The 534,406-nt window shown below is 47.0% G+C and overlaps 5 protein-coding genes across 12 annotated transcripts; 1 reads left to right on the forward strand and 4 right to left on the reverse strand.

Moving 5' to 3' along the window:
- Positions 1-2,172: 2,172 nt before the first annotated feature.
- On the reverse strand, positions 2,173-149,673 carry apeh (acylaminoacyl-peptide hydrolase). 2 transcript variants are annotated; one of them, XM_038810725.1, is made up of 22 exons: positions 149,448-149,673; positions 126,214-126,343; positions 124,142-124,268; positions 122,390-122,480; positions 121,744-121,819; positions 118,772-118,938; positions 116,761-116,898; positions 112,010-112,101; positions 93,187-93,227; positions 92,014-92,135; positions 71,061-71,121; positions 66,821-66,918; positions 55,781-55,832; positions 55,553-55,641; positions 54,310-54,448; positions 44,725-44,808; positions 32,583-32,663; positions 24,405-24,493; positions 13,173-13,363; positions 12,201-12,303; positions 7,691-7,797; positions 2,173-4,122 (listed from the first exon to the last, which is right to left on the reverse strand). In XM_038810725.1, the coding sequence occupies exons 1-22, from the start codon at positions 149,466-149,468 to the stop codon at positions 4,023-4,025; spliced, it is 2,199 nt and encodes a 732-aa protein (XP_038666653.1). In that variant the 5' UTR covers positions 149,469-149,673; the 3' UTR covers positions 2,173-4,022. The 2 variants fall into 2 exon arrangements, with proteins under 2 accessions (XP_038666653.1, XP_038666652.1); XM_038810724.1 differs by lacking the exon at positions 149,448-149,673 and adding an exon at positions 130,501-130,558.
- A 56-nt stretch (positions 149,674-149,729) lies between these two features.
- On the forward strand, positions 149,730-245,502 carry LOC119973134 (acylamino-acid-releasing enzyme-like). Of its 4 annotated transcripts, none has more exons than XM_038810728.1 (22): positions 149,730-149,857; positions 152,961-153,090; positions 156,040-156,166; positions 160,058-160,148; positions 165,426-165,501; positions 167,758-167,924; positions 168,383-168,520; positions 170,957-171,048; positions 176,248-176,288; positions 176,645-176,766; positions 180,219-180,279; positions 181,231-181,328; positions 185,189-185,240; positions 187,060-187,148; positions 188,467-188,605; positions 189,718-189,798; positions 190,250-190,330; positions 196,254-196,342; positions 198,739-198,929; positions 203,106-203,208; positions 204,820-204,926; positions 244,909-245,502. In XM_038810728.1, the coding sequence occupies exons 2-22, from the start codon at positions 152,961-152,963 to the stop codon at positions 244,913-244,915; spliced, it is 2,082 nt and encodes a 693-aa protein (XP_038666656.1). In that variant the 5' UTR covers positions 149,730-149,857; the 3' UTR covers positions 244,916-245,502. The 4 variants fall into 4 exon arrangements, with proteins under 4 accessions (XP_038666656.1, XP_038666655.1, XP_038666658.1 ...); XM_038810727.1 differs by lacking the exon at positions 244,909-245,502 and adding an exon at positions 208,913-210,105 and having other exon boundaries at positions 149,736-149,857; XM_038810730.1 differs by lacking the exons at positions 156,040-156,166; positions 160,058-160,148; positions 167,758-167,924; positions 244,909-245,502 and adding an exon at positions 208,913-210,105 and having other exon boundaries at positions 149,833-149,857.
- On the reverse strand, positions 211,826-262,212 carry LOC119973135 (F-actin-capping protein subunit alpha-2-like). Its single transcript, XM_038810731.1, has 10 exons — positions 262,109-262,212; positions 257,114-257,177; positions 250,410-250,461; positions 246,726-246,789; positions 242,707-242,913; positions 241,416-241,495; positions 234,756-234,834; positions 223,238-223,309; positions 215,256-215,318; positions 211,826-212,049 (listed from the first exon to the last, which is right to left on the reverse strand). Exons 1-10 carry the CDS (start codon positions 262,145-262,147, stop codon positions 211,870-211,872), a joined length of 900 nt encoding a protein of 299 aa, XP_038666659.1. The 5' UTR covers positions 262,148-262,212; the 3' UTR covers positions 211,826-211,869.
- Positions 262,213-336,779: 74,567 nt separating this feature from the next.
- LOC119973136 (tumor suppressor candidate 2-like) lies at positions 336,780-358,931 on the reverse strand. Its single transcript, XM_038810732.1, has 3 exons — positions 358,554-358,931; positions 351,357-351,477; positions 336,780-337,372 (listed from the first exon to the last, which is right to left on the reverse strand). The coding sequence occupies exons 1-3, from the start codon at positions 358,700-358,702 to the stop codon at positions 337,307-337,309; spliced, it is 336 nt and encodes a 111-aa protein (XP_038666660.1). The 5' UTR covers positions 358,703-358,931; the 3' UTR covers positions 336,780-337,306.
- Positions 358,932-412,988: 54,057 nt separating this feature from the next.
- LOC119973137 (ras association domain-containing protein 1-like) lies at positions 412,989-531,224 on the reverse strand. 4 transcript variants are annotated; one of them, XM_038810733.1, is made up of 7 exons: positions 530,409-531,223; positions 448,468-448,592; positions 436,870-436,983; positions 424,994-425,098; positions 423,318-423,621; positions 420,081-420,196; positions 412,989-415,140 (listed from the first exon to the last, which is right to left on the reverse strand). In XM_038810733.1, exons 1-7 carry the CDS (start codon positions 530,746-530,748, stop codon positions 414,994-414,996), a joined length of 1,251 nt encoding a protein of 416 aa, XP_038666661.1. In that variant the 5' UTR covers positions 530,749-531,223; the 3' UTR covers positions 412,989-414,993. The 4 variants fall into 4 exon arrangements, with proteins under 4 accessions (XP_038666661.1, XP_038666664.1, XP_038666665.1 ...); XM_038810736.1 differs by lacking the exon at positions 530,409-531,223 and adding an exon at positions 478,062-478,182; XM_038810737.1 differs by lacking the exon at positions 530,409-531,223 and adding an exon at positions 456,646-456,780.
- Positions 531,225-534,406: the final 3,182 nt, after the last annotated feature.

The following is a 534,406-nucleotide window of genomic DNA, read 5'->3' on the forward strand; positions in this document are numbered from 1 at the left end:
CTTTGATATCTTCCAGTGGTGCCTTATCCTCGTCCAAAACAGCTCTGTACACCACTGACACTACCCCCTTCTCCAGTCCCCTTGTCGTCAGCACCTCCTCCAGCAATGTGGATGCCGGTTCCTCCGGGAAGCTCTGTATCTCTTTCCTGGAAAAATCTCGAACCTGCCTGTATCTAAACATTTCTCCCTGCTCCAGCCCATACTTCGCTTCCAGCTCCCTCAATCCTGCAAACCGACCCCTAAGAAACAAATCTTTTAGCGTCTTAATCCCCTTCTCTTCTCATTTCCAAAACCTTCCATCCCACCTCCCTGGCTCAAATCCCCCGAATCGGCAGTTCCCTTGACCCTGCCCCCAACCCGAAGTGTTGGCGAAACTGCCTCCGAAACATGTACTTTCTTAACGAGGTCGACGAATACTCCATATTCCCCTTCGTCGTCCCATGCCCGATATGACGTCTGCCACCGTCATCAAAGCCCTCAACACCATCTTCGCTCTGTTCGGTTTCCCTGCCTACGTCCATAGCGACCGGGGATCCTCATTTATGAGCGATGAGCAGCGCCAGTTCCTGCTCAGCAGAGGCATTGCCTCGAGTAGGACGACCAGGACAACCCAGGGGAAACGGGCAGGTAGTGAGAGAGAACGGGATGGTTTGGAAGGCCGTCCAGCTGGCCCTAAGGTCCAGAAATCTCCCGGCCTCCCGCTGGCAGGAGGTGCTCTCCGACGCCCTTCACTCCATTCGGTCGCTCCTTTGCACTGCGACTAACGAAACTCCCCATGAACGTCTCTGCCTTCCCCAGGAAGTCCACCTTCGGGGTTTCACTCCCAACGTAGCTGGCAGCTCCAGGATCCGTTCTCCTCCGCAAGCACGTGCGGCTCCACAAGGTGGACCCGTTGGTTGAGAGGGTACAGCTACTACACAGCAAACCCGCAGTACGCCTACCCCGACGGCCGCGAAGACACTGTCTCCCTCAGGGACCTAGCTGGGTCCCCACACCCACCCCCTGCCTCGGTCCCACCTTCCCTCCCCCCAGCGCAGCCCACCATAGCCCCTGCTCCCAGGACGATCCGTCCTCCCCTTGGTCCCACCGGCGATGAAGGTGAGGTCGACACGCTCCCGGAGTCACCGATGACCGAACCGACGCCTGCATCGCAGCTTTCAGGGTCGATTACAGATTTAACCATGGCGCATGACCCTCTCCACAGCCAGGTGCCATGGGCTACATGGCCACTCTGATTGCTAACTTGCACCCCTGACACGCATTACCCCCAACCCACCCTTGGTGCCCTGATTCCTGTTGCCTGTCCCTCCTGCAAATGCCACCGTTGGATGGCACTGCCCTCACTGGGTGCAGCCCTGGACCTAGCCGCCAGTGGGTGCCGCAAGCTGGGAGGGTCGCCACCTGGGGGGTGGTCTGGCACCCATCCACACGGCCAGGGGGCTTGCGCTCACCCAGTGCCCAGGGTCAGTGCTCATTAGCCTGGCTGCGGTAATGGCTCCGTGGCTTTGGCACCGCCCTGCCATGGTGGACCGTTCCCGGCCGGCAGGCTGACCTCCACGCGCACCCCTCCCCAACATGGAGGGCCACCCCCTCGCCCCCGCAGCCACGGCCGTCCCCCCCCCCCCCCCCCCCCCCCCCCGCGACGACCACTCACCTCCTGTTGCCGCATCGTCAGCCAGCACAACTGGCTCACAATTTTTGAAAGTAGGTTAGTACTGCGCTGGCATGACCTCGGGTCATGCCATCGGGACTTTGGCCCATCTGGGCCGCAGTATCGGCAGGAGCCCAGATACTCCAGGCTCAGGCGATTCTCCAGGCCGCACGGCAACGTCCCCGACCACGCCATTTTGGCTTCCTTGGAGAATTGCGAAACGGCGTTGGAGCGGCATCGTGTGATTCATGCCCCACCCCTGCCCCCCCAGCAATTCTCCAACCCGGCTCGGAGAATCCCACCCCCTTTCTGTGTATTCTTGGCCAGGCAAAAACTGCCTTGCACAAGCTCAGGATGTGTAATCTTGCTGTGATTACTAGGGCCTCTGCATCTTAGTTTGAACTCTGGTACATGCCGGGCAGAGTAAAAAGGTTCATTAGACGCTTTCTGAAGAGGAAAACGCCACAAATCACAGGCCGTATAGTCACCATGCTAAATTAAAACACAATACAAAACACAACAAGCTTTACTTCATTTATTCTGCACCACTGGGATCAGTTGTAGCTGTGAATTACATTTGCTTAGCAGAGGTTTAAATGTGAAAAGACCAGCTGCAAGCACTAGCGATTTAAAAAAATTAATTAACTAGTAGATTTAAGTAATCTTCTACCAGTCTCAACTGCATCCAATCACATCAGCACAATTTTCTTAAAACTAGACTTAAGTGCAGCAATCCCTGTTCTAGCATCCAGCTACTAAGAGTTGAGATAGCAAGGCCCCTCCTCCATTCACACTGTTCACCTGTGCTTTGCTTCGTATTTGTGCTCAAAGATTTCCGTCGTCTCTCCTCTTCCAGACATTTATTGCTCAGAACTTTGGGATATATGTACTTCCTTCACTTCAGTGTAAAAGATTAATTCTAATAATGTATTAGAATAATCGTTTCACTGCAATGCACTTTGTGACGTGGGCCAGAGGAACAAACAGTTGGTAGTGGACAATGCGTAAAAACGTCTAGATTTATTGGCAGCATTTACAGGATCTATATAATCCACATTTTAACAGCCATTATTTGTAGAAATCATGGAGGCACTCTTTGGTACCATGTGAAGAGATTTTCACCGCCATTTATTTGTGCACAGAAGCTTTATGAGTCCATGCATCTGTCCAGGGAAGATGTTATCAATCCACTAACACTTCATCTGACAAAAGTTAATTCTCAGACCATTGGTCAGTCACACCATTCACTTTCACAGAACAGTTAGAGAATAATATATTGCTGGGAGAAATTATGTGACTGTATTCCTATCTGGGGGTTGAAGTGACAATAGAAGAACCAAGAGCAGAGCTTAAATGGTTTATGAGTTACATATTAATCTTGAGACAAGGTTACAGTCACAATAATGAACTCTTTATCATTTACAGTAATATAGAAACCGTTAAGTAGATTTTTTGTCTTACAGTGCAAGTCAAGAAAACATCTTTCATTCATCAATGTGTGAAATGTACAGATAGATCAAATGCTTTCTTTAGCTTAGAACCAGTTACAAAAAGTAAGGTGCGTTACTTTGGGGCGTTACTGTTGCGTTCCTCAAGACTGTTGAGGTTTTCACTGTTAAATAGAGAGCATTGAAACTGCAAATTTTAAAAAGAATTTGTGATGCCACCTGTGAGAGTTATTGGAATGTAGCCTGATAGAAGGAGGACAATGGGTAATTGTTAATGAGCATTTAAGAAAAAGCTCTAAATTTACAAATCAGAATCCTAAGGTTAAATTGTCAGTTATTTATTTACGATATACACTTTATAGATCTTAAAATAGTTTGGATCTTTCTTTTTGCTATGGTGTAGCGGGGATTGAAGTTCGTGCAGGTATCATTAAACAATGCACTTAATAATTACCCAAATCTACAGGGCGTGATGCAAATTGCAATGTAGCATCACAAGGTAATTCTGGAAAATGACCAGGAAATAAATTAATTAAATTGAGTTATACTATATAGAATAACATATTGCAGAATAGGATGACTAGCAGAAAATGACTGGCAATAACTAAAGTAATAATTTGCTGCCTACAGTAGAACACCCGGATGTCCCAGAAAATCCTTCCTCTTGACAAAGGTGATGCTGATTCACTGTTGAAACTCTGGCTAGTTTAAACTCATTCAGTGTGAAACATGTCTGTGTATACTATGGCTACAGACGGCTACGGTGGAATATAAAATACACGTTTTGGTACTGCTGGAGGTAAGCATCTGGGTTTTGATCTCGCTGCCCGTTGTTTGTTGCCACGTATCACATCATCGATGATGGCTCCAGTAATTCATCTTGCACAATGTCGCAATGACTGCCTTCTCAAAAAGGATCAGGATTAGAGGTGCTTTACAAACCAAAGCGCGATATTCATAAATGCGTCGGCCTCTGCATCTACTTTGGACAGCGAGTGGTTGTTATCAGGGTACCATAACAATCTGTAAAAGTAAAATAGTTCCTTTTTTAAACGTAAAATCATGCAGTTGAAGACCTTCACCAGTACATTCATGATGTAAATAAGTAGGTGAAAAATAATTCAAGGAGAAAGAGCTTGTAACAGTAAAGTAAGGACCATATAACTACTTATGGAATTGATCTGGACCAGATAAAGTGGAATCAAATGTTGACGGGCAAAGTATTAACTGAATAACAGGCTGACTTTGAAGGAGAGATAGTTTGGAGTTTCTAGATGATGAAAGAGAGAAAGATTAAGCTGAAGAAATAAAAAAAGTGTACTTAAGGCAGACGGATAATATAACCGAGAACCAGTTGACTATAGAAGTTTCAAAGAGGAAGTGAAGAAGCAAATAAGTAAAGCAAAAAGACAGTAAGAAAAGAGACCGGCAGCTAACATGAAAGGCAATTCAAAAGTCTTCCAAAGGTTTATAAATAGTAAAAGAGTGGGGCCAATTAGGGATTAAAAATTAGTGACATAACTGATGTATTAAATGAATAATTTACATTAGTCTTTACCAAGGAAGAAGATGCTCGACAGAGTTCAGAGACTTGAAGGGTTTTAAATTGATATGGTGGTGGTATTACAGCATGTACTTAAAAGTTGCTAAGGCACCAGGACCGGATGAGATGCATCCAATGATACTAAGGGAAGGGAGAGTGGAAAAGATGGAGGCACTGGCCACAATTTTCCAGTCTTCCTTAGAATCAGGGGTGGTACCAGAAGATTGCAGAATTGCAAATTGAACACCTTGTTGTAAGAAAGGTATGAAGATAAGCCCAGCAACTGCAGGTCAGTGAGTCTACCTCATTAATGTGGAAAGTTTCTGAAAACGATAATTTGGGACAAAGTTAATTTTCACTTGGAAAGTGTGGATTAATTAAGGGAAGCCAGCAAGGCTTTGTTATGGGCAAATATTCTTTATGTAACTTACTGGAGTTTATTGATGAGGCAACAGAAGGTTGATGAGAAAATTCTGTTGATGGGGTGTAATTTTTTGCAATAAAATACAGACAGATCTTCATCTCCATTACAGCAATATTTTTCAAGGGCTACGGTTTACAAATTATTACATGGTAAAATACTGTCAATTATTCTAGTCTGTGTGTAACAATGTTGTGTTCTTAGTTGGTTTGGGGATTAATAGTTGTACTACATATTATGGAGACTTTGGTAGCAAAAATGAGAAGACAGACTATTATCTAATGACCATAAATTAAGACAGGGGACTGTGCTACGAAACCTGGGTGCCCTCGTGCACCAATCACTGAAGGTTAGCGTGCAGGTACAGCAGGCAATAAAGAAGGCAAATAGAATGCTGGCCTTCATTGACAGAGGATTTGAGTACAGAAGCAGGGATGGCTTGCTGCAATTATACAGGCCCTTGCTGAGGCCACACCTGGAATATTGTGTGCAGTTTTGGCCCCCTTATCTGAGGAAAGATGATCTTGCTCTGGAGGGAGTGTAGTGAAGGTTTACCACACTGATTCCTGGGATGGCAGGCCTGACATATGAGGAGTGATTGAATCGATTAGGATTGTATTCGTTGGAGTTCAGAAGAATGAGGGGGAATCTCATAGAAACCTATAAATTTCTAACCGGACTCGTCAGGGTAGATGTAGGAAGGATGATCCTGATGGTGGGTGTGTCTAGAACTAGGGAGTCACAGTCTGAGGCTACGGGTTAGACCATTTAAGATAGAGATGAGAACAAATATCTTCACCCAGAGAGTGATGAGCCTGTAGAATTCGTTACCACAGGAAGTAGTTAAGGCCAAAACATTGTATGTTTTCAAGAAGCAGTTAGATATAGCACTTAGGCCTTCATGAAAAACCTCAGCCAGGTATCTCAGTTGGCTGGACAGCTGATTCGTGATGCGGAGTGTGGCCAACATCGCAGGTTGAATTTCCATACCGGCTGAAGTTATTCATGAAGCTGCCTTCTCAGCCTTGCCCCTCACCTCAGGTGTGGTGACCTTCAGGTTAAATCACCACCCGTCTGCTCTCAAAGGGGAGAGCAACCTACGTTCCTCTGAGACTGTGGTGATATTTACATATTTATACAATAAAGGTATTGCTTTCCTCTCACCGCAAAAAAGGAAGTGTTCCATCTTAGGAGTATTAAAATAATACTGCACCAGCTGAAATTATTCATGAAGGCCCTGCCTTCTCAGCCCCTCCTTGCCTGAGGTGTGATGATCCTCAGGTTAAATCACCACCAGTCAGCTCTCCCCGTCAAAGGGGAAAGCAGCCTCTGGTCATCTGGGACTATAAAACAATAGCAATTCTCTTTCAGGTTAAATAATCTCCCCAAGAAAGTGAGCAACAAAAAGGCAATTCAATTACTCCCACTACACAGGAGCTACACCCCGACCACTCTACACTGCAGGCTCAACAGCTGCCTAAGTCTTGTCAAGTTGGATAGCACGGTAGCATAGTGGGTAGCACTGTTGCTTCACAGCTCCAGGGTCCGGGTTCGATTCCCGGCTTGGGTCACTGTCTGTGTGCAGTCTGCACGTTCTCACCGTGTCTGCGTGGCTTTCCTCCGGTTTCTTCCCACGAATCCCGAAAAACGTGCTAGTAGGTAATTTGGCCATTCTGAATTCTCCCTCTGTACCTGAACAGGCGCCGGAATGTGGCAACTAGGGGCTTTTCACAGTAACTTCATTGCAGTGTAAATGTAAGTCTACTTGTGACAATAAAGATTATTATTTTATTATTATAAGTTTGCGGTCTGGCCAGAGGTGATAACTCACTGACTCGGCAGGTCTAAAGCTTCTTCTCCAACAGACTAAAATTGAGATCAACATGATTAGTGTCCTTCCCACTTTTGGTGTTTATCATGCCATGAGATCACATCACTGCTCAGGGTTTAAAGGTAGTGTCCCTCAATCTTTAGGGAATTTTCTCAAACTGACTGGGATTTTAGCATAGTGGCAGCTTTCAGGGTCCAGATACATAACACTCCAATACAGGAAAACCTGTGACATTATGCTATCTCCACCCCTAACTATTGTAGTAAGAAGTCTCAATACCAGGCTAACGTCCAACAGGTTTATTTGAAGCTTTCAGAGCACTGCCCTCTCATCAGGTGAAGTGGAGGCAAATTCACAATCACAGCATATTGGAGAGACACAATTGCAAGATAACTACAGATTGGAATGTGAAGAATGGATTTGCAGAATCCTACTAACTTTCCTGGCTGGAGACAATTCACACCTTGATTACCTGTGGTTATCACTCACACTGTCTGTTCCTGTAAAGATTTGTTTACCTGTAAAGACTCACCTTCTAACCATTCTTCACATTCCACTCTGTAATTATCTTGCAGTGCTGTCTCTACATATGCTGTGATTGTGAACCTGCCTCCGCTTCACCTCGAAGTGCAGCGCTCCGAAAGCTTGTGATTTCAAATATACATGTTGTACTTTAACCTGGTGTTATAAGACTTCTTACTGTGCCCAGCACCGGCATCTCCACATCATGACCTCTAACTAGATCCAAGAAATAAAGAGAAGTTCCCATTCCTTTTCTTTTAAATTTTAAACATACCTTACAGGGACACCTCTAGTTTTCAGTGCTCGATAGAACTCGAGGCCTTGAGTGGGATGAACCCGTATGTCCTTCTCGCCTAGAAGGATCAACACTGGAGATTTTACCTGCAGAAAGCAAATAATTATTTCTCACATAGAATAGGAAAACAGAGTTAAAAGGATAGTCTGCCTCGCTCCTCAACTGCCGATAATGCTAAAAGAAGAAAAATTACATTTAATCAGCAAGTCTGCTGTGACACACATTGTAGAATAAACAAAAAAATCGTTAAAGATTTTGGTAAAATAACACAATTTAATTCTTCACAACTAGCAATCTGTGTATGCATTAGGTACACAGAACCTTGTCACCTTGTGCACAGAAACAGACTATTCTAATAATTTGTTTCAGAAGAATGGGTACCAATATCCAACGCAATGGAAGAAAAAATTGTATGCACCATTATGGAATTAATCTATGGACATTTGTCAAAAATGTAAGGGGAAGGAAGGCACAAGAGGAGAATGAAGGGAGTTTTCCATCACCTCAGCCATCTGGGTTTGAGCCCTGCCAAGGCTTATGGGCTGTAACGATTCTTCGTGATACAAGTTTGGCCAATGTTTCCAGAGGAACAAATGGGCAAAGACCCACAACACAAGGTTGTTTTCTTTGAAGCGGAGAAGACAGAGGGTGAGACATGATTGAGATGTATAAAATTATGTGGGGCATAGATACAGACACGAAGAATCCTATTCCCTTGGTGGAGGGATCAATGACCAGGGGGCATAGATTTAAAGTAAGGGGCAGGAGGTTTGGAGGGGATGCAAAGAAAAACTTTTTCACCCAGAGCTTGGTGGGTGTCTGGAACTCACTGTCAGAAAGGGTGGTGGAGGCAGAGACTTCATAAGATTTAAAGAAGTATTTAGATGTGCACTTGCAATGCCAAGGCATACAAGTGCTGGAAAATGGGATTAGAATCATTAGGGTGCTTGGGTGGTGTGGGGAACCTGAGTCCTGTTGGTCGTTCTAAGTTAGTGTGATTAACACGCCTCCAATAAAGGACATGTGCTTAACACTGGCTTGGCTCTGTATCTGTATCTATGCTCTGGAGTCGCCAGGTGCCGTAAGAGACACCGTCACAAGTTATCAAGGTCAAGTTCAAAGCAATAAATCTATACACCGATTAGTAAGTCCAAACAATTAGTGTTTATTATAACAAATATAATAAATACTCATGCACACGCTAAAAGACTAACTTACTTCTACTATTAAACGACTAAATACTTATCTAGAAAGGAACAGGCAAGGTCAGGGGACAAGGCCTTTGTCCCGTTCTTGGTCTGCAACTTCTGGTTATTAAAGTCGGCAAGAGTATAAGCAATGCCTGGGTCATGTAGCGATCGTCGTTTTGGCACTTACTGATAGATCGCTGTTGCTCAACGGCCGGTGATGAAAGACAGGATCTGGAGGCTGGAGTCGGAGGCCGGAGTCAGGATGCAACAGACCGAACCATGTGCGGGACCTTCTTTTTATAGGTCCCAGGAGGTCCGTGCCCCTTGGGGCGGGCTTCCTCACCTGCTGGGGATCGATTGGGTCTTTCCCAATCGATATGATTCGAACCCCCCCTATCCTGGGGTCATTTCTCGATGGCGGGGGCGGTTCCTAGGGCTCATTGTTCTGGTTTCTCTGGCGCCATCCTGGCTGGGTAGCTATAGAAAAGTATCAATCGATACTTAAGTGTATCTATTGTATCTGGGATTGTCCCGGTATCACCTCATTAGTATGCAGATCGTTTTACCATTAACATCGCTGCCTGGACTCTGCAGCTGTGGGGAAACCGGTTTTTACGAGTGTCACACTGTTGAAAGCTTCTGCAAGCTGTTTGTCCTGGACTATGTCCGTTTTTCCCTGCAGTCTTTGCAGTTCTCCATTTTGTATACTGGTGTCCATTTTAGATGGCTACAGTCCGCACCGGATGGAGTTGTGTGTAGGGGATTGGGGTTAAGGGCATTAGTGACGGCCTCGCTGCCGTTTTTTTCTGGAAAGTATTCAGCGAACTCGGTGGTGTTCTGCACAGAGGATATGGAGACAATCCCCCCCCCCCCGCCCCATCCCCATCCTGTCTCCAAGTTTTGAAGATGGCATTCACTGTCGCGGACCTGAACCTGTGGTTGTTGCAGATGGGGGTCTTGTCGGGTATTGCGGTTAGCCCGAAGCGCTTTTGCAGTTAATTCCATGACCAGAGTGTTGCTGCCACCACTGGGCTCGTTGAGTATTTATTCGGTGGGGATGGGAGTGCCGTTGTGGCAAGAGCCCAGAGGGTGGTTCCTCTGCAGGGCCCCTCCTCCATAAGAACCCACAGCTTCTGGCTCCTTTATGAACCCCTTTATCGACTCCGCGGGTTGCTGCCCAGTGGTAATATTGCAGAGTTTGGAGGGCTAGGCCACCCACAGATCTTGTTCTCTGCAGTACTCTTTTTGGGATTGTTGTGTTCTCTCCCCCACCTCCCCGGCCACCTTAACAGTGATCGTCAGTGGTTTGATTGCGAGGGCGAACAGCAGTGGGGAAAACGCATCCCTGCCATGTGCTTCTGAGCAGCTGGAAGTACTTAGAGCTGGTGGTATTTTTCCGTATGCTCGCTGTGGGAGCATTGTACAGGAGTTTCACCCAGGCGGTGAACCCTGTTCCAAGCTCGAATGGTTCCAGTACCTCATTCAACTCTGTAAAAGGCCTTTTCTGCGTCCAGGGAGACCATCACCCGGATGGGATCATGATCATGTTCAGCAGGCAACTGATGTTCGCAATTAGCTGTCTACCCTTGGCAAAGCCCGTGGTATCCCACCTCTGGTATGCAGTCCTCCAGCCTCTTGGTTAGGATCGTGGCCAATATTTTTGCCTTTGTCAGGCCCACGATCCATAGGTTTTGACGCCTTGACCGGTTCCCTTAGACCTTGATTCTCCCCTTCAAACTCCCCTGCATCACGACCTGCCTTGCCACTTCTTTCTCTAGGACGACAATCAGACGTCGCCGTGGTCTGTTGCAGCTTTTTCCTGTTCTTTAATCGTCTCTCCACTTTGTCGAGGGCCACCTGTACGGTCGCCAGAGCTTCTGCAACCACCACTTTGACCATATCTTGGATATCTGATTTTGTGCCATCCCGATGCTCTCACAACTCTCTTGAGAGAAACAACTACCACTCAAACCCTGGTGAGGCTTCTTGCGCGGCGGGCCGGTCCATCTCACTCTGGCGAGGCCTGAGTTTCGCCACCTCATGCATCGGCCAGTTTGGTTGTTTGTTTGTCCAGGCCTTTACCACTCCTGGTTTCCACGTGGCCTCTGGAATAGCTGCTATTTGGTATTTTCCTCTCATGTTGTGGTAGAGGTTTTTCCTTGGTGTTAGCGGGCTATTTCGGGTGAAAATCTATTTTTCAGGTTTGTGGGAGGAGAGCCACCTAATGTGCGACTTCTCATCACATCTCCATCACAGAAAGTTCATATCTCAAAAAAGTTAAGTACAGTGTGAGGGGGCAATTTAGGGGTTCTACCAGAGATGGTAGCTGTTTTTTCTGCACTTTATATTTTTAAATTTTTTCAACTAAATGCAGAGTAGCCAATTCATTTTTTCCAATTAAGGGGCAATTTAATGTGGCCAATTTACCTACCCTGCACATCTTTGGATTGTGGGGGCGAAACCCACGCAAACACGGGGGGGAATGTGCAAACTCCACATGGACAGTGGCCCAGAGCCAGGATCGAACCTGAGACCTTGGCACCGTGAGGCAGCAATGCTGACCACTGTGCCACCATGCTGCCCTTATTCTGCACTTTTTAAATAGCTGGTCACTGGTAGCTGTTAAGACTTTGGGATTGGCGATGTTTTTTTGTTTTGGTGTTTGGGGGGGGGGGGGGAGGTTCCAGGGGATTTTGTTGTTGTATTGATTATGTATAACATTTAAAGATTAGAGTAGAGTAGGAGGGTTAAATAGGCGGGTAGTGTTTATGGGAGAGGAGAGGGTATGTGCACTATGGTTTGGCTGAAGTGTTGGTTTTTCCGTTGATGTTTGCATATTTCTGTAATCTGTTACTGTTTACAATGCCAAAAAATACCTCAATAAAATTGTTTGTTAAAAAAAATGTACAACATTTAAAAAGTGGAATAAAAATACTTTTTTAAAAAGTTAGGTGGTTGTTTTTGACTGCTGCAGACACGATGGGCAGATCCCCAAGACTATAATTTAGAAACTTAATTTAGCTCCACCAGGAGTGTTGCATAAGGGGAAATAAAGCCACAATGTGCACACTTTTCCAATGGATATGAGCTATACTCTCAGTCTGGCTGGTGCAGTCCTGACCTGATAGTGCTCGAAAACTGGTTGAAAGTTAGACGGTGCTCATTCTGCAGAACCAACATCCCTCACACTGATTAACCCCCAAAAACATCAATGGTTTTATCAGTTTCAATTTATAAATATATGGGCAAGTGCAATCAAATATATCAGCCACATGATAAAACAACTGCAAACTGCTTACTTGAGAAGCATGTGTGATTGGTGATTTGTTCAACATTGCTTCCAACAAAGCAGGAGTCGGAAGCTGATCAGCTGTGTACTCAAATCCAGCCTCCACTGAACACCTAAAAAACATAGGACAACCTCTGAGGTTTTGCAATGCGTTGATACACCAACATTTTTTGTACAATCTACTAATAATTCAAAGTTACTGAATTTCAATTATCTTTATTCAAATTTTATGGCACTAAATTCCCCGCAATGCTATATTATCTGCATCTTTTAATCCAAGTTGAGTAATTCGAATTTTTTTAAAGCACAATGCTGACTTCAAATTCTCAGCATTAGAATAAAGCACTCACACACCAGATACAAATGGAACCACTGCGGTTGAAGTCTACAGTAGATAGCACAAAACTCTTATTATCTCACATACTTTATTACTTAGGTACATTAGACAATGGTGCATTGGTACTCAGCTGTTCATTTTTGTATGCTTTAATAAACTCTACCCCCTAATGTGTAATATTTTGAATACACTTCAGTATACAAAACACTAGTATACAAGGTATCAATCATATATTTTGATTTACTTTATGTTTTATAATTAAACAGATGAAGAAAATGAGAAAACGGATTACTTCAAAATGGGGTCTGAAATACATCGCTGTCAGAATCCAATTAATCCTCACCGTCTAATCTCACTTCATCCAAAAACTACACTTGATCTCAAGTCCCCAATTCAACACCACTAGAGATTAACTTGTCAATATATTGCAAATGATATGCAAGTAAACTGCAGCAACATGTGTAACCCAATCTAAATCTGGAAACAATCAAATTTTAGTTTATAGGGTTTTGTAACTGGTACAAAAATTCTGCCTAAATAATTAAAAAATCCCTTTTCTTTAAAATGTTTAAAGGAAGCAAAACTCAAGAAAAGCATACTATATTAAAATGACATTCACCCTCCCTCCTTGAAATGATTACTCACCAGTCTGGAACATCTGTTGTTCCTACCATGGAAGCAATATTAATAACTGGGTTTCTGATCACACAGGCCTTGTAAAATTCAGGATACTGTCCAATCAGGTGACTAGCAAGGAAACCGCCATGTGAACCACCAATTATGAAGGTTTTCGAAGCATTACCAAGTCTTTCATTCAGCACATATTCTGTTGAAAACTGAAAGGAAAGTGCACATCTAATTTTTAATTACACGAAATAGCATAAAATTGTATAATACATTTTTTATTTACTTTGTGTTGCAACAGCAAGACGACGGCATATTAAAGGTATCAAACATGAGGAGACTTGCACAGTAATGGAACAGAATAGGTAACTACCTTCCCCATATAGTGGAGAAAAAGCAACTCAATTGCAGGTCAAGGCCCAACCCAACTCGGTGAGAATACACACATTTGCTTTTACAGTCTCCCTAACTCGAGTTCAACACATTTTATTTTGAAATGGCCAATTCTTTTGTTGCAACATTTACATTCAAAAGTGAACTCAATGCATTGGTTATTTAAACTAAAACTGCTCTACTACTCAGTCAGAGATTTCAAATGTTACAGCATGGTTTGCTCACATCTGGGCCTTTATTCTTATGGTCAATATCCAAGCTAAGTAGCCTTTATATTTCAACTTTATTGATACTTCTCTCTAAATGTTGGAAAGACCAAGGAACTGCTCATCGACTTCAGGATGCGTAGCACGACACACACCCATCTGCATCAAAGGCTCCGAAATGGAGATGGTCAATAGCTTTAGGTTCCTGGGGGTCACCATCACCAACAGTCTGTCCTGGTCCACTCACTTTGATGCAACAGTCCAACAACGTCTCTACTTCCTACGGAAGCTAAAGAAAGTCGGCATGTCTGCATTGACTCACAAACTACAGATGTGCCATGGAGAGCATCCTATCTGGCTGCATCACAGCTTGCTATGGCAACTGCTCGGCCCAAGATCGCAAGAAACTGCAGGGTGTGGTGAACTTAGCCCAATGCATCACACAAGCTTGCCATCCTCCCATTGATTCTGTCTACACCTCCCGCTGCCTCATGAAGGCAGACAGCATTGTCAGACACCTCACACTCAGGCTTTGCCCTCTTCCAGACCCTTCCATCAGGCAGAAGATACAGAAGTCTGAAGACTCGCACATCCAGACTTAGGAACAGCTTCTTCGCCACAGCTACGAGACTCCTCACCAACTCTCCCTTGGACTGATCTGTTCCCTGTAAGAACACTACTCACGACGCCCTATGCTGCTCTTGCTCAAGTATTGCTTGTTTGGCCCTTGTTCCGCACTGTAACCAATCACTATTTGATGTACCATTTGTCAATATACTCTGTTGATTATTCTTTTGTCTACTATGTATGTACTCTGTACGTTCCCTTGATTGCAGAAAAATAATTTTCACTGTACTTTGGTAAATGTGACAATAAATATTAGTCAATATCAATCAATCAAACCATTCAATACTTTAAGCCCAGAAATACTCTCCCATCAGTCTTCTCCCTTATCAGAATGTTAAGTCACTTTGTTCATAGGTGATTTGCGATTTTAGCCACAGTGTTAAATTGGAGAAGCTCCTTGCAGCAATCAGACCAAGGGGACCTTTAAAAGATTATGACAGGTTTAGTTTAGGTAGACAAAGGAAAACAGTTCCCATCATCTAGTGGTATAAGAACTAGTAGACAAAGTTTAAGGTTTTGGACTAAAGATGTAGGTAGGATACGAGAAGAACGTGTTTACACAGCAGCAAGTGATAACGGCCTCGAACCCATTAATTATGGCAGTGGAAGCAGAGACAATAAATGATTTCAAAAGGAAATTGGATGAGGACTTAAGAGAAATAAATGTGCAGGGCGGAGTGGATAAAGTAGGGTAATGGGACTGACTGGATTGCTTGTCAGGGCACCGACATGGGCCTGATAGACCGAATAGCCTTCATGAAGTTAGATCCTCAAGACCTGTAACCATTTGATCACTCTTCTTTGAACTTTTCCTCATTTATTTATTTTTTTCCTTTTAAAGTCCAGTGACCACAAATGCTATTCATCTATCTATCTGCATAATGTCAACAAAACATTCCAATGAGCAGCAATCGTTAGATTGCCACTCCACTGGAACCTTTACACCTTCATTTCTTGACAAGTCTTCAGAGCCTGGCCTCTTCTGCAATGTAGAGCGCCACAACCCTTGAAGAACTCCACCACAGCGGAGCAGAGGGTTTTTAAAAGTGTTTTTATTGGGTTTTCAATGTTTGTATTTTGCAGCTCGTGTGTTACACTTTACAGAACTGTGCCAAAAAGAGGGAAAGAAAACGTGCAAGAAATAAAACAAGATAAAAAGGCAAGCAGGAGTCTGCGTAGAAGGTATTTACATCCCCCCCATATTTTTCCAGACATAAATCAACGTTAAAGTATTTCTGTAATATTTGTCCATTTACTTAACTGTTCTAGGTTTTCCAAAGATAATTTCCTTCTTGCATATAAAGTTTTGTGTCAGCAATAAATTTAATACCCATGGAATTTGCTGACAAAATAATGCCAAGTGTAGAAACATAGAAAATAGGTGCAGGATTAGCCTTTGAGCCTACACAACTATTCAAAATGATCATGGTTGATCATGCAAATTCAATATCCCACCCCCACTTTCACGCCATACCCTTGATCCCTTTAGTCGCAAAGGCCACGTCCAGTTCCCTCATGAATATATACAATGAACTGGCCCCAACAGCTTTCTGTGGTCAAGAATTCCACAAGTTCCCAACTCACCGAGGGAAGTTCTTCCTCATCTCAGTCCTGAATGACTTATCCCTTATTCTTAGGCTGTGGCCCCTAGTTCTGGATGTTCCCAACATCGGGAACATTCTACCCACATCTAGCTGTCCAGTGCCATCAGGATTTTATATGTTTCTAGGATATCCCTTCTCATTCTTCTAAATTCCTGTGAGTACAAGCCTAGTCGATCCAGTCTTTCTTCAAATGTCAGTCCTGCCATCCTGGGAATTAGTCTGGTCTAATTTGCCTGGTGACCTATGAAGACATGGGGATATCTTTTCTTTGGTGCAAGTCACCAGATAAGGTATGGTTTAACAATTGCACGCATTGTTCATGCTCCATTATTGTGTCAGCAAATTCTATGGAGTAGGATGCTGGTTGACTTTCATCACTCGGTCTTTAGCTTTGCATATACAACAACTTACTCTTAACCACCCCATGATTTTCATGAAGCTGCTGCACTTATGTATTGTTTGTTTGTTAAACTCCCCACAGAAGGTAAGTCTAACAATTAATAGAGCTAGCATTCCTTTAAAGATGTGGCAATTGTTATTACCAATTTAGCTCTCTTGCCCAAAAATTAAACAACTAAAAGCAGGGAATTCTCAATCCTTTAGGTTGCGAAGGGTAGCATGGTAGCACAATGTGTAGCACTGTTGCTTCACAGCTCAAGGATCTCAGGTTTCATTCCCGGCTTGGGTCAATGTCTGTGTAGAGTCTGCACGTTCTCCCTGTATCTGCATCGGTTTCCTCACACAAGTCCCGAAAGACGCGCTGTTAGGTGAATTGGAGATTCTGAATTCTCCCTTTGAATACCCGAACAGGCGCTGGAATGTATCGACTAGGGGCTTTTCACAGTAACTTCATTGCAGTGTTAATGTAAACCTACTTGTGACAATAAAGATTATTCTAAAAATTGTTGTTTGCGATTTCATGAATACAAAAAAAAATCAATTTCTTCGTCTTTTTTTCTTTCTATTAATCAAATCTTTCTTTCTCTTTCTGCACCCAAGTTGACGTTGAATTCATCTACAATTCAATCTTGTCCGCTGTCCTAGGGTTTAATTCTCAATACTTCATCTAAATGATTAAGAGATACACAGTTTGTCCTGTTGTTCAAGGTGCCAAATGCTCTGTTGCTCTCACTGCAACTCTTGTCAGCCTACACTTCTTGAAGCTTTGTTGGCTAAAATCTTTGAGCTGAAGGGTGCAGGAAAAAGTTTAACAGCACAGGCCACGTGATGCCCCTTCTCCAGAAAATCCTGGGCCATTATGAACAGAGAAGTGTCTAAACATATCTCTACAGAAAACTATGTGATTTTTCTCCTCAGAGCTTTTTTTCCGACTGCACTATTTTGCCATCTTTTCCACAATTCTTTCTAATGTTGGTGTATATTTTTGTTTACTAACTTTTAAAAACCAAAGTAAACATTATCTACTAAATTAACTTAATCCATCAATTTAGCAACTTGCTCAAAAGAATTCTAGGATTACATCCAGTCCCATTTGCTAGTGAGCATAGGAATAGGAGAATTGAGCGACTGAACAACTGACTGGAGAACTGGTGCAGGAGAAATGGCATCAGATGTCTGAGGCATTAGGACCGGTTCTAGGGCAGATGGGACCTGTACAAAAAGTGAACGGGTTGCTTCTTAGCAGGACTGGGACTAACATCCACACAGGGGTTGCTAGTGCTGTTGGGGAGGGTTTACATTAGATTGGCAGAAGGATAGGAACCTGAGAAGGAACTCCGATTCGACGGAAGTAGAACTAGTAAAGGGAAAGTACAAAAAACAGAAGAGAGCCAAAGCATAGGCAACCATCAAATAGGGCCAGAGAACAAAGCTAAAAAAGCAAAATGAAAAGCTTTATATCTAAACGCACGTAGCATTCACAAAAAAATTGTTGATTTGACTACACAAATTTAGGTAAATGGGTGTGATTTAATTCTATAAGAACATAAGAACTAGGAGTAGGCCATCTGGCCCTTCGCGCCTGCTCTGCCATTCAATGAGATCATGGCTGATCCTTTGTGGACTCAGCTCCACTTTCCCACCCGAACACCATAACCCTTTATTCCTTTATTCTTCAAAAAAACTATCTATCTTTATCTTGAAAACATTTAATGAAGGAGCCTCAACTGCTTCACTGGGTAGGGAATTCCATAGATTCACAACCCTTTGGGTGAAGAAGTTCCTCCTAAACTCAGTCCTAAATCTACTTCCCCTTATTTTGAGGCAATGCCCCCTAGTTCTGCTTTCACCCGCCAGTGGAATCAACCTGCCCGCATCTATCCTATCTATTCCCTCCATAATTTTATATGTTTCTATAAGATCCCTCCGCATCCTTCTAAATTCCAACGAGTACAGTTTCAGTCTACTCAACCTCTCCTCGTAATCCAACACCCTCAACTCTGGGATTAACCTGGTGAATCTCCTCTGCACACCCTCCAGCGCCTTTCTCAGGCAAGGAGACCAAAACTGAACACAATACTCCAGGTGTGGCCTCACTAACACCTTATACAGTTGCAACATAAACTCCCTAGTCTTAATCTCCATCCCTCTAGCAATGAAGGACAAAACTCCATTTGCCTTCTTAATCACCTGTTGCACCAACGTTTTGCGACTCATGCATTAGGATACCCAGGTTCCTCTGCACAGTAGCATGTTTTAATATTTTATTATTTAAATAGTAATCCTTTTGCTGATATTCCTACCAAAATGGATAACCTCACATTTTTGAAGACATGACTACAAGGGGTGTCCAAGATTTAGAACTAAAAATCTAAGTATATTTGGTATTTAGGAGGGATTGGCAAAAAAAAGTGGGGTACCACTCTTAATAAGGGACGCGATCTGTACATTGGTAAGAGGAGATCTTAAATTGAAGGATCAAGATGTAGAATCAGTTTGGATGGAATGAGGAAACAGCAAGAAGCAGAAAACATTGATGGGAGTTGTTTACAGGACACCAAACTGTAGATGAACCGTTCATTCCTACTCTATACTTTCTGTCTGATAACCAATTCTCAATCCATACCGCTTTGTCTCTCCCAATCCCATGCGCTCTAATTTTATTTACTAACTTCCTGTGTGGGACGTTGTCAACAGACTTCTTAAATTCCAAATACACCGCATCCACTGGTTCTCCTTTATCTATGCCCGCAAGTAACATCCTCAAAAAAACTCATTTGTCAAACATGGTTTCCCTTTCCTACATCCATGTTGATTTTGAATTATTTTCTAAATGTCCAGTTATCACATCCTTAACAATCAATTCTAACATTTTCCTTCTTTTGACGGCAAACTAACATGTTTGTAGTTCTCCATACTCCTTCATCTTCCCTTATTAAAAAGTGGGGTTACATTTGGTACTTTCCAGATTGAGGAGCCTTTCCAGAAGCTAAAGAATTTTGAAAGATAATCACGGTATAAATCAAGAAATTAGAGATCCACGTAACGTGGGTAATACGGTAATGACGGCGACTTCAATTTACATAGATAGGGTTAAATGAATCAGCACTAATGCTCTAGAGAAGGAATTCCTGGAGTATGTATGAGGTGTGTTTCTGGAGCAGTATGTTAAGTAGTCAACTAGGGCTATTTTCGATTTAGTCTTGAAGTAATGAGAAAGGGCTAATGAATAAACTTGCTGTAAAGGATCCTTTGCAAAATAGTGACCATAATAACGATTGGTTTCGCATTAGGTTTGAATACGATTCGGTTCATTTTGAAACTAGGTTCTTAAATCTGAAGAAAGGAAATTATGAAGTTTTGAGAGGCTATGGTCGATTGGGAAAATACATTAAAAGATTTGGCAATAGACAGGCAATGGCTGACAGTTAAATAAATACTGTACAGTCTACAACAGATATAATTCCTCCAAGGCACAAACACCCAAAAGGATAGGTAAATCAACTGTGGTTAACAAAATAAATCAGAGATTGCTTTACATTGAAGGAAACGACTTGTAAGGATGGGAGAAAAAGTGAGGATTGGAACCAATTTAGAACCGAGCAAAGAAGGACCAAGAAATTGACTAAGGGAAAATAGAATGTGAATGTAAACTAACGAGAAACAAAGGCGGACTGGAAAAGTTTCTTTCGGTATGTGAAAAGGAAAAGATTAGCCAGGACAAATGTGTGCCAATTACAGGTGGGCACAGCAGAATTTATAGTGGAGGACCAGGAACTGGCAGAGAAACTAAACAGTTACTATGCGTCTGCCTTCACGGAAGAACACAGTAAGAAGTCTTACAACACCAGGTTAAAGTCCAACAGGTTTGTTTCAAACACGAGCTTTCGGAGCGCAGCTCCTTCCTCAGGTGAAACAATCTCCTCACCTGAGGAAGGAGCTGCACTCCGAAAGCTCGTGTTTGAAACAAACCTGTTAGACTTTAACCTGGTGTTGTAAGACTTCTTACTGTGCTCACCCCAGTCCAACGCCGGCATCTCCACATCATTCACGGAAGAAGATTGAGAAAATCTCCCAGAAATGAGAGACAATCAGGAAACTTTGTGAAACTGAGGCTCTAAAATATATTTATTTATTTTTTTTAAAAGAGGTAGTACTTGGAAAGTTAACTCAATTGAAGGGTGATAAATCCCCTGGACCAGATGTGCTTCTGCCCAGAATGTTGAAGGAGGTGACTAGATAGATGGTTGATGCATTAGTGGCTATCTTTCAAAATTCTTTAGCTTCTGGAAAGGTTTCTCCAAGTGTAAAGTACCGTATACAATTACAGCAATTCAACTGTGTGGCCTGTAACAGTTCTGGTGTTCCGGTTCCAGTCTATGCAATACAAACACATTATAAACATTAGTGATCTTTGTTTGATTTTCTGAGCCAACGTATGGGTATAATTCAGCACCACAATGTTTGCTAAATTCACATATTAGGCATTCATCAAGCGCATTACCAAGACATGGACAATATTTGACATTGTTAATGCTCAATTAGATAGAAAAATGTTGTTCAATAGATCATTTTAACATTAACATGTTCAAACGCTGTTCTTTCTGATCAAGAAATAGACTTAAAAGAAAAGATAAATCTGTACATTTGTTCCTCTGAAAAATCAATTACAAGAACTCCTTGCTGATGAATCACATTATGTTATTTTCTTCCTGAGAATGACTGACTGTTTTAATGATTTCAAACACAGTTTATGGCTCATATAATCTTGTGAAATGTTAATTTCTTGTTTACTTTATTCATACAGTTAAAGATTCCATCTTGAAAATGGAAAACAATATTAAAAACCACAGCACGTTATGAATATGCAATGAATCTGATTATATTGGCAAAGTAAGGAATGACCAACCAACAAGATCTATCTTGTGTAATAAATCTTCACTCCAAGAACATACGAAGGCTTTCTAGTGAAAATGCTCATGTGGAGCTTTTGAAGATCATAAAGGATGGGTAATTAATGACGAATTAATTAGCTGGACAAAAATCTTTTTTTGCAACTGAATACAGATGACAGCAAATGAACACATTTGGGAAAAATGGCCAGCAGAGTATGTGATCTGGTCATAGTAATAGAGGAAGCAATGTCAAAATGTAATGACACCAAATTAGCACGCAAAGCAAATCAGGCTGACGCTGGGTAAGAGAATGGGCAGGTAATAGCAAACCTAATTCAAGGTGTGGTAAACGTAAAGGTTTACATTGTAGAAAATCAAAAAGTGAGATGATAAGCAACAGTAACAGGAACCCGAACAACCAAAATGGCACCCAAAACAATACCCCCCCCCTCCCCACTAACAGCTAACAGTGACCAGATCTTCAAAATGAAAAATAAACATAATAATAATCCTTGTCAGAAGTAGGCTTACATTAACAATGCAATGAAGTTACTGTGAAAAGCCCCTAGTTGCCACATTCCGGCGCCTGTTCGGGTACAGAGGGCGAATTCAGAATGGCCAAATTACCTACTAGCACGTTTTTCGGGATTCGAACTTGGGACCCTGGAGCTGTGAAGCAACAGTGCTCCCCATTGTGCTGCTGCGCAAACAGCCGCCATCTACGATAGAACCCATCGATTGACCGCCCTCACCGCGAACTGGACCATCTCGAGGTACAAGAATTCCATGAAATCACCAGCCATGCTTTGGCATTGGATGGCGTCACCTGTCTCCAGCTAGGTAGTATCCATCGCTGGGCCAACAACGATGCGAATGTCAAAGCATTCACCGCAACTCTGGTTGGTCTGACAGGGGAGGTGGTGGCATAGTGGTATTGTCACTGGACTAGTATTGCAGGCACTCAGGATAATGATACGGGGACCTGGGGTCGAATCCTACCATGGCAGGTGATCTGGAATTAAAAAGTCTAATGATGACCATGAAACCATTGTCAATTGTCAGAAAAATCCATCTGGTTCACTAATGTCCTTCAGGAAAGGAAATCTGCCATCCTTTCCTGGTCTTGCCTACACCTGACTCCAGGCCCGCAGCAATGTGGTTGACCCTTATCTGCCCCTCAAGGGCAATTAGGAATGGGCAATAAATGCTGGCACAGCCTGTGACGCCCACGTCCCATGAACAAATAAAAAAACCCTCAAATACAACGACTAACGGACAGGGCTCCAAGGCTCTAAATCAATATACAGGATTGCCAAAATGGTTGAGAAAAAAGACCCCAAAAAACCCACCAACTTGGGACAGGATCAGAACCTATATTATGGTGATAAGGCCCTCTCAAGCACCGCTCACACTTATCCTCAACCCCCTCAAAAACCGACTCATCCTGCCCTTGGTGAGATACCTTTAGCTGTATCAAGCACAATCTTGCACAGGATGACATAGCATTCACCTTAAGAAGGGACTCACTCCATACCTGCTCCTCCCACCTGGCCTTCACCTCATTCACAGAAACCTGCTCTTCCCCCATGATCTGCCGATATACCCCAGACGTGCTAACCACTCTGACTCCGCACACAAGAGCATCCTTTCCAGCAAGGTAAATGGCAGTGCCTCCGGGAAAGTTGGAAATGACCACTGATCACCGTCCCTCACCTGAAAATATATGAACCTATCCAGCCCCAGCTTTCTCCTTCAACTCCGCCCAACTCGCAAACCAGCACTCCAGAAACAAATCCCTCCACCACTGATGAACAGTGGCATCTGTGTGCCATCTACAATATGCACTGCAGAAACACCCTAAGGTTCCTTAGGCAGCACCTTTCAAACCCACGACCACTACCATCGAAAAATGCAAGAACACCACCACCTGGAGGTTCCCCTCCAAGTCACTCACCATTCTGACTGGGAAATATTTTGCATTTCCTTCACTGAGGTTGATCATCTGGAATGTGCAGGGCTTAGGGGGAGGCCTGTGAAGAGAGCAAGTCTTTTCCCCATTTTTCCCATTGCCTTGGACTGCAGCATCCAAGGTAACTCACCATCACCTTCAGAAGGGCAACTAGGGATGGGCAATAAATGCTGGCTTAGCCAGAGGCGCCCAGATCCCATAAAGGAATAAAAAAACTTCACATATAATAATTATTTTAAAAATGCAACATTGTTGTTATGAGACAAATTCAGCAGCAAAGTTCCACGTGCAGGAAACAAAATAACCAGTTCTGGATAACTGTTGAGCCAGACAAGTGGAGAATTCCCCACCCCTCTGCATAGTGAATGTCTTGGGATCTTTCAAAATACAAAGATAGGATCTCTACTCATTGAACCAAGCCTAAGATTCTACATCTGTAAGATAGCATCTCAAAATCCTTCACTACTGCATCTAGATGCCATTTGATCTTGGAATAGGTAGACAGAAATGGGATTAGGTTGGTAGCTCTGGCAGGAAAGTGAAGACTGAGCCAACGGGCACTTTCCCGTTTTAATCATGATATGCACTGGAGATATAGGTTAGGTGACTGGATTGTACAGCAAAACAAAGTAGGTCATTTGAACTCTGTGACTCATCTGCAAAAATAATTTTGAAACTCTGGGCATCCTAACTCAATGGCTCTGGAACTTGGATATAAGGCAAAATGGCTCCCATTAAAACATTATGCAAACTCACTGGCATTAAAGCATTAGCTCCTTCTTACAAGTGCTATTAGCTTCATATATCTTTCGCAAAACCAGGTTAAAATGCTACTTTCAAACAAAGTAAATGAAACTCAATAATATATTTGAGTGAGAGGTGGCCCAGTGACTCAAAATCAGAAAATAACTTTCAGCTTGCGAGTCACCTGCTCAAACATTTTTATTTGCTGAGCAACTCTACTATACAAAGGTCTCAACACTACTGCCTGACTGGGGCATAAGCAATAAACAACTCTGATAGTAAACAAACTTTCAGTTTATTCCAATAGCCAGCTCAAAACTGTCTGTTGTGTGTTGCAGGATGGTTTGTTAATTTTCCAAGAATAGTGAGTCAGCGCCTATTTATTCACAAATTATCGAAACTGAACAGTTCATTACCTGTACATCTTTTACATCTTGGCTTCCTATGTTTCCAGGCAGAGAGATGATACTGTCCTGTCCAAAGCCAATGGAGCCTCTGTAATTTACTGTAAAATAGCATCAGTAAGATCTATGTTATTCTAAATAGTGGAGAATTAAAAGAAAATCTGTAACAATTGGAAACTAAATATAAGCAGAAACAGTTGGAATTGTGCATAGCCCACCTCTGCACCAGAAATAGAACCGACCTCTATTTCAGGCGTGGTGGGAGTGGAGGAGAAACACTTCATTAGCAGCCATGGGATCAACAGCCAAAATGAAAACGTAACGTTTCAGATTCTGATGGACCGAATGCATATTTCCAACATTTTCTGTTATCACCCTTAACTGTGGGAATCAGGCCCCCACATGCCACACCCTCTGCAAAACTAATTCTGCAAAATAAGCACATCACTCTAACACGATGGTCCATAAGGGAATTTTTTCTATATTAACTGTTTCACTTTATCGTGAACGGTAATGCAATTTAGGGTCACTGAAATCTATTGAGTACAGATGCAGTAAACATGGTTATGCCCTTTTTCACTATTTCATCTTGCACTTTCCATCAATCCCACTACAGTACTTAACTCTGAACAACTACACTTTTAATCTAAAAGGACTCGAGCTTCTATTGGTACATAGGAACATAGGACTTAAGGGCAGAAGTCAGCCATTTGGCACTTTGAGCATGGCCATTTGACAAGATCATGGTTAATCCGATTGTGGCTCAACTCCATTTTCTTGTCTACATAACTCATGACCCTTGTCTATCAAAAATCTATTGGTTTGGTATTTATCTTTTTCAGCTGAGAACTTAAAGGCACAGCTATTAGCAATTGCTTGTCAGGCCAGACGAGTTCTGAAATAGGTATTTTCCATTTCAAGAATTGGAATAAAAATACTTCAAAATAATAAATACACCAGGACCCATTTGAAATGCAATCTGCTATCGCATGCAACTTGGTATTAAATGGGACCCGTCTTGGACCCCAAAATTTTCATTTAAATTTATCTTTCCAGAACACATTTTCAGAACATTGTTAAAGTATAATTGTTCCACTAATGATTTAGAACCAACCAATGAAATTGCAGCCTCATAACTAATTACGACATTATTTTTGTCTGTATAACTATGGGTCAAATTTGCACTAATACCCACACAACAATCAAAGAAAAATGTGTCCTGAATCATCAAAGAGAACAAATTACACCAATCATAAGAAATGGAAATCATCGCCCAGATCAGGAAAGGTGCAAGACGCAAGGATCCAATTCGTAAAGTAAGGACATTTTAGAATCAATGCTTGTGTGTGATGTAAAGATAAAGAGGAGTTGAAAAGGATGTTGCTGGAGATGAATTAAGATGGTGAAGTAGGAAAACCTGAAATGCCATCTGCTCACCTTCTTGTAGTTCACCCAGCAGACAGCCAAGGTTGCAATTGCATCTGATCCTGTTTTACAAGCTCAGGTTAAGAAGTTTTGCCACCAAGTGAATGAAATATCAATGCCCCAGTAGAGTTTGAAGCCAGCAGAGGATGGTTAACAAGATTCAAGAACAGATATGGAATTTCACAAGTTACTATAAAAGAGAAAGTCCAAAGGTGTGCAGGTTAGGTGAATTGGCCATGATCAATGCGTGGGGTTCCAGGGATAGGGCAGGGAGTGGGCCTAGGTAGAGTGCTCTTTTGGAGGGTCAGTGCAGACTCAATGGGCTGCATTGTGGTGATTCTATGGTGAACAATTGACCTCAGTCAAGCCAGTCACAACATCAGTGCCTGCTGAACAAAAGAAGATGCCACACTGAGTAAGATACAATGAAAAACAAATCCACAACCGCGAGTCAGGCCTGTACTACAAAACGTCACCAGGCAAGATGCTAGCGAGAAGATACGCCACTAACAAAACACCCAAATGTAAACAGACAAAAACAAGATTGTCAGTCTGCTTTTGCTGCACCTGGTCTACATAAGCTGACTCCATTCATCATTGGAAAGTTCGTGATATACCTTCAATTCACAGTGAGGCAGAGAGAGCAAGTGAACAGTAGGCTTTATTAGTTATGAACTTGCCTTGCCAGAGTTAGTAGTACAGATGAATGCTGCCCACAAGAGGCCGGCTTATATATAGCCCTGGTGTGGGAGGAGCCAGAGGCGGAGCCATACCGGGGTTACAATACAGTACCTGGAAGCAGTTCATATCACCACTTCCAGGTTACAGGTAATGGTATCATGCATGCATTTTGGTGAATACATTCACCCCCTATTAAAAAAAATCAAGTCCAGAGGGGGGTGACGTGGGGTCATTATATATTCAGTCCATCTGGAGGCCGGATCGTTCTCTTCGACCTCCACAGCTCTGGCGGTGCGGCGGGCACAGTTGTCGGAGGTGGTGACTCCAGGGGCGTTGTGTCTGGAGCTTGAGCCTCAGTCCGGGGTGTCGGAGACAGTTGGGGTGTGGGGGTAGGGTGGGGGGGTGATGTGTGGTGGCAGTGTCGGCGCGGGGGGGGCCGCGTTGGCAGAGGAACCAGCTGACGCCAGGTCCCGTAGGGAGATCGTATCTTGCCGTCCGTCCTGGACCCTCTCGACCAGGGGATCGATCTTATGGCTCCTCATGTGCCTCCAGAGAAGGACTGGTCCCGGAGTTTTCAGCCAAGATGGAAGCAAGATGGACTTCCTGAGGAAGATAAACAAACGATCGTGAGGGGTCTTGTTTGTGGTCGTGCAGAGGAGCGATCTGATGGAGTGGAGGGCGTCAGGAAGGACCTCCTGCCAGCGGGGGATTGGAAGACTTCTAGATTTAAGGGCCAGAAGAACGGCCTTCCATACCGTTGCGTTCTCGCTCTCCACCTGCCCGTTTCCCTGTGGGTTATAGTTCGTAGTCTTGCTCGAGGCGATGCCTTTGTTGAGCAGGTACTGACGCACCTCATCGCTCATGAACGATGTGCCCCGGTCACTGTGGACGCCGGCTGGGAAACCGAACAGCGTGATGATGCTGTGCAGTGCCTTTATTACAGTGGCTGAGGTCATGTCGGGGCAGGGGACGGCGAAGGGGAAGCGGGAGTACTCATCGATTATGGTGAGAAAGTATATATTCCGGTTGGTGGAGGGGAGGGGTCCTTTGAAGTAAATACTTAGGCGCTCAAAGAGCCGGGAGGCCTTTACCAGGTGGGCCTTGTCTGGCTGGTAGAAGTGCAGTTTGCACTCTGTGCAGACTTGGCAGTCCCTGGTCATTGCCTTGACCTCCTCGGAGGAGAAGGGCAGGTTGCGGGCCTTAATGAAGTGGGTAAGCCGGGTGACCCCCCGGGTGACAGAGGTCATTGTGGATAGCCTGAAGTCGGTCATCTTGCGCGCTGGCGCATGTGTCACGGGACACGGCATCTGGGGGCTCGTTCAGCTTCCCAGGATGATATTTGATATCGTAGTTGTAGGTGGAGAGTTCGATCCTCCACCTCAAGATGTTATCATTTTTTATTTTGCCCTGTTCTGCGTTGTCGACCATGAAGGCTACCAATAGTTGTTTGGTGGCGAGGGTGAACCTCCTACCGGCTAGGTAGTGCCTCCAGTGCCGCACGGCTTCCACTATGGCTTGTGCTTCCTTCTCGACCGAGGGGTGTCGAATTCCAGAAGCGTGAAGGGTCCTAGAGAAAAATGCTACTGGCCTGCCCACCTGGTTGAGTGTGGCGGCCAGTGCGACGTCTGACGCGTCGCTCTCTACTTGAAAAGGGATGGACTCATCCACCGCTTGCATTGCGGCCGTGGTGATATCGGCCTTGATGCGACTGAAGGCCACGCAGGCCTCATCCGTCAGGGGAAAAGTGGTTGTTTGAATAAGTGGGTGAGCTTTGTCCGTATAGTTAGGGACCCACTGGGCGTAGTAGAACAGCCCCAGGCATCGTTTTAGGGCCTTGAGGCTGTGGGGAGGAAGGAGTTCTGTGAGGGGGCGCATACGGTCGGGGTCGGGCCCTAGGACTCCGTTCTCTACGACATAGCTGAGAATGGCTAGTGGGGTAGTACTGAAGACGCGTTTTTCCTTGTTGTATGTGAGATTGAGGGATTAAGCGGCCTGGAGGAACCGCTGCAGGTTGGCGTCATGGTCCTGCTGGTCATGGCCGCAGATGGTCACATTGTCCAAGTACGGGTATGTAGCCCGCAAACCGTACTGGTCCACCATTCGGTCCATCATTCTCTGAAAGACCGAGACCCCGTTAGTGACGCTGAAGGGGACTCTGAGGAAGTGGAAGAGCCGGCCGGCTACCTCGAAAGCAGTGTACTGGCGCTCTTCCGGGCGGATTGGGAGCTGGTGGTAGGCCGACTTCAGATCGACCGTGGAGAACACATGGTACTGCGCGATCTGGTTGACCATCTCCACCATGCGGGGGAGGGGGTGCGCATCGAGTTGCGTGAATCGGTTAATTGTCTGGCTGTAGTACACAACCACCCGATTCGTTTCCCCGGTCCGGACGACCACCACTTGCGCTCTCCAGGGGCTGTTGCTGGCCTCGATGATCCCTTCACTCAACAGGCGCTGGACCTGCGACTTGATAAACGTCATGTCCGGTGAACTGTACCATCTGCTCCTGATGGCGATGGACTTACAGTTAGGAGGGATGTTTGCAAAGAGTAAGGGGGGGCGGGGAAGAGACCTGGAGGCTGCACACCACGAGGGGGGGGCAAGGGTCCGCCGAACTGTAGAGTCAGGCTTAGGTGGTTACATTGAAAGTCCAATCTGAGCAGTGGGGGGGGGGGGGGGGGGGGGCGCAGAGGTGGGGGAGGACGTAGAGCTTAAAACAAGCGTACTCTGCGCCCTGCATCACGAGACTGGTGATACAGTACCCCCGGATCTGAACCGAATGGGACCTGGAGGCAAGGGAGATTGTTTGGGAGGCTGGGTAGGTGTGGAGGGAGCAGCGCCTTACCATGTCAGGGTGGACAAAGCTCTTTGTGCTCCCGGAGTCGAAAAGGCAGGGGGTCTCGTGCCCGTTGACCCTGACGACCATCATGGAGTTCTTCAGTTGTTTTGGCTGCGACTGGTCGAGGGTGACTGCGCCCAACTGCGGGTAGTCTGTGCCGTCGGTGGAGTTACAAGATGGCAGCCCCCATGTGTAGCACGTGTCAGGCTGGGGCGAAGATGGCGACCAAGATGGCGGCCCCCCATCGGTCGGACGTGTTGGTCGGTGTTGGGGCCGGCGGCCAAGATGGCGGCCCCCACGAGTCGGACGTGTCGGTCGGTGTTGGGACCGGCGACCAAGATGGCGGCCTCCACGAGTCGCACTTAGCCGTATTGCGGGGTCTGTGGGGCTGCGAGTCCATGGGTAAGGCCTGGTGCGTTTTCGATTTCTGGGCCTTAGGCCGGCCCAGACAGACTCTAGCAAAGTGCCCCTTTTTCCCCACAATCGCTACACGTTGCTCTGCGGGCTGGGCAGTGCTTGCCGTGGGGTGTTGGCCCTGGCCACAGAAGTAGCACTGCGGTTCCCCGGGCTGGGCTGGCAGACGCGCAGCACTGGCCTGCGATGTAGTCGGGTCCAACGGGGGTCACGACGAGGGTGTCCACGAGGGGTTCGGCAGGCCCGCGGGGAACGCGCTGAGGTTCTCGTAGGCCACCTCCAGTGAGGTCGCTAGCTTTACCGTGTCCCGCAGGGCGGAGGTACCGTTTTCCAGCAGACGCTGCCTGATATAGTTCGAGCAAACCCCCGCCACGTAGGTGGCCCGGATCTGTGAGTTCATATGTTCCTCCGTCGTCACATTTCGATAGCTGCAGTTCCTCACAAGTAGAGTCAGGGTTTCGAGATATTCGTCCAGCGATTCTCCGGTGCGTTGACGGCGAGTATTGAGGAGCTTGAGTCTCTGTTGGAGGCGTTGAGGAGAAGTCGAGGTAGGCCTCGAAGCATCGGAGCCAACGTTCAAATATTTCCTTGGCTTCAGACGCGCGGGCGTCGAGTTTGAGCCTGTCTGGCTTTAGAACGGCTTCCATCGTGCTGTCTATGACGAATAAATTGATATACCTTCAATTCACAGTGAGGCAGAGAGAGCAAGTGAACAGTAGGCTTTATTAGTCATGAACTTGCCTAGCCAGAGTCAGTAGTACAGATGAATGCCGCCAACAAGAGGCCGGCTCATAGAAAGCCCCGATGTGAGCAGAGCCAGAGGCGGAGCCATACCGGGGTTCCAGTACCTGGAAGCAGTTCATATCACTACTTCCAGGTTACAGGTTATGGTATCATGCATACATTATGGTGAATACATTCACCACAGTTCACTAAACCATGCTTCGATCATCTAAATCTAAAATCACTAACATGCAAAACTTAAGTAGCACCAGGGCCTGCATGATATCAATTATCAAAGACTGTTTCACCATAAATTCATATCAAATGTCAGGAAACAAATCAGGCAGAACAAATTACCGAAAAGGTAATCTGCTTGACAACTGCCCACAGGGAACCTGATAACAGGAAATATGATCAAATACAGAAAAACATGACACCAAAATTAAACCCCTTGACCAAGACATCGTGCAGATCTTCAAAGCATAACTACAGAAGAGAATGGTGGGCAGTAAGGATAATGTAACTTGCCTAAAGAGATTAAGGGCAGCACAGTAGCATTGCGGTTAGAACAATTGCTTCACAGCTCCAGGGTCCCAGGTTCAATTCCCGGCTTGGGTCACTGTCTGTGCGGAGTCTGCACATTCTCCCCGTGCGTGCGTGGGTTTCCTCCGGGTGCTCCGGTTTCCTCCCACAGTCCAAAGATGTGCAGGTTAGGTGGATTGGCCATTCTAAATTGCCATTAGTGTCCAAAATTGCCCTTAGTGTTGGGTGGGGTTACTGGGTTGTGGGGATGGGGTGGAGGTGTGGGCTTGGGTAGGGTGCTTTTTCAAGAGCCGGTGCAGACTCGATGGGCCGAATGGCCTCCTTCTGCACTGTAAATTCTATGAAAGATTCAACATGAAAAAGAGAATCTTACTTATGAGACTATTCCTGGCAGGAAGTGATAATCAACTGGATCAAACACCTCTGGAGGCGCAGCGTGGGTGCTGCATTTGACACGTCAATCAACAGCAATGACAAGCTGTATTGCAAAGGCTTCGTTGAAGAAGAAATACTTGAGATCAAGAAGAGAGTTTTGGACTATGATTGATTCAATGTCCACAATCTAGACAATGTTGGAGACGTACTAGATACTGACGACATCAACACCTGGTTGAATATTGACACCCACGAAGATACCAATGAGACGATAACTGATCATGAAATATTGGCAATACAACAGATCCAAACCCTGGAGACATTCAGCAAGCTGAAAATTATGACAGTTACTGTGACAAGACCGAGCCACTACCATGATTCCATGCAGTCACTGAATAATTAAGAGAATCGCTGAGATATTTGAAGCCAACAAAATATCAACTGCTGTAAGTGCGATACAACTTTAAAACATGCTAGATCTAGCAAAGGAGAGGCTAGGATTATATGTGGGCAGTTAAAAATGACTGATTTCCTCAAAATACATCCATTTATTCAATAATGACTGACTACATATACATTCACATTTGTGACAAGAAAAAAAAAATCTACTTTATTTGAATTGATTTTTCTTCATTTTGTTTGTTTTATTGTTATGGCTATTGGCTTGGCATGTTCGAAATAATATTGTTATAACCTTCTCTCTCATATAGCACAGTCTTGAGACGTTGACACCATAACAAGGTCCCAGTGTAGTCCTCGCCACCTACAACCCTGTCCCTGTGTCCCCATCCAGCTGAAAAGTGTACTCCTTCAAAGAAACAGAGGAAGATAGATACAGGCTGCGTGTAGCCAAGAAAATGCTTTACATTTGATCAAAAAATTGTTTATGCATTATTTGCCCTATTGTAGTAACAACTTCAGAAGCCTATTTTCTCTGTACCTCTGCCAGTGAACACTTCAACTTGAGGTCAGATAATTTAATCTCAACTGATCTTCAATGGTCACTAAGAAAGAGATGATTTTTCTCTCCTTACATATGCAAAAACATCTCCTCTACACTGGCCCCTCGATTCAGCAGCATCCCAAGGACAAACCATAGCTAAAATTGGGAAGATAGTTCACATTTTCCCAATAGAATAGGACCTCAGCCTTTGCAAGAGGGCAGCAGTTTGGTCATGTGCATTACTTACCGAGTAGTAGAGCGAACCCTAGCCTGCAGAGTGCGACAGGATACAACATCCATTCTGCTGTGAAAATTGAATGCGGTCCACCTATACAAGAAAAACACGAGTGTCAAACAGCACCAGTAGCTCTACATCAATTCCTCTGATAATGTTCCTCTATTCTTGGATTTATTGTATGGGAGCAACAAGAGGGAAAGGAGGGGACTGGAAATGTCCAAAGCAGCTATAGACCAGGACCAGTATACAGAGGTCTGACTTGGCATACTTTATTCAATATAGCTCAATACTGATAATGTATACTCAAAAGAACAGGAGTAAAAGAGTTCAACTTCTGATGTCAAGTGTAAAAAAAATAGCATTTCACAATTCATTAACACGCTGTGGAACCTTACAAAGAAACAACTTGCACAATGATCTACTTGTGGTCCTAATTCACTGACTTACTGTACTTGGGTCATGCTACAAGCTTACCATTTCAAATGTGATGGGTCATGAAGGCAATGCTTCCTTAGAGTGAAGAAAACTAGTTTTATTTATTCTTGGTGACATCTTACTCAGTTTTCATTTCCTTTGTTCCTCTGCACCAGATTACACTTACTAACCAACTCCAAATAATTCGATCATCCTATTTTTAATATTGACAGCATAAAACTGGCAATTATGCGTACTGCTGGAGACTTGTTAGGAAGTATGACTAAAAATTCAGCAGGCAGACCAGTAAACCAAATTGTCTCTTAAAATTATCCACAAACAAACAAAATATTTGGCTTCAGCGGGTCTGCAGATCTGTGGAGAGAAGAACAGAACTAATGTTGTGAGTCCAATATTACTGTTCAATGGAAGTGGAGAGAGCTGGAAATGTGATGAGTTTTATGATGTTGAAAAATGCAGCGAGGCAGGTGGAAGAAAATAGGTCAGGGATTGCTTAAAGGGCAGGAGAGGTTAAATGAGACAGCTGTCATAGAACACAAGACAAAGGGAGTGGTAATGATAGTTTTGAAGAGTTAATACATTGGACCATATATTGCAGAATGAAGATCAGCATTGTCTAAAGGAGAAATAGCAGAATGTGCTAATCGCAGAAATAAGATTCAATGCTGTCTGAAAACAAAAAGATGAGAACAAGATGTAGACTGGACTTGGAGAAAATAAAAATTAAAACAGAGAACAGAGTTCATGGTCTGATGTTGTTGAACTCAATTTTGAGTCCAGATGGCTGTAAAGTTCGAATTGGAAGATAAAGTGGTGTTAGAACATAGAACATACAGTGCAGAAGGAGGCCATTCGGCCCATCGTGTCTGCACCGACCCACTTAAGTCCTCACTTCCATCCTATCCCCTATTCCACTGCAACACTGCAGCAGGCCAAGGACAGAAATGAGAGTATGAGAGGAAGGGCAAAATCCCACACTGTTATTCAGACAGTGTTGACCTTTAGTCTTCTTTTAATGCCTCACTAAATCAAAGTTTTAATCTTCAATACTATCATTACCACTCCCCTGTCTTGCGTTCCATGATAGCTTTGTCACTTAATCTCTCCTGCTCTCTAACCTTCCAAGATTTTGTGTTTTGTTCCATCTGCCCCTTACCCCATTTTTAAGTGCATAAAACACTTCTCATTTCTACATCTCTCCAGTTCCGAAGAAGAGTCAAATTGGACGTGAAACATTAACTCTGTTCCTCATTCCAGAGATGCTGTCAGATCTGCTCAGATTTTTCAGCTTCTTCGGATTTTATTTAAGATTTCCAGAATACGCAGTATTTTGGATTTTATTAAAACATTTAAGCTGTTTGGAATGAACCTAGAAAACAAAGAAAGTAATGCACGAATATTAGAAGAACAGCAACAAAAACAGAAAATGCAGAGCAAGTCAGTTAGTATCCGAAAGAGAAATCCTTTATCAGAAGCCAACCAGAAGATTTTCTTCTCCTTTTGGAAGCTGACTTGACTTGCTGTGTGTTTGCAGTCGCTGCTCGAGGCAAGTCTGTGCTGGGAGGCAGATACGATTCAATCACAATTCCTATTGAAAATGGTTCAGTTACACAATAAAAGTCCAAAATCAGTCATTTCGCACAGTGCCGAGTCTCAGCAAACAGATCAGGAATGAATTAATAATGGTTAGTTTTCGTGGTTCATCAGTACCATATACCTGACTCACACTACTGTAGCCACCTAAAATGGACACTGAACCAGACAAAATGGAGAATCGCTAAGACTGTAGGGAAAAACAGTTTAGCCAAGGCAAACAGCCTGCAAACACTCATTAGCATTTTGCAAGCAGCAAAACCAGTTTCTGGCCAGGTGGAAGATCTCCAACCAAAGGTGATAATGGCAGAACGTTCTACATACTAATGAGGCAGTCCAGATCTAGGCACACACAATGGCAACATTTGGGTTTGAATAAGATACTTTAAGTGGATGTCCAGACAGAGCGGCACCAGAAGTATCCACTATAGAAACCGCCCCCACCATCGAGAAAGACCCTTACATTGGAGGAATTCAAAAGATATCGATTGGAAGCTATCCAATCGATACCTAGAGGTAAAGCCCGCCCAAGAAGAGGGAAGGACATTGGGGACCCCTATAAATATAGACCCCCACACATGGGCCTGTCTGTTGTTTCGTGCTCCGGCCCTGACCAAGAACTTGAAGCTGTATCCTGACTCCAGCCGTTGAGCACCAGCCGCCGAACCGTAAGTGCCAGTACGACGCTCGCTACGCGAACTAAGCCCGCTAGACCCCCAGTGACCAGCACGCTTTCTGAAGGTTGCAGCCCAAGACCGGGACGAAGGCCTCGCTCCCTGACCTTGCCTGTTCCTGTGTAGTTAAGTATTCTGTTTGCTTAGTCTAGTCATAGCTTAGTCCCTTAGTGTGTGCATGCGTATTTATTATAATTGTATAATAAATATTGATCGTTTGGAACTTACTAATCGGTGTATCGTTTTATTACTTTGAACTTGACCTTGGAATATATGTGAGTTGTCTATATGGCAACTGGCGACTCCTGAGCTGAAAAATACATAAGACAGAGCCTAGTGGTGTTAAGCACACGGCCTTTAACACAGGCAAGTTAATACACCCCAATAAACGCGTTTTGCACTCATAGCAAAACGTGCAACATTTAGTGGCGACTTCCTGACGGGACACGGTTACAAGTGGTACCCCCACTCCGTCGAGGACCCTGAAATTTGAATTGGAAATCTGGTAAAGAAAACGGAAAGAAATCACAAATATTCAAGGTGTTCAAAGCAATAAGCGTAATTCGGAAGTGTGTTTAGTGCATGCGTACTAACAGGGTTGTAAGGAAAACCTGAAAGCATTTTTGTTGCGACAAACTTTCGGTAGTTTTGTGAACGGAACATAGCGTAAGCCTTACCCGTTTCGTGAGACATAACCTCAACACCCCCTGTTCCTAAATTTAAAAGTGAGTCAGAGAAAATGGCCATGCAGGCAATGGAACGCCTCATGAACCCAGAACGGTTTGTGGTCGCAGCGACCAGCAGCAGTAGCAGGGTAGGTCAGTGTCCCATGTGGGAGCTGGAACTCCGCAAATATCTGCAAGGAAAGGGATGGCCCCTTTGGAAAGAGTTTTGTTTGAATGAGGAGACAGGTCCCGGAAGTATAGGACATACTTGGTGGGAGAACCTCTCTCAAATTCACAAGAAGAACATGAGTAAAGCACGTAAGCCGATGGCGATTGTGTCCTGTTTGGCACAATTGCGAGGCACAGAGGAGGTCGTTCAGACGCTCCGGGCAGAATTAGAGGAAAGGAATAGAATGAGTAAAGTGGATGTCAGGGACATCGAGAAGGAAAATATGGATCTAAGAGGGAAGTTGGCAGAGAAAGGTAGAGAGGTGGATGATGCCAAGAGGGCACATCAGTCTTGTCTAGCCCATCTCAGCAGTTCCCAGACCCAGTACGAAAAGGCCTATCAGGACGTGCAACGTGCCGTCCTGATAAGAGAAGAATCTGAGAAGCAGGTAGAGGCTTTGCAGAGGCAATGCTCTGACCTTAAAGCAGCTTTGAGAGCACTCCATGCTGCCACCACAGAACAAAGGCAAAGTACAGTAGATCACGCGAAATGCAGGAAACAGATTGCAGAGCTGCAATCGCTGCTTTCGGTGCAAAATGGGTTTCAAAGCACCTTTGGAACCCAGTTAGATGAGGAGAATGCCCCAGACTGGAAAGAGTTAAGTGAGACAGCGCAGCGTTATGTTCAGGGAACATGTGCGCCAGCAGCGCAGCAGAAGAGGCAAGCACCCCAACCCCCTACAGATCAGCTCCTCACCATTCCAATGAACCCAGTCACCACCCAGAGAAAAGCGACCATAGACGGCGCACCCGATATAACTTACACCACCCCCTTAACTGTAACCCAACTAAGGGACGCGTGTGAGAAGATCACTCCGTTTCTCCCCACCGCAGACCCCCACCAGTTTTTCGCAAAGGTAAAACAACAGGCTACCATGTACGGCCTGGACGAGAGAGAGCAGGTCAAACTCACAGTTCTGAGTTTAGACCAATCGGTTGTAGCAGCCCTCCCCGACCCACAGAACGTTGGCGGAGGAACCCTAGAGGAAATGCACACCTCCATTTTAGATGCCATAGGGTATAATCGAGGTGACCCCGTAGAAGGACTTAATAAGTGCCGGCAGAAGAAATCCGAGCACCCCACAGCATTCGCCGGAAGGCTGTGGATCCATTTTAATGCAGTATTTGGCGATTCAAATAGAGCCCATTTGAACCGTGAAAACATGGTTAAATGGACGCGCACCATAATTTCACATGCAACAGAAGCAGGACAGAGCGCTTGCAACAGCTATGACCCCTCAGAGGAAGCCCATAATGAGAAGTGGGTCCTGAAAAGATTGTCCCGCGCTTGGGAGCAATCAGTTCAGGGCAAGAGTAGAGTTCAATCCCCAGAAGAAGCTCAGGCTGCAGCAGACATACAGGCAGTGAGAGAGCACCAAAAACCCGCATGGGTGAATGAGGGAAAGAGCAGCCCTCCACAGAAGTCGCAGGAATGCTACAACTGTGGACAGTTAGAGCATTGGGCAAAAGAATGTAATGGACCCCAGAGATCACAGAGAGGCCAGCAGACAGGCACTCTGAATCGGAATAAAACAAAACCGATCCATAGTATAGGGATACAGTCAGGACAGACCGATATGGAAGGAACGGACTGACGGTGTTCGGGCTCCCCCACTTGGGTCTGTGACACACTATGGGATCCATCAGGAAGACCGGTAGTCACGGCAAAGTTAAGAGGGAAGCCCATAGAGTTACTTTGGGACACAGGAGGCTCCCGCACCACAATTAACTCCACCACCACGGCACACACAGACACGTGGCCGACCACCTCCACCATCACACTTAGCGGGTTCACCGGACACTCGCAGCAGGGACACATTACAGCACCCGTAGCAATCCAGCTAGGGAACATTTCCACCAAACACCCCGTTGTTTTAGTAAATCTTCCCCGGACAGCAGAACACATCCTAGGGATAGACTTTATGAATGCCCATAGCCTGTCGTTCGACCCAGTGAACCAATGTGTTTGGCGAATGGCAAGATCGGACAGAGCACCCGCTACTCTCACAGTAGGAGAGTACGCTAACAGGATTAGTGCAGTAGGAGAATACTCATTTGACCCGACTACACTAAACACGGACAGACAAGTTAAAGCAGTACTGAATAAACACAGGACAGCATTTGCCAGTCACCGGCATGACTGTGGCAGAATGGCTGGACAAATTCACGTTACCGGACCTGACCCCAGACCACAAAAACAATATAGATTTCCCCTAGAAGCAGAGGTAGAAATAGAAAGGTAGCTTATTGGAGCAAGGTGTGCTTAGAACAGTAGCCTCGACCAATAATGCCCCTATTTGGCCAGGGAGAAAGCCCGACGGATCATGGCGTCTGACCATTGATTATCGGGAACTCAATAAAGTAACCCCAGCAGTAGCCCCCACGGTAGCAACAAGTCCCGAGACCATGCTCAAGCAGGGACTCAACTCCAAGTTTTTCACGGTTTTGGACATTAGCAATGGCTTCTGGTCAATCCCATTGGCAAAGGCGTGCCAGTACAAATTTGCCTTCACCTTTAAAACACGACAGTATACGTGGACATGCCTTCCACAAGGATTCCACAATTCCCCCTCCATTTTCCACCGACAGTTGGCGAATGGCTTAGCAAAATTTTCCCGCCCCGAATGTCTGGTACAGTATGTAGACGACCTACTACTGCAGACAGACACAAAGGCAGAGCACATTACGCTTCTGGCCGAACTCCTGGAACTTTTAACCGAGATTGGATGTAAAGTTAACCCAAGAAAGGCCCAGATTTTGGAAAGTAAAGTGATGTATTTGGGAACAGTCATCACACACGGCAAACGCGAGATCGAATTCAAAAGAATTGATTCGATTGTCAAATTGCCCCTTCCCCAGAATGTTTCAGCCCTCCGGTCGTTTTTAGGACTGGTTGGTTATTGTCGGAACCACATCGACGGATTCGCGACAAAAGCCGCCCCACTCTCAGACCTCCTTAAGAAAGGAGCCCCCTGGGAATGGCTTCCGCAGCATACAGAGGCTGTGGAGGAGTTAAAGAAAGCCCTTAGCGCAGCACCCGCGCTACAAGTCCCAGACCAACTTTCCCCCTATGCAATAGAGGTAGCGAGCACAGATCTGACCCTCTCGGCCGTGTTACTTCAGGAACGGCACGAGCAGCTAAGACCAGTGGCTTATGCCTCCCGACTGTTAGACCCAGTTGAACAAGGATTTTCAGCCTGCGAGAGGCACCTCCTTGCTGTCTTCTGGGCAGTGCAATATTTTTCGTACATTACCGGACTCAACCCCACCACCATTTTGACCGAGCACACCCCCACACAGTTACTCCTAGACGGTCGACTGAAGGACGGTTCAGTTAGCCAGATTAGGGCAGCTAGGTGGACACTACTTTTACAAGGACGGGACATTACAGTAAAACGGACCCGCACACACACATTTTTAGCCGACATCCTCCAATACCCAGGACAGCCCCATGAATGTGAAATTATAGCCCCCTTACATAACACAGGACCCTTTATAGCAAAGACACCCCCCAGGAAGATAGGGAACCCAAAACAAAGTCCCCAACCCACAGACACGTGTGGACCACTGAGGATTTACGTAGACGGTTCATCCACAGTTTTAGACGGTGAGCGTATCACAGGATGCGGCATCTATGTAGAGGACGCGCAGGGGCGCGCTCTCGAAGAGATAGCTTTAAAATTACCGGGACACTTAGGCGCGCAGGCAGCAGAGCTCGCGGCCATAGCATATATAGTGGACCACCCCGATTCTTTCCCCAGCCCAGCGGACATATATTCGGACAGTTTATATGTCTGCAATAGTTTAACCGATTTTCTGCCCCTGTGGAGGACACGAGGTTTTGTCTCCGCAGATGGGAAACCCCTTCCATCAGCCCCTTTACTCAAGCACATTTTAGAGAAAGCGAAGGACAGGACCTTCGGCATCATAAAAGTAAGAAGCCACCATAGGTCATCCCCCCCATGGAATGTAAAAGCCGACGCACTGGCTAAGGCAGGTTCCAGGCGAGGACACTTATGGACACCCCCAGCTAGCGCACCAGCTAGCGCCCCTGTGAGCGCAGTCCAAATCTCACAGACCAGTATTAAAGATTTAGTAGACGCACAAAAGCAGGATGAGGATCTCAGGGAGATTTTCAAAGGCAACTTTGTGCCACAGTATGATAAATTCAGACACGCACTGACCACACATGAGGGTGTGATCATAAAGGACCAACTTTATGTGGTCCCGCAGCAGGACAGGAATGAAATGATTGCTTTGTTCCATGATGGACACGGTCACCAAGGGACCGACGCAACCACGAGGCACCTCAGGCAGCTCTGTTGGTGGCCTAACCTAAGGACAGATGTGGGTCACTACATCGAGAATTGCCTTATTTGCGCCCAGAATAACCCGGAGAGGTATTCTAAAAAGGCACAACTTCGGCATACTCGACCAGTTAATGGCCCCTGGACAAACCTCCAGATCGACTTTATAGGACCATTGCCCCCTTGTAGGAATGGCTATAAATACGTTCTGGTGGTCATCGATACCTTTACCAAATGGGTAGAGGCTTTCCCCTCTAGAACGAATACAGCTAAGACAGCTGCAAAGATCCTGACCCACCACATCTTCACGAGATGGGGTTTACCCCGTAGCATTGATTCGGACCAGGGATCTCACTTCACAGGACGGGTCATGAAGAACGTCCTGACAATATTTGGAATAAAACAAAATTTTCATATTGCGTATCACCCACAGTCCAGCGGGATTGTAGAGCACATGAATCGGACCCTAAAATCCACGCTTAGGAAAATGATTCAAGAGAACAACTCCACATGGGATTCAGTGCTCCCATTTGCATTAATGTTCATCCGAAATACAGTTTCCACTTCCACAGGATACACACCACACACACTCATGACCGGACGCCCTATGAAAGGTACAGAATTCCTTTTAGGACTGGACATGACTAGCCCCGAGGTGACGGCCCTCACACACGAAAAGACGGTTAAAGACTTGGTTGAGACTGTGAGGTCTGCACAGATTGCAGCCGCAGTTCAGCTAGGGAAACGCCGTAAACAACGCACAGCTTGTTTTAACAAGACCGTACACCCCACAGAATTCCAGGTTGGGCAACAGGTAATGCTATCTGTATACAACCCCAGCAGTTTTTTGGCACCAAAATATTCCGGCCCATACTCAATTTCGGATAAAATTAGCCCCTCAGTTTATAGGATAAAATATCCTAATGGTAAGACCGCGTGGTTCCATATCAACCAGTTAAAGGCATATGGAACACAGGCCAACCATGCTCACCATGTCCTGCTAGACGCAGCAGAACACCTCACCCCACCCACTAGAGACACGTTTCCACCATCCCCCTCACAGACCAGTTCTTCCTCAGACTCGCCCACGACTCCGCCCACTGACCACGACAGACCACGCCCCGAAACGCCCACAAGCTGCCGCGGCAGAGACAGCGATGCAGACACTGACTCTGAGGACAGCCACAGCACACCACACTACAGCCCACATAGCAGCGACTATGACCCCGACTACAGTGACCCAATGGAAGTCACTTACATTAAAAACCCAGACCCACCACCCGACCCCGACGACCCCGACAATACCCATTCACTTTTGGACCCAACACTCTGGCACAGGGACAATTCGTACCGACTTGTCCGCAACGATGAAAGTGACCCCCGGTCACACAATTCAAAAATATCATGCCTGATCCACACAAGGGTGTGGGATCCGGGAGAGCAGGACGACACGGTGTCTGAATCCCGATACGGCAACCCCTTTGTGACCCTGTTCACAGAGACAGAGGAAAAGTGAGGTGTCCAGATGATGTAAAATAGGAATCGTTTGAGGGAAGCGATGTCCTTTCTGATGGAACCTGCACGTATGTTTGTCTCTCGTTTTATGTTTGTTTGTCTTTCAGGAATGTAAATGATTCAGTTGGAGGATGGACATCTTCTTTTCAGCTGAAAAGATTGTGACCACCTCACACACACGTTAGTTTGTCCGCCGATACCTTTGAGAACTTCAGTTCCCAAACCCGTTTGATTGGAGATCTTTTCAAGTTGTAAGGCTTGTGACCGCCTTACACACACAATAGTTTATCTGCAGATACGTCTGAGAACTTCTATGGTGAGCAGCTCACCTTATCGTCTAAAATATCTGAAGCCCAGCTCATGTTTTCAGATGAAGGAGCATCTTGGCTCCTCCATTGTTTTTAGGTGCCCCTCTATTCGGCGAATAGAGGCTGCAAGTCACAGTGACCACATTCTTACCCGTTTACTCCAGGTTACTCAGTCAGTGGACAAACGGCACTGAGGACCCGCCCTGTCTGAGAACCCACTTTGGTCAGCCAAGCTCGGGTATGGCACAGCACGCCCTACCCGGGGATCCCATCCAACTCGTACCCGTAGCGGCCCATACGCAACCCATTCGACCTTTCATTTCAAATTTGTTTCCATTTTCGTTAGGTAGCCCTTAGGCCGCCATCCCACATGCTATTTACATCCAGGAACATTCGGATGGTAAATGAGCAAAGCCTGCGAGACGGCTCGCAGGAGGAGAGTTGTTAGGTGTATTGTGTTCATTAAATTCGCTTTTGAAAAAAAAATGAGGGGAGTCACAGGGTGTGACTTGGCCAGTCATTTTTAATGGGTCAATTGGAATTGAAAGACAGATACACTAACAAGTAAGGATATTAAGCTGTATTGACAGATACTGTGCTTGATCCCATAGCTTTCGAAGGACGAGACAGGGATCGAAGCAAGGATTGTCCATACAGGAGGAAGAAAGAAGGAAGAACAAGTTGAAGATGATGGAAGCTCACCTATTGCTTTTAAATGTTATATTTGTATGTGTGGAAGCAAGACACGTTTCCCCCACAACCCCCACCGTAAATGTTTCACTTACAGCCACTCCCCAGTGCTCAGCTCTGATCAGTGAGGTTCAGACCTGGTGCACAAAATTTATGACATGGTACTCCATGTCATACGTGATTGAATCACTGCTAGTGATTGCGATCCTCGCCATACTTGTACAGACCCTCAGGTTGAGGAAGTGGAAGAGGAGAGCCTCCCGTTCCTGCCCCTCAACCGTCTATGGAGTTCAATCTCCTATCTTCGGGTTTCACCAATCCCCCCAGCCCATAAATGAATAAAGCACTGTGTAATGAATAAAAAAATATACCCATGTATTATATTGTCCTGAACTCGACTGCCGAGTCAGGAAATGTTATGTGATGTGGTATGAATGGATGAGGTTTAGTCTGTAAGGAAATGTTTTAGTTAAGTTAAGGATAATTGTGATAGGTAGAGGTTCCAGTTTGTGGTAATGCATGTCCCCTTTGACATAGCACCAAGTAGAGATGTAAGGTAAAAATTCTTTCTTCCCATAATTAAGGACAGAGTAGACGCTCAGGAGCTTGCCGAGGTCAGGGAACACAAAGAAGGCAACCCAGATGCACTCAAGGCAACGTACATAGGTGATCCTTCACAATATTTTGATTGTGAGGATCACAAGGAGGGAATGTAGCCACTGTAGCCACCTAAAATGGACACTGAACCAGACAAAATGGAGAATCGCTAAGACTGTAGGGAAAAACAGTTTAGCCAAGGCAAACAGCCTGCAAACACTCATTAGCATTTTGCAAGCAGCAAAACCAGTTTCTGGCCAGGTGGAAGATCTCCAACCAAAGGTGATAATGGCAGAACGTTCTACATACTAATGAGGCAGTCCAGATCTAGGCACACACAATGGCAACATTTGGGTTTGAATAAGATACTTTAAGTGGATGTCCAGACAGAGCGGCACCAGAAGTATCCACTATAGAAACCGCCCCCACCATCGAGAAAGACCCTTACATTGGAGGAATTCAAAAGATATCGATTGGAAGCTATCCAATCGATACCTAGAGGTAAAGCCCGCCCAAGAAGAGGGAAGGACATTGGGGACCCCTATAAATATAGACCCCCACACATGGGCCTGTCTGTTGTTTCGTGCTCCGGCCCTGACCAAGAACTTGAAGCTGTATCCTGACTCCAGCCGTTGAGCACCAGCCGCCGAACCGTAAGTGCCAGTACGACGCTCGCTACGCGAACTAAGCCCGCTAGACCCCCAGTGACCAGCACGCTTTCTGAAGGTTGCAGCCCAAGACCGGGACGAAGGCCTCGCTCCCTGACCTTGCCTGTTCCTGTGTAGTTAAGTATTCTGTTTGCTTAGTCTAGTCATAGCTTAGTCCCTTAGTGTGTGCATGCGTATTTATTATAATTGTATAATAAATATTGATCGTTTGGAACTTACTAATCGGTGTATCGTTTTATTACTTTGAACTTGACCTTGGAATATATGTGAGTTGTCTATATGGCAACTGGCGACTCCTGAGCTGAAAAATACATAAGACAGAGCCTAGTGGTGTTAAGCACACGGCCTTTAACACAGGCAAGTTAATACACCCCAATAAACGCGTTTTGCACTCATAGCAAAACGTGCAACACTACACAGTCCCATTCCAGAGAATTCATTACAGTGCATTCCACAATAATTGTAACTCACCATGCGGCCAAACAACTAATGGAGGCGAATCACCTTCCCTCTTTGCTCCTGGTAGTAATAGTATACATTCAAAATCCATTGCACCTGAATGAAAAAGTAAGAACCAACTGAAAAAAAAGTTACAACAGCACATAATTAGCAGCACTAGATTGTATCTCAGCAGTCAGTTGTCTCTCCTGCACATGCAACAGGTTACCCTGACAGAGGACAGAACACAACAGCCCTGACACTTCAAATTCACGCAATGCCAATTGCACATTTGAAACTGGGATCTTTCTGCTTTGTCAGATTATCAGACAGTGTGTTTCTGGAGGGAAACAGAAACTGTACAACAAATCGGGAATAAATATTTGGAGTAGAAAGAAAATGCTGCCAACTGAACACAATTTCTATAATCTGAAAGCAATTCAGACCAAACAAAATCATTTAGCATTTAGCAAAACATGCAACTTGTTAAGTGCAAGCACTTGCAAAATGAAAAAATCAGAGAATAAAGAATAGTACAATGTGTTCAGCAGTTCTCTGGTTTCTTCAGTCCTTAGTGAGCTAATATAGGAAATTGACACAGTAAGAAGTCTTACAACACCAGGTTAAAGTCCAACAGGTTTGTTTCAAATCACTAGCATTCAGAGCACTGCTCCTTCATCAGGTGAGTGAAGAGGTGGGTTCCACAATCACATATGTGGACAAAGTCAATGATGCAAGATGATACTTCGAATGCGAGTCTTTGCAGGTATTTAAGTCTTTAGAGGTCCAGACGGAGCAACTGGAGAGAGGGATAATCGCAGGTTAAAGAGATGTGAATTGGCTCAAGCCAGGACAGTTGGTAGGATTTCACAAGCCCAGTCCAGATGGTAGGGGGTGAATGTAAGGGGCTGGTTTAGCTCACTCGGCTAAATCGCTGGCTTTTAAAGCAGACCAAGCAGGCCAGCAGCACGGTTCGATTCCCGTACCAGCCTCCCCGGGCAGGCGCTGGAATGTGGCGACTAGGGGCTTTTCACAGTAACTTCATTGAAGCCTACTTGTGACAATAAACGATTTTCATTTTTTCATTAAGGTGACATGAATCCAAGGTCCGGGTTGAGGCCGTACTTATGGGTGCGAAACTTGGCGATCAGTTTCTGCTCGACAATTCTGTGTTGTCGCACGTCCTGAAGGCCGCCTTGGAGAATGCTTACTCGAAGGTCAGAGGCTAAACGCCCTTGACTGCTGAAGTGTACCCCGACTGGAAGGGAACATTCCTGCCTGCCGATTGTCACGCGATGTCCGTTGATTGACTGTCGCAGTGTCTGCATAGTCTCGGCAATGTACCACCCCAGTCCAACGCCGGCATCTCCGCATCATAGGAAATTGAAACACCAGACCATTAGGCCCATTGAGTCTCCTCCATCATCTAAACAGACCATCTACCTCTTATGTCATTTTTCCCATTATCCCACATCCCTCATTCCATTTGTATCCAGAAATCTACAGATTTTGATCTTGAACATGCGCAATGATTGAGCTTCCACAGCCCTCTATAGGAAAGAATTCCAAAGATTCACCTTCCTCTGAGTGAAGAAATTACTCCTCATTTCAATCTGAAATGGTTCACCTCTTATCCCAAGAATTGATATACTAAACTGGTCAACAAACGAGGCTTTATGGATTGAGATTAGAATTAAAAAAGGGGCAGTGATACTACTGGAACTATACTACAGACCCCCAAATAGCAAAAGAGAGATAGAAGATCAAATATGTAGGAAAATGCTGCCTGTAAGAACAAGAGGGCAATAATAGGAGACTTTAGCTACCCCAATATCAACTTAAATAATATAATATAATAATATAAGGAAAACTGAGGGAGAAAAATTTGTGCAGCGTGTTCAGGACATTTCTTTCAACCAATTAGTGACAAACCCAACAAGAGCGGCTGCAATTCCTGAAAGAAGGAACTGAGGGCACTGTGGCTAAGTTTGCAGATGATACAAAGATATGCAGAGGGACACATAGGATTGAGGAAGCAGGGGGGCTGCAGAGGACTTTGATAGGCTAGGAGAGTATGCAAAGAAGTGGCAGATGGAACACAATGTGCAAAGGTGTGAGGTTATGCACTTTGATAGGAAGGATGGAGGCACAGACTATTTTCTGAATGGGAAAAGACTTAGGAAATCAGAAGCACAAAGGGACTTGGGAGTCCAAGTTCAAGATTCTCTTAAGGTTAATGTGCAGGTTCAGTTAGGAAGGCAAATGCAACGTTAGCATTCACGTTGAGAGGGTTAGAGTACAAGAGCAGGGATGTATTTCTGAGGCTGTATAAGGCTCTGCTCAGACCCCACTTGGAGTATTGTGAGCTGTTTTGGGCCCCGTATTGAAGGAAGGCTGTGCTGGCCTTGGAAAGGGTCCGGGGAGGCTGACGAGAATGATCCCTGGAATGAAGAGCTTGTCATGTGAGGAATGGTTGAGGACTCTGGGTTTGCACTCGTTGGAGTTTAGAAGGATGAGGGGGGGACCTTATTGAAACTTACAGGATACTGTGAGCCCTAAATAGAGTGGACGTGGAGAGGATGTTTCCACTAATAGGAAAAACTGGAACACCAGGGCACAGCCTCAGACTGAAGGGATAATACTTTAAAACTGAGATAAGGAGGAATTTCTTCAGCAAAAAAGTGTGAAACTCTTTGCCGCAAAGGCTGAGGAGGCCAAATCACGGAGTGTCTTTAAGACAGAGATAGATAGGTTATTGATTAATAAGGGGATCAATGTTTATGGGGAGAAGGGAGGAGAATGGGGATGCGAAACATATTAGCCACGATTGAATGGTGAAGCAGACTCAATGGACCGAATGGCCTAATTCTGCTGCTCCTATGTCTTATAGACCTGGTCTTGGGGAATGAAAAAGGGCAAGTGGGTGAAGTGACAGTTGCCGACCATATCAGGGATAGTGATCACAATTCAGTTGTATTCAGTATTACAATGGAAAAGGACAGAGAAACAGCAGAAGTAAATATTTTGAACGAGAGGGAGGCAAATTTTTCAGAACATAGAACATACAGTGCAGAAGGAGGCCATTCGGCCCATCAAGTCTGCACCGACCCACTTAAGCCCTCTAGTAGAACACTTCCCCTGAAAAAAACACTGGTTACTTCACGTTTAATCCCAGCTCGAGCAGACTCAAAAACAGCTTCTTCCCCGCTGTCACCAGACTTCTAAACTACCCTCTTATGGACCAATCTCATTAACACTACACCCCTGTATGCTTCACCCGATGCCAGTGTTATGTAGTTACATTGAGTATCTTGTGTTGCCCTATTATGTATTTTCTTTTATTTCCTTTTCTTTTCATGTACTTAATGATCTGTTGAGCTACTCGCAGAAAAATACTTTTCACTGTACCTCGGTACACATGACAATAAACAAAAATCCAAATCCAAATATTGTTTGCATGCATTGGAATCTAGGTTTTAATAATATTACAGCAAAATACAAACTACGAAATGCTACAATTTCTTATATTCATCACGCAAACCCAAACAGGTATGCAGGACAATTTCAACCCAAATGTGGCTGTTTTCCATCCCACCACTTTGAGTTTTGGTCCTGGATTGACTCTGTAGTAGAACAAACTGCGAAATAAGGAAAGGGGATGCAAGAAAAAAAACTTGCATTTCTAAAAGACCTTTCACGACCTCAGGGCGCCCCAATGCATGTTTCTAACCTTGAAAAAAGTGGTCAGTGTTTTAATGCAGCCTGAACTGGACATAGTAAAGGTCCCCCAGGCAGCAATTGGACAATGTTCAGATAAATCTGCTTTGGTGATGTTTGGTTGAGGGAGACCGGGGCCGGACGATTCAGGGTCAAGTGCTACCTTTAAAAAGGACCTGAACCAAGTGCCAGCTGGCTAAAGCCAACAGGTCTCACCAAAGGCAGTCCCCCCATCTCTCTCCTCCACCCTGGAAGTCGTGAGAAACGGAGTCCGTCCTTTTACGGGGCCCAGCGGCAACAGCCGCCGAGAATGTTCCCAAACCGCAGCGAAATGAAAGGCACCACCTCTGGCCTAGCTCCCAGCAAAAAAAAAAAGAGGGGACGGAAACGCAACCTCACAGCACAAAACAGGCGGCTGAGGTGGACTGGCCAGCACTGCTAGAGGATACATCAGTGGAAAACCAGTGGGAAGCACTAAAAAGTGAGATCCTAAATGTATAACATGTATGAAGATGGCGCCGGAGCGAGGCGACTCTCTGCGAGCTCGCCCCAACAGATCCACTTTTTACTTAACTTATACGTGTTCTAATCTTCTAAAATGTAATTCTAAGACTACCTTGCGTTGCCCTATTATGTATTTTCTTTTATTCCCTTTTCTTCCCACGTACTTAATGATCTGTTGAGCTGCTCGCATGTACTTAATGATCTGCTGAGCTTTCACTGTACCTCGGTACACGTTACAATAAACAAATCCAATCCAATCCAATCCAGTAAAGTAGACATGTCCCCTCCAAAAATAATAGTGGCACTACTAATCCTGACCCCGCCCCCTAGCTTTCTAGAGGAATACAGGGGAAGATCAAACAGAAAAAGAAAGCATATGATAAGCACAAAGAACTAAGCACTGCAGATAGCCTAGACGAGTATAGAAAATGTAGAGACAAAGTCAAAAAGGAAATGCGGAGATCAAAGAGATGGCACGAAAAAAGATTAGCAAGTAAAGTTAAAAAAACAAAGATGTTTTACCAATATATTAATGGTAAAAGCTTAGTTAACAAAAAAGTGGGACCTATCTGAGATGAAGAGGAGAACTTGTGTGTAGATGTAGAGGCTGTGGGAAGGGTTTTAAACGAATATTTTGTCTCTGTATTTACAAAGGAAATGGATGACACAGATATAGTAGTACAGGAGGAACATTGTGAGATATTGGAAGGGATAATAATAAAGGGTGAGGAAGTACTCGACGGGTTGAAATCCTTGAAAGTTGATAAGTCGCCAGGGCCAGATGGATTCTTTCCGAGGCTCCTGAAGGAGATCAAGGAGAAGATAGCAGATGCTCTGTCAATGATTTTCCAATCCTCACTAGATACAGGGGAGGTACTGGAGGACTGGAGAAATGCAAACGTGGTTCCATTGTTTAAAAAGGGATCAAACAATTATCGGCCAGTTAGTCTTCCGTCAGTGGTGGGCAAATTTGTAGAATCATTTCTGAGAGATAGGATTAATGTCACATAGAAAGGCATGCTAGTCAGGGATTAGTCAGTATGGATTTGTTAAAGGAAGGCCTCACAAATTTGATTGAATTTGTTGAGGAAATGACAAGGGCCGATGAAGGTAGTGCAGTGGGTGTTGTGTACATGGATTTTAGAAAGACGTTTGACAAAGTACCACAGATTGGTCAAGAAAGTAAATCCCATGGGATACGGGGCAATGTGGCAAACTGGATAAAAAGTTGGCTCAGTAACAGGAAACAAAGAGTAATGGTTGATGGCTGCCCTTGCAATTGGAAAGGTGTTTCAAGTGGGTGTTCCACTGGCTTGGTGTTGGAACCCTTACTGTTTCTGTAATCTATTAACGATTTCAACGTGCACGATTGGGAACATTGCAGGCGACACAAATATAAACCGAGTGGTGGACAGTGTCACGGATTGCTATAATCTCCAAAATGATATCGATGGGTGAGTGGAATGGGCTGTAAAGTGGCAGATGGAATTTAACACGGAACTGCGAGGTCATTCATTTAAGGAGGGCAAAAAAGGTATAGGGAGTACATAATAAATGAGTATATACTAAAAGGGGTAGATGACGCAAGACATCTTGGTGTACAGGTACGCCAAGGCGGCAGTTCAAGTAGACAAGGCTGTAAAGAAAGCATATGAAATGCTCTCCTTCATTGGCAGAGGTATAGAATATAAAAGTAAGGATATAATGTTGGAATTGTATAAAACGATGGTGAGGCCACAACTGGAGTATTGTGTGTAGTTCTGGTTACCACCTTACAGGGAGTAAATAATTGCTCTGGTCAGAGTGCAGAGGAAGTTTAAGAATGTTGCCAGGGCTAGAAAGATGTAGCTATTGGTTGGTTGGGGTTATTTTCCTTGCAACAAAGAAGGCTGAGGATTGACTTAATTGAGGTGCACAAAATTACGAGGGGAAGAGAGAGTGGACTGGACAAAATTGTTTCCCTTAGTAAAGAATTCTAGAACCAGAGGACATAGATTCAAGATAAGTGGTAGAAGGTGTAAAGGGGACATGAGGAAGAACCTTTTTTTACACAGAGGGTATTGAGAGTCTGGAACTCACTGCCCGAGTTGGTGGTGGAGGCAGAGACCCTAAAATCTTATACAAAGTACCTGAATCAGCACCTTAATTGCTGTAGGATACAGGACTATGGACCAGGTGCAGGAAGGTGGGATTAGAAATGGCACCTGGGTGTCCTCAGGCTGGCATGGACAAGAAAGGCTGAATGGTCTCCTTCTGTGCTGTAACATTTCTATGATTCTATGACTGCGTTCCTTGGTTCTATACTCACCAGTCAGGGGAAACAGCCTATCCACATCCACGCTCTAAGAATTTTGTAAGTTTCTACGAAATCACCTCTCATTCTTCAAAACTCTAGAGAATGCAGGCCGTGTTTCCTCAAACGCACCTCATAAAACAATCCTGCCACCCCAGGGATTTGTCTGGTGAACCATCAATGCACTCTCTTGATGGCAAGTATATCCTTCCTTCTTTTTAAACATGTATTTTATTCCAAACATATTCGAAGGTACAAAAACATAAATTAATCAAAGAATATTCTCCACACCTCACAGTTCAGTTTGTACAATTTTTTCCCCTTTTCACCTCCCTCCCTCCTCCCCAACCCCCACGACGAACAATTCCTTTAACATGGTCATGAACAGTCCCCATCATGTCTCAAAGCCCTCCGCTAATCCCCTCAATTCAAACTCAATCCTTTCCAGCCGGAGAAAGTCATACACGCCAGACCGCTATCCCCTGTGGTGTTGTCGACTGCCAGTCCTGCAGAATCCTTTGTCGGCAGCTAGAGAGGCAAAGGCCACAAAGTAGGCCTTCCTCCCCTCCACCAGCTCCAGCATTTCCGATACCTGAGAAATCGCCACCATCGGGCCTGGCCCGGGATCTACCCCCACAATCTTTGATAATGTCCCAAACACCCCCTCTCAGTATCTTTCTAACTTCTCACAGCCCCAGAACATATGCACATGCTTTGCTGGTCCTCGCCCACACTTCTCACACTCGTCCGCCACTCCCTGGAAGAACCCACTCATCCTCGCACGAGGCATATGCATCACCTTAAATTGAATCAAACTCATCCGCACACATGGAGATCAAATTTACCCGACACATTGCCTCACCCCATACTCCCCATCCTATCTACCTCCGCCCCCCCTCCCCCCCGCTCCTCCCATTTCTCCTTAACCCTCACCACCTGCGTTACCCCCGTTCCTCCAGCCAACTGTACATATCCACAATCCTACCCTCTCCTTCCACATCCGGGAGCAGCAAACGGTCCAATAAGGTGTACTTCCGGCGGCATGGGAAACTCTCTTCATTCCTTCCGCGCAAAGTCCCTCACTTGCATGTACTTGAACTTGTTTCCCTTCTAAAGTTCTAATCTCTCCCACAGCTCTTCCTACGTGCAAACCTCTCCTCCAGATATAAATCCCTTGCCCTCACCAGCCCCACCTCTCTCCATCCCTATACATGCCACCCGTCTCCCCGGCTTAAACCCGTAGTTCCCACACAGCAGTGTTACGATCGACACCTCCGCCCCCCCCCCATCCTAAAGTATCTCCTCAACTGGTTCCACACCCTAAGCATTGACTGTACCACTGGAATCTCAGTGTATCTCCTCGGTGCCAGTGGAAGCGCCACCATTACCATGGCTCTCAGGTAGGACCCCCGACCGAACTCCTCCTCCATCCTAACCTCTCTCCTTCCCACGACCGCCTCACCTTCGCCGCATTCGCCGTTCAATAGTAGTGCAACAGATTTGGTAACGCCAACCCCCTTTCTGCCTCTGTAACAGGGCCATATTCATCAAAGGACCTTTCCTATCCAAATAAACTCAGAAATCGCTGCATCTAGTTTCCGAAAAAAAGGCCTTCAGAATGAGGGTTCTGGAACCTTGGCAGAATGTCCCATTTTTACCACCTGGACCCTCCCTGATAGTGTCAGGTGTAATGTATCCCATCTCCTAAAGACCTCCCTATGCCTCCAGGCACTTCTTGACTTTCGCCATCAATCCTTTCAGGGGTGCTACCGCTCCCTCGATGGCCTTCAACTGATCTTCCTGCATCTCCTTTCGCTGCTGGCGGAACTCCTCCCTAATGAACGCCATCAACTGCTCCACCTGGGGTTTTCCAACTTGTGACAACCCTTCCCCCTCCGACATCTTTCTAATTGCTGTTGCGCCACAGGTCTCCTCCAGTTCCTTGGCCAGGTCTTTAACCTTCTTCTGGCTGGTCTGCTAACCAGCAGACATGCCACTCCCAGTGGGGGGATGCATCCTTCACGCCTTCAGCAACAGCTTCTGTCAAAATTCCCCTGCATTCAGGTAAAAAGAGGTCAAATCAACGCCTTCGAGCCGGAGCTGCCCTATGGCGACCACTCACTCCATGGGTGCCATCAGAAGTCAAGTATATTCTTCCTTAGATAAGGAGACCAAAACTGTACACAATAATCCAGGTGCGGTCTTACCAAGGTTATGCAATTGCAGTAAGACATCTTTACGCCTGTGCTCAAATTTCCTTGTGATGAAGGCCTTCCTAGTTGCTTGTTGCACCCGCATGCTAGCTTTTAATGACTCACCAACAAGGACAGCCAGATCCTTTGGACAACACACTTCCTAACCTTTCACCGCTTAAGAAGTACTCAGCCTTTCTATTTTTTGTACGGAATGGATAACCTCTCACTTATTCACTAATATTCAATCTGTCATGTTCTTGCCATCGTTAATTTAGTCCGTCAGATATCACATTAGGCTCAATTTTTGATTGAATCCCAATTCATTTATATGCTCTTGCGTATAGCACATTAGGTCAATCAGGCAATAATGCCTGTGCCAAGCTGATTCCTACATCGGTTTAGGGCAAAACCAAATAAAGGGAAGCTTTCCCACAAATTGTCTTTTCCTTCTCCCGAAGGTTTTGACTCTCTCTGATATACAGTTCTACAGGTGCCACTTGACTCCTGTAATATTGCCAAGTGGTTATTATCCATGAATGAGGTTTAACAAGAGTATCGACTAAAGCAAACATCAAAGACAAAGGTAGCACCAGAGATCCCTATTACAGCAGGCTATTAAACCAGGGATAGCCCAGCTGGGACCAGCACAGAAGAGGGCTAAATTTGGGATTGTTGTTGTCTGAATGTATGTTATTCACAGGATTACTGAACACACATTTTAATCAGGACAGCCGCTGACCAAAGCATTTTTTAGCATCCAAAAGCACAGAAGTTAATGGAAAACAAGAAGAGGGATAAATGGAGAATAAAGAATAGTTGGAAGCTAAATATACTATATAGAGTAATGAAGTAGAAAACACATGTTGGCATACTGATCTCCTTGATGTAGTTTCTTCTTTCCCTACTTACGTAATTTAGGATTCTGCTGTTCACATGGTGGTGTGAAAGTCAGGATTTTCCACTCTATGCCTGGCAATGGTTCAGCTTCCTCCAGTGCCATCCAAGTGATTTCTTGCTCTTTCCCTGCAGCAGGCAGAAAACCCACTTTCTAGGAGCAATGAAACAATGATTATTAAATCTCACAATTCTACATGAAGTTACTGCTTTCTTAAATGTGCACCTTAAAAGTAGCCCGCTGGATATTAAAGTAACTATTCTCTGTCAAGTTCCAAAGTGATTGACACAACAACCCCATAAATGGGAGCGGGATTGCCGTCAGGGGGCAGTGGATTCCATTAATCTTGCAGCAATTTCTAAAGAAAAAACTGCACCCTAACAAACTGCACAGAAACTTGTAAGAATGCTGTGCAAAAGATCACGATTGTTTTATTTCCTGGCAATCTCCCTCACTTTATTTTTGAATAAACTTCCAGTAATAGTCATAATCCTCTTGATGAACCCACAGAATCACAGAAATGTTATGGCTCAGATGGTCGCCATTTTGACGATCGTGTCTGCAGCAGCTCTTCAAACAAGCATTATGACTTAAGTGACATTCCCCTGCAAATAGTCTAATGCCCTCTTGAATGCCTCGATTGAAGCTGTTATCACGGCACTTCCAGGCAATGCATTCCAGACCCGTTGGGTGAACAGCTTTTTCTCACATCACATTTGCTTCGTTTGCAACTCACTTTAAATTTGTGCCCTCTTGTTTGATCCTTTTATGAGCATGAAGTTTCTCACTGTCTACTCTGTTCGGCCATCAAATTATGAATCAGTAACACAACATATTGGCAGTCAATATCCATCTTATCAAAAATGTTGACACTGAACAGGGACACCTTGCATTGTACAAAGTGGACTATTATATTCATCCAAAGCGAACCCAAGGCAAAATTGTTGCATTAATTGTTGAAGAGTTGTGCTCAAGGTTTACGGAGTGTCATCCCTAGATCATTGCCCTTAATTTTCCCAAATTTCTATTTTTTGTTACATCTTCCACTAATTACTGATTACATATTATACACTTTTAAGCACTACAGAAATTCCGAACAGGTAGTGTGCTTTGCCAGATTTTGACCAGTGTTCATGTCTATGTCTTTCTTCCCTCCCCACAACTCACAGACATGTTTGTGAATAAGCTCTCACCTTCTTGCATTTATAATGGATTACAAAGCTTCAAGATTTACTCTGCAATCTACAGCCTTCTTACCAGACTCGGTGGGCAGTTAGGGGACGAGCATGTAACTACCATCAGATCTTGGTGAATAGCCAGCAAAGTCCAGCTCCCAGCACTTGAACCTATAATACAAACAGTTGTGGATGTCACCAGGCTTACCAGGTCATTATGATGCCAACGAAGAGATGGCATCTAAATTAACTGAAGCCAAAGTAGAAAACTAAATGCAGTCTAAGTAAAATACTAAAGTCGAAAATTTACCGGCGGTAAGTGATGTCACAATCCCTGTTGTAATATTTATTACGAGGAGATCCTGAGGAGAGCAGAGACAACGATTAGAACTTGCCGTTGGATTGGAAAACATGGCTCAGATCATTCAGCATGGTTAAAAGATGTCCATGAGACTTCCGGTGGCGACCATGAGGGAGTAGGTCACACATTTGGTGGCTCCTGCTCTGACTAGACATTCGGACCTTTCCCCCCTGACTTTGTTTGCGCTTTTAAGCGCTGGATTTGAAGAAATAGTGAACAAGTGTTTGGTGTATATATTGGTTTATGGAACAGAGAGTCCGAAGAGATCGACAGGGAAGAAACAAAAAGTCAGGGTCGAGCTGGGTGTTGGCTGCAGCAGCGTACAAGATGGCCGGTGTCCAGATCCCTGGGGCTTCGACCCAACCATCAACGGAGGAGCTGATGCAGGTCATCTGGGAAGGCTTCGCCAGACAGAAACAGGAATGTCTGGACCTGATTAAGGAAACGGTGGAGAGGATGGAGCTGAGGCTAGATGCCCAGGACAGGGCGATCCAGAAACTGGAGAAGGCGCTAGCTGAACAAGAGAAACGCCAGACGGCGGTGGAGATGGAGGTGGGAATGCTAAGGGACCGGCAAAAAAGGCTGCTGGAACAGGTAGAGGATTTGGAGAACAGGTCCCGTAGGCAGAACCTAAGGATTGTCGGTCTTCCGGAGGGGGCGGAGGGGGCTGATCCCGGGGAGTTTGTGATGAACATGTTCCAGAAGCTGCTGGGAGATGGGGCTTTCCCCCAACCGTCGGAGGTGGATCGGGCGTACAGAGTGCTGGCGAGGAAGCCACGGCAGGGAGACCCTCCTCGGGCGATGGTGGTCAGGTTCCATAGGTACTTGGATAAGCAGCATATTCTCCAATGGGCCAAACGCACGCGGAGCTGTAAGTGGGACAACAGCATTTTGCGGGTGTACCAAGATCTAAGCGTGCAGGTGGCCAAGAAGAGGGCAGGCTTTAATCAAGTCAAGTCGATCCTGTTCAAGAAGCAGGTTAAGTTCGGTCTGTATCGGCGCGACTTTGGGTTACGTATGAGGACCAACATCACTACCTTGAGTCGCCCGAGGACGCTATGGAGTTTGCCAGGAAGAAAGGACTGGTGCCAACTTGTGAACATTCTGCTCTAAGTTTGAGAAACTGTATTTCTTGTTCGTTTCAAATGCTGTTTGCACTCATTTATTCATTTGTTTGTTTTCGTTCCTGGCTTTTCTCTTCGCTAATTGTATTTTGTTAAGAAGGGGAAAGTAGTTAAAAAATTATTTGATTTCGGTGGGTTTTCTGTGTTGTGAGGGGGCTGGTGGTGGGGATTTTTGACTTAATATTATTTTGAGTGGTATTACTTTGATTTGTATTATGGCGAGAGTTTGGCTTTTTCTTTATACTGACGTTGGGTGGCGTCTTGTTTCTTAAACGGGGCGGCCGTCGGGGCTGGGTTGATGAGGGCGATGGTTTCGAGGGGCGGGCAGGTAGACAACAATAGGTGGGAGACATGCTGGCGCCGGAGCCGCGGGCCACTAGGCTAGCTGGGTGAGCTAGTCTGCGGGTGCGCAGTGGGGTGTGTATATACAATCAGATTAGGCATGGGGTTAGGTTACAGAGTGTTGTTGCTGCCGGGGGGGGGGGGGGGGGGGGGGGAGAGGGGGGTTGCTTGGCTGACGAGGGAGGGATTTGATTTCGATTTTAGAAGTGGAGAAGAGGTCGGGGATGGGTGCTGTCAGGAGGCGGGGCTAGAGGCCCCGGAGGGGGGGCGCGCTGCCCCCAAACTAGACTTGTTACGTGGAACGTTAGAGGGCTAAATGGGCCGGTGAAGAGGGCTAAAGTGTTCGCGCATCTTAGGGCTTTAAAGGCGGACGTGATAATGTTGCAGCAGACGCACCTGAAGGTAGAGGACCAGATCAGTTTGAGGAAGAGCTGGGTTAGTCAAGTATTACACTCAGGGCTAGACGCTAAGTCTAGGGGGAGTCGCAATTCTGGTAAACAAGCGGGTGCAGTTTGAGGTGGGGAATATTGTTTCGGATAGGGGAAGTCACTACGTTATGGTTAGCGGTAGGCTGGAAGGGAGGAAGGTGGTCTTGGTCAACATATATGCGCCAAACTGGGATGATGCGGATATTATAAAGAGGGTGCTGGGGAAGATACCAGACCTGGATTCCCACAAGCTGGTTATGGGAGGGGATTTCAATACAGTTATGGATCCAGGCTTGGATCAGTCGTGCTCAAAAACAGGCAGACTGTCAACAATGGGAAAAGAGCCGAGGGAGTTCATGGAGAAGATGGCGGGGGCTGATCCGTGGAGGTTTGGTAGGCCGACAGGGAAGGAGTTTTCCTTCTTATCGCACGTTCATAGGGTCTACTCCCGGATCAATTTTTTAATACTGAGTAGGGATCTACTGACAGGGGTGGTGGATGCGCAGTATTCGGCAATCAACATTTCCGACCATGCCCCGCATTTGGTTGAGCTTCAGGTGAGTGAAGAGAGCTTCCAGCACCCGCAGTGGAGGCTGGATGTGGAACTGCTGGCGGATGAAGGGGTGTGCTGGAGGGTGAGGAAGTGTACACAAAACTACCTGCAGGTCAATGATACGGGGGAAGTCTCAGCAGCGGTGGTGTCGGAGGCGCTCAAGGCAGTGGTGAGAGGGGAGCTGATTTCAATCCGGGCTCACAGGGACAAGACGGACAGGGCAGAAGCGGACCGACTATTAGCGGAGATTCTGCAGATTGACAGGAGGTATGCGGGGACCCTGAGTGCGCCGCTCTTGAGGGATGGAGGAGGCTGCAGGTGGAGTTTGGGGTGGTGTCCATGGGCAAGGCAGTAGAGCAGCTCAGAAAGGTGAGGGGTGCGATATATGAGCATGGAGAGAAAGCCAGCAGGATGCTGGCTCAGCAGCTCAGAAAGAGGGAGGCGGCTAGGGCAATAGGTAAAGTGGTGGATGGAGGCGATAACTTGGTAGGGGATGCGGTGGGTGTGAACAGAGCTTTCAAGGACTTTTATTGCAAACTTTATAGCTCAGAGACCCCTGTGGGGCCGGAGGGGATGAGGCGCTTCTTAGACGGCCTGACATTCCCAAAAGTGTGCAGGGAACTAGTAGAAGGGCTGGGCGCCCCGATCAGAGTTGAGGAGATATTAGACGGCTTAAAGGCCATGCAGTCAGGTAAGGCCCCGGGGCAGGATGGGCACCCGGTAGAATTTTTTAAAAGTTCTCCGGGATATTGGGGCCGCTGCTGGTCAAGGTTTTTAATGAGGCAAGGGACAGATGGGTGCTTCCCCAGATGATGCCGCAGGCTACCATCTCTTTGATTTTAAAACGGGACAAGAACCCGGAGTTGTGTGGGTCTTATAGGCCGATCTCCCTTCTTAACGTGGATGCCAAACTGCTGGCAAAGCTTTTGACCACTAGGATTGAGGATTGTGTGCCGAGCGTTATTAGGAAGGACCAAACAGGGTTCGTTAAAGGTAGGCAACTGGGGGCGAATAAAAGAAGGTGGCTATGGATGCGGAGAAGGCATTTGACCGGGTAGAGTGGGACTACTTATGGGAGGTGCTGGGACGGTTTGGATTTGGGGTGGGTTTCATCGACTGGGTCAGGCTGTTATATCAGGCCCCGGAGGCAAGTGTGAGGACAAACAGGACGACTTCTGACTATTTCAGACTATACCGTGGGACAAAACAGGGGTGCTCCCTCTCCCTACTGCTGTTTGTGCTAGCTATAGAGCCGCTGGCAATTGCTCGGAGGGCTTCAGGGGATTGGAAGGGGCTGGTTCTGGGAGGGGGGGGGGGGGTGGAGCATAGGGTTTCATTGTATGCAGATGACCTGCTTTTGTACGTTTCGTACCCGATGGCGGGGATGGACCGAATCATGGCGACCCTGGGGGTATTCGGACCGTTTTCGGGGTATAAATTGAATACGACAAAAAGTGAAATGTTTGTAGTCCGGGAGAGGGGCCAAGGGGACCAGCTGAGGGAGCTGCCATTCCGGCTAGTTTGGGACAGTTCCAGGTACCTGGGAATACACGTGGCGAGGGAATGGGGTTGACTACACAAGCTGAACCTGTCCCGGCTGGTAGATCAAATGCGAGGGGCGTTCCGGAGGTGGGATGTGCTCCCGCTGTCGTTAGCTGGGAGAGTTCAGACAGTTAAAATGACGGTCGTCCCAAGGTTCTTATTCATGTTCCAGTGTCTCCCTATTTTCATTCCACATTCCTTTTTTAAGAGGGTAAGCAAGGTCATTTTGGGCTTTGTATAGGTGGGCAAGTCCCCGCGAGTAAAGAGGGTGATGCTCGAGGGGAACCGGGGGGTGGGGGGAAGGGGTGCTTGCACTGCCGAATTTCAGCAACTATTATTGGGCGGCTAACATAGCCATGATAAGGAAGTGGTTGGTGATGGGGGTGGGGGTGGGGGGGCCGACTTGGGACCGGGTGGAGGCAGCCTCATGTAGGGGCACCAGTCTGGGGGCATTAGTGACGGCACCTCTGCCGTTCCTGCCGGCATGCTTCTCCACCAGTCCTGTAGTGGTGGTGGTCCTTCGGATCTGGGGACAGTGGAGGAAGAATGTGGGAGCAACGGGAGCATCGGTCTGGTCCCCAATATGTGACAACCATCGGTTTGCTCCGGGGAGGTTGGACGGGGGGGGGTATCGGATATGGCGGAGGGGGAAGATTGAGCGGATGGGAGATTTGTTCTTGGAAGGGAGCTTCCCTAGCTTGAGGAAGCTGGAGGACAAGTTTGGGTTGACGAGGGGGAATGAATTCCGGTATACTTTTTGCGCAGGCAGGTGCCATCTTTTCCACTCTTGCCACTAAGGGGTATCCAAGATAGGGTAGTGTCTAGAGGATGGGTGGGGGGAGGGAAGTGTCTCGGATATTTACAAGGAGCTCATGGGGGCGGAGGAAACGCAGACCGAGAAGCTGAGGCATAAATGGGAGGAGTTGGGAGGGGAGATTGAGGAAGGCCTGTGGGCGGACACGCTGGGCAGGATTTATGGGACTGCAACATGTGCCAGGCTCAGCCTGATTCAGTTTAAGGTCGTCCACCGGGCCCACATGACAGTGTCCCGGATGAGCAGATTCTTCGGTGTAGAGGATAGGTGTGTAAAGTGTCTGAGAGGACCGGCAGACCATGACCACATGTTTTGGGCGTGTTCAAAACTTAGGAGATACTGGCAGGGGTTCAAGGACGTTATGTTGAACATAATTATTGAACATAAGGGTGGCAATGGGTCCGGAAGTGGCGATTTTTTGGGGTTTTAGAGGCCCTGGAAGTCCGGGGGGAGAAAGAGGCCGACGTTTTGGCCTTTGCTTCCCTGGTAGCCCAGAGACGGATACTCCTAGCTTGGAGGGAGTCAAAGCCCCCAAGTCGGAAGCCTGGCTGTCAGACATGGCAAGTTTCCTGGGCTTGGAGAAAATCAAGTTCACCTTGAGAGGGTCGTTGTTAGGGTTCGCCCAGAGGTGGCAACCATTTATTAACTTCTTTGCGGAGAATTAATCGTCAGCGGGCGGGGAGGGGGAAAGTTAGGGGAATGTAGTATAGGGGGTCAATTAGGCAGATCTGGGTAGGACGGGTTAGGGCAATTGCACTGTGTACTTTGTTTATTGTACAGTCCTTTTCTTTTCACATTCTGTAATTTTACTGTTTACAATGCCAAAAAATACCTCATTAAAATTGCTTATCAAAAAAAAATGTCCATTGTGACAAAAGGCTCAAATACAAACAATTCCAATCTTTTTTTTAAATCAGCAAGTTAGGAATAAGAAAGTTAAATGGATTTATTTTTAGCATCAATTACTACGGAGATGTGGAATAAGTTACCCTGAAATCAGATTGTGTGGAACGGTACAATTAGATTCAAGAAATAACTTGATATATTTCTGGAGAGTGAAAGGATTGTCAGACATGATAGGAAAGTGTGATTGGTAGAATTGACCCTGAAAAATGATAGGCTTGCTCGATCTAGAGCATCTTTTTCTGTTAATTTTCAGGAACTCATTCCATTGGTTAATATAGCATTCCAGGATAACGTTTCATTGTGACCTAGTCTAAATAATTCAAACGCAAGCCCTTCAGTAAAATCTATTCTAAAAAGAAATTTGAGTTGGATAACCTCCCCATTAAGGTCACCACCTTCAACAAATCTCCATGAGTAGGTACAGAAACATGACCTGTCTGCACCCAGTGCTAATTTCATCACATCAAAGAATTTCATAGCAATTCTTATTTGTTCTCTACCTCTAGATTGCCAGTTGGCAAAGATCCATCAGGAATATTGCAAGAGGAACTTGCATAGACCCAGCAGCCTTGAGGACCATAGTTTACCCAGCCTAAACCCAACAGTACAGCATGTTTTTAAAAAGGCTGTACAAATATGAACTTGGTCAGATTACACATGAACGTAATGATTCTGATCACAAGTGCAGTTCTGACTCCAGTCTTATTTCTTTATGGGAGTACGAAAAACTTAAGATTATGGAAACCAGATGTTTTGTAAAAGTACCAAGCGACAGCCTAAAACTGGATACGTCCAGCTCAGAACTGGATCAGCATAAACCCAGTTCTGGGTTATATAGTGCCAAATGTAAATGAAAACTACCACATTAAATACCCTGATATTGCGATCATTCAGCAATGAGACTTGGTGATGATGATATTTGTATGTAAAACGAAAAGTGATCAGCAAGATCATTAACTGAGTGGAAATTTAATCTGCCGCTTGGACACAGCCAGTAGAGGTGGCACAATCAGAAAAAAGGCGCAAGAAGGCATCAAAGCTGTTGACAAATACTATCAGAGAAGAACTTCAGATAAGTTATGAATACAAGATTTGACAGTTGTGCTTTAAATTGTCCCTTTTAATTTATGGTAAAACAGGTTGTCTTGGAATGGGAATGGAAATCATGCTAAACTCTGACTGGAAACAGACTAATGTGATTCAGTTGTCATGGACACAGAGGCCCAGGTTGAAACTCATAGAAACTTGTAAGTGTCAGTTTACACACCTTGACACAAAAGGAGGGCAGCTGGTCCCTGCTGGACATATACTCGCACTCTTAGTCTCAGTCAGAAAGAGATGCCAAAAGAGAAAGACTGAAAACAGTGGCTCCTGTGCTAAGCAGAGGAAGGGACTATATCAACCACCAAGCAGAAGAATGGAGGGAATGCACTCTGTTTGAAGAGAGGGAACTTCTGGAGATTTTAAACGATCAAGGAATCACCAGAAGGTGCCGTGATGCTGGACGTCGGTTCGATTATACTCTTGAGTGAGGGAACTTTAGAAAGACTCTGAAAGGCTTGTCCTGGTGTGGCAGAGAGAAAATGATCTATTGGAAAGCTAAGAAGAATTTAGGACTTTAACGAGAAGGCCACAAATCTGCTGAAAGTGTTCCGTAACCTATAAATGCAGCATGGGATTGTCGGTTAATTTGTTAATGGGAAATGTACCTTTTTTTTTTACAGTTTAGCGTATTAGTTGCCCGCTAACTAATGTTTAGTCCATATTTATTTTAGTATGTTTGTTACAGTACAAGTCTTAAAACATAAAATCTTGTTGTGCAATGCCTTCTGTTGATCACAGGAATAATTAATATCTCTTTTTAAAAGTTATTGACCTGGGGACCACATAATGCGAGCGCTGGAGTGGCTGTTTTCGTGAGCTCCAGCTCTGCTCATCTATCCATTTCTATTTTTATCCTTGTGCACATCTCTTTATCGTTTCTTGGTCTGCATGGTTAGCGCAATGTGCCAAGAGCTGTTGGTCAGTGTTTCAGTCTTATTGAATGGAATTAAAAGTCTTTAATTCTCATTGGTTCGTTGCAGCCGGAGGGAGTTGGTTTAGGGGCTGGTTTAGCACATTGGGCTAAATAGCTGGCTTTGAAAGCAGACCAAGGCAGGCCAGCAGTGCGGGATCAATTCCCGTTCCAGACTCCCCAAACAGGCGCCAGAATGTGGTGACTAGGGGCTTTTCACAGTAACTTCATTTGAAGCCTACTTGTGACAATAAGCGATTTACATTTTTTTCATTTTAGTTGGGGTGGGGCCCTGTCTTTGGTGGCACAGCTACTTTTAGGAGGATTACCATCCTGACGCTAGTGTTCACCGGTGGATGATGTCTTCCAGCAATGAAGTGAATCCGTCTGAATGGTTTGATTTCGTGATGGGGGATGTCTCTGGTGAGATGGTGGAGAGATTCCTGGCCAAGTTTTAGAACTGTCTGTTATGTTATGGGAAACTCAATCTGGAGGCAGGACAGCTCAAATTCGATGGAGCACATGTAATCCTGTCTTCAAAGCCTCGGGTTGGCGTGGCTTTCCAACCTTTGGTTCTGTGTGGTCCTTGTTCCTGGTATCGGTCAGGAGGGGTGGGAACTGCCTGAACTGGCCCAGCTGCAACCCACTGCAGGAGCCTAGGTTGCTGATTGACTGGGCCCGGTCAAGTCGGCAGGCTGGAAGGAACACAGCTCATGTTCCGATCATTAAAATGTTTAGAAAATCCTGAAAGGCCCTTATAGATCCTGCTTTATTCTTGATATCGACTTTCTTTGTGCCCCAGTGGAGTGATGACAACCTCACTTCTCACTTGTGATCCTGGATTTTGCTCCTTGATAATCATGATGTTGTCGGTTGATGTTGTTATTTTATCTGCTTGCAGGGAAATGAATTCTTTGGGGGTGATGTCTTGCACCATCAATTATCCCAAATTAATAAGTGTAACATGTTAAGCTGGATATTGTATGAGAGACTTGTGCACAGTTTCTTTATCCTTTTGTATCCTTGGGGGGAGGATGAGCAGAACCAAAGGAGGGTGAGGGGTGGAGGGTGTGGGTGGTAAGGTTAGTTTTGACCTTGCTATGTTCAAGGAAAGTCCCTCTAGTCAGATCTAATCCTTTTCTTTTGGCTGCACTCCAGTCATTTTCGGGCCCAGGCAGGACTGTGTTTTATCCTGTTGTGGACTGGGATTTGTCAAGCTTCCCTTCAGGGTAAAGTCAGTCAATTATCCTAAATTGGGTATCCCTCTTTGACTGCTGTTCTCCTGTCAGAACCTTTGTGGTGGGGTCGGTCTCAGTATCATCTATTTTTGGTGGTAGGTGGTGTGCCTGGTGGGGTGGTCCATCTCGGGTGGGATTATTTAGGTGCCATTTTTTGCACAGAACAGAACTGGACAGACCTAGGCTTATTGGGGCCGGCGGGGGGGGGGGGGGGGGGGGAATAATGGGAATATTGGTAGTCCAAGGGGCTGGTTCATGTCTTCATTCTTGTGGCAGCGCCGGGCTAGGCCAGGCCCGGTAATTATTCTGTTGCTCATCGGGCACCGTTCCTCCTTTGTGGGAGCTGTGGGGGGTCCTGTGGTGGGTGATCCACATTTGGAGAGACGTTGAGATGGGGTAAATCTGAAGGTAGGTCCCAGTCTTTATACTTGGTTAATTCCGCCTGAGAATTAGGTGGGCCCATATGGCGGTTGGTTGGCCGTCTTTGTTTTTCCTTAATATGGTGGATCCGGAGGGTTAGTTCTGACAGTCCTAGCTCTTTTTCTTCCTCATTTTTCTTTTGACCTGGCGAGACGTGTTAAGAGTGTTTCCCATATAATTCTTCGTTTTGATGCCTTTGCGGTATAGTGATGGGTAGTGTTGGGAGGTGGGCCTTAGTGGCATGGACAAGCAGATAGTGATTTTTGTTGGCTTTTGAGTGACCAATCCTTTCCTTGGTTTTGTGGTCTGGGTGGGATCCTGCAGTTCAGGGGGTGGGGGCTGCTGGCCAGCACCCCCCCCCCCACAGTTTGCGGCCACTCTAACGCAGTTCATGTCCGACTAGGCTATTTTCCTCTTGGGTCTTGACCCCAAGGTTGCCTCTTCCCCTATCGGGGCTGTTGGTAGTTCGACAATCTGTTTTGTCCTTGGTCCTGGGGCTGGGAAATGGGGATGTGAGGGTTCGATTCTTCACTCTCGGCTCTTGTTCTTGCTCTCTTTTTGCTTTGTCTGTTGGAGACCATGGATTGTTAACTGGGTCTGGTTGCGCCCGGTCCTCTTCTTAAATTTGTCTTTGTATTTTGCGATCTCAAATGTGCGAGTGGGCGTCTGTTCCGGTCTGAGTCTGGAGAAGAGTTTAAATTGCGCTGCAAGAGTTAGCCAAATTTTCCTTAGTACTGGGGTTCTTGAGTATTGACTTCTTCTTCTGTCATTCTGTTGGTTTGGACTGTACCTGTTACACATTGAGACCTGTAGTTGCGCATTTGCTTTTGCATGTTTTGTGCGAATGTGTGTAAAAATTGAATGCTCCAATGAACAGACGTTTAAAAAGAAAAGATACTGACCTCTATGGGGATCGTAACCATGTCCAAGGCACAACATGAGGAAAGGTCGGACTCTCAGGTTACAGACTGATTAGCTGAAGATTGCTGATAACATTTAATCGTGATGGGCCTAATCCACATGGGCATGCCCAAAGGATGAGACAACATAGGTGGACAGCAGTATCTCTAAAAGCAATCTGCTGATCCCCACAATAACTACTCAAATACAAAGAAAGTTAAACAGATAGAAGCAAAGTCTTCAGTTCTATGCTATTTGCGACTGTTCCGCACCTGACTGCTGCAATATGGGTTTTATAATCATGTCAGCAAATCCAAGGATCGTGCAGCTATTGTCAATAGTGGGCTAAATAGAATCCTGGTGCTCCCCCTACTGGGGGAAAAAGGAGGATAATGCAAAATCAGAGGGCAGTGACCTGCTCTGTAGCTGGTATCTGAGTGATTGACTAGGAGCAGAACTTCGAACCTACTATACAGACTAAGGAATGCACATCGGAGAAAGTATAAATAGGTATCATGGGAAATGGAATTCAGAAAATAGACAGTGAATAGTTGCTTATTAGATTGCAGGTTTACTTATTGATGTCCAGAAGAAAACCATAAAACTTTCCAAGGAATAATTAAATGTTTACTGTATTTTACTTCTACCCAATAAATCAATTCTGTCCACTTTTACTGCTGGTTTGTATGCATTGTTAAAGACGGTTACCTTTCTGCTTCTCTGAGGCGTACCAACGAGGACCCGTTGGCTGTCCATAGCCCAGCATTTCTGTGCCAGTGCCGAACAATAAATTCCAGTAAATCCATCTGTAACATATTATACACAAGACCCCAATTATAAATTACAAGACATTATTCTCCAGGGTAGAACTTTGCAATTTACAATGTCATTGTCAAAATGTAATCCTATCCAACCATTAATAATACCATAAAATCAATTTTAAGCATCCACTGCTGCATAAAATTGCAATTTTAAAAAAATGGAAGACAAAAATTAAATTTTATCTCACTGATATTTCCCGCATCTGTCCTCTTTCCAATTTGGGAGGGTTGGCGAATGTAGATATTGGGCATTATTATGAAATTCTACAGTCAGCTGAGAGGAGGAAACTGACAGTGGAATAGATTGTTTTTACCAGATTTCCATTCCAGAAATGATGCTGCGATTGACATTAGGAGTAGGCAACTGACAAGCAGGAAACCGGATCCATCCGAAATAGAAGTTCAATTAGAAGCCCAAGCTGTGTTTCAAGAATGGGCCAACCAAACAGAAATCAAACACTTTAAGCATTAGCTTTTTGCAGCCATTATACAATGATCTTCCAAAAATGTAACGTTATACTGTACTTAACAGCAGTTTTTTGCACAAATCCAAAGATGATCATCCATATTTCTTTGTAGAATATTTATACACAGGAGGCGGTTAAACCATTTTTCAAGACAGCTCACCAAATAATGCCATCAGCAATAATATAAAATACATTTTTGCAATGTACTGAACTAACAATTGTGTTTTAGAAAGCTCAGAATTTAAAAAAGCTGAGATACGTTCCAACGAAAGCAAGTGTAAAGTAATTCGCTGGGTAACAGCAAAAGAAAATTGCAAAGACACCTCTATTCTACTACTGGAATACTGCAGTGCAAACAATGTATTTACTCATTTTGGCAGGAAGAATGCAATGTTACGAGTGTACGGTCAGTTCCAGTCCCACAGACTCCAGAGTTCCAACATAAGTGAATTAACCAATAATTTGTGTTTTCCTGAGATCTTTAACCTTCAACTGCTCCAATGAGTTACAGACACCAGATTTATAAGTAAAACATTAACAAGCTAAAACATTAACAAACTGTTTCTTAATAATGAAAGGAAAAGATGAAAGTATAAAAAATAACAGGCAATGGTCTACTAGTCCTACCCTCCACCCAGACAGACACAAGCTAAGGGTTGGAATCAAAAATGGGGATTAAAGGGAAAGGTTTGAGATGACTCTTCACTGCTGCAGTTGCGACCTCGGGAATAGATTCAATCAAGCGTTTCAGGTTGGCGCAGTTCCATGATTCCACCAGTCAGTGCAATTCCAATTGCCAGCCAACAGATGGTGCTGTACACAGAATGCTCAGATCAGTGCAATTCTGCTCCTCTACCACCAGATGGAGCACCATTTCCCTTTACAATTTCGACAGTTTCCTTCCTGGGAAAACGCAGATTTTGTCCCCTTTGTCTGAACTCTGCACAGAAACCCTGGCCTTACTTTAAGGAATGTTCTCACTTTGGGCTTCAATTTGAGCTCTTCCCAGCCCTCGAGGCACACAATTAGAATGTTACAATGGCTGGCATTTTCACATTCAAGAGATCTCTCCCAATTCTGATGGTTGTCTGTGCCTTTTTAAACTAGAAAGTCTCCACAAATTTAGTTTGAATACCTCTTAAAATTGTCCGGCAAAATGAGGAGAAAAAGGGAGATTACTGACTACCTTCAGGCTGACCTTTTGTCACAGAACTGAAACCGAAGATGGAACTCTGCAGAAGACCTGCCTTCGTTCCAGAAGCTTCTGACTTCAACAATTGGCTCCACCAATCACAGGCAACAATAGGATAAAGCTGAGAAGTCTACATTCACCGATTGGCTGCTTGCCAACTCTTAAATCAACATCACAGGTTCTGCCACAGAACCTAAAGGGGACGTCCTGGCCTGGTCCATCAGGACAGAGTGTTCCAGTACTGCCCAAAATCTCTAGTTCAACAGAAATGCCAAATGGCGCAGCAATGTAGCAGCTAAACAGAAAACTGCAGATCCAAGCAGTACAGGGATAAAAAGGGAACACAGGATTGGCAATGTCCTAACAGCAGAGAGACAACATAAATTGAGGATTCAAGTCTAAAAGAGGTTCAGGAGCTGAGAGACCTAGGTCTATATGTCCATAAATCATTCAAGGTGACAGGACAGATGGAGAAACAGGTTAAAGCATCTGGCACCCTGCGCTTTATACATAGGGTAAAATAGTACAAAAGTAAATAAGTTATGTTAAATCTGTATAAAATACAGTTTGCTTTCATCTGAAACAGTGTGCCCAATTCAGGTCCCAACACGTTTGGAAGGGTGTGGAGGCATGAGAGAGGGTGCAGAATAGATTCATGAAAATGATCCCAGGGGATGATGAACTTCAGTTACGTAGAAAGAATGGAGAACGTGGGATTATTCTCCTTGGTGAAGAGAATGTTGAGAGGGGATTTGTTAGAGGTGTTCACAATCAGAGGAGTTGGACAATGTAAATAGGGTAAAAGTTCCCATTGTTGGCAAAATCAAGAACCATAGGAGACAGATTTAAGGCAATTGGCAAAAGAAGCAATGGAGACATGAGGAAAAACATTATCATGCAGCGAGTGGTTAGGATCTGGGATACAGATCCCTGCTGGGTCACTGTCTGTGCGGAGTCTGCACGTTCTCCCAGTGTGTGCGTGGGTTTCCTCCGGGTACTCCGGTTTCCTCCCACAGTCCAAAGACGTGCAGGTTAGGTGGATTAGACATGATAAATTGCCTTTAGTGACCAAAAAGGTTGGGGGGGTTATTGGGTTACAGAGATAGGGTGGAAGTGAGGGCTTAAGTGGGTCGGTGCAGACTCAATGGGCCAAATGGCCTCCTTCTGCACTGTATGTTCTATGTTCACTGCCTGAGAGTGTAGTGGAGGCAATTGAGGCTTTCAAAAGGAAACAAGATCATTAAATGAAAAGAAAAAATTGCAAGGCTGCGGTGAAAAGGCATTAAGTGAATTGCTACTTCAGGGGTCAGGATATTACAGGCCAAATGATTGCCTCCTGTGCTGTACCATTCTATGACCCTAGTGACTGAATCTAATTATATTAAACCAAACTGGAATTTTCCTCAAGGGAGATAATTGTACCTTTACTCTCAATATCTCAGGTAGCTGAGCCAGCATACAACAGGCATAAAGACCTGGGGGCCTTATGTTTGATTTCCAGTCTGCACTGGGTGAACTTTTGTCAGCTGAAATAAGGTTAGGGTAATGCAAATGGCCTCAATCTTTTTAAGAGAAGGACAAAGTGTATGACTAATTTCTCTGGAACACTGTCAAGCAACCCAGACAATAAAATACATGTAACACTGATGGGAAAAAGCTACCATCTGGTATACAAATCAGAGGGTGCCATACCTCATCCCACCTCTGAGCCATTTTCGTGGAGGTAGAATGGGAGTTGGGAGCGATATTTGCCTGCATCTGGTGGGAAACTAATCAGGCTTGGTAAGCACACTTAAAGGAGGCCATGGGATTTTCTAGTCATCCTCCAGCTTCCTGGAGGTAGTGGTGGCCTGGAGCCCCACCCAAACCAAACCTTTGCCAGACAACAAGTTGTCCTGGCTGCAAAAGTAATGTTTTACTTTTACCTCCAATTTGAAGTGTTCAATCGCTCACTTGTCTTCCATTATATCCTACTGCTGCTTTCAAACTAGCCTGATTAGCCCTCCAGCTTCAAGAGCCCGTCTGTCTTCCTTAATTGGACACAGAGTCTTCCCTCAGGCTAATAAATTCATCACTCCAGGCGAAATCACATTCAGTTTGACTATAATCAGCACAATTCAGGCTTCAGACCCCCATTTAAGCCTGATGGTGAGATTCAGAAGCCCTCTTGGAAAATCCTGACCATAGTCTCTGTTGCATTAGGTGATCTTTGCTGGGATAACAATTGTGTACTGCAACAGGCTTTAGTGTTCCTGGGCTGGGGAGAAAAACTATTTAGTCAGTATTTCTACTTCTGTCTGCTGTCTACAGGCCTGTTTAAATAAGCCCACAGGTCACTAGCCTCCTGATACTAATTGCCTCAGCTTACTCATGGAAAAGGTACAAAAGCTGTCAAAAAGGAAATGAGAGATGTTTTATTTTTAATTGTTTACAAAAATTAAAAATCTATATGCTGAAGTTTTACTTACCATCATTTGGTCGAGACACAATGTCCACCACAGTAGAGGTCACCTTTGTGTACCAGTCATACTGAAACAAAACAAACATTGTTACAATTGCTGTTTTTTCCTGCTCATGCAAATAAGATATGACAAAATCCCTATTTCCCTCCATTAAGTGTCCACTGTTATTATCCTTTACCCGGGTTACTCTTGGGCCAATTCAAAACCGGGGGGGGGGGGGGAAGAGTTGGACAGGAGTAATGCGTCAGCATGAAGTTGGCTGCGCTTAAAAAAAATAGCAGGCCACACAGCCAAAACATTTGAATTTGCAAAAAACATTTGCAAAGCAAAATATGCCCCAAGTCTGAAATAAAATCAGAAAATGCTGGACATATTCAGCAGGTTTGGCAGCATCCATAGAGAGAGAAACAGCATTAATGTTTCAGATCAATGGGATATGACGGATTTAAAGCAAGTAGAGGCAAGGAAAGACAAAGGACAATTGAAAAAAAAGGAAGATCTAAGATAGTGGAAGTCAGAGAATGATAAAAGGCATGATGATGCAAGACAAATAGCATGGGATGACAGGGCAAGTGAAGGATCAAAAAGATGTTTATAGAGCTGTAATGGGAACACTCGGAATCTTTACCAACATCTGCTTTCCAAAAACAAAACTAGGGAAGGCTATCGACATTTAACATCGAGTTCAGAACACTGTAAAGTGCCTGAAAGAGGTGCTCCTTGGGTTTAAGCTGTGCTTCACTGGAACACAGTCGGAGGCCAGAGCAAGAGATGTCAGAGTGAGAGTGGAGGATAGAATTAAAACTATGTGGGGGGGGGGGGGGGGGGGGGACTTCCAGTGACGGGATGTAGTGGGCAGTCACACATCAGATGGCTCTCCTCCAGAAAACAGTAAAATAGGCACTTTTGCCCGAATTTGGCAAGGGAAATCGGACTCATTCATCCCCTCACCCACAAAGACAACAGAGAGGAAAATAATGGCAAGAAGCAGTAGCTCAAGAGGCTGATGGGAAGTGTAAGGGAATTTGTACTGGATATTGTATGAGTTAGGTACCAAGTTTAGAATCATAGGTTTTAGTGAAATGATAAAGTAGATTTAGGTGAGTATTGAGATGAGTGTGTAACCCAGGGTAACTTTGTGTGACCTAATGTAATCAAGTATAGCTAATGTAATCAAGTATAGTTAATATGATTAAAGCAGAAGACCCAGAAAAAGAGTATAGCTTTACCTAACATTTAAAATACAACAGTCACTTGGGAAAACAATGAACACGGCTCAGGGCTTAACTAAAATGGTTGGCCATAAATAAGGGCCATACAAAGACAGGAATGAAGGAAGCCTGTTTTTGTATACATTCGGCCTTGGTCAGCAAAAACCACACTTGTGTCAACAAGCAGGAAAGTTTACAGAGACGAGATAAGGACTGACTTATGGCTACCATGGTTGACGAAGCAGAGAGAGAAACGACCAGTCTTGACTGAGACAGATAGAGGCTCACTATAAACAGTGGTGGCCAAAGTAAGGAAAGCAAGATAAGAGGGCTGTAAATTAAGATAAGAGTTTGAATCATGGAGTTAAAATGTACATAAAAGGCGGTAAGCCCTGAAGCTTTTTTAGATTGCTCCGGACAATCTCAGCTTTGTTTTTCTCATGCTAAGAAAAATAAAGTTCACTGCTTGGAAGATCGCTCCTCAGACTCTCTGTGTTTTAATATTTGAATAGGTACAAACAAATTGTCGTCCTGGGGAACCACGACAAAATTGGCGCTGCGAGAGCAGGGTTGGTGAGAGATCGCCCAGAAAAGCATCTGGAAGGAGTGGCGGAGGCGAAGGTCCGACCGGGGCTGGACATCCCAAAGCCGGCATTCTGACAGCAAGGTAAGCAGATTTGTATTGCACGTAAATCCTTGTTGTCAGAAAAGGGATCTCGAGGCCCGGCGCACTCAGCTCTTTGCTGGTCTTGAATCTCCCCAACCACAAAGATATCCTGCGTGACTAAAACCAAATTGGGTAAAATAGTTTTGAGAGACTGAGTCTGATCTGAAGAGTAGAGTTTTGCATGCAAAGCGCACTGTGAATACTGTATTGTCTGTGAGTGGGTAAAAAGGGAGACGAGAAAAAGGCCGAACGCTAAGGTAATGCAATTAGGTTAAGTCAACCGGTTTGGAGCGGGTTTTTCCAGGATACGACTTGCCCAGAAGAGAGTAAGTGTGGGAAAAATCTGCCAGTCCAAACCTACCCAGGACCTCGGGTAACGGACGTCAGCCGAGAGGGAGAGAGATCAGTGAGAGATCACTCTCTGACCTAATACGGTAGTCAAAAGCATAGGAGGGGAACCTAACCCCGGAGGGGGGGATTAACAGCTAGAATAGAGAAAGTAAAAGACCAATTTGAACAAACTGGTCTGAGACAGCAGCGTGGAGGACAGAAATAAGAAGGAGAGTCGGAACACAGGTAGGGTAATAACTAACAACGTGGAAAGGTCACACTGACAAAACCGCCTAGCGGAAAGAGTGGTATAATCGATTGGGAAGGAAGATTAGTCAGGGAATTAAGAAAGGAAAATAACAAAAACGGAAGCAACACTGGATTGGGGAGAAATTACACATATAACTAACTTAAAAGAGGTAGAGAACGAGTGGCCGTATGTAAAGTGGGAAAGAATAGCCGATAGGAATTGGATAGACGAAATAAACTTGGAAACTCTAGGGAAATTAATAAAGGAATCTGATCGATATAGGGTTTCTATAGACATAGACGAGCACGTAAAAACCTACTACCCTCTAGCCCGGGAAAGGAAGATAGAGCCGGGACAGGGGACTACGGGGAAGTGGATATCGAGACCCCAGTTAGAATTACAGATATTGTCAAGGGACACCCAAGAGAAAGGTAAACAGGGGACTGAACACGGAAAAACGACACAGCAAGTAATAATCACTGTGACACCTAACTCTGACGGATTAAGTGATAAAAATTGTGACAGTAATCCGAAAAGACAAGTAATGGCACACCAAATTAAAACACCAGTGGAAACATTAGGGGATAAATTCCCAGCCCTCAGGGGAGACATAGAACACGTTTCTAAAAAATGGGCCAAAAGAACAAGTAAAACTAATACACCGTGGCCGGAGGAAGGCACATGGTGCGTAGAGAGATGTGAGGACCAGAAGGGAATGATAAAGAACTACAAAATAAAAGATAAATCTAAGAAAAGAAAGGAGAAGCGAGAAAAGGAACTAGAGATACTGGCATTGTTTGAAAAGGAAGGGAAAGAAAGGAGAAGGGCATGGAGGGAAATATGGATGCAAATGCCAGTGCAACTTCAGGAAAAAGCAAAATTAGAAGATCCAAATGTAGCCCCGCCCCCATACTCAGAGGAACAGGGTTCCACGGGACTGTACCCAGTTATATCAGGCACGATGAATTTTGAGGGAGCATTTGATACAAAACAGATGACGACGGAGGATTGGGAACAAAGGGAGCTAGAAAAGAAACAAAGTGCTAGGAAGAGACGGAAGGAGAGACAGGAGAAAGTAGTGACAGCGAAGGGGGACAATCAGTGTTAGGAGAACAAAGAAAATCGACGCGGGTAAGACACCAAACTGTAAAGTTTCCAGAGGTGGAAAAAAGAAAGAAAAAGGTGTTCCCGGTGATTCTGAAAGGTGGCAGAGCACAGTATATCCCTTGGTCAGGTCAGGATTTGCCTAATCTAATTAATGAATTACCCAATATTTTGGATGGGGCTGGAAGGTGGATTGGACAGTTGGAAGCAGGAATGGTGGGAAAAAGGATGGCACTGGGTGACATCAAAGCTCTCCTGACAAAAGTGCTAGGAATGGACCAAATGGCAGAAGTAATGAGACGTGCCGGCATCCAGACCGCAGCTCATGACCCAAACGTAGACGGGACACTAATGGACCCGTACCGACAAGACATATGGCAGGCACTAAGGAATATGTACCCCAATCGAATGGATGTAAAAACCCTAAGGGGAGAGCCACTGGGAGAGGAGGAGAATGCAGCTGTGTATGTGGAAAATCAATTAAAAAGGTGGAAAAGGGACACGGAGAGGGACATTCTAACAGACCCGCTGACCAACTCCATGTTCCGGGCTGCAATTCTAGAGGGCCTGCCAGTCTCAGCTAAAACAAAACTGGAGGATGTAGTGGGCTTGGACTCAAAAAGTTACCGGGAGTTTGTGGATTATGTTGCCCATGCAGTAGAAAGACATCGCAAAGATGAAAAGAATGCAGACAAACAGCTGAAGGAGATACAACGTAAACTCCTTCAGGCACAATTGGAGGAGATCAAAAACAAAGATAAGCTAAAGGCAAAAGAAGATCTCACACCCAGAAAAATAGCACCGATGATGGTGGAACAGAAGCCAGGGGAAATACCTGCACTAACAATAGGGGGAAGCGGAGATGGAGGCCAGCCCATCGTAACCTATAACATTTCTGCCTTCCCACTGCCCATAAACCCAGAAGCCCACAGCCTAAATTATCAAAACCGATACGCCCTACAAAATCAGACTGACTGGAATAAAAATGGGAAAGGACAGGGAGGTGGTAGGCCACCCTTTCAGAATCAGAGAGGACAGGGACAGGTTAATTATCAAACTCCGAGACAGGGACCACTGCCTGGCCCTCCAGGTGTGTGCTGGGGGTGCGGGGAGACAGGTCACATAAAAAGGAATTGCCCGCGGAATTCCACCAGACAGGGAGAAAACCAGCAACAGGCAGGCCAACAGCTGATCCAAGGGTCGCCGAACAGCGGCCCGATGTTTCAAGGGCCGGGGAACCATCAGAGTTTCGCATAGAGAGGCCCAGAGAACCCCGAAATGGTAGGACAGTACGTACAAATAACAGAAACCGCAGAGCAGGAACCTATAGTTAATGCTAGAGTAGGCGGGATCGAGGTCCCCATGATGATAGACACCGGTGCCACCTGTACGTGCATACAAACGAAATATGCGGATCACCTACCATTGTCAAACCGGTTTGTAAAAACTGTGGGGTTCTCGGGGGAAAATAACACTAGCTCAAATGACGATGCCGGTGCCTATTACCATTGGAAATAAAACTACCCATGTACCTATTTTAGTATATGATAAAACTCCTTTAAATCTATTGGGAAGGGACGCAATCCTAGGTCTGGGACTGAAATTAGAATGTACCGAACAAGGAATTGATTTGATGGGAATGTATTCACTTGAGGTACCAGGAAAGGAAGGGGTTAATGTATATTGGCTGGGAGATATAGAGGAACAAATTAAAAAACAGATCTGGACAATCTGGGGAAAACTTATAGACACTTGGGTTCCACAAGCCAAGTGGCCGAGAACAGAATTACATAGTACAATGATATTTGATGAAGGACAGGCACCTGAAATACAAGAGAAATGGGAAAAGGAGGCAGGACGAGAACAGGAAATAAAGTCAGGAAGTATTTTAATTGGACTAGAGGGAGTGGCCCTCGCAATCGTTAGGAATGAATGGATTGACAAATGGTTCTCTGTACTTGGGGCGGAGCCACATGTCACATTGAAAGTTAATCCGGGATATAGATCAAAGGACCTAGGACCCATGGTGTTAAGAGCGCAAGACTTAGAATTTGTACAGACAGACAGTGCGGATATTTGGACGTCCAGCGATGGACAAATGACGAAAATAATTTTGGATGTTAGGATGCTTGGGACACCAAAGCAGATAACAATAGGAGTGCAAAGTGAGAAACAGGAGCGGGAATGGAGAGAGAGCTTAGAGCAGGATTTGAACTCCCTCCCACAGGAGTTGTGGTCCAGACAGGACACGGATGTAGGGAGGGTTAAAAACGCTAATCCAGTTGAAGTCAGATTAAAGACAGGACGCCAGGGGCCCTATAGACCACAATACCCAATCAAGACAGAAGCAATTGAAGGAATTAGAGAAACGATTAAGGGATTGATAGAAGCAGGGGTATTAAAGGAAACCCGGAGTAGGTGTAATACCCCGCTCCTACCAGTAAAGAAGGCGGACGGAGAAAAATGGAGATTGGTGCATGACCTAAGGGCAATTAATGAGGTAGTGGAAGATATGCCCGTAGAAGTTCCAAACCCTTACACCTTGCTGACAAATATACCACCTGAAAGTAGATGGTTTACTGTAATCGACCTATGTTCAGCATTTTTTAGTGTGCCACTAGCTCCAGAAAGTCAGTATCTCTTTGCATTTACGTACGAGGGGAAACAATACACATACAATAGAATGCCCCAAGGATTTAAACATTCCCCACATGTATTCAATCAGGTGTTGAAAGCAGATTTAGAAGGAATACAGTTGGAAGGAACACTGCTACAGTATGTGGATGATTTACTATTATGCACAGAGACACAAGAACAATGCAGGAAGGATAGTTTAAAACTTTTGAAAAGACTAGCAGAGGGGGGTCATAAAGTATCCTGGAAGAAGCTGCAGCTGTGCCAGAGAAAGGTAGAATACTTGGGGAGAGAAATATCCGCAGGGCAGAAGGGGATAGCTTCACAGCAAATAGAAGCAGTACTGAAAATTCCGAAACCACAGACGGTGGGACAAATGATGACATTTTTGGGAATGACAGGCTTCAGTTCAGAATGGGTGGAAAACTATGCAGAAAAAACGCAGGCACTACGAAAGATAATGAAGGAAGCAGGGTGTGACGAATTAAAAGCCAAACTAAAATGGGACAAAGATGCGCTAGAAGCATTTGAGAATATAAAGAGTGAAATGGCACAGGCACCAGCATTGGCTTTACCGACCTATGACAAGCCCTTTGATTTATTTGTGAGTAACAGAGAAGCCGGATTTGCTACAGCAGTGTTAACATAGGAAAGTTGCAAGGGAAGGCGAAGGCAGACTGTAGCATATTATAGTACCAAGCTAGATGACGTAGCAATGGGATACCCGCCGTGTTATCAAGGCCTGGCAGCAGCTTGGTGGGCGTACGAAAAGGCAGCTACGGTCACAATGGGATATCCGATAAACATACATGTATACCATAAAATAGCTGAATTGATTGAAAAAGGGAAGTTTGTTCTGACGCCGGCTAGAATTCACCATTTTCAAATGCTGACCACATTCCCGGACATTACGATAGTAAAGTGCAATAGGGCCAACCCAGCTGACTATATGCCATTGCCACATGAGGGAGAGGAGCATGAGTGTGTGAGAGAGACAAGAGCGTTTATGAAACTGAGGAAAGATCTGAAGGCAGATAGGTTAAACACAGAAGAAAAGAGAACGTTGTATGTTGATGGCTCGTGCCATAGGGATCATAAGGGAAATCATGCTGGCTATGCAGTAGTTGAACAGAAAGGGAAAACATTTGAGGTAGTGGAGGCAAAAGAATGTGAGCAGCCATGCTCAGCCCAGTTAGCGGAGCTTGAAGCACTGACCAGAGCATGTGAATTAGCAAACGGGGAAGCAGTGGAAATTTATACTGATTCGGCCTATGCCCACGGGGTTTGTCACCTGTTTGGGGCAATATGGAAGCAAAGGGGATTTATGAAAAGCGGAGGAGGACCAATTCAACACGAAGTTCAAATCAGGGCTTTAATAAGGGCTATGATGGGCCCAAGGGAATTAGCCATAATTAAGTGTCAGGCGCATAAAAAGGGAACAGATAACATCACACAGGGAAATACCAAAGCTGACAAGGCGGCTAAAGAAGCATCAGGATACATTGAGGCTACGATAGCCCCAGTAGAAATAGCAAGGCCGCACCCAGGGCCAGGTGTGGGGAATATCGAACCTCAAATCACATTAGAAGATGTGGCACAATTACAGGAAGAAGCCCCTGTAGCAGAAAAAACAATGTGGAGAGAGAGAGGAGCATTACAGGGACAACATGACAAAATATGGAGAAATGGGGAAGGGTTGATCATAGCACCCACATCGTTACTAACCGTACTAATTAGTGAAGCACACGGGGTGGATCACTGTGCGAGAGGAGAAGTGGCTAGGAAGATTAAGAAAGAAGGATTCTGGTCACCATACCTGCAGAACTCAATTGACTACATACTGGGTCTGTGTGAGGTGTGTGCTCAGAATAATATCAGGAAAGGCATTACTGCCCCAATAGGGCACATACCCATTCCAGAAGGGCCGTTTAAACATCTATGCATGGACTATGTGGATATGGGAAAGGTGGTAAGAGGAAAAAGATACATGCTAGTGATTATTGATAGATTCAGCAGATGGATAGAAGCAACGCCATCCAAAGATCAAGGATCTGGAACGGTAATTAACTTCCTGTCAAAAGAAATTATCCCAAGATTTGGCATACCCATGCAATTAAGTTCAGACAATGGATCTGCTTTTATAGGGAGGGCACTGAGAGAGATACTCTCAGCACTCCGTATAAAGCAGAGGTTTGGATGTGTGTATCATCCTCAATCCCAAGGAATGGTGGAGAGAGCAAACGGAACCCTCAAGGCTAAAATAAGCAAAATTTGTAGTGAGACAGGAAAAAACTGGATAGATGCTCTGCCATTGGCTTTAATGCAGTACAGGAGTCAGGAAAACAGAATCACACATTTAAGCCCGCATGAGATGATGACAGGAAGAGTAATGCCGGTGCCAAAGATCGGGGGAACAGGGGGCCCCACATTGGAGTGTTTAGATCAGGATGCAAGAGAGTATGTACGACAATTAACTTTTATACATAGAACTATTTTTGAACAGGAAAAGGCCAAGGAGGAGGAGAGCCCTGCCACGGAACACCAGATCACACCGGGAGATCAAGTATACATCAGAAAGTTCCGGAGACGTTGGCATGAACCCAGACGAGAAGGGCCGTTTGAAGTCACCAGAGTATCTCCCACGGCGTTGCAAGTAGAAGGCAGTACACTGTGGTATCACTTGAACCATTGTACCAGAACGGTACCCGGGGTAGGGGAGAGAAGGGAGACTGAAGTTAGAGGTAGGGCGGATAGAAGTAGCAGCGAGGAAGAGATAGAACTACACGAGGAGAATCGTGAGGAGGAGGAGCAGAGCCAAAGTACAGCAGGGCCATGAATAAGTTGAAGAATCTTAGGGCAGAAGTGAAAGAAAATGCTGGGTTTGGGCATGAAGCCTGGAATTGGTTGGATAGGATGTTCGGAAGATGGGGGGCATGGTTCGCCAAAGCTGGAGCTGTAGCAATCACAATCATAACCGTTCTAGGACTCATATTTTGTTGTTTTCTACCCGCCCTGAGATCCTTCCTTACCAGAGTTGCAACACGGCAGATGATGGTTACAAGCAGCTCACGCTCGCGAGGAAAAACAGAGGAACGGGAAAACCTTGAGCTGCCTCCGATGAGCGGATTCACCATGACCCTGGTCGAGATGGAAACTCGTCACTCTGTGAAAGGACTATAATAATGGACGATTGCTTTGTACCAACAACAGCACCTGACTGAAATTCGCAAGAGACTTGGAGAACTTAGTCTGTACACAGGAATCAGTCTTTTTTCCTTCCCTTGACAAGGGTGGGAAGGTTTTTGGCTGATGACTGTCAGGAGCAAGCAATCTGGGGGAGCGACCCGAGAATTAGAACCTGGATAGATGAATTATGATAAAGAAGAATTAGGGACATTGTTCCCTGCCCAAAGTATTCGGCTCCTCCACATTGCCTGCAAAAAGTGTTTAAAATAAATTGTAAATGGGATCCAGTAAGGGGATTATTTGAGCTTGGTAACTTGTGTGAGGCTAGGGAATAGCCTCAAAGGGGGGACATGTAAGGGAATTTGTACTGGATATTGTATGAGTTAGGTACCAAGTTTAGAATCATAGGTTTTAGTGAAATGATAAAGTAGATTTAGGTGAGTATTGAGATGAGTGTGTAACCCAGGGTAACTTTGTGTGACCTAATGTAATCAAGTATAGCTAATGTAATCAAGTATAGTTAATATGATTAAAGCAGAAGACCCAGAAAAAGAGTATAGCTTTACCTAACATTTAAAATACAACAGTCACTTGGGAAAACAATGAACACGGCTCAGGGCTTAACTAAAATGGTTGGCCATAAATAAGGGCCATACAAAGACAGGAATGAAGGAAGCCTGTTTTTGTATACATTCGGCCTTGGTCAGCAAAAACCACACTTGTGTCAACAAGCAGGAAAGTTTACAGAGACGAGATAAGGACTGACTTATGGCTACCATGGTTGACGAAGCAGAGAGAGAAACGACCAGTCTTGACTGAGACAGATAGAGGCTCACTATAAACAGTGGTGGCCAAAGTAAGGAAAGCAAGATAAGAGGGCTGTAAATTAAGATAAGAGTTTGAATCATGGAGTTAAAATGTACATAAAAGGCGGTAAGCCCTGAAGCTTTTTTAGATTGCTCCGGACAATCTCAGCTTTGTTTTTCTCATGCTAAGAAAAATAAAGTTCACTGCTTGGAAGATCGCTCCTCAGACTCTCTGTGTTTTAATATTTGAATAGGTACAAACAAATTGTCGTCCTGGGGAACCACGACAGAAGCCAGAAACTGCAGAAAAGGCACAAGCAGCGAGCAAGCGGGTCAGCAGACCCATGAGGTGAGAGGTCCCCGGACACCTGAGAGCGGGAGACCGGCGACCCAGACACCCCGATATTCCAGAGATGGTTGGAATATATTCCTAACTAAGGAACTAACCACGATGAAGGAAAAGATTAAGGCAGAGATTCAAATAGCAGTCAAGGTGGCAGCAGCGGAGGTGCTGGCTGCCATGCAGACAGTGGTTGCGGCATGGGAAGGAGTCTGGAAGCCGAGGGGAAAACGATACAGGAACTCGAAATGGCATCGATGGACCAGAGCAACCGAATCGTTGCCCTGAAAACAGAGATAAAGAAGTTTGCGGCGTTCCAGAAGGGCCTGAACTGGAAGGTCAAGGACCAGGAAAACTGATTCAGGTGGGCCTGTCAGAGGGAATTGAGGGCAGAGACCTAATCGACTACATGGCCCAGATGCTGGACAACCTGTTTGGAAACGACAGCTTCCCTAAGCCGCCGGAAATCGACAGGGCCCGCAGGTCGCTCCGTCCAAAGCACAGGGCCAGGGAGCAGCCGAGGGCGATAATAGCCAAGCTGTACAAATACCAGCATCAGGGGAGGATCCTACACTGGGCTCAACAGATGAAGGCAAGCAGCCGGGAGGGACACAAGATAAGGGTGTAACAAGACTTTGGGGCGGACCTGGTGAAGCACAGGGACAAATTCAATCATGCAAAGTTGGCTATGTACAAAACAATGTGAGATTCGGGATGTTATTCCCAGCCAGACTCTGAGTGATATACCAGAACAAAGAGCACTATTTTACTATCCCAGCAGAGACAGACAGGTTTGGCTGTACGAATGGACTAGATAAACGGCAAACAGAGCAGCGGTGATGAAGACACAGAGGGAGCAATGGAAAGGGACAATTTTGCGCAGGACTGCACTGACTTGTTATGAGTAAGGGAACTAGCTTATAGAAAGGAAAGGGCGAGGGCAGCAGAGCACAGGGGAGGGTGAGGAGACAAAGAGGATACCAACGGAGCCTCCTTCGAAGCAATGTCCAAGGTTGTGGGGATGAGTGTGGAGACGTGCCCCAGAGTGGCAGTCTGCGAAGTATCGGACCAGTCAGAACTTCATATGGGGAAGAGGGCTGACACCCTTGCCTAATTTCTGCCGGAGAATCCTGCTTGGCTGGTGATCAAAGGCGGTACAATGACACAGTGGTTAGCACTGATGCCTCACAGCTCCAGGGACCCGGATTCAATTCCAGCCTCGGGTAACTGTCTGTGTGGAGTTTGCACTTTCTCCCAAAGCCTGCGTGGGTTTCCTACGGGTGCTCCGGCTTCCTCCCACATTCCAAAGATGTGCAGGTTTGGTGGATTGGCCATGATAAATTGCCCCTTAGTGTCTCCAAAAAAGGTTAGGTGGGGTTACTGGGTTATGGAGATAGGGTGGAAGTGTGGGCTTAAGTAAAGTGCCCTTTCTAAGGGTGGATGCAGAGTCGATGGGCTGAATGGCCTCCTTCCGCACTGTAAATTCTATGATTCTATTCTCTGAATCTATCAGCAGCAGCACCCAAAGCTGCAGATTGGCTGGCAGAACTATCGGAATTTCTCCACCTGGAGGAGATCAAGTTCACCATTCGAGGGTCAGAGGAGGGCTTCCAAACAACATGGAGGCCATTCACTAATTTGGTCCAAGACCTGGTCAAAGACAACGACCAATAGAGCGGGGGAGGGGGGGAATGCACAGGAACCAAAGAGACCACAGGGAGCAGGCAGAAATGGGAGGGGGGAAATGAGATCAGTGGAAACAATAAGCCCGACACAGAGGCCAGAGGGCCCAACACAAGGCACACGAAAAAGAACCCTCTAAAGCAGGCCAACAACAGGATTGGATGAGGAGAAAATGGAGGGGAGGCCAAGCAATGGGCGGGGGCAGGGTGAGAGGAGGGCACTGCCCACATATAAACACCAGACAACTACCCATGGTGAAATCATGTTGCAGCTGTACAAAACTCTGGTACGGCCGCATTTGGAGTATTGCATACAGTTCTGGTCGCCTCATTATAGGAAGGACGTGGAAGCTTTGGAACGGGTGCAGAGGAGATTTACCAGGATGTTGCCTGGTATGGAGGGAAAATCTTATGAGGAAAGGCTGATGGACTTGAGGTTGTTTTCGTTAGAGAGAAGAAGGTTAAGAGGTGATTTAATAGAGGCATACAAAATGATCAGAGGGTTAGATAGGGTGGACAGTGAGAACCTTCTCCTGCGGATGGAGGTGGCTAGCACGAGGGGACATAGCTTTAAATTGTGGGGTAATAGATATAGGACAGAGGTCAGAGGTAGGTTTTTTACACAAAGAGTGGTGAGGCCGTGGAATGCCCTACCTGCAACAGTAGTGAACTCGCCAACATTGAGGGCATTTAAAAGTTTATTGGATAAGCATATGGATGATAATGGCTTAGTGTAGGTTAGATGGCCTTTAGTTTTTGACTTCTCATGTCGGTGCAACATCGTGGGCCGAAGGGCCTGTACTGCGCTGTATCGTTCTATGTTCTATGAAATAAAAGGCTAAAGGAAAGTCCCTGAAACAGTGAAGGGCCACACCAAAAAAGAGTAACGTGTAAATTGTAACCGTCACATCTAGCTTTAACGGTGTATAAAATGTAAAAACCTCAATAAAAAATATATTTTAAAAAATAATTCAAATTATGGCCGAAAGCTCAGGCATGTGGGCCGAGACTGTGTTGTGAGCTGCAATACATACACAATAATACAAAAGACAATGTACTAAATTGAAAAGAAGTACAAGCAAATCAAAATTTCACCTGGAGGTGTGTTTGGGGCATTGGATGTTGAGAAGGGAAAAGGGCAGGTGTTGCATTTTCTGCACATGCATGAGAGAGGGTTGTTGGGGATTATAAAGGAATGGATGAGAGTGGAGCATGTCACAAAGGGAACAGTCTCTTTGGAATGCTGGACGGGGAGGGAAAGATTTATTTGGTTGTGGAATCATGTTGGAGGTGGCAAAAATGTCTGATGATGTATTGAATGTGGAGGCTGGTGAGTTGTCATGCGAGGACAAGGGGAACTATACTGTGGTTCCAGGAAAGTGGTGCTGGAGTGAGCAAGTGCAGAAATGCAAGATATAGAATTGCCATGGTTAAGGTGCTACAAATACAAAGTTTATACGATTGTTACGCTTTGGAACCGTCTCTGATTTAGAGTAAAATGGAGGAGTGAAAGGAATCATGTGAACCGCCCGGAGCCTGACAACAAACTTGGATGGTTTTATTAAAAGTTAAAGGGAGGCCCAGGTTGTTTTACTGGAAGAAGGTGCATGATGTTCACACAATATTTTGTGAAGTAGACTGAGTGTGTCCAGGACCCACAGAGAAGTGTCAGGAATGTCAGATTTTATAAATAGTTACACAAATGGGTATACTTTAAATTGGTATTTAGTTCTACAAAAAAATTGAATTGGTGAACAAGAGGAAAGTTAATTAATATTTATACAAAGGACAAAGAAAAGTACAGCACAGGAACAGGCTCTTCCGGTTGTGGACTTCCGGTTGCGGCTATGACCAGCTAAGTCGCACATTTGGCAGCTCCTGCGACAAAGGTGTTTAAGGGCCGATTGGAGGGCCCCGACGGTACTGTAAAGACGAATCCCGGTGGGGGAAGGCTCCCTGAGGAGAGTGAGACCAACTTTATGGTCGGTACTCGGAGTGGGGCGACAAAAAAAGCGGCAGCAGCTCCCCGAAAAAAGCGGGGGAAGAGGACCAAAATGGCGGCCGGTGGCGCACTAGAAGATTGGAGAAAATGGGCGGAGGAGCAGCAGGCCGCTCTCCTCCGGTGTTTTACGGAGCTGAAAGTGGAACTCTTAGAGTCTATGAACGCGACGACCACAAGGCTGATGGGGGCCCAGGCGACCCAAGAGGCGTCGATAAGAGAGCTGCAGCAGGAGATGACTGCAAGGGAGGAGGAGGCCACGGTCCTCGTGGGAAAGGTGGAGGTGCACGAGGCACTCCACCTGAAATGGCAGAGCCGCTTTGAGGAGCTGGACACTCGAATGAGGCGGAAGAACTTGAGGATCCTGGGCCTAGCAGAAGGCCTGGAGGGGCCTGATCTCCCGAAATATGTAGCGGAGATGCTGAGCTCCCTGATGGGAGAGGGGGCCGGTCCATCGCCTCTGGAGCTGGAAGAAGCATATCGGGTCATGGCTAGGCGGCCTAGGGCGAACGAGCCCCCGAGGGCGGTGCTGGTGCGATTCCAGCGTTTCTGTGATCGGGAGAAAGTGCTGAAGTGGGCCAAGAGGGAGAAAAGCAGCAAATGGGAGAATTCGACGGTGCGGATATATCAGGACTGGAGTGCGGAGGTGGCAAAGCGGCGGGCCCGGTTTAACCGGACGAAGGCGGTGCTGCACGCAAAGAGGATCAAGTTCGGAATGCTGCAGCCAGCGCGCTTGTGGGTCACCTACAAGGACCAGCACCATTACTTTGAGACCCCAGAGGAGGCATGGACTTTTGTTCGGGAGGAAAAGCTGGACCTGAACTAGAACTTGGGAACGCCGGCGGTCGAGGCCGCCCGAGTACCCTTGACTGATCAAGTGGCCCATGTCTTTCTTAGGCCAGGTCGGAACTTGGTTAAAGTTGATGGATCGTTTGGTTTCTTTGAAACTTGTGTTATGGGGGGTTTCTTTGTTCCTTTTTGTGTGTCTCTTCCCGTTGCCAACATCCCTTAATTAATGTTGTTGTAGGGGGGGCTTTTTTACTGTTTTTTGATCTGTTCTTTAAGGGTTATGGTTACTGTTCTGTTCGATGGAGGGTGATGGTTAAATACGTTATTATTGGGTAGTTATTTAGTTATGCAGGCATAGTTATGTATTTATGTATTTATTTGAGATTTGTTATTTATATTGTTATATTGTTAAGTTGGGGAGGCGGGACGGGGGGGGTGCAAGTTGGTTATGCGGGTTTTCTTTTTCTCTTTTTTCTTCCTCTCGTTTTAAGGGGGCTTTTTTATGGGCTTGGATGGGGACGGGGGTGGAATTGAAGATGGCGGGGTAGGGTGTGGCCGGGCGAAAGCGCGGGCTTTCCCCTGTTTCCCGCGCGCGGGACGGAGGAAGGGGGAGGAGAGAAGAGTGGGGTGTGGCCAGCAATGGCGGCTTTTCCCGCGCTGAAGCGGGGTCAGAGAGGGATGGCAAGGGGGGGGGGAGGCCCCTCCCCCCCCACATCGGGAGGAGTCGGAGTGTGGCAGGGGCAGCCGGGTCAGCGAAAATCAGCTGACTCTCGGGAGTACGATGGTGGATACACCGCGGCTAGGAGGGGTCCTAGCCGGGGGGGGGGGGGGGGGGGGGGGGGGGGGGGGGGGGGGAGGGGGGTTAGGGGGGGATACCGGGTTGCTGCTGGAAAGGCCGAGGACGGGAAGGGAAGAACGGGAGGAGAGAGGGGGGGGGGCCACCGCCATGGGGAACGGGTCAGAAGGGGAGGGTCGACCCGGGGCGAACAGGGGACAGGACATGGCTAATAGACAGGGGAAAGGGACAGGTCGCTCCGCGACCCGGTTGATTACTTGGAACGTGAGGGGGCTGAATGGGCCGGTCAAGAGAGCAAGGGTTTTTTTCACACCTAAAGGGACTGCAGGCGGATGTGGCAATGTTGCAGGAGACTCACTTGAGAGTAGTAGACCAGGTACGCCTGAGAAGGGGGTGGGTGGGACAGGTGTTCCACTCAGGCTTGGACGCAAAGAACCGGGGGGTGGCGATTTTGGTGGGAAAGAGGGTGTCGTTCGTGGCGGCGCAGGTGGTAGCAGATAAGGAGGGTAGGTACGTGATGGTGAAGGGTAGGCTGCAGGGAGAGAATGTGGTGCTGGTGAATGTGTATGCCCCGAATTGGGATGACGCGGGTTTTATGAGGCGCCTGTTGGGCCTCATTCCGGGTCTGGAGGCAGGAGGCCTGATCATGGGGGGGGACTTCAATACAGTGCTCGACCCTGGGCTGGACAGATCGAGTTCCAGGACGAATAGGAGGCCGGCAGCGGCAGAGGTGCTAAGGGGGTTCATGGAGCAGATGGGGGGGGGTAGACCCTTGGAGATTTGGCAGGCCAAGGGCGAGGGAGTATTCTTTTTTCTCCCACGTCCACAGGGTGTACTCCAGAATAGACTTTTTTGTACTGAGCAGGGGGCTGATTTCGAGAGTGCAGGACACGGAGTACTCGGCCATTGCGATTTCGGACCATGCACCACACTGGGTAGAGGTAGAACTGGGGGAAGCACGGGACCAGCGCCCGTTGTGGCGCCTGGATGTGGGGCTGCTGGCGGACGATGAGGTGTGCGGAAGGGTCCGGAAGGGCATTGAGTGATATCTGGGCACGAACGACACGGGCGAGGTGAAGGTGGGGGTAGTCTGGGAGGCCCTGAAAGCAGTGGTCAGAGGAGAGCTGATCTCCATAAGGGCACACAGAGAAAGGAAGGAGAGGCAGGAGAGGGAGAGACTGGTGGGGGAACTTATAGAAGTGGACAGGAGATATGCGGAGACACCAGAGGAGGGGCTGTTGAGGGAGCGGCGCAGTTTACAGGCCCAGTTTGACCTACTGACCACTAGGAAGGCGGAGACGTAATGGAGAAGGGCACAGGGAGCGGTCTATGAGTACGGGGAAAAGGCGAGCAGGATGCTAGCACACCAGCTGCACAAGCGAGATGCAGCCAGAGAGATTGGGGGAGTGAGAGAGAAGGGAGGGAACGTAGTGCAGAAGGGGCAAGAGGTGAACGGGGTCTTCAGGGATTTCTACAGGGAATTGTACCGGTCTGAGCTGCCCAGGAGGAGGGGGGGAATGGAGAACTTCCTCGATAGATTGAGGTTCCCAAAGGTCCAGGAGGAACGGGTGGAGGGGCTGGGGGCGCCGATAGAGCTGCAGGAGCTAGTTAAAGGGATAGGCCAGATGCAGGCGGGGAAGGCGCCGGGGCAGGATGGGTTCCCGGTGGAATTTTATAAGAAGTATGTGGACTTGGTGGGTCCAGTGCTGGTGCGAGCCTTCAATGAGGCGCGAGAGGGGGGGGGTTCTGCCCCTGACAATGTCACAGGCCCTGATCTCCTTGATCCTGAAGCGGGACAAAGACCCTGCACAGTGCGGGTCCTACAGGCCTATCTCCCTCTTGAATGTAGATGCCAAACTGTTGGCAAAGGTCCTGGCAACCAGAATAGAGGATTGTGTGCCAGGGGTAATCCATGAGGACCAGACGGGGTTCGTAAAGGGACGACAACTTAACACAAATGTCCGGAGACTGTTGAATGTGATTATGATGCCAGCAGTGGAGGGGGAGGCTGAGATAGTGGTAGCACTGGATGCGGAGAAGGCATTCGATAGGGTGGAGTGGGAATACCTGTGGGAGACGCTGGAACGGTTTGGGTTTGGGGAGGGATTTATCAAGTGGGTGAAGCTGCTGTATTCGGCCCCGATGGCGAGTGTGGTTACAAACGGGAGGAGGTCAGAGTATTTTGGGCTCCATCGAGGTACCAGGCAGGGATGCCCCCTATCCCCCTTACTATTTGCATTAGCGATCGAACCGTTGGCGATGGCACTGAGGGGTTCAGGGGGGTGGAGAGGACTGACAAGGGGAGGGGAGGAACATCGGGTATCACTCTATGCGGATGATTTGTTGTTATATGTGGCGGACCCGGAAGGGGGAATGCCGGAGGTAATGGAAATACTAGCGGAGTTTGGGGACTTTTCGGGATATAAATTAAATGTGGGTAAAAGTGAGGTCTTTGTGATACACCCGGGAGATCAGGGGGAGGGAATTGGGCGGCTCCCCTTTAAGAGAGCAGTAAAGAGCTTCAGGTACTTGGGGGTGCAGGTGGCAAGGAACTGGGGGACCCTCCACAAGCTGAACTTTTCAAGGCTGGTGGAGCAGATGGAGGAGGAGTTCAAGAGGTGGGACATGGTACCGCTGTCGCTAGCAGGGAGGGTGCAGTCAGTCAAAATGACGGTCCTCCCGAGGTTCTTGTTTCTGTTTCAGTGCTTGCCCATCTTTCTCCCCAGGGCCTTCTTCAAGAAGGTAACTAGCAGCATTATGGGCTATGTGTGGGCACATGGCACCCCTAGAGTGAGAAGGATTTTCTTGGAACGGAGTAGGGACAGGGGAGGATTAGCGCTACCCAATCTTTCCGGATACTACTGGGCGGCGAACGCATCGATGGTGCGCAAGTGGGTGATGGAGGGGGAGGGGGCAGCTTGGAAACGTATGGAGAGGGCGTCCTGCGGCAATACAAGCCTGGGGGCGCTAGTAACGGCACCATGGCCGCTCCCCCCCACAAGGTATACCACGAGTCCGGTAGTGGCGGCCACCCTGAAAATCTGGGGGCAGTGGAGGCGACACAGGGGGGAAGTGGGGGGTCTGATGGCGGCGCCACTGGGAGGGAACCACAGATTTGTCCCGGGGAACACTGGCGGGGGATTCCAGAGCTGGCACAGGGCGGGCATCAGGCAACTGAGGGACATGTTCATAGAGGGGAGGTTTGCGAGCCTGGGAGAGCTGGAGGAGAAATTTGAGCTCCCCCCGGGGAACACGTTTAGATACCTGCAGGTGAAGGCATTTGCCAGACGACAGGTGGAAGGATTTCCCTTGCTTCCCGATAGAGGGGTGAGTGATAGGGTGCTGTCAGGGGTCTGGGTCGGAGAAGGGAAGGTCTCGGACATCTACAAAATAATGCAGGAGGTGGAGGAGGTATCGATAGAGGAGCTGAAAGACAAGTGGGAAGCGGAGCTGGGAGAGCAGATAGAAGATGGGACATGGGCGGATGCCTTAGAGAGGGTCAATTCGTCGTCGTCGTGCGCAAGGTTGGGCCTCATCCAATTTAAGGTGCTGCACAGAGCCCATATGACGGGGACTAGGATGAGTCGGTTCTTCGGGGGTGAGGACAGGTGTGTTAGGTGTTCGGGAAGCCCTGCGAACCATGTACATATTTTCTGGATGTGCCCGGCACTGGAAGAGTTCTGGGAGGGGGTGGCGGGGACGGTATCGAGAGTGGTGGGAACCAGGGTCAAACCAGGGTGGGGGCTAGCGATTTTTGGGGTTGGGGTGGAGCCAGGAGTACAGGAGGCAGGGGAGGCCGGAATATTGGCCTTTGCGTCCTTGGTAGCTCGGAGAAGGATCTTGATTCAGTGGAGGGACACAAGGCCACCAAGTGTTAACACCTGGTTAAACGACATGGCAAGCTTCATCCAATTGGAAAGAATCAAATTCGCCCTGAGAGGGTCGGTACAGGGGTTCTTCCGGCGGGTGGCAGCCCTTCCTTGACTTTCTGGATCAGAGATAGGAACTGGAGGCCGAAACAGCAGCAACCCGGGGAGAAAGGGGGGGGGGGGGGGGGAAAGGGAGGGGGGGGGATAGCAACGAAGGGAGCACGTCAGCGGGGGGTCGCGGGCAACGACTGCCCGAGGCCATCGGCAGAAAGGGAAAAAACGGTTTGGTTGCTAGACTGGTAGCGCGCGGGGGGGGGGGGGGGGGTGGGGGGGTGCGCGCGGGGGAGGGCGTGGGGAGGATTTGCCAGGGGGGATTTGTTGTGTTATAATTTAAAATGTAGTAGGGGTAAATGTTTGTATCGAAAAATTTCAATAAAAATTATTTAAAAAAAAAAAAACCTGATTGTGTTGAAGAAGGTACATTTAAAGCGGGCTGGGTTCAGGTTTTGAGATTTTTACTTCAGCCACAAGTTTTTGGGGGTTACAATTATCACCAATTACTTACTTTTTGTGTCACACAATCAGGTGTTGGGTCTCTAGTGGATTAACTCCTTACTAATCAGGGACCACGGCTGGAGATGCCGGTGTGTGGAAATCCGGGGAAAACAGAACTGGCTATGTTCAAACAGATTTTCAGCTCTTGGTGTCTCAACTCAAAGGACAAACAATTTCCATTTAGATAATAGTATTGAAGATTGACTACTTCAGCAATAATCAGTGTCATCAACAGTGGAGGGAGATAAAAGCTTGCTTTTGATCCAGAGATATTTCTTCGAAAGAATTAGCTAGTCTGAGAAGAAAAATCAACTTTAGTGTTAAGCTTGCAACTATATCTCGAAGGAAGAAAGGATTTAATTATTTTCGGGGATCCCATTAATTAGCACATCACAAATTCATGGACTCAAGTTCAATTAAAAACTGCAACAATACAACACATTAAGTTGCACTGATAACCTGTGCACTGTTGTTAATAATCCATATCAAAACAGATTGGATAATTATTAGAAGATATACTCTGTGGTGTGTTAGCCAATTTTGTATTTAGCTCAGTGGGCTAGTCAGCTGGTTTGTAATGTAGAACAAAGCCAACAGCGCGGGTTCAATTCCCGTACCGGCTGAGAATTATAAATTCTCCCTCTGTGTACCCGAACAGGGGCCGGAATGTGGCGACTTGGGGCTTTTCACAGTAACTTCATACTTGTGATAATAAAAGATTCTTATTATTTAAATACTAACCATACAAAGTCTGCTACACTGATTATGGGGTCCGCCCACTTCACCTTCTAGGTAGACAATGCGACACTTGTCAGGGCTGAACCGAGGAGACCAAACAGCATTTATTTGAGATGAAAGTTGCACTGTGAAAGAAAAGCCATAAGCTAAACATTAGCATGAGCAAAATACATTTCAAAAGGACACTAGAATAAATTTGTTGAGGCTTTGTTCACAACATAGAGCCTCATTGCCTGGAGCATGGATCAGAGAACTGGGTACTCTATGAATTAGTCCCACCTGTGTATTGTTCTCTAATCTATGCTTCCGTTGAGTAAGCCTATTCTGGGACTGTGTCTTCTAGAGAATTTAGCTCAACATCTTCCTGAAAATTAACTTGCAAAAAAATTAAGAGGGGCTCTGCTGCATGTATGATGTCATTACCTGTAGTAAAGTGTATTTTAACATAGTTTGTTGATGATATAATTGGGTGAAAATTATGCTTGACGCTTCAAGTGTTCTCCCTCCACAAGCAAAAGGTTTATCAAAGATTATATGAAGACAGTTCACCTTTAGGGATGTTACAATAGAATTAAAATGAAATGGCAATATCGATATGAGCAATTCAGTATAGTATTCCCCCTTATTACAGTCTTGCTCTGCAATTCAGCTTTTTGGAATGATGCACATCATGGGTTGGACAAGCTGACTACACACAGTATTGCATTGCAAAATGCAAAGCTCCACTGCTGTAAGACACTCCATCAATCGATGATGGTCATGACATCCCGTGCCCCTCTCACAACAAAGCTCTAAATCGCCTCATTCAATTACACTTATACTGTCATTATTCTGCATTGTATGGTGCGTTTTTCCTCAACACTGGGTTAGATATAATGCCATTATTTCCTCAGTTCAGAAATGGTGCTGATACTAATGCCACATTGCTAACCAGTAATTTCATATTTCAGGATTGCATTGCAAAAGAAGCTGGGACCACCTCTGTCGATTCTCATTCCACAAGACAATATAACTCATTTACATAACCTACGCTGCTTAATCTGATTTGAAAAGCCTAATTCATCCATCAGATTCATTGCCAGTTGACACTAAAGCTCCAAATCGCTACCTTACAAGCAAATTAAGTGCTGCCAACGATATGAAGATGGTAAGAAAAACTCAACAGGAGTCACTTACCACAGTTACCACCTGTCAGATCCACATAGTACAGTCCAGACCTAGAAAGAAGAAGAATAGATCAACATAATGATAATACAATACATTTTAAGAAGGACATTAGACAGGAACAGTGTGTACAATGTTTTAAACTCCTTTTGGTCCAACTAGAGAGCTCCAGATGAATTCTATAAATATTTGGGAAAGGCAGTATTATGGCAAAGAAAAAGCTATGGAGAACATTTTGTACAGATTTACTTTTGTGACAAGATCTTTAAGAAAAACAAGTTGTTACATATTAAACTCAAGTTGAGTTGTACAAGTTTCATTGGAAAATCATTCTAAGTACCTCCAAAACCTGTTATTCCTGCAGGAGATGCGGTGATGGATATTTTCAAAGTCAAAGATATCAAATTGTATGATACTCAATAATTGATGCTCTGAGTTCAGTGTATATTTAATAGTACAATTTGGCTGCTGAGTTCCCATAAATTGCTCAAAATTGTTTCTTAAAGACTTCCAGTGACGGGATTTGCTGAGTACCATGGCCTCCGAGGTAAGAAAGAAGGACAGAGGTTTCGGCCAGTTTTGTGCTGTGAGGTTGCGTTTTCAGCCCCTCTCTTTTTTTTTGCCGGGAGCTAGGCCAGAGATGGTGCCTTTCATTTCGCTGCGGTTTGGGAACATTCTCAGCAGCTGATGCTGCCGGGCCCCGTGAAAAGGACGGACTCCATTTCTCATGACTTCCAGGGTGGGGGAGAGAGGAGGGGGGGGACTCCTTAGCCAGCTGGCACTTGGTTCAGGTCCTTTTTAAAAGGTAACACTTGACCCCGAATCGCCCTGCCCCGGTCTCCCTCAACCAAACATCACCAAAGAAGATTTATCTGAACATTGTCCACTGCTGCCTGGGGGACCTTTACTATGTCCAATTCAGGCTGCATTAAAACACTGACCACTTTTTCAAGGTTATAAACATGCATTGGGGCGCCCTGAGGTCTTGTAGAAATGCAATCTTTTTTCTTGCATCACCTTTCCTTATTTGGCAGTTTGTTCCACTACAGAGTCAATCCAGGACCAAAACTCAACGTGGTGGGATGGAAAACAGCCACATTTGGGTTGAAATTGTCCTGCATACCTGTTTGGGTTTGCGTGATGAATATAAGAAATTGTTGGGGGTTTACTACAGGCCTCCCAACAGCCAGCGGGAGATAGTGAAGCAGATAGGTAGACAGATTTTGGAAAGGAGTAAAAACAACAGGGTTGTTGTGATGGGAGACTTCAACTACCCCTAATATTGACTGGGACTCACTTAGTGCTAGGGGCTTAGACGGGGTAGGGTTTGCAAGGAGCATCCAGGAGGGCTTCTTAAAACAATTTGTAGACAGTCCAACTAGGGAAGAGGCTGTACTGGACCTGGTATTGAGGAATAAACCCAGCCTGGTGGTAGAAGTTTCAGTAGGGGAGCATTTCGGGAACTGTGACCACAATTCAGTAAGTTTTAAAGTGCTGCTGGACAAGAATAAGAGTGGTCCTAGGGTGAATGTGCTAAATTGGGGGAAGGCTAATTATAACAATATTAGGCGGGAACTGAAGAACCTAGATTGGGGGCGGAGGTTTTGAGGGTAAATCAACATCTGACATATGGAAGGCTTTCAAATGTCAGTTGAAAGGAATTCAGGACCAGCATGTTCCTGTGCGGAAGAAGGATAAATACGGCAAATTTCGGGAACCTTGGATAACGATAGATATTGTAGGCCTCGTCAAAAAGAAAAAGGAGGCATTTGTCAGGGCTAGAAGGCTGGGAACAGACAAAGCCTCTGTGGAATATAAGGAAAGTAGGAAGGAACTTAAGCAAGGAGTCAGGAGGGATAGAAGGGGTCACGAAAAGTAATTGGCAAATAGGGTTAAGGAAAATCCCAAGGCTTTTTATACATACATAAAAAGGAAGAGGGTAGCCAGTGAAAGGGTTGGCCCACTGAAGGATAGGCAAGGGAATCTATGTGTGGAGCCAGAGGAAATGAGCGAGGTACTAAATGAAAACTTTGCATCAGTATTCACCAAAGAGAAGGAATTGGTGGGTGTTGAGTCTGGAGAAGGGTGTGTAGATAGCCTGGGTCACATTGATATCTAAAAAGACGAGGTTCATAGTTGATAGAATTTACAATGCGGAAGGAGGCCATTCAGCCCATCGAGTCTGCACCGACTCTTGGAAAGAGCATCCTACCCAAGCCCACACCCGTGCCATATCCTCATAATCCAGTAACCCCACCCAACACTAAGGGCAATTTTGGACACTAAGGGCAATTTAGCATGGCCAATCCACCTAACCTGCATATCTTTGGATGAGGTGTTGGGCACCTTGAAAAATATTAAGGTAGATAAGTCCCCCGCGGCCTGATGGGATCTTCCCCAGAATACTGAAGGAGGCTAGAGAGGAAATTGCTGAGGCCTTCACAGAAATCTTTGGATCCTCACTATCTTCAGGTGATGTCCCGGAGGACTGGAGAATAGCCAATGTTGTTCCTTTGTTTAAGAAGGGTAGCAAGGATAATCCAGGGAACTACAGGCCGGTGAGCCTTACGTCAGTGGTAGGGAAATTACTGGAGAGAACTCTTTGAGACAGGATCTACTCCCATTTGGAAGCAAATGGACGTTTTAGTGAGAGGCAGCATGGTTTTGTGAAGAGGAGGTTGTGTCTTACTAACTTGATAGAGTTTTTCGAAGAGGTCACAAAGATGATTGATGCAGGTAGGGCAGTGAATGTTGTCTATATGGACTTCAGTAAGGCCCTTGACAAGGTCCCTCATGGTAGACTGGTACAAAAGGTGAAGTCACACGGGATCGGGGTGAGCTAGCAAGGTGGATACAGAACTGGCTAGGTCACAGAAGGTAGAGAGTAGCAATGGAAGGGTGCTTTTCTAATTGGAGGGCTGTGACTAGTGGTGTTCCGCAGGGATCAGTGCTGAGACCTTTGCTGTTCGTAGTATATAAATGATTGGAGGAAAATGTACCTGGTCTGATTATTAAGTTTGCAGACGACTCAAAGGTTGGTGGAATTGCAGAGCGCGATGAGGACTATCAGAGGATACAGCAGGATTTAGATCGTTTGGAGACTTGGGCGGAGAGATGGCAGATGGTGTTTAATCCGGACAAATGTGAGGTAATGCATTTTGGAAGGTCTAATGCAGGTAGGGAATATACAGTGAATGGTAGAACCCTCAAGAGTATTGAAAGTCAGAGAGATCTAGGTGTACAGGTCCACAGGTCACTGAAAGGGGCAACACAGGTGGAGAAGGTAGTCAAGAAGGCATATGGCATGCTTGCCTTCATTGGCCAGGGCGTTGAGTTTAAGAATTGGCAAGTCATGTTGTAGCTGTATAGAACCTTAGTAAGGCCACATTTGGAGTATAGTGTTCAATTCTGGTCGCCACACTACCAGAAGGATGTGGAGGCTTTAGAGAGGATGTTGCCTGGTATGGAGGGTATTAGCTATGAGGAGCGGTTGAATTAACTTGGTTTGCTCTCACTGGAACAACGGAAGTTGAGGGGCGACCTGAGAGAGGTCTACAAAATTATGAGGGGCATAGACAGAGTGGATACTCAGGGGCTTTTCCTCAGGATAGAGGAGTCAATTACTAGGGGGCATAGGTTTAAGGTGCGAGGGGCAAGGTTTAGAGGAGATGTACGAGGCAAGTTTTTTCTTTTACACAGAGGGTAGAGGGTGCCTGGAACTTGCTGCCGGAGAAGGTGGTGGAAGCAGGGACGAGAGTGACATTTTAGGGGCATCTGGACAAATAAATGAATAGGATGGGAATAGAGGGATACGGACCCAGAAAGCGTAGAAGATTTTAGTTTATACGGGCAGCATGGTTGGCGCGGTCTTGGAGGGCCTGTTCCTATGCTGTACTTTTCTTTGTTGAAAGGTGGTTCTCCTCCTAAGAATTCAAAATTAGGCTCTTTTAACCAAAATAGCCTGCAAGAACCAGGAAAAAAAGCATCCCCTCACTGTCTCCAATAGAAACACAAGGAGTGATACAGAACAACAGCAGTTCCAGAGGCAAAAAACAGGAGCCAGGAGAAGCGAGTGAATGGGACGGTGAACTATTGAGGCAAAGAAACGCCATCGAACGAGAGGGACGAACTAACCGCACACCGAGCTCCCCCTCACCAGAGGGTGGATGGAAGAAGTTCCTCACCAGGGAGCTAAGGGAGCTCAAAGACGACATCAAGGCCGACATAAAAGCAGCGGTCAGGGTGGCAGAGGCAGAGGCCCTGCAGGTGCCCCTGGACAAAGCAGAGAGGCAGATATCGGCCCAGGAGAACACCAAAGAACTGGAAAGGGTCGCAACAGGCCAGAACGATTGAATCATCACCCTAGAGACAGAGAAACGAGTTTGGTGGCGACACAGGGAAGACTAAAGGGGAAGTCTGGGAGAACAGATCGTGGCGCCAAAATCTGAGGATGCTGGGCCTGCCAAAGGGAACCAATGGCAGGAACCTCATGGACTACGTGGCCCAGATACTGGGAAACCTGGTGGTAAGGGACAGTTTCCCCAACATACCAGAGATAGAGAGAGCCCATAGGTCACTCCAGCCGAAACCTAGGACCAGGGAGCAGCTGAGGGCCATAATTACCAAGATGCGCCGGTACCAGGACCAGCAAAGAATCCTATGCTGGGCCAGACAAAGACCTGCAACTGGGGAGGACGCCAGATTCGGATATATCAAGGCATTGGAGCAGACAAAGCCAAACGCCGGGCGGAATTTAAGAGCAAAGGCGGCCCTGTACAAAAGAGGGGTTGAATTTGGGATGCTGTACTCAGCCAAACTATGGGTCACTTTCCCAAGGAGGACACGGAGCATTACTTTACGGCCCCTGTGGGCGCTGACAAATTTGTCCAAGAGATCAGGCTGGGATGGCAGCGAATAAGACAATCGTGAAAAGGTCACCTGGAGCACAGTGGTTAGCACTGCTGCTTCACAGCACCAGCGACCCAGATTCGATTCCCGGCTTGGGTCACCATCTGTGTGGAGTCTGCACGTTTCCCCTGTGTCTGCGTGGGTTTTCTCCGGGTGCTCCGGTTGCCTCCCGCAAGTCCCAAAACATGTGCTTGTTAGGTGAATTGGACATTTTGAATTCACCCTCAGTGCACCTGAACAGGCGCAGGTGTGGGGCGACTAGAAGACAACCACTTTGGAGGGTCCCTAAACAAAGGGAAACCCCAGAGTTTAGGGGCTCACCCATATGGCGCACACACAGTTCGCAGCCATGCTGGGTGGCCCCTGGACAAAGGGAAACACGGGAGTGCAGGGGCCTGGTCTCGTGACCAGTACGGTGACCGCAGGCATCTTAGATGGCCCCCTAACAAACGGAGACCCCGGTGTGTAGGGGCGCATCCTCATGGTAAGTATGGTTGATTCCGCAGGAAGATGGAGACAAAACCTCCCCGCCAGAATAGTCACCTGGAACGTCTGGGGGCTTAACAGCCCAGTGAAAAGATCCAGAGCCTTCACCCACCTAAAAAGTATGAAAGCCGACAAGAAACACACCTGAGGGAGAAGGACCAACTGCGGGTAAGAAAGGGCCAGGTGGGACAGATGTACCATTCTTGCTATGGGATGAGGGTCAGGGGGGTAGCCATACTGTTTAATAAGAGGGCAACATTTGCCGCAACGAGGGTGGTTACGAACCCAGGAGGATGGTACGTCATGGTCAGCGGGTCCTGAATGGGGCACCAGTGGTCCTCGTTAACGTGAACACTCGCAACTGGGATGACACAGAGTTTCTAAAGGAGACCCTATCATAAATCCCCGACATAGATACTCACCGACTAATCAGGGGGGCGGGGAACACCCATGGACAGACAGATGAAATTCCAAATCAGGGAAGACCTCAAATATGCCGAAAGAACTAAGCGCATTTATGGAGCAGATGGGGGCAGTCAACCCTTGGAAGTTCACACATCCAGGGGAAAAGGAGTTTCCCTTCTTCTCGCAGGTACACAAGGTATACTCATGCATTGGCTTCTTTGTGGTGGGAAAGCGGTGCTTCCAGGGATACTAAGAGTGGAATACTCTGCAATTGTAATTTCTTTTTTTTTGAAATAATTTTTAGTGAAAAATTTTGAATTTATACAACAATAACGCACCATAGTAAAATACCAAAAATAACAATAATATTAACAATCATAAACATTCGCCCCACCTCCATGAACAAAACGGCATTTTAACAACAATGCAAATTAACACAATATAAAGTTACAGAATAGACACTACAATAAGGAACCCCACCCCCCCCCCCCCCCCCCCCCCCCCCCCCCCCCCCCCCCGGGTTGCTGCTGCTATTGACCAAGTTACCTATCTTTGAGCCAGGAAGTCCAGAAAAGGCTGCCATCGTTTATAGAACCCTTGTATTGATCCTCTCAGGGCAAATTTGACCCTTTCCAATTTTATAAATCCCGCCATGTCACTGATCCAGGTCTCCACACTTGGGGGCCTTGCATCCTTCCACTGCAGCAGAATCGTTCGTCGGGCTACTAGGGACGCAAAGGCCAGGGCACCGGCCTCTTTCGCCTCCTGCACTCCCAGCTCTACCGCAACTCCAAAAATCGCGAGTCCCCACCCTGGTTTGACCCTGGATCCAACCACCCTCGACACCGTCCCCGCCACCCCCTTCCAGAATTCTTCCAGTGCTGGGCATGCCCAGAACATATGGGCATGATTCGCTGTACTCCCCGAACACCTGGTGCACCTGTCCTCACCCCCAAAGAACCTACTCATCCTAGTCCCGGACATGTGGGCCCGGTGCAGCACCTTAAATTGGATGAGACTAAGCCTCGCACATGAAGAGGAAGAGTTGACTCTCTCCAAGGCATCCACCCAAGTCCCGTCCTCTATCTGCTTCCCGAGTTCCTCCTCCCATTTAGCCTTCAGCTCCTCCACTGACGCCTCCTCCACCTCCTGCATTACCTTATAGATGTCAGACACCTTCCCCTCTCCTACCCACACCCCCGAAAGCACTCTGTCCATCGTCCCCCGCGAGGGCAGCAGAGGGAATCCCTCTACCTGTCGCCTAGCAAACGCCTTTACCTGCAGGTATCTGAACATGTTCCCTTGGGGAAGGCCAAATTTATCAACCAGTTCCCCCAGGCCCGCAAACCTCCCGCCAATAAACAGGTCCCTCAATTTGCTGATGCCCGGCCTTTGCCACCCCCTAAATCCCCCATCCTTGTTCCCCAGGATGAACCGATGGTTGCCACCCAGTGGAGCCTCCATCGAGCCCCCTGTTTCCCCCCCGATGCCGTCTCCACTGTCCCCAGATCTTAGGGTCGCCGCCATCACCGGGCTCGTGGTAAACCTCTTAGGGGAGAGCGGCAACGGTGCCGTTACCATGGCACCCAAGCTCGTACCTCTACATGACGCCATCTCCATTCTTTTCCACGCCGCCCCTACCCCCTCCATCGCCCATTTACGCATCATTGACACATTGGCTGCCCAATAGTACCCCAGAAGGTTGGGCAGCGCCAGCCCGCCTCTATCCCTCCCTTGCTCCAGGAACACCCTCTTCACTCTCGGAGTCCCATGTGCCCACACAAAGCTCAAAATACTGCTAGTCACTCTCCTAAAGAAGGCCCTGGGGATAAAGATGGGCAGGCACTGAAAGAGGAACAAGAACCTCGGAAGCACCGTCATTTTGACGGACTGTACCCTCCTCGCCAACGGTAATGGCAGCATGTCCCACCTCTTGAACTCCTCCTCCATCTGATCTACAAGTCTGGTGAAGTTATGCTTGTGAAGAGTCCCCCAGTCCCTGGCCACCTGCACCCCCAGGTACCTAAAGCTCTCCCCTGCCCGCCTAAGCGGGAGCCTACCAATTCCTTCCTCCTGGTCTCCAGGGTGCACCACAAACACCTCGCTCTTGCCCAAATTTAATTTATAACCTGAAAAGGTCCCAAACTCAGCTAGCAACTCCATCACTCCCGGCATCCCTCCCACCGGGTCCGCCACATACAGTAACAGGTCATCGGCATACAACGACACCCTAAGTTCCTCTCCACCTCGCACCAAGCCTCTCCACCTCTCTGAATCCCTTAACGCCATCGCCAGCGGCTCAATTGCCAGTGCAAACAACAAGGGGGACAGGGGGCAACCCTGCCTGGTCCCTCGGTAAAGCCGGAAGTACTCCGACCTCCTCCTATTCGTGGCCACGCACGCCATTGGGGCCTCATATAGCAGCCTTACCCATCTAATGAACCCCTCACCAAATCCAAACCTCCCCAACACCTCCCATAGGTACCCCCACTCCACTCTATCGAAGGCCTTCTCCGCATCCAGCGCCACCACTATCTCTGCCTCCCCCTCAATCGCCGGCATCATGATGACATTCAACAATCTCCGCACATTCGTGTTCAGCTGCCTTCCCTTCACGAAACCTGTCTGGTCCTCGTGCACAACCCCTGGCACACAGTCCTCTATCCTGGTGGCCAGGATTTTTGCCAGGACCTTAGCGTCCACGTTGAGGAGAGATATGGGCCTGTATGAACCACACTGCTGGGGGTCCTTGTCGGGGCAAAGTCCCCCCTTCCCACGCTTCATTGAGTGTCCGCACCAGCAAGGGGCCCACTAGGTCCACAAACTTTTTATAAAATTCCACTGGGAACCCATCCGGCCCCAGTGCCTTCCCTGACTGCATCTGCCCGATCCCCTTAACTAGCTCCTCCAGCTCAATCGGCGCACCCAACCCCTCCACCTTCTCCTCCTGCACCTTCAGGAAAGAAAGCCCGTCAAGGGACCTCTCCATTCCCCTCTTCTCCCCCGTTGGCTCCGACCGGTACAGTTCCCCGTAAAAGTCCCTGAAGACCTCATTCACCTCTACCCCCTTCCGCACCACATTCCCACTCTTGTCTCTCACTCCAGCAATTTCCTTAGCCGCATCCCACTTGCGGAGCTGATGAGCCAGCATCCTACTCGCCTTTTCACCATGTTCGTACACTGCCCCTTGTGCCTTCCTCCACTGTGCCTCCGCCTTTCTAGTGGTCAGCAAATCAAATTTAGCCTGCAGGCTGCGCCTCTCCCCCAACAGTCCCTCCTCTGGTGCCTCTGCATACCTCATGTCCACCTCCAGCATCTTTCCCACCAGTCTATCCCTCTCACTCCTCTCCCTGTGTGCCCGGATGGATATCAGCTCCCCACGAATCACTGCCTTCAGGGCTTCACAGACCATCCCCACCTGAACCACCCCGTATCATTCACCTCGAGGTACCCCTCAATACTTGCCCGGACCCTCCTACACACCTCCTCCTCCGCCAACAACCCCACATCCAACCGCCACAACGGACGTTGGTCCCGTACCTCCCCCATCTCCAACTCTATCCAATGCGGAGCGTGGTCGGAGATTGCAATGGCCGAATACTCGGCCTCCTCCACTCTCGGAATCAGTCCCCTATTCACCACGAAGAAATCTATCCGAGAGTAGACCCTATGTACGTGGGAGAAGAAAGAGTACTCGCGTGCCCTCGGCCTCACAAACCTCCATGGATCCACCCCACCCATCTGATCCATAAACCCTCTCAGTACCTTGGCCGCCGCCGGCCTCCTACCTGTCCTAGAGCTGGACCGATCCAGTGAAGGATCCAACACCGTATTAAAGTCCCCCCCTATGATCAGACCTCCCGCCTCCAGATCCGGGACCCGTCCCAACATACGCCTCATAAAGCCCGCATCGTCCCAATTTGAGGCACACACACTAGCCAGTACCACCTTCTCTCCTTGTAGCCTGCCCCTAACCATAACATACCTACCCCCCTTATCCGCCACCACCTCCGATGCCTCAGACAACACATTTTTCCCCACCAGAATTGCCACTCCCCGGTTCTTCACATCCAACCCCGAGTGGAAAACCTGCCCCACCCATCCCTTCCTCAGGCGGACCTGGTCCGCCACCTTCAGGTGGGTCTGCTGAAGCATTGCCACATTTGCCTTTAGCCCCTTCAGGTGAGCCAGTACCCTCGACCGCTTCACCGGCCCATTCAACCCTCTCGCATTCCAGGTGACCAACCGGATCAGAGGGCGTCCCGCCCCCCCTCCCCCGTTGACTAGCCATAGCCCGTCGACTGCCCGCCCCAAGCCAACACCCACTGCACGACCCAGTCCCCACAGCGACAACACCTCTGCTCTGTCCCCCCAGCCCCCACCAGCTCCTTCCTGACCCTACCAGCAGCAACCCGGTATTCCCCTTTCCCCCCCTCCTCTCCCCCCAGGCTAGGAACCCTCCCAGCCACGAACCATCCTCCATTGTACTTCCGTGGATCAGATAACTTCTGCTGACCCCGGAAACTCCCGCCAATAACCCGACCCCTCCCAAAGTGGGATCATCCCCCAATCTATCCCTCCTCCAGGCACCGCTCCAGCGCGGGGAAGAACCAGTTAAGGCCCCGCCTCCCCCGTCACCGTCTCCGCACCCCAGCCCTGCAGCACGGGAAACCAGAGGAAAGCCCGCGCTTTCGCACTGCCCCACCACACCCTTCTGACGCAGCTCCCAAATAACAGCCCCACTCCATACCCCCAGCCCGACATAGAATACAACAAACCCCCCCGACCCTCCCCGCAAGATACACAACTCAACCAATGCCCCACAGCAGAAAAAAACATTGCAGAACACCCCCATAAATAACCATATCAAAACTGCAAAAGTACAAAAAAAAGAACATAGCAACAGCAGAATCCAGCGCTAAGATATTACAACCGACCTCGCAACACCAAACCCCTAGTTCAAGTCCAGTTTCTCCGTCCGCACGAAGGCCCACGCCTCCTCCGGGGAATCAAAATAATAATGCCGGTCCGAATAAGTTACCCACAGGCGCGCGGGCTGCAACATTCCGAACTTTATGTTTTGCCTGTAAAGCACCTCCTTCGTCCGATTAAATCCGGACCGCTGCTTAGCCACCTCCGCACTCCAATCCTGGTAGATCCGTACTACCCCATTCTCCCACTTGCTGCTCTTCACCTTCTTGGCCCAGCGCAGCACACACTCCCGATCACTGAACCAGTGGAACCTCACCAGCACGGCATGCGGGGGTTCATTTTCCTTAGGCCTCCTGGCGAGTACCCTGTGTGCTCCCTCCAGCTCCAGGGGCAGATGGAAAGACCCGGCCCCCACTAGCGAGTTCAGCATTATAGCCACATAGGTTGTCAGGTCCGACCCCTCCAGCCCCTCCGCAAGGCCCAAGATCCGCAGGTTTTTCCGCCTCATGCGGTGATCAAGCTCCTCGAAGCGTTCCTGCCACTTCTTGTGGAGTGCCTCGTGCCCCTCCACCTTACTCACTAGGACCATGGCCTCCTCCTCTCGTTCAGTGGCCTGCGTCTGCAACTCCTTGATGGCAGCACTCTGGGTGGTCTGAATCTCCGACAGCCTTCTGTTTGTTTCCTGCAGAGAGCTCAGTACCTCAGCCTTGAAGTCTGTGAAGCAGCGCAGGAGAGCAGCTAGTTGCTCCTGGGCCCACTGTTTCCACTCCTCTGGAGCTCTGCCGGCGGCCATCTTGGATCCCTTCCCCCGTTTTTTCTGGGGAGCTGCTGCTGGTTTTTCCCCCTTTCCACTCCGAGTTCGAGTCATGGACTGCGGGGAAAGTCGTTCAGCACACCTTCCCCCACCGGGAGACGTCGAAAAATTTCCATTTTGGGCTCTAAAAAGAGCCGAAAAGTCCGTTTAAAACGGGAGCTCCCAAATGTGTGGCTTCCTACTTCATCACAGCCACCGGAAGTGCAATCGTAATTTCTGACCACGCTCTACACCACATGAATATGATAGAGAAATACAGCACAGAACAGGCCCTTCGGCCCATGATGTTGAATAGGAGTTGGAGAAGGGCCGTGTCCAACATTCCCCATGGAGGTTGGACACGGCCCTCCTTGCCAACAAGGCTTTTTGCGAGAAAATGACATAGGCCATAGATGGATATATTAGCAACAACCAGAATGGGGAGGTCGCACCCTCCACATTCTGGGAGCCGCTGAAGGTTATTAACAGGGCCGGGATTCTCCCCTACTCGGCGGGGCGGGGGGTCCCGGTGTAGCGGAGTGGCGCCAACCACTCCGGCGTCGGGCCTCCCCAAAGGTGCGGAATTCTCCGCACCATTAGGAGCTAGGCCCGCGCCGGAGTGGTTGGCGCCACGCCGACTGGCGCCAAAACCGGCGCCAACGGCCTTTGACGCCCGCCGCCCGGTCTGGCCGAAAGGCCTTCGCGGTTGGCGCATGCGCCGGTGCGACAGCGGCCGCTGACATCACCACCGGCGGTGGAGGCGGGGAGGGTGGCTCGGCAACAACTGGAGGTAGACCAGCGGTGCTCTGAGGCCCGGGCCTTAGAGCTTCTGTCCGAGAAGAAAAAGCTACTATTTACTTATTAATACCAGAAACAAACAGAATTATGAAGCCTGGATTTTAATCTGGGGCGGAAGTGTGGCCGGGGTATTGGAGTAACAGTGAAGAGCCCAATGATTGTGCTGGAGTGGTCGCTTTAATTTCAGATATCAGACTTCACATGACGGTTGGCAGGCAGGGAAAGGAAACTGGAATGTGGCGACTAGGGGCTTTTCACAGTAACTTCATTTGAAGCCTACTTGTGACAGTCAGCGATTTTCATTTAATTTTCATTTAGTGGGCAGCACGGTAGCATTGTGGATAGCACAAATGCTTCACAGCTCCAGGGTCCCAGGTTTGATTCCGGCTTGGGTCACTGTCTGCGGAGTCTGCACATCCTCCCCGTGTGTGCGTGGGTTTCCTCCAGGTGCTCCGGTTTCCTCCCACAGTCCAAAGATGTGCAGGTTAGGTGGATTGGCCATGATAAATTGCCCTTAGTGTCCAAAATTTCCCTTAGTGTTGGGTGGGGTTACTGGGTTATGGGGATAGGGTGGAGGTGTTGATCTTGGGTAGGGTGCTCTTTCCAAGAGCCGGTGCAGTCTCGATGGGCCGAATGGCCTCCTTCTGCACTGTAAATTCTATATATCTCATTTCATAAGTGCAGGTCGCTTCCAGAGGCCAGGGGAAACAGGTTTAAAGAATAAAGTACAGCAAAGGAACAGGCCCTTCGGCCCTCCAAGCCTGTGCTGATCATGATGCTGTAACAAAAAAAAACCTTCTGCCCCTACTCAGTCCGTATCTCTCTATTTCGTCCTTCTTCATGTACCCATCCAGATTTCTCTTAAATGTTCCTAACGTGCCTGCTTCCATCACAGCCTCTGGCAGCACATTAGCACAGTTGCTTCACAGCTCCAGGGTACCAAGTTTGATTCCCAGCTTGGGTCACTGTCTGTGCGGAGTCTGCACGTTCTTCCCGTGTTTGTGTGGGTTTCCTCTGGGTGCTCCGGTTTCCTCCCACAGTTCAAAGATGAGCAGGTTAGGTGAAATGGCCGTGTTAAATTGCCCTTAGTGTCCAAAAAAAGTTAGCAGGGGTTACTGGGCTGCAGGGATAGGGTGGAGGTGTAGGCTGGGGTAGGTGCTCTTTCCAAGGGCCAGTGCAGACTCGATGGGCAGAATGGCCTCCTTCTGCACTGTAAATTCTATGATTCTATTCAGCACGTTCCAGGCACCCACCACTCTCTGTGTGAAAACTTACCCCGTACATCCTCTTTAAACCTTCCCCCTCACCTTGAACCTGTGCCCCCTTGTCATTGCACCTTTGGAAAAGACTGTCCACCCTGTCTAAGCCTCGCACACTTTTGTAGACCTCCATCAGGCCTATTCACGTTTGTTTACAAAGATATCCAGCAGAGGGCAGCAGAGCAGAGCTTCTGATTGGCTGTTCCGGGGAGATTTGCATACATGCAGTGCGGTCAGCGTAAGTTGAAGCTGTACCAGCGCAAGTGACCCGAGGAGTTCGAGTGAAGGCAAGCATCCAGCAGAGGGCAGCAGAGCAGAGCTTCTGATTGGCTGTTCCGGGGAGATTTGCATACGTGTAGTGCGGTCAGCGTAAGTTGAAGGTGGTTTGTGAAGGGGCTGTTCTCGAGTGACAGCTTTACCCGAAACACTACTTACATAGTGTCTCCCACCCATCCTCCTCCTCTAACCAAAAAAAAAGTTCTGTCCGTCGGATTGCTAAACTAACAAGTTTTTTTTTTTTAGTTTTCAGTAGTTGGGAAGTTAGTTCAGTGGGAATGGAGGCTAGGGCAGTTGAATGTTCCTCCTGCAGAATGTGGGAGGAAAGGGTCACCTCGAGTGTCCCTGCTGACTACATCTGCGGGAAGTGCACCCAACTCCAGCTCCTCAAGAACCGCGTTAGGGACCTGGAGCTGGATGAACTTCGGATCATTCGGGAGGCGGAGGGGGTTATTGAGAGGAGTTATAGGGAGGTAGTCACACCTCAGGTAAAAGAAGAAGGTAGATGGGTTACCGTCAGGTGAGGGAGAGGGAACCGGCAGGCAGTGCAGGGATCCCCTGTGGTCGTTCCCCTCTATAACAAGTATACCGTTTTGGATACTGTTGCGGGGGATGACTTACCAGGGGTAAGCAATGGGGCACAGGTCTCTGGCACAGAGTCTGTCCCTGTTGCTCAGAAGGGAAGGGAGAAGAGGAACAGAGCACTTGTCACTGGGGACTCCATAGTTAGAGGAACAGACAAGAGGTTCTGTGGGAACGAAAGAGACTCACGGTTGGTGTGTTACCTCCCAGGTGCCAGGGTTTGTGATGTCTCTGATCGCGTTTTTGGGATCCTTAAGGGGGAGGGGGAGCAGCCCCAAGTCGTGGTCCACATAGGTACCAACGACATAGGTAGGAAGAGAGATGGGGATTTGAGACAGAAATTCAGGGAGCTAGGGTGGAAGCTGAGAGCTAGAACAAACAGAGTTGTTATCTCTGGGTTGTTACCCGTGCCACGTGCTAGCGAAGTGAGAAATAAGGAGAGAGAGGAGTTGAAATGAAAATCGCTTGTCACGAGTAGGCTTCAATGAAGTTACTGTGAAAAGCCCCTAGTCACCACATTCCGGCGTCTGTTCGGGAAGGCTGTTACGGGAGTTGAACACGTGGCTACAGGGATGGTGCAGGAGGGAGGGTTTTGGTTTCCTGGATAATTGGGGCTCATTCTGGGGTAGGTGGGACCTCTACAAACAGGATGGTGTTCACCTGAACCAGAGGAGTACCAATATCCTGGGGGAGAGATTTGCTAGTGCTCTTCGGGGGGGTTTAAATTAATTCAGCAATGGGATGGGAACCTAAATTGTAGTCCCAGTGTACAGGATGTTTCAGAGTAGTGAGGTCAGGGATAGGGTTAAAAGTTCGAAAGAGGGCACTGGCAAGCAAGACGCTGGTTTGAAGTGTGTCTACTTCAACGCCAGGAGCATCCGGAATAAGGTGGGTGAGCTTGCAGCATGGGTTGGTACCTGGGATCTCGATGTTGTGGCGATTTCGGAGACATGGGTAGAGCAGGGACAGGAATGGTTGTTGCAGGTTCCAGGATTTAGATGTTTCTGTAAGAACAGAGAAGATGGTAAAAGAGGGGGGGGGGGGGTGGCATTGTTAATCAAGGAAAGTATTACGGCGGTAGAAAGGACATTTGAGGACTCGTCTACTGAGGTAGTATGGGCCGAGGTTAGGAACAGGAGAGGAGAGATCACCCTATTGGGAGTTGTCTATAGACCTCCGAATAGTTCCAGAGATGTGGAGGAAAGGATTGCAAATATGATTCTCGACAGGAGCGAGACTAACAGGGTAGTTGTTATGGGGGACTTTAACTTTCCAAATATTGACTGGAAATACTATAGTTCGAGTACTATAGATTCGTCAGTTTTTGTGCAGTGTGTGCAGGAGGGTTTTCTGACACAGTATGTAGACAGGCCAACAAGGGGCGAGGCCACATTGGATTTGGTACTGGGTAATGAACCCGGCCAGGTGTTAGATTTAGATGTAGGTGAGCACTTTGGTGGTAGCGATCACAATTCGGTTATGTTTGCTTTAGCAATGGGCAGGGATAGGTATTTACCGCAAGGCAAGAATTATAGCTGGGGGAAAGGCAATTACGATGCTATTCGGCAAGATTTAGGATGTATAGGATGGGGAAGGAAACTGCATGGGGATGGGTACAATCGAAATGTGGAGCTTTTTCAAGGAACAGTTACTGCGTGTCCTTGATAAGTATGTACCTGTCAGGCAGGGAGGAAGTTGTCGAGCAAGGGAACCGTGGTTTACTAAGGAAGTTGAAGCACTTGTCAAGAGGAAGAAGAAGGCTTATGTTAGGATGAGACATGAAGGCTCAGTTAGGGCACTTGAGAGTAACAAGTTAGCCAGGAAGGACCTAAAGGGAGAGTTAAGAAGAGCGAGGAGAGGACACGAAAAGTCATTGGTGGATAGGATCAAGGAAAACCCTAAGGCTTTCTATAGGTATATCAGGAACAAAAGAATGACTAGAGTAAGATTAGGGCCAATCAAGGATAGTAGTGGAAAGTTATGTGTGGAATCAGAGGAGATAGGGGAAGCGTTAAATGGATATTTTTCGTCAGTGTTTACACTGGAGAAAGACAATGTTGTCGAGGAGAATACTCAGGTTCAGTCGACCAGGCTAGATGGAATTGAGGTTCACAAGGAGGAGGTGTTAGCAATTTTGGAAAGTGTAAAAATAGATAAGTCCCCTGGGCCAGATGGGATTTACCCTAGGATTCTCTGGGAAGCCAGGGAGGTGATTGCAGAGCCTTTGTCCTTGATCTTTATGTCGTCTTTGTCGACAGGAATAGTGCCAGAAGACTGGAGGATAGCAAATGTTGTCCCCTTGTTCAAGAAGGGGAGTAGAGACAACCCTGGTAATTATAGACCTGTAGCCTTACTTCGGTTGTGGTTAAAATGTTGGAAAAGGTTATAAGAGATAGGGTTTATAATCATCTTGAAAAGAACAAGTTGATTAGCGATACTCAACACGGTTTTGTGAAGGGTAGGTCATGCCTCACAAACCTTATTGAGTTTTTTGAGAAGGTGACCAAACAGGTGGATGAGGGTAAAATTGTTGATGTGGTGTATATGGATGTCAGTAAGGCATTTGATACGGTTCCCCACGGTGCACTATTGCAGAAAATAAGGAAGTATGGGATTGAAGGTGATTTAGTGGTTTGGATCAGTAATTGGCTAGCTGAAAGAAGACAGAGGGTGGTGGTTGATGGCAAATGTTGATCCTGGAGTTCAGTTACTAGTGGTGTACCGCAAGGATCTGTTTTGGGGCCACTGCTGTTTGTCATTTTTATAAATGACCTGGAAGAGGGTGTAGAAGGATGGGTTAGTAAATTTGCAGATGACACGAAGGTCGGTGGAGTTGTGGATAGTGCTGAAGGATGTTATAGGATACAGAGGGACATAGATAAGCTGCAGAGCTGGGCTGAGAGGTGGCAGATGGAGTTTAATGCGGAAAAGTGTGAGGTGGTTCACTTTGGAAGGAGTAACAGGAATGCAGAGTACTGGGCTAATGGCAAGATTCTTTGTAGTGTAGATGAACAGAGAGAACTCGGCATCCAGGTACATAAATCCCTGAAAGTTGCCACCCAGGTTAATAGGGCTGTTAAGAAGGCATATGGTGTGCTAGCCTTTATCAGTAGGGGGATTGGGTTTCGGAGCCACAAGGTCATGCTACAGCTGTACATAACTCTGGTGCGGCCGCTCCTGGAGTACTGCGTGCAGTTCTGGTCACCACATTATAGGAAGGATGTGGAAGCTTTGGAAAGGGTTCAGAGGAGATTTACTAGGATGTTGCCTGGTATGGAGGGATGATCTTACGAGGAAAGGCTCAGGGTTGTTTTCGTTAGAGAGGAGAAGGCTGAGAGGTGACTTAATAGAGACATATAAGATAGTCAGAGGGTTAGATAGGGTGGACAGTGAGAGTCTTTTTCCTCGGATGGTGATGACCAACACGAGGGGACATAGCTTTAAATTGAGGGGTGGTAGATATAGGACAGATGTCAGAGGCAGTTTCTTTACTCAGAGAGTAGTAGGGGTGTGGAACACCCTGCCTGCAACAGTAGTAGACTTGCCAACTTTAAGGGCATTTAAGTGGTCACTGGATAGACATATGGATGAAAATGGAATAGTGTAGGTCAGATAGGCTTCAGATGGTTTCACAGGTCGGCGCAACATCGAGGGCCGAAGGGCCCGTACTGCGCTGTAATGTTCTATATTGCCGTATTTTCTGACGATTTGTTTGCCACTTCATTTTCATCAACAATTACCCCAATTTTATCAAAGTACAACACCAGGTTAAAGTCCAACAGGTCTGTTTCGAATCACGAGCTTTCGGAGCACTGCTCCTTTCTCAGCAGTGCTCCGAAAGCTAGCGATTCGAAACAAACCTGTTGGGCTTTAACCTGGTGTTGTAAAATTTCTTACTGTGCTCACCCTAGTACAACGCTGGCATTTCCTCATCAATTTTATTAAAGGCATTGATTGTCACTGGAAAACTCAAAATAAAAATCATCAAATTTTCATGTTAGCATTGCACTTTAAACAGTATTCATTTACTCAATATTGTGGGTACTGCCAGCTATCCAAATTCCTGCCCAAGCAACTGTAATCGTTGTGAAAGACGAGACAGTGAGTTTTCGATTGGAGGGCACTGCACTTCGGACTCATTTAATCCAAACATATATTTCCCTAAAAGAGACTCTCCCTGGACAGCAAATTAAGAGCAAGATCCTGAGTAGATTGTAATTCTGGAGAGCAACGAGTGAATTCAAGCAACCCAGTTGCTGACCGTCCAAAATTAGCAAGTTGAACAAAAATCAGATAAATAACCAGGGACTGTTTGGCTAGTGAAGAGACTAGGCAATGCCTTTACAGTGAACAACTAAATGACCTCATATAATTTCAGTTCAAAGTTTTTTCTTACTTCCTGTTGGAGCAGTATGCGAGACCTAACCGTTGACCTTCATGATCCCATCCAACAAATATGATTCCAGTGTCATTGGGAGCCCAAAATGCCTGAAACACAAACACAAGGTTGCGGACAAAAGATAAAAGCAGCGTGTTACAAAGCAGACCCTTTGCATTCCACGAGGGTGTAAGCAGTCTGATCCACTGGAAATTTGATTAAAAGGCACAACGCAAATTAGTTTCAGAATATCATGTTCAGGCCTGGAAGGGGGGGGGGGGGGGGGGGGGGGTGAGCATGCGAAGACAAAGATAGGCTGTTGCGATGTGGCATGGGGTGAGAGATGACATGGGCAGGGGCAGAGATGGGAGTCATCTGGGATGGGCTAGGTATAGGGTGGAATTAAGGGGACAGAAGTTAAAGTGGCGAAGATGACAGACGGTTGAGGGAATTGGAGGTGTAAACCTCTGGTACGGCTGGTAATATGGAACATCCAGGGGCTGAATGGGCCGGTTTAAAGGTCACGGATGTTCACGCATTTCAGAAGCTTGAAAGCGGGGGGTAGTCTTTCTGCAGGAGACGTAAACCTGTGCAATGGACCAGGTTAGGTTACGGAAAGGCTGGGTCGGGCACTGCATTTGATGCGAAATCGAGGGGAGTGGCGATTTTAATGAGCAACAAAATGGGATTTGTGAGTGCGAAGGAGGTGAGGGATCCAGGTGGGAGTTATGCGATTGTGAGTGGGGTATTGGAAGGGGAGCCGGTGGTGTTGGTAAATGTGTACCCCCGAAATTGGGATGATGTGGATTTTATGAGGGGGTTGCTAGAAGCGATCCCAGATTTGGCCACGCACCAGTTGATCATGGGAGGAGATTTTAACTGTGTCTTTGGTTTAGCACAGTAGGCTAAACAGCTGGCTTGTAATGCAGAACAAGGCAGCAGCGCGGGTTCAATTCCCGTACCGGCCTCCCCGAACAGGCGCTGAAATGTGGTGACTAGGGGCTTTTCACAATAACTTCATTGAAGCCTACTTGTGACAATAAGCAATTATTATTATTAGAGCTGAGGGTGGATTGGTCAAGCCCCAGGTCAATCGATACGGCGCGAATGGCAAGGTAGCTGGGGGGAGGGTTTACGGAGAGGATGGGTATGGTGGATCCATGGCGCTTTCAGAGCCCAGGGGGAAGGGAGTATTCCTTCTTTTCACACGTCTATAAGATGTATTCGAGGATTGATTACATTGCAGTGAGTCAGGAGATTTTGGTTGGGGTGGAGGGGGCAGAGTATGCGGGGATAGTTATCACGGACAATTCGCCCCACTGGCTGGAGATTCGGTTTAGATCGGCGCGAGAGCAGAAGTTGGGTGGATGTTTGATTCATGGTTGTTGGTGGATGGAGGTTTTTGTGATAAGGTGCAGACGGCGATTAAGGGGTTATGTGGAGTTAAATCAGAATAGGAAGGTGTTGGCAGCCCTTTTTTGGGAAACACTGTAGGTAGTGGTCCCGGGGGGGGGGGGGGGGGGGGGGGGGGGGGATTATTTAGTTCAAGGCTCATGCAGCTAGGGAAAGGAGGGAGGAACATGACCGTCTAGTGAGCCAGATAGTGGAGGTGGTCAGGAAGTATTCGAGGGTGCCCACCGCGGAGGTTGACAACGGGGAGTGTGGTGGGGCAACTGCACAGGGCATGGGGGTGCAATATAAGTATGGGGAGAAGGCGAGCCGTATGCTGGTACACCAGCTGCAGAGGCAAGCTTCATTCAGGGAAATACTGCAGATACGGATTGGGGCTGGGAATATGGTGTCGGAACCAGGGAAGATAAAAAAGGCATTTAGGGAGCATTACAGGGACGGTACGAGGCGGACCCGGGGGAGAGGAGGGGGCATGGGGCAGTTTCTGGACAAGCTGGAATTTCCCCAGGTGGAGAAAGCAAAGAGGTAGGCATCAGAGGAGTCCCTGGACCTGAGGGAGGTGCTGGGTGGTATCAGGGGTATGAAGTCGAGCAAGGCCCAGAGCCGGATGGGTACCCGGTGGAATATTATAAGGAATTTGCGACGGACCTGGCACCACATCTGTTGGGGGCGTTTAATGAAGCACTGGAGGAGGGGGAGTTGCCGGAGACGATGAAGCAGGCAATAATAACACTAATCCTGAAAAAGGGGAAGGATCCGGTGGAATGTGTGTCTTATCGGCCCATATCACTCGTATTATGGGCCAGGGTTTAGAGAACACCAAAGTATATCACAGAGTTCACCTGACCTACAAGATTTAATAGATTTTGGTTACGGGGAGCACAAGGGTCCACTTTCTAAGTGTTATGCAACAGAGATCTTAAGTATTTTTAAACAAAACAATGTTTATTCTATGAATCCAGTTAACATTTTAGAAAGACACAGTAAACATCCTATCAACTACCAACACAAATATCCCCCCAAAGATACAGTACTCTATAGGTAACCCTTACTAACTTTCCTAACAACATCCATAAGTTAAACACCCTTTTTGTACAAAAACAGTAGGTTTGAATTCCTTACAGACAATAGGTATTACTTCGAAGTTATCAAGTGGTCTGGGGACATTCTTTAGCATGCAGAGAGAGACCAAAAGTAAACCTTTTTTGTTTGAATGCAGCTCCAAACTGAAACCGAAACCAAAAAGCTCAGTGCCACAAAGCAGCTTCCAGCTCAAAACAAAAAATTAAAACAGAATCACAGCCCAGCTCCACCCACAGTGACATAGAACATTACAGCGCAGTACAGGCCCTTCGGCCCACGATGTTGCACCGTCCTGTGAAACCCTTCTAAAGTCCCTCTACACTATTCCCTTATCGTCCATATGCCTATCCAATGACCATTTGAATGCGTTTAGTGTTGACGAGTCCACTACTGTTGCAGGCAGGGCATTCCACGCCCTTACTACTCTCTGAGTAAAGAACCTACCTCTGACATCTGTCCTATATCTATCTCCCCTCAATTTAAAGCTATGTCTCCTCGTGCTGGACATCACCATCCAAGGAAAAAGTCTCTCGATGACTACCCTATCTATAATCACTGCAGCCATTTGATAAAACACACTTTTCTTAAAGGGACCCTCACATGATATTCTTGAACACGGATGTGAAAGTATTGGCTAAGTTATTGGCAGGGAGGATGGAAGATTGTGTCCCGGGGGTGATTGCAGAAGATCAAACAGGCTTCCTGAAGGGCAGGCAGCTCACGAGTAATATAAGACAGCTGTCGAAAGTAAATCCGTTGAGGGCTCTGGTATCGATGGTGGTGGTGTCCATGGACACGGAGAAGGCATTTGATCGGGTGGAGTGGCAGTACTTGTTCAAGGTTTTTGCAAGGTTTCGGTCGAGACTTGTGACAGGGTGTGGTTGCTGTACGTGCTACCAAAGGTGAGTGCGGGGACAAATTATGAGTTCACAGAGCTTTGACGTACACAGGGGTACGAGGCAGGGTGCTCTCTGTCGCCATTACTGTTTGCGCTGGCCATAGTGCCATTGGCGATGGCTCTCATGGGGTCGGTGGAGTGGCAGGGAATTATGAGGGGACCCTGGGAGCATTGGGTGTCGCTCTATGCCGATGACCTCTTGCTGTAAGCTTCGGATCCCCTGGAGAGTATGGGAAGGGTTATGGGCCTGCTGTGGATGTTTGGAGGGTTCCCAGCGAGGTTTTCCTGGTGAATGAGCTGGGATGGCAGGTGAATTTCGGGGGGGTGCCATTTACGGTAGCTAGGGATAGGTTTAGGTATTTGGAGATTCAGGTAGCGAGTGAATGGGCGAGTCTCCATAAGCGGGTCTACCGTCTTCGGCAGGTGTTCCAGAGCTTCCTTTCTCTGCTGGCTGAACTTTTCATTCAAAAAGTCCACCAGCTGCTCCATTGACCATTGAGCTGGTAGAGCTGACCCCTTGCTCTCCGCCATCTTTCCCTGTGTCGCTGAAAGAGTTTATTTCACTACATCCTTTCTTCTAAAACCACTTATGGTTCACAAATCCATTCACCAATGGAGTATAGTCTTCCTCCACCACTCCTCCACCTTTTTCCTTTAAAACATCCGCCCGTTAATCGGGGAAAAGGACCTACAACACCGTCTCGAGTGGGAACTGCTAAATGTGCGACCACTCGCACCATGCCTGCCAGCGGAAGTCGTGTATAGAGTTTTCATTAGGAGGACTCAATGCCCACAATATAAATTTATTTTTGGTGCTGTTTTTTGATGAGGTATTTAGTAAAAAATGGAAGATGCCACCAAATCTTTATTTTTAGCATTTGAAGCAACTAGGCAGAAGATTATAATGATGGTCTGATAAAACCATGCAAGATAACCTTAGAGGTGGTCTTGCAGTCATTATTAACAGTAACTTCAAAATGTATCTGCAATGTGGCTAAAATTTAGACAGCACAAAAGTTGCAGTGCAACAATATGGGAGATATTCACAAATTTAGTATTGAAGTTATTTATCACAATCTAACATGTTTACCAAATGCAAAAAATTAACAGAAACTGATACGATTTATACTGAACCTTGTGCATTATCTGCAAATTAGGGTACACAAAGAAACATGCTAGACCCTGGACCACTAGAGTTGTCATTGATTTAATTGTTAAGACATGTATTTTGAGACAATGTTGGTTAGGTTCTGAAATTGAATCAACTTACACAAACCATGATTAGAAAATTGAGGGAAAGTGAGGAGGAAAATTATTCAATGTACTTACTCAATATAGAAGTGCATACAATAGTTGTAATATGAAGCTAAACACAAACCTGTCCAGGAGAAATGTGTTCAGGAATTCCCTCCAGCACAGAGATGTTGTTACTCTCAATATCCAGCACGCACAGCACAGGAGTAGTTTTCTTCACCAGGGTTTCTCCCCAGTCTTCCCAATACACAAACTCATCTCCCTGTAGTTTAAGAAATAATTCATATAAACACTACCTAGAGATTTGAACATGGTACCAGTGGAATGCCTAGCCTCTCAAAGTCAGCTTAGAATATTTGCAACAGTTTTGTTTCCAATTGATATTCTATCTGGTCCTTTTCAGTGTCATATTCATTTACTGTCACAAGTATCATATCACAAATTGGGCTTGAAGATTCTTCATTTCTGGTGTAATTTTAAACTAGCTTGAGCTGATGATGAAAAGAAATGTAAAATGATTTAAACTGAAGATGAAGTAAAATGATTTAAACTGAAGATGAAGTAAAATTGGATGGGTTAATGAAGCACTGCACCACAGCTAGGTCCTACCATCATTCATTGAGCTCTAGGCATTCCAGAGTCATTTACTGCAATGTTTCTTGGTGGTTTATTTTTCAACAGATTTGCAAACTCTGATGCTTACGCAAATAGGGATGCTGTGGAGTTTACAGTACATAATCTTCACAGAGAAATTGTGCTGTTATAACAGCAAAATAAAACAGGCAAAATTCCATGATTTGTCAAAACCTTTTGGGGTATAGAATAGTGTCTAATATTAAAACCATCTTTTCTGAGTGAAAGTTGTTTTGAAGTGTCATCCATTGCAATTAAACAATAAGGTTGCATTCCAAATCATCAAGGGGCTACTAATTCCCAATATTTTGTTAACTCTTACTTTTTTTGTCTCAATGTCTGAATAAAACATTATTTTTCACACTGCCCCTCATTATCCTTACTTAAGTCCCTCATTTCTCCTATCGACACACTGCTCACTCACCTATTTAAATGCAGGATTTAATTTTGATTAGTAATCATTTGTCATTCAATGGCAAATTGGATGCTTGGATGCATCCAGAGAGCATTTGATTTTGAATCTAAGCTGCTTTAACTATATCTAATCAGTTAATGAGGCAACATTTTGAATAGTCTGCTTTTTGACCATTTTATTTTCAAAAAGTGGCCAACTCACCAAACTGATCTTATTTCCATTGGAGAAGTGATTGGGAAAGAACACAGTCCAGATTTTAAATGTTGAAACTGTATTGTCGCTTGGTTAATTAACTTATTTTACTACCTCAGCAAAGGATAGAAATGCAAGGTTGCCTTTTCAAGTTGAGATTAGATTTCTGCTTATGTGGTAGTAGATAAGAGAGAATGGACTCGCATTCAAAATAATTAATGTGGCACTGATTAACTTTCATATAGTGCTGAAAGACAAACTGGCTTTCACTGGAACTGTTTCCCTCAGTGGCTCATGCTGCCTGAAAACAGAACAGGTGAGCGGCGAGCCCCTGGTTCCACTTGCTGCTTAGTTAGCTACTCTCAGCTGAAGTAGCGGTATTAGTGTGACTATGGGGTACAGTATCTGGGTTAGGTGGGGGTGAACATTTGTCTGCTTTACCATTCCCGATTGTCAACTCACACCCACGACCTCAAGTCCTGTACCTGGAGATCAGATGAGGGAAAATATTGGGCATCCACCACATTTGAACAGCCTTCAGGCTTGCAATGAAGTCTGGCCGCTGCTCTAACAGCAGTTCATTTTGGACTATCTCATCTGTCAGTCACTCCTCCACCCAGCTAGGTCACTAGCCTTGCCAGGGATATTGTTCCTTTCTTCTCTTCCTGGCACCTTTCAATATTCAATGTCAGGAATATCAAGTTGAGTTCCTTTGTTAAAAGACATCTTCACACCCAACAGCTATGATTCATTACATGTTCATAGCATAATATTACTTTTAAACCCGAAACCTTTCACTGAAACACACTCCCCTGTCTAAATGCTAATGTTCCTGGATTGTACATGTGACATTGGAAGCTGCACAAGGTGCCTGGACAGAAGAACAGTACTGTACTTTCACAGGCTTCTCCTGTTTCTCTGGTTTGATGCTGTCTTCTTCATCTTCATTCACACTGAGTTCTGGTTTAGTTGTGAAGAAAGACTCCACTTTGGGCCTTTTCTTTTCAGCAACATACAGAATATGAGTCTCAGAGTGAGACCACACAAGGCAGCCAAAATGATCTGGTGGGAGACAGGGGAAGAAAGAGAACATATGAAGAATACTTTAACAGTACGGTCTTTAAAATAATACAACCAGGAACTAAAGTATGGATCCAAAGATTCCAAAAACTATTTTATGCAAACATAATAAAACAGAAGATTGGCATAGCACTGATCTCCTACTAGATAATGTGAATACCTTTTATTCAAGATTGCCAGATTCTCTTCTGGCAAACTGACTTGTTTGCAGTCTATTTGTCAGAGAAAAGGGCTTTTCTGTGGCTGTTTAACTGGAAATTAGCACACCACTTTTGGGTTGCCCGTCCAAGAACAGAATGTGGGTGTGGTGACACCCCACATCAGCAATGGGAGGATTCCTTTTTAAAGGGACCCCAGCTGGGGTCAGAATGGTTGCATCCTAAATTGGTTCCAGAGGCATCAGAAAGCATCGGAACAGAAGCACAAATTGGGGCGGCTCTGCTCTCAGACTCTTCCATCTGAAAGCCAGCAGAAAAGTCTTATTCTTGCGGATGGTAAGAAGAGGCCAGCCTCATAAACCGAAGAGGCATGGCTGGAAATAGCCGAGGAGGTGAGCAGGAGTTAGTGCCACAAGAAGCTCAATGGCTCATCAGGGAGGCATCCAAGTTTTAGGTGCGAATCCCGACACTACCAGTTTCTCTGTGGTATTCTGCATGTCACTCTTCAGATCAACACACCTTGCAGCTTCACTCATCCCTCTTTCTCTTGAGCGAACTCCTCACATCCTCATCTGAACAGCCAACAATGACACTTACCTTATTGCCATCTCACAATCAGCCCTCAGTCACACTCCACAAATGGTGTTATTCCACCCTCTCCATGCAATCCATCCCTCATACTCCTACCTCTTTGCTTTCTTACTTTGCAGAAGAGAGCGCACAACTTAGAGAGAAACAGAACCAGGCTGGCACTCCAGTAAGAACCACCCTGACGGCCTTGGAGATCGGCATGGCCATTAACAAAGGAGTTTCCAAAATATTGGAAAATTATGTTTAAAGCACTGAAGGCACATGCTCAGAAGAGGTTGTGCATACACAAGCCTTTCGTATAGGCAGGTAAATGGCTTTGAAGTTTCAGTTTTTAAGGCTCTTCAGCCTTTCATTTGTATGGAGGAATGGATCCTCGCTGTGTTCTTACTTTGTTGATCCTACAAGTTTCAGACATCTTGCGAAACCTGTGTGCTGGCTATTAAATCCAGTATGCTGGGTTAAAGTGGGAATTATTTGTTTTTTGCATATTTAAATCAGAGACCCGAAACCTCAAAGTGGGTTTCCCATGTACCTCTGAGTGTGCCCTGGTAAAAGCCAGAAGAGAGCTGGATCAGGCTAGGTTTCTGACATTTTTTGGAGATTCAATCTCTGAACTGCACCAAACTCTTCCCCACCTTGCCAGTTAACATTTTGCCCCAACTCTGAGACCACATAATCATTTTTTATCCATGTTTAAGTAAGTTTTTGTGATGGTCTGATACTAATCTTAGTGTCGTGATTTAAGATCCATTGACCAATGATGTGTTAAAAATGAGTTATTTCAAAACCTCCAAGCCCACAAATTAATGCATTGTAAAAAAGACATGTGCAACAGGACTGAGCAGACTTCGAGGATCAGAATGGCAGGTAGTTACATAACACCTCTGCAGCCTCTGTTCTGGGTTCTCTGATGTAGGCAATGGGAAAATGTTCATACAGAGTTAAAATTTAGAATCATTATTCTGACACTTAGAAACTGAAGAGAGCTTTCTTCAACATCTAATTATACCACACCTGATGCTTGATGCTGAATTCCTGAAATGGAAATCATTTCATTCCACAACACTAATTCACACCTTGGGCAAAAACATTCACAACAGAATCATCATTAAAAATGAACTTCAAATTGATGTCAGCCACCAAAATATTGATTAGATTCTGCATTAATATATCCCATTAGCAAATGGCCAGTTTAGTATTAAACTTAATTTTGCTTTAAAAAAACTAGAATTCAAAAGTGCCTGGAAATAAATGTAATTTACAATTGTAATGAGGCCGACTGCATCTTAAAAGCTCCATGCTGATATGGAATCTTGCATAGCATGGATCCTATTCTGGTTTATGCCAAAACCTACATTTCATTTTGGGAAGGGGACATTTTGTGCAGGATATATGTTGACAGTTCAGGCCATCAGGTACAAGAGAATGCATATCTAGACATCCACTACAAAATAAAATTGTGAAATTTGCTCTTGCTTCCCATCTCCATTATTCCAAAGCTATACCTACAGTTTTATAGTTTTTAATAGCCAAGGCTAATTCCTACTGTGTTGTTCTCTGTTCTGCTTTACCTGGATGACTTGAATTCGTAGTGTTGAACAAGGAACAATAAGCTTTGTTAACTGAGTAAACTAGTTTATCAACACTACTAAATAAGATTCGTACGTATTCCTAAAGTATAAGCTACATTAAATTATGCTATCTCTAACTGCAGAACTCTCAAATACACAACTGATCTATCTTGTGAACACCTTCTACCCAGAATCCCAGAAGTCACCTGATATTTATGACTGTTCTGTGGTTCCCTCTGGTGGCAAGAAGCATTAACTTGTTAACTCTTTACATGCCAGTCAATATACATATCATGACACCTACCATGTTATTGCCTGCTTTTGCTGAATAGAGCAGAAGAATAAAATGCTGTTTCCCTACTCTTTCCACGTGCACACAACAGAATATACCAGTCTTATTAAAAAATGAATAGAGCTAAACATTGTCTTTCTGAATAAATGCTATTTGCTTCCAGCTAAATTCGTACCGTCTTCATACACCTTGCCATGTTTGTCAAGTGCAGTCAGGTTTATACTCTTCTCCTTGGAGTTTTTGTTCCAGATCTGTAAGTGAGATCAATCAGTACAAGATTGTAGACAACTACATACTCACAGAAGTCTGACAATTAAGGTGCTGAATTTCATATCAAATCCAAAATCAATGCCTTAAAGGTGAGAGTAACAATTTCTAGATAAATTCTGGTTTATAAAGATAATACAGCGAAAGCTACTCATGAATGGTCACAAGGCGATAATTTTACTACAGTTTCAGGAAGCATCATAGTGTAAATTGTGTGGTCCCACACCACTGAAAAAGGAACATCAGAAAATGGTACTGAGGGACTGATGTCAAAGCATGGTAAATTGCAGAAAGCAAATGCATCATTTTCCACTCAGCACTGGCTCTCTATAGGACCTTGACAAACAAAATTCCAGCTGGAAATGTTTGAAGAACACATACTAAGTAATGAGGATTTGAAGAACAATTTTATTACAGTAGCAAGTACAGGTGAAATGTTTTCACTTTTGGTTCCTGATCATAAGGCAACAATGGCCTTCTGCTTTAGAGTTTGTAGGAGGCAAGTGTTACTTGCAAGTGTCACAAACAGCAATACGTTTCAATTGCAAACTTACCTCCAGAAATTGCTTCTCCTCTCCCTTTTTGTTGGTGTGGTCCCGGAGAACAGCCTTCAAAAATCCAGAGGGAGACTCGCTGCTCAATAGCCTTCAGAAGAAAGAAATTGTAATTATACAACACATTTCATGTCCTCAGTATGTTCCAAAACATCTTACAGCCTCGAAAACATTCAAAGTCACCATAAACACCAATGAGATGGCGGTTTTGGTTGAAGGATAAACATTAGTGAGGCATACGAATCAGGAGCTTGTTCCACCATTCAACAAGGTCAAAACTGATCGACATCCCAAATCCATACACCTCCTTCAGTTCCATATTATTTAATACCCTTGGCCAGCAAAATCCATCGATCTCAGATTTAAAATGAGAAAAAAGTTTACCTAATCTACCCTATCAATTCCTTCCAAAATCCTAAAAGCCAAAATCAAATCACATCTTAACATTCCAGATTCCAGGGAAAGTAAATCTCATTTGTGTAGTCTCTCCTCATAATTGAACACTTGGAAACCCGGTACAATTCTCGAGAATCTTCATTGCGCAAGGCCAATATTTCTTTTTTCTGTAACCTCTTATCTAAAATGCATTGCCCAGTACTGTACATAGTTCTCTAGATGTCATGTAACCAGGAATCTGCATTGTGAAAGCAAACCATCCTTCACTTAATATTCTACGTCCTCAGATGTGAAGGCTAACATTCCATTAGTTTTTTTGGTATCTGACCATTACATTTTAGTGACCTGTGTACATGGATCCACCTTTTCACAGCTTTTCACCACTTAAAAATAAAATCTATCTTTTTTTGGGTCACACTTACTACACTGAAGTCCATCTGCTACTTTTGTCCACTCATTTAATCTATCAATACCTCTTTGTCTACACTGCTTAACATGCCATCATGTTTTGTGTTATTGGCAAACGTCAATCTGAATGGTGCCATTTGATCTTTAAGTCTAGACTAATTGATAGGGGTGTCATTTAACCTATTAATGACAATGTACAATTCTCTCAATGCTGCATTGATGTTAGCTTAGAATACATGTTCAAGTTTTGGAATTGTCGTGTCCTTGATGTCACGCTGTTAACTGACCTCCCTGTGGACCTTCTTGAGCTGTGTGCTTCAAATACTCACTGAACCTTCAGGAGAACTCTACATGGTAGAGCAGTTACTGTTGCAATGGGCCAGGGTTCAGAAAACACCAATGTATATTATGGAGTTCACCTGACCTAACTGTTTATTGATTTTGGTTACGATGAGCACAAGAGCCTGTCTTTTAGGTATTATTCAACAGAGTTCTTAGGCGCTTTTAATCAAAAACCAAGCTTTATTCTACGAATTTAGTTAACATTTGTATATAAACACCCACAGTAAGAATTATCAACTACAAACGTAAAGACCCCACACAGCTACAGTAATATATGTATAGCCCTTCATGAATTCCCCCTTAACTGTTCCAATTTAATAACAAGATCCCATAAAACAAAAAACCCTTTTTACAAAAAACAGCACGTAACTATAATCATTGGGTTTCTTCCTTGGACTAATTCAGGTCAATATACTTCTCTGTCTGAGTCTACAGCAGCCAAATGTAAAAACAAAAGTAAAATCTCAGAGCCACAAATGAGCTCCAAAACGCAAAGCGAAAGTAAAAACTTACAGAGCCACAGCCCACACAAAAACATACAAGACAAAAATATTTCTTAAATTGACACTCCTATGACACTGTACAGATAGATAATGGTCCACTCACTCGCCCTGTAGTTCTGTGCAATTTCCAGAGGGGCCAGCATACACAATGGAATTGCTATCATAAAATATAATATACTGTCGGCAGAATTTCACCCGCTCAGCTCGTTCCAGATCCCTCTGAGACCATTCTGAAACCAAAAAAAATTCACAATTCTTAAAGCCTTGAATATTGAATAGTTAGTGCTGCATCAAGAAGATAGTTAATGTTTGAACATTGAACAGTTAGTGCACATCTAATTCTATTCCTGGGAAGGGATTATATGAAAGAGATTCTTTCAGGAATGCCCATTGTTGTAATATATTTAGTAGTAGGAAGCTGATCTGGAAGTAAAACATCCTAATTTTGTTGCGTACTTCTATATAGTCTTTTAAAGGGGAGTTGTACAGTTTTTGCTGTATGGTTAAAAATTAAATTCAGAGCAATAACCATACAACAGGATGCTGACAAAATATTGGTGCAGACAGTGATGATTGAGATATTGGGTGGCACAGTAGCACAGTGGGTAGAACTGTTGCTTCATAGCTCCAGGGTCCCAGATTTGCTTCCCGGCTTGGGTCACAGACTGTGCGGAGTCTGTTCTCCCTGTGTCTGTGTGGGTTTCCTCCGGGTGCTCCGGTTTCCTACCACAGGTCCTGAAAGACGTGCTGTTAGGTAATTTGGACATTCTGAATTCTCTTTCTGTGTACCCGAACAGGAGCCGCAATGTGGTGACTAGAGGCATTTCACAGTAACTTCATTGCAGTGTTAACGTAAACCTACTTGTGACAATAAAGACTATTAATTGCTCAGATTAGATAAATTACCTGTTTCCCAGGTTAAGGGAAATGGGAGTGGAGCTAGCAGAAGGCTTGACATAATCTTTCCTAGATTCTGATGAGATGCCAGAGAATTGGGAAGTGGCAAATGTGACACCTTTATTCAAGAAAGGGTGCAAGGACATACCTAGAAACTACAAGTGGAAACAATAATTATGGGGGAAAAATTAACAGGCACATGCAAGGAGAGACTTGGAAAAGGTGCATTATGTTTCACTTAATCATACTGAATTTTTTGCTGGAACAGAGAAGATTAATGAAGGGAATGTAACGCATGTTGTTTATATGGATGTTAAGACAACATTTAACAAAGTACTACCCAAAAAACTGGTCAACAAAACTGAGGATCATGGAGGAGGATAAATGTCAGCTTAGATAAAAAATTGACTTAAGGACAAAAAGCAGCAAGTCGTGATAAATGGTTGCTTTTAAAACTGGAAGATGGTAAAAGGGTTAGTGTCAAGACCACTGATTTTTTGATATTGCCACACCTCCAAGTTTGGTATCGCTGGCAAATTTTGAAATTTTCCTCTGTATTTTAATCTCAAAGTCATGACAAGCAGCTGGTGAAATGTAATACAGTGAAGTGTGAAATGCTGCATTTTGTCAAGACGGGATAGGGAGAGGCAATACGGACCTAATCGTAAGGTCTAAAGAATGTGCAGGGACAAAGGGACCTCGGATTTCATGTCCACAGATCTTTTAAAATGGCAGGACATATTGAGAGCAGTTAGCAAATCATATGGGACTTTGGGCTTCATAAACAGAGGTATTAAGTACAAAAGCAAAGCGGTTATCTTGAGCCTTCACAAACTCTGGTTTGGACACAATTGGACTACTGTGCCGAGCTCTAATCGGCACAGTTAAGAAAAGATGTGACTATCCTGAGGATGTGCAGAGGAGATTTAACAGAATGGGATGAGGGAAGGAACTCAGTTACAAGGTCAAGTCTGAAAAGCTGAAGTTGCTCTCCTTGGAGAAAAAGAGGCTGAGGGGAGATCTGATAGAGGTGTATAAGATTAGAACAAGTTTAAATAAGGTAGACAAAGAAAAGCTGTCCCCATTAGCTTATGGTACAAGGGACACAGATCTAAGGTTTTGGGAAGATATACAGGGGGATGTGAGGATTAACATTTTTACACAGCAAGTGGTAATGTCCTGAAACTATACCATAATGTTTTCTCTTCAAAAAAATACAACACATTACTTTACTTAACCAGTTTTGATGTAGACAACAAAGCTCTTTCCTGCAGTTACCTGTATAGATGTTGCAGTGTTTACCCCCATACTGGGAAACAACCTCTGGTCCAATGCAGGCTTTCGACAAAGATGGGAATTTGCTCAGCTCTTTGTAGATCTCAGCAATCTCGTTGGAGTTGGTGACCACCTTCAACAAAAAAAAAGTATGATTTGTTCATTTATAGCAGGTACAATTTTGAAGTTGATCTGCCATTAAGGGCTAGCATTGGATTTGGTTCACACGTGGCATTAAGTACGTTTTATTTATCAGCTAAATTCACTGAAAATTATATCATAAGAACCGTTTCCCCTCCCTACTCATGTAAAGTAATAACTTCCCTCCCATATTTATGTCTGTGTGTGCTTAGTTGGTAGCATGTTTTGCACTGAGTCATAAGGTTCAAGCATCATTACAGAATGGAGCAGATAATCTATGCTCACACATCAGTGCAGTACTCAAGTGCTTAATTGTCAGTTGCACTCTATTGCAGGAGGCATGAAACCAAGACCTTGTCTCCTTGTTCAGGTAAACATGGATGATCCAACTGCACTTTTTAAAAAGAGCAGGAAGTTCTCTTGGTGTTCCTACCAACATATTTCCTTGAAAACAAAATCAAAGATCATTCACTAAAATGTTTGTGGGACCTTACAGTGTGCATACTGTTTTTTCCTCTTTCATGAGATATTTATTTCATTGGCAACAAATGCTGGTCTTGCCAATTCCTAAATGCGCTTGAACTGGGTGGCTTGCTGGGCCATTTCAGAGGGCAATTAAGAATCACCATTGATGTGTTGGGCAAGCTGGGTCTATGTGGACTGCGTTTGATGCAGTGCAGAGAGAGACAGACTACCAACACTTGATGAGATGCAACACGATTTTATTGAACATCTAACTACATTACATGCTTAACTGTGGGTTGACACTATGCTGACTTGACTGGAGACCTGAGGCTAGCCTGACCAGACTAACTGATTACCATATGGTGTTTGTACTAGTTGCTGCTCACAAGCTCTGACTGTCTCAGAGGCTGGATCCCAAGAGAGAGGGAAAACTGGTGTCCTCTGGCTTTATAGTGGTCGTGTCCTGTCTGCTAATTGGCTGCTATGTTGTGTGTGCTCACTGGTCATCCTGTGTGTCAATCACTGCCTATCTGCACTCCATCGCATACATGGATGTATATTATGACAACCAATGTTGCTGTGGGTCTGGGGTTACATGTAGGCCAGGCAAAGATAGCAGATTTCCTTCCCTATAGGACATTAAGGAACCATATGGGTTTTTACAATAATCGACGACGGAGATTAGTTTTAGTTTACAGATTTTTTTAAATTGAATTTAAATTCTGCCAGACATCCTGGTTGGAACATTTATCTACATTGCAAAAGTGACAGCACTTCTAAAATTATTTGCAAAGTATTTCCAGGTGTTCTGAGTATATGGTAAAATGCTACATTAATACAAGTTCCTTTTTCTTTGAGACTATACCACCATCACACATGTTGAAACCAATGCTGTCACTAGGATTTTAGCACAATGAAAGGTGTTAAGTTAATTAATATATCTGTTTGAATTGTGAAAAAATTGTCCCATCATAACTTATAATTTTTTGCCTTCTAAACTTAGGCTGTATCCAGGAATAATATTTTGTGCTACACAATATCAGGGTGAATCACTGCTAGTTACTGGTTTGCTAATAACAGCATATTTATATAGAGCCTTTAGCGTAGTAAGTCCCAAGGAGCGCAACATAAGGAGATATTAGAGCAGATAACCATCAGTGGTGAAAGAGGTAGGTTTTAGGTAGTCTTCAAAGGAAGAAGTAGAGGAAGAGAGGTCAATGGTTTAGGGAGAGATTCCAGCATTTAGGGCCTTAGCACCTAGTGGGCTGACAGCCAATACCGCAGTAATTCAAATTGAAAATACTCAATAGGTCAGTATTGGAGGAGTGCGGATCTCTTGGAGTGCTGATGAGCTGGAGATGATCACAAAAATAGGAAGGGGCGAAAAATTTGAAAATAAAGATGAGAAATTGTAAATCAAGGTGCTGCTTGACGGGCGCCAATGTCATTCAAAAAGCACAGGAATGGTGGGTGAACATGTCTTGGGAGCAAGGACATCAGCATCAAGAGTTTTGAATGCACTGGGAAAGTAGAGGTCAGAGGTAACACAGGGTGTTAAAGTGAGAGTGTCACCAACAGTTGAAGCAGATCTCTATCATCGGTTGTACATGGAAATCAAGCCAAAATAATTAATACTGTACTAAACGCATCTAGTAAAACTGTGTTGTGCAATTTTCCCCTCACAGCATATTCATTAGATGGGTGGAGTTTAAATATTGAGGGAACTCTTAGAAATTAAATTTGGTTTCAGCATTTAGTTGATCTCCCACAGAATCGCCACAACAAAATTTTTCTTTGCCATGGCTGCTCTCCATTAACATTAGTAATTAATTTTGTTTTACACAAAGCTGAACCTGTTTTGCTTGCACCAGGCTAGGCTGAAGTTTAAAAATTGAAATGTCTTGTTAACTAAACCATTGTAACAGTTTGCCTTTTGTAGTTTGCTGAGGTCGGGTTGGAGGGGCATGGGGAGCAGAAACTGAAAACGGAAAAATGAACTGGATTCACAATACATGTGCCAACATGAACAATGTCCATTTTTAGTTTTAATAGTAATCTATGCTCCTGGGGGAGCAGCCAATCCTTCCAGAAGGTATAAGATTTCCAATAGTATCTCGGATAGATTAAGGAGGATATTAGATTAAGGCAACTTGAGGACATTACAAGATTACAAATTATCATTGTAAAGTATTGGGACAATTTTAGAAACCAGCAAAGACTGACCAAAAAGTTGATGAAAAGTGAAAAATTTGAATGAGAATAAAGTGGCCAAGATATAAAAACAGATTGTAAGAGTTTGTACACGTATAGACAGGAGGAGTGTAGATGGAGTAGATATTCGACCCTTAAAGGCAGAGGCAGGCGAAATCATGGGGAAAGGGCAGGGACATTCAGTCTTCACAGTAGAACACAAAAGTGCCAGAAGAAATGGGTAACCAAGGGGCTACGAGTGAGGAACTTAAGATAATTAGTACTAACAGGGAAAGAGTATTGGAGAAAATTAAGGGACTCGGAACCAACAGGTCCCCAAGAGCTGATGGTCTGCCTCATATGATCTAAAGAAAATAGCTGCAGAGAGATAGTGGATGCACTGTTCATGATTTTCCAAAATGTTCTGGATTACAGAGTGGAACCAGTAGATTGGAAGTTAGCAAATGTTACACAACCACTCTAGTAAAGGAGGGGGAAGAAAAATAGGAAACCACAGGTCAATTATCTGGCATTAGTTGTCAAGAAAATGCTTGAATCTATTATTAAGGCAGTCTTAACAATACACTCAGAAAATCATCATCTGATCAGCCATCATGAGCCAACATGGTTCTACAAAAGGAGAATAATGTTTGACTAATGTGTTAGAGTTAAGTATGTAACTGGTAACGGGAAACATGTAGGTGTAGTTTCAAATGCATTTGGTAACGTGCCACACAAAAGGTCAATATGCAAGATAAGGTCTCATGGAGTTGGGGACAATATATCAGCAATAATGGAGGAGTGTTTTCTTTTTATTCATTTATGGGATGTGGTCATCGCTGGCTAGGCCAGCAGTTATTGCTCATCCATAAATGCCTTTGAAAAGGTGGTGGTGAGCTGTCTTCTTCAACTTCTGCGGTTTCTGTGGCATAGGTGTACCCACAATGCTGTTAGAGAGGGAGTTCCAGGATTTTAACCGAGTGACAGTGATGGAATGGCTATATATTTCCAATGGACAGGATACTAAGAGTAAAGATAAAAGGGGTTTTTAGGTTTACTGGCTGTTACTAGTGGAGCTGTGCAAAGGTCAGTATTGGGGCCTCTGCTGTTTACAATCTACATTAATGATTTAGAGGAGGAGGCCGAGGGTAACGTAGCCAAGTTTCCTGATGACACAAGGCTGGGAGGGAATGCAAGCTGCAGGGAGATGTAGCTAAGTTGGCACCAAGGTGACAGATACAATATGTAGGGCTGTGTCAGTTTAGTCACTTCAAAAAATTATTCTGCTTCTCTATTCTTATAACCAAAAGTGCAGTAAGAAGCCTTACAACACCAGGTTAAAGTCCAACAGGTTTGTTTCAAACACTAGCTTTCGGAGCACTGCTTCTTCCTCAGGCAATTCACCTGAGGAAGGAGCATTGCTCCAAAAGCTAGTGTTTGAAACAAACCTGTTGGACTTTAACCTGGTGTTGTAAGACTTCTTACTGTGCTCACCCCAGTCCAATGCCGGCATCTCCGCATCATGGCTACCAAAAGTGCAAAACTTCTGAATGTTGCTGTTGAGAGAATTGGATGTAATTGCAACAAGGAACACAAAGTCAGCTACAGCAAGCTATTAAGAAGGCAAATAGCATGTTAGACTTTATTGTAACGAAATTGAAGTACTCAAATAAGGGAATTACACAGTGATTTAGAACAAATCAGCCATAGACATTGCTGTTCATTTTTTGAACCACACAATATGGAGTTGTATCAAAGTTGCAGCAGTGCTCAAAGCATGGGTGTGATTCACTTGGCTGTTTCTAATTGAGAAAGGAAGAGTCAACTACATTGCGATTAGACAGGTGTCACATATTGGTCATATCGCAACTGTGCTTAGTGAAATATAGTTCAGTTGCCGGATTTCTAGTGACTTGAAAGCTGATGTCCACTTGCTCGATGAAACATGAAAAAACAGTCCATTTGTTACCTTCTCAGTTCCTACTTTCCTACTTTGCAGGACCACTCCATGAAACGCGATGTAAGAACAGCCAGCCTTCAGAAGGAAAGCTATCTGATTGCTCTCAAAATGTTCTTGGGAATCTAATGACACGTGGGAAGCTAACTGAAGAATTTGGTTTTAAACTTAGCTGGTAAGTTGGCAGTTTTCGCAAAACAGTTGAGATGATTAAACAATAGACAGCATTGCGTGGCTACCAATGAGGGTTGGAGTATCCAATTTTTGGGAAACTGGACAGTGCAGCAACATGAAAATGTGTTCAGCCTTCATCCTAATAGATCTATTGAAACCAGGGATCAAAAGGAAAAGGGTGCTGTAGAACTAATAGAGATATTTTAGGAGGTTGGCCATAAGCCAAAGGTCTATTAAATGTATGGACTCTACTTTTGGAAATGGCAGACGACAGAGTGCAAGCAAATCAAAAGCCAGAATGAAGAAGCCATTACATGGGCAGCACGGTAGCACAGTGGGTAGCACTGTTGCGTCACAGCACCAGGGTCCCAGGTTCGATTCCCAGCTTGGGCCACTGTCTGTGCGGAGTCTGCACGTTCTCCCTTTGTCTGCGTGGGTTTCCTCCAGGTGCTCTGGTTTCCTCCCACAAGTACCGAAAGACATGCCATTAGGTGAATTGGACATTCTGAATTCTCCCTCGGTGTACCCGAACAGGCGCCGGAATGTGGCGACTAAGCGCTTTTCACAGTAACTTCATTGCAATGTTAATGTAAGCCCACTTGTGACAATAAAGATTATTATTAATAGACATGTTGATTCTTTGCCCTCCTGGGAATTCTGACAAAATAAAGACAGTTCACTCTTGGAAAATTTTTGTTTCAAGTAAACTGGAACACTTTGTCAGAAACAGAACACTTTCAAATGAAATAGGAGGCTTGTTTTTCGGAATAATTTGACTATTTGGAAGTTGTTCTCCGAGCTCTGACAGTACGTGATGTTAGCCTTGGCTGGTGTCAGTTTAAAACCTTAAATCTATTTTTAAAAGATTGCACATTTGGTTTATTAATATTGCATACATATTGTATTGTGATGAATAAGGTAGCCTTATCACCACAGGTTTGGCAAGCATCGAAATCCTATTGGAGAACACTGATTGAAAACATGGGGCGCAAGCTCAGGATATAGGTTTGATCATTTAAAACAGAGATAAGGCAGAATTTCATCATTCAGAGGGTTGGGAACCTTTGGAATTGTCCATCCCAAAGGCTCAGATAGATTTCTGGTCTCTCAGGGAATCTATGGATTTGGGAATTGTCACCAAATTGGGGTTGAGGCAGAAGATCAATGATATTTGTATGGACTGGCACAGCAAGCTCAATGGACTATGTGGTTTACTCCTGCTCCTATTTCTTATGTTATTAATGCTGAGCAATATCTCCAAATTAGTGGTCCATATTGGAACTGAACATTTTAAGACCTTAACAACAGTCATTAAAACAAAACTTACATTCCATCCATCTCAGCAGAATTTGAGATGTGATGGCATGCGCTCGATGCTTTGTTCTTTGCGTTGGTTGCAAAAAATCCATTAAACATTTGGAAACAGCATGTTTCTGGATTTGTTAAACTACTGCAGAGGGTAAAATATCACAACTCAATACACCACCCACACATTCAATGGAAATGCTGCATAGATATTTCAAATCCAACAATTGTAAATAAATTATACGACAGATTGAAATCATGGTCCAACAGCCAGGAATTGGGAACGTCTGAACTGCTGGTCTCTCCACAAATTAATATCCAGACACATACTTGCAATGAAGCTAATTAGGCTAGGTCAGCTTCCCAGACACACTCCACACACCAGAACAAATACCGAATGGATCGATGAAGAAATGGCCTGCCGACAAGTCGAGAAACTGACTGCAAACATTACCAAATCAGAATTCTGAATACTTGTGGAACAGATGCACTAAATCCACATAATTTAATTCAAATGTTCCATTAAACTGAACAAAGTGCTCACCCTCTGCATATCTACAATTAATATTATTAAAAAAGAACAAGGCTGAACACAAAAATTTTATTACTCATTGTACTGACCCTACAATAGTTCCTCTACCAGGTGACAGTTGAGCATGAGGAACAAAATTGTCAATTATTCACATATTCCATTGAAATAATAGCTAATTACCACAATTCTGAGGTTTACAAACACAACCATGCTGCAAAAAGCAACGGGATCAGGTTAGGAACTTGTGATCAACAGCTCCATTAACTGGGAGACAGGTAACTCATGTCCTTACAGCTGAATTAGACCATAAGGCCATAAGGTGGTGGAGTAGAATTAGGCCATTCAACCCATTGAATCTGCTCCACCATTCAATTATAGCTGATATGTTTTCCATCCCTCATCTCCTGCCTTCTCCCCATAACCGCTGATCTCCTTATTAATCAAGAACACCAGATTTATGCTTGCGGTACTGTTACCTACAGAACTATAGACCAAGAGCTAGAAGTGGAATTAGACACAGTAGAACATGAGAACTAGGAGGAATAGGCAATTTAGCCTCTCAAGCCTGCTCCACCGTTCAATATGATTATGGCTGATCTCATTATGGCCTCAATGCCATCGTCCTGCCGTTCTCTGTAACCCTTCAACTCATTACTAATTAAAAATCAGTCTAACTTCTCCTTAAATTTATTCACTGTCGAGGACTTTCGGTGGCGGCCATGCGTGGATAAGTCGTGTTTTCGGCAACTCCCGCCGCTAACGGGCTAACAGTCCCTTTCAAGGAGCTTTGACGGCCCCTTTTCGACGCAAACCGGCGGGCAAACGGCTCTAGTAGGCTCCCCACAGCAGTTTATGGAGGGGACCAGGAGCAGGACGGCCAAACAAGCGAGAAGCAGCAGGATCAGAAAATGGCGGCTGGCTTGGATCATGGGCCCAGTGGTCGTGGCAACAGCAGGAGTTCCTTAGAAGTTGCTTTGCTGACCTGAAAACGGAGATGCTGGCCCCAATGAAGGCCTCAATGGAGAAAATAGTTGAGACCCAGAAAATGCAGGAGAAGGCGATCGAGGAGATTAAGAAAAAGGTCTCGGATAACAAAGACGAGATACTGGGCATGGCCGTCAGGGTGGAGGCACACAACATCCTACACAAGAAGTGGCAGGAGAGGCTAAAAACAGGTCCAGGAGGCAGACTTGCGCATTCTGGGCCTACCCGAGGGTGCGAAGGGGTCCGATGCGAGCGCATTTGTGACCACGTTATTGGGGTCCGTGATGGGGCCAGAAGCATTCCCTCGGCCTCTGGAATTTGCAAGGAAGCCCAAAACGAATGAACCACCGACTGCCATGGTGGTATGGTTCTACCGCCTCTCAGATAAGGAACGAGTCCTGCGATCAGCTAAAAGGGAGCGGAGCAGCAGGTGGGAGAACAGCGTAATCCGCATCTACCAGGACCTTGGAGCAGAACTGGCCAAGAGGCATGCTGGATTCAACCGTGCAAGGGAGGCCCTCCACAGCAAAGGGGTGAAGTTCGGGTTGCTGCATCCGCGAGGCTGTGGGTCACGTACCAAGATTGCCTCCATTACTTTGATACACCGGACGAGGCATGGAATTTCATCAAGCAAGAAAAGTTGGACTCGAACTAAAGGACAGTCACACTGGGACGTTATTCTGGTGGGGACGGTATTTGATGAGTAGCCGGAGGCAGCGACGTTATGCTATTTCCTATTATTTTTGTTTGTTCCCTGTTTCTTTGGCCATATTTTCGGCTTTTGCAGAACTCGGCCACAGAGGGAGGAGGGGTGCCCTACACGTGATGCTGCTCTCCTGGTAGCTGGAGCCGTTTCTTTGATGGGCCGGGTTTGCACCCGGGATTTGCTGTATGTTTTGCTGGGGGCAGGGGGCGGAAAATGTTCTATGGGGGCCGCTGAAGCAGATAAGTTGGGTGCAAAATGAGGCACCTGAGTAATCGTAGACAGAGGCGGGAGCGGCCGGGGTCAGCATGGGTCAGCTGACTCATGGGAGCATAATGGGGTGAGAGCCAGTGTCAAGTGGGTGCTTGACTTGAGGTTTGGGATCACGGGGTTGCTGGGGGGGGAATGCTGTTTGGCTGACAGAAAAGGTGCCAGCATGGGGGAGCAGAGGGAGTCGGAGGGGGGCCTCCAATGGGAGGGCTCGAATAAATGGGGGACGCGGGCTCGTGGCTGGTCGAAAAAGGGAGATGGCTAGTCAGCAGGGGAGGGGAGGGGAAGGGGGGACACTCCCCAGCTGATCACGTGCAATGTGCGGGGCCTGAATGGGCCGGTCAAGAGGGCTCGCGTGTTCTCGCACCTAAATGGGTTAAAGGCAGATGCAGTCATGCTACAGGAGATGCACCTAAAACTTTTGGACCAAACAAGATTGAGAAAAGGGTGGGTGGGCCAGGTGTTCCATTCGTGGTTGGATTCAAAGACCAGAGGAGTAGCAATCCTGGTCAGCAAACGGGTGGCTTTTGAGGCAGGGAATATTGTAGCTGACAAGGGGGCAGATACATAATGGTCAGCGGGAAACTGCAGGGGACTCAGGTGGTGCTAGTGAACGTTTACGCCCCGAACTGGGGTGATGTGGAATTTATGAGACGCACGCTAGGTAAAATTCCCGACTTAGACTCACACAATCTGATTATGGGGGTTGGCTTTAACACAGTTATAGAACCTGTACTGGACCGGTCAAACCCGGGGAAGCGACCAACGGCGGCTAAAGAACGGAGGGGATTCATGGAACAGGTGGGGGGGGGGGGGGGGGGGGTACACCCGTGGAGATTCGCCCGACTGAGGGTGAAAGAGTTCTCTTTCTTTTCCCATGTCCACAAAGTCTACTCCCGTGTATATTTCTTTGTGATGAGCAGGGCGTTGATCCTTAGGGTGGAGGGGACAGAATCCTCGGCCATTACAGTCTCCGATTATGCTCCATACTGGGTGGATTTGCGTCTTGCAAGGAGAGAGGTCAGCCCCCACTATGGAGGCTAGATGTGGGGCTGCTGGTAGACGACGAGGTTTGTGGGCGGATGAGAAGAAACATCAAGAATTAGCTGGAAATTAACGATACGGGGGAGGTAGCGGTGTCCACGGTGTGGGAGGCCCTGAAGGCAGTTATCAGAGGGGAGATGATCTCTATCATGTCCCATAGGGAGAAGAAAGAAAGAGCGGAGGGAGAAAGGCTAGTCGGGGAGATCCTCAGAGTAGACAGGAGCTACGTTGAGACTCCCGAGGCGGGGGTACTGAAAGAGCGCTGGAGGCTGCAGGCGGAATTCGACCTGCTGACCACTGGGAAGGCGGTAGCACAGCTGAGGAAGGCCAAAGTGGCTGTCTACGAATACGGGGAGAAAGAGAGTAGAATGCTGGCGCATCAACTTCGCAAGAGGGAGGCGGCCAGGGAAATTGGGGAAGTACGGGATAAGGAGGGCAACACGGCCATAGACCCAGAGAGGGTGAACAAAGTCTTTAGGGCGTTTAACGGTAAATCCACCCTATCTAAGCCTCTAATATGCTTCAATTAAGTCACCTCTTAACCTTCTTCTCTCTAACGAAAACAGCCTCAAGTCCCTCAGCCTTCCCTCATAAGATCTTGCCTCCATACCAGGCAACATTCTGGTAAATCTCCTCTGCACCCTTTTTCAATGCTTCCACATCCTTCCTATAATGCGGCGACCAGAATTACACGCAATACTCCAAATGCGGCCGCACCAGAGTTTTGTACAACTGCAACATGACCTCATGGCTCCGAAACTCAATCCCTCCACCAATAAAAGCTAACACACCGTACGCCTTCCTAACAACCCTCTCAACCTGGGTGGCAACTTTCAGGGATCTATGTACATGGGCATCGAGATCTCTCTGCTCATCCACACTACCAAGAATCTTACCATTAGCCCAGTACTCTGTCTTCCTGTTATTCCTTCCAAAATGAATCACCTCACACTTTTCTGCATTAAACTCCATTTGCCACCTCTCAGCCCAGCTCTGCAGCTTATCTATGACCCTCTGTAACTTGTAACATCCTTCCGCACTGTCCACAACTCCACCAACTTTAGTGTCATCTGCAGATTTACTCATCCATCCTTCTACGCCCTCCTCCAGGTCATTTATAAAAATGACAAACAGCAGTGGCCCCAAAACAGATCCTTGTGGTACACCACTAGTAACTGGACTCCAGTCTGAACATTTCCCATCAACCACCACCCTTTGTCTTCTTCCAGCTAGTCAATTTCTGATCCAAACTGCTAAATCACCCTGAATCCCATGCCTCCGTATTTTCTGCAATAGCCTACCGTGGGGAACCTTATCAAACGGTTTACTGAAATCCACATATACCACATCAACTGCTTTACCCTCATCCACCTGTTTGGTCACCTTCTCGAAGAACTCAATAAGGTTTGTGAGGCACGACTACCCGTCACAAAACCGTGTTGACTATCTCTACTCAAATTATTCCTTTCCAGATGATTATACATCCTACCTCTTATAAACCCTTCCAAGACTTTGCCCACAACAGAAGTAAGGCTCACTGGCCTATAGTTACCGGGGTTGTCTCTACTCCCCTTCTTGAACAAGGGGACAACATTTGCTATTCTCCAGTCTCCTGGCACTATTCCTGTAGACAAAGATGAGTTAAAGATCAAAGCCAAAGGCTCAGCAATCTTCTCCCTAGCTTCCCAAAGAATCCTAGGATAAATCCCATCCGGCCCAGGGGACTTATCTATTTTCATTCTTTCCAGAATTGCTAACACCTTCTCCTTATGAACCTCAAGCCCTTCTAGTCTAGTAGCCTGTATCTCAGTATTCTCTTTGACAACATTGTCCTTTTCCTGTGTGAATACTGATGAAAAATATTCATTTAGCACCTCTCCTGTCTCCTCAGACTCCACGCACAACTTCCCACTACTGTCCTTGCCCGCCCTACTCTTACCCTAGTCATTCTTTTATTCCTGACATATCTATAGAAAGCTTTAGGGTTATCCTTGATCCTACCTGCCAAAGACTTCTCATGTCCCCTCCTGGCTCTTCTTAGCTCTCTCTTTAGGTCCTTCCTAGCTAACTTGTAACTCTCGAGCGCCCTAACTGAACCTTCACGTCTCATCTGTACATAAGCCTCCTTCTTCCTCTTGACAAGTGTTTCAACTACTTTAGTAAACCACAGTTCCCTCGCTCGACCACTTCCTCCCTACCTGACAGGTACATACTTATCAAGGACACGCAGTAGCTGTTCCTTGAACAAGCTCCACATTTCCATTGTGCCCATCCCCTGTAGTTTCCCTCCCCATCTGATGCATTCTAAGTCTTGCCTCATCGCATCATAATTGCCTTTCCCCCAGATATAACTCTTGCCCTGCGGTATATACCTATCCCTTTCCATCACTAAAGCAAATGTAATCGAATTGTGGTCACTATCACCAAAGTGCTCACCTACCTCCAAATCTAACACCTGTCCTGGTTCATTACCCAGTACCAATATGGCCTCGCCTCTCATTGGCCTATCTACATACTGTGTCAGGAAACCCTCCTGCACACATTGAACAAAAACAGACCCATCTAAAGTACTCGAACTATAGCGTTTCCAGTCAATATTTGGAAAGTTAAAGTCCCCCATAACAACTATCCTGTTACTTTCGCTCCTATCCAGAATCACCTTTGCAATCCTTTCCTCTACATCTCTAGAACTTTTCGGAGGCCTATAGAAAATCCCTAACAGGGTGACCTCTCCATTCCTGTTTCTAACCTCAGCCCATACTACCTCAGTAGATGAGTCCTCATCAAACGTCCTTTCTGCCACCGTAATACTGTCCTTGACTAACAATGCCACCCCTCCCCCTCTTTTACCACCTTCCCTGAGCTTACTTAAATATGTAAACCCCGGCACCTGCAACAACCATTCCTGTCCCTGCTCTATCCATGTCTCCAAAATGGCCACAACATCGAAGTCCCAGGTACCAACCTATGCGGCAAGTTCACCCACCTTATTCCGGATGCTCCTGGCATTGAAGTAGACACACTTTAAACCACCTTCCTGCCTGCCGGTGCACTCCTGCAACTTTGAAACCTTACTCATGACCTCACTATTCTCAACCTCTTGTATATTGGAGCTACAATTCAGGTTCCCAATCCCCTGCTGAACTAGTTTAAACCTTTCAAGTCGGGCAAAGCCCCGGGGCCGGACGGCTACCCTGTAGAATTCTTCAAGAAATTTTCAGAACTGCTGTGCCCACTCCTACTAAGGACCTTTAATGAGGCCAAAGAGAGGGACCCTCCCCCAACAACGTCACAGGCTTCGAATTTCACTCATCCTCAAGCGAGAGAAAGATCCACTACAGTGTGGATCTTATAGTCCTATATCGCTCCTGAACGTAGACGCCAAACTGCTGGCCAAGATCTTAGCTGTTAGGATTGAGGACTGTGTCCCTGGGGTGATAGGCGAGGATCAGACAGGCTTCGTCAAGGGCAGGCAATTGAACTTCGATGTACGGAGGCTCCTAAACATCATCATGATGCCCTCAGAGGGAGGGGAGGCAGAAGTGGTGGCGGCAATGGACGCGGAGAAAGCCCTTGACAGGGTGGAATAGGAAAACCTGTGGGACGCGCTAAGAAGGTTCGGATTCGATGAGGGGTTCATAGGTTGGGTCCAGCTACTCGACCAGGCCCCATGGCAAGTGTGTGCTTGAACAGGGTGAGGTCGGAATACTTTAGGCTCCACTGGGGGACGAGGCAGGGGTGCCCCCTCTGCCCATTATTATTCGCTCTTGCAATAGAAATGCTTCACAGCTCCAGGGTCCCAGGTTCGATTCCCGGCTGGGTCACTGTCTGTGCGGAGTCTGCACGTCCTCCCCGTGTGTGCGTGGGTTTCTTCCGGGTGCTCCGGTTTCCTCCCACAGTCCAAAGATGTGCGGGTTAGGTGGATTGGCCATGCTAAATTGCCCGTAGTGTCCTAAAAAGTAAGGTTAAGGGGGAGTTGTTGGGTTACGGGTATAGGGGGGATACGTGAGTTTGAGTGGGGTGATCATTGCTCGGCACAACATCGAGGGCCGAAGGGCCTGTTCTGTGCTGTACTGTTCTAATTCTAAATCAGAACCGCTGGCTATAGCACTGCGGACTTCAAAGAACTGGCGGGGGTTGGTTCAGGGGGTGGGGGAGGGGAAGGAGCATCGGGCCTCGCTTTATGCGGATGATCTGCTCCTGTACATTTCGGATTCACTAGAGGGGATGGGGGAGGTCATACAGATTCTGAGGGACTTTGGCAATTTCTCAGGGTACAAACTAAACGAGAAGAAAAATGAGATGTTCGTGATCCAAGCTAAGGGGCAGGAAAAGGGACTGTGAGAGCTTCTGCTGAAGTTGGTCGAGAAGAGCTTTCGGTACCTAGGGATGGATACGGGTGGCTCGAAAGTGGGATGCCCTCCACAAGTTCAAACTATCTCAGCTGGCAGAGCAGATGGAGGGGGACTTCAAAAGGTGGGACATGCTCCCGCTATCTCTAGCGGGGAGGGTGCAGACCATTAAGATGACGGTCCTCCCCAGATTAAAAAAAAAGATTTCTGTTCGTCTTCCAGTGCCTTCCCATCTTCATCCCTAAGTCCTTCTTTAAGCGGGTGAACAAGATCATCTCGGGATTCGTATGGGCAAATAAGACCCCGCGAGTAAAGCGACTGTACCTCGTGCGCAGTTGGGAGGGGAGGGGTGGGCTGGCGCTGCCGAACGTTTGCAGCTACTATTGGGCGGCTAACATAGCCATGATTAGGAAATGGGTACTGGGGAGGGGTTGACGTGGGAGCGGCTAGAGGTGGCCTCATATAAAGGTACCAGCCTAGGGGCACTTGTAACGGCACCTCTGCCGTTCTCGCCGGCCCGCTACTCCTCTAGTCCAGTGGTGGTGACGGCATTAAAGATCTGGGGTCAGTGGAGAGGACACAGGAGGTGGAGGGAGCCTCAGCCTGAACCCCAATACGTAATAATCACACATTTGTCCCGGGCAAGATAGATGGAGGGTTTCAAAGCTGGCATAGGGCAGGCATTAAAAGGATGGGGGACCTGTTCATAGACGGGACCTTTCCCAGCCTGAAAGCGCTAGAGGAGAAATTCAGTTTGTCCCCTGGAAACGCTTTCAGATACCTTCAGGTATGCGCCTTTCTGAAAAAAACAGGTGGTATCATTCCTGCTGCTACCTCCACTCAGGATACAGGATAGGGTGGTCTCAGGCACCTGGGTAGGGGAGGGGAAGGTCTCGGACATCAACCGGGAACTTCAGGAGGTGGAGGAAGCCCTAGTAGAGGAGCTTAAGGGCAAATGGGAGGAGACGCTAGGTGGGGAGCTGGATGCGGGCCAGAGTCAATTTCTCTTCATCACATGCCAGGCTAAGCCTAATCCAGTTTAAGGTGGTCCACCGGACGCATATGACGGCAACCAGGATGAGCAAGTTCTTTGGGGTTGAGGATAAATGTGCGAGGTGTGCAGGAAGCCCTGCAGACCACATCCATATGTTCTGGACATGCCCGGCTCTTAAGGGATTCTGGTGGGGTTTTGCTAAGGCAATGTCCAAGATCTAAGACGCGCGGGTGTTGCCGAGTCCAGAGATAGCAGTCTTTGTGTGTCAAACGATCCGGGAGTTCAGAAGCAAAAGAGGCCGACGTGTTGGCCTTTGCCTCCCTGGTAGCCTGGAGACAGATTATTTGATATGGCTGGGTTTCTCAGGCTCGAGAAAATAAAGTTTGCCTTGAGAGGGTCCATGGCGGGTTTCTCTCGGAGATGGCAGCCATTCCTCGACTTTCCAGGACAGCAGTAAAGATCAGCAGCAGCAGCATTCCCGGGGGGGGGGGGGGGGGGGGGGGGGGGGGATCATTATGTTGTATTTTTCTTTTCTTTGTATATATGGTTGACATTTATTTTGTTCTGTTAATTTTTGCATACGGTTATGCAAAAATTTTGTTTTTGACAAATATTTGAATAAAAATAATTTTTTTTAAAAATTTACTCACTGTCCCAGCATCCATCGTTCTCTGGGGTAGCGAATTCCACAGATTCACGACCCTCTGGGAGAAATGTTTTTTTTCACACCTGCTTTAAATTTGCTATCCCTTATCCTGAGACTATGACCTCTTGTCCTAGAATGCCCCACAAGAGTTTTCATAGTTATCTATCAAAGTTAAATCCATAAAAATGAAATTTGCCAAATCCTCATAAGCCAATATTTGTTGCATCCCTGCATAGCTTCTATAATGTACTTTTGTTGATTTTATACCAATAATCTGGTTAGTCCTTAGGAAAACCAAATCAGTTCTCCTGACCACCAAGAAAGAACAAACAGGCTTGAATTGATTATAGTGCCTTTCATAACCTCAGGGCATCCCAAAATGCTTTATTACCAGTATATTGGCACTGCTGGAATGCAAACACAACATCAAAAATTTTGTGCACAGCAACATCGTAGAAATGTAGAAATCATTCAAGGCCCTTAAAAGCCCATTCTGTTGCCATTCAATGAGGTCCTGGCTGATCTATCCCCGCTTCATTCACCTGCCTTGGCTCCATATTCTCAACTGGCTTGTGACTGACCAAAGCGAAGGAGGTTCACTCAGAAGGCAAAGAACACATCGAGAGGTTTTTTTCAGGAATGCAAAGAGGCATTAGAGAGCATGCACAAGCCTCTGAGCACCTCATCTATCCGATTCTTCAAGCACCATTAGTCCCACATGGGGCAGAGTCTGTAGATTGTGGATTAGACTTCTGTCACCTCAGAAACCACTGAACCAGAGTGGAAGCAAGTCACCCAGGAACTGCTTAAGAACCATCAGGAATTTGCATTACTGTACCGAATAACCCTCCCCGCCATATTCAAGCCCTCTGATTACAAAGAATAACATTCTATTGCCTTTTAAATTGTTTTTAGTATCTGACACTACGTTTTTGTGATTTATACATATGAACAACCCCCCCCCCCGCCAAAACAAAGTCCCTTTGAGCCTTCACTGTTCTTGTTCTACACCATTTAAAAACATACTTGCATCTATGCTTTTGGCTCCAAAACAAATGATCGCACACTTGCCTGCACTGAGTGGGCAAAACTTCTGGCAGATGAATGTTAATTACACTATCAATGTTGCTTTGATGTTATGCTCTTGACTGCACTGCTGTGCATGCCATCAATCTTCCTGCCAACGACAAACTTGAATATGTGGCTAATTGTGCTAAGTCATTAATAAATAGTGAATACATAAAGTGTCAGCACAGGTCCTTATGAATCACTTCCTTCCATTGTAAGTGCATGTCCACTTCCTCCTCTCAAAGTCTTCTATTGCCTAACTAATTTCCCAGTCTCCTAACCAGGTCAATAATTTGCCTTCAGCTCCCTCAGCCTTAATTTTTACTGAACCGTCCCTTGTCTATAATCTTATCAAATGCCATCTGGAAGTCCATATAAATTACATCCATAGACACTCCCCTATCGACTACTTTAGTTACTGCCTCAAAATAATTCAGTTAGGTTCATTAAGAGTGATTTAGTCATTACGAAACCATGTTGGCTTTGTCCAATCAGCACATATTTCCCCAAGTCACAGAAGAACAATACAGTACAGAAGAGGCAATTCAGCCCATCGGGTTTGTACCAACGCATGAAAAACACCTGACCTGTTACCTAATTCCATTTGCCAGCACTTGCCCATAGCCTTGAGTGTTATGACTTGCTTTCTTTCTTACCTCGTCCCCAAATCCCACCTCCCCATATCCCTTTATTCCCAGAGACCAAAACTCTAAAAATAGAAACCTTAAATATATTCAATGAGGGAGCAACCTCTGGGGTAGAGAATTCCAAAGATTTTAAACCTTGTGAGTGAAGAAATTTCTCATTTTGTTAGGATCTCGTAGGAGAATCCCAACAATTTGCAATTTGTAAGACTGAGGGAAGACCACTAAACCACAAGAGTGATAAAACTAGCCAATACATACCTTTTAAGGTAAAACTAATTTCAATTTAAACACAGAATTATCCATATTAACAATAAAGAAATAGATTTATAATTAACAGTTAATACAGTTCTTCAATAAAACAAAAAACTTTTAACTCGCTATCTACACCTACCACTGTATATTCTAATTAAGCAACTCAATACTGTTCAAATGCTATTTATAAATAAAGTTAACAGGACTTCCGGTAGAGGTCATGGAGTGAGGGACCGAACACAGGGCAGCTCGGGTTCAAAGGCATTGGTTTGAGCACTGTCTACCCATCAGTAGGAAAGTGGTGCAGAAGGTGCAGAGGGCCTCCTCAAGATTTGCACGTCTACTGGCTACCAGACCCGGCAAAATACAGTTAAAGACCTGGCTAAGTAATTGGAGGGGACCTATGGCGCAGCAACAATTGTGAGAATGGTGGAGGGGGACAGTTCATCGCCAGTGGGAAAGCCCCAGATGGAGCATTTGATAGCCTTCATCAAAGACCAATTTCACCAGCAAAGGAGATAGATGCATAGTGACTGGTCGAAACCCATTGAGGGAGCAGTGTGGCACCTCTGTGAGGTTCTATGGACTATGTAGAGAATGCCTTGAGGCATGAGGGCGGCCATATGCAAAGATTCTGACCAGAGCGATCAGATCGAGTCCCTGGAGGCAGAGGTAAGGATCCTGGAGGATCGATGCAAGTCGCTGAGGGGGAATTTTGAGGGGAAGGAGAACAGATCCGGGCGGCAAAACCTGCAAATTGTGGGTCTGCAAACGGGTGTGGAAGGAACGAGCGTCACAAAATGTGTGTTGAGGATGCTGGCCGAAATGGTGGAGGAGAGTGTAGGCAAGGCCCCAGAGGTGGACCGGGCCTCAGGTCCCTAAGGCAGAAGCTGAGAGCGAGGGAGCCACCGAAGGAGGTTGCACAAGTTTGTGGAGGAAAAGATCCTACGGTGGGCCAGGGAGAAGCGAGACTGGAGGGGAGTCGTGTCCGAATATACCAGGACTTTGGTGCGGAGCTAGCAAAAAAGTATGCTGGATTTAACAGGGCCAAGGCGGTGTTGTACCAAAGGAAGATTCGGTGTTGTACTCGGCAAAACTGTGGGTCACGTTTGAAGGCCGTATTATTTTGAAACAGCCGAAGAGGCCAATGACTTTATAAGGGACCATAAACTGGAGGAGAATTGAAATTTGGTGTGAGATGGAGGAGCTACATCTGTGAAGATTGGATGTTATGGCTATTTTGTGTTGCCAGAGGGTGGGTATTTTAGGTGAGGGGTGCGTTATAAGTGTTTTTCTTTTTGGAGGGGCGATTTGAGTGTTTTTTCTTTATGGGTAAGAGGTGTGGATGGGGACGCCTGCTGGATGGGGTTGTTAGTTGGGTGCGTTCAGGTTGGTAGTGGGTCCGTTTGCACATGCCAAGGAGGGACTGGTGGTGGGGGGGAAGGAGCGATGTGCAGGGTGGGCCTTTGAGCAGGAGCTGCCTTGTTGGCAGGTAATGCTGGTGAACGGAGGCAAGGTAGGGGAGGAGGCTGCAAGGAGTAGCTGGGGGGGGGGGTGGCTGCGATGTGGCAGAGTTGGATACTGAGCTTGGTCATGGGTGGAGGGGAGGGGGGGGCATCTTTGTTGGGCCTGGTTTAGGTTGGTATTATGGGCTGCACAGCAGCACAATGGTTAGCAGTGTTGCTTCACAGCACCAGGGTCCCAGATTCGATTCCTGACTTGGGACACTGTGAGGAGTTTGCACGTTCTTCGTGTCTCCATGGGTTTCCTCTGGGTGCTCCGGTTTCCTCCCACAAGTCCCGAAAGATGTGCTGTTAGGTAATTTGGACATTCTGAATTCTCCCTCCGTGTACCCGAACAGGCACCAGAATGTGGACAACAGTGCTCATCACAGTGCTACCGTACTGCCCCATTACTCACCCTAACTGTTATGGGTCAGGACCAGAACCCCAATTTTGGTTAAGATCCTGGATTAAAACCCAACTATTTGGATTTGGTAAAACTGAGGGGAAATGTTACTGCACCATAGAAGTGATAACACTCACCAGTTAACAGCTTTTATATTAAAACAAACTTTAATTTAAATAAAGAATTAAGCACATCAGCAACAAAGAAATAGCTTTGCTGCTTACAGGTACAACATTTTAACTTGCTTCCTGAAACCTGCCTCTACATTCCAATTAAGCAACCCACATATTTCAAATATCATTCATGCATAAAGTTTTTTTTTTTAAATGCGTTTTATTTATTTTTCCGATTAAGGGCAATTTAGCGTGGCCAATCCACCTACCCAGCACATCTTTGAGTTGTGGGGGTGAGACCCATGCAGACACGGGGAGAATGTGCAACTCCACATCGACAGTTATCCGTGGCCGGGATCGTGCCAGGGTCCTTGGTGCTGTGAGGCAGCACTGCACAACCATGCCGCCCTACTTATGTATAAAGTTAGTGACCAGTTTTTACTTGTTTATCTTAGTGCAATCCTTGGAGAGAGAAACCATTTTTTTAGGAACAAGCTGTAAACCTTCTGCTCAGGTGAGAGCCCTGAAGCAACTCATATCAGACCTGGTCCCTCCCATTAGCTATACCAGCTGCACTCAAGAGCACACAGCATTCTTTTGGCTCTTGTTAAAAGATGTGAATCCATAGAATCCCTGCAATGCAGGAGGCCATTCGGCCCATCAAGTCTTCACTTACCCTCAGAAAGAACACCCTATCGAGGCACACTCCCCTGCCCTATCCAAGCATTCCCTCTTAATCTGCACATAGAACATAGAACAGTACAGCACAGAACAGGCCCTTCGGCCCTCAATGTTGTGCCGAGCAATGATCACCCTACTCAAAACCCACGTATCCACCCTATACTCGTAACGCAACAACCCCCCCCTTAACCTTACTTTTTAGGACACTACGGGCAATTTAGCATGGCCAATCCACCTAACCCGCACATCTTTGGACTGTGGGAGGAAACCGGAGCACCCGGAGGAAACCCACGCACACACGGGGAGGACGTGCAGACTCCGCACAGACAGTGACCCAGCCGGGAATCGAACCTGGGACTCTGGAGCTGTGAAGCATTTATGCTAACCACCATGCTACCGTGCTTTGGACACAGAGGCAATTTATCATGGCCAGTCCACCTAACCTACAAATCTTTGGACTATGGGTGGAAACCAGAGCACCCGCAGGAAACCCACACAGACACAAGGAGAACGTGCAAAATCCACACAGTCACCGAAGGCCGGAATCGAATCTGGATGTCTGCTATTGTGAGGCAGCAGTGCTAACCACTGTATCACGATGCTGATGTGTTTAGCCTGGCTCAAACTGTTACATCAATAAACTAGCTCTATCTGCAAACAGCTAAAACGGCTTTTAATGGCTATTAGAACGTGGAACATGCAGTGCAGGAGGCCATTCGGCCCATCAAGTCTGCAATGACCCACTTAAGCCCTCTAGTAGAACACTTCCCCTGAAAAAAACACTGGTTACCTCACGTTTAATCACAGCACGAGCAGACTCAAAACAGCTTCTTCCCCACTGTTACCAGACTCCTAAACTACTCTCTTATGGACCGATCTCATTCACACTACACCCCTGAATGCTTCACCCAATGCCAGTGTTATATAGAGAAATACAGCACAGAACAGGCCCTTCGGCCCACGATGTTGCGCCGAACCCTTGTCCTAGGTTAATCATAGAATTTTGGACAATTTTTCATGGCCAATCCACCCAACCTGCACATCTTTGGACTGTGGGAGGAAACCGGAGTACCCGGAGGAAACCCAATGTAGTTACATTGAGTACCTTGTGTTGCCCTACTATGTATTTTCTTTTATTTCCTTTTCTTTTCATGTACTTAATGATCAGTTGAGCTGCTCGCAGAAAAAATACTTTTCACTGTACCTCAGTACACATGACAATAAACAAAAATCCAAATCCAAATATCCACACCCTTCTCCAGACTCAACATCCCCCAATTCCTTCTCTTTGGTGAATACTGATGCAAAGTATTCATTTAGTACCTCGCCCATTTCCTCTGACTCCACACATAGATTCCCTTGCCTATCCTTCAGTGGGCCAACCCTTACCCTGGCTACCCTCTTGCTTTTTATGTAGGTGTAAAAAGCCTTGGGATTTTCCTTAACCCTATTTGTGAATTACTTTTCGTGACCCCCTTCTAGCCCTCCTGACTCCTTGTTTAAATTCCTTCCTACTTTCCTTATATTCCACACAGGCTTCGTCTGTTCCCAGCCTTCTAGCCCTGACAAATGCCTTTTTCTTTTTGACAAGGCCTACAATATCTCTCGTTATCCAAAGTTCCCAAAATCTGCCGTATTTATCCTTCTTCCACACAGGAACATGCTGGTCCTGAATTCCTTTCAACTGACATTTGAAAGCCTCCCACATGTCAGATGTTGATTTACCCTCAAAACATCCACCCCCAATCTAGGTTCTTCAGTTCCCACCTAATATTGTTATAATTAGCCTTCCCCCAATTTAGCACATTCACCCTAGGACCACTCTTATCCTTGTCCAGCAGCACTTTAAAACTTACTGAATTGTGGTCACAGTTCCCAAGATGTTCCCCTACTGAAACTTCTACCACCTGGCCAGGCTCATTCCTCAACACCAGGTCCAGTACAGCCCCTTCCCTAGTTGGACTGTCTACATATTGTTTTAAGAAGCCCTCCTGGATGCTCCTTACAAACTCTGCCCCATCTAAGCCCCTAGCACTAAGTGAGTCCCAGTCAATATTGGGGGAAATTGAAGTCTCCCATCACAACAACTCTGTTGTTTTTATTCCTTTCCAAAATCTGTCTACCTATCTGCTCCTTTATCTCCCGCTGGCTGTTGGGAGGCCTGTAGTAAACACCCACCAATTTCTTATATTCATCACGCAAACCCAAACAGGTATGCAGGACAATTTCAACCCAAATGTGGCTGTTTTCCATCCCACCACGTTGAGTTTTGGTCCTGGATTGAGTCTGTAGTGGAACAAACTGCCAAATAAGGAAAGGGGGTGCAAGAAAAAAACTTGCATTTCTACAAGACCTTTCACGACCTCAGGGCGCCCCAATGCATGTTTATAACCTTGAAAAAAGTGATCGGTGTTTTAATGCAGCCTGAACTGGACATAGAAAAGGTCCCCCAGGCAGCAACTGGACAATGCTCAGATAAGTCTGCTTTGGTGATGTTTGGTTGAGGGAGACCGGGGCCGGACGATTCAGGGTCAAGTGTTACCTTTAAAAAGGACCTGAACCAAGTGCCAGCTGGCTAAAGCCAACGGGTCCCATCAAAGGGAGTCACTCCTCTCTCCCCCACCCTGGAAGTCGTGAGAGACGGAGTCCGTCCTTTTCACGGGGCCCGGCGGCAACAGCTGCCGAGAATGTTCCCAACCCGCAGCGAAATGAAAGGCACCACCTCTGGCCTAGGTCCCGGCAAAAAAAAAAGAGACGGAAACGCGACCTCACAGCACAAAACAGGCCGAAGCCTCGCTCCTTCTTTCTTACCTCGGAGGCCATGGTTTCCATGGTTACTGAGCGAGCCGTCCGCCAACCAGGAGGGGAGTCGGAATTTACCAACAACCCTGGGGACAGAGAGGGCAAACAGGGAATGTCAAATGTAAATGGAAACCATAATTCAACAAATATTTAATGTTAGCAACTCATCTCTCTAATATTTCTGTGGAATGCTAAAGAATTTTGAGTTTTGTTGCTAATCAGGTTGTGTCGAAATCTTGCCGCTCGCAGACGAAGTCTCCCCCCCGGGCCTCAGTAGGAAAGTCCGATCCTTCGCTCCGCGCATGCGTCTCTCTGCGCGGCCGCCCTGGGCGGTAACTGGCGCAGCCGCAGTGTGTGAAGCGAAGTGCCCTTCCTCCTTATGGCTGCTGGTTGATGGACCGGTTCCCTGAGTTCAGAAAGTGAGTGTTGGGCGGGGGCGCTGACAGACAAGGGAGGAGTTCCCAGAGTTTACTTCCCCTGAGATCCGCAAGATAACTTTCCAATGGTCATGACCGGATTTTAGCCGCGGTTCTGAGTTACAAAGTTGCAGAGGTTCAGGTCCCACTCAAGGGCTTGAGCACTCGTGTCAAGGTTGACACTGCGGTGCAGCACTGGGGGAGTCTTTCAAATGAGCCATTAAACCGAGGTCCCGGGCAGCACGGCGACGCAGTCGCGGCGCTTAGGTGCCAGGTTCGGTGTGGAGTTTGCACATTCTCCCTGTGTTTGTGTGGGTTTTGCTCCCACAACCCAAAGATGTGCAGGGTAGGCTAATTGGCCATGCTAAATTGCCCCTTCATTGGAAAAAATGAATTGGGTACTCTAAATTTATATTAAAAAAATTAGGGAAATCGCAGATGTAAAATATCCCATTTGAAAGAAGAGCAGGAGAATTAGCCCTTGTGTCCTGGTCACTATTTATTTGTTCCTGATCAGACCTGCTCAGTTTATCCAGCATTTTCTGTTTTTGATTGCAAAAGAACATGCTCTGTGGCCGTTACCACATTGCTGTTTCTGTGGGAGTTTACTGTATGCAAGTTGGCTGCTGTGATCCCTACATTGCAACGCTTCAGACTCCTCTACCTTCGGTAAAAGATTATCTATGCTCCTCATTATTTTATAGACCTCTAACTCACTTTCACTCTGTGACACACTTCTTATTTAAGTGTTTCACCATCACTCCAAAAGCGATATAAATTGCCCATACTCTCCCTGCATCCGATTTAAAGGTACTTTATTTTTAAATCTGATCTCTTTATTGTTTACCAGCTTTTAAAACCTTATTTTTGTCATACCTGTGGCCCTTATTTTGGAGGCTTACAGTGATGTCTGTTGTGGCAGTTCTTTGTTTTTTGCAATATATTTCATGATGTTTGGTTCAAGGAAGATTAAGTGGTGTCTCTCCCCTTTCTTTCCATAGAACCATAAAATTCCGAAAGTGCAGAAGGTGGCCATTCGGCCCATTGATTCCGCACTGACCCTCGAAAAGAGCACCGTTCCTAGGCCCACCCCCCTGTCCCATCCCTGTAACCACACCAACCTGCTCATCTTTGGACTGTGGGAGGAAACCAGAGCACCCGGAGGAAACACTTGCAGACATGAGGAGAAAGTGCAAACTGCACACAGTCACCCAAGACCACAATTGAACCTTGGTCCCTAACACTGAACCAGCAGTGCCACTGTGCTTCCCCAATTTGCTATTTTATTTGCTTGGGTTTTACCAGTTAAGATGGCAAGTGGCAATAACACTGGGTAAATCATGGTTTACAAATAAAACTTTCCTGCTTGTTTGAACAGTTAATCTTTTGTTCCGAGGTATTTGAGCTTTGCTCTAAAAGATATCGAATCTTAAGTGTTGAGCTATTTTATTATGACAAACAGATTAACTGTAAAATAAGGGCAATGAAATATAATAGATTTGATTAAAGCTGCATTTGTCACATGGATGCAAGGGATGTTGGAAAACAATAAAGTATTTCTCTCATGCACAGACACATCCTGTTTTCTCTTTTTCCATTGTTTATTATTTCCGGGCATTTCTCTACAACCCACTATCGCAAGATTTATTTTTGTTATTTGACATGCTGAATTTTCCTGACTTATGAATGCAAATATAGGGCAGCACGGTGGCCTAGTGGTTAGCACAACCGCCTCACGGCGCTGAGGTCCCAGGTTCGATCCTGGCTCTGGGTCACTGTCCGTGTGGAGTTTGCACATTCTCCCCGTGTCTGCGTGGGTTTCGCCCCCACAACCCAAAAATGTGTAGAGTAGGTGGATTGGCCACGCTAAATTGCCCCTTAATAGAAAAAATAATTGGGTAATCTAAATTTTTTTTAAAAAATGAATGCAAATATAGAATCATAGAAGAATCATAGAATCCCTACAGTGCAGAAGGAGGCCATTTGGCCCATTGAGTCTACACTGACCGTCTAAAAGCGAACCCCACGCAGACCCACTCCCCCACCCTATCCCAGCAATCCCACCCAAGGCAATTTAGCATAGACAATCTACCTCATCTGCACATCTTTGGACTGTCGGAGAACTGTGGAATATAAGCCTATGTCGTCCCATCTCTTTCTCTCTGAAGTGTGATGAATATAAGAGATTGCCATACTATATAGTTGGTATTTTTGCTGTAATATTAAAATCTAGGTTAGAATGCATACAAACAATATGTCTGCAAGAGCTGTGATTAAAATTGAGATTTTTACAGGGGACGTATTTACCCTGGTTCGATTCCCGGCTTGGGTCACTGTGTGGAGTCTGCACATTCTCCCCGTGTCTGTGTGGGCTTCCTCTGGGTGCTCCGGTTTCCCAACATATGGCCCGAAAGATGTGCTGTTAGATGAATTGGGTATTCTGAATTCTCCCTCTGTATACCGGAACAGGCACTGGAATGTGTTGACTAGGGGCTTTTCACAGTAACTTCATTGCAGTGTTAATGTAAGCCTACTTTGACAATAAAGATTATTATTATGAGTTTGGGTCACTGATGTAAATTAGCAGCAGAGGTTTTAGCACAGAGTTCTGTGATAATCCACAGCATTTTCCATGTTCTGATCACTTTCTTAACAAGTACCTGCTGCTTCCTTCCTTTCCACTAGTTTCTTATCCATTTCTAGATATTACCTCAAATTCCCATTGTTTCGAGATTATGCAGCAACCTTACATGAGCAACTTTGTCGAAGTCTTTAGACCCAAACACGCCACAGTTCATTTCACATATTACATCCTGAAAAAAAATGAATAAAGACAAAACAAAAGCTTCCCCTCCAGAAGCTATGTTGGCTGCCATGTGCCAAGTTGATATTGTACAAAGAAATCTCAAATCTGAAATGTTGAGCTTTACAGATATTAAAAAATTGCCAACTGATTCTAAGTAGGAACATGACAATTTCTGAATTCTACTCGCTTTTTAGGACCTGAAGCAGGATTTAAATTGTAGCTGTTGTAATTGTCATTCAGTAATAAGTGCAGACATGCAAACTGACTTGCTAAATAAACTCTTTTACTTTTTCATTGGAGATGGTAACTGATTCAGAAGAGATTGCTGGGATCTATGGAGAGGTCAGCAAATTCCCAAACCCACTGAAAGGTTGGATTGGACCACAGATTACTTTGAAGCACGGGGAAAGATACTGCACGGTCTACTCAGGTATAATACGGATTGTCTGATTGTAAAAGGGAAAGAGTTTAGGTGCAGATTGTGCCTTCTGTAATTATGGTGTCACTGGGGATGCAGTGGTGTAGTGGTATTGTCACTGGACTGGTAAGGCAGAGACCCAGGTAATGCTCTGGGGACCCGGGTTCACTCTAGATGGTGACATTTGAATTCAGTAAAAATCTGGAATTAAAAGTCTAATGATTATCATGCCAGTTGTCGTAAAAATCCATCTGGTTCACTAATGTCCTTTGGAGAAGAAAATCTCCCACCTGACCTGGGCTGGCCGACATGTGACTCCAGATCCACAGCATTATGACTCTTAAATTCCCCTTCAGGGAAATTAGGGATGGACAATAAATGCTGGCCCATCCAGCGACACCCACGTCCCATAACAAATCAAAAAAGTCCCAGAAATGAGTCTTAAAAGGAATGTATTGCCTCTCTCGTTTTTAAACCAACTGCTATGAGTCACAGCAATGGGAAGCCGAGTGCTAATGCACTGAACAGGAAGACAGCAGAGTGGTTAAGACACTAGATAATATTAAAACTTATCAGGTGGACCTGATAGTTTGTGGGCTATCATGAAAAATGCTGGATTGAAAACCCATGGGATCATCAATGCCCTTAGTGACATGGAATCAGCCATAATCTGTATCGCAACTAGATGTCCCAAAGCCTGCTTAGCATGGACTAAACACAATCCCTCAAATTATCTACACCCTAGGGAATCTCAAGCAATTAAAACAATATCCCATTAACCAGCTATGTGGAAACAAATAAATGGATACCTCATTTTTTAAACACTTTAATTATGACTTTAGTAGACCCATTGCCTGAATGTATTTTAAAACCAGGGTTTTTTAATAACATTACTGCCACAAATATAAAATACAAGATGTAACAATTTCTACATTCATCACTGTTTGTTTTGAGCTTGAGTTTTATAAATGTAGTGAAATTATGTCTGGGTTTTGTGTTGGTAAGTGGAGATTTAAAGACCGTATTATCAATTTCTTCAACTTTTGAGGTTAAGTGAGATGGGAATATTGCATTCAAAATCATCAAATATCTAGGATGGACTCCAGTAAATTATTCTTCTGTAGTAAGGTAAAACCTTAATAAAAATCAATGACATTAAAGGAGTATTAAAATAGAACAGTACAGCACAGAACAGGCCCTTCGGCCCTCGATGTTGTGCCGAGCAATGATCACCCTACTTAAACCCACGTAACCCGTATACCCGTAACCCAACAATCCCCCCATTAACCTTACACTACGGGCAATTTAGCATGGCCAATCCACCTAACCCGCACATCTTTGGACTGTGGGAGGAAACCGGAGCACCAGGAGGAAACCCACGCACACACGGGGAGGACGTGCAGACTCCACACAGACAGTGACCCAGCCGGGAATCGAACCTGGGACCCTGGAGCTGTGAAGCATTGATGCTAACCACCATGCTACCGTGAGGCCCCCTGAATTACTCAAGAACAAGTTTGGCACAGTTTTACTCCCACAAAGCAATGCCAGTACATTTCATATTTGTGTCCTCAGTTTTAAATTCAATGCTAGAGCCTTCTTATTAACAAAGAAATCCTGTTTTCCATCATTATGATATCCAGCAGTGTCCAAGTTGGTATAAGAACAGGAAATACTGGAAATACTCAAGTCAGGCATCACCTCTGGAAGAGAAGCAGAGTTTATGTTTCTTCGGAAGTGGATACATTTAAGTAGGTTAATAGTTTCAAATAAGTACAGAGGCAGGGAAAGGGGTTAGCTGTGTTGTGGTAGAAGGCAGGAGAGATGAAATGACAAAAGAAATTCTGCTACAGAGCAAGAGGGCATGTTCATAGGAGGTTTTAATTGGAATAGTAGAATCAATACCAAGAGGTGCTCTCCAGAAAAATGAGAGTAGTGATTATAATCTTGAAATTGTTGAAATCATAAGGTGCGTCAGCAAAGGCCTCAACTTCATCATCCTCTATGCCATCATCACAATGAATTTCGAGCTCTGTGGCTCTGAATTCTCCTTCCATGCTTTCGCCCCTGCATCCACTTCTTTGGCCAGCATTACTTCTGAGCAGTAATTTTTTACTCCCTCCTTCAAGATTCTTGTTCCAGCTGGGCCCCTCCCTCTGGCTTTTCTTCAGATCTTTCCAGTGGGACGACCAAGCACACACACATGTTCTGGTCTTGCCCCAAACTTGGAAGCTTCTCCTTCTTCAACCCCATGTCGGCGATTCTGAATATTGATCTGGAGCCTTTTTCGAGGTGTCGAACTCAACAGGGCTGCAGACGGGAGTGAAAGCAGAAGTCCTTGCCTTCACCTCGCTCATTGCCCAGAGGCAAATTCTGCTGGGATGAAGGTCTTCAAGTCTGCCCAGCACTTTGGTATGGTTGGGTGACCTAATGGAATTTTTGTGCCTGGGGAAAGTCAAGTATGTTGTTCGGCGGTCGGTTGAAGGATTCTACCAGAGGTGGCAGACATTCACTATCTACTTTAAGGAATTAGTTGCTGGGGGGGGGCGGTGTTTGAGGTTTAGTTTATATTGTATTGTTTTTCAGGTTGTTTTTTTAAATCTTGGTGGATGGGTGGGCATGATTGGTTGGGGTTTTTGTTATGTTGGCTTTTGTGTAACATCTGCTGTGGTATTATGGGTTTTGTTGTGAAACTTATTGTAAAATTAGAAAATCGTAAATAGAATATATATTTTTTGAACAACAAGCAGTTAGGAGTTGGATCGCAAATCAATCACGATCTCTATGAATAGCAGAGCAAGGTCAAGGGCTACATTACCAACTCATGTTCCTAGGTGTCTAACATATTTACAGCATCATTGCAAATATTCATCCCCAACCAGACGTATTTGGTTTGGTGAGCATTTGTCTGTTGTTTCATGTCACGCATGAATCGGAAGTTATGCTTAATTTCTGTTTCAGAATGGTCTCAGAGAGATCTGGAGCGAGCTGAGTGGGTGAAGTTCAGCCGAGAGTACGTTGTGTTCTGTGATGGAAATTCCGTTGTGCACACTTGCCCCTTGGGAAAGTGCACGGAATTGCGGGGCGTGTGAGTATAACCAGGAAATGCTATGCACTGATTGAGAAATCATTGACTAATGGTTGTTTAGTAGTACAGAACTTGAGTATTGCTGAAAAAAGAGACATATCAGTGGAGTTCTGTCATGTACTCATCAGGGCAGTTACATTAGATAAACCAAAAGTGAAAGGAAAAACAATTTATACTGCATGCAAAGAGATTGCTGATTGGTGGAGGTATTGCCATGGCGAATGCAGTAGAGAACAGTTAACTGGCAAGCTTTTGTTCAAAATTCAAAACGAGCAGGTCGACCCTTGTCATTGCCATGGGGAATGAGCCAGGTAATGGAGGTCTCCCGAGCTTTTGTTTAGTTAAAAAAGACGTAACACGTGGAAATGCTCCTTCTATCTGCAAAGGACGGAGCTCTTGTGTGTGAATATAAGTGGCTTCCAGCACGCATAGGTGAACCACACAGCAAGCCCAACAGGTAATCTTAAATTGGTGCAAGCTGCTAAACAATACTGATTGTGCTAAGAGTTATACTGAAAACCAAAATGAGTGGGACTCACAGTGTGGCTCCTTTATGCACACTAGAAGCAACTTATATTCATTCCAGGGCCCCCTCCTTTATAGACAGAAGAAGGGTGTCCGCACATTATGCCCTTTCTAATGAAACAAAATCTTGGGGGCTGCCATTCCCTGGTTCTGTCCCCATGGCACTGCTTTGACTAATCAGAGTTAACCTGCCTGTTTGAATTTGAAACAAAACTGTAGCAGCTGACTGTTCACTGCTGTATTCTCCAAAGCCTCTCCCAATCAGTATCCACTTGCCAACCAATCAGCACACTCTTCTCATGCAATGTAAATTGTTGTTCCCTTCACTGTTGGTTTATCTTGTGTAGCTGTCCTGATGAGTGTGAAATGAAAAGCTGAGGTAGTATGTCTCTCTTTTTCAGCAATACACAAGAACATTGACATTTGATTTCGGCTCTAGCTCTGGCAAATTTAATTCTAGTGCTTCATCTGGGGAGCTATGGTGTCACTGTCCATGCTGGTTGACATCAACTGATATAATACAGACCATTGATTGGATGACATGGCCCAATGACATCTTGGCCTTTTCTCACGAGGATTTGGAAAGATCTACCTGACTAAATCATTTTAAAAGACAGTTGAACAGGAAATTGAGGATGACAAACTTACAAGATTACAAATTGAGAGTGTGTGACTAAATACGACTGCTCTTTCTACGAGCCAGTATAAGCATGATGGGTCAAACCGATTTCTTTGTAACTTTCAATGAAGTTCCTTGTGACATATTTGTAATATTGCCTTATACAGGGGTCAATATTGTCTTGGTATAATGGTGGAATTGATTTGAATAAGGGTGTAGATCTAATTCTACTGGTTTATGAAAGAATTTAGATGTTCATTCTTATATGTGTAACTTGAACCATTAGGGGTTGTGAATCAGCACTGTAAGATGTAGGCCCATAACTTTCTGGTTCCCCATCATCACATTTAGGGGGTACCACAATGATGCGCTGGGTAATTCCCAAGGAGGTTCACATATAAGGGTTTGCCTGGCAATTGCTACCTTTGTCTGGACAATTGCGCTGGGCTGGGAAACATCCGATAGAAGCAATTTAAATACTTAACTTCAGATGGTTCTGCCAGACCCCTTCTCGTCTGACTCCCTCAGGTTTGACTCTGCTCATGAGCAAAAGTGAGATCTTCCCAGTACACCCGCAGGGGGGGGGGGGGGGGGGGGGGGGGCAGCACTAAAGGGGCTGCCGTTCAATCAAGCCCGACATAAATTCCGCTACCTGGGGATCCAAATAGCCCATGACTGGAAAGGGATCCACAAATGGAACCTCACCAGCCTGACGGAGGAAGTTAAAAAGGACCTGCAAAGATGGAACACACTCCCGCTCTCCCTCGCGGGGAGAGTTCAGACGATCAAAATGAACGTACTGCCCAGGTTCCTCTTCCTGTTTAGATCCATTCCGATCTACATCCCCAAGGCCTTTTTCAAAGCGCTGGACAAACTCATCATGGCGTTCGTATGGGGGGGTAAAAATGCTAGGATCCCAAAGAAGGTCTTACAAAAAACAAAAACCAGGGGAGGGCTAGCCCTCCCGAATCTACAATTCTACCACTGGGCAGCAACAGCCGAGCGAGTAAGGGGATGGATCCAGGAGCCAGAAGCTGAGTGGGTGCGTGCGGAGGAGGCCTCCTGCATGGGAACCTCCCTCCGGGCCCTCGCCACGGCAGCACTCCCATCCCCACCCAAAAAACACTCCAGCAGCCCAGTGGTGACAGCCACCCTCCAATCCTGGAACCAACTGCGGCAGCAACTTGGCCTGACCAAAATGTCGAACAGGGCTCCCATCTGCAACAACCATAGGTTCACACCAGCACTGACTGACGCCACCTTCAAAAGGTGGAGGCAGGACGGGGGGACACTGACAGTCAGGGACCTATACACGGATGACAGGATCGCAACACTGGACGAACTGACAGAGAAATTTCAGCTAGCTAGGGGGAACGAGCTACGGTACCTGCAGCTCAAAAACTTCCTACGAAAGGAGACAAGGACGTACCCACAACCGCCACGACAGACACTACTGGAAGACCTACTGGACGCAAGTATCCTAGAGAAAGGGAACTGTAGTGACATGTATGACCGACTGGTAGATAGGGACGACACCGTACTGGACGCAACAAGAAGGAAATGGGAGGACGACCTGGGGATGGAGATAGGGTGGGGACTCTGGAGCGAAGCACTGCATAGGGTCAGCTCCACCTCCACGTGCGCAAGGCTCAGCCTGACGCAACTAAAAGTGGTACATAGAGCCCACTTAACAAGAACCCGTATGAGTAGGTTCTTCCCGGAGGTGGAAGACAGATGTGAACGGTGCCAAAGAGGCCCGGCCAACCACGCCCACATGTTCTGGTCTTGCCCCAGACTCGTGGAGTACTGGACAGCCTTCTTCGAGGTTATGTCCAAAGTGGTGGGAGTGAGGGTGGAGCCATGCCCGATAGTGGCGGTCTTCGGGGTTTCAGAACAGCCAGATCTATTCCTGGGGAGGAGGGCGGACGCCCTTGCCTTTGCCTCCCTGATCGCCCGCCGTAGAATCCTGTTTGGCTGGCGGTCAGCAGCACCGCCCAGAGCTGCGGACTGGCTGTCCGACCTCTCGGAATCTCTCCAAATGGAGAAAATCAAATTTGCCATCCGAGGGTCGGACGACGGCTTCCACAGAACGTGGGAGCCATTCATGCAACTGTTCCGGGACCTATTTGTGGCCAATGTACAAGAGGAAGAATAGTCGGGGGAAGGTAGCGGGAGAGGGGGGGGGCTACAGGTTCGGTACGGGGGTTCGATGGCTAGCTAAGGCCCAAAACCAAACTAAATAAACATGTTGAAGGGGGGAGGGGGGGGGCGGGCGCAGTTACTACTACGAAGATGCTTACCTGTAAATATGTATGTTAATTTTTGCGCGTTTGTTTGTTTTTTTTTTTGTTTTTTTTCTCTCCTAACAATTTGTAATTTGTTCAATATAAAATATGAAAACTGAATAAAAACATTTATAAAAAAAAAGGTTTGACTCTGCTCCCCACTTCCAGGTTCGACCTGGTCTGAGCCACCATCCATAAAAAGGGGGGGTGTATTTCCTCTGCACCCTAGTTACTCCACATCAAGGCACCTGGGGTGTGCTTTGCTGCTCTCGCCTCACCCAGCCTGAGTGAGGAAGGTTGGGCGAGCCAGTGCCTTTGCAATTACAGCAAGAGTAAGTCCATTGGGAATGACAATCTAATGGAGATTGCCACTGAGGAAATTTCGGTTCAATGAGCTTGTTGGAGTTTTTCTTCAGTATCGTGGGTGTTAGGTCTAACATCATTCTGAACTTTAACCCACAGATTGCTGAATAGAAATTCGCCCTCGGGCACTTCTAAAGCTGTCCTCCGGGGGCATACCAACAACAAGGGGGAGGAACAGCAATATCTGGAGGTAACTAAGGCTAAGGCACCATAGGTAAAGAGGGAGCTTCATATAAGTATGTGCATGCATTATTTGCTAAAATGTACTGTGGCACTGGCTGTAGCAAGCAGAAAAGATTATAATTCATAGAATCATAGAATACCTACAGTGCAGAAGGAGGCCATACGGCCCATTGAGTCTGCACCGACCGTCAAAAAGAGCATCCTACCCAGGCCCAATCCCTTTGCCCTATCCCTGTATCCCCACCTAACCGTTTGACACTAAGGAGCAATTTAGCATGGCTTCACATTTTTGGACTGGTGGAGGAAATTGGAGAACCCGCAGGAACCCCATGCAGACACAGGAAGAATGTGCAAACTCCACATACACAGTCATCCAAGGTTAGAATCGAATCCGGGTCTCTGGTGCTGGGAGGCAGCAGTGCTATCCATTGTGCTGCCCTGAATTGATGGAATATTTTTTCCCCCCACCTCACAACATCGCTAAAAAAGTCTGAAGTTGGCTCCCAGATGAAGTTGAATTGTATCGCTCTCAAATTTATTGTGCGCTAATTATTGCAGATTCACCATCAACTCCTTCTAAGCAACTAGGAACACCTCCATTTATAAAATTATTCTGTAAGGATACATTCCACTGAGAACCATAATTTGATGTGTGAAATATGATTTTTTTTTTTAATTTCCTGGGATTATGGAACAACAGCCCTCACTACTTCTAGTAGCTGCAGTGGTGCGAATGTGATTTGCCTGCAATATGCATTTAAGTAGTGGTTATTGCTGTTAAATAAAACTTGCAAATCACAATGGAAGCTGTAATCTGTGCCATTTAGAGAGTACACAAAATAATTGGATTTTAAAGAGGTACTATTTTCTTATTAAACATGTTTATTACTGCAGATATTGCTGAGCAGTGTAAACTGTAACCCAGTGTTAGTTAGAGCTGATTAAATATATGAAGAGGTTGCACTTTAATAAGCTGCATATTACTGAGTGGAGCATAGGAATAGTCATAGGATATTCAGCACCCCAAGCTTGTTCGGCTATTAAATTCGATAATAGCTGACCTGTATCTTAATTTTATCAACCTGTTTTAGTTGGATAAACTTTTCTACACTGGCCAACCAAAAATCTTATCAGTCTCAATTTAAAACTTAACTTATTGGAGGAGAGAGTTTCAGATTTCCAGAGTGTTTGTGCCCAATATACCCAGTGCAACCGATACACAGTATGATGCAACTTTATCATTGATTATAATGGGAAGCCTTTAGCACTATTTGGTCAATCTGAATGGCAAACCAATGTCAGGGTAGGCAACTTAAAATGTTGGGGACTGTATCAAATAAGGACAGCAGTTGGTCTGCGATGAATAATGTAGTGTCGGAACTTTATTCATTTTAAGTTTGAATACGGGCAAACTATTGCAGAACCTTTCCTCAGGAAATGAAGTAGCTGGAAAGAATCCTTGGTACTGTAACTTGCGGAAGGAGCAAACTTCATGCACTAACTGGCCAAAATGCCCTTGCTCTACATTTTCTTGCTTTCCCATGCTCCAGAATCTTTTCGATGATAATTGCCTGCATGCATTGTAAAAAGCTGTTTCAGGGAATAAACTTATCAGTTTTATCTTAAATTTATGCCTTTCCTGAACTTTGATTTGACCACTGCCTTCACCTAATGTTGATTACATGGAAGACTGTTCCATTGATGTAACATCATCAAAAGTGCAGTGAAAAACATATGGAAAATATATGGTGGTGGAATTGAATCCACCCTCAGGAAGTTGATGGCCATAATGCACGAGTGCCATGTCTGGATAAATTTAAGATTTTAAAAGTAAATACTGTATATCTGTCCTGCTGATTGAGTGCACAAATGCACTTCTTGGTCATGGTACTGAGCCAGATAAAATGCCACAGTCCTGCTTTTGATTGCTTGTCTGTGCTGAGTTGGCTGGTTTAAACCAAGACCATATCACATGATCGAAATGCGCTGAGCTAGGAAAGTGGAAAGGCATCCAGTGTTGCCACACCCGATATAGTCAGAACTTTCCACTGGAACGAGCAAGTATGAGGGTGTTTCAGGAAAGCAGTCTTGGGTTTAGCTATAATGCCATACATGACTTGAATAGCCCACCAATTTTCACTGTCGCTTGAAGATTGATTATCTGGTGATGTTTCACAGCACATCCAGCACTCATGTAGCTGAATGCACGCCAAGTCATATCTTAAGAGGAGGAGCGAAAATTGATAAATGTGTAAAAGTGTGCTTCATTGAATTAACAGCACAGACACAGACCATATGGCCCAAAGCCTATGCTGATGTTTATGCTTTCCATGAGTCTCCTCCTGTGATTGTATATTTTCACCATGCATATGTGTAAGTTGTAGGAAACAAAGACTAATAAAAAGCTGCTAAAAAGCATTTCAAATAACAGCAGTGCTGCACACTTGGGTCCTTGAGTTTCATCACCTTTAACCTTGGGCACGACCTACATGAAGATGTACAGAGACCCATAAAGCGCAAGATTAGCTGTGTGTTTCCCGGTGCTTGGAGTGCTGAGAAAGAGCTTGCTATCTAACACCTATCCGGGTTGATCGGAGGCCCCAGCCCCATCACTGCCGCGCAAAAAATAGCATCCTGGCAGTGCCACATGGGTACTTGGCAATACCAGGCTGACGCCAGCACTTCCAGGGTACAACCCTGCCCAGAGGGCATGCACCTGGGGGACTCAGATACCCGAGGAGCCCCCCACGAATGCCATTCCATCTGATCTCCATTTGTGGGAACCAGCACAGAATGGCATTCGCCCAAAGTCTCCAAGGCGAGGGAGTTAGATCTCACACCTTGGTTTGATCTCGGGACGCATATTCGAGTGAGACTAGCTGTCCCACTCTAATATACAGATTTGCCAGAAAGTGATCCCGCCCACAATGGGCAGGATTCACATCGTGATGTCTTGCAAGATCGCCTGAGGTCTCTGGGACAGGGCAAGCTGCGTCAGCCCCGGAAGTGAGATCTACCGGCATCTACTGGTTGCATTGTGCTGCTCTTTGAGCACAACACAACCAGTAGACCCTGCCCCTTGATTTTTAACAATCACCCCAAGTTCAGATAAATCAAAGTCAGATAGCGAATTCAGAGATCAGGGTGAAAGTCCCCCACGGTTGTGGCCAATTCTCAGAGTGGAGGCTGCTCGGACAGCTGCCGGAGGGTCACCCTGACTTCATGGATGACCTCCTGACACAATAGAGGACATCCTGTGCAGCAGACCAAAAATCCACTGTGTCGGGAGAGTGCCCTAATTTGGCTCTTACAGGGCTTAATTGGTTACCTGCCACAGTCAGACAAGCAAATATGCCCTTGTCAACACTTCTTGGATTTGTTTATGGATTTGGATTTGTTTATTGCCATGTGTACCAAGATAACAGTGAAAAGTATTTTTCTGCGAGCAGCTCAAACAGATCATTAAGTACCAAAAAATTAAATAAAACAAAAATCAAATACATAATAGGGCAACACAAGGTACATAATGTAAATACATAGACACCGGTATCGGGTGAAGCATACAGGAGTGTAGTTTAATCAGATCAGTTCATAAGAGGGTTGTTTAGGATTCTGGTAACAGCGGGAAAGAAGCTTTTGAATCTGTTTGTGTGTGTTCTCAGAATTTTGTATCTCCACCCCAATGGAAGAAGTTGGAAGAGTGAGTAAGCCGGGTGGGAAAGGTCTTTGATTACGCTGCCTGCTTTCCCCAGGCAGCAGGAGGTGTAGATGGAGTCAATGGATGGGAGGCAAGTTCGTGTGATGGACTGGGCTGTGCTCACGACTCTCTGAAGTTTCTTGCGGTCTTGGGCCGAGCAGTTGCCATACCAGGTTGTGATGCAGCCAGATAGGATGCTTTCTATGGTGCATCTTTAAAGGTTGGTAAGCGTCATGTGGACATACCGAACTTCCTTAGTTTCTTCAGGAAATATCGGCACTGTTGTGCTTTCTTGGTGGTAGCTTCGACATGGGTAGACCAGGACAGATATTTGGAGATGTATACCTCTAGGAATTTGAAGCTGCTAACCATCTCCACCTCGGCCCCATTGATGCTGACAGGGGTGTGTACAGTACTTTGCTTCCTGAAGTCAATGACCAGATCTTTAGTTTTGCTGGCACTGAGGGATAGATTGTTGTTATTGCACCACTCCACTAGGATCAGTAACTCCCTCCTGTATTTTGACTCGTCGTTGTTCGGGATCCAACCCACTATGGTCATGTCATCAGCAAACTTATAGATGGAGTTGGAACTAAATTTTGCCACGCAGTCGTGTGTGTACAGGGATTATAGTAAGGTTCTACATTTGCAGCCTTGCGGGGGCCAGGTATTGCGGACTATCGTGGAGGAGGTGTTGTTGTTTATTCTTACTGATTGTGATCAGTGGGTCAGAAAGTTTAGGATCCAGCTGCAGAGTGAAGAGCCAAGTTCTAGATTTTGGAGCTTTGATATGAGCGTGGCTGGAATTATGGTGCGGAAGGCGGAGCTGTAGTCAATAAATAGGAGTCTGTTGTCGAGATGCTCTAGGTATGAGTGTTGGGCCAGGGAGATGGGAGATGGCGTCTGCTGTGGACCGGTTGCGGTGGTATGCAAATACAAAATCCTGTGGAGCTGGGAAAGTGAACCCAACAGGAATTTCCTCCCATTTTCTGGTCTCCTTGCCTCCAGACCGGCTGCCACAGCCCAGTGAAAATTCTGCCCATAAAGTCAGGCTTGTACAGTGTTGCACTCTTGAGTTCAAATGTCATAGATGCAAGCTTTATTCCAGGGACTTTGAGTGCTCAACCTATACTGATAACTGAGCGTAGTGTCAAAGGACTGCACTGCAGGAGATGTTGTCTTTTGAATGAGGCGTTAAACTGAGACTGAGTCTTCCCTCTTGGGTGGATATTTAAGGTCTTATGGCACTATCAGGAAGAAGAGGAGCAGAATGTGCTTGCCAATCTTTATCATTCAACCAATAACATGAAAACAGATCAGTAATTTGTCTCATTATTGTTTGTGGGACCTTGCTATGCGTAGATTGGTGTTGCATTACTTTTGAAGTACAAATATAAGGTACTTCTTTATTACTTATTTCTCTTTATTGTTGCCCAGATAACATAGGAGAGCTTTCAGTCATGTAGCATAATGTTGCAACCATTTTCCAGGCAATGTTAAAAATTGTTTAGTTATAATATTCCATGAATAAAATCATCACTGCCTTTCTTAATACTTTTGCTGTGGATTGATTGCTCTTACCTGCAGATCTGGAGAAAAACCTCAAAGGAGAGGAGCATAAACCTGACAGCACTTGACAAGCATGGCAAAGTGTATGAAGATGGTATGTGTTTCCTCAGTCATCTCTACATTTTTCAACGGTTCAAGAGTTGCACAGAGCTAAGCAGAAATTTCTTCCAGTTAAATTTTGAGAAGACTGAAGCCATTATTTTTAGTCCCCACTCCAAACTTTGTTCCCTAGCTACTGACTGCAATCCACTTGCTGGCAACAATCTGAGACTAAACCAGTCTCTTTGTGATCTTGATGTCATTGTGGCTACAAGACCAATTCTGTGACTGGGAATTCTGTGACGAGTAGCTCACTTCCTGACTCCCCGAAGCGTGTCCATCATCTATAAGGCTTGAGTGAGGTGTGCGATGGGACACTGTCCATTTGCCTGGATGAGTGCAGCTCCAACAACTTTGAAGCACAATACCATCCAGGACAAAGCAGCCCACTTGATTGACACCCCATCCACCACCATCAATAATCACTCCATCCACAATCGGTGCACAGTGGCAGCAGTGTACCATTGCAAGATGCACTGCAGCAACTCAACAAGTTTCCTTCGACAGCACCTTACAAACCCTTAACCACTGCCACCAAGAAGTACAAGGGCAGCAGATGCATAGGAGCACCACCACTTGTATGTTCCCTCCAAACCACACACCATTATGACTTGGAGTTATATCGCATTCCGTCACTGTCACTGGGTTAAAATCCTCGAACTCACTTCCCAACAGCACTGCGGGTGTACCTACACCACATGGACTGCAGTGGTTCAAGAAGACAGCTCACCACCACCTTCTGAAGGACTATTGGGGAGAGGAAATAAAAGCTAGTCCAGACAGCATCACCCATATCCAGTGAAAGAATTTTTAAAAATTATCCCGAACCAACCTTCCAACAGTATATTTGCAGCAAAAGCTAAAACCTCCTATTTCCTCTTGTACAACGTTGTCCAATTTCACCCAGTCGCAGCCCATCTGCTGCTAAAACCCTCAGCCATGCCTTTGCTACCTCAAGACATGACTATTCCAAAGCACTTCTGGCTGGTCTCCAGCATTCTACTCACTGCAAACTTGATGTCCTCCAAAACTCCAGTGCTCTTGTCTTAATTAGCTCCAAATCCTGTTCACCTGACACCCATGTGCTTGCTGACTGGTGTTGGTTTCTGGTCATGGAATGTCTTGATTTTACAATTCTCATCCTTGTTTTCAAAGCCCTCCGTAGCCTTACCCTCCCTTTAGCTGAAGCGCTGTGTTGTTTGATGCAATCCATCAGTCATTGAGAAACACAGCCTATGTACCTGGCATCATATCAGCATTGAAATTCATATATCACTTTACTAATTTGTGAGATAGGCAAAATATCTATTTTACTTGACAGCAAGATCCTGTTACAGGGGAACACCGTTCATATTGCTTCTGCATTGTAGCAGCACCAACTCGTGTTGCTCAGTTTTTTGAGTTACCCTACTCTTCAAGGGTAATCAGAGGTCGACTGGGCACCTTTCAGAAATGAACGTGGTGGTCTTAGGCCCATTCATGACTTTGTGCGATATATACCAAGCAATGATCTGATCAGGTTAGCCATTAACGAACAGGAATCCTGCACAGTGAGCAAATAGCTCAGCCCTATTAACGAGATTGCCAATAAGGCCAATCTTCTAGCACATGGAACTGCAGGAATCCCAATGCATATATTGATCAGTGAAGGTGAACTGCATTGCTCCTTTTTCAACAAAACAAAAGCTTGAGGGACAGCCGTTCTCTATTTCGTTACTCATGGCAATACCTGAGCCAATGAGAGTGGAATTGCCTGATTTGAATTTAAACAGAATTTGTCAGTCAACTGTTCCATGGTGCTTTATCCATGGAGACATCTCTTAACAGTGACAACCAATCAGTACTCTCTTCTCATGTAGTATAAATTGTTGTTCCCTTCAAAATTTGGCATTCTTGTGATTCTGTCCTGATAAATGCAAGATGGAAAGACAACATATTTATTTTTTCAGCAATATTTAATTTTACACATCCCAAATATTGTAATTATAAGAATCTTGTTATGTAAGAAATTGTGCTATAGTCTATATGTTACTGATTTTGCTGTTTCAAATATATTATTAATGTTCCTAATCATGATTATCAGAAGGTTTGGTCATATCTTTAATGAGGGAATATCTATTGTTTTTCTTGAGGTCATCTGAAATTTGATTTTATTACAATTTGTAAGAATGACGTGTGCTATCCTTTTTTGTTAGATATTAACCAGAGTCTGATTTCTCTTGGTGTCTTTCCCTCTGCTCTCACTATCCAGACCAGTTTGGTTGTCTTGCATGGTCTCACTCCGAGACTCATGTTCTATACATCGCTGAAAAGAAAAGACCCAAAGTAGAATCGTTCTTCCAAACTAAACCAGAGTTCAATGATGAAGAGGACAATTGCGACAGCAGTAAAGCTGAAATATGTCAGAAACCTGTGCAAGTACAGTAATGTTATTGTTTATAGACATGCTTCAAGAAAAATATTAGACCTAATTTTCTCATTCCACAAGACTGCTATTTGATAGCTCAGGGACAAAAGGGAACTATGTTCCCTGACCGATCTTCAATCTCTCATTCAACATTGTCTAACTAATTACAAGCCAGCATGAACCACCTCCAGCTTTCTGTCTTTGTTTCAGTCGTTCATTTTCACAACTATAAATACTGGGCTTGCTCTGCCTTCGTAGTGATCTCTTGTTCTCATCAAGAAAAGTGTCAGGGAATTATCGGCGCATACGCTTGGAAGCTTCTGATCATCAGGAAGGAGATGGAAGTCTTTTGCCTGAGGATCTAATCAAACGCTAGAGATCTGCTTGAGTAGTTGCGGAATAAGACAGATGATATGTGAAGCATTCTTACTTGAGCAAATCATCTTTATTCTGTGATATTATTTTGCAGGGGAATCAGTTTCTGTATTGGGAGGACTGGGGGGAATCCCTGGTGAACAAGAACACCCCGGTACTGTGTGTGTTGGATATCACGAGTGGCAATATCTTTATCCTGCAGGGGATTCCTGAACATGTTTCTCCTGGACAGGTTGGTGTAAATCTTCCAGTTATTCACAGCTCTCTTTTATTGGGCTTCAGGTGTTGATATCATAAATCAGAACTATGGTCTTTGAGGTGGCAAGATATTTTAAGAGTTTGAATGTGCAGTGGATATCCTGATGATCTTTATGTATTTTTGATCTCTACCATACAGTCACTTGTATCTCTAAGTGGAGGTTGTGTCTTCCCTCGCCACACCAGGGAAGAGGGAAATGTTACAACGCTGGTAACTCGGATGACAGACTGGAATATCCTTGAGTTAGCTGGCCATCAGCTGTATGTGTGCATGTTTGCAGCCTGCTCTGTTGGTGAATGACATGAGGCATTGCAAGAGAAAATAATGTAACGGGAATAAAATCCTTATACTGATTGCAAAAAAAAATTGTTCATCTGAGCTAGAAAATTGCAATTTGATCTGATCAGTAACTCTTTACTGGGGCCTCTGACAGTCTTTGATTTTTCGCCATTCTCTGTATCTCGAGGAGTGTTGGTTAATTCCAATGGTGAGAACATTTGACTGTACACTGAGCATCTGCAGGAATTGATGTGACAGTAGCAATGTCAGATGATGCTTCTGCACCAGACAGTTTACTGTTTCCTCTATTCTTAGTAGCAGATCAGAAAGCAGATACCTCCATTAACATTTTGGAGATGTAATTTAAGTAGGAAACATGTAACAAGAAGATGCCATGTACATATTAGCTTGTATTCCTTCCACCATTGGTTCTCTATATAGATTTAAGGTCAAACTTAATATTTAATTTCATCTACGATAATATTTGTTGTGCATTAACCATAGATTTTCCCACAAAAACAGAAAGTGCTGGAAAATCTCGGCAGATATGTCAGCATCTGTGGAGAGAGCGCAGAGCTAACGTTTCAAGTCTGGATGACTCTTTGTCAAAACTTTGTCAGACCTGCTGGGTTGTGCTAGCATTTTCTGTTTTTGTTTCAGATTCCAGCACCCGCAGTATCTACTTTTGTCCTCATGAAAGATATATCTGTGCCCTGTGCTGTCTTAGACACCCCCATTGTGCTTCCTGCTGTAGAATTGCTGGTTACAGGCACCTTACCAGCCGATGCATTCTGTGACCATTTCATTTGCAACATAAACATGTCTCTGGCGTCAGCAGTAGAGGGCCACAGCCTCCTTTGCAGAAGCAGATCTCTAAGGAGGGAATTGCAAATGACTGTCTCTAATTTTAAAGCATAAAACAAAATAGCAAGGTGGTGACAAACACTAGCAAGGGATTTGGCTATCTCCCTTTATTAATAGTTAGGAATTACAGAGCACCTCAGCTGAAATACTAACTGTAGAAAGCCAATGAAACCAATAAATAGCTCTGTGTTAATTTAGTGCTTTCAGTTACTTAAGATTGGATGATGAACTCTGATTAGAAACGCTGTTTTCTTTGTGATAAACCCATTTTCAGCTGTACCGTTAAAGCTGTGCTACATTATATCCAGACATATTTTTTAACACCAAGAAATTAAGTTCCAAAGCACTGCCTGATTGTGCTTGTTTATGAAACATTTTTACGTTTGGCAATATTCAAATGAGTTTGAGCGACAATTTCAGCAAAAACAAATCACTTCTGAAAACTAGTGCAATTTGTGTTCAAATCTCCAATTTTAAAAATTAATATACAGGATGTAGGGGTTGCTGGCTAGGCTAGCATTTATTGCCCATCCCTAATTGCCCTTCAGAAGCTGGTGGTAAGCTGCCTTCTTGACTGCTGCAGTCCCTGGGTGTAGGTACACTCACAGTGCTGGTAGGGTGGAATTGTAGGATTTTGACCCAGCAACAGTGAAGGAGTGGCGATATATTTCCAAGTCAGGTTGGTGAGTGGCTTGAAGGGGAACCTCCAGGTGGTGGTGTTCCCAGGAATCTGCTGCTATTCTTCTAGATGGTAGTGGTTGTCGGTTTGGAATGTGCTGCCTAAGGAACCTTGGTGAGATGCTGCAGTGCATCATGTAAATGGTACACAAGGCTGTCACTGTTTTTGGCAGTGGAGGGATTGAATGTTTGTGGAATGGGTAACAATCAAGCAGGCTGCTTTGTCCTGGATGATGTTGAACTTCTTCAGTCTCCCCCAAAGTGGAAACGCTACCCTATATTGTCCACCTGTTGTTGATTTGTTTTGAAAATGTATGATTAAGAGACTGTAGGAGACCTTCTGAGCAGCTAATACTATATGTAGAAATAAGTTAATAATAGGAGTAAGATATCTGCATTGGTGTCAGTTCTACAGTGCCAAGGTCTCACACTAGCTTCCAGAATACTTGAAGTAAAAAATTGAAAATGGTTCTAACAAGAAAGTGTTGCTTTATATCCAAGAATTTGAAGGCTGCAGATGTACTCTTTGTGTGTCAAAGGATGTGGGCAACATAAGCATATCTGCCTATTGCTTCCTCTGTTTTCCAGGCAATCTGGGCCCCTGAGGACACTGGCATCATATTTGTTGGCTGGTGGCATATGCCTTGGCGACTGGGTCTGAAATACTGCACCAACCGGACGTAAGTCACTGAATGGCATCTCTAACGCAGTTTGGGCAATACTTAAAATCTTAGAAAATATTTGCATTTCTGTAGTGCCTTTCATGCTCCTTTAGGTCAGTGCAGTTCTTTTAAAAGTGTAGTCACTGTTGTAATGTAGGAAATGCAGCAGCCAATTTGCACACAGCAAGATCTCACAAGCACCAATGTGATAGTTACCATTCTTTTTGTATTTTGGTTGTGGGATAAATATTGGCCAGGTCACCAGGGCACCTGAATTTTGGGGTTAAGTCCTTTCAAATCTCCCAAACTAATCAAGCTGGCAGTGACAGTGCCACCATTCTATATGTCAATCAGAAGTTTAACTTTATAATTATCATCATTTTCTTTGGATGATGGTACAAACTGAGACAGGAACGACGTTTTTTTAATGTACTTTATTTCGAAGAAAATGTATAATTTTACATTCCGTAATATTTCAAATTGAGTATTACTGAAAGTGCAATAAAGTTCAAGAACTTTCCATTATATATTGTGCTCTGTAGTGCCTCGTTAGAATTGTAATTGCACGTGATCTTTACAATATATATTCTGGGACACAGGTGCTGCCTGAAGGCTCAGTGTGCTATAGCAAGAGGGTCTTAGACAGTCGCCTTTCCCCCTTGAGCCTTTGCAGCAGCTGGCCTAAGCTTTAGTGTGCCCCTCATCACATAGTCTTGGGTCCTGGAATATACCAGTCTGCAGGGTGGGCAACCGGAAGACGAACAAGTTTGGGACAAAGCGAGGAGCGCCTGTCACCGAGTTGATGGCTCTACAGCAGTAATTAATGTTTGTCTTTGAGTGTGTCCCTGGAGACAGCTTGTAGAGCACACCGTCCTGTGTTACAGAGTTGATGGAGATGAACCTCAACAAAATCCACTGCATCTCTTTCCATCTTCCTTGCAAAGGCACATTGCAGAACGAGGTGGATGGTGGTCTCTTCTCCAGCGTAACCGTGTCAAGGGTAGAGAGCAGAGGGGTTGCAACTGGGTATACCAGGGTAGGGAGACCCTTTCTCACAAGCAGCCAAGCCATGTCAGTTCTTGTTTGAAAGTTCTGACGATGAGGCACTCGGCCAACTAACTTTAACAGTCTGCTCAGGGTACCATCTGACAGGACCAATGACTCCTTTTCTTGAAGAGCCTCAAGGACATTGTGTGAGGACCATTGCCTGATGAACTTGTGGTCAAAGATGTTTTTTCTGCATAAATTTTCCATAAGGGAGAAGTAATACAGCAGGGTCCAACTGAATGGGGCATTTCGCAGCAATGAGATCAGACTCGTCCTTTGCAATAGATGGAACTTCAGCATGAAGTGACTCTTGGTGTTTGCGTAACAAGGGTCTACTCACAGCTGGATGCAGCTGCATGTAAAAATGGCCATGAGGACGAGGACACTGTTCGATTGGACTTTCCTCCCCCACTCTTGTCAAGAAACTTGCTTTAGTATGGCTATATGCTACTTCCAGTTTTTGGTATGAATTCCCATCCTTCTGAATTATAACGCAAGTACCCTCAGGTAATCTAACACGACGGTAAAGGGGACAAAGGATCGATCAATGTAGTTCCCAAAAATTGTGACTTTGCTCTTGCCATCATTTACTTTGACTCCTGAGACCAATTCAAACTGGCTGCAGATGCTAATCAGTCTGCACACTGATGGGGAATCTGAGCAGAAGATGATGAAATGAAATGAAATGAAATGAAAATCGCTTATTGTCACGAGTAGGCTTCAATGAAGTTACTGTGAAAAGCCCCTAGTCGCCACATTCCGGCACCTGTCCGGGGAGGCTGGTACGGGAATCGAACCATGCTGCTGGCCTGCTTGGTCTGCTTTAAAAGCCAGCGATTTAGCTCAGTGAGCTAAACCAGCCCCTAAAATGAAAAAAGCCCCTAGTCGCCACATTCCGGCGCCTGTCCGGGGAGGCTGGTACGGGAATGATGTTGTCCATGTATAGGAAGCATTTGATCTGAATGCCTCAGCTGCCTGGGATAGTCACCCTTATGACTGCATTCTTCCTAATGGACTGAGCAAAAGGTTCAATACAGCACACTTAACAAGACGTGGGAGAGAGCATAATCCTGTCTGACTCTGGGTTTGATGGGAAAAATTTCCAGTTCCCACTTATTGGTTGAAACTGCTAGTGTTTCTGGAAAGCAGTTGGATCATATTGCAGATTTCCACTCTGTTTTAGAGAGAACGTTTATCATGTAGGTGTGCATATTCTGGCAAAAGCTTCTCCTAGCCCAAGCTGATGGGGCAGGTGTCTATCCCCTAATCTGCACAGAGGCAGGAATGAAGTATTCCATTGATGAACTACATACATGATGAAAGGAAATAAAAATAGCTTATTGTCACGAGTAGGCTTCAATGAAGTTACTGTGAAAAGCCCCTAGTCACCACATTCCGGCGCCTGTTCGGGAGGCTGGTACGGGAATTGAACCGTGCTGCTGGCCTGCCTTAGTCTGCTTTAAAAGCCAGCGATTTAGCCCAGTGTGCTAAATGAGGCCTAAACATTTAATCCAACTTTTATTTTATAGATAATATTTTTTGGCTGCTTGCCTTTCTTTGCTGGTCTTGATCATAAGTGGACAAATGTTATAGGCAATGTTCCTGTCAGTGAAGCCCTCTTGTCTGCTGTTCATCATTGGGATGGAGTTTGGGGGCATGTCGGCAGTACTCAAGCTGCTGAGTTAATTGAGTTCTGTGTATCTTCATGACACACCCCAAGTGTTCAGATTTGTGATCTCATTCAGTGCTGACTACTTCTTCCCCAAATCTTAATAAAGGAAGAAAGAAATCTTGTTTGACCAGAATCCATCTCATGTTTTCCTAATTCAACTTTCAAACCCTCCTTACAAAATTACAAAAAATTAATGGGAAGTGTAAATGAGCTAAATTCAGAGTAAACTGACATCCTGTTTAACAAACAGCTAATAAGCAAAAAGAAAACATTAACGTTGGGCCTGACTGGCAATATTGTTATCTATTATAGTAGTTTACTCCTGAGCAAATTTAGAAGAGACGATAGTTAGCTTTCAGTTGATAAATGTTAAGCAGCAAAATTACAAACATGAATGTACAGTGAGAACAAATTAAACATGGCGATGCCTGGTTTGGGAAATGAAAAGACACCAAAATCATTGGAGGGAAACTTATTGATGATCTGGATGGAGGTGCATTGCTAAGACAGCGCAGAGGATACATAAAATCAACTCAGAAAATGCTGTAAAATAATCAGGCCTAACAGCATCTGTAGAGAGAGGAATAGATTTAATCCTTCAGTATGGTCACTTCCTTCCTCCACAGATGCAGCCAGACATTTTCAGCATTTTCTGTTTTTATTTCAAATTTCCAGAGCTACAGTATTTTGCTTTTGTATCAGAGGAAGCTTTACCTTGCAAATGGCTGCGCTGTATCTGATCGGCATTCTTGATACTGACATCAAGTGCCTAAAATGGAATTGTGGTTCATTCACCAATATTGATATGTCCTCTTGATTTCTCAGCAGACTCCAAAAAAAAACACACCAGAAATTAAGTGAATTCTTGGAGAAGCACTTTCACAATAATGTTGTTTAGAGACAGAAAGCCAGCTCCTTTAAATGTGTCCGATAATTACCAAAATTAGCTGATTCTTCCTAAAAGTTATGAACAGGTGCAAGTCTTCCATGATCATTATCTCTGTGCACCATTTTATGCAGAAAAACAAAACAAAAAGAAAAAATAAAACTGACTGGTATTTCATCTCCTGCTTCTTACTATGGCATATACCATTTTCTACCTGAAAGAAAAGACAGTCAACCTTCTCTCAGGAATCTACCAATGTTGTTCTATAAATGCAATGGTGAGAAGAGCCTGGTGGTGATACATCATGGAAACCCATTGTGTGTAGCAGACTTGAGGGTGCAAACTAAATGGTGGAGGGGGTAGGCAGTGGCGTAGTGGTATCGTCACTGCACTAGCATCCAAAGACTCAGGGCCATGCTCTGGGGACCAGTGTTTGAATCCTACCACAGCAGATAGTGAAACTCAATAAAACATCTGGAATTAAATGTCGACCATGAAACCATTGTTGACTGGTTCAGTAATATTATTTTGGGAAGGAAACTTGCCATTCCATCAGTCTACTCTCGATCATCAGTAAAGTGATGGAAGTGGTCTACAACAGTGCCATCAAGCAGCAATTACTCAGCAATAACCTGCTCACATGTGCTCGGGTCCTGACCGCTTTGCATCCTTGGTTCAAACATGGATAAATATACTGAACACAGAGAGTGACATCAAGTTAGCATTTGACCGAGTATGGCATCAAAGACACCTAGAAAAACTGGAGACATTGGGAATCGGGAGAAACGCTCCATTGGTTGGAGTCACAACTAGCACAAAGGTAGTTTGAGGTCAGTCATCGCAGCTCCAAGATATCACTGCAGGAGTTCTTCAGGGTAGTGTCCTAGGCCAAATCGTTGACCAGAAACTGAACATGCCTAGCCATATATAACCAGAGCAAATCAAAGACTAGGAATCCTGCGGCAAGTTACTCAACTCCTGACTCTCCAAAGCCTGTCCACCATCTACAAGGTACAAGTTAAGAGTGTATTCGACTACTGTCCACTTGCCTGGATGAGTGCAACTCCAACAACACTCAAAGTTTAACACCATTCAGGACAAAGCAGCCTGCTTGATTGCAGCCCCTTCCACAAACATTCACTTCCTCCAAGACCGACAAACAGTCCTGCACTGCAGGGACCCACAAGATTCATAAGGCAGCATCTTCCAAACCCATGACCACTACCACCCAGATGGACAAGAGCAGCAGATACTTGGAAACATCACCAGCTGGAGGTTACCCTCCAAGTCAGTCACCATCCTGACTTGGAAAATATCGCTGTTGCTTCACCATTATTGGGTCAAAATCCTGTAATGTCCTCCCTAACAACACTGTAGGTGTACCTACACCTCAGTGATTGCAACAGTTCAAGAAAGCAGCTCACCATTATCTTTTGAAGAGCTACTAGGAATGGGCAATAAATGCTGGCCTAGCCAGCGAAGCCCAGATCCCGTAAATTAATAAAAAAAAGTTGGAGGAGTACACTACTAGTTCTAGTTTTTAAAATTATTGATGTGTCAATGAATTTACCATTTTGTCTCATGACCTCATGCACTTCTGTTTCCATGTCAGATCAGCGCTATACTTTGTCGACCTACTGGGGACTGAATGTCGTAAGTGATGTTTCTCAGCCATATTGTGCATTTTGTATCTAGTTGACCATAAAAAATTTGGCAATTTTAATGCAATTACTGGCATGTAAAGGAGTGTTCCAGGAACCCGAATAGGCACAGTTTAACTTGTTCACTTCTATGTACACGCTATGTAGTTTACATCTATTTACCCATCAGTAACCTTGTAATCCAGTCCCAATACCGAGTGGTCCAAAGGCAGCTCACCAATTCCACCATGTCTCTCCAAATTATCATTTATACATTTATTGCTAGCAAATTGGATTGGTTGTGTGGCATAATGAATTGTAAGCCTGCTTGTGAGCATAATCTGAAATTGCTGACTTTACCTTTTACAGTGCAGATTTCTTCAGGAGAAAATTCTATACGTTCCCCACGCCTTAGTCCTGACCATTGTCACGTTATCTACCTGGAGGGTGGCGATGCTAGGACCCACCATCAGTGTCACAGCCTATCCATGGTTAGTATCTTCCTCGATGTGTCCCAAGAATATTGTAAATGAATAAATCTATAGTTCACTAAAATACCAGAAATCGTCGAGATACCTTACAAAAGAAATCTAGCGGAAAATATAAAAACAAATAGCAAAATATTTTATGAGTATGTAAAAAGGAAGAGAGTAGCTAAGTGATCTTTTGGTCCTTTAGAGGACAAAACTGAGGAGTTAATAATGGGCAACACAGAAATGGCAGAAATGCTCGGTGGGATTTACCGACCACCCTGCGTGTTTTCCGGCAGGGGATCTACTGGTCTCGCCATTGTCAACGGATTTTCCGTTGACTGCACCCCTCATCGCTGGGAAGCCCGTGCGACGGTGTGGGGCCAGAATTTCTTGCCGGCGTGAATAGCTGCTAAATCCCGCATACAAAATCCAACCCATGACCACTACCATCAAAAGGACAAGAGCAGCAGATACCTGGGAACACCACCACCTTGAGGTTCCCCTCCAAGTCACTCATCATTCTGAAGGACAAATGGGGATGGACAATAAATGCTGGCCTAGCTGGCAACTCCCACATCCCGTAGATGATTTTTTTAAAAATTGCCTCCGTTTTCATGGTGGAGGACACTAGAACCATCCCAATAGTAACAGGGAATGCAGAGGTTGTTGAAAAGGAGGAACTTGAAACAGTCACCATCACAAGGGAAAATGTACTGAGCAAGCTATTGGTATTAAAGGTAGCCAAGTCCCCAGGGTGATGGCCTACATCCTAGGGTTTTAAAGGAAGTGGCAGTGGAGATAGTGGAGGAATTGGTTATAATATTACAAAATTCCCTAGATTCTGGAAATGTTCCAGTGAATTGTAAAAAAGCTAATGTAATGTTCAAAAATTAAGAAAGACAAAGTAGGAAACTATGGACCAGTTACTTTGACATCTATTGTTAGGAAATTGCTGGAATCCATTATTAAGGAAGTAGTGATGGGTCATTTGACAAGTCAAAATGCAATCCATCAGAGTCAGCATGGTTTTATGAAGGGGAAATAGTGTTTGACTAATTTGCTAGAGCTCTTTGAGGATGTAACAAAGTGAATAATGGGGGTCCTGTAGATATAGTGTACCTGGACCTCCAGAAGACATTTGATAAGCTGCTGCACAAAAAGTTAACATACAAGGTAAGATCCCACAGGTTTGGGGGTAATATATTAGATTGGATAGCCAACAGAAAGCAAAGAGTGAGGAAAAAAAAGGTCATTCTCTGGTTGGCAACCTGTAACCAGTGGTGTGCCGCAGGGTTTGGTCCTTGGGGCCCCAACTATTTACAATCTATATTAATGACTTGGATGCAGGGATAGAAGGTACTATAGCCAAGTTTTCATATGCCACTAAAATAGATGGGAAAGCAAGTTGCAATGAGGAAATAAGTAAAGGTAAAGTCGCCATTGTCCCAGATAACCATAGGCTGCTCTCTCCTTTGAGGGAGAGAGCTGACTGTTGATTTAACCTGATGATCACCACACCTTGGGCGAGGGGCAAAGCTGAGAAGGCAGGCCTTCATGAATAACCTCAGCTGGTACAGGAATTGAAACACCGCTGCTGGTCTGATCTGTATCATGAAACCAACTGTCTTGCCAACTGAGCTAAACTGGTCCCCATAAATGGATATGGATAGGTTAGCTAAGTGGGCCAAAATTTTGCAGATGGAATTTAGCATTGATAGGTATGAGGTTATCTATTTGATTGGAGCAATAAAAGGCAACTTATTATCTAAATGGAGAGAAACTTCAAAATGCTTCAATGCAGAGGGATCTGGGTGTTTTTTGTGAATGAATTGCAGAAAGTTAGCATGCAGGTTCGGCAAGCAATAAGGAAGGCAAATGGAATTTTGCCATTCATTGCGAATGGAATAGAGTATAAAAGTAGGGAAGTGGTGTTGCAACTGCATAGGGCATTGGTGAGACCGAATCTAGAGTACTGCGCACAGTTTTGGTCCTAAAGTAAATGCATTACAGGCTTTTCTGAGATGATTCACTAATTTGATTCCAGGGATTAAGGACTTTCTTATGAAGACGAGATTGAGCAGTTTAGGCCTATATTTAGAAGAATGAACGGAGAGCTAATTGAGGTATGTAAAGGGGATCGATAGTGTAAAATTAGAGGGAATGTTTCCCCTTGTTTGTTATTCTGGAATGAGAGACCATAGTTTTGGCTAAGGAGTGGCAGATTTAAAACAAAAATGAGGAGGAATTACTTCCCTCAAAAGGTCGTGAATCTGTAGAATTCTGTACCCCAGTGTGCAGTGGACTATGGAATATTAAATAAATTTAAGGAGGAAATAGGTATGTTTTTAATTAGTAGCGGGATGAAGGGTTATGGGGAGCGCACAGGAAGGTGGAGATGAGATCAGCCACGATCGTATTGAATGGCGGGACAGGCTCGGGGGCTGAATTGCCCACTCCTCCTAGTTCTTACAGAAGCGAAATACACTCTGAGTGCAGTCTATCATCTCGTGAGACAGATGGATGCCAATAATATTCACCCAAAAACAATATTGGAGAGTTTTACAATCTCAACGCTTTTACCTTAAAATTCAGCCACAAGAATTCTGAACTGTAAAGCTTCCAATGGGTCTTTATTATACACTGGACTTGCAACAATTTAAATAATTTTGAAAATAAACAACGCATTTAATGTCTACAATGTGGAAAATATCCCAAATACTAAATAAGGAGAAGAAATGTATTCTGGTTCAACACAGAAGGTATTAGGAGGGGGTGAAAAAGCTGAGTCCAAGAGGTGGACTAGGATGCTCTTCCTGACTCTACAGTATTGCAGTTGCAGCCAGCCCAGGTTTCTGACCGCCTCTCCCCGCGGCACCCCCACCCCAATCCCATCCCCAACAATTTACATGTAAGCCAGCCCTATTGCTGTCAATGATTTTTGCAGGACTCCAAACTGAACTGCACGGATCACACAATTGGTGTCCATATCTCACTGGTATTGTGTAGATGTGGTTTGAGGACTAATTTCCAGTGAGCTAAAGGCTTTCACCACTTGGCATGTGGGTACAAAGTCAAATTCCCAGGCAAGATGTCATATCGCCTTTTCACTCCTTGATGTCATGGTTGATCTCCAGTTAAAGGGGTTGAACTTGATCCTTCCATTAGAAGTATTTTAGACACTCTCAATGGTTCTTTCTAACTACATTGAGTTCTCAAGATTGGAGAAGAAAACATTTGAAATGGGTTCCTGATTTGTTGATATTAAAACTGTCCTGATGACATTCACCCAGTTCCAACATGATTGAAATTAATACATTGCATTGAAGGGCGATCCATTCCTGGGATATGACTGTTACTGGCAAGACCAGCATTTGTTGCCCATCCCTAATTGCCCTCAAAACCGTGGTGGTGAGCTACCTGCTTGTTAGGAAAGAAGTTTTCCTTCCTGTAATGGACATTTTTTTTTTCAGTATAGCTTCGACAAGAAAGTAAGATCAACTGTGGTGAAGATTGTGGATTATCCAACTGTGGGTGAGTGATGAAAGGCCAAACTTATTTTTATTTTGAAAAGTTGTAATCATATTTTCTCCTTAAAGAAGTTCTAAATATTTTTTTTTAAAAAATAAGTTATAAGTTGTACTGGGATATTGTTTGTTCTCGAGGTATCAGATGCCCTTGAGTACTTGCAAAAGCCAGGGTGCACATGTGAATCTGACTTTTTATTTCTGAACTGGTAGTGCTGAAATCACTTGGAAGAAGGGGATTTCTAAGCAAGAAAAGACCAAGGCCCATCTAGTTGTCCATTCTGCTAATCACCATATACAATCATAGTGGAATTATAGACTAATCAGGCCAATCAATTAGTACACAACACACCTAGAAGTGGCACAAGGAAAATCCCAGTGGTGAGAGCTTTGTGAACCAATAATCTAAAGTCACTTTTTTCTACATATAGAACAGTACAGCACAGAACAGGCCCTTCGGCCCTCGATGTTGTGCCGAGCAATGATCACCCTACTTAAACCCACGTAACCCGTATCCCAACAATCCCCCCATTAACCTTACACTACGGGCAATTTAGAATGGCCAATCCACCTAACCCGCTGTGGTTTTGATAGCTGTGGTTTTGGGTTTTTTTAAGAGAAGGTCTTTGATAGTGCGTACCCCTCTCTTGGCCTCTCTATTGGCCTGAGGATACCTCCACAAATTGGTGACATGGAAAAACCCATCTGATGCTACAAAGAATTGTAAATACCCATTGGCCAATTGTGGCCATTGTCAGAGACAACACTGTCCAGAATGCCATGTGTGGAAAATATCCTTTGCACACAAAATGTTAAACTCAGTTATAACAAACAAATCCATAAATACGTGACATAGAGGAAATACTTAGCTACTGAACATTAGGAACTGTAGGACGTGAAATCAACTTGATGGTACTATGAGCAAACATTTTGAATAATAACCAATGATATTTTTCAGATGGATTTACTGGCATTTACTGCTCAGAGCTGGCACTGAGCTGCTGGGCAAGTGATAGCAAAAGGGTCGTGATCGATACAGCCCAGAGAAGCAGAAAGGTACCTGGGACGCAGTGGCATGGGACCACACAGTCATGTTCATAATTATAGAGGGAGGCAAACCCCTGCTTTAAGGCAAGGATAAAGGTCCTGCTTGTGGTGATACTCAATAATTCAGATCAAAAGGCTCCAAATACTGCTCCATGTATGGCACTTCGGAAGTGGATCAAAAAAACCTGAGGAAAATTAGCAGCACAATGCTGAGAGAATTGAATAATGCGCCCAAGTGCATTTTCAAATCCTACACTAAAAATAGTCTTGATGTGAAAAATGTTTGGTAAGCATTCATTATTGGTGGCGTGATCCAAAAGCACAAGTTCAGTTTTCACATATCATTGATGACACCGAACTCTGATTCACCGCCACCTCTGCCAACTCCTCCACTATGACTAAATTATCAGCATGCTAATCTGACATATAGTACTGGATTAGCAGAAATTTCTTCCAGTAAATAATTGGGAAGACTGAAGCCATTGTTTTCAGTACGTGCTGCAATCTACATTCCCTCGGTACCCACCCTACCCCCTCTCTGGCAACTTTCTTATTCATTCGCAGAATGTGGGCATCGCTGGCTAGACCAGCATTTATTGCCCATCCCTAGTTCCCCTAAGGTGGTGGTGAGCTGTCTTGAACTGCTGCAGTCCCTGAGGTGTAGGTACACCGACAGTGCTGGTAAGGAGGGAGTTTCAGGACGGTGAAGGAACGGTGATATATTTTCAAGTCGGGATGGCGAGTGACTTGGAGGGGGACCTCCAGGTGGTGGTGTTCCCAGGTATCTGCTGCTATTCTCCTTCTAGATGGTAGTGGACGTGGGTTTGGAAGGTGCTGTTTAAGGAACCTTGGTGAGTTCCTGCGGTGCACCTTGTGGATGGTGTACACGGCTGCCACTGTTTGTCGGTGATGGAGCGTTTGAATGTTTGTGGAGGGCTAACAATCAAGCGGGCTGCTTAGTCCTGGATGGTGTTGAGCTTCTTGAGTGTTGTTGGAGCTGCACTCATCCAGGCAAGCGAAGAGTATTCCATTACACTCCTGACTTGTGCCTCGTAGATGGTGGACAGACTTTGGGGGGTCAGGAGGTGAGTTTATCGCCGCCGGATTCCTAGCCTTTGACCTGCCCTAGTCGCCACAATATTAATATGGCTAGTCCAGTTCAGTTTATTAGGGAGAAAGTCTCAGACATTGAAGGAACATCAATATATTTCCCAAGTCAGGGTGGGGATTAGCTTGGATGGAAACTTCCAGGAGGTATTGTTCCCAAGTGTCTGCTGCGCTTGTCCATCTAGATGATTGTGGGTGTGAGGGTGCTGTCTAAGAAGTCTCGGTGAGTTCCTGCAGTATATCTTGTTGATGGCACAAGTTGCCACTTGTGCCCATGGTGGAAGGAGTGAATGTTTGTGGAAGGGGTAACAACCATGCGGGCTGCTTTGTCCGAGATGGTGTCAACCTTTTCACGTGTTGAAGCTGCACTCCTACAGGCAAGTGAAGAATATTCCACATAGTCCGGATTTGTGCCATGTAAATGGTGGAGAAGCTTTGTGGAGTCAGGAGATGAGTTACTCGCTGCAGGATTCCAGCCTCTAACTTGCTCTTGTCACTGGTGGTGTTCAAATTCTGGTCAATGGTAACTCCCCAAGATGTGGACAGTAGGGTATTCAGCAATGAAAATACCATTGCATGTCAAGGCAATAGTTAATTCTCTCTTATTGGAGATGGTCATTGCCTGGCATTTGTGTGGCGTGAATGTAACTTGGCACTTGTCAGCTCAAGCCGGTGTAGTGTCCAGGTCTTGCTGCATTTAGACATGAACCACTTCAGTATCTGAGGAGTTGCGAAAGGTGTTGAACATTGTGCAATCATCAGCAAACATCCCCACATCTGACCTTATGATGGAAGAAAGGTCATTGATGAAACAGTTGGAGATGGTTGGGCAGAGGACGCTACCCTGAGGAACTCTTGAAATAATGTTCTGCAACTGAGATGTTTGACCTTCAACAATGTCTTCTGTTGTGCTAGGTATGATTCCAACCAACGAGAGAGCTTTCCCCCAGGTTCCCATTGACTCTGGTTTTGCTAGGGCTCCTTGCTGCCACTCTCGGTCAAATACAGCTTTCATGTCAATCACTCTCACCTCACCTCTGGAGTTCAGCTCTTTTGTCCAAGTTTGAATCAAGGCTCTAATAAGGTCAGGAGCTGAGTGACCCTGACAAAATCCAAACTTAGCGTCTGTGAGCAGGTTATTGCTGAGCAAGTAACACTTGATAGCACTGTTGATGACTCCTTCCATAACTTTACTGATGGTTGAGAGCAGACTGATGGGGTTGTAATTAGCTAGGTTGGATTTGTCCTGCTTTTTGTGCACAGGACAATTCTCCATATTGCTAGGTAGATGCCAGTGCTGTAGCGGAACTAGAACAGCTTGGTTTGGGGCACAGTAAGTTCTGGAGCACAAGTCATTAGTCCGAAACTTAACCAGACATTTTAAACCATGGTGATCCATATTTAACCCTGAGATGAACTTCCAACTATATACTCGCACCACCACGAAGACCGCTTATTTCCACTTGATAAATTTGCCCTTCACCAACTATTCTGCTGCTGCAACCCTTATTCATGTCTTTGTTATGTTGGGAACTAACTAATCCAGTGCACTCCTGGCTCGCCTCCCACATTCACAAGCTGAAGATCATTCAAAGTAATGCCTCTCGTGCCTAACTTGCACCAAGTCTTGTGCACCTAACACCCTGTGCTTGCTGACATACATCGGTCAAGGAATGCCTTGATTCTAAAATTCTTATTCATTGTTTTCCAATCTCCCCTTGGCCTAACCCCTCCATATTTTTGCAATCTCCTCGTGCCTTGCAATCCTCCAAGATATCTACACTCCTCTAATTCTGGTCTCTTGAGCATCCCTGATTTTAAATTGTTCATCCATTGGTGACTAAATCTTCAGTTGCCTCTGTCCTAAGCTCTGAAATACCTTCCCGAACCCCCTCTTTGAGGAAACCCCTTCAAACCTACTACTTTGACCAGCTCTTTGTGACATAGCACCATAATTTGTTTTATACTGCTCCTTGGGACATTTTATTACATTAAAGGCATAATTCAAATACAAGTTGTTGAATAAAATGGCCGCTTTATTTAGTCATTCCAATTAAGCAGTGTGCAGAGATTGTGTTTTCAGTGACTTTCCTTTTTTTTAATTGCTCTATAATCAAATTAAAAACAAATGTATGTTTATTCAATTTGATTAATGTATACATTGATTTGATTTTCTATTTCACTTCACTTTGGTTGAATTGTGTCAGCATTCTGGGTCTCTCGACTGGCATGAATAATATGGCAGCTTCACAGTGTGGAATTTGTTTCAGAAATAAGCCACTTGAGATAAAATGTCACTTTCGACTTCACCATCAAGCTTGAATCATCTGGAGAAGGTGCTCAATTGTGGGCCGAATCACAAAGCAGTTCATGACCTTGCTTTCATTCTTGCTAGATACTGGAGGGAGAGGGACATTGCTACCAACAGTGTCATTCCTCACCTAAATGACCATTCTTTATACCTGAGCCCAGACAGTGAGTGATTGCGAGCTATTCTTTTACGGTTCCTGTTCTCACCCGGCGTCTTTCTAGACATATTGTACTTTCCAGAAGGTGCCATAGAAAGTGGGAATAAGAGCTACTTTTTTCTTTTCTCGCCTCACTGGCCCAGGGGTGCTGGAGCATTTGAATTGCTTCTAAATGCTGTCTTGACTAAGTTGTGGAAAAGATTTCATTATTTGAACGTGTGTGTGTGTGATGTAGAAAATATTCGCAAGTTCAATGAACATGACTTGATCACTGTTTGTGTCTTACATTCTCAGGAACTAATCATAGTAAATAGTGCAACAGGAGATGTGATGTCACTCACCACTGGTAAGCATTGCCTGTCCCTCTCCATATGCTTCCAAAATAATTTAGAGGAAAATTTCATGATATCGGCCTTGCCTTTTACATGCCTGCCCATCCTTATCTCCTCAGTACACTTCTCACTATTCCTCAATGACAGTGTGCAACAGGTGTAAATATTCCAAGCTGGCAGAATTACCTTGTGCAACAAAAATGTGCACTGCCATTTCAAATGTTGACCTGAACTCCAGCTCTTTTTAAACATAAATATTGCAGGTTGATGGGTCCGGGTTTGACAACAATGATTTATCAAATTTTGAACTTGACTGCACAGATTTCTTTAAAGTGCATAGTTTACGACATTTCAGCAGTCATCTTCCAATTCAACTGCAGACTGCCGCAGTGTCTGGTTTAAAATGCACTTTGGAAACTTGTGTTGCAACTTGTATACTAAAGCAGAAGGTGACTGTGCAACATTAATCGGGCTCTACAAAACCATCATAAACCAAGTTTAAACAAAACTGTTCAAATGTAAGATGGTACATTTTGCCTTCATTATAATTGCATCAGCAACACTCAAGAATCAGTTTCTTCGCCCATCCATCGAGATATGGCTGGTAGTTGATTCTTTTGAGCAAGTTATAGGCCTACAGAGAATGTATTTCCCTATTGTAAAGGTTAGTGTGTGTTCAAGAGATGGAACTGGCAACCTTCGAGGTAGTAGTTTTAGCCACCTGCTATAGTGTTTCTTCTGAGCTTGGAGTGATTAGCATCTGTACAATGATAGCTGCAGGCATCCCACCCAAGAAACTTGATTTCAAAATGGGATTTACCATTAGCACTGAGGTCACAGCAGTTGTCTGAATTTTCAGACAGATAGATTTGGCCCAATCTAATAAAAGGCCTGCATTTTCCCCAATCATGTGACTGAATTAACTCTTCATCGAGCCTGAGGTTTTTACACCCATGAACCTACCAGGAAGACCATTTGAAATGTTGTTCACTCTTTGCAGGCAGAAATCTTCCTAATTCAGTTAGTGTAGGCATAGAAAAATTCTAAATATTTACTGAGTTGCATTTGCCTTTGTCCATTACAATTCTTGAGTTAAAACATGCAACTTGCTGATTCTGTTGTCTTTCCAACGAGCACCCAGACATTGGCTAGAATTTTTTGCCCGTTGATTTTGCACACTCTCGGCTAGCTCGGAAGCGGGCTCAAAATGTGCTTCCAGCCACAATCTGCCCTGGTAGGCAATTTCACGCTGGTAGGCCAATTAGCGGACAGCCAGCATGAAACACCGCTGGAAAAGGCTGAACGCTGCCAGGAAGGGCAGGTAGAGGGCAGGCGCCGAGGAAAGGGAGGGCATGGTCCAGCGCTTCTAACGTGGTCCCTGAGGGGGGAAAGCTGCTGCAGAGCTGTTTCGGGGAGCTGCAGACTTGCGAAAAATAGTGATAGAAAATCTATGCAAAACGTGTCTAGGCACATTTAAACACAAACCTCAGTCCCCAGACAACTTTTAAAAATTTGATTTCAGCCCTGACCTGACATTTTATCCCACTCTAGAGCGAGATTGAAGCTAAAATGTAACGTCCAACCTGCCAGCTGTAAAAACAGACGTGCCATGTAAAATAGCGTTCCATTGGCCCCTTAATGAGCGAAGCCTGCTTGATTGTCGGCAGGCACACATATGACTCACATGCGCCTGTCGACTGAAATGCTGCTCCAGAGCATGATGACGTTGGGACATGAGCCTGACATCTTCTGCTGCGATTTCATGCTCTTCCAAGTCAGGTGTCTGCCCACCTGAGTGTTGTAAAATTCTGGCCATTGTTTTGTTTGCTGCAGGTTCAGAGGCTGGGAGCTGGGCACTGTTGGACATTCACCAGGATCTGATGGTGGTCAGCTTTTCATCCCCTAACTGTCCACCCACTTTGGTAAGAAGGGTTAAATTGGACCCATACTATTTATTAAAGATGGTATGTAGGTTGAAATGTAACAGAACGTAAGTGTAACTACAGGCAGCAGCTTGGTATGGGGCAATAAAGAGCCTGACAATGTTAACCATGTATGTATTTTTAAACATTCAAATTTATATTTTATTTAGCCAAATAATATCAAAACTGTAACTGTGCAGTATTTAATTGACTTCAATCTTTTGATCCCTGTGTGGCACTTGTGAATTTTGGACATTCATATTAGGCAAACAAGCTCAATAATACACCTGTCCTGGCACAATTTTCCATACCTGCTGGCAGCCCGAGATTGATCTGAGACTCATGGTTACATCTTGCCTGTGCTATAATTGAACTTTTTCCAGCCTTCAGCACTGACAGAACTCACCTTAAAGAGCCCGGAGGTTCAACAACAATGATACAAAACATTTCTAGAGGCTTGCCTCCCTTTGGGCAGCATGGTAGCACAGTGGTTAGCACTGTTGCTTCACAGCACCAGGGGCCCGGGTTCGATTCCCGGCATGGGTCACTGTCTTTGCAGAGTCTGCACTTTTTCCCCGTGTTTGCGTGGGTTTCCTCCGGGTCCTCAGGTTTCCTCCCACAGTCCAAAGATGTGCGTGTGAGGGGGATTGGTCATGCTGAATTTCCCTGTATTGTCCAAACGTTAGATGGGGTTGCTGAGTTACGGGGCTAGGGTGGAGGTGTGACCTTCGGTAGGGTGCTTCATCAGGGGCCGGTGTAGACTAGATGGGCCGAATGGTCGTCTTCTGCACTGTTAATTCTATGAAACTACTGGACTCCAGTAACTTGGTTCCAGAGACCAATATGACAATGATGAGAAAAACATTGTGGTGCATCCCAAATCTGTGCAAGGAATGTTTGTAACTCGATATGTGCATTTGCATTAAGGAAGCAATTTCATCATAAGCTAACTTGCCAGTACAGATAGTTTCCAGGCTCCTGCAATGTAAAGTTATGAATGGGATTTCAATTAAAAAGAAGGAACTGTTGTTGAGGCAATGAAAAAGATGTATTACCAATGGCAATATCATGTGTTCCTGTATAACTTTGCAAAATGTTCTATAATGCATTGTTCAGCCTCTTTGACTTCATTGTATGGCATAAATGATTCTTGAGCTCTGCAGAGTTTGGATGAGTCGCCATCGAAGGGGCAACACTGCAGACAAGTTTCCTCTCATTTAGCCACGCCCTAACCTGCTAACAAAGCCATAACCACACACCTTTGACAGGACATAACAGACAATTTCTGAGTTGTTTAAAAACTATTTCATTTCTAAAGAAAGTAGGTTTCCTGCCAGCTGCAGGCCAAGAGCAAGGGATCACCTGGGTGGCACTAGATGAAGTCGAACCATTGCCAGGAATAGACTGGAAAATCCTAACTTTTACTCCTCCGTTTGAACAGGCAAATCCTGAATTCCGTAAGTCACTTGGGACTAGTTGTATTTCCATTCTGGCAGACGTTAATTCCAATATTATTTATATTTCTATTAATTAATCTTTTTTATCGCTTTATTATTGCTATCTGCTCACAGTTGTCCATAACTTTATTTCATTAAAAGCTTAGGGCTGATTTTTCCAGTTACTGCATTTTAATTGCTTTGCATGCCAATTTCGTACCCACGCAACTTGCTCGAAGTTGCTTTGCTCCATGGAATTCATTCCTAAATGACTGTACCTATGAATTTAGGACGATATTTTATATAATAGACTAAACATTATGGTTCAAAAAGAGAAAATACTGGGCAATCTCAGCAGGTCTGGCAGCGTCTGTGACAAGAGAAAGGAGTGAAAGAGTCTGGATGACTCTTTTCAAAGCTCATATTAATGGTTATTTGATTGCAGAGGGTGTCAAAGGCAAGCGTGTCCATGTTCTCTCAACTTATACATAACAGCAGGGCTCACCAGATAGTTAATAAGAAGGTCCCAAAAACATCTGGTCTGTTTGGTGTATTATTACATCAGTGTGCCATCAGGAGGCATCTCATACTCAATTTCATATTGTTTTTGTTATTTCATAATTCTTGTCTTACAAACTGATGAGGTAAAGGAGTAATACCAGTGACTTGGTAATTATATTGCTGTCCCTTCATTGTCACTGGGTATAAATCCTAGATCTCCTTCCCTAACAGTAGTGTGTACCTGCACCACATGGACTGCAGCATTTCCAGAAGGTGCCTCACCACCACCTTCTCAAGGGAAGTTTAGAAATGGTCGATAAATACTGGCCTGGTCAGTGATGTTCCACATCCATAGAACCATCCCATGAATATTTTTTAAAAACAGGATAAAAGATTGAGATCGAGCTCTGTCAGGCGAACGTTTGCATAAATCAGGTTTTGTTGACCTGGTTAATGTGCACAGTTAGAGCTCAAGTCCTGATTTACTTCCCACCACAGCAAAACACCAATCGTGACTTCCCACATTGCGCTCACAGTCCAGTTACCTAGAAATGAGCTCAGAATTATTTCATAACATCCACATTATTTTGTTTTATTTTAACTGTGCTTTTTCTTTCTTGATTTGCTGATAGCTGCCCTGCAATTTGAGAGTATCTTTCTGATACCTGAGCAGAAAAAAGAAATCAAACCTCCACTAGTTGTAATTCCACATGGTGAGTAGCAACGCATGCTACAATTTGCTCTGGGAAGCAAACAAGAGTAAAATGGTGAACTGTGTCCTGTTAACATTTGTTTCCTGGTTAAATAAGGACTGCTCTTTAGGCATTGGGGAGAAACTTTGCAGAACTTACTTACAAAAAGGCAAATTAAACCTGAAGGAACACCTGCTCATGTTCCATTCTTCAAGTTCTTCCTCCATTTAAATTAAGCCTGAAAATTAAAGATTGTGTGAAGCAGTACAGATTTTATGAACATTTACACATAGCAATGTTTAAACTATAGAAGCATTGTTGGGCGTGTTAGCTCTCAGCAAAGTAATGGTTTTATTTAAATTAATTCACGGTATATGAGCATCATTGGCAAGGTGAAGCCAGCATTTATGTCCCATTCAAATGAACATGCATCTTGATGTCAGCTCTCATACAGTATATACTTTGTCTGCAGGGGGACCAAACTCAATCTTTGTTGCCAATTGGATGTTGCTGCCTGCTGCTCTTTGTAGACTGGGATATACAGTGCTGCTTGGTTAGTACCAGATTGGTTCATTCTACTTTTGACGATTTTCTCCCCTGCTCCACTTTGTATCCATTTTAGACGTGGTCCATGTTAGCCAATTTTTCTACTGTACCTTATCCAAAATATAATTGATTCTTGTGGTTATACGGCTGAATCCGGTCTTGTCCTCATTCATCAACCACAGAAAGAGGTCAGTCAGTAACAGTTACAAGTGGGAAAGCTGGTTCATTTTTCCTTTTTTGCTTTTAGGGCTCTGAGGACATTGAAATTGGGGCTATACCTTTGCTCTATGGGATTGAATACAGAGTATAGGTTGGACATCAAAAATATGGCATTCTTGGGACCGCGACCATGTTGGATTTTGGATTTTTCCAGATTTTGGGAAAGAAAATCAGGTAGCCAATCGTAGGCCAAATTCATAAAGAAGAGTTACATGAAATAAAAAATGGCAAAGAATAAATATGTATGCCGACAGGTGAAAATGAATAAATAATATATTTTTTAAGAGTGTATGAAAAGAGAATACATAATGTATACATGAAGTTTGGAAAAAATATTATTTTTGTACTTGCCAAATATTCTTCCTGTGCTCTGCTTCCAAAGTAAGATGCACAACAATGGATCCATTTCTATCGGATTGGATGTTGAGCTTGAGGGAGCTCTTGAAGGAGGGCTCAGCTGGGATGTCTAGGGGTTCATGTGAGGCCAGCAATAGGATTTTCCAGATTTGAAGTTGCAGTTGAAGTCAGGTCAAAGGCACTCTGCTGGATGCATTGTTAAATAAGTCAGCTGATTTAATTTGCTTCTTAAACCTAGGCTTATCTTTGATTAGCTTTTCTTGAGTCTTGTAAACCTGCATTATCTCTTGCTCTGATATAAGAACTAGGAGCAGGAGTAGGCCATCTGGCCCCTCAGCCTACTCCGCCATTCAATGAGATCATGGCTGATCTTTTGTGGACTCAGCTCCACTTTCCGGCCCAAACACCATAACCCTTAATCCCTTTATTCTTCAAAAAGCCATCTATCTTTACCTTTAAAACATTTAATGAAGGAGACTCAACTGCTTCACTGGGCAAGTAATTCCATAGATTCACAACCCTTTGGGTGAAGAAGTTCCTCCTAAACTCAGTCCTAAATCTACTTACCCTTATTTTGAGGCTATGTCCCCTAGTTCTGCTTTCACCCGCCAGTGGAAACAACCTACCCGCATCTATCCTGTCTATTCCCTTCATAATTTTATATGTTTCGATAAAGTCCCCCCTCATCCTTCTAAATTCCAACGAGTACAGTCCCAGTCTACTCAACCTTTCCTCATAATCCAACCCCTTCAGCTCTGGGATTAACCTAGTGAATCTCCTCTGCACACCCTCCAGTGCCAGTACGTCCTTTCTCAAGTAAGGAGACCAAAACTGAACACAATACTCCAGGTGTGGCCTCACTAACACCTTATACAATTGCAACATTACCTCCCCAGTCTTAAACTTCATCCCTCTAGCAATGAAGGACAACATTCCATTTGCCTTCTTAAGCACCTGTTGCACCTGTAAACCAACTTTCTGTGACTCATGCACTAGCACATCCAGGTCTCTCTGCACAGCAGCACGCTTTAATATTTTATCGTTTAAATAATAATCCCGTTTTCTGTTATTCCTACCAAAATGGATAACTTCACATTTGTCATACGTTGCCCAAGGGCATTAATTAAATCTTCTCACATATTTGTACATTTATTTATGGGCACTTTCACAACTTGATCAGTGTCATTCATCGTCATCATTCTCACTGTTTTTACTTTTCATCTGGATGCCTCATAATTTTGTCAAATACTTTCATGGACCGTTAAAACGTCTTGGTGCTTGGCTATATCAATGATGGTATGTTTGCTGTGCACAGTGTCTGAGAAATCGACAAGCAACAACAATATTTTGCACTTTTTACAACGCCCAACTGACTTACAATGAGCGTAACCCCCAGGAACAAAGTGCTCCTTAAACCAGTCCAAACAAATGTGCGCTGTTATCCATGTTCTCTAGTTAGCAAGGGAATGACCAGGATGGAAGTAGGGAGGTAAAGGTCTTTCTAGAAACAAGCATATCAACAGTGGAGATTTGGTGATAGTTTAACATATCAGTGGCTGCAGAAATCCATGGTGAATGGAAGCTAAAAGTTTGACTTTTGGATGACATTTGTTCCGGGGATACATGTAGAGGAAATGGTGTTGGAAGTGATATGAAGGAATACATGGCGAAGGAAACTGGGAAGTGATTAGAGATTGCTATACCTATAATTGAGACCGTGGAAGTAGAGAGGGTCCGAGATAAAGCAAGCTCAAGGAGGTGGCCTTAAATATGAGTACGCAAGGATCAAAAAATTTGAAGAAATACGATGAGGTACACAGGTGAAGATCAACATTATCAGAGTGACGAGTTGCTCTTTATCAAGGCTCAGGAATGAAAGGATCGTTATCCTAGGGTTGGACTATAAGGTGATCGGTAACTATCCAATGGCTGTAGGTTGGTGCAGTTGTCGAGCACTGACATTCCACTTGCCTCACAATCTTGTCTCAAGTTTTTTATGGCCTCAGACCGACTTCTGGTGACGACCATGGAGTGATCGATTGCACATTTGGTAGCTCTCGCTCGAGGCGGATTTTTTTGGGCTTTTCCCCGCCTGAAGGGCAAGGTATTGGGAGCAAGAGATCAGAAGTACCTGTGGAAGATTCCACTCCTCTGGTGTTGTTTGTGGATGGATCCACAGACGAGGAGTGGTGCAAGAAGGAAAGCGCTGCTGGAGCAGGAGAGTCTTCATGGTGCGCCACAGGAAAAGATGGTGGAGGGTAAGGGGGCTTCTCTGCCTGCCCAGTGGTCGATGGAGCAGCTAGTAGAGTTCCTCAATGATAATTTTCGGCAACAGTGGAAAGAGACCCTGGAAGACCTAACCAAGGTGGTGGAATTGCTTTAATCGTGGTTTGAGCAAGTGGAGCAAAGGCTGGAGTCCCAAGGTTTGGCGATCCATCAAGCGGAGGAGGAGGTGGGGGAGCACGAGGATTAGTTGGCCTTGTTGGTGGCTGAGATAGGATTGATGCAGGAGAGCCAGAAGAGGCTGAGGGAGAAGGTGGAGGATCTGGAGAATCGCTCCAGAAGGCAAAACCTCAGTATGGTCGGGATGCCTGAAGGCATTGAAGGTGTGAAGGACAGGGTATGTGGCAAAGATGCTGAGGAAATTGATGGTGAGGGGGCCTTTGACTGGCCCTTGGAGGTCTACCGAGCGCACAGGGCGAGGCAGCAGGCGGGTGAGCTGTCGAGGCCGATGGTGGTGCGGTTGCACCGCTCTCTGGACAGGGAGAAGGTCCTTCGATGGGTGAGGCAGACCAGGAAATGTACCAGGTAAAGGGGCGAGCAGCAGATGTATCAGGACCGGGAGCATTATTGGCGAAGAGGAGGGCCGGGTTTAATTGGGTTAAGGGGCCCTCTTTAAAAAGGGGGTGAAGTTTGGAGTATTGTACCCGCCTGTCCATGTGTGACTTTCCAGAACGACAGTATCATTTCTGCATGCCAGAAGAGGTGATGGAGTTTGAGAGGGACAATGGATTGGGAGGACATTGAAAGTTGAAGGCTGGATCTGTGATTGTTGGTGGATGAGGTGTGAGCGATTGAGGGGAACCATTCGGGGCTAGGTGGAGCTAAACGATATGGGGCAGGTCACTGCTGCCACGCTGTGGGAGACGCTCAAGGTGATTGTTAGGGGGGAGTTCATTTCAGGCGCACAGGGAGAAAGCAGAGCAGGTAGAGATGGCAATACTGGTGGACGAGATTTTGAGGGCAGATAGGAAAAACTGGAAGGCGTTGGATGTAGGGCTGTTGAAGGAGAGACGGAGACTCCAGATGGAGTTTGGGCTAGTTTCTACGGGAAGTCGGTGCGGCAGTTTCGGTGGGCCAGAGGGGCAGTGTATGAGTATGGGAAGAAGGCGAGCAGGATGTTGGCCCATCAGTTGAGGAAGCAAGAGGCAGTGAGGGAGATTGGCAGAGTTAGGGATGATAAGTGTATGGTGGTGGTGGACCCATAGAGGGGTAAATGGCGTGTTTGAGGTGTTTTATAGAATGTTGTGTTGGTCTGAGCCCCCGTCTGCGGGGGGGGGGAAGAGGATGCGGCCATTTTTGGATGAGCTGGAGTTCCCCACAGTAGAGGAAGAGCTGATTCAGGGACTGGGGTCCCAATTGGGCTGAGGGAGGTGATGGATGGTATGGGGATGATGCAGGCAGGGAAGGCCCCGGAGCCTGACAGGTTCCCAGTGGATTTTATAAAACGTTTCGGGCAGACCTGGGGCCACCGCTGGTGAGGGCGTATAAGGAAGCAAGGGAGAGGGGGATCATTATCGCAGGCTTCCATCTCCCTGATATTTAAAAAGAATAAGGATCCGGAGGAGTGTGGATTGTACAGCCAGATATCATTTCTGAATGTAGACGCCAAGCTGCTGGCGAAGTTGTTGGCCTCAGGAATCGAGCACAGCATCCCGGGGATTTTAAGTGAAGATCAAATTATTTTTGTGAAGGGGAGGCAGTTGACTGTGAATGTGAGACGGCTGCTTAATGTGATCATGATGCCTTCGGAGGGGCAGGAGGTGGAGGTAGTGGTGGCGATCGACGTGGAGAAGGCGTTCGATCGGATGGAGTGGGAGTATCTGCTGTTGGGGCGGTTCGGGAGGAAGGTCAGAGGAAGACGTGGGCAGAGGCCATCTAGAGGGTGAATGCGTGTTCAACATGTGCGAGGCTAAGCCTCATCCAGTTTAAAGTGATACATAGAGCGCATTTTATGGTAGCAAGGATGAGTAGGTTGGTTACTTGAGGGGGTAGAGGAGAGATGTGTGCGGTGAGGCCCATGAATCACATTCAGATGTTTTGGGTGTGTCCAAGGTTGAAGCGGTTTTGGCAGGGGTTCTCGGACGTTATGTTCGAGGTTCTGGGTGTGGAGGTGGTCCCGAGTCCTGAGGTGGCGATATTCAAGGTGTCAGAAGACCCAGGAGTCCAGGGGGTAAGGGAGGCCGATGTCTTAGCCTTTGCCTGCCTGGTGGCCCAGAGACTGATTTTGCTTGGATGGCGGGACTTGGAGCCACCGAAAGCGGGGGTGTGGGTGAGTGATCTGGCGGAATTCCTGAGGCTGCAGATGGTTAAGTTCGCCTTGAGGGGATGGGTTCGGTGGATGGGTTCACCCGGAGATGGAAGCCGTTTATTGATTACTTCAAGCAGGTTTGATAGGTCAGCAAGGGCGGGGGGGGGGGGGGGGCTTAAAATGGGGAAGGCGGGATATGAGAAGGGGATGATATTAAGGGAGCATAGGAGAGTGGGTGTTGTCTGTGAACAAAGTTGTTTGGTTGTTCTTCTGCTTTTGTTTGTTTATATGAAAATGCACAGTGGATAGCATTATGGCTTCACAGCGACACGGTCCCAGGTTCAATTCCCCGCTGGGTCACTGTCTGTGCGGAGTCTGCACGTTCTCTCCGTGTCTGCGTGGGTTTCCTCTGGGTGCTTCGGTTTCCTCCCACAGTCCAAAGATGTGCAGGTTAGGTGGTTTGGCCATGATAAATTACCCTTGACATCCTAATGCGTTCAGGAGGGGTTATTGGGTTATGGGGATAGGGTGGAGGTGGGGGCTTAAGTAGGTCGGTGCAGACTAGATGGGCCGAATGGCCTCCTTCTGCACTGTATGTTCTATGTAATCTATGCAAATATACTTTTAAAGTTATTTCTGACATCAGTTAAGCTACTGTTGTGGGCAATCCTCATTACATGTAATTCTGATTGATTGTCCAGCCCAGGAAAGTAAATTATTTACTTGGCCTTGTGTGGGACCCTTGATAAATTGAAATCTTAAATGATTCCATTGTTCTACCTTGAAATCTGGTTCTGATGGAATTATCCTATGTACTTTGTAGTGAACTACCGAGGGTCCAGTGGCTTTGGACAAGACAGTATTCGCTCGCTGCCTGGTAACATAGGCAGTCAAGATGTGAAGGATGTACAGGTAAGGAGTTAGTCAACAGCTTACGCATGAGTACATGACACAGAATAACACTGCAGAAGAGTTTCAGCTTGGCCAACAGTAAACATGTTTGTTTTAGGCATGGTGCTCCAATTATAAATTGCTGTGCAGCAATACTGAAAGGGGTAAACACAAAACCCTATACATTACAGAGCTGGTTTAGCTCAGTGGGCTAGACAGCTAGTTTGTGACGCAGAACAAGGCCAGCAGCACGGGTTCAATGCCCGTACCAGCTGAGAATTCTGAATTCTCCCTCTGTATACCTGAACAGGCGCCAGAATGTGACGACTAGGGGCTTTTCACAGTAACTTCATTGCAGTGTTAATGTAAGCCTACTTGTGACAATAAAGATTATTTATTTATTTTTAATATTTATTTCAGTAAGTGAAGCTGACCCAGTTACTTTAAAGATTAAAACTAGAGCATAGTTTATTCATGTGCTGGTGTGTAGCATTGTTGTTCAACATGTAAATGCTGTGTGTTAAATTGTAGCTCCTTTACCATGATTTAACAGTTAAACAGAAACGTTGTAAAGGTATTACCTTCCTGCATCCCACGGGGAGAAGTAGAAAATTTTATGCACTTGCTGACTGCCTGCATGGAGACCATTCACTCCAGTGCTTAAGAGTTTGAAGGAAAGCATGGAGCCAAAAGCATACAGTTAGTTTGTCTATAAGTGGCTGTTATTGTAGGTGGGCATACCAACATTTTTCACTGTTTCTGAAGAGGGCAGTACCTCACAGCATGACTTTCACCATTTAATCATGACTGGATATCTGATAATGTTGCTGTTCTCCTTCCAGAGACATTCCTATTAATAGAATGTTTCAGGAATTCTAGTTGTTGACTGCATCGCTGTTGACAGTAAGATGAGATTTTATTTGCACAGTGTGAATATAGATTCCAAATTAATGTGAGTGTTGTTGCACAAGCAATGTGTTCCGTAGACAGTTATGTTATCTTCAATTAATTTGGATTTAGTTCTAGGGTGTGTCGCTCTTCCAGTGTGTCAGGAAGAAATAGCTGGAAAAGTTGCTTGGGTCCATAGAAGTTACTGTTCCCTATGACTTAAAACAAAATCACAGAATTTCTACCCAATTGTCTTCAACCCTTCCCCAGCATGGATATATTTAAAAATTAATGGAGTTAGTTGATTAACTGAGATTCAAGTGCTGGAGAATATTCCTTGAAATTTAATTTGTGCCACTTCAATATTTAAATTGACTTGTTCCTGCCAATTCTATGATGATTAAAACTAGAATTCTTACATGTATAAAAGGGAACATCAAAACATAGCATTTTTTTGCCATGTTGATCTAGATTCTACTTGAGGTCTTAAGTTTGATCCTTGGCTTATACTAAATTTTCTGACCTCCCGTTGCGTGAGAGTGCTATAGGAGGGACCATGTGTCCTGGTTGAGATTTCCCACTTCTGGCCACTGTGCAGTGACAGTACAGAAAGTGAAGTAAATGTGTGCCCCATCAACCCAGGGCTAACTAATAGAAAAGCTTCCTTGATGGTTCATAGTTTATCCAACGACTACCTCATCCCTACAAACTAGAAAGATCCCATTCATGAACCTCTGAATCAGCGAGGCAATTGTAGGACTGGTACATTGACACTTGGTGTGTTGACCACCATCAACTGACTTCTGTTGGACCTCTATTTGAGGAACATCAATTTAGGACATGTTTGGACTTGATAGTGGTGCTCTTTAAGATTGAATTGTCTTATCAGCACTCATTGCCAAGCTTCGTTTTTTGGTGAGCTCTGGAGGGGAGGGACATAGAGAGTAATGATGAAGATTTACAACATTTAATGAACTTCAGTGCAATACATTATAGATGATCTTTTTCCTTTATGGTGTTTTTCTTTTGGCAATTAGGCTTTAAAATTGAGAACATTGAAGAATACTAAAATCAATATATGCATGTACATGGGGTGTAGAGAAGAAGAATGTTGGCACCTGCACTAACAATGAAATTGGCATACGACCATGATGCTGACTTCGATCACAACCTTTTGTATTTGCATAAAGAGCTTCGTCCTTCACAAAGAAACCGGAGCCCGTGACGTGTAACCAAATCATGTAATACTGCATTGCTCACAAACCAGCAATTCCAGCTTGGATGTGGGAAATGGAGTTGCATCATTTTTTTAAGCTCTCTTCAACGTTACGCCACTTGCCTTTGGCTAAAGGAGTTTGGTTGTAGGCTGTTGAAAGAGACCTTATTTTCTCAAAGAATGGCAAAAGAAGTCAGCCATGCACATCAGTCATGGTTTGAGCAGAATATTGCAGTGAGGTACTATTGAGTGAATTCTCCAGCAGAGTGTCTGTTTTTGTTCAGCTGTTCCAAAATCTTAACTTTTATTTCAGTATGCTGTCGAAAGTGTGTTAAAAGAAGGCTGTGTGGATTCTGACAAGGTGTTGCTGATTGGTGGCTCACACGGAGGCTTTATTGGCTGTCATCTGATTAGCCAATATCCTGGTTTCTACAAGGCCTTTGCGACAAGGAATCCTGTCATTAATCTGGTTTCTAAGCTGGGGACAACAGACATTCCTGACCAGTGAGTGTAGACCTTCCTTCCTGGATTCAGTATGTTTTTAAATGATATACTTCAGATTTTGTTTCCAGGGGTGTTGACAGGAGTAAAGAGTGCATCCATTGGTAGATTCCTGCTATGGTGATGAAAAAGATTCTGGTACCTTACTGAGTTAACGTGCTGTCTTTCACTTCTATGACCCAGTTTTATTTCCAGCCCAATGTGGTCTGATGAAAGTCTCTTTCTTTTGGATCTAAAGATCCTCTTCTCTGAATTGAGCTTAAATTTAAGTTACAATACAGTTTGCATAGTTGTGAGCTCATTGCATTAAATTGTCTTAAAGTGGCAATCTAACACAAAGGAATCATGAGGATGGCTGGTATGGGAAAGGGAGATGTCACATTGGTGCAGTTGAGTGCTGTTCTTATTTTCAAGCTAAGGTAAATTGTTGGAGCAGTGCAAGGTTAACTGCTTGGACTTGACCTGACTTGGAACTCTTCAATGTTAACACCACCACCATGTGCCTGAAATGGAAATCTTTCATTTAAAAAAACAGCAAAGTCCTTTATTTTGTCATAAATGCTCAAAGTTGGATAAACCTGTAAATAATAGCTGAAGCATTTCCCCACCTAATTGTTTTTTAGATTACCCAATTATTTTTTTCCCCAATTAAGGGGCAGTTTAGCATGGCCAATCCACCTACCCTGCACATCTTTTGGGTTGTGGGAGTGAGACCCACGCAGACACGGGGAGAATGTGCAAATTCCACATAGACAGTGACCCAGGGCCGGGTCCTCAGCACCGTAGACAGCAGTGCTATCCACTGCACCACCATGCTGCCCCTCCCCATCTATTTGACTTGGAATATTTATAACTACAGTATACTATAGACTGCATTGCTGAAACTACAAGTAATGATTTTTACTGAAATATTTTCAGTATGCATTGTATTCTTTGCAGTTACCATGTGTGGTATCAATTATAGCTATGTTAAGTATGCTTGGGTATTTAAATGTTTTCAACATGAAACCAAATAGTTTCAACTTTGTTACCCAATTATGACATGTCCATACGCCATGGGAAAAGCATTCATTTAAAAAACGTTCTGCCTTCAGTACAATATTAACCAGAAATGCTGCAAATACTCAGCAGGTCTAGCAGGCTCTCTGGAGAGAGAGAAACAGTTAACGTTTCGAGTCGAATATGACTCTATGAAACTCCTTTCCATCTTCTACCTTCAAATGGACATGGATGAATTTGAGGGGATCCACTGCCAAGTGACAGGATGATTTGGAAACTTGTGATTCTAAGTTGCAAGCTGCACTTTTCGTGAAAAAAATTGGGAATGGGCAGGTCTTCACAGTGATGAGACACAAGTGAAGTAGAAGTAAGCTGGCCCTTTGACTTGGGCTGGGTGCATAGACCTTCAATAAACCTGGAATTTAGAAGACACTGCACACAAATGTCTCGTTTGATTAAATTTGGTGATCAAAAAGTATTTCTACATGATATTTTTCTGGATTAAGTGCAGTGTTAGTGTAGTGTTAAAAAGGGTAGTGTTAATCGTGTGGACTTTGGAGTATGCTTATTTTCTCTTTCTTTCTCTTTAGCCCTTCCTTCAGGGACAGGGACCATTACATTATGAACGTTACTATATTCCCTTAGATATGAATACCCAATTGGAGAAACTGAGACCTGTATGTTATTTGATCCACAACCCCCAATAGAATAAATATTGTCCAAGGCATCTTCTCTTTTCAGGGCTTTCAGTGATTGACTTTCATTATGGCACATTCAGAGACCAACCATTGGGAGGTGGGTTTTGTTTCATTGTATGCAGCTTGGAAATCTTCAAATGAGACCAAATATTGCCTCAGAAAACCAATGCTTGACCTTTAAGTAGATGTCTCCAACTGATGGCACACCACAAAGGCAATCCCAAGCTCTGCACACTTGAGTATATCTACTGCTTTCTAAAAGTTGGATATTAGACATCCTGGAGAAAAGGGATCAGTAATAATAATTATTACAATTAACTTTAATTTGCTTGGGTCCATATCTCAGATTCTAGCACTTTTATCAACTCCACTATTGTCAGTTAGCTACATTTCTGCTGTTCTCCTAAATACTTCACATCAGTGAAGTTGTTTGGTAGTACAGAACTTAAATATTATTGAAAAAATTGAAAAAAAGTTTTCATTTTGCACTCATCAGGACACTTCGCAAGAATACCAATATAAGAGGGCAACAACAATTTATACTGTATAAGAAGAAAGTGCTGATTGGTTGGCAAGTGGACTCTGTTTGGTACAGGCATTGTCATGGAAAATGTTCCTACTGACTGACAATTTACTGCCAAGCACGTTTAAAACATAAATCAGAGTTTCACCTTAATTGTCAAGGCATTAGGGCAGCACGGTGGCCTAGTGGTTAGCACAACCGCCTCACGGCGCTGAGGTCCCAGGTTCGATCCCGGCTCTGGGTCACTGTCCGTGTGGAGTTTGCACATTCTCCCAGTGTCTGCGTGGGTTTCGCCCCCACAACCCAAAAATGTGCAGAGTAGGTAGATTGGCCACGCTAAATTGCCCCTTAATTGGAAAAAATAATTGGGTAATCTAAATTTTTAAAAAAAATTGTCAAGGCATTGACCCGAGGAATGAGTCAACGAATGCTGACAATTTGTTTAGCTGAAACAGGTCCAATAGAATTTTACAGCATGGAAAAGGGACCCTTTTGCCCATCATATCCGTGACGGCCTTCCAGCATCTATCTATTTTAACCCCATTTTCCAGCACTTGGCCTGTAGCCCTGTATGCTGTGGCGTATACAGTACTCATCTAAATACTTTTTAAATGTCGTGAGAGTTCTCATCTCTTACCACCTTTTCAGGCACTGAGTTCCAGATTTCAAGCACCCTCTGGGTGGAAAAGTTCTTCCTCACATCCCTTCCAAACCTCCTGCCCCTTCCTTAAATCTATGCTCCTGGTTATTGACCCCTCTGCTAAGGGGGAAAATGCCTTCATATCTACCCTCATATCTACCCTATCTATGCCCCTCATAATTTTATACACCTCAATCAGATTCCGCCTCAGCCTTCTCTGTTCTATGGAAAGCAACCCCAGCCCACCCAGTCTCTCTTGATTGCAGAAACATTCCAGCCCAGGCAACATCCTGGTAAACCTGCTCTGCACCCTCTCGAGTGCAATCACTTCCTTCTTATGGTGTGGCGACGAGGACTGTACACAGTAATCTAACTGTGGTCTAACCAGCATTTTATACAGCTCTATTGTATGCTCCCTGCTTTTATATTCTATGCCTCAGCTAATAAAGGCAAGTATCCCATATGCCTTCTTAACTAGCTTATCTTCCTGTCCTGCTGTCTTCAGGGATCTATGCACATGCACCCCAAGGTCCCTCATCCTCTGTACCTCCTAACGTCAAACCATTCTTTGTATATTCGCTTGCCTTGTTAGTCTTCCCAAAACACATGACCTCACACTTTTCAGGATTAAATTCCATTAGCCACTGTTCTGACACATATTTGTGTATATGTTCCTTCTGTCCACAAAGAACAGCCCTGTGGAATAATACATGTAGCTTTTAGTACACACATCCCACATGTGAGCCCAATTGACAATCTTAAATTGTCAGTGTAGATCTTAGCACACTGAGGATTATTTAGCAAATTTTGCCCAATTGTGGAATCACGTCTCATGTTGAACACTGTGTTTTGAGTTTTGCATGGACGGGCTGATTGGGTAGGTCTGTACCTTTCCCGTTGCGAATAACAGCTGGGACATACTGTTTGATGCAATCTGCCAGTCTTTGGGACGTCCGGCCTACTCTGCAGTAAGGTATTCTTGCAGTATCCTGATGAGTGCAAAACAAAAAACTTAGATATGTCTCTTTTTTTTCAGCAACAATCTAGACCATATTAGGTTAGATGGAGGCTGCAGTGCTGCATTCACTGAGGCAGGGCAAATTGAAAGGAGATTTTCTGTCTGTATGACATTTATGGCCCCAGGGGAAAAGAGGGCATTGGAATGATTTGATCTAATTGCTAATCTCAGCAACAGATATGAATTCAGGCCCACCTTGACTTAAAAGTACAGGTAGACCTTGGTGTAAAATGCATGGAATAATCCCCCAAAAATGGAAATTCTGATAGTGTTGTGATTCTTGCTATGCTTTCCCCAACAGTACCATGGTTCAGGCTGGCTTTGATTTTGCCCCAGACCAATTGCCGACTCCCTCTGTGCTGACAGCGTTGCTGAGCAAATCTCCTATCACAAGTGTATCTCAGGTAAGAAGTTGTCCTTGCTGCAAATAAAACAAGAGCTTATTCTGCAGAGTTTGGATCCAAGCCTTATCTGAACTGAGTGCAGTTTCAGTGATAGTGTAGAATTTCCTTGTTCGTGGAATGTTGCTGCTGCGTGCTCTCTCACCGTGGTCTCAAGTTCTGGTTGTGACAGAATCTGAAACACCATCCAGCACTGCCCACCTCCTCCTGCCTACGACACTACCCCAGCTCTCGTTTTAAACCAAGTTAGATACCACAAATGGGCCTTCCAGGCAAAACAAGCCAAATAAATAGATGTTTCCTGAAGGGGAAAAATGGAATGCAAGACACCGTGGTCGGGATTCTCCCAACGGGCGGCTAAGTGCCGACGCCGGAGTAAAAACGGGAGTGTTCTACTCCGTCGTCGGCTCGCATTCCAGGACCCCATTCTGCAGCCCACAGGGGTCTGGAACGGCCTCCGCTGCTCCAGCTGCCGATCCCGGCCTGAGCCCGGCGCCGCAGGGTCCGCGCATGAGCAGATGGGCCGGCGCCAACTAGCGCATGCGCAGTTGGACTGGTGCCAACTAGCGCATGTGCAGTGGCCTTCTTCCCCCACGGCGGCCCCGACGTCAACTGGCACAGGGCTACAGGAGCCGGCACGGAGGACAGGAGGCTGGAGGGCAGAGAGACCAAGTGAAATTACGTGGTAGTTTTAAATCTGTGTGAATTGATGCAAATGCTGTTTGAATTAAAGGGGAAGCTAACTGTACCTGTAAGCATATATCTATGATGAGACAGATGGAACTCTGGGTAAATGCCTAACCAACGTGGGGCGTATTTATCTTTGCACGTTAACAGATCAATCGACATTTTATGGTGTGTGCAACAGGAGGTTAATTTGAGGCCATTGTGTGCATGTAAATGATGCAGTGTAACCCATACACAAAATCCTAGGGATGGCAAACCTTCAATAGCCATCCTTCCATCGGTCTTTAAATCATAAGTTATTACTTATACCGACTGACACTCATAAAATATTACTATATTTTTTTTTGTCAAGCTAAGTTTGGAAATGATCCTACATTGAGCAGCGGGATCAAGTTCGATTGATTTTCTACGTAGCTGCTCTAAAGCAATATCACACATGCACTCGACTGAAAAATAAAATGTGCAACATGGACTAAAGCCATTTTAAACCACATATAACCCTTTGTCACCACCTACAGTACAGATCTATTACTTTTTTTTTAAATTTAGAGTACCCAATTATTTTTTCCAATTAAGGGGCAATTTAGAGTGGCCAATCCACCTATCCTGCACATCTTTGGGTTGTGGGGGTGAAACCCACGCAGACACGGGGAGAATGTGCAAACTCCACACGGACAGTGACCCAGGGCCGGGATTCGAACCCGGGTCCTCAGCGCCGTAGGCAGCAGTACAGATCTATTACTGATGGCTCCTTATTACTTGAATGATGAGGAGATGGCAATGGGGCTCGGGGGAAACAATTAAGTTTTTGGTTTGAGCAAGATTAGTGTCAAAGGTAATTACTTCCTGGGATTTGCATTTTAATCTAATTAAATGTAGATCTGTATCTTTTTCTGGTATGTACATGTATAACATTTGTTTTCTCAGGTTAAAACTTCAGTTTTAATAATGTTGGGTGAAAAGGACAAACGAGTTCCCCCAACGCAAGGTCTTGAGCTCTATCGTGCACTGAGAGCCAGACGTGTTCCTGTGCGGTAAGTCTGCATAAAGAAGTTAAAGAGTGGAATATGTATTATTTCTAGGGGGGTCACAAAACTGCTGACAGAGATTATAGTTGGTGGTAAAGGACTCAGCCTCATTCTAAACCTGCAGCTATGGATTCTTTTATCAGTCAGGAAACTGGAATCTATGAATGCTTTGCTCAGTTATTAACACTAGACTTCAATACTCACTTTTCCCACATGTTCAGCCTGTGTGCCTGAGCTGTGTTCTCAATGCTTTGAGTGATCCAGTACACAGGAGGTTGTCACCAACTCACAAGTCCAATGGAAAAGCTATTTCCTAATGAGTCATTTTGTGACAAATAATTCATAGTAATTAGGAGCAGAAGAAGACAATTCAGCCCTTTGAACCTGCATCACCATTCAATCAGATCATGGCTGATCTCTTATTGGTCTAAAGTCCACCTCTCTACCTGATCGCCATATCCCTTTACCCCATTTTTCATCAGAAATATATCTATCTCCTCCTTGAAATATTTAATGACTCTGATTCCACCACGCTATGGGGCAGAGAGTTCCACAAATTCAGCATCCTCTGCGAGAAGTAGTTCCTCCTCATCTCAGTTCTAAATCTACCACCTCTCAACATCTCTCTGTGACCTCTTGTTCTAGATTGCCCTACAAGGGAGAACATTTGGTCTACGTTTACTTTGGTTTAGTATCTTGTCTCCCTCGATCAGATCCCCTCTCATCCTTCTAAACTCCCAATGAGTATAAGCCCAAGCAGTTTAATCTCTCCTCATACATCAATCCTTTCGTCCCGGAACCAATGTGGTGAATCTCCTCTGAATTGCCTTCAATTCCACCACAACCTTTCTGAAATGAGGAGACCAAAACTGGACACAGTAGTCCAGATGTGGTCTCAGCCTATACAATTGCAACAATACTTTCTCTACTTTTATACTTCAGTCCTTTTGCAATAAACCCTAACATTCCATTTGCCTTTTTAATTACATGCTGTACCTGCGTCCTGACATTCTGTGATTCATGAACAAAGACATGCAGATCCCTCTGCCTGGATGCATTTTGAATCTGCTTTCCATTTAGATAATTTGCCTTTCTATTTTTTCGGCAAAAATAGATAACCTAACACCTATCTACATTAAACACCATCTGCCACATTTTGACCCAACCTTCTAGCCTATCTATATCTGTCTGTAAAATCTTTATATCCTCTTCCCTGCCCCCACCTATTTTAGTATCATCTGTAAATTTTGCTATGTTACACTCTGTCCATGCTTGCAGATCATGTATATAGATAGTGAACAGTTGAGGTCCGAGGACTAACCCCTGTGGCACCCCGCTAGTTACAGTTCACCAGACCAAGAAGGACTCATTTATGCCAACCCTTTGCTTTCTGGCAGTCAGCCAATTCTCAATCCAATCTAGTTTCCAGCCCAATCCCCTGTGATCTCACCTCTTTTATGTGGCACCTTGTCAAACACCTTTGACTAATGGTTCCTGTATTAACTCTCAACTTATATTCTTCATGTTCATATTTTTAATACATGTTATACTCAGGTGAGGATTTAGCAAAAGAAATAAAAGAGCTCTTTTTTTTACTTGGGGCAGAAGTCTCCATTCAGAAATTATGCTGCACAATTCAGCTTTGTACAGGTCATTGTGGTCCTGCCAGCTAAAGGATCAGGGGTGGAGAGGGGTGGTGAAATTCAGTGTGGTCAAGAGCATAAAATGGGCTGTAATGGGTTGGTCACTAGTTATATGTCCTACTCGGTTGACCCCTCAGTTGAAGGTAATGAAGAGGAATATCGGGCGAGAGGTATAACACACAACCAATCTGCCACAGTCCATTTTATATCTCCAGTGAAGTTGAAGTCTACCCCTACAATGTCTGACCGAGACAGCACAGCATAAAATTTCATTTAAAATTCTCCTTATTTAAATCAATATGTCCTTCACTTTAGATCTTCCATTATTACACTGAGGTGGGGAGGGAGGGGGGGGACACTTGGCCAAACTTGGCCAACGCTGTTCATAAACCAACCATCAAGGACTGTGTGATCATGGTATTATCAATTCACCATCTCATTTTGTTCCTCTTCTGACTTGGAAAATCTATTCTCTCTGCTTGGCTGAGAATGGGGACTCGCAGGAAGAATCAATAGGAGAGAGCCTGTGCCCTCGCAACTTACAATAGAGCACACTGATCACTGAGCAACGAAAACAGGTTTTTCTATGTACTGTTACTCAAGATCAGTAACAGTTTGAATGGTGAGGAACCACAAGTAACAACAGGGGTCGAGAAGGGCCTTTAGAGATGCACTTTTGTGGTTGGAATGTTTGATAGACCAGCACCTTGGATTTAAAACAAAGTATTTTTCTTTGTAACAAGGTCATTGTCAATCTGATTGTTTTATGTAAGAGAACTAGGGGAAAGAGGAAAATTCAACTGTCTTATCTCATTTACACTGCCAATATGTCCTGTCTGCGTGGAGTTTGCACATTCTCCCCATGTCTGCGTGGGTCTTCTCCGAGTGCTCCGGTTTCCTCCCTCAGTCTAAAGATGTACAGTTTTGGGTTGTCCTTTAGTGTCCAAAAAGATTAGATGGGATTATAAGGATCGGAAGGGCTGTGGGCCTCGATAGGCTAGCTCTTTTGGAGGGTTGGTGCAAACTCGATGGGCCAAATGGCCTCCTTCTGCTCTAGGGATTCTATGATTCTGTTGTAAAAGAAAATGCTCAGACTGCTAGTATTTCCACCTCTCCCATCTCGGAGCTGAGCCCACATTATTTTCCTCTGCCCAGTCAATGTTAAAGAAACATGTTTAGGTGAGACAAAAGGCTGTCTATAATTTATTTTTTGAGCATACATACATATGAGGGCATGGTATTAGTGAGTTCAATCATCTCTTATGAATGAATCACACATTTGATTTTCTTTGTGTTCTTTTGCATGCAGGTGTGCTAATGGTACATTAATTTTGTAGATTTGCAGTAATTGAGCAGCCTATGGAGGGAGGGGAAAGGCACAACAGCTAGGTATTTGTGCGTTCACTGTTGTAATAATGAAACATCCCATGTATTTCCAAGGAAGGACAAATATTGCTTAGAATCTGATGAAAGTAAAATGTGTCATCACAGTGAAAGTATGTAATTGTCATTGACCAAATCCAGGACATTACTCTCTGAGCAAATCTCACCATCTCTGGCAGTGGGGTTCCAGTCATTTATATCCATAATGGCCTGCTGAAGAGCAAAGACCGTATTAAATCACAATCAAGTGCTGAGGAAAAAAATAAAACCCAAAACTGTATTTTGGCAATGCTGTCATAGAGAAGCACATCAGTTTGTGATTGACTGTTAATAATCCCTGATACTGACTAACCATTACAAAGTGAAGGATTTGGGCCAGTCAGATTTAATTGAAGATAGCATAAGAGTAGTGAAGTTGTACCATGAATGCCTTGTAATTGGAGGATCATGTAGATGAAACTTTCTCCTTACTTTGTTACATTATTTACTGCCCGTTGCCTTGCATATGACCAATGCCTCAATCTTAACCTGGCTCAGGATTGGTGAGAGCACAAGATCCCAAGAGCACAAATTGTTCTTTGTTAGCATGGACATTTTTAACTCTCCAACCCAATTTTAGCATGTGATCTGTGAAAACTTTCAACTGATAAATATATTAGAATATTCTCCTTGTACGGAAGTATATCAGTGTTGTACTCTGCAGTCCACAGCTCAATTTCATAGGTGTATGCCTATGGCTTCATTCTCAACTCATGGAATTTATGATCCTGGCTGTACTGGGAGAAGAAACCTGATTGAATACCAAACACCTGGAGCTTCCTTGAAGGGGGTAGTCATCTCTGTGCCTACCCTCAAGCAACTTGTATTGGCCAATTGGCAAGGCCCTGTAAAATGACGGCACACCAAAATGAAATAGAAAGGAGCTCCTCCACATGAGAAATAAAGTATTTGAACTTTTCTCCTCAGGTTATTGTGGTATCCTGATGACTACCACTCACTCTCCAAAGTTGGCACTGAAGCTGATATGTTCATGAATATTGCTTTGTGGTTTGACTTTGCGTTGGACATTACTAAAGCAGCTTGAGACAATATGACACATTGAAGACAATTCACCTCAATTCAAATGTGTGTGCAGCTATGCGAAGATGTCTGTCTGCAAATGGATTTCCTTTTAGCTATATGGCAAGGCTGCACATCCCCATACCTTTATATTAAATGTATTAAATTAGCTCAATGGTAGCACTCCTGCCTCTGAAACAACGATTATGGATTTATACCCCACTCTGGAAGTCGAGTAGATCATTTTCAACTGACATTTGTGTGTGATAACATGTGAATAGAGCTCTGTTAGAGGGGGCCTCTTTTGCAAGAAATGTTAAGTAGATGTCTATCTACTTTTAAGAGTCCTTCCTGATGATTCTCTTATTCCCCTTTATTTTTGCCATTTCCTTTTTGATCCATGCATGCTTAATGACATGTATCTTTAAGTCAAGCAGCAGAGAGAATGAGGAATTCAACAAGTTGCAACATGTGGTGATAGTTTTCAAGCAACAGAATCGGACTTTGAGAGATAGGGCAGGACTTGGTTCGACTTGGCTGGTGGCCAAAGAATTGGCCAAAAGGACATATTCTGCCCAGTAACAGGTGGTGATTGGATCCTGCCTGAGTGGAATGGTTCCCAGAGGCCTAAGGAAAGCAAAGTTGAGACCTGGACACACAGAAACAAGGACCTGCTTTCTTTCTCTTTCTCTCTCCTTCATGTTTTCTCCAGCAAAGCTGTATAGCTGTATACAGAAACCAAAATAATCTACAGTGACAACCTTGAACTCAAATCTTAGATTTAAGGAAGAAAAACTGCGTAGACGTACCCAGATTCTGCATGAACCTGCAGTGAAAACCTCAAACTGAAAGCCTGGAGTCAAGTAAGGTGTGCTGGAAACAACAATCGGAAACAAACTCTTATCATTATCATTTTTTGCACCCCTCTCCTCCCCCCTGTGTTTGGCTGTCTTGTGTGTATGTGTGTGCATAGAGGGTGGGATGAGTTTAAGTGGGGGAGGAGAGGGGGATTAGGGATTAGATTATAGTTAACTTGTTGTATTTGCTGCATAATGTATTATAGTTAGCATTATTAATAAACTTAATCGTGTTTAAATTTACAAAACTGGTGACTGTCATTATTGGGCACTTGCTCGTTCTGGGTGAGTGTGCTTAACACTCAATTTGGCTCTGTTTTCGTTCCTTAGCTCTAGAGTCGCCAGGTATCGTTAAGATACTGCCACAAGTTTCAAGTTCAAGTTCAGACCAATAACTCAATACACCAATTAGTAAATTCAAACAAGACACATTTATTATAATACAGTTATCTACTAATCATGCATATAAAACTACAGGACTAGGCTAATCCTACCACTAACAGGCCAATACTTATCTGGATAAGGGGACTGCCGGATCAGGGAACAACGGCCTCTATCTTTGTCCTGGATCCGCAGGCTTCCAGTCGGTGTGGATTAAAGGGGTCAGGAGTGTCTACTCTCATAGCGTGCGTTGTGTGACACTTACTTGTTGGCGGCTGCTGATCAGGCCTCTCCTCCTTCAGGTCTTCTGCTGCAACGGTGTTCTGCTAGGAGGGCTGGCTGGTCAAGGAGGCTGGCAGAGAGAGGGAGCCAGGGTCGGGTTCTCTGTCTTATACCTCCCCCAGGGTCTCGCGCCTACCTGGGCGGACCCTCTATACACTCTCAATCGATTGGGTCTCTTCCCAATCGATTGATTTGAATTCCCCAATAACGGGGCAGTCCCTCGATCACTGGGCCGTTCTTGGGGCTTATTGTTTTGGACTTCTCTTGGCGCCGAGAAGTCTGGCCTTCTATTCACTGTAGCGATTTGAGTTAACTTGTTTCCATTGTACTTGGGAATCACCCGGTATCGCCTCATTAGTATGCTAACGTTTCTTTCACAGTGCTGTCTGGTTTCTGCAGCAGTCAGAATACACAAGTGCTTTTTCAAGCTGCTTGCTTTTGCAACATGTCCATTTTCCCTGCATTCTTTGTAATCTTCCATTTTGTGTTGGGCAGTGGCCACCCCAGGTGGCTACACTACTCAAGGGTGTCAATTATTGGTTAATTCAATTGTATTGCGACTCCGGGTCAAGCGGGGCTAGAATTAACCATGCACTAGCCCAGGACGATGAAACACTGCCTGTTCAAATGCATGGAAATGATCCCAAACCATTATTTGAATATAATCAATGAATTCTACTTGTATCCTTGCCAACATTTATCCATAATCATCAAATAAATTATATGATCATTTGCTATTTGAGAGACTTGGCTGTGCATGTGTTGGCTGCCATGTTTTTGCACAAACAGGTGAATAATTTCAGAACAAACCTATTGGCTGTGAAATACATTGGGACATTGTGAGGATGTTAAAGGTGCTATACAAATACACAGTCTCTCTTGTCTTTATAAACCTGCAAGTTTCAAAAATGTTAATCTTTCTGACTGTAGGTGGCTCGTCCTTCTGTTTGCCTTACCACCCTATTTTGGATGAGTGGATCAGATCAGCATAGATATTTAAGACCCAAATTTGATTTCAGAATAAAAACACTCTTACTGATCGCATTGGAAATGCTGCTCTAGAGTAGTAAAGAGCAGTTTTTCAAAGCTCAAGATGTAGTGCATGGCTGGGGATGAATCAGTTGCAACTTTAACCTGCATTATAACTGATGGCTGTACCCTACGTTAGAACTCATTGGAAAATAGTTTATTTTCCCGCAATTGATTCCTGAACTTGGGTACAAAGATTTTTTTTTTGTATTCTGTTGTTTCTTGCGCACGCGTGACTTAAATATAGAGATAAGATCAGATTTAATTTCTATTCATGCACTTTAATAGCAACTATTATGTTATGAGTTAAAGATATCATTGAGAATTTGGACATTCAGATTTAGACTCTTGTATTGCCTGTGCCAGGTCCATCTCTCTGACAATTTTGGCATTGATGATTTTGTTCCAGTCAATAGTCGTGTGTGTAAATGGCAGCTGGCGCCGAAGACCCTTGAGCAGAGAATCCAGCTTTTGATAATTGTCCATTAGGCCAAGCTGGAGGGAGACAGAAATAAGAGGATTTTCTTTTTGCTGATCAGAATAGAATATATTCCATGGAAGAGAAAATGCTGGAAAATCTCAGCAGGTCTGGCAGCATCTATAGGGAGAGAAAAGAGCTAACGTTTGAAGTCCGATGACTCTTTGTCAAAGCTTTGACAAAGAGTCATCGGACTTGAAAATTTAGCTCTTTTCTCTCCCTACAGATGCTGCCAGAACGGCTGAGATTTTCCAGCATTTTTCCTTTTGTTTCAGATTCCAGCATCCACAGTAATTTGCTTTTATCCAGAATGTATTCCACTTTTCTTATTGCAAAGTTTCAAGCTTTCAACCAACGATTTTCAGTTGTAATGTGCCTGAATAAAAAAAAATCAAAGCTGCATTTGAATACTGGAATACTGGATGCCTCCCTGTTGTTGAGATGCTCCTGTCCCTCAATGTCATTTGGAGTTTTTGAACTGTAAAGATCAAAGAAAGGTACGCACAGGAACAGTCGCTTCGGCCCTCCAAGCCTGCGCTGACCATGCTGCCCGTCTAAACTAAAATCTTCTACACTTCCTGGGTCCATATCCCTCTATTCCTATCCTATTCATGTATTTGTCAAGATGCCCCTTAAACGTCACTATAGTCCCAGCTGCCACCATCTCCGGCAGTGAGTTCCAGGCACCCACTACCCTCTGTGTTTAAAAAAGCTTACCTTGTACATCTCTAAACCTATGCCCCCTAATAATTGACCCCTCTACCCTGGGAAAAAGTCTCTGACTATCCACTCTGTCTATGCCCCTCATAATTTTGTAGACCTCTATCAGGTCGCCCCTCAACCTACTTCGTTCCGGTGAGAACAAACCAAGTTTATTCAACCTCTCCTCATAGCTAATGCCCTCCATACCAGGCAACATTCTGGTAAATCTCTTTTGCACCCTCTCTAAAGCCTCCACGTCCTTCTGGTAGTATGGCGACCAGAATTGAACACTCTACTCCCGTGTGGCCTAATTAATGTTCTATACAGCTGCAACATGACTTGCCAATTCTTATACTCAATGCCTCGGCCAATGAAGGCAAGCATGCCGTATGCCTTCTTGACTACGTTCTCCACCTGTGTTGCCCCTTTCAGTGACCTGTGGACCTGTACACCAAGATATCTCTGATTGCCGATACTCTTGAGGGTTCTACCATTCACTGTATATTCCCTACCTGTATTAGACCTTCCAAAATGCATTACATCACATTTGTCTGGATTAAACCCCATCTGCCATCTCTCCGCCCAAGTCTCCAAACGATCTAAATCCTGCTGTATCCTCTGATAGTCCTCATCGCTCTCCCAATTCCACCAACCTTTGTGTCTTCCGCAAACTTACTAATCAGACCAGTTACATTTTCCTCCAAATCATTAATATATACTGTGAACAGCAAAGGTCCCAGCACTGACCCCTGCGGAACACCACTAGTCACAGCCCTCCAATCAGGAAAGCACCCTTCCATTGCTACTCTCTGCCTTCTATGACCTAGCCAGTTCTGAAGAGGAACTGAAGATATCAAATGTATGTGGATAAACAATTCCTCTTTTTGACAAAGGTATTGCTTCTAAAGTTTTTTAGACTTGTGTCTCCATGAAGCAAAACACTTCTGTATTTGTTTGGGGAGGGGTTGATGCAACAGGCCAGTGAGTTAATCATTTGCTCCTCTACAATTTGTATCACCGTGTCCTACCTCTGTGGGCAAATGAAGTAAAGCTTTGTCATAAAGACTGTGTGTTCCTTTTGCAATTTTAATCTACAAATCTTGTTTTATGAGGGTCAGATGATATAAACTGTGACAAGTTAGCTTGAAGTGTTCATTACCTGGATAATGCTGACTGGGTAATATTGGAAAAAAGAAGAAAATCTAGAAATATGTAGTTAAAACTGAAAGAAAAACAGATTTTTAAAGGGTACATACCTGCAACATTGTCACCTGCCTTTTCATTTTGCAAATGCTGTGTATTTCCAGAAATTTGTGTTTTTAATACTAATTGGTTAGCTGGCTCAAATTTGACTGGCAGCCATCCAGAACTACTTAATCAGATATAATTACTTTAAATCCTACTCAGGATGCGGGCGTTGCTGGAAAGGCTGGCTTTTTTTGCTCATCTCTAGTTGTCCTTGAGAACCTGTTGCTGGTCCACCTTTCTTGCACAGCTGCAGTTTGCGTGGGGAAAATACTTATACAGTGCTGCTAAATATGGAGTTCCAGCATTCTGACCCCGTGGTGATACAGAAATGGTAATATATCCAAGTCAGGATGGTGAGAGATTTGGAGGTGACTAAATATATTTGAGAGGCCCAGTAGCTTATGATTTGAGACCACAGATGAGCTCATGTAAGGTCTATGTAGGTGGAAGCTGGAGCTGTTTTCTGGGAGAATTCCTGAGCTGGGTTGGGAGGCAGAGGAGAAATACTGTTCTCTTGCAGCTGAGTTGATTTGATTTCACTGATAGATGAAAGCAGTCCTGTATAGGCAGCCAAACACAAATTGTGCTCTCGGATGTATACTAGATTTGCAGCATAAGGCATCATGGAGTTTTTTATTATATTGAATTATCTAACAATTTATTACCTAGAAGGGAGTGTAATTAATCCTAGCTATCGACAGGCTGGCAGACTGCAGCATTTTGTTAACATCACCATTGTGTCTTTCACCCATCTGGCAATTAGCCCATGTAATCAATGTTGAATGTCTAAAGCTACAAAAAAAACTGCAGTGCAAGAGGGGTGGGTCGAAGGCAAGGTCCGTAGGGAAGTGTATGACAGAACACAAAACGTTGACTAGTAACTACACATGCCATGTAAAAACACAGTTGAAATTGTCCTTTTTAAGGATCTGTACTGGAAAAAGAAAGGGTCATTGAAGTATAATTAATTGTTCATAATGATGTGTTGATTACTGCCTCCTCACCACTGATCCCAACAAAGTGGTAGAGTAGCTGAGAACAACAATTCAGTCACCTTATTCCTAATTTTCCTATTTCTTTATTTCATTAATCTGGGTAATAATGAAAGTTATTTTACTTGGTGAATGTCAGATAGCATAAACACCTAAAATTCAGATTTTGCAAAGCATTACTTTGAAGGCCAAAATGGGGGTGTGCTTTATTTTTTAAATGCTGCTTTACCACTGACTACCAAAATATTGTGTGTATTAAATAAACATCAGCCAAGAGCTACCTGGAATTCAATGTCAGCATTTTCAACCATTTTCACGAACTCTGTGGCTCCTTCACATTCATCCTGGTGGGAGAGAGAAAAGTTAGAGATGGAAATGTAAGTCAACCTCGGTGAGCGAAAGAATGTAATCGCACTCTTACCTGTTATGTGTCTTTAATTTCTTAATTTTCTTTCCTCTGCTTCCGTATTTCTCTTTTTCTTCCACAGAATCCCTACAGGGCAGAAGGAGGCCATTTGGCCCACCAAGTCTGCACTGACCCTCTGAAAGAGCACCTTACATAGGCCCTAACCCCTGCCTTATTCCTGTAACACGACCTAACCTACACATCTTTGGACACTAAGGGCAATTTTAGCGTGGCCATTTCACAATCTTTTTATTTCAAAAAATTATCAGATGTGGGCATCGCTGGTTAGACCAGCATTTATTACCCATCCCTAGTTGCCCTTCAGAAGGTGATGGTAAATTGCCTTCTTGAACCGCTGCAGTTCATGAGGTGTAAGTACACCCACAGTTCTGTTAGGGAGGGAGAACCAGGATTTTGACCCATTGACAGTGAAGGAACGGCGATATATTTCCAAGTCAGGGTTGTAAGTGACTTGGAGGGGAACCTCCAGGTGGTGGGGTTCCCAGATATCTGCTACTCTTGTCCTTCTAGGTGGTAGTGGTCGTGAGTTTGGAAGGTGCTGCCAAGGAACCTTTGCGAGTTCCTGCAGTGCATCTTGTAGATGGTACACAAGGCTGCCACTGTTCGTCAGTGGTGGAGGGATTGGATGTTTGTGGAAGGGGTAGCAATCAAGCAGGCTGCTTAGTCCTGGATGGTGTCGAGCTTCTAGAATATTATTGGAGCTGCATTCATCCAGGCAGGTATAGAGTATTTGATTACACTCCTGACTTGTGCCGTATAGATGGTGGAAAGGCTTTGGGGAGTCAGGAGGTGAGTAACATGCCGTAGGAGTCTTTAGCGCAGCATGGTTGCACAGTGATGAGCACTGCTGCCTCACGGTGCCAAGGACCCAAGTTCGATCCCAGCCCAAGGTCACTGTCCGTGTGGAGTTGCACATTCTCCCCATGTCCGTGTCTGCATGGGTCTCGTCCCCACAACCCCAAAAAGATGTGCAGGGTAAGTGGATTGGCCACGCTAAGTTACCCGTTATTTAGAAAAAAAAAGAACTGTACTCTTTTTCAATTAATGATTTTTTTTTTTCTTTTAAGGATTCCTAGTCTTTGACCTGCTCTGGTAACCACAGTATTAATATGGCTAGTCCACTTCAGTTTCTGATGAATGGTTACCCCCAGGTTGTTGATTGTAGGGAATTCAGCAATTGAATGTCAAGGGGCAATACTTAGATCCTCTTTTGTAGGAGATGTTCATTGCCTGGCACTTGTGTGGCATGAATGTAACTTGCCAGTTGTCAGCCCAAGCCTGGATATTGTCCAGGTCTTGTTGCATTTGGACATGGACTGCTTCATTATCTGAGGAGTCGCGAATGGTGCTGAACATTGCGCAGTCATCTGCAAACATCCCCACTTCTGACCTTATGATGAAAGGAAGGTCATTGATGAAGCAGCTGAAGATGGTTGGGCCTGGGAAACTACCCTGAAGCATTCCTGCAGTGATGTCTTGGAGCTGAAATGATTGGCCTCCAATCACCACTATCATCTTCCTTCATGCGAGATATGACTCCAACCAGTGGAGAATTTTCCGCCGATTCTTACTAACTCCAGTTTTGCTAGGGCTCCTTGATGCCTTACTCAGTCAAATTCTGCCTCATCTGGCATTCAACTCTTTTGTCCATGTTTGAACCAAGGCTGTAATAAGGTCAGGAGCTAAGTGACCCTGGCAGAACCTAAACCGAGGGTCTGTGAGCTGGTTATTGCTGAGTAAGTGCCGCTTGATAGCACTGTTGATGACTCCTTCCACCACTCTGCTGCACATCTTTGGACTGTGGGAGGAAACCAGAGCACCTAGAGGAAACCCACGCAGACACTGGGACAACGTGCAAACTCCACACAGTTACTGAGCCCGGATCCCTGCCGCTTTGAGGCAGCAGGGCTAACCACTTTGCCACCATTCCACCTGCACTCTGATGCTTCTCTCCCTGACCTCATTTTGCATCTCTCTTATTTATTTTTATTTGGAGGGTGATGCAGTGTGGCGGGGAATGGTGCCATCATAATTGCATTTGGACTGGTAATTGTAGGAAAAATGGGAGTCTGCAGTGGATCTGGTCTCACCTTCCCACAATCAGTTATAGTTCCACATGGCTTAGTCAGCCCCATCCCCCAACCTGATCCCCGTTACTTTTGGTATGACTTGGGATTCTCTGGCTGACGGCGGATTCGGGGAACACGATTGGCCGGAGAATTGGTTCCGATGCCAAAATCATGGCGGGCACCGATTTCAAGCCAAATCGCAAATCTCTCGCATCGACAGCGGCATCAATGTGTTCCATAATACACATAAAGTAAACACCTTGGCATATCTTAGCAAGTCCAACCCAGTACTCTCTGCGGACTCTGCGATTCACTGTCTCCACCAGGGCAAATTCCCGACGGCGAGGTTCGCTTGTGCTTTTAAAAATCCTGAAAATGGTGCCATGGTTGATGAGGAGGTAGGACACGGAGTGGCGTGACTGTAGGCTGCTGGGTCGGGTACTTGGGGTGGGGGACTGACTGGGCCGAGAGGGTGTGTGTGACAGGGGAAGGGTCGTGTGGCAGGGGTGACCACCTCCTTCCCCCCCCTCCCCATGGGTCTGGAATGGTGTCCAGGCAAGGACCACCATTGCTGCGGCCTGGAAGGCAGCCGTCTTGCTGCGCACCCCACCAACCACCTGCCCTCATTCTGCAGAGAACTACCGACCGTATGGGCGCCCCCACATTACCATCACACACACAACCCCCCCCCCCCCCCAAACCAGCCACCACCCATCGACAGGGCATCAGGTGGCTCACCCAGGGCAATGCCCACTGTAGCCTCCACAGGGGGGGCACGGAGCTGGCAAGGGCAGTACCAGCTGACAGTATCCCTGGCAGAGGGATGGGTGCCAGGGCTCCATGGTTCCGGCCACCGACGGGGGAAGGAGGGGGACATGCATGGGCAGAGCCCAGCAGAGCCAAAGGGGACACCATGTAGTCCATTAGACCTGGTTGGGCACGGGGTACATATCTTACTAACATGTCGACCTTGCAGACAATGGATATTGGAATTCAGCCAGCAGTGGTGGCCTTCCTAATCGATGCAGCCCTGGGGGATGCCCTGCGGTTGTACGAGCTGTAGCTGCTCGAGGAGGAGGAAGCTGCAGCAGCTGAGCATGCAGCAGTGGAACAGGAGGCAGACGAGGAGGAGGGCTCGAGGAGGAAGAAGCTGCAGCAGCTGAGCATGCAGCAGTGGAACAGGAGGCAGCCGAGGAGGAGGGGGAGGTGCCACATAAGGCCTTATGTGTGTGTGCGTACGTGTATGTGTACGTGTGTATGTGTACCAGCAGCGCCTGTTGACCTGCTGGACCGGACATGCCGTCAAAGACCGGCCGGGGGACAATGCGACATATCTACCGGATCATGGCGCACCTGGCACCGCGGGGGAATGGGGGAGGGCACTTGAACTTTTACACCATGGGCTGCTTCCAAGCACCACTGGGGAGCTGTCCGGGATCTCTCGGAGGTCGGTGCACAGGTGCATCTGCGCTGTCACGGGACCGACATGTCCCGAGCCCAGGATGTGCTGATGGGATTCATGTCGCCCTACAAGCACCTGCAGATGAGGGGCTGCTTGACACAAACCGAAATGGGTTCTACTCGAACATGCAGCTGATATGTGATGCGCATCATGCACGTCTGCGCCCGATACCTGGGCAGTGTGCATGATACCTTCATCCTGGCACACTCGACAATTCCTGGCTTCTTTGAGATGCCACATTGGCTGGGGGATTGGGTCCTGGGCGACAGGGGTTACTCACTGCAGTCGTGGCTAGGACACCTATCCAAAGGCCACAGACTGACGCGGAGACCCGCTACAATGACACCCATGCCGTGACCAGGGGCGAGATCAAGCGGTGCTTTGGCTTACTGAAGATGCATTCAGGTGCCTGGACCACTCTGGAGAGCCCTCCAGTATAATGCTGAGAGGGTCACCCACATCAGGATGGCCTGCTACATCCTCCACAATATTGTGCAGCAGAGGGACGCGTGCTGTAGGAGGAGGAAGAAAGCCAGGCCTTGTCCAATGAGGAGGATGTGGGGGAGGGCGAGGTCGGGCAGGACTTGGGGCCCAGGCAGGCACGGTAGTAAAAGTGTGAACAGATGTTTAATGTGAACAATCACTAACTGTGCCCTGCACCCGTGCCAACCTAACTGGTGTCTAACCTCCTCGCTTTACAGCCCTAACGCTACATCCAGGTGGATCCCCAGACTGTCTTATCAGGAGTGGAGGTGGCCTGCTGCGATTTCCCACCCTCCATTGGCGGTTGTCTACTGGGGCGACCGGGCCTGGATTGGTCCACCAGATGCACCAGGGACAAGGGGGACGGATTGGGGGTGGAGGGTTGGGGGAGTCCGAGGTGCTGAGGTGTTCCAGCACCTACCCAGCCGGTGTGACCGGCACGGTCCCCATCACCCCCTCCTCCCTCGGGTTGTCCAATGGCCCCGGGCTACTCCATGGGTAAGGGGTGTGAGCGGAACTATCCCTGGAGGCCCTGTTGAGAGGGCCTCGGCCACTGCCTGCACAGATTGCCCCAGGCGTTGGACATGATGAAACATAGCCAAAACCTTTGCCCCCAAGACCTCCATCCCGGATGCCACCCGTGCGGTGTTGGCCTCGGTAGCATACATGGTCGGCACTACCTCCAGCTCCTGTACACAGCTGGACTCCTCTGCCTGCAGGTGCTCACTGACAACCCCTCATGTAGTCCCTGGCTCTGCGACTGCATCTCCACTATAGATGGGACTCTCCATTTCAGAAGCTCGAAACCCGTCTAGACGGCAGCTGGTACCTGGGGACAACCCGCCCTCCAACCGACCGCCCCTCAGGAGTTCCAGCCTCCACCTGCTATACTAGAGCATCTGCATAGTGTGCACCAGAGGGTGTCCCAGGAGCCTCTTCACTAAAGTGGCCAACCAAGACCAGTGTCTCTGGAATGGCAGAGGGTGTTGGAGACAGCTGTGACAGGAATTCTGTGCCAACTTCGGAATCGAGCCCTGGTGTGTCCTGGTTTCAGGCATATGAGTCAACTCCGTGTCGGTATTGGCATCGCTGCTCGGCATATGGCAGGGAAGGGGTGGTTCTGATTGTGGCACTGGCTGTGGCAGTGGGCAGGGGTCACCAGATAGACCCATTCCATCACCAGCAGCTCCTGCAAGATACAAGATGATGCATGATGTACCATCAATTGTACACGAGGCGAGTGATTTACCAAAGTCTAGCTTTAATTGACTAGAACACAGCTCTGCGATCGTCTACAATGGAAAGGACGATCGTCAGGCGTCTGACCATTTATACCTTGTTAATAGAGGCGTGGTTAACTCAGCCTCTCGGCCAATCGGTCGAGAGGCACATGACCGACCAGGGCCAATGGTAAGCCGACGTTCTGGCCCAATGGCAGACCGGTATGCAGATCATATCACCACAATGCATGATTAGACCATGGGGGTGAAGGGGGATGGTTAACACGTGGCATTGGGAACCGCAACTAAGCGGGGTGTCACTTCCCTGTCCCGTGGTCCATCTCCATCCCGTCAATTTCTCTTTCCTCTTGCCCGCCAACCATGTCCAGGGCCCGCTGCTCTGCCATGGTGAGGGACCGCAGGGCCAGGGGTCCCGCTCCAGTATTCTCCCGTTAACAGAGGTTATGGGTGGCCTTCTCTTGGGGGCGCGGGGGTAGGGAGACACAGAAAATATACAGTGTTAGACAGTCTGGCGCATGCAGCCCAGGGGGTGGATAGCTGGTGGCTTCATTAGCCAGCGCGCCTGGTCATGGCTGCCTGTTTGGGTGCCAGCATGTGGTGCAGGGTGGAGGTTTGGCCACCCTCCGGGTTGGCGGGAGGTTGGCTGTTGCGGTTAGGGTGTGTAGGATGGATGGAGGTTGGTGCCAGGGTCAGAGGTCATAATGCATACTCGCCCGAGCCGCCCTGAGGAGGTTATGCAGTTTCTTCCTGCACTGCAGGCCGGTCCAGACATTGCTGCTCACGGCACTCACCGTCTCTGCCACCTGTACCCAAGCACGGCGAACGGTGGTGGCTGGCAGCCTCCTGACCAGGCCAGAGTACAGGGTGGCCTGCCTCTCCACCACAACGTCCAGGAGGGTCTCGAGCTCGGTGTCCGTAAAACGTGGAGCCACGCATCTTGCTGCCATCTTATTGGCTGGGGTGGTGTGTGTGGTGAGTGAAGTGTGTTTCTGCGGCTGCAGCTTATCAGCCTCCCGAGTGTCAATCACAAATCCGGTGAATACCGCACAGTTTAGCATTGGATTCGATTGTGTTCCATGTGGCGCCAGTGCTGGCTCCTCAATCGTCGCTGAGTCGGTCCAGGTTAGGTGCCAATTGTGTTGTGAAGTGCATGAATCCTGCCCCAGCGTCAATACTTAGTCTCAGGAACGGAGAATCCCGCCAAATGAGTGTCTTGCTCTCAGAAAACAATGTGGCTGAAGGCAAAGGTCCTTTCTTCAAAGTACTGTTATTTATATAACATTAGATACCAGAACATTAGGACAGAGCTGCTCTTTTAGAATCTTCCCATTCTTCTCTGAGTGGTATTATGACATAATCTCCATTCGCTCATACTCAGTGGCTATTATTGGAGTAGTGGTAGAGTTAACCCTTTACTGTGCACCTGACCTCCCCACCCCACCTCAAACTGTTTCTAGTGATTGAAGGGTGTTATTTTCTGTGTTATGACCTTAGTAAAGATCAAGGCAGAACATCTAGTTCTTTGACTAATAAGATGGTTTATTAACAAGATGAACACGGAGAAAGATAACTAACAAACTAAAATACAAACGGTAACTGATAAATGAATTCATTGAATTCTCCTGGAGCTACTTCTGGTGCAACTGTTCACTATTAAGACTCAGTACCCACTGCCGAATCTCTCTAGTCACAGGAGGGATCCCTATCGCCACCTGCTGGTCAGAGGTCGTACCGACAATATTAAACATTGATAGATAACGATATACATTGATGTGCACATGCATATCACCACAAAGGGATGTTAATCTAAGATTATATTTCAGAGATTTAGGGTTTTATTTTACAGAGGGTCACAAGGCTGTGAAATGCACTGCCAGTGTTAGTGAAGCAGAGACCACATCAATTAACACATTAGGTAGGCAGTTCAAGGAAAATTGAATAAAGGGGCATGGAAACAAAGTGGGATTAAGACTTCTGTTTGTGTGCAGGATAAACTCCAAGACAGGTTGAACTGAATGGCTTCTTTCTGCTTTGTAATCTCAATATAAACCCTTGCATCCCCGAACCCATTCACTTTTCCACTCGACATTTCCTCATCTCTGACACAAGTGCCACATTATCCCATTTGTACTACAAGCAAAATATTGCAAATGCTGGGGATCTGAAATAAAACAGAAAATGCTGGCAAGGCTCTGGCAGCATCTGTGGAGAGAGAAACCGATTTGACATTTTGCGGCTGTATGACTCTCCACAGCTAAAGAGTCATACGGACTCGGTGTTAAACTTTCTCTCTCCACAGTCTTTCCAACATTTTCTGCTTTTTATCCCATCTTAACTACCCACTTAACCTCTGAATCTTCTGGAACCCATCCTCCTCTTTGTGAAAGCACCATTTTTTAGTTCTGGCATTGTCATGTTTCAGTGACCTGGGAGTTGCCTTTATCATAACCAGGAGACTCTTATTAGTCAGATGTTATGCTGTATGAGATATATTTTATATATAGTTGTATATCAGCATATCTTTTACTGATGTGTAACATTACATGTGCACACTCTTACATGTGAGGTATGTTTTCCTTACCTTTAGCGAAAGGTTCTGTTTCACATCAACATTACTGGTCAAATTGATGCTACCCTCCTCAAAGTAATGAGCCTGAGGAAAGAAAAGTCAGAAAGAAAGCTATCTAATTGGAAGGGTAAACACTTCCATTTCCTCTCTTCTCCACCAATGTTCCTTACAAACTTAATTCACCAAGAGAGCAGTTGGGTAACCTACTTCCGCATTCTGATGAATGTTAACAATCAACCTGTTGGTAAGAGAAACTCATCTAACTAGAAATGTCTCCTGTGTAGATATTTCCTAACTAGATCAATCATTGGCCTTCAATTCCATGAGCTTTAACTTCAGTTAAAGTTCTCTGTTAATTGAGTGAACAACTCTATCAATATCTATGAAAGTTTGAAAGACAAAAGAGCTATCAATGGATGTATAACAACAGTCTTATAATATTCTTTATTGGATTGGATTTGTTTATTGTCACGTGTACCGAGGTATAGTGAAAAGTATTTTTCTGCGAGCAGCTCAAACAGATCATTTAGTACATGAAAACAAAAGAAAATAAAAAGAAAATACAAGGTCCACAATGTAAATACATAGACCCCGGCAATGGGTGAAGCATACAAGAGTGTAGTATTAAATCAGGTCAATCCATGAGAGGGTCTTTTAGGAGTCTAGTAACAGCGGGGAAGAAGCTGTTTTTGAATCTGTTCGTGTGTGTTCTCAGACTTTTGTATCTCCTGCTCGATGGACGAAGTTGGAAGAGTAAGATGAGTGGGAGGGGTCTTTGATTATGCTGCTCGCTTTCCCAAGGCAGCGGGAGGTGTAGATAGAGTCAATGGATGGGAGGCAGGTTTGTGTGATGGACTGGGCTGCGTTCACGACTCTCTGAAGTTTCTTGCAGTCTTGGACCAAACAGTTGCCATACTAGACTGTGATGCAGCCAGATAGGATGCTTTCTATGGTGCATCTGTAAAAGTTGGTAAGAGTCATTGTCACAAGTTGGCTTACATTAACACTGCAATGAAGTTACTGTGAAAAGCCTCTCATCTCCACATTCCAGCACCTGTTCGGGATCACTGAGGGAGAATTCGAAAGGTCCAAATTACCTAACCGCTTGTCTTTCGGGACTTGTGGGAGGAAACCGGAGCACGCGGAGGAAACCCATGCAGACACCGGGAGAACGTGCAGACTCCGCACAGACAGTGACCCAAGCTGGGAATCGAACTGGGGACCCTGGCGCTGTAAAGCAACAGTGCTAACCACTGTGATACCGTGCCGTTGTATTTTTACTGTTGTGCAATAGGGAATTGTTAGGGTAGTCAGTTAGCAGACACCCATGTCACCTGTGCTTAAATGCAGGCATTCTCCTAAAACAGCGGGCACAATTTAACCCACAAAAATCAGAGTCCCAATTAGGTGTGTACAGTGGGGTCATTCTTGGCTCCTGCAGCACCGAGAATGGCCACGCTATCAAATGGGACTCTCGTTGTTTCTGGCCTTAGCAAGGAACGCCCCGCCGAGGCCACACTTACCTAAGAAATCAAGGAGCCGTTTTTAAGTATTTAATGGCTCATTTAAATATGTTCATCAGGATCTCACCCAGTGAGCGTGAGATCCAGATCACGGCATCCTGCGAGATCTCGCGAGGCATTCCGGGCATCACAAATTTTGTGAGAGACCGCTCGCGCGATTTAACGGCCTTGTCGCATCACCAGTCAGGAGCAACGAGGCCGTTCGATCGCGCCCAGCTTGTTAAAGAACGCAGAAGAATTCGCATTAGAACTAAAATTAAAAGTTATAAGGATGAACATAGTTAATGATGACTGCTATTTAGTATATTGTTGCCAGAGATTATGGAAATTTAAGAAGTATGTAGCGAAGGTCATACAAAATAAAATTCAAGATTTATAGGTGGCTAGAGTTTTGCTTTCTTTACCTTGGGTTTGTGAACCATATCAAAGAGACAGAATAGGTTAGATATAATCCATAGTAGGCTAGTTTGTACATGTTTTCTTGTTCAGTGCTGTTTGATGCTATTACAAATAAATGAAAGAAAGATCACAAGAACAGCAGAAGACTGAATTATTAGGTACTGAATGGCTGAAACGTACTGCCAGGTAGTTATTATTCTTTAAATGTAAAGGCTTTGGGTCAGTCATTTTCAAACCCAGGGTCGCGACCCACGGGCGGGTGTTGAGGGGGACGCAGGGCCATGCGTCGCGGCATTCCTGATTATAGGGCCATGTGTCAGCATTCCTGATCGTGGGAAGAAGTGCCCAATGGCGCAAAAGCTTTTCAAAATGCCAGTCACAAGCAGCTTTCAGAATGCCTGCTGTTCCACCCATCCGTGTCCCCTCAGCAATGCAAAGGTTCAGAGCCCTCCTGACATCAGTGCGCTGATCCAGGAGCAGATTTTTTTAAAAATCACTGGCGTCTGCCTGCTGGAGTAGTGGCAGAGAGCAGTTCGCGCACCCCGAATACTGACGCCACATGTTCTGGGCACGAGAGAGATTCCTCCATTCTGCAGCTGCCAGCACTGCTGGTGTTAAGTCCAAGACCTCTGGTGAACACGCCATGAAGAAGAAGCTGAAAACAGGAATAAAGCAGCCTAAAGATGATTACTTGAGATGTGGGTTATTAATTGTACCACTGCAAATCCGGATTTAAAGTTCATGTGTGTTAAATGCAAGGGAACACCGGCAAATGAAAGTTTAAAACCCTCAAAAGTTCAAAGACAAGCGAGTTCAAGGACAAACGTCTTTATTTCGTTCAATGGATACAGTGAGATCTTACATCATCAGCTGAAGTCATTATCAGAAATGTAACATTGAATAACAAAGCAAATGAGATTGTGAGGACCAAGTAGGCTCACCTAAAAATCAAAGGTAAGTGAAAATGGTGGATCCTGAGGTTCAGGCAGCATGGGTTGCGAAGGTCGGCCGGTGTGGGTCACGAAGGTTGGCTGGTTGATAAACATGGGTCCCGGGCAAAAAAAGTTTCAAAAACACTGCTTTTGGTCACCTTTTAAAAAATAAAACTTGAGGGGGAAATTGTGTAGTGAGTTAGCACAGATCATTGGGACCTGGATTTAACATCAGATTAATAGCACATATAAAAGTCTCACTGTAGTCTCCATGGAAAATACTTTCAGGGAAGCAACGCAGTAAGTTGGCATGGTCTCCCACTACTGACTGCACAGTTCAATCTTTATGAGAGCATTGGTCAAAACATGAATGGAAGACCTGAATTCCAACAGTAAAGTGAGATTAACTGCCCTTGACATCAGGCAGCTTGACATCAGACAGTATGGCAACAAGGAGACCGAGCAAAATTGAAGTCAATTGGAATTGGGGAAAATCTCACCACTGGTTGGAGTCAAACCTAGCACAAAAGAGGATGGTTGTGGTTAGTGGAGGCCACAAATTCTTCAAAGTATTGTCATAGGCCCAACGATCTTCAGCTGCTTAATCAATGACCTTCCTGACAACCTAATATCAGAATTTTACGAATGATTGCATAGTGTTCAGCATCATTTACAACTCCATACTGGCTTGGGCAACATTCAGGTTTGGGCTGATAAGTGACAAAAGAAACAGTCACGCCATACAACTGCCAGGCAATGATTGTCCCCAGCAGAAGAAAATCTAACCATCTTTCCTTGACATTCATTGGCATAACCATTGCTAAATTGTCCAACAGAAAATCCTGGGGATGTTTACCATTGATCAAAAACTGAACTGGACCAGCCATGTAAATATTGTGGTCATGAGCAAGTCAGAGACTGGGAATTCTGTGGAGCTTACCTATTATTTACTTATAACTTACCTTCTGACTCCCCAAAGCCTGTCCATCATCCAGAAGGCGCAAGTCACTACCTGGAAGAGTGCAGCTGCAATCATACTCAAGAAACTTGACACCAGGACAAAGCAGCCCACTTGATCAGCATCCTACCTACCGCCTCAAACATTCACTCCCTCCACTGCCATCTACAAGATGCACCATAGAAACTTGACAAAGTTCCTTCAATGGCACTTTCCAAACCCATGACCTCTATCACCCAGAGTGACAAGGGTAACACATGCATGGGAATACCACCATCTACAAGTTCTCCTCCTAGTCACACCCCATCCTGACTTAGTAATATAATGGTGTTCCTTCACTGTCACTGGATCAAAATCCTGGAACCCCTTTCCCCACTGACATTGTGGTTAGCATTGCAGGCTCCGGTCTTGGGTGACTGTCCAAGTAGAATTTGTGCATCTCCCCGTGTCTGCGTTGGTTTCCTCCAGAGGATCCGTCTTCTTCCCTCAGTCCAAAGTCGTGCAGTTTAGGTGGATTGACCATGGTAAAATTGGCCCTTAGTGTCCAGGGGTGTGCAGGATAGTTGGGATTACGGGGATAGGGTGGAGGAGTGGGCCGAGGTAGGTGCTCTTACAGAGGGACGGAGCAGACTTGATGGGCCAAATGACCTCCTTCTGCACTGACGGGATTCTATGGCTAACAATGCCTATATCATGTAGATTACGGTGAATCAAAAAGACAGCTCACCACATAAGAAATCAGAGCAAGAGTAGGTCATTTGCCCCCTTGATCTGCTTTGCCATTTATTAAGATTGTGGCTGATCTGGCTTTTGCTTCAACCCCACTTTACTGCTGGTTCCCTATAATCCTTGAGTCCTTTGTAGTGCAAAAGTCTATTTAACGAGACCTTGAATATGTATATTGAATTGGCCTCCACAGCTCTCCTGGGTAGAAATTAACAAACCTGAAAGAAGAAATTCCTCCTTCGGAATCTGCCTTTAATGGGCAATGCCAGCAAAACTAAAGATCTGGTCATTGACTTCAGGAGGCAAAGTACTGTACACACCCCTGTCAGCATCAACGGGGCCGAGGTGGGGACGGTTAGCAGTTTCAAATTCCTAGGGGTACACACCTCCAAAAATCTGTCCTGATCCACCCACGTCGACGCTGCCACCAAAAAAGCACAACAGTGCCTATACTTCCTAAGGAAATTCGGCATGTCCTCTTTGACTCTTAACAACTTTTACAGATGCACCAAAGAAAGCATCCTATCTGACTGCATCACAGCCTGGTATGGCAACTGCTCAGCCAAAGACCGCAAGAAACTTCAGAAAGTCGTGAATACCGCCCAGTCCATCACGCGAACCTGCCGCCCATCCATTGTCTCCATCTACACCTCCCGCTGCCTGGGGAAAGCAGGCAGCATAATCAAAGATCCCTCCCATCCGGCTTACTCACTCTTTCAACTTCTTCCATCGGGCAAGAGGTACAAAAGTCTGAGAACACGTACAAACAGACTCAAAAACAGCTTCCTCCCCACTGTTACCAAACTGCTAAACGACCCTCTTATGGACTGACCTCATTAACACTACACCCCTGTATTCTTCATCTGATGCTATCCGGTGTTATGTAGATAAATTGTGTACCTTGTGTTGCCCTATTATGTATTTTCTTTTATTTCCTTTTCTTTTCATGTACTTAATGATCTGTTGAGTTGCTCGCAGAAGAATACTTTTCACTGTACCTCAGTACACGTGACAATAAACAAAATCCAAATCCAATCCCATATTCTAAAACTGTGCCCTTTGTTCTAGATTCACCTACAAGGGGAAAAAACTTCTCAGCATCTACCCTATCAAACTCCTCCGAATCTTATATGTTTTAATACCACCACCTCCACAAAGGTAATTAGGGATGAACGCTAAATGCAGGCCTTGTCCATGATGTCACATCCCAGGAACGAATAAAAAATGTAAACCAGATTTGTCTCTGGTCCGTATAGGAGTAGTTGATTTCTACAGAGGTGGTCAAAAGTGGACTCTGATGAATGTGTGGTTCTAGATTAAGGTGCAATAAATTAAGTATGATATCCACTCTTGATCACTATCACTCGTGCGAACAATAGCCACTTGGGTGAGGTGCCAGAATTGCTGAAGGAATTGTGTCCAACCATGAAATTAAAGTTTCCAAGGCGAAGTTGGCACGAGAAAGTTAACAAAAGAAAGGAATAAGTTAAAAGAAAAGCAAAGTTCTTACTGCGAGCACAACCTTGCTGACACCATTTGAACAGCTAGTTCCCCTGACATGTGTAACTTGTGATTTAACTGTTCTACGCCAGGTTTAGTCCACTGAAGCCATTCTGTCAAACCAACGCAATCTTTGGGAAATTTGTCCGATTCTGGTAATATCATTTTGGAAGTTTCATGGATAGGGAGCTCGATTTGGGGGCAGCACGGTAGCAATGTGGATAGCACAATTGCTTCACAGCTCCAGGGTCCCAGGTTCAATTCCGGCTTGCGTCACTGTCTGTGCGGAGTCTGCACATCCTCCCCGTGTGTGCGTGGGTTTCCTCCGGGTGCTCCGGTTTCCTCCCACAGTCCAAAGATGTGCAGGTTAGGTGGATTGGCCATGATAAATTGCCCTTGGTGTCCAAAATTGCCCTTGGTGTTGGGTGGGGTTACTGGGTTATGGGGATAGGGTGGAGGTATTGACCTTGGGTGCTCTTTCCAAGAGCCGGTGCAGACTCGATGGGCCGAATGGCCTCCTTCTGCACTGTAAATTCTATGATCTATGATTCGCCGTATTTCAACGCCAAAATCGTGAAACACAATTGGGTGGAGAATAGCTTCCGATGCCGAAATCATTGTAGGCGCTGGTTTGACGCCAAATCGGGATGCTCCAGCAACCTGAAAATGGTGTGGATGCGTCGCTCGCCGCAGGGGCTGAAAGTGCAGTAGGCATATCATTATCGGGCCTGACAGCCGATGCTCCAGTGCCTCCACAATTCACCGCCTCCAATGGGCCGATTTCCAGACTGCCATTACAGCAGCCATCTTTCTGACCACCCACCCCGGCTCCTGGTTCTACACAGTGACACCAGCTGTATGGGTACGCCCCCCCCCCCCCTCGTCCCCGAACACCCCACCCAATCAGCCGCCACCCACCAGGGGACCACCGAGGACCACACCCACGGCAGCCCCCAGTGAGGGCAGTACCAGCAAGGATGGGAGCCAGGACCGGGAGTACGGCCGGGGTGTGGGGGGAGGCATCCGTGGGCGGGATGCGCAGTGCCAATTGGGGCCACCGTGTAGCCCATGGTAGTGGGCTATGGGAGTATGCACCATGCCAATATGTTGGCCTTTCACTCCCTGCAGAGAATGGCATTCGGACATTAACCCACGATGCTGGCCGCCGTGCTGATGGACGCAGCTCTGCAAGATGCCCTGCGGCAGAGTGAGCCGGGTCGGCTCAGAGAGGAGGCGGAAGCTGCAGCAGAGGAGCAGGCTGCAGAGGAGCAGGGGGCAGCCACACAGGCTGGAGGGCCGGCTGCCCAACAGGCCGAGGAGGTGCCAAGGGGGCACCGGATGACGCCCCGCGCGTACCGCAACCGCATGTAAAATTCTAGGACCTTCCGGACCAGGCATGTAGACGGAAACTGCGGATGAGCAGGGGGACTGTGCAACACATATGCCAGATGATGGCACAACAGGCACTATGGGGGAGGACACCCGCTCCCGATGACTGTCAAGGTGACGGTTGTCCTGAACTTCTAGGCGAAGGGGTCGTTCCAGTCACCAACTGGGGACATATCTGGGACTTTGCAGACATTGACGCACAGGTGCATCCGTGCCATCACGGAGGCCCTATATGCACAGACGGATCATGTGGACCGTCCCCACCAGGATGCCCGGGTAGCGGGGTTCGCTGCCATCTCGGGGATGCCTCGGGTCCAAGGGGTGATCGATGGCATACATGTCGCCTTGCGGATAAAGGCCGCTGTGCACCAACAGAAAGAGCTACCACTCCATGAATGTCCAGCTGGTCTGCGACTAACAGATGCGCATCATGCATGTCTACACCTGGTACCCGGGCAGCATGTACGACGCATTCATCTCGGCACACTCGGTGATCCCCGACATTCTCGGTGATCCCCGACATTTTTGAGGGGCACCCCCCCCCCCCCCCAGCTGCAAGGCTGGCTGCTAGGCGACAGGGGTTACCCGTTGCGGTCGTGGCTGATGACACCTATCCGGAGGCCACAGACCGACGCGGAGACTCGCTACAACGATGCTCATACATTAACCAGGGGTGGAGTCAAGCGGTGCTTCAGAGTCCTGGCGATGCGCCTGCATCATGGTGGCATGTTGCGTCCTGCACAATATAGCCAGGCAGAGGTGCTGGAGGAGGAGGAAGAACAGGCCTCGTCCGACGAGGGGGATAAGGATGAGAGCGACGATGAGCGGGACATTGGGCCCAGGTAGGCACGGGAAGCTGCACGGCGCCATCACCGAGGCCAGCGCGCACGGGACGCCCTCATCGTGACATGTTTCACTGACTAGGGGGAGGGGGATTGCTAGCCAGGGGCACGGACACCACCATTCCAGACCCACACTCCCTCACCTCTCACACCACCAAATCACCCGCATGCACACCCCCTCCACAATACATACCTGCAGTGTGACGAGCTGGGGGCAGTGACGGTGACAGCTGATCTGGTCCAAGGGATGGAGGATGCTGACAGCCTGCTCTGTGATGAGCTCCGTGCTCCACATCGTTTGACAATGTCTGACTCATGCCCACAGTAGCACCTTCCACCTGGTTGAACCCTGCATGTGAGCTGGCCAGTCCATCACACGGTCCCATTGAATCCCTGGGGTAGGGGTGCTGGGGACGGTCGAGGCAGCGGGGGCCAGGAAAGGAGGGTGGGGAGCACTGTCTACCCACAGGCCTGCACTGGTCCTCTACCTCCCAGCCCCCCTGGCCAGCACTGACCGGCCCACCCCCAGACCCGTCAGACAGAGCACCGAGGCAGGTTTCAATGGTGTTAACAGGTGTTTATTGTGGGGAAATATATACACAGTCTGTGCCCTAGCCCCGATAACTCAGCTGTGCCCTGCACCCAACTCCTGCACCCTGGTGTCTAACTTTCTGGCCTTACGGGCTCTAACACTATGCCTAGATGGTTCCCAGATGGTACAGCAGGAGTGGAGGCGGCATGCTGTGACTCCTGCCCTGCGGCAAGGGTCCCTGGTGGCGCGCGTCTCCTGTGGTGACCCGGCCTGGATGGGCCAGGTTGCTGCTCGGGCATCCCAGGTAGCATGGTGCGGCCCTTTCTGCCCGCTGCCCACCAGATGCACCAGGGACAGGAGGGGGGGGTCAGAGGTGCTGCGCTGTTCCAGCACCTCCCCTACGGAGGTCACCAGCACGGGTCCGAGCTCCTCCTCCCTCAGGGTGCCCGATGACCTCTGGGCCACTCCATTGGGCGGGGTGCGAGCGGAGCCATCCCCTGAGGCCACTCCTTACCGTGGCGCTGCCAGTCCTGGAGGCCCTCTCTGGTCTCGACCAGGGTCTGCACGTTCACGGGCATGGAGCATAGGGAGTGGGCCACCTCCCTCCGAGTCTGGGCCTGGGCCACCTCCCTCTGTGTCTGCGCAACGCTGGGCAGCACCTGGGCATTGCCCCCGACTTTCTCAGCCATGGCCTGCTGTGACTGGGCTATGCTGAGGAGCGCTGCTGCGATGTCTAGGTAGCTCTGGCACATGTCTGCATGTGAGGAGTCAGTCCTGCCCTGTGCCTCAGCCCTTGCCTGCACAGAATGTCCCAGGCCTTGCATTCTTTGACCCATATCCGACACCATCCACCACCACAGATGCCACCCGCGCGGTGTTGGCCTGGATGGCACGCATGACCGACACCACCCCCTGCTCCTGCATGCGGATGGACTCCTCTCTGCAGGTGCTGGAAGCCGGCCGTCATCCCCTCCTGTAGTCCCTGAGTCTCTGACTGCCCCTGCACTGTGGCTGGGACGGGATGTTCCAGGAAGCTGGGACCCGTCTGGGCAGCAGCTGGTTCCTGGGGCCAGGCTGCACTCTGAACATCCAGCTCCTCGGCTGCTCCTACCTGCACCTGCTGTACCAGATGGGATGCGTGGTGCGCACCAGATAGTGTCCCAGGAGCCTCTTCACTAATGTGCCCAACCGAGATGATAGTCTCTGGGATGGTGGAGAGTGTTGGCGACAGCAGTGACGGAAAGTCAGTGTCATTCTCCCACCTGTGCTCCAGGGTCTCCTTCATCTCGGGCAAAGGGCTGATGTTCTGGCTGTTCGCCCAGTCAGTGCTCAGCCACCTGGGAGGCACCGGCTCTGGCACTGGCTGGGGGGGCAGGGGGCCCCAGATATACCGGGCCCATCTCCGGCAGGTCCGGTAAGACACAAGACGACATGTATGGTTAGACAGCAAGCGGGTGGGGGCCATGGGAGGTAGGGCTGGAGTTGGTGAGGGGGGGTGCCCACACGTGTCATGGGGATCCGCAACTAAGCAGGGTCTCACTTGCCCGTCCGCCACCGACCTCCGTGTCATCGACCTCCCTTTCCTCCGGGCCGCCGACCTGGGCACGGTGAGGTGCCGCAGGTCTGGTGGTCCCCCTCCAGTCTTCTTCAGCTCCCAGCGGTTGTGCGCAGCCTTCTCCTGGGGGGAGGGGCAAACACATACAGCCACAGTGTTAGACGGTCCGACGCATGCAGCCCAGGGGTTGGGTAGATGATGGCATCAGTGACCAGGGCACCCAGCAGACTGGCATGAGTGCTGGCATGTGGAACAGGGTGGGGTTCGGCCATCTCCGGAGGACGGGGTGGGTTACGTGTGTGGGGTGGGTGCAGGGTTAGTGCCAGGGGCACAGTGCTGACTACTCACCCTGGCCACCCCGAGGAGGTTGTGGAGTTCTTGCTGCACTGTATGCCTGTCCGGACGGCGTTACCCACGGCGCTGACCGCATCTGTCGCCTGTACCCAGGCACGATGAACGGCGGCGCCTGCTGGCATTCCACCCGGGCTGGAGTAAAGGGTCATCCGCCTCTCCTCCAAGGCGTCCAGGAGGGTCTCCAGCTCAGCGCCCCTGAACCGTGGCGCTGCTCTCCTTCCAGCCACCTTGTTCACTGGGACGGTGTGTGTGGGGGAAGGATCGTTTAAATATGGCTGCGGCGTGTGCGCCTCATGTGCGGCAATCATGGACTCGGCGAATCCGGCGGCGTTTCTTTTGGAACCAGTTGTATTCCATGCGGCGATGGTGCTAGCCCATTTAGAGTTGCTGAATCGGTGCAGCTGTTGCGCCAGTTTTGCTGTCGTAAAACACCACGGTTTCCACGCCGGCGTCAGCACTTAGTCTCAAAATCAGAGAATCCAGCCCAGGGTTCTTTCTGATCAACACTTCCTATCTGGGCACTGTTGCCTCCACTCGCTGAAGCTGTAGTTCGAAGAGTACAGGTTTAAAAGTTATGGTATGTGATGTATTATGTATTTATTGATGTTTGCAAGGCATCAATTGTATGAGTCACTCCCCTCATAAGTTAATTCTTTCATATCATATACTGAGAGCAACAATGACAGTATTTCAAGTTTGAATCTGAGAGATGTTTCTGTTTACTTAGATGGGAAGTGGCGCCATTTGATTACTCATCCCAAATAGCAACTGTTTGCACAGTGTCACCTGAACAAAAACCCAGTGCTGAGCATTTACTTACCTGCACCTTAATTGTCCCTAAGAATTCAGCATTTAGTGGGCAGAGCACAAGTTTCCATTCGGATTTCCAAAAGCCATTCCTAAAAACAAAATAATTAACAGAAACATTTTATAGTTAATCGATTAAACACTAAGGAGGCAAGGAAGTGATTACAATGTACTGAGAGACCGATTTTGAGCATGCTCCCTCAGGAACTGTAACTACAGTATCCCCAGTGTACTTGACAGTGAATTGAACATACTTAATAGTGACAGGGATGGGGCAGCACGGTGGCACAGTGGTTAGCACTGCTGCCTCACGTCACCGTGTCCCAGGTTCGATATCGGCTTTGGGTCACTGTCCGTGTGGAGTTTGCACATTCTCCCCGTGTCTGCGTGGATTTCGCCCCCACAACCCAAAGATGTGCAAGGTAAGTGGATTGGCCACACTAAATTGCCCCTTAATTGGAAAAAATTGAATTGGGGTACTCTAAATTTGTTTTTTTTTAAATAGTGACAGGGATGAAAAATAAGTTGGGAGAGGGCGATGCTTGGCTGAACTAATTCAATTCTTACTCTGTTCTTAGTCAGAGTGTGGTATAATCTTTTGAAATATAATGAGTCCATCATACTTTGTTGTGTTATAAGTATGAAAAACAACATAATTTTAAGTTGATTCCCATCCTGTAGTTGGAATTCATAAATACCTCCCAATCTGCAATTAACTGCTAACTTACCTCTCGACTTAAAATCGACAGGATGGCAAATCGACTAGTTATTTTCTGCTTGGTCATCTTCCCATGTTTTCAGTTTCCTGGGAACCTTAGATAGCAGAGTTCCAACCAGGCACGATACCATGAAGATTCCAGAGAACACAAAAACACAACCAATCCCAACCCCATATTATTCCCAAAATGCACCCCCTCCCCATAAACAAAACCTTAACCCAACTAAAAAGACAAAGACAACACCCCCCCCCCCCCCCCCCCCCCCCCCACAAACAGCTGATGGTAACCAGTTCCCTGAAAACAGAGATGAAAGGCTGCCATCTTGAATCAAATCCACCCAAACTTCCATCGACCATTTCATGGTAATCAGGGTGAGGTTTTTTAACCCTTTCAGGTACAGTATCTGCTGTTGAACAGGAGACTGTGCACTGAAAACATGCAGATTTTACCTCGAGTAGGTGAAGAAAATTGCCAGGTAGTCTGTTGCCCAATGATACTAAATCTGTTTTATGTTGTGCGGGAACAGGTACACAGTGCAATATGCTCACACCAGGACATTTAGGAACCGTGTTCTGCATTAATCACTTAAAGCAGAAGAATACCACTTTAACAAAAGAAGCTGTACTTAATCTTCTCAAGTGGGCATGTTAGGTTCAATAAATATTTTTGGTAGAAAGGAGTAGTGGCGGACTGGGTCTAAAAATATTGGTTGCCAGGAGACAAAGGGGGCCCACCCACAACTACAATGCTATCATTTAATTTTCATAACGAATAAATAAAATTTTCAAAAAATACACATGGAAAAAAGGGTACAATTAAAATTTTTGTGGAAAAAATGTGTATTTCTTAGTAATTACAGTGTACATGTACTGTACATATTACTGGCAGTAGATACCAAATGTAAATACAGAATGTTATAATTGAATTTTTTATTTATTTTTTTAATTTTAAGTAATTGGTTGATATTTTTAAATAGTTTACTGCACAATTTACACATTAACAGATAGTTCAAAAGCACAATAGAGCATTGCATGCAGTCCACTATATTAAGAGCAATCGTTTGTGTTTGCTAGATGATTGTGAAAATCTGCCAATAATTGCTTCTGCATCCAATTCATCTAACAATTCCTTTTCATAGAATTTACAGTGCAGAAGGAGGCCATTCGGCCCATCAAGTCTGCACCGGCTCTTGGAAAGAGCAACCTACCCACGGTCAACACCTCCACCCTATCCCCATAACCCAGTAACCCCACTCAACACTAAGGGCAATTTTGGTCAGTAAGGGCAATTTATCATGGCCAATCTACCTAACCTGCACATCTTTGGACTGTGGGAGGAAACCGGAGCACCCGGAGGAAACCCACGCACACACGGGTAGGATGTGCAGACTCCGCACAGACAGTGACCCAAGCCGGAATCAAACCTGGGACCTTGGAGCTGTGAAGCAGTTGTGCTATTTCAATGGACAGCAACATGTATGATTCCAAATTCTCCTCAGACAGCGAATTTCTTAACCTTGTCTTTATGATCTTTAGCTTTGAAAATGTCCTCTCACATTGGACTTGAGTAACTGATAGTGTGCAGATGACTTTATAAAGTTCATAAAGGTTATCATATGCCTTGTCATGAAGTCTGTTGGATGCCAGAACTTTTAATACACACGATGGGCAAGTGCTGCAAATTTTACAATTGTTGCAACTGGAATCCATATTCTCACCATCATTAAGCAATAGCTTTAATACATCAAAGTTTGAAGCAAAAGAAAACAATTCCAATATTACTTGATCTTTGCTGATTTGTGGAAACAGCTTAATAATACCTTCCAATGCTTCATCTTCAAGGCCCTTCTCTGCAATAGTTTTAAACTTTGCTGGGTCCAAGCAGGACACATCTTTATACCACAGTTTGTGTTGTACAAAGTGTGATTCTAGTGACTGGACAATGTGATCCATTATTAGGTTAAACACATTTACTCGAAAATCAGCTAGAGAATCTGAGGAACTTCTTTCATCATCAATAAGCTCATCTGCCATTCTTTTCTTCTTCCTCTGCCTCTTAACTGGCAATGCTGTTTCCAACGCATCAATTTCCAATGTTTGATTTTCATCCATATTCATCTGTGAAATCCTGTCATTACATTTATTTACAAATTCCAAAGCCTTGCTGTGAACGTTATCAAATGTTCTTGTCTGTTCCTTCAACTTTGTTGTAGCTGAATCTACCAAACACCATGCAGTAAACATATCTAAACCACTTGTCTGTAGATAACTTGATAACGGGGTTGTAGTTTCAAATATATACAAGTAAGTAAATGCTGTCAATATGTTTTCAAACTTTAGAAGACTCTGAAGTAAAACATTTGCTTCATGTTTTGTTTTTGCATCAAACTTTTCTGAATCTTGTATCATTGATAAGCATGTCAATAGATTTACGAAAGTACTGGCAACGGCATCATCAAAACGTCCAAATATAGTTGTTGCTGCATTGGATTTTCCTGACCATCTGGTCTCACCAATTAGCTTTAATCGTTTCATTTTTTCTTGTCCTAGATGTTTACCAACAACTTCTATCCATACAACCATTCTCTTGCATGATGCTTTCACAAAAGTTGCTATATTCTGGAGCAAATTGAAAAAAGAAACTGCAGGCACACATTTTGTTGTTTCAGTTATCACCAAATTCAAGACATGGGCATAGCACCATACATGAACATGTTAATCAGATACATCAGCAATTTTACTTTGTAAACCATTATACTGGCCATGGTAGCTTGCAGCGCCATCTGTGCTATCAGATAAACATTTTTGGGGGTCAATTTTAAGATGCTGTAATGTTTCAATCAATAGATCAAAAAGTCCCTGTCCTGTACCATCATTACTTGGCACAACTGAAAGTAGTCGCTCACAGATAATACCTTTAAGCACATACCGAATAATAATGCTAAACTGATCGATGGATGAATTATCTTGTGTTGAATCAACCTGAATAGCATAATATTTTGCTTGAGAAACTTCATGAATAATTCTTTCTTGCATCATATTCTTCATAATTTTGATTAACATGTTTATAGTTGTTTTACTCAGGTATGTAACAAGTCCACCACGGCCTTTACTTTGAGCCTTTCCTTGTTGCTCTAATCGTTTGATTCTTTGTTTAGACTTGTTTTGCACTGCAGAAACATGAGCTGCCATAGTGGGGTCATATTTTTCCATCAACTGCACTGTAGCTAAAAAATTGCCATGATTCAGAACCTCGTTATCTAGAGTGTAGGCCGATTCATTTCTGTGACCTCGAAAAGCAAGTGCTTGCTTGCCTAACATCTTTATGATGTCTATAATCCTCATGACAATACTTCTCTGCTTCAATACTTCTTCTTTCCTTTTAATTAGTGATGCTGCAAAAATTTAACTAAGATGCCATCATTAACCACACTGATATATTGCTGAGCATTTCTGACATGTGTTGTCGATTCATGTGAAGTCAAGCTCTGGCTAATACGCTTGTAGTCACTAAAGCCACGTACAAAGGGTGATGGATTACAAGTGTTGGGAAACTCAAAGGCTAAGCAGTATGAACAATATAAGCATCTATTTTCTTTGTTATATGTTAGCCATTTTCTTGGGACTGAGTCATTCATAATTTTCCCCTCATACAAACGAGCATCAAATGGCAGATCATCAAGTGGCTGAAGTGGATGTTCAGCAAAAAACTGTTTTAGCTTTGCTCGTGATGGATATTGGAAGATTCCAGTAATTGATCTTTCATTTTCTTGCGTAGGTTCATTTACAGGATGTGCTTCAGAAACCAAGTAATTTATGCTTGAAGGAATATCTGATTCCCTGTCCCTAGTTGAAGCTATGTGTTCAGATGTTGCAACTACAGGCAGTACAGATACAAGGAAGCCAGAAGAAATATTGGGCCTGGGTTGATTAGTAATGGATGCACTTGTATTTGTCTCTACATTCAAAGTAGCTCTTCTCTGTTCTTGTAACTCGCATGTCATTGCATCATCACCATGAGCATTGTTTCTTGCTTCTTGATTATTTGTTGCAGAACTGGATATTGATGTGGATTGTGCTTGTGGTATTATAAACTCTGTAATAGGCCTGCATCGCTTGGCTGATTCCTACCTTTCTTTTTGTTCTTTGCGTTTTAGTGACCCAGATTTATGCTTTTTCTTTTCCATGCTGGTAGGGGTAATATTCCTGAAATAAAAACTTAATTAAAAATAGCCCACATTGGGAAAAATGAATATTGATGATTGCAAGACTAACTTGAAGGAACGCCAGATAAACCCCAACTTGATAAAAAATATAAAATAACTTACTTATACTTCAATAGGCTATGTTCATTAGTCAATACTACTGTGGCCTATGCATCTTCAGAAGAGGAGACAATCCACTGTCCAGTGTTCACACCAGCAAGCAACTGAGAAACTTAGAAGTTTGGTCCGACTATAGTAAGACATTAAGAATGGTCCCACGACCAAAGTTAACATGTCCAGTTTGATACCAGTGTAGTGTTACAAGTCGCAACCCTTTGAGTTTACCGATCATGGCTTATCACTTCAATATGTTTGACCTCATGATTCACGGTCACAGCCTCTCCTTTTCGGTGACCTCACGACCCTATGTACTGCTTGATATCCTTTCAAGTTGCCGACCATCTCAAATCACAAACTGTAACTTTATCTTTAAATTCACACACTCTTGCTGAATACGTGGATTTCCAACTATGTCCTACCCGTGTGAACCAGCCCCCCCCCCCCCCCCCCCCCCCCCACCCTCCACTCCTTTTCACATCCGTTTAACACTGCTTCGTTCCTTCATACACTGAGTGATTATTTGTTTGTTTTTTTATTGCATTTTTATTTGGTATTGCTCTTTTTAAAAACAATTATATTTTATTAAGTTGGAATACAAATCTCAGGAAAGAAGTTGGAGATTTATTTATCTAATTAATTATAATTTTTAAGGGCCCTTCAGAGATTCACGGGCCCCTTCTTGGCTCTCCGGGCCCCAGACCGATGTACCGGCTGAACCAAGACTACTGCTTGATATCCTTTGAAGTTGCCGACCATTTCAAATCACGAATTGTAAGTTTATCTTTAAATTCACACACTGTTGCTGAAAACATGGAATTTCCTTAATTATGCCCGACCTGGGCCCCCCCATTCCACATCCTTCCACTACCTCCCCTGCTTCGTTCCTTTTCATGCACTGCTTATTTGTGTCCTGTTCTTTTTTTTCTTATTCCTTTTTATTACTAAAACAGATGTCTGTGTTTTTTTCTTTATTGCATTTTTATTTGATATAGGAGGCCCACTTCATCAGGGGCCCACTTGCCATCGGGCAAACTGACACCCTGGCCAGTCCGCCACTGGAAAGGAGCCAATCATTTAACCTTGGATTTTCTTTTTGGTGGCGTGTTCCATTTGAAGAGACCTTGTGTGCATGTGACACACGTGCATTCTCAGTACCAACTTCTGCTATTCCTGCACAAAAGCTAATTTGTCAAAAAAGAACCATAGCTCCCACTCCTGTCAGATCCAAGGTATGGTGGCTCCTCCCCTTTAATTCTCAGATGGCTTAAACTGTTAAATTATGTACTTCCTGGTGCTGGTGATCCGCAAGTATTTCCCTCAAGTAATCTTTGTTGGGTGTCATGCTTGTGCAGTTATGCAATCTGCGCTGTGATGCCCCAGAAGGTAGAGTAGCCCTTTGAACATCTCAGCATTGGCTCATGTGCGAGTAGGACGGGGTACCTGGAACATTCTCAGCAGAAGTAAAGTACCACAACAGGAAATTGATGGCATCAGGAGAGGCAAAGAGACAACCAGAACTAGAGATGTCTAACTGATTACCTAACAATGTTGTTTGAATTACTTTTAGTCTCTGTCAAAAAGATTATATAGAATTGAGAGAAATTAAGCGGATTACATGAATATAACTTACCAAAACTCATTTCGCTGATATTTGTGAGATTCAATGCAGGCAGTGATGACTTTCTGATTGCCATATGTTTTTCCATATACCTGCCAAAGAAAATGCCATAAATTCTGCAGGAATGAGTGCAAGAGGTTTCAGGAGTAATAGGAAACAATAATTGTGCATGATAAGGTGACGGAGAAGGATTCTCTCTTGAAAGCTCAGTGGCATGAGGAAATTGCTTGTTGAACCATGTCAATAAGGACTCCCCCAGTTCACTCAGTGCTGACTTAGATAATCCCAGCTGTGTGATAGTAACATTGGCCTGAGTGCTTCCAGTTAGAGAGGTGAAAATCAGACAGCGTTTTCCCTCCTGTTGGAAGTGCTTGTGTGCTGATAGTGGGTGAGGATATTATTGGACTCGATTCTGCTGTTTTCCCTCTGGCTCTACACCTCCCCTACCCTCACACGCTCACTGCCTCTGCTAACATATGAGGAATAGCTACTTATGCGAAGTAGGGTGGAAATATACCTCAACGAGGATCTAGCACCTTGTGATGAGATTAAAAATCGACAGAAAAGGATGAAGAAGAGAGAATGATCGAGTGATTATGATAAATTATTCATTTTTCAATTTTGATATGGTCACGAACATTGCATAGAGCACACTATCTGATTACTATCTAGTGATTGTTCTCCATGGACTGGGGAGGTATGCCCAGCCTTTGTGATGCTGAATTAGGAGATTGTTCTGTGATTTCCTATATGTTAACCAGGCGTGTCAGCCACGGCTCACTTGGTAGCAAACCTCCGGAGTCACAGAGTTTCAAGTTTAGGTCCCCTCCAGGCCTTGAGCACAAAAAACAAAGCTGACACTCTGATACTCCAGTGCAGTATTGAGGGAGAACTGCACTGTTGAAGGTGCTTGCTGCCTTTTGGACGAAACATTAAACAGAGATCCCAGCTTGAATAGATGCAAAAGATCCCGTGGCACTATTTTGAATGAACATCATAGGAAATAGATTATCTGGCTGTTTGTGGGACTGCAAATTAGCTGCTGCATTTCCTACATTGAATCAGTGGCAACATTTCAATACCGCTTCATTGGCTGTAAAGCGCTTTGAGACATCTGGTGGTCATGAAAAGTGTTACAAAGCAACTCTTTATTTTTCTTTAGGCTATAGCCTGAGTATTGCTACCTTCCTTGCTGGTAGCATAATTTCTTGAGGTCACATAGCATGGTTTTCCAGGCTATGCACACACAGACACACATCAGGGTCTGGTAATGGGAACAGTGTCATTTCTGGAGGCCACTTACAGAGCAGTTTCCATCCGGATAATGCTTCTTCACATAACTAGTGAGCGCACTTTCTACAGCTCTCCTCCAGCTCTCCAGGGAAGTCTCTGATGCATATGGCTGGATTTCAGAAACATTTTTGTTCAAGTGGTCAAACTTAAATGAAACATTCTGCACTGGATCCAGAAAGTAGCCGTTCCCAAGGTTACCGTGTTCTGTAATTAGCACCTAAAGAATAAACAGATCATGAGTTTACCGAACAATTGATTTTCCAGAATCGTAAGGTATTTGTCTTGCTTACCTATTTTTGAATGTCAATAACTTGTTCCCATTTCAGATGAATTATTTAAAAATGATGTAGATTTGTTCTTCTGGAACATCAATAAAAATTAACTGCTTGAAAAACACTCATACCTCAAAAACAGCTCTGTCGACTGACGCCATTTGAGCCCATAACATCCTATCAGTTGTTTTCTTCAGAGAAGATACATTAAAGTACAAAAATGCAGCAATGGTCAATCCAGACGATTTGAAAGGAGATCCAAATACTTACTGATTGTGCAAGATTTATCCTCGACCTCTGATGAGATTCGAATGACATAATTTTGAGAAATCCTATAGAATTTTTGATGTATCAATATCTAATTAATGTCATTGTATTTTAATTAAAATATTTCTGCAAAGATAGAACTATTATTTTTAGGATTGCTCACATTAAATTTGTAAATGAAGTTCAGGAATGTCTTAATACTTGCAACGGGGCATTGGGAGAGTGGTGATATTTTTAGGGAATTATTTTGTGGTGTATTAATAGTTAAATGGGGAACCTTGGGTGTTAATAACGTGTTCATATTTGTAGGGGTCTCTGAGAATGTGTTCATGCGTGCATTGGATGTGTTAATTGTTACAGAGGTCCCTGAGTGTGCTAATATTTGCAAGAGAAGAGGATTGGTTAACTCAGTTGGCCAGACAGCTGGTTCAAACCTTCGCCAACAGGACAGGTTCAAATCCCATAACGGCTGAGGTTATCCATAAAGGCCCCACCTTCTCAGCCTTGCCCCTTGCCCCTCACCTAAGGTGTTGTGACCCTCAGGTTAAATCGCCACCAGTCAGCTCTCACTCGAAAGGGGAGAGAGCAACCTATGGTCTTTGGGAATATGGGGATTTTCAGTGGCAAGGAGTTCTCTATTAATTAATTGATAGTTGTAGAAAGACCTTGGTTAATATTTCTAAGGACGTGCCTGGGAATTAATTAATGCTTGTCACGGTTCCCTAAGAATGTACACTATTTGTTAATGTTTGCAGAGAATCTCGGCACAGGTAAAGGTTTTAAACCAACTGGTTTTTGATGACAAAATGTTATTTTGCCATTTTGTGGTGAATATCAAACCAACAACGGCTGGTTAAAAATTATGACCCAGGTACACAAATCTCAGAATATTTACGGTGATGAAGGAAGCCATTCAGCTCACAATACCTGCACTGGCTCTCCAAATGAACATCTTGACTTTGGGCCATTCTCCTGCCTATTTCGTAACACTGCACGTGTTTTTATTCAAATAATGATCAAATGTCATCTTGAATGCCTTGGTTGAACCTGCCTCCCCCACACTTCAGGCAGTGCATTCCAGACCCGAACCCCTCATTATGTGAAAAAGATTTTTCTTGCATCACATTTGCTTCTTTTGCAAATCACTTTAAACTTGTGCCCTCTTGTTCTTGATGCTTTTACAAATGGGAACAGTTTCTCCTTCTCTGTCCAGCCCCCTCATGACTTTGAACACCTCTGTCAAATCTCCTCGTAGCCTTCTCCTCCACAAGGAGAAGAATCCCAATTTCTCCAATTTATCCTCAAAACTGAAGTTTCTCATCCCTGGAACTATTCTTGTAAATCTCTTTGGCACTCTCTTCAATGCGTTCACATCCTTCCGATAGTGTCTCGCCCAGAACTATACACAATACTTCAGCTAAGGTCTAACTTGTGTTGTGTACAAGTTCAGCATAATCTTCTTGCTCTTGTACTCTTCGCCACAATAATAAAGACCAGGATGCTGTATGATTTATTAACTTATCTCTCCACTTGTCCTGCCACCTTTAGTGATTTACACACATATACCCCAGTTCCCCTGTTCCTGCATACCCTTTAGACTTGTACCCCTTATGTTATATTGTCTCTCCATTTTCTTCCGACCAAATGCGTGACTTCCACTGTTCTCTTAATAGGTATTAAAGCAAGAAGATAGTTACATGGCTTTGGCTCAAAGAGGTAATGAGAGTTTCAAGAGGTTTCCAATACTTCTCTGGCCTTTTCATTTGAATGCAGAGCACAACTCGACTAGCATTATGTTGAATTGCTTTGTTGTATGACCTCAACTCACCTGTACAAATCTCTGTCTGACTTGGAGCTGCTGCTGTACACTGGAACTTAATGTCTCGTTCTGCAGAGAAAGCTTTCAGACAGGTCTTATTGTTGAGTCGCTTGGGGTGGTTGACAATTGTTGGCATCATGAATGGCCTGAACACTGTAGAATCACCAAACAGTCCCACACCAGACCTTCCGGGAGGGGCAAGGGTATTGATGAAGCAGCTGGAATGGTATGACCGAAGACACTTCCTTGAAACTGTCCTCTGACAACTACAACTATTTTGCTGGATGTCTGGATCAATCGGCAGCAGTTATGTTTTTGTGTTGTTTACAGGAATTTCATTAGCCCATTGAGAACTCAAAGAAATGGCTCAAAGTAATGGTGGTGCATGTTAAGTAATGGGTTGAGAGACATTCCAATTAGTTGTCTCATTTATGTTAATATCTAATAATTGACACTGATATGTAAAGGGGCTTCAGGTGGCCTTTGTGTCAGGTGATGTGATGATAAGAGTTTTGTGCAGAGTTTGTTAAAGTGAAATAAAGGTGTTTGAGAAAAGGAACAGTACCTTTGACTCTATACAACAGCAGCTAAACGTCTAATAGTGCAATGTCACTGACTCCACCCTCCGACCCACAATGATCATCAAAACAGCTCACCTGACTTCTGAACAAACGTATCCAGCAGCACAGGCTCCAGGTTTGGTTCTCTGTCTCTGCTGAAATTATCCCATGGTGAATCATTTAGAGTGGCTGAGCCTTAGGTGGATGCAGTTACATTGGTGAGGTGGCTAGCCTTAGCCAAATTTCGGATTTGGTTATTGGCTATAATCTTTGTGTTCTCAGTGGACCTGAAATTCTGGCCTGTTGCACATAAATGGAAGTCGTGTTGTATCTCAGGCCATAATGTATGTGTGAGTGGAGTGAAATACCAGCCTAGCCCCTGTACTGTCGTTAGGTTTAACCCTACTGGTGAATCCAATGTTGGCCCCAGATTTCATGAGGATTAATTTTCCAAAAATTAATGAAGATGTGGTAAAGGTTGGCTGTGGGCAGACCTACTAGATCGGAAATGCAATACTGAGTATGGATGGGTTCCATTTAGTACCACTCCCAAACAGAACAAACATCAACCTCTGATTTCGTGAAAAAAAATCAAGGAGATTATTAGAGACAAAATGTATAGGATTGAATTCCATCTTAACTCTCTTTACCCCTCGCCTGCTGTCCCCGCCATTAGGATGCTTCTTTGAGCAAGATTTTGATCACCTGTCTTAATATCTCCTCCTGCAACTAGCTGTCAAATTTTGCTTGAAATTGCTCCTGTGACAGGCCTTTGAGACATTTTGCTACGTTAAAGGTGCTATGTAAATGTAGATGGTTGTTCTAGAAGCCTTTTTGGGAGGGAGATTTCACTTTGTTCCACTATTGTCCTCTCCCCATTACTGGATCTTGCTGCCCCACTCCAGCCTGAATGATGGATGGGCATCAGGTAGGGGAAAGGGAGACTAATTTTAGGCGTTCAGCTAAAGAAAGGGTACATTTAAACAAATTATATAGAGCCAAGAAGCAAAAAAACAGCCAGATCTTTAGGTTGTTTAGTTGGACTTTGACTCTAAGTCCCTTTAGTTAAACAGAATGGTAAATAAATTAATCTCCTTCACTGTCTGCCTACCTTTTCCATGTGTTCCGCTACTGTAATAGGAATGAATTGTTCCAGGTTATATTTTGCAGTGATTCTGTAAAATAACACACAGTCAGTACACTGATTCTTATCTGAACCACAAAGGGCTCCTTTCTTTGGCTCGCGATGGAGATGCAGAGATCATAACGTTTGGTGAACGAGAAGTTGTCAGCCTCACCCCATCAGTCGATAGCTGCCTGAAACTTCACACGCCAGTGTTGAATTATTTCTCACAATATATATATATATATATATATATACTTTATCATTCAAACTAATGTTCAATCTCAGGATATGTCTAGTATCACCTTGTACAAGTCATTTTAAAATTTAACACAACTGCGGCTAGCCTGTGTGTTTAATTTTCTCACTCCTCAAATCATTCATTCATTTTGGAATGGTGTCTCTCAGTTCCTGGCAGCCTTCTGCTACCTCACTTATATGTGATCTCAGACAGTGACTACTCCCAGGATAATTGACTACCAAGCACAAAGCGAGGCCCCACTTTCATCAGACATCCATATGCAAATATTTTACTGTAGGGGTTATTATACAATGAGTGCACTGGGAATTCTGATTGATTGTCTCCTATCTTAACCTTCTGCGCTAATAGTGATTCCGTGGCCGATTGCATTTCCGTAGTGAGAGCGGACATGGAATGGGGAGGAAACATGTTGCCATCTCTGAGGTTAACAGCAAGTCTGGACCTACACAGCCACTTCAGCAATGCCCAACTTGTGCCAGAATGCCAGCTGGGCCAGATATAACCACTCGGATGCTGTAGTTAACAGCCAGGCTCCCATAGGCCCCATCTGCCAGAAGTCACTGACCATATACATCTCAGGAGCCCTTGACTAAGCAACAGCAACATTCCATCTCTAAGTCACTGCGGAATCACCTTGTAAAAGTACTAGCTTAGGTAAGGGGCCATACAGTGGTTAGCACTGCTGCCTCAGCACTAGGGACCTGGGTTAAATTCCAGCCTTGGGTGACTGTGGATTTTGCACTTTCTCCATGTGTCTGCATGGGTTTCCCCCGGGAGCTCCGGTTTCCTCTAACAGTCCAAAGATGCGCAGGTTAGGTGGATTAGCCATGCTAAATTTCCCCTTAGTGTCCAAAGGTTTAGGTGGGCTTACAGGGATAAAGTGGGGATGTGGGCCCAGGTTGGGTGCTCCTTCAGAGGATCGGTGCAGATGCAATGGGCCAAACGGCCTCCTTATGTACTGTAGGGATTCTATGACAGGTAGCAGGAGCTCAGAGCTGGGTGATAATTTGGGGTTAGGTCTTTGTGTAAGGCATGAAAATTATAAACTTTTGAAATCTGCGCACAAGGTATTACTGTAGTAGTTGATGGTTCTGCAATGTTAGATGACATGAATATCAATGCTGGTCTTTTGATGGACACAATTTATTCGAGGGTGGAAGGTCTGGGACAGATGTTGTTCATAACTCAATAGAAGGGAATGTTTGGCTGAAGTGCTATTTTTGAAACTAAAGATCTTAAGATGTAGGTGAATATTGAAGAACCTTTGTCTTCTATGTTGTCCTCTATGTCATCAGTGTAATCGCGCTCATTGCACTGAACACTTTCTGGTGGTGGCTCCATCCAAGGGTTGTCTTCATTTCAAAGCAACATTATGAGGGTGCAGCACATCACAATTTTATAGTGCACTCTCTCGGCTATTTAATAGGTCTCTTCAGGCACTGAAATCATTGCTTGAGGACTCTGCTCACTGAGGGTTGTAGTGGAGCCACAAATCTGGCTGCATTGCAATTCAGCTGCTGATTAGAGGCTCCAGAGAGGAACCATGTGCCAATTGTGTAGGGGATAACCCTAATGCCCAAAACAACAGCTGCTGTGCAGGGCCAAGAAGTGGTACATGGAAGATTATTGCAAGGGAAATACATCCTGGCAGTTGACAGGACAGTAGTCGCAGATCTGCACAATGTTCTGCTGGTGATCACAAGGCGTTATGATTCATGAAGACAGAATGAATGTTTGCAAGACCTCACAGGATGACATGGGTGCAGTCAGTGAGGTCTTCGTCTGAGGAGAAGCCTGCAGCGCGTCCAAATCCCAGAGTCTTATCCTTCCAGATACCCATGGTGAAAAGATGAGTGCTTGCTTCAGTTTTAAAAATACATTCGCGCCTGCTTAATGGGAGCACAGACTGCAAATTGGCTGATGTTGCTTAATGTCTCTTGGCAGACTGGAAGGAGCTCAGACAAACCGGTTGAGAACCACAATGAGTTTGGCTATGGATGGAGGTATTGTGATAGATGTTGATACATCTATAGATGTTGAACTGGCTGTCGAGAGCAGCAAAGCCTCTTTACATATACTCCTCAGAACAGGTATGTGACTGATCTTCCTGCCAGTCTATTGACATTAGGCAATTTTGGTTACCAGCTTCTTTTTCTAGGGAGTTATCTGTCTGATGCAAGGCTTCCTACACTCCAACAGTGTTCCATAAGGTCTGTATAGAGGAACTGCTTGGTAAGTTTAAGTTAACCAGCAGTCTGGTTATTATAGATTGGATAAATTTATGTATTGGTCCAAATCGATTGGATAAATTAAGATAATTGTGTTTTTTATAAATATTTAGAGTACCCAATTCGTTTTTCCAATTAAGGGGTAATTTAGTGTGGCCAATCCACCTACCTTGCACATCTTTTGGTTGTGGGGGTTAAACCCACGCAAACATGGGGAGTATGTGCAAACACCACACGGACAGTGACCCAGGACCGGGACTAAACCTGGGACCTTAGCGCCATGAGGCAGCAGTGCTAACCACTGCACCACCGTGCTGTCCAATGTAATTGGTTTGAATGCCAGTTGAGGATCAATGAGGAGATCTTTAACAAGAATGGGCATTGGGGGTTCATATGACATTGAAGATGTGACATTGTTAGAAAGTACTTGCATCAACGTGTGCAGATTTTGTTTTCTTTATTTGTTCATGGGGTGTGGGCATCACTGGAAGGGCATTTAATAGTGAGTGGCACGGTAGCACAGCGGTTAGAACTGTTGCTTCATAGCGCCAGAGTCCCAGTTTCGATTCCCAGCTTGGGTCACTGTCTGTACAGAGTCTGCACGTTCTCCCTGTGTCGCCATGGGTTTCCTCCGGGTGCTCCGGTTTCCTCCCACAAGTCCCGAAAGACATGCTTGTTAGGTGAATTGGACATTCTGAATTCCCCCTCCGTGTACCTGAACAGGCGCCGGAATGTGGTGACTCGGGGATTTTCATAGTAACTTCATTGCAGTGTTAATGTAAGCCTACTTGTGCCAATAAAAATTATTCATTTAGTTAGTCAACCACATTGCTGTGCGTCTGGAGTCACATGTAGGCCAGACCAGGTAAAGGACATTAGTGAACCGGATGGGTTTTCATGACATTTGACAACGTTTCATGGTCTTCATTAGACTTATTTTATTCCAGATTTTTATTGAATTCCACCATCTGCCCTGGTGGGATTCGAAGACCATTACCCTGGTTCTCTGGATTACTAGTCCAGTGGCAATACCACTACGCAACTGGCTCCCCTAGATTAAAGGGGGAATAAATCACTATCAAATCTTGAGATCTATTATTTGTGTCCTTATCTATCTTTATAGCTATCTAAAAAAAAAATAAAAAACAAAGTACAGGAGCTATCATTTCAGCTCAGGCTCACCGTTGTATGTTCTCACATATCAGTTCATCATCATTTAGCAAAGCCCGCATATCTGCAACAACCAAGAGAAAAATTGCAAAGCTATACCAAGTAATACATCAATGTTCGTGCAAGTGGCCCTGGCCTTAACTCAGGTCTTAAGGTAGATCTTATTCACTGGCACCAATGAGAGACTTCAACGTAAGGGTTTATTCCACATTGCCACTTGGGCCCCTGCAAATGGAGCTGTGAGGAAAGCAGAACGGACTGTAGGATGGATACATTAGGTTGTCTTTGCCAGAATTTGTAGGTAGAATCCAGAGTAAAGTCCGTTCTCAGTTCCCTGATGTATCACCAGCTTCAGGTACAAGCAACCAATGAATTGAAAAATTGGCAACTCCAATGATTGATGCAGTATTTGTGGTTCTCAATTTGACTGATGAGTGCTATTTATCTTTAGGTAGAAAATTAACAATTATTTTTGGGAGGGGACCACAGTAAATTTTCTGCCCATTGGTATGTGGGGCAGCACTATGGCGGAATTAAACAATTGCCAACTTTTGACAACAAGATTAGAATCTTACCTTAGTCCTTGCTGCGATGGCAGGACCATTCTCAGGTCTGGAATCTAACCCTCCTCACAGCATGCTCAGCAAGCTGCTCTTCACTGATGTGTTATCTCAGTTGGTCTAACATCGACTGCAACTGGATGCAGTGAGACTCGAATCAGGCTTCCGACACAGGAGATGGTCCAACACTGTTTTATTGAACTTTCTTGTTGCTGTACATTATCTGCTGTGGGTTGACACTCTATTAATCTAAACTGATAACTTCAGACTGGCTTGACCAGACTAGCTCTCTGTCACATGGAGAAGGTGCTCATGGCCTTGTGCACTCTAATTATCTCTGTAGCTGTATCCAGTGAGAAGAGGCAGAGTCTTAATGCCTCGTGTGTTTAATAGTGGTAGTGTCCTGTCTGGTGATTGGTTGTTCTGTGTCGTCTGTGTTCATTGGTTATCCTGCCTGTCAATCACTGCCTGTCTGCATCTCATATCCCTGAGTGGATATTATGACATCTCCCCTTTTTGAAATACATTTTGGAATGTGGCTGTATGTGTGACTATGTACAAGTGGTGAGTGAATGAACATATTTACATGGGAAGGTGTCTATCGTGCAGATACAGAGCAAACTGAACAAACTTTACAGGATTCAAGTCTATAGATTCAGTCTTTGTGGTGGGCAACAAATTCTTGTCGATCACCTCAGAGGTGGAGGGGGGGAACGACACCTGGACAGGCGGGATTGCTGCCAGATCGGTGGCCACGTGGTGCGAGATAAGAACATAGGAACTAGGAGCAGGAGTAGGCCATCTGGCCCCTCGAGCCTGCTCCGCCATTCAATTATCTTTTGTGGACTCTTTTGTGATCCACTGGCAGCTATGGCATTGCCATTGTAGTCAAGGAGCTGGCAGGCTGGTGGAAGAATGCTAGGTTGGTTTCGGATGCTGTCGTGATCTGACTGTGATATGAGATTCACAGACGCGCCAGTATCCAATTTAAATCGGATGCGACACTGGTTGACCGTGATGACAGCACACCACTCTTCGTCAGGATCCACACTCAGGATTGAAAGGCGGTGTGCAGGCGCGGTGGAGACCAGCTCGCGTGTGGTGATGATGCCCACCCGATATGGAGACTCGAGGCAGTCAGCATCGGGGTCCATTGGGCTTTCGGGATCAGAATCCTGCATGCCTTGTTGTATGCAGCGAACAAGTCTATGCTGCAGTTGGGATCGCTGGCTGTTTCTCAGTGGAGTGGACCTGCAGAGGGCCGCATAATGCCCAGGCTTTCCACACTGTAGACATCTCCTGCCTTTGGCTGGACATTGCCGCTTTAAATGGGCGAAGCCACAATTTGGACACACATGACGCTGATGTCAGTGCGTTCTGTGCGCCGTCGGCCGACGTTCGCACATGCGCAGTAGGGTCTTCGGCCTCATTGTCCTCCCGGTCGTGGCGCGCATGCGTGGGGACCCGGGAAAAGCGCGCAAAACGGCCACTCTCCTCGATGCTCAGGCCTTTCATTTTTGCGATGGCCCGCACACTTTCTGCCTCGTGGGAGGCCAGTTTTGCAACTTCTGCCGCCCTGATGCAGGAGTAATGATTTCTGGCATGCTTATGGACAACGCACGTTTCGATGGCAACGGAGAGGGTCAACTGTTTGATTTTGAGTAGCTGCTCCCACAGGGACTGGACCCCGAATACGATCTGATCCCGGATCATGGAATCAGCCGCTGAGTCATAATTACATGACTGCACTAGGATGCGGAGATGGGTCAAAAAGGACTAAAAAGATTCATCCTTACCCTGAAGCCTCTGTTGGATGATGTACCGTTCAAAGCTCTCATTCACCTCAACTTCGCAGTGGCTGTCGAATTTCAGCAGAATTGTCTTGAACTTCGTCTTGTCTTCACCATCGGCAAACGTGAGCCAGTTAAAGATGTGGATGGCGTGATCCCCCGCAGTCGACAGGAACAGCGCGATATTCCTGACATCCAATGCTGCCTCGAGGTCAGAGGCCTCGATATACAGGAGGAACTTCTGTTTGAAGACCTTCGAGTTGGCGCCGAGGTTGCCGGGGATCCCGAGTTGCGGAGGGGGCTGGATCTTTTCCATGCCGCTGGATGTTTGCTTGCTGGTCGTTGCAGAGTCACTCGAGGTTGCTTCGTTAGAGTTAATAGTTCTCTGGTACCATGATGTGTTATCTGAGTTGGTCTAACATCGACTTCAACTGGATGCAGAGACTCAAATCAGGCTTCCGACACAGGAGATGGTCCAACACTGTTTTATTCAACTTGCTTGTTGCTGTACATAATCTGCTATGGGTTGACACTCTCTTAATCTAAAATGATAACCTCAGACTGGCTTGACCAGACTAGCTCTCTGTCACATGGAGAAGGTGCTCATGGCCTTGTGCACTCTAACTATCTCTGTAGCTGTATCCCGTGAGAAGAGACAGAGTTTTAATGCCTCGTGTGTTTTATCGTGGTAGTGTCCTGTCTGGTGATTGGTTGTTCTGTGTCGTGTGTGTTCATTGGTTATCCTGTGTGTCAATCACTGCCTGTCTGCATCTCATTATATGCATGAGTGGATATTATGACATTCACCAGAGCAAACATTCCGCCTTCAGGCTTCCTGATTAGTAAGGGAGAATGTGGGGGGATAATGTGTCTATTCCATGAAAGGAAGGACTTCTAAAGGCACCACAACATGGGTGAGAGAAACTCACCAGCACTTGGATTTTTGAGGCTGCAGCGACCACATGACTGGAGAGGAGGCTTTGGAAAGCTTAGCCTGAAAGGCTTAGCCCCAGATCTCTCATTCTTACCCCTGCTGCGAGATCCGAGGGGCGGCAGTGAGATCTTTTCGAGGACAGGAGGAATAGAGAAACCTCTACAACCAAGTAGGCATGAATGGAAGGAGCTGGTTTAGCACAGTGGGCTAAACAGCTGGCTTGTAATGCAGAAAAAAGCCTGCAGCGCGGGTTCAATTCCCATACCAGCCTCCACAAACAGGCGTCGGAATGTGGCGACTAGGGGCTTTTCACAGTAACTTCATTGAAGCCTACTTGTGAAAATAAGCGATTATTTTTTTTATTATTAGTATAAATGGCTGAGGAAATCAGTAGCAGGAATATTATTTCTCCAACCTGGAGAGAGTGCAGCAAGACAATTAAGGACTGCAAGAGGGCAGGAAAAGTGGCCGAACACTTGCAGGTGTCAAGCCCCACACTCTGACTGTCCCAGAATTCTCCTGCACATCACTCCTCAGTTCCACTCGTTCCTCTCTCTGCAGGCACCTCACATCCCCATCTGAACCAGACACTCACCTTCAGCCTATTGTCCTCTTGTACCCATTCTTCCCAGACCCTAACAAATGGTGTCCTTCCTGTGCACACAAACCATTATGAGCATTCACACCACGTTGCTTTCCTTATATAAGAAGGGTGTAAACGATTTGTCTACAGGCTGTGAGGCAGGGGGTGGAGGGGTGGTCCTCCAGTGACTGGCATCTTGTCAGCCTATGTCAGTGCATTTCCATTTGATCCACTGGGAAGGAGGTTAATTCCAGGAGGCTTCAAATGTCAGTAGTGTCAGCACGGTGGCACAGTGGTTAGCACTGCTGCCTCTCGGCACCAAGGTCCCAGGCTCAATCCCGGCTCTGGGTCACTGTCTGTGTGATGTTTGCACATTCTCCCCATGTTTGCGTAGTGTTCGCCCCCACAACCCAAAGATGTGCACGCTAGATGGATTGGTCTCACTAAAATTGCCCCTTAATTGAAAAAAAATAAAAATTCACCTGAGGAAGGAGCAGTGCTCCGAAAGCTAGTGTTTGAAACGAACCTGTTGGGCTTTAACCTGGTGTGTAAGACTTCTTACTGTGCTCACCCCAGTCCAACGCCGGCACCTCCACATAATTGAAAAAAATGAATTGGGTACTCTAAATTTTTTTTTTAATGTGAGTAGTGACCTGCTATACGCCTTCTGGTGATCGCACAGGTCGGGACAGCTGATCTTCTGCCTACAGACCTGTGTTGCTACCTTCCATTCATCCCCTCTGCACCTTGGAGGGGCATGTGGCTGAAGAGAGGACAGCTGGTGTTGCTGCCGATGCTGCTCCTCAGCAGAGTTGGAAGGTGGAACTTCAGAAGCTTCTGCCGTGCCATGGTGAAGGTTGGGAAACGGGGAGGTGTAGTTATAGGCAAGTAAAATACTAGACAGATGAAGTGCCTTCCAAGACTTTGGTAATTACCTGTCAAGCAGTGAAAGTACTCGCTGAGATCAGTGCCTTTAATGCAGCCTCTCCATGACGGTGGCTGCAGCTCTTAAATGTAACTGATGAGAATTTCCCCAGCTTGTCAGTTTCACTAAAGAAGCTGTTCTCACTGTGCACTCGTCACAAATGATCCTTGTGCGTTGCTGACACATCAGTGAACAGGTTCCATGGGCGGGAAACGCAGGGTTCATGGCTAAAGGACCTCGCAAATACCTTCCTAAAACCTCAACACGTAATTACTTACCTGACAGATGCAAGGTAGGTTCCCCATTCTCCTTCAATGTCGCCCGGGAAAAGCTATAAGAGGACAAGATCGTGACCCGATTCTGATGCAACATCAATTTCAATACTTTCTGGGCAGCACGGTGGCCTAGTGGTTAGCACAACCGCCTCACGGCGCTGAGGTCCCAGGTTCGATCCCGTCTCTGGGTCACTGTCCGTGTGGAGTTTGCATATTCTCCCCGTGTCTGCGTGGGTTTCGCCCCCACAACCCAAAAATGTGCAGAGTAGGTGGATTGGCCACGCTAAAATTGCCCCTTAATTGGAAAAAATAATTGGGTAATCTAAATTTATTTTTAAAAATCAAAATTTAAAAAAAAAAAATTTCAATACTTTCTCATCCCCCACCCCACCCCCAACCCCTCACAAACCCACCTCCAATGAGCTAGAAAAATTCTGTCCCGAATGTCGGTACTAAACACTCTGAGCTCATGTACAACCCAGGCTACGAGCAGTGTGAAGCTCCCCCTATTCCACCCAAACAAAATATCTTAAAAGGACACAGCAGATCAGGTGGCATAATTTTCATCATGGCAATTTCTGGTGCAAGGAGTTTTTGTTGTACATGGTGTTATTGCATCTGAGTGTTTATCTAATAAATTTTAAAAATGGTATCTGTGAGGATCAAAAGGGGAACTGCCCAATTAGAGAAAGTGGGACCTAATTATTCCTGTACCAGCTTTCTCTGAGTGAGATGGGCAGTTGAGTGGCTGAGGCTTTCTAATCAAAAGACACTCTGGGTGTAATTTTTACCTTCACTGCCTGCTGGTATTCTGGTTGAGCTGATCCCTCGCCTTTTGTAGGATCCACCTGATTTCCACCCTTCTGCTGAATCATGGCCAAAGTGGTAAAGGTGCCTCTTGGAGCCAGCAGAAGGATCAGACTTTTCTTACCAGTCTGAACTGCAGTAAAACCTAGGGCCATGGAGGGGAGATTACAATAGTCAAATGTTATTTTCATCGGGATACTTTCTACTTTGCAATTTCTCTGGCCTCTGTCTCTTCTCCCATTGCCCCTCCCCCCCGCCGCAATAGGATTCATGAATTTGTCTTGCAAATATATATGGGGAAGCAAAAATAGCTTAGCGGTGCTCCAGGAGCTCAAACTCAGTGTGTTTATACATCCTGTGTCTGCAACATCCTGAGTGGCAACAGACCTGGTCCTAAAGTGTTAAGAAAAATAGTTGTAAAGAAAGTTCAGTCCCACCAGTAAGAGTGTAATTCCAAATCTCAGTGAGATCAGTAGACAGCGATTTTGACTCTTAATTGTCATGTTGGTCTGCAGGTACAAGTCTTATTTTATTTAAAATATCTTAAAAGAGTTATTTTCTTTTCCAAAAAGAGGAGTATTTGGGGATGGAAAGGACTTCTCCAGTCTTTCTTTTTTTGGTTGGACTTGTGGTTGGAAACCGAAGAGCTATGGGCATGCAGAGAGGAGTAAACCTCATTTGCGTGTTCATGCCCCCATCAGTTATCCAAAAGTTTACATACAGCTTTAACTTTCCCAGCAAAGCTTCCGTGCTCTTTAAATATAAAATCACCATTTTTGTTGCACGGCGCACTATGCTGCTGCAGACCGTTGCAATTTGTAACCACCGTGATGGATACTCACCATTGACAACTTCACTGAACTCGCCAGGAGGAGCCTGTGAGAGAATGCTGCTCAGGATGTTAATCTGAAAAAGCAATCAACATTACAAAATGTAGTAGCTACAATTTCACATGGTGAGAGTCATTCCATATCATTAGTGCAATGCACTGGAATAAAGGTGAACATTATCAATTTGGGAATGCAGTCATTGATTGTGTTAATGCCTAACTGGTTGGAGCCCAAACCTAAACTGATAGTAAAAGTATAAATCTGCCTTGGATTGAGGAGTGGTCGAGGAGCCACACACCCCCCCCCCCCCCCCCCCCACCCCCCCACCCCTGCCCCTCAGTGACAGAATTCATTGGAAAAGAGGACACTGCAAGTTGAACTAATTCAAATTTTCCAGATTATTGAAGGAATTAACAAGTTTGATGGTGGCAAATCGTTAACTTTGATGGTAACTATGGATTTAAAAAACAATGATGAAATGTGAAACTTTGGAAGATGGGGCTACCACAGACAGTGAGCTAAAACCTCCAGTATTGAGGAATGGAGTTCTGGGATAAGTTACTGAAAAGGTTAAAGAATTGAACAAAGGCAATTAAACCTATTTTTGTCAATGGCTTTTTACCTGCAGTGCACAGATTACATGCAGTGTCTGGAACTCGGCAAGTTAGAGGAGGGGTGTGCACAGCAGGAAATCGTTGAGGCCCGAAAGTGATCCAGCAATAAATGGAGAAAATGGGAAGGCAGAGATCAGCCATAGATAGTGGCATGTCAGTTCAGAAGGAACTCATTGAAACTACTTTTACTGATAAGAGTTTGGGAGAACAAAGTGGTTGAAATTTCCAGCAGCATCATTTGACATTCAACTGCAAAGGAGCTGCAACGCCACCCAACTCAGCAGACCAGGGTGGAGGGGTGGATGTGCAGGAACTGGAAAAGGTGCACCATGGAGAGCACCCATGTACAGCTGAATGTATGAGTACTTGGCTGAAGGCTGACAGATTGAAGAAGGCACAACTGGCTCTACAGGTTGAGGGTCAACTCCTTGACCTTTGTGGAGCAGCAGTGCCTGTGAAGGCAGAAGGTCTAGAAACAGGTGGTTGCAAGCTCTGTGCCTTTTTGCAGAAGAACCTGAGACCAGAAGGAGCAGTGGTGGATGCTCAATGCTCATCGTGCTCAAGGAGACTGTAACGCTGAATTTCTTTGCATCCGGATCATTCCAGGGGTAGGCTGCTGACATCTGCAGGATCTCGCAATCGGTTTCACTCAGGTGATGGATGCCTCGAATACGAGGCAATGAGATGAAATGGATGCTATCGGTCAGACCCAGAGGACAGGCAGCTTTCACCTATGTGGCAGGATTCCCTCCGATATAAACTGAGTCCATGTGGCATCAGATCAGCCAGGTGTGTTCATAAATAGGAAGAGATTCCACTCCTTCAACGCACAACTGATTTGCGACCAGTGCAAAAGGATCCTGCAAATGTGCGCAAGGTCCCCAGGTAGCTGCCATGATGCAGTCACACTGAATCAGTCCCAAGTGCCTCAACTCTTCAGCCCACCAATAATTCCTAGATGGATGGTCTCTGGACGGCAGTAACTGTCTGCTGAAGTCATGGCTCAAACATTTATGTAGGAACCCTACCACAGAGGCACATGAGAGAGCCAACTATTGTAATTTGATGGCTGGGACAACCGTTATGTAGGCCATTGGTTTGTTGATATTATGGTTCTGTCTGATCTAGGAGCACCCTCCAGTATGTTTGTAGAAAGGTCCATCGTAATATGGTGGTGTGCTGCATTCTGTACAACCCAGCACTGCAGAGAAAACTGGAACTGGCACCGGAGAAAGATGTTGGATTGGATTGGATTTGCTTATTGTCACGTGTACCGAGGTACAGTGAAAAGTATTTTTCTGCGAGCAGCTCAACAGATCATTAAGTACATGGGAAGAAAAGGGAATAAAAGAAAATACATAATAGGGCAACACAAGATATACAATATAACTATATAAGCACTGGCATCGGATGAAGCATAGAGGGTGTAGTGTTAATGAGGTCAGTCCATAAGGAGTCTGGTGACAGTGGGGAAGAAGCTGTTTTTGAGTCTGTTCGTGCGTGTTCTCAGACTTCTGTATCTCCTGCCCGATTGACGAAGTTGGAAGAGTGAGTAAGCCGGGTGGGCGGGATCTTTGATTATGCTGCCCGCCAGATAGGATGCTTTCTATGGTGCATCTGTAAAAGTTGGTAAGGGTTAATGTGGACATGCCGAATTTCCTTAGTTTCCCGAGGAAGTATAGGTGCTGTTGTGCTTTCTTGGTGGTAGCGTCAACGTAGGTGGACCAGGACAGAGTTTTGGAGATGTGCACCCCTAGGAATTTGAAACTGCTAACCATCTCCACCTCGGCCCCATTGATGCTGACAGGGGTGTGTCCAGTACTTTGCTTCCTGAAGTCAATGACCAGCTCTTTAGTTTTGCTGGCATTGTGGGAGAGATTGTTGTCGATACACCACTCCACTAGGTTCTCTATCTCCCTCTTGTATTCTGACTCATTGTTATTCGAGATTCGGCCCACTATGGTTGTATCGTCAGCAAACTTGTAGAACACTCACCATCCTCAGAGGAGGAGGAGAAAGATGCCGATTGTCAGGTACAACATGTCAGTTCAGAGGCCCCGTTGATGTCCATGCCCATTAACTTGCATAGCAGGGAAGTCTGCGATAGTGCCATCCAGGCAAGGTTCACCCTGAGTGTCAGGCATTCAGTAATACACTATTAGCTTCCGGGACTTTGTGGCAGCAATTATGACCATTCCCAACGTAGAAATTCCCTCGCGTCAAGTAAATCCAAGCTACTGCCCCACCCATTCATAACAATGTGACCAATCACATTCAACATGTTCACATCCATCCATTGTGTAATGAGGCACTAAGAATGACATAAGGCAAAAGTGGTGGCCAAGTAAAATAATTTAATTTGAATAGGATTATTTATCATGATAGTGTAATGAAAGAAGTCCCATTGTGTAATTAAGAGCGTTTTTGTGTTCTCTGCCTCGTACTCTTACGTGGCTGGACCAAACTTGGAAGAAGCCAGTTTATTCCTCTGCTCCATTGAATGAGATGCCCGTGTCACGTGTCCTCAAGGTTGCAGTGCTTGTGAAGACCCCAGCACAGGCTGGCATACCTGCACCAACGTATGGGTAGCCTCAATCATAGGGGTAGGCGCAGTGTTAGGGGCTATATCAGAGAGACTGAGGCGTCGACTACAAATCCGGGGAGTGGGTGAGGGATCCGGTTGCCTTGAGGAGAGCCTCCATTGCCATTAATCCTGCCTTCCTCTGCCCTTTCAGGATGCACCTGCATTTTCCTGATAACTTTAGATGAGCACCTAGTTGGGTTTGCCATGCTCTTCTGATCCATCTCTGCATGAATTAGGAATGGACAAAAAATGCTGACCTTGCGAGCAAATTAATTTTGAAAAAAGATTGGAGATTAGATTTAAGCAGTTTCTCCAGTTGGACAGGGGTATCCATTTGCTGGCAAGGTCAGCATTTGTTGTCCATCCCTAATTGCCTGTAAACTAAGTGGTAATTTCAGAGGCAATGAAGAATCAACCACATTGCTGTGGGTGTGGAATCACATGTAGGCCAGACCGGGGAACGACGGCTGTTAATTCTCAGTCGCTGACTATATTGGATCAAGAAGACATTGCCCAGTAGGGCAATGGACAGGTACGAGGATAGGGCAGGAATTAATATAAAAAGTTCAGCCATAGTCTCACTGAATGATGGAGCAAGTTTAATGGGCCACATGGCTTATTCCTGCTCTAATTTTTTTAAGAACCTCACAAGATATTGGTGCGCAGGTTCGGAGGTATGGAAAGGGATAGTGCTGGGGGATGGAGCACAGGATGTCCTTATATGCCGATGATTTGTTATTATACGTGTCAGAACCGAGTGTGTCCTGGCCCTGATGGAATGCATCCCAGGGTACTGAAAGAGATGGCTGGAGTAATAGCACATGCACTGGCGGTAATTTTCCAAAATTCACTGAACACTGGGGCAGTCCCAGAGGATTGGAAAACAGCAAATGTGACGCCACTGCTTAAAAAGGGAAGTAGACAAAAGATGGGGAATTATAGACCGGTTAGCTGAACTTCTGTCGTGGGGAAGATGCTTGAGTCTATTATCAAGAAAGAGATAGGAGGGCACCTCGATAGAAATTGTCCCATTGAACGGACGCAGCATGGATTCATGAAGGGCAGGTCATGCTTGACGAATCACTTGGAATTCTATGAAGACATTTCGAGCAAGGGGACCTCAAAGGGGACCCAGTGGATGTGGTGTACCTAGATTTCCAAAAGGCCTTTGACAAGGTACCACACAAGAGGCTGCTGCATAAGATAAGGATGCATGGTGTTAAGGGTAGAGTACTAGCATGGATAGAGGATTGGTTGTCTAACAGGAAACAAAGAGTGGGAATAAATGAGTGCTATTCTGGCTTGCAATCAATGACGAGTGGTGTGCCTCAGGAATCTGTGTTGGGACCACAATTATTTACAATTTATATAGACGATTTGGAGTTGGGAACTATGTGTAAGGTATCTAAGTTTGCAGATGACACGAAGGTGTGTGGCAGAGCAGGCTGCTGTTTGGGGGTTTGGTGGGATGATGGGATTGTTGTTTATATGGGGATTGACATTGCATTCGTTACTGCTTATTGTTTATTAGTGGGTGTAAATTTGAGAGAAAATGTGAAAAAGGAGAATAAAAATATTTCTTTAAAAATGTATATTGGTGCGCAATGTAGATAGTCAGGGGAAGTGTGTTAATTGTGAAGGTGAGCTAACGAAGAAGTCATTACTATGTGTTTAACACAAGAAATTCAAGCTGGTTCTTTAAACATCACAACAGAGCTCCTTACGGTCACTGTGGACTACATAATAAGCTGGGATGATTAAAACTGTCACCATCACTAAATCAAATAGAGAATGGAATTTAGCTCTTACTTTTCTCTCTCTTGAGATGGTTGGCAGATGTTTTGCCATCTCCTCCGAAATTAATCTTGTTTCTAAGACAAAAGCCGATGGCAGGTAATTTCAAACCACAACAGTCAGAGGTTCCGGGTGTTCTGGAGCTGAAGAGCAACAAGATTCCATAGCACGGGCCGTACCACCCCCCCACCCCCCCTATTGTGAGTGCTGAATTACACACAGCACGTGGCATTGGGCAGTGCCATTCTGAAATAGGTGTGGTGACATGTGAAATTAACAAAGAGGAAGGAAACTAATTGATCCACCAAACCAGCTCCGCACCCATGGTGTCAGCTGCGTCATTGCTAGATCCTTCTTAGATTTACAGTTATCCCACTGTATCTTGTTGTTTTTGTCATCAGGTCATTCACACAGTGCTTTGTGGGAGCTTGCTGTGCATAAAACTGGCTGCCATATTTCCCATTACATTTCGAAAGTGCTGCATTGGCTACAGTGCGTTTGGACACCTGGAGTCTTGAAAGATGCTATTAGAAACATATACAATCATAGAATCCCTAAAGTGCAGAAGGAGGCTATTTAAGCCCACCGACCCTCTGAAAGAGTATATATATGTTCATGTTCATTCTTTACAGTGGGGTGGTGGTGGCAGGAGGATCAGAAGAAATGGGTAGTGGAGAGGGGGTGCTTTGGACATCAGGACCATCAGGCATCAGCAGACACTAAGGGCGCGATTCTCCGCACCCGCGGAAAATCGCGATGTCGGCCATGAAAACACCCGACTTTTGCGACGGCCCGACACGGCCCAGTTCCCGACGTATTCATGTCCGGGAAATGGGCTAGGAACGCGGCCGCATCAATCACGTGCGCGATGATGCCGGAACGCGGCGACGACACGAACACGCCCACGTGACGCCGCCCGCGCCGTAAAAAGGCGCGGGGAGCACAGAAACTAGGCCAAGATGTCGGAGCTCAGGAGAGCAGCCCCGCGATTCGTGGAGGCTGACGTGGAGACGCTGCTCGAATCAATCGAGCAGAGGAGGGGCATCATCTGCCCACATAGAGGGCATCGCCACCCTGCCAGCGCGGTGCGCCAGGCCTGGCGTGAGGTGGCTGCTGCTGTCAGTGCTGTGGAGCAGACCCCTCGCTCTGCAGACCAATGTCTGAAGAAGATGCACGACCTCAACAGGGCTGCCAGGGTAAGTGCCAAGAGGGTGCCCCCGGGTCACAACCATCCCTCCCCCCTTTACTTCATCACCCATCTACCCCCCCCCCCCCCCCCCCCCCCCCCCTCCCGGCACGGGGAGTGGAGGGGGATTGGGGAAGAGTGAGTTGAGGGTGGTTCACAAAGTAGTCACAGACCCAGCGCTCTGGCCCCCGTGGAGAGATGCAATGGTCTTATTTCAACTTGACCCCTAAACCGTGCCAGTATCTGAACGGACTGCTGATACCTGCCGTATTGTAATGATCTACCTATGCCCTCTCCCCCAACAGGGCAAAACCGCTCACAACACTCGTGAGCGGAACAAGACTGGAGGGGGTTCGCCCATCCTGCACCCCCTCACCACGTTTGAGCAGAGGGCACTAGACCTTGTTGGGGGATCTGCCTCCCGGGAGATCGCGCAATGCGAGGTTGGCGGAGCTGCAACAAGTGAGACAACCCTGCATGACAAACACCCCCCTCCCCCATCCTCTGTCCCTTCACACCCTGCCCACTTGGACACCTCCCCCATCCTCTGTCCCTTCACACCCTGCCCACTGGGACACCTCCCCCATCCTCTGTCCCTGCTCACTGGGACACCTCCCCCATCCTCTGTCCCTTCACACCCTGCCCACTTGGACACCTCCCCATCCTCTGTCCCTTCACACCCTGCCCACTGGGACCGTCCAGCGCCCGGCCGAGCGTATCTAAATAACCCGTTTCATTCTCTTCCCTAGGACGTGATGCCGAACGACCAGGGCCGTCTGCCTCCAGGCGGACACAGGCATCTGCCCCCACCTCATCCAGGGCAGCACGACAGAGGGTGCCCGATCAGCGGGGAGTCCCATCCTCCCCAACCGAATCTGTGGAGCAGGACGCCCAGAGGGCGGCGAGAGAGCAAGAGAGAGAAATGGCCCGCGAACGCCCTGCGGCCTCTCAGCGGGCCGATGACATAGAGGAGGCGTCCACCCAAGACGACCTCGAGCTTGCGGCACTGCTATCTCCCACACCATCCACCATCCCAGAGACACTCACCCCGGCTGGCCTATTTAGTGATGATGCTCCTGGGTCACAGTCTGGGTCGCACATCACAGCTGAGCAGGTACAGCAGGTGGAGGTCGGAGCAGCCAAAGGCCCGGACTGGCGGAGGGCAGGCCAGGCCCAGCATGCAGCTGGCTCCCAGATGTTTTCCGAGTTCCTGGACTTTCTCAACCCACCCGCACAGCCGATGCATCAAGAAACCCAGGGACACAATGACGGGATGAGGGCTGTCTTCCAGACTCTGCAGACGCTGTTAGAGGAGTCGAACCGCGTCCAGGGAGCAGGGAGTGATGCCACTCATGGCAGCAACCCAGGCCGACACCGCACGGGTGGCATCCGCGGTGGAGGCAATGGGTCAGGTTATGCAAGGCGTTGGGCTTAATGTGCACGCGTCATCCTCGGCCCTGGACAGGGTTGCCCTCTCACAGGCAGCAATGCGCCAGAGCCAACACGACATTGGCGGCGCGCTGCGGGCCTTGGCCGAGTCTCAGCAGGTCATGGCCCAATTGCAGCACGCCATGGCACAGTCACAGCAGTCGATGGCACAGTCCCAGCAGTCGATGGCACAGTCCCAGCAGTCAGTCGCGGAGAGCATCAACCGCCTGACACATGTGCTGGATGGCGTCGTGCACTCACAGGTTGAGATCGCACAGTCTCTGGCGGGAATGTCTAACTCCCTGGACTCCATCTCTGCAAACCTTCGGATCCTGGTGGATACCGTTGCAGGCCTCCAGGACTGGCAGCGCCAGGTGTCGGTGGTGCGACAGGGCACCTCCCCGCTCGCACCTCTGTCCCAAAGTGAGGCCCGGGGGCCTCCGGGCTCCCCGAGGGAGGAGGAGGTTTTGGGGCCCGTCCCATTAACTCCATCACGGGACGTCCCGGAATTCTGGCCTCCCCCGTCCCATCCCTGGTGCATCGGGTGGGCAGCAGGCACAGCAGGGTGGCACAACGTCACCCGAGACGCCCGCAGAGCAGCCTGGCCCATCAAGGCCGGGTCGCTCCAGGAAACGCTTGGCCAAGGAGAAACGAGTCGAAGGAGGCGATTCGCAGCAGTCCTCCTCCACTCCTGCTGTATCATCTGGGGAATCACTTAGACGTAGTGGTAGGGCCCGTAAGGCAACAAAGAGAGACACTGAGTAAGTTGGCACGGGTGAAGGGCACAGTTTAGTTGTAGGGGCTAGGGCACCTGTAAATTATTGTTCACATTAAACGCACTGTTCCACCTTACTTGTAATACCGTGTGATTGTTCCACAGCCACAGGAATCGTGATGGTGACCGAGTGTCGCTGGGGTTGATGAGCGGTGAAACTTCGGTGCCGGGTGTGCAGTCCGTTCCCCCCCCACCCCCTGCGACAGCTAGCCCACGCGGGCACGTGATGGAGTGTCCGTGACGAACTCAGCGGCCACCAAAGTGGATGGTTCAGCTATTGCCATGGGTCAGACTCTCTCTAACGATTCTGAGCTCACAGCTCTTCGCAGAGCGGGCTGTCATCATTCCACATGGCACTGATCACACCCGCTGACACAGCCATCAATGGTATGCCATACCGTCTGGACCCAGTCGTAAGGGTGATGTCGAAGTGGAGCAGTGTACACTGAGAGGGGGTGGGGGGCTGTGGTGGTGGCAGTTGTGTGTTGACCCTCTGCACGACTAGCGATGCAGGTGGTGGTTTGGTGTTCAGCGGGGACGTTGCATGCGACGCGTGAACCGTGCTGCCACCAAGGCGTCGCGTGCTCGCCGGGTCCGTCGTGCCGCCTCCTGGACATCACCAGCACCTGGGTCGTGTCTGCGTGCTGCGCCCGCCGCTCCGCCAGCCTGCTCCTCCTCCTCCTCCTCCTCTGTGCTGGCACCACTGCCACTAGCTTCTCCCTCCGCCTCCTGCAGCAGATCATCTCCCCTCTGCATCGCGATGTTGTGCAGCGCACAGCAGACTACAACAATGCAAGCGACCCTGTCGGGCTGGTACTGCAGGGCCCCTCCGGAGCGGTCCAGGCACCTGAATCTCATCTTCAGGAGGCCAAGGCAGTGCTCCACCACACCCCTGGTTGCTGCATGGGCCTCGTTGTATCGGGTTTTCGCATTGGTCTGAGGCCTCCATATAGGCGTCATCAGCCAAGACCTCAGCGGATAACCCCTGTCGCCTAGCAACCAGCCCCTCAGCCAGGGGGGGGTTCGTCCCTCAAACATCGCAGGGAAGGGCAGCACGGTGGCCTAGTGGTTAGCACAACCGCCTCACGGCGCTGAGGTCCCAGGTGCGATCCCGGCTCTGGGTCACTGTCTGTGTGGAGTTTGCACATTCTCCCCGTGTCTGCGTGGGTTTCGCCCCCACAACCCAAAAATGTGCAGAGTAGGTGGATTGGCCACGCTAAAATTCCCCCTTAATTGGAAAAAATAATTGGGTAATCTAAATTTAAAAAAAAAACATCGCAGGGATGTACGACTGCGCCAGTATGTAGGAGTCATGCACACTCCTTGGGAACCTTGCACAGACGTTCATTAACGTCATGTGGGGGTCGCATACCACCTGGATATTCATGGAGTATGTCCCCCTCCTGTTTGTGAACACCTCCCTGTCCCCTGCAGGCGGGCGCATGGGGACGTGAATACAATCGATTGCCCCCTGCACCATCGGTATCCCGGCCATGCTGGCAAATCTACGAGCTTGTGAATCTTGACTTGCTCGGTCCTCGTGAAAGGTGATGTAGCGGTCCCCGATGGCATAGAGGGCGTCGGTCACATCCCGGATGCACCTGTGGACCGATGACCTGGAGATCCCGGAGAGGTCCCCGCTCGGAGACTGGAAGGAGCCGGTCGCATAGAAGTTAAGAGCGACCGTCACCTTGATGGCAACCGGGATCGCGTGTCCTCCCCCCGTTCCACGTGGGGCGAGGTGCGCCACGAGGTGACAGATATGTATCACCGTCCGCCTACTCAGCCACAGTCTCCTCCTGCAGGTGATGTCCGTCATTGTTAGGAAAGAGATCCGGACACAGTACACCCTCGGCCTTGGTCGTCGCCTCTGGTGCCGTGGCTGCACCCTCACTCTCTCCTCCTCCTCCTCCCCCTCCTCCTCCCCCCCATGCTGCTCGACGACTGGCAACTCCTCAGCCCTTTCCTCTGCTGCTGCAGCTGGCCCTGCATCCACTGCGGATTGTGGCTGTGGATGCTGCAGCATCTCCAAATGCAGTGCAGCAGCCCCAACCACTGCGCAGAACATAGCCGTTCTGTTCGCAGACATTGTGCTAACCTACAGAAGGGTGGTGGGGGGCAGAGAAACGGGACATGTTAGACGAACGTTAGTCGACACCTCGGCAGCCGCCTGCCACGGGATACCTGTGTGTCCCGGTGGCCTGGTCGCGCTGCTGACACGTGGGCAGCCTAACCCCTGGTCACTTTCTGCATCTAACGGGCAGTTAACTACGCCCTCCTCACCGGTGCGTCAGTGGCCTGTGGCCGGAAGCCACAGGGCAACCAGCGGCCTTGTCCTCGTGACCGGCACGCCATGGCATGGTGGCAGACATTTTGTAGCCAGGGTTGGACGGGTCACTCGCTCACTCTCTCCCTACCCTCCCACTCCCACTCCCCCCCCCTCCGTCTCACCCACTCCCCCCTCCCTTTCCCCCACTCCCCCCTACGTCTCCCCCACTCCCCCCTTCAGTCTCCCCCACTCCCCCCTCAGTCTCCCCCACTCCCCCCTCAGTCTCCCCCACTCCCCCTCCGTCTGCCCCAGTCCCCCCTCCGTCTCCCCCACTCCCCTCAGTCTCCCCCACTCCCCCCAGTCTCCCCCACTCCCCCCTCAGTCTCCCACACTCCCCCCCTCCGTCTCCCACACTCCCCCCCTCCGTCTCCCCCACTCCCCCCCCTCAGTCTCGCCCACTGCCCCACTCCCCCCCTCCGTCTCCCCCTCTCCCCCCATCCGTCTCCCCCACTCCTCCCTCCGTCTCCCCCACTCCCCCCTCCGTCTCCCCCACTCCCCCTCCGTCTCCCCCACTCCCCCCTCAGTCTCCCCCACTCCCCCCTCCGTCTACCACACTCCCCCCTCAGTCTCCCCCACTCCCCCCTCAGTCTCCCCCACTCCCCCCTCCGTCTCCCCCACTCCCCCCTCCGTCTCCCCCACTCCCCCCTCCGTCTCCCCACTCCCCCCCTCGTCTCCCCCACTCCCCCCTCTGTCTCCCCCACTCCCCCCCTCCGTCTCCCCCACTCCCCCCTCAGTCTCCCCCACTCCCCCTTCCGTCTCCCACACTCCCCCCCCGCTCTGGACCTCCCTCCCGTTCTCGGGGATGCCTTCCCCGTTGTGGCCAGACTCCAGCAGTGCGCTGAGCGGTGCGCTCACCTACTCGAAGCTGTCGTCAGCCAGCACGACTGGTTAACGAACTTGAAAAGCAGGTGTGTTGGCCGGCGTGAAAACATTGCGTGATGACGTCGGGACTTCGGCCCATCCGGGCCAGAGAATAGCGGGGACCAATAAGTTGGGATTCTGGTCGTGTCGGGGGTCTTTCGAGGCCTTTGCAGGGAATGCCGACGTGTAGTTTGTGCGGGGATCAGAGAATAGCGGGAGGGCGTCGGACCGGCATCGTCGTGAATCTATGCACAGCCCGCTATTCTCCGAACCGGCGTGAGTGCGGAGAATCGCGCCCTAAAACTTAAGTAAAGGTATAGCGTCTGCTCCAGCCTCTTAGCCACTGTTGAGAGCTGCCCAGGTGCCCGCAACACTTCTCGTTGCTCCCATTTCAGGGCCGTTCCTCATATCCTCCTGTGTTTTTTTTCCAATTCTTTTCTTTCCAGGTATGCCCCCCCCCCCCCCCCGTCCCGTCCCGTCCCAATCCCCTAGTTATCGAGCTTCTGTCAAAACAGAAAGAATTCTAATTGCTGCTACACATTCTGTAGGAAAATAGGGCTACTTTTTGACAATAGAAAAGACAAGCTATACAATATTTATCAACTGTATTTGTTCATCAAAATTTGTTTTTAATATAAAAATTCCCAATAAAAACAAACTAGATGTATTTCCCTCATCAAATCCTGTCCTCTTCCAGCATCCAGAGCATTGTTCCCAGCAATAATCCCTGGATTAGTGACCGGGTATCTGCGGATTCTCATAATATCAACACCATTAAAGATTCAAACCTGGGCAATCCTGACCCAGGTAACTCAGCTACATATTGGGTAGGCACTTCTAGTCATTGGCTCTCATTTACAATTAAATAGGAAAGTCTTCTGCCTACAAGAGACATGGTCAATGCTGAGGTGGCAAGAATTAATCTCAAATACAGTAGAGGCTTAGATTATTGGTTGAGCTTGTGGGAATTGCTTTTTAAATTTAATATTTTTCGGAAATTGGAAATGGTGAAGTGCAAATGGAAACAAGATCTTTCCTGGCATCCTCAGAAATCCACCTCGATGTCAAACACATCTGCTTATTATGAAGATTACATCTGGATCTGGGACTTGTCTGTACGAACATCCTTCAGAATTTCATTGGCTTCTTTCACAAAGAAGTCAGCTGGGTTCGCTGTGCCTTGAACACGAGCCAACATTTGCATTTGCAGTATGTCAGTCCTTTTGAAGGCCAACTTTTAAAAGTTCGCTCCCTGGAGTTTTGCTCAAAGGAGAGCGGGAAGGAGGAATTGGTCCCAGTGTGTCCGATTGGTGGCATTCTTAATTTTTGGCCATTCGCTTCAACTATTTTTCTTCGTCATTTGCTCTGACCCCAATGTATTTATAATCTAAATAAGGGGTAGGAGAAAGACTTGCATTTGTCCAGTGCCCTTTACAACCTCAAAGTGCTATACAGCTAATGACCTGCTTCTGAAGAGTAGTCAGTTACTGTTGTAATGTCGGAAACGTGATACTAGCAAGACCGCACAAAGAGCAATGTGGCAATCAGATAATCATAGCATTATACAGCGCAGAAGGGGCCATGTGTTCCATAATGCCTCTGACAACTCTTTGACAGATCTGTCCAATTAATCCCACAGCCCTACTCTTTCCCAAAGCTTTTCTATATATTTTATTTTCCTTTTCCAGCATTTAATTGCTTGTGAAAGTTACAGTGAATATGCTTCCATCACCCTTTCAGGAAATGCACTCCAGTTTACAACAACTCTATTAAAAAAAAATGCCACCTCACACTATCACTGGTTCTTTTACCAACCATCTTAAATCTACATTATTACAAGTGCAACAGGTGATTAAGAAGGCAAATGGAATTTTGTCCTTCATTGCTAGAGGGATGGAGTTTAAGACTAGGGAGGTTATGTTGCAATTGTATAAGGTGTTAGTGCGGCCACACCTGGAGTATTGTGTTCAGTTTTGGTCTCCGTACTTGAGAAAGGACGTACTGGCGCTGGAGGGTGTGCAGAGGAGATTCACTAGGTTAATCCCAGAGCTGAAGGGGCTGGATTATGAGGAGAGGTTGAGTAGACTGGGACTGTACTCGTTGGAATTTAGAAGGATGAGGGGGGATCTTATAGAAACATTTAAAATTATGAAGGGAATAGATAGGATAGATGCGGGCAGGTTGTTTCCACTGGCGGGTGACAGCAGAACTAGGGGACATAGCCTCAAAATAAGGGGAAGTAGATTTAGGACTGAGTTTAGGAGGAACTTCTTCACCCAAAGGGTTGTGAATCTATGGAAATCCTTGCCCAGTGAAGCAGTTGAGGCTCCTTCATTACATGTTTTTAAGGTAAAGATAGATAGTTTTTTGAAGAATAAAGGGATGAAGGGTTATGGTGTTCGGGCCGGAAAGTGGAGCTGAGTCCACAAAAGATCAGCCATGATCTAATTGAATGGCGGAGCAGGCTCGAGGGGCCAGATGGCCTACTCCTGCTCCTAGTTCTTATGTTCTTATGTTCTTGAAGGCCCTCTTAATCTTCTCAAATTTGAGGTGAACAATTTAGTTTCTCCCATTGGCCAAATAATCTTTTTTTTAATGTGAAGTTGGTTGATGGTTAAATATTATTAGAATCATAGAATGGTTACAGCACAGAAGGAAGGAATTTGAGCCGCTGTCTGTACCTGCTCTCTGTAAGACCAACGCATGTGGTCACACTCCCTCACCTGTTCCCCGTAGCCCTGAAAATATTTATCCTTCAGATAATTTTTGAATTTGTTTTCAAAAAGCCACGATTGAATTTGCCCCCACCGCACTCAGGTGGGAGGTCCTGTGGGCTCAGTGGGCAGCATCCCTTGGTGGCCAAGGAAGGTGCATTCATGACGCAGTCAAACATGTTGAGTATCAACCTGCAAATCCTTCCAAACACACCAATGGCTGGTGGTAAGAGTGGGAGAGACTCCTGGTCAGCCATGTTTGATGTGGAATGGTGACCTTCGGGCAACAGACTAGCGACCTGTTACAGAAAAAACTTTGCCATGGCAACAGATGTCTTGTGCAACATTGGGTGCAGGAAGTAAAATGACAACACTCTTTGTTAGTTTATTCCGCATCCTAACCACTAGCTATATAAAACAGATTTCTCTCAAATCGCTGATTACTTCTTTTGCCAGTCACCTGATATCAGTGGCATCTGGTTAGCGACCCTTCCATCACTGGGAGCAATTTCTTCCTATCTACTCTGTCTAGATCCCTCACGATTGTGAATACCTCTGCCAAATTTCCTATTAATCTTCTCTTCTCCAAGGCGAAGAGTCCCAACTCCTCCAACTATCTACATAACTAAAATTGGGGCCGCAATTTGACATTGCATTTAAGCAAACGGCATTAATATTGCAGCGTCCAGGGCAGCACGGTGGAGCAGTGGGTTATCCCTGCAGCGTCATGGCGCTGAGGTTCCAGGTTCGATCCCAGCTCTGGGTCACTGGCCGTGTGGAGTTTGCACATTCTCCCCGTGTTTGCATGGGCTTTGCGCCACAACCCAAAATATGTGCAGGGTAGGTGGACTGGCCACGCTAAATTGCCCCTTAATTGGAAAAAATGAATTAGGTACTCTAAATTTATTTTTTTTAAAGATTTTTTTTTTTAATATTGCAGCGTCCTCTCTGTAAAGCATTAGAATGTCAGCCTAGATTATTTGCTTAGATATGCAGAAGCTTAAGGAAACAAACACTAAATAAGCTAAGTAAGTACATTTAGAGGGCAACACCCCATCAACCTAATTTTCTGTACATGTTTCTCCTACCTGCTCAGGATAAAATAAGATATAGGAGCAGAATTAGGCCATTGGCCCATCGAGTCTGCTTCATCATTCAATCATGGCTGATGTGTTTCTCATCTCCATTCTCCTTCCTTCACCCCATAACCCATGATCCCCTTCTTAATCAGGATCCTATCTATCTCTATCTCATTAATATGGTGAAATACATTTTATCTAGGTATTGAATAGTGATGGGAAACCTGAGGCTCTGAGTCCACATCTGTATTCTAAGTACAGCTCATGAGACATTTTTGCCCAACGCAGGGTTGCCACATTTCACTGTAGTTTTTTCCTACCGGTATGACTGAAGTGATAGAGAATTAAAGCGAGTGTAAACGAAGCGTGCTAATTGCACACAACATTGAGAGCAATTCAGTGGGCTGAAGCTAAAGTGCACAGAATGGCATGTTTAGCAGGGTGTTTCATGGTGGTAGCCCTGAGAAACATCTCTCTATCCAATGGCACTTTGTGTTTTCTTTGGGCCTCGGGGAGGTTCTCCCTGTCGAGGCCGCATCCAGAGGGGACTTCCTGCTGGAGGATCGGGGCTCCATTTTGTCTAGCGGCCCCAACACCCCCCCCCCCCCCCCCCCCCCCCACACACATTTTTATGACCCTCCTTACGTCTCCAATCTTGGGGGGGCCCCCCAGGAACCCACCCTCTACATGGCAAGGCCTCACCAGGCCCTATCCATCAATGTGCCAACCGGCCACACTAGCACTGCCAGCCTAGTACCTTGGTAGTGCCCAAGGGGGGCATTGTTAGGGTGCCCTGGTGGCAATGCCAGGCTAACCGTGTCAAGGTGCCCAGATGGCAGAGGGAGTATCAGGGTACCACCCTGCCACGTCTTCATCCATCTGGGGATCTCCAATGGCCTGGGAGCACACCCCCCCCCCCCCCCAGGTGCCGTTACGACTGATCCACATATGTGTGGACCAGTACTAAACGGCGGCCTGGCAAAGTCTCCCAGTCGCAGCCGGTGAGTACCAGACACTAGGTGAATCCGACTCCTGGGTGTTTAAATATTCAGGCCTGGATCTCGTCTAGTGAGAGCGCCTCATCCAGCAGAGGGCAGCAGAGCAGAGCTACTGATCAGCTGTTCTGGGGAAATTTGCATATGTGCAGTGAGGTCAGCCTAATTTGAAGGTGTACCTGCGAAGAAGACCCGAGGAGTTTGAGTGAAGGCAAGCATCCAGCAGAGGGCAGCAGAGCAGAGCTACTGATCAGCTGTTCTGGGGAAATTTGCATACGTGCAGTGCGGTCAGCCTAATTTGAAGGTGTACCTGCGAAGAAGACCCGAGGAGTTTGAGTGAAGGCAAGCATCCAGCAGAGGGCAGCAGAGCAGAGCTACTGATCAGCTGTTCTGGGGAAATTTGCATACGTGCAGTGCGGTCAGCCTAATTTGAAGGTGGTTTGTGGAGGGGCTGGATGAACTTCGGATCATTCGGGAGGCAGAGGTGGTCATAGATAGGAGCTTCAGGGAAGTAGTTACACCAAAGACTGGAGATAGATGGGTAACTGTAAGAGGGACTGGGAAGAAGCAGTCAGTGCAGGGACCCCCTGTGGTCGTTCCCCTGAGTAACAAGTATACCGTTTTGGATACTTGTGGGGGGGGGGGACTTACCAGGGGTAAGCCATGGGGTACGGGCCTCTGGCACGGAGTCTGTCCCTGTTGCTCAGAAGGGAAGGGGGGAAAGGAGTAGAACATTAGTAATTGGGGACTCAATAGTCAGGGGCACAGATAGGAGATTTTGTGGGAGCGAGAGAGACTCACGTTTGGTATGTTGCCTCCCAGGTGCAAGGGTACGTGATGTCTCGGATCGTGTTTTCCGGGTCCTTAAGGGGGAGGGGGAGCAGCCCCAAGTCGTAGTCCACATTGGCACTAACGACATAGGTAGGAAAGGGGACAAGGATGTCAGGCAGGCCTTTAGGGAGCTAGGATGGAAGCTCAGAGCGAGAACAAACAGAGTTGTTATCTCTGGGTTGTTGCCCGTGCCACGTGATAGTGAGACGAGGAATAGGGAGAGAGAGCAATTAAACACATGGCTACAGGGATGGTGCAGGCAGGAGGGATTCAGATTTCTGGATAACTGGGGCTCTTTCTGGGGAAGGTGGGACCTCTATAGACAGGATGGTCTACATCTGAACCTGAGGGGCACCAATATCCTGGGGGGGAGATTTGTTAGTGCTCTTTGGGGGGGTTTAAACTAATTCAGCAGGGGCATGGGAACCTGGATTGTAGTTTTGGGGTACTGGAGATTGAGAGTATAGAGGTCAGGAGCACAGATTTGACTTCGCAGGAGGGTGCCAGAGTTCAGGTAGGTGGTTTGAAGTGTGTCTACTTCAATGCCAGGAGTATACGAAATAAGGTAGGGGAACTGGCAGCATGGGTTGGTACCTGGGACTTCGATGTTGTGGCCATTTCAGAGACATGGATAGAGCAGGGACAGGAATGGTTGTTGCAGGTTCCGGGGTTTAGGTGTTTTAGTAAGCTCAGAGAAGGGGGCAAAAGAGGGGGAGGTGTGGCGCTGCTAGTCAAGGACAGTATTACGGTGGCGGAAAGGATGCTAGATGGAGACTCTTCTCCGAGGTAGTATGGGCTGAGGTTAGAAACAGGAAAGGAGAGGTCACCCTGTTGGGAGTTTTCTATAGGCCACCTAATAGTTCTAGGGATGTAGAGGAAAGGATGGCGAAGATGATTCTGGAAAAGAGCGAAAGTAACAGGGTAGTTGTTATGGGAGACTTTAACTTTCCAAATATTGACTGGAAAAGATATAGTTCGAGTACATTAGATGGGTCGTTCTTTGTACAATGTGTGCAGGAGGGTTTCCTGACACAATATGTTGACAGGCCAACAAGAGGCGAGGCCACATTGGATTTGGTTTTGGGTAATGAACCAGACCAGGTGTTAGATCTGGAGGTAGGTGAGCACTTTGGAAACAGTGACCATAATTCGGTGACCTTTACATTAGTGATGGAAAGGGATAAGTATACCCTGCAGGGCAAGAGTTATAGCTGGGGGAAGGGCAATTATGATGCCATTAGACATGACTTAGGATGTGTAGGTTGGAGAAGTAAGCTGCAAGGGTTGGGCACACTGGATATGTGGAGCTTGTTCAAGGAACAGCTATTGCGTGTTCTTGATAAGTACGTACCAGTCAGGCAGGGAGGAATGGGTAGAGTGAGGGAACCGTGGTTTACCAAAGAAGTGGAATCTCTTGTTAAGAGGAAGAAGGAGGCCTATGTGAAGATGAGGCGTGAAGTTTCAGTTGGGGCGCTTGATAGTTACAAGGAAGCGAGGAAGGATCTAAAGAGAGAGCTAAGACGAGCAAGGAGGGGACATGAGAAGTCTTTGGCAGGTAGGATCAAGGAAAACCCAAAAGCTTTCTATAGGTATGTCAGGAATAAAAGAATGACTAGGGTAAGAGTAGGGCCAGTCAAGGACAGTGGTGGGTAGTTGTGTGTGGAGGCTGAGGAGATAAGCGAGATACTAAATGAATACTTTTCGTCAGTATTCACTCAGGAAAAAGATAATGTTGTGGAGGAGAATGCTGAGACCCAGGCTATTAGAATAGATGGCATTGAGGTGCGTAGGGAAGAAGTATTGGCAATTCTGGACAAGGTGAAAATAGATAAGTCCCCGGGGCCTCATGGGATTTATCCTAGGATTCTCTGGGAAGCCAGGGAAGAGATTGCAGAGCCTTTGGCTTTGATTTTTATGTCATCGTTGGCTACAGGAATAGTGCCAGAGGATTGGAGGGTAGCAAATGTGGTCCCTTTGTTCAAGAAGGGGAGTAGAGATAACCCCGGTAACTATAGGCCGGTGAGCCTCACGTCTGTTGTGGGTAAAGTCTTGGAGAGGATTATAAAAGATACGATTTATAATCATCTAGATAGGAATAATATGATTAGGGATAGTCAGCATGGTTTTGTGAAGGGTAGGTCATGCCTCACAAACCTTATCGAGTTCTTTGAGAAGGTGACTGAACAGGTAGACGAGGGTAGAGCAGTTGATGTGGTGTATATGGATTTCAGTAAAGCGTTTGATAAGGTTCCCCACGGTCGGCTATTGCAGAAAATACAGAGGCTGGGGATTGAGGGTGATTTAGAGATGTGGATCAGAAATTGACTAGTTGAAAGAAGACAGAGGGTGGTTGATGGCAAATTTTCAGAATGGAGTTCAGTTACGAGTGGCGTACCACAAGGATCTGTTCTGGGGCCGTTGCTGTTTGTCATTTTTATAAATGACCTAGAGGAGGGCACAGAAGGTTGGGTGAGTAAATTTGCAGACGACACTAAAGTCGGTGGAGTTGTAGACAGTGTGGTAGGATGTTGCAGGTTACAGAGGGACATAGATAAGCTGCAGAGCTAGGCTGAGAGGTGGCAAATGGAGTTTAATGTAGAGAAGTGTGAGGTGATTCACTTTGGAAAGAAAAACAGGAATGCGGAATATTTGGCTAATGGTAAAATTCTTGGCAGTGTGGATGAGCAGAGGGATCTCGGTGTCCATGAACATAGATCCCTGAAAGTTGCCACCCAGGTTGATAGGGTTGTGAAGAAGGCCTATGGTGTGTTAGCCTTTATTGGTAGAGGGATTGAGTTCCGGAGCCATGAGGTCATGTTGCAGCTGTACAAAACTCTGGTACGGCCGCATTTGGAGTATTGCGTACAGTTCTGGTCGCCTCATTATAGGAAGGACGTGGAAGCTTTGGAACGGGTGCAGAGGAGATTTACCAGGATGTTGCCTGGTATGGAGGGAAAATCTTATGAGGAAAGGCTGATGGACTTGAGGTTGTTCTCGTTAGAGAGAAGAAGGTTAAGAGGTGACCTAATAGAGGCATACAAAATGATCAGAGGGTTAGATAGGGTGGACAGTGAGAGCTTTCTCCCGCGGATGGAGATGGCTAGCACGAGGGGACATAGCCTTAAATTGAGGGGTAATAGATATAGGACAGAGGTCAGAGGTAGGTTTTTTACGCAAAGAGTGGTGAGGCCGTGGAATGCCCTACCTACAACAGTAGTGACCTCGCCAACATTGAGGGCATTTAAAAGTTTATTGGATAAGCATATGGATGATAATGGCATAGTGTAGGTTAGATGGCCTTTAGTTTTTGACTTCCCATGTCGGTGCAACATCGTGGGCCGAAGGGCCTGTACTACGCTGTATCGTTCTATGTTCTATGTTCTAGCGGGCGGAGTGAGTAGAGCGACCCGTGATTTGGGGCTCACGCATGATTCACCCCTTGCGCCCGGATCCGTGCTGGGCACAACGGGGTCGCTGAATCGCACCTGTTGACCGTGAGAGCATGTGCTCCCTCTGCGTCCAACTCGCAAATATTTATTTTGTTTTTACCATTTGAAGTTGATTATAGTTCTATTAATATATAAATGATTAAGCATTTTCTATAACACGTTATGAAATATTCAGCATGTATTAACTGTATTCAATCTTATTCATCGGATCATGGTTAGTCACCAAGCTCGATTTCAATCTGGCAGCCCACTGAGGTGAAGGAGGGCCACTCGTGATAGGTTGCCTATCACTATATTAGAATGTTTTTTCTATCACGTTTGGTCATAATCAGCATGGACTATATCAGCCAGTAGATGGCAATAAAGGTCCAGGGTTACACTGGAACGTTCCGTGCGATCATCTTTCAATCTCACTTTCACACTGGATATTAGATGTGTTAAATTCGGAAATGGTTTATGCTGCTCCCCAAGGCAAGAAAACCTTTCTCTGATACCACCACTAATGTAGTGCTGAAATCAGTTCCAAAGTGGCACATGGAAGCAGGCTGAAGTGACTAACTCTGACATTCCCTCACTCCTCACTGGGAAGAACATAATCTTCAACCAGTGGGTGCCTCATGGGTGGGAGGTGCACCTCACCATTCTTGCAGTATGTGGTAGTAACCACTGCTGTATATATTAGGGTATATATGGTAAGGCCCTGTACTACAGGTATGGGGGTAGATCCCTGCCTGCTGGCTCCGCCCAGTAGGCGGAGTATAAATGTGTGCGCTCCCCGTACAGCAGCCATTTCGCCAGCTGCGTAGATCATAGAATTTACAGTGCAGAAGGAGGCCATTCGGCCCATCGAGTCTGCACCGGCTCTTGGAAAGAGCACCCTACCCAAGGTCAACACCTCCACCCTATCCCCATAACCCAGTAACCCCACCCAACTCTAAGGGCGATTTTGGACACTAAGGGAAATTTATCATGGCCAATCCACCTAACCTGCACATCTTTGGACTGTGGGAGGAAACCGGAGCACCCGGAGGAAACCCACGCACACACGGGGAGGATGTGCAGACTCCGCACAGACAGTGACCCAGCCGGGAACCGAACCTGGGACCCTGGAGCTGTGAAGCATTTATGCTAACCACCATGCTACCATGCTGCCCGTGCTTCCTTGAATCTTTCTACCTCGCCAGTTCACTCTTCTCCCTATGGGCCTCCTGAAAATCCATCTCGCCCATTCCAAATGTTCCTTCTTTGACTCAATTAAACTTAAAAAGACAGTGACCCAAGCCGGAATCGAACCTGGGACCCTGGAGCTGTGAAGCCATTGTGCTGTCCACAATGCTACTGTGCTGCCCGTCCTACCGTGTAGGAGACCACACATCTTAGTGTAATAAAGCCTCAGTTGTATTCAACTCTCGTCTTTGTGCAATTGATTGTGCATCACAGTACCACGGTAATCATGTTTTTTTTAAATTAAAACGGGTGAGGGACAAACGACTAGTTATTCCTTTGAAGCTGCACCATTCCAAAGGCAGATCTCTTTCACGTTCCTTTGGTGTCTGGCACTTCCGGGGCGAGTAACCATCAGCTCCCCCACATGTGAGGCCGTTCCTCCTGGACAACAGTGGCTATTGTCAGGCTGAGCAGAGGCAAGCAGCCCAACTATGCTCAGTACTGTCTACACCCAACCTTCACCACACACACTTTCCAGCATGGGTAAAGGGCAGAACACAAAGTACTAAAGTGGCTTGATAGAGTAGATTCTGAGAAAATGTTTCCCCTGGCAGAGTCTCGAGCACAGGGTAACAGTCTCTGAGTAAGAGGTCAGCCATTTAGGACTTCGATGTGAAGAAATTCTTTCATTCAAAGGGTTGTGAATCTTCAGAATTCTCTACTCCAGGGAGCCATGGGTGTTCAGTCATTGAGTATATTCAAGACGAGGTTGCTAGATAATTGGTTCCTGAGAGAATTAGAGGTATGGGTATTGTGCGGGATATTGGAGTCAAGACATTAGAACTTATAGCTGGACTAGGCCATGTGGTCCTTGTGTCTCCTTCGCCATTCAATAAGATCATGGCTGATTTGATTGTGGGCTCAACTCCACTTTCCTGCCTGCCCCCACCACCACCCCCCACCCCAATAACTCTCTCTCTTGTTGATCAAAAATCTGTCAAACAAAATCTGGCTTAAATAAATTCCATGACCCAGCTTAACATGCAGAATAATTCACATTTAGATTCACATTCAGAATAGTTCAGATTCATATGGATTCACATTCAGAATGATTGACATTCAAATTCACATTCAGAATCAGATTGACATTTGGATTGATTCTGATTTACATTCAGTTTGATCTAGATTCCATAGAATCCCTACAGTGCAGAAGGAGGTCATTCAGCCCATCAAGTGTGCGCCGACCCTCTGAAGGAACACCCTAACTAGGCCCAAACCCCCACCCAATCCCGTAAACCCATCCAACCTATAAATCTATGACTATGGGTCAGTTCAGCATGGCCAATTTACCGAACATGCGCATATGTGGACTGTGGGGGGAAACTGGAGCACATGGAGGAATCCCAAGCAGATATGGGGAAAACATGCAAACTTCACGCAGTCACCCAAGGCCGGAATTGAAACCGAGTCCCTGGCATTGTGAGGCAACAGTGCTAACCACTGTGCCACCATGCAACCCAGCCAAACTAAACTGAGTTTGATTCAGATTCGCATTCAGAGTGATCCAGATATACATTCACATTGATTCAGACTTACATTCAGAGTGATCCAGATATATATTCACATTGATTCAGATTCACATTCAGAGTGATCCAGATATACATTCACATTGATTCAGACTTGCATTCAGAGTGATCCAGATATACATTCACATTGATTCAGACTTACATTCAGAGTGATCCAGATATACATTCACATTGATTCAGACTTACATTCAGAGTGATCCAGATATACATTCACATTGATTCAGATTCGCATTCAGAGTGATCCAGATTCACATTTGCAATGATTCAAATTTTGGATTTAGATCAATTCAGAATGGGTTAAATCTCAAGAACATAAATAACATGCCCAGCCAAGTAGTTGGCAGAGAAAGAAAATATAGGGAACATCCAGAGCAATAAAAACAAATAATTCCTAAATGTGAATTACATTTTTTTTCACAATCCGACTAAAAGGTAGAAATGGAACCCCTTGGGCGCGATTTTCCAGAAAGATTTCCAAGTGTGGTAGCGAACGGGAACTGCTGTGAGCTTCCATATGCTCGGCACAGCAACGCTATTCAACATTAACTGGTCCACTTAATGAGGCCTCAGGGGCTTCGCATCGCAAACAAAGGCTCGCCAGCCGGTTCGCCAGCACCGCACTCGCCAGCCTTCCCGTTAACAAGGTTGAGCAGCACTTAAGCAACTCTTGCTCAGCCAACCCCAGTCAGCTCGCAACAATGGAGCCCAGGAAATCGACCGCAAGAATCGGAAATGCAGATCTGGCCAGGCTCCTAGACACGGTGGAGGCGAGGAGAAATGTCCTGTTCCCCATGGGTCCCGGAGGATCAGCCACAGGGCAGCTAGTGCTGCCTGGGATGAGGGATGGTGGCTGTGAGTGCCGGGAGTGTGGCCAGGAGGACCAGCCTCCAGTGCTGGAGAAAGGTCAACGATCTACGCCAGGCAGCATGAGTGAGTCGACACCAACGCCACCCCCCACCCCCACCGGGGACCTTTCCACCCCCACGCATCCATCCACCCCCCAACTCTCCCTTCGACCCCCAACCCTCCTTCTTCAGGGGCTGTCAGCTATTCAGGAATTTTGTCCTATTTTTTGAAGGCCCTTTTGACTCTGGATCTCTCTTCCCCTCCCCCAAAAAATAATACAACTTAAACCCCAGCCCACAAAACAAATCCACCCCCCCAAAAAAAAGTCAGCCTTGTTATTGCTAACAAAATATAAGAGCCTTGGTTACATGTAACCCCCCCTCTCTTCAACCCCCCCCCCCCAACCCTTCCTTCACACCCCCTCTCCCACCACTGTGAGCCACGCATGTGGCTAATGATGCTCTCTCTGTGTTTCCTCAGGGAAAGCTCTCCCACAATCGCCGGGAGAGGGCCCAGACTTGCGGAGGCGTGCCAAACATAAGAATCATCACCTTCTCTAGGAGCGGGCCCCGGAGGTGACTGGGGTGGCTGAGGACAGAATGGTCATCAATGTGGAGGCTGGCGGAAGCTGCAGAGGTGAGGAACCACCAGGACCCAGCCAAAGGACCTGTCAAACGTGAGTTGTTATTGCTTTACTGACTGACCCATCCTCCCACTGACCACGTGTCCATTCTCCCACAGGTCCTCCAGCCGGCGGCACTGGCCCATCCTGGATTCACCATCTTCAGTCTCCCAGGGAAACACCTCGGAGGAAAGCTCTGAGGAATACATGATCAAGGTGTCACAGCTGTCATCCCAACCCTCCACCAATGCAGACACATGCACCTTGGTGGGAAATGTTAGTGGTCAGGCTTCTGGGACACAATCTGGTGAGCGCCGCACTGCTGCTGATGTTTGTCAGGTGGAGGCACGACACCCCCCCCCCCCCCCCCCCCCCAGGTGAGACAACAGTTGGAGGTCGCTGGATCCCAGGACCCAGCTGGGTGCCCGCCTGATGCGGAGTCTGTGGAAGAAGTTTTCCCGGAGCTGATGGAGACATTAGGGTGCGGTCATGACATTCAGAGGGAGATCTCAGTGACACTCCAGCAGGTCCATAGCTGATTGGAGGAGTCCCAGAGGCTACAGGCGCAGGAACTGGTGCCAGTAATGCGTGGCACCGAGGCCAACACTGCTACAATGGTGACCGTAGTGGAGAACCTGGTGCAGGACATTGGCACCATTAGTGAAGGTGTCCAAGGCAGGTGAGGGTCTAGGCAGAATGTCTGCCTCACTGGGGGATGTCACCCAGTACCTGGCTGACCTTGATGAGGTTTTGTGTGGACCTGTCCCACTCTCAATTGGGAATGGCCAAGATGCTGCGGAGCGTCTCCCAGTCGCTGGTGGGACTCGCCGACATGATGGTGTGGACCATGGGGAATCGTCAGGGCTGACAGCACCAGATGATGCAGGGACAGCCGGGGCTTGAACCAGCTGCCCTTCAATCCCAAGGTGAACGCAAGGGCCCTATGGGCACTGACCGGGAGGAGGGGGCGCTGGATGCCAACCTTGACTTGTCCCATGGAGTGGTGACGGTGGCCACCAGTTCCCCCGAGTTCGACCCCTCGAAGTCAGCACATGGGATATGATGGCACAGCTGTGCATGTGCCGCCGACAATTGAGCTAGGACCCTCCGGCCCCGGAGAACGCCCGCTGGGGCATCGAAGGCCAGGGGATGTGGTAAGCAGCTGGCTGCCTCCACCTCTGATGTGCACCCTGGAGAAAAACCTAGACATAGCGGAAGAGCTAAGAAGACAAAGCACTTTGAGGATCTCTGAGGGCACCGGGGGAGGGAGTGCGGGGTGGGTAGGTAAGGGATGGGGTGGGGGGGGGGGGGCATCATTGAGAGAGTGGGGAATTATTACACACAATAAACAGCCTTTTGCACAACCAGTGTGATGTCTCTGTCACTTTCTTCCGCAATGCGGCCCATCCTCGGAACCCTTGGCACATCTCTCCAGACATCCTCCCCTCCCCGTGGCATTCACCCACCCTCCAGCTGAGGGCATGCCAACGGAGTCGTGTCCCATCCCCTAGTGTTCAGATGTTGGCTGCTGTGTGTGTGGTATTGCCTCCTGTAGTATCCAGCCACAGTGTTCATGCATCAAAGTGTGATCGGGATGCGAGGCAATGACTCCCACATGCTACATGGCCCACCTACCCATGGGAATCCACTTGGGTTGTGTGAAGTGCTCACTTAACTATGATTGCCATTTCCCTATTAGAAATAGCCTTCAGCCGCATGGCTAGAGGCCTCGGCAGTCGATGGGCTGGATCAAGGGTTGTCCGTGGAATGGGGACACATGATCTAGGGGTTGGCATGGTGGTGCAACGTGTAGTTGTCCCCCCCTCACCCCCCCCCCCCCCCCCCGCTTGTCCGCCCAGTGCCTCCCCTCACTCTCCCATGGTGGCCCATCACTGAGGAGGTCCCCCATCCCCAGCCAAGAGTCCCCCCCCCATCCCCAGCAGAGCATGGGGTGGCAAGTCCAGCGCCTCCTGGCTCTTTGAGCAAAAATGGCTACTCACTTCTTTGGCTCCCCACAGAAGCCCTTCCGCCAGGTTCACGTTTTTGAAAAAGAGTACTGATTGGCGTCAGTGTGACAACTTGCTGGTGAGGCCATTGGGTATGGGGTCACGCCGTTTGGAAATAGGGCTTAAGTGAGAGGGGATAGACTGGCTCCCCTCTATTCAACCTCCTTGGCTGGATATACTTTTCCAAATCAAAACGTATTTTACCATTTGAGCTGTGGCAGTAGGGAGCCAATCCAACAAGATTTTCTTGAGTCAAAGAAAGAGAAAATGTATCAACAAAATATTGAGTTTTTTTACAGTCATCGCTTCCATGTGGTCACTCACTGGAACATTACACTCTGGTAATAATCAGCTGTGTTATTGGGTAGCAGAGGGTGGTTTTGATCCATCGACAGCAGGGCCCTGCAGCCATCCACTGCGCCACTCTGCTCCGGACACTTTTGTTAATGTCAGTTTAATGCTCAGCTTTGAACCATGATTGAGAAACTGGGCTTTGACTGCCTCCATCAGATTTTTTAACACAGTGTGGAGAGAGGAGCTTGGGCCACAAATCCGGAGTGTGCCTCCATTACACTTAGCAGTGTCTGAAGGGTTTCTTCTTTGTGATCAAATGCATTTCATAACTTCAGGTATATCAGTTAAAACAAGAAGGAAAATTAATAAGTAGACAACACCACTAATTAACACATATGGCAAAAAATAAACCTCTAGCTACCCCATGATGCTCAGACATTGTGCACGTTGAATACTGAAAAAGATAGATTTTTGTACACTAAGGGAATCAAAGGATACAAGGATAGGGTCGGAAATGCAGTTCAGGTAGGCAATCAACCATGACCCCATTGAATGGTGGAGTAGCTGGAGGGGCCATATTATTTACACCTGCTCATATTTCTTATGTTCTTAGCTCTGATAATTATCAAGGTAGAATTAACTTATGGAGACTTACTATTTTTAAACAGAAAAGGATTGCTGACAAAGTCCAAATCAATCAAGATTCGCACTTGGAGTGCAAAGTATTTTGTATTGGGTTGTATATTTTCTCCGCGTGGAGTAGAATCGACCAGTTGTTTATGGAAGGTTCCCGAGTTGACCAATTAGACAATATTTTAGACTCACAGCTGATGTTGCCTGCAGACTGCAATAATTATGAAGAGGTTAAGAGATGGTTCAGCCGCAGTAAACACAGTAAGCCCTGTGGAGTTCTGCTTATGTTATTGGGCAGAGTGATGTCTGCCCCAAGATCCCCACTGGCTGAGGAAAAAGGAGGAATAAACTTGCCCTCGTGACATCACAGGAAGAACAGAAGAGGGAGCAACAATATGACAAGCGATAGAACACAGTGCTAACTTAGCTTGTGCTGACTGCGCGTGAGCAGGTGACAGATTTAAATTATAGATATTGCCAAATTTAATACCAGAAGGTTTGTGCTGACCTAGACAATGCTGACTCAAGACCATCATATGTGGAATCCACTCAATTTTGGTCCTCCTGGAGGTTGCTGATATCCAGGGTGTCGGTGAAATCACACCTGTCAAATGTCTTTCCGTTCATCTGCCCAATCAATTAAAATCTGGTATCAAGTGCGCCCATCTTTCAATGAAGTCATATCAAGTTCCCTTACCCACCCCAATGAAAATGTTCTTCTGCGTCACCACTTCCAAGTCCCGCTCCTAACATTATCTCAAAGATTGTGAGTCCCTAACCATCACATAACCGGTTTTCTTGGTTCTCTCTTGTTACTGGCTCCAACCAGATGGACTGCAGCAGTTCAAGTAGGTGGCTCACCATGTTCTCAAAGGGACTTAGGGATGGGCAATAAATGCTGGCCTAGCTAGTAATGCCCACATCCCATAAATAAATAACAAACAAAATAACAGTGAGGATAATTCCCCAGCTCATTTGAATTTGACAACTCATGAAGTAATTTACAGTAAGAAGTCAAACAACACCAGGTTAAAGTCCAACAGGTTTCTTTGGAGTCACTAGCTTTCGAAGAGCAGCTCCTTCATTACTCGCCTGATGAAGGAGCTACGCTCCAAAAGCTAGTGATTTTAAACAAACTTGTTGGACTTTAACCTGGTGTCTGTTTTAGGGCAAATTCTACACAGGAGGCATTCTCTGTTTATTACACCCACAGCTATTTAATTAGGAATGTGTTGATCTGGGCGGCACAGTGAAGCACAGTGGTTAGCAGTGGTGCTTCACGGTGCTGAGGACCCGGATTCGATCCCAGCCCCAGGTCACTGTCCATGAGGAGTTTGCACATTCTCCCCGTGTTTGCCCCACAACCCAAATGTGTGCCGGCTAGGTGGGTTGGCCACACTAAATTGCCCTTAATTGGAAAAAAATAATAATTGGGTACTCTAAATTTATTTTTAAAAAGAATGTGTTGAACTACACTCATGTAATTAGTGTTCATCAGATTAATTAGGGTTCATTGTTTGACATAATGCCACTCTCAATGTTCACTGTCTTAGAGATGTTCTTGTTCCTTCATCAACTTCCATATTTTTCCTGTTAAATTAAAAGCCAGGAAAACCTTAGGCAGAAGTTTCAGGTCTTACTGAAGCCAATTGTGAACATTTAACCACATTTTATGCCCCCCCCCTTCCACCGTGATGGAGCCATAAAATTCGGCCTCTAGCTTTAAAACAGCTGTCAATCAGATGGTATAGCCCTTAGTGAAGCTGCTGGACATTGTGAATGACTAAAGTGCTGTATGCACTGAAGACATATAATAATTTAAATATTGAAACATCTTTCAAAGTAGTAAATCTATAGGCTATGTATCAAATAGGTATTAGCCCTTTGTCACAGTCTATTAGAAGCTCTCTCTTACAGCACTGTAATGGTTTTTAGAAACAGGTAAAAAAAAACCTTTCGGCCTAACAAGCTTTTTCCTATTTAACAAATCAACCATCCACCCTGCTGCTTTACCCCATCCCAGTCCTGGAGTGGGACTGAAACAACAACATTTTGACTCAGAAATAAGGCGGGTAACCTGTGGAATATCTGAGCTTGCTCAATGTCCATATCTGGTTGAGTTAGTTCGATAAGACTTTGTACCTTCAACCAGGGAGAGCTGATCAGATAATGTTCGCTGTAAAATAATGGCCAACGTACGCTTCTCACATGGTTAGGTAGCCCCTTATTGACTCGAGGCCTTTTTCAGCTTCAGTTTTCCACCTGTCTCCATGGTTACAAATCTTATTCCCTGCCAGAATGAGCACAGAAAAGAGTTAATATTGTAATATCAAAATCACATCAGAGCAATCAAATTATTAATGTCAACATTGAAACGTCACAATAGCAACTTGCATTTATACACCACTTTTTAATGTAATCAGACAAAAATTTAATTGAGTCAAAGAAGGAACATTTGGAATGGGCGAGATGGATTTTCAGGAGGCCCATAGGGAGAAGAGTGAACTGGCGAGGTAGAAAGATTCAAGGAAGCACGGGCAGCATGGTGGTTAGCATAAATGCTTCACAGCTCCAGGGTCCCAGGTTCGGTTCCCGGCTGGGTCACTGTCTGTGCGGAGTCTGCACGTCCTCCCCGTGTGTGCGTTGGTTTCCTCCGGGTGCTCCGGTTTCCTCCCACAGTCCAAAGATGTGCGGGTTAGGTGGATTGGCCATGCTAAATTGCCCGTAGTGTCCTAAAAAGTAGGGTTGGGGGGGGTTGTTGGGTTACGGGTATAGGGTGGATACGTGGGTTTGAGTAGGGTGATCATTGCTCGGCACAACATCGAGGGCCGAAGGGCCTGTTCTGTGCTGTACTGTTCTATGTTCTATGAAGGAATTCTAAAGTGCGGCATCTTGCCGATTGAAGAAATAGGGAGCATAAATGTACTCAAATACAATGGGAACTTCAAACTCAAGGCACTGATGGACTGCATCGATGCAGGCTCACCAAGGGCAGGAGGGATGGCGAGTGGGGCCAGGTGCAGAGCTGACAGTGGAGTTTTGGTTTTGCTGATGTTTACAGGGTGAAGGATGGGAGGTTGGCAATAAAGCATTGGAATAGTTTGAAAATATGTTTTAATCTTGTTAGTGCTTCAAATTGGGCTATGACTCATTTGTGAAATGAACAATGAAAATTTCAGAATGACTGTTTAAGATGCTTAACTTTGGCTCAATCTGCACATAACCAAATGCCAATAAACAATTATAAGTATGGTAGCACAGTAATTATAGGACCTGGATTAATGACCCAGAGATTTGAGTTCAAATCCCACCAAGGCAGCTGTGGAATTTAAATTCAGTTGATTCAATAAACATTCAATTTGATTTCCTAATTATTTGCTGTACCTGCATACAATCCTTTTGTGTTTCATGCACTAGGACACACAGAGCCATCTGCATGTCAGAGCGCTGAAATCTCTCACTATTTAGATAATATACTTCTTTTTTATCCTTCCTGCCAAAATGAACATTTTTGCATTTTTCCACATTATATTCCATTTGCCAGATCTTTGCCCACTCGCGTAACCTATCTATGTCCCTTTGTAGCCTTGCTATGTCCTCTTCACAACTTACTTTCCTGCCTATCTTTGTGTCATCAGCAAATTTAACAACCATAGCTTTGTTCCTTTTCCAAGTCATTTATATAAATTGTAAAATGTTGACACCCCTGCACTCATCCCTGTGGCACACCAATTGTTACTTTTTCCAAACTAGAAAATGGCACATTTATGCCAACTTTCTGTTTCCTGTTAGCCATTTTTTATCCATGCCAATATGTTACTTGCTACTCCATGAGCTTATTTTCTGAAATAACTATAGCACCTTATCTGCCATCCTTATCCAGTATGGCCTATCTGTGACTCCAGACCCATGGCAATGTGGTTGTCACTTAACTGCTTGGGAAATAGCCTAACAATCTACTTAGTTGTATCAAACTGCTACAAAAACTTGAAAAAGAATAAAACCGGACGGACCCACTGACACCAAACTTGGGAATAGACATATCAATGACACACCCTGTCAACCCTACAAAGTCCTCTTTAACATCTGGGGAAGTGCCAAAATTGTGAGAGCTGTCCCACAGTCTGATCAAGCAACAACCCAACATAATCATACTCACTGAATTATACCTTACAGCTGGTATTGCAGATTTTTCCATTATCACCAGATGCAGCAGCACAGGGGGAGGCAGTGGCATAGTGGTGTTGTCATTGGACTAGTAATCCAGCCTAGGCACCGGAAATGGAACCAGCAAAGACTCTCTTACTAATATCTGGGAGAACTGTCCTCCAGATTAGGCAAACAGCACCGTAGTCATACTCACGGAATCATACCTTACAGACAATGAGCCAGACACCACCAGGTCGCTGCAGATGGTGAGGGAACCAACAAGAGGGAAAAACAAACTTGACCTCATCCTCATCAACCTGCCTGCCGCAGATGCATCTGTCCAGACAGTATTGGTAGGAGTGACCACCACACAGCCCTTGTGGAGACAAAGTCCCGTCTTCATGCTGTGGACATCCTAAATCGTGTTCTGTGACACTACACCATCCTAAATGGGACATATTTCAAACAAATCTCATCAACTGAAGACTGGGCAACCAGAAGATACTGTAGGCCATCAGCAGCAGCTGAACTGTACTCAACCACAATCTGTAACCTCATAGACTGACATATCCCCCACTCTACCATTACCACCAAGTCAGGGGATCAACTCTGGTTCAGTAAAGAGTGCAGTGGGGCATGCCAGAAGCAGGATCAGGTATACCTAAAAATGCGGTGTTAACCTGGTAAAGCTACAATACAGGCTTACTTGCATGTCAAACAGCATAAAAATCAAGCGATAGACAGAGCTAAGCCATCTCACAACCAACGGATCAAATCAAATCACAACATCCAGTTGTGAATGGTGATGGACAATTAAACAACTCACTGGAGGAGGAAGCTCTACAAATATCCCGATCCTCAATGATGGAGGAGCCCAGGAAACTAGTGTAAAAGACAAGACTGAAGCATTTGCAACAATCTTCAACCAGAAGAACTGAGTGGATGATTCATCTTGGTCTCTTCCAGAGATCCCAAAGTCACAGGAACCGGTCTTCAGCCAATTTGATTCACTTCACACGATATCAAGAAATGACTGAAGGCGCTGGATACTGCAGAGGGTATGAGCCATGACAATATCCCAGCAATCATACCAAAGACTTGTGCTCCAGACATTGCCACGTCACTAGCCAAGCTGTTCCGGTACAGCTGTCTTCAGCTGCTTTATCAATTACCTTTCTCCCATCATAAGATCAAAAGTGGAGATGGCTGCAAAGTGGTTAGTTCCATTCAAACTTCTCCGATACGAAGCAGTCAAAATCCTGGAACACCCAGCCTGACCGCACTGTGGGTGCAACTACACCATGGGGACTGCACATGTCAAAGCTGATGGCTCATCAGCACCTTCTCATGGGCAATAAGTAATGGCAGTTGATGCTGGCCTTAGCAGGAACTCCTACATCCCATATCATCCTTTTCTGTATTAGTCCATGGAAAATAAAACAACATTAATCACATCAAGTCACCAGGAATTGGATCTATTGTTACTCATTCAGTTGCAGGTTTTATGAAGCTAATAGTAATTTGCAGATTGTGAGCTGTTAGATGGACATAGAAATATAAAACTATTGCAGGTCATGGCCAATAAGTGCAACTGATCTGTGGCAAAGTGAGAAACTTGAAAACCAAACCGCAGAAATGTCATGGGAAATTCACTGGCAATGGCAATGTTTATTAAATTCCAACAAACATTTTCATCCAATTAAATTGAACAGTAACAAGCTGCCTGGCAGCAATCCTGCCAAGAAAAACACAAAAAAATTGCTTACAGGAACTGCTTTAATTAATAACTCATCCAATAAAATCCAACAGAAAAATTAGCTTGAGTAAATTAAAATCTGTAGAACCCAGGTTATCAGATATACAAGACCTTCGGTCAATTGTAATAGATTAATTGAAAACCTATTAGCTTTTACCTAATTTCCCACTGAACCCTCAGTTGGATTAATGGCTACCTTTTATCTTTCATTTCAGTTCCATACAGGGTCAAGTTTGCAGTCCTTCAAATGGTTTACTGTATAACCTCCCAAATTTCCCGCTCTGCTCTACTCACTGTGGTAGGTTTAAACAGCTGGGTTAATCGTGCCAGCAAATTTCCTGTGTCAGTCAACCACAAGGCCAGAATCACAGGCTTCATTTAAATAGTGTTACAACACCCCCCCCCCCAACAGCCTGGTGAGTTTCGCCAAAGTTGTTGAGATGGGCGAAACCCCTCAATTTGCTACCAACCGGCAAAGATACCCCCCAAATTGTTACAAACTTAGGGGAGGAGCGATGAACTGACCAATCCACCCCTTCATTTGTAGCAACATGATTTAATCTAAAAATGAGCCCTTTTTACTCATACCTTGGGCGAAATTCTCCGACCTCCAGCAGGGTCAGAGAATCGCCTGGGGCCGCCTAAAATCCCGCCCCCGCCGTGGCAGAGATTCTCCGCCACCCGGGAAGTGGCGGGGGCAGGAATTTTTCCACTCCGATCGGAGAGGCCCCTGCGGTGATTCTCCGGCCCGGATGGGCCTAAGTCCCGCCGCTGGGAGGCCTCTCCTGCCGCCGAGGTTTAAACCACCTCTGGAACGGCGGGATCAGCGGCACGAGCAGGCCCCCGGGGTCCTGGGGGGGCGGGGGTGATCGAACCCTGGGGGGTGCCCCCACGGTGGCCTGGCCCGCAATCGGGGCCCCCCGCTCAGACTCCGGGCCAGTGCCCTGGCTGCACTATTTTCTTCCGCGTCCGCCACGGCCTCCGCCATGGCGGAAGCGGAAGAGAACCCCACATCGCGCAAGTGCCAGCAGTGACATCAGCAGCCAGCTGCCGCTGACGTCACTGCCGGTGCATGCGCGGACCGACTAAAGCCTTTCGGCCAGCCCCGCTGCCGGGGGCGCCGGTTTTTTGTGCCGGTCTTCTGGTGGCAACCGCTCCGGCGCGGGGCTGGCCCCCAAAGGTGGGGAGAATTCCCCACCTTTCTCCAGGACCCTCCGTCACGCCGGGTAGGGGAGGATGCCGCCCCTTTTCCCAGATCCAATATTTATGTTTTAAAAGGAGACAATTTAACCAGGCTTTCTTGAGTTAAAGAGAGAGTGAGTTTATTAAATACTAAAAGCAAGGAAGAAAATGGTTAACACACACGTGTACATTCATACAGATTAGAAGTGAGAATTGAGTCCACAGTAAGTTAATATATTAAAAAAAGATAAACGAAACAGTACTTGACTTGCGGGAAGCGGTTGTTTAAGCATTGCAGCTGTTATGATTCACAATTCCATAGAGTAGACTTCAGTAGGCAACCAGTGCTTCAATGGAGTTAACTTCAGCAGGCAAATAGCTGGCTTTTTGATTCCAGTGTTCTGTAGTTCAGCAGGGAAGTTTCCTAGTTCACTATTCAGCTGCAATGTTTTGCTGACTGGGGCTGACTTCCACAGTCAAAGAGAGTTTTGAGACAAACCTGCAAAAATAGTTATTTTTCAGGAGCACTGCATGTGCTTGCTGGCTTTTTTTTCTGTTCAACCTCCAGTGTTTGGTCTCACAGAGCCCACACGCAGGCAGGCACTGGGGTATCTTTACAGCTGGCATTTAACCCATTCTTTGTATATTCTATCACAGTTCGCCGAGGCATGACTCACAAGATCTCTTTGCGATGAGATGGTCATTATGTCCTTTGGGCTCTACCGGAGATGGCAGTTAGTTTCAGGATGCTTTTAAAGTACCTTGATTCCCAAGAAGGAAGGGTTCAACTGTCTCCTGGAGAATCGCCCTGCGGCAATTCAGCCGGTGACAAATTTTACATTCTCAGCCATCTTTGGCTTGTATGTCCATTTTTTAAAGCACACAGGTTTCATTTAAAGCCTGTGTTTCCATGCGTAATTCTGTGTTTTTTCCTCCATCATTGTAACAGATGGTGCCATTCTCCCGCTCGACCTGCCCGTTACCCCGAGGGTTATAACTGGTCGTCCTGCTAGAGGCTATGCCTCTGCTGAGCAGGAATTGACGCAGTTCGTCATTCATAAAGGAGGACCCCCGGTCGCTGTGGATGTATGCGGGGTAACCGAACAGGGAGAAAATGGACAGGAGGGCCTTTATGACGGTTGTTGTGGTCATGTCGGGACAGGGGATGGCGAAAGGGAAGCGGGAGTACTCGTCAATAACACTCAAGAAATATGTGTTGTGGTTGTTGGAGGGGAGGGGACCCTTGAAGTCTATACTGCGACGCTCGAAGGGGTGGGACGCCTGGATCAGATGCGCTCGCTCGGGGCGGTAGAAGTGTGGTTTGCACTCTGCGCAGATGTGGCAGTCCCTGGTGACGCCCCTGACTTCCTCAACGGAGTAGGGCAGGTTGCGGGTCTTGATAAAGTGGTAAAAACGGGTTACCCCTGGATGGCAGAGGTCCGTGTGGAGGCGGTCAATCTGCGCGCTGGCCCAGGTACCGCGGGATAGGGTATCGGGAGGCTTGTTGAGCTTCCCAGGACGATACAAGATGTCGTAGTTGTACGTGGACAACTCGATCCGCCACCGCAAGATCTTGTCGTTCTTGATCTTGCCCCTCTGTGCATTATCGAACATGAAGGCTACTGACCGTTGGTCCGTGAGGAGGGTAAACTTCCTGCCGGCCAGATAATGCCTCCAATATCGCACAGCTCCAACTATGGCCTGTGCCTCTTTTCCACTGAAGAGTGGTGGATTTCAGAAGCGTGGAGCGTCCGGGAGAAGAAGACCATGGGTCTGCCCGCTTGGTTCAGGGTGGCTGCCAGAGCTACATCGGACGTGTCGCTCTCGACCTGGAATGGGAGGGACCCGTCGATAGCATGCATCGGGCCTTTGCGATATCCGCTTTGATGCGGCTAAAGGCCTGGCGGGCCTCCTTCGACAGGGGAAAGGAGGTGGACTGGATGAGGGGCGGGCTTTGTTGGCATAGTTGGGGACCCACTGGGCGTAATAGGAGAAGAAGCCCAGGCAGCGTTTGAGGGATTTGAGGGTGTTAGGGAGGGGGAGTTCCATGAGGGGGCGCATGCGTTCGGGATCGGGGCCTATCACTCCGTTACGCACGACGTAGCCAAGGATGGCTAGACGGTCGGTGCTAAACACGCACTTATCCTTATTGTAGGTTAAATTAAGGAGTTTCGCGGTTCGGAGGAATTTTTGAAGGTTGAAGTCATGGTCCTGCTGGTCGTGGCCGCAGATGGTGCTGTTATTGAGATACGGGAAGGTAGCCCGTAAACCGTACTTGTCGACCATTCGGTCCATCTCCCGTTGGAAGACTGAGACCCCATTTGTGACACTGAATGGAACCCTGAGGAAGTGGTAGAGGCGCCCATCTGCCTCAAACGCCGTGTACTTGCGGTCACTCACGTGGATGGGGAGCTGGTGGTAGGCAGACTTAAGGTCCACCGTGGAAAAAACTTTGTATTTCGCGATCCTGTTAACCAAGTCGGAAATACGGGGGAGAGGATACGCGTCCAGTTGCGTAAACCTGTTGATGGTCCGACTGTAATCAATGACCATCCGGTTTTTCTCCCCAGTCCGAACCACCAGCACTTGGGCTCGCCAGGGACTGTTGCTGGCCTCGATGACTCCTTCCTTTATGAGCCTCTGGACCTCGGACCCGATGAAGGTCCGGTCCTGGGCACTGTATCGTCTGCTTCTTGTGGCGACAGGTTTACAATCTGGGGTGAGATTAGCAAACAAGGAAGGGAGGTCCACTTTGAGGGACGCAAGGCTGCAGACAGTAAGGGGGGGGAATAGGGCCGCCGAATTGGAAGGTCATGCTCTGCAGGTTGCACTGGAAATCCAGGCCCAAGAGTGCCGGAGCACATAGACAGGGGAGGATGAGGAGCTTGTAGTTTTTGAGAACCCTCCCCTGGACCATGAGGTCCGCTATGCAGCACCCGGTGATCTGGACGGAGTGCGAACCCGAGGCTAACTCGATCTTATGTTTGACTGGGTGGATGGGGAGCGCGCAGCGTCATACCGTGTCGGGGTGGACAAAACTTTCCGTGCTCCCAGAGTCCAGTAGGCATTTCGTCTCATGCCCATTGAGCTGGATCGACGTCGTTGTCTTGGCGAGCGGCGTGGTCGCAACTGGTCGAGCGTGATGGAAGCAAGTCGTGGCGAGAGTTCCAGATCATCCTCGTTGGCAGAGTAATCGCTGGCATGGCCTTCCGTGTTGGCCCAAGATGGCGGCGCCCAGGACCCGCACGTGGATTCGGGGCCCCAAGATGGCGGCGCCCAGGACCCGCACATGGAGCCGGGTCCCCACGATGGCGGCGCCCAGGACCCGCACGTGGCGTCCGGGGCCCAAGATGGCGGCGCCCGTGGGACCCTCGTGGCGGCTGGGGGCCGGGTCAGCAGCGTCTGCGGGCCGGTCAGGACAGCCGGGAGCGGGGGTAGGGAAGACCGTGGGCCTGTTGCGGGGGCCGGGAGGCGGACCGGAGAGGTCGGTGCACGGCGCTGGGCCCTGGGAGGGCCCGGGGGGGTGCGATCCGTGGTCGCTGCGCGGAACAGCAGCGACCGACTTGGTCTGGCAGACCACAGCGTAATGGCCCTTCTTCCCGCAGCTCTTACACAGAGCGGAGCGGGCCGGGCAGCGCGGGCGGGGGTGCTTAGAGAGCCCGCAAAAATAGCAGCGGGGCCCTGCTAGCTTGTCGGAGCATCCCGCAGTGCAGGCCTGGGGGGGGGGGGGGGGGTCGGGGACAGCGGAGGACTGAGGTGACGCGTGCCATGAAGTCCAAGGTGTTGCCGCGCGGCTGGGAGCGTATGCGCGTGCGTTCAGGTCGGCGACCGCCAGGGAGGTTGCGAGAGTCCATGCCTCAGCTAGGCTGAGGGCATTCGTTTCCAGTAATTGTTGGCGGATAGAGGAGGATTGCATGCCGGCAGTTCCATGTGCTCTGTCGCAGAAACTTGGGTTCAGGCGCAATTTCTCCCCAGAGCCGTGAGGGCCTGGTAAAAAAGGTCGAGGGACTCACCAGGGAACTGTTGTCTAGTAGTCAGGAGATGCCGTGTATATACTTCGTTGACCGGCCGGAGAAAGTGTCCTCTTAGGAGATCCATGGCCGCGTCATAATCGTTTTCGACCTCAATCATTGAGTATACCGCCGTGCCCACGCACAAGTGGAGGATCTGGAGTTTCCGCTCCTTGGTGGGCTTGCTGGCTGCAGTCATCAGGTAACTGTTGAAACACGCCAGCCAATGTTTAAAGGTTGCAGGCGCATTCGAAGCATGCGGGCTGATACGGAGGCAGTCAGGCTTGATGCGTAGCTCCATTTCAAAATTCTAGCTGATTAAATTGATGTACCATCAATTGGACGCGAGACACGATGAAGGTCCAAACTTAGGCTTTAATCAGCTAGATGTTAGCCCGGTGGTCGACTACAGAGAAAGGCCGACCGCCGGGAACTCTGGGTACTTATACCCCGCCTCAGAGGCGGAGTCTACTTGCCTCTCAACCAATTGGTGAGCAGTCACATGACTAGTCCCAGCCAATCAGCCGAGAGGCACATGACCAGCCAGAGCCAATGGGAAACCAGTGCTCTGCACCAATTGCAGTGCTCCCACTCATACCACCACACCTAGCAGACACGTCTTTCAGGATTTGTGGGCGGAAAGCGGAGCACCCAGAGGAAACGCACGCAGACACGGGGAAAACGTGCAGATTCCGCACAGACAGTGACACAAACCGGGAATCAAACCCAGGTCCCTGGTGCTGTGAAGCAACAGTGCTAACCACTGTGCTACCATGCCACCCCTAATTGGTACCACATTCATTACCAAATTTCACCAGAATTCAATTTCTCAGATGACTGCACTCCGGATTATTAGTTTCGGCCTTGGGTTGACTACTCCAGTGATGAAACCTCTGCTCTACTGTAGCCCATTGTTCGGGGTAACACAGATAATTAATGCCACTGCAACAGGGAACAAGACCACCAAAATGCCTATTTGTTACCTATTCGGCTGGGAGGAAAGTAGATGTTACACCAACAACAACTTGTATTTAGGTTAGGTGGATTGGCCATGATAAAATGCCCTTAGTGACCAAAAAGATTAGGAGGAGTTACGGGGATAGGGTGGAAGTGAGGGCTTAAGTGGGTTGGTGCAGACTCGATGGGCCAAATGGCCTCCTTCTGCACTGTATGTTCTATGTTCTATTTAGAACCTTTCATGTGATAAATCATCCTAAGTTTCTCCACGGGAGCACCAGAAAGCAGAACTTGACACCAAGCCACATAAGGGGATATTAGGGCAGACGGGTGAAAAGGTACATTTTACAGAGCAGACTAAAAGAAGGATAGAGAATTGGAGAACTTTAGGGAGGAATTCGAATGAGGAGCTGGGTAGCTGAATGCACAACCATCAAAGGTGGAGCAATGAAACTCGGGGATGGTCAAGAGGCAGGGATTAGATAGGTGCGTGTATCTTAGAGGGCTGAATGGTTAGAGAAGATTACAGAGCTATGGAAGGGTGAAGCCATGACAGGATGAGCAAGGTTGAAATAGAAATGTTGCTTGACTGAGAGCCACTGTAGATCGGCAAACACAGGGGTGAATGGAGTTTGGAGTGATGGAAAGCAGAGATTTGGATTACTTTACATTTACAGATGGTAGAATGTGGGAGACAGCCAGGAGTGCAGTGGAATCACCAGATCTAGAGATAATGAAGATATGGAGGATATTTTTGGCAGCAGATGAGACAAGGCCGGAAGTGGAGTTGGGTAAAGTTATGGAGCTGGAAATAGGCAGTCTTAGTGAAGACACAAGTATGTGGTCAGATGGGCGGAAATGTGGCGCAGTGGTTTGCACGGCTGCTTCACAGCGCCGAGGACCCAGTTTCGATCCCAGCCCCGGGTCACTGTCCGTGTGGAGTTCGCACATTCTCGCCGTGCCTGCATGGGTCTCACCCCACAACCCAAAAAGGTATGCAAGGTAGGTGAACTGGCCGCGCTAAATTGCCCCTGAATTGGAAAAGAAAATAATTGGGTACTCTCCATTTTAAAAAAAAAATGTTATGTGGTCAGAAGCACATTTGAGGGTCAAGTAAGCCAGTCTATTCACATTTGAATAGACTGGCTTACCCTCAGACAATTTGTCAGGAATTGGAAAGGGAACAGAGTTTGGAGTGGAGATTAAAAACAAAGGCTTCCGTCTTCCCGATATTTAAGTGGAGGAAATTTCTGCCTATCCAGTATGGATGTTGGGCAAGCAGTTCAACAATGGATCAGTCGAGAAAGGTGAACATCGAAAGGCGTGGATTGAGGAAAAGACCATGCATCCTGTGAAGACCAAGAAGAGCAGCAGATAACAAGCTCTTCAACGCCTTCCAGATAAAATTGCAAACATGTTTCTTTTAATTTTGCATGTAGGCAAACAGAAAATAATATATTTAATATTCATCATAACAACATTAACAAGTTGGCAACTCTATCAGCAGCTTAACCTCTGGCTCTTTCCCCCAACAGAACCTCTTTGGTTTTGCATTCAACTTCCCCCTCCCTTTCCTTATGGATGGAAGGAGTCATAACTACATTTCCCTGTTGCCTAGTCTATTAGGTACACAGCCCCAGTAAGCCCAATCTTTTCATCGATATTAAATAATCCACCCCCATCACTTGCTGGGAGAACATTCTGCAGAGACACTCTTTCCGAAGAAATTTGCAGGAAAACGTCAGCATATTTACTGATTCCACTATTCAAATCTAGTCTCTCTTCTCAATACTGAATACTACAGTACAAGAATTGTTGTACTCGCTCTGTCTGTCAATCAACTCCCTCACACTGTCAATCTCATTTTTAACCATCCATTTGTCCAGTTCATTATTCAAGGAATCGATGCAGCGGGGTCTGCAACGGTTCAAGAAGGCAGCACACCACGACCTTCTCAAGGGTAATTAAGGATAAGCAATAAATGTTGCCCTTGCCAGCAATGCTCACATCCCTAAATGATTAATAATTAATAATGAACTGTCGATTAATAAAAGGTCCTTCCAATCTCTAGCCTCCGTTATAGGCAGGTCTTTGCCAGCGTGAAAATCAAAGTACTTTCATAAAACAGATTTGTAAGCCTTCTATTGGTTCAATTGTTATCATTCTTGCCTCTGAGTCAGAGAAAGTTGCTAGTTCAAGTCCCATTCCAGGGACTGAGTGCAAAAATCAACACTAACACTCCAGTACAGTACTGATGAAGGGCTGCACAGTTGGAGCGACTGTCATTTTGGTGAGAAGTTGGATTTGGCCCCATCAGCCTCTCGGATGGATGTAGGAGTTCCATTTTGAGGAAGAGTAGGGAAATTGCCCTGGCCAATATTTTCTCACAAAATACTTATTTGTTCATTATCACGTTGCTGCTTGTCGGAGGTTATTATGCACAAATTACCTGGCACATTTCCTACATGGCAAAAGTGATCGCACTGCAAAAGTGGAAATGCAAACCGCTTTTCTTTCATCAGTGTTTACAGGAGCTCCCTGGGTTGGATTAAATGCAGTTTTGCCGCCGCCTACTGGAACAGATGTAATGTAACACTTTAAATCAATCATCACCTGTGGTTGTCTGGTTTAAATTAGTTCATTTGTAGCAATGTATATGTGGTGAATCATAATAGCATGATTCACACTGTTATCACGCATGTTGTATCATGCCTCTGTAAGCTCGGCACACGAGCAGTTGCGTGGCTCTGCCCCTAGGGGGAGGTGTACTGGGAATGTACGGAAGTTTGTACTGGGCTCCACCCTTGGCTCCGCCCATGACCCCTCCCCCCCCCACTGGTTGTATAAAGCTTGGCAGTTGAAGCCTGCCTGCCAGTTCATCTAGAGTTCATTTCATCACAGGCAGGCTCTGTTGTAAGACGATTAAAACCACTGTTCACTTCTAACCACGTGTCACATGAATTGATGGTCTCATCAATTTTTTTAATTTATTTTTTATAAATTTAGAGTACCCAATTATTTTTTCCAATATAGAGTGGCCAATCTACCTATCCTGCACATCTTTGGTTTGTGGGGGTGAAACCCACGCACGGAAGTTTGTACTGGGCTCCACCCTTGGCTCCGCCCATGACTCCTCCCCCCCCACTGGTTGTATAAAGCTTGGCAGTTGAAGCCTGCCTGCCAGTTCATCTAGAGTTCATTTCATCACAGGCAGGCTCTGTTGTAAGACGATTAAAACCACTGTTCACTTCTAACCACGTGTCACATGAATTGATGGTCTCATCAATTTTTTAAATTTATTTTTTATAAATTTAGAGTACCCAATTATTTTTTCCAATATAGAGTGGCCAATCTACCTATCCTGCACATCTTTGGTTTGTGGGGGTGAAACCCACGCAGACACGGGGAGAATGTGCAAAATCCACATGGACGTGACCCAGGGCCGGGATTCGAACCCGGGTCCTCAGCGCCGTAGGCAGCAATGCTAACCACTGTGCCACCGTGCTGCCCTTGGTCTCATCAATTTAATCATCTTAAGAAACAGTAAGGAACGACTATGGAATCAGCCCTCAAGCCTGATCGACTGGAACTCGACCCACAGGATGCAGAGGCGAAAGAAATCTTTTCACATTGGGTCCGATGTTTTAAGGCCTACCTGGCTGAAGCAAGCACCCCAGAAACGACGGAGGAGCAAAAACTCAGCCTACTGCACGCGAGGGTGAGCCATCGTATATCTACTCAGTTAAATTGTACCGGCTCATATACAGAGGCCCTGGCCCTACTCGACAAAATGTACGTGAGGCCTATCAATGAGGTCTACGCGCACCATGTTTTTACTACTCACCGCCAGCGCCCCACAGAATCGCTAGAAGAATTTCTAAGAGACTTAAAAGCCTTATCCCGGCACTGTAGTTACCAGGCAGTAAATGCTGCTGAACACAGAGAACTTGCTGTCCGCGACGTCTTTGCTGCAGGCCTTAGATCGAATTACGTGCGCCAGCGACTGCTGGAGAAAGGGGCTCAAAATTTAGAAGATACTGTTGAACTCGCTACAACTATGGAGGTCTCGTTTCGTAGCCTCACCTCGTTTCCTGCGGACTCCGCGACCCCATCATGGGCCCCCGACCAGCGACTGCCCCAGGCCTGCGCCGCGCGGCCACCCAGCCACCATGCTGCCCCAGCCTGCCACTTTTGTGGCCAGTCCCAGCACCCGCAGCAGCACTGCCCGGCCCGCAATGCGACCTGCAGCAGCTGCGGACGAAAAGGTCACTATGCCAGAGTGTCTCTGGCAAGGAAGGCCCCAGCCCCTAACCCTCCCGCGGCACAAAGCAACCGCTCTTCGCACTCGCAGGCCCCGGAACGCTGCGGCTTATACCCCGACTCCGCCCGCTCCCACCACGTGCGATCCATGGGGTCCGCCATCTTGGCGGACCCCCACCACGCGGCCGACCACTTGCGACTCATGGGGGCCGCCATCTTGGACACCATCTTCCTCGCCGCCCGCCACGTGCGATCCACAGGGACGGCCATCTTGGGCTCCATCCTCTCCAAACTCAGAAAATTTGATTGAAGACCTCGACCTCAGCGGGCACTCATCGCGGGGCCACCCCAGCGCAGCCGACCGAGCCACCGACCCGCAACTCAACGCAGTCACACTGGACCAATCGCGGCCAAAACATCTCCACAACTCGATGACGACGGTCCAAGTCGACGGGTACAGTACACCGTGCCTTTTCGACTCCGAGAGCACCGAGAGCTTCATACACCCAGATCTGGTAAGACGCTGTTCGCTCCCTGTTTTTCCTGCACGGCAAACTATCTCCCTCGCTTCGGGTTCCCACTCTGTCCACATCCAAGGACGCACCGTCGCGACTCTAATGATCCAAGGCTCTAGTTACTCTAATTTTCAACTATACGTCCTGCCTGAACTCTGCGCCCCCCTCTTACTGGGACTCGATTTTCAGTGCAATCTCAAGAGTCTCACCCTCAACTTCGGCGGACCTCTACCCCCACTCACTATCTGCAGCCTAGCCACGCTGCGGATCCCCCCCTCCTCTCTTTGCCAATCTCACCGGACTGTAAACCCGTAGCCACTCGCAGCAGGCGGGGCAGCCTACAGGACAGGGTATTCATTCGAACCGAGGTCCAGAGGCTCCTACGTGAGGGGATCATAGAGGCCAGTAACAGTCCCTGGAGAGCTCAGGTGGTGGTCGTCAAGTCCGGTGAAAAATTCCGCATGGTCGTATACTATAGTCAGACTATTAATCGGTTTACGCTCCTTGACGCGTACCCCCTCCCCAGGATTGCAGACATGGTGAATCAGATAGCCCAGTATCGGATTTTCTCCATGGTGGATCTGACGTCTGCATACCACCAGCTCCCAATCCGCCCAGAGGACCGCCACTTCACGGTGTTCGAGGCCGATGGCCGCCTCTTCTACTTCCTCCAGGTTCCCTTTGGTGTCACAAATGGGGTCTCGGTGTTCCAACGGGCAATGGACCGAATGGTGGACCAGTACGAGCTGCGGGCCACGTTTCCGTACTTGGACAACGTCACCATCTGCGGCTATGACCAGCAGGACCATGATGCCAACCTGAATCGATTTCTCCAGACGGCACAGAAACTGAATCTCACGTACAACAAGGAGAAATGCATTTTCCGCACAACCAGACTAGCCATCCTCGGCTATGTCGTGGAAAACGGAGTCCTGGGCCTCGACCCGGACCGTATGCGCCCCCTCTTAGAACTCCCTCTCCCTCATTGTCCCAGGGCCCTCAAACGGCGCCTGGGGTTCTTTTCATATTATGCACAGTGGGTCCCTCAATATGTGGACAAAGCCCGTCCACTCTTTAAGGCCACACGATTTCCCCTGTCAGCTGAGGCCCGTTTGGCCTTCAACTGCATCAAGGAGGACATCGCCAAAGCGGTTATGCGGGTGGTGGATGAATCTGTCCCTTTCCAGGTTGAGAGCGATGCCTCAGAGGTAGCTCTTGCAGCCACATTAAATCAGGCAGGGAGACCAGTCGCATTTTTCTCCCTAACCCTCTCCGCTTCGGAACTTCGACAGTCCTCGGTCGAAAAGGAAGCACAAGCCATTGTGGAGGCTATTCGGCACTGGAGGCACTACCTTGCAGGCAGAAGGTTCACCCTCATCACCGACCAAAGATCGGTTGCCTTCATGTTTGACAACTCGCAAAGGGGCAAAATTAAAAATGATAACATTCTGAGGTGGAGGATCGAGCTCTCCACCTACAAATACGATATTATGTATCGACCGGAGAAGCTCAACAAGCCCCCAGATGCCCTGTCCCCGCTGCACGTGCGCCAGAACGCAGAGCGACCGCTTAAAAGCCATCCACAATGACCTCTGCCACCCGGGGGTCACCCGGTTCGCCCACTACATTAAAGCCCGAAATCTGCCTTTCTCCACCGAGGATGTAAAAGCCGTCACCAGGATTGCCCGATCTTCGCGGAGTGCAAACCACACTTCTACAGACTAGACAGGGCCCACTTGATCAAGGCTTCTAGGCCCTTTGAACGCCTCGCTATTGATTTCAAAGGGCCACTCCCCTCGACTAACCGTAATGTGTACTTCCTAAATGTCATCGACGAGTTCTCCCAGTTCCCTTTTGCTATCCAGTGCCCCGACATGACCTCCCACACAGTCATTAGGTTCTCTGCACAGTATCTTCACCCTGTTTGGTTTCCCCAGCTATGTACACAGCGACCGGGGTTCGTACTTCATGAGCGACGAGCTGCGTCAGTACCTGCTGGACAAGGGCATCACCTGGAGCAAGACTACCAGCTAATAACCCCAGGGGGAACGGGCAGGTGGAGAGGGAGAATGCGACGGTCTGGAAGACCGTCCTACTGACCCTCCGGTCCAGGAATCTCCCAATCTCCCATTGGCAAGAAGTCCTCCCAGATGCGCTCCACGCTATTAGGTCCCTCTTGTGTACCGCCACCAATCAGATCCCTCACGAGCGGCTCTTTATTTTTTCCAGGGGGGTTTCGCTCCCGGCATGGTTGAAGACACCGGGCCCAGTGCTCCTCAGGAAGCACGTCAGGGCACACAAAACTGACCCGCTTGTGGAAAAAGTGCTCCGACTACACTTGAACCCCCAAAACGCCTTCATAGAGTTCCCTGACGGCCGTATCCCGTATAGAGTTCGGGACACCGTATCCCTCCGGGACCTAGCGCCTGCAGGATCAAACCCCACCACTACCACCGCTAAGGTACCCCTCACACTACATCCCACCCAACTCGCAGCGCCCCACGCCCCCGCGCCTACCAGTTCGCTACACATGTTCCGCGCACCCGCAAGCTCCCAGCGCCCCCACTCCCCAGTCGAACCAGACGGATACGAAGCTCGGACAGAATCACCCCCGGAGTCCGCCATCGTACCCCAACCGACCGTGATCATCCAGCCACCAGAAGAGACTGCAACCCCGGTGCTCCGCCGATCACAACGGACAACTCGAACACCAGACAGGCTCAATCTGTAAACCATCACCCCCGCCGGACTTGATTTTTTTACAGGGGGTGAACTTGGTGAATCATAATAGCATAATTCACACTGTTATCACACATGTTGTACCATGCCTCTGTAAGCTCGGCACACAAGCAGTTGCGCGGCTCTGCTCCTAGGGGGAGGTGTACTGGGAATATACGGAAGTTTGTACTGGGCTCCACCCGTGCCTCCGCCCATGACTCCTCCCCCCCCCCCCCCACTGGTTGTATAAAGCTTGGCAGTCGGAGCCTGCCTGCCAGTTCATCTGGAGTTCATTTCATCACAGGCAGGCTCTGTTGTAAGACGATTAAAACCACTGTTCACTTCTAACCACGTGTCACGTGAATTGATGGTCTCATCAGTATAAAAGAAAGACTTGGATTTGTACAGCAGCTTTCACAACCGCAGGAAAAACTCAAAGCGTTTTACAGCCAATAAAGTGTTTTGAAAGTGCTGAAGGATTCTCTATCGCTTCCACGGATGTGTTATCAGCAACAAGACCAATTGTTCCAACAGCGCCGTTCCCGATAGCCCCAGGGTAATACACAGGGAGTCCGGTAATGATAGCTTCATTGAGAATTTGGAGGCAGTTTCAGCAACACTTCGGGTTGGGGGCAGGTTCAAGGGAAATGCCGATTCGAGGGGACCACAGAATTGAGCCAGGGTGGTGGGATGGAAATTTTCAGAAATGGGAGGAGAAGGGGATTAAGGCACTAAAAGATTTGTTTCTTCGGGGTCGGTTTGCAGGATTGAAGGAGCTGGAAGCGAAGTATGGGCTGGAGCAGGGGAAAATGTTTAGATACGGCAGGTTCGAGATTTTGCCAGAAAGGAAATACAGAGCTTCCCGGTGGAGCTGGCCTCCAAATTGCAGGAGGAGGTGCTGACGACAGAGGGACTGGAGAAGGGGGTAGTGTCAACGGTTTACGGAGCTGATGCATTATCAATTACGCAAAGACGAGAGTAGGATGTAATCAAGGCTTTATTACACTGAGATGTATGGCCTCTTACAGCAGCTGACGAAATGGCTGCTGTACAGGGAGCACACATATTTATACTCCGCCTACTGGGCGGAGCCAGCAGGCAGGGATCTACCCCCGTACCTGCAGTACAGGGGCCTTACTGTAAAGCACCTATAACAACATCCTCTATATACAATATTTTCATCAGTGGTAACTACCATATTCACCCCCTGTTAAAAATGAGTCCGGCAGGGGTGGTGGAGAACTATATACAGGAAATTGTGTTTTATAAGTACAGTTAAAATTTAAATTCAGGCGGTCCGGTGCCTTATTCTGTCGTAGAGAGCGCCGTAGTGCTGGTGGCGACTCCGGCGGCGGCCTGGTCTTCAGAGACTCCAGGAGCGTGTCAAAATCCTCTTCATCCCCGGGTGTGGGCAAGGGGAGGGCGGAGTGTCCCGGAGCGGGGGCTGCGGTGGGGTGCGCCGGGGGAAGGGGGGGGTGGTGCCAGGTCGGGGGGGAGGTGTGTGTGTGGGGAACCAGCTGGTGCCATGCCAGGTCCCTGAGGGAGACTGTGTCTTCGCAGCCGTCGGGGTACGTAAAGCGCACTGCGGGTTGGAGTGAAGTAGCTGTACCTTTTCAACCAACGGGTCCGCCTTGTGGAGTCGAACGTGTCTACGGAGGAGAACGGGTCCTGGAGCTGCCAGCCACGTTGGGAGTGAAACCCCGTAGGTGGACTTCCTGGGGAAGGCAAAGAGACGTGCACAGGAGCGACCGAATGGAGTGGAGTGCATCTGGGAGGACCTCCTGCCAGCGAGAGGCCGGGAGATTTCTGGACCGTAGGGCCAGTTGGACGGCCCTCCAGACCGTCCCGTTCTCCCTCTCTACCTGCCCTGGGGTTGTAGCTGGTCATCCTGCTCGAGGTAATGCCCCTGTTGAGCAGATACTGCCGCAGCTCATCGCTCATGAATGAGGATCCTCAGTCGCTGTGGAGGTAGGCGGGGAAACCGAACAGAGCGAAGATGGTGTTGAGGGCATTGATGACGGTGGCAGATGTCATGTCGGGGCATGGGACGGCAAAGAGGAATCGGGAATATTCATCGACCACACTGAGAAAGCACGTGGAGGGGAGGGGACCTTTGAAGTCCACGCTGAGGTGTTCAAAGGGGCGGGAGACCTTCACCAGGCATGCACAGTCTGGCCGGTAGAAGTGCGGTTTACACTCCACACAGACCTGGCAGTCTCTGGTGATCGCCCTGACTTCCTCAATGGAGTAGGGCAGGTTGTGGGCCTTGATGAAATGGTAAAAACGGGTGACTCCTGGGTGACGGAGGTTGTCGTGCAAGATGCGGAGTCGGTCCACTTGTGCGCTGGCACATGTACCTCGGGATAGGGCATCGGGGGGCTCGTTGAGCTTACCGGGGCGATACAAAATCTCGTATTTGTAGGTGGAGAGCTCGATCCTCCACCTCAAGATTTTATCATTTTTGATCTTGCCTGCTGTGTTGTTAAACATGAAGGCAACCGACTGTTGGTTAGTGAGGAGAGTGAATCTCCTGCCGGCCAGGTAATGCCTCCAATGCCGCACAGCTTCAACGATGGCTTGGGCCTCCTTTTCGACAGAGGAGTGCCAAATTTCGGAGGCATGGAGGGTGCGTGAAAAGAATGCAAAGGGCCTGCCTGTCTGGTTGAGGGTGGCGGCCAGAGCGATGTCTGATGCATCGCTCTCCACTTGGAATGGTAACGTATCATCGACTGCATGCATCTCGGCCTTGGCAATGTCGGCCTTGATACGGTTGAAGGCCTGGTGAGCCTCGGCTGTCAGTGGGAAAACGGTGGAGTGAATGAGTGGGCGTGCCTTGTCCGCATAGTTTGGGACCCACTGGGCGTAATACGAAAAGAACCCCAGGCACCGTTTGAGGGTCTTGGGGCAGTGGGAGAGGGGCAGTTGCATGAGGGGGGCGCAGCGATCGGGGTCGGGCCCCAGAACTTCGTTCTGGACCACATAGCCAAGGATGGCTAAGCGGTTCGTGCTGAACACGTACTTCAGCTTGTTATATGTGAGGTTGAGGTGAGTGGCAGTGTGGAGAAATTTGGCACGGTTGGCGTCATGATCCTGCTGATAGTGGCCGCAGATGGTGACATTGTCCAGGTACTGGAAGGTGGCCTGCAGTCCGTACCGGTCAACCATTCGGTCCATCTCCCGTTGGAAAACCGAGACCCCGTTGGTGACGCAGAAAGTGGTAAAGGCGGACATCTGCTTTAATTGCAGTGTATGGGCGGTCTGCCTTACGGATGGGGAGCTGGTGGTAGGCAGATTTCAGGTCCACCGTCGAGAAGACCCGGCACTGTGCAATCTGATTGACCATATCAGATATGCGTGGGAAGGGGTACGCTGCGCGTACCGATTGATGGTCTGGCTGTAGTCAACAACCATCCTATTTTTCTCCCCAGTTTTGACTACTACCACTTGGGCTCTCTAGGGGCTGTTGCTGGCCTCAGTGATGCCTTCCCGAAGCAGCCGCTGGACCTCAGACCTGATGAAGGTCCTATCCTGGGGACTGTACCGTCTGCTCCTGGTGGCGACGGGTTTGCAATCCGGTGTTAGGTTTGCAAAAAGGGAAGGTGGGTCGACCTTGAGGGTCGCAAGGCCGCACACAGTAAGGGGTGGTAGGGGCCCGCTGAATTTCAGGGTTAGGCTCTGGAGGTTGCACTGGAAGTCCAGGCCGAGTAGCAAGACAGCGCAGAGGTTGGGGAGGACGTAGAGGTGGAAGCCGCTGAACTCCACGCCCTGGACAGTGAGAGTGGCGGTGCAGTACCCCCAGATCGCCACGGAGTGGGACCCGGAGGCCAGGGAGATTTTCTGATCGGCAGGGTGTACCGCGAGGGAGCAGCGCCTTACCGTATCAGGGTGAATGAAGCTCTCAGTGCTCCCAGAGTCCAGCAGGCAGGAGATCTCTTGTCCATTGACCTTCGCTTTAGTTGAAGCAGTCACGAGGTTGTGTGGTCGAGACTGGTCAATCGTGACCGAGGTGAGACGCGGCTGGTCGTCGGTGGTTGCAGGTGATGAGCGGCCTGATGAGGTGCAGGGGCCAAGAGTCGGGCAAGATGGCGGCACGTGTCGGGGGGAGGCAAGATGGCGACGCCCTGGGGCTGCACGTGTCGTAAGGAAGGCAAGATGGCGGTGCCCGTTGGTTTTGGGAGGAACAAGATGGCGGCGCCCACGGGCTGCACATGTTGCAAGTCGAGCAAGATGGCGGCATCCACTGGCCGCACGTGGTCCGTGGAGGGGACGATGTCGTTGCCCACTGGTCGCACGTAGGGTGTGCAGCGAAATGTCCCTTGCAGAGGACGCTCCATGCCAGGCAGCGCTGCCGGGGGTGTGTTGACTGCTCACAGAAGTAGCATTTGGGCCCCCCCGGATTGGTTGGCTGCCGCAGAACACAGGCGTGGGGCTGGCTAAGGGCGGTCACTGATGGGGTCCACGATGGGGCGGTCGTCTGCGGAGTCCACGATGCACAGGGGGGGTGGGCTGTGCGGTAGGGGGCATAGGCCTGAATGTTGCGCAATGTGACCGTAAGTGAGAGCGCTAGCTTTTTGGTCGCCGCGCGGTCGAGCGTGGCCCCTTCTAGGAGGCGCTGGCGGATGTAGTCAGACCCTATGCCCATAACAAATGCGTCTCTCATCAGCAAATTCGAGTGTTCCGTGGCCGAAACGGCCTCACAGTCACAGTCTCTAACTAGGGCGAGAAGGGCGCGCCAGAAATCTTCCACTGACTCACCGGGAAGCTGGCGCCGTGTGGAGAGGAGGTGCCTGGCGTAGATTTTGTTAGTCCGCTGAGCGTAGTTTTCCTTCAGTAGCGCCATGGCCTCTGCGTAGGTCGGCACATCCTGGACGAGTGGAAAGACGTTGGAGCTCAGCCGCGTGTAAAGGATCTGGAGCTTCTGTGTTTCTGGAATTGCATCTGGCGAAGACCCGATGTACACTTCGAAACAGGCCAGCCAATGTTCAAAGTTCTTTTTGGCGTTGTCTGCTTGAGGATGCAGCTGCAGGCGATCCGGCTTGATGCGGAAGTCCATCTCTGAAAACTCAGTGTAATAAACTGATGCACTATCAATCACGCAAAGTCGAGAGTAAGATGCAATCGAGGCTTTATACACTGAGATGTGCGGCCTCCTACAGCAGTTGACGAAATGGCTGCTGTATGGGGAGCACACATATTTATACTCCGCCTACTGGGCAGAGCCAGCAGGCAGGGAGCTACCCCCGTACCTGTAGTACAGGGGCCTTACCATAAAGCACCTATAACAACATCCTCTGTATACAATATATACATCAGTGGTGACTACCACAGGAGCTATTTTCAAAGAGGAGAAGGCACCACTGGAAGGGATCAAAGCAAAGTGGGAGGAAGCATTGGGAGAGGATATGGAGGAGGGGTTCTGGTGTGAGGTGCTCAGGAGAGTGAATGCCTCCACCTTGTGCGCGAGGTTGGGACTGATACAGCTGAAGGTGGTATACAGAGCACACCTCACAAGGACGAGGATGAGCCGATTCTTTGAAGGAGTAGAAGATGTGTGTGAACGTTGCGGGGGGGGGGGGGGGGGGGAGGGGAGTCCTGCTAATCACGTTCATATGTTTTGGTCCTGTTCAAAGCTAGAGGATTACTGGAAGGAGGTTTTTAGGGTAATTTCTAAAGTGGTGCATGTGAAACTGGACCCGGGCCACTCCTCTCCACCCTGTGCCCTGGTGTGACGGGATGACCTGTTGGAATTCTTGACTCTTGAGAAGGTTAAGTTTGAACTGAGGGAAAGGATGGAGGGGTTCTACAATTCATGGGCATTATTCATTATGCACTTTCAAGAACTAGGAAATAGGGGCAGCAGGGTAGCATGGTGGTTAGCATAAATGCTTCACAGCTCCAGGGTCCCAGGTTCGATTCCCGGCTGGGTCACTGTCTGTGCGGAGTCTGCACGTCCTCCCCCTGTGTGCGTGGGTTTCCTCCGGGTGCTCCGGTTTCCTCCCACAGTCCAAAGATGTGCGGGTTAGGTGGATTGGCCATGCTAAATTGCCTGTAGTGTCCTAATAAAAGTAAGGTTAAGGGGGGGGTTGTTGGGTTACGGGTATAGGGTGGATACGTGGGTTTGAGTAGGGTGATCATGGCTCGGCACAACATTGAGGGCCGAAGGGCCTGTTCTGTGCTGTACTGTTCTATGTTCTAACTGGATAACATCAAACATTAGTTGGGATGTGTGGGTGGGAGGGTTGGGGGGAGGGGAGCTATGTGTCTTAATGGCGACTATGGGTGACCCCCAATTCCTTTTTGTCATTTGTTTGGGTGAACATGCGGGCTAATGTTTGGGGTTTGGTGGGAGGATGGGATCGTTGTTATTGATATGCGGATTGACATATTTGTTATTAATTATTGTTTATTGTTGGTGGGTTTAAATTTTGGAGAAAATGTGAAAAAGGAGAATAAAAATATATTTTATTAAAAGACCAATTGTTCGCTGTCTAGGTTGGTGTTGTCTGATGTGAAGTTACAAATAAAATCTTGATTTCCAGGGCCAATTATTACATATGAAGCCAGTGTTGGAGGGGTGCGTGAAGGTACTTAACATTTATCTGAAAGACGGTGGACAGGATTCTCTGAGCCCACGACGGGCCCGCTGTTAGGTCCCCGACATGGTGTCCCTCGCCGGCGCGGAGACGGCAACCACGCACATGCGCTGGCACGGAGACGGTCGTCGCACGCATGTGCGGACCTGTGCCAGCCGTGGCGCACAGGCGCAGACCCGTGTCGGCCATGCAGGGCCGCCTTCCGGCGCCGGAGCAGCGCGCAGCACTCCGGCGCCATGCTAGCCCCCTAAAAACCGGTGAATTGCTGGGTCAGGAGGCATGTTGGTGCCGGCGTACACCACTCCGGTGTTTATGCCGACGTCAACACTTGGCCGGGATTTCGGAGAATCCCAGCCGACACCTCTGACAGTGCAGCACTCTCTCAGGAGAAGCTGAAATTTAATCACAGCAGCTGATTAAGGCAATCAAGGCACCACACACCAGGATGGTTCCCTTCCTGGCTTTGCCAAGTTAACAGGCCCCACAGTGTCTGCAGATGGGAACAAATGGTTAGAAAGTGAGAGTTTGATAACGATTGGCCTCTACACTCCTTGATTAGGTGGGGTGCGCAAAATTATCCAGACACCCGGAGATGCCTGTCCACAACCAATCGCTCAGAATTGGGTGAGAATGGCTGCAGGTGTCTCTTGGGGGAAAACACCAGAAATCCCTCTGATGAGATGGTTGAGATAATAATAATAATAGTAATTGTTATGGTCACAAGTAGGCTTACATTAACACTGCAATGAAGTTACTCTGAACGCCTAGTCGCCACATTCCGGCACCTGTTCGGTTACACTGAGGGAGAACTCAATGTCCAGTACGTCTTTCAGGACTTGTGGGAGAAAACTGGAGCACCCGGAGGAAACCCATGCAGACACGGGGAGAACATGCAGACTCCACATAGACAGTGACCCAAGCCGGGAATCGAACCTGGGACCCTGGAGCTATGAAGCAACAGTGCTAACCACTGTGCTACTCCTAAGTAAGATGTGAATCAATCCTGGGCATGGATGAATATCCTATGCTCATTTTCAGTGTACTGACACCTAACACCCTCCTCATTACACTTCATCCTGAGGGATTTGCCATTGAGACCTGTGAGGATCACGTTTAGTACTTCAGTAACTCAGAGTTTAGGAGAAAAGAACAGAAACTACTCAGAGTTGAAAGAAGAGACCACTAATCCACACTAATGAGTGGATATAAGTGGCCTTGGTGGGGAGGGTTCTGGGCCTCTACTGTACATGGGGGACTCTAGAACTCTGCAAAACTCTAGAACTGAATGCAAAATTGGCTGGGGATGTCTCTGTGCCTCTGAGTCACTACACCGTCATTCAGTCCATTTGGGATTTTCAGTCTTCAGATTGAGTTAGAAGCCAATTGAATCGAGTTGTCTTCAACCTGCTGGAGGCCTCTCACTGTGTCAGTAACGATCAGCAGTGCTGAGGGAGTTTTGAGCTGACGCAAGTCTAACCATAGCTGGTCAAGCGGTATGTGACAGGACATGACAATCTGTTGCAAGACAGACATGGAAAAGATGGCAATGGAGGAAGCAGCAGTACCAATCACCAGTCTCTACTTTGGAGACAAAAATGTGTGCCTCTTGCATTTGGTATCAAATGAGGGCGTGCCAAATCCGACTGGAAATATTTCTGAAGATTTCTCATATGACCTCTCGTTTCCAACCTTCTTTCCACAATCCCCCCACTCCCCACCCCATCCCTGAGTCAAACAGTCATAGAATTTACAGTGCAGAAGGAGGCCATTCGACCCATCGAATCTGCACCAGCCCTTGGAAAGAGAACCCTATACATGCCCATGCTTCCACCCTATCCCAGTAACCCCACCTAACCTTTTTTGGACACTAAGGGCAATTTAGCATGGCCAATCCATCTAACTGGCACATATTTGGGAGGAAACCGGAGCACCCGGAGGAAATCCACGCAGACACGGGGAGAACCATCCCCAGTATATTTTAAATGAATTTGTTCAAGGAAAATAGAAAGGCAAACTCAATGGCTTTTAATGTTGCTATGATTTTTCACCAGGTTTGCTGGTAGCAGCATCCAAGAGTTTAAACTTTAATTTTTGGCATCCCTTCGACAAACTTTCACTCCCTCCACCATCGATAGTGTAGCCACCTGGGGTGACCACTGCCCAACACAAAATGGAAGATTGCAAGGAATGCAGGGAAATTGGACATGTTGTAAAAGCAAGCAGCTTGCAAGGCGCTTGTACATTTAGACTACTGCAGAAACCAGTTTTGACTGCTGCAGAAACCAGACAGCACTATGAAAAGAAAACAGTTAGCATACTAATGAGGCGATACCGGGCAATCCCCAGATACAATGGAAACAAGTTAAACACAAATCGATACATTGAATGGAAGGCCAGACTTTTTGGTGCCAAAGAAGTCCAAAACAATAAGTCTCAAGAACCGCCCCAGTGATCGAGGTACTGCCCCGTTATTGGGGAATTCAAATCAATCGATTGGGAAGAGACCCAATCGATTGCGAGAGTATAGAGGGTCTGCCCAGGTGGGCGCAAGACCCTGAGAGGAGTATAAGACAGAGACCGCGGCCCCAGCTCTCTCTCTCTGCCAGCATCTCCTTGACCAGCCAGCCCTCCCAGCAGAACACAGTTGCAGCAGAAGAACCTTGAGGAGGAGAGGTCTGGACAGCAACCGCCAACAAGTAAGTGTCACAATGCACGCTACGAGAGTAGACACTCCTGACCCCCTTTAGTCCATAACTACTGGAAGCCTGCGGACCCAGGACGAAGCTAGAGGCCGTTGTTCCCTGATCCGGCAGTCCCCTTATCCAGATAAGTATTTGGCCTATTAGTGGTAGGATTAGCCTAGTCTTATAGTTTTATATGCATGATTAGTAGATTACTGTAATATAATAAACGTGTCTTGTTTGAACTTACTAATTGGTGTATGGATTTATTGCTTTGAACTTGACCTTGAAACTTGTGGCGGTATCTTAACGATACCTGGCGACTCCAAAGCTAAGTAACGAAACAGAGCCAAATTGAGTGTTAAGCACACTCACCCAGAACGAGCAACAATACACACTGGCAGCTTTGTGTATAATCTACAAAATGCACTGCAGGAACTCAGCAAGGCAGCACCTTCCAAACCCACGACCAGTACTATCTAGAAGGGCAGCAGATACATGGGAACATTACCACCAGGAGTTTCCCCTCCCAAGTCACTCATGATCCTGACTTGGAAATATATCGCTGTTCTTTCACTGTCGCTGGGACTAAATACTGGAACTCCCTCCCTAACAGCACTGTGGGTGTATCTACACCACATGGACTGCAGCGGTTCAAGAAGGCAGCTCCACACCACCTTCTCAATGGCAGTTAGGGATGGGCAATAAATGCTGCCTTGCCAGCGATACCCACATCCCTTGAATTAATAATTTTTAAAAAGACTTCCCTGCAATCTTTGCTGGGCTGCCAACCCTGATTCAGAGGTGAAGTTGGTAGTTGGGAAACGACAGCTCTATGGCTAATCTGTATTTTATTATTTTTAGCGTTTAAATGAATTGCATAGTTGTGTAATACCTGTTACTGTGGGGTTAGCCTCTTGGCCAGGTCGTTACTGTAAATGGGAATTGATTCACAACTGACTTATCCTTCTAACTAAAAATAAACAAATAAATAAGGTGGTTGGTGGTGAAGGAGAGAGGTTTGGGCTCATTTCTATCTCCCAAGATGTGATGGGAAGACTTAGCCTTGAGAGGGGCAGTCGCCACACTCATTATGGTAGATAAGCCACAGACTGGCAGTGAATAATCAGGCCAGCTGAACGTCACATGGACCCATGTCCATGGTCCATGACTTCAATTCCCTGCATACAAAGATAAGCATTGAAAGTGACCCACAGTCCATCCAGGACTGAGTGGAGACAAGTGCATTAAATGTGAAGGAACAATTGTGCAGTAGTATGGGTGACAGAGGAAGGGATTAGCCGGAGGAGGGGTGAGCAGGGGCTAAGAAGGCATTTATTGCACAGGGTACTTTGTTTAGGGACACCATTGAGGTTGATGAGCCAAAGTAGATGAAGGAAATGAGAATGTTTACAAAGATCACTGCCAGGTAGCTTTGCCTCCTCTCCCCTGACCTCTGAAGATAGTGTTAATGGAGAAAATGTAATCATTACCTGAGCAGCAATAAGATTCTTAAGCTCAACTCTGTATTGTTATCACGTGAGCACAAGAGGGCATAAGACTGTCTCGTCGAAGTCAGACCACTTTAGCAGTTCAAACCAACAAGCTGTGTATGACCGGGCCCTGCACATCACCACTTGCATTTAAGATGTGCGGGTGTGGTGGATTGGCCATGCTAAATTGCCCTTAATGTCCAAAAAGGTTAAGTGGGGGTTACAGGGATAGGGTAGATACGTGGGCTTGAGTAAGGTGCTCTTTGCAAGGGCCGGTGCAGACTCGATGGGCCAAATGGCCTCCTTCTGCACCATAAATTCGATGATCAATGTTTTTTTTAGTCATTAATGGGATGTGGGCATCACTGGCAAGGCCAGCATTTATTGTCCTCCCCTAATTGCCCTTGAACTTAGTTGTTTTCTCGGCCGCGTCAGAGTCAACCACATTACTGTGGATCTGGAATCATATGTAGGCCAGACCAGACCAGACCAGATGAGGGTGGCATATTTCCAGACGGGTTCTTATGAAAATAGACAATGGTTTCATGGTCATCATTAGACTTCCAATTCCAGATTTGTTTTAATTGAATTCAAATTTCACCATCTGTTGTGGTGGGATTCTAACTGTGTCCCCAGAGCATTACCCTAGATTATAAATCACTACCTCCCCCATCTGTTGTTTTATATAGCACCTTTAATATACTAAACCATAAGGCACTTTATAGGACTATTATCTGAGAACATTTGACAACGCGTAAAGCAAGACCCGATGCTTCCCCCCCCCTTCCCGGACCAGCCCTTTCCAGTGGAAGCTCTTAACGCCATAGCCAATGGCTCTATGACCAGAGCAGACAATAGCGGGGAGAGGGGACACCCTAACTTGTCCCTCGCTGCAGTTTAAAATAGCCCGGCATCAGCCGATTCGTACGCACACTTGCGACTGGTGCCTGGCACAGCAGCCGAACATGACCAAACCTGAACCTTCCTAACACCTTCCACTCCACCCAATCAAAGACCTTCACCGCAACCACCACCTCCATCTGTCTCCCCCCCCCCCCCTTCTGAGGGCATCATGATAATGTTTAAGAGCCTTCTAACATTGGCTGTGAGTTACCTGCCCTTTACAAACTCCATCTACTCTTCCCCTATCACCCCCGGGACACAAGCCTCTATCCTAGTGGCCAGCAGTTTGCCGTCCACATTCAATAAGGAGATCAGCCTGTATGACCCACATTGCTCCGGATCCTTCTCCCGTTTCAGAATCAATGAGATCAAGTCCTGCGACATTGTTGGGGGAAGGGCTCCCCTCTCCCTTGCCTCATTAAATGTCCTCACCAGCAGTGGGCCCAATGTCTCAGAGAACTTATAGAACATAGAACATTACAGCACAGAACAGGCCCTTTGGCCCTCGATGTTATGCCGAGCATTGTCCGAAACCAAGATCAAGCTCTCCCACTCCCTGTCATTCTGGTGTGCTCCATGTGCCTATCCAATAACCGCTTGAAAGTTTCTAAAGTGTCCGAGTCCACTATCACAGCAGGCAGTCCATTCCACACCCTAACCACTCTCTGAGTAAAGAACCTATCAGGGTTAAACTCCATCTGCCATTTTTCAGCCCAGCTCTGCATCCTATCAATGTCTCTTTGCAGCCTACAACAGCCCTCCACCTCATCCACTACTCCACCAATCTTGGGTGTCATCAGCAAATTTACTGACACACCCTTCAGCCCCCTCCTCCAAGTCATTGATAAAAATCACAAATAGCAGAGGACCCAGCACTGATCCCTGTGGTACACCGCTGGTAACTGGTCTCCAGTCTGAAAATTTTCCATCCCCATCACCCTGTCTTCTATGTGACAGCCAGTTACTTATCCAATTGGCCAAATTTCCTTCTATCCCACACCTCCTTACTTTCTTCATGAGCCGACCATGGGGAACCTTAATCAAACGCCTTACTAAAATCTTTGTATACGACATCAACTGCTCTACCTTCATCTACACACTTAGTTACCTCCTCAAAGAATTCAATCAAATTTGTGATGCAAAACTTACCCTTCACAAATCCGTGTTGACTATCCCGGATTAAGCTGCATCTTTCCAAATGGTCATAAATCCTATCCTTCAGGACCTTTCCATTAACTTACCGACCTTTGAAGTAAGACTAACTGGCCTATAATTACCAGGGTCATTCCTATTCCCATTCTTGAACAGAGGAACAACATTCGCCACTCTCCAGTCCTCTGGCACTATCCCCGTGGACAGTGAGGGCCCAAAGATCAAAGCCAAAGGCTCTGCAATCTCTTCCCTTGCCTCCCAAAGAATCCTTGGATATATCCCATCTGGCCCAGGGGACTTGTCGATGCTAAGGTTTCTCAAAATTGCTAATACATCCTCCCTCAGAACATCTACCTCCTTCAGCCTAGTCGCCTGTATCACACACTCATCCTCAAAAACATGGCCCCTTTCATTGGTGAACACTGAAGAAAAGTATTCATTCAACACCTCTCCTATTTCTTCTGACTCCATGCACAAGTTCCCACTACTGTCATTGACCGGCCCTAACCTCACCCTGGTCATTCTTTTATTTCTCACATGAGAATAAAAAGCCTTGGGGTTTTCCTTGATCCAACCTGCCAAGGACTTCTCATGCCCCCTCCTAGCTCTCCTAAGCCCTTTTTTTTTAGCTCATTCCTTGCTATCTTGTAACCCTTAAGTGACCCAACTGAACCTTGTTTTCTCATCCTTACATATGCTTCCTTTTTCCTCTTGACTAGACAACTTCTTGTAGAATTCCACCGGGTAGCCGTCCGGCCCCAGGGCCTTGCCCGGCTGCATAACCTCCAGCCGCTCCAATATTTCCTCAATTTCAAGTGGGGCTGCCAGCCCTTCCACCAGTTCTTCCTCCACCCTTGGCAACCTCAGCTGACCCAAGAACTGCCTCATCCCCTCCACCCCAGCCGAGGGTTCCGACTCATATTACTTACTATAAGTCCTTAAACACCTCACTCACCCCCATTGGGTCCAGGACAGCATTCCTACCTCTGTTCTTTACTCTCCTTATATCCCTGGCCGCCTCTCTTTTCTTCAGCTGGTGTGCTCACATTCTACTGGCCTTTTCCCCATACTCATACATCGCTCCCCCTGCCTTCCTCAGTTGATCCACCGCCTTCCCTGTAGATAACAGCCCAAACTCCACCTGTAACCTCCGGCGCACCTTCAGTAGCCTCGCGTCCGGGGCTTCGGAATATCTCCTATCCACCTGGAGTATCTCCCCAACCAACCTATCACTCTCCACTCATTCCACCTTTTCCCTATGGGCCCATATCGAAATCAACTCTCCTCTAACCACTGCCTTCAGAGCTTCCCACACCGTTGCTGCCGAGACTTCCCCCGTATCATTTATTTCCAAATAGTTCTGGGTGGACTTGCTCACCCGCCCACACACCCCCTCATCTGCTAATAGTCCCACATCCATAACCGGTATTGCCCTCTCTCCATACTAGCCCATAGATCCACCCAACGTGGGGCATGATCCGACACCGTGATTGCCGAGTACTCGGTATCAACCACTCCCGGCAGTAGAGCCCTGCCCAGGATAAAAAATTCGATCCGAGAGTATACCTTGTGGACATGGAAGAAAAAAGAAAACTCTTTCAGCCTTAGCCGTGCAAACCTTCATGGGTCTACTCCCCCAATCTGCTCCATAAACCCCTTTAATTCCTTCGCTACGGCTGGCACCACCCCTGTCCTAGATTTTGACCTGTCCAATCCTGGATCACTGACTGTGTTGAAATCTCCACCTATGATCAGATTATGTGACTCTAGGTCCAGGATCTTACCTATCACCCGCCTCATAAATTCCACATCATCCCAGTTTGGTGCATATACATTCACAAGTACCACCCACATCCCCTCAAGCTTGCCACTCACCATAATGTACCTGCCCCCCGCGTCTGACACGATTTTCCCTGCCTTAAATGCCACCCGTTTGTTAATCAGGATCGCAACCCCCCTGGTTTTCGAGTCCAGCCCTAAATGAAATACCTGGCCACCCCACCCTTTCCTCAATTTGGTCTAGTCTATAACCTTTCGGTGTATCTCTTGTAACATTGCCACGTCCGCCTTCAGTCCCCTCAGATGCGCGAACACACGAGCCCTTTTAACCGGCCCATTTAGCCCTCTGACATTCCAAGTAATCAGCCTAGCCCGGAGGCTTCTCTCCCTGCCATCATCCTTCTTAGGCCAGCCGTCAGCTCACGTCCCTCACCTCCTCGGGCCCACCCTCGGGCATCCACCGTCCTCGACCTCCTCTTTGTCGCCTTGCAACAGTCCCTCCCCTGTCAGCAGAGCAGCCCCCCCTAGTAACAGCACCAGAAACCCAACCCCCCATATCAAACTTATCACCTGCTCACCCCCCACTGCGCTTCCGTGAGCTAGCTAACCTAGCTAGCCTGGTAGCTCCTGCCCATGGCACCAGACAACCTATCCCTCCACCCAACTTCCAATGGAACAGAGGAAATTCATTTCTGAGCAGCTGCTCAAACATCTTAACACAACCAAAACCAAAGAAAAAAGGAAGGGGCAAAAGCAACCAAGGAAAAAGAAGGGAACAAGAAACAACAATAACCCCTTGTTACAGAAAGTACTGCATATTCAAAACAACACAGAAGTGATTTTGACCAAATCGCCACCGCAAAGCCCTCTCCCAGGGTTCAGTGACCTTAATTCCCTGCTCGCCTCTTGTCCTTGATAAACTTCATAACTTCGTCCGGTGATTCAAAATAAAGTTCCTGCCCTCAAATGTGACCAAAGACGCGCTGGATACAGCATCCCAAACTTCACCCCCTTCTTGAAGAGGGTTTTGCCCTATTAAATCTGGCTCGCCTTTTGGCCAGTTCTGTGCCCAGGTCCTGGTAGATGCGCAACTCACAGTTCTCCCACACGCAGCTCCGTACCTGCTTGCCCCACCGCAAACTCTGTTCCTTGTCCAGGAACCGGTGCATTCGCACCACCATCGCCTCGGTGGTTCATTCGCTCGCAGCTTCCTTGCAAGAGCTCTATGTGTTCTGTCCACTTCCGAAAAAAACGTGAGAAAAGGTTCAAAAGTTTTGTCACAAGCAGGTGCGACCAAATGTGTGACCTCCTACTCTATGGCCGTCACTGGAAGTCACAAGGTTAAGGTTAATAAAGTGTACAGCATCCTGGACTTTATCAACAGGGCCAGAGCAAAAAAGCAAGGAGGTTCTGTTAAACCTGTACCTGGTTTGGCCTCAACTGGAGTATTGCTTCCAGTTCTGGGCATCACACTTTAGGAAATATGTGAGAGCTTTAGCGAGGGTGCAGAAAAGATTCATGAAAATGGTTCCAGGGATGAGTTCAGTTACATAGAAAGTTTGGAGAAGTTGGAGAGCTATTTTCCTTGGTGAAGTGAAGGTTGAGGGAGGTTTTGAGAGGGGTCTAAACAGAGTAAATAGGGAGAAACTGTTCCCACTGGTGGAAGGGTTGAGAATGAGAGGCCATAGATTTTAAAAAAATTTAGAGTACCCAATTCTTTTTTTTTCCAATTATTGACAATTTAGCGTGGTCAATCCAATTACCCTGCACATCTTTGGGTTGTTGGGGTGAGACCCAAGCAAACATGGGAATAATGTGCAAACTCCACACGGACAATGACCCAGGGCCAGGATCGAACCTGGGTCCTTAGCGCCGTGAGGCAGCAGTGCTAACCACTGCACCACCATCCCGCCACTAGAGTGGCCACAGATTTAAGGTAATTGGCAAAAGGAAAGAATGGCAAAATGAAGAAAAGTTTTTCATACAGCGAGTGGTGAGCATCTGATGTGTACTGCCTGAGACTGTGGTGGAAGCAGGTTCAACTGAGGCCTTCAAAAGGACATTGGATCATTATCTGAAATGGAAAGAAATGCAGGCAAGGACTGTCCTTCAAAGGGCCAACACAAACATTACAGGCCAAATGGCTTCCTTCTGTGCTGTAACCATTCTTTGATTCCAGGAAATACAGCTGTTAAGCTTTCGTGACTCACTTTTGCAGAGTGGATTATTTTGAGTTATGTTCCAGATCATCAAAATGTAATGTTTTCCCCAAATTGAAAATTCAGTAACTGCCCACTCAGTTTAACTAGAGAAGTATAAATAAAAATGTAATTTAAATAACAATTGCAGAGGCAGAGTACATTTTTGCCTGTCCCTCTTTTTCACAAATGTGAAGTTGTTCATAGAGAACTTTATCCCCCCCAACTCTCAATGGGGAGCAAATGTTCCCAACCACACATATTGCTAATATGCCTATTTGTTTTGGAGACATGGCAAAATTGTGGGTAGGTCTTGTGGTACTGTGGGTGGCATCCCTATCTCTGAGCCAGAAGTTCTAAGGGTTCAAGTCTCACTGCAGGACTTTACCACAGAAGGTGTGTTTAGAGTGTAGCCAAACCAGTTGTCAGCCAGTAAGTCCTTCCAATACACATGATGGCAGGCATTAAATGGGAGAGTTTCCTGGTCAGTCACACTGCAGAAGGTAACGGCAAATCACTGTAATTCTTTTAAAAGCATGATCATGTACTAATCCAATGGAAGTCCATAGTCACCAATGTCCTCTCAAGGCATAGTACCTGAAGGAGGAGGGGGTGATATTACGGTATAGAGGTGGTCAAATGCTCTAGTTCTCAGTATGACTTTGTTCAATCCAATCCTGGCAGGGATCTTGCGGGACCTTACTGCATCGCTGGAAGGTGTACATTATTCCTTCATGTTACTTCCATGATGGAGAATCTAACTTTTTTTGGTTGTTTCTTTATACAGTCCACCAGTTATTTTAACATAATTTAGATATGAACCCCAAACCTGCTGACATTTTATTAGTTTGTTATGAATCTTGGTCACAACCTACAAAACTCTGAACCAAAGCCTTCAACAAACATGGTAGTCTGATATAGTAAAGCATTTCCACTACATCCACAACACCTCCCAACCCCCGCTACCACCATCACCCAAGAATACTCTCTATATCCTTCTTTATGTGGCTCAGTTAGTCTCACTCTTACCCATGAGTCAAAAGGCTGTGGGATCAAGTCTCAGTCCAGCTACTTGAGCACAAAATCAAGGATGATATTGCAGTAGAGTACCATAGATTCTAAAATTATCCACACACGGTGTAGTTACTGTAAATAAAGAAGTCCTAATTACATTTGTCTCCTAAATGTGTATCACTAAATGTGTATGCTCTCCCAATGGATCTTGTAGCCTTGTTGCTGTATGGCAGTGTCTTCTTTTTCCTGCCACCTCTTAGCCCACCTTGCTAATGGAGCCCATTAGATCACTAGTCAAAGTTTGAGTTTTTTGAAAAGTCTTTCCTGTTTTTTTATTTTTTTATTTTTTGTTTTTTTTTATTTTTTATAAATTTAGTGTACCCAATCATTTTTCCAATTAAGGGGCAATTTAGAGTGGCCAATCCACCTAGCTTGCACGTTTTTGGGTTGTGGGGGCGAAACCCACGCAAACACGGGGAGAACGTGCAAACTCCACACGAACAGTGACCCAGAGCCGGGATCGAACCTGGGACCTCAGCGCCGTGAGGCCGCAGTGCTAACCCACTGCGCCACCGTGCTGCCCCCTGTTTTGTTAACCACAAACATTCACCACTTCAAATGACAGGACTCCATATATCAAGCACTCTACTGTTTTAAAGAATCCAATAATTAATTCTGTAGCTCAAAGGTTTCCTGTAATCAGCGACTTGGCAACATATATAATGTTACTCTATGATCATACCATGAAATTGTAGCATTTAAACTTGCACCATAAATTGTTGGAAAGTGTCAGGTGAATCAGTTCACTTTGAAGTCAAGGACCCTTCTGACTACCAACTCAACAACAAAATATTCTGCATGCTGGAAGTCTGAAATAAAAACAGAAAATCATGGAAATACACAGCAGGTCCAGCAGCATCTTTGGAGAGAAAAAGAGTTAATTCAGTCTGTAACTTTTCATTAGAACTGGGAAAAGTTAAAAATGTACTGGTATATCAAGAAAGTGAAAGGGTGAAGGGGGAGGGAAGAACAAAAATGAAATAATCTCCTCATCTACTCTCTCGTTCTTTTGTCCATCTTAAATCTGTGTCCTCTGGATATGAACCTGCTTGATATGTGAAAATCCACTCTCCTTATATCAAATGTTGCCACTTACCCTAGGTGTGTCAGTCTCACAGCAAAAAGCACCATCATGATAAACCTGCTGGATTCAGTGAAGGGTGGAGATTGTAGAGAAATGTTGGACTGGGTACAGTACCACCTACACAGTGACATACAAAGATACCTGATCGAGAGCCAGGGTCAGTCTGGAGTTGGACATATTTTTAGACCTAGGATGGGGTCAGATCCAGCCCTGTACTGTTCTACATAAATATGTTAGTTATGAGTTGTGAATAAAAACTTTCTGTTAACATACTCCAGTCTGGAAGTTCATTTAATGATATCCAAAGCAGGATTCTTCAGGGATTACCTAGTTCAGAAAAAATTGGGATTCCCTGGCTGCTGGATGTGATGGATCTGCAAGTCGTCTTTGTTGCTGCAAGCTGTGTGTGATCCAGACATTGGAAGCTGGAAGCACAGCCCTGACACTTGACACCTGGCAACATAACGCCACATTGCTCACAGGATTTTCTTCAGGTTTCACCACTCTGTGTATTGACAGATTCATGGAAACTGATATCCACTCAACAACAAAACAATGGCTTTATCAATATAATGCTGGAAGGGTGAAAGCAGCATAAATGCCAGGTGATTGATGGATAGATACTGGTTTCCTGATTATCTGAAAGGACCATGCTAATACAACAATCACTCATCTGGGATCCAAAACACATTTGTCATAAATATTACATGAGATTATGAGCTTGAATTTGCTTGCGTGTTTCCAAAATGAAAGTCAGAAGACTTGCTGATACTGTTCGAAACAAGCAGAATTTCTATTCGGAGTGAATTGATAGTTTATTCATTGTTCTTTTTACATTAAAATAAGTAAAAACATAAATACAGAAAAATGTTGGAAATACTCAGCATGTTTGGCAGAGTTCTTTCTTAAAAATATTTTTATTGGATTTTTAACATTTTGTATCAAAGGTTACAGAATAGTACCACATCAACAGATGTAGCAACACCAATTACAACAGCAACTGTAGGTTTGATTATCATACACAGAGAACGTATCTTACAGAGTGCGTTTATTAAGGCCAAAAGCAAATCGAGAAAAATACAGTAGACAAAAGAAACAATTTACAGAAAAAACAGCAGCTGGGCTCCAGCTAGGCCAGACAAGTAGCCTCTAGGTTGCATGGGGCTACTAGTTGGCTGTGCTGCCCTGAAAGCGTGCTTTTATTTATTTTTTCCTGTATCAGAGTTACAAAGCCAGAGCTCAGAGTGTGGACAGGGGCAAACCCCTAATCCAGCTCCTTGCCTGCTCCAAAAAACAATTCAAATTGAATCCAATTGATGGACCCCACATGAGACACATACCAGATCCAGGCATTACACCTGACCTCACGCTCATCTTAGCCAAAAGGCCTAGAAGTGATTGAAAGGAAGCTTTTATATAATTATACGGGGGCGGGGGGGGGGGGGGGGGGGGGGGGGCTGTCTGTTGTTTAACTCTGAATTGAATTTGGAGTCAGAAGAATGAGCCTTGTTGGAGCGAGCTCGTGTTTGCTTTAATGATGGTTGTACAGTTGCACTAAAACATTTGAAGGTCCTTCAGGGGTAAATACCATAAGGTTGTAGAATAATTCGCTGTACCAAATACACAGCCAGAAGATGCTTTGTATGAGTATTGTAAGGCAAAGGAGGAAGCAGCAGGGCTGAGATTTAGGAAGGGAGTTTCAGATAGAATCTAGAAGACAAATGGGTTAATTCTCCATGCAGGCAAAGTGAGCTGTGGGCTGGTGTTAAAGGACCATCATGGAGGCCGTGATTTCTCACTCAGGCTGTCCCTTGAGACCAAGGATTTATTGCTTCCACTTCAACTTGATGTCTTCTGAGATGGCTGCTAAATGCATGATCTGCAGACTCTGCCACATGAGGGACAGATGGTGCTTGCAGGGAGATTGATACACGAGCTGTTTTGATATTTGTGCACTGACATCTCACTTTCACCTCCCCGACGACAACTGCCAATATGTTCAATGTCCTCTGGAATAAACTTCCATTTTGGTTAGTCGCAAGCCAGGGACTCCCATGAGTTGCCGGGGATGGTTGATCCCTTCAAGGATGCTTTGAGGACATCTCCAAAGTATTTCTGCTGTCTTCCTGGGAGTCACATGCCACAACCGGCTTGTGAGTAGAATAGTTACTTCAGGTATCTGGGTCAGGCATACGAACAACATGTCCTGCTCAGAAGAGTTGGTTTTGTGCGAATAGTGTCATGGTAGCACAGTGGTTAGCACTGTTGCTTCACAGCACCAAGGACCTAGGTTTGATGCCCAGCTTGGGTAACTGTCTGTGCAGAGTCTGCATGGGTTTCCTCCCACCTGTCCCAAAAGATGCACTTGTTAGGTGAAGTGGACATTCAGTGTACCCGAACAGGCGACTAGGAGATTTCACAATAACTTTATTGCAGTCTTAATGTAAGCCTACTTGTGATACTAATAAAGATTATAGTGCCTGGATGCGAGGCATGTTTGGGAGTGGATGCTTGGGAGTGGACTGCTGTTGGACTTCCTTCCTTGTCACTATATTAGGAGAATCTTTTTAATTTAATAATCTTTATTGTCACAAGTAGGTTTACATTAACACAATTAAGTTACTGTGAAAATCCCCTAGTCACCACACTCCAGCACCTGTTCAGGTACAGAGAGGGAGAATTCAGAATGTCCAATTCAACTAACAGCATGTCTTTCGGGACTTGTGGGAGGAAACCGGAGTACCTGGAGGAAACCCACACAAAAGCACCGTTGGCAATACTTCTTCAGTGCTTTGAGATGCCTTCTGTAGGTTGTCCAAGTCCCCAACGCATTTAGGAGTGTAGGAATTCCTGCTGCCCAGTAAAACCTTCTGGTCCTTAAAGACTCTTTTTCAAGATCTCACCGTTCATTTTAATTGATAGGGTGATTTGTTCTGTGGGAGTTGGTTGGTAGCCGACCTTAGCCTTCCAGGTATTTAGTGAAAGGCCCATTTTCTCATGCACTTCGGAGATGGTGTCAACATTACCTGGAGCTCAGTTTCTGAGCGAGTGCACACAGAAGCATCACCTGCATACTGAAACTCGATGACGGAGGTTGGAGTGAATTTGGTTTTGAATTGAAGGCAGTGTAGATCGAATAGTTTCCTATCTGTTAGGAACATAGAAAACAGGTGCAGGAGTAGGCCATGTGGTCCTTATTCTTAGACTGTGACCCCTAGTTCTGGACGTCCCCAACATCGAAAACATTCTTCCCGCATTTAGCTTGTCCAGTCCCATCAGGATTTTATATGTTTCTATGAGATCCCCTCTCATTCTTCAGTGAGTACAAGCCCAGTTGTTCCAGTCTTTCTTCATATGTCAGTCCTACCATCACAGGAATCTTGGTGAACCTTCACCAGACACCCTCAATAGTAAGAATGTCCTTCCTCAAACTAGGAGACCAAAACTGCACACAATACTCAAGGTGTGGCTTCACAAAGGCCCTGTATAACTGCTACAAGACATCCCTATTCCTATACTCAATCCTCTCACTATGAAGGCCAGCAAGCCATTAGCTTTCCTCACCGCCTGCTGTACCTGCATGCCAACCTTCAGTGACTGTTCCACCATGACACCCAGAACTCTTTGGACTTCTCCCTGTCCTAATCTGCCTTCCAAAGTGTCACCAAAATGAATAACCTCACATTTACCCACATTATATTACATTTATTTGCCCACTCAGCCAAGCCTGTCTAAGCCACCCTGCAGCCTCTTTGCATCATCCTCACAGCATACTGCCACCCAGCTTAGTGTCGTCTGCAAATTTGAAGATATTGCATGCAATTCCGTCGTCCAAATCATTAATGTATATTGTGAACAGCTGGGATCCCTGCACTGAACTCTGCAGTACCCCACTAACCACTGCCTGCCATTCTGAAAATGGCCCGTTTATTTCCACTCTCTGCTTCCTGTCTGCCAACCAGTTCTCTACATTAATACATTACCCCCAATACCATGAGCTTTAATTTTGCTCACTGATCTCTTATGTGCGACCTTGTCAAAAGCCTTTTGACAGTCCAGATACACAACATCCACTGGTTCACCCTTGTCCACTCTGCTGGTCACATCCCCAAAAATCCCATAAGATTCGTCAAGCATGATATCCCTTCAGTAAATCCATGCTGACTTGGACTGAGCCTGTCCCCACTTTCCAAATACTCAATTATTTCATCCTTAATAATTGACCAGCATTTTCCCCACCACTGATGTCAGGCTAACCGGTCTATAATTCCCCATTTTGTCTCTCCCTCCTTTTTCAAAAAGTGTGGTCACATTAGCTACCCTCTAATCCATTGGAACTCTTCCAGAGTCTGTAGAATGCTGGAAAATTATGTGTCCACTATTTCTAGGGCCACTTCCTTAAGTACTCTGGGATGCAAAGCATCACATCCTGTGGACTTGTCGGGTTTTAATCCCATCAACTTCCCCTCACTAATAAGGATTTCCTTCAGTTCCTCCTTCATGCTAGACCCTCTGTCCCTTAGTATTTGCATCCTCCTTAGTGAAGACAAATCCAAAGTAATTGTTCAACTGGTCTGCCATCTCTTCGTTGCCATTTATTAATGAACCTGATTCTAACTGTAAGGGACCTACATTTGTCTTCACCAATCTTTTTCTCTTCACATATCTATAGAAGCTTTTGCAGTCAGTTTTTATGTTTTCTGCAAGCTTACTCTCGTATTCTATTTTCCCCTTCTGAATTAAACCCTTTGTCATCCTCTGCTGAATTTTACATTTCTCCCAGTCCTCAGGCATGCTGCATTTTCTGGCCAATTTATATGCCTCCTCATTGGATTTAACACTATCCCTGATTTCCTTGTTAGCCACGGTTGAGCCACCTTCCCCGTTTTACTCTTGTGACAGAAATGGATGTACAATTGTTGAAGTTCATCCATGTGTTTTTTTAAATGTTTGCCATTGCCTATCCACAGTCAACCTCTTAAGTGTTCTTTGCTACCTTATCCTAGCCGATGCACATCCCATACCAAAGTCAGCTTTCTTTAAGTTCAGGACGTTAGTTTCAGATTTAACCGTGTCACTCTCCATCTCAATGAAGAATTCTATCATATTATGGTCACTCTTCCCTAAAGGATCTCGCACCACAACTTTGCAAATTAATCCTCTCTCATTGTACAAAACCCGGTCTAGGATGGCCTGCTCTCTGGTTGGTTCCTCGACATATTGGTCAAGAAAACGATCACCGATACATTCCAAGAAATCCTCATCCATCGCATTGCTACCAGTTTGATTAACCCAATCAATACGTAGATTGAAGTCACCCAGAAAAACTGCTGTACCCTTACCACATGCACCTCTAATTTCCTGTTTGACACCATCTCAACCTCACAACTACTGTTTGGTGGTCTGTACACAATTGCCACTAACGTTTTTTGCCCTTTGGTGTTCCACAGCTCCACCCATACAGGTTCCACATGCTAGTTCAGGCTAATATCCTTCTTCACTATGCATTAATCTCCTCTTTAACCAACAACGCTACCCCACCTCCCTTCCCTTTCCTTCTATTTTTCCTGAATATTGAATACCCCTGGATGTTGAGTTCCCATTCTTGGTCACCCTGGAGCCAGGCCTCCGTGATCCCAATTACATCATATCCTTTAATGATTTGTCAGCACAGTTAATTCATCAACCTTATTACAAATGCTCCTCACATTGAGACAGACCCGACACGCTTGGATTTTGATATTAATTGCCCATTTAGAATTATGATATACTGTAGCTCTTTTTGATTTTTGTCTTTGGTTTCTCTGACTTTCACTTTTCCCTTTACTGCCTTTTGTTTCTGTCCCCATCTTACTCCCTCCAACTTCCTGCATCGGTTCCCATCCACCTGCCGTATTAGTTTAAACCCTCCCCAATAGCATGAGCAAATACTCACCCTAGTACATCGGTCCTGGTCCTACCCAGGTGCAAATTGTCCAGTTTGTACTGGTCCCACCTCCCCCAGAACCAGTTCCAAAATCCCAGGAAATTGAATCCCTCCCACTTGCACCATTCTTCAAGCCACGTATTCATCTTAGCTATCCAGCCATTCCAACTCTGACTAGCATGTGGCACTGGTAACAATCTTGAGATTACTACCTTTGAGGTCCTACAATTTAGGTTAACTCCTAACTCTCTAAATTCAGCTTGTAGGACCTCATCCCATTTTTTTTTTAAACCTACATAGTTGGTGCCTCTATGCACCATGACAGCTAACTGTTCACCTTCCCCCTCGAGAATGCCCTGCAGATGCGCCAAGACATCCTCGACCCTTGCACCAGGGAGATAACACACCATCCTGGAATCTTGCTTGTGACCGCAGAAATGCTTATTTATTCCCCTTACAATTGAATCCCCTATCAGTATAGCTCTGCCACTCTTTCCTGCCCTTCTGTGCAGCAGAGCCAGCCATGGTGCCATGAACCTGACTGCTGCCGCCTTTTCCTGGTGAGCCATCCCAAACAGTATTCAAAATGGCAAATCTGTTTTGGGGGGAGATGACCACAGGGGACTCCTGCACTGCCTCCTTACTCTTCCTCTGGCTGGTGGGCACCCATTCCCTACCTCCCTCAATAATGTTCTGCTGATTAGCTTCATGCTTATGGTTTAACTGGGAGGGGCAGGGCAGGGTTCATGTGAGGAGTGATGTTGAAAGGACAAGGAATTATTGCAGAGTAGTGGTGGGGGCTGTGATAACCAGTGACAGGATGGGACAGTGTGTACAAACATAAGAGTGCACCAATAAATGTCAGAATAGGGAAAAATGGCACAAAGACAGAATAAGAGGCTTTTAATCTGAATTCATGTAATATATTTGGTGAATTGATAGCACAAATAAAAATACATGTATGTGATATGATAGCCATTACAGAGACCTGGCTGTAAAGTGACCATAGCTGAGACCTGAATTTGACTATTCAGAAGGACGGGAAGAAAGGAAAAACAGGTGGGGAAGCTCTATTAATAAAGGATGAGATCAGTGTAGTTGAGAGAAATTATTTGGTTTGGATGATCAAAGTGTTGAATCAGTTTGGGTGGAGATAGCAAAGAAGATAACTCACTGGTGGGAATGGTTTTTAGGCACCCTAACTGTAGCTACACTGTGGGAGAGAGTATAAGTCAACAAATAATGGGAGCTTGTTCGAAAGATACTGCAATGATCATGGGAGATTTTAATCTTCAGAAATATTGGATGAATCAAATTGGCAACAGCAACTGGAGGATAAATTCATAGATCGTATTTGAGACAGTATTTTAGTTTCATACCTTCTAGAACCAACAAGGGAACAGGCTATATTAGACCTGGTAATGTGTAACGAAGCAGGATTAATAACCTTATATTAAAAGGATCCTCCAGACAACAGCAACCAAAACATGATAGAATTTCACATTCAGTTTCAGGGTGCAATATCTGGATCTAAAACTCACATCTTAAAACTTAAAGGCAATTACAAGGGTTACAGGGTTGAACTAAGTGGAAATAGGTTAAGGTAAGATGGTAGATAGGCAATGGCAGACATCTAAGGAGATATTTCATAATAGATATATTCTATTGAGAAAGACTCTAAATGAGAAGGATGTACCATCTGCACCAAGTTATGAATTGTGCAATTGAAAGGAAAGATATACAAACCTGCAGAGGTTAGTGGTTGACCAGAAGATAAGGAAAATTTAAAAACCAGGAAAAAGTGACTTTATGAGTCAAAACTAGCAAAAAATATAACCGACAGTAAAAGCTTCTACAAGTTTATAAAAGAGTTGAGTTTATAAAAGGGTTGAGATTGAAGAATTAATAATGGGAAACAAAGAAATGGCAGACTTGGGTCAAATATTTTTGTACCTGTCTTCACAGTAGAAGACAAAAAGTATCCCAAGAATAGTAGAAAAGCAGAGTGTAAAAGGGAGGAATATAAAACAATCATGAAAACAAATTGGATTAAAGATGGACAGGTTTGGGCAGCACGGTGGCCTAGTGGTTAGCACAACCGCCTCACGGCGCTGAGGTCCCAGGTTCGATCCCGGCTCTGATTCACTGTCCGTGTGGAGTTTGCACATTCTTCCTGTGTCTGCGTGGGTTTCGCCCCCACAACCCAAAAATGTGCAGAGTAGGTGGATTGGCCACGCTAAATTGACCCTTAATTGGAAAAAATAATTGGGTAATCTAAATTTAAAAAAAAAAATAAAAAAATTTAAAAAAAAATTTAAAAAAAAAAAGATGGACAGGTCACCTGAGCCTGATGGTCTACATACTAGGGTCTTAAAGGAAGTGGCTGCAGAGATAGTGCATGCATAGAATGTAATCTTTCACAGTTCCATAGATTCTGGAAAGATCCCAGTGGACTCACTATTCAAGGAGGGAGACAAAAAGCAAGGAACTATAGACCAGTTAGTACATCTGTCATTCAGAAAATGCTAGAATTAATTCTTAAGGAGGTAGCAGCACGTGATGATCCTCGACCTGGAAAACTTGCAACTTCTGAAAAAGATCTGTGGAACTTAAGAATCTTAAGAATGTTTCAAAAGGATGTTTGAAGAGTTTGCATCAATTGTAATTTTCTCAGATAAGAAGGTATACTGGTCCAAGTGACCTGTTGACTCTTGATCTGGAAACAGTACCAACAAAAAGTTAAGGTAGATGTGTGGCTGGCAGGCACAAAGGAGAGCTGCAAGCAGAGAAGCTGGAGAATGAAATAGGTGCAGACACAAAAAGCAAGCAAACAGAAACACCGAGATTCTTGGGAGGAGAAACAGCAAGTCACTCACAAGAAACGGTTATTTTTTTCTCGCTTGGCATGACAGGAGCTCTTGGAGGCAGTGTGTCCTGTGGCTAAAAAGACCTGGAAAGCTGTGTGAATAGCTTGGAGATGTTGAAGAGTTGGGTGTTTTCCCAAGAATTGGCCAGAACATAAACCATGGTGTTATTGGTTGGTTGGTTGAAATTGGCGAATTGGACATTCTGAATTCTCCCTCAGTGTACCCTTACAGGCACCGGAGTGTAGAGACTAGGAGATTTTCGCAGTAACTTCATTGCAGTGTTGATGTAAACCTACTTGTGACAATAATAAAGATTATTATAGTGCCTTTACTATTTTAACTATTTGAAGTGAAGTTTGTCTTTTTATTTGAAATATTGCTTACCATTTGTTCATGTTTGACAATTCAGCCAGAGTTTGCAATCAAAATTAGGGCAAGACCATTATTTGTGGAAAAATGTCACAGCAACTTCAGACAAGGCTAGGTAGGCAGTTAAACTTACATCCAAAGTCCAAGTTGCACTACACTGCAATTTATACACTAACTACACTGTTCTGTCTCACAATTGGCATGGCATTGTGCAGTGTCAAATTGTTGCAATGGTATACTAAATATGAACCAAATAATAATTACAATGATTATTTTAACAATATGCTAAGTCCTAGTAACTATCCCTCTAAAGTTGTGTGAAGTCTTATTCCTTAGTGTGTGGATTGTTACAGATTGTAAACATGTCATTTTATTTTTTCATTTTCTGTCAATGCATTTCTTTCCTTCCCTCTTATTTTCCTGCACCTGATTTGACATTACCCCAGCTCTCTTGCTGTTAATTTCCCAATGCTTTTATCTCTTCGTTCACACTGGTGGCCCCCGAGGCTGTTTTCTGCTTATAGGTTTGTACATTCAGAAATTTAGCAGGCAAAATATTTTTGAGCTGTACCAAGTCGAATTGCAGTTTGGACTGCCAGTCTAGATTATATCCCACAGTAGAGATTGAACCTATAACCTTTTGATTTAGGAACATGCTGCCAATTGAGTCAAGCTGACACGTACTTTGGAGGATCAGTTGCCAAAGGTCTTTGCGAAATGCAGACCAAACCCTGTTTTAACCTTTTGTTCTAACAAGTAATTATCCAATCTTTTATGACTGATGCAACGATCCCAATGACATCTTGTACTAGCACAGCCTAAATGGTGGTGCAGTTGGCATGTGTTTGAATTGCTCAGGGCGGGATGTTTAAATTCCTTTGATTTAAAAAAGTTAGAGCACACATTTGTAAAGAAGCTAAAAATGTATTTATTTTTAAGGAACTCAGGTTACTGTCAATATATTCACAAGACGACCATCTGATGTCAGCCAACATTGCCAAAAATGCCTTGCTTTTTTAAAATTGCTTTGACAGTCACATGAAATGTCATCAGCTGCACTTAGAATACTTGGCCTGCCAATTGTTTTCATCCATCCACCTCGTGGCAGGCCAGAAACTTTATGTCCCTTCTGTTCTCCGAGCCCTTTTGATTAACATGTCATTTGCCTTGGAAACTTTCAGAACAAGTTGGAAGGTACACAATCAACATTTTCAAAATGATTGAGTGTGCTTTGACACGTTAGATTTTTTTGACTTAACATTGACCTATTAGTTATTAAATGGAAGAACGCTTATCCAGTACCTTAAGAAAATGCATATTCAATGAGACCCAATTGTGCGTACCTGGACTTGACCTTACTGTATTTGTTGGAATTATTCAGGAAACTTGGGTGATGTGCTATTGCTGCATTTGGTGAACCTGAAGTAACAAAGCATTCCAAACAATGAGCACTTGCCAATAATTCTTAAATGAACTCACTCATTCTACATATTTCAATATTGTGCTGTTACAAGTGTGCTAGCTCAATTTTGATGCATATGTACTGCAGACCCATATAATTTACAGTGCAGGAGGCCATTCAGCCCATCGAGTCTGCACAGGCCCATGGAAACATCACCCTATCTAAGCCCACACTTCTGCCCTATCCCCGTAATCCCCTCTAACCTTTTTGGGCACTAAGGGCAATTTAGCATGGCCAATCCACCTAACCTGCACGTCTTTCGACTGCGGGAGGAAACCCACAGACATGGGGAAAACGTGCAGACTCTGCACAGACAGTGACCCATGCCGGGAATTGAACCTAGGACCCTGGAGCTGTGAAGCACTGTGCTAACCACTGTGCTATCGTGCCACCCTATTTTTGAGTTGTCGGGTGCGCGGAGGGGGAGATGAGGTGGAGGGGGAGGGTGAAACATTTGTACGAACTGTATAATTGTGTTGGGAAGCCCGTTTCCCGAACTGTTTATGTGTTGTCACTTTCCATACACATTTGGAATAAAATACATTTTTTCAAAAACATGCACTGCAGGGGATAGGGTTAATGATTACAATGTGGAACCACAGGCTGGCTATGGCAACAGTAACATTTCAATTTGAGCTTTATCCTCTCTAAATGGCATGAGTTTCCATCTTCATCTCTTTTCTGTATGGTGAACTATGTTTGACTGTTGCTTATATGCTCCCCCCACCCCCCCCACCCCCCACCCCAAGCTTTGGGATGAACCTATATAGCATTTCTGTATGCTCATTTGAATGATAGCCCTTTCTCTACTTGGGCAGTCCCCTCAGGGTAGAGGATGACTTGCTTCCATACTAAAAAATTAGTTTGCAGTTAACTGAGGAATCCAATGTGCGACCGACAGCCTGTCATAGGTAAGGCAGCTGGTGGTTAGAGGAATATTGGGGAGGGAGAGTCAGGTGTCTGGGTTGCCATGCATTCTTTCATTGTCAACACTTGGATTCAGCTTGTTCTGCAGCGATGAAACTATAGATGATCAGCACTCTGATGCTTTTTCTCTACTTCAGGCAGTCTCCGACCAGGGATTCCCTTGTGTCGGTGGGGAATGTTGCACTTTTTCAACGAGGCTTCAAGGGTGCCCTTGAAGTGCTTCCTCCTGCTGCTCATTTGCCATAAAAGTTGTGTAGATGTAGAGCACTCGTTTTGGGAGTCTCAGGTCAGGTGTGCAGATCCAGCAAGTTGATCAAGCATGATCAATGCTTTGATGCTGGCTGAGTGAGAACACTGACATTTGGTGTAGGAACTTGCGGAGGCTGTGCTGCTGGTACTTCTCCAGGGTTTGAGGTGCCTGCTGGACATAGTCCACATGAGCCACATAGGTGGACTGGTATCACTACTGCTCTGTAGATTGAGCTTGGCACCTGGTCTTCAAACGCAACTGAAGGCTGCGCTGGCACACCGAAGGCGGTGTTGAACGTAGATGTCTGCACTTGTTGACTGTAGTATTTTTCCCTAACTAGTTAAATACCAACTGGTACCAATGCCTTAAATTTCACAAAACGTGCTTGTGAAAAATCCAGTCAGTGGCTGCCCTTGAAAGCATAGTTATCTTATCTAGTCTTTTAGAAAGACTTTGGACCAGTTTTGGTACGAAAGTCCTACACAATGAGCAATGCATGAATAGCAATCTTTAGTTGAAATTTTCCCTCAGCTTTTCCATCAGAAAGTCTAACAAGCTTCATGAAAAATCTAACTGCAAATGTGACAATCTTGTCTTTTGCCTTTGATTTATTTTATTTACAGGTGATTCTTCCAATACAGTATGAAGGTGGCACAGCAAACAATGTATAAATCCTTATACAAACTGCATGATGTTTGCTGTAAGACATGCAAATATTTCAGCTGCCATATTGCTGAGCATTGAACAGTTCAAGAGACTGGAGTGCAAAGTGAAAGCGGCATCTTTAACTGAGAAGTTCCTCGACCGGACTTATTACTGCTTTCTAGGTAGGTCAGTTTATTTATTTCCCCATTAATAGACCAAGAAAGCAGACAACCTTATATTACATAAATGGCTAAGAGTTCAATGTTATTCAAGTTAGAATTAAATATATCTGTATAAATTTAGTTGCGAACATGGTTAACTCTTGCAGTTCATTTTTACGACAGTAATAGTTAGTTTTCAAAAACATACCACTTTCTTTCATTAACCAAGAGATAAGTAGTTACCATTTCCAGTAAATAGTTCAGTGATGTGAGTTCCAGTTCTGCTCAATAAAAAGTCAGTCAAGAGTCTCACAAATACTCAGGTCAAACACAAAATTACTATGTGAATGAGCACACACATCATAATGGGTTCTAGCTGATAACCATGCAGCACAGGACTCTCCTGTAGCTCAATAAATTACCACCAATGTTTGCTAATCTATACAAGAGAACGGTTCGACTGGTTTGTGCCAAATTAGCTTAACTCAGCCAGGGCAATTGTAGAGGTGCTATAACGGTACTGGGAGGGGAGGGGAAAATACATTTCCTGACTAACATGCAATGGTTACGGGTTTGGAGAGTGCAAAGACATAATTGGAGCCAGGTAGCAATGATCAGGGTCTTTTCTACTCAGTTTTGTCCACATTTCCACGATCACAGCTTGCTTATGGATTTGCTGCCTTTGATACAAATTACCCCCTTTTGGAACAGGAGATAGTAGGATGCACCGCCATCAGGTGCATTTTTCATGGTTTTCCAGAATCAGTCACAAAATTCAGAGACTCACTGGGAATTTTTATTACACAGAATGAGAAAATTAAAACATTTTTGAACAAAGTCATTCATAAATAACAAAACTTTGCAACTAATCAACTTTCATAGATATGCCATTATATTTACTGTTGAACACTGTGCAGATGTGTATATACAGAACTCAAATGTTTAAATATCCCTGATGACTGCATTAAATTAAAGCTACTATTTACATTGTTTTTGAACATAGGTCACAGTAATCTAACACAATTACTTGAAACAGTACAAGAGTTCTTAGTGTATATTCCATACTGTGACTGGGTTTATAATCAAATTAAGATAAATTTTCAACAGATTACTCTATAGATATTCACAGAGGAAACCTTTTGAGAGTTTGGCTTGTAGCAGAAAAACTACACGCAAATGAAACAGATGCCATATGCTCACTGGGTCAGTCTCCACCACTGAAACGAAGGACCAAGGAGGATCAGCATCTGGCAGTCATCTATAGTGCATCAGTCTTATTCTGATGAAAACTTGCATTTCGGTCACACCTCACATAAAACGACTGGGAAATCCACATGGATTCGCGGATGGTCCAGTTTAACCATCCCCTGTAAATACAACAAACATAGATCAGCCAACTAGGGAGGTATAATAGAGTATCCAACTTGTGCATTTGTGGATTAACACAGTTTCAATTTTATTACATTTAATGTTGCATCAAGCAGTTTGCAATTTTAAATGAAAATTATAAATTGCTCCACTCACTGCCACCTGTCACCATGCATATACATGGCACAAACAGCCAGATCTGAAAGAGCTATCCAATTGAGACAAAGCTGGTGCAGGAACAATGGGCCAAATGACCTCCTCCTGTGCTGTACAAATTGTCTCAGTCCATGTTCAGGATCATTTGTATGAACAGTACATACTGGCCTTCCCAGCAATACCTACATCTTGCGAATGTATTTTAAAAATACACTACTCAGTAGTTTGAGCAATTCACATACATGAATGAATGAAACTTTACAGATATTCTTGGAGGCAGTACTAATGTCTCAGGTTGGTGGTGCGAGAGAACGGAAACCATGAGGGGCTGTACCACAGCTAGACCAACCAAGAAAATGGTTTCTGCACTACATCTTGTGTACTTTAATTGCTACCGTGAACATAGGAAGTGAAACACACTTCAGATGTTGAGACATGTTTCCTTTTAAGATTCTGTCCAATCTACATCTCACCACATTAACTGACAGTGAAAAAGAAATACCTTCACTAGAAGAATGCAGTGTCAAAGTCATTGACTTTCTTTTTCAATAATTTAAAATAGCCATTAAAAAAAGTCCAGACTGGATCTCAACCAAAATTAATCTCTTTCAGAAACTGGCGAATTTCTAGTATTAGGTTTTGAATGCAGCCGACTTCCGGTGACGGTGGGTGGGAGGCAGCCGCACAATGGAGGGCTCCTGTTCGGGAACGGCATTTTCGGGGCTTTAAGCCCGGTCCCAGGGTCCACGGAGGCAGCAAAAGCAGGGTGAAGGCACAGTGAAGGCACAGTAAAGGAAAATATCGAGGGTGAGCAAAAAAACAGCCGTTAAAAAAAAAACAGCTGGAGGTCCGTCGGGGAGTGAAAAGGTCACCGCGGGGTCACCAAGGAAAATGGAGACTGGAGCACCAGGGGAGGCCGCATTGCTTATGGCTGAAGAAATGACTACGGTAATGGCTGCAGAATTCGAAAGGCAGTTTACAAAATACATGGAGACAATGAGGAAGGAGATGAGGGAGATTTTGAGTATGCTGGCGATTCCCCCAGTGACGACGGCGGTGGCAAGCGCAGTGGCTGAGGTGCGGGAGCATGGGGAAGTGCTGAAGGAAGTGGAGGAGACATTGTTGCAGCGCGGTAATCAACTTACCTCGATGGGGAAGGAGATGAACAAGGATCTGCGAGGAAAAATGGAAGACCTGAAAAACAGATCCAAGCGACAGAATCCAAGGATTGTGGGGCTGCCCGAAGGAGTTGAAGGATCGAGGCCGACTGAGTATTTTGCCACGATGCTGGCGAAACTATTGGGGGAGGGGGAGGATCCCTCCTGATATGAACTGGATCGGGCTCATCAGTCATGGAGGCCTGTACCAAAGGCGAGTGAGCCGCCAAGGGTAGTGACTGTGCTTCCGTAGGTACAGTGTGAAGGAGAAGGTCCTGTGCTGGGCCAAGTAGAAGCAGGTGGTGCAGTGGCTGGAGCTGGTATAAGTGTATACCAGGACTTTATGGTGGAGCTGGCGAGCTACCATCAACCGGGTGAAGAGGGCACTGTACATTAGCAAGGTGCAGTGCGGCATTGTATATCCAGCGAAGATAAGGGTGACTTACAAGCTCAAGGACTTTTATTTTGGAACGGCGGAAGTATCGGAGGAGTTTGCTAAGGCAGAAGGACTGTGGCAGAACTGAGAAATTAAGAAATGGCCACGTGCCGATGTAACCTCATGACTGTATTTTCTTCTTTTTTGTTTCACTACGTGCGGGTGTATGGGCTAAAGGAGCCAATGTTGTATATATTTGGACAAGGGAAGTGATGGGACTTTCACTCGAAATGAGGGCTCTTTGGGGTGTAGGTGGATATGCGGGGTTTGTGTGCTAAAAGGAGATTTCTGGGCTTTCCTAGGGCCAGGCAAGGGGGAAAGGGACCCGAGCGGGGGCCTCCACGCTGGCCGGTTTAAGCCGGCCAGTGAACAGGAGTGGGATGGGGGAGGGGCTGTGGCCATCAGAGCCTGGCAGAACAGGGTCCGAGGGGTCTAGCCGGGGTGGAAATTTGGGGGGGGGGGGGGGGGGGGGGGGGGGGAGAAGAAAGGAAGAGGTTGGGGGGAGGATTTTTACAAGAGGCAGTGGAGGGGAGGAGTTGGAGGGGGGGGCTGTTTACAACTCTTGGGTATCATGTACAGTACTCTTTCAGAGGTTGGATGGCATTGAGTGTGGGGGGGGGGGGGGGGGAAAGAGAGAAGAGAAAGAGAGCGGACTCTATAGGTTAATGGTGATCATGGGCGGTCCCAGACTCCTTTTTTTCTCCTTTGTTTTTTGTTTCCACAGTGGGTTTGTTTTATTGGATGCATATATTGACAGGTGGGCCGTTGTTTGGGGTAGTGGGAGGATGGAATCGTTGTTATTGTTAAAGGGATAGATTTTGTATTTGTTACCGTTTACTGTCTGTAGGTGGGGTGTAAATTTTGAAAGAAAATGTGAAAATGGAGAATAAAAACTTTTTTTTTTAAAAATTGAATGCAGCCCAACCACTGGTTTTTACCAAATTAGATTGGAAATGGTGGTGTTCCAAGATATTGATCAGTGCTCTCATTTCTGACCGGCAGCCAACGACAGCTTCTTTCAATTCACACCTTACTTTGTGTCTGATGTATAAATATATAAATGCCTCAATAAAATATTTTTCAAAAAACAAAATTCACACTGTATTGATCTGTACATATGGAAGGAGTTATTGTCGATTCAGATGTCTCCTGAGACCAATGTCAGTGCTGCAAATATAGAACTAAGATTGGACAATTCACTAACAGATTATTTCTGAAGATGGAAGATAATGTTTGGATATCACTTCAGCAACCGGAAAACAGCTGAAGGTGTGAGTTCTATAATCTGCATCACGGGAGTGTAGTCAGGCAGAATCTGACACCAAGCCACATAAGGGGCTAGTGGGAGAGGTAACTAGAAGTGTGAAGAGGGGTAGCATGGTGGTTAGCATAAATGCTTCACAGCTCCAGGGTCCCAGGTTCGATTCCCGGCTGGGTCACTGTCTGTGCGGAGTCTGCACGTCCTCCCCGTGTGTGCGTGGGTTTCCTCCGGGTGCTCCGGTTTCCTCCCACAGTCCAAAGATGTGCGGGTTAGGTGGATTGGCCATGCTGAATTGCCCGTAGTGTCCTAAAAAGTAAGGTTAAGGGAGGGGGGTTGTTGGGTTACAGGTAATGGGTGGATACGTGGGTTTGAGTGGGGTGATCATTGCTCGGCACAACATCGAGGGCCGAAGGGCCTGTTCTGTGCTGTACTGTTCTATGTTCTATGATTAACCCAAATACCTCCTGCTCAAAACCACATAGGGTTCGCCTAGACCTCACTTGCTGCCCCACCAGCCTCTACAGTCAAGGGATCATCCTCAACCACACTGCCACCTCCAACATGATGTCATCAACATACCCCCTTCCCTGGGAGCATTCCAAAGGGGCTGTTCCCTCGGCAACACAATCGCTCCCAACACCTGTACATCTTCATCCCATCTTCTCATCTAAATCGCAAATGGTGTAACACCTGTGCTTTTAACTTCTTTTCTCCTCACTGTCCAAGATTCCAAATGCTCCTTCCAGGCGAACCTGCAATTTACTGGTATTTCTAAATTCAGTGTACTACATCCGTTGCTCACAGATGACTGCTTTGCAGAACACCTCTACTCAATCTGCAAGCATGACCCCAGGCTTCTGGTTTTGCCATTTCAATTCACACTGCTCCCATCCTTGCATTTCAGCCCTCAAGTCTGCTGCAGTGTTTCAGTGAAATTCAACGGAGGTTCAAGGGAAGCACTCACCCTTTCAATTAGGCACTTCCACAGCTTCCTTGTCTCAAGTTAATTTCAGACCAATGTCACGGATTAGAGGGTAGGTCATTTCCAAGTGCCTGGCTACCCCTGCTTTCTACCCATCCATAAAAAGAAAAGTTTTTAAAATTCCGATTTCCCCTTTATAAATGTTCCTCAATCCTTAAATATGAACACAACGCAACAGGGGGACAAGTACAAAAAGGATTCAGGGCATAACCATAATAAAACATAAGTTTTGGGGACTTCCGGTGGCGACCATGGAGTGAGCAGTCGCACATTTGGCATCTCCCGCTCATGGTGGTCTTTTTGTGGCCATTACGCCGGTTTGTTGCAGGAATTCTGGGCAGGAAAGTTGCAGAACAGAAGAAAGTGTTTATGGAGCTGCGGTCCAGAAATAATCGGAAAAGAACAAACCAGGTGGTGGGGGCGAGTGAGGAGCGGACAACGTGCGTGGAGATGGCAGACAAACAGGATCGAACCCCTTCAGCTCAGTGGTCGATGGACCAGTTGGTAAGCTTCTTAAATGAGAAGTTCACCCAACAACAGGAGAAGAGCGCTGAGGACCTGGCTCGGGCAGCGGACTCGATCAAGGCGGTGGTTGACCGCATGGAGACAGGACTGGCAGCCCAGGGATAGGCAATCCAGAGGTTGGAGGAGCAGGCGTGGGAGCAGAGAAACAGTCCATCTTGATGGCAGAAGAGATTGGGATGCTGCGTGACCAGCAGAAAAGACTGCTGGAGAAAGTGGAGGACATGGAAAATCGTTCTCGGAGGCAGAACATTCGGATCGCAGGTCTGCCGGAGGGAATCGAAGGATCGGATGCAGGTGCATTTGTGGGGTAGATGCTGGAGAAGCTGCTTGGAGAAGATGTGTTTGATCGACCGTTGGGAGGTGGATAGGGCCCACAGGGCACTGATGCGCAAGCCCCAGGGGGGGTAAGCCGCAGAGGGCGATGGTGATACGATTACATCGGTTGCTGGACAAGGAACGTATTATGAGGTGGGCCAGGCAGACAAGGGAAGATGTCGAGATCCGGGTGTACCAGGACCTGTGAGCAAAGAAGGGGGACCTTGAACTTTGACTGAGGAGAACTGAACTATGTTCTGTAAAACTGAGTTTGCATTGTTCGGATTTATTTTGGGGGTTTTGCTTGTTTCTTTCCATTTTTCAGTCCCGTTTGGGGTTAGGCTGGTATATAGAACTTTGTTAAGGTGGGTGGGTCTTTAGGTTTGAACCCTGGAGAAATGATTTGTTTGTTTTTACTTCTTGCCTTTGTTTCGATCATTTCGACTGTCTGCACTAGGGCAGGTGTTCCAGGTGGGGAATACAGAGGCGGACCCGGGGGGTACATATATCATGGTTAGTGGGAAATTGGAGGGGATGGCCATGGTACTGATAAATATATATGCCCCAAACTGGGATGACGTTGAGTTTGTTAGACGGGTGCTGGGGAAGATCCTGGGCCTGGATTCACATTGACTGATTATTTAGCAATTGTGGTGTCAGACCACACCCAGCCTGGGTAGACCTGCAAGTTAACAAAGGAAAGGCCCAGCAACCACAGTGGAGGTTAGATGTGGGGCTGTTAGTGGAGGAGGAGGAGATGTGTGTGGGTGAGGGAGGCCATTTGGGGATATATAAAGATCAATGACACAGGTGAGGTTTCGGTTGGGGCGGTGGGAAGCACTGAAGGCGGTTATTGGTGGGGGGGGACTCATCTCAATTCGAGCCCATAAGGAGAAGGCTGAGCGGGTGGAGTTAGACAGACTGGTAAGCTAAATTTTACAGGTGGACAGGAGATATGCGGAGCCTCTGGATGACGGGCTCCTGAAGGAGCGTCAGAGACTGCATGCAGCTAGAATTTGGGCTCCTGTCCACAGGTAAGGCGGAGGGACGGCTAAGGAGGGTAAAGGAAGTCGTCTATGAATATGGAGGAAAAGCCAGCAGGATGCTGGTGCATCAGCTAAGGAAACAAGAGGTGGTAAGAACGGGGGCAGGGGGTGAACGCGGCGATCTCGGGTTTTTTATGGGCTGAGAAAGTCCCACGGGTGAAGAGGTTTCTTCTGGAGTATGGGTGCGGGGAGGGGGCTTGTCCCTTCCGAACTTTATTAACTATTACTGGGCAGCCAATATTTTGATGGTTGGCGGGGGGGGGGGGGGGGGCTTTAGGAGGTGGCAGCAGGCAGGTTTGAGAGATTTGGGGATCTCTTAATTAAGGAGGGTTTTCCGAGCCTGTTTAAGCTGGAGGAGTTTGAGTTACCGGGTGGGAACGGTTTCAGAACCTGCAGGTACGGAAATTTTGTCCGGAAGCAAGTTCCGAGCTTCCCTCGCCTCCCTGTAAGGGGACTGCAGGATAAGGTGATGTCTAAAACAGGGGTTGGGGAGGGGAGGGTCTCGGAAATATATAAAGGAACTGATGGAGTGGGAAGGGTTCCCAATTAGGGAGGTGAAGAGGAAGTGGGAGGAAGAGTTGGAGCGGAGTTGGAAGTCAGGCTATGGGAGAAGGCCCCCGAGGAGAGTCAATGCATCCTTGTCGTGTGCTAGGCTTCGCCTGATCCAGTTCAAGGTGGTCCCCAGGGCTCATATGATTGCAGCCCAATTGAGTAGGCGTTTTGAGGAGGTGGAGGACACGTGTGGGCAGTGTGGGGGAAGCCCAGCAAATCATGTACATATGATTTGGGCCAGTCTGAGGCAAAGAGGATTTTGGCAGGGATTCTCAGAAGCCATGTCAGATGTCCTGGAAGGGAGGGTGACTCCGAGTCTAGAGGTGGCAATATTTGGAGTGTCGGAAGATCCGGGAGCCCAGTGCAGGGGGGAGGAGAGAGAGAAGAGAGGCCGACGCTATGGCCTTTGCCTCCCTGGCAGCACAGAGATGGATTTTGCTGTGATGGAGGGACTCAGTCTCCAAAGTCAGGGTGGAGGTCAGTGACATGGTAGGGTTTCTTGGGCTGGAGAAGATACAAGTTTACCTGAAGGGGTTCGTTACAAGGGTTTGCTCTGAGGTGGCAGCCTTTCATCGACTTCTTTAAGGAAAACTGACCGTCAGCAGGGGGGGGGGGGGGAGAAATAGAGAGAAAGGAGAGGCATGGAAGTGAAGAATAAGGGCAGGGAATCTAATATATGGGTAGCCAGGAGTTAGGGCGGGGGGGGGGGGAAGTTGGATATGTTATTGTGGGGTTTTTTTGCATGTGTTGGACCGCTCTGTTGTTTAGAATGTTAAAATGTTAAAATTATAAATGCCTCAATAAAACATTTTCTAAACAAAACACACAAGTTTGGAGTGTTCATTCCCAGAGTTGTGCGTTGACTTGATTGTAGAGTGATCAGTCTTAGCAGAGTGTGACTGCCATGAGAGGAGAAAACATGTAGAACATAGAACAGTACAGCACAGAACAGGCCCTTCGGCCCTCGATGTTGTGCCGAGCCATGATCACCCTACTCAAACCCACGTATCCACCCTATACCCGTAACCCAATAACCCCCCCCTTAACCTTACTTTTTAGGACACTACGGGCAATTTAGCATGGCCAATCCACCTAACCCGCACATCTTTGGATTGTGGGAGGAAACCGGAGCACCCGGAGGAAACCCACGCACACACGGGGAGGACGTGCAGACTCCGCACAGACAGTGACCCAGCCGGGAATCGAACCTGGGACCCTGGAGCTGTGAAGCATTTATGCTAAAAACCATGCTACCGTGTTGCCCCCCTGTAGATAGCGTTTGATGAATGCCAGAGTTCTTTATGGTGCCACCAGCTTAATGGTAGGACCGCACAGGCAATTGCCTGAAGTTCTGTTCATCGGGACAAATTTAGTGCTGCTTGGGAGAGATCACGTGATCCCGCATTGCTAGACATAAAGGATGGTTGGAATCTTGTAGTGTGCAACTGGAGTCAGGATTCCTTTTGTTCCTGGAGACATTAGTTTTGGGTCATCTAAATGAAGCCCTCTTTTTGAAACCCTTGTGTTAGAACAGTTACTGCTTAAGCATTTAGCATCATTATTGGAGATCAAGATGCACAAAATGTTTTCTTTATTCGAAGTTGGCTGAAGAATTCCCATTTTTGGCTGGATTGGAATGTTCATGCTTGCCAGGAGTGTTGCATTCCAGGTGTATTCCTCTTGCTCCATGCGGCAGGCTGGTGACAGTTCCAGTCTCCAGGGTCAGCATGTGTGCAGGAAGTGTCTCCAGGTACAGCTCCTGGAAGCTCGAGTTTCAGAGCTGGAACAGCAGCTGGAGACACTGGTACATCCACGAGTCGGAGAGAATCGTGGATAGCACGTATAGAGAGCTGGCCATACTGCAGGCTCAGACTCCCCAGGCAGGCAGGAAGGGAATGGGTGACCACCAGAGCAAGTGAGCTAGGCAGGTAGTGCAGGAATCTCCTGTGGCCATTCCCCTGCAGAACAGTATACCGTTTTGGATACTGTTGAGGGGAATGGCCTCAGTGGAAACAGCAACAGCCAAACTCGTGGCACCATGGTTGGTTCTGCTATAGAGGGGAGGGGTAATAATTGTGCCAATGCAATAGTTATATCGCACTCAATTGTATGGGGAATGGACAGGTGTTTCTGTAGCTGCAAACAAGAGTCAGGATGGCACGTTGCCTCCCTGGTGCTAGGGTCAAGGATGCCTCGGAGTGGGTACAGGACATTCTGGAGGGGAAGAGTGAACAGTCAGTGGTAGTGGTACAAATCGGTACAAACGACATAGGTTAAAATAAAAAAAAGGATGAGGTCCTGAAAGCAGAATCCAGGGAGCTAGGAAGGAAGTTAGCAAATCGGACCTAAAAAGGTAGTGATCGCAGAATTACTACCGGTGGCACGTGGTAGTCAGAGTAGAAATTACAGAATATATTGGATGAATATGTGGCCGAAGAGATGGTGTCAGGGGGAGGGTTTTAGATTCCTGGGGCATTGGGACCGGTTCTGGGGGTAGTGGGACCTGCAAAACTGGGTTACACACGGGCAGGACTGGGACTGATGTCCTAGGGGGGCTATTTGATAGAGCAGTTGGGGGGGGGGGGGGGGGGGGGTTTAAACAAATATGCCAGGCGGGTGGGAACCTAGGCAAGGAGTCAGAGAAAAGAGGGAGCAAGGACAAAAACAAAAGGTAGCAGAGTGAACAAGAAAAGTAATCGGTGGAGAAAGCAAGGACAAAATTCAAACAGGGCAAGAGAAAAATATGGGGAGCAGGACAAACAATGTGAAAAAGACAAGCTTAAAGGCTCTATGCCTTACGGAGCATTTTCAATAAAGTGGATGACCTAGTCACGCAGATAGTTAGAAATGGGTATGATATAATTGGGATTGCGGAGACATCCGTAGGGTGACCAGGGATGGGAACTGAATGTCCCAGGGTTTTCAGTATTTAGGAAGGTCAGACGTAAAATAAAAGGTTGTGGTGTCTCGCTGCTGGTTAAAGAGGAAATTAACACAATAGTGTGAAAGGATATTAGCTCTAGCAAATAGCCCCCCCTTGGACATCAGACAATGTGGAGTCTGTATGGGTAGAGTTGAGAAATACCAAGGGGCAAAAAATATTAGTGGGTGTCATATATAGACCCCCAAACTGCAATGGTGATGTTGGGAATAGCATTAAACACAAAATTAGAGATGCATGTAATAAGGGAATATCGGTGATCATGGGCGATTTTAATCTTCACAGATTGGGCAAATCAAATCAGCCACAATGCCGAAGAGGAGGAATTCCTGGAGCGTATACGGGAAGGTTTTCTTGACCAATGTGGAGGAACCAACTAGAGAGCAGACCATCTTAGACTGGGTACTGTGTAATGAGAAGGGAATCATTGCCAATCTGGCTGTGCGAGACCCTTTGGGGCTGAGCAACCATAACATGATAGAATTTTTTTTATCAAGATGGAGAATGAAGCAGTTGATTCAGAGACTAGGGTGCTGAATCTTAATAATGGAAACTATGAAGATATGAGGCACGAGTTGGCCTTGATAGATTAGGGAGAGTTGCTTTAAGGGATGACAGTGGGTAGGCAATGGCAAATATTCAAACATTCAAGGAACACATGGGACAACTGTTCATTCCTGTCTGGCACAAAAGCAAAATGGGTAAGAGGGCCAATCCATGGTTTACAAAGGAAATTAAAAATTGCATCCAATCCAAGAAAAATAATAGGTCTGAGGATTGGGAGAAGTTTTGAATTCAGCAATGAAGGTCGAAGGGATTGATTAAGATGGGGAAAGTACAGTACAAAAGTAAGATTGCAGGGAACACAAAGACTGACAGTTTCCACAGATATGTGAAGAGAAAGAGATTGTTAACGAGAAATGTAGGCCCCCTACAGACAGAAACAGAGGAATGCATAATAAGGGACAAAGAAATGGCTGAGCAATTGAATACATACTTTGGTTCTGTCTTCACAAAAGAGGACACATATCAGATACCAGAAATGCTGGCGATTAAAAGATTTAGAGAGAGAAGAACTCAGAGATCAACATTAGTAGAGAAACGGTGCTGGGAAAATTGATGGCATTGAAGGCGGTTAAATCCCCGGGGCCTGAGAATCTGCAACCCAGAGTGCTTAAAGAGGTGTGGCTCTGTAAATAGTGGATACATTGGTGATCATCTTCCGGGATTCTATAGACTCTGGAACAGTCCCTGCAGATTGGAGGGTAGCTCATGTCACTCCAATATTCAAAAAGGGAGGTAGAGAGAAAGCAGGGAATTATAGACCAGTAAGCCGAGCATCCGTAGTGGGGAAAATTCTTGAATCCATCAAGAACTTTATAGCGGATCATTTAGAAAGCAGTGGCAGGATCAGTCAGAGTCAGCATGGATTTATGAAGGGGAAATCATGCTTGACAAATCTGTTGGAATTCTTTGAAGATGTAACCAGTACAGTTGACAAGGAGGAGCCAGTTGATGTAGTATATTTGGACTTTCAAAAGGCGTTTGACAAAGTATCACATAAGAGATTATTGTGGAAAATTAAAGCGCATGGGATTGGGTGAAGTGTATTGAGGAGGATACAAAACTGGTTGGCAGAGAGGAAATAAAGAGTAGGAATTAATGGATCATTTTCAAATTGGCAGGCAGTAACTAGTGGGTGCCACAGGGATCGATTCTGGGGCCCCAGCTATTCACAATATATATTAATGATTTGGATGAGGGAACAAAATATAACATCAGTTTGCAGATGATACCAAGTTGGGTGGGAGGGTGAACTGTGACGAGGATGCAGGGATCCTACAGCAAGAGCTGGACAGATTGGGCGAGTGGGCAAATCAATGGCAGATGCAGTATAATTTGGATAAGTGTGAGGTTATTCACTTTGGAAGCAAAAACAGGAAGGCAGATTACTACCTGAATGGTTGTAAAGTGGAAGAGGGGAGTGTGCAGCAGGACCTGGGTGTCCTTGTGCACCAGTCGCTGAAGGCAAGCATGCAGGTGCAGCAGGCGGAAAAGAAGGCTAATGGTATGTTGGCCTTCATTGTGAGAGGTTGAGTTCAGAAGCAGGGATTTGGTTATACAATTATACAGGGCCTTGGTGAGGCCACACCTAGAATAGTGTGCAGTTTTGGTCTCCTTTTCTGAGGAAGGATGCTCTTGAGGGAGTTCAGCAGGTTTACGAGACTGATTCCAGGGATGGCGGGACTGTCATGCGAGGAAAGATCGACTAGGTTAGGATTGTTCTTGCTGGAGTTGAGAAGAATGAGGGGGGATCTCATAAAGACTTATAAAATCCTAACAGGACTAGACAGGGTAGATGCAGAGAAGATGTTCCCAATGATGGGTGTCCAGAACCAGGGGTCACAGTCTGAGGATTCAGGGTAAACTATTTTAGACAGTGGCATCAAAGAGTGGTGATTCTGTGGAATTCATTACCACAGGAAGTTGTTGATGCTAAAACATTGAATATATTCAAGAGGCGGCTAGATACAGTACTTGGAGAGAATGGGATCAAAGGCTATGGGAGAAAGCAGGATTAGGCTATTGAGTTGGATGATCAGCCATGATCATGATAAATGGCGGAGCAGGGTCGAAGGCCTAAAAGGCCTCCTCCTGCTTCTATCTTCTATGTATCTCTGTTTGCAACGTAAGCCATTGCTACTTTGAAACTGCTGGATGCCAGCATGTGATCAGTTGCAGACATCTCGTCAGCTCAGCAATTGTCCATTTTGAAAAGTACAAAATAAATTACTTTCTGAAGTAGTCCAGTTGACGAAGATACAATTTGTTTCACATCTTGACTGCCACACTATAAATTCATAACATGTGCCAGTTTGATTCATCTTTTTCACTTTCAGCGAGAGCTGTTCATTGTCCTGGCATCTACTCACTCTGGACATAAACCATCTGTTTTGCCTTTTGTTCCATGAATCAATGTACCTCTTCAACTCTTTACCCATACCAAACCTTCACTCTGGTTCTTTGATTTTTTTCAGTGTGATCTGGACAAGCTGAGTGAGTGGGAAAATTGCATGGCAGGTGCAGTATAATGTGAATAAAGGTGAGGTTATCCTTATCCACTTCGGTAGCAAAAACAGGAAGGCAAATTATCTGATTGGCTATAAATGGAGTGTGGAATGTACAACGAGACCTGGGTATCCTTGTACACCTGTCGCTGAAGGCAAGCATGTGGGAGCAGCAGGCAATAAAGGCAGAAAATGGTATGTTTGCCTTCCTGGTGAGGCGGTTCAAATGCAGGCGCAGGGTTGTCTTACCGCTTTTGTACCAGACCTTGGCGGGACCACACCTGGAATATTATGCGCAGTTTTGGTCTTTATCTAAGGAAACATGTTCTTGCTATAGAGGGAGTGTACAGAAGGTTTACCAGACTGATTGCTGGGATGGTGGGACTGACGTACGAGGAGAGATAGAGTTGGTTATATTCACTGAATGTCAGAAGGGGGGGGGGGGATCTAATAGAAACCTATAAAACTCCAACAGCACTACACAGGGTAGATGCAGGAAGGATGTTCCCGATGCTGGGGGTGTCCAGAACCAGGGGTCACAGTCCAAGGATACAGGCACACAACTCATTTCTACCTTCCACCTGTTCTGAAGAGTCACATTTTGACTCAAGACACTGTTTTATATCTACAGATGCTGTCAGACTCAAGTATTTCTAGCGCCTTGCTTTTATTTCAGATTTCCAACACTAGGACCCAAGTTACCACTAACCGCCAAGTCTGGTTTTCACAGAATCCCCACAATGCAGGAGGCCGCCATTAGGCACATCAAGTCAGCACCAACCCTCTGAAAGAGTACCCTACCTCAGCCCTAACCCCAGCTATGGGAAAGGCCCCTCGCTGACCCAGTGTCCTCAGCTCTCATTTATGCCTCCAAGCAGTGCACTGCTGGCATACCCTGCTGCCTCACCTTTATTTCAGCTCCTCGGCTGAGGCATCAACTTAGTTTAGTGTAGCTAGGGGACAGTGACCCTCTAACTTCATGAATGCTGGAAGATTGGAAGCAGATGATCCGAGCACGAGGCAATGAATTTGGAGACAAACAAAGCAGACTTGTGGCTGGTTATGTCAGAAAAGTTTGGGACATCCCTTGGTTAGCAATGAAACCCTGTCTCAAAAATGTTATTGACTACAGGAGAAGCAACTGAAGTAACACTGCCTCTTTGTGACAGGAAAGAACATGAAAGGAGGTGTGGAAAGAAAGCATTTGTCTTTTGGCTCCCTCACCCTCAAAATGTAAACAGGCTGAAAAGTTTAGTGCTAGATCCAAGTAGACTAGTAGAGACTTCTTCATACCAAAAGAATACCGCTGTTCAACTACTGTGAAATGCTACTTGCACAGACTGATCGCTATACTACACTCAATTGGGTTGAAGGAATTTGAAGCATTTCAACAAAGACTAATATATAATATATATATAATATATATACATACACACATATATCCAATCTTGATTAGGATTGGAGTTATGCCGGTTCCCCATCTTTCCTAAGAAAACAAAAGGTTTTGCAAATTGCAGAACCCCCTCCGCCCTACTCCCTCTTACCTGAGGTACTAAATTTTTATGAATTCTTTTCAGTTTTGCCTTTTTCCTTCCATTCTTTGTGACAAATGTTTCTTCATAGAATTCATGAGCCAAATCGCCATCTTCATCATAGTACATCGAGCTGCAAGGGCAAAAAAAAAATCGGAGCTAAGCTGTGAACAAAAATGTCTCTGAAGTGAAATGCAACTTCATGTTAATAAAATGAAATTTTGCTTAATTACTGAAAATTCAAAATTTGTCACCTATACTCACAATGATCCCCTTTTAGATTCAAAAGTATTGGTCTACTGTTTTTGTGTCTTTGCATCCAAAAATTCTTAAGAGTTGTGGAGCACATAGATATATATTATGAAAATAGAAAATTCCTCTCCAGGTTGAGTAAGAGTACAATTGGAGAAAAAAAATTACGACATCCTGATCTGGCTTTAAGTTTTAGTGACTACTTTCTAGTACTGTCAATATACTAATGTGAGTTGAGTATCTAAGCTAATTGAAGTCCTGATCCCACAGGATTACTACCAACTCCTACAGGCTTTCAGAGACATCAGATCAAATATAAAAGAAAGGTGATGCGTTTACTGGGCTGCGACTTCCAAAATAGATCTTTGAAACCAGACCATTCATGCATTCATATCGTACAGGTTGGTTTATTGACCACTTCTCTGTGCAGAAAGTTCAGACAGGTGGTTATAAAACCTAAAATACACTTGCAACTTCAGGGCTACAATATCACACTTTCTAAATTGCACTAAATCCCGATGACAACTGTTTGGAATTTATTTTCATTGTTCCAATTAAAAAAGGCTACAATGGACTGAGTGTAAGTGGGATACAAAGCTGCATATAACTAAAGCAAACCCCCCCCCCCCCCCCCCCCCCCCCCCCCAGTTAGAGTCCTATCCTTCACGGAGTTAGCTGATATCTGCTGGAGAATTTATTATTGCCTTCAAAGTCCCAGATTTCACCACAACTGCTATCCAGTTATTTATACTGGCTGAATGTACAGGGACACCAGATGAGACTTGCCCACTAAAATTTAGTAAGCCATCAACTATACAAATTTAATCAAGCCCAACTCACTCACAACCACCCACCTCCTTTCCTGCTTGTTCAGACAAGAAAATTTCAAAATAAAGTATTATCTGTCACCCTATTCAACATCACACCTGTTGTAGTTCTACTTTCCTGTGAAAAAAGAAAACATCACTCATTCTCTCAAATATGCCAGCTGCATTATATAAAAACAAGGCACTGGCAGTAGGATAACCAACACTCTGCACCATGAAAAAGCATGTTGTTGTTTGATGATCATGATTCCCCATGACAATTTTGCAATCTTAGTGAAGTCATCAGGCACATGGGCCAAGGGTTATCAAGTACAGCTGCGCACAGGGGAGGAGGTAGGAAGGTGATTAAAATTTGCTAACCACAAGTAATGTGTTAACCACATGTAATGATAAAAACTGGTTCGATTATGGGGCGAGCATGGCTTGGCACAGTAGTCCCTGAACAGGTCACTTTCACAATCTTAGGCATGGAGTAGTGCAATGTATGGAAGCTCAGGCATTTGAGCATTTCAAAATGAGGTTTAAACACACAATGAAAATTACAATCCTCAAAAATGCATTCATATGGGAAAAGTTTCTAAACGATTAGACCTCTCATTAGTGATGTTACTATCAGACTCAGAAGCTAGCACCCCAGATGTGTAAACTGTTGCCTGCCTGAGTTTCAACAGGTTCATCCTTGCTCCATGCCAATTTAGTTTGTCCGCAATATCGGAAAGGGGCACAACTGACCTCTTGTGCCAAATGACACGAGAGACGACAAGACAGATAGTTTAAGGTAGACAGTTCAAAAAGAATATAAGGTGGTATAATGTGAAATTGTCCATTTTGGCAGGATGGGTAAAAAGCAACACATTATAAAAAGTTAGAGGTTGCAGAGCTGAGATGCATGGGATCTTGGTGACCTTGTACATGAATCACACAAGGCTAGCATGCAGGTAGCAAGTGATTAGGAAACCTAATAGAATGTTATTGCTTACTGCAAGTGGAATTGAAAGTAGATGGTCATGCTTCAGTCATACAGGACACTGTTGAAACCACATCTGGAGTAGAGTATTGGCCATCCTATTTAAGGAAGGATGTACATACATTAGCAGTTCAGGGAAGGTTTACTCAACTAATGCAAGCAATGGGCAGATTGTCTTTCGAGGAACGATTAGATAGGCTAGGGTTATATCCCCTGGAGTTAAGAGCAAGAGGTGAGTTTATTGAAACCTTTAAGATCCCGAGATATCTTGACAGGGTGGGTGTGGAGGGGCGGTTTCCTCCTGTGGGAATTTCAAGAACCCTGGTCAGTGTTTAAAAATTCAGGAACGCGTATTTAAAACAGACAACAAGAATTCTCTCAGAGGGTGGTGAGCGTTTGGAACTCTCTTCCTCAAAAGGCAGCGGAAGCAGAGTCTTTGAATGTTTTCAAGGCAGAGAAAGATGGATTATTGATAAGCAAGGCGGTTGAAAGGTTATCAGGGGTATTCAGGAGGTTGCAGTACGATCAGCATGATCTTAATGAATAGTGGAGGTGAGGGGTCAAATGGCCTACTCCTGCTTTTAATTCATATTAGGTCGTGCCTAACTAATTTAGTGGAATTTTTTGAGGCCATTACCAGTGCGGTAGATAACAGGGGACCAATGGATGTGGTATATCTGGATTTCCAGAAAGCTTTTGACAAGGTGCCACACAAAAGGTTACTGCAAAAGATAAAGATGCATGGCATTAAGGGTAAAGTAGTAGCATGGATAGAGGATTGGTTAATTAATAGAAAGCAAAGAGTGGGGATTAATGGGTGTTTCTCTGGTTGGCAATCAGTAGCTAGTGGTGTCCCTCAGGGATCAGTGTTGGGCCCACAATTGTTCACAATTTACATAAATGATTTGGAGTTGAGGACCACGTGTAATGTGTCCAAGTTTGCAGATGACACGAAGATGAGCGGTAAAGCAAAAAGTGCAGAGGATACCGGATGTCTGCAGAGGGATTTGAATAGGTTAAGTGAATGGGCTAGGGTATGGCAGATGGAATACAATGTTGACAAATGTGAGGTTATCCATTTTGGTAGGAATAACAGCAAAAGGGATTATTTTTAAATGATAAAATATTGAAGCATGCTGCTGTGCAGAGAGACCTGGGTGTGCTAGTGCATGAGTCGCAGAAAATTGGTTTACAGGGGCAACAGGTGATTAAGGCGGCAAATGGAATTTTGTCCTTAATTGCTAGAGGGACGGAGTTTAAGACTAGGGAGGTTATGCTGCAATTGTGGAAGGTGTTAGTGAGGCTATACCTGGAGTATTGTGTTCAGTTTTGGTCTCCTTACCTGAGAAAGGACATACTTGTGCTGGAGGATGTGCAGAGGAGATTCACTATGTTAATCCCAGATCTGAAGGGGTTGGATTACGAGGAGAGGTTGAGTAGACAGGGACTGTACTCGTTGAAATTTAGAAGGATGCGGGGGATCTTATAGAAACATAGAAAATTATGAAGGGGATAGATAGGATAGATGCGGGCAGGTTGTTTCCACTGGCGGGTGAAAGCAGAACTGGGGGGCATAGCCCCAAAATAAGGTGAAGTAGATATCGGACTGAGTGGAGGGGGAACTTCTTCACCCAAAGGGTTGCGAATCTATGGAATTCCTTGCCCAGTGAAGCAGTTGAGGCTCCTTCATTAAATGTTTTTAAGGTAGAGATAAATAGTTTTCTTTCAAGAATAAAAGCGATTAAGGGTAATGGTGTTCAGGCCGGAAAGTGGAGCTGAGTACACAAAAGATCAGCCACCATCTCATTGAATGGCAGAGCATTCTCGAGGGGCGAGATGGCCTACTCCTACTCCTCGTTCTTATATGTTCATAAGTCACCTGGACTCCCATTTCTGATCTCAGCCTTGAAAATGGGCTGATCCGGAGTATGATCCAGGCAGCACGGTAGCATAGTGGTTAGCACAATTGCTTCACAGCTCCAGAATCCCAGGTTCGATTCCCGGCTTGGGTCACTGTCTGTGCTGAGCCTGCACGTTCTCCCTTTGTGTGCGTGGGTTTCCTCCGGGTGCTCCGGTTTCCTCCAACAGTCCAAAGATGTGCAGGTTAGGTGGATTGCCCATGCTAAATTACCCTTGGTGTCCAAAATTGCCCTTAGTGTTGGGTGGGGTTACTGGGTTATGGGGATAGGGCGGGGGTGTGGGCTTGGGTAGGGTGCTCTTTCCAAGAGCCGGTGCGGACTCGATGGGCCAAATGGTTTCCTTCTGCACTGTAAATTCTATGATTCTATGAAGAGGATCAAGTGCAAGCATGACACCTTCTTGGTTCACAGGTAAGGAAAAGCCAATTTCCTGAAGACAGTGGAGTCATACTTCAAAGTGTCAACATGCTTAGGAGAGAAATATAAAAATATTGACTATTTTTAACCAAATAGTGAGGATAATATGAAAAATCCAATAGTTAGACCTGAAATTAACATTAGTTACGAGACTGAAACTTCAAAGTTGCGGATGTTTGTGCCAAAATGCAAGGGTTAATTGACATTAATGCACACCCCAGAGGAGCTCCACTGAATAATTGAAAACGTGCACAGTAACTTTCACCTAGAATCAGGTCAAGCATCTAAGCTCCATCACGTCTCAATCTTGTTTCAGTTGTAGTACCACTCGAAGTTTAACGGTTACAAAATCAAGCCCCTCTGCAGAAACGTGGTAATGTAGCTGGCCAACAGTTCAGTACAGTACTTGGCGAATGCTGCATTGTCAGAGGTGCCATTTCCTGACAAATAATGAATAGATGAAAAGTTTATTTGCATCCTTTATTCTCAAATGTACATCAGTGTGCTGATGCCCCATTTCACAATAACCTGACACCTTCTGCAGTTTGGAAGTACTTGCCAGCAATTTCCACAGATATTGAACAATCTACTCTCACCACTATTCCGCCATTTACCGTCATTGGTGTGACTGCTCTGAACTAAGTCTCTCAAGAGACATTTTTGTACAACTAAGTACTTTTGCAGCTTCAAAACAACAAAACCATAAAGCCATTAAGTGAAGCTCACATGTTTTGGGTGAAATGTCATCAGTTTGGGCAAAAGATCCCACTGCACTAGTGAAACAGTAGCTGCAATAATAAATTAAGTCATCTCAGCAAACAGTTTCAAATAAAAATATCAATTCAATGGAACACATGGCTTACCCTCTGTCCCCTTGAACTAACTTGATGCTGAAGGATTTCCCCAGGTTTTTCCCAGAAGCTTTGTGTCCCTAGAGACAGTGTCAACTCAGAAAAGATGGCGCACAACATAGCAATGTCCAACTGAAAGGACAAATCCAGTCTTTTGTTGCCCTTTCATATATGAAATCTATAATCATCTTTTGTATAAAACAAGTGCACAGCAATTAACCTGCACAAGACGTCCTGCACTATCAAGCCTAAAAACTGACAAGCTTTTTCAAAACTATATAAAAGAAGAAATCCGCCCTTAAAATGCAGTTAAACAAATATAAACTTGCTGACACAGGGATTACACACTAACAAGTTTTACAGTTGCCACAAGATAATGGGCTGTTTCTATCGACAGCCTCAATTAATAGAAACACGGCACTAGAAATGCTCAGTGGATCTGGCAGTATCTGTGGAGAGAAAGACTGCCAAATGCCAGCAACCCACTCACCAAGGAAGATTGGCATCCTGAGAACCACTCAGGCTCCATCTTTGCCTTGAAAAGTGGTGGTAAGGAGTTGGTTCATTCTTTTCCTTTGGAAGACACTTGACATGCTGTAGCCATTAAACCAGTGTCAATATCACCTATTCTCAAAAATAGCATGAGAGATCAGACTTGGGTGTAGAACCACCTGCAGGTTTGGAGCACAGCTGACCCTGGAAGAGAATCAGGTAGCAACAACCACATAAGAAATGGATCCATATCTGCAGAGGAAACCCAAGGTAGGGTACAGCCTTAGAGTCAATAGAGAAACAACCCTAAGCAGCATTAGACAAAATGGCAAAAAGCCCCAGAAAGCAGAAGCTTCCTACCAAGTGAGCCCAAAAAACACTTGCCCATTAGGGTACATGTGAGAATTACTTTGTCCTACAAGTTAAGGCACCTACAGATGTTGACCCTTGCATAAAACTGCATCATATTGGAGTCACATCAAATCAGGGTAGGTAGGTAAAAATACTCAGGGTAAAGTGGAGTGCCATTCTAGGAGGGAGTTTTCTGTACAAAGACCTTTGGGTAGCATCAAAAATGATAATGTCAACAGATTAGATACCACCCAAAAGGGCAGCACAGTAGCGCAAGTGGACAGCACTGTGGCTTCACAGCGCCAGGATCCCAGGTCAATTCCCTGCTGGATCAGTGTGCGCAGAGTCTGCACATTCTCCCCGTGTCTGCACATTCTCCCCGTGTCTGCATGGGTTTCTGCCAGGTGCTCCAGTTTCCTCCCACAGTCCAAAGACAGGCCGGTTAGGTGGACTGGCCATGATAAATTGCCCTTAGTGACCAAAAAGGGTAGATGGGGTTACTGGGATAGGGTGGAAGTGAGGGCTTAAGTGGGTTAGTGCATACTTGATGGACCAAATGGCCTCCTTCTGCACTGTATGCTCTATGAAAGGGGAGATGTAGCTCAGAATCATCCTGTCCCCACTGGCCGTCAACTGCACCTCATCCACCTCAGCATTGCCCCTTATTCCTGCCCATTCATTCTTTTTTTTAATATAAATTTAGAATACCAAATTCATTTTTTTCCAATTAAGGGCCAATTTAGTGTGGCCAATCCACCTGGCCTGCACATCTTTGGGTTGTGGGGGCGAAACCCACACAAACATGGAGAGACTGTGAAAACTCCACAGAATGACCCAGAACCGGGATCGAACCTGGGACCTCAGCGCCGTGAGGCAGCAGTGTTAACCGCTGAGCCACCGTGCTGCCCTTCCCATTCATTCTTAAAACACTTACACTCCGCCCTTCCCAAATTTCACCTCCTTGTCCAACACTCTGCTTGCTCTCTCCAGCACTCCCACTCCTGACACTCCCCTACCTGTGTCAGCCCCAACTCCCCGGACCCACCTGCTCTCTGCCCAACGCCCCTTCCCTCCCAGCGGCCTCCCTCCCCACCTTGCCCAGCTCCTTCCCCTCCGGCTCCCCGCTCTCTTACCTCCTGCGGCTGAAGACGAAAGGAGTGGCCCCCAGCCGGCCGCTCCTGTAGCGGGCCAGGCTCTGCTCGCTGTCGCCGTTGGCCGAGTCGCTTACGGTGCCCGATCCGAAGGGCCAAAAGATGCGGCCTTTCGAGCTGCTGCCGCCCATTATCAGCCGGCGACCATCTCCGAGCGGCGGGGCTCGGGGGACAACAGCCCTGCTGGTTGGTGGGAGGGGTGAATAACTCGGCTGCGATCCGGGGGCGCTCTCCCCTCGGGTAGGCCTGAAGCCTGGGGCTCGCGCCGCATCAACCGTTAGATGCTATAGCGAGGACCCCTCCCACCCTGCAGCCGAAGTCTGTCTGTCCGTCCAGCTGCCTGATTAGAACCACTTCCGCTTGGGCGGGCTAACGGATATGACGTTCAGGCTGCAGGTCAGGTGATCAGACGTGAGAGTTGGTTTATTTACATTTCTCTTCAAATCCCATTGTACAGGAAAAAGTAGTGTAAATAATTTACAAACCATTTCAGGCCCAACCCGAACATTGCTATTGAACCTTCTGTCAAGTAGGGCACTGTTCCCTGTTTGAACAGATCCCTTTACCTTGGGGAAGGTGAGCACCAAACCTCTAATCTGCCACCTCCTCCAACCTCCCCCTCTGGACCATTCTCAGTCCCACACCACTTCTGCACATCAGGGGCGAGATTCTCCGCACTCCCGACGGTGCGGAGAATAGCGTGGCTCGTAAAATTTTACGGCCACGCTGTTCCGACGCCCTCCCGCTATTCTCCCCCCCCCCCCCACGCCCGACTCCCGACACGAATCGCTGCCGCCGTTTTTTTACAGCCGGCAGCGATTCTCAGCTGATAGATGGGCCGAGTTCCCAGCCCTTTACGGCTGTTTTTACGAACGGCAAACACACCTGGTCTGGCCGTTCGTAAAACGGCCGTAAACACGCGCATTTTATAACCATGGCACCGATTGGCACGGCAGTACCACGGCCGTTCCAAGGGTGCCATGGGCCCGCGATCGGTGGGCACTGATCGCGGGCAGCGGGCCCGATGCCCGCGCACTATTTCTCCTTCCGCCGCCCCGCAGTATCCATTCGCGGGGCGGCTGAGGGGCAACCCGGCCCGCGCATGCGCGGGTTTTGCGCAAATGCTCGATGACGTCATCCGCGCATGCGCGGGTTGGAGTCTTCCAATCCGCGCATGCGCGGCTGACGTCATATGACGCGTCAGCCGGCGCTAACTCCGGCAAGCGGGCTTAACGAATTACGGCGTCGGGCTGCTAGCCCCGACCGGGGACCAGAATCGGTTCCCGGTCGGGAAGGGGGGGGGCTGGCGTCAAACCCGCCCGGGTTTGACGCCAGCCTTACGATTTCTCCCCATATGGGAGAATCTCGCCCCAAGTTGTCGTTTCCCTCTTTGACAAAGAGTCATGTAGACTCAAAATGTTCTCTCTCCACATTTGATTTGATTTATTGTCACGTGTACCAGGGTACAGTGAAAAACATTGTTCTGCATACAGTCCATTTAGGTCATACCACACATGAAAAAACATAGCACTTACATAAATACACAATATAAATACATACGCACAGGCATCGGATGAGCATACTGAGTGTAGTACTACTCAGTAGAGAAGATGTGTGAAGAGATCAGCTCAAAAGAGGATCATTTAGGAGTCGTAACAGCAGGGAAGAAGCTGCTCTTGAACCTGTTAGTGCATGCTCTCAAACTTCTGTTTCTCCTACCCTATGGAAGAAGTTGGAAGAGAGAATAACCTGGGTGGGAATGGTCTTTGATCATGCTGCCCACTTTCCCAAGGCAGCGGGAGGTGTAGACAGAGTCAATGGATGAGAGGCGGGTTTGCATGATGGACTGGGCCATTTTACAACTCTCTGTCATTTCTTATGGTCATGGGCCAAGCAGTTGCCATACCAGGCTCTAATGCAGCCGGATAGGATGTTTTCTATGGTGAACCTGTAAAAATTGGTAAGAGTCAATGTGGACATGCCGAATGTCCTTAGTTTCCTGAGGAAGTATAGGCGCTGTTGTGCTTTCTTAGTCGTAGTGTCAACGTGGATGCACCAGATTGTTGACAAACAGGACAGATTGTTGGTGATGTGCACACCTAGGAATTTGAAGCTGTCAACCATCTCCACCTCGGCACCATTGATACAGACAGTACGATACTTTTCTTCCTGAAGTCAATGACCAGCTCTTTAGTTTTGCTGACGCTGAATGAGAGATTGTTGTCGTTACACCACGCCACTAGGTTCTCTATCTCCTTCCTATACTCTGATTCATGGTTATTCGAGATCCGACCCACTACAGTCGTGTCATTAGCAAACTTGTAGATGGAATTGGACCCAAATGTTGCCATGCTGTCTATGTATAGTAGGAGCTAAGTATGCAGCCTTGCAGAGCCCCGGTATTGAGGACTATCATGGAGGAGATGTTGTTTACCCTTACTGATTGTGGTCTATGGGTCAGGAAGTTGAGGATCCAGTTGAAGAAGGAGGAGCCAAATCTTAGGTTTTGGAGTTTTGATATGAGCTTGGCTGGGATTATGGTGTTGAAGGCAGAGCTTTGGTCAGTGAATACGAGTCTGACTTAGGAGTCCTTGTTGTCGCTCAATGGATGAGTGTAGGGCCAGGGAGAAGTGTCTGCTGTGGACCGGTTATGGCGGTATGCGAATTGCAGTGGATCAAGGCATTCTGGGAGTATGGAGTTGATGTCTCATTTAAATCTAGGAATCAGTCTAGTAAACCCTTCAAGCTTGTATGTTCTTCCAAAGAGACCAAAACGACATAGCTTTCTAGGTTTGATCCCACCAACACCCTATATAATAGCTGCAAGGCTTTTTTTACTCTCAAACAACAATGACATATATTCGCATAGCACTATTAACATAATAAAATGTCCCAAGGTGCTTTGTAGGAACATTATAAAATAAAGACATAAGGAGATACTAGGTCAGATGACAGTACACTTGGTCAAAGAAGTTGGTTTTAAGTGTCTTGGATTAGATTTTGTTTATTGTCATGTGTACCGTGGTTCAGTGATAAGTATTTTTCTGCGAGCAGATCAACAGACCATTAAGTACATGAAAAGAAAGGAAATAAAAGAAAATACATAATAGGGAAAAACAAGGGGCGCGATTCTCCGCTGCCCACGACGGGTCGGAGAACAGCGGGAGGGCCTTCCCGACATTTTTCCCGACCTCCTGCTATTCTCTCCCCACCCCCCCCCCCCCCCCCCAATGGCCACCCCACGACATGAATCGCTGCTCGCCGTTTTTACGGCGAACAGCGATTCTCCCCAGGCCGATGGGCCGAGTTCCCAGGCCTTTACGGCCGTTTTCACGAACGCGAACACACCTGCTCTCACCGTTTAGTGAAAACGGCCGCAAAGTGCCGTCCCAGACAACCATGGCACCGATTGGCACGGCCGCGTGGCATGGGCCTGCGATTGGTGCGCACCGATCGCGGGCAGCGGGTCCGATACCCGCGCACTATTTGTTCCTCCGCCGCCCCGCAGGAGCAGTCCGCGGGGAGGCTGAGGGGCATGACGGCCCGCGCATGCGCGGGTTTGACGCATATGCGTGATGACATCTTCCGCGCATGCGCGGGTTGGAGCCGTCCAACCCGCGATGCGCGGCTGACGTCATTGTGCGCGTCAGCCGCCGTGACGCCTGGCGCGCGGGTTTAGCGATGGTCGCTAAGCCCGCGATGCCGTGCTTCATGGGGCCGCGCTGCTAGCCCCGCCCGGGGGGAGAATCGGGTCCCAGGAGGGGGCGCGGAGGCTGCCGTGAAACACGGCCAGTTTCACGGCAGCCTTTACGACTCGCCGCATTTGCGGAGAATCGCGCCCAAGGTACGCAATGTAACGACATAAACACCGGCACCTGGTGAAGCATACAGGGGTATAGTGTTAATGAGATAAGTCCATACGAGGGTCGTTTACGAGTCTGATAACAGCGGGGAAGAAGCTGTTTTTGAGTCTGTTCGTGCGTAATCTCAGACGTGTATCTCCTGCCCGATGGAAGAAGTTGGAAGAGTGAGTAAGTCGGGTGGGAGGAGTCTTTGATTATGCTGCCTGCTTTCTCCGGACAGTGGGAGGTGTAGATGGAGTCAATGGATGGGAGGCAGGTTCGTGTGATGGGCTGGGCTGTGTTCACGACTCTGAAGTTTCTTGTGGTCTTGGGCCGAGCAGTTGCCATATCAAGCTGTGATGCAGCCAGATAGGATGTGCATCTGTAAAAGTTGGTGAGAGTTAATGTGGACATGTCAAATTTCCTGAGGAAGTATAGGCGCTGTTGTACTTTCTTGGTGGTAGCATCGACGTGGGTTGACCAAGACAGATTTTTGTAGATGTGTAACCCTAGGAATTTAAAACTGCTAACCATCTCCACCACTGTCCCGTTGATACTGACAGAGGTGTGTGCAGTGCTTTGCTTCCTGAAGTCAATGACCAGCTCTTTAGTTTTGCTGGCATTGAGGGATAGATTGTTGTTGCTGCACTACTCCACCAGGTTCTCTATCTCTCTCCTGTATTCTGACTCGTCGTTATTCGAGATCCGGCCCACCATGGTCATATCGTCAGCAAACTTGTCTTAAAGTGAAATCGAGAATTGGGGAGGTGTAGGAGGGAATTCTAGAACTTGGAGGCCAGGCAACTGAAGACATAGAATCATAGAATCATAGAATTTACAGTGCAGAAGGAGGCCATTCAGCCCATCGAGTCTGCACCGGCTCTTGGAAAGAGCACCCTGCCCAAGGTCAACAACTCCACCCTATCCCCATAACCCAGTAACCCCACCCAACACTAAGGGCAATTTTGGACACTAAGGGCAATTTATCATGGCCAATCCACCTAACCTGCACATCTTTGGACTGTGGGAGGAAACCGGAGCATCCGGAGGAAACCCACGCACACACGGGGAGGATGTGCAGACTCCGCACAGACAGTGACCCATGCCGGAATCGAACCTGGGACCCTGGAGCTGTGAAGCGATTGTGCTAATAGTGGGGCAATTATGATTGGGAATGCAAACGAGACCAGAATTAGAGTAGCGCAGATAATTTGGGGGATTGTGGGTTTGGAGGAGATTACAAAGATGGGGGAGGGGCAGGGCCATTGATAGATTTGAAAACAAGGCCAAAAAACTTTGTTAAAATCAAGGCATTGCTTGACCAGGAACCAAAGTAGGTCAGCAAGCACAAGGGTGATTGGGTAATGTTCTTGCTGTGACTTAAGACATGGGTGGCATAGGTTTGGATGACATCATGTTTATAGAGAGTAGAATGTGGGAGAGCAGCCATTGTCATAATCGAATCTCAAGGTACTAAAGGCATGAATGCGAGGAGCCAGTTAGATCCGACGTCAGCATGGTTAGCCATGAGAGGCTGGGTCCCACCCTTTGTGGGCAGGACCCAGATCAGGACGTCTTGTGCGATCTGGTTAGATCAGGAAGCCCAGGGGAGGCCTCTCCTGGCACCGACCGGCTACTTTTCGCTCCCGTTCGGGTGCAATGTGGCCGGTAGATCATGCCCATTGTATTTAATGGTCTTTTGAAAACATAGGAGCAGGAGTAGGCCATTCGGCCCTTTGAGCCTGCCCCCATCTAATAAGATTGTGGATGATCTGGTTGTGGTCACAACTCCACTCTCCTGTCCGTCCGTCATAACCCTTGACTCCCTTGTCAAGCAAAATATATCTAACTCTGCCTTGAATAAATTCAATGACCGAACTTCCAATTCCTTCTGGGGAAAAGAATTTCACATACTAATGACCCTCCCTCCGAGAGAAAACAAAGTTTCCTCCTCTCTGTCTTAAAAGGAAGACCTCTTATTCTCAAACTGTCCCCGAGTTCTAATCTCCTATGTGGTGTCCGTCGTCCATCTCAATAGGGTTGGAATGTGGAAAGTGCAGTGATGCAATTTGTGTAGCCATCTATTTCCACAGTAACATCATTGCAGTATTACTGTAAGCCTACTTATGACCCTAATAAAGATTATTATTATGATTTGGCTGTGACGTCAAGCACTGGAATGTGGTTTTTAGTCTCTTTTTTGAAAAAAAAATTCAATGAGGGTTTCCCAGCCAATGGATTCAGAAATCATTATTGGATATAAAGCATGTTTTTGTGACACCATTAACACATTAACACCTATTATCAAACAATATAATTGTTTCTGTTCAGATCCCTCCCCATCTACATCCCCAAGGCCTTTTTCAACACAGTCGGCTAACTAATCATGGCGTCTGAGTGTGTGTGTGTGTGTGTGTGGGGGGGGGGGGGGGGGGGGGGGGGGGGGGGAGCCAAAAAAGGTCCTTCAAAGGGGAAAAACGTGGGGGGCCTGGCACTCCCAAACCTACAGTTCTACCATTGGGCAGCCACTGCAGAAAGAGTACGGGGATGGGTTAAGGAACCGGGAGTATTGTGGGTGAAGATGGAAGAAAGTTGCTGCATAGGGACATCCCTCCGAGTCCTAGTCATAGCTACTCTCCCAGCCAAATACTGGAGGAGTCTGGTGGTAGAAGCCACTCTCCAGACGTGGTACCAAATGAGGCAACACTCCAGCCTAACAGATATGTCCACCATGGCCCCCATCTGCAACAACCACAGGTTCACTCCTGCAATAATGGATGTCACCTTCAAAAGGAGGAGACAGGACGAGGGGGTCTCTGACAGTTAGGGACATGTACACAGACGATAGAGTAGTGGCCCTGGGGGATCTCACAGAGAAGTTCCAGTTGCCAAGAGGAAATTACCTGAAATACATTCAGGCCTTTGCAAGGAAACAATGACGAAGCCCCCAGATACCAGGACACTCGTTAGTGGAAGAACTGCTGGATCAGGGCAACATAGTGTTGCACGTTTTGCTATGAGTGTAAAACGCGTTTATTGGGGTGTATTAACTTGCCTGTGTTAAAGGCCGTGTGCTTAACACCACTCGGCTCTGTCTTATGTATTTTTCAGCTCAGGAGTCGCCAGTTGCCATATAGACAACTCACATATATTAAAAGGTCAAGTTCAAAGTAATAAAACGATACACCGATTAGTAAGTTCCAAACGATCAATATTTATTATACAATTATAATAAATACGCATGCACACACTAAGGGACTAAGCTATGACTAGACTAAGCAAACAGAATACTTAACTACACAGGAACAGGCAAGGTCAGGGAGCGAGGCGTTCGTCCCGGTCTTGGGCTGCAACCTTCAGAAAGCGTGCTGGTCACTGGGGGTCTAGCGGGCTTAGTTCGCGTAGCGAGCGTCGTACTGGCACTTACGGTTCGGCGGCTGGTGCTCAACGGCTGGAGTCAGGATACAGCTTCAAGTTCTTGGTCAGGGCCGGAGCACGAAACAACAGACAGGACCATGTGTGGGGGTCTATATTTATAGGGGTCCCCAATGTCCTTCCCTCTTCTTGGGCGGGCTTTACCTCTAGGTATCGATTGGATAGCTTCCAATCGATATCTTTTGAATTCCTCCAATGTAAGGGTCTTTCTCGATGGTGGGGGCGGTTTCTATAGTGCATACTTCTGGTGCCGCTCTGTCTGGACATCCACTTAAAGTATCTTATTCAAACCCAAATGTTGCCATTGTGTGTGCCTAGATCTGGACTGCCTCATTAGTATGTAGAACGTTCTGCCATTATCACCTTTGGTTGGAGATCTTCCACCTGGCCAGAAACTAGTTTTGCTGCTTGCAAAATGCTAATGAGTGTGTGCAGGCTGTTTGCCTTGGCTAAACTGTTTTTCCCTACAGTCTTAGCGATTCTCCATTTTGTTTGGTTCAGTGTCCATTTTAGGTGGCTACAGTGGCTACATTCCCTCCTTGTGATCCTCACAATCAAAATATTGTGAAGGATCACCTATGTACGTTGCCTTGAGTGCATCTGGGTTGCCTTCTTTGTGTTCCCTGACCTCGGCAAGCTCCTGAGCGTCTACTCTGTCCTTAATTATGGGAAGAAAATTTTCTTACCTTACATCTCTACTTGGCGCTATGTCAAAGGGGACATGCATTACCAAAAACGGGAACCTCTACCTATCACAATTATCCTTAACTTAACTTAAACATTTCCTTACAGACTAAACCTCATCCATTCATACCACATCACATAACATTTCCTGACTCGGCAGTCGAGTTCAGGACAATATAATACATGGGTACATTTCTTTATTCATTACACAGTGCTTTATTCATCATGGGGCAAAGGGGATTGATGAAATCGGAAAATAGGAGATCGAACTCCATAGACGGAGGGGCAGGAACGGGAGGCTCTCCTCTTCCACTTCCTCAACCTGAGGGTCTGTACAAGTATGGCGAGGATCGCAATCACTAGCAGTGATTCAATCACGTATGACATGGAGTACCATGTCATAAATTTTGTGCACCAGGTCTGAACCTCACTGATCAGAGCTGAGCACTGGGGAGTGGCTGTAAGTGAAACATTTACGGTGGGGGTTGTGGGGGAAACGTGTCTTGCTTCCACACAAACAAATATAACATTTAAAAGCAATAGGTGAGCTTCCATCATCTTCAACTTGTTCTTCCTTCTTTCTTCCTCCTGTATGGACAATCCTTGCTTCGATCCCTGTTTCGTCCTTCGAAAGCTATGGGATCAAGCACAGTATCTGTCAATACAGCTTAATATCCGTACTTGTTAGTGTATCTGTCTTTCAATTCCAATTGACCCATTAAAAATGACTGGCCAAGTCACACCCTGTGACTCCCCTCATTTTTTTTTTCAAAAGCGAATTTAATGAACACAATACACCTAACAACTCTCCTCCTGCGAGCCGTCTCGCAGGCTTTGCTCATTTACCATCCGAATGTTCCTGGATGTAAATAGCATGTGGGATGGCGGCCTAAGGGCTACCTAACGAAAATGGAAACAAATTTGAAATGAAAGGTCGAATGGGTTGCGTATGGGCCGCTACGGGTACGATTTGAATGGGATCCCCGGGTAGGGCGTGCTGTGCCATACCCGAGCTTGGCTGACCAAAGTGGGTTCTCAGACAGGGCGGGTCCTCAGTGCCGTTTGTCCACCGCATGAGTAACCTGGAGTAAACGGGTAAAAATGTGGTTATCATGGATTTGCAGCCTCTATTCGCCGAATAGAGGGGCACCTAAAAACAATGGAGGAGCCAAGATGCTCCTTCATCTGAAAACATGAGCTGGGCTTCAGATATTTTAGACGATAAGGTGAGCTGCTCACCATAGAAGTTCTCAGACGTATCTGCAGATAAACTATTGTGTGTGTAAGGCGGTCACAAGCCTTACAACTTGAAAAGATCTCCAATCAAACGGGTTTGGGAACTGAAGTTCTCAAAGGTATCGGCGGACAAGCTAACATGTGTGTGAGGTGGTCACAATCTTTTCAGCTGAAAAGAAGATGTCCATCCTCCAACTGAACCATTTACATTCCTGAAAGACAAACAAACATAAAACGATAGACAAACATACGTGCGGGTTCCATCAGAAAGGACATCGCTTCCCTCAAATGATTCCTATTTTACATCATCTGGACACCTCACTTTTCCTCTGTCTCTGTGAACAGGGTCACAAAGGGGTTGCCGTGTCGGGATTCAGACACCGTGTCGTCCTGCTCTCCCGGATCCCACACCCTTGTGTGGATCAGGCATGATATTTTTGAATTGTGTGACCGGGGGTCACTTTCATCGTTGCGGACAAGTCGGTACGAATTGTCCCTGTGCCAGAGTGTTGGGTCCAAAAGTGAATGGGTATTGTCGGGGTCGTCGGGGTCGGGTGGTGGGTCTGGGTTTTTAATGTAAGTGACTTCCATTGGGTCACTGTAGTCGGGGTCATAGTCGCTGCTATGTGGGCTGTAGTGTGGTGTGCTGTGGCTGTCCTCAGAGTCAGTGTCTGTATCGCTGTCTCTGCCGCGGCAGCTTGTGGGCGTTTCGGGGCGTGGTCCGTTGTGGTCAGTGGGCGGAGTCGTGGGCGAGTCCGATGAAGAACTGGTCTGTGAGGGGGATGGTGGAAACGTGTCTCTAGTGGGTGGGGTGAGGTGTTCTGCTGCGTCTAGCAGGACATGGTGAGCATGGTTGGCCTGTGTTCCATATGCCTTTAACTGGTTGATATGGAACCACGCGGTCTTACCATTAGGATATTTTATCCTATAAACTGAGGGGCTAATTTTATCCGAAATTGAGTATGGGCCGGAATATTTTGGAGCCAAAAAACTGCTGGGGTTGTAAACAGATAACATTACCTGTTGCCCAACCTGGAATTCTGTGGGGTGTACGGTCTTATTAAAGAATGCTGTGCGTTGTTTACGGCGTTTCCCTAGCTGAACTGCGGCTGCAATCTGTGCAGACCTCACAGTCTCAACCAAGTCTTTAACCGTCTTTTCGTGTGTGAGGGCCATCACCTCGGGGCTAGTCATGTCCAGTCCTAAAAGGAATTCTGTACCTTTCATAGGGCGTCCGGTCATGAGTGTGTGTGGTGTGTATCCTGTGGAAGTGGAAACGGTATTTCTGATGAACATTAATGCAAATGGGAGCACTGAATCCCATGTGGCGTTGTTCTCTTGAACCATTTTGCGAAGCGTAGATTTTAGGGTCCAATTCATGCGCTCTACAATCCCGCTGGACTGTGGGTGATACGCAATATGAAAATTTTGTTTTATTCCAAATATTGTCAGGACGTTCTTCATGACCCGTCCTGTAAAGTGAGATCCCTGGTCCGAATCAATGCTACGGGGTAAACCCCATCTCGTGAAGATGTGGTGGGTCAGGATCTTTGCAGCTGTCTTAGCTGTATTCGTTCTAGAGGGGAATGCATCTACCCATTTGGTAAAGGTATCGATGACCACCAGAACGTATTTATAGCCATTCCTACAAGGGGGCAATGGTCCTATAAAGTCGATCTGGAGGTTTGTCCAGGGGCCATTAACTGGTCGAGTATGCCGAAGTTGTGCCTTTTTAGAATACCTCTCCGGGTTATTCTGGGCGCAAATAAGGCAATTCTCGATGTAGTGACCTACATCTGTCCTTAGGTTAGGCCACCAACAGAGCTGCCTGAGGTGCCTCGTGGTTGCGTCGGTCCCTTGGTGCCCGTGTCCATCATGGAACAAAGCAATCATTTCATTCCTGTCCTGCTGCGGGACCACATAAAGCTGATCCTTTATGATCACACCCTCATGTGTGGTCAGTGCGTGTCTGAATTTATCATACTGTGGCACAAAGTTGCCTTTGAAAATCTCCCTGAGATCCTCATCTTGCTTTTGTGCCTCTACTAAATCTTTAATACTGGTCTGTGAGATTTGGACTGCGCTCACAGGGGCGCTAGCTGGGGGTGTCCATAAGTGTCCTCGCCTGGAACCTGCCTTAGCCAGTGCGTCGGCTTTTACATTCCCAGGGGGGGATGACCTATGGTGGCTTCTTACTTTGATAATGCCGAAGGTCCTGTCCTTCGCTTTCTCTAAAATGTGTTTGAGTAAAGGGGCTGATGGAAGGGGTTTCCCATCTGCGGAGACGAAACCTCGTGTCCGCCACAGGGGCAGAAAATCGGTTAAACTATTGCAGACATATAAACTGTCCGAATATATGTCCGCTGGGCTGGGGAAAGAATCGGGGTGGTCCACTATATATGCTATGGCCGTGAGCTCTGCTGCCTGCGCGCCTAAGTGTCCCGGTAATTTTAAAGCTATCTCTTCGAGAGCGCGCCCCTGCGCGTCCTCTACATAGATGCCGCATCCTGTGATACGCTCACCTTCTAAAACTGTGGATGAACCGTCTACGTAAATCCTCAGTGGTCCACACGTGTCTGTGGGTTGGGGACTTTGTTTTGGGTTCCCTATCTTCCTGGGGGGTGTCTTTGCTATAAAGGGTCCTGTGTTATGTAAGGGGGGCTACAATTTCACATTCATGGGGCTGTCCTGGGTATTGGAGGTTGTCGGCTAAAAATGTGTGTGTGCGGGTCCGTTTTACTGTAATGTCACGTCCTTGTAAAAGTAGTGTCCACCTAGCTGCCCTAATCTGGCTAACTGAACCGTCCTTCAGTCGACCGTCTAGGAGTAACTGTGTGGGGGTGTGCTCGGTCAAAATGGTGGTGGGGTTGAGTCCGGTAATGTACGAAAAATATTGCACTGCCCAGAAGACAGCAAGGAGGTGCCTCTCGCAGGCTGAAAATCCTTGTTCAACTGGGTCTAACAGTCGGGAGGCATAAGCCACTGGTCTTAGCTGCTCGTGCCGTTCCTGAAGTAACACGGCCGAGAGGGTCAGATCTGTGCTCGCTACCTCTATTGCATAGGGGGAAAGTTGGTCTGGGACTTGTAGCGCGGGTGCTGCGCTAAGGGCTTTCTTTAACTCCTCCACAGCCTCTGTATGCTGCGGAAGCCATTCCCAGGGGGCTCCTTTCTTAAGGAGGTCTGAGAGTGGGGCGGCTTTTGTCGCGAATCCGTCGATGTGGTTCCGACAATAACCAACCAGTCCTAAGAACGACCGGAGGGCTGAAACATTCTGGGGAAGGGGCAATTTGACAATCGAATCAATTCTTTTGAATTCGATCTCGCGTTTGCCGTGTGTGATGACTGTTCCCAAATACATCACTTTACTTTCCAAAATCTGGGCCTTTCTTGGGTTAACTTTACATCCAATCTCGGTTAAAAGTTCCAGGAGTTCGGCCAGAAGCGTAATGTGCTCTGCCTTTGTGTCTGTCTGCAGTAGTAGGTCGTCTACATACTGTACCAGACATTCGGGGCGGGAAAATTTTTCTAAGCCATTCGCCAACTGTCGGTGGAAAATGGAGGGGGAATTGTGGAATCCTTGTGGAAGGAATGTCCACGTATACTGTCGTGTTTTAAAGGTGAAGGCAAATTTGTACTGGCACGCCTTTGCCAATGGGATTGACCCGAAGCCATTGCTAATGTCCAAAACCGTGAAATATTTGGAGTTGAGTCCCTGCTTGAGCATGGTCTCGGGACTTGTTGCTACCGTGGGGGCTACTGCTGGGGTTACTTTATTGAGTTCTCGATAATCAATGGTCAGACGCCATGATCCGTCGGGCTTTCTCACTGGCCAAATAGGGGCATTATTGGTCGAGGCTACTGTTCTAAGCACACCTTGCTCCAATAAGCTACCTATCACTTTCTCTATTTCTACCTCTGCTTCTAGGGGAAATCTATATTGTTTTTGTGGTCTGGGGTCAGGTCCGGTAACGTGAATTTGTCCAGCCATTCTGCCACAGTCATGCCGGTGACTGGCAAATGCTGTCCTGTGTTTATTCAGTACTGCCTTAACTTGTCTGTCCGTGTTTAGTGTAGTCGGGTCAAATGAGTATTCTCCTACTGCACTAATCCTGTTAGCGTACTCTCCTACTGTGAGAGTAGCGGGTGCTCTGTCCGATCTGGCCATTCGCCAGACACACTGGTTCACTGGGTCGAACGACAGGCTATGGGCATTCATAAAGTCTATCCCTAGGATGTGTTCTGCTGTCCGGGGAAGATTTACTAGAACAACGGGGTGTTTGGTGGAAATGTTCCCTAGCTGGATTGCTACGGGTGCTGTAATGTGTCCCTGCTGCGAGTGTCCGGTGAACCCGCTAAGTGTGATGGTGGAGGTGGTCGGCCACGTGTCTGTGTGTGCCGTGGTGGTGGAGTTAATTGTGGTTCGGGAGCCTCCTGTGTCCCAAAGTAACTCTATGGGCTTCCCTCTTAACTTTGCCGTGACTACCGGTCTTCCTGATGGATCCCATAGTGTGTCACAGACCCATGTGGGGGAGCCCGAACACCGTCAGTCCGTTCCGTCCATATCGGTCTGTCCTGACTGTATCCCTATACTATGGATCGGTTTTGTTTTATTCCGATTCAGAGTGCCTGTCTGCTGGCCTCTCTGTGATCTCTGGGGTCCATTACATTCTTTTGCCCAATGCCCTAACTGGCCACAGTTGTAGCATTCCTGCGACTTCTGTGGAGGAGTGCTCTTTCCCTCATTCACCCATGCGGGTTTTTGGTGCTCTCTCACTGCCTGTATGTCTGCTGCAGCCTGAGCTTCTTCTGGGGATTGAACTCTACTCTTGCCCTGAACTGATTGCTCCCAAGCGCGGGACAATCTTTTCAGGACCCACTTCTCATTATGGGCTTCCTCTGAGGGGTCATAGCTGTTGCAAGCGCTCTGTCCTGCTTCTGTTGCATGAGAAATTATGGTGCGCGTCCATTTAACCATATTTTCACGGTTCAAATGGGCTCTATTTAAATCGCCAAATACTGCATTAAAATGGATCCACAGCCTTCCGGCGAATGCTGTGGGGTGCTCGGATTTCTTCTGCCGGCACTTATTAAGTCCTTCTACGGGGTCACCTCGATTATACCCTATGGCATCTAAAATGGAGGTGTGCATTTCCTCTAGGGTGCCTCCGCCAACATTCTGTGGGTCGGGGAGGGCTGCTACAACCGATTGGTCCAAACTCAGAACTGTGAGTTTAACCTGCTCTCTCTCGTCCAGGCCGTACATGGTAGCCTGCTGTTTTACCTTAGCGAAAAACTGGTGGGGGTCTGCGGTGGGGAGAAACGGAGTGATCTTCTCACACGCGTCCCTTAGTTGGGTTACAGTTAAGGGGGTGGTGTAAGTTATATCGGGTGCGCCGTCTGTGGTCGCTTTTCTCTGGGTGGTGACTGGGTTCATTGGAATGGTGAGGAGCTGATCTGTACGGGGTTGGGGTGCTTGCCTCTTCTGCTGCGCTGCTGGCGCACATGTTCCCTGAACATAACGCTGCGCTGTCTCACTTAACTCTTTCCAGTCTGGGGCATTCTCCTCATCTAACTGGGTTCCAAAGGTGCTATGAAACCCGTTTTGCACCGAAAGCAGCGATTGCAGCTCTGCAATCTGCTTCCTGCATTTCGCGTGATCTACTGTACTTTGCCTTTGTTCTGTGGTGGCAGCATGGAGTGCTCTCAAAGCTGCTTTAAGGTCAGAGCATTGCCTCTGCAAAGCCTCTACCTGCTTCTCTGATTCTTCTCTTATCAGGACGGCACGTTGCACGTCCTGATAGGCCTTTTCGTACTGGGTCTGGGAACTGCTGAGATGGGCTAGACAAGACTGATGTGCCCTCTTGGCATCATCCACCTCTCTACCTTCTCTGCCAACTTCCCTCTTAGATCCATGTTTTCCTTTTCGATGTCCCTGACATCCACTTTACTCATTCTATTCCGTTCTTCTAATTCTGCCCGGAGCGTCTGAACGACCTCCTCTGTGCCTCGCAATTGTGCCAAACAGGACACAATTGCCATCGACTTACGTGCTTTACTCATGTTCTTCTTGTGAATTTGAGAGAGGTTCTCCCACCAAGTATGTCCTATACTTCCGGGACCTGTCTCCTCATTCAAACAAAACTCTTTCCAAAGGGGCCATCCCTTTCCTTGCAGATATTTGCGGAGTTCCAGCTCCCACATGGGACACTGACCTACCCTGCTACTGCTGCTGGTCGCTGCGACCACAAACCGTTCTGGGTTCATGAGGCGTTCCATTGCCTGCATGGCCATTTTCTCTGACTCACTTTTAAATTTAGGAACAGGGGGTGTTGAGGTTATGTCTCACGAAACGGGTACGGCTTACGCTATGTTCCGTTCACAAAACTACCGAAAGTTTGTCGCAACAAAAATGCTTTCAGGTTTTCCTTACAACCCTGTTAGTACGCATGCACTAAACACACTTCCGAATTACGCTTATTGCTTTGAACACCTTGAATATTTGTGATTTCTTTCCGTTTTCTTTACCAGATTTCCAATTCAAATTTCAGGGTCCTCGACGGAGTGGGGGTACCACTTATAACCGTGTCCCGTCAGGAAGTCGCCACTAAATGTTGCACGTTTTGCTATGAGTGTAAAACGCGTTTATTGGGGTGTATTAACTTGCCTGTGTTAAAGGCCGTGTGCTTAACACCACTAGGCTTTGTCTTATGTATTTTTCAGCTCAGGAGTCGCCAGTTGCCATATAGACAACTCACATATATTCCAAGGTCAAGTTCAAAGTAATAAAACGATACACCGATTAGTAAGTTCCAAACGATCAATATTTATTATACAATTATAATAAATACGCATGCACACACTAAGGGACTAAGCTATGACTAGACTAAGCAAACAGAATACTTAACTACACAGGAACAGGCAAGGTCAGGGGAGCGAGGCTTTCGTCCCGGTCTTGGCTGCAACCTTCAGAAAGCGTGCTGGTTACTGGGGGTCTAGCGGGCTTAGTTTCGCGTAGCGAGCGTCGTACTGGCACTTACGGTTCGGCGGCTGGTGCTCAACGGCTGGAGTCAGGATACAGCTTCAAGTTCTTGGTCAGGGCCGGAGCACGAAACAACAGACAGGACCATGTGTGGGGGTCTATATTTATAGGGGTCCCCAATGTCCTTCCCTCTTCTTGGGCGGGCTTTACCTCTAGGTATCGATTGGATAGCTTCCAATCGATATCTTTTGAATTCCTCCAATGTAAGGGTCTTTCTCGATGGTGGGGGCGGTTTCTATAGTGGATACTTCTGGTGCCGCTCTGTCTGGACATCCACTTAAAGTATCTTATTCAAACCCAAATGTTGCCATTGTGTGTGCCTAGATCTGGACTGCCTCATTAGTATTTAGAACGTTCTGCCATTATCACCTTTGGTTGGAGATCTTCCACTTGGCCAGAAACTGGTTTTGCTGCTTGCAAAATGCTAATGAGTGTGTGCAGGCTGTTTGCCTTGGCTAAACTGTTTTTCCCTACAGTCTTAGCGATTCTCCATTTTGTTTGGTTCAGTGTCCATTTTAGGTGGCTACAGTGGCTACAATAGGTAAGGGAAACTGTACAGGCAACTATTGGAGGAGGTACACTCCCAACCTGCAGACAAGGGAACAATGGGAAGAGGAACTAGGCAAGGAGTTAGGAGAGGACACAGGATTGAAGCACCGCAGTGGGCGAACTTCACCTCCACATGCGCAGAGATGCGCCTAACGCAGCTAAAGGTGGTGCACAGAGCCCACCTCATCAGAATCAATTGAGTGGATTCTTCGCGGAGGAGGAGGACAAATGCAAATGTTGCCAGGGAGGCCCAGTCAACCACACCCACCTGTTCTGAACGTGCCCCTGACTTGTAGAAGTGAGGGTGGAGCCATGCACAAAAGTGGCAGTTTTCAGGCTATCAAATCAGCCAGAACACTTCATGAGGAGGGGGCCGATGCCCTAGCCTTTGCATTTCTGATTGCCCGCTGGAGAATTCTGCTCGAGGGCAATCGGTAGCACCACCCAAGGCTGCAGACCGACTGTCCGACCTGGTGAACTTTCTCAGTTGTAGAAAATGAAGTTCTCCATCCGTGGGTAAGCGGGGTGGGGGGGGGGGAACGAAGGCACGCAAAAAGCACACGAGAGAAAAGGGACAAAGCCTCAGGGCAATGGTCTGAGGGCAAGCTAGGGCCCAAACCAAACCATGAATAGATACTTGTAAATTCATGCTCTGGCCATATTGGGGATTGTAAAATATGTATGCCGAATAAAGAGGGATCACGGTCACAGTTGTAGTGAAGACACTTGATTGATTATAAATATATGTGTTTTGTTGTATTGGGCGCAGTTTTGTAATTTATGAATTGTTGGAGATTAAATGAGAAAATTCAATAAAAACGTTTTTTTTTAAAACAATATAAATCAAATGAGAACCAGATCACTGCTGGACAGTCCCACCATCGATAACAAGCCACTTGAACATCTGAACTGGAGCCCATGGCTCAGGGCAGCTTAGGGGCGGGGGGGGGGGGGGGGGGGGTCAGGTGCAGCGAGGCAGCTTCAAGCACTAGTCCCTCGCCTTGGAAAAGCAGTTTGGTTTGGCAGGCCCTATTTACAGTGTCCTCTGCAGTCAGTTTGTCAGAGTCCAGGTTCACTTGCAGGGGCAACCATTGAGTGTACAGTCCCAAAATGGGCGTGGGCACAGCATGACTGAAACAACTTGCAAGTATTTTCTCTCAAAATTCCTGCAATTTCAGAGCCCTCTTCCGAGATTGCGAGCAAGGCTTAATTCTATTTCAAAATCACTTGTCTCACAATGAATTTACAATGGTTTACAAATTTGAGCCTCACGGTTCCCAAGCCTGCACAGTTTACTTCCATCACCTTCCAATGGCTCACAAACCAAACTGACTTATATCATAAAAGCAAAATACTACAGATGAAGGAGCCCTGAAATAAAAACAGAAAGCGCTGGAAAAACTCAGTAGGTCTAGCAGCATCTGTTCCAAAGAAGAATCATATTGGACTCGAAACATTAATTTTATGGGGAGGTGTGGCGCAGTGATATTTTCGCTGGACTAGTGAACCAGAGAACCAGAGTAAATCCCACCAGAGCAGATAACACAATTTGAATTTTAAAAAATCTGGAATTAAAAGTCTAATGATGATCATGAAACCACTGTTGTTGTAAAAACCCATCTGACCGTTTGGTTCACTAATGTTTTTTAGGGAAGGAAATCTGCCATCCTTACCGGGGGTCTGGCCTACATGTAACTCCAGATTCACAGCAACGTGGTTGACTCTTAACTGCCCCTTCAAGGCCAGTTAGGGATGGGCAATCAAATGCTGACCCAGCCAGCAACGCCCACATCCCATGAACGAATATTTTTTTAAAAATCATTGAATTGCACCGACATTAAACCCAGGGTTTCCCTGTGCTTTTGAAACTCATTGTCTTTTTTTAAAAATAATTTTTATTGAGATTTTTGAAAAATGTATAACAGAACAATAATAATAATAACAATAACAATAATAAACACCCCCCGGCACCCATAACAACGCATATAACAAACCCCCCCACCCTCCCCAAACCCAATAAACAACAAAATAAATTAACAATAAATCAAATTAACATAAACAATGCCCCCCTGAAACCCCCCCCCCCCCCCCCCCCTCCCCCCCTCCCACCCTCCCACCCTCCCACCCTCCCACTCCCTCCCCAACCCCCCCCGGGTTGCTGCTGCCGCTGACCTAGTTCCCTATCTTTGAGCCAGAAAGTCGAGGAAAGGCTGCCACCGCCTAAAGAACCCTTGTACCCACCCCCTCAGGGCGAATTTGACCTTCTCCGGTGTTGCTCGTTCTGGGTGAGTGTGCTTAACACTCAATTTGACTCTGTTTCGTTACTTAGCTCTGGAGTCGCCAGGTATCGTTAAGATACCGCCACAAGTTTCAAGATGAAGTTCAAAGCAATAAAACTATACACCAATTAGTAAGTTCAAACAACTGACTTTATTATAATACAATTATAATAACTACCCATGCACACGTTAAGAGGATTAAACTATTCCTACCCGCTAAATAACAAATACTTATCTCGAAGGAACTGCCGGATCAGGGGGCAAGGCCTCTTGCTCTGCTCTGGTCTGCAGACATCAGGTTGGTATAGGTTAAAAAGGGGGTCAGGAGTGTCTATCTCTGGTAGCGATCGTTGTGAGACACTTACTTGCTGGCAGCTGCTGTCCCAAACCTCTCCTCTCTCTCGTTCAAGGTCTTCTTGGCAAAAGCTGGTCGAGGTGCTGGTCCACAGAGGAGGGCTGGTCAAGGAGAGAGGACGGCTGGACAAGAAGAACAAACTATGTGTGGGACCTGTCTTTTATAGGTCCCAGGGATCCGCGCCCCTTTGGGCAGACCCCTTTACCTGCTCGGAATCGATTGGGTCTCTTCCCAATCGATATGTTTGAATCCCCCCAATACTGAGGCGGTTCCTTGGCTACTGGGCGGGCTTTCAGGTGCTTTGTTTTCGGACCCCGCTGGTGCCGGGGTGTCTGGTATCCTATACAATGTTGCAGTTACTTCCCCATTTGTGTCCATTGTCTCTGGGATCGTCCCATTACTATGCTAACTGCCTCGGAGATTGCCTCATTAGTATGCGGAAATGTTCATTTCGGTGCTGTCTGCTCTCTTAGCAGACAGAATCCACATTTGCTTGGTGCAGCCTGCTTGTGCTGCAAACATTGTCCATTTTAACCTGTATACTTTGCGTTCCTCCATTTTGTATTTAGGGAATGGTCAACCTCGGTGGCTACACCAGCTTAATGAATCCCGCCATGTCATTGATCCAGGTCTCCACGCTTGGGGGTCTTTCATCTTTCCATTGCAGCAAGATCCTCCGCCGGGCTACTAGGGACGCAAAGGCCAAAACACCGGCCTCTTTCACCTCCTGCACTCCCGGCTCCACCCCAACCCCAAATACCGCGAGTCCCCAGCCTGGCTTGACCCTGGACCCTACCACCCTCGACACCGTCCTCGCCACCCCCTGCCAGAATTCCCCCAGTGACGGACATGCCCAAAACATATGGGCATGGTTCGCTGGGCTCCCTGAACACCTAATGCACCTGTCCTCACCCCAAAAAACCTGCTCATCCTCGTCCCGGACATATGAGCCCTATGCAGTACCTTGAACTGGATGAGGCTAAGCCTCGCACATGAAGAGAAGGAGTTCACCCTCTCCAGGGCGTCCGCCCATGTCCCCTCCTCAATCTGCTCCCCCAGCTCCACTTCCCACTTAGCCTTCAGCTCCTCTACCGACGCCTCCTCCACCTCCTGCATCACCTAGTAGATGTCAGACACCTTCCCATCCCCGACCCACACCCCCGAAAGCACCCTATCTCTTACTGCCCGCGGGGGCAGCAAAGGGCACCCCTCCACCTGCTGCCTAGCAAACGCCTTACCCTGAAGGTACCTGAACATATTCCCCGGGGGGAGCTCAAACTTCTCCTCCAGCTCACCCAGGCTCGCAAACCTACCGTCAATGAACAGGTCTCCCAACATCCTAATGCCCGCCCTGTGCCACCCCAGGAACCCGCCATCAATGTTCCCTGGGACAAACCGGTGGTTCCCCCGCAGCGGGGCCTCCACCTAGCCCCCCACTTCCCCCCTGTGTCGCCTCCACTGCCCCCAAATCTTGAGGGCAGCCGCCACCACCGGGTTCGTAGTGTACCTCGTTGGAGGGAGCGGCAACGGCGCCGTTACCAGTGCCTTCAGGCTCGTGCCTCTACAGGACGCCATCTCCATCCGTTTCCATGCTGCCCCCTCCCCATCCATTACCCACTTGCATACCATCGAGACATTAGCCGCCCAATAGTACCCAGAGAGGTTGGGCAGCGCCAGCCTCCCTCTATCAGTGCCCCGCTCCAAAAAGACCCTCCTCACCCTCGGAGTCCCGTGCGCCCAAACAAATCCCATGATGCTGCTATTCACCCTCCTAGAAAAGGCCCTCGGAATGAAAATGGGGAGGCACTGAAACAAAAACAAAAACCTCGGGAGCACCGTCATTATAACGGACTGTACTCTACCCGACAGCGGCAGCATGTCCCACCTTTTAAACTCCTCCTCCATCTGCTCAACCAACCTAGTAAAATTAAGCTTATGTAAAGTCCCCCAACTCCTTGCCACCTGAACCCCCAGGTACCTAAAACTCCTCACTGCCCTTTTTAGCGGGAGCCTACCAATCCCCTCCTCCTGATCTCCCGGGTGTACAACAAACAGCTCGCTCTTGCCCAGGTTCAACTTATAGCCCGAGAAACTCCCAAACTCAGCAAGAATCTCCATCACCTCCGGCATTCCCCCCACCGGGTCTGCTACATACAGCAGCAAGTCATCTGCATAAAGCGACACTCGGTGCTCCTCCCCACCCCGCACCAGACCCCTCCATCTCCCCGACTCCCTGAGCGCCATGGCCAGAGGCTCAATTGCCAACGCAAAAAGCAAGGGGGACAGGGGGCACCCCTGCCTCGTCCCACGGTAGAGCCTGAAGTACTCGGACCTCCTCCCATTTGTCGCTACACTCGCCATCGGGGCCTCGTACAGCAACCTCACCCATTTAATAAACCCCTCCCAAACCCGAACCTCTCTAACACCTCCCACAAGTACCCCCACTCAACCATATCAAAGGCCTTCTCCGCATCCAATGCCACCACAATCTCCGCCTCTCCTTCTACCGCCGGCATCATTATCATATTTAGCAGCCTTCGCACGTTAGTGTACAGCTGCCTCCCCTTCACAAAACCCGTCAAATCTTCATGTATCACCCCCGGCACACAGTCCTCTATTCTAGTGGCCAAGATCTTCGCCAGCAACTTGGCGTCCACATTCAGCAGTGAAATTGGCCTGTATGATCCGCACTGCAAGGAGTCCTTATCTTGCTTCAGGATCAGGGAAATCAGCGCCCGTGACATCGTCGGGGGCAAAACTCCCCCCTTCCATGCCTCGTTAAAGGTCCGAACCAACAGGGGGCCCAACAGGTCCGCGTATTTTTTCTAAAATTCAACCGGGAACCCATCCCGTCCCGGCACCTTCCCCGACTGCATGTGGCCAATCCCTCTAACCAGCTCCTCCAACTCGATCGGCGCCCCCAGTCCGTCCACCTGCTCCTCCTGCACCCTTGGAAATCGCAGCCTGTTCAAAAAGCTCTCCATTCCTCCCCCCCCCCCCCCCCCCCCCCCCCCCCCACCGCCACCAGCGGCTCCGACCGGTACAGTTCCCTGTAGAAGTCCCTAAAGACCCCATTGACCTCTGCCCCTTGCCGCACCACATTCCCACCCCTATCCTTCACTCCACCAATCTCCCTAGCCGCGTCCCGCTTGCGAAGCTGATGCGCCAGCATCCTGCTCGCCTTCTCTCCATACTCTTAGACTGCTCCCTGCGCCTTCCTCCACTGTGTCTCCGCCTTTCTGGTGGTCAATAAATCAAACTTGGCCTGCAGGCTACGCCGCTCCCCCAGCAATCCATCCTCCGGGGCCTCCGCATACCTCCTATCTACACTCAGCAGCTCCCCCACCAGTCTCTCCCTCTCCCTCCTCTCCCCCCTCTCCCTATGGGCTCGGATGGAGATCAGCTCCCCCCTAATCACTGCCTTCAGAGCCTCCCACACCATCCCCACCCGGACCTCCCCAGTTTCATTGGCCTCGAGGTACCTCTCAATACATCCCCGGACCCTCCTGCACACCTCCTCATCAGCCAACAGCCCCATGTTCAGACACCAAAGCGGGCACTGGTCCCGCACCTCCCCCATCTCCAGATCCACCCAATGCGGAGCATGGTTCGAAATTGCTATAGCCGAATATTCGGCCTTCTCCACCCTCGGGACCAGCCCCCTACTCGGGACAAAAAAAATCAATGCGGGAATAAACCCTGTGCACATGGGAGAAAAAAGAGTACTCCCGAGCCCTCGGCCTCTCAAACCTCCAGGGATCCACCCCTCCCATCTGGTCCATAAACCCCCTCAACACCTTGGCCGCCACCGGCCTCCTGCCTGTCCTAGAACTAGAATGATCCAGTGGGGGATCCACCACCGTATTGAAGTCCCCCCCCATGATCAGGCCCCCCGCCTCCTGGTCAGGAATGCGACCCAACATACGCCTCATGAAACCAGCATCATCCCAATTTGGGGCATACACATTTACCAACACCACCCTCTCCCCCTGCAGATTACCGCTCACTATCACATATCTGCCGCCACTATCAGCCACCACCTCAGACACCTCAAATGCCACCCTCTTCCCCAACAGGATCGCCACCCCCCGGTTCTTCGCATCGAGCCCTGAATGGAAAACTTGCCCCACCCACCCCTTTCTCAGACGGACCTGGTCCGCTACCTTCAGGTGAGTCTCCTGAAGCATGGCCACGTCCGCCTTTAGCCCCTTCAGATGCGAAAACACCCGGGCCCGCTTTACCGGCCCATTCAACCCCCGCACGTTCCACGTAATCAGCCGGATCAGGGGGCAACCCGCCCCCCCCCCCCCCCCCCCCCCCTCCCCCGTCGACTAGCCATAGCCCATCGACTGCTCGCCCCTGGCCAGCACTCCCCACTTGGCCCGTTTCCCACGGCGATAGAACCACACCCGACCCCCCCCCGACCCGCACCAGCTCCTCCCTGGCCAATCCCGCAGCAACCCGGTATCCCCCCCCCCCCCTCCCCCCAGGCTAGGACCCCTCCTAGCCGCGACGCTCCCTCCATAGTACTCCCGTGAGCCAGCTGACTTCTGCTGACCCCAGCAGCTCCCGCCCTAACTCCGACCCCTCCCGATATGGGGTCACCCCTCCCCCCCTGCAGCAGCTCCTTGGCACCGCTCCAGCGTGGGAAAACGGAACTGATGTCCACGCCCCTCGCCACCAGCTCCACCCCCCTCGTCCCGCAGTGCGGGAAACCAGAGGAAAGCCCGCGCTTTCCCACTGCCCCACCCCACCCCCTCAACGCAGCTCCCAAATAGAAGTCCCAACCCATCCACCAACCCCGTACAAACAAAAACAGAACAACCACAGACCCCAACATCCCCCTTAAAACACAAGACCATAACCAACATCATCCGAAAGCGGAAAAAAAAAACAAACAGAATAGCCAGCAACAGCATAAGCAGTGACACAAAAAACACCCTACAGTCCCCAATCTCTAGTTCGAGTCCAACTTTCCAGCCTGCACAAAGGCCCACGCTTCCTCCGGGGACTCAAAATAGTGATGCCGGTCCTTGTAGGTGACCCAAAAGCGCGCAGGCGGCAGCACGCCGAATTTCACCTGCCTGCTGTGGAGCACCGCCTTCGTCCGGTTAAACCCAGCTCTCCGCTTGACCACCTCCGCACTCCAGTCCTGGTAGATACACACTACTGAATTCTCCCACTTGCTGCTCCTCACCTTCTTGGCCCATCGCAGAACACACTCCTGGTCACTGAACCGATGGAACCGCACCAGCACCGCTCGCGGGGGTTCATTCGCCTTAGGCCTCCTGGCCAGTACTCTGTGGGGCCCCCTCCAGCCCCAGGGGCAGACGGAAGGATCCTGCCCCCACCAGCGAGTTCAGCATCACGGCCACATAAGCCGGCAGGTCCGACCCCTCCAGCCCCTCCTCGAGGCCCAAGATCCGCAAGTTCTTCCTCCTTGACCGAAACTCCATCTCCTCAAAGCGATCCTGCCACTTTTTGTGGAGCGCCTCATGCATCTCGACCTTCCCAACGAGGGCCGAGACCTCATCCTCGCGCTCAGAGGCCTGCTGCTCCAACTCAAGGATCGCTGCACCTTGGGTTGTCTGGGTCTCCAGCAGCTTACTTGTAACCTTCAGAGAGTCCAGCAACTCCACTTTCAGCTCCGTAAAATAGCGCAGAAGGGTCGCCTGCTGCTCCTCCGCCCACTGCCTCCACTCCTCGGGGGCTCCACCGGCCGCCATTTTGTCCACTTTCCCCCGCTTTTCCAGGGGAGCTGCTGCCGCTTTTTTCCTCGCCCCACTCCGGGTCCGCACCATAAATCCCGGGGGGTATTGCTCCAGACCCCTTTACCCACCGGGAATCGTCAAATCAGCGCCGTTTGGGGCCCTTAAAAGAACCCACAAGGCCTATAATAGCGGGAGCTGCCGAACGTGCGGCTTAGCTCCGCATTGCCGCCACCGGAAGTCGAAACTAATTGTCAAACGCACGCTGCGAAGATAACAACAGTTCATTGTGCTCATTAAAAGTCAAAGAAATAATTCACTAAAGCTGGGTTTTTCAAACTATGGGTCACAACCTGCGGGTGGGTCATGGGCGGGTGTCGAGAGGATCGCGGAGCAGTAGGTCTCAGTTGCAGCATTCCCGATCATGGGAGCATCACCCAACGGCCACCACCGGCTTTTAAATTGAGAATGCTGGATGCAACCAGCATAGAACGATGCAGTCTTCCCACCAAAAGGGGCGGCAGAGAGCAGATCACATGCTTGGCACATACACTGATGTCATGCACCCTGCTCATCTGTGCTTTTGGCACAAAATCACGAAGGAGAGATTCCTCCATTTTCTAGCTCTGAGCAAGCAAACAACAGGACTGTTAATAACTGAAGATGGATTGTTTTAAACAAAGAAAAAAATGAAATCAGGAACAAAGCAGCATGAAGATGATTTCTTGAGGTATGGCTTTGTTTATTGTGCCAATGCAAATCATGATGCAAAGCCCATGTGTGTTATATGCAGGGAAGTACAGGGAAATGAGAGTTTAAAATTTTCTAAACTTCAAAGGCATTTGAAGACTAAGCATGGCAAGTCTAAGGACAAACCTCTTGATTTTTTTCAAAGGATGTGGTGAGAACTGAAATCATCAGCTGTAGTCCTTAGCAGAAATGTAACATTGAATGACAAAGTAAGTGTGTTCGGGAGGACCAAGCAGGTTCACCGGTCTCATTTATAATAATAATAATCTTTTTATTGTTGCAAGTATGAAGTTACTGTGAAAAGCTTCTAGTCGCCACATTCCGGCACCTGTTCGGGTAAGCCGGTACGGGATTTGAACCTGTGCTGCTGGCCTTGCTCTGCATTACAAACCAGCTGTCTAATCCACTGCTCTAAACCAGCCCTAGTGGCAATAAGCGATTATTATTAAAGGTAAGCCAAAATGGTTTGTTGCGAAGGTCAGCCGGTGTGGGCTGTGAAAGTCAGCTGGCATGGGTTGCGATGGTCGATCGGCTTGGGTCCCAAAGGTCAGCCAGTTGGCAAAACTGGGTCCCAGGAACAAAAGTTTGAAAAACACTGAACTAAATAATCAGTGCTCAAAGATACCTTCTTTTTTTTATTTTTAAAAAGATTTTGCGTATCCAATTCATTTTTTCCAATTAAGGGGAAATTTAGTGTGGCCAATCCACCTATCTTGCACATCTTTTGGGTCGTGGGGGCGAAACCCATGCAAACACGGGGAGAATGTGCAAGCTCCACACGGACAGTGACCCAGAGCCGGGATCGAACCTGGGACCTCGTCGCCGTGAGGCAGCAGTGCTAACCCACTCTGCTACCCTGCTGCCCCAAAGATACCTTCTTTACTGACTTGAGCAAGTGTAAAGGATGAAAGATGGCTAGATCCCAAGCATATGTTACATGGGGAGGTGCTTAAGCCAAGAATCCAACAGGAGACTCAAAGCTCTAATTCTGGGATTCTGCCAAAAGAGACTGAAAATCAGTTTGCCTCGGGCAGCATGTTACAGAGATGTAGGTAGGTGGCAACGGGGGGAGGCGGGGTGCGGGGATGGCTTCCCCCACCTTGAAGCAAAGTTTAAACAGAGCCGACACACTGGACAACAGCCTGCACTGCACCCATAACCCCCCCCCCCCCCCCCCCCCCCCCCGGCCACCCACCAAAAGCAAACTTAGTGGGGGCACCTAAAATCCAGCCCAAGTGGGAAATTCTAGTGAGGACCGATGCAAATGATGACACCAGCTGTGGACAGGATTTTGCCACCATGGCGTCATATGGCTTCAGAAGCTCCAAAGCAGATGGCAGACCTGGAAACAAGATGTCAGCAGAGATCATACCACATCATCAACAAAGGACAACTTCATGTGGCACTTGCGGAAAATGTTTCCTTTCCAAAATCAGCTTGCTCAGCCATCAAAAGTGCAGCAGATGATCTCACCTGACCTCACCAAAGTTTTGAGGTTGCATTGCCATCATCTCTCGCAGATGGAAGGATGCCAATCAGGAAGATGCTTTCTTACTTCCCACTGCAAAAGGATTTGTTAAGTATGCCCTTGGTGAGAGATTAATTTCTAAATTGTGAGATGCTAAGCTCAAACTCACGTTGGATGGTGCAATGGCTGCATTAGATTGGACCTCAGACAAAGAGCAAGATGACCATCAACAGCAGCAAAATGCTGCTGGCCTTGCTCTGCACCACAAACTAGCTGCCCAGCCAACTGAGCTAAACCGGCCCCCCGATGTACTTAAGTAAGGATGTACTTGCACTGGAGACAGTACAGCGAAGGTTCACTAGATTGGGCCGCACGGTAGCACAGTGGTTCACACCATTGCTTCACAGCTCCAGGGTCCCAGGTTTGATTCCCGGCTTGGGTCACTGTCTGTGCGGAGTCTGCACATTCTCCCTGTGTGTTTGTGGGTTTCCTCCGGATGCTCCGGTTTCCTCCCACAGTCCAAATATGTACACATTAGGTGGATTGGCCTTGCTAAAATTGCCCTTAGTGTCCAAAAATGCCCTTAGTGTTGGGAGGGGTTACTGGGTTATGGGGATAGGGTGGAGGTGTGGGCTTGGGTAGGGTGCTCTTTGCAAGAGCCGGTGCAGACTCAATGGGCCAAATGGCCTCCTGCACTGTAAATTCTATGGTCTAGATTGGTCTCTGGCATGAGAGGGTTGGCCTATGATGAGAGGCTGAGTAAATTGAGTTGGAGTTCAGAAGAATGAGGGGTGATCTCATTGAAACTTACAGGATTCTGATGGGGCTGGACAGGAGTTGTTTTCCCTCGCTGGGGAACCTAGAACATTGGGGGGGTGGGGGGGGGGGGGGGGGTGGTCACAGTCTCAGGTTAAGGGGTTATCATTTAGGACTCAGGTGATAAGACATTTTTTCACTCAAAGGTCTGTGAATCATTGGAAATCTCTACCCCAGAGTTACGGATACTTCATTGTTGACTATATCTAAGGCCGGAATAGACAAATTGTTGGTCTCTCAGGGAATCAAGGGAAATGGGGAGCAGGTAGGAAAGTGGAAAGTGGAGTTGAAACCCAAGATCAGCTATGATCATATTGAATGCAGAGCAGTTTGGTCTCGTCCTGCTCCTATTTCTTATGTCCTAATGTGACATCAGGATACTGTAGTGCCATTTCAGCACTGACCAGCATATGGAGTACCATGAGGGTCATGCCAAGAACTGTTGGTGGGCCATCGCGCCTCAGCAAAACAAAGTTGCACTTTGCATCCCTCGGCATCTAACAACTCAATTGTCTCTCTTTCTGTATCATTGGATTCCTGCCACTGGATGTCATTGTTTGGCAAAATTACAGAATTGTGGATTGTACTGCTGCAGTACTGATTGCTACCAACAGGTGGCAAATACAGTCTTTATAAACCCAGCTGTCTGTGTTGCTGCTGGATCAGAGATGGCTGTCCAAACATTTTCTCTTCCGATGTTTTATCATGGAGCCCTGGGAAAGTGTCCAAAAGAAGACACAAGTACCTGATTGAAGTACACTAATACTGCACAGCACAGAGGACAACAGCATTTAATTTGTTTTATTATAAAGTCAAAGTTGCAGTCAACATGATATGCATGGGTCTAGTTCTTTTTTTAAAAATTTAGAGAACCCAATTCATTTTTTCCAATTAAGGGGCAATTTAGCATGGCCAATCCACCTACCCTGCACATCTTTGGGTTGTGGGGGCGAAACCCACGCAGACACGGGGAGAATGTGCAAACTCCACACGGACAGTGACCCAGAGCCGGGATCGAACCTGGGAGCTTGGCGCCGTGATCCAGCAGGGCTAACCCACTGTGCCACCGTGCTGCCCGCATGGGTCTAGTTCTGAGCTTCAACCCACCTCTGCACATAGAGTCATAGATGTTTACAGCATGGAAACAGGCCCTTTGGCCCAGCTTGTCCATGCCGTCCAGTTTCTATTACTAAGCTGGTCCTACTTGCCCACATTTGGCCCATATCCCTCTATACCCACACTGCCCATGTAACTGTCCAACTGTCTTTTCAAGGAAAAAAACGTACCCGCCTCTACCACTGCCTCTGGCAGCCCGTTCCATATACTCACCACCCTCTGTGTGAAGAAATTTTCCCTCTGGTCTCTTTTGTATCTCTCCCCTCTCACCTTAAACCTATGCCCTCTAGTTCTAGACTCCTCTACCTTTGGGATAAGATGTTGACTATCTACCTTATCTATGCTCCTCATTATTTTATAGATCTCTATAGGTTCACCCCTAAGCCTCCTATACTCCAGGGAAAAAAGTCCCAGCCTATCCAGCCTCTCCTTATAGCTCAGACCATCAAGTCCTGGTAGCATCCTCGTAAATCTCTTCTGGGATTCTTTCTAGTTTAACAATATCTTTCCTATAATAGGGGGACCAGAACTGAACACAGCATTGCATGTGTGGTCTTACTAATGTCTTGTACAACTTCAACAAGACAGCCCAACTCCTGTATTCAATATTCTGACCAATAAAACCTAGCATGCTGAATGCCTTCTTCACCACCCTGTTCAGCTGCAACTCCACCTTCAATAAAAAGTGAACTATGAACCTGTACCCCGAGATCTCTTTGTTCTGTAACTCTTCCAAACCCCCTACCATTAACTGAGTAGGTCCAGCCCTGATTTGATCTACCAAAATGCAGCACCTCACATTTATCCATCTGCCATTCATCGGTCTACTGGCCCAATTGGTCAAGATCCTGTTGCAGTCTTATATAACCTTCTTCACTATCCACAATGCCACCAATTTTGGTGTCATCTGCAAACTTACTAACCATGCCTCCTACATTCTAATCCAAATCATTAACATATATAACAAATAACAGTTGACCCAGCACCGATCCCCAAGGCACAACGTTGGTCACATGCCTCCAGTTTGAAAAACAACCCTCCACAACCACCCTTTGGCTTCAGTCGCCAAGCCAATTCTGCATCCAATTGGCTACCTCACCCTGGATTCCGTGAGGTTTAATCTTTTGCAACAACCTATCATGTGGTACCTTGTCAAAGGTCTTGCTAAAGTCCATGTAGACAACGGTGACCACACTGCCCTCATCTACCTTCTTGGTTACCCCTTCAAAAAACTCAATCAAATACTTGAGACATAACTTTCCCCTTACAAAGCCATGCTGATTTCCCCTAATTAGCCCTTGCACGTCTAAATGCCTGTAAATCCTGTCCCCCAGAATAGCGTCTAACAATTTACCCACTACAGAAGTAAGGCTAACCGATCTGTAGTTCCCAGGCTTATCCGACAGCCTTCTTCAACAAGGGCACAACATTTGCTACCCTCCAATCTTCAGGCACCTCTCCTGTCGCTGTCAATGATTCAAAAAACTCAGCTAGGGGCCGGCAATTTCCTCCAAGCCTCCCACAATATCCTGGGATACATTTCATCAGGTCCCGAGGATTTATTTATCTTGATGCACTTTAATATCTCCAGCACCTCCTTCTCTGTAATATGTACACTCATCAAGACATCACTTTTTATTTCCCCAATTTCCCGAACATTCGTGCCTTTCTCAACAGTAAATACTGACGAGAAATATTCATTTAGGACGTCTCCAATCCCATGTGGATCTGCACATAGATGACCTTGTTTATCCTTAAGAGGCCCTACCCTCTCCCTAGTTACCCTTTTGCCCTTTATGTATCTGTAAAAGCTCTTTGGATTTTCCTTTGCCTTATCTGCCAAGACAATCTCATGTCCCCTTTTTGCCCTCCTGATTTCTCATATAACTCTACTCCGACAAGCCCTATACTCTTTGATCCTAGCTGCCTATGCATGTCATATGCCTCCTTCTTCCTTTTGACCATGGCCTCAATATCCCGAGTTATCCAGGGATCCCTCCTTCTACGAGCCTTACCCTTCACTCTAAGAGAAATATGCTCACTTTGAGCCCTAGTTAACACCTTTTTGAAAGACTCCCACTTACCAGCTGTCCCCTTGCCTGTAAACAGGCTCCCCCAATCAACTTTTGAAAGTTCCCGCCTAATACCCTCGAAATTGACCTTGCCCCAATTTAAAATTTTTACTTTTGGACCAGAACTATCATTCTCCATGGCTATCTTAAAACTAATGGAATTATGGTCACTGGTTCCAAAGTGATCCCTCACTAACACTTCCATCACCTGCTCTTTCTTATTCCCCAAGAGGAGGTCAGGTTTTGCCCCCTCTCTGGTCGGGCCATCCACATACTGAATGAGGAATTCTTCCTGAATACACTCGACAAATTTCTCTCCATCCAAACCCCTTGTGCTATGGCTGTCCCAGTTAATGTTGGGAAAGTTAAAGTCCCCAACTATCACCACCCTATTTTTCCAGAAGCTATCTGTAATCTCTTTACATATTTGCTCCTCAATATCCCGCTGACTATTTCGGGGCCTATAGTACGGTTCTATCAAAGTGATCTCACCCTTCTTATTTTTCAGTTCTACCCATATAAACTCACTGGGTGAACCCTCGGATATATCCTCGCTCTGTACTGCCGTGATACTGTCCCTAATCAAATAAGCAACTCCCCCTCCTCTCTTACCTCCAGTTCTATCTTGCACGTTGACAATAACGTTAGAAATGACAAATAGAAATAGGGTGGAAGTACAATGTAAAAAAATATATTTTCCGAAGTGGATTTACTCGTGTCAGCTGTGACTCAGTGGTAAAATGCATGCCCGAGTCAGCAAGTAGTGGGTTCATATCCCACTCCCAAAACTGAAGTGTAAAATCAAGGCTGACACTTCAGGGAGTAGCAACATCTCACAAATGAGACGCTAACTAAGGCCTCTATCTGCCCTCTCTGATGAATGTAAAATATCCCCAGCCTCCATCTGAAGAAGAGCCGGTGACCTCTTGCTGGGGGTTCTAGCCAATGTTTATCCCCGAACCAACATCCCTAACCAACAGATAATCTGGTTATTATTGCATTGAGGCAGGGCATCTATTGACACCACTGTGTCCATCAATATATTGGAAACAGAGCGACTGACAGTTAAGGAGTGCATGTTTCAGCAAAGAGTAACCAGACAACACATTCTATTTTTAAAATGTACTTACAAATGCCCCTAGAATGAATGTGAAAAGCCAACCACATGATTTGTAGGTGCATTACCCAATTTTCTCCATTCTGACCAGAAATAGTGCTGTCACAAAAAGCAGATGCTTGTGGGATCTTGTAGTCTGCAAATTGGCTGCTACATTTAAATTACAATGGTGATTAAGCTTCAAATGTTACGTGATTAGCTGTAAGGTGCTTTAGGACGTCCTGAGATCTGGAAGGGTACAGTGTGTTATAAATACAGGCTTTTGTCTTTACTACCACTGCCCCTACTCCTCATCCTTGGTCCTGCCCTGCTGTTCTGTGCTGTTCTTATCCATCTTGCTGTTACTGCCATATATTGTCACCATTGCTGATACAGGAGATAGATAACCTTGCAGCCTCAAATACCCCTCTTCCATCTCAGGTATATTGTTATTTCACATTTGGGCAAAGGAGGATTTCAAAATAATGGCAGGTGCAGATCAAGCAGAAAGTTGTTGATGCAATATCAATTACGACGAGACGAGAGTAGAGAGTAATCAAGGCTTTATTACGCAGAGATGTGAAGCCTCCCACAGCTGCTGCCGAAATGGCTGCAGCTCGGGGAGCCCGCATATTCATACTCCGCCTACTGGGTAGAGCCAGCAGGCAGGGATCTACCTCCGTACCTGTAGTACAGGGGCGTTACCGTAATACCCTCGTATGCAGTAGAAAATACAACAGTGGTGGCTACCACATTCACCCCCTGTTAAAAAAGAGTCCAGCGGGGGCGGTGGAAACTATTTACATTCAGGCTTTTGGAAACTATTTACATACAGGTTGTTAAAAACATTTTGAGTCTACAAATTTAGACGGTCGGGCGCCTTGATCCGCCGTTGCGAGCGCCGCAGGTGTGTTGATGCCGGCGCTGGTTCAGTCATTGGTGACTCCGGGAGCGTGTCAACCTCATTTTCATCCACGGGTGGGACCAAGGGGAGGGTGGATCGTCCTGGAGCAGGGGTTGTGGTGGGGTACGCTGGGGGAAGGGAGGGTGGTGTTGGGGTAGAGGGGGGGGTGTGTGCGGGTACCCAGCTGGTGCCAGGTCCCGAAGGGATACTGTGTCTTGGTGGTCGTCGGGGCACGCTACGTAGGCATACTGCGGGTTCGCGTGGAGTAGCTGTACCCTCTCAACCAACGGGTCCGCCTTGTGTAGCTGCACATGCTTACGGAGGTAAAACGGGTCCTGGAACTGCCAGCCATGTTGGGAGCGAAATCCCGGAGGTGGACTTCCTCGAGAAGGCAAAGAGACGTTCATGGGGAGTTTTGTTAGTCGCAGTACACAGGAGCGACCGAATGGAGTGAAGGGCGTCGGCGAGAACCTCCTGCCAGCGGGAGGCCGGGAGATTTCTGGACCGTAGGGCCAGTTGGACGGCCTTCCAGACCGTCCCATTCTCCCGCTCCATCTGCCCGTTTCCCCAGGGGTTGTAGCTGGTGGTCCTGCTCGAGGCAATGCCCCTGTTGAGCAGGGACTGGCGCAGCTTATCGCTCATGAATGAGGATCCCCGGTCACTGTAGACATAGGCAGGGAAACCGAATAGAGCGAAGATGGTGTTGAGGGCTTTGATGACGGTGGCAGACGTCATGTCGGGGCATGGCATGGCGAAGGGGAATCTTGAGTACTCGTCGACCACATTGAGGAAGTACGTGTTGTGGTCGGTGGAGGGGAGGGGCCCTTTGAAGTCCACGCTGAGGTGTTCAAAGGGGCAGGAGGCCTTCACCAGGCGCGCACGGTCTGGCTGGTAGAAATGCAATTTACACTCCGCGCAGACCTGGCAGTCTCTGGTGATAGCCCCGACTTCCTCGATGGAGTAGGGCAGATTGCGGGCCTTTCTGGGTGACAGAGATCGTCGCGCAGTGTGCGGAGTCGGTCCACTTGTGCGCTGGCACATGTACCTCGGGATAGGGATTCGGGGTGTTCGTTGAGTTTACCAGGGCGATACAAAATCTCATAATTGTAGGTGGAAAGCTCGATCCTCCACCTCAAGATCTTATCATTTTTGATCTTACCCCGCTGTGTGTTGTTAAACATCAAGGCAACCGACCGTTGGTCAGTGAGGAGAGTGAATCTCCTGCCGGCCAGGTAATGCCTCCAATGCCGCACGGCTTCAACAATGGCTTGGGCCTAATCTTTGACAGAGGAATGCCGAATTTCAGAGGCATGGAGGGTGCCTGCCTGGTTGAGGGTGGCAGCCAGAGCGACGTCTGGTGCATCGCTCTCGACTTGGAATGGTAACGTCTCGTCGACTGCATGCATCGCAGCCGTGGCGATGTCGGCCTTGATACGGTTGAAGGCCTGGTGAGCCTCGGCCGTCAGTGGGAAAGCGGTGGATTGAATGAGTGGACGGGCCTTGCCCGCAATGTTTGGGACCCACTGGGCGTAGTGCCAAAAGAATCCCAGGCATCGTTTGAGGGCCTTAGGGCAGTGGGGGAGGGGGAGTTCCATGAGGGGGCACATGCGATCGGGGTCGGGCCCTAGAACTCCGTTCCAGCTGAGGATGGCTAATCGGTCCATGCTTAACACACACTTCTCCTTGTTGTAGGTTAGGTTAAGGAGTTTGGTGGTGTGGAGGAATTTGGAAAGGTTCGCGTCGTGATCCTGCTGGTCGTTGTTCCTGGTACGGGAAAGTGGCCCGTTGGAAGACCGAGACCCCATTAGTGACGCTGAAGGGAACCCTAAGGAAATGGTAAAGGCGGTCGTCCGCTTCAAATGCAGTTTACTGGCGGTCCGCCTTGCGAATGGGGAGCTGGTGGGAGGCAGATTTCAGGTCTACTGTCGAGAAGACCCGGTACTGTGGAATCTGATTGACCATATCAGATATGTGTGGGAGGGTCTACGCGTTGAGCTGCGTGTACCGATTGATAGTCTGACTGTAGTCAACAACCATCCTGTTTTCTCCCCAGTTTTAACCACTACCACTTGGGATCTCCAGGGGCTGTTGCTGGCCTCGATAATACCTTCCCGTAGCAGCCGCTGGACCTCAGACCTATGAAGGTCCTTTCCTGGGCACTGTACTGTCTGCTCCTGGTGGCGACGGGTTTACAATCCGGGGTGAGGTTCGCAAACAGGGAAGGCGGGTCGACCTTAAGGGACGTGAGGCCACACACAGTAAGAGGTGCTAGGGGCCCGCCAAATTTCAAGGTTAGGCTGTGGAAATTGCACTGGAAGTCCAGGCTGAGTAGCAAGGCAGCGCAGAGGTTGGGGAGGATATAGAGGCAGAAGCCGCTGAACTCTATGCCCTGGATGGTGAGGGTGGCAGTGCAGTACTCCCGGATCGACACGGAGTGGGATCCGGAGGCCAGGGAGATTCTCTGGTTGGTGAGGTGGACCGTGAGGGAGCAGCGCCTTACCGTATCGGGGTGGATGAAGCTCTCAGTGCTCCCGGAATCCAGAAGGCAGGAAACCTTGTGCCCATCGATCTTCACCGTCGTTGACGCGGTCGCGAGGTTGTGCGGTCGTGTCTGGTCGATCGTAATGGAGGCCAGGCGTGGCTGGTCGGCGGCGGTTGCAGGCGATGAGCGGTCCAATGAGGTGTCCGACGTGATGTGTTAGGCAGGCTGGTTCGATGTGGACTGCACTTGATGCAGGGAAGTTAGAAACCGACATCTAACACTGGAGAAGATCCAACACTGTTTTATTCAACTATAGAACTGCTATACATATTCAGCTGTGGGTCGACACTATACTGATCTGACTGGTGACCTTGTAGTAGCCTGACCAGACTTACTAGCTACCGCATGGTGTTTGCACTTGCTAGCTCATGGACTCTGACTGTCTCAGTAGCTGGGTCCCGAGAGAGCGGGAAACCTAGTGCCCTCTGGCTTTATAGTGGTAGTGGCCTGTCTGGTGATTGGCTGTATTGTGTTGTATGTTTACTGGTCATCCTATGTGTCAATCACTGCCTGTCTGCATCTCATTATATACATGAGTGGATATTAATGACACGACGTGCAGGGATCCTGAGGCACCCTCGGGCTGCACGTGTGAGGTGAGCAAGATGGCGAGTAAGATGGCGGCGCCCACGGGCTGCACGTGTTGTGAGGGGAGCAAAGTGGGGTGCGCCGGGCCACGCAGATGCCCGAGCAGGCCTGGCATACAGCAGCAAAATGTCCTTTCTACCGCAGGCCTTGCAGAGCGTGCTCCGTGCCGGGCAGCCTTGTTGGGGGTGCTTTGACTGTCTGCAGAAGTAGCACTTGGGTCTCCCAGGGTTGTGTGGTTGCCGCGTGGCTCAGGCCTGGGGCTGGCTGGGGCGGTTGATGACGGGGTGCACGGTAGGGCATTCGCTGGCGGGGTCCACGATGTCCAGGAGGGGTGGGCTACGCGGAGGGTTGGGGAGAGCCAGCAGGCAGGGATCTACCCCCGTACCTGTAGTACAGGGGCCTTACCGTAATACCCTCACATGCAGTATATAATACAACAGTAGTGACTAGCACAGTTGTGCTTTTTAAAATCCGTCTGGGCTGCTATAAAAGAATTCAAATACCAAGACTTCTCGCACTCAAAATGGATGACAGGCAACCAACCTCCAGGTTCATGGCTGAGTCTAGATTGGTGGCTGCAATTTGAACAGCCCTGGATTTGACAATGGCTAATTGTCCAGGCTCAAGTAAAATTTAGCCAGCATCCTGTCCAGGTAATAAAGAGAAATTAAAACCTGTAAATTTGAAATAAAGGCAGAAAATGGCAGCAATACAGAGCAAGCATGTTAAACATTTAACAGATTAACATTAGACACTTGTGATGATGTTGGCTTGACCTGAGACGTTAGAGATATACCTTCAATTCACAGTGAGGCAGAGAGAGCGAGTGAACAGTAGGCTTTATTAGTCATGAACTTGCCCAGCCAGAGTCGGTTGTACAGATGAATGCCGCCCACAGGCGGCAGGTCTATATATGGAGCCAGAGGTGGAGCCATACTGGGGTTACAGTACAGTACCTGGAAGCAGCTCGTATCACCACTTCCAGGTCATAGGTCATGGGTTACAGTACCATACATGCATTATGGTGAATACATTCACCACATTCACCCCTGTTAAAAAAATCAAGTCCGGCCGGGTGACGTGGGGTCATTACATATTCAGTCTATCTGGAGGCCGGATCGTTCTTTTCGACCTCCGCAGCTCTGGCAGTGAGGCGGGCACAGTTATCACAGGTGGTGACTCCAGCGGCGTTGTGTCTGGAGTTTGAGCCTCAGTCCGGTGTGTCGGAGACGATTGGGGTGTGGGGGTAGGCAGGGGGGGTGATGGGTGGCAGCAGTGTCGACGCGGGACAATACAGGAGACCCAGGGGAGCGTACGGGGTGCTGTGGGCGGCGGCGGGCAGCGGGGGGGGGGGGGTGTGTTGGCAGGGGAACCAGCTGGCGCCAGGTCCCGTAGGAAGAACGTATATTGCCGTCAGTCCTGGTGCGCGATATAGACGTACTGGGGGTTAGCATAAAGCAGCTGGACCCTCTCGACCAGAGGGTCGGTCTTATGGCTCATGTGCCTCCGGAGAAGGACTGGTCCCGGACTTTTCAGCCAAGATGGAAGCGAGACCCCGGAGGTGGACTTCCTGGGGAAGCTAAACAAACGATCATGAGGGGTCTCGTTCGTGGTTGTGCAGAAGAGCGATCTGACGGAGTGGAGGGCGTCAGGGAGGACCTCCTGCCAGCGGGGGATCGGGAGACTCCTATACCGTTCATACCGTCGCATTCTCCCTCTCCACCTGCCCATTTACCTGCGGGTTATAGCTCGTAGTCCTGCTCGAGGTTGAGCAGGTACTGACGTAGCTCATTGCTCATGAACGATGTACCCCGGTCGCTGTGGACGTAGGCAGGGAAACCGAACAGTGTGAAGATGCTGTGCAGTGCCTTTAGTACAGTGGCTGAGGTCATGTCAGGGCAGGGGACAGCGAAGGGGAAGCGGGAGTACCCATCGATGGCGGTGAGGAACTATATATTCCAGTTGGTGGAGGGGAGGGGTCCATTGAAGTCAATGCTTAGGCGATCAAAGGGCCGGGAGGCCTTTACCAGGAGGGCCTTGTCTGGCCGGTAGAAGTGCGGTTTGCACTCAACGCAGACGTGGCAGTCCCTGGTCATTGCCTTGACCTCCTCAGTGGAGAAGGGCAGATTGCGGGCCTTAATGAAGTGGGTAAGCCAAGTGACTCCCGGGTGACAGAGGTCATTGTGGATAGCCCAAAGTCGGTCATCGTGCGCGCTGACGCATGTGCCGCTGGACAGGGCATCTGGGGGCTCGATGAGCTTCCCAGGATGACACTTGATATCGTAATTGTAGGTGGAGAGTTCGATCCTCCACATCAAGATTTTGGCATTTTTTATTTTGTCCCGTTGTGCGTCAAACATGAAGGCGACCGATCGTTGGTCGGTGACGAGGGTGAACCTCCTACTGGCTAGGTAGTGCCTCCAGTGCCGCACAGCTTCCACTATGGCCTGTGCTTCCTCCTCGACCAAGGGGTGTCGAATTTCGGAAGCGTGGAGGGTCCTAGAGAAGACTGCTACTGGCGTGCCCGCCTGGTTGAGTGTGGCGGCCAGTGCGACGTCTGACGCATCATTCTCTACCTGAAAAAGAATGGGCTCATCCACCGCGTGCATTGCGGCCATGGTGATTGAGATACCCTCAATTATGACACGGGAGAGAAGATTGGTAATTCAAAGGCTTTAATCATCAGAGAACCGGACAGCTGCCGAGAAGTGTGCTCACCACATGCTGCCCAGTGAGCATCATCTTATATACCGTTTTCTGGGGGCGGAGACAGAGGCGGAGTCCTCCAGGGTTCCAAACCCGGTCTTAAAGGGCCAATGTATTAAAGGCAAGGTACAGTTACAGCAGTTACCAATACCATTCATCACATTCACCCCCTGTTTTAAAAAAAACACATAGTCCGTCGGGGGTGAAGTGGAGTTACAAGTTCAATCTTTTGGGTGGTCTGACCGTCCGTGCTGACCTTCTCCGCTCCGGTGGTAGTGCCATGGATACGGTCGGTTTCGATGGTGGTATATCCGGGAGCACGGTTGACTGAGCCTTTGCCCGCTTTGGAGCGGGGTGGGGGGGTATCCGGGGTGACTAGGGTGATTGGTGCCGGTGCCGGCTGGGGGCGCTATGGGGGGGGGGGGGCGCTGTCGGGGTCGGCAGTTGGGGAGGGGAGCATCGGTAGGAGGGGGGGGGGGGGTCGGTGGGGAAGCCGGCGGGGTCGGTGGGCGAGCCAGCGGGTGCCAGATCTCGCAGGGAGACGGTATCCTGCCTGCCATCGGGGTGCTCGACGTAGGCGTATTGAAGGTGTGCGTGTAGCAATTGGACCCTCTCGACTATTGGATCTGTTTTATGGATCCTCACGTGTCTCCGGAGTAGGACTGGTCCCGGAGTCGTCAGCCAATGTGGAAGCAAGACCCCAGAGGTGGACTTCCTGGGAAAGACAAACAAACAATTGTGAGGGGTCTCATTCGTGGCCGTACAGCGGAGCGACCTAATGGAATGTAGGGCATCGGGCAGGACCTCCTGCCAGCGGGCGATTGGGAGACTCCTTGACCGTAGGGTTAGAAGGACAGCCTTCCAAACTGTCGCGTTCTCCCTCTCCACCTGCCCGTTTCCAGGCAGGTTATAGCTCGTCTTTCTGCTCGAGGCGATGCCCTTGCTGAGCAGATATCGACGCAGATCATCGCTCATGAACGATGTACCCCGGTCGCTGTGGATATAAGCGGGGAAACCAAACAGTGTGAAGATGCTGTGCAGTACCTTGATCACGGAGGCCGAGGTCATATCGGGGCAGGGGACAGCAAAAGGGAAACAGGAGAACTCATTGATAACAGTGAGGAAATAGATGTTGCGGTTGGTGGATGGGAGGGGCCCTTTGAAGTCCACACTTAGTCGCTCAAAGGGCCCAGAGGCCTTTATCAGGCGAGCCCTGTCTGGTCGATAGAATTGCGGTTTGCACTCCGCACAGATCTGACATGCCTTAGTCATGGCCTTGACCTCCTCTGTGGAGTAAGGTAGGTTGCGGGACTTGATGAAATGGGCAAGCCGGGTGACCTCCCCGGGTGGCAGAGGTCATCGTGGATGGCTCTCAGGCGGCCTTTTTGCGCGTCGGCGCACGTGCCGCGGGACAGGGCATCCGGAGGCTCGTTGAGCTTCCCCGGGCGATATTTAATATCGTACGTATAGGTGGAGAGCTCTATCCTCCACCTCAGAATTTTGTCATTCTTTATTTTGCCCCGCTGTGCGTTATCGAACATACAGGCAACCGACCGTTGGTCGGTGACAAGGGTGAACCTCCTACCGGCTAGGTAGTGCCTCCAGTGCCACACGGCCTCCACTATGGCTTGTGCCTCCTTCTCGACTGCAGAGTGCCGAATTTCCGAGGCGGTGAGGGTTCGGGAAAAGACACTACTGGTCTGCCCGCCTGGTTGAGGGTAGCAGCCAGGGCGACGTCTGATGCGTCGCTTTCTACCTGAAAGGGAATGGCTACGTCCACCGCGTGCATGGCGGCCTTGATGATGTCGGCCTTGCTACGGCTGAAAGCCGACTGGGCCTCAGCCATCAGGGGAAAAACCGTGGTCTTAATGAGTGGTCGGGCTTTGTCCGCATATCTGGGGACCCACTGGGCGTAACAGGAGAAAAGCCCCAAGCACCGTTGTGCCTTGAGGCTACGGCGGAGGGGGAGCTCCTTAAGGGGACGCATGCGGTCGGGGTCTGGGCCTAGGACCCAGTTTTCCACAACGTAGCCGAGGATGGCTAGCCGGGTTGTGTGGAACACACATTTCTCTTTGTTATATGTGAGGTTGAGGGCCCGGGCAGTCTGGAGGAACTTCCTCAGGTTTGCGTCGTGGTCCTCCTGGTCATGGCCACAGATGGTGACGTTGTCCAATGTAGCCACCTGGGGTGACCACTGCCCAAACACAAAATGGAAGATTGCAAGGAATCCAGGGAAAATGGACATGTTGTAAAAAGCAAGCAGCTTGCAAAGCGCTTGTATATTTGGACTGCTGCAGAAACCAGTTTGGCTGTTGCTGAAACCAGACAACGCTATGAAAAGAAAACAGTTAACATATTAATGAGGCGATACCGGGCGATCCTCAGGCACAAAAGAAACAAGTTAACACTAATCGATACATTCAATGGTAGGCCAGACTTTTCGGCGCCAAAGAAGCCCAAAACAATAAGTCCCAAGAACCGCCCCAGTGATCGAGATACTGCCCCGTTATTGGGGAATTCAAATCAATCGATTGGGAAGAGACCCAATCGATTGCGAGAGTATAGAGGGTCCGCCCAGGTGGGCGCAAGACCCTGAGAGGAGTATAAGACAGAGACCGCGACCCCAGCTCTCTCTCTCTGCCAGCCTCTCCTTGACCAGCCAGCCCTCCCAGCAGAACACAGTTGCAGCAGAAGAACTGTGAGGAGGTGAGGTCTAGGCAGCAGCCGCCAACAAGTAAGTCACAACGCATGCTACGAGAGTAGACATTCCTGACCCCCTGTAGTCCATAACTACTGGAAGCCTGCGGACCCAGGACAAGCTAGATGTTCCCTGATCCGGCAGTCCCCTTATCCAGATAAGTATTTGGCCTATTAGTGTTAGGATTAGCCTAGTCTTATAGTTTTATATGCATGATTAGTAGATTACTGTAATATAATAAACGTGTCTTGTTTGAACTTACTAATTGGTGTATGGTTTTATTGCTTTGAACTTGAACTTGAAACTTGTGGCGGTATCTTAACAATACCTGGCGACTCCAAAGCTAACAAACGAAACAGAGCCAAATTGAGTGTTAAGCACACTCACCCAGAACGAGCAACACCAAGTACGGGAAGGTAGCCCGTAAGCTGTACTGGTCCACCATTTTATCCATTGCCCTCTGGAAAACAGAGACTCCAATTGTGACACCAAAAGGGACCCTGAGAAAGTGAAACAGCCGACCGGCTGCTTCGAAGGCCGTGTAGGGGCGGTCCTCTGGGCGGATAGGGTGTCGATGATAGGCCGATTTTAGGTCGATCGTGGAGAATACCCGATACTGGGCGATTTGAGTCACCATTTCCGCTATGCGGGGAAGTGGGTACGCATCGAGTTGCGTAAAGCGGTTTGTGGTCTGGCTATAATCCACTAGCATTCGTTGCTTTTCCCCGGAGCGGACTACCAATACTTGAGCCCTCTAAGGGCTGTTGCTGGTCTCTATGACCCCCTCTTTTAGTAGCCGCTGAACCTCTGACTTGATAAAAGTCATGTCTTGGGCACTGTACCGCCGACTCCTGGTGGCGATGGGCTTACAGTCGGGAGTGAGGTTTGCGAAGAGGGGGGGGTGGCTCAACTTTGAGTGTCGCCAGGCTGCATACTGTGAGTGGGGGCAGGGGTCCGCCGAACTTCAGTGTCAGGCTCCAGTGGCTGCACTGAAAGTCCAGACCGAGCAGCAGGGGGGGCGCAGAGGTGAGGGAGGATGTAGTGTTTAAAACGGGTGTATTCAGCGCGTTGAATCACGAGGTCCGCGACACAATACCCCGTGATTTGTATCGAATGGGACCCTGCAGCGAGGGCGATAGTTTGGGAGGCGGGGTGGGTGCGCAGAGAGCAGCGCCTTACCGTGTCTGGATGAATAAAGCTCTCCATGCTCCCGGAGTCGAATAGGCAGGGAGTGTCGTGGCCGTTGATTTGTACCCGCATCATTGAGTTCCGCAGGTGCTTTGGCCGCGATTGATTGAGCGTGATTGCTCCTAGTTGCGGGTAGTCAGAGTCCTCGGTTGAGTCGGACTCACAAAATGGCCGCCTGGAGTCACAAAATGGCCACAGCTGTCAGTCACAAGTGTCGGGGTTCGAAGATGGCTGCCGCCAAGATGGCCGCCCCCATGACCCGCACGAGGTCGATGAAGCGTCGGAAGTAGGCTTGTGCGGCCGCGTTGCGGGGCCTGTCTGGAGGGGATCGAGAGGGGTTCGCAAGGTCCGCGGAGTATATATGGAGGTTACGATGGGCCGTTTCTAGAGAAGAGGCAAGCGATACCGTGCCTTGGAGATCCTTTGCCCCACCTTCTAGGAGCCGCTGCCGATGTACGAGGACCTGATACCGGAAACAAAGGCATCGCGAATATGTAAGTTCATGCTGTCACTGCTTTATGATTGCAGTTCCTCGTGAGCGCAGTGAGTCTCTCCACATATTCGTCTAGAGTTTCCCCGGAGCACTGGCTGCAGGTCGAGAGCAAATGTCTGCCGTGTACCTCGTTAATCAGCTTTACGAAGCGTTTCTTTAGTATATCGACCGCAGTTTCATAGGTCGTAGCGTCCTTGATCATGGAGGAGAGTTGGTGGCCCACCCAGGCATGTAGTAATCTCAGCTTGCGAGTGCCGTCGACTTCAGTCTCTTAGGAGTCAAGATAGTCCTCAAAGCACCGGAGCCAATATTTTAACATTTCTGGGGTTTCCGGCGACCGAGCGTCCAGGTTGAGTTTCTCCGGCTTTAGAGCACTGTCCATCTTGATGTGTCTGATGATTAAATTGAGATACTCTGAATTACGACACGGGAGAGAAGATTGGTAATTCAAAGGCTTTAATCATCAAAGAACTCCGCGGACAGCTGCCGCGAAGTGTGCTCAAAGCCTGCTGCCCAGTGAGCATCATCTTATATACTGTTTCCTGGGGGCGGAGCCAGAGGCGGAGTCCCCCAGGCTTCCAAGCCCGGTCTTAAAGGGCCAATGTATTAAAGGCAAGGTACAGTTACAGCAGTTACCGATACCATTCATCACAGTGATGTCAGCCTTGATGTGGCTGAAGGCCGAACGGGCCTCATCCGTCAGGGGAAAATTGCTTGTTTGAATAAGTGGGCGGGCTTTGTCCGCATAGTTGGGGACTCACTGGGCGTAGTAGGACAGCCCCAGGTATCTTTTTAGGGCCTTGAGGCTGTGGGGAGGGGGGAGTTCTGTGAGGGGGCGCATACAGTCGGGGTCGGTCCCTCGGACTCCGTTCTCTACGACATAGCCGAGGATGGCTAGTTGGGTAGTACGGAAGACGCACTTTTCTTTGTTGTATGTGAGATTGAGGGATTGGGCGGCCTGGAGGAACCTCTGGAGGTTGGCGTCATGGTCCTGCTGGTCATGGCCACAGATGGTCACATTGTCCAAGTACAGGTATGTAGCCCGCAAGCCGTACTGGTCCACCATTCGGTCCATCGTTCTCTGAAAGACCAAAACCACGTTAGTGATGCCGAAGGGGACTCTGAGGAAGTGGAAGAGCCGGATGGCTGCTCAAAAGCAGCGTACTGGCGCTCTTCCGGGCGGAGTGGGAGATAGTGGGAGGCAGACTTCAGATCGACCGTTGAGAACTGCACGATCTGGTTGACCATTTCCGCTTTGCGGGGCAGGGGGTACGCATCCAGTTGCGTGAATTGAAGTTGCAGGCTGCCCCCACGAGTCGCATGATGCCGATGACGCATCTGACGGGGTTGTTCCGGCAGGCACGCAGCCACATTGCGGGGTCTGTGGGGCTGCGAGTCCATGGGTCGGGCCTGGTAAGTTTTCGATTTCTGGGCCTTAGGCCGGCCCAGACAGACTCTAGCGAAGTGCTCCTTTTTCCCACAATCACTACACGTCGCTGTGCGGGTTAGGCAGCGCTGCCAGGGTGTTGACCCTGGCCGCAGACGTAGCACTGCGGTTCCCCGGGCTGGGCTGGCAGACGTGCAGCACAGGCCTGCGACGTAGTCGGGTCTGACGGGGGCCGTGACGAGGGTGTCCATGAGGGGTTCGCCAGGCCCGCGGGGAACGCGCTGATGTTCTGGTAGGCCACCTCTAGCGAGGTAGCTAGCTTTGCCGTGTCCACAGGTCGGAGGTCCCGTTTTCCAGCAGACGCTGCCTGATATAGTTCGAGCGGACCCCCGCCACGTAGGTGTCCCGGATCTGTGAGTTCATGTGTTCCTCCGCCATCACATCTCAATAGCTGCAGTTCCTCGCATGTAGGGTCAGGGTTTCCAGATACTCGTCCAGTGATTCTCCGGCACGTTGACGGCGAGTAGTGAGGAGGTGTCTGGCGAACACCTCATTTACGGGCTTCACTAAGTGTGGCTTGAGAGTTGCGATGGCGGCCTCGTACGTGGCCGCTTTCTCAATCATTACTAAGATTCGATGGCTCACCCGAGCATGGAGGAGTCGCAGCTTGAGAGTTTCTGAGGGAGGCGTTGTGGAGGCTGTCGAGATTGGCTCCAATGCTTCGAGGCCTATGTTTGAATATTTCCTTGGCTTCGGACACGCGGGCGTCGAGTTTCAGCCTGTCTGGCTTTAGAACGGCATCCATAGTGCTGTCTGACTAATAAATTGATATACCTTCAATTCACCGAGAGGCAGAGAGAGCAGGTGAATAGTAGGCTTCATTAGTCATGAACTTGCCTAGCCAGAGTCAGTTGTACAGATGAATGCCACCCACAGGTGGCTGGTCTATATATGGCCCTGGTGAGGGTTGAGCCAGAGGCGGAGCCATACCTGGGTTACAGTACAGTACCTGGAAGCAGCTTGTATCACCACTCCCAGGTCATAGGTCATAGATTACAGTATCATACATGCATTATGTATCATACATGCATTATGATGAATACATTCACCACAGTTAGTTTGTATTTTTTTTTCCTATTTAGATGCTCACAAATGTTTCAGTCACCTTCAATTTTCAATACAAATTGGCAAACAACGAATCTTTCACCTGCACTGTGCACTTCCCTGCAGAGAAAACATCTGCATCACCCACAGGGATACAGGTCTAAGGCAGAAACCGAGTGGGGGAGCTGCTGCAGGCGGTGATTGTAAGGCTAAACAAGTTCATGGAGAATGAAAAGATCCTTTGGTGGGCCAGGAAGAAACGGAACTGTGAATGGGAGGGGAACAAGGTCTGAATATACCGGGGCATTGTAGCGGAGCTGGCGATAAACGTGCTGGGTTTAACAAGGCCAAGGTGGCTCTCTATCGACGGCAGATTAGGTTTGGGGTGCTGTACCCGGTGAAACTGTGGGTGACTTATGAAGGCCGGGAGTACTATTTTGAAATCCTAGAGGAGGCCAATGACTTTATTAAAGAGCATAAACTGAGAATAACTGAACTTTGGTGGGAGTCGGATAAGTTGGCACAGCGGAGTTTGGAGGACGCGGATAGTGAGGGAGTTGGAGGGTGGGGGGTGGGGGACTTTTATTTCTTCTCTGGTTGGGATTTTTCATCATGATGACTATTTGTTAAGGGGTAATAAGTCTCTAAGGGGGCAACTGCCCTCTTTCTCCCCCCCCCCCCCCGCCCCGCCCCCGCCTCCTGCCGCCTGTGGTGCTGTGTATTTTTTGGAGGAGGTGACCTATGGTTTTGGATGTGTCTTTGTTTGGGTGGGGAAGGGAGAGGTCCACAGTGAGCCGCTTACACAGATCAAGGAGGAAAGAGTGGAGGGGGGGGCAGTTGGAGGGGTAGATAGGAGGAGCCTTCGGGCAGGAGCTGGTGAACGGGCGTGAGGGGGATGGGGAGAGGGGGAGAGAGGGAGGGGGAGGAAGATGCAACATGGCAGTGTTGGAGGAGAAACGTGGTCGGGGTGGAGAAGGGGGCCATCATGGATGGGCCAGTTTAGGGTGAAATTAAAGGGGACAGAATTGGTAGGGGGTGGATGGCGGACAATAGAGGGGAGTGGAAGCGTATGCCTCCGGTAAGGCTCATAGCATGGAACGTGCGGGGGTTGAAAAGGCCAGTGAAGAAACCTCGGGGCTTTGCGCACCTAAGAGGATTGAAGGATGGGGCGGTCTTTCTGCAGGAGACGCATCTCCAGATGAGGGATCATGTTCGGCTGAGAAAGCAACACTCCAGTCGTGGAACTAACGGCAACAGCATTTCAGCTTAACCAAAATGTCCGACAAGGCCCCCATTTGTAACAACCACTGTTTCGCGCCTGCGACTATGGACGCCACCTTGAAAAGGTGGAGATAGGACATGGAGGGGAAGACTGACAATTAGGCACTTTTACACCAACACAAACTGACAACGCTTGAGGAACTGACAGAAAATTTCCAGCTGACGGGGGGAGCGAACTAAGGTCAAAAACAGGTCAAACCCTTCCTACAAAGGGAAACAAGGATGTATCCACGACAATCACTGCTAAAGGGCCTGCTGGAAGCGAACATCCTTGGGAAAGAACTGTGGTGACCTGTATGTGTGGCTGCTAAGGGGAGGCCAACACCCAACTGGACGAGACGAGGGAGAAATGGGAGGAGGACTTGGGGTTTGAAATAGGATGGGGATTTGGGAGCGAAGCACTGCACAGGGTCAACTCCACCGCAAGGCTAAGCCTATTGCAGCTAAAAGTGGTACACCGAGCCCACTTAACCAGAATCCGAATGAGCAGGTTCTCCCGGAGGTCAAGGACGGATGCAAACGATGCCAAGGCGGACCAGCCAACCATGCCCACATGCTCTGGTCTTGCCCCAGACTTGTTGGGTTTTGGACAGCCTTCTTTGAGGCAATATCCAAGATGGTGGGGATGAGGGTCCAAGTCCCTTGTCCAAGAGTGGCAGTCTTCGTGGTCTCCGAACAGCCAGATCTATTCATGGGAGGAGGTACGACACCCTTGCCTCAGTCAGCAGCACCACCCAAAGCTGCAGACTGGCTATCCGACATATCAGAATTTTCCCAAATGGAGAATATTAAATTCGCCATCCGAGGGTTGGAGGAAGGCTTCCCACAAAACATGGGAATCATTCCCTCGGTTGTTTCAAGACCTGTTTGTAGCCAACAGCTAAAGAAGTTAAAGAACAGGAGAGGGTAGTCACGACACAGCAAGGAAGGGGCAGGAGGAAAGAGGCAGGGGGACATGGAACCCATGCAAAACATGGAACCCAGGCCCAACAAAAGAAACATGTAAAGCAGTATCACACCAACATAACTGGAGAGGATACAAGAACAAGAGGAAAGAAGGCAATATAAATGACCGAGGGGGTGGGGGGGGGGGGGGGGGGGGGGAGAGAGAGAGATAAGGGGAGGTGCTAACAGGGGAAACAGCCAGAATCAAACTACTGAGGAAAAAAAAAAACAGGAAATCGGAACTACCACTGTAAATAATGCAAGAAGAACGACGATGTATGTATGCAAATAATAGAAAGCGACTAATGTGTAAATATTTTTCTTCATCCTCTGTCTCCTAATGTTTGTCCACACTTATCCTTGTTTTGTATACCACAAAAAAATGCAATAAAAACATTTTAATGAAAGGGTTAGGCTGAGAAAGAGATGGGTGGGTCAGATATTTCACTCAGGATTTGACTCGACGTCGCTGGGGTCGGGCATTCTGTTGAGTAAAATGATGGGGTTTGTAAATGCTAAGGAAGTGCGGGACCTGGGTGGGAGATATGTGATGGTGAGCGAGGTGTTGGAGGGGATGACGGTGTTGCTAGTGAACATAAATGCGCCAAATTGGGACAATGTAGGATTAGTGAGGTGGCTGCTGGGAGCAATTCCAGATTGGCCACACATCAGTTGATCATGGGAGGAGGCTTTAATTGTGTGTTGGGATTGAGCGTGGATAGGTCAAGCCCCAGGTCAATGGGAAGGTTGCAGATGTTGAAAAAGCTGGGAGGGTTTATGAAAAGGATGGGCATGGTGGACTCGTAGAGATTAAAGAACCCGGAGGAGAGGGAATACTCCTTCTTCTCGCACGTGTACAAGATATACTCCAGAATCAACTTTCTTGTGGTGAGCTGTGAGGTGTTGGTGGGGGTGGGGGCAGAGTACTTGGGGATTGTAATCTCGGGTCATGTGCTGCACTGGCTGGAGGTTCGATTTAGCTCGGGGCAGGAGCAGAGCCAGGATGGAGGTTAAACTCAGGCTGTTAGTGGACAGGGACTTCTGCGATAAGGTGCAGTCTGTGATTAAGGAATACGTGGAATTGAACCAAATGGGGAAGTACTGGCAGCCACATTTAGGGAGGCATTAAAGGCGGTGGTTCAGAGGCAGATTATCTCGTTCAAGGCGCATGGAGATAGGAAAAAGCGAGAGGTGTACTAACGATTATTGGGCGAGATAGTAGAGATGTACAGGGAGTATTCAAGGGCCCCCACTGTGGAGGAATTGGCGAAGAGAAAGAAGTTACGCGCAGTTCAATAGGCTGATGACGGGAAGGGCTGTTGGGCAGCTGTGGAGGGCAAGAGGGGTTCAGTATGAATAGGGAGAGAAGGTGAGCCACATTCTAGCCCATCAGCTACGGAGGCAGACCACGTCCAGAGAAATCCTGAGGGTACAGGCAGGAAAGTGGGAGGTAGTTTTGGAGCAGGGAGGATGGGGAGAGGTATTTTGTTGAGTTTGATATTTGCAGACCTGTTGGCTTGTTTTGATTTGTGATTATGTTTGTTGTGTGAATATATAAATATGAGTGCCTCAATAACATTTTTTTAAAGATAGCACTCGGTGCTTTTGAACTCGAGAATTAATGCTGAGTTGTTTGGACTCCGGAGTGTTACCTCCGAATTCTCTGAAATTGGTAGTGTTAGTGATGTGATTTCACAGCAGAGTGTTTGATATACATTTGTACGGTACTGACTAGTGTAAGCAATGCACCTTCTCTGGAGTCAGCAGCATTATCTCTGAACTAATAGTGTTTGTGCTATGCTTTTTCTGAATGCAAGTGTTAGTGCTGTCTGTTCCCTGAAAGCAGAAATGTCAGTGCTTGGTGTTCTCTGGACTCCAGAGTAGCAGCACTCTGCTTTATCTGACCGTATCCTATCAGATAATGACTAGGTCAATTTATGATGTGGAGATGCCGGCGTTGGACTGGGGTGAGCACAGTAAGAAGTCTTACAACACCAGGTTAAAGTTCAATAGTTTTGTTTCGAATTACTAGCACTAGCAGTGCTCCGAAAGCTAGTGATTCGAAACAAACCTGTTGGACTTTAACCTGGTGTTGTAAGACTTCTTACCTAGGTCAATTTACACATTGCAGAGAAATTTAATTTCTCTACAAGAAACTGCACCAACTAACACATTCCAGGCAAAGTGCTGAATGTATATTTCCTCCTACTTCCTGCATGCTGAGACTCTATCAAATGGTTTACTTGTATCAATAAAACACAAATCACTTCATTGTTAAATGCTCAGTATTTTCCTTCTAAGCATTAGCAGCAATAAATGCCCCATCCACAGAAAACCCTGTGGAGTGCCTCCAGTCAACTGACTCATACTTTCCCCATTGAGTGAAGAAGTCAACTGACTCATACTTTCCCCATTGAGTGAAGAAGTATTTTCCAATATTGGTTTTAAATTTAATTTTCACTACATTTTGGTACTTTTGTTTTGACCTATTTTGAAGGTTTTTTTTAATCTGGCTTCAGTTTGCACTATTTCACATTTTCTGCTCCTCATGGACTTCCCATGGATCCTCCTCCACCTGGATGGTAGAGCTTCCCCACGTCTAGTCGATCCTGTTGGCTCTTTCCCCTATGAAAATCACTTTATTATCACGAGTAGGCTTCAATGAAGTTACTGTGAAAAGCCCCTAGTCGCCACATTCCGGCACCTGTCCTGGGAGGTTGGTACGGGAATCGAACCGTGCTGCTGGCCTGCTTTAAAAGCCAGCGATATAGCCCAGTGAGCTAAACCAGCCCCTCTATTAACATGGAGGTAATTTCCACAGGGCAGGGAGTGGGATGGTCTCCTGCTCTCATGCCATAATGTCAAGAGGAAGCCTGAGAGGAACGGCAGGATTGCCCATTTTTAGCCATTGATGTTGGGTCAATGAGAGAATTCCACTAGAGAACTCCACTGCCACAGAGATTCCAGGCAACTGGGTCAAATTCTTGTTGCTCGATTGTTTTTTTTGGTATTGTGTGACTAGAAGTGATGAGTTAGTTCTGATTATCAGCGTAGCTGAACCCAATCCAATTTAAGGTGACTGGTGAATGAGACTTTACTGTCTAACTCTGTTTTTCAATAAGCCACAGGTGCGGCGACTACAATACCGTTTTACCCACTTGCACCAATTTAAGTTATTTTGAAGTTCTAATTTCCACTATCCTCCTCACAGTTCACAATATGTCCAAGTTTTGTATCGCCCACAGATTTTGAAATTGTGTCCTACACAAAGCTCCAAGTCATTAACATATATTAGGAAAAGCAGGGGTCCTAATGCTGACTCTGGGAAATCCCACTACAAACCTTCCACCAGTCTATTTGGCTCTTGTCACTCAGCCAATTTCATATCCATGTTGTTACTGACCCTTTTGTTCTAAGAGCTCTAACTTTGCTCACAAGTTTTGAAGTCCATGTACACAACATCAATTGCATTACTCTTACCAGTTACTTCATCAAAACAACTCCAGAAAGTTAGTTAAATATGATTTGGATGCAGAAAATTAGTGCTGGCATTCCTTAATTAATCCGCATTTGCCCAAGTCACTATTAATTTTGTCCTAAATTGCAGTTTCTGGAAGCTTCCCTACCACCAAGGTTAAATTGACTGCTTCTTCTAGGAGGCCACAGCTGTCTTGCCTCAACTGATGTGACATATTGAACCATCAAAGTGCAAAAAGTAACATTTACCTATACAAGGTAACCGATCAGCAAAAGTACTGAACATCCCCTTTCTCACCAACAGTTATGAAAATAATACATAGAACATGAACATACAGTGCAGGAGGACATTCGGCCCATCAAGTCTCCACCAACCCACTTAAGCCCTCAATTCCATCCTATCCCTGTAATCCAATAACCCCTCCTAACCTTTTTGGTCAATAAGGGCAATTTATCATGGCCAATCCATCTAACTTGCACGTCTTTGGACGGTGGGAGGAAACCGGAGCACCCGGGAGGAAACACACGCAGACACGGGGAGAACGTGCTGACTCCGCACGGTGACCCAGCAGGAAATCGAACATGGGACCCTGGTGTTGTGAAGCCACAGTGCTATCCACTTGTGCTGCTATGCTGCCCCCATAGTGAATACAGAGTAGTTTTCCAAGATTGATTCAGCCCCTTCATTTGCTGCTTTGAACTTACCTTGGTTTCACAGTTGACCTTCAGGAAGCCCGGAAAAACAATGGTCCCAGATGTCCCTGCAGTGTGTCAATGCCATACTAGTTCAACAATGAGCATTCTAGAAATAGACAATCCACCTTTTCCAAAACGATTGTGTGCACAAAAAGCCTCACACATGGCAGTGAAATGTGAAGTCACCATGTTGCGATTGGTTCCCCAACCCATGGCCAATTTCCCCAATTTTAACCCTGCTCTAAAACCAATGTGTCCTTTTTATATTAAAATTTAGCCCAGTGTTCACAACAGTAGACTGGCTTGTGAGGGAAGATAAATAAAAAACGTTATCAGCATTGATAAAGATTGAAGACTCCTGAAAGAGCCTGTTGTTCTCTTCAGTTATTAAGTCAGAAATGTTGTGAGGTTTTGAGATGTGCATAAAAGGAAAAAAATCCTCAAGGCAACATGTACCCATAAAGGGAGTAAGGTATGGGTTGGATACTTGAGAAACTTAGAATGGAGATTTACAAAAAGGAGAATCCAACATTTTGGGAGTATGGTCAAAGGGGAAAGAAAAATGAAAGCGGCTCAGGACATTCTACTGTGATAAAGGCAATATATACATCCAAATTGTTGATGCAGGTAAAAGGCAGAGGAAAAAGATAATTGGACTCATTATGAAAAAAATGAACAAGAGTGCCATCAGAAGCAACAAGTCCAAGCATGCAGCCTGACCCGAGATAAGAGGAAACAATAAGGGTTGATGCCTTCTGGGCCCACAGAAAGCAGGTGTGCAGGAAGACAAGTAGCCAAGGCGATGAATGGAGGCTGGAACGTTAGAGAGATGTTGTAGCGTTGCAGTTGATTTTTTGGTCGTGTAGGGAGAACCTACCCAGGTTAAGTTGGCCTGGATTTATGAGAGAGGTGGATTGTCCAGGGAGAGTGGATTGAACAAGCTTGATGGGGCTGGATGGCCCTTGTTGCATGCTGTTTTTTATAAAAACATCCATGTTGCTGATCTACAATTAAATACCCAACACTGGATATTCATTGAAAGCAGAATCACTTTAAAGAACATCTATGTTATGTCCTAAATGCAAGATGAGAAACGTTATAAGCCCACACCATTGATTTTTAAAAATATTATAGCCCTGCCTCTGCATTGTACCAATTCATATTTGGCTGCGGGAAGTGTTTCATGTTCCTTCACTCAAAAGACCTGAACGGTTGAAAGTTGGTGAATAATCTGGTTGTTCATTCTGATTAAAATACCTCAAATGTATTACTTGGCTTAAATCCCTGGGCCAAGCCCCCGCCCCGTTCACTTGACATTGAGACATTGAACTGGAAGCACAAAAAGAGAACCGTTGGCCAAAAATATGATTGATCTTCAAACCAACAGGGATTGCCCTGTATCTCCCGGGGCAATACTCGTGATTAATCAGATATAATGGTTTCTCTTTTGGCTGTGACTGACTCAGAGAGGTTACAGTGCCATCTCTAAAGCAAGAATATTAGGCGTTACCACCAGAACTTTAGCTATCAGGACTGGACCAATGATATTACATATGAACACCTTACAGTTAGCAATTAGTACATTTCTAAAGCTTTAGCCCTGGTAACTTGATGCTTCCCCAGCCCCCTCCTAAATATCAAAGATGGTAGTTCAGAAATTCAATTTGCAAAACCTACTTAAGTGGCCTGAGCCTGAAACTTGACAGATGACATAACAGAATTAAATGGGGAGTGTTGTCTTGGCCATTTACAATGGTAAATGTTGGCAGAGAGACATAATTCCAAAATCACAACAATGGGAATTGAGGTTTAAAGTGAGGGAATGTCTGGCCTATGAACTCTTTCTCACTAAATTTACATGATTACAAAGGAAAGCTGAACCAAAGCCTTGCCTCACAATTACCAGATTACAGTCACCTGACAAATTAGATCACCCAAAACACAAAATCACGAAAAGCAAAAAGGCATCCATCTAATTTTATTGAATAAAACTTAAAATACAAACATAAATTATAAACTTTTTTTAGTTCGGATGCAAGCTCAGCTCAGGTAGTAGGATAAGCTCGGGCTCATTTTGCTTCATATTTCCACGGTCAATCCACATTCTTCAAATTGCCACTTTCCATAATTCCATTGCATTCACACAAGAATGGGGGAGGAAGGAGAGGAGTGAATAGATAAAGACAATCCACACTGCCACCGCTCATGGCATTATGCCTCTTCTTCTGGGAGACAGTGCTACAGGGGCCAGGCACCCCTTTGGACAGCACTAATTTTTCACTTTAGCCCAGCTAGCTAGGGCCAGCAGCATATTCGACCCTGGAGGGCATCGCAGCTGAGTCTTACCTTTTCCTGATCTGATGTCCACAGAGGTTCACTTTCCAGCAGAAAACACAAGCCTGCCATCAGGTGCAGGGCCTCTGCTCAACATTCAGCTTCCCAAATGCTGACGACAATCTCAGGCCAATGAGAGAATGAGGTGATATTAAATCCCGTAACTTACAATTTATGAGGCTGAGCTTTCAGTGTCTTAAAACACCTATTGAGAAAGTTTTCCATTCCAGGAGATATTTACTGAAATGATCCAGACCTTACAATTCATGCTCAAAATCTCTCGGAATAATCAGACATAAACAACACAACTTGGTATCTCTTCACCTTCAGAGCAGTCAATCTAGTTATAGTGTGCTTACCCTGCACTCACACCCACCCTGTACCCACGCCAAGCCAGGCCCACCCCGCACAAAACAGACTAAATACAGTTCAATTTTAAAAATCTATTTCCTCTCCATTTAAAATGTTTCCTCTCTTGATTCCTCCTCAGATTACATTCTGACCGGCAAGAAGAATGAGTGATATGATCCCAGGATTTTAAAAATTAATTCTGGAGGTGTGAGCATCACTGGCAAGTGAGTATTTATTGCCTATCTTTAATTGCCCTTGATGACTAGTATCTTACTCAGCGATTTTAGAGGGCAGTTAAGAGTCAACCACATTGCTTGGGTCTGGAGTCATGCGTATGTCAGATCAGGTAAGGACAACATATTGACTTACCTGAAGGGCATTATGGTTGTTATGACTCAGAGTATCTTATACCAGATTTATTGAATAACTGAATTTAAATTTCCCCCAGTTTCCATGGTGGGATTTGAACATGTCGCCAGTGCATTAGCACGGGCCCACTGATTACTAATCTCATAATATTGCCACTTTACCAGATTCTGCTGCTACTTTCAGTCAGTGTTGCATGCAGGTGGGGAGTGAGAGCAAGTGAAGGGAAGGGGAAATCAGAATCTGTCACCATGCAGAAAGCACCTGGACCTTGGCTCAGTAATTCTGCCCCTTGCCTCAGCAGTCTGGCTTAGATAGGAATTCTCTGCCAAGAGAAATTCCACAAATTTCAAAATTAAGTGCATTTAAAATTGAATTTGGAGATACCCTAACCCCTCCACCCACACTCGTATCTATGTATCACAATCTTCCGAATGGTTAGGTGAGAATACAATGCGGACGCCTAAAAGGTTGCTACAACCACCCAACCAACTCACGTTGTGTAGCAGCAGTAAATGAACCATCCAGATACTTCAAGAAAAGAAAAGAAAACACCGATCTGCCTGTATTCTCCTCCATGTTGGTGTCTGCTGGCTAAATTTGGATTAAAGTGACAAAGGGACATCCCTCCGCAGGTTGGAACTTCCTAGCTGTCGCCCCTAATAGTTCCATTCAGCTTCATTAAAGATCACTCAGTCACACTCAAAGTCTGGAAGAGGCTGTACACCCCCCAATAACCCACTCCACTCGCAGTAACCCCACTCGTAACTCGTATTCTCCACAGTTCATACTATGTCCCCGGCCAGGCCAGATAATATTGTTTTTAGACCTTCTCACCGTTCATACGTGTGCGCGCGCGCGTGTATTTTATTTCCCCCCTTTCTCTCTCTCGCGTACAGGGTGGCGAGGGGTCCCAGTCAGCCTGGGGGGCGATTGGCGAGCTCCTCTTGCATCTTCTGCCTGCAGCGGGCGTACTTCCCGAACATCTGTTTGACATGCTCCTCTTCCTCACGCTGAAGGATTCGCAGGAAGTTCTGAAGCTCCGGCACAGTGAAAGCATCCCACTGGAAGAAAGACAGGAATAGACAGAAACGTTCAGGGACTCTCAATACTACAATTCTGTTTAATTCTCCTATTTTATCCAGTTCAAATTAGTTCGGATTGGAGGCGATTGCAGAACCAACAAACTTTATTATTCCAGGGTCTTGTGCCTGGTGGTAAAATGTGTAACTGCTGGGAAAACAGGTATGGCACAATTAGAGCCTGGGGAGCCAAGCATTGATGGAGCCAAAACCCAAGGTACGAAGCAATCAAAGGGCTGGAGCCAAGGGAATCACGTACGATGGGCCCGGAGCACGGGGAGGCAAGTTTCGCAGGGCTAGAGCTGGGGGGGACATGGACTTTTGGACCGAGGAAAGCAATGTCACATTGGACCCAGCGAGGTTAAGTTTTTTTAATGTTGGTGGGACTGGGGCGGAAATGGTGACTGTGAGAGTATATATATATATTGGAAAGAGTGACTGAATGTATATGTGTCAGATGAGCGAGTGACTGAGTTTCTGTATGTTTGTGGGAGTGAATGAATGACTGTGTATGGGTTTGTGGAGTTGGAGTGAGAGACTGTGTGTGGAGGAAGGGAGTGCGTGGTGGTGAATGAGAGTCTGCCTTACACCCAGTCTCAGTTTTGTCTCTCACTGTGGCACACCAACACGTACTCATGCATGCAACCCACACACCCCTTCCCACATAAACTGATCTTCAACATTCTGATAAACAAAAAAAGTTAAGCTCAAAAATGTATTGCCACGACATTGCTTTACATTTGTTCATTTCTTAAAATGTCGGCTGTGATTTAACGGAAACATTTTGAAGTGTGATTCTGGGCAGGTTTGGCAGGGTCTTTCTCGTCGGCTTTTTTGCTGAGATCTACCCAGGTATTTACCCACACTTAGGGCAAGATTCGCCTTTTGGGAGACTATGTTCTTCCGCCAGAGATGACTTGCAACTGATATGCGTTCCCAGATCAGGAAGCAATTCACTATGCCAGTGCCAGGAGGCAGTGCCAAGGTGCCATCCTGCCCTGACCACCCAGGGGTCTCCAATGGCATAGGAGACACCACCAGGTGCCGTTATGCAAATATGGACCACTCATAAATGACGCCATGGCGAGGTCTTCCAGGCTCCGGCATATTTAATGAGCCTGATGGATAATTTAAATATGTAAATCTGGATCTCACCCAGTGAGGACAAGATCCAGATCTTGTTAGATCTTGCGAGGCATTGCAACGAGATTTAAAGCCTTGTCGTGAAGTCAGGCGTGACAAGGCCATTTGATCGTGCACGTCAACATTTTTGAAATTCAGTTTATCGTTGTGCCAAACACTTTCCGAATTTGATAATCAGTCCCTCAAGTGAGAAAATGTGCACTCCTCTACCCCAAGCAAAACATTTCGACAACCCTGCTTTATAGCATCTATCCTTACCTTTGGGTACCTCAAAGTGCTTCATAATGAATCAATGGAATATTTTTGAAGGTAGTAACTGTTGTAACGTGGGCAAAGTGGCAACCGGCTTATACATAATAAACTCCCACAAACAGTAATAAAATAATCACCAGCGAATCTGTTCTGGTGATGTTGGTTGAGGGATAAATATCAGTCAGGTCACTAGGGAGAACTCCGCTGTTCTTCCTTGGATTACTGCCAAGAAATATTTTACTCCTCCGCGAGAGACCAGACAGGGCCTTGATTCATGCGAAGGATGGCACCTTCAGCAGTGCAGCATTCCTTCAGTACTGTACTAGAGTGTCAGCCTAGATTAAGTGCTCAAATCTATGGAATGGGGTTTGAACCTTTGACTCTCAGGCAAGAGTGTTATCACCGAGCCATGGCTGACATGGCTTTTCATTGCCCGAATCCCACAACACAGGGAAAATCATCAACCATAACACAATGGAGATGGCGTTAAGAAAACTTCAAAAACTGCAAACCACATCCTGTGTGACTTAAGGTGAGCTCATTAAACTTGGCTCATTCTAACTACAAATATGTTACATTAGTAAGCATTACTCAGATCAAAGTCATTATTCCACCAGAAGGAGGGAGAGGAGGCCTGGCTCTTATCCATCCCAACCAGAATCAAATTTTGAATTTCAGAAATCAAACGTCACGGGTTTGATTTGTTCCAGAGCTGAGAGCATCATTGACATGTATTGCTGATTCCTTGTTCCTTTGGTTTGAATCAACTGAGTATCGTGCTGGGCCACTTCAGAGTGCAGTTAAAAGTCAGCCAGAGTCACAGTTATACCAGACTGGGTAGAGATGGCAGGTTTCCTGTTCTCTTACCAAGGGTAACCATGTCATTCATCAATACTAGAAGAACATTTTGAACAACTCCCTAAATGTGAATTCACAGTGGCAGCTGATGCCCTCCAGGCTATTCATCAGCGCTGTGGATATTTCTCTCTTGTTCATAGCAGGGAAAATTCTGATATCAGTTTGTTGTGTTTGGTCCTTTACACCTTACGAAGGAATCCACCAAACACTTTTGACTTGTCCAAACCAGAATCGTTTATGGAGTCTCGTCTGGTAAGATAGGGATCTGTTATAGAGCATGTTATCATGGAGTCTGCTTATTACTCCTCTGGATTCTGCACCTAGCACTGACCATTCACTTGTATATCTTATTGTATCTCAATCATCTTCTGAAATTGGCCGGATGTGTCTTCCCTTGTATGGTAGTCACTGGTCACATGACCTTGGTCTTGAGACCGCATGGTGTGTCTGCACTGCCACCTGCTGTTTGGACTTCACACACCATTCATCTATGATATAGCCCATAGGCATCTCAGCACACTGTTCTCCTGAATCTGAAATCGCTTACTTCCTGTGGCTGAGGAAATCCTCCCAAATTCGGCATTAGACCTTCCAGGGAAACCTCTATTGTGGTCTTTATTGCCAGACGAATCCAAAAGAAATGTTTGAGAACAACACCAGGAACTGTGGTCAGGTCGATGAAGTCAATCCAAAGTATATGGCTCAGTAAATCGTGAGATTCTGTGAATTATGTGTTAAAAGTTTGGAAGGCCAAGAAACTTCATCATAACCCTGCAACTACTTCATGATGATATGACTACAACTGTCTTAAGCAGGAGATCTGAAACAGATACCTTCAAAACCTGACCGGTGTCAAGCAAGAATGTGTGATAGCCCCCCATACTATTTACAATCTACCTGACAATCGCTATTCACCTCAAAGATCAACTGACCTCTGGCGTCAGTATTAAATACCGCCAAGATGGAAACTCTAACCTCAGTCGCTTCTGTGCCAAATCTAAACTGATCACCACAGACATACATGATCTAGCATCGCAGATGATTTTGTGTCATTGTCCACTCTGCATCAGATTTGCAAGCCACTCTCGATATCTTTAATTCAAGAAACCAGACTTGTTCATGAATGTTGTCAAAACAAATCTCACATCAACCCACAGCTGGTCAGCCAAATATTCCACTTCCCAGATGTGTTGAAGGAGAGACTCTGGAATATGTGAACACTTCCCATACCTTGGTACCCGCCTCTCTCAGAAGGCCACCATTGATGAGGAGATCCAACACCAGATCAGTTGCACCAGCTCAGCCGTCTATAAAGTATTTGACAACAAAGACCTCTCCCTCTGCAAGTCAACAAATGTCCTAGTGGTCATCACCACATTCCTGTACTGCATTGAGGCCTGAACTGTGCATCAGAGACACATAATAACACCAGCGTAATTCCGTCAGCAATACTTCCACCGGCTAGGTACTTTCCCGCCACGTCCTGTTTTCTCAGCTCTCAAATGGCCAACGTTTCAGAGGAGGACAAAGAAAACACCTCAAAGACACGCTAAAGCTGTACTTGAAGTGTGCCAACATTCAACATCAGTGATTGGGAAGAGCGTGCTACTAATTGTTGAAAATGGCAACAACTTGACCATCAAGCTGGGGCGCCATGTGGCGCAGTGGTTAGCACTGGGACCGCGGCGCTGGGACCCTGGTTCAAATCCCGGCCCTGGGTCACTGTCCGTGTATATTTTGCACATTCTCCCCATGTCTGCCTGGGTTTCACCCCCACAACCTAAAGATGTGCAGGATAGGTGGATTGGCCACGCTAAATTGCCCCTTAATTGGAGAAAAAAATAATTGGGTACTCAAAATTTGTTAAAAAAAAAACTTGACCATCAAGCTGCACCACACTTTGAATCACATCTTTTAAAAAGAAATTTAGAGAACCCAATTATTTTTTTTCCCAATTAAGGGACAATTTAGCGTGGCCAATCCACCTACCATACGCATCTTTGGGTTGTGGGGTGAAACCCAATCAAACACAGGGAGAATGTGCAAACTCCACACTGACAGTGACCCAGAGCCGGGATTGAAACTGGGTCCTCAGCGCCGTAGGCAACAGTGCTAACCACTGTGCGACCATGCCACCCGAATCACAACATTTGGTGAGGCAGAGTGTTAACAGAGAAGGAAAGGAAAGGAAGAAAATCTTGCATTCAGGATCCCACTAACTCGTCGCTCATCCCATCACACGTGCTCAAGGATCTGCAGGTCAAGAATCAGTCACACGAAGACCCACTGAAGAATCTCGCTACCCTAAATCAAGGGTCAACTGCCATCAATGAATGAACCAGTTGGGTTTTTAGGAGAATCTAATATCTTTGTGGTCACTTTTACTGTTACCAGTTTTTTACTGCTAGATTATTAAAACTGAATTCAAATTTGTCTTGGTGACATTTAATCTCATGATCTGTGGATTAGGAGGCCAGGCCTATTGGATTAATAGGTCAATAATTTAACCACTGAACCCCTGAATATCCACCCAGTGGGAACAGGACAGTTCTGAGTCAGAGAATTATGTTCCAGCCTGCCCGATTTTACTCTGAGGGAGGAGCTTTGCTCTCAATGTGGCACTTTACACCCAAATCATCAGACAGCTGCTCAATAATATTCCCACTCACGTTCACTTCTCCCGTCTCATTCTCTTTGAGGACAAGGCTCAACATCTTCTCGTCTGGCCCAGCCACCAGCCTCAGGTATAAGGGGTGTTCGTCATCAGAAAGCTTCCGAGTGTAAACTGCAAAGGAAATAAAAAGCTTGAATTTCATTATGCTTAACTCAGTTTTATACTTCCTGTATCAGGTTGGGGCACAAGCCTGGAATACACACAGAAGCTCACGATGAACCCGCTCTTCAATGGTGAGAAGCACTCAAGTCTGAACCCATAACTGCCTGATTGGGGAATCTATGCTCCGAAACAGATGCTGGTTACTTTGGGCGGGATTTTCCGGCCATGCTGGCCTGGTGGCCGGAGAATCCCGCCCAAAATCAATGGATTTTCCCATTGTCCGCGTCTCGCCTGTGGCGATCTTGTGGCAGGACGGACAGAAGAATCCTGTCTATTTAAAAAAATTTTTTTTTAGAGTACCCAATTGGTTTTGTCCAATTAAGGGGCAATTTAGCATGGCCAATCCACCTAGCCTGCACATCTTTGGGTTGTGGGGGCAAAACTCACGCAAATACGGAGAGAATGTGCAAACTCCACACGGACAGTGACCCAGAGCCGGAACCGAACCTGTGACCTTGGCGCCGTGAGGCACCAGGGCTAACTCACTGTGCCACCATGCTGCCCCTCCAGCAGATTTTAATCAGATTAAGTATGGGCAGTTCCCCATGACAAATTTTTCAGATCATTACCAGCAACAAACATTCTGCCAAATTAGAGTTGTCAGTCACCTATTTGGAGACTGTGAACGCCCTTAACACTCAAATATTTTCCCATTCATCAGCAACCGTGACTGAATTTTCAATATCATCGAGTTGGGAGACAAGTTCAATTTCAACAGCTCAGTGTCCCAGAATTGGGAAACGTAGGTTCAATCCCCACAATTTGGGTGATGAAAATTGAGATTTTAATGGAACAGGAGATGCAGGTGTGATCCCCACTCCTTTTTTAAAAATAAATTTAGAGTACCCAATTATTTTTTTCCAATTAAGGGGCAATTTAGTGTGGCCAATCCACCTACCCTGCACATCTTTGGGTTGTGGGGGTGAAACCCACGCAGACACGGGGAGAATGTGCAAACTCCACACGGACAGTGACCCAGAGCCGGGATCGAACCTGGGACCTCGGCGTGTGAGGCAGCAGGGCTTACCCACTGCGCCACCGTGCTACCCTGTGATCCCCACTCCTCTCGGTGTCACCACAACTTGGATCACACAGGTTTTATTCTTCGGAATTCAGAGTCGTGGAATTGGGAGGTCAATTGAGAGGCTCAATGTTACGGAGTTGCGATTCACACATTGAGACACTACAGTGACGTTGTGATGTCTCTCAATAGTACAGAGTTAAACTGAACAGGGGAATCAGGCTTGGATTGTAGCAGTTTACAAGGGGCACTGGCAAATGTCAGTCTGTGAAGGTCAGGCTGACTTGAAAGATTTTTTTTAAAAGCGCCAAAGTATTGTTTGCATAAATGAGCCATAAATAAAACTACTTGTCTGGCAGATTTTTAATGCCACTTAATGAAAAAAAAAGCCCTACAAATTCTTCCTGCAATAGAATGAACTGAATGATTTGACAGAGATAGATGTCAACCCGCTGGGAAAGTACAAGGCTCAAACTTCCCGAGTCTGACTGCTCCTTTTAACAAAAGCCATTTGCAAGGGAGGAGACAGGAAGCACAACCCAGCCAAGTCCCGGGCGAGGCAACAGATAGGCCAGAAATTCACATCCTCCCATCAGGGAATTGGCAGCGAGTTGGGATAGTGGATCTGTTTGTCTCAGGATTTCCTCACAATGGAAGTGACTGTGAGGGCCTCATCAGCTTGGTAAACTGGATGTGGTCTATTAATCTCCACGCCACAGAACACAGGCTTTATTAGGAACAGGAACAGGCCATTATGCTTCCAAACAAGCCTGTTCCTTTTCATCTAATTGCCTCCAGCTGTCCTTCACAGCTAACTTACTGTTCCAGCAAGTTCTTTTAAAAGATTTATTCGCCTCGTGTGTCCCACATAATCTCTGATATTAATGCTCCCAAATACTCAGCAGTCCTCAGATCCCTCATGCAGATTCCTTGGAAAACGAGTCAGAGAATCAAGCGCCAAAGTTAGAACACCTGAATTTCCAGCTAATGGAAAACTTGGTGCAATTAGGAGTATTAACCTCTGCACACAGTTCTCTGATTGGTTCACCCAGCTCATGGGATTCTACTTTATGAACTGGTTGATGGTAATTTTGGGCCTGTAGCTCCGTAATTTTGTTTTTGATTTCAACTTGTCCGTGCTACATGAACTTCTACGTTTCTCCATGGTAGCACGGTGATTAGCATTGTTGCTTCACAGCTCCAGGGACCTGGGTTCGATTCCCGGCTTGGGTCACTGTCTGTGTGGAGTCTGCACGTTCTCCCCGTGTCTGCGTGGGTTTCCTTCTGGTGTTCCGGTTTCCTCCCACAGTCCAACGATGTGCAGGTTAGGTGGATTGGCCATACCAAATTGCGACTAGTGTCCAAAAATGTTAGGTGGGATTACTGGGTTACAGGGATAGGGTGGAGGTGTGGTCTTAAGTAGAGTGCTCTTTCCAAAGAGCGGTGCAGACTTGGGATGGTCCGAATGGCCTCCTTCTGCACTGTAAATTCTATGATCTATGGTCATTTGCCTGGATCTCACATCCTGGCCATTGGAACCTGGTTCCATTTGTTGGGCTGAGTTAGCTGCAGCTCAGTGGGTAGCATTCTTTCCATCGAGTCCAAACTGTGGGTTTAAATCCCATTACTGAAACTTGAGAGCACATGAACTCGGCAGGCACTCTATTTCAGTACTTGAGGAAGTGCTGCAGTGTTGGAGGTGTCTTTTGGACGAGATGTCAAATTGTGGTCCATCTGCCTTCTAGTAGTTGCAAAAGATCCCATATCACTATTTGAAGAACAGCAGGGGAGTTTTCCCCAGTGTTTATTCCTCAACTAACATGCAAAATCGATTTTCTGTTCATTATCATTTTGCTGTTTGTGATTGCTTGCTCTGCGCAAATTAGCGGCCGCATTTCTTACACTGCAACTGTGACTAAGCTTCAAATAGTACCTTATTGGCTATAAAGTGCTTTGTCATGTCCTGAATCATACAAGGTATATAGGCTATATAAATGCAAGTTCTTTCTTTCTGATCTAAGAGCAGTTGTATTTTTCCATTAGATGTACCTTGATCATCTTTCTCGACCCGTTGAAACAGGGCGAATTTGCGGGGATTGTCCACCACCATGAACTTGTTGAGCAGCGCTTTGATCACCTCGCTGGACTTCGTGTGGCTGCTGATGTGCAAATGCTTCACAGTGTCCTTTGGGAGGTAGAAGGATGTGCGGCGTTTTACTGGCTGTGAGCGTGATGGTCCTGTCCCTTTCTTGCTGCCATAAATCGATTGAGGCTTCATGTTAGCAGATACGGAGATAGGCCTCACCAATTTCAGCTGAACCTTAATGAACCCGGTGTATGTTCCATCACTGTTCTGTGGAGATTAGAAATGGGTCATGTGAGAGTTGGCATCGGCAATCATTTAAAAAATATATTTACACCAGCAGAAAGATTTCACAGTCAGAAGAGACATACAGGAAATTGTAAACTAAGTGAAAACAGGGAGTGTGGAATATGGATTGAAAATAAATGTGAAGAACAAGGCAATGGTGATATGCAGAGCAACCTCATCCCAGAAGTGAAAACTGAAGTAAACGGACAACTCCTAGAAAAAAAGTGAAAAGGTTCACATGGATCAGATTATCACAGATAATGGGAAACGCGATTGTGAGATCTGTAGCAGAATTGAGCTTTGTCAGAATGAAGGACATGTTGACATCAAAGAAACTGAACCCAAGTCTTAGGAAAAGAATGCTGAAGTGTTGCATGTTGTCATCTATGTTATATTCCTCGGAGAAATTGACAATAAACAGAGTGCATAGATAAGCTGAATGCATTCCAGATGTGGACATACAGGAGGATGGTCTGTAAATGTTACACAGACAGCAAGTCAAAAGAGGAAGTTCTGGAAATTGATGAAGAAGAATAAATTAGTACATTGACTGATTGATTTTATTTGTTGTCACATGTACATAAGTACAGTGAAAAGTATTTTCTGCGCCAAGGAACGTACACAGTACATACATAGTAGACACAAGAATAATCAACAGGGAACATTGACAAATGGTACATTCTCAAAGCAGTGATTGGTTACAGTGTGGAACAAGGGGCCAAACAAAGTAAATACATGAGCAAGAGCAGCATAACCTGAAAGGGAGGAAGATGCAATGATTTGATCATTTAAACAGATGGTGGACAGAGAGTAATTGTAAAGAAAGATCAATGTAAAACCTAGAAGAGGGAAACAGAAGAAAAATTGGATGATGAATATTATGGAGTGGATGCAGCTCACTTACGCGGGATGCATAAGGGCATTACAGGACAGACAGAAATGGAGGCCCATGGCAGTCAACCATCTGCAAAGAAGTTGACACCAATGAACAAACAGCAGCAAAGGTATGTCAATTTGCTCCAAGGGTATCCATCAACTGCTTGAATGAGGCCCTGCACATGTGACGTAGCAGCTTTTCATTGGTAGCCCCTGGTGCTGATGTATGCAACACCATTCCAGATCGTAACCACTCACTGCGTAAAAGCATTTTTCCTTATGTTGTTGCCACTGTGTTCCAGTGGTGCAGGGAGTGAATGGTTAAGATGGAAAGGGTGCCAATCAAGTGGATTACTTTGTCCTGGATGGTTTTGGGCTTCTTGAATAACTTATTTTTGAATAAATGACGGTAAGGTGTTAATGAAAAGGTCTACTACCCTAACCATCCGCGACATCAGCATTTGGCTTTGTTACTCACCAGTGTCATTAAGAGGTCACTGTTCATCTGAGAGTTGTACTCTAGAATCTTGGGCTCGATTTCATCACGTGAAAGAACTTGCTTCTTCCAATCAATGTACTCATCCTGCAAAGCAACAAAAAACTTTTATAAATACTCCTCTCAAATGAGCCATAGAGTTTACATTAGCATGCGTTGGGATGGTGAGGTGCATGAGAGGCAGGCAGCGAGGGGCAGGATACAGATTTTCTCCCCTGGTTACTTGGTTCTGTTGGTGCAAAGTCTATGGTGTTCTTTGGCGGCATGCCGGCGTTGACAGCGGGATTCTCCATTCCCGCTGCCGGCCAATTGGATTTCCTATTGTAGCCCCCCAGGCCGCATAAAAACCAGTGGGTGAGGATGTGCAGCTGGCGGAGAATTCACCCCTATATATTGCGTTGTTCCGGCACATTGCTCAAGTAGCCAATTCCAAATATACAAATTCTTCTCTCTCTCTCTCTCCCATAACCCCCCCCCCCCACCCTCTGAAATTAGTTCATTCAATACAGAGAGGATTCATTCTGGGCTTGTGTGTTTTCTAATTCTGCATCGGACCAGGAAATATTTTTCATGGTGTCCTCCTTTTCTCATACTCAACATGCACTTTGGATGGTCATCAGTCATCAATGCAGTTATCTATCCAAATTCAATATTTATTGAAGGAGCTCGGCTTCACTTTTCTATCGATTTCCATAACTGGCATCAATATTTCTGTATAGCAGGCTCACAGGAGCCAAGCGGGGTGGGATCTTTCACGAAGACTTCATTGACCAGTCTGACCTTTACCTAAGGAACACCCATTCATGGTGTGGAGATGGTGACATAGTGGTAAAGTAGTCAATTATTGATCCAGAGGCCCAGGCTAATGATCTGGAGATATGTGTACAAATCTCACCATAATAATAAAAACAAAGAACAAAGAAAATTACAGCACAGGAACAGGCCCTTCGGCCCTCCCAGCCTGCGCCGATCCGGATCCTTTATCTAAACCTGTCGCCTATTTTCCAAGGATCTACTTCCCTCTGTTCTCCGCCCGTTCATATATCTGTCTAGATGCATCTTAAATGATGCTATCGTGCCCGCCTCTACCACCCCTACTGGCAAAGCATTCCAGGCACCCACCACCCTCTGCGTAAAAAACTTTCCACGCACATCTCCCATAAACTTTCCCCCTCTCACCTTGAAATCGTGATCCCTTGTAATTGATACCCCCACTCTTGGAAAAAGCTTGTTGCTATCCACCCTGTCCAACTTCTTACAATTTTGTAGACCTCGATCAGGTCCCCCCTCAGCCTCCGTCTTTCCAACGAAAACAATCCTAATCTACTCAACCTTTCTTCATAGCTAGCACACTCCATACCAGGCAACATCCTGGTGAACCTCCTCTGCACCGTATCTAAAGCATCCACATCCTTCTGGTAATGTGGCGACCAGAACTGCATGCAGTATTCCAAATGTGGCCTAACCAAAGTCCTATACAACTGTAACATGACCTGCCGACTCTTGTACTCAGTACCCCGTCCAATGAAGGCAAGCATGCTGTATGCCTTGTTGACCACTCTATCAACCTGCGTTGCCACCTTCAGGGAACAATGGACTTGAACTCCCAGATCTCTCTGTACATCAATTTTCCCCAGGACTCTTCCATTAACCATATAGTCCGCTCTTGAATTAGATCTTCCAAAATGCATCACCTCGCATTTGCCTTTATTATTGTCACAAGTAGGCTTACATTAACACGGCAATGAAGTTAGTATGAAAATCCCCGAGTTGCCACACTCCGCCACCTGTTCGGGTTGGAGATTGAGGATTGTCAAAGGCCTAGAAGAAAGGTGTTGGCAAGACGTCCGCTGGCATGTGCTGCAGGAAGAAAGATGGCAGGGGCTGGGTCGTCGGGTGGGGCCGCTCCCCTCACGGTGGAAACTCTCACCGAGGTGATGTCGGTGGAGTTTGAGAGGCTGTTTGCAAAACATTTGAAGGTACTTTGGAGGGAGAGGACAGCCTCGCTTAAAGAGAGGCTGGAGGAGGTGATTGACCTGGTAAAGGCGGCAGTAAAGACGTCAGTAGAGGTGCAGGATCAAGGAGAGAAGTTGAAATGGGTGGACGGCACTGCCGCAACTCCACGACCAGTTCACCTCGATGGGCGAGGAGCTTCAGAGGGTGGTGGTGGTCAACAAACGGCTCAGAGCTAAGGTGGAGGGCCTGGAGAACAGGTCGAGGGCCAAACTCTGACAACCATGGCCCTGTCTTAGAGGGGGGGGTAGAGGGCCCGAGGCTGACAGAGTACTTCACAAGGATGTTTGCGGAGTTGATGGGGGAGGGGGAAGAACCCTCCTGCTACGAGTTGGACAGGGAGCATTGGTCGCTCAGGCCTCAGCCTAAAGTGAATGAGCCACAAAGGCGGTCATAGTCTGCTTCCATGGCTACCACGCGAAGGAGAAGGTTTTGAGCCGGGCGAAGCAGAGACGAGATGTGAAGTGTGAAGGTGTTGGTATACACTGAAACCAAGATCTGACGATGGAGTTGGCATGATGGCAGATGGCCTTTGGACAGGGGAAGGCAGCATTGCACGGCAGCGGAGTGTGATTTGGAGTGGTCTACCAACAGCAGCTGGTGGAATTTAAACTCAATTAATAGTCTGGAACTGAAAAGCTTGTCTCAGTAATGGTGGCCATTAAACCACTGCCGCTTATCGGAAAAACCCATCTGGTTCACTAACATCCTTTAGGGAAGGAAATCTGCCCTCCTTACCTGTTCTGACGTACATGTGACTCCAAACCCACAGCAATGTGGTTAACTGCCCTCTGAAATGACCTAGAAAGCCACTCAGTACAAGGACAATTCGCAATGGGAAACAAATGTTGGTCTTGCCATGGATGTAAGAATAAAGAAAAAAAAAATAGTGGACTGGGTCATTGGATTCTCCACAGCGCTGGTGGATTAACAACATAAAAACATCTGATCAAAAAAAAAGTTAAGGCGCATTTCAGTAGCTTGCTCAGCGAGAAAGCCTGTTTTATACCATCTGTCCCCGTGCTGAAATTAACTCAACAGCTGCTCAAGGATTCAGGAAGGAAAAGGGCTGCTTGGTGGTTTCTGTCAACATCCTCAGGATGTGTCAAACAACTCTCAGAGAGACCATCACTGACAGGAAAAGCTATGTCCTCTTCATCTAATATAGCCATCAGTTGGTGGGGTTACTGGGATAGGGTGGAGATGTGGGCTTCAGTGGGGTGCTCTTTCCACGGGCCGGTGCAGACTCGATGGGCCGAATGGCCTCCTTCAGCACTGTAAATTCTATGATATGATTCTATTATTTATATTTCTTAGTTCTATTCCCATCACGCTTGCAAAGCAGGATTACTGAATGATTTTTTGTTCTGTAGTAATGGAAGCCTGAAGGCACATCTTAGTCCAGTGATCAGGCTTAGAGCACATGGAACGTGGATTTCCCCTAATGCCATGAGGGAGCCATTTTTCCACCTCTCCCTGGAAGAGCTGTTCAGGCAGAAGCTTAGAGCGATGGATTGTGACTGGAATCCATAATGTCACAGCAAGAGCTAGTTCCACACAAAATATCATTTCCCAGGCTTTCTTTAAACACCAACAGCCTGCATTAATACAGCGTATTTAGCATAGTAAAGGTCCAACAATATTTCACAGGAGGTTTATCAAACAAAGATTGATGTGGATCCATGCAGACATCAGGACAGGAGAAGTAGGGGTTTTACTGAGCATCTGAAAGGAACAAAAAGAAATAGAGAGGCGGGAGGTTTAGGGAGGGAGCTTGGGGCCCAGGCAGTGAAGGCATGGCTACCAATGGTAGAGCAATAAACATTGGAGGTGTTCAAGATGTCAATTCTTAAATGTAAAATACTGAGGGAACTGAAGGTCCAGTTGGCAGCTACCTCATGTTATTAGACTTTGAATTGTGTAGAATACACTTTTTTGATAAGAACCATGTCATGGATTCTACTTTATTTTCATTCTCTTCACAACAGCCACTGTGCATCACAAATCCAATTCCTGCACTGCAACAGGCAAATTGGTCTTTTTGCATCCTTGGCTTTCCTTATTCTTATATTTATCCCCTACAAGAGCAAATTATGCACACAAAGATCAATAGAACATCAGAAAGATGTTCCAGAATAAGAGAAGGCCTTCCTGGCCCTCAGGTCCACCCTACCTATTGTTCAGTTCTGACTATTCCATCAGGGGATCTCTCTCACCACCCCCCCCCCCCCCCCAACACCACCAGTTGGTCATGTATTTTAAAGGTACAGTACAGCTGGAGCAAGTTATGCTTAAACAATAGAGTGCCTGGCCTAGGCATAGGAATTTCTATCCCTTGTTTTAGTCGGAGTTAAATCGATAAGGAGTGAATTTCCACAGGGCGAGACTGTGCTGCTGAAGATCTGCTCCCACTTTAACAAATGCGAATGAGGTCAGTCAGATCTAGTCAGGCCAGATTACAAGGATCTGGAAGAGGCATTTTGATGGCAGAAATAGACCAGCTGCTACCTGATTTTCCTGCCTGGAGAAATCTCCTTTCACCATTATACACCGCTAATGTGCTGAATATGGTGAGGAAAATCAGTGGTTATATCGAGCTACTGCTTCATCAGGTGCAAAATGGGGGGGGGGGGGGGGGGGAGATCAGAACCTGTGTCGGTAAGACTGGACTGTTGACCATGGCTTGGAAAACAGGAATGAGGGTGGGGGACGCATTGTAGAGAACCTGATTAAAATATTAATGTATGCAGATCTTTTTAATTTTCTATTGCCGTTATGTACAGTTAGAGTCTGGTTACAATTCAGGGCATGAAGAACACTGGGTGGGATTTTCTCCCCCCTTCCAAAGTTTGTTTTCCGGCAGCAGAGGTGGCTCATCATTGGCTGCAGGCAGGATCTTCCGACCCTGCTGATGTCTATGACGTTTTGCATAGCTCGCCCGTTCCGTGCCGCGGAACCTGCTGCGGCAGGTCACCTTCAGTGGGACTGGAAGATCCTGCCCATTATTTCTATTTGTTATCCCATTGATGAACAAGGTGTGAGGGCTGTTGGTATTTTCTTCATATTGTCAAAGCATTAGCGTTAGTGTAGATTCAGCTGAGATACAGTTCCAGACATGATCTAACGGAATGGCAGAACATTAGAACAGATGAAGGCCATTCAGCCCTTCGAGCCTGTACTGCCATTCATTTAGATCACAGTACGTATTCTCCATCCACCCGCCTTTGCTCACTGACCCATAATGCCCATTTCGAAAAAATTGACCAATCTCAGTTTTGACAACTTCAACTGTCCAAGGCCAATATATCCTTCTTGCAATGCGGTGAATAGAATTGACCAGACTGGAGAGCTGAATGGCATACCTATTCATAGGTTCCTATAATTTTCAATCTTCAACTGCCTTAATACAGCATATTTCTCCAAAACATCTTTCATATTTTCAGGATGTCCTGAAACATTTCATTGCAAAGGCAACTTCCACAGCAAAGCTCTTCAAACAGCAATGATGGGTTAATCTTTTTGGTAGTATTTGTCAGGGGATGACTCTTGGCCAGGACATCAGATCTCCCTACAGTTCAAAAAATCCCATACATCCATCTGAAGAGGCAGATGGGGGCCTCAGTTTAACATTTCATCTAAATGGTTCACCTAACAATGCAACATTCCCTCAGTACTGCACTGGGCTGCCAGTTTATTGAATATGCTCAAGTATCTACAAGAATTTAGCAGTTCTGGGTTTGAAGTATTTTGTTGTTCAGTATTTTGCTCAGTTTTACTTCATCAATTATTTTGAAGTTGGTGAATGGTCCAGCCTGTGCAAAAGGCAAGATAATGTTTTTGGAGGAATGTAATGGCTAGCCCCGAAATGAAACCCTGACCGTCCTCTTTAGACTCCAAGCCATCTGCTGAGTTTCAGAATTTTCTGTTTTAGAGACTGACTGGAAACCGGAGCACCTGGAGGAAAACCACGCAGACATGGGAAGAACGTGCAGACTCCATACAGTGATCCAAGCCAGGAATCAAACCTGGGACCCTGGCGCTGTGAAGCAACAGTGCTAACCACTGTGCTACCGTGCCGTCCAGAAGATTACAGGTTCAATTCCTTGTTTGACCCAAGTTAACTAATTTTACCCAGGACACAGCAGTTAGGTTACCACAGTTGCCCTTACCACAAGGCTAGACAGAGAAAGAAAAACAAATGGGTATCCTGTTCCTTATTGTTATCTGATGGCTCCTGCCATCGAGAGCATCTGTGTGTGTTAAGAAAGAAAGGGAGTGAGAGAATGACAGACACAGAAATTAAAAGGTAATAGGCAGAAATCAAACTCAACGGATAAGCTTTCCATGGTCCAATAATCTGCCGATATTATACAGGCTCCAGCAGATAAAAAAAGGTAGTTGCCACAGGTCAAGACAGAGGACATTTTTGAAGCTGTTATGTTTTCATAGACCAATCCTATTTTCCAAACTTTTTCTTTTTTTTTTATAAAGTTAGAATACCCAATTATTTTTCTCCAATTAAGGGGTGATTTAGCGTGGCCAATCCACCTAACCTACACATCTTTGGGTTATGGGGATGAAACCCACGCAGACATGGGGAGAATGTGCAAACTCCACACGGACAGTGACCCGGCTATTTTCCAAACTGATAAGCAGCTAAAATTTGAAAGATCATCAGAGGCCATCAAGTGAATACGGCAGTAACTGAAACAGCAGAATCCCTGCCTGCAAACCTTTCCCAGCACTAGCCCTCAGTCTGGTCAGTCAAACACAGAAGAATGATCACATGCTTACCATTTGCTCTAGCATCAGAAGTAGGCTTACATTAACACTGCAATGAAGTTACTGTGAAAATGAAATGAAAATGAAATTAAATGAAAATGAAATGAATGAAAATTGCTTATTGTCACAAGTGGGCTTCAAATGAAGTTACTGTGAAAAGCCTCTAGTCTCTGGCGCCTGTTCGGGAGGCTGGTACGGGAATTGAACCGTGCTGCTGGCCTGCTTTCAAAGCCAGCGATTTAGCCCTGTGCTAAACAGCCCCTATAATGAAATGAAAATCGCTTATTGTCACAAGTAGGCTTCAAATGAAGTTACTGTGAAAAGCCCCTAGTCGCCACACTGTAGCTCCTGTTCGGGTACACGGAGGGAGAATTCAGAATGCCAAATTCACCTAACAAGCATGTCTTTCGGGACTTATGGGAGGAAACCCACGCAGACACGGGGAGAATGTGCAGAATCCTCCCAGACAGTGACCCAAGCCGGGAATCGAACCCAGGTCCCTGGCGCTGTGGAGCGACAGTGCTAACCACTGTGCTACCGTGCCACCTTGAGGGATCTAGATCCTATAAATGCTACATATGAGAAAGATCCACAGTCTATCAACACAGCACCTGTGCAAGTGATCCAGATCTCATCAAAGTTACACATGCAAGATATCCATTAATGTCACAGGCATGAGAGAAATCCAGATCCATCAGAGCTACATATGTGAGAAATACAGATCCTATGCTTTATGTATGAGATTTCCAGATTCACTTAATACTACGTGTGTGAAAGCTCTGGTTCTCTTGAACACTACACACTTGTGAGAGATCCAGTACTACAGAAGAAGAGATCTCGGTCCGATCAGTGGAGCCTGTGCATGTGAGATTTGATCCAGATGCGTTAATCTGGTGCCATCTTCCAATAAAAGTGACAGAGATTTAATCCATTTGAGACAAACCAGATTATTGAAATACCTAATTTACCTCACTGACAAAGCTTTAACTTTCAAAATGTAATTATTGGCATCAGAAAAAATTCAAAAGGACAGAAAAAATCAGAGTCACTGGTCTGAAATAGCCATCAAATTCACTATCACCCAGACTGTAACCGTGAAGAGCTTTGGAGAGGCCCAGAAGAACATGCAGATGAGGGGAAGAAATAAAGGCACGTGAAGGAGGTGGGGAAGAGTTGCATGCGCGGGAGAAAGGAATAATGTTTATTTTAAAATTAAGATTTTTTTTTAAAAACAAAGTTTCATTAAACATCTTGAATGATTAAAACGTTCAAAAGTGAAATCTTCTAAACTTTCCCAGCACATTGGGAGGAGAACGGAAGGAAGCCAAGTGTTTTTTTAAATAAGGATTGACTGCAGAGAGCGCCGTCAATCCCTCACACTGGAATCAGCCAAGAAGCTTCCCATGCCGACTGCCTGTGTTCAGCCAGCTCACAGACTACACTTCCGGCTTCATGAAACAACTCAGCATTAGATCACCACATTCCAAGGCGGGGGAGGGGGTTGGGTAGTCCACGTGGAACACCCTCCTGTTGCCTGACGCCCTTTACTCTGCATACTGTGTAACAAACCTGTTAATCATGGTTAGTCCTGCTTCTCATATTGAACTGGAATTGAATGGGGCTATGGTCACGACAGAAGAATCTTTAGAAACAGGAAAAAGATCATTCAGTCTGACTAAACCTGAAGCTTTCTGATGGATCCAGTCCACCTGCTCACCACCCCGATGACCGCTCCCTAGTCAATTATTATAGGGGCAGTACTGTGCCTTAGTGAAAGGCTAACAAACATCAAATGAGGAAATATCTAACACCACAGGACTTTACAAAGGATTCGCCAAACTAAAATGACATTGCCGTCTGAGAGAAAGCATGCGAGCATGGAGGGAGCCACCATTTGCTGTAGTCCTGCAAAGTCTGTCCCTTCTCAACACCCATCACCATTTGGCTTGGCACAAGCTTTCTTTCCCCGTACCGTACTTCTGACACGTTACTACATCTCTATCTACTTTTCCTTTCTCCTTGGCAACACCACATTGCCAGAGGTTGTAACCACCAATTGGTTTTCTCCATTATATGGTCTGATTTAATGACTCAGCGTTATAACATTCTCTCAGTCCTCCGGTACCTGGTGTGTTACTAGACCAGGAGGATGAGAATATCCTAAGTTTAATCCCTGCCCTGTGTTGAGCCAGCACATCTCACGGGTTGAAGCCCCACCATTGTCCGCAACCTTAGTGGCCCTGGTTTTCCAAGGGTTAAGTAAAATAAATTCACAAGGCTTCCAGCTTCGGGGTGGCATTCTCCCATCTGGGGGCTAAGTCCTGTGGCGGGGCGGGACCATGGAATGTTCCCCATGTGGAGACAGGGGGAATACCATGCTGGATCTCCTGGCCCTGACCTCATCCAGTTATACACCCTGGGAGGGTTTGTGCCATACTCTGTGATGGTGAGGGGTGGGAATGATAGTGCGGGTCCCACCCTTATATCTGGGCGCCATATTGAAAAGGTGCCCAACATCACAAACCCATCGTTGAAGAAACGAGATGGACCTCTTCATGTCCTGGCTTTGCTTGTTTTCCCGCTGGGCGTCATGGAGAATCGGCAGTGGGAGGAAGATTCTGGTCGGTTCTTCATCTGTATCCCATTAGTGGGATGCAAATCAGCTCCACGCTGGCCTCCAGCGGGTTTCCTGGCACCAGCCAGTTGAACTGCTGGTGGGGCCATGAGAGAATTCTGCCGTTGGTTCTTTCCACAGGAAAATAGGAGTATGAGCGCCAGGGCAAAAACATGTCTTAGTTTAGCTGTGTGACAAAGCCACTCCAGACTAATTTACCCACCAAATCACCCAAAACAAAGATCTTTTCCTTCGAACTGTCATTGTTTTTAACTCTCTACCATTAGCTCTGTTTGTATCCCAGATCCGTGCCTTTTCACTCGGTTTCTTTCTTAAACCCTTTGCCATTCAGTCCCTTTCTGTCTCGAATCCTCTGTCCTCCCCGGATATCAAACACTTTGAGACATTTTATGAGGTTAAGGATGCTGTACAAATGCAAGGTGTTGGTATGTGTTGAGGATAGTATTCTTCTTGGCTGTGATATCCTGTGTAGTTGACTGCCCCTTAATCATTTTAACTCAGCTTCACAGAGTTAATAGTCTCACTATTCCTTTTCGCGTGCATCTCCAATTCGCCCCCAGCGCTCCCAGTCCCCAGTCCTCCAGTGCCCCCAGACCCCAAACCGCCCCCAGTGCCCTGTCCAAACCCCACCCACCAGCACTGCCACTAGGCCCCCAGCACACTCACTCCTCAACTCGCCCCCAGCACATCCACTCCCCAACACCCCGCCAGCGCACCCACTCCCCAACACCCCCCCAACGCACCCACTCCCCCACTCGTAAACCCCCCCAGCACACCCACTCCCCAACACCCCCCCCAGCACACCCACTGCCCAACTCCACCCCCCCCCCACCCCCAGCACACCCACTCCCCAATGCGCACCCACTCCTCCCCAAGGTGCACCCACTCCCCAACTCCCTCCTCCCCCCACAGGGCACACCCACTCCCCAACTCTCTCCCCCCCCCTCCAGCACACCCACTCCCCCCCAGCGCACCCACTCCCCAACTCCCCCCCCAGCACACCCACTCCCCAACTCCCCCCCAGCACACCCACTCCCCAACTCCCCCCCCATAAGGCACACCCACTCCCCAACCAGCACACCCATTCCCCAACCAGCACACCCATTCCCCAACTCTCCCCCCCAGCACACCCATTCCCCAACTCCCCCCCCCCCCCAAGGCGCACCCACTCCTCAACCAGCACACCCATTCCCCAACTCTCCCCCCCAGCAAACCCATTCCCCAACTCTCCCCCCCCCAGCAAACCCATTCCCCAACTCTCCCCCCGCCAGCAAACCCATTCCCCAACTCTTCCCCCCCAGCGCACCCACTCCCCAACTCCCCCCCAGCACACCCACTCCCCAACTCCCCCCCCCCCAAGGCGCACCCACTCTCCAACTCCCCCCTCCCCCCCAGCGCACCCACTCCCCAACTCCCCCCCCCCCCAGCGCACCCACTCCCCAACTCTCCCCCCCAGCGCACCCATTCCCCAACTCCCCCCCAGCACACCCACTCCCCAACTCTCCCCCAGCGCACCCATTCCCCAACTCCCCCCAGCACACCCACTCCCCAACTCTCCCCCCCAGCGCACCCATTCCCCAACTCTTCCCCCCCCCCCAGCGCCCCCACTGCCCAACTCTCCCCCCCCCCAAGCACACCCACTCCCCAAGGCGCACCCACTCCCCCCAAGATGCACCCACTGCCCAACTCCCCCCCCCCCCTCCAGCACACGCACTCCCCAACACCCCGCAGCACACCCACTCCCCAACTCTCCCCCCCGCGCACCCATTCCCCAACTCCTCCCCCCCACTCCCCAACTCCTCCCCCAGCGCACCCACTCCCCAACTCCCCCCCCAGCACACCCACTCCCTAACATCCCCCCCCAGTGCACCCACTCCCCAACTCTTCCCCCCCACGCACCCACTCCCTAACTCCTCCCCCAGCGCACCCACTACCCAACTTCCCCCCCCAGCGCACCCACTCCCCAACTCCCCCCCCCCCCAGCGCACCCACTCCCCAACTCGCTCCCCCATCACAACCACATCCAACTCGCCCGACATTTCCACTCCTTAACCTGCCCCCAACACCCCCATTCAGCAACTCGCCCCCAACAACCCCCATTCAGCAACTCGCCCCCAACACCCCCACTCACTCCCAATCCATCCCCTACCCTTTCCCACTCCCTTTTTCACCCTCCTTTTACTCCTCTCTTCAACTCTCTCCAGCCCCTTCGCATCACTTCACTCCCTCACCAGCTACTCCTCACCCCAACTCTCTTCACCCCATCCCCTCAACACCCCGCATTCCTCTCTCCTCACCCTCTTCTCCAACTCATCTCCTCACCCCAGCCCCTCTTTCTTCCTCATCCCTCCAGAGCTCTCCTTCCACACTCCTCATCCCTCTTCCTTCCTCACCCCCTACCCTGTTCCCTCAGCTCACAGTAACTCACCTTGTACTTCCTGGGTTTCTTGATGAAGGAGGTCCTGGCAGTGAAGAACTGTTCAAATTCGGAGTCTTCCTCCTGACTGCAGTAACCACTGCTGCTAGTGCTGGTCCACGTCATCTGGAACAACGAGGAGAGGAGGAAGGGAAAGGACAAAAAGTGGGAAAAAAGATAGCGATAACCCACTAAGTGGCGGAAACCTGGCCTCAACTGGCTGTTAAAGCTCTTGTAGACAAAGCCCTGGCTTCTATGTGGATGAGAGAACTCTCTCTGTTACGGTCTCTCTGGGTTGCTCCTGTATTGTCTCAGCTCAGTACTGGGGGTTTCTCTCTCTCTCTCTCTCTGCCAGCCGTTGAAATTGGAAAGTACACACGCTGCAAATCCCTAGAGCTGATTTGCTGGTGGGAAAAGGCTGGGAATGGGTGATCTAATCCGGTTCCGCCTCCTTCCTGCCTTTTATGTGCAATCCTACTGATTTCATCATCCAACTATTCCAACTGCCAAATATAGCTGCTTTAACCCCTGCCATGCCAAACTGCTTTAAAAGGCACAAATCATACCTCTAACAGGCCTTGTGGAAACAAAAGGGCTATGAATAGAATGCAGTGCAAGATCAATCAAAAAGCAGGGGGGGGAAAGGTGGGAAGACAGGATCAGAGGTTGGGGGAAGTGGAGAGGGTACGGAAGGGGAGGGCGAGAAGAGAGGGTACGGAAGGGGAGGGCGAGAAGAGAGGGTACGGAAGGGGAGGGCGAGAAGAGAGGGTACGGAAGGGGAGGGCGAGAAGAGAGGGCACGGAAGGGGAGGGCGAGAAGAGAGGGCACGGAAGGGGAGGGCGAGGAGAGGGCACGGAAGGGGAGGGCGAGGAGAGGGCACGGAAGGGGAGGGCGAGGAGAGGGCACGGAAGGGGAGGGCGAGGAGAGGGCACGGAAGGGGAGGGCGAGGAGAGGGCACGGAAGGGGAGGGCGAGGAGAGGGCACGGAAGGGGAGGGCGAGGAGAGGGCACGGAAGGGGAGGGCGAGGAGAGGGCACGGAAGGGGAGGGCGAGGAGAGGGCACGGAAGGGGAGGGCGAGGAGAGGGCACGGAAGGGGAGGGCGAGGAGAGGGCACGGAAGGGGAGGGCGAGGAGAGGGCACGGAAGGGGAGGGCGAGGAGAGGGCACGGAAGGGGAGGGCGAGGAGAGGGCACGGAAGGGGAGGGCGAGGAGAGGGCACGGAAGGGGAGGGCGAGGAGAGGGCACGGAAGGGGAGGGCGAGGAGAGGGCACGGAAGGGGAGGGCGAGGAGAGGGCACGGAAGGGGAGGGCGAGGAGAGGGCACGGAAGGGGAGGGCGAGGAGAGGGCACGGAAGGAGAGGACGAGGAGAGGGCACGGAAGGGCGAGGGCGAGGAGAGGGCACGGAAGGGGAGGGCGAGGAGAGGGCACGGAAGAGGAGGGCGAGGAGAATGAGGAGAGGGTACGGAAGGGGGTACGGAAGGGAGGAGAGGGTACGGAAGGGAGGAGAGGGTACGGAAGGGGAGGGCAAGGAGAGGGTACGGAAGGGGAAGGCAAGGAGAGGGTACGGAAGGGGAGGGCGAGGAGAGGGTACGGAAGGGGAGGGCGAGGAGAGGGTACGGAAGGGGAGGGCGAGGAGAGGGTACGGAAGGGGAGGGCGAGGAGGGGGCACGGAAGGGGAGGGCGAGGAGAGGGCACGGAAGGGGAGGGCACGGAAGGGGAGGGCGAGGAGAGGGCACGGAAGGGGAGGGCGAGGAGAGGGCACGGAAGGGGAGGGCGAGGAGGGGGCACGGAAGGGGAGGGCGAGGAGGGGGTACGTAAGGAGAGGACGAGGAGAGGGTACGGAAGGGGAGGGCGAGGAGAGGGTACGGAAGGGGTGGGCGAGGAGAGGGTCTTTGGCAGGTAGGATCAAGGAAAACCCAAAAGCTTTCTATAGGTATGTCAGGAATAAAAGAATGACTAGGGTAAGTGTAGGGCCAGTCAAGGACAGTGGTGGGAAGTTGTGTGTGGAGGCTGAGGAGATAAGTGAGATACTAAATGAATACTTTTTGTCAGTATTCACTCAGGAAAAAGATAATGTTGTGGAGGAGAATGCCGAGACCCAGGCTATTAGAATAGATGGCATTGAGGTGCGTAGGGAAGAAGTGTTGGCAATTCTGGACAAGGTGAAAATAGATAAGTCCCCGGGGCCTGATGGGATTTATCCTAGGATTCTCTGGGAAGCCAGGGAAGAGATTGCTGAGCCTTTGGCTTTGATTTTTATGTCATCATTGGCTACAGGAATAGTGTCAGAGGACTGGTGGATAGCAAATGTGGTCCCTTTGTTCAAGAACGGGAGTAGAGATAACCCCGGTAACTATAGGCCGGTGAGCCTCACGTCTGTTGTGGGTAAAGTCTTGGAGAGGATTATAAGAGATACGATTTATAATGATCTAGATAGGAATAATATGATTAGGGATAGTCAGCATGGTTTTGTGAAGGGTAGGTCATGCCTCACAAACCTTATCGAGTTCTTTGAGAAGGTGACTGAACAGGTAGACGAGGGTAGAGCAGTTGATGTGGTGTATATGGATTTCAGTAAAGCGTTTGATAAGGTTCCCCACGGTCGTCTATTGCAGAAAATACGGAGGCTGGGGATTGAGGGTGATTTAGAGATGTGGATCAGAAATTGGCTAGTTGAAAGAAGACAGAGGGTGGTGGTTGATGGCAAATGTTCAGAATGGAATTCAGTTACGAGTGGCGTACCACAAGGATTTGTTCTTGGGCCGTTGCTGTTTGTCATTTTTATAAATGACCTAGAGGAGGGCACAGAAGGTTGGGCGAGTAAATTTGCAGACGACACTAAAGTCGGTGGAGTTGTAGACAGTGTGGAAGGATGTTGCAGGTTACAGAGGGACATAGATAAGCTGCAGAGCTGGGCTGAGAGGTGGCAAATGGAGTTTAATGTAGAGAAGTGTGAGGTGATTCACTTTGGAAAGAATAACAGGAATGCAGAATATTTGGCTAATGGTAAAATTCTTAGCAGTGTGGACGAGCAGAGGGATCTCGGTGTCCATGTACATAGATCCCTGAAAGTTGCCACCCAGGTTGATAGGGTTGTGAAGAAGGCCTATGGTGTGTTGGCCTTTATTGGTAGAGGGATTGAGTTCCGGAGCCATGAGGTCATGTTGCAGCTGTACAAAACTCTGATACGGCCGCATTTGGAGTATTGCGTACAGTTCTGGTCGCCTCATTATAGGAAGGACGTGGAAGCTTTGGAACGGGTGCAGAGGAGATTTACCAGGATGTTGCCTGGTATGGAGGGAAAATCTTATGAGGAAAGGCTGATGGACTTGAGGTTGTTTTCGTTAGAGAGAAGAAGGTTAAGAGGTGACTTAATAGAGGCATACAAAATGATCAGAGGGTTAGATAGGGTGGACAGTGAGAGCCTTCTCCCGCGGATGGAGGTGGCTAGCACGAGGGGACATAGCCTTAAATTGAGGGGTAATAGTTATAGGACAGACGTCAGAGGTAGGTTTTTTACGCAAAGAGTGGTGAGGCCGTGGAATGCCCTACCTGCAACAGTAGTGAACTCGCCAACATTGAGGGCATTTAAAAGTTTATTGGATAAGCATATGGATGATAATGGCATAGTGTAGGTTAGATGGCCTTTAGTTTTTGACTTCCCATGCCGGTGCAACATCGTGGGCCGAAGGGCCTGTACTGCGCTGTATCGTTCTATGTTCTATGTTCTAAGGGGAGGGAGAGGAGAGGGTACGGAAGGGGAGGGCGAGGAGAGGGTACGGAAGGGGAGGGCGAGGAGAGGGTACGGAAGGGGAGGGCGAGGAGAGGGTACGGAAGGGGAGGGCGAGGAGAGGGTACGGAAGGGGAGGGCGAGGAGAGGGTACGGAAGGGGAGGGCGAGGAGAGGGTACGGAAGGGGAGGGCGAGGAGAGGGCACGGAAGGGGAGGACGAGGAGAGGGCACGGAAGGGGAGGGCGAGGAGAGGGCACGGAAGGAGAGGGCGAGGAGAGGGCACGGAAGGGGAGGGCTAGGAGAGGGTACGGAAGTGGAGGGCGAGGAGAGGTACGGAAGGGGAGGGCGAGGAGAGGGTACGGAAGGGGAGGGCGAGGACAGGGTACGGAATGGGACGGCGAGGAGAGAGTACGGATGGGGAGGGCGAGGAGAGGGTACGGAAGGGGAGGGCGAGGTGAGGGTACGGAAGGGGAGGGCGAGGTGAGGGTACGGAAGGGGAGGGCGAGGTGAGGGTACGGAAGGGGAGGGCGAGGTGAGGGTACGGAAGGGGAGGGCAAGGAGAGGGTACGGAAGAGGAGGGATTTTGGCTACACCTCAATCCCCAGAAGTGAGACGAGAGGATTATATTAAAAAAAACTCAGCCAACAGACTTGATGTGTACCCACGATACAGAATGACATACACACTCTGCTCTGCCTTTCCAACCTTACGTGTACCCTCAAACTGAGCAGTTACGCTGCCGCATAAGTCACCAGAGAGGGGGAAAAGAAGAACGTTTTCATCCTAGCAACTGGTCCAAACTACCCATTCTTTTTCTTTCAGGGGAGGTGCACATGATGGGAGGATGTTGGAAGAAGCTGGTGCACGGTCAGGGGGAGTTCCAGTTTTGCTTTCTCATGGCTTGTTACCTTTTGAAAATTTTAGTATCATGGTGCTCAAAATCACATGGTGGGAGATGGTTTGGAGAAATCTAAAAGTACTTAATTGGCTGTGAAGCACTTAGGGATATCGTGAATGACACTACATAAATGGAAATTATTTCTTTTGTCCCTCACATACGACCTCCAGAGCATTAAGCATAGCAAACACATCCTGGGAGTTTGTTATTACAGAAAGCTGGGCCTTCTCCATTACAACCTCCACTAGTCAAGATGCTCAGCCCTGCTGTAGTGTGAACTGGAATGGACTCAGATCATCTATACATGATTTTGTCTGCAAATCGCTGTGAAGTGCTGGAATGGGGGTGCATCAGGTCAGGAATCATAGGCAGATATACGATGAAACAAACCCTGCATTGACACAGGGCCCAGATCAATAGTGGGATCCTATGCCACGCCGGTGGACTGGGTATCTAATCTGAGTCTGATTTTGCGCTGTATTTGCTGGGGATAGAGCTATCAGCATCAAATGCAGAGTGAAATCAAACTCTGATTGGCGAGTCTGATTAACTGGTAACGAACGGTTAACTTGAGGGGTGGGTGCACAAGGCCACGACGAGAGGGGAGGGAGAGGCTGCTGAGGTTTGTGATCAAACACAAGGAGCAGAGCAGGTGACAGATTTCTGCCAGCCGCTGGCATTAGCGGGCCCAGGCTTGCAATGGTCGCGAGGCCCGACATCTGGAGCCCCAGGCTACCCGTTGGGAGATTCCCCCTCTGCAATGGCGGCCTGGATACTGAAGACAGATTTTGTGTCCACTTGTGGGCAGGTAGTCCTGTTGGCCCCTAACACACCTCCAGTGAAATAGCCTAGGTGCAGGATGGGGTTCCAGGCCATTCGGTAAATTTCTTATCCCATCCACTTCCGTGCTCCCTCCCATTGTGAAAATGAATTGAAAATCCTAACCCCAGGTTAAGTCTGCACGTCAAGAATTAAACTGAAAGCCGAACTGTTGGTGAGCAAATTTTTATAGGCCTACTTTACAGAAACTCAGAATAAAAAAGAGCCAGAGTTCAGTCAGTTCAAGGCCCCCAGCCCCGAGGGGTGTTAACTGGATATTTAAATGAAGAATGTGACTCCTGCTGGTTGCAAGAATCCACAAATATGGCAAAAACAGGAGGAAGGAATGATAACCCGCTTCAAGGCAACTCTCTTGTAACTGCCCACCCTGCCAAATCCCTCGGGAGTCAGAATGTATAAGTAACCAAGGAGGGAATGTTGATTCAGTGAAGGCACTTTCTTTCCTCGCCAGTCCTGGGTTCTGTGGAGAGTTGCTGGCATCTCTGACAGACCATTAACCTGCCCCTCCCCCTGCGGTGCCACGTCCCGCAGAGCACACTGTGCAATGCGAGAGAGTCCCAGACGCTGTATTCATTAACACAGATGAGGCTGCATGTGCCTCAGGCTGAGTGAGGAGATAGTATAACAGCCACCATTGTGCAGATGGTAGGTAGCTTGCTGCTCCCCTCCATCCCCAGGAGAAATGCCAACTAATTTGAGTCCCAGCTGTACACCAGCCGTTGTTTCCCTTTACTTCTACCCTGAGTCACCCCCTGCCTCTTGCTGCTACAGCTTATTTAAAGCGACAGTCCCTCTATGAGACAGACTGACCTAACTTTTCCCATCAGTATTTTAAAGCACTGTTTTAAGATAGGGAACCCGATCTTGGTGATTTCATCCAAAGCAGGTTTAGCACAGGAGGGGCTGGTTTAGCACAGGGCTAATTAGCTGGCTTTTAAAGCAGACCAGGGCAGGCCAGCAGCACGGTTCAATTCCCGTACCAGCCTGCCCGAACAGGCGCCGGAATGTGGCGACTAGGGGCTATTCACAGTAATTTCATTTGAAGCCAACTTGTGACAATAAGCAATTTTCATTTCAAGCTTTCTTGCTGATGTTCTATGAAATCTGGTTCACCCATCACCCCCCGTGCTAGCTGTCCTAGGTTGATCCCTGCCCAATAACAATATCACATTTCTCATCAGGGTTCTAATCCCTCCATGACTTTGCCTTTCCTTATTACTCCAGCCTTCCAAACCCTCCCCCTATCAGAGTGGCTTTGTATTGTTTCCTGTGACCACCATGAGAATGCTCTCCTTATGAGAATGCTCCCTTTCAAAGGTTCGCATTGGTTAGAGAGTGTATCAGGCATTCTTACTACAGTAGTGACTGTCTCACTATTGTGTGGATGCTTGGCACGCCAGCTCAGGTGAACATGGTATCATAATGAAAGCAGAAAGCACTGAAAATACTCAACCCGGTTTGGCAACATCTGTGGAGAGAGAAACAGAGTTAACATATCAAGTATGACTCTTCTTTTGAACTAAAGAGAGTCATATTGGACTCGGAATGTTGGGCGGGATTCTCTGTCCCTTCGCTGGCGATGGAATTCTCTGCTCCCGCTGGCAGCACACCCCTGCCCGTGGATTTCCCAGTGAGGTGGCTTCAATGGGAAATCCCACTGACAAACTGCGGGAGTAGAGAATACCGCTGCCAGCGAACGGTGCACCAAATTCTCTGCCCTCACTAGCAATGGTAGTGGGGCGGGTGCGCAACGGAGAATCCCGGCTGTCAACTCTGTTTCGCTCTCCACAGGTGCTGTCGGACCTGCTGGCTATTTCCATAATTTTCTGCTTTTATTTCAGATCTCCAGCACTGCAGTATTTTGCTTTTATTTATAATATCATAACACTCCTGTAAAGTGCCTCAGGATGTTTTTACACATTAAAGACTTGTATGTAAATGATGCTGTTAATTAATTGGCAAGGAACTCAATTGGACACACCAACATGACAGTGGTGATTCCTGTTATACTGTTGTGAAGAATGGGTCGGGCAACTAGGCATGGAGGTGCTTATTGGGCAATGCCTAGATGTGTTACCTGACTGAGCCCATGTTTAATATTAAACATCAAAATAAAAAAACAAGGTGATGCACAGGGTGAACATCTTTGGATGCTTATTCTGAAACTAGCCCTGATTACAAAGTCACAAAATATTTACAGCACAACAGACCTTTTGATCCAACAGGTCCATTTCAGGTGTTTATTCTCATGAGCCTCCTCACACCCGGTTTCATCTCACCCTTATCTGCTTATCTAACTTCCCTTTAAACAGACCAATGCCATCTGCCTCAACTACTCCACATGTTCCACATTCTAAGCACCTTCCAGTAAAGAAGTTTATCTTGAATTGCTTAATTAATGACTAACTTACATGTATGGCCTCTAGTTGTGTCTTTGCCTGCAAGTGGAACTTTTTTCTAAACTTAATCTTTCTAATCTCTTCAGGTCTGATGGGTTAAGGATGCTATTTTTCCTTAGTCTGCCACTGTGAGAGTTTGATATGAAATGAGTTCGGCAGTCTCAAACCAGTTTCTGTCACATGGAGCCATAGCATAAAACAATTCATAATTTGGCAGCCTCAAGCTTTTCACGCGTTGAACATTGAATTTAGTTTAGCAGAGACGCCTCTTTCGGCACACACCTTGTTTATGTCAGGTGAATTCAACAAGAAAGACAAACTGACCTTCCTTGATGTGAAGTTGCCTGCATAACCCAGCCTGCCTGTGAACTACCATTGATGTCCATGTGGACTGCAATGCAGGAAGCACAGTTACAGAAGGAAGAACACGGAACCAATCCCACCATGCTTTTCCACCAAGCCCTGTTTTCATCAGAGACACTGGGTGGAAAACCCAACTAGAACCTAGAATTCCTGCAGTGCAGGAAGAGGCCATTCGGTCCATCGAGTCTGCACTAACCCTCTGAAAGAGAACCCTACTTAGGCCCACTCCCCCGTTCTATCCCTGTAACCCCATAAAGCCACCTAACCTGCACATCTTTGGACTGTGGAAGGAAACCAGAACATCCGGAGTAAACCCACACAGACACGGGGAGAAAGTGCAAACGCCACAAAGAACGTCACCCGAAGCTGGAATTGAACCCAGGTCCTGGTGCTGTGAGGCAGCAGTGCTAACCACTGTGCCACCATGCCACTCCAGGAGGGGTTTGCTTCCTCAGATACCAAGCAGGTTTGAGTTATTTATGCAAAGGGCTGTTGCTCCTTTGCCAGGGAGACACCAGTTGGACAACTGTAGTGAGAAATGGGAACGTCAGACTGTATGTCCGACATTACAATAGTGACTACACTTCAAAAGATTTTCATTAGCTGTTAAGCACTTTGAGACATCCAGTTGTTGTGGACAGCATGGTAGCACAGTGGTTAGCACTGTGACTTCACAGCACCAGGGTCCCAGGTTGGATTCCTTGCTGGGTCACTGTCTGTGCGGAGTCTGCACGTTCTTCCCGTGCCTGCGTTGGTTTCCTCCGGGTGCTCCGGTTTCCTCCCACAGTCCAAAGACGTGCAGGTTAGGTGGATTGGACATGCTAAATTGCCCTTAGGTGTCCAAAAATGATAGGAGGGGTTATTGGGTTACGGGGATAGGGTGGAAGTGAGGGCTTAAAGTGGGTCACTGCCGACTCGATGGGCCGAATGGCCTCCTTCTGCACTATATGTTCTACATATGTTCCATCTATGTATAAATGCAAGTTCTTATTTTAAAAAATCTCCTGGTATAGCTTTGTGTCAATTTTTTATTTTTAAATACCCAATTCTTTTTTTCCCCCAATTAAGAGGCAATTTAGCGTGGCCAATCCACCCAGCCTGCACGTCTTTAGGTTGTGGGGGATGAGACCCACGCCGACACGGGGAGAACATGCAAACTCCACACGGACAGTGGCCTGAGGATGGTACCGAACCCGGGTCCTCGGCGCCGTGAGACAGCAGTGCTAACCACTGCACCGCCCATCAAATTTGTTTTAATAGCACTGGGATGTATTTGTATTAATATAAAGACAAGTTGCTGATGTTGTTATTGTCAGAGTTTGCAGCACCAACTGTTGAAATTACAAAATTAGGTACAATATATCAACTAATTGTATTTTATGATTAGGACTCAGAAAGGGGATGGAGTTGGGCTAAATGTTAATTCTTCATCTGTTGTGCAAGGGGATTGCTAAAGGACTGGCTTCTCAAAAGGGGATAAGTCCTGCAGCCCTGGGCCAACCATTCAGAAACAGTCACTTAATGAGTGGCATCTTCCAAGGCCAGCATTTCACTGCAGTGAAGTTTTCGGTTCAGTGCCAACAGCGACATAGGATAAGGCCACTCACCACAAACATAGGGACAATATGGGTAGGACAAGCGCTACTTGGTCATACAGTCGCAATGTGTTATGCACTGCGATGCAGACACTCGCCACCCCACTTAGAGTAATCTCCTGGGACAGATGAGAAATCAGGCCCTGGAGCAGTCAAGGACAGCAACCTAATGGGGCTCAAAAAGCATGCTGAGCCTGGGGTACCGAGTACACCAGTCTGTGTGATTTCAGTCTGACTGTGTTATATTACAAATGCTAATTTCCTAAGGTAGCCAACAGAGCAGGATTGCAAAACAATAACAAAATCCAGTCATTTCTCAGATTCTAGCTCTGTAAATTATGTGGCAGGAAGTCAAAAACCAATCCATGCATATCTAAAAATAATAATAGTTCTTCATTTCCTTTCTCTTTATGTACTTACAGCAGTCTGACCGAAGCCTCAGCATGAGGTGCACTTCAACCAAAGGAAAGAAACATTTGTGGAATAAAAAGCAGATCACGGGAACTCCTGTTGCCGCACAGGAATAGTTGCTCATTCGGCACCCAATCCATCCACAGGTGCATAAGTGGATTCTCCTGCCCGTGGCATATTGTTGTATGCCAATTGTCCACCTCTGCTCGGTGCCCCTCTCTCTAATCCTTGCTGCCTCTCCAGTCCTCGCCACCCCTCTCTCAGGCCTTCTCCCTCTCCCAAACCCTCACCGCTTTTCTCATGAGCCCTCAGCCCCACCACGTCATCCGCAGAAGAGAGCTGGCGAAGGGGGGATGGGAGGTGGGTGAATGCTCTGGAGGTTTAGTGACAAAGACTCAGCAGGAATGCAAGGGCTTGGGAGGGGTGGAGAGGACTTGGGGAGGGTGGGCGAGGGCTCAGGAGGAGGTGGCGAGTGAGTGGCAAGGAGGGTGGGCAACGGGCACACAACAAAATCAGCAGTGGAAGAAACTTTGCATGTGTTGACGGACAAAGCAGGCAGGCACAAATGTTCCTTTGTGTCATCTGCAAATGCAGCCAAAGCAGAAACTCCAATATTAACACTGCATTCATGCTGCATCCATGCCTGGCGCCTTTCTAGCAGGCATGTGTTCAGCAGCGTGCGAGGTCCACTTTAAAGCAAAGATCTGACTCATTCAAATTCAAAGTTTGGGGTCTGATGACCTTATTAGAACCTGCGGCTATATGCACGGGTTACACTCTGTGCACAGTTCATATTTATTTAACAGGGTAAGGGTTACTAGTTTAAGCTTCACTCACAATCGGTGCCCTATTAATTAGAATGGATTTTGGGATCTTAGTAAAGTGCACAGTCCTGAGGTTGTTGAAAGAACACGAGTGATTATCCTGTGCTGACAGCCTCATTGTTTGAAATTGGGACCCTCGAGAAATGTTTGCCATTGTGCTGGTAATGGATCAGGACTGAGGGTTCTCCTATCCATTAGACGGAATGGATGAGATGGACTGACTGACCCTTCTCATTCCACGGGTCATTGTTTTGAGGTATTAAATGACAATCAGCTGCTGCACAGCCATGCTGCAATTAACATATTGAATCGTAACTCTACTGCCTTTGTGCCTCATATAATTTGCCTAGTGTCAGCTGTCTTACTGGAGCCATGATTTAGCCTGTGCTTCCACCTTTCTTCCCGCAACCCCCCCCCCCCCCCGCTGCACCCCCCACTGCACCCCCTCCCCACCACAACCCCCCCCCCCCCCCACCCGCACACCCCCACCCGCACCACCTTTATCCACGCTCCAATCCACGGGTTACCAGACAGATTCACAGTCCCTTACCACATTGGTGTCCTGTTCAAGTGCATTATCAGAGATGTCCACAAGGTTCGATATCTTGGTCTTTGGCCGGTTACAGTCTAACTGAATCAGGGGTCGGCAGCGATAGTGACACCGGAATCTACAGTCTGAAACAGGAGCAAAGAGAAAAAGAGGCTTAGGATTTGTGCCCAGGCAAATAAATTACACCGAGGAGGAGCTGATTGTTTAACCCAATTATTTATCATTATCATGAACATCACATCAGCGGGATTCTCCGTTGCACTGGCAGTGCACCCATGCCCACATGTTTCCCGGCTGCGTGGGGTGACCACATTGAACAATCCCATTGTCAGGTGGCGTGAATGGAGAATCCCGCTGCTGGCGAGGGTGTGCCGCACAGAAAAGCGCAGCTGCCGGACCGGAGAATCCTGACCCCCATCTTTTATACGATCGGTCCTCCTGTCTCCTATACATGTCCACGACCATTGGACTCGCCAACTCTTGTTGGGACTGTATTCTTGGACATTTCACCATATGATCACCTGCTTGCAACTGCCCTGCTTTGATAACCCTGCCTTCCACCAATATGTCAACAAGTCAATAATGGTAGCTTCAATACCCACAATCCTCTTCAATCCAAAAGCTCAGAGAGACATAGAAAATAGGATCAAGAGAGGGCCGCTTGCCTCATCGAGCCTGCTCCGCCATTCAATGTGATTATGGCTGATCCTCAATCGCAACATCATATTCCTGCTCTCCCTTGACTTGTTTAGCATCTAGAAATCTCTTCACTTCTGTCTTAAATATGTTCAGTGACTTGGCCTTATGTGGTATAGAACTCCACAGGTTCACCATCCTCCGAGTGAAGTAATACCTCCTCATCTCAGTCCCAAGTTGGCTACCCAGTATCCTGCGACACTGACCCCTTGTTCTAGATGTCCCCGAGCCATTCTTCTGAACTCCAGTGAATACAGGCCTAGTCAACCTGATCCCTCCTAATATGACAATCCTGGCATCCCAGGAATCAGTATAGTGAACCTTTGTTACACTCCCCCTATGGTAAGTATATCTTTTCTTAGATAAGATGATCAATATTGCATTTAATACCTTGGGAGTGGTCTCACAAGGCCCTGTACAGCTGCAGTAAGACATCCTGCCTCCTTTACTCAAGGGCGTGATGCACCTCTGTCGAACGTGATGCGGCCAGCCAATGCTGGGGAGAGCCTTCTTGCGGGTTTCCCAAAAGTTTTCATGCCTCGCGGGATTCACACAAGTCCAAAGAGGCATCGGAGTCAGAATCTCGCCCACAAGGGACATAGAGAAATACAGCACAGAACAGGCCCTTCGGCCCACGATGTTGTGCTGAACTTTTGTCCTAAGTTAATCATAGAATTTTGGACCCAAAGAGCAATTTAGCATGGCCAATCCACCCAACCTGTACATCTTTGGACTGTGGGAGGAAACCGGAGAACCTGGAGGAAACCCACACACACATGGGGAGGATGTGCAGACTCCACACAGACAGCAACCCAAGCTGAAATTGAACCTGATACCCTGGAGCTGTGAAGCAATTGTGCTATCCACAATGCTACCGTGCTGCCCTTAAGAACAAATTAATCTACACTCCATTATTCTACCATAATCCATGTATCTATCCAATAGCCGCTTGAAGGTCCCTAACGTTTCCGACTCAACTACTTCCACAGGCAGTGCATTCCATGCCCCCACTACTCTCTGGGTAAAGAACCTACCTCTGACATCCCCCCTATATCTTCCACCATTTACCTTTCAGCCCCGGTATCGCTCTAATGAATCAGTGCTGCATGCTCTCAATCCCGGGAACTCCTTCAGGTCAGATCGAGCTCAGGTGGAGCCCTCAACTCAGTTTCCCCACTCCAGGGCTTATGCAGAAAGCTCAGGGCCGACACTGCGATGCAGCGCTGAGAGTGTGCCGTACGGCGCACAGTCAGAGGGGCAGCACAGTGATTAGCACAGTTGCTTTGCAGCTCCAGAGTCCCAGGTTCGATTCCCCGCTGGGTCACTGTCTGTGTGGAGTCTGCACATTCTCCCCGTGTCTGCGTGGGTTTCCTCCGGGTGCTCCGGTTTCCTCCCACGGGACCAAATGGCGTGTGCCGAAGCAGATTGTGAACCGGATTCAGCGAATGTACCCGGTATCCACCGGCATTGCGGGATCCACCAGCCTCCCCAGTGAGGCAAGGGCCGGGTGCTGGTCAGCACTGGTCCACACAAATGTGGAACAGGCAGAACGACACTCAGGCGGGGTAGGGGGGGGGGGGGGGTGGGGGTTGGTTCTCCCGGGCCAATGGAGACCCCTGGGTGGTCAGGGATAGTGCAGGCTGGCCTCCTGGCCTTCTCCTTGGAACATGGGCACCTTGGCACTGCCCAGTTGGCACCTTGGCACTGCCTGCCAAATGGCACTGCCAAGTCAGGAGCACTGCCTGGGTGCCAGAGCAAGGGTGGCACTGCCAAGGGGGGGCATGCCCATGAAAGGAGGGTGGGGGTATGTAAGGCAGGCAAGTAGGAGCCTCTGGGAGGGGGGTGGGGGGAGGGATGACGGGTGAGGTCCTGAAAGTGACGGGGTGCTGTAAGGGGGTTTTGGGGGGGGGGGGGGGACCTGAAGCGGGAGTACACGCAGGTGTCCTCACTTGGGAGGAGGTATGGGGTAGTCCCATCCTGGGATGTGTGGGGGACCCTGATGTACTATTACGCAAAGACAAGAGTAGGATGTAATCGAGGCTTTGTTACACTGAGATGTATGGCCTCCTACAGCAGCTGACAAAATGACTGCTGTACGGGGTGCGCACATATTTATACTCCATCTACTGGGCGGAGCCAGCAGGCAGGGATCTACTCCCATACCTGTAGTACAGGGGCCTTACCGTAAAACACCTATAACAACATCCTCTACATACAATATATACCTATATATACAATATAATACAATATAACCTGTGATTATCCCTTTCCCTGCATCTGTAATGATTTGATTACCTGCAAATGCCTGCATTCCAAGCATTGTCCAGCATCTCTGACTTTGTCTATATAAATGTTTCTGGAACATACCTCGCCATTCACCTGAGGAAGGAGCCGCGCTCCGAAAGCTCGTGTTTGAATCAAACCTGTTGGACTTTAACCTGGTGTTGTAAGACTTCTTACTGTGCTCACCCCAGTCCAACGCCGGCATCTCCACATCATTACAATATATACATCAGTGGTGACTACCAAAGACCCACAAGCTCACTTAGAGATCAGGGCACCCTTTCAAAATGGCAGCCCTATCTCAGAGTTCAGCTCCCCAGTGCTAAAATAAATTCCAAGGGCACGATTCTCCAAAAAGATTTCAAGTGTTGTAGCGAGCAGGAATTGCCGCGAGATTCCCACCTCTGCCCAGCAAGGCCAGCAGCTCCATTCAACGTTAGTTGGTCCACTTAATATGGCCCCACTGGCTTCTCGCTGCGAATGAAGGCTCGCCAGCTGATTCGCTGACATTGCACTCGCCAGCTCCTACTAACAAAGGTTGAGTGGCACTTAAACTGCAGTTGCTCAGCCAACCCCAGCCAGTTCGCAACTCTGGCGCCAAACGCCGGGAGTGTGACCAGAAGGACCGGCCTCCAGTGCAGGAAGATTATTGACCTACACCGGGTTGCACCGGTGATAGACACCAACCCCTCTTTCTCCCCCCCCCCCCGTCCATCCCCACAGGAGCATCTACCAACTCTCCATGCGATCGCTCCAGCCCTCCCTCCACCCCCTCTCCCTTAAACCCTCCCTTCACACCCCCTCCCAACACTGATCCACACGCGTAGCTAATTATGCCCACTCTGTCTCCCCAGGAAAAGATCCCCCCATAATCTCTGGGAGAGGGCCCAGACTGGCGGTGGTGTGCCAGACCCAAGAATCTTCACCACCTTCAAGTGCCCTGGAGGTGACTGCGGTGATCGAGGACAGAGCGATCACGCACATGGAGGCTGGCGGTCACAGCAGGGGTGAGGAACCACCGGGCTCCACCACGGGCGACCTGTCAAACGAGAGTTGTTATTGCCTTACTGACTGACCCATCTCTCCCACCTATCACATGTCCATTCTTCCGCAGGTCCTCCAACAGATGGCGCCAGCCCATCCCGGGCAGCCCCCTCTCGTGACTCCAAGGAGTACACCTCGGAGGAGAGCTCGGAGGATGACTCAATTGCGGCGTCACAGCTGATATCCCCACCCTCCACCCGCGCAGATACACACACCACGGTGGGAAATGTTAGTGGGCAGGCTTCAAGGGCATAATCTGAGGAGTACCATACCATTGCTGAATGCGCATCAGGTGAAGGCAGGAACCCCCAGGTGAGACAGCAGTCGGAGGTCAGCTGAGTCCCAGCCTGATGCTGAACTTAGGGAAGAGGTATTCCCGGAGTTGATGGAGACGTTAGGGCGCATCCAGGACATTCAGATGGAGATCTCAGCGTCACTTCAGCAGGTCCATAGCCAATTGGAGGAATCCCAGAGGCTACGGGTGCAGGTGATATCGCCGGCAATCAGTGGCACCAAGGCCAACACTGCTAGGGTAGCAGTAGAGAGCCTGGTGCATGACGTCGGCATTAGTGAAGGTGTCCAAGACGTCAGGGGTTTGGTGACGGCCATTGCTGAGGGTCTCAGCAGAATGACTGCCTCACTGGGGGATGTCACATAGTACCAGGTCGACCTTGATGAGGTTCTGCGGGTTATGTCCTGTGGTGAATGTACTTCATGTAATTCATACTGTATAGTAGTGTGTCCTTGTGGGCTCTGTCTACGAGCCGTTGCGGGCTCTGCCCACAGGGGGAGATGAGGAGCTTGTACAGGGCTCCACCCTCGGCTCCGCCCATGGCCCCTCCCACAAGTATATAAAGTGCTGAAGCCTTGTGAGCCTGCCCTCAGTTCTGCTGGTCGCAGGCAGGCTCAGTTGTAAGTCTATTAAAACCACAGTTTACTTCCTATCGTGTCACGAGTGAATTGATGGTCGCATTATGTCCCGCTCTCAGATGGGAATGGCTGAGGCACTGCGGAGCTTGTCCCAGTTGGGCTTTGCTGAGGTGTTGCAGAGCATGTCGACACCATGGTGCACCAGGACAGGCAGGGCCAGTGATTCAGGGCAGCCAGGGCTCGAACCAGCTGCCCCTCTGACCCATGGTGATCCCCAGGGTTCTACGGGCACCGACTGGGAGAAGGGGGCGTGGAGTGATAACTCAGACTCGTCTCATAGAGTGGGGATGGTGGCGCTCAGCTCCCCAGAGTTCTGCCCCTCTGATGAGGCTGCGTCTTGCAGTCAGCAACACGGGACAACTGTGCATGTGCCACCGACAAGTGAGTCGGGGCCCTCTGGCCTCAAGAGCATCCAGAGGACATCCGCCAGGGGCAGCAAAGGCCACAGGCCACAGGATGAGGAAAGCAGCATGCTGTCTACACCTTTGATGTGCATCCTGGGGAGACACCTAAACGTAGTGGTAGAGCTAGAAAGGCCAAGCACATCGAGGATCACTGAGGGCACTGAGGGCACCGAGGGCGGGGGGGGGGGAGGTGGCACCATGGGAAAGGGGGAATTGTGTTACACATTAAACACCCTTGTGCACAATTATTATGATGCCTTTGTCACTTTCCTCTGCAACAATGCAACCTTGGCCCTTCTCTCCAGGCATCTCCCCCTCGCCATGGAACCCACCCACTCTGTGGACATGTCCCCGGAGCTGTGTCCCATCCCCTGGGTGTTCAGATCTTGGTTGCTACGTGTGTGGTATTGCCTCCCAGAGTGTTCAGGTACAGTATCCATGCATCAAGGTGTGAAGTGGATGCTAGTCAATGACTCCCACATGCCATATGGCCCGGCCACTCACAGGAATCCACTTGGGTTGTGTGAAATGTTCACTTAACCACAACTGCCAACTCACTTTCGCAATAGCCTTCAGCCGCATGGCCAGAGGCGTTGGCAGTCAGTGGGAGTTATGGGTGGCCATTGGGGCAGACGGACAGGGACAAGGGTTGCCTCTGGATTGTGTATACATGATCCAGGGGTTGGCATGGTGGTGCAGTGAGCAGTTGCCCCCCGTCCACAGTGGCTCACGCCTGAGGAGGTCCCCACCCGAGGGTCCCCCACCCCGAGCACTGGGGTGACAAGCCCAGCGCCCCCGGGCTCATTGCCTGTGAGCAAAGATGGCTACTCACCTCCTCAGCTCCCTACGGAAGCCCTTCCGCCAGGTTCACGTTTTTAAAAAGGACTACTAATCAGTGCCAGTGTGACCACTAGCTGGAGAGGCCGATGAATGATGGGAAGCAGTTGAATATGGGTGGCTCTCATAAATAGCATGGAAACTGGGCTGAAGTGGTGATAACTGATTACTCGCTACAGCGAGATTCCGATTTCGCCCAAGGGAGCGAGCAGGTTGCATCGCAAACTGTTTGGCTCCTGGCGTGGTTCTCGTTTTTGGCCCCTCACAACCGGCCTCGTTTTGCTCGAGCGAGAGCGTAATGAGGCATGAGAATCACCCCCCCCCCCCCCCCCCCCATGTGTCATTGAATAGCGGTGGGGAACTCGCTGGCAGAGCCAGCGGGAAACTTCCTGCAAAACCTGCCGCAAGAATTTTGGGGTAGAATTGCACCCAGTATTTTGACTTGCACACTGGGTGGGATTTTTCCGGCCGATTCTGCCAGTGGGATCTTCCAGTGCCGCCAATGGTGACCCCCTGCAATTGTTTCCCTGACGGCAGAGGGTGCGAATAATAGAAAACCCATTTGACAGCGGCGGGACCGGAAGATCCTGCTGTTGGCCAATGATGGGCCGTATCTGCCAGCGTAAAATATGCCCGGGAGGGCGGAGAATCCCATCCACTTCTTTTTTTCTGGGCAAAAAAATGCCCATTTGAATCTAACTGCAGCTTTAAGATTGATTCCTATGGGAAACCATGATTCACATAAAAATTGTTCCATTTGAAGTCGTGATTTCCTGGAAGGCAAACACAAACTAAAACAATGACCTCATACAATCCCAGTGCAGATGGAGACCATTTTGCCCAAAGGGTCTGCACCGACCCCCTGAAAGCACACATTATCTAGGGCCACTCCCCTGCTCTACTCCCGTAATCCCATCTAACCTGCACGCTGAGGAACAATTTAGCATGTACAATCAACCTAACCTGAATATCATTAGACTGTGGGAGGAAACTGTGAGGCAGCAGTGCCAACCACCGTGCGGCTCCTTAAGTATTTACTGTACTTCACTGGATGTGGAGCGATTTGGGAATTCCTGAGCCTACTGTAGACTCTTTCCAAGTAACCTCTCCCTCCACTATAGGTAATCGTCTATAGTCTGCCTTAATTCCCATCAACTCTAGTTTCCATTTTTGTTGCTTCAAGAACAAAGAACAGTACAGCACAGGAACAGGCCCTTCGGCCCTCCAAGCCTATGCCGAATATGCTGCCCGTCTAAACTAATATCTTCGACACTTCCTGGGTCCATACCCCTCTATTCCCATCCTATTCATGTATTTGTCAAGATGCCCCTTAAAGTCACTATCGTCCCTGCTTCCACCACGTCCTCCGGCAGAGGGTTCCAGGCACCCACTACCATCTGTGTAAAAAAACTTGCCTCGTACATCTGCTCTAAATGTTGCCCCTCGCACCTTAAACATATGCCCCCTAGTAATTGACCCCTCTACCCTGGGAAAAAGCCTCTGACTATCCATCAGTCTATGCCCCTCATAATTTTGTAGACCTCTATCAGGTCAACCCTCAACCTCCGTCGTTCCAGTGAGAACAAACCGAGTTTATTCAACCGCTCCTCAGAGCTAATGCCCTCCATACCAGGCAACATCCTGGTAAATCTCTTCTGCACCCTTTCTAAAGCCTCCACATCCTTCTGCTAGTGTGGCGACCAGAATTGAACACTTGTACTCCAAGTGTGGCCCACGGTTCTATACAGCTGCAATATGGCTTGCCAATGTTTATGCTCAATGCTCCGGCCAATGAAGGCAAGCATGCCTTATGCCTTCTTGACTACCTTCTCCACCTGTGTTGCCCCTTTCAGTGACCTGTGGGCCTATCTCCCTTGTCGAATACAGTTTCTGCCATTTCCTCTTTTGCTGTATCCTTGGTGCTCCATCATTCAGAAACATTTGTGGCTTCACTACTTCCAAACTCCTCCATTGCTAAACCTACCTTCAAGAAACTCAGCCTCTTCATTTGTGCCAAGCATTTCTTTCTCCTAAAAGCCCAGATCAGAACACCTTGGAGGAAGCCATTCTGGCTCTTGAGCTTGTCCTGCCTTTCCATTATAGATCATTGCTGCTTTGCAACTCCCAAATCAGTTTTCCCTTCATGTTCATCAGCGCTCTACAAAATTACAATCAAAAATATAACCAATCATTTAGAACGATATTCATGTTCACCAAGATTTTTTTTCAAATTTAATATACCCAATTCATTTTTTTCCAATTCAGGGGCAATTTAGCGTGGCCAATCCACCTACCCTAAACATTTTTTGGGTTGTTGGAGCGAAACCCACATAAACACGGAGAGAATGCGCAAACTCCACACGGACAGTGACCCACAGCCAGGATCAAACCTGGGACATCGGTGCCTTGAGGCCGCAGTGCTAACCCACTGCGCCACCATGCTGCCCCCATATTCACAAAGATAATTAAAGATGTGGGAGAACACTTGGCCCATCCAGGTCACTCGGTGAGCCCTGGCCCCTTCACAGCATTTATTTCTGTTTTAGTTTAGACTGAAATTCTACTCTATTATTAGATGTTGATACAAAGATTTGTGAACCGCCAGCAATTGATTGAATTCCTGATTCGACCAGAACATTTTCAACCAGAACATTTCTGCCGGGCTAGATTTAACTGGACTCAATGGGGCTTTGCTTTGGGTCCCTTAGTCCTCACCACAGCAAAAGGTCTCCCTACTTCCATTCCTGGTAGTTGTACAGCTCACTGTAAACAAGTCTGAGGCTAAACATTTGGTCTGGGGCAGAATCTACACCCTCAGCAACTGGACAGAGTCCCAATCTTACCCGTGTCTGAGAGAAAAGTCAAAACTGTGTTTAAAATGATTGCAGGGTTATGGAAAGACACAAGTGGAAAACTTTCAGAGACTCATTTATTTCCTGCTAAATGTTCCAATTTAAATATATTTATAGTCACGGCTCAAAATCAAAAACAGAAAATTGGAATGAGGATTTTAAAAAACCGCTAATGCTCAAAATGTGCAGTAAACAGAAAATACTGTAAACACACAATCTGACAGCATCAGTGGAAAGGGGAAAAAAAAAACAAGAGATTTTTTTTTAAATTTAGAGTACCCAATTATTATTTTTTTTCCCCAATTAAGGAGCAATTTATCGTGGCCGATCCACCTAACTTGCACATCTTTGGGTTGTGGGGGTGAAACCCATGGGGAGAATGTGCAAATTCCACATGTACAGTGACCTGGGGCCGGGATTCGAACCTCAGTCCTCAGCGCCGTAGTCCCAGTGCTAACCACTGTGCCATCTGCCACCCGAAAAAAACAAAGTTAACGTTTCTAGTTAACGAATTCTTGTCAGAACTGGGTCATCAATCGGAAATGTTAACTCTGCTTTCTTTTCCCCAGAAAATTAGAAGATGCCTGCTTTGTGGATAGCTCAATCGCTTCACAGCTCCAGTGTCCCAGGTTCGATTCCGGCTTGGGTCACTGTCTGTGTGGAGTCTGCACATCCTCCCCGTGTGTGCGTGGGTTTCCTCCGGGTGCTCCGGTTTCCGCCCACAGTCCAAAGATGTGCAGGTTAGGTGGATAGGCCATGATAAATTGCCCTTAGTGTTCAAAGTTGCCCTTAGTGTTGGGTGGGGTTACTGGGTTATGGGGATAGGGTGGAGGTGTTAACCTTGGGTAGGGTGCTCTTTCCAGGAGCCGGTGCAGACTCGATGGGCAGAATGGCCTCCTTCTGCACTGTAAATTCTATGTAAAATATGAAACTCTGATGCAATGTGGCATCAATATGGAGTTTGGTACTTGGCAATGTGAATGTTCCCAGGCTGGATACTAACTTCATAGAAATGCTGCACACCCATCACCCACCTGCTTTCTGACTCACATCAACTACTGGAACATGAATTACTCCAATGGCCTTGCCCTCTCTACCTCTATAACCTCCTTTAGTCCTGCCGCCTCCCAAAATTCTGTGCTCCTCTAATTCTGGCTTTTTGTGGCTCTCCTACTCCATTTGCCCACAATTGTTGATCATGCCTTCAGCTCCTTAGTCCCTAAACTCTGAAATTCCCTCAACCTCTCCCCCTCTCACCTCCTTTAAGATAATCCCCAAGATCAAACTTTCTAACCAAGCTTTTTCCCCATTTCCCCAGAAATGCAGCATTTCTATGAAGTTAGCTGCAGCTGCTCACTCATTATAGAAATCAATCTCTTATCAATTACCCTCCAGCAAATCCAGACATAAAGCAAGGAAAACCCCTTTGAGGGAGAGCTTTGGGACTCATAGGCCCAAAGGCACCTGTTGCTCCTGAGCATGCAAATGAATGAGGAGAAACATTTCTACCTCCAGAAATGGGTTAGGTGAGATGTTAAAACACAATCTGTCTACTTCTGATTTGAATGGTGGCTGAAACCGACTTTCTGGCAGGAGGCGGGTTACTTATTTCATATTTTAATACAGTTTAATTGTTCACATTCTTTTCAATTTGGGCCAGGAAACCCAACAGTTAAAGGGGGAAAGAGAACATCAGGACCCAGAAAGCTACTGCCTTTTCCAGTACTGCTCATGGGCCAAAAGGAGCAGCAGAACTGCACCCCCCAGACCCCAAGGTTTACCTGGGAACTGCTCCCACACAATGGATCGAATGGTGACCCCCCCCCCCCCCCCCCCCCACACCCACCACACCCATTCTCAAAGCATGATCTCCAAATGACCTGGCCTCACTGATTTCCCCCTTCACCTCCCCCATCTTGGTCTCCAATACCCCACTACACTAACCCATCCACTTGGCTTTTCTAATCACTTTCCGGTCTAATTATCAATGCTTCCATGTCTCAGCATACAATGATATTATGTGATTAATATTCCGTGGGTATTATAACCAGAATGAGCATGTGAAGCCTTTCTCAATTGGAGTTGGCAATGTGACCTCCTACGGTTGCAGATGTGGCTCATCAGATGTGTTTATCATTCCCCTCTATGGAGATTGGGAGTGAAAATTGGCTGTTGCCAGAGCAGGATGGAGTGGTGGTGGTGATGAGGTTTGTGAAGAGATTTGTGGATCTTCGCTCCAGCTTCTTTCACAGCAAGCTACATAAATGTGGCAACTTCCGTCACTTTCAAAGTTAAATCACTTAGTTAGCAGCTTCTTCTGAATCGTTTCACTGTGTACCCACAAACCAGCCTGTCTTGAAGAGTATCAAGTGTTGTGCCAAATTTGCAACATGTAGCTAATTTGCATAAAGAAGCTATAAACTGCAAAATTGCTTCACCTTCTTCCTGACTACTGCGGTGGAATCAATAACGGTATAGGACAGAAATATCCCTCTAAGATTTTCATTAATTCACTGAAGGACTTGACTCCTGGGTTTGCTGAGTGAACAAGATTCTGTAGCAGCATAAGCATTTTACAGCCAACTGAGTTGAGAAATGTTGTAACCTTTATTTACATCCTTCGGTGTCTGATTAGTTGTTAAAAACAATTGGAATATTTCTTCATATGAATTGTGTGTTTTATAATCCGCATCAAAAGCGTCCATGACACCCATTTTCCCCACCATTTTTGGATCCCGGCTCCTGGGGTCTACACGTCCTCCCTTCCAATTGCTTGGAATGCATGTCACAAACAATCCCTTGCACAAGCAACTAGGAATTATTTTCCTGAGTATTTTGACTTTTCGCCCGAGTAGTAGCCCGTGCCAAGACTTCAAAATCTCTGTTCCCTGCAGCCAGTGTGGTTTCATCACATGCACAGACCCTGCGACCCCACTCGCTTCAGTGCAAACAAGTCTTCCGCAATTGCCGGCCTTCTTACTCAGCTGTTGAAAACTTTTGTCAATCCTTCACATTGGCGGCAGTGCTTTGCCTAACGTCTGTGTGCCTGCATGCGTGCGTGTTCGTGCGCATCCGGACCAGAGAATCTTCCGTTGCTCCCGATGACATCCCACGATTAGTTTTTATTTTAAAATGTTTTTTATTGAGTTTTCATATTTTATATCCAACAAATTACAAATTATTAGAAAAAAAACATGCAAAAATTAACATGTATATTTACAGGTAAGCATCTTCATAATAACAACTGTGTCCGCCCCCATTAGCCGGCATACATATTTTACATTCCCCAATATGGCCGAGGCACATGCTTGTAGGCATTTATTTACAATTTGTATTTGGGCCTTAGCTTGCCATCAAACCCCCATAACGAACCCGTAGCCCCCCCCCCCCCCCCCCCCCCCCCCCCCGCCGGCTACCTTCCCCCGATTCCCGTCCATTTTCCCCTGATTCTTGGCCACCCGACTATTCTTCCTCTTGTTTGTTGGCCACAAACAGGTCCCAGAACAATTGCATGAATGGCTCCCACGTTCTGTGGAAGCCGTCGTCTGACCCTCGGATGGCGAATTTGATTTTCTCCATTTGGAGAGATTCCGAGAGGTCGGACAGCCAAACAGGATTCTACGGCGGGCGATCAGGGAGGCAAAGGCAAGGGCGTCCGCCCTCCTCCCCAGGAATAGATCTGGCTGGTCTGAAACCCCGAAGACCGCCACTATCGGGCATGGCTCCACCCTCACCCCCACCACTTTGAACATAGCCTCGAAGAAGGCTGTCCAGTACTCCACAAGTCTGGGGCAAGACCAGAACATGTGGACGTGGTTGGCCGGGCCTCTTTGGCACCGTTCACATCTGTCCTCCACCTCCGGGAAGAACCTACTCATACGGTTTCTTGTTAAGTGGGCGCTATGTACCACTTTTAGTTGCGTCAGGCTGAGCCTTGCGCACGTGGAGGTGGAGTTGACCCTATGCAGTGCTTCTCTCCAGAGTCCCCACCCTATCTCAATCCCCAGGTCGTCCTCCCATTTCATTCTTGTTGCGTCCAGTACGGTGTCGTCCCTTTCTACCAGTCGGTCATACATGTCGCTACAGTTCCCTTTCTCTAGGATACTTGCGTCCAGTAGGTCTGTCGTGGCGGTTGTGGGTACGTTCTTGTCTGCTTTCGTAAGAAGTTTTTGAGCTGCAGGTACCGTAGCTCGTTCCCCCCGGCTAGCCGAAATTTCTCGTCCAGTGTTGCGATCCTGTCGTCCGTGTATAGGTCCCTGACTGTCAGTGTCCCCCCGTCCTGCCTCCACCTTTTGAAGGTGGCGTCAGTCAGTGCTGGTGTGAATCTATGGTTGTTGCAGATGGGAGCCTTGTCCGACATTTTGGTCAGGCCAAATTGCTACCGCAGTTGGTTCCAGGATTGGAGGGTGGCTGTCACCACTGGGCTGCTGGAGTGTTTTTTGGGTGGGGATGGGAGTGCTGCCGTGGCGAGGGCCCGGAGGGAGGTCCCCATGCAGGAGGCCTCCTCGGCACGCACCCACTCGGCTTCTGGCTCCTGGATCCATCCCCTTACTCGCTCGGCTGTTGCCGCCCAGTGGTAGAATTGTAGATTCGGGAAGACCTTCTTTGGGATCCTAGCATTTTTACCCCCCCCCCATACGAACGCCATGATAAGTTTGTCCAGCACTTTGAAAAAGGCCTTGGGGATGTAGATCGGAATGGATCTAAACAGGAAGAGGAACCTGGGCAGTACCTTAATTTTGATCATCCGGACTCTCCCCGCGAGGGAGAGTGGGAGCATGTTCCGTCTTTGCAGGTCCTTTTTTACTTCCTCCGTCAGGCTGGTGAGGTTCCATTTGTGGATCCCTTTCCAGTCATGGGCTATTTGGATCCCTAGGTAGAGGAATTTGTGTCGGGCTTGTTTGAACGGCAGCCCCTTTAGTGCTGCCCCCCCACCCCTTGCGGGTGTACTGGGAAGATCTCGCTTTTGCTCATGTTGAGTTTGTAGCCCGAGAAGGCTCCAAACTCTTTCAGGAGCGCGATGATTCCATCCATGCTGCTTTGTAGGTCCGAGATGTAGAGGAGCAGATCATCTGCATAGAGTGAGACTCTGTGCTCTCTGCCTCCCCTTCGGATCCCCCTCCAATTTTTTGCTGCCCTAAGCACGATTGCTAGCGGTTCGATTGCTAGTGCGAACAGCAGCGGAGACAGTGGGCATCCTTGTCTGATGCCACTGTGCAGCTGGAAGTATTGAGAGTTGGTATTGTTGGTCCGTACACTCGCCATGGGAGCGTTGTATAGGACCTTTACCCAAGCGGTGAACCCTGTTCCAAGCCCGAACCGCTCCAGTACCTCTATGAGGTATTTCCATTCGACTCTGTCGAAGGCCTTTTCTGCGTCCAGGGAGACGATCACCACTTGTGTTCTCTCCCCGGAGGGGGTCATTATCACATTCAGCAGGCGCCTGATGTTCGAGGTAAGCCGTCTACCTTTGACGAAGCCCGTCTGGTCCTCTGTGACCACCTCAAGTACACAGTCCTCCAGCCTTTTGGCTAGGATTTGGCGTCTGCGTTCAGCAGAGATATGGGTCTGTATGACCCACATACCGTTGGGTCTTTGTCTTTCTTAGGTATCAGCGTATCAGATTGAGGCCTGTGCTAATGTGGGTGGCAGTGTGCCCCTAGCTAGCGAATCTGTGAACATCTCCCGCAGGTGCGGGGCCAGCTCTGTCGCAAATTTTTTGTAGAAGTCCGCTGGGAATCCATCCGGTCCCGGCGCCTTCCCCGTCTGCATGGAGCTAATGCTGTCCATGATCTCTCCTAGTGCTAGTGGTGCTTCCAGGTCCCGTTTTCTGCCCTCTCTCACGACTGGTATGTCCAGTCCATCAAGGAACCGGTTCATCCCAGCCTTCCCCGTTGGGGGCTCTGAGGTGTACAGCTCTTGGTAGAAGGCCTTGAAGGTTTTGTTAATCCTCTCTGGTTCTGTTTCCAACGTGCTTCTGGTACCCCTGATTTGCGCAATTTCTCTGGTGGCTGCCTGCTTTCTCAGCTGGTGTGCCAACAGGCAGCTGGCTTTATCTCCGTGTTCGTACAGGGTCCCGCGCGTCTGGCGGAGTTGGTGCACTGCTTTCCTGGTGGAGAGCAGGTCAAAGTTCCTTTGTAGTTCTTTTATCCCACGATTAGTTGATGAAAATCTCTCTTCCAGCAATTTGTCTGCCAGAATCCTCATCGCCAGTTTTCTCTCCCATTATATTTCTTTGTTGCCAAAAAGGGAAAAAAGGTATGGAGATGCCCACACTCTGGATTCTTGTAAAACAGAGTTCTGTTTTAAGGGTATTGCTCATACAATCAAGATGGCGATCTGCCCAAAGCCCACGCAAACACTCTGCTGACGTCACTACACATCACGTGACACAGAGCCAGCAGAAATATATTCCCAGATACATAACAAGAGTGTAATTGCTGCTTAAATGGCCAGCTTCAAGAGGATTTTACATTACATAAAGGAACTGGAGAAGAAACACCTGCCTGATGTTCAGCATGCCTGTCAGTATTTTCTATTCCAGGTGGGAACAGAATATCAATACTAGAATACAAAGGTACCGCTAAACATAAAACTGCTCTTTTTAGCAATTTCACTTATTCTTTTTTTTTCCACCACAATCTAAGCTAAGACCATGTAGACAGTGAGTAAGAGAGGGTGATGCTATGGGTTTATTTTTAAATGGTTTTGACTCCATGTCAACAGTATGAGGTCACATCCACGGTAATTACATACACATTTGCTTTGCATTTCAGATGCATGTGTACAAAAATTATTTTAGGCAGCTAAAGGTTTTTTGCCTCATATCATTGTACAATCTAAATTTTTCATCTGCTGCTGGGCTCCAGTCTGTGTCTCCTGAGAATTGGATTCTAAAATATGGTCAGCCGCTAAGTGTATCCCCAGCTATTCGGCGGGCAAATGGTTTAGCACAGCGGGCTAAACAGCTGGCTTGTAATGCAGAACAATGCCAGCAGCGTGGGTTCAATTCCCGTACCGACCTCACCGAACAGGCGCCAGAATGTGGTGACTAGGGGCTTTTCAAAGTAACTTCATTGAAGCCTACTTGTGACAATAAGTGATTATTATTAAATGGCATCAATCCTGTTCCACTAGGAGGGAAAAATCAAAGCAGGGGAGGCTGCACTGCATGGGTGAATTCCAAAACACTGAATACTTACAGCACAGGAGGCAGCCATTTGGCCCATCGAGCACATGCTGGTTCTCTACAAGAGCAATTTAGCACAGCTGGAGGCCAGGCAGCAGAACGGCTGCACAGAGAATGCTGGATTTGGCTGACGACTCTAAGAAAAGGATGACTGTACACAGTGAGAAATGTCTGCTGCACACTGAAGCATTTATAATTTCACCACAGACTGTAACATTATCTGACACACACACAAATATTTCTCTTCACAGACAAAGGCTTCATTAGAAGATGTTTCACATCATGAGGCTGGGATCAGAGCCAGTCCCAGTGCCCGGAATGTAACTTCTCATTTACACAGCGGCCGGGGAAAATGACATCACTGAAATATAATGTCATCGTACAGCCTCCTGCACACTCGCCCTCTTTCTTCCCCCCCCCCCCCCCCCCCCCCCCTGCTTATTCACAGTAGACCTTCTTTCTCGCAGTCAACTCACCTCAAAGTACTTCGGGTAGGGCACAGACGCACCTACCAACCATTGTTCTTTGCAAAAGGTTGACTCTTGACCCCCAATTCCCCACCTTAGTGAGTAAATTTAAGGAGGAGTTAGACAGAGTTTTAATTGGTAATGGGCTGAAGGATTATAGAGAACGGGCAGAAGAGTGGAGTTAAAACCAGGATAAGATCAGCCATGGTCGAATGGCGGAGCAGACTCGATGGCCAAGTGGCCTAATTCTGCTCCTATATCTTATGAACCTCCTTCCCAGAAGGCTCTTGCACTGGAATTAAAAGATCCCAGTCTCTGATGTCCTGATGAATATTCGTCCCTCAGCCAATATCAATAAATATCAGTCAAAGGCACAGTGGTTAGCACTGCTGCCTCATTACAACGAGGACCCAGGTTTGATCCTGATAACGGGGTCACCAGACAATGGGTCACTATCCGTGTGGAGTTTGCACGTTCTCCCCGTGTCTACGTGGGTCTCACCCTCACAACCCAAAAGAAATGTGCAGCGTAGGTTAATTGGACATGCTAAATTGACCTTTAATTGGAAAAAAAAAGTGGGCATGCTATTTATTTTTAAAACATCAATAAACACCAGTCCAAAGATGTGTATGTTAGGTGGGGTTACAGGGATAGGGCGGGGGATTGGACCTAGGCGGGGTGCTCCGAGGGCCGGTACAGACTTTATAGGCCAAATGGCCTCCTTCTGCACTGTAGGGATTCTATGGAATAAAGCAAATTATCTGCTCTTTATCTCATTGGTGTGTGTGGGACCTTGTTGTGTGCACACTATCTGTTGCATTCCCTACAGTTCAATAATGACCAGAAAGGGGTCATTGGCTGTAGAACACTTTGGGAGACCCTGAAGTCGCAAAAGGAGCATTATAAATTAGAGGACTTATTTTCCTTTCTGATTAACTGCCAAAATAGATTTGGATTTTTACTGGCTAATTGAACAGTGCTGAAAAAAATCTGCTCAAAATAGCACACATCAACATAAAGCATGCAAGACAGGAAGGAAGAATTGCAACAATCCAAATACACTGACACTGATCTGGCTTGTACACCACCATGACTGGCCATGTTGATCTCACTTGCTCATTGCTATTACCATCCCTGACCAGACTCCAACTTTGTCTAGGATACAGGACTGAAACCCCAATGTTTTAGTTTATTTGAAAGACTGTGGAAAGAATGATTTGCTCCAGGAGGGATTGTATAAAAAACTGTGATTATATTTTTTAACAAACTTTTATTATGAGTAAAACATTAAACTTTTTAACTTCCCACCCGAGAAGAACAGCTTACAATTACCCCTTAACCACTACTACTCAATTTCCTGTTAGACAACAGGAAAGAAAAATACAGCTCTCAGTCTACCTTACTGTGAGAGAATTGTGGACTCAGTGCCAGGCAGATCAGAATTTACCTTTTCACTTTCTCTCTCCCAAAACCGTCTCCAGAAACTACCTCTCTAAAGCTCTTCAAAATGTCTCTCTGCATTCATTGGCTCCACTCAGCAATGGCCTCTTCTCCCCAAGCTGAAAAACAAGTGACCTCTACAGGCTGCAAAGCACATTAACTCCCCAGGGACTCTCAGTCAATCCACAGTCCATTAGCTCAGACTGAAAAACATATTCCTTTGTCAAATTTCACCATCTGGCTGCTAAAAGCACCCAGACCCTGCACAACAGAATTATTTTTTTTAAAAGCACGGCCACTGCAGTTAAACACACTCTAACCCTAGGCTTTTAACCCTTAAATTGACCAATATTTAGAATTGTATATTCCTAAAGTCTTCCAGTTGTCACAAAGGCAGGTAGTGGCATAGTAGTATCCAGTGACCCAGGTAATGTTCTGGATACCTGGGTTTGAATCCTACTATAGCAGATGGCGAAATTTGAATCCAATAAAAATGTAACCATTGATGTAAAATCCCATCTGGTTCACTAATGTCCTTTAGGGAAGAAAATCTGCCATCCTTACCTGATCTGGCCTACAGACCCACAGCAATGTGGCTGATTCTTGAATGCCCTCTGAAGGGCTTTGCAAGCCACCCAGCTCAAGGGCAATTTGGGATGGGCAATAAATGCTGCCCAGCCAGCGATGCCCACATCCCTGAATGCCACGCTGACTTGTCATATTCACGCTGAATGCCTCACGACACAATATTTCCATCCACTTGCACCTTGTGGTCACTCATTCCATTACTAAGCAAAGTGATTCTGGTGGAGTGATTCTGACCACACACACCTACCTGCTCATTATTATTCCACTTCATTCTGCCCAGTTTTACTCCTCCATCCAACAGGTTTGCATGATACATCTCCCACTCACCGAGCCTGCTGGGTTTTGGCTGTACATTTACCTCTGATGGCAATCCTGCAGCCTCTGTGCTTCCATGCGCTAATCCTCCCACAGGTTAATTCTGAAACTAGGCTTTTAAATCTGAAGAAATGAAACTATGAGGGTATGAAGGACGAGTTAGCACTGGTGGATTGGGTAAATAGCACTACAAAAAAATTGATGGTAGACAGGCAATGGCTAGTATTTAAACAAGTGTTACGTGGTCTACAGCAAATATACATTAATCACAAAAATTCAACAGGAAAGGCGAATCAACCTTAACTAACAAAGGAAGTTAAAGATTGCAGTGAATCAAAGGAAGTGGCTTAAAAGGTTCCAGAAAAAAAAATGAGGATTGGGAGAATTTAAAATCCAGCCAAGGAAGATCAAGAAGCTGATAAAGAAAAGGAAAAGACAAACTAAACACTTCTATAGGTAGGTATGGGAAAAGGAAAAAAAGATTAGCAAGGACGCTTGGGTGCATTAATGGCGGAGATAGGACAATTTCTAATGGAGAATAGAGAAATGGCAGAGAAATTGAACAGTTATTTTGTGTCTGTCTTGGATTAAGAATTATTTAACAAACAGAAAACAGAGTAGGAATAAACGGGTCATTCTCAGGAGGCCAGGCTGCTACTGGTGGGGTATCGCAAAGAACAGCGCTGGGGCCACAGCTGTTCACAATCTATATAAATGATTTGGATGTGGGAATAAAATGTAATGTTTCCAAATTTGCTGATGACACAAAACTAGGTAGGAATGCAAGTTGTGAGAAGGATGAAAGGAGACTTCAAGGGGGGGGGGGGGGGGCTTGGACAGGCCAAGTGAACTAGGGCAAGAACATGTAAGATGGAATATAATAGAAGAAATTGAAGTTATCCACTTCAATAACAAAAAAAAGAAGAGTATTTCTTAAATGGTGAGAGATTGGGCAGTGTTGATGTCCAAAAAGACATGGTTGTCCTTGTTCATGAGTCACTATAAGCTAACATGAAGATGCAGCATGCAATCAGTAAGGCAAAAGCTCAAAATGTTGGGTCTTGATTACAATAGGATTCAAGTACAGGAGTAAATATATTGATCTACAATTGTATAGAGCCTTGGTGCGATCGCACCTGGAATATTGTATACAGTTTTTGTCTCCTTATCCGAGGAAGATTAGGGCGTGCAATGGAAGGTTCACCAGTCTAATCCCTGGGATGGCAGGACTGTTTTATGGAGGAGCCATTGAGGAAACTGGGCTTGTATTTTCCAGAGTTTTGAAGAATGAGAGGTGATCGCATTGAAGCTTTTACAGGGTGCGCCCCTGGCTGCCTAGAATCGGGGACACAGTCTCAGGATAAGACGCAGGCCACTATAGACAGAGACGATGAGAAATTTCTTCACTCAAGGAGGATGGTAAATCTTTGGAATTTTCTATCCCAGAGGGCTGCGGAAGCCCAATCATTGAGCATGTTCAAGACGGAGATTGATAAATGTTTGCATATTAATGACATCCAGGTATATGGAGGATAGTCTGGGCAAGTGGTTGAAGCAGCTCGTTCATCAGTTGACCAGATGCCATGTTGCCGGAGACACAGCCTGCTACTCTCCAGATTTCAGTACTACTTCAAATCTATGGTAGCCCAAGGATTTGGCATTACAGTGTACGGAGTGGGTTTTTTTTTTTGGGGGGGGGGGGGGGGGCACTGCCAGACACCGGAGCCTGGATTTTCAGGCCTCACCATACTGGAATCCACCGTGTGTGAAGCTGCAGGCCAGCCAGAAAGTTCAATGACTTTCAGCGGAACTGGACGGTCCTGGCTGCAGGCAGGGCCAGAAAATCCCGGCCTGGGTTACTGCTAGTGGTTCACGCATGGACACTAAGCAACGGACACTGGGCTCCTGACAGCTAATCACAGAGACACTGAATTACTGACAGCTGCCCACTGCCAGGGCACTGGAGTACTGCCAACTACCCACTGAGACACACTGGACTCCTGCCCCATCATTCACCGCCAGACACCGAGTTAGTGAATACCTTAATATAGGATTTTACATTGCAGCATAATTGATTTATTTTTCTATTTAAATCAGAATTAAATTTACCATGATTACAAGGGTAGAGTATCAAAACTTCAGATGGTTTATATTTGGAACAAGGAACTCCAGGTGGGCTGGAAATCGTGGGGTTCATGTTGTTGTTATAGAGAATGATAGATGCTCTCAAATCCAGTGATCTGCATAAAACTGATTAAACTTGTCTAATCCATCATTATCCCTGAAGGGTTTACACAGATTGAAGGGCACTAGGGCTATAGGCAGAGGCATAAGGGTTCTTGTATATGCTCCACCAAGATGCTTTTGGGTCACTTGGGGTGGAATCTTCCTGTGCAGACAGGTTTGGAGGTGGGCCCAGGAACAAAATGAGTAAATCTAATCTCATATCAGGACAGTTTTGCCAATGTGTTCCTGCTTTTGGGCCATGCTGGCATTGGCTACATGCCAGCAGCAGAGGGCATTGATTGTCATCAATTAAGTTAAGTTTTGGGGGCAATTTGTTGACACCACCGGGATATTTTCAATGGCAGATAGACCCCCTGCTGAGGCTAGTGCCCCCCCCCCCCCCCCCCCCCCCCCCACAATGATTCCCTGGCGACCATGGCCAAACTCACTGTTGGCAATGAAAGACGTCTTCAGACAGCGACACTGACCCAGATATCCCATGTACAGTGGCAGTACCCACCTCAGTTGCCAGCTGCCTGAAACCTCGAGCGTTCCCATTGGCCCTACGGTCTCCCAGAACTGGCCATTTGATTGTCCACCTCTGGGAAGATTGAGCAGCCAAAAGGAACTCAAGACTCACGTATAATCCGGACACCTGAGAATCTGATAGGAGAAGACCCTATCCACGAGTTGGTACACAATAAAAACATGCTTCTATTTTGCAAGATTGCAACTGAAAGGCTCCCCACATCATTCATGGAAAAAAAATCCAATCTTATCCGACAAGTTATAACCAAACAGAAGGGTCGAGAATTTTGTAGCTGGCTACTGTCTTTCTTGTGGATTGTGTTTACAAAGAAAGAAAGTGCATTTAAATAGTGCCTTTCAGGGTCTCAGTAACGCCCAAGGTGTTTTACAGCAAATGAGGTACCTCTGAAGTGAAGATGCTCCTGTAAGGAATAAGGAATCACAGCAGCCAATTTGTGCACAGCAAGATCCCACAAAAACAATGAGATGTATTTGCAGAGATCTGTTTTCTTTAGTTTGAGTGGTAAATATTGGTCAGGGCAACAGGAGAACCCCACTGCTCTTCTCCAAAATACTGTCATTCAATCTTGTGCATTCACCTCAAGAGGGTGGGTATGGTCTCATTTTAAAGTTTCATTCGAAAGATGGTACCTCTGAAGGTATACCACCTGGAGTGGGCCCACAACCTTCTGATTCAGAAGGGAGTGTCACCACGTGCTGACATTGAATTAAATGGAACAGTGTGCTCGTGACCCACATAATACTGGTGAGAGGGTGTGTCAAAATCAAAAATAAGCCCAGGGAGTGCAATTCACTCGTACACGATTGATTCAAATTGTTGCATGCTCTTTAAGAGTTAATTCACTGAAAACTCCACCCATCTCCTCTCCCTGTTCTGCTGATCACCGAACAGCAGAAATGCCCAAAAGACAAAAGAGTCTTTATCATTACTGACACTCGCTTGTCCTTCCCTGCAGAGAATGCCGGGAAGAGGGAGAACAGCTTCTATTCCTGTGAAATCCAATGCAGTTATGCCAGGAAACTGGTGGAATTCCTGTTACAAACTCCTGCCTATGTTTTACAGAAGGAAGCTTCCAATCACTGACCTCGCCCATCCCCGTTAGCCAGGGGAAAAGGACCCCAAATTCAACTGACCCAGTTGGCAGATTTACTCCTTCAACATATCAATGTAAACACTGCCCTCTCGTGGTGATGCTGGTTAACCACTGGAATTTTTTTTTTTTAAGTGTACCCAATTTTTTTTTCCCAATTAAGGAGCAATTTAGCATGGCCAACCTACCTAACCTGCACATCTTTAGGTTGTGGTGGTGAAACCCACGCAGAGATGAAGAGAATGTGCAAACTCCACATGGACAGTGACCCAGGGCATGGATTCGAACCCGGATCCTCAGCGCCGCAGTCCCAGTGCTAACCACTACGCCACATGCTGCCCTAACCACTGAAAATTTAAAACATTTACACAAAGGGACATCACTCATCGAATCCATTCACAGGATGTGGAAATTACTGGCAAAGCGGATTTTCATTTCTCACTCCTAGACTTCCCTTGAGCAAGTGCTGTGAGCCACTTTCTTGAATTGCTGAAGTCCACCCAGTGAAGTTACTTCCACCCAGTGGAGTTACTTCCTCAGTGCTGTTCGGTGGGGAGTTCCATGATTTTGACCCAGGGATGTCAGGATGCTGCGTGACGAGGGGAACCAGAAGCAAATAGGTCAAATAAGAACATGACCATTATTCAACATCCTATTTTCTCCAACCCAGTGTTGACTGAATAAAAACACATGGGTGGCACAGGTCAGGATGTGCAGGTAGCCTGCTCCAAACAACTTGTGCCTGTCGGGCAGTCTGAAACACAAGGAGGGAGCCTCAGAATCCAAAGAATGGAGTCACTCTTCAGAGAGAGAGAGAGAGAGAGAGAGAGAGAGAGAGAGAGAAGACAGTATAACTGCTCGTAAATCATTTTCAAAAATGTGGGTGTGGGCGAAAGGGGCAAATGATATGGGTGATCAAGGTTCTTGTTTGGCAAGACTGAACTTCTGCAATATCCTTTAGATCTCCAAAATCATTTGGGGACTTTTTGTTTTGATTCTTTCATGGGACTTGGGCATCAGGGGCTAGGCCAGCATTTTTGTTGTCTATCCCTAATTTCCTTGGAAAAGGAACTGCTTGAATCCAATGAAAATATGTTACCAATGAACCACTGCAGTCCATGTAAAGTGTAGGAATGCCTAAAATGCTGTTTGGGAGAATGTCCCAGGATTTTGACCCATTGACAGTGAAGGGACAGCAATATATTTCTAAGTCAGGGTGGAGTGTGGCTGAGTGAGCAAATTTCAGGTGCTGATATTTCCATATATCTGCTGCCCTTGTCCTTCTAGACGGTAGAGGTTGTAGATTTGGAAGCTGCTGTCGTAGGAAGTGAATGTGAAAGTGATTTTGAGCCCACGTGACTAGTCCGTGGGATCGCTGACGTGGCCGGAAAATCCGGAGAGAATCAGGAAACACAATTCCCGATTTTCCACATACCTTGCTGGTGACATCACACAGTTCGCATCCACAAAAGGTCAAGAACCTCACTTTAATGGATTTGAATGCATTTTATTATCCAGGCCTCCAACACATGGATCAGTCTCTCATTCAATATTTAAACTCACTGGCGTGATGTTATGTTGGCGAGGTTTATAAAGGGTTTTGAAAAACAAGTTCAGTCGAGAGGATTCTCCCCGGAGGCCCAAAGGCAAGTCTAGCCCTTGCGGGAGAGGGACATGCCTGGGCAGTGCCCCAGCATTGCCCCCGGCACAGGTTGGTATTGCCAGGTTGGCACAGTGCTAACCTGTGCCAGGGATAGGCCCTCTGGGCAACCCCATGGGAGGGGTGGTTCCTCTTGTGTGTTGGGGAGGGCTGATGCCTATGAGGGGGTTAATAGTGCCCCTGCGAATGAGGTGGTGGGAGGGCGTTCGGTCACCCCTATACCTACAAGGGGGGTTGGGGATGAGAGGGGGTTGTCCGATGCCTGCAAGGGAGGGTGGGGGGGGTCACCCAATGCCTGTGAATGAGGGTACCCCAATGTTGGCATTGTTTGGGGGGGGGGGGGAGAGAGAAGAGCCTATCGCTTTTGTTGTGGGAAAGAGCCCCCAATACTTGTGAGGGGGGGGGTCCAAACATTTACATGGGGGGGGGGCTGCTGGGAGCTAGGAGCATTGATTTTTCTTTTTACTTAGAGAGACTCAAGATCTGAAGTGAAAACTGGTCTGTGCAGCTTAAGAGCTGCCTGCCTGTTTTCAGACAGAACCGGACGCCTTGAACAAATATGGCAAGATTCCACTCACCAATAATACTTTTTGGACATTGTGAAAAGATGCTATATAAATGCAAGTTTTTTTATCCTACCAGTTATTTTTCTGAATGAAAGCAAGAAATCAGCACTGCTTCACCACATTAACATGGTGTTCAGTGTGGTTTGGCATTTTCTTGAGTACTAACAAAGCGAAGAGCAGCAGAAACCCCCAGTGCTTTGTTTTCAATGGGATGGTGGGGCTTTATCAGAGAGAACCCATGCTCTAGAGGGCATGGGGTCTGTCTCGGCATTACTTTCTTGCAGCGATAGAAAAGCAGCCATATGGTCCTGTTTATGGCCCGTTTCACTGGTTACTGCAGCTTTGCTGACACAGCATACAGTACCACTTGATATCTCGCTCGCCTCACACTGAAACCAAAAGCAAGCCACCTCCTCACTGCTCTCTCAGGAACGACTGTGTCAGTGTTCCAGAAACACTCTGGCCACTTTTCTCAACCTCGCCTCACAGAGCAGGTCATGCGTGCTGGTACATCCTGCCACATGCTGAGAGGCAAATAAACCACATCCCCATGCAGGTGCTGGCAGTCACAAGCCTAGACTCCTTCCATGGACTTCTCAGCTGGAGAACCCAATGTCCCTCTGATTCATCATTCCTGTGCATCCCTCACTCCCATTGCCCCACTCCTGGCAGCCATGCTTCCCGCTGTCCAAGTCCAAAGCTCTGGAACTGCATGCGAGTCTGACATCGCCTCACCTGCACTCCCGTCAAAGTTTGGCATGGTCCAGAGGGAAGGGTGATTGAATTGGAACAGGTGGAGTGGCAATGTAGCAGCGTTTGGAATTAGATACAATGAATGCAATCCAATGTCCATGCTGCGCCGGAAAGGTAGCTCGCCGTTGCGCAGAATGGCCGATAAAAGCCAGGTGATCCCGCTCCCGGATCTACCTGGCTCACCACGCCTCGCGAGATTGCGTCGGATCTCGCAAGTCGTTGCATTGTAAATCCCGCCCATTATGGGCCGGATCACTTTTTGGCAAATCTGCAGTAGAGCGAGGCAGTTAGCCTCACTCTAATGTGCAGATTCCCGAGGCACCGGAGGCTTTGGGATTTATCCCCTTCGCCTCAGAGACCTTGGACGAGCATCGTTCAGCACTGGTCCCCATAAACAGGGACCAAATGGAATGGCAATAGTGGGGTCTCCCAGGGGATTGAAGCCCCCAGCTGCATGTCAGGGATCGTTTCGGGGGCTTTGGAGATCGGGATGCCAATTTTAATTGGCGTCCCGATTTCTCGCTATGCTGAGTTCAGGCGAGCGGAGCTCCCCACTGTACAAAACGAGGTTATGTGCGGCTTTGGCTATGCGTTCCCTGTTCAGGCCCCTTATATAACGCGAGTTGTGTAGAATAGCCACGTGTTTCTCATCACTGAGCGCACCAGGAAACACGTAGCTAAACGCGCTGGCTATGGGACTCTGTTCCCATTTGGGAGAATCACGCCCCATGTGTTGGAATCATCCCAGTGAGTCTTCAGGAAAATTAATGATGTGTCCACATTCACAGATCGGCACTTCCAACAATTTATTTGGAGGGCTGGAAGGCCACAGGTCACTGCTTCCTAGGATTAACATGCATAAGCTAATTGTAATAAGTTGCAGATATTATATTCAAATGGAAAATTAGACGGTATGAAAATAAAATCCCCCCCAATGTCGAGGAGAGCTGACAGCACAGTTGATGGGGGGAAATGATGGTGTGGGGTTGGGAGTTAACAAACAATGGGGTAGCCATTGGAGAGTTGATGGTTGTTGAGTAGTGACAATGGTAGAGTGGGTTGTGAAGATTTGAAAGTTGGCACAAAAGGTGGGCGCTCACATCTGAAGAAGGGTTTTCAGCCTTTTGCTTTGCCCCTTGCTTTGGGCTGCTCATCCTACAAGAACATTTTTATTAAATATCCCTTCACCTCTGCAATTTTGGGTTTGTATAGAGCCTCAATTAAAAGGGATACAAGAAGTCTCCTGTCAGTCACAGGCTAAGATTCAACATAAAGTGGACTTCGAGATGACATCAATACAGCCCTGCAACAAGTGACCCATTCTCTATTTGTGAACCTGTATTCAAATACCTCTAAATTCTCATCCTGGTTTTCAAATCTATGACCTTGTCTTTCCCTATCTCTATAACCTGCTCCAGCACTTCAAATGAGATGTCTGTGCTCCTCCAATTCTGCAATCTTGTGTATCCCTTATTTCCTTGACCAATCAATGGTGGTCATGCCCATAGCTGTCTAGAATTTAAGCTCTAGAGTTCACTCCCCGAATTTTGCCACCTTTCTCCTTAAAACTTACTTTGTTGACCAAGCTTTTGGTCATCTCTCCTATCTCCTTATGTGAAACAGTATGCATGTTAAAACACCTTGGGCCTTTTAACTATGTTGTTACAGATAATGAATGGTGGCCAGGTATTGGATAATATGGAACTTTCTAGCCGAACCTCGTTCTCAGGTGTCTCTTTGTACATTCTTTTCAGGGTATATGGGCATCACCGGCAAGGGCAACGTTTCTTGCCTCTCCCTAATTACCCTAAAATTAAGTGGCTTGCTAGGCCATTTTAAAGAGTCAAGCGCAATGCTGTGGATCTGGAGTCATATGTAGTCCAGACCAAATAAGGATGGCTGATTTCCTTCCCTGAAGAACATTAGTGAACCAGATGTTTTTTTGCCATTAACAATAGTTTCACTCACACTCCAATACTGGATAGCAGAGGTTGCAGAAGCCTCGACTGATCTCCTTAATCCAGGGACTTTTTAAAGTGCATTTACCGTAATCCTGAGATCAATTCAGACAGCAGAGTACAATCACTAAAGTTGGGATCTGTCTAATTTGCATGGCTCAAAAAAACCCCATGTCATTCATTTTCCTAGGCCTCTCGAGAAGGACTGATCTCAACCACCTTACTGAAAATCATTATTTCCTCTATTTACGACTCATACAATTTCTTTTAATGCAGCCCTTCAGAGACTGAAGTAAATAAAAGGAGGGGAGAATAGAAGGGATAATCAAACGTTTTGTCAAAGATGTGAGTTCTCATGAGGATCCTAAAGGTGGGAGAGGGGGATAGGCCTTGGGGGGAATTCCAGAGTGTACAGCTATAGTAGCAGAGAGGAAACATTACATGGAGGTCCAGCCTGCCCTTTTGAGGGGGATGTAACATGGCCAGTGGCACTTTTGAAGAGCAGCAGGGGAGTCCTCCCCAGTGTCCCAGCCAACATGATTAATGCAGAATGTCTGGTCATTACCTCACCGCTATTTGTGGGATCTTGCTGTGCACAACTGGCTGCCACGTTTCCCACATTATAACAGTGATTAAACTTCAACAACATTTCATTGGCTTTAAAGCAATCTGCAATGCCCTAAGTTTGTGAAAAGCATTGTAAAAATGCATGTCTTTCTTGCATGGATAACTGAGCTGTTCCTGAAGCTAGAAATTGTGGTGGGAGTTAAAAGACGTGGGCTAGAAAACTCCCAGTGAGCGCCACACCGATTAACCAATAACAAGACGACGAATTCCACCGAAACACTCTGAACAAATAGCGCACACAAAAATTTCCCCAAGGAAATTGCAGCTGCAGAGTTTAGTAAAGAGGAAACAATTATCATACTTGAGTACTGCGTATTCTGTCTAAGTTTCCTTTAGGATGTTCACCTCTGAACTCAAACCATTCAGATTCCTTCTAGATACTTCCTCTAACAGCGTGAGCAGACCCTGCAACCTTCCTTCCTAATAGAACACAGGCCTGCTTCCCGCACAGAAAGTGGCATGTGTACTATAATCACTTAAAGACACAGCTGTGGCCTACATACAGAACGGTGAAGAGACAGTCGCATACACATGGGAAACACATATGGCCCAATGAGCATTCAACTGGAAAGACAATCGAGAGAAAGGGGAATAAATGAAAATAACAGGAGATGGAGCGAAAGAGAAGGGGCTCTTTCTGCTAATAGCAAAGCAGCACTCCTCTTGTTGAATGTTACAGTTCTTGATATTAATACCACATTGCACTGAAAAGGTCAGCATTCGAGTTCACTGTTACTCATGATGCAATGTAAGCCCATAATTTAAAAACGACAAACAGCCTTATAATGGCTGGCTCAGGTCCCTTTCTTGCACCATCATTTCTAAGCTGTTAGAAAGCTGGAGCAAGGCTGTGAAGGAGAGCTACACAAGGAGAGGGGGGCGAGAGAGAGAGAGAGAGAGGGGGGCGAGAGAGAGAGAGAGAGAGAGAGAGAGAGAGGGGGGGGGGGGGGGGGGGGAAGAGAGAGAGAGAGAGAGAGAGAGAGAGAGTGAGTGAGGTGAGTGAGTGTGTGGGGGTGGGGGTTCAACCCAAAGCAATTGGAAACACAGACCTCTACTCAGTGGTTACAGAAATGCAGTGAGAAAATGCTCTCCAATCATCAGATGGGAGGAAATTGCTACCTGTTGTGTTCTGTGGTTCCACGAATGACGAAGATGTACACAGAACATACATGTGTTCAACCAGGACAATGACTTATGAAACCCATGGAAAAATAACTAAAAGATTTATATACAGAGAAAGCTACTCAAATTCCTAGGGAGATATTCTAAATGCGACCATCCTGCTGTACGTCCCACCACCAACTGCCTGGCTGCTTCTGTCACGTGACACCACCCGCTGGCCGGAGGTCATACCTATGATTTCATGCACTGATATGCAACGTAATACATATATACATTTATGCATGTCTTCACATCACCACATCCCCCTCCCTCTGAAGGCATAGATATTTACAAATATAACTTTTAAAAATAACATGCCGGATTGGTTGAAACATCTGTTGTTACAAGTTCAGTCTGTCAGGCTTGCACCTTACTCTGGACCTCCTGGCTGAGTTGGTGCGAATATCCCATCTTCATCTGTTGTTGGTCGTTCCACATGCATCACTGCGGATGCGTCCTTGACCACTGGCTCTGCTGGGTGGTTTGTGTCCTCTTCAAGCTTAGGATTGCACCCCAGCTCTCCCACTAGATTCAGCATGAAAGGCCGTTGCACTTGTTGTAAAGGTGTTTGGCTCCTTCACAGGAGTGAATCTTCCTCAGTGATCACCATAAATGAGTATGGATCTGCCTGTTGCAAAACCTTTGCCAGCTTTACCCATCCATTGCCGTTGGGACCCTCTAGTCGGACGGTGTTGAGCTTCCTTGTAGATCGATCATTAATCTCTTTCTGCTTCCTCTTTTGAAGAAACAAGTTCCTCTTAATTTGTCGATTTATGGGGGACCCACTATGGAAGGCAAGGTTGTCTGTAGCTGCCGGTTCATGAGCAGCTGTGCTGGTGACAGTCCATTTATGAGTGGCGCCAAACGATAGCTTAGACACACCAAATATATATCTTCCCAGCTATTAAGGGCCTTCTTCAGCAGCTGCTTCACGATATCTACACCCTTTTCTGCCTTCCCATTCGTCTGGGGCTAGAGCAGTTGTGCCTGAAGGCATAGCAATGAGCAAATCCAGTCCATTCGTGACTTTTGAAACACAGCCCACTTTCCGACATGACAATAGATGGTACGCCACGTTGGGCAAAAATCGCTTGACATGCTGGATGACACACCTAGCAGTCGAGTTTACCAACTGTGCAACCTCTGGATAGTTCGAGAAGTAGTCAATAACTATCAGATAGTCTATTGAAATGGAACAGGTCCTTGCTCACTTTCTGCCATGGACTTGCAATGATGTCCCCCACATGCATCAACTCATTGCTTTGTTTGCAGAGAAATTTCTGACACTTGTCACAGTAGTCAACCATATCTGCAATGTCTTGGGTGATGCCAGGCCAATAGATCGTCTACCTGGTCCTACGTTTGCACTTATCGATGGCTAGGTGCCCTTCATGAAGCTTCTTAAGCATGAGCGGCCTCAAAGAATGTGGGATGATGATTCTGTGCTGCCGCAGAAGGAGACCATTTGCCTCAGAGTACCCAATTATTTTTTCCAATTAAGCAGCAATTTAGCATGGCCAATCCAGCTACCCTGCACATCTTTGAGTTTTGGGGGTTGATGCGCTATCAATCATACTAAAGACTCGAATGGGTACGATAGAGGCTTTATTACAATTAGATGTTTATCCTCCGACTGCAGCTGGTAGAATGGCTGCTCAGGAGAACTCATGCATATTTATATGGCTCCTTGTGGGCGGAGCTAGCCAGCAGGGGCTACCGGCGAACCTGGAGTATAGGTACTACTGTACATCCCCTAATAAAGGCACACACACAATTACACAGTGGATCACCACATTCACCCCCTGTTAAAAATGGGTCCGGCGGGGATGGCGTGAAACTATATACAGAATTGTGAATTATTTACAGGGGGGAGGAAAAACAATGTGTCCATCTTGTAACCCGGTGCCCGTCAGAGGTTAAGTCTGTCCGGTGGTCTGACAGTTCGCTGGGAGCGACGTAACAGTGGTGGCAATGTCTGTACAGGAGGTGTCGGCGTCGGTGCTGCGGAGTTGGTGCTGGCCAGTAGCTGGATGACTCCGGGAGCGTACCGAAATCTTCCTCGTCCTCTAGCGTGGGCAGGGGGAGGAGGGATGGACCTGGTGGGGCTGGGAGCGCGGGTGGCATGTGGGTGGGGAGGTGTGTGGGAGTGGGAGTGGCACCCGAGGGAGCCAGGTCCCTGAGCGAGACCGTATCCTGGCGGCCGTCGGGGAACTCCACGTAGGCATACTGGGGGTTTGCGTGGAGCAGGCGTACCCTGTCCACCAAGGGGTCCGCCTTGTGGAGTCGGACATGCCTACGCAGTAGAACCGGCCCTGGAGCTGCAAGCCAAGTCAGGGAGCGACACCCCGGATGTGGACTTCCTAGAGAAGGTAAAAACACGTTCATGGGGTGTGTTATTCGTGGCAGTGCACAGTAGAGACGGGATGGAGTGCAGTGCATCCGGGAGGACCTGCTGCCAGCGAGCGTCTGGGAGGTTTCTGGACCGTAGGGCCAGCTGGACGGCCCTCCATACCGTCCCATTCTCTCTCTCTACGTGCCCGTTTCCCCGGGGGTTGTAGCTGGTCGTCCTGCTGGAGGCGATACCCCTGCTGAGCAGGAACTGACGCAGCTCATCGCTCATGAATGAGGATCCCCTGTCGCTGTGGATGTAGTCAGGAAAACCGAACAGAGCGAATATGGAGTCGAGGGCCTTGATGACGGTGCCAGACGTCATATCCGGGCATGGGATGGCGAATGGGAACCTGGAGAATTCATCGACCACACTAAGGATGTGTGTGTTGCGGTCGGTGGAGGGGAGGGACCCTTTGAAATCCACACTGAGGAGTTCAAAGGGGCGGGACGCTTTCACCAGGAGCGCGCGGTCTGGCCGGTAGAAGTGCTGCTTGCACTCCACACAGACCTGGCAGTCTGTGGTGACTGTCCGTACTTCCTCGAAGGAGTAGGGCAGATTGCGGGCTTTGACGAGGTGGTACAACCGAGTGACCCCCGGATGGCAAAGGCTATCGTGCAGGGCACGGAGCTGGTCTACTGGTGCGCTGGCACATGTACCTCGGGAGAGGGTGTCTGGGACTCGCTGAGGCGATACAAGATTTAGTAATTATAGGTGGAGAGCTCGATTCTCCACCACAAGATTTTATCATTTTTGATCTTGCCCTGCTGCATGTTGTTGAACATGAAGGCTACCGACCGCTGGTCAGTGAGGAGAGTGAATCTCCTGCCGGCCAGGTAATGCCTCCAGTGCCGCACCGCTTCAACGATTGCCTGGGCCTCCTTTTCAACAGACGAATGTCGAATTTCGGAGGCATGGAGGGTGCGGGAAAAGAATGCCACGGGTCTGCCTGCCTGGTTTAGAGTGGCGGCAAGGGCGACATCTGAAGCGTCGCTCTGTACTTGAAAGGGCAGTGTCTCATCTACTGCATGCATCCCGGCCTTGGCTATGTCGCTCTCATACGGGCGAAGGCATGTTGTGCCTCGGCCGTGAGGGGAAACTGAGTGGACTATATCAGTGGGCGGGCCTTGCCGCGTATTGTGGGACTCACTGGGCGTAGTAGGAGAAGAACCCCAGGCAGCGTTTGAGAGCCTTGGGGCAGTGGGGAAGGGGGAGCTCCATGAGGGGGCGCATGCGGTCGGAATCGGGCCCCAGGAGTCCGTTTTGGACTAGATAGCCGAGGATGGCCAAGTGGTTAGTGCTGAACACGCATGTCTCCTTGTTGTACGTGAGGCTGAGGAGAGATGCGGTGTGGAGAAATTTGACAAGGTTGGCGTCGTGGTCGTGCTGGTCTTGGCCGCAGATGGTGACATAATCTAAGTACGGAAACGTGGCTCGCAGTCCGTACCGGTCAACCATTCAGTCCATTTCTCTTTGGAATACTGAGACCCTGTTAGTGACGCCGAAGGGAACCCTAAGAAATTGATAGAGGCGACCGTCCGCCTCGAAGGCAGCGTATGGATGTTTCGATTTGCGGATGGGGAGCTGGTGGGTTACGGATTTAAGGTCAATCATTGAGAAGACCCAGTACTGTGCAATCTGATTGACCATATCAGATATGCGAGGGAGGCGGTACGCGTCGAGCTGCGTGTACCGATTGATGGTCTGGCTGTAATCCACGACCATCCTGTGTTTCTCCCCAGTTTTAACCACTACCACTTGGGCTCTCCAGGGGCTATTGCTGGCCTCAATAATACCCTCCCGAAGCAGCCGCTGGACCTCGGACCTGATGAAGACCTTGTCCTGGGCGTTGTACCGTCTGCTCCTAGTGGCGACGGGCTTGCAATCCCTAGTTAGATTGGCAAAAAGAGGGAGGGAGGGTCAACCTTGACGGTCGTGAGGCCGCAAACGGTGAGTGGGGGTAGGGGCCTGCCGAATTTGAGGGTGAGACTCTGGAGGTTACGTTGAAAATCCAGGCCCAGTAATAGTGTAGCACAGAGATTGGGGAGAACGTACAGGCGTAAACCGCTGAATTCAACGCCTTGCACGGGGAGGTTGACCACACAGAAACCTCGGATTGGGACAGAGTGGGATCCGGAGGCCAGGGAGATCCGCTGGTTGGCGGGATGGACCATGAGGGAGCAGCGCCTTACGTGTCCGGGTGGATGAAGCTGTCGGTGCTCCCGGAGTCTAGTAGGCAGGAGGTCGCGTGGCCGTTGATTAGCACCATCGTCGAAGCGGTGGCCAGGTTGAGAGGACGGGACTGGTCCAGCATCATGGAGGCAAGCAGCGGGCGGTCGTCCGAGGAGTCCGCAGCAACCCGTGTCCAGCGGTCCAGTCCCAAGGGGGAGACAAAATGGCAGCGATGGCGCCATCCAAAGGACCTGTGGGGGAGAAGATGGCGGCGCCCATGCAGTGCACGTTGCGGGCGCGGGACAAGACGGCGGCACCCACTGGCCGCATGTGGACCTGGGGGGGGGGGGGGGAAGAGGAGAAGATGGCGGCGCCCATGGTGCGCCCGTTGTGGGAGCGGCGCAAGATGGCGGCACCCACAGGCCGCATGTGGACCTGGGGGGAGAATATGGCGGCGCCCACTGGTGCACGTGGCCCCGGGAGCAGAGGATGACTGTGCCCATTGTGCGATCGGCTGGGGGGGGGGGGGGGGAAGGGAGCGAAATCAGGCGCGATAGCGGCAACTGCGCGGGCCTGGCACTCTGTCGCAAAGTGGCCCTTGCCGCAGGATTTGCAGGTGGCGGCGCGGGCTGGGCAGCGCTGGCGGGGTTGCTTCTGTTGGCCGCAGAATTAGCAGTGGAGACCCCCACAGTGCGCGGTGTGGCAGGCAGTGCAGGCATATTGCGTAGGTGTGGCCCCAGACCGGGGGGGGGGGGGGTTGCGGGATCCATGAGGGGTAGGATGGGTGGGCCGCGCAGCAAGCGGGGTAGGACTGGACATTACGAGAAGCGACCGTCATGAGAGCGCTAAAGCTTTCGCCTCTGTTAGGTCGAGTGCGGCCCCTCCCAGCAGTCGATGGGGTCCGATGCAACCCCCGTCACGAATGCATCACGCATGAGCAGATTAGAATGTTCCGTGGCCGTGACGGCCTGGCAGCCGCAGTCCCGTAAGAGAGGGATAAGGGCCCGCCAGAAGTCTTGAATCGACTCACCAGGTAGTTGTACGCGAGTGGCGAGTACATGCCTTACAAATAGAGCGTTTGTCTTCTGGATGTAGTTTTCTTTAAGGAGGTCCATGGCACCTGCGTAATTCGGTGCATCCTGTATCAGCAGGAACACGCTGGAGCTCAACCTTGAGTGGAGAACCTGGATTTTCTGAGCTTCCATCGGCTCGGGGGTCACTGAGTTGATATAGGCCTTAAAGCAAGCCAGCCAGTGATTAAAGTCCTTTCTGGCGTTCGGCGAGTGCGGATCCAGCTGCAGGCGATCTGGTTTGATCCTGATGTCCATGATGTGGAAAATCTAACTGTAATAAATTGATGCGGTATCAATCGTACTAAAGACTCGAATGGGTACAATAGAGGCTTTATTACAGTTAGATGTTTATCCTCCGACTGCAGCTGGTAGAATGGCTGCTCAGGAGAACTCATGCATATTTATACGGCTCCTTGTGGGCGGAGCTAGCCATCAGGGGCTACCAGCGAACCTGTAGTACAGGTACTACTGTACATCCCCTAATACAGGCACACACACACACAGACACACACAATTACACAGTGGATCACCACAGGGGTGAAACCCACGCAGACACGGAGAACATGCAAACTCCACACGGACAGTGACCCAGAGCCGGGATTCGAACCCGGGTACTCAGCGCCTTGGGCAGCAATGCTAACCACTGTGCAACCGTGCTGCTCACCATTTGCCTCACTGAGTTCCAACTGTACATTGTAGTATCCAGAGCAGGAACCTTTAAGCCACCCCTCTCAGACATTTGACCAACTTTTGCAGGACCGTATCTGCGACTGTTCCTGCCTTAATGAGACACAAAGTCTCATTGGAGACTAGAAGCGACGGGATTGACATGAAGTTGAACACAGTCATCAACCACGCAACCTCATTGATTCCCGTGGTGTGTGAGAGAGAGAGAGCGAGAGAGCAGGTACTTGCCGGCGGTAAATGAGGCAACCCATACACAGTCATGAAATGTTTCTAAACCCGTAACTAGCCCAAGGAATTTCTTTTCAATCTGATCATACCGGTGCTCTGTTTCGGTCATTGCTCTCGACACATATGCCACCGGCAGCCAGCTGTCGTCTACACCCTGCTGCAGAAGTACTGCTCCAAGACCATCCTGAGATGCATCAGTGGAAATCTTTTGTCTTCTTTGTCGGGTCAAAGAAAGCAAGGACTGGCACTGTCGTCAGTGAGATTCGCAGCGCATGCCAGTGTTCGTGTTTGGGGGACCACTGAAAAACTACATCCTTTTTTTTTAAAAATCGAGTCCAATAGCTGGGATGTTTTGGAGACCAGGTGAGGAATAAAACTGCCCATAAGGTTGATCATCCCAAGTATGCGTAAGACACCTTTTTTGTCTGTGGGTCTCGGTATGGCTAGGATAGCTTCAATCTTTGCATCATCCGGCTGCATACCTTTTGCAGAGAGCCTGCCCCCTAAAAAGGTGATGTTACCAACTCCGATTTGGCATTTTATCTGATGGAGCTAGAGGCCATTCTTGCTGACCTTTTGTGGGACTCATCATGCTCCTCACGTGTGGAACCCCAGATTATAATATCGTCAACATACTCCTTCCACTACGTGCTCCATGGCACAATGAAAAATGTATGCCGAACGGTATTCGCCAGAAGCAGTAGAGCCCAAAGGGGGTGTTGAAGGTTCACAACCTTGTGCTTGCATTGTCGAGCTTAAGCTGCCAGAAATCTTGCGACGCATGTCACTCCAGCCATTTTGCACGTTATTTCTTCCCTCTTCGGGATAGGGTAGTGCTCCCTTTTTATGTTCAGGTTGAGATCCTTGGGGTCCATACATATCCTCAGTTCGCAATTCCTTTATTTTACACACACCATGGAGTTGACCCAGTCGGTGGGCCTCTCCATGAGCCTGATGATGACTAAAGCCATTATTCTTTATAACTCGGCCTTTAGTTTGTCCCTCAGCAGTGCAGGCACATGTCTGGGCGCATGCATGACCGGCTTCACATTCTCCTTCAGCTGAATGCAATATATGGGGTAGGGTGCCAAATCCTTGAAACACCTCCGCGTGGTTCTTCATAATCAATTCAACAGATATAATCGGCGGGGTGCCATGTTTCCTTCAGTGTACACCCTCTTGACGAGCCGGGCTCTTCACACGCCTCCACTTCAATGAGCAATTCGTGCTCTGTCTCCACTTGACGATACCATCCAGCATGTCCTGTCCTTGACAGTGACTTTGAGCTCACATGCTCTTGGGATCATTTTTGGCTTGACGTTTGGTCGTCCCACCACTGACAATGGGATCAGATTGTCATATCAGCTCCCATATCAAGCCTACAGTTGATTGGCTTGCCATTAACCATTAGCAGGATTGTCCATCTGTCCTCCATGGTCCCCGCATTCGCCTCACTGTGGCTGCAAATTTTAAGAAAGGAATCTTTGCTTTGGCTGGATGAACCTTTTATGTCCCTTACAGAGATCCTGCTCACATCAACCCGGTCATCTATGCATTTGTCCTTATCCGCACTCCTCGCTTCTGTTCGGGTAATTGTCAGACACAAGGTGAATTGCCGAGCAAAATGATTTGTTCTGCTATATTTGTGACAAACTAGTGTGGTGATATGCATCACTGTACATACACAAGGGGTTAATGTAAATACATGTAGACTAGCTAGATACTAGAGGGAGCACCAGAGACATGACACACAGGCACTCAACCAATAGGTCAGTAAGATAGGACATGACCAATGGGCATTCACGATACACACAGAGGTGACATATCACAGGGGGGCATTACACCAACCCATATATAAAGGACACAGCACACATGATCTTCCTCCTTCCAGTGGAGACACTCAGTGAGTAGAGACACAGGGTTGATTCAATATCACACCCACCACATGATTGTAGCAGACTGGTTTGTCAGTCTGAGTAGCTATAGAAGGATCAACAGTCGAGGCAAACCTAAGTAAGAGAATTGTAAATAGTTTAATAAACGCGTTGAAGTTATCTCCACGTCTGAACCTTCCTTTGTCAGCGTACACATAAATGAAGCCACTTATGCCAAGCCAAGAGCATAACAAGACAACTAGTGCAGGACATCTTTGTGGCAAATGTCATTGAGACCACATTTCATTTGATGCTGCACAACGGTGTGCTCAAAATGGCCACCCGCACGGAGATCCTATTTTTCGACTGCGTCACAGTGCTCTTAAAATGGCCGCCCACACCAAGACCACGTTTCTTTTTCGACTGCGTCACAGAGCTGATGGCACCAGCGCCTTCTCCAATCAACGTCTTTTAAACTGAGCTGCTGTGCAGCCAACTCACTTGCCTGACAGATCTTAATGGCATTTTCTAATGTGAGGTTGTCTTCCCGCAACAATCTCTCACGAATGTGCGAAAGACTATTTGGTCACGGATCATCTATGACTGCAGCTTGTCAAAGTACAAGACTGGGTCTTCAACCTCAGATCTGTCGCAAAACAGGGAAGCACAGTGGCTAGCACTGCTGCCTCACGGCGTCGAGGTCCCAGGTTCAATCCCGGTTCTGGGTCACTGTCGATGAGGAGTTTGCACATTCTCCTCGTGTTTGCGTGGGGTTCGCCTCACAACCCAAAAGATGTGCAAGCTAGATGGATTGGCCACGCTAAATTGTCACTTAATTGGAAATAATGAATTGGGTATTCTAAATTTATTTTTAAAAAGTCTGTCGCAAAATTATCGAACAATTCATTAGCTTTTTTGGTGCGCGTACAGGTATCTTTCAAATGTCTCGTTCTTTTTCCAGAGGACAGTGCCGATCGAAGTAAATAATCACCTCATCGTAGCTCCTGCTTCCCCCTTCGCTATCAAAAGCGAAGATATTGTAGATTTTGAGTGCTCGAGGACCTGCAATGCGACTCTCGTCAGGCTGTGGCTGGAGGCCAAGGGCTAAGACAGAGTCCAAACTACTGTTTGAAAACGTGCCAGTTTTTGTCTGCGTAACCCGAGACTTGAAGCTGTTGGGGTGCCTTTAAACCTTCCATCTCAGGCTTCACCATTGTTTGATGTGTCGAGTTACAAATAGCCGTAGTTCACCAGGTTGGCAGAGAAATTTCTTCTTTTTTTCTACCTTCGGCATGTTTCGCTTCATTTCGTCTGTTGTTACCTTTAAACGTTCAACATGTTATGTTCTGTAGTTCCACGAACGATTAAGATGCACGCTGAACATATGTGTTCAGCCAGAACAATGATTTATTATGAAACCCATGGAAAGATAACTAAAAGATTTATATACAGACACAGTTACTCCTGTTACACAAATTCCTAGGGAGCTACTCTAAATGCGACTATTCTGTTGTACGTCCTATCACCAAGTGCCAGATTGCTTCAGTCACATGATACATGTCTGATGCCACCCGCTGGCCTGAGGTCATACCTATGATTACATGTGCTGATTTGCAACTTTATACAATTACATACATTTGCGTGTGTCTGAATATCACCACACTACCTTATATATGTTTGGTCACAAGGTTGATGACTAATGACCACTCAGAGATTCCCATCATGTATTTAAATGACCACATGGGAGGTCCTGAGCTGCAATGGGAATGTCCCTACCTCTGGATCAGAATTTCCAGGTTCAAGTCCCAGGCCAAGAATTGTTGGTCATGGAATGAATGTCTATGATGTCGTTCAACGGGCTGATAATATACCAGGAATTCATTCCACTACCTCCCCACTATGCCGGAAAGGTGGGGCGGGGAAGAAAAAGGTGTGTGTGTGAAGGTACAGGTGTTTTAAAGAAATAACCACCTAGTCCTATTTTGAGATTGAAAGCTCAGGATGGACTTCTGTTCTTGGTTAGTTGCGTACCTAACACATACAAGAAATCCATCATCACCATATTTAAGACTTTCTGTTCATCTCCCAAAATGTAGGACTACTCTGTGCTCTGCATATGCAAGAAGTCTTGGAGCATTTTAAAACAAGACTAGAGAAAAGCTGAACACTGAACACAGGGAATGCGGAGGTTAATTGAGAGGTTAGGATGAGGAACTGAAGATACACAATCAAAGATGAGGATTTTGAGGAGAACGTTTAAAGCAAGAAAGAAGGTGTACAGGCAAACGGGGGGGGGGGGGGGGGGGGGGGGGGGGAAAGAGAGACACATCCTAAGAACCCAAGTCAAATGATTTCCGATGTAGATTAACAAAAATCAAGAACACTCAAATTTAACCAACTAAACTGTACAGCTCACTCGAACACATCACTGTAACCTTCCTGACGTTTGGTCCAACCTAGCTCTACCTTTACTCATTTTCTAGATTACTTGAAACCACATGAGAGGAAACCCAGTCTCAGTGATATCTCCAGGATCCAGAGTGAGCCAGGCCACCTCATTAATTACCAACAATTCCCTGGAATAATGATGTGGACCTAACTGGTTCAGTCACAGAGTGTACCACAGATAGTTGATTTAATTCTGCACTTCGTGACAAATAGATCACTTTCAAACCTCACATTTTTCCACATTATATTCCAACTGCCATCCTCTTGTCCACTCATCAGGTCTGTCCAAAACCTCTTGAAGCCACTTTGTATCTTCCTCTCAACACACATTCTCACCTAGCTTTGTGTCACTTGCAAACTTAGAAATTTTACATTTGATCCCCACATCTAAACCAAATCAACACGAGGTTGAAAACAAAAAGTCCGGAAAATTCCTCGTAAGAACAAAATCCAACCCTTTCTATTCTGACTCATGCAGAAACATCCAAAGCAACTAATCGACGTGCAGAGATAATTAGAAGAGCCAGTTTAACATATTAGCGAGGTTCCTGGGTACATTTTCAGACTCACTCAATCCCTCCTCCTTGTCTGGCAGAATGCTTCTTGCTCACTATGAATGTTTGGAATAGGTCAGCAAAGGCTTCATTAACAAGGTTAGCACTGCTAAGTCAGTGCACCAGCCGACAGCATGATCCTGGCTGGGTGAACATTGGAAAGCTTAAGAATGAACATTGGAAAGCTTAAGAGTGCTTTTCCCCTTCTGGCTTCACCTCTTCCACATCCCTCTGCTTCTCTGTGCTGGTAAATAGGGAAGAGGGGCTGGCATAGTGGCATTGTCACTGGACTAGTACCCGTAGTAATGCTTTGGGGATTCTAGTTCTGATCCCACCATGGCCGATGGTGGAATTTGAACTCAATAACAATCTGCAAATAAAAGTCAACCAATGATCGTGAAACCTCTGTTGATTGTTGTAAAAACCCATCTGATTCACTAATGTCCTTTAGGGAAGAAAATCTTCCAACCTTACCTGGTTTGGCCTACATGTGACTTCAGATCCACAGCAATGTGATTGACTCTTAATTACCCTCTGAAATAGCCTGAAGAGCCACTCATTCCAATGGAAAATAGGGATGGGTAACAAATGCTGGCCTCGTTAGCGACACCTACATAGAATATAGAACATAGAATAGTACAGCACAGAACAGGCCCTTCGGCCCTCGATGTTGTGCCGAGCAATGATCACCCTACTCAAACCCACGTATCCACCCTATACCCGTAACCCAACACCTTCCCCCCCCCCCCTTTAACCTTACTTTTTAGGACACTACGGGCAATTTAGCATGGCCAATCCACCTAACCCGAACATCTTTGGACTGTGGGAGGAAACCGGAGCACCCGGAGGAAACCCACGCACACACGGACACACGCACATCCCATGAAAGAATGTAAAAGAACGGACATGTGTTAACCCAGTAAACTCAAGCACTGTCCTACACTCTGGGATCCCCAAACCTTGGTTTTTGCCAACCTGTGAATAAAATATCTGGCAGAAGAGCCAGAGGTGTGATCAGGAGGCAATTGCTTAACATTAGGAGTAATGATGATCTAGAATGCGGTACCTGAAAGAGTGGTGTGGTGGTGGAATCCGATTCAATGGTAACATTCGTGGTGGTGGAATCCGATTCAATGGTAACATTCAAAAAGGAGGGGCGGCACAGTGGTCATCACTGCTGTCCCACGGCACCAAGGCTCGAGATATGATCCCAGCCCAGGGTCACAGTCCATGTGGAGTTTGCACATCCTCCCCGTGTATGCGTGGGTCTCACGCCCACAACCCAAAGGATGTCCAGGGTGAATTGTTCACGCTAAATTGCCCCTTAATTGGAAAAAAAAAGAGAACTGGGTACTCTAAATTTATTTTAAAATAACGTTCAAAAAGGAATTGGATACATTTGAAAAGAAAAGATTTTCAGAGCTATAGGCAAAGGGGAGGAACAAATTGCACAGCTATTTCAAAAGATCCAGCACAGGCACGATGGGCCCAATGGAATCTTCTCCTGAGATTCTATTATTGAGAGAGTGTGGGGTGTTTGTACAGGGAGAGACATATTGGACAACAGAAACTCTGCCTGTATGGGTTTCTCACTGGCTGGGATTGGAGGCTTTGAAGTATGGTGAGAGATTTCTGTGCATGTCAGACACCCAGCTGAATGGTACAGGGTTCAAACCCTGTTCCAGGCAGTTCTAGTTCTGGCATAGAATTCTGGGTTGACATTTGGTGGGGTAACCACTGGGCATGGGTGACTTCCCTCCCCGCCATCCCCTATGCCTCCACCTTTTATTACACTGGGTGTAAGAACCCGAAACCAAACCTCTCACCATATAGGACTAGCCACCCAATTGGCTGGTATAAAATGGCCACGGCTATTGTTGGAAGATTCTGGTCATATCCGGTCAAATTGTTTGGATCCTTCCACCGCTGCCACATCTTTCTTCCCTGTTCTTAAAAGAAGTGCTCATCGTTCTCCAAATCAGTTGGAAACCTGAAAGGAGTTCCCAACCTGGTCACTTTGTGTAATGAACTCCAATTGGCTTTATTGGTTGGCCAATTGGGAGTATGAGCTCCCTCAATGATAGTTCATTGAGGGGGCCCATATAATCACCTGTGTAGGCTTTGTGAGCAGTCTTAAGTTGACTGGACTGCTAGCAGCACTGTTTGTAGCTGCTCCTGTAATATCGTTATTGTAAATAAATATTGGTGTGGTGACGGAACTCCCGCCTCCCGTGGATTACTACACTTTGATTCCCACAATAGCAGCTAGAGGTAAGACTATTAGAAAGAGCTGGAAGCACAAGCTTCACTATGTAAAAAAAAAAGCACATGCCGAAACAGCAGCAAAACATAAATACACCAATGAAATCGCAGACCAAATTCTGCAAACAAAAGTGAAACTTCTGCAGGCCCAACCATTCAAGAACATAGACAAGCTGAGAAGGCTGTGCAATAAACTGATCATGGACTCAATTACAGAGGATCTCGGCCTTTAATGAGGCTCCACCTAAAACGCCCCTTTTTTGTACCACGAGACAACACTGGGTAAACGTTCTTAATGGGTTTTCCTGATCTCTTGCACAGAACACCATTGCAGGAAGATACAAGTACAGCAGCTGACTGTCCATCAAAATTATGCTGGGAGATCAATAGAATGGCCATTAAAATTTTAGTGTTTTAAAGTTGACTCAAGCCAGTTTGTCTTTGTGGCGGATAAAAAGCACATAAGTATGATTTGAGACATCACTGTTTCTATGGTGGTGGTGGTGGTGGTCTAGCTTAGATGGTTCTTTACCAGAATAAGTTAATTAAATCACAAATCACTCCGTGCTATGGAAATATTAATGTATGTAACGTTACTGAGGGAAAAGACAACATTTGTCATTTTTAAGCACCAAAGCATCAAAACAGTTTCATACCAGTGGCACGTTGCTTGCCACCATGAGCAAATTACTCAAATAGTGGCTGTGGGGTTGTTGTTCACATCTTACTAACTTGAAATGATTAATTTAATGATTGTGACTACAGATAGAGACCTTCTGATCTTCAAAGCAAATCTGCCAATAGATTTGGGACTTCCCCATGGGACTTGTAGTTACCCATTTGAATGTTTGTTTTGAGGCTGAGATGGTGAAAAGTTTTGGTCACCCAAAGTTGTTTAAAGATGCAAAGGATTTTGGTACACCTCGCTAAACCTTCAGATTCTATTACTTCTGGAGCAATTTCACCAAAACAATAAAATGGTCAGTTTCTTTTGCATCCATGTAATCATTTTTCTTTGAGAGGTACAAGCATTATTCTATTTTTTTTAAATTTAGAGTGCCCAATTCATTTTTTCCAATTACGGGGAAATTTAGCGTGGCCAATCCACCTACCCTGCACATCTTTGGGTTGTGGAGACAAAACCCACGCAAACATGGGGAGAATGTGCAAACTCCACACGGACAGCGACCCAGAGCTGGGGTCGAACCTGCGACCTCGGTGCCGTGAGGCAGCAGGGCAAACCCACTGCGCCACCGTGCTGCCCCTGTACAAGCATTACTCTGAACCTGAACACAATTGTTTTACAATGTAACGTTCAGGTCTTTTTAAAAAGTGGAAAGGAGAATCCGACGTGTGTCCTACAATAATCGACAATACTGACTGCCACAGTGTCAAGACAATTGTTAGCTCTGCGCACATTAACCCATTCACATCTTGAAGAAGGAAGAAAGAAAAGAAGGAAAGAAGGAAGGAAAGAAAAGGAGGAAAGAAGGAAAGGACATTTATAAAGCACCTGTCACAATCTCGGAGCATCTCAAAGTGCTTTACAGATAACAGTGTAGTTTTTGAGACTTCCGGTGGCAGCCAGGTGCTAATCGGTCGCATACAGGGTGGCTCCTGCTAGAAGGATTTGGTTTTGGCCCTTTCTGTCCGATTAATGGACTCTTTGGTATAAGTGGTGGGAATTGAATTCTCCTCCAAGGTGGAATATTACTGCCTCCGACAGAAGTCAAATAAGGCAATAGTGGTGAAGGAGGAGGATCTGCTTGGCGAAGTTACAGAAGACATGGCAGAGGTGGGGGCATTGTCGTCGTCCATCCCATTGCCAGTGAAGCAATTGATGGGGTTGATTAAAGGGGAGCTTCAGCAGCATCGGCTAGAGATGCAAGAGGGCTGATCGAAGGCGATTGAAGGAGCAGTAGCCCCTCTTCGCAAGGCCATGGAGCGGGTGGAGAAGCGCCTAGAGTTGCAAGGTGCAACAATCCCGGAGATGGGCAGTCACGGACCACAGTGATCGAATCGTGGAGTTGGAGGCAGAGGTGTCGATGCTGGAAGTGGTCTGCAAAGAGCTGAAAATAAAGGTGGACAACCAGCAGGATTGGTCCAGCTGGCAGAATCTTTGCACTGTAGACCTGCCGGAGGGGTTGGAAGGAACAAGTGCCATGGCCTATGGCTCGAAGATGTTGGCAAAGCTGGTGGATGAGGAGGTCTGGGAGAAGATGTGGATCGGTACATCAATTGTTAAGACAGAGGCCGAGAACAGGGGAGCCACCGAGGGCAGAGAGAATGAAAATGCACCGATTCCAGGAGAAGAAGCTGGAGGTGGCCATGGATAACAAGAGACTGCACTTGGGAGGGCCAACGGAGCAACATATACCAAGATAACGGTGCTGACCTGGCCAAGCGGCAGGCCAGCTTTAATCGGGTTAAGGTGGTACTTTTTAAAAATAAGGTTTACCAAACTTTGGGTGACTTTAAGGGAAAGGAATTTTATTTTACCATGCCCGAGAGACACACGGTTTAAAAGGAGGATTGATTGGAGGACGATTTTGATGTTTTGGTTTCTGAGATGTTTGGATGTTTACCAATGTTTTGTTCTGTTTTTACATGTTGGCCTTGTTGGTATTTTACAATGGCTGGGGGGCTCTCCTGTTGGTTGGGGAGGGAACCACTCCAATGTGGGAGGTGGGAAGGCAGTGTGTGTGTGTGTGTGTGTGTGTGTGTGTGGGGGGGGGGGGTTGCAGTTTGGGCGATATAGGCAGTGGCCTTTGTTTCTGTCTTCAGGCATGAGTTGCCACGCTAGCATGTATGCTGGTGAATGGAAGCAGTGTGGGGGTGGGAGGCGCGAGGGATAGCCATTGGGGGAGGGGGGGGGGGGGGGGGGAGGAAATGGGCTGGTGACAATAGTGACTTGGAATGTGCTGGGGTTGAATGGGTGGGTGAAGCGATCTACGGTGTTCACACATTGAAAAGTTTGAAGCCGGAGGTGGTGTTTCTTCAGGAGACACACTTGCTGGTAAAAGACCAGGTGAGGTTAAGAAAGGGATAGGTGGGACAGGCATTCCATTCGGGATTCAATTCCAAATCGAGAGGGGTTGCTATTCTATTTAGTAAAAGAGTGACGTTTGTGATCTGCGGGACCCGGGGGTTCGGTTCATTATGGTCAGTGAGGTTTTGGAGGGGGTGCCAGTAGTGCTAGTAATCGTTTATGCGCCTAATTGGGATGATGGGGAGTTTGTTAAGCAGATGATGGCAAACATCCCATATAACCCATATCTGGACTCGCATAAATTAATATTGGGGGACCGATTTCAACTGCGTGTTAGATCCTCGGTTGGACTGGTCGAGCACAAGGACACTGGTTAGGTCAGGAATGATGAAGGAACTGGGGGTGTCTGATGGACCAGATTTATTTTGGGGGGGGGGGGGCGGATAATGGAACCTTAGAGGTTTAGGTATATGGGAGGGAGTTTTCCTACGGTTACGGGCGTTCTCCCATATAGACGTTTCAGTGGTGGGAAATTAGATTTGTCCTGGGGAGAATCTCCCATGGAGGTGGACTATGGGGTTATCATTGTTTCAGAACATACACTGCATTTTATGGATGTGAAGGCGGGCGTGGGCCAGGCGCAGGGACCCTCGTGCAGGATGGATTTGGCGCTTCAGGTGGATGAAAAGAAGTTTTACAGAAAGATTTTTTAATTTTTTTTTTAAACAAAAGAAATCTAGAGTACCCAAATTTTTTTTCCCCAATTAAGGGCCAATTTATTGTGGCCAATTCACCTACTCTGCACATCCTTTTGGGTTGTGGGGGTGAGACCCATGCAGACACAGGGAAAGTGTGCAAACTCCACAGGGTAGGCAACTCTGGGAAGAAGCTGCAAAGGGAATTTGATTTGCTGATGACAGGGAAGGTGGTGGGCCAGCTTCGGAAAGCGAGGGGGGTTCTGTATGAATATGGGGATGGGGATGCCTGTTGGTGCATCAACTGAGATGACAAGTGGCCGCAAGAGAGAGAGGAGGGATTTAAGTGAGACTTTTTATAGGGGGCAGTGTAGATCTGAGCCTTGGGGGTGGGGGGGGCGGGGTGCAGTGATAGGGTAATTTCTGGGCAGGCTGGTGTTCCTGGATGTTGAGAGAGAGAGAGAGAGAGAGAGCGAGAGAGAGAGAAGGGACAGGCATTGGAGGCAACACTGGGGTTACAGGAGGTTATGGAGGTGATTGGGTTGATGCAGTCAGGGAAGGCACCGGGACCAGATGGTTTCCCGGGTGACTTTTATAAATAGTTTGCGGCGGCAGAATTGATCCCACATCTCCTGGAGATGTTTTCTGACTCCTTTGGCATGGGTCGAGCCATGGGTCCGGTTTGCTCAGGCAATGATTTTGTTAATCCCCCCCCCCAAAGAAGGATAAAGATCTGGTGACCTTTGAATCATTTTGATCCATCTCCCTATTAAATACAAATGTGACTGTGCTGATTAGGGTATTGGGCGAGGAGTGTGTCCCGGATGTGGTGTGAGAGGATCAGACGGATTTTGTGAAGGGAAGGCAGTTGTCGAGCAATATTGGATAGGTTACATTATATCTTGTGAGGTGTGGCAAGCGGGATAGATCCTGGGGAGGGGAGGGTCTCCCAGTCATTACCAGCCTGGCTGGTAGATTGCACCCCAAGTTCACCCTTGGGGGCTCTGAGGGGAGGGTGGGTTCTGGTCAAGATGTACGGTGTTAAAGGGAGAAAAAGGTGGAAAAATGTCAAACTGTGGGGATTGTGTTATGTTTTTGAATGATGTGTGCATGTTTATGTATGCTCTATTTTGAAAAATATAGTGCAGTGTTCCAAGAGTACTCACATTGAAACATAGCTGACATGGCAATCAATTTGCACACAGCAAAGCCCCAGCAGCAACAATGGCAAATAACCAGATCATGTGTGTTTAAGGGATAAATGTTGGCCAGTCTCGCATCTGCACTGTGTTACAAGTACACTTTAATCTGCCTTGTAATACAAACTCCTTTAATCAACCCTGTCAAAATTAGTATCCAGCTCTGCGGGAACTGAAAGTATCCACAGCAAGGAGGTTTATAATTGTGCAATAATAGTACTGCTATTCTGGGATTTGGCTTCATTAGTGGTACACTGAATGGGATAAATCACTGCGGGATCACCTCAGAAGTCGTTAGCCAGTTGGACTGCAATTCATTTGCCTTCAGAAATACTGGGAAGATGGACTTCTAATGTCTGATCGAAGGTCCATGCAAAGGAAATCATGGTGACTGCACACACAATCGAAATAGCTGTGAAACTGGGCCCGTTCCTGTGCTGTATTGTTCTTTAGGGTTTTGGCCAAGGGAGGTATCATGACCGGTACAAGGTTGGAGGGCCAAAGGGCCTAATCCTGGGCTGTTTGTTCTACTCCCAAAGCTAAAATGCAAACGTCTGCCCTGTACTTTGGCATGGAGTGGTTGGCTGTGACATACTTTGGGAATTTGAATTATAAAAGTGAAACATCTTTCTTTCTGTAATCAGGAAAGCTGGATACATACACGAGGGAGAAATGTCATAGAGTCAGGGAGTTTTACAGCACAGATAGAGGCCCCCAGGTCCATCATGTCTGTGCCAGCCATCAAGCATCTATCTATTCTATCACATTTTCCAGCATTTGGTCCGTAGCCTTGTATGCTCGGGTGTTTTAATCCAGGAAGAAATGCTAACACAGCAGACAGATAAGGCTCGGGAGCAACATATACACTGGCAGAGAACAGGAAGGCCGATGCCCTGTTTCTGTGCTGTAAATCCCAGTTGTGTATATAAAGTGGAGTGGAGGTGGTCATGTTGACCATGTCCCTGTATCGTGTATCAATAATGCAGAGCTGCTTTAAGCAGAAGTGGTTCTGTAACATGCCAGGGGTGTCGTGTTATTAACCCTGGGGTAACACGGACTGCAACTGGATGCAGTTAGACTGTAAAGCAGACACCAAACTTATGTTGGTTCAATTAGATTTATTGAACTTCTGTAACAAGGCACACAGCTTGCTGTGGGTTGACACTCTACTACTCCAAGTATACTAGCTCTAACTAACTAGACCAGGCTAGCCGAGCCACGTGTAGAAGGTGCTAACTAATATATACACCCTCACTGTCACTACATTTGTCACCTGTAGAAAGAGGCGGAGTTCTGATGCCTCGTGTGTTTTATAGTGGGAAGCCCCCCTCTGTGTTCTGTCTAGTGATTGGTTGTGTTCTGTCCTGTGTGTTGATTGGCTAACCTGGATGTCTATCACTGCCTGTCTTAACCTCATGATGTTATTGAGTGCATATTAAGACAAGGTATTTTAGGGTTCTATGGACCAATCCTGTGGTGTCAGCTGTCAGGTCACATCGAAAGTCACTGAGCTCCAGTGTGATTTTTCACTGGGCAGCCAAGAGCACTATTTATGGCAAAACTCTCTCAATAAGCTTTTCAAGTGCAGAGGGGCAATTCAATTCCAAGGAGGAACTGCTGCTGCATCCAACTTAATCCTCAGTGCAGCTGTTGAGAGCGAGCCTACACCATGAACAACTGGCGGGGTGGGAACATGTAAAATATGACGGTGACTAGCCCACCTTCCTGCCACTGCTGACCCATTCTTCACAATACAGTGGGTGGAGAATAAGACACATGCTAGCTGTGACAGATGCCCAAGTTGCAATGGTGTGTGAAATAGTGCTTGCACAACATTTTCAGCCCAAACAAAGTATATAGCTCTACCAAAGCCGCATATATTATCTGGGTAGTATATCTCATATCCAGTGTACAGCTGCAAAGCACGTGTAATAAAAGCACTTCTTGCTCCCTCTATCATTTAATTGTCCGAAAGCTGTTATCGGAGCCCTCCCAGAGTGTGTGGCCCGCTCCAAGATTGGTGTCTTCAGCATAATTCTAAATGTCTTCAGCTGATCAGATAATATCAGGGAGAGCATTAAAGCCACAAAACCACAAGTCATTGCCATGACAACAGCACAATACAGCTGAGATCCGATCAGGACATCCTGTATTACAAACTGCAACCGTACCCCTTTCTGCACAATACTCATGAAATACACTAGAACAGCAGGCTAATTGTTATGATCTCTCGCTCTCTCTCTCTCTCTGTCTGTCATTCGATTGTTTATCTGCAGGTTAAAATGATGGTATTTCTGCAGATATTCTGGGGAGGGAGAAAGCCCACCCAACCACCAACCCCTGCCTCCACCACCACCACACTAAAATGTGCTTTCAGCAGCCACCCTCTTAGCTCAAGTGAAGAGCCTGGTGAATAAGGAGCTACTATTGTGATACACCAAGGGCGCGATTCTCCGCAAAGGCGGAGAGTCGTGAAGGCTGCCACGAAACCGGCCGTGTTTCACGGCAGCCTCCGCGCCCCCTCCCGGGACCCGATTCTGCTCCCCGGTCGGGGCTAGCATCGCAGCCCCGTGAACTCCGGCATCGCGGGCTTAACGAATTTCGCTAAGCCCGCGCGCCAAAGTTAGCAACGGCTGACGCAAATTATGACGTCATCCGCGCTATGCGTCAGACCCGCGCATGCGCAGTCCGTAATGCCCCTCAGCCGCCCCGCAGACTTATCCTGCGGGGCGGCGGAGGGAGAAAGAGTGCGCGGGAATCAGACCCGCTGCCCGCGATCGGTGCCCACTGATCGCGGGCCCATGCCACCCTTGGCACGGCCGTGGTGCGGCCGTGCCAATCGGTGGCATGGTTGTGCAGAACGGCACTTTGCGGCCGTTTTCACGAACTGGTATAGCAGGTGAATTAAAAATAGTGAAAACGGCCGTAAAGGCCTTGGAAATCGGCCCATCGGCCAGGGGAGAATCGCTGAGCAGCGATTCGTGTCGGGGGGGGGGGGGAATAGCGGGAGGGCGTCAGACCAGCGGCGCCGTAAAAATTTGCACCGCCCGCTATTCTCCGCCCCGTCGTGAGTGCGGAGAATCGCGCCCCAAGTGTGCGATACAAACTTGGAACTCGCATGGTAGTCAATTCTTAAGGTCACTGAGCAATTGTGACAATTCACAGATTACCATCCAGTAAACCCAAGTTCCTGCACTGCCAGCCCACACACTCCACTCCTGTCTCCTGCTTGCAAACTGCGCGTGTGCCTGCATCAGGTGAGGACTCCAGTCATAGAGTTTTACAGCACAGAAAGAGGCCCTTCGGCCCACTGTGTCTGTGACGGCCATCATGCGCCTTTCTAGTCTCATCCCATTTTCCAGCATTTGGTCCTCAGGATCAGTCATCGTTCTCTGTTGAAGCTCACAGATAAAAGGTTGGCCACATGGTTGGGGAGGTCGCTGGGAACCAGGAATATTGGGAGCCCATCCCCATGGTTCCCCCACCCCACATTTATCCATTAAAATCACAGACATGTAGTAAAATGCATGAAGAAATAGGTTGGATGCACACATTGCATTAATAATTATAATAACATATCACAATATGCTATGCTCGACTTAAACTGATCCAGTAGTTATGTGGAGTTTATTGATTACTGTCACTGAGCATAGGCCCAGTAGGCTAAAGCATTCATCTAACCCAAAATCATTTTGGCAGCAGGAAAAAGACTTGCATTTATATAGCATTTCTATCACCACTGGATGCCTTCAAAGCACATTACAACCAATTAAATGATTTTTTTGCAGCATAGTCACTGTTGTAGTGTAAGAAATGTGGCAGCCAATTTGCAGACACAAAGCTCCCACATACAATGTGATAATGACCAGATAATCAGTTTTTGTCATGTTGATTGAAGGATAAATATTAGCCAGGACATCAGGGATCCAGTGGTCTTCCTTCAAATAGATCCCAGGGATTTTTAACATCCTTTCAAGCAGGCCGATGGGGGCCTTGGTTCCTAAAGTTGGCACCTCCGAGAGTGCAATAGTCCTTCCATATTTCACTAGGAGTGTCAGCCTTGATTTCTGTGCTTAAACTAGAACCTTGTGACTCAGAAGCAAGAGTGCTACCCACTGGACCATAGTAATGAAAGAACACCTGCATCAATTCTGGAAGGCAGTTCCAGCTCCGAAGGAGGAAGGTGACTGGTGAAAGTTGACCATTCTCGGTTCTTAGGCTGACTAAAGAAAATGTGCCTTCTGGATCTGTCTCCCAAGACAATTCCAAAATGCTTCAGAGCTGTTCACTGCCAATGAGAGCTATTACTGACTGTCAGATACATGAAGCACGTCATTCAACAACTCTACACTACTAGCTAATCTCTCAATCATGTTTTTAAAGGAACTACATCTGGGGATTTCCTAAGAATCGTTTCACAAGACCATAAAACGTAGGAGCAGAATTAGGCCATTCAGCCCATCGCGTTTGCTTTGTCAATCAATCATGGCTGATATGCAGCGCTGGCCCTAGGGTTGCTGGCGCCGGGCAAGCTGAACTTCGGCGCCCTTGGGGGGGGGGGGGGGGGGGGCGGCGGACCGAGGGGGGGTCGGGGGGAGCGGACCGAGTTGGCACCGGCCCAACTGCGCATGCGCGGGACCCGAGTCTCTGGCGCCCCTTAGCACATGGCGCCCCGGGCGACTGCCCGAGTTGCCGGTGCCTTGAGCCGGCCCTGCTGATATGTTCCTCATCCACATTCTCTTGCCTTCTCCTCAACCCCTGCTCCCCTTATTAATCAAGAACCTATCTATCTCTGTCTTAAAGACACTCAATGACTTGGCCGCCACAGCCCTGCGGCACGGAGTTCCACAGATTCACCACCCTCTGGCTAAAGTAATTCCTCCTCATCTCTATTTTGAAAGGATTGTCCCTTCAGTCTGAACCTGTACCCTCAGGTTCTAGTTTCTCCTCCAAGTGGAAACATCCTCTCCACTTTCACTCTATCTCGGCCCCTCAGTACTCCTGTTATGTTCTATTACCTGCTGGGAGTGATGGCAAAAGGCCATCCTGATGGTGTGGCCCAGTCACACTTATACTCAGATTGTAAAGTGACTGTGTGTTTCCAAGTGTGAGACCAGATTTTGCTGCCATTGGCAAAGGCTGAAGTGTGAAAGGAGAAGGAGCAAGAGGCTAACTGATGGTGTGGCCCAGTCACTTTACAATCTGGAGTATAAGGGTGATTGGGTCACACCATCAGTTAGCCTGTTGCTCCTTCTCCTTTCACACTCCAACCTTTGCCAATGGCAGCAAAATCTGGTCTCTATTCCCTAGAAAGGCTTCGCTGAAATGAGCTTGGGCAAGGCTTACTGAGTTCTTAGGAAGAAATAATTTGTGTCTATAAAGAGCTTTTTACATCACCAACATGCTGGGGGTTACAAAAGTACTGAGGCTACAAGAGCAGGTCAAAGGCTCGGAATTCAGTGGCGAATAACTCACCTCCTCACTCCCCAAAGCATGTCCATCCTCTACAAGGCACAAATCAGAAGTGTGATGAAATACTCACTTGCCTGGATGAGTGCAGCTCATGCAGCACTCAAGGTACTCAATGCCATCCAGTACAGGCAGCATGCTCGATTAACAGCCCATCTACCACCTTGAACTCTGCTGCCAAAAAATTCACTGCAGAAGCTCAACAGGGCTCCTTCAACAGTACCTTCCAAACCTTCAACCTCTACCATCTAGAAGAACACAGGAAGTAAATGCATGGAAACATCAGCACCTGCAGGTTCCCCTCAAAGTCGCACTCCACCTTGATGTGGAACTTTGTGCTGGATTCTCCATTTGGGAGACCAAGGGCGGGATTCTCCTTCATGTCAGACCCATTTTCTGGTGCGGCGCCCTGCCCTCCGGCAGCAGGATCCTCCATCCCGGCAGCTGACCAATGGGTTTTCCCATTGTGGCCATTCCCACAATGTCAGGAAATCCAAGGGCATGAGTGCAATGCTGGTGAAGGGGACTACCCCGCTAATGGAGAATCCCGCCCCAAGTGTTCCCAGCGGAACTGATTAGCGTGCGATTCATATTTCCATTGGGGGGCGGTATTCGTTCCGCGATTCAGGACATGCAAATGGGCCAGCACTCTGGAATTGGAAGTAATTCCTGGCCCAGAGGGCAGTGTAACCGCTAGGCCTGGAATTGGCACTAAAGAGTCTGACAAGCTGGAGCTGCTTTTAAGCGCTCCACTCACCACACTCATATTGCAGCCACAAAGATGCTCAGAGAAGGTCTATCCCATGATTTTGGGAGACTGAAGTGGACCCACTACCTGATGCCAATGAGGAGAGGACGGACACCCTCTTTCCAAGGTGGGCCGCAAACTCAAACCCACACCCCCTCCCCCCCAGAACAGCGCCCGGGAGGAGGTGGTGGCAGAGGCAGTCCGTGTTGCCAGCCTCACCATGAGGAGACAGCTCCTGATTCGGAGGGACAGGGTTCTGTATAATTGGATTAGGGTGACTTTACTCTTAAGCTCCAATTTTTTTCTAACAAAAGCTAACACACTTATTTGCCTTCCCAATTGTTTGCTCAACATCCTTGTTAACTTTGTGATTCATGTACAAGGACAGACACTCGGGTCTCTCTGAATGTAAACATTTCCCAATCTCTCACCATTCAAAACATATTCTGCTTTGTTACTTTTCCTACCAAAGAGAATAACTTTACACTTCAGAATATCTTCACGACATTGCATATGTTTTATTCGTTCAGCTTTACTGGCTAGGATAGTATTCATTGTCAATCCTAATGACCCTCAGGAAGGTGGTGCTGAGCAGCCTTCTTCAACCTCTGCAGTCCATGTGGTGTAGGTACACCCACATTGCTGTTAGGGAGGGAGTTCCAGATTTCGACCCAACGACTATGAAGAAACGGCAATATATTTCCAAGTCAGGATAATGAGTGGCTTGGAGGGGAATCTCCAGATTTTGGTGTTCCATGTATCTGCTGTCCCTGTCCTTCTAGATGACAGAGGTTGTGGGTTTGAAAGGTGCCTTTCTATCTGCCTGGTTCTTTCTCACTTATCTAATCTGTCTGCATCTCTCTGCCGCCTCTATGCATTCTCCTCACCGCCTCCCTTCTCAGCTAACATTGTATCATTGGCAAATGTGGATACATTACACCAGTGTTTTTTTTAAATAAACGTTTCTGCCTTCGGGACCTATGCTGGCTGATCTTTGGAACCCATGCCGGCAGACCTTGGGGACTCACCATTTTTGCTTAGCCTGCTTGGCCCTCACAATCTCACTTTCTTTGTCATTCAATGTTATATTTCTGCGAAGGACATCAGCTGATTATTTAAGCTTTTGCTGCATCCTTTGAAATGATCTTTCTCCTCAAACGCGCCATGCTTATTCAATTACCTTTGAAGTTTGGAGGGTTTTAATTTTTCATTTGCCAATATATCCTTCATATAACTCACATGGGCTTTGCATCCCGATTTGCACATTAATAAATCCATACCTCAAGAAATTATCTTTATACTGCCGTTGTCCTGATTTCAGCTTCTTCTCAATGGGTTGTTCATCAGAGGCTCTGGAGCTCACACCAGCACTGCTGGCAGCTACAAAATGGAGAAATCGCTCTCACGCACAGAGCACTTGACCTGCACTCTGTTGCCACTTCTGGAGAGAAGACTCCATCGATTTTTTAAAGTAATCTGCTCCTTGGTCAGCGTGCGGACGTCAGGAAGAGGTGTTCTGTCTCGCGGGACTCCGGGCCTGTGCACTGCTGAGAGGGCACACGTGCACGGGATGGCCAGCATTCTGAAAGCCGGTTGCAGCCGGCATTTTTAAAAGCCGCTCGCGGCTTTGGGCACTCCCTGCCGCGATCGGGACGCCACATCCAATGGCCCCAACACCCACCCGTGACCTACCCGTGGGTTTGAAAATGGCTGCGTTGCACTCGGTCCCTTCATCTAACTTAGTAATATAGATTGTACTGATGCATGTGGAACACCACTGGTTTCTGCCTGCCAACTCAGAAGTGTCTTATTTATTCTACCCCATCCCAGACGTTCCCTCTTGTTCTTCCTCCTCCCCCTTTGAACAGCATAAACCACATCACATTTCTATTTTCCTGCAGTTCTGAAGAAGAGACATGGTGGATTGAAATGTTAACTCTTGTTTCTCTCTCCGCAGATGTTGCCAGACCTGCTGAGTTATTTGGGCAGGTGCCGTTTTTTATTTCAGATCTCCAGCATTTTGCTATTAACCCATTTATTTGTACTCGCTGTTTTTCTGTCCATGTTAATATATGACTCCAAATAATCTCATGTGGCACCTTATTGAAAATCAAAAGTACACTGCATCCTCTTGTTTCTCTTCCATCCCACTAGTTACAGACTCAAAAAATATAATTTCCCTTTCATAAATCTGCAATAACTCTGTTTAATTATATGTTGATTTTCTAAATGCCCTATTATCACATCTCTAATAAGAGATTCAGGCATTTTGGTGATTCAGTAAGAGATTCGATGTATTCCTGCCACTGTAATATAAAAAAAGGTGTCAACATAGAATTGAAGAATAGAACCACCTATAGTATGATGTAGAGCCAAATGGGAAGAGACTCCGAGAGAACACTCTGGAAGCAGCTTGCCTACATGGCAGCAGCACCAGGCAGGCCAGCATCCTGGGTTCTGTAAATACTTTAAGACTAACAACAAACGGTTCATGTCTATACATAGAAGTCTCAAGATTGAATCATTAAGATTTCTAAAGAACCCATATTATGAAATTGTCAATTCAGAGAAAAATATTCACTCTTCTAATTAGTGCCGGGGATCTTGGGGTGCCTTGAGGGCATCAAGGACATCACACTGGATTCTTATTCTCAAGTCTCTGGAATGGAACTTGAACAAACAATCTTCAAACTTAAGAGGTGACAGTACTCAGCTACTAAATGTGCCACACTTAGTGAGCTGGAAACAGAGGCACTTCCAACATGCCAACAGGAACAAGGTGACTACCTTTATGAGTCAGTATCAGTGAGTGTAAGCAAGTAATTTCTTGAAAGGCCATCTGGAATAAAGTGCTCAAAATCTCAATTGTCCGGGGGACCCACAAGAAAATAAATCTTGCACCTGTAGTACTTGCAGCTGAAGTTACAAGAAGATTATGCTACTTCAGTGGAGCTATATTAAAATCAACATAGCGGTAATGATGCCAGATATTTTTGGCCCACAATTTCCTTAAAAGAAATTCCAGCTCATCTAAAGCTCTGCTGCCTGAAACCTACCCCTGAATTATCTGACACACGCCGACTCCACAGGCTCAGATTTAACATTTTCACCTTAATGTTCAAAACCTTTCAGAGCCCGATTCTCCCCATTGTTGCCTTTTTTTTTAAATTTAAAGTAACCAATTTTTTTTCCCAATTAAGGGGCAATTTAGTGTGGCCAATCCACCTACCTGCACATCTTTGAATTGTGGGGGTGAGACCCACGCAGACCCAGGGGAGAATGTGCAAACCTCCACACAACAATCAGCCATGGCCAGGATTGAACCCGGGTCCTCAGCGCCGTGAGGCAGCAGTGCTAACCACTGCGCCACCACACGTGTTGCCTTTGGAGAGCTACTAAAAATCCCTTTGATCTACTTACTGTTGATGCATGTCTAGGTAAAAGCGCTAGAATTCCTGCCATAAACCATACCATCTCCCTCTCGCTCCCCCTTAAAGATCCCCCTGAAAACCCAACTCTTCTCGGGTTTTAATCACCGTTTAATAATACTCCTTTACAGTGGCGTGCAGAGGGGGGGGGGCAACGGTGCGTTGGCCCCGGGCATCCATTGGATGGGGGCATCAATCAGAGGCTATTGCTCTCCCCAATGTCACCCAGATGCCTAAATTTTTCCACCTGAAGTTAACAAATTGTTTTGCAGGGGGGGGGGGGGGGGGCGTCACAATCAAATCCAGTGACTACCAACATGTACCTTGTGTCAGGGTGAGGTGACTGCGCTCCCAGACTCCCCCGCAGTGGGGAAACCGCTCTATCCGCCGCGTGGGCGGGCGGCCCGGGACTGCGCATGTCCAAGGGAGGGGGAGCTCCTCACATGCAGGGAAAGGCCCCGCCTCCTGATCTGCGTGCTGAGATGTTGACCAATGAAAAAAGATTGAGGACCGGAGGGACTGTGGTTCTCCAGCCAATCAGAGCGCGGCTTTGTGCGAGTGATAATTGAGCTTTCACACCAACGGAATCTTCCTCCTGTCTCCAACATCTGTGAGTAAAACACTTTCTTTTCTCCCCCTTTCCATTTCTTTTTTCATTCTGACCATCAATTGGTCACTTGCAGCAACTGAAGGGAAAGGAAGTGAATCCAGGGAGGGTTCAGACTCTGGAAAGCTTGGCCCAAGTCTCTCTCTTAAAAATATTGACATCCTTTGTACCCTCAGTTTGACACATGAAATGAAATGAAAATCGCTTATTGTCAGGGGCTGTTTAGCACAGGGCTACATTGCTGGCTTTGAAAGCAGACCAAGGCAAGCCAGCAGCACGATTCGATTCCTGTAACAGCCTCCCCAAACAGGCGCTGGAATGTGGCGAATGCGGAATGTGACAATAAGCGATTTTCATTTCATTAGTAGGCTTCAAATGAAGTTACTGTGAAAAGTCCCTAGTATTGACCAGGACACGGGGGTAACTCCCCTGCTCTTCTTCAAAATAGTGGCTGTGGGATCTTCAACATCCACCTAATAGGGACAGACAGAGCCTCAGTTTAACAACTTATTTGAAAGAAGGCTGTTCTGACAGTGCAGCACTCCCTCAGTTCTGAGTGTGATTAGGGATTCAGTCATTCACCCCAACTGCTGACACACCAGCGAGTTCACTCTGGGGAGAGGCTGTTCACCTGCTCTGTGTGTGGGAAGAGATTCTCTCAATTAACCAATCTGCTGACACACCAGAGAGTTCACTCCGGGAAGAGGCCATTCACCTGCAGTGTGTGTGGGAGGGGATTCACTCAGCCATCCATCCTGCTGAGACATCAGTGAGTTCATACAGGTGAGAAGCCATTGACCTGCCCTCTGTGTGGTAAGGGATTCAGTCATTCATCCCAACTGCTGAGACACCAGCGAGTTCACACTGGGGAGAGACCATTCACTGCTCTCTGCACACAGCGGTTTAGAACATCACCTACACTGAATGAAAATCACTTATTGTCACAAGTAAGCTTCACTGAAGTTACTGTGAAAAGCCCCTAGTCGCCACATTCCGGCGCCTGTTCAGGAGGCTAGTACGGGAAGTTATATTCAAAATGCTTTCCTTTCTCATAATATTTCTCAGTATATTAGGCCTCATACTTGAGTCTTTGGGGCATACAATCAAGATTTGCCCCGGGCATCACCAGACCTCTGCACGCCACTGCTCCTTTAACTCAGTGCACATTTGTCTGATTAAGCTTCTATAAGTACTTGGCTCGTTCTACTACCTTCTAAGCACTCTACAAAAAGTTATTGAAGCTTTTGCATGGTTTCTGCCTTTAAGAAAGTTATGCTAGTTCTTTACAAGTCACTGGTTAGGCCTCAACTGGATTACTGTGTCCAGTCCTGCACAGCATTCTGAAGAATATCAAAGCCTCAGAGAGGACATAGAAGATGTAATAGAATGATATCAAGGACAGTGGAATCTCAGTTAAATGGAGAGACTAGAAAAGCTTGGATTGCTCTTGTTAGCACTAAGAAGGAGATAATAATCTTTAATGTGAAAATCCACTTGTCGCCACATCACGTAGCCTGTTTGGGTACACCAAGGGAGAATTCAGAATGTCAAATTCACCTAACATTTAATAGAAATGTTCAGAATTAACAGGGACTTTGATAACATTAAATGAGAAATGTTTCTACAACAGGAAAGATGGTAACCAGAAGACAGATTTGAAATAATTGGCAAAAGAACAAAACGGAAATGAGTGTGCGCTCTTTGTGACCGCCGGTCAACGTGCACTGTCCGTGACTGCCGGTCACTCTCACAATAATTGTTCTAATTGAAGGATGCCAAATCAGAGTATCAGGAGCAGGAAACATCAGGCTGCGATACACAGTTCAAAAAGTTCAAGATTGTTTGAATAATGGGATTATTTTGAGCAGGGACCCTCTATTTTGAGACACTACTTGTTGCGTTTCATATTGGACCCATGCCATATCCCTGACTTTCAATGTGGGTTCTACTTGACAGGAGTGTCAAAGGAGATAGAGTGGGTAACTATTATCTGGAGCACATTGTTTTGCTTTGCTCTGGGCAAGCTCCTGGCTCATATAGGAAGTGCCGCAGTTGAGACTGAGAGTCTGTCAGCCATGACTCAATGGTAGTACTCATGAGAATGTTGTGGGTTCAAGCTCCACTCCAGAGACTTGAGCATATAATCACAGCTGACACTCCAGTAGTACCGAGGGGGTGCTCCACTGTTTGGAAGGGCTGGGGCTGTCTTCAGAGGGAGACGTTAAAACAGTGGCCCCATCTGCCCATTCAGATGGATATAAAATGTCCCGTGGCATTATTTGAAAGAAGAATAAGGAAGTCTGCGAGTCCTGGCCAATAATCATCATCACCAAAAAACTGATTATTTGGTCATTATCTCATTGTTATTTGTGGATTTTTGCTGTGGCAAAGTGTTTGCCACCTTTTTTTTTAGAAAATATTTTGTTAAAGCATTTTTAATTTTCACAATTTAACATATTGACATTTCTAAAAAAACTGCGCGGGCCAACGCACAAAAAACCCCTAGAAGAACAAACATTAAGCCACACCTCCCACTACTCCCGCCCTGTCCCCAATTACCCGTATACCAAGTTCCCTATCCATGTCTAACATCGCCATGCCTCCTGTTTCCCTCCCCCCACCCCCCTTTTCCCTTTCCCCCCCTTAATGTGCCGGTGCAGAGGGAAAAAGAGTACCCCCACGGCACAGGCCCACCCGCAGATCGGCGTGCCCCAATCGTGGGTCAGGCCACTCCTCTCTTTCTCCCCCCCCCCCCCCCCCCCTCCGTAAGGACTCCGGTGGACGGCCGACAAGCCAGGTCCAACCGTGATGGACCATGTCCATTTCACGCTGGAGGGACTGCCCGAAAACAGGCGGATGCTCGGCCCATCAGGGCCTGGAGAAGCTGCTGCCAACGGCCCCCGACCGGCGCAGTGTGATCCCCGCCCAAAAACTGGCGGCAGAGAATTCTGCAGCCGGCCTCGGAGCAGGATTCACGGCACACCCCCCGGCGATTCTCCGACGCAGCCGGTGGGGGGGGGGGGGGGGGGGGAAATCCCACCCATAGAGTCAGCTGTATGAACCTATTTTAAAGTAGGCTTGCAAGAAGCCCGACATCCGAGCTAGTCAGTAGGTTGGTGACTCCTTATTACAGGCCTATGAAGCAGCAGTGTTCTGTTGGCTGGGTACCTGAGTGTCTGTGGAAGGTGACGCTTGAATGAATGTGGCAATCCAGGGCAGAGGTAAACCAGAAGGAGAGGTTGAAATCCTGGAAGTGGATCTTTGGTGAAGGCATCTGAGAGAAAGCATTGTTTGAGAGTCGGTTCCAAGACGTGCGCTTTCTTCGGGAGTGGAGTTTGGAAACCCTGGTGTGAAAGTCAGAGATCCAGTGAGACCAGTTGGCTAACAGTGTGGCAAGCATCTGGGTGAGTTCTTTTGAGAATAGCTCACATTTTGTCCAGGCTAGGCCTTCAGTGTTGTGCTGCTATATTACTGCTGCTGGCCCAGTTTCCTGGCTTTGTTATCCCGGACATTCCAGTGGGTTTTCCTCGCTTGGACCAGGAGCCCAGCGGCCGGGATTTGGTCGCTTTCTTTACAACTTCAGTTCACAGGTTTTCAATTTGTAAAGCTTGCTTTAACAGGAGGGCCACATGAAGTTTGCTCTCTCCCTCCTGTCTCCCAACTCAACTGCACTTTCAAAGTCAAGTTACCTCTTTGGCAAAAAAAAAAAAAATCGTCCAATCGCTCTTTGATGAGCTGCCACAAATATAAAACCAGCCCTATTGAAAACCTTACAAAATCACCACAGTATAGAGTGGTTTTACTTCAGCAATAGATCTTTTTCACGGAGCCTTTTTTGTTGAGTAGGGACCAGAGTAAAAGATTATTCACAGGTACTGAATATCAGCCACATCCTGTGTCTATTTTTTGCCTTCCTCTACCTAGCTACTCAAATGAAAAGCTTTAGAACACATTAGTGATGAGAGCTATAAAAGAAAATTAACAACAGCCAGGTTCAATGTTCCCTTCCCAACCATGAGGCAAGACCTGTAGCCATATGCAAACTAACCTCACGGGGTGTCTGGAAAATGTGGTCATTTTTCATGGACGATGTGTCTGTAGATTCCCTGCAAGAGAGAATTGCCCAGTGACCTCCAGTCACATAGCACCTTCATTCACATAGTGCCCTTTCAACTTTGCGACTCAAAGTATTTTCCATTGATCTTACGGCAAGGTAATCTCAATCTGATCGGGGGCGGGGGGGGGGGGGGGGGGGGGGGGGGGGGTTGGAATTTGGCCAGCATTACAGTGGAGTGGTCTCCCAATATTCACAAGTCGACAAATGTCACTAAGCAGCCAAGGGACCAATGTAGTTTGTGTCTCTCAACATTGAAAATAACAACTCACTCCCAAGATTCTTCTGAGGTCTTGAAATGCAAAATCTGTTTTAATGTCTGGGTCTCTCGGTTTTTATACAGCCCCCGAGACATCCACTATCTTCAGGAGAGGGAAAGATTAAAAGTGGAGGGGACAATGATGGAACAACCTTTTGAAACCAGAGCTCTTTTTGGCATAAATGACAGATGGATAGAAGGTAGAACAAACGCTAACATTTTAGAGGCTCAACTGGAAAAAAAAAGGATGAAGGTGAATTGTTTTTAAAGGAATCCTTCTTATTGAAAACGCACATTTTGAAAGGCACTCATTTCTTCTCTACAGTGACCACATTCTATAGGGAAAATTACTCATTCAAACAGCTGTTACATCTTAAGCACAAATATTTGCCAACTCAATGGAACAATTAACAGAATGAAAGATGGCACTTAAACCAGAAGACACAGCTTTTTTATTTGTTACAGCCAAGCACAGTGTTGTTTCTGTGATAGGACTGGCTGGGTTTGAGTACAGCCAGTCACTGAGGCCATACACCACAATCTTGACTGCTGTACAAAAGGTACGGCTGTCGGGAGCGTAGCGGATTGGCTCTGCAATATGCTGACCCTTGCAAACCATGGGACTGGATGGTACTGGATAAAAAGACGGGGTTTACTCAACATTGTGACATTATTAGCTGGTCCCTGCAGCAGCCCCTATACCACAGTGCAAATCCAGGATCTAGTGGACAAACAGCATCAAATGTACCCCTGTGAGGCAATCTCGCAAACTGACTTAATTGGTTAGTGCACTGCTTTTTGTACTCTTGGTCCAATGAACCTTGGAAAGTTCAGCTGCATTAAAGCTGCTTTCTTCTTGTACTTATGACAAAGGGTCCAAAAGCTTTTGCAGTTTTTGACAAACGGTCATCTGGACTCGAAACATTAGCTCTTTTCTCTCCCTACAGATGCTGCCCACCTGCTGAGATTTTCCAGCATTTTCTCTTTGGTTTCTCCTTGTACACTGAGTCACCCAATCTACATGTGATGTTGTACGAAGTAAATAATGGCATGATGGGAAACCTGGTCAATTACTCAGTACAATGAAATAAAAACTGACTTTGCATGATCCAAAGCATGAATAAGATCAGAAAAGGTCAAGTTGTTCCAAAAGCTGCCTGACTCTGTAAACTCTGATAAAACTAACTGGTCATATCCCAAAGCAGTCTAAATACGACAAGATAGGCCAGAACTAGTCTCTTACGATACTTAAACAAGTCTGCTCCGTTTCTTAAACTTGCGATCAAAAGACAAGATAATGATACGAGACCCCGAGTCCTGAAAGGTCAGCAAGGTGACGCCAGTTTTATGATATCGCTTCTGATCGAATTCCTGACCAAGCTGTATTCACATAATCTTGATTCACATAATGTATAAATATTGTCCTTTTTCTCTGTAACAGCGCAGACTTGGGAAGGACCCAGCAGTTTGTATTTGACTGCTCTCCGACTCCCAAGTTTCAGCCATTTCTGCATGCAGTTGTAATTCACAAATAAAGCCTTGTTTTGTTTTCTTAACGAGCGTTGTTGAATCTTTCTATCACAGTCCAGAAGCGGGAAAAATATTGACTTCGACATACACAGCCCCTCAAGATCATGATGCTAACATTTTATCTGGCAGATACATTAATCAGCTTTCAAATTCATTTTGTACTCATTTGCACTTATGGTCCTACTGGTCTAATTGGCTTGATGTGATATTCTGCCTCTAAGTCTTTCTCACAACTGGTCAACTTCACACTTGGTGCATCTTTTGTTGCTCTTTGCAACTCCTTCCATGAAATGAAAAAATGAAAATGAAAATGAAAATGGCTTATTGTCACAAATAGTCTTCAATGAAGTTACTGTGAAAAGCCCCTAGTCGCCACATTCCGCCGCCTGCCCGGGGAGGCTGGTACGGGAATAGAACCGTGCTGCTGGCCTAATTTAAGAGCCAGCGATTTAGCCCAGTGTGCTAAACCAGCCCCTATCTTAAGTAGAGTGACCAAGGTCTGCCTCAATATTGGCAGGGGGGGCGAAATTTCCATGGGGCCAGATGCGCCATAACTTCAACAGAAGAACCATGGAAACTCTAGAAATACGATGTGAATGTGTTGCCTTCTTGGAGTGGCTGAGGCTATTTTGCCAAAGGGATGGGGAATAAATGGGACAAACCCACCCACATATCCCACTCTAGACTTTCAGCCCCTGCAACTGACTGTAGCTCAATATTTGAAAATATCACTACTGTCACTCCATAGTCTTCCTGTGGTATTTCTATTCTCTGTATATCAATTTCCAATCACCATCTGACTTCCCAACTGGGCAAATTACCCAAATCCTCCTTTATCTGTACTGCTCTATCCATTTTAGTTTCTTATCGGTTGCATATTTCAACAAGTTCCTCATCTACCTCATTTATGTAGGCAAGAAACAACAGCCCAAAGATGTGCAGTTTGGAGGCATGGCCATGCTAAGTTGCCCCTCAAGTGTCCAAAGGTGTGCAGGTCAGGTGGGTGATGGGGATAGGGCGGGGAGTGGGCCTAGGTAGGGTGCTCCTTTGGAAGTTCGGTGCAGACTTGATGGGCTGAATAGCCACCTTCTGCACTGTAGGATCTCTATGGATTCTAACAGGGATTCCCAACCGGTTACACCTCATTGCATGCTTCAAGGGTTAATGCTGCAGTTACTCTAGTTTTCTAAATTTACTCTAACTTTCAAACCTATTCCACATCCACCCAGAGTCTCATTTTTAAAAATGCACCTATAAATCTTGTCATGGTCTTTCTAAAAGAGCAGACAAACTGAATTTGTTGCTCAAGAAGTGAGATTTACAATAGAGCTGGCAGTGAAGCACCTACTGTCAATGGTAAAGTTGACCAGGCATTGCTATACTTGTCCCAGTAGATACACTGAAGGACATGAAAAAAATGTCCCTATGACTTTTCTCCCAGATTGCTTGCAGCAGCACTTTATTTGCTGGATCTGCCAGGAAAATCTATCTAATCTAATGTTCTCTAGCTGGCCCAGCAGTACACAATGCTGTATTTAACACAGCAGTACCAATGCCTGACGCAACAGTGCTTATTAAGGGTGGCACGGTAGCACAGTGGTTAGCTCTGTGGCTTCACAGTTCCAGAGTCCCAGGTTCCATTCCCGGCTTGGGTCACTGTCTGTGTGGAGTCTGCACGTTCTCCCAGTGTCTATGCCGGTTTCCTCCCACAGTCCAAAAGATGCGCAGATTAGGTGCACTGGCCATGCTAAGTGTGTCCACAAAGGTTAGGAGGGGTTACTGGGACAGGGTAATCTTTCCAAATGTCGGTGCAGGCTCAATGGGCCAGATGGCCTCCTTCTGCACTGTAAATTCTATGTCCTGACCCCGATGCTTTAAAACACTATGTTCCTGAGCAGAGGCATACAATATGTTAGGTGCCAGCTGATGAAAAGTCAGATGGCATTTTCTTTCTCTCGAGAGGATTGCAAGTCTCTGGAATTCCCTTCCTAAAAAGGTGGTGGTGGAGGCAGTCTTTGAATATTTTTAAGGCAGAGGTAGATAAATTTTCAATAAACAAGGGGGTGAAAGGTTACCTGGGGCAGGAAGGAGGATGGAGTCGAGGTTACAATCAGATTAACTATGATCTCATTGATAGGATGGAGTAGGCTCGAAAGGCTGAATTGCCTATTCCTAATTCACATGCTTACACATTCATATGATGATCTCATAAGTCCTGTCGTGAAAAGAAAATGCTTAGAGTTTTGGAACCCAAACACAAACACTGCTTCGAACCGGATGATGAGTGGCAAGTGGCAGGAGAGTTCAACACCAACCTCTGCAGCACCAGGAAGGATATCACAGAGTTACAGAATTGTTACAGTGCAGAAGGCGGCCATTCAGCCCATCATGTATACTCCAACTGAGCAATTCACCCTTGTGCCATTCATCCATTTTCTCCCTGTAATCCACACATTGTTCCTCTTCAAATAGCAGCCCAATTCCCTTTTAAATGCTCTACCGTGCTCTGTATCCTAGAGCAGGTAGCAGCTACGTAATGTCTGCATGCACCCCACAGAATGCAGAAACTTACTAACTCACAGGTCTGTGCATAAAACGAGCAAATAAATTCCAGGATCTATAAAGTCAATGTATATGTGTAGGTAGGACAAGGGCCGAAGGGCCTGTTCTGTGCTGTACTGATCTCCTACGATACTTGCCTTGCGAGCCTGGCTTCTGTCATAATATCCACTCATGTATATAATGAGATGCAGACAGGCAGTGATTGACACACAGGATAACCAATGAACACACACGATACAGAACAGCCAATCACCAGACAGGACACCACCACTATAAAGTCCACAGGGCATTAAGCCTCTCCCCCTCTCACAGGACACAGCTACTGAGATAGTCACAGTGCACAAGCCAGTGAGCATCATCTCCATGTGGGAGAGAGCTATCTGGCCAAGCCAGTAGGAGGTTATCAGTTAGATTAATAGTGACAACCCACAGCAGATTATGTACAGCAATCAGCAAGTTCGATAAAACAGTGTTGGACCATCTCCTGTGTCAGAAGCCTGTTTCTTGTTTCACTGCATCCAGCTACAGTCAACGTAACACATCATGGTACCAGGGAGGTATTAATTCCAACGAACCTACCTAGAGTGAATCTGCACCGGCATGGAAAAGATCCAGCCTCCTCCGCAACTCCGTCAACCTCGGCGCCAACTGGAAAGTCTTCAAACAGAAGTTCCTCCTGTATAATCGAGGCCTCCGACCTCGAGACAGCATCGGATGCCAGAAAGATCGCGCTGTTCCTGTCGACTGCGGGGGATCACGCCATCCACATCTATAACTCGCTCACGTTTGCCGATGGCGAAGACAAGACGAAGTTCAAGACTGTTCTGCTGAAATTCGACAACCACTGCGACATTGAGGTGAATGAGAGCTTTGAACGGTACATCTTCCAACAGAGGCTTAAGGATGAATCTTTCCAGTCCTTCTTGACCATCTCTGCATCCTAGCGCAGTCATGTAATTATGACTCGACGGCTGATTCCATGATCCGGGATCAGATTGATTTTGAGGAGCTGCTCCCGCAGGGAGTCAGACTGGACCCCAAAAACAAACAGTTGACCCTCTCCGTCACCATCGAAACGTGCATTGTCTATGAGCGTGCCAGAAATCGTTACTACCGCATCAGGGCGGCAGAAACTGCAAAACTGGAGGCAGAAAGGGTGCTGGTGATCGCAAAAATGCAAGGCCTGAGCATCGAGGAGAGTTGCCGTTTTGAGTGCTTTTCCCGGGTCCCTACACATGCGCACCACGACCGAGTGAACGATGAGGCCTAATGCGCATGTGTCAACTTCGGCCGACCACACTGCGCATGCGCGATGGTGCACAGAACGCACTGACAGTGTCATGACGTGTCCAAATTGTGGCTCCGCCCATTTAAAGCAGCACTGTCCAGCCAAAGGAAGGCGATGTCTACAGTGTGGAAAGCCTGGGCATTACGCGGCCTTCTGCAGGCCTACTCCACCGAGCAACAGCCAGCGATCCCAGCTGCAGCGCAGACGTGTCAGCTGCGTACAACAAGGCATGCAGGATTCGGATCCCGACAGCCCAATGGACCCCGATGCTGACTGCCTCGAGTTTCCATATCGGGTGGGCATCATCACCACACGCGAGCTGGTCTCCACCGCGCCTGCAAACCGCCTTTCAATCTTCACTGTGGATCCTGATGACAAGTGGTGTGCTGTCATCACGGTCAACCAGTCTCGCATCCGATTTAAATTGGACACTGGCGTGTCTGCAAACCTCACATCAGTCGGACCTCGACAGCATCCTTCCACCAGCCTGCCAGCTCCTGGACTACAGTGGCAATGCCATAGCTGCTAGTGGATCGTGTCAGTTAGGTGTATCTCACAAGGCAATCAAGGCGATGTGAAGATTTAAGATCATCTGGCCTGACAAGGCATCCCTGCTCGGTGCTCGCGCATGCAAACTCCTAAATCTGGTCCAGCGCGTCCACGCCACGTCCTTGACACCAGCAACTGCCTCGCCCAATGCGAATCTCCAGGCTGAGATAGACGACATTCTCACGCAATAGCAGAATGTGTTTGATGGGATGGGCACGCTGCCATATCGCTACAAGATATTGCTCAAGCTGAATGCCACCCCAGTCATCCATGCACCGCGCCGGCTCCTCTCAAGGATCGTCTGAAAACGCAGTTAAGAGAGCTCGAAGACCAGGGCATCATCTCAAAAGGTCACGGAATCAACAAACTGGGTCAGCTCCATGATCTGCGTCAAGAAGCCCTCTGGTGAACTCTGCATTTGCATTGATCCCAGAGACCTGAATCGCAACAGAATGCGAGAGCACTACCCGATCCCGAAGCGTGAAGAGTTAACCTGTGAGATGGCTCATGCCAAATTCTTCACCAAGCTGGACGTCTCCCGCAGGTTCTGGCAGATAAAGCTGGACGAGTCCAGTCGCAAGCTGTGCATGTTTAACACTCTGTTCGGCAGGTATTGCGACAACCGCGTGCCTTTTGGTATCATATCAGGTTCCGAAGTATTTAATCGCATAATGGAGCAAATGATGGAGGGCATCAAGGGGGTGCGAGTATATGTGGACAACATGATCATCTGGTCCATGACGCCCGAGGATCACATCGCTCGCCTCAGACAGGTTTTCCAGAGGATCCATGAAAATGGACACTAGCTCAATAGGGCCAAATGCTCATTTGGTCGGTCCGCTATCAAGTTTCTGGGTGACCACATTTCACAGCAGGGTGTGCAACCCGACATTGACAAGGTGCTGGCAATCAATGCCATGAAGACCCCAGAGGACAAAAAGGCGGTCCTCCATTTCCTCGGGATGGTAAATTTTCCTCGGGAAATTCATTCCCAACATGGCAACCCACACCACGGCCCTCCAGCATCTCGTTAAAAAGTCGACAGTGTTCCAGTGGCTTCCCGCACATCAAGCGGAGTGGCTTGAGCTGAAGGCGAAGCTCACCACAGCCCCAGTACTGGTGTTCTTTGACCCAACCAAGGATACCAAGATATCCACAGATGCAAGCCAGGATGGCATTGGGGCGGTGCCCCTCCAGGAAGACGACTCCTCGTCTTGGGCTCCAGTGGCATATGTCTCCAGGGCCATGACTGAACAATGGTATGCCCAGATCGAAAAGGAGTGCTTCGGTCTCCTGACAGGAATAGTCAAGTTTCATGACTACGTATACGGTCTGTCAATGTTCACGGTGGAAACAGACCACAGGCCTTTAGTCCACATACTCCAGAAGGATTTAAAATGACATGACACCTCGGCTGCAGCGAATTCTTCTTAGTCTCCACCGATATGACTTTGAACTCGTCTACAAACCGGGTTAAGGAGCTGATCATCGCGGATGCCCTATCCCGATCCATCACCACGCTGTTTTGAACAGAGCGACTTCATTCGCCACATTGAGGTACAGGTGCAGTTGTGTGCCAGCAACCTCCCAGCCACTGATGAACGAGTTATCCAAATATGCGAAGAAACTGCCAAAGATCGTCTACTGCAGCGCGTGATGCAACACCTCGCCCATGGCTGGCAAAAGTGGCAGTGCCCCCAGTTCTTCAACATTAAGGACAAGCTGACGGTTGTTGAGGGGATCCTTCTTAAACTAGATAGAATCGTCATTCCCCAAAGCATGCAAACCATGGTGCTCAGACAGATCCATGAGATTCACCTTGGGGTCGAGAAATGTCGACGCAGAGCTTGACAGGCAGTTTACTAGCCGCCAACACGATCCTCAACTGCACAACATGCCAGAAGTTAACCAGCTGAGCCCAAGGAAACACTGCAATAGCACGAGACTGACTTCTCCGTGGTCCAAGGTGGGATAGACCTCTTTCATGCCAATGGGCGTGATTACGTGCTCCTGGTCGACGACTTCTCCAGCTACCCGGAAGTGGTGAAACTGTCGGACCTCATGTCCAAGTCCGTCATCAAAGCCTGCAAAGAGACGTTTGCCAGGCACGGGATACCACTCACAGTAATGAGTGACAACGGTCTATGTTTCTACAGCCAAGACTGATCCGACTTTGCACGATCCTACCACTTCAGTCATATTACATCCAGTCCCCATTACCCTCAATCAAACTGGAAGGCCGAGAAAGGGGTCCATATTGTCAAGCGGTTGTTGAGCAAGGCTGCAGACTCAGCCTCGGATTTCAACCTGGTGCTGTTGGCATACAGGGCAACCCCGCTGTCGACTGGTTTGTCTCCGGCGCAGCTGCTCATGAACTGCAACCGGAGGACGACTGTTCCAGCCATCCATGTTCCAGACCTTGACCACCTCACGGTGCTGCAGAAAGTGCAGCAATCCAGGGACCAGCAGAAGATCACGCATGATGCTCATGCCACGGATCTGCCTGCGCTGGCTCCAGAAGATGTTGTTCGCGTCCAGTTGCCTGAGGGAGGTTGATCAGCCCCAGCTGTTGTCATCAGACAGGCTGCCACCAGGTCTTTCGTTGTTCAAATGGCTGATGGCTCCATTCTACGGTGCAACAGGAGGGTGCTGCGCAAAGTTCCCTGCCCATCACCCGACCGCACTTCTCCGCATGTCATCATGCCTCCTCCGGACATCTTGCACCACGAGGCCACCGATCCCACCTGTCCACAAGGCCATCAAAATGGCAGCAATCCGAGGACTTCCGGTTGCGGCTATGACTAGCTAAGCCGCACATTTGGAAGCTCCTGCAACAAAGGTGTTTTTGGGCCAATTGGAGGGCCCCAACGGCGCTGAAAAAACGAATCCCGGTGGGGGAAGGTCCCCTGAGGAGAACTAGACCGATTTTATGGTCGGTACCCGGAGTGGAGCGGCAAGAAAAACGGCAGCAGCTCCCCAAAAAAAGCGGGGGAAGAAAATCAAAATGGCGGCCGGCGGTGCACCGGAGGAGTGGAAGAAATGGGCGGAGGAGCAGCAGGCCGCTCTCCTCCGTTTTTTCACGGAGATGAAAGTGGAGCTCTTAGAGTCCATGAACGCGACGGCCACCAGGTTGGTGGGAGCCCAGGCGATCCAAGAGGCGTCGATTAAAGATCTGCAGCAGGAGATGACCGCGAGGGAGGAGGAGGCCACAGTCATCGGGGCAAAGGTGGAGGTGCACGAGGCACTCCACATGAAGTGGCAGAGCCGCTTCGAGGAGCTGGACACTCGGATGAGGAGGAAAAATTTGAGGATCCTGGGCCTGGAAGAAGGCCTGGAGGGGTCGGATCTCCCGGGATATGTGGCGGAGATGTTGAGCTCCCTGATGGGGGAAGGGGCCGGTCCGGCGCCCCTGGAATTGGAAGAGGCATACCGGGTCATGGCCAGGAGGCCTAGGGCAAACGAGCCCCCGAGGGCGGTGCTGGTGCGGTTCCAGCGGCTAAGTGATCGAGAGAAAGTCCTGAGGTGGGCTAAAAGGGAGAAAAGCAGCAAGTGGCAGAACTCGACGGTAAGGGTGTACCAGGACTGGAGTGCGGAGGTGGCAAAGCGGCGGGCCCAGTACAACCGGACAAAGGCGGTGCTACACGCGAAAAAGATCAAATTTGGAATGTTGCAACCGGCGCGCTTGTGGGTCACCTACAAGGACCAACACCATTATTTCGAGTCCCCAGAGGAGGCCTGGACCTTTGTACAAGAGGAAAAGTTGGACACGAACTAAAACCTGGGAGCACCGGCGGTCGTAGCCGCCGGGGGACTCTTGATTGAGCAAGTGGCCCTTTTCTTTTTCAGGCCAGGTCGGAACTGGGTAACAGTTTCGTGGAGTGTTTGGGGTGTTTTTTCTCGAACGGTTGACTTTTCTGAATATTTTGAAGGTTTCGAGTTGTTGGGTGTTTCTGTATATTTGTACTGTTGAAATCTCTATTGTGGGTCGTTGGCTTCTTATGGGGTGTTTTTTCCCGTTTCCAATTTCCCTTAGTTATTTACCCCTCTTACCCTTTTTCTTTGGGTGCTTGGGGGGGTTTTTTGTTCTTTTTTTCTTTTCGGGTTATGGTTATCTGCGGTTATTTATACTGTTTGATGGAGGGTGATGGTTGGGCACACTGTTAGTTGATAGTTAGTTAATTATTTTGTTATTTAAGTATGTAGTTAAGTATTTATGTATTTAGTTGCCATTGGGTATTTGTATTTATATCGTTAAGTTGGGGAGACGGGACGGGGGGGAGCGGGTTGATTATGCGGGTCTTTCTCGGGGGTTTTAAGGGGATCTTTCACGGGCGCAGATGGGGTGAACCGGGAGGAGTCGGAATGTGGCAGGAGCAGCCGGGTCAGCGGAGACCAGCTGACTCTCGGGAGTACGATGTGGGGTACATCGCGGCTAGGAGGGGTCCTAGCCAGGGGGGGGGGGGGGGAAGGGGGGGGGGACACCGGGTTGCTGCTAGAAAGACCAGGGACGAGAAGGGGAGAGCCGGGGGGGTGGGCCATCGCTATGGGAAGCGGGTCAGAAAAGAAGGGATGACCCGGGGCGAGCAAGGGACAAGACATGGCTAATCGACAGGGAGTAGGGACGGGTCGCTCTGCGACCCGATTGATCACGTGGAACGTAAGGGGGCTGAATGGGCCGGTCAAAAGATCAAGGGTCTTCTCACACCTGAAGGGACTGAAGGCTGATGTAGCAATGCTGCAGGAGACTCATTTGAGGGTAGCAGATCAGGGCCGCCTGAGAAGGGGGTGGGTGGGACAGGTGTTCCACTCAGGCTTGGATATCAAGAACCGGGGGGTGGCGATTTTGGTGGGAAAGAGAGTGTCGTTTGTGGCGGCAGAGGTGGTGGCAGACAAGGAGGGCAGGTACGTGATGGTGAGGGGTAGGCTGCAGGGAGAGAATGTGGTACTGGTAAATGTGTATGCCCCGAACTGGGACGACGCGGGTTTTATGAGGCGCCTGCTGGGCCTCATCCCGGGACTGGAGGCAGGGGGCCTGATCATGGGAGGGGACTTTAATACGGTGTTAGACCCTGGGCTGGATAGATCGAGTTCCAGGACGAATAGGAGGCCGGCAGCGGCAGAGGTGTTAAGGGGGTTCATGGAGCAGATGGGAGGGGTAGACCCATGGAGATTTGGTAGGCCTAGGGCGAGGGAGTATTCTTTTTTCTCCCACGTCCACAGAGTGTACTCTAGGATCGATTTTTTCGTATTGAACAGGGGGCTGATACCGAGAGTGCAGGACACGGAGTACTCGGCCATTGCGATATCGGACCATGCACCACATTGGGTGGACGTGGACATGGGGGAGGCGCGGGACCAACGCCCGTTGTGGCGCCTGGATGTAGGGCTGTTGGCGGACGAAGAGGTGTGCAGAAGGGTGAGAACGGGCATTGAGAACTATCTGGGTACGAATGACACAGGTGAGGTGCAGGTGGGGACGGTCTGGGAGGCCTTGAAAGCAGTGATTAGAGGAGAGCTGATCTCCATAAGGGCACACAGAGAGAGGAAGGAGAGGCAGGAAAGGGAGAGGCTGGTGGGGGAGCTCCTAGAAGTAGATAGGAAATATGCGGCGGCGCCAGAGGAGGGGCTATTAAGGGAGCGGCGTAGCTTGCAGGCCAGGTTCGACCTACTGACCACTAGGAAGGCGGAAATGCAGTGGAGAAGGGCGCAGGGTGCGGCGTATGAGTACGGGGAAAGGGCGAGCAGGATGCTGGCACACCAGCTTCGTAAGCGAGATGCAGCCAGAGAGATTGGGGGAGTGAGAGAGAGGGGTGGGGATGTAGTGCAGAAGGGGCAAGAGGTGAATAGGGTCTTTAGGGACTTCTATAGGGAATTGTATAGGTCTGAACCGCCGAAGAGGAGAGGGGGAATGAAGAACTTTCTCGACAAATTGGGGTTTCCAAAGGTACAGGAGGAGCTGGTGGAAGGGTTGGGGGCGCCGATAGAGCTGCAGGAGCTAATTAAAGGGATAGGCCAGATGCAGGCGGGGAAGGCGCCGGGGCCGGATGGGTTCCCGGTGGAGTTTTACAGGAAATTTGTGGACTTGGTGGGTCCAGTGCTGGTGCGAGCCTTCAATGAGGCGCGCGAGGGGGGGGTTCTGCCTCCAACAATGTCGCAGGCCCTGATCTCCTTGATTTTGAAGCGGGACAAGGACCCGGTCCAGTGCGGGTCCTACAGGCCTATCTCCCTCTTAAATGTAGATGCCAAGCTGTTAGCAAAGGTCCTGGCAACCAGGATAGAGGACTGTGTGCCAGGGGTAGTCCATGAAGACCAGACGGGGTTCGTGAAGGGACGCCAACTTAACACAAATGTCCGGAGATTGTTAAATGTGATTATGATGCCAGCAGTGGAAGGGGAGGCGGAGATAGTGGTAGCGCTGGACGCGGAGAAGGCATTTGACAGGGTGGAGTGGGAATACTTGTGGGAGACGTTGGAAAGGTTTGGGTTTGGGGAGGGATTTATCAAGTGGGTAAAACTGCTCTATTCAGCTCCGATGGCAAGTGTGGTAACAAACGGGAGGAGGTCAGAATATTTTGGGCTCCATCGAGGTACTAGGCAGGGATGTCCCCTATCTCCCTTACTCTTTGCATTAGCGATTGAGCCGTTGGCGATGGCACTGAGGGGTTCAGGGGGGTGGAGAGGACTGACAAGGGGAGGGGAGGAACATCGGGTCTCGCTCTATGCGGATGATTTGTTGTTGTATGTGGCAGACCCGGAGGGGGGAATGCCGGAGGTAATGGGGATACTAGCGGAGTTCGGGGACTTTTCGGGATATAAATTAAATCTGGGGAAAAGTGAGGTCTTTGTAATACACCCGGGAGACCAAGGGGAGGGAATTGGGAGGCTCCCCTTCAAAAGAGCAGTTAAAAGTTTTAGGTATTTGGGGGTGCAGGTGGCAAAGAACTGGGGGACCCTCCACAAGTTGAACTTTTCCAGACTGGTGGAACAGATGGAGGAGGAGTTTAAGAGGTGGGACATGGTGCCGCTGTCGCTGGCAGGGAGGGTGCAGTCAGTTAAAATGACGGTCCTCCCGAGGTTCTTGTTTTTGTTCCAGTGTCTGCCCATCTTCCTCCCCAGGGCCTTTTTCAAGAAGGTAACGAGTAGTATCATGGGGTATGTGTGGGCACATGGCACCCCGAGAGTTAGAAGGGTCTTTTTGGAGCGGAGTAGGGATAGTGGAGGGCTGGCGTTACCCAACCTTTCAGGATATTACTGGGCGGCAAATACATCGATGGTACGAAAGTGGATGATGGAAGGGGAGGGGGCAGCCTGGAAGCGCATGGAGAGGGCGTCCTGCGGCAACATAAGCTTAGGGGCACTGGTAACGGCACCATGGCCGCTCCCTCCCACGAGGTATACCACGAGCCCGGTGGTGGCGGCCACCCTCAAGATCTGGGGGCAGTGGAGGCGACACAGGGGGGAAGTGGGAGGTCTAATAGGGGCACCACTAAGAGGGAACCACAGATTTGCGCCGGGAAACACAGGAGGGGGATTCCAGAGCTGGCAGAGGGCGGGTATTAGACAACTGAGGGACTTGTTTATAGAGGGGAGGTTTGCGAGCCTGGGAGAGCTGGAGGAGAAATTTGGGCTCCCCCCGGGGAACACGTTCAGGTACCTCCAAGTGAAGGCATTTGCCAGACGACAGGTAGCGGGGTTCCCCGCGCTCCCCGACAGGGGGGTGAGTGATAGGGTGCTATCAGGGGTCTGGGTCGGGGAGGGGAAGATCTCGGACATCTATAAGATTATGCAGGAGGTGGAGGAGGTACCAGTAGAGGAGCTGAAAGATAAGTGGGAGTTAGAGCTGGGGGAACAGATAGAGGACGGGACATGGGCAGACGCCCTGGAGAGGGTCAACTCGTCGTCGTCATGTGCGAGACTAAGTCTCATTCAATTTAAGGTACTGCATAGAGCCCACATGACGGGGACAAGGATGAGTCGGTTTTTCGGGGGTGAAGACAGGTGTATTAGATGTTCGGGAAGCCCTGCGAATCATGCACATATGTTTTGGGCATGTCCGGCACTGGAGGAGTTCTGGAAGGGGGTGGCAGGGACGGTGTCGAGAGTGGTGGGGTCCAGGGTCAAGCCAGGATGGGGACTTGCGATCTTCGGGGTTGGGGTGGGACCGGGGGTACAGGAGGCGAGGGAGGCTGGAATATTAGCCTTTGCGTCCTTGGTGGCTCGGAGGAGGATCCTGATTCAGTGGAGGGACGAAAGGCCTCCGAGTGTTAACACCTGGCTAAACGACATGGCAAACTTCATCCAATTGGAAAGGATCAAATTCGCCCTGAGAGGGTCGGTGCAGGGGTTTTCCAGGCGATGGCAACCCTTCCTAGACCTCTTGGATCAGAGATAGAAACTGAGGCCATGACAGCAGCAACCCGGGAGGGGAGGGGAGGGCGGGGGGGACAACGACGAAGGAAGTACGGTAGCGGCGGTGGCACGGGCAAGGCCTGCCCGAGGACGCTGCTAGAAATGATAAGTTGGTCTGACTGTCGGTTCGCCGGCGGGGGGGGGGGGGGGGGGGACGCGCGGGTAGGGGGGGGGGGGGGGGATTTTTTTCTTTTTCTTGTTAAGTAGGGGGGTTTGACTTTGTTTTGTTATAATTTAAATGTAAATGTAGGGGGGGTTAAAATGTTTGTATTTTGAAAAATTCAATAAAAATTATTTAAAAAAAAAAAAAAAAAAAAAATGGCAGCAATCCCGTCTGACCAGGTGCCGGCGTCCCCCCCTCCACCTCTAAGGCAATCAACAAGAATTTGTCGCCTGCCACAAAGACTGAATCTATAGACTTAAATCTTGTAAATGTTGATCAGTTTGCTCTGTATTGGCATGATAAGACACCTTCACATGTACATATGTTCATTCATTCCCCACTTGTACATAGTTATGCATGTATATACGGCCACGTTCCAAAATTTATTTTAAAAAGGAGAATGTCATAATATCCACTCATGTATATAATGAGATGCAGACAGGCAGTGATTAACACACAGGATAACCAATGAACACACACGACACAGAACAACCAATCACCAGACAGGACACCACCAATCTAAAGCCCACAGGGCATTAAGACTCTCCCCCTCTCACAGGACACAGCTACTGAGATAGTCACAGTGCACAAGCCAGTGAGCATCATCTCCATGTGGGAGAGAGCTTGATGGCCAAGCCAGTAGGAAGTTATCAGTTAGATTAATAGAGTGTCAACCCACAGCAGATTATGTACAGCAACAAGAAAGTTCAATAAAACAGTGTTGGACCATCTCCTGTGTCGGAAGCCTGTTTCTAGTTTCACTGCATCCAGTTGCAGTCAGCGTTGTACTAACTCACTTAATACATCAGCTTCCATTCTGTTCCCCCTTTCCTTCCTCCAACAAATAATTTGGATAATAGCACATTCTGCACTGCCCATGAATAATGCCTTCCGCCAGGGCCGAGGGCTCAGCACTTGAACTTGTTCTTCAGATTAAAATGAAGAAAGTGCTACATGGGCAGTCTTGAGGTCGGAATCATGATGATAAATTGTCAGGGCACTTTGTAGATCTTAAATGGATATGAACCACAAGAGGGGAAGATGTAATTAAAGTTTCAAAGATATGGTTTTTTTTGGAAACAATGATGTATTACTTTACCTCCATTGGCAGAAAGCAGCAGTAAGGTCGGATTTCGGCGGGGGGGGGGGGGGGGGGGGGGGGGGGGGGGGGCGAGAAAGGTTGTTACTGCTCTGGTAGGGATGCAATTCATCAGGGAAGGCAAAACATTTCAGTGGCTGTCAAGGATGTTGTCGTCCCCCCATACAGAGATGATCATTTCTCACAATCCTCTGTGACAAGGCCCACAGCAAAACAAATTTTATCTGCGGTCAAGCCTGAAGGCCTTTCTTGTCAATGCCAACCATGAATAGCAGCACCAACCACAAATAGAAACGCTGTGTTAAGTAGATTGAGGTTTTTCGGAGAACAGTTTTACGGTGCTATTAGAGGAAGCTCGAGTGCAGAGGCCTCCGACATCAATTCACATGAAATTTATATTGCCGCTCTTTCCTCATGTATGCAGTGCTGTTCAGCAACAAAGGAATGGTGCCCACTTTTACCTCTGCCCTGGTCCTGTTTTATTGGTCACTATTTAGGATAGGATCCTCTGGGATTTTCCTGGAGGAGCCAGGAAATAAAGGTCAATCTCCAGGGCACTGCTACAAGCAGTCTGGGTGAAAAGTCAAAAGGACCCAGAGAATAGTCGGTCTATGGAATTCACTACCACAGGAAGGAGTTGAGGCCAAAACACTGCATGTTTTCAATAAGCAGTTAGATATAGAACTTGGAGCAAAGGATATTGGGAGGGGGAAAAAAGAAAATTGGCTATTGAGCTGGATGATCAGCAATGATCATAATTAATGGCAGAGCAGGCTTGAAGGGTTTCTCCGACATTAAAATAATAGATTTAAAAAAATATATATATTTTCTTCAAACACTTTAATTTAGGAGTTCAAAAATGTATTCGTCTCGTGACTACGCAAGTCTCACCCCTACAACACAAAGATGTTTTAGGGGCAGCACGGTAGCATTGTGGACAGCACAATGGCTTCACAGCTCCAGGGTCCCAGGTTCGATTCCGGCTTGGGTCACTGTCTGTGTGGAGTCTGCACATCCTCCCCGTGTGTGCGTGGGTTTCCTCCGGGTGCTCCGGTTTCCTCCCACAGTCCAAAAGATGTGCAGGTTAGGTGGATTGGCCATGATAAATTGCCCTTAGTGTCCAAAATTGCCCTTAGTGTTGGGTGGGGTTACTGGGTTATGGGGATAGGGTGGAGGTGTTGATCTTGGGTAGGGTGCTCTTTCCAAGAGCCGGTGCAGACTCAATGGGCCGAATGGCCTCCTTCTGCACTGTAAATTCTATGATCTATGTGCAGATTAGGTGGATTGGCCATGCTAAAGTGCCCCTTATTGGAAAAAAAAATAATTGGGTACTCTAAATTATTTAAAATCAAAGGAAGGGTACAGTCAATGATGCAGAGTACTGCTGGCAGGAGGTACTGAGCCCATTAATAAGATGCAATCAGTAAAGCTGGGAAAATGTACGCAGCTCAGCAGTGTGTGTTAACCAGTTAAAATCAACCACTAAAGGTGACAATGCTGCTTGGAACGCACTTTACACGTATGCTTCACCCGATGTCTATGTATTTACATTGTGTATTTATTCTTTGTCCTATATTTTTCATGCAAGGAACAATCTGTCCGGACTGTAACAGAATAATACTTTTAACTGTACCTCGGTATATGTGACAATATATCTAAATCTACTTTTTAAAAAAGTGAAGTCGAACACCTCTAGTTTAAACATAAGAACCAGATTATACCATTCACTCCCTTGAGCCTGTTCCCATTCACTCCCTTGAGCCTGTTCCATAACATTGAATTATAATACGGCCAATCTGCACTTCAAATCCATTTATTGGTTTTAACAAAGCATCTCCTACTTGTCAGGAGAAATGCTGATTTATCACTTTACTGATGTCAGCGGTTGCCTGCACCAATAGAAATAGCTCTGGCAGCCTCTCAGCTGCTGATTGGGAGCTGGCAAACATTTCTAGCCACGCTGGAAGATGAGGCCTCATTATAGCCCGTTTAAAATAGAACATTCTGGTAAAGTTTTTCATTATTTAAACTTAGTCCAACTAATACAGGGTACATGAAACATCAAACCTTGGTCATATCCCTAAGTCTATGCTGAAAACATTACAACAGTAATTGCACTTCAAAAGGTATTTCATTGGTTGTAAAGCGCTTTGGAAAATCTAGAGGCTGTGAAGACACAATATAAACACATGTGCTTTCATCCTTACACATGCACTTTGCAGAGGGCAGCCTTACCCGCCAGTCTCAGTACATGGCATCACCGATGCCCAGCCCCACAGTTGTGCAACTGGTCATTTCAAAGGGACAGAGAATAGTGTGTCCTGCATGCAGAAACTCCTGATGAGCACATCAGGTAGACGAGGCTGGCCAACAGTAACCATTGGCAAGATGGATGCCACCAAGTTTAGCAAATGAACCACACGGAAGCTGAAGGAGATCAATAAATTGATAACTCAATGCAAGCACCACCCAGAGCATGCAAGGTCAGGAGGATATGAACAAGGAGTAGGCCATTCAGCCCCTCAATTTTGCTTAATAAGGACATGGCTGATCTGATAGCAACCTTTAATCTGCATCCCACTGATCTTTACCCGTTGCTTTCCAAGAATCTACTCGTGATCTGTACAACAGGAATTTAACTTCTCTACTTTTGTATTCAATTCCCCTCATAATAAGAGATGGCATTTGTTCTATTAGCTTTCCTGATTACTTGCTGTGCCTGTCTACTCACCTTTTGCAATTCACCCCTAATTCTAATCGTCGATTGCCCTCATTGCCAGGAAGTGCTATTTTGTAACAATGGGCATTACGCATGGACGGTGTGGGGAGATCCTTACAACACAATTGAGTGTTTCCGTGGTGTGCTTGCACCATCCATTGAGAGTTTAGTATCTTTTCTTTTTTAAAAAGGAGAAAGTTCTAAAGCGCCTAATCGTGGCGACAGCGGTCCCTTTAATGTACAAAACTGACACTTCATCAATTTTCACTTAAGCGTTCCACCTACTCACATTTTGTAATCTAACCGGCATGAGAGACAGAGACCGTCACAATGTGAACCTATTGCCATATATAGGCTTCCACCAAACAGATTATAGTATGCAATAATAGATCGTATTGGATATTATGCATTACATATGTATAAAGTTTGAAATGCTGCATTAAGGCGATAAACAAGCACAATATAGAGTTTGATAGTATATACATTAAGAGTTGCATATAATACAGTACGTGCTGTTTGATACAATTGACACATAATACATCAAACACAATCAACATACATTACGATGTATTTTCCATCTCTTCCAAAACTGATCCTATAACTAGTTTCGCTGGTCACACCCCATCGCTATAACATGTCCCCTCTCTCCTAATAATGGTGCTATTTCTCAAGCATTTTCTTTCTTTTTAAATATACACATTTGAGATTAATTGGGCTCTGGCTTTAGTCTTTTAAATGCACCTTTGCAAAATATCAAGGGTACTTGTGTGTGTGTTTTCTTTCTGACTTACTTGCGCACTGCAGGCTCTGCTTGTACAACCCCCAGATGAAATCCCCGCACAGGTCACACCAGCTCGGCTGGGTTTGGGTGCAGGGGCTGAAGTCATGTCCTTCCCCCGGCTTCTCGGTCAGTCTCGGCTCCTGGTCTAAGAGCAGCAACGCGCGGTTCTTCTTCTCGTGTTTGGCTGCCTTGCCCTGGCCGCTCGACCCCCGGCTCCTGGGGCTGCCCCTCATGGCGTTGGTCCTCTCCAAGCCCGAGGAGCGGTAGACCGAGCGGCAGCCGCCGGGGCTCAGAGTCCCCTCCGGCCGCCTGTCGTCTCTCAGATCCCGGAGCTCGATCAGCTCCGCCATGGGGAGAGGGAGAGAGTTTATGAACTGCAAGCGGGACTCAGGCCGACGTTTAAATAGAAAACATGGGGAGGTCAGAGGGATTCAAATCAAATGACACCCCCTCACAGAAAAAAAACAAAATAGTCTTTCTACATAAATGGGCATAAGAAATACAGCTGGTAAAACTGCAGTAAACCAGAGTAGAAACCAAATTGTGAGGTAAATTGTCAAGTCCCGGTTGAGAGACGAAGTGAATCCGGATTAAAGTGAAAACCCCATCCTCGCATCAGCTTCTCTCCCGGTACCAATCAATGTGCAGCTGGCCCCCAACTCCCAGCACCGTCTAAAAACAACGGCAAGCACCGCCCGAGGGAACAGCCCGTCCGATCTCTCCCTCAAACCGCACACAACGGCGAACGCGACGATTTAGTCAAATTAATTCTCAACTCAGATCGGAACTCAACGTATCCAACAGTTGTTGCAGCCTGTAATTTAAACTGAGAGGGGAGGAAGGGGGGGAACACCCTGAAGTCAGTAGCAAATTGGGCCAGCGGATGAAGAATGTGGGAGGAGCTGGCGTGGAAATATCTTTTGCATGAGAATGCTTTGAATGTAGTTTCCCCCTTCAGGGAGAAGGACCAAACCTAAGTTAGAAAATATTACCCAGCTGGGTTTTCCTTCTACTGGACGCTGGGGGTTGATGAACCCGTGAGTGTGACAAGTGTCTGAGCTAAATCCAAAAGTGCCACTTTGAATGGACAGGCACGAAAATGACAATCAAATGGGTGTGATGACGAGCATGCGACATTTATTATACCCAGCCTCACTTTTTATAAGTGTAAGAATATTTGCTGGGTGGCTATGGACCAGCAGAGTTCAACTCTGGGTGAGTGGGTGGGTGTGGGTCAAGTTAGTTATGTAATATCAGAGACAAGCGTCTGACATTTGCACTGATATCCCAGTTTATTAATAATAATAATTATTATTATCTCTTTTTGTCACAAGTAGGCTTACATTAACACTGCAATGAAGTTACTGTGAAAAGCCCCTAGTTGCCAAATTCCAGCACCTGTTCAGTACACAGATGGAGAATTCAGAATGTCCAAATTACCTAACAGCATATCTTTCAGGATCTGTGGGAGGAAACTGGAGCACCTGGAAGAAACCCACTCAGACACAGACAGTGACCCAAGTCGGGCATGGGACCCTGGAGTTGTGAAGTAACAGTGCTAACCACTGTGCTACTATGCTGCATTCTGGGCTGCACTGTATATTGTCTGATGGGAATGGGGTAGATGTTGACCCACATCTACATGTAGGGAGAGGAAAGATCTTTGACTAAAGGCTTTATGAAGCATGTGATCCCCACATTATCAACCACGAGTTTCCCGGGGCGTGGTGTAGCTTCAGTGGGAAATGACATTGACAAGCAGCAGGAAGATAGAATCTTGCCATCAACGAACAACGTGCCGCCAAGAAACATGTGGCTGCGGGAACCGGAGAGTCCTGCCCAAGATATATTCATCGTCTTTTTTTAATTAAACCAATAGGAATGGCGCTGGTTTCCCCCTTTCACTGCTAGGGGTCCAGCATTTATAGGACTGGATTTTACCAGCCCTCTAAGGACGGGCTGTTTTAGGAATCCTTCTGTCTACGAACATACAAATTAGGAACAGTAGTAGGCTATTTGGCTCCTCAAGCCAGCTCTGCAATTCAATAAGGTCATGGCTGATCTGACTGTGGCCTCAATGCTACTTTTCCACCTAATTCCAATTCCTTGTGAGTCAAGAACCTACTTACTTCTAGTCTGTCACGTTTGAACCAGGGATGAACTTCTGACATCAAATTCATGCCATCATGCAGACCAGCTGTTTCCACCTCCACAGCATCATCTCACTTGGCCCTTGTCTCAGTTCAAACTCTCATTCATGGCTTCATTAATTCTAGACATCACTATTCCAATGCACTCCTGACTGGTTTCCCACATTCTACCCTCTGGAAAATTGAGGTAATCCATGTCTTAACACACATGTCCCATTCCCCTATCACCCATGTGCTTATTGAACCACATTGGCCCACGGTCAAACAGCAGCTTAATTTCTAAATTCTCATCCTCGTTTTCAAATCCCTCCATGGCCTTGTCTCTCCCTATCTCTGTAATCTCCTCCAGCCTCACAGCCCTCTGAGATATAGCTCTTGGGCGTCCACAATTCTGATGTCTATGAGAGATGATGGACATGCAACAAACTCCATTTAGGTCGGGGCTGGGGGTTGGGAGGGGAGGGGGCAGTGCACCTTTGCTGATGGCTATGAAGACTAATCCTTGAGAGGCACACGGAGCTTCCATATGACATTGTGGGTTGTTGTTTTTGCCATTGGTGTCTTTGCCCTTCCAGGATATAGTGCGCCCCGGAAAGCGAAGATGGAAACCGTTGAACATCTTTTCCTGAAAGCTGTAAGATGTCCATGTAAGTCAGAGCCATACAACAAGGTGCTGAGAACACAGGCTTTTGGGAGGGTGCCCTGGAAATCAGTCACTCTAAGGCTTGTGACAGCCTCCCCCAACCACTCCAGGGAACACAAAAAGGCAACTGCACAAGATCTTCCTCAAACTGAGCAGGTACCATAAACATAATTAAAAATCAAATCTAACTGGAAAAAAAGAAGCTCACAATATAAATCACAATATTATTATGCATTCTCCCCTTGTCTGCGTGGATCTCACCCCCAGAACCCAAAGATGTGCAGGATAGGTGGATTAATTGGAATTTTTTAAAAAATGCACTCACTGGTCATGGAAGACACCAAGCATGCGAGTGGAGACATCATTGCGAGACAAAATTTCCAGTGAGAATGGGGGTGTGGTGGGGTGGTTTATCTGAAAACACAGACCCTGTCCTGTTAAACATGACCATTGCACCAGACTCAATCTCAGCTACCCTTAGTCATTGTAGCAGGCAGGCTACAATGTCCTGATAGACACTGACAGCCAGTGAGCTTGAGAAGTTGAAACGTGACAGGATCCACATTGAAGGATCAACAGACAGTTATAAAACACCTGCCGTGAATGTATCCAATGACAACATTACTGAGAGTCCATTACTGAGAGGATTTTAGATTTCATGGAATGATATTGAAAGTACTACAGAAATAGGCCCTAATTTGACCCAATCATTCTGTGATGGTGTTTATCCTGAATATGAACACTTGTACAAATCCTATGTGCCCATTTTCCCCTCAAACGTTCATCCTAATTAACTCCCATTTATTATTATATCTATGGCCCCATTTCTAGACCCCACAACCGATAGAAACCATGGGCGCGATTCTCCGCTGCCCACGACGGATCGGAGAATAGCGTGAGGGCCTTCCCAACAATTTTCACGGCCTCCCGCTATTCTCCCACCCCCCCCCCCCCCCCCCCCCCTCCGGCCACCCCCCGACACGAATCGCTGCTCGCCGTTTTTTACGGCGAACAATGATTCTCCACAGGCCGATGGGCCGAATACCGCGGAGTTTACGGCCGTTTTCACGGCCGCGATCACACTTGCTTTCAGCGTTCGTGAAAACAGCCGCAAAGTGCCCGTCCCAGACAACCATGGCAGTGATTGGCACGGCCATGCCAAAGGTGGCATGGGCCTGCGATCGGTGGGCACCGATCGCGGGCAGCGGGTCCGAT

Source organism: Scyliorhinus canicula, chromosome 11 (genome assembly GCF_902713615.1).
Source record: "Scyliorhinus canicula chromosome 11, sScyCan1.1, whole genome shotgun sequence".
Taxonomy (NCBI): Eukaryota; Metazoa; Chordata; class Chondrichthyes; order Carcharhiniformes; family Scyliorhinidae; genus Scyliorhinus; species Scyliorhinus canicula.

Coding starts and splice junctions, on each gene's coding strand:
- apeh (XM_038810724.1), bottom strand. CDS start 130,530: ATGATGCGGAGATGCCGGCATTGGACTGGG. Junction 126,344..130,500: donor GATGCCGGCATTGGACTGGG/GTGAGCACAGTA, acceptor TTTTTGTTGAAG/GTGGTCACCAACTCCAACGA. Junction 4,123..7,690: donor ACTAGAGGTGTCCCTGTAAG/GTATGTTTAAAA, acceptor TTACTTTTACAG/ATTGTTATGGTACCCTGATA.
- LOC119973134 (XM_038810727.1), top strand. CDS start 152,961: ATGGTAACTGATTCAGAAGAGATTGCTGGGATCTATGGAGAGGTCAGC. Junction 156,167..160,057: donor TGCACGGAATTGCGGGGCGT/GTGAGTATAACC, acceptor TTTAACCCACAG/ATTGCTGAATAGAAATTCGC. Junction 189,799..190,249: donor ACTAGTTGTAATTCCACATG/GTGAGTAGCAAC, acceptor CTTTGTCTGCAG/GGGGACCAAACTCAATCTTT.
- LOC119973135 (XM_038810731.1), bottom strand. CDS start 262,147: ATGGCAAAACATCTGCCAACCATCTCAAGAGAGAGAAAA. Junction 234,835..241,415: donor TATCAGCGAAATGAGTTTTG/GTAAGTTATATT, acceptor TTTTGTTTTTAG/GAATGGCTTTTGGAAATCCG. Junction 215,319..223,237: donor AACAGAACCTTTCGCTAAAG/GTAAGGAAAACA, acceptor CTCTCCCACCAG/GATGAATGTGAAGGAGCCAC.
- LOC119973136 (XM_038810732.1), bottom strand. CDS start 358,702: ATGGGCGGCAGCAGCTCGAAAGGCCGCATCTTTTGGCCCTTCGGATCG. Junction 351,478..358,553: donor TTCGTCTTCAGCCGCAGGAG/GTAAGAGAGCGG, acceptor TTGCCCTTGCAG/CTCGATGTACTATGATGAAG. Junction 337,373..351,356: donor ATAAAAATTTAGTACCTCAG/GTAAGAGGGAGT, acceptor TTGTATTTACAG/GGGATGGTTAAACTGGACCA.
- LOC119973137 (XM_038810733.1), bottom strand. CDS start 530,748: ATGGCGGAGCTGATCGAGCTCCGGGATCTGAGAGACGACAGGCGGCCG. Junction 425,099..436,869: donor AGAAACCCAGGAAGTACAAG/GTGAGTTACTGT, acceptor GTTGCTTTGCAG/GATGAGTACATTGATTGGAA. Junction 423,622..424,993: donor GTGACCTCTTAATGACACTG/GTGAGTAACAAA, acceptor TAATCTCCACAG/AACAGTGATGGAACATACAC.